This window comes from Bacillus rossius, chromosome 2 (genome assembly GCF_032445375.1).
Source record: "Bacillus rossius redtenbacheri isolate Brsri chromosome 2, Brsri_v3, whole genome shotgun sequence".
Taxonomy (NCBI): domain Eukaryota; kingdom Metazoa; phylum Arthropoda; class Insecta; order Phasmatodea; family Bacillidae; genus Bacillus; species Bacillus rossius.
In genome coordinates, this window is record NC_086331.1 from 113,790,859 (window position 1) to 114,367,574 (window position 576,716).

The following is a 576,716-nucleotide window of genomic DNA, read 5'->3' on the forward strand; positions in this document are numbered from 1 at the left end:
AGCCAAACTACTTCAAATTCGTCTGATGTGGTGGAGGTAATTAAACATTATTTTTATTGTACTGATAATTAAACAAAGAATCTTTCCATATAATTTAACACATCTAAACTTTTTAATTGGGTAACAGATGTGACCAGTATGAATACAGATTGTCGATAATGTTGCATGTTGTGATATTTCTAAGTAATTAAGGAGAACTGTGCAATAAACAAACTGAAAATGTACAAAATAAATAAAAACTTAAATTCATGCAAAAAAAAACACTTATTTGCAATTAAATACACATTACTTAGTCTTTGTTTTATAAATGTTGAAAGTTCACTAAATTAAAACCGAACCACTGTTTTTTGAAGACATAAAATACATGGTCTCCACGTCCTGTTATATTCGGTGCAGATAAAATTTTCTTTATTAGTTCAAAAGCAATGTATTTTTCACCTTTATAGTATTCATGGTGTATTTTTTGGCCATCACTATATGGTTTCATAAACATTATTAAAACCTCTCCTTCAGAAACCCCACTTTGTGTTACTGACACATGTTTTTCAAATGCTGTTTTCAGTTTCACTTATTAGTTCAGTCAAAACATAAATATCAGGTTGTAAATCATTCACTTTAATGCCACAATATCGGATGCTTCTTGAAGGTTAAATGCAATGTTGTTGGATGTCCTCAGAATTATCACTGTCATCATCTGTTCTGCGGTAAACATCTTTGTACCTCAATCATTTTTTTCTAAAAAATTCTAGGATTTTCAATCTGTGAAAACTGCTTGCCAAATATATTTACAGTCTTCTGTCAGGACTTCGCAGTGACACCCACAAAAAGTTTATTTCTGTTGTGTGGAAGGAAGTGGTGTAATGATTGAAGTCCAGTGTTAAATTGAGTGACCAGAAAAGCTTTATTTTTTCAACATCTTCTTTGGTACATAAAAGACTTCTGTTTCTATGCATGACATGTCTGCAAGTACATAACACTCTTTTGTGGAATTAATACTCAAGTCTTTTGCCTTCACCAGTCTCCAAATACCATTTTTAAGTGCACCATCCACACCATCCACTGCACCTTTCCCATGCAAAGCTGAAAATGTATTTCATTCAACTGTTAAGCCGAAGTCTTGTTCCATGCAACACAAGTTTATCGTTGTAAACTTACTCTTAAATTGAAAGGCTGCATTGTCAAAAAAAAAATATGCTTCAAAGTTGGAATGTTTAACTTTATATCATTGGTAATAACTTTTAAGAAATTCCATACTGAGTACCTTGAGTGACTGAGATCATCACTTATGGTGCAATGCTGTGTGCCTCACCGCACAATCATCATAGGCAACAGATGAAAACGGTAACTTGCCGTTGCTTCCAACGAGCACTCTGAATTTAGTTTTGAGCTTGGGGAGTGTAATTCGTAGCAAAGTCAATTTGCACAATAGCTTCCTTCTCATTTTTTTTTTCTGCTTGCATTCTTCAAAGTACTTGTACTGGGTTTTTTTTTTTTACAAAACAATGCGTTTTAAATGATGGCAGGTTACAATTTAGTTCACAAACAAGTTACATAGTTGTAAACTCCTTTTCAGTGACTTGTGCATATCCGTCTACAATTTCCCATTTCTTGCACTTAATTCTAGCACTTAGATTTTGGGTATTTAGTAACAAGTGCCTCAAATCATAGACAGTCTCTATAGTTATTGAACATGCAGTTTACATTTTCACTGTTACAACACACAGAACACAACCCTTTTTTTAATATTGGATGGAAAAGCATCCATTTGTGAAACAAGTGCTTCAACAATAAATGAAAAATTCAAATGATATCTGCATACGCAAACATTGTCTGGAGTCATACTAGCTGGAAGGACTGGAGGTGGTCGAAGCATGAAAAACCTGGTACAAGATATCTTTATTTCTTGGTATTTCTCAGTAAATTCAGCGTATGCTTCACCAATATTCATACGCATGTGGCATATGGAAACAAGTTCCCTTTTTCCAGTAACACAAGATTTAATTGACTTAACATCTCTTTTACCAGGAGCTTGGCAACTTTTCTCATGAGAAGTGTAAAAAATCTGTCACTAAAGAATACATTTCTTCATTCCAACAACTCACTGGTACTTTTTTGGTGGTTTGGAACATTTTCTTGCATACTTCAGGGTTAAATGTACTTATAGTTAGCTCTTGAACTACTGTATACATTTTCGTGGACTTGATGGCAGTGCTGAAACAGCCTTCTTCACTGCTTTCTCAGGAGTTTGTGGTCATTGATAAGATCCAAACTTTTAAATCGGGGAATCACATTCAGTAGCTGCTAATCTTTTTCGTGATCTTCACTTTTGTTTTCGATCTGTGACCTCTCTCCTCTTCTTTTCTACTTTACTTTTGTCAAATGTACATGACAAAATTTATTTTCTTCTTGTTTTTTTTTTTTTTTTTTTCCCATAGTGAGCTTTCTGAAGGTATAAGGATCACTTTCCTGGACCTTCCTTTTTCCTCTTCCTGGACTCTGCTATCAGTCAACTTTTTGGTTTTCCCATTGCCCAAAATCAAAGTGTGAATAAATAATTAGATGGTGCTTGTTGGATACATGTAAGAATCAAGTAGTGACTCCTGAAAAATTCTACTGAGAAAGGTATTTCCTTGGCTACAACACTATGTAGCCTGTGATTGAGTAACTTGCAGCTGAAAAGTATATGTCATTTTTGGAACTAAACAGTTTGACCCCATTTCACACCACATTTCAAGATGATAAGTAAAACAATGACACACACTACTTCCTGGAAATTTAAAATCATTTTGCAAGCTCTTGTGAGAAATACTAATTGTAATTTTAAACATTAACATTCATGTATTTTCAAATAAATTCATCCTGAACAAAAATAAACATATTAGTATTAACTTATAAACGCCTAGACGAAGATATCAATCCAAATAAAGGGTTCCAGGAATGTTTTATTTTTTAATTGGGCAATTTGTAGCTTAAAAACAGTTTTTATATCTGTTATCAACATTTTTATAATAAAAATACTTTTTTTAAATTTTCTATAAAATTTAACATATAAGCTTGTGAGATGATTACTTATATTTCCAAATTACATTAATGCAAACTTAATGAAGTAGGCAAAAAATAAACTTTTACAAGTTTATGGTAACGGACGTGACATGAAAGTTGTTTACACATGACGCTCAAAAGTTGACGTCGACAGGGGCTACGCCCCCTAGAGCCCGATATGTTACCACCCTCCTACCCCTCTTCTTTCCATCCTATCATTCAAATCTCCCGCGGCCGACGTATGCGTGTGTGCGTGTGTGCGTGTGTGCGTGTGTGGACGCCCGGCAAGAGGCAGAGTCGAGCCAGTGCCTCATTCCCTTCTAATTTATATTTAATTATGATTATTGTATTTCTTTAATCATCCCTAGTGTTGTGTATGTAAGTTTCAAGGCATAATACTTTATTTAATTTGTTTTCCTTATGGCAGAAATGCTAAAGGGTCGCTACAGACTCAGACTTGCCGAAGGCCATCCAGTTACTGTGTCTTTATTTAATTCTTTCTTGTTTAACTGAATTATTAGGTGGTTGGGGTTCATGAACCGCCAGGGTAAAATGTAAAAGGGTGTTTGGTAATTTAATTGGTTTTAATAAATATGCCACGGAGTGATACGGCTCGGAATAACGGTACTACAGTATCCGTCTTGGCGCGCGACGCCATTGTCCTGCCACCCCGGCGGCCATCGCTCGCTCCAGTCGCTTCGCATCACCACCCAAGTTAGGACGCGCTATGGACTCCGAGGACTTCAACTTCGCTGTACTGACCCGGTAATTCTGTTCTGTGTAATTCTTCTTAATCATTTTCACTATTCTGGAAGCCTACCTAATTACCTTGTAACCCATAAGGAGTTCCGAAAATCACCACGAACGTAACGTCCGACCACGTAGTGGCCGGTCAGCCCGTAAACCGATCGCGCCGCAAGGCTTTAAGCAGTTTCAACCTATTTTAAGTTCTTTATGTAACGAGCTCAAGCGGGAATCGTACCGTGTAGTCTACAATAAATCATAGCGTTATCGAACTTGTTTTTTTTTTTTCGTTTGACCACGTGTGCACTCCAGGTTGGCGTGTGGGACGCCGTAAGAGCCCACGGCGTTGCTGTATAGCGGGCCCAGATCAATTATTCTGTAGGCAGTGCACGGGGGTCCAGTCAGGGCCGGATTTAGAGGTCTGGAGGCCTCGGGGAAACAGAGGAGCGGAGGCCCCTGGCCCCAAATTATTTTCCAAATAAAATGAACAATTTTTTTCAGTCGAGTTTTCCAATAAATAATTTATTGTGAAATCAAGTAGATTCTCTTAGTATTTAAAAAACATACATAAATATAATCGGAGACAAGAATGATATGAAATTAAATTTTAGTGTTAATGGACGGAACCTTCCGAGCTTTTTTCGCCGAAAAATCGTTGATGATTTCGCTGAAATCCAATTCCCGGAGTAAATCGCTTTCAATGCTCAGGAGAGAAAGCTTCGATAAACGGTTTTGTCCCATCGTGGTTCGGAGCGTATTTTTTATAATTTTCATTTTTGAAAATGAGCGCTCTCCAGTGCAATTTGAAACCACCAAAACCAAATACATTCTCAATGCAATTTCAAGGTTTGGAAATGTAGCTCTGAAATTTTGATCTGCGAGAATTTGGTAGTAAAATATTTCCGGAGATTGGTATTTTCCATAGAACTTTTTGTATGAGTCCGTTTGTGGGGGTCCTCCGTTTGTGGAGGCCCCGGGGCCTTCGCCCCGGTTGCCCTCCCCTAAAGCCGGCCCTGGGTCAAGTCATGTCCCCACATGGGCGACGTCACGCCCAGAGTTAAAAGAGTCTCATCCGGGTCCATGCCCCCTTAGACACGGTGGCGCCCTTCTTATTTCACGTGTCTCTAACCCCCGACAACCCCCGGCGACATCAAAGTAATACTTAAAACTTACCTTCTACTTGGATTTAGTCTCGCAGTAAACTACTTGATTCAAGCTATCTGGAACATAAACTCAACTTTCACAGCTGACTAATTCACAGACATTACAGCTGTTAAAATATGATGGTAGCAGATAGGTTTCATGCAGTTGATATGTTGCATAACTTACCAGCATAACAAACCCCTGAGGATATATTTTAAAAAAGTTTTATGATTTGTTTTATGAACTTTGTACTTGTATAATATACAGCATGTATAAGGTTATAATGAACAAAATTATTTTATATTTCATGCTTTGGTGGAATGGCTGATGAGTAAATGTAGCTTTATTTATGTTGCATTTGTATCAGCAAAAATTGTAATGTCAGGATAGTAAATAAGGAGGTTCTCAGTTTCTAAATATGTTATTAAATCTGATCTTATGATGTTATCACTGGTGGATGTCAACATAAAGATTTTGTATTATTCTTGCACTTAAATTTAATTAATAACCCTTTTTCTTATATCCCTGGAAGGTTTTCTTTATGTCGTAGTTTAATCACCAAACGCAAGTACACTCTGGCTGACCATGTGAGTAAACTAAACCTCACTCTAAACAGATTATGTGCCATTAGGCTTTTTACAATTTATAAGCCATTGTGTAAGAGTGGAATTTTTAGAGTAATGTTGATAATGAGCTTGCTTCGCAATCTCTATGTTGATGATTGACCTCGTGGCAGTGTATGGCATTTGAGGTGCTATAGATCCTTCAGTAATCAGGTTCAAAAGTCTGCCTGGTGCTATGAGAACAGGCCAGGACTTTGTGCAAGCAACGATACAGGGGAATCGTGTCCAGCACCCACACAGGCGACATCATACCCTGAGCGAGAGTCGAAGTCAGATCTGTGAGCCCTCTCATGATGGCTCCCATGCAGTCAACAATCATACCTCACACTCACTCCCTTGCTAGACCCCACAAATATCAATAGTAACTAAAGACCTACCTACAGCAAGATGTAAGTTGAACAACTAATCTATACAACTCTATATTTACAGTCCACAATACAGTAGTAATAACATGGTACATTTCAAGTTATATCATAGTCAAGGAATGTTTAGCAAGTCAGTTTTTAGTTTACAGCTGTTAATAATCTCTTAATATCCACATATTACATTGTAATCTGATCTTAGCAAACATTCAATAGATTTAGTTTGTTTAGTTTAGACAGAGATCAATGGATTACTCTAATGCCCATGTTGTGCTGTCTGTGCACCTAGGAAACCATTTGTAATTAATGTTTATCTGATTACTGAAAATATTTGTTTTCTTTTACTAATTAATCATAAAGAATTTACTGCAAACATGTTACAGAGAATGTTCTTCAATCCGGCAGTTCCGGTCGGAAACAATGCCGATTAACAATTTTTCTGTATTATCGAATGTCAATATAGTTTTTAAGGAAATGCCAAGAAAAATTAACATGTATACAGTATTTAAAAAAAGTTGTAATAAGCTGCTCTATAGAAATAATAAATATAGTTTAAAAAACTAAAGAAACATGCTTTTAAAGATAATCAAACTAAAAAGTAAAAAATAATTTTAAAATTAAATTTATGACTATAGTATATAAGCAATACTAGTATAAATGAGAAAAAAGCTTGAGGCGCTTTGTGCCATATTTTTTTAATATTAAGCGCCCCATGCTTTTTTCTCATTTATACTAGTATTGCTTATATACTATTGTCATAAATTTAATTTTAAAATTATTTTTTACTTTTTAGTTTGATAATCTTTAAAAGCATGTTTCTTTAGTTTTTTAAACTATATTTATTTTTAACTTTTTAGTTTGATATTCTTTAAAAGCATGTTTTTTAGTTTTTTAAACTATATTTATTTTTAACTGTTTAGTTTGATATTCTTTAAAAGCATGTTTTTTTAGTTTTTTAAACTATATTTATGTATAATTATCATAGGGAAATGAGTTACAGACACTACCTAATACTATCTGAGATAACTATTTGGAGTTGCAACGTCACAAAGAAATGGTAAAGTCTCTACGAATCATTTGCAGTTAGATGTATGGATATAATATTAGAATTTACCGGGGGAAAAAAAAACATTTTATTTTTCGGCGTGGCCGGGAGTAGAACCCACGATCACTGAATCCGAAAGCTGATGTCATAGAAGTCGCGCGCCTTAGACCGCTTGGCTAACGAACGTAATGAAATGGGTGGGACATTTTACAGTGATGAGTCACTCACTCTTAGTCGAAAGAGTTACAGACGGACAGACAAACATACAGGTGAAGCTAATATAAAGCATGTAAAAATACAGATGAGCGTGTTTTAAAAGTTCTCTGATGTCACATTGCTTCTGTGATTCAGATCTCTTCTTCAGAAAAATCATTAAAGAAATATAATCTGCTAGAAAATAGGTAACACTTTACTGAAATAAAAACTGACAACAACGATAAACTCTGGCGAACTACAAATGCAGGAATCGCAGTAATTCAACCTGGCTACTGAGGTCAACAGCCGGAATCAATCCGAAAAATCTGAACGCGAGTGGCTCACTTGGTGTTGGATTACAGAATATGCAGAACCATAGAATGTCAGATTTAAAACCTCTCACTGTGTTATCCAAACTGAAGGAGGCTGGTAATGTTATTACAAATATTAAAAGTGGACCATAGTAATAGTTATAAAAAAAGATAAATAGCAAGTTAATGTGGTCAAGATGATGGTGTTATTTCTTACACAATACGAATGGTGTACAGTATTCTTCAACAATTCTTCAACTCCATGGGCATCAGTGTCAACACCCAGAGGACCACCACCATATACTTCTCACGTTTTTGGACAAGCGCATCCCCTTCATCCAACTGGCAGACACCGAAGTTGTATGGAAATCCAGGGGGAAGTGTCTTGGAAGGCTACTACACTCCGAACTCCATTTTCACGATCACGTCGATATTTCTATCTGCAAATCCAAGGCAGCACTCAGGCACCTGGCTCCCATCCACTTTCAGGTCTCTGTTCACGATGTACCACCAGGATTTTCTGATTAATTATCGGCCGGCCTCGACTGACTCTCAACGCATTCTTCTCCAGAAGACAGATTCATGCACCATCTTGGAGTACTTCCGAAGGCAAATAGAGAGATTCGTCCGAAGACTGGTACTGCAACACATCCCGATGATTCGGCTATTACATGAACCGATCTTGAATTATTCTCATCAAACATTTTAATTTCACCATATCACCGACATACAGGCTAAAATACTGTGAATAGGAACTTTCATGCCTCTTACCTGATTTCTACAGGATTTTCAAGATGCTATAGCCTTGAAGATTTGAAGAGAAGACAATGTGGGTTTTTTCTGTGGGGCTATCATGTTTTTCCTAAATCCATGAGTTTAACCCAAAGATGAATGAATAGTTAATGGCCTCAATGACTAGCCCACCAAACCAATGTCAGTCAACTCTAAATAATGGTGAAAGATATTAAATAAAGAACCTAATCCAAAAAACACGAACAGTTGGGCATGGATTTTCCCTACCATTAGAGTAGATATAACTCACCTTACATGCCACAGACTAAAGGTGACCAGCTCAAATAATAAAATATGAAATGTAATATTGGAATTAATTACTTCTACTTGCCAATTTCTTCTCCCTTCTTTCTCATAGCCTTAATGATAGTGACACATCAGGGACCCCGGTCAACCTCCTTCCATTAGCAACCCTTCGCGGACTGTGGCCAACCTCCCTTTCCTAGTAGCGACCCTTCGGGAATCACGGCCATCTTCCCTACCCTTGTAGTGAGCCTTCAGGGACAACAGTCAATCTCCCTTCACTCCCTTCCACTCCAAGAAGATCAGCCAGTCACCCTCTGACTGACACCTGAGCAAGTCAACCTAGTTCTAATTAAATGACACAAGTCCAAGCAGAAAATGTCAGCTGCTTCCCTTCTTACACTATCTTACACTACACACATTAGTGTTGAGTGGTGATGTTTCGTAGTGGTCGTAAAGATAGAGAAGGCAATGAAGTTGCACATCAAGTCCCCTCCACCCCTCCAAAGGTTACTATGGAAGTCAATAATTCAACAACACACAACAATGAAATGCCTGATTGGCTGAAGCTATTATCATTCTCATCCAAGATGACTATATACAGCTGGTAATGTAGGGGCCACTTGTGACCTCGTGTGAGCACCCTCCTCGGACCCAGCTGGCTGCACCACCCGATAACCACCTGGACTGTCCGAAGCTGGAACTGCTATGCTGCTGGAGGACAACCAGGGCAGAGACTTTTTTTAAACTTGGTCTGTCTTTCAACACTCAGGTAAGTGATTAATGCACTATAGATTATTTTCTCACGTTGTGTTGTCTCTAAACACCGTGGTGAACGTGAGGCTTACGATATTACTCGTTATTCTTGTATATCGATACTAAGAACTTTAAGCATTTGTGACCACAGTTCCAAGAATATAACTTTTACTATCTGTCATAATTATATGTTATCTTACACTTGTTTAGATATCATGTCAGTTCTAGTGGTGGCTGCAAGTCTCCAAAGCTGTTTTGATATTTCATGTTACACCCAGCCTTGGCCTGAGCTGTCCAGTGAGTACCGGGTACTTTGGACGATTATAGGTTCAAAATAGCACTTTCGTTATGCAATTGCATAACAGGTAATGAATCGTGCATGAATATTTCTCTAGAATATGATATTTCTAATTGTTTTACCACATTCATTAGGTCCGTAATTGTAAGTGCCCTACGCAGTAAGATGTTTATTACTGCTTTCTTATCCCACAATTTTTCTCTCCCCTTCCCCCTCGTCACGACCCACCACCCGATGCTGAATAGGGGTGTAAGTACAGCTCCGAGCCATTTTTTGCCTCACATGCGAGCATGTGCTCTTTATTTTGATTGATGAGTTTCGTCTGACTGTGAGCCAGTCATGGTCTTTTCGACGCCCGCAGCACCATCAATTAAACTTCTTAGAGCCGCCAGAGCTGTGTATATATGGCAATACCCCCCCCCCTCCTTTTTTTTCCTTCTTTGCGTGTTTTTTCATTGGTGATTTAGGGATTTTTGCTTGGTTGATTTAAATCTGAAACCCGCACCGAGTCTGTGCTTAGCTCTCATTATTTTATTGAACGTCCATGCAGCATCCTTCTGCCCCATTTTAATTTATGGAAATATTCTAATTTGCTCGGCTGTTTCTGCTAAGATTGTGTCCGCTTCATATCTTTCAGACTAGTCGTGGAGAGTCGTGTAGCTTGCAGTTATCGTCAAGACAATTCACATACACATCCCCCCTCGCTAGTCTCTTGGAAAGTTTAACTCCCAGACTGCATATATTTTATCCTGGAAGATGTGCTTCGAACGGTACCTTATTAATATGTGATGGAATTAAATAATCCTGCGCCTTTTGAAAACCTTCTTGCATCAGACATAACCGCACACTGAGTGCTTAGAGTACAAGTATGCGTGTTTTATAGTGTTTGGAGCTTATTAAAAATAGATCTCATTACCAATTTCTCTGATACAAGATAATGTGATTTGTAAAACTGAAGAACATCGTGGTTCTCTCCTGCCTTCCACTATCAGATGTTTGTATAGTTGTGGGTTCTTCACACTCTGGCAGGAATGACCTGATTCTTTTGCATCTGGAACATCCCAATGACATACTTTTTGAAAATGTATATTTATACAGTAAGTCTTTAGAGCAGCCGAAATATCAACGTTTGTCTCTCATGCTGGAAAACGCGGAGAGTATAATTTTTTTTTAATTTCGCGAGAACGAAGACATCAATGATCTCATCCAGGCTCTACTCAACTCTGTTCTAATTTCGATGATGTTTCCTGTGATAAAAAGTATATCATGCAAAAATACTACTCTGTGAGTCGCCACCACAAAGTTGACTGTTTATACCTGGCGCAAACATACTCCCAAACGCGAATTAGTACATAATAACTGTAATCTCATAATATGTATTATTTGAACTGTAAAATCTCAATTTAAATTTTTTTCCGATCGTGTTGGCACTGATATGAGATTAGGAGAATTTTAAATCTATTTACTGCCACTGTTGGAACAGTGACAACGAGCATGGCTGCATTGTACTAGGTAAAGATTTTCCTTTAAGTAAAGGCTGTTGCAGGTGCGGATTCGATCAGTTTATTGTATTACGTTCGTGAGTCCTGATGTCCAAGTTTGGTTGCAGCTGTCTGTAAACGACCACAGGACTCGTGCATGGCTTTTACTCACGAAGGGAACTGCGATTTAACCTGGAATATTTTTAAGAGAGTGGACGTTCTTAAAGAAGATGGCGATGTTGTGATAAAAATATATGTTGATGCTCTGAGCCGTGTGATCACAAACTCTTTGCATTTGTTGACTAATGAACTAACACACTTGTTTACGGAGATTGCTGGGACTAGAGATGTGCAAGTGGGGATTATTGATAGAGTGTAAAAACATTGTTTGGTGGTTCAGCTAAACGAGTGTCTCACTGTACTCCACACAAAACACGGGGAAATGTACACGACTTTGTTGGAGGATAAACTCACTTCGTTTGAAGATATACTTTATAGCAGGATCAATGGTGGTTTACTTGAGACTTCGAAGCGAATAAATTTCTGTAACGTTAATGTCACTCGACAGTGTACCCATTTGGCTCACTCGGTTGACAACATTAAGAGATAAACTAATTTACACCAACTTGTTAAGTGCCAAGCCTAGCATAAAATCCGCGGCTCCAAAACACAGTTTTTCTCGAGGTGCGAACCCAAGCTCCCAGTCTGCAAAGTAGGGACCTTAAGGAAGATCCTAAAAGAGGCCTGAAGAAGACCTAATGGTTCAGAGACACTTAGCCTATATACCTGTAGTTAACACTCCAGTATTAACAAAGTGCAACGAATATAGCCTCCATTGTAGGCATAGTGATAGCAAGTAACATTTATTTAGCTGGGCAGGAGTCCTTGTTTGCAATGAGTATGATTAATTAAATAAATATTGTAGAGCATAAATAACTTTTTGCATCGAGCAAGAATCGAACCAAGGACTAAAATGAATCGAACCAATCATTATATTAATAAGTAAATGTTTTAATGATTTTAAGAATTTTTCCGAATTTCTGGGTTAATAATTATGTATTTCCAATATGGTGGTTAATATGTCTTCATCGGGTTACTGGAGGCTGTTAGATGAGAAATTAAAGCCTCTTTTAGGATTTTCAACATATTTTATTTAAAAAAGTGTTATTTTACCTAAAATAAACTTTTTTCTATAGAGCAAGGACCCAACCAAGGACATTAATCGACCGAGTTAATCCTTTCATTAATTACTGAATTTTTTTAATATTTTCCGAATTTCTAGCTAAATAATTACAGATTTTCAAAATTTCAACCAAATAACTGACAAAATGGCGGATTTCACGGTAATAAATACTTCTGCACTCTAGTAGGTTAAAGTTTAACCAATATAGTGGCAGCACCCTTTAGAAGATGAAAACAAGATGGCAGATCCAAGATGACTGCATTACATCATACTGGTTGCATAATATATTGAAGAAATTGTGTTTGCTCTCGCCAGGCTGAGGACTCCCAGCTCCTTTATGGGAGTGCGTTTTTTATTAAAATTTTATTTAAGTTGTGTTGGAATATTATTTTATAATTTAAAAAAAATTTTTTTTCGATTTTCTAAGTTAATATTTATGGATTTTCAAGATGGTGGACATGATGTAATTCTAAAGGGTGGAATGCCATAACGAAAAGTGCAAAATTAAGGAGTGGGGCACTCGATGGTTATGCTATCATAACTAAAAAGCAACTTTTGGGAGTGGGGCACTCGATTATGTAATCACAACGAATAGTGCAACATTCAGGGAGGTGGGCATTTGATTCCAAGATTACAGAAGTTTCTAGAAAATAAAATGGTGGATTACAAGATGGTGGAAATTCTAGAAAACAGTATGGTGGCTGCGGTCAAAGTCAAATATTACATTACAAGGTCAAACGTCAAGGTCAAATGTCATTCAGGATGGATGCCATAATGTCACAATCCAAAATGGCAGTCGGTCATGGACCTGCACCACTCACCACGTGTTTGACCCTGACCCCGAATCGGCTATTCCTAACTACTTTTGTCCTTTTTTGATATTAGTGCATCCAATATGTGTCTTTTTTTTAATGAAAGTTCGTCCCAATGAGCAGGTTCGTTGACAAATGTGCGTCCAAGTTTGTGTCCTGAGTAATATAAGTGCAACCTAATGTGGTTGCTTTTTAATGAATGTGCGTCCAAATGTGTGTCGTAGATTATGAATGTGCATCCAAATGTATGTCCTAGATGATGAATGTGTATCAAATGTGCGTCCTAGATGGCGAATATGCGTCAAAATGGTTGTCCTAATGTCACTCATGTAAAAAAATGTACAACGGAATGTGACATCCGTAAAATTAAATAATTGTTGTATTGTTTGTAGATATTTATGTTTATTTTCTTAAACAGATATGTTTGTTACAACACGGAATCGTATGAATTCAGTTTCGAAATATTTAGAATGTTTACAGTTTGTTTTCATATTTCTTCCCTTTACTATCTTAGCTACAGAATCCATGAATTTATGTAAAATATCCTATGTGATTTCCGTGCCAGTATTATGATCTTCATATAATAGGCCTATGTGCGTAAATTAACGGACTTCGTGATAGTGTAGGCCTACATACTTTGTTTAACTTCGGCATATCATACTTTATAAGCAGTGTAAGCCTACTTCCTTTTGTCTATACGGACAGCTTAAATACACAACTTTCGTCGTTCTTCTGCTCCAGTTTTCCGCTTTGAAAATGAATAAAACACAATATCTGATTATGTATTTCTGTAAGCATTATTGCCCCCAACCACACAGTATTTGCGTTACCTTTCCACTTTTTATAACCATCTACACTTCTAACCATTTTGGCCATTTTACCCTAAAGACTGGCGACGCCCATTGTCTCAATTCCGGTCGCCCTGCAGTTAGTTGCCACGTTCGCCACCAGACACGGTGTCTATAAGGCCAAAACTTACCAAGTATATTACACATGGGCCAGTGATTAAACTAAGGACTGCAATAGATCGAATCAATAAGTATATTGATAGGTAAGTTTTCTCATAGTTTGTGGAATGTTTTGTATCATTTTTAAATAATTTCAAGTTGGTGGCCAGTGATGAACATAACTTAGAATCTTGGGAGAAGTTAGTAACTGGAGGATTTTTTTGGTTACCTCCTAGTTAAATGGGAATTAAAAAATTATGAAAAATAATAGCATCATATAATAATGCTTTCTGACGTCTTAAAAATTCATTATCAAATCTATGAAGTAGCTTATTTGATGTTCTCTCTACAGTTTTTTTTAGTTAAAGGGGAGTTTGAGGGGGGGGGGGAGGGAATGATCACCCACATCGCCCATCACATAGGACCACCACTAATAGTGGCCAAGATGGACGACAAAATGGCGGACACTAAGATAGTTGACGATTTAGTGATTGACACTACTGTACACTATCGACAAACAAATAAACCAACATGGCGGTAGTGAAATATAACAGATGACAGAAAATCCAAGATGGCGGATCCATTATGGCTGCCATGACGTCATAATGTTTGGCATAGTATAGGCCTATATTTCTTGGTAGTAGTAAGTCCGTTTAGTGTAGTTGTTTGTAGAAAGCTGAGTCATTTGTGAGGAAAAAACGGGAAATTTTGACCCCAAATCCAAGATGGCCGGTCATTGATTCGCGCTTTGCTCACCACTCTATACCAGAACAGGCATAAGCTCACTACTACGCAAGACGCATAAGAACAAAAACTAAGTTTTCAAATAAGCCTTTATAAACTACGCAAGACACAAAAAAACAACGAAGGCATCGGCAAACTTTCACTTCTTGCTTTTCGGCTCACATTTCAGCCGTTCATATTTAAAGTAAACTTTTCTGAAAACTTTTAAAGAAGCAATCATTATTTATATTAATTTATTCATTCATCAACTTTATCGGTGGCGAAGTTAAAGCGATAAGCCCTTTATTACACTTAACCACACTAAACATTTACATATATCTACATTAACATTGTGTATTAAAATCAAAATAAAACATACCAAAATAATACTTGATATAAAACGAACATTAATTTAAACTAAATATACAAAGATAAAACCTTAACAGAAAACTAATTATGTAGTATTTAACTCGAAATTGGCATACACACATGCTGAAATATAATTAAAGGTTAAGAGTCATTAGTTGCCAATATTATATAGCACTACATTAATACCATTCTCCCACACATCTACACACACATTCATAAGTATGTAAGCCGCGAAGTGATCATGCTGAGTATGTTTCTTCAGCCTGGCGACGGTGTTATGTTTATTATATATACATATTACGTTTTAACTTGTTAAAACTTAGCACAGCGAAAGAAAACCACAAATTTTTATCAAATTATTTAGAATTTTATGTGTTTTCTTGATGATCATGAATTATCAAAAAAAGCTGGGGTAGATATTTGTTTTCTACTGCTTTATTTTTTAAGTTGTAGGATTGTGACGTCTTGCTTTAGAAATGCCCGTGATATTCTTGTGTTAGTTGCGTGTTGCGTTATTGTGTCTTTGCTTTCCTTGCGTAGTTTATAAATACGGCTTCGGTGTTCTAATAACTTTTAAAGACGTAGATGTAATGTCAACAGAAGGAAACTATTTTATTTTTATCCCACGCATCACGTTTTCACTTATTAAAATATTGCACATTGAGTGCAAATGACGCTTTTTAAATCAAAGTATTAAGAATTTCACGCTTTTTTGCTAGAAAAATTAATTATTAAAAGAAGCCTTATGAAAATCATATTTTCTACAGGCTTACAATTTCAGTTTGTAGGGTTGGTGACATCTTGCAACTTGCGTGTTTAAAAAACTTACCGTTGTTTTCTTTTGTTTGATGCCTGCAGCGTCCTTGCCAAGTTTATGAGCCAAGCATTAAAGAAAGGAATGACACAAATCGTCCCGCTTGGCTGCTACTTTTCAAACCGCACTAATTTAGTGTTTATAACATGCAGTGACTCGCTTAAAACAAGCAGTAACTATTTTGTAATTAATTTCACCCGGTGAACATATTCCTGTACTCTGAGAAATACCTTCAAAGTTAGCTAATGATAAACCAACAGACATTCATATTTGGTACTGGATTAAGAAACACTGTCGCAAACATGACGCACGTATAAATAGATTTGACAACGGTGTAGATGCAACTTGCATGCTAAATTTTACTTCGTGTTTGCTTTACAATTATGTTTATTACTAGTGTTTCTATTTGATCGTGTTTCGAGTTCAGTTCTGTAACACTCAAGTACCTGCTACAATAGGATGGTCCTCGGCCATACTGCTACGTGCTGTTCCCATTCTAAAATTTGGTTGGCTCACGTTGAACGTGACGTCACTTCGACATGCTGTGTCACTACGTTCTGTGACGCTACGGTCGAGATAACCAACTTTTCTCTTAGGCCGGTATTCCACTGTAAAGTATTTTATAAAACATATTTTATAAAACGTTTTTTACCAAGATTCTTTGATAGTGCAATAGGCCATATTTCGTAACTTATTACATTTATAAAATTTATTTTTTAAAAAGTAATGGGTTGGCATTACATTTTATAAAAGCAGTTATCCAGTTAACTGTTAAGATCGTGTCACGGCTGTGAATTCTAAATGACCATACAGCCCACAAATAAGTAGACTTGGAGTGTGGACACAACGACAAAGTTTATTTCTTAGTGCAAATGTTTCATGAAATGCTACACAATGCAAAGTACGAAGATAACAAAAATAGAAATAAAAAGCAAGATGTTATAAACACAGTTACACCTGGTTGTACTATCCTAGACGTAAAAAAAAAATGCAATTTAATGTGGTTAAAATGTGTAACTGTTTAATGAACACTTAATACTCTTTACACTACAATGAAATGTTATGAAATTCTGATAAACGGGATACTTCTTTGACATATATCTCTTACATTGTGTACTTAAAGCCTAAAACTTTTATAAAATAATCACTCTTCAAATATTTTATTAAAATATGAAAAATATATATTTTATAAAATATGTGTTATAAAATATTTTACAGTGGAATACCGGTCTTAGGCCGACAGACGGTTAGCAGCAAGCTAGTAAGAAACACTCTATTCTTCATATTTTGTGATAAGCGTCAATCAGATTTTTTTTTACACATTCGCAATGAAAGACGCATTTCATTGTAATTGTATTTAATACCACAGGTTAAAATAGCTACAGGCAAAATAAAAATATATCGCATAAACACAATAAATTTATGCTGCAAATGAATCCTAAGTATTCTGTAACATAGAAAAATGGCTGGTTTTTATTATATATACAACTCGCGATTTATCAGGCCGAAGTTCAGTTTATTTTTTATTAATGACTATCATTTACTGGTTGAAAAGTGCGAAAACGTAAAAAACGCTGAGATATAGTTGTACTTTCCTTGCATTTAGTTATTTATTGCAGTAGCTCTGCGATTTACTTAGTTTGATATCACAGATTCAAGTCGTAAAAGCGCAAGGACAGCATTCACTGTAGCATGCGTACACACACGTTGGGACCAAACAGCGCCGGCAACGGTAATTGGCACGTTCCATTGCAGCATCAAACGCAATGCCTACTCATATTTGTGTCAGAATCGAGGAGAAAGTAAAAACAGTAAAATACAAAACTCATACTTAACGATTAAGGACGTGCTCGAAATTACATAACTTGATGACAAAATTGTTCCGTCATCCAAATTGCTTTGCAGAAAAGAAGACCTAAGCCTACAGGCATTTCTTTCTTTTGTGCTGGTAATTTAGGCATAGGTAAACTTTACGAATGGATTAATAGTTATCTTACTTTGAAATGAAAAAAAATATTCACCAGCCTTTTTTGTAATAGTTATTTATATAATAATACTTTTCTTATTCATAATTTATTACTTTAAAATTGGACCAAGTTTTATACAAATACATGCTTGTATACTTAGGCTTCTGTGCTCTTAATTTTTTTAGTATATTAGGTATTCCTGCAACTGTTAATTCTATATTATGACTTTGCGGAGGCAAGGAATACTTTAATTTTAGTTATTAATATTTTATTATAAATATTTTCAAGTGCAACTTTTTTTTATCAAGGCTCGCATCGACACCATAAAAAATGCGTGGTAAAAAAAGGTATCTATTAAATAAACACTGGGAAAATTGTTTATATTAATATTGAAAAAAGAGTAGGTATTTGTTTTTAAAAAAATTAATTCGATTGAATTTATACACTACCGACAGTATTTATAATATCACTCCAGTCTTTTAATAATTTTAGTTCTAATATTTTTTTTTTTTTGCAAAATTAAAGTTGATTTATTTATTACGCCATGTACAAATAACTTCTAACGCACGTACATATAAGTACACGCACCCATTACTTTTTTTTTCTTCTTAAAGACGTCGCGATGGTAGCGCCCATAGTTTTTTACGTATAAAATTTTAATACTTCGTTTTTATAGCCGTGAGATTAATATAAGAAAATATGTACAAGTTACTTTTTACCAAATAAAAATCAAAGTTTTTTTCAAACAACATTAACATTTTAAAAAGTTTTATTTTTGGACCCTAAATGTATTTTGATTTTTCAAATTGGAATTGAAAATAATACAGATATTGTTTTAGTGGGCCTCGTGTTATTTTATTTTATTTTTTAACGAATATCTTCAATTGGGATACGTATATTTTTAATGTAGAAAATGTCAACACGAACACGCAACCAGGCTACTGCACTGCTACTTGTCGCACCTAGCGGCAAATGCTGGAAGTATAAAGGCTTCCGTACTGCAATGCTGCCTGGCGGCGAGTTTTCGAAGCGCGCGGGTTTCGGCTGAGCGAAAGAGAGACTGCACATCTCCAGTACGACAACAAAGAAGTCTCGGAAGCGTGCTGTGTGCGTGCTGATGCGCTCGCTGTCGCCGCACATGGCAAGAAAGGTACGTTGTAAGACATAACCGACACGGATTATTTTTTAATGTAGCACTTGCCCAAGACGTTTATTTTAAAGCGTTTACAGCGAAAATAACAACTACTTTAATTGACGATCTCGAAGATATTTACGTTCAAAATAACGTCACCGCTTAAGCTTGAACACATTTGACGAGGGATGTTATCGATGCAAAAAATGGCAGTGCTCGTATTTTTTTTAGTATGTGCCGATATTTCAATATTAATTCGTTATTTTAGTGAGACAAGCGTAGGAAGTTATGTGTTATTTACAATCGAGTGGTCAGGAGTATTGTATTACGTTCTGAGCCAGAAGTTGTGTAAATACAAATACTATGTAGGTATTTTATTGACGGATTCGTGCATACAGGGAATAGCAATCGAGATTTTACAGAGAAGGGCTGTATGCTCAGACTCGCTCAAGCTTCGAGCCTAGCGGTAGGTCGATTTTACGATGGTAGAGCGGTTGTGAATGGAAAGTATTTTTTTGTTCTCGCTGGGCGCCGGCGTATACTCGTAGTACTACGGGCACTTGACATTAAAGGTGTAGTAATTTCGTAACGGAACTTGCGGTGCGCGATATGAATAACAATGTACTTATTGGTTGATGTAATGTTTTGTGATGATAGACCGAAAATATCATAACTTACGGGAAAGGGTAGTGAGAATGCAAAACCGTTGAAAATAAAGAATACGCTGTTTTTCTTTTTTTAAAAGTATTTGAAATTGTACTTAAAAAATTAAGTTTTACTAAACAAACCATTGGAAGTTATTAAGTTTCATTAAGGAAATAGAACACGTATGATATACTTTATTTTGTAAAATGATTTTCAAATATAAGTACCTTGTTAATGTTATGGTTGACGTGGTCATGTATGATGGATTGGAAAACTTGTCAGCATTGATTTATATAATTTAGCCATGCAGCAAGTACCAATTTCCTTTCGTGTTCATCTTGCATGATCTCATAAGTCTTCACGGAAAGATAATTAAAGGTACTTTGATTACTAAACTGAAATTTAAAAATGATTGTAAATACATAACAATCTTTATTTTGAAATAAAAATGTAATTGTGTAGCTTAAGAAACTATTATATCTTATTATGATAAACCGAGGAAAAAAATATCACTTTATAACATTGACAGGAAGTAAAAGTACTCATCACTTTCCGTTGTAATTACACGTAACAAAATGTAGTTATCGGTAGTTTTGGGTGTATAACTTACGTGTAAAAAGCCGTATGTGCCGATATTTCAATATTAATTCGTTATTTTAGCGAGACAAGCGTAGGAAGTTATGTGTTATTTACAATCGAGTGGTCAGGAGTATTGTATTACGTTTTGGGCCAATACAAATACTATGTAGGTATTTTATTGACGGATTCGTGCATGCAGGTATTAGCAATAGAGTTGGATATAACCGACGTAGTTACAAACATTGTTTTGATTAAAGTGAGATATTTGACTCGTTTAATACGCAAGTAAACAAAGAAGTGTGCTGTGTGTTCAAGCGTGTTGAGGAACAGGCGGACAGCTACGTGCAAGTTCATGACTACGGAGCGAGTGTCTATTCTCGGCGTGTTCCTTACCAGCGTATACGTAGACTACACGTGGTCGCGTGCGGTGACGTAGGCAAGGTTATCGTTCGTGGCAAAGGGAAGGAGTTTGGCGCCCCATCACTTAACGTACATATGTGGATTCTAATTACATAAACATTTTATTAAATGTTAATTTCAAGTTTTAAAATGACAACTCACAACATATTGTGTCATGCCTATGCACGACACAGCTTTATGGTTTTTTTAAGGCATTGCTATCTGTGTCAGTTACTATTCATAGGCAGTTTACTTTGATTACTAACGAACAAATAGTTGATAGTAATCTTTTGCGTGAATGGGTTTATTGGCGCACTGCGTTTATGTGATCATTAAAGTTTGTATTGAGATAACGTTTCTTCGCAAAAGTCCAGGTTCTTAAATTTAAACTTACTTAATTTAAAGTCATACAACACTTTGAGAGTAGATACATGCGTAAGTAATAAAATTACCTCAAAACTTGGTTTTGCCTAATAAAATTACAATACAAGTAAAATTGTTGTAGGTTTAAGTGATGTTTTAAGCATTTACCCCAAAATGGCTAGTGTTAGTGTGACATAGGCTAAATATTCAAATATAAATTTTTTTTGAGGCAGGAATCGCTTTGGACTCGAGTTCTTTATTGTTGGTAATAAATCGATAAAATCCTTTAAAGGCATCTGGGAAGCCAAATTTTTTAATTCGCTTTCTATATAAACATTGACCACATGATTTCCACAGAATATCGCAATAATACGGAACAAAGTTTTATACCATAATGGCGTTAGCTTACCAGGAAGGTTGAGGCATGTCAGTTTTCAGTTTCCGCTTTGGAAAACATTTTACAACGTAGGGCAGGTCTGTGACTCATTTTTTCTTCGTTACGGCCATTATTCCATTAATGTATTCATTCACATTTTAATTTAAAACGTGTTTCATTATAATATTACTATGTAACTAGTTCATGATTTCATACATTCACAGTTATATTTTTTTATTATCACAGATCGAGTTCAAAAATATATTTTTCATATAATAATTCGTGTGCTCTGTTAACATTAGTTAACGTTAGCTTTTGCAATGGTGTAAACAATACTAGGCATATCGGCAGTTCAGTAGCTAAAGAAAAGTAACGTAGATGCGTTATCGCAGGTTTAACTCGTGCTGTAATACATCCAATATACATGGGTAGAGAGACCCGGAAATTTCGCGGATTCATTTAGTCGCAAACCTCCACACTGTCGCACTGTGTTCATGATTGGACCGCAGTTGTTTGGACACGCCCGTCTACGACCGTGAGCCAACGATGTCCAGCTAGGAGAGAAGTAAGCGAATCAGGTAGTGCCAAATAACAAGGATAAAAATGTTCTCGCTAAGAAATCAACCAATGGGGAAAGTAAACACGGGTCGAGCACACCTATAACTTTTAATTCTATCCCGAGGCCAGAAGAATCCGCGAAATTTCCGGCTCTCTATACATCGGACATATTCAAACAGTTTGCGAGATAATCCTGTGATACCACTCAAATGTGTTGGCAGGCTGGACCTCCACTTCTTGTTCAATATTTAGCTACTGTACGTATCGTTCAAAAGCTTCTAAACATTTATAAAATATGTGTGATTACGAAAAGCATTTAAGAAACTTTCACGTCTCCCCCCCCCCCCCTCCTTTTTAAGCTCCCTTTTTTCTTCAATTTTTATATATCCAAAAGTTATCGCATTAGTGAAATCTGGTTCTCTCATTTAGACGGCGTAGAAGCGATTTGACGACAGAATCAATGTGCGTCGATTCGGGGGTAAACGTCTTGTAGGCAGCGAGGACATTAGAGACGACGCGATGGGGCAGCGACGGGATGATTGTTGAGGGAAGCCTGCGCACAGCAACGTCCGCCACGTGTTACAATTGCGAACAGCCCGGCCGTGTCCTCCGCTGCGATTCGAACCCGGATCGCCTTGGCGGGAGTCGAATGAATGACCTTGACTGCTCGACCCCTTGCCTCTTGGGGACGAGTGTCGCGTTTTCAGTACTAGGGGGGATCCCACTGGTTTTGGAGGAGGGGGAGAAAGTGGTTGTTTCTTATTTGTCCCTGCGTCTAGTCTTAAAAAAATAATCCTCAGTAAACAAAAGGTCAGCGTACATTCTTACAGTAACAAGTATTAAATACCCCCGCAACATTGCCGGTGTTGAGCCCTAATGGACTTTGTTGTAACGACGTTTAATGTCTTCAATTTTACTAGCCTGTGCAGAACCTGGCCCAATATGGGTTTATGCCATTTTTGGCCACAGGATTGTGCTAGGACTCGATAAAAATAAATACCTATACAAACATGCAGTGAGGACAGTTTTCTCTGAAAATGATGAAACGCGTTGTTAATATATTTTATTAGTTACCTACGTCTAAGTGATATTTTATTTGGCAGTTTACATCCCAGTTAAGACACTTACAACACTACTCCCACTCACGTAACATACAGTTTTTCAGTTCAAGAAGTGTTACAATAGTTAGGGTTTTGGTATTTCCGTTTTGTTAGCTTAAGATTGGAACGTTTCGATTATGACTTGTTTGCTACTTCTTATGGGGCCCAAATACAGTGCAAAATATGAACAGTTAAACCGAAGTATTGTTATAAAATAAACACAATAGGCCAAAAAATGGAAAATAAAAGGTTTTACATAGTTTCATATACACCACAGGTCATTGAAAACAATAAAAATAACTGTTAATGCTTTGGATGATGAATACCTAAACGTTGAAGGGGTTAGTATCATGAATTAATTTGATTTTAATATTTATTTTTTTGCACGATATTAAAATAAGTATATTAAAACCATATTTAATTGTACATAAATGGCCGTTTATACTGAAAAAGTCATTAATTATGTTTTTATGAACTTAAATTCAAATTGTTATGCCAGTCCTAGCATGTATTTAAAGTATGAAGTATGGTATACACATTTGGATTAACCGATCGTATTTAGCCTTCATCTTAAAACTCTTTATTTTTAATAGGCTATATCATTCGAAAATTCAATAAAAACTAGGTTTTCCCAAAATAAAAAAATAAAAAACCTCAGGTTTATTGATGTATAGATGATATACTTAAAGAGTTTAAAGACGAAAACTACAAACGATCGGTTAGTACAAATATGTAGGCCTACACCACATTATTTCACGCTTTCAGTACATGCCAGGACTAACATAAGAATTTACCTTTATTCATAAAAACCTTTAAATAAGGACAATTTTAGTAGAAAAAAAAAATTTTAATGTAGTTATATTATGAATTGAAAACAATTTGCGAAAACACTAAATGGTAAACGCAAAATACTTAAGGATACTATCCCCTTACGGCTCGGCTCCAACAATGTATTGAATTATTACTTTTCTTGCTAATTTCAAGTTTATGGAAAAATATCTCCAAAAAATTAGACCATAGAAGTTATTTTATATGCATTACTCAGCTATGTAAACCCAGAAAATAAACGTTTCGTAAGTAACAAAGGCACACTTAGTCAGGCAAAAATTCTAAAATTGTGTATTTGCCAGAATTTTAAAAAAAAAAAGCATTTAACATGTAGCATATATCTAATTACGAAATTAGCTACAAAACTCGAAATGAAATGCTTATAAAGTGGAAAATGCATGAAAATTGACGTAGAAAAAAAATAGCATGCAAAAGTGATAACAGAAACGTAGAGTTATGCCAAATTAAAAAAAAAAACAGACTGTACTTAGTTGATGTGCGAATTGGTCAGTTGTTCGCTAAACAGCGACGAGTTTATGTGCCCATCTCTTGAACCCATCCTGAGCGTGACAGTGTGTTTAGTGTGTTCCTACGCTGCCTCTGTGTCGTGAAACAAGCTGAACTCACTCGTGACGGCAGCGTGATCTCCTTCGACTGATACTTGGACACGAACGAGTTTGTGTTCCCTCTCCTATACCCTTCCTGTGTGTGACTGTGTATTGCCTTAATTCTTGGACACAAACGAGTTCTAGTTCCCATCTCCTAAACCCGTCCTGTGTATGATTGTGTATTAAGTCTGATCCTACGCTGCTTCTGTGTCAATAAACAAGCTGGAACTCACTCGTGAAGGCGGTGCGATCTCCCAAGACATTCTGATCCTGGGAATCAAACGAGTTTTTGTTCCCATCTCCTGAACATGTCCCGTGTATTACTGTGTATTAGGTCTGTTCCTACTCTGCCGTTGTGTCGTGAAACAAGCTGGAAATTACTCTTGAGGCCGGGCCATCTCCCACAACTTTTCATGATCCTTGGACACAAACGAGTTATAGTTACCGTCTCCTGAACATGTCCCGTGTATTACTGTGCATTACTTCTGTTCCTACGATGCCTCTGTATCGTGAAAGAAGCTGGTACTCGTGAGGGCGGCGTGATCTTCCACGATTTTCTGATTCTGGGATACGGAACGCAGGATCCATAGGGGCGGGGGTACGTCTAGACGATACCATTCACTGCGGTCGCCTAAAAGATTTAAACACTATACTTTGTTTTAACTGTTGATTTTCAACAATCTCGCTCGTCTTTCCGCAAGGCTTTCCTTATGAATCGAGGGTCTCCTGTCCGTGATTCAATGTCCTATCACACGATGCAAGATTCCATGTAATTTTCGATGCAAGTATGTATTTGGAGTGCTGCGCGAGTTGTCGTGCAAGTTTTATGTGACTGTTGGCCGTTGTGAAGGAAAGCTTCGTTATGGTCCGGTGCAGTTTTCTGTGAATGGTTAGGTTTGTGAGCCAATTAGGTGGTAGCAATAGGGCGCTCCTCTTAATGCAAGTGCCAGTGTTATATTTTACGAATTGTTTAATTCAAGCGGGAAGTGGGTGGAATTCCTTAAGCTGTTACGTTGTTGTGTGATAAATATGGAGAGTACCCGTGTTTATTAAACACAAACACGCAAACTTTTAGAATAAAACCATCCGAAATAGTGCTTTGACTGAAATAGCAAAATATGTATGATGTGCGTCCGGAAACCACAGTTTCTGAGGTTAAATTAAAACTAGCTTCGTTAAGTACACAATTTGTCTCGAAAAGTAGGATTCATATTGTAGCATTTTTTCATCATTTTGCCTCGCACAGGGTTAGCTAGGTCTACACCAGTCAAGTTCTATGTGTGATAGCTTTTTCCTTCATGCAAGGCCACAACGAATGATTCGTAAAATATTTTATCACAAGCTGTGTGAAACCAACCATCGTGCGATACAGGCTTAACACTCTGGCATTACTTAAATTCATGTACTAGAATTGAGCTCGTTCAATTAGTTCGGAGCACACTGTGGTCTTGGACATTCCGTTGCTGTTAGCTTCTGTACATAATCGTGTGATGTAAAACCTTACCTTTACCTTTTCATCCCGTAAGCACAAGGCAATCAAGGGAAAGTGTTACACAAATACTGAAACGAACTTTGAACCTAGAAACGGCACGTAATCATTTCAGTAGATGGTTTAGGTTCTACGTCGTGTGTAGGATATAAAACTTGCTAGAACGTCTAGTACGACGGCAAACTAAGTCATCCTGGCCAGGTCTTTGCCCGGGTTGTGGCACGAACTCACGACCCCATAGCTAGAAAAAAGGTATGCCTTCTCTGACCTCTCCGTGACCTCTGTGTGGCACCGAGGCTAGTCTGGCCAGAAGTGGAATATGTTGTAGTTTCGGGGTGGTGGTGATTATCACAGGCACCACCAAGTGAAATTCGACACCCAGGTTCCGTTTTTCACCTTAAGATAAAAATATATCGTGTATCCCAGACCTCAACATCAGGGTAAGAACAGTTGATAGCTAAATTGACTTTTCTGAATTAAAAAAAAAATAGGTTTTCGATTTACCGGAATTTCCTCAAAAGTTTTAAAATCCGCAAACTGTGCCAAATATCTGAATCTGAGAAAATCAAAGACGTAAAATATAAAAATACGTAATATATTTCGCCGGAGCAGGGGTGCGTGACGATGGCTCGGGGCGATGACTCGCCCAGAAACAACACAACGCTATCGGGGAAATTTCTGGTCGGCAGAGACACGTCAGCGATACCCTAAAGTATCGCAGTCACAGGATCGATAGCGATGAGTCACCCGCCCTTCCCGCGCTCGGCGGCCGGCGCTTGGTTCGGGTGCCGCGAGACTGCGTCGCCCCGCTCCGGAGAACCAGACCCGCTGTGAAGAAGCACACACACACACGCCGGGCTTCAACAACTGGCCGGTCGAACGTGGCTCGAGTTTCCTCCCGTCGCGTCTTGAACTCGAAGCCCCGTCTGAAAGAGCGAGCTGGGGTCGAATATCGCCCGTCGCGGGGCGCTGCAGTCTCCGCCATCCCACGCCGATGTGCTCGGAAACGTCCGAGACGCGACACCTTTAAAGGGGAGAGTTAGTAACCGAAAGACGCCATTATGATTTAAACCGTTTTTATGTCATAACAATGTTTCTAATTTTAATATTGAAAATTTTCCTTCTTCAAGGCGAAGATCACACATGAGAAAAATGTCAAATATAATAACATAATATATATTGATAGTATTACATCAACCGACACAATGTTATCATATTTGTGGTCATTCCCAAAAATTACTTCAATACTAAATGCCAATTTGTAGCACCCAGAAACGATTAACTTCAGGCATTCCAAATTTTGTAAATAAATTGATAGAACATTTGTATGAACTTGAGGCGTTGAAACAAGATATCGCCTTTCGGTTCTTATGGCTCCCCTTTTATATTGCAGTGGTCTCCGAACCAGGTCATGCTTATAATGTCATAATTCACAAGTGGTTTCAGGGCATTATAATCGCTTTTTTTTTGTGTATGGTGTGTCGATCCTTATTTTCTTGTTATTTTTAACCCTAAAAAAGTCATTTGGCCAAGGTAGATGCCATTATTAAAAAAATAACCTCCAGTCACTCAATCTACCTCAAAGGTACCATACTTATCAAACAATAAAATATATGAACCGATTAAAATTAATTTCGTTAAAATATCGTAAGACATCTTTAGTGGGAATAAACACCTAATTATGTTGTTTTTTAAGTTTCTAAAAACGACTACTTTTTCTCAGTGCTTCTCTAACGAGGTGAAAATGAAATTAGAGTACCGATGTGTGTATTAATACACCAAAATACTACTAATTCAATACCTAGCATATTGTTCATAATTATGTTATCACATTTAAATCAGTTAGAATTTCCCCTAAAAATTTAGTGAATTCGAGATAGTCATATTAGCACAGTCGTAAGTTGACATGTTAATCGCATATAGTTAGCTAACAAATAAACATTCATGCTACATCAAAATCCATTAAAATATCGAAGAATGGTAACAATGTCTCGTAAAATGGTTCACGTCAGTCTTAAGAGGTACATAGTCTTTGTTTAAAATTACCTATACACAGAATCAGTGAATCGTGCTAAAACCCACAAAATTAATTAACACGTGAAAAAAATGCACCTGGTAGCTACAAAATACAGTCAGTATTAACTTGTTTACAGTTTCATCAAGTTATATTAAGACGTTAAAATGATAATACTACTTTGCGCTCCTAGGTCTCATATTTTGCACGGCGCTAAATTAATTAACATTATCAGCATATGTTCCCTATATGTGTACTGGGGTGTAAAATAGTGTTTATAAAACTTGCATTGCACAAAAAAGGCCTTGCTTTTGAAATCGATACTAGGGTATGAAAGACAGGTTTGGTTAGCTATGACTGTCTTGTTTCGTATACTTGTATAAAGCTTTAACGAAAATCCAACTCGTGTAATAGGCATTTATTTCCTTGTTTAAAATTCCATTGGAAAGCCTCAAAGTTAAGAACAAAATGGCAACAAATTTCTCATGTTGGCTAAATAATACTGCAAGAATAAATAAAACATTCTTCTGTAGTTTTTTAAGATGATAATTTTATATGACCTATTTATTTGGTGTTTACATTATTGGGTATAATTTTTACATGAAAAGTGTGTTGGGGTGCCAATTAACGATTTAAAAAACTTACAGTGGACTTAAGACCAGTTTTTTGTATGAATAATGATACTGTTTGTGGAACATGTACTCCACCACGCCCTACTGGCTGTTCACAAAATCCCGTGGCCACTTGGCCACTTGGCCCGAGCTGGCTATGCCACCGCGCGCCTCCTTGTAGACTGGGTGACAGCATTGCGCTTAATAGCGGGGACAGCAATGCGACGCAGCGAATGTATCGTGAGTTCTGTGGGAAGGGGGGGGGGGGATAGAAGTAGGGTTGCCAACTCGCCGGATGATTATTTCGGGATTTAATGGGAAATATAATCGGGACGAGCAAAACAAAATCAGCACATCTTAAAAAAAATTAATCATAGTAATAAACAAAATGTAAAAATTAACACTGGAAATTTAAACAATACACAGACTCAGAATGTGAAAATTAATGAACTTATTGCTAGGTAAATACAATACGTTTAGTTTTTGTTCTTAAAAGAATATTTATTTTGGGATTTGGCGCATTTCAAAAGATTTTCATTTTTAATTACGTAATCCTAACATTCAGAACATGTTTCACTAAAATTAACCCTTATTTGCGATTTGGATTTAGCATGTTCCGACGTCAATCTGTTCCTTTTATTAGTCCAAGTATTACCACATAAGGAGAAAATTCTCTCTGCGTGGACATTTGATGGCGGAATCGACGCAACGTATTGAAATACTTTAGTAGATTTACTGAGCTTTTATTCTTAGCTAAAAGTGTATGCCATTGCTCATAAGGAGAGCTGGGTGTGTCAGTTTCTTTTTTATTTAATTAAAATACTTATTTTACTCCACAAAACTCCTCATACAACTGATAGCCTACATATTAAGGCTACTTTCTTCTATTGACATTTTGTCCAAACATTTACTGAAGTCATCAAAACCAAACTCTTGTTCCAAATTAAACAACTTAATTGCAGCCGATTTGTTATTTTCCGTAAAATCAAAGTGATCCTCAAAGTACAGTATTTTAAAGCCTTGCCATGCCACATAATAAAAGAACTTTCGATGGATTGCAGCACTTCAGTACTCGCCTGTTTTTTTAATGTTTGTAGTGGCAAATCCAAAAAACTTGTCAGTTATACTTTGGTTTAGTTTTTTTCGCAAAATATTAATTATATGTATCATAAAGCTGGCTAACCAAAATAACATCTTTTTCTAATATTAATATTGCATCATGAACGATGTTTAATGCGTTGTTAAAAAAGACAGAAAACATTCTGTTTTCAAACAACCATCTTCTTCTGAAGAATATTTCTTTAAAGCCACTGGACAATCTTCATTATCTCGGAAAAATACTTTTTTGACGTGACGTCTAATAAATCGATGAACGCCGGCTGCACGCACGAAAAAGAGTCCCGTTACGCACATTGTTCCGTTACGCTGTGTCCCGTTACGCCCATTGTTCCGTTACGCTGTGTCCCGTTACGCCCATTGTTCCGTTACGCTGTGTCCCGTTACGCTCATTGTTCCGTTACGCTGTGTTCCGTTACGCTGTAGGCGAGTGCAGTAATAATAGATTATGTTACAATTGACCAAAAAATTATGATGATTCATATAATTGATGATAGATATTTGATTACAGTTTATTTATATGAAAACTTGTTTATAATTATATTTAAACTTTATAGCTAAACGCCGGTTTTTAAAATTAATTGCAAGTCATCTACACGTGAACTGTTTCGTCAACTGTTTATAAAGTGAAGTGAGAAGTTAATGTGGTTTTCATTGCTTATTACAACAACAATTTCGGCAATAAAGGTTAATTATTCTGGCATTTTAAAAATCTGATTACTAGTATAATTTAACGTATTTATTCTTTTATTATTAAAATAAAAATGATTCAATTTTATTCATAAAAGTATGCAATCATTTCATCAATGTTTTGTTATGACGTTGTCACGTTAAACTATCGTCCGTAAACCGACTTTACAGACAACCAATTTTTTTTTGTATAATCGGGAACCCTCGCAGAATTCTCTCAGCAGCAGATAGTAATAACAGCTTTTGAGTAGTGACATGCCTTAATATCTCCATATATGTAGGTTAAGTCGGCTTCTAAAAATATATTTTTCAGGTGCTGCACTTGTTTTACGTGATAGGTTGAGTGTTCCACTTCAGACTCGCATTTTTCACAGGCACTTTTAACAGCATGGAACAGCATTGTGCAATAAATGAGCGAGACAGTGGGCTGGCAACACTTTATTGTTGTCTTTCAACAATAATAGGAAAACTGAGTGATTCTTGTCGTAATGTACGTTCGCATTATCTGCTGCATAGGCTGAAATATTTTTAATATCTAATCCCAGGTTTCCAAGGCGATCTTTGATATTTGAAAAAATTGCTAAAGCGCTTTTGTCAGCATCATCATAAAAGTTTAGAAGAAAATTTGTGTTTCCACAGGCGATAGTGTAAAACCTGGCTAGTATTGGGAATACTTTGATATTTCCATGGTTTGTAGATCCCAAAGAAACGCTAAAATATATACCATTTCTTAGTTTTTCAGAGGGCCTTCGATAAAAGTGGTACCCAAAACATGAGCAATAGAACATGCTTTTTTACGCCCCAAACTCATGTTGGTGGCAATTTTGGAGTCACGAAAAACTTTGGCGCATACCTTTACAACACATTCTGTACAAAAAAAGAAACACCATGCTTTACGGCGTGATAAACTGACAACTTCGGCAGCTATCTTCGTTTCCTCGTCGGAACTTACAAGGTTATCTTTTAAAAACTTATCGAGGGTTTGATTTTTCTTTATGGTCTACTCGTTTTTCTGATGTTATGATGACGAACTATGGTTTTTAACATCATCCAGTCCGCCAAGAGCATTCGAAAAAAAAATTCTTGCACAAAATACAGTGTGATTTATGAACATTAGTATATTTTTTATAACCAGTGGTATTGTTGTTCCCACTCCATTTTGTAAACACACATACGCTTTTTTTTATTATTTCGTTTTCTTCTTCACTGTCACTATCACTATCACTACCACTACCACGAGACATTTTGATAAAAATAACGAGGCAGATATATGTACGAAACGAATAACACTGACGACGTGACGACTGACGACTCTGACGAGTAATTAAAACAGAATAACCACACAAAACAAAAATGCGCTTTGATGCTCTCGTTCGTTCGCGCGTCCCCCACCACGTCATGCCAGGCACAGAGTACATTTTGTTAGTAGGTACTTACTCTCTTTGCCGGGTGACGACGCGACACTCGAGTGCGAAACTGTCGGAATTAATAAAATAAAATAAAATAAAAAAATTTAGATGTTAAAAATCGGGGCAATTAGCGTCCCACCAGTACTGTGGTCGAGACCTGGGACACAGGGGCCTAAAATCAGGACATCCCGATTAAATCGGGACAGCTGGAAACCGTAGATAGAAAATACATTAGCACTTGTCATCGGCAACGATGGAGGTTAGGTCTCTATGCTTTTTTCGCACGCTTGTACGTGATTGGCAAACTTAAAATCATTTCAAACCGAGCGAAGTGACGTATTGGTAGACATTGGAAGAATTCACGGATGCACTCCGGAACAGGCAAAATTTTAAACCCGTTTACCTTTGTGCGGCGACAGCGATTGGCCCAAAATCATCAGATCGAGCCCTCCAATCACGGGACTCGCATTCCGAGGTGCCCAGTTCGGATCTTGGTCCGACCGTCCGACCATTCTGATTTCTGTTTTCAATGGATATACGAAATATATCAAGGCAATTTTATCACCGATTCCATTAAATGTTTTTATGTCTATATAATGACCTCGCTGTCGATGAGATATAAATCGCGCTGTACGATTATATTTTTAATACTTATTACTAGTATGTAAAAAGAAAATACAAATATTTTCCTGTTACTTTTGGAAATGACAATTCCATTAAAATGTGTGCTGTCCATGTTACTAAAATACACTGTGCAGTACATAGTTATAGAATACAAAATAATAATACGTTTTATTTGAATTTGATACCTAAGATGTACAATAAATGTGACAACAATATGATAAAGGAGCTCGAATTCTGAGGGCCCTGGTTCGAGTCCATCTCCGGCAATACAGATTTGTGTTTTCTATTTTTTCTTTAACAACTTCAGACTAATGATGGAATGGTTTCTTTCCAAAGATCATGACCGATCTCTGCGATTTCCTTGCATTGCGTTGTGCATCTCTTTTCTATATGACCTCTCTGTTAACGAGACATGAAGCACAATTAAAAAAGAAAATAATTTGAAAACATAAAATTACTTTATAATTTTGTGTGTTTATGTTTCACGACATTTGATAAGTTTCATCTTTTCTTTGTTTGCAGGCATTGAATGACGAGATTTGAGCACGTGAGCCGAGGATATGTTAAGGGCAGATATGAGAGACCAGACTACATCATGAATACAAGATGAGTGAGGGGGGAAGCCAGGGCCCAGACCCTCTGGGCCCTGCCAGCTACTCCGGAACAGGAGGGGGTGGCACTGTAGTTTACCCACTTCCTCCTTCACAACCTGCCACCCCTTCCTCTACCGTCCAGGACACCTATAAAGATTCAGACTATCCAGGTTCTGACATCAATGGAGCCAATGGATCCAAATCCTCATCTTCTGGTCTTCCACCATTCAGCTCTTTCAATGCAGCAGATGTATCGGACGGTCTTAATTCTCGGTTGACAGGAGATTCTTTTAGTGAAGGTCTGACCAGTCGCTTGCTTGATCTCACACCATGGGACTACTACGATGGACTCACAGGAAGACTGATGGAACGTGGCGATGGCCTGCCTGTTCTCGTTCCACAACCGCAGTATCGCCCTTGGGAAAGCAAGCCTCCAGATGGTCTTCATCACGACTCTTTGCTTAAATCCATAGCCCCTGCACCCCCTTCTGCTATTCCAGCATTCACCGACAATTTCGGTGCTCCTGTTACCAATGCAAGTAAATTGCCGTCGTTTCAGTCTCAGTTTACTGCATTTTCTCAAGAGCAAACTGTCACTGGAAACAATGGGGAGGTTCTGACTACTTTAAGTGCCGCCTCGCCTTCTCCGTCCTCATCATCTTCTGGCTTACCTAGTTTCCACACTCTTTCCGCCGTTAATCCTCGGCCTGGTTACCCTCTAGTGCCTGCGCCCGTGCAAGCTAGAGAGATACCATCAATTCAGCAGCAGTTTCTGGATGAACGTCACATTCAACTATTCACACATACTCAAACGTTTGGTCCCCCTCATAATCAACCAACTGTAACTACTCTGGGTAATGCTCAGTTTCATCATCACCCTCATCAGATAACGCTTGCTCCACCGAATTCTGCTCCAACTCTTCTCCAAGGGAATACTTTGATGGCTCAAAATGCTCCTACAGTGCTGACTGTAGTAAAGACTGAACCTGTGACTCTTGTCACAACTGACTACAAAATGGCACCTCAACAATTAACGCAACTACATCACAGTAATTTTCAGAATCCGATGGGTGTTTTGGAAGCTAATAAGTTAAGTGATGGAATAAAATTTGGTGATAGCCCACCATTGAGAGGAATGGACTCTAGGAAAAAAGAAAGACGGAAAGTGCGAACATCTTCTCTGGAGAGTTCAACCGAGAGTGATGGAGCCGGGAGCAGCAGTGTGGAGAGTTCTGGTCAAGTAGCCGCTATATCCAGCACAGCGGGATTTAAGTCTCCTATGCAGCCGTCGAGCACCCCGTCAATCTCCGACAGCGAGGGAGAGAAGCCCATCAAGAAGAAACGCAAGCGCTGCGGTGAGTGCACCGGCTGCCAACGCAAGGACAACTGTGGCGACTGCGCGCCTTGCCGCAATGACAAGAGCCACCAGATCTGCAAGATGAGACGGTGTGAGAAATTAACAGAAAAGAAGGTAGGACTTTTTGGTTTCAACATGTTTGCACGCACGGTAGTACTTAATCTAAACCATTATTTTAAACTGTAGATTAGTTAATTTGTTATGTGTTCTTAAATCAATTCTGTGCATGAATGTGTAGTGCATGAACAAATCGGTCATCGTGCAATGCAGTGCCAAATTAAATTAAATTTTGCAAAGCAGTTATTAAGTTTCTACGATTTAAATATTTGTGGCTGTACAGTGATTTAGTTAGTGTAAAACGTTTTTAGTGTTGTGACTGGTGAGTGATTTCATCAACATTGCGGTTCTCGCTAAACACTTTATAAGAATAAGTGCGAACTCAAGCTCCAGCATGAATCTATTGGAGAAGAAATGCCATTTTCAAGGTAAAGTTACGTATGTACAATGTATGTACAATTAATGTGAGCATATGTACCAGTTTATTTAGTGAATACATACAGAATATTTAGATACACTTTTGAGCAGTCCCTAAAAATTTTTTTTATTATAATATGAATATGGTAAAATATTTCACTATGTTTTGTCAGCACTAAAATTTTTCTATGTAAAAAAATTTGAGAAATATATCTTACCTCTTTTCTAATAGCTGCACCACGTGATAATAAATTAATGGAAGTTACATAACTTGTATTATTTTACGTTTTAATACCACTAATTAATTCATGAGTATTGATCATCTATTATTCTGGCATTCATTTTTTTCTAAACGAATATCTATCAAAAAACTCAATTCATCTTTACATTAAAAACAAATGTTAGTCAATGGTTTTATGAACAATTTTCTTCTATGATTCTATTAAAATTACAAATATTAGGCTTACAAAATTAATAGTAACCTACAATTTTTTTCAATTAGATCTATTAAATTTTAGTATCAAAGTAATGAAGAGAATGGACGAAAATGGTTTGTATTACGTGTAGTCATCATCAGTACAAGAGATCGTTTGTAATGTACAAGTAAGAATTATTTACATGACTATATATATATATATATATATATATATATATACACACACACACACACACACACACACATACATACACACATGACATACCCAGGTAAATTTTTTTTAAATATGCATTAGAGTAAATATGAAAACGTTACCACTCTGTATATTTTCTGCAAAAGTAAAATTCGTGTTCACGATAGCATTAAGAATAAATAAAAAAGTTTCTTGCAATCAATGTGTGGTTCAGCGTTTAATGTTATTGTGACTTTTCATAGAAATCCATATGTAAGCACTCGAAGTGAAAACAAAGCTACGATAATAACTCAAATTAAAAGTTTGTAATTTTTTGTAGCAATTATAAAAAAAATATTTTTCTCTGTAATTACACGAACAAGGAATTTTCTTTAAAAAAACTTCATTAAACAATGCATTTTCAAACTTAACTGAAAAAAATGTTATTCTGTAATACTCCCAACTATCACGTGTTGTTTGCAAACAAAAAAAAAGTGAACTCAAACCAGTCTTGCATTTTTTTTCTTCTCTTATTCATAATGATTCACCATTCTTGTTTTCCAACTGCCTGCGCCGCAAAATGGAGGGAAAATGTTAACTAGACTGTAATTTTCCAAGCAATAACTATGAACTACTAGCAATTTGTTGAGTCATGTTATATAAACCTTAGTTGAAGTAAGATAAGTGATTTATAAACAATGACTTAATTGTCTTGGGTTAAGAACTGTTAACATTTAAAACATTTCTTTTTAAAATGATTTTTTCTTGAGAAAGAAATTCCACCAAACTTGTGTTTACGAAGTGATTATAGTTTTGTAATTATGGTACCTAAACTGTAATATACGATGAGCACGTACAACATGTCTGAGTTCCTACTAAAGATACGTAGATAAGAAGTGCTTAAAATCTAATGAATAGGCCGTTTGAGAGACGTGTCTACCTGGCGCTGAGTTATACAAAAATGGAGTCATTTTTACATGAAACAATGAAATATTTTCGCAGTCTGAATTCGGAAGAAAGGAAAACGAGCTTTATACTTGCCCGCAAGCCAATTTTAAAGAGATTAATGAAAGCGTGTATAGAGTTCGAACTCACCCAAAGCACCGTATTAAATTATATAGAAAAACAGTTGGCAAACATATAGTGGAGGTTTAAACTCGTAGGTATAGTAGTGCTCGTCCTGCACAAGATTATCAGGGTTTGGTTGACACTAAAGTGAACAAATTACGTCTTCTGTGACCTTGAAAATGTCGCTGATTATCTAATAGTTCCTCTAAATTACATAAATTTCTAAACCCATGAGTTAAAGTTAACCATGAAACCATCACAAAGTTATTCATTTTACAAGGTGGAGAAAATTACTCAAAAGTTAAAATTATAGCTGCACCAAACGTTTAGTGTTGAGGGCTACATATAACACCTCTGTTGGAATTTACTTTAATATGTTTAAATTTATCAAATTATATATTTCAATTTTATTTAAACTTCAAAAAAAGCTTGAACATTTCCCTAGCTCTTTCATTTCTCATGGCCATCCGCCATTATAAAACCTTTTAAATGTTCTTTTTAAATATTGTAACAATAACGAGAGAAAATATTAAGAAATATTACTTCAAATTATTAAAATTTGTTCATTTTCCTTAGTTCGAACCGTTGCGGGAGCGATGACTATACACTTAATTTTTTTTTGTGTTTTAAATAATTCAGCAAGAGCATAGTGCCTAATAAGAGCTGATGTCATAGCATGCTTCACTCAGTCCCCGATTCGCCGAACGAAACAACTCCGTTTAAGCGCGGACATACAGAGAGAGTAATTGTATCTCAACTTTATGATAGTACCTCCTCCTCATCATCCACACAGCAATATTACGTGCTCCTAATTTACAATAGTCTATAATTGCCTGTGATGTATTTTTTATCAAGGAATTTCTCAAAACCTTTTACAATGACAACGGGGAAACAAATTAAGAAAGTTTTTAAGTACTAACAATAATAAGCCCGAATGAGATAGAATTTATATCAGTGCACATTTTATATTTGTATGACTTTCTAAAATTGGCTCAGAAATTGGATTTTCAGTTAAATAATTTGTGACAAAGTTTGACTGTGGGTATTAGCATTAATTAGCTCTTTATCTGTTTTACTGTCAGACCACAAACGACCTGCATGCAATAGCCACGGCGTGATCACTTGGCCCATAGACGGCTGTTTAACACAGTTGACTAGCATGTGACGCAGCGTTCTAAATATTATTTAAAATAGCATATTTGTACGTGATGATATTATATTCGGGTGCTTGCTCTCGCGGCCACTCGACCAAGGTAACATAAAATATTTCCAGTGATTTTAAAGCAAATATGTTTGCGTGATGTCTTATGATGAGTTTTTTTTAAGATGTGTTAGATGGGCTTTACGTCTCGTCGAAAACACTGCCGTGAGAGACGGTAATACGCTCCACAACGGAGACCTCTCGAGGACATCTCTCATCGGCCATGTCATGTAGCAAGGAACCGTCCAGGCATTATTGTCCACAGTAGCATAACACCTGGGTGTTCTAAAATTTTCTAACTTGAACGTGGAAGGTACGTTTCGGTGATCGGGATGGCGCAAGATTCCAGGTGCACTCTCACAAGATCTTACCTAAATGTTTTAGTAGTGCTCGCGTTTTTATGTTCAATTATAATGAACATACATGTTTTTTGTTGTAAACATAGCTTCATTTTTAGAAATCACAATACATTTACTGACTTTCCAGCGAAGATTTTACCTAAAAATAAACGAAGAGTTCTCCGTGATTTCAGGAAACTGGATCTTCGTAGGAACTACGCCGTATTTCGGGTTATAAACAGGGTACAACACACTCTGAATAAATAACAGTGTTTCTGCAGCAGTCTTAACCAGTTTTTGATTGCTTTGCTTATACACCTAAATTATTCTTTTGGATTCATGTTCAAAGTAGGTGAAATTACTACCCGGAAATTTATGAAGATGCCATATAGTCACGAAGATCTCTGGATGATTTTTAATCAGCGTTTTTCGTAATTTTAAGGTGAATATTTGTAACAGTGCTGAATATTTCTGGAATCTTTGCGCGCGTATTTATTCACACGCATAGGATTATCATTAGAAATGACAAAGGTTGCGAATTCATTTAGCGCCAAGCTAAACAAGAAAGATGCATGTACCTAAACAAAGCTTATTTTTATACTTAATTGTCTTAATTCTAAGTGTGGCACCCGTTGTTCTTACGAGGGTCGTCGGTGGCCGTGTTCTAAGACGTGCCGCGCTCATGTGGCGGTGGCCTGGGTTCGATGCCAGTCCTCGGCATCACTCGAATGTGAGCACCAGTCGGCGTCCAGTGGCTTGGTGCCCGCTCTAATCTTGCATGTCCTGTCGCAAGCCTTTGTGCACGACCGTGCAACGTAAAACCCGTATTTCCCCATGCGATTGGCTGGGTTGTCGCGTGACTCGTTCACTCCACTGCTGACTGGTTATCACTGGCTCCAGGATCCTACAGCACCTCCAAGTAACTGGCGTCATTGAAGCAACGCGGAATTATAGCAAAACATACATGTTTTAATTATATATTCGCAAATTTTTCAGGTCCACCGTGGGTAAGCTTGGAGTTGTAAAGAGTCCTATCTTTTTTTCTTTTATGGTTATCGTTTATGTTTGCGTGGAGTTTTAAAGGTGAGATTCTTATGTGACTTACTTATGGTTTCTTTCTCTAAATTTTAATTTTTAAATAATAGGAATTCAAATGCTGATTGCGAATGCGACAAGTATCGCATCTAATAACATTTATGTGACCTTACAAAATTTTCCATTGAAACATACTTCCTGATCAAAGTGTGTATTAAGATAGTTTTTACAAAGGATGTTAAGTTAGAACATTGTTAAACGTACTCTTAATTTTTTTTCTATAAATTGTATTGTTTGATTAGATTACTTTTTCATACCATGACATAAAACCTAAAAGTCCTGAAAATAACTAAACTATTGGAGCACTTATGATTTTTTTTTAACAATGTATAGTTTATTTGATAGAACTCGACATTTTATAACCTGTAATCACCAGGAAGAAAAAAATTAATTTTAACTCGCTCCTGACTTCAATTATTGTAATATCAACCACACCAGTCGACGAACTCTGACGCTATAGAGCCAGGAAATGCAACTACAAATTGTATAGATAGTTGAAATAAACTGAAATATCAAGGATTGGCCTCTTTTATCGAAGATGGATGAAACCATTTGGCTTTTCGGTTAGAGCTCCTAGTGGTGAGCGAAAGTTCCCATTTTCGAGTCTCAGCCGGTTGAGAGATTTTTCAACTTTGAAAAATTTCTTTCCCGTATTCAGAACGGAGTGGAGTGTTGTAGCTTCGCCTTCTTACTGCGGAAGACAGTGACGGACCACCACAGTATCATCTCGCCTAATATGCTTTAGTTTGCGATTGCTATGCCATTGCCATCTCCCGCGGCGATGGCTGTGTGTTCAAAACCAACCTTCAGGCTGGCTAATCCTTCATCATTGTAGACGTCCTCTCGAGGACACCGTTCCTACTTTCACACTGCTGGACAACCAGCACAGGCAGCAGGTGAAGCGATAAAATGATGTATGCCTATGTAGTTTCAGAGCGTGCACTGATATGAACAAATAGTAGTGTTGCTTTCACTATTTTCTAATTGTTACTCTTGCAAAACTGTTGTGTATATGAATATCTCACCTAAATGCGTCAGTAAAAGATCAAGGGGATTGACTCGGCACGTACAACGCAACACCGGAGCGAGAAGAAGGAGCTCTGCCCTGGCGAGTGGGAGGCTGCCAGTGATGCCAACTCCTACAGAGTGATCCCCCTAGGACCAACTTCAAATCCCCCTAGATTTAGATAAAAAAAACCTCTAAAGTTTTTATTGTACACCCGGTTTGAGAGCTAAAATTATTTTCGCCACTTGTGTTGCTGTTCTTTCTTCAGTTTGTTTTCAAGATATACACTTTAAATTCACGCCCTCAAAAATTTTCTTAAATAATGTACCCGCTAAAAAATCCCCCTAAATAAATTTACCCCCTAAAAAAAACAGCATTGCAGCTTTGTTCCCCCCAAATTTGGGGGGAAAACCCCCAAGTTGGCATCCCTGGAGACTGCAAGTGCTCGGTGGCGGCCCGCGTGACCCAACAGTGCTCGCCAAGTGTCGTCCCACCACATTCCTGTCCGTTGTCGCGCGGCTCTCGGCTTTCTCTCTGACCTGGGCCCGGCACAAAGGGAAGGTCCTTGAGACCAGGACCCAGCCGCGCCGAGACCTGACCTGCTCCAACGTGCGCGCGGCTGCTGTCAGGCCACTGGACTTTCACACTTACCCGACATCTCCTGCTTCATATCTCCTTCATACCCTCCAGGCATTTCTGGTCTTTTCCCCGTGATTCCATATTGGTGCTCCATACTCGGACACTGTGCTCTCATATTTCTTCTTCATCCCCAAGCAAGGTGCTAGTGGGAGTATCCTCATGTCTGTTCCTGTCTTTACCTCCTTGTTGCATTGCACATACTACGGCAGTATGCTTACAAATACTGAAAATGCTCGATTGTAGCCACGATTTGGCTTCCCAATTCTATGTTTAGGTCTGCCCTCGGTGTTACCGTCATTACCTTGTATTTTTCCATGTTTAGCTGTATTCTATATTATCTGCGTGTTTGTTTTCAATTGCTTATCAGGTTTTGTAGTTTCATCGGTTTCTTTGCCAACAGTACCAAGTCTTCTGCATTCTTTACTGTCGTTATTAATCTTCCTTCCATTCTGAACTCTTCTGTTCCCTTGGGAGATTCGCTGGCAATCAATTCTCCACACAGCTTTATGATCTGCCTCGCCCGCTACATAGCATTGTTTTCCTTCCTAATTATTAATTTTTTATGTAAAACCGTTTTGGAAATGAGATCATAAGTAGGTACGTTGTACGCATTGTCCAGCTGTGGGAACACAAAATTAACTCAATTCCTAATTTGTGACCATCTACTACTCAGTCAACAAGAGGTTTGGCTTTTGGGTACTTCCATGAATTATTAAAAATAGCATATAATTTGTTTTGTATATCTAGCAACATAATGTGCAAATCAACGTAATATGCAATGCCTATATTATATTGTAAAACATTCCTAGAAATCGCTATAAAACAAAAAAAAACATGAAAATGTTATGACCTAACAACTGTAAGAGGCTACACTTTAATATAACTGGTGATAAGTAGTTTCTCTATCTCACACCTTTACCTATCTACATTGTCGGCGTGTCCTTGGTACTGAAGGGAGTCAGCAAGCAGAAGAACATTCTGCTAGCGAATATATACAAAAGCCCACTGGATGGAAAAAGTTATGGACAGGAGTGGCTTACCGAGAAAATCACCGAAAGCATGCAGGAAGAGTGATACAGTCAACTGACAATTTCAAATACGATAAAGAAAGACGATATTTCACGAAATAAAAAAAAAATTTTGTTAATAGGAAAAATAGGCGAACTAATTTTTATATAGAGGACATATCTTCCGTCGGACAGAGCACATTCATTAATGATTTTTTTAATATCTTTATAGGTGGCGAATTTAAGGCTGTAAGCATTATCTTACACTTAACAAATTTTTAAATTAACTTTAATTTCATTGGATATTCAAAAGAAACAATTTAACTTAAAGAGATAGTTGAAGATAAAAAATTAATATGCTACAAAACAAACTTAAACCTAGTTAGATGTTCAAGAACAAGAGTTTAACTTTAAACAATCCCACCAAAAACTAGTGTACGTATTTCTCTAAATTAAGAATAGGTATGCATCTTCTGCAGTTAAATAAAGTACAAAAACATCACACTTTGCCAAACATTAAATAGTAACATCTACACACACCTGTTCACACACTGATTTATGCAGTAGGTAAGCCGTTAAGTAATCCTGCTAAGTAGGTGTTACAAAGACGCTTTTTAGCCTAGGTTTTAAGGTAGATAAGTTTTTCGATTGCCTTGCAATATACATATTAAGAATTAGCAGTGCTTTGAGAGTTTTGATGCTTTCTGTCACGTATCGCCCTTATAACTAGAGACCAGTAAAGTACACGAGAATGAACACGTAGCAGGTGTGCTTAAACCATCTTGCTTTGATGGCTGAACCCCACTGAAGACGCCCTCGGCCCCGTTCTAGGGATAACCAGCTAGATGTAATTATCTACAAACCTATCAAAGATTACTCATGTGTACCAACCAATGATGAAATAACTCGGACGAGTTCACACTGTACGGTGAAGTTTAGCCTTGCACCAAATTAATCAGCAGAATTTCTAAGTTTCTAATTATTATATTAGAGCTATATAATTCAAAGCCTTATCCTCATAATATTTTAATTTTCTATTTCTTCTGTAGTCTATTGCATTTTTTTTGCCAATTTCAAGCATCAAAAAATTAAATTTATTCGTTCTATTGTTACTGCAAAAAATTAACTTTCAAATCCGTTGCTTTTAACATTCAAACGAACCCGTTGTTTAAAAATCGATTTTAAGGAGTTAGTATACTTCAGACATAGTACGAGTGGCATCAGCAGCGCCCTGTACGAACTTGAAACAAATGTACTCGACGAGATACCAAGTCGTGCGGTGTCCTCGTAGGTTCACTGTCGATTAAATGGGCAACCAAACCGTTGGGAGTGCGTAGCTAAAGCTGTCAGTGCGATTAGTCTCGCTGGCAGGGTTTTACGATCGGTTGCTCACAGTTTACGACCAACAGAATTCTCTGCTGGTTTCGACAGCAGTCGATACTTTCGGTGAATTCGACGCTGTCGTCTTGCCGACGGAATTCATAACAAAGGTAAGTAATCGTTGGGCCTTTTAATTTATTTGGTGTTAGTTTAATATGTTTCTAAGATAAGGCGAAAAACCAAGGAGTTTGCAATGCAAGTGCAACTTGAATGTTTCTTTAGATCGCAAAAAAGGTAAATTTAACGTTTCTTTATTCATTTCTTTCTGAAATGCAAAGTTTACGTATATACTTAACTTACGTCTAAGTTTGCCTGGGGGAAAGTACCATAAGAATAAAAAACTTAAGGGTAAATAATTTTTTTCCTACGCCTTGTAAATGTATACAATTTTGTAGGATTAATTTTTTAATGCATGTCATTTACTTTATACCAAGTGTAAAGATAATCACACCTTCTCTAAACATGCAAAATTTTGCTTTAAAAAAACTCTACGGAATAGTTAATTGTTATTATTAATTCCAACAATTTTTAAGTTAGTGGAAACCTGAGACGGTGGATTGTCATTCCTTTCAGCATTATGAAAGCGCAAAGATGTAATTTTTTTTTTTGTGATGGATCGGCAGGTTCCATAGGTTAAATATAAATTCATGTTTTGAAAGTGAACATAATCTACTGCCGTCCACCGGCTGGTGTAGCGCCAGGACGACTGGCTGGATCTAATTTAAAACCGACTTAAGATGCATGCATATTGTGGCTCTGTGTAAAATGTCACAACGTATATTACGTACCTGTGAAACCCGTTCGGAAATGAACTGCTTTGGGGTATGTTACGATATTTCTTATCCATAATGCACAACTAAATATGTCTAAGTTTTGTTAAATTATTTGTTTACAAGTAGGCGACAAACATTCTTGGTCGCTTTGACAATTTAAATGCTCTTTTTTAACGTACTCCAAGGTTCGTGCGCCACCTTAAAATTCTTAAAAAGTCCTTAATTTTTCTTTAATTGAATAAGGGCCCTTAAAATTCCTTAAACACTCATTAATAAAGACTGATATCATGCAAGTAATGGACAAACGCGGATAGTTTGATGATCATTTGTTTCCGATTTGGCGGAAAACAACACTTTGCGCATGCCCAGTTCAGTTGGTGAATTTTGGGCCACGTGATTAGATTTAACTATAAAAAAACATTGAATTAATAAAGTAAGTGTAAATGTGATCAAATTAAATGTTAGGGTTCCAAATTTCCGATCGATACTATGTTTGATTTTATATGTGTTCGAGAAATAACTATGGAATTTAACTAACCAAGCTAATTATTATTTTTTTGCATGAATTGTTTAACAATGTTATTTTCTTGAGAGACGTTGTGATATTGCAAATAGTTTTCTACCTCATGATAGTAGTGAAGGCGATGAAGTTACGGGGTCCTTAGAAGGTCCTTAATTTTTTATTGCACGAGAGGGTACGAACCATGCACGTATCGACCACCCCGAGCCAATGATATTTATTTAGCTGTAACGTGAACGACAGAATTACGACCCACTCAAAGAGCTCCTCAAAACGAAAACAGCCAGTGAAGAAGCAAATGAGGCTCGAGTGTACACTGGGCTGACGCCGAATGAACGAGCAACATTTCCGAGTTTACAGGCATAACATGCGGTAAATGGTATCTGTGTTAATGGCTGACCAATCGTCAGCGTAGAACCCTGCAGCTGGATGGATTCGTGAAACATACCTGCCTCTTACTAGAGGCAATAATATTTCTCAAAAGCAGTTTTTTATAATGCCAGCTTCATTTCAAAGCATTTCGTGACTGGCTGAAATACTTTTCTTTGTCTCCGTCGACTACTTGCACGCGGACCATGACCGGTGTACGAATGTCAGTGAGACCAGGAGCACTGGTTTGGCAGCGGGAGATACCGGGCAGTGACTCGTCACTGGCCAGCGCCTGGTGACGACCCAGAGCACTGGTTTGGGAGCGGGAGATACCGGGCAGTGACTCGTCATTGGCCAGCGCCTGGTGACGACCCAGAGCACTGGTTTGGGAGCGGGAGATACCGGGCAGTGACTCGTCACTGGCCAGCGCCTGGTGACGACCCAGAGCACTGGTTTGGCAGCAGGAGATACCGGGCAGTGACTCGTCACTGGCCAGCGCCTGGTGACGACCCAGAGCACTGGTTTGGGAGCGGGAGATACCGGGCAGTGACTCGTCACTGGCCAGCGCCTGGTGACGACCCAGAGCACTGGTTTGGGAGCGGGAGATACCGGGCAGTGACTCGTCACTGGCCAGCGCCTGGTGACGACCCAGAGCACTGGTTTGGCAGCAGGAGATACCGGGCAGTGACTCGTCACTGGCCAGCGCCTGGTGACGACCCAGAGCACTGGTTTGGGAGCGGGAGATACCGGGCAGTGACTCGTCACTGGCCAGCGCCTGGTGACGACCCAGAGCACTGGTTTGGGAGCGGGAGATACCGGGCAGTGACTCGTCACTGGCCAGCGCCTGGTGACGACCCAGAGCACTGGTTTGGGAGCGGGAGATACCGGGCAGTGACTCGTCACTGGCCAGCGCCTGGTGACGACCAAGAGCACTGGTTTGGCAGCAGGAGATACCGGGCAGTGACTCGTCACTGGCCAGCGCCTGGTGACGACCCAGAGCACTGGTTTGGGAGCGGGAGATACCGGGCAGTGACTCGTCACTGGCCAGCGCCTGGTGACGACCCAGAGCACTGGTTTGGGAGCGGGAGATACCGGGCAGTGACTCGTCACTGGCCAGCGCCTGGTGACGACCAAGAGCACTGGTTTGGCAGCAGGAGATACCGGGCAGTGACTCGTCACTGGCCAGCGCCTGGTGACGACCCAGAGCACTGGTTTGGGAGCGGGGGATACCGGGCAGTGACTCGTCACTGGCCAGCGCCTGGTGACGACCAAGAGCACTGGTTTGGCAGCAGGTGATACCGGGCAGTGACTCGTCACTGGCCAGCGCCTGGTGACGACCCAGAGCACTGGTTTGGGAGAGGGGGATGCCGGGCAGTGACTCGTCACTGGCCAGCGCCTGGTGACGACCAAGAGCACTGGTTTGGCAGCAGGAGATACCGGGCAGTGACTCGTCACTGGCCAGCGCCTGGTGACGACCAAGAGCACTGGTTTGGCAGCAGGAGATACCGGGCAGTGACTCGTCACTGGCCAGCGCCTGGTGACGACCCAGAGCACTGGTTTGGGAGAGGGGGATGCCGGGCAGTGACTCGTCACTGGCCAGCGCCTGGTGACGACCCAGAGCACTGGTTTGGGAGAGGGGGATGCCGGGCAGTGACTCGTCACTGGCCAGCGCCTGGTGACGACCAAGAGCACTGGTTTGGCAGCGGGAGATACCGGGGAGTGACTCGTCACTGGCCAGCGCCTGGTGACGACCCAGAGCACTGGTTTGGGAGCGGGGGATGCCGGGCAGTGACTCGTCACTGGCCAGCGCCTGGTGACGACCCAGAGCACTGGTTTGGGAGAGGGGGATGCCGGGCAGTGACTCGTCACTGGCCAGCGCCTGGTGACGACCAAGAGCACTGGTTTGGCAGCGGGAGATACCGGGCAGTGACTCGTCACTGGCCAGCGCCTGGTGACGACCCAGAGCACTGGTTTGGGAGCGGGGGATACCGGGCAGTGACTCGTCACTGGCCAGCGCCTGGTGACCGCGAACAGTGTTCGAGCGCGGCGAGTGCTGGTGCAGTCCGCGTGCGTGCAGCGCGAGGCGAACAGAACGCACGTGAATGCAGACGAGAAGATTTTGTGTTGTCTGTGCTTTATTGATCGTCGGCGTGTGGAGTGGGAGCTCTGGTCGTGAGTTCTGGCGGGGTTTGGGGAGGGGAGGGGGGAGGGGGGCAGGGGGTGACCCCTAGGGGCGCAGTAGTTGAGAGGAGAGGTTGGGAAACTTTGTTAAGCGGCGAGGCGGCGCACATGCGCAGTTAGTCACGTTCAGCCCCGCCGTCTGACGTCATCCCTCCGCGCCGACAACCATCTTCAATAAAAATGGTCGGCAGTGGAAAAAACTGCTCAGTAATATGGAGTCGCCGCTCGCTCATTGTATGCAATATGTTAATGTATGTGCATAATTGTCGGCCAGGCCTTGGCGGCACGTTGACGTGCCAATGACTCCCGTCACAATCAGACAAACACTAAGAACGGCACAGAACTGACTTGCAGTAATGTAGGCTGAAATAAGGCCACTGCAAAGCACTGAACGGAAAATTATACGTTGGTAGGCACATGAAAATTAAAGAGATATTTTCAGCACACCATACCTGGCAACAAAAAGTATTAATGCTGAGGATTGAAATTTACTTACCGGTAATTTTGAAGTAAAATTTATAACACGCTGTGATATATTAATGTTTTAAGCATTACGTGGAAATGCTGTCTATTGCACACTCAACTTGTATTTTGTGTCGGAAAAATTATAAGATTTTTATTAAGCGATTTAATAAAAGTATTTATACATACCTTACATAACATACGCGTAAGAGATGATTTTGTTGTACTATATTTATTAATTCATAGTATTTTAGAACCATTTAAATATATTTTCTTTATACTATGATGTGTTTATAAAATAGAAACATAACCGTTAAGTTTTTACCTGTAGGTAGTGATTGTAATGTAAATAGTTGAAATTTTATTGAACGTACATGTTCTTGTGAAACTTTTCAGATATTACGTTAATTATAAGTCGATAAGTGATAAATTTAAAATTAAGAATAAAGGACGTGTGAGGGTTCGAAATCGTAAATTTACGTTTCGGGAAAATATAAAATGAATCATATAGATAATTATGATAAATATGAACTGAATTTTTGTCAATCTACATCTTACCCGGCGAGGAAACACGAGTCTGAATGAGCGACTATTTCTGGATTCATTTCGCTCCAGGCCAGACTCATCTTATACATAGAGACCGGAAAAATTCGCGAATTCATTTCGCCATAGGCAAAAATACAAATCTTTATGCCTCAGTGCTGCCTCTGCTATTGGTTCACAACTCACCTGGATGACTCTGGGCCAATGAGAAACACCCAACCAAAGCTTTATCGAATCACAGGCTGCTACGCTGGAACGTCTCACAAGACAGCAGCCAATGAGTGGGTGGCATTTGACCGAGTGTACGTAGAACTATGGAGTTCATCCTACAGGTCATTGAACCCGCGAATTTTTCCGGTCCCTACTTATACATAATCAAGCCTTTTTAGAATGCTCATTGGTAGGGCCAGGCAAAATCTGGACACATATTAGACTGCAACAAGGTGTACCCGCACCAACGGTTTCTTCCTTGTGATTGGTGGCCGTCTGCGAGAGAAGTCGTTGCCTTATTTGACAGAGCCACTCAGCAAGCGTTTGCGTCCGTAATGAATTACCGTGATTGGTGTTGTAACAATTAACATGTACCCGAAAGAAACTCACCCAATAACAAAACACAGAAGATGCTACAGTATTATTAACTTTCAGCTAGTCTCGGAATCTTTTCGCGAAATATACATGCCCCTACTCTTTGGTCGATAACAATGTACTATTTTTTTTTTCGGAACTCACGTGATGGGGTAGTCGCTTGTTCTTGCTCACGGACGTCAAGGGTGTGTATCGAGCACTGTGGTCAAATTATCGATGTGACAATGTGAACCAGATGTATGTGTGCTACCCATTGAATCCGCGAAACAGTCCTGGCTCTTATGTATAATGCCACCACATGTGGATGTCGATTGGTCGTGGGTAGAGGTAAAGAAGTTTTTCGCGTGTGTGCACCGCCGCACCAAGATATACGTCACTGTGCAGGCAAAACATTAGTTTTTCTTGTGTTCGCAGTAAAGAAATGCGATCCCGAGTGTGAGGAATTGAGACCTTTTTCAGGTTCCTGACACTTGTTCGGTGTTTGTAGACTTTTTTCTACATGAAAATACATACTTAAATTAGATGATGAAGTAATGAGTTCAAAAGCAGTTTTACTGCACACGTCAAACTGCAGTAATATCGAAATGCCATGCACGTAAACAACATGATTACATCTTGTAATGCCTCTTACCGTGCAAAATGATATGCCTAATATGTTCGGATAAATTTCACAACATTAGTAGCACAAAACTTACTTTCACATACGTAGTGAGTCGCCGTGGTTAGGTTTACACAAAAATAAATGACAGTTTCATTTTCGGTACACGTCCTTACTGCTGATTGAAGAGCAAACGTGTCTCGTGTTAGTATGCTCCATATATTTTGGCAACAAAAATTCTCTACAGCGCACTTTACTTCTGCAGGATAAGTCAGAATTCAACCGACAACCTTCTACTTCAGATTTTATCAGGAAAATATAACGTGCACACATTTGTACGACTTAAGGTCCGAAGTGCTTCAATAGGCTGGTTATACATACATCTTTGAAGTTGGAGTTCAACAACTTTTTAATTTGAAAATAACAAACAAAGTATTTAAGATAAAACACAAAGAATATGTATAATGTTAAAGAATGTTCTACAACCGCCGCAAGACCTGTCGCTGTCGTAAAATGATTTCTCTTAAATAATTGAAGGTAAAAACAAGTCATAAAGCGTATGGAAGACAAAGGTATTTAGTTACCCTCCCCCTATGAGGAATCTAGCGCCCCACTCAGAGTTGCACTGTTTGTTACGCTCCGGTGAGCCATCGCCACCGGCCGTAAAGAAGTTTCGCTTGGGAAGCAACTGCACGAAGATGCAGCGACACAAGCGCGTGGCCTCGGCGACGCGGGGTCGGATGCGCGCTATCGGCCGTCGGATTCACTTCCGCGGAGCGCGGCCGCCAGGCCTGGGCGCGTCGGCGATAAGGGCGACTCTCGCGGGCGCCGCACCAGGTGCCACGTCCCCTTCTCGCTCACCGCCCGACTTCTCCGACACCTCACGGATGTCGGCGAGCAGATCCGCCGTGGCTGCCGTTTGCTGGATCCAGATTACGAGCCCGTGTCTTCCCCTGCGCCACCTCGCTCCGTTTAGTGACGCATCAGCTAGAGACCTGCAAAATTCGCGGTTTCGATGGCCTTCAGGATAGACTGCACATACCCCTGTACACTCGGGAAAATAACACAAGTTCATTGGCTGCCGACTTGTAAGTCGTCTCAGCTGGTTTGTCTGTGATTCGATCCTTCTTTGGTTGAGGGTTTATAACTGGTTGAGATTCGTCTAGATGAACAGTAAGCCAATAGCAAAATTATATAAGAGGCATATGTGTTTGAATTCTAGCCTATCACCGAATGAATCCGCGAATTTTGCAGGTCTTTAGTGATCGAGGAAAGCGAGGCTCCTATGCGAAAGATAGTTGAAAACGATCGATTAGGAAGCATACTTTGTGCTGAATACTGAGTGAAAGTGATCGAAATGCATGCAGTATTCCCGTACTGCATCTGAGCCCACCGAGGAACGTGAGTCATGCCCGCGGGCAGCTGCGCAGGTCGGCTGCATGCGGCATGCTTGCTGGACCCTGCCGGGTCCTCGACATCTCACCACGACTCCGCCGAGGCAGCTACGGTGACCCTCCCGCTGACCTTTCCCAAAGTCGCACCCAAGCCTTTGGCTTGGACAGATGTCAAGTAGTCGACATTGCACTACTCTGACGTCACATCCTGCTCCCCGTGCATGCACTCGCTTCGTCTTCCAGCATCAAGCGGTATCTGGGACAGTCCCAGCGAAACCCCACCTTTGTGGCACCCTAGTCAGGTTTTGCCCACAAGGTTATTTTTGACTGTTTTACGTAAACAATCGTGGAGTTTTCCTGATACTCTGCTTATCTTTAAAAGGTTTTTTTTTTTTTTTTAGTTTTGGACATGTGTGTCAAATGCTTGGTTTTCTGAAATGGCATTTTATCGAATATGATAAATATTTAAATGTTATGTGATTAATTTACATCTATAGTTAATGCATATCATTTTACGGCGAAGATGATCCATGCGCACAAAAAATACACTAATGTACCCGTATCCCTACTACACCAATTACTCTAATTGTTACGCATACTAATTTATATTTAACTCAAGCAGTTAAAATTTTATTTTAACTTAAAATGTTATTGCAAATAATATTTTGTCTAAATTAAATTTTTTTTTCATAAGTAAACACTAATATTGTATCGTACTGGGAACTCAAAAAATTATAGCTGCCCAAACTTTGGAAGTTTCGTAATGGTGGATAAAGGTATGAAAGTATTTTCTCTTCCAGAAAGTGAATCGCTGATGTGTAAATATATGATCAGGGCCACGGTTATGTCACTCCAGGCTAGACTCAATATTACGTAATCAAAACTTATTTTTAGAGTGCTCATTGGTCGATAACAAGGCTACATCCTCTTGACATGTTACGCGTAATGGGTAATCACTTCGTCAAGGACGTAGCGAGAGTGCCGTAGTCCAGTCACCAACGTGAGGCCTATGTGTGTGTACTTTAGGTCTACTTTGCTACCGAATAAATCCGCGAAACAATCGTGGCTCTATGTGTTACGTAAAGGTTAATTTTTCTTCTCACATGTGTTTCGTTTCGTTGTATGTTCTGAGACAGAGGCTGGCACCACTGTTTATCGGGAGTGGCATTTTATAATCATGCAGTACGTTTTGGGCTGTGACATAGGTAAATCAAACCGGGATTTTTTTTTCAGCTGTGTAGGCTAAAAGCAGTAAGAAAATACGGTTTCCTGCCTAAACGTTTGTTTCGTCACTGCACTCGGAGAACATTCCAAGGACCGTGGCGAGGGCAGACCCAGTCGCCGACACCGCGTCCGACGCGTATTCTATTTTTGTACGTTTCTCGGAGTTCCATGTGCTACGTGACAGCTGGGACAAGTTTCCCGCTCTCTCGTCGCTGCTTTATTACACGAGCTTTTACTGGCCAACCACGGCTTTCTGTGTTCCCTGCCCCCAGTTCAGTGCTTATCCCCGAAGCCACTAAACTCTACCTGGTCTGTGGTCTCTCAAGTTACCTTATGTAACATGTTCGTATTCTAACTAAAAAAATTAAGATGCAGAATTTTGAATCGAATAATTCAAAGTAGGAAGCTAGAGGATTTTAGGGAACACACGCAAAATTTAAACGTTATGTTTTTGAAATTGCATTTTGGAAATCCTTGTAACATTGGCAGCAGTAAAGACTGCGTATGGTCCAATATTTTGCTGGAGTTAACGTTGTTTTTTTCGTGCATGCTTATTTCAATTAATGTACTTAAATTACAGTACATAAATCCAATGAAAATGTCACACGATGTACGATGGCGTCGGACGTGAATTCGTGGTTTAAGTAATGTGCATATCCAAAAAATTGATCAGAAGCTTTTATTTATACGAACTCTACAAATCTATGGAATTCAAATAACAAACTTAGTTTAAACAAATTTTAGATGTTAGCCTGCAAATAAAATTATACAGCAAATGAAGTACAAAACTTGTATATTATTCCGAAGATAAAGATTTATTTTATATGGTAGTTGAACGGGAATGAAAAAGAAAGAAAATAACATTAATTTTTTTTATAATTTTTGTACCACATATGTATGTAATTAGAGTAAAATTGAATGAAGGGGTCAGTTTTCCTGGGAATATATTCGATGGTGAGAGGCGAGAGGCGAGGCAAACTGCCGTGGCAGCCTCTAGCTGGTGACCTTGAAGCGACCGTCCCTCGCAGTAAAGCCTAAATAGCCCCGCAGTTTTCACATTGGATTGCAATACTGTCTGTAGACACTTGGAATCCTCTTGCCACCCGAGAAGCACATTGCAGCAACTTCTATACGGTCTGGCTGTCGTAAGTGTGCAAAAAATTTACGAAATAAAGATTTACTAATTCAACATTTAAATATAAAAGTAGTAACGGTGTTTGAATACAGCTAACTTTCTGTGTGGCCAGGTGTGTAGAATTTTGAAACTGTGTCAATTTGGGGGCCTCTTTTGCAAGAAACGAAGTATGTAGGCTTACATGTACGTATGGAAGTATTTGGCTCGAACATCATAAAACTTTCTTTATTAAAAGAAATGAAAAAGTCTCTACTATAAGGTTTTTCCCCCCCAGCAGCAAACATGTGTTCTTGAAACTGGAACACGTGCAGTGAGTGGTATCAGCCACGCGTCTAGACAAAACATTTTGCGAAGGTACGAAAATATCTCGGCTTTCTTACCGCCTCCTCTTCGCGAAAAAAAGGGATATTTCCGTGATTCGCGTTTCGTTTTTTAATTTGTTAGTAGTATAAGGTTAACAGTTTATCGTTTAAAAAACTATTGTAGGTATCTATGTGTAAATTCCTGTTAGTAAAATTATTTTTGTGTACTTATTTTCAATTACTCTACTCGATTTCATTTCAAATGTTTCTACACCGGGTGACAGCCTTACCCGGTTTGAGGTCAAGCTTGCTAGCCGGCTCGATAGGAAGAGCGTAGGTTCGATTCTCTTCTTGAGCGGGAATGTTAGTAGTCTGCTTTTGGACTTGTTAGGTCATGTTTAGTAGTATGCAAGTTGTCTCCTATCAAGACCGCCGCGCTTGAAACATGCCGCAGCTCCCATTCTCCACTTTGATCAGCTAATATTGTAACAGCAATGATAATACGAAATATTTCTCATATTCATTTAAATTCATTATAAAGCAAGGAAAAAGTTACTTAAAATTTATTACAGGGGAATGATTTGTCCAATTGTTGAAAATAATTTTATATATATATATATATATATATATATATATATATATATATATATATATATAGCTTTAATGTGTGTGTCAAATACTTTTCCATTGTTGTTAATTACAACACTTTCTTCATGATCAAACATGTGTCACTGTTTGCGCTGTCTGCGCGTCATGAAATTGTAACTGGTGTTGACTGATGGGCGCTAGAGGTCACAAGTCAGCACTCGGCGTCATCCAAGGTCGATCGTGCCAGTCAGTTGGGGCTGGCGAGTCAGCTCTGGGGCTTACTTCGTGGCCAACAAATAAAAACAACTGAATGCAAGTTTGGTCACTCGACTCCAGGCGATCTGGAAACAATTTCGCGGGAAGTCGTTCAAGGTTTTTGTAGCTGCGCGGCCATGCAGATCTAGTTTGTCGAGGGTAAAGTGCCTAATTCACTGGTGCGTGAGTTGCATTGCTGCGTGTTTGAATAGATTTTTTAAACCTTACTTCAGTAAATAATCTCATATCCGGAACAATCGGGATTATGGTGGTGCTGCATTAGTGATTTTGTCGGATCATCGAAATTAAATACTTAACTTGTAGTTTAAACTGTAATACCTCGGGAAATTTAATACAAACACAGTGATATTAAAAAAGTTGTAATTAGCTGATCTAGGGCAAGAAAAAATACACACGAGCGTTACTGTTGGAAAAAGTACCTTATACCACTTGGCGTTCGTCGACAAAGACCCGAATCCACCTGAAAGAAAACGAAACGCAAACAGCCATATCGTTGCCGGATTACAGAATGTGCTGAACTGAATAATAGCGGATTAAAGAGCACCAAATCCAATTTAAATATTCAGTTTTCACAAGAGAAGAAAATACTTTTCAGGCAATGTATGAAAACATTCTTTTCTTGTTTTTTTTTTTTCGAGTAGTCTTAGTTATTCCTGGTAAGACTTTTTTTTTTTCGGTGTGTTTATAATTATTCTTGAGACATCAATCCTCCGTGGAGATTTTTTAATATCAAACTTGAGATATATTGAGGAACATCCGTTTGGTGTGTGAATTCCGGTTACGAAAACAGAACTTTTTAATATTTTAACCAAGTTGCATTCGAACAGAAAGACCCATTGCTCAGTCGATAACTATGCTAAGTAGGGGAGGACAGGGCAAGTTGGCGATGTTAAGAGTTCACCATTTTTTATAATTTTAATTTTGGAAATACGATTTCCTTCTTTCCAGACACTATTAGAATAGTCTTTTGTCGTGGTGTAACTACATGAAAAAAATCTATATTTCTATATTATCTCAAAAATTCTGCCCTTTTAAAAATATAATGCAAATGTGCCATCTTGCCCCGTTACCGGGGCAAGATGACTTTGACTACGGGGTAAGATGACATTTTTGACACAAGTTTAAACATATTTATTCTTAGAATGCAAACTACTGTAAACTAACTAATTTAACATTGTTACATGCGTTTTTACATATAAGGAATGTTATTAAAGGCTTGGTTTGTTGAAAATTACAATTAATAGTTAACTTACATAACTAATTCAGAGTTGGTGTTTTATAAACAATAATCGCACACAAATTTTCCTCCTTCAAAGTTCGAGCAGTCCTCGTGCCACCATGTGTGGCATTTGCAACACTCGATCCAGTCTTCTGATGGAGGATTGACATAAATCTCATCACACACTGGACACTGCACTTCGGATATTTGAGCTGAAGTCATGCCTGTCGAAAGTTGGAGCTTCTTGGATTTTTCTCGAGAATCGAGCTTCAGTTTCTTAGTAACAGTTCCTTTTTTGGCTTCTCTAGACTCTTGTCTTTGTTGCTTCAAACGTTCTTGTTCTATCCTCTGAGCTCTCCTCTGAACCAGAATCGCTTTCATGGGTGAGCTTGTGATGACACTTGCATTTTGCTTATGAGATTATAAAGCTCAGAAAATCAAACAAAAGTTATAAAAGAGTTGTATGTGGATACCACAAAAACCGTATAAAGCACTTGGGGCAAGATGACGAGTCGTCATCTTGCCCCAGTCAACTTGCCCCGATCAGCAATGTTATTAGTATTGGATTTTTTCGCTAGGAAAAAAAATAAAAGGTTAACAATATATAGTGGTTAAGAAAAGTATATAGTCTAAGGTAATCATGTGTGGCATTGAATATCCAAATAGCTTACCTGTTTGTCCATGAGATATTACTTCGAAGTTCTTGAAAATTACAATACGTCAGACCAAATGTACGAACATCATCTAACAAACAACTAAATGGTGGCAGCGGCTTCACTGTGCGATTCTTTAGTGCCCACCAGTGTGGAGCGCTAGTAGTGTCTGTTAGGTGGTGCTATCTAGTGCCATGACGTGGAAATAAGTCATTCGTCATCTTGCCCCGCTCGTCAACTTGCCCCGTCCTCCCCTACATCAAAAACCTTATAATGCAAGATGATTCCCCTTTCCCTTGAGGTATAACGAAACCCTCCTTCTGTTGCGACTGTGAGAAAGCATCCCGCAATCTAGATAAAACAGCGAATTATGAATGTTTGATACTTTTAGTATTATACAAGGCAACGTTTTCCAAGTGGATTCATATAATATATATATATATATATAAAAATTGGGCATGAATTTTTCCAAAGGAAAAACTTTAACTTTCACTGATGGATTATTTAAATTTCTATTACATATTTGATTTTAATACTTATAAATTTTCAGTCTTCATCTGACCATAGTCACAGAAGCTAATGTGGATTCCGGGTCAATGCCTGCAGCGTCATCGAAAGGCCTCAGGTGCAGTTACGGCAGCAAGTAATTTGCCCGGAGAAATAATGCTAGATGCCATGAGAAGAATGATGGTGTTTAAAGCCTACTACGCAAAATTTTAAGTTGTGATCGATGTGGCAAGTTTTTTTTCACGCCAAGTGATAGCTTAAAAGAAATGTTAGGACTTGTAAAAACATGCACACTTGCAAGATAAAGGTCACCGATAAAGTATTACACTAGAGAAAAATGCGTCCTTTTCGTTGAATTGTGTCCATTGCGTGTCCTAGATGACAAAAGTGTGTCCTATATGGCAAATGTGTATCCAATTGTGTGTCCTAGATGACAAATTTGTGTCCTTTTGGTTGAATGTATGTCCTTCTGTTGGTTGTGAGTCCATTGCGTGTCGTAGACGATGAAAATGTCTCCTAGATGATGAAAGTGTGTCCAAATGTGTGTCCTAAATGACAAATTAGTGACCTTTGTGTTGAATGTATTTTCAAATGTGTACATTTTGTTGAATGTGTGTCCCAGATGACGAAAGTGTGTCCAAGTGTGTGTAGAAAGGAGTGTCCTAGATTAATTTTGTTTTTCCTTTCTGTTGAATATGCACCAAAATATTTGTCCTAGATGACGAATGTGTGTCTTTTTGTTGAATGTTTTTGGTTGAATATGTGTTTTTTTGCGGAATGTGTATCCAATATCCATAAAAGTAAATAGCCTAGTTCCCCCGCAAAGTCTATGGCCATACTGGGTTGTAGCGCGCGCGCACACACACGCACACACACAAACACTCACACACTCTCACACACTCTCTCACTCACACACACTCACTTAAAAAATATAACTAATGAAAATACTGCTCATCAGTGGAGTTTCAAAGCAAAACTTTTGAAACTTCTTCATACATATTCAAAGTGTAGAATTTTAATAGTTTTCCAAAGAAATGTCTAGTTTTAACTTTTTAGCCGTTGGTTTTTACACACTCATTTTGAGAGAATACCGTGGCTTTATGGCAAAAATTTAGTGTGTCGCGGCACAATATATATTTGTTATAGCTTGTATAGAAACTGGACACTTAATGGCAATCCTGTGTGGCACTGCGCTGCACGCAGTTGGTAAACCCTGTGCTTCACAGCACTCCAGTGTGTCGCGGCGCAGAACATGTTGGTGAACCGCGCCCGAACACCAGGCGCAGCAGCGAGTGTCGTGGCTAAGCTCTGAGCTTCTCTCATTAAACAACCGACAGACGGATCCTCGCGCAAACACTTGACCTACGTGCCGACGGGACGTTATCAGGAATAAAGGTGGATATAGGAACCGGGACAGTTGATGTTCATTTCAACAGTTCTCAAGCCGCAACATTGGTTTGTCATTTGTAGAGAAAATTTAACTTTGCCGAGCGGAGGTCGTGCGTCAAGAGGTTTTCAAATACCATAACATATTGTTTCATGACAGTATTGTTACAATTATAGTTATTCCCACCAATGAATTTGAACTAAGCTGCGCCTCAGAACAAGAAAACCTCGAATACAAGATTAGATCCCGATATAGGGATAATCGTGTGTCATTTTAAGTGTTCGCAAACTCAGTAACTTAACCTCAATGAATTCATAAGACTGTCGTACTATGTAAAATGCCACTCTTTGCTTGAAAAAAAAAATTCCAAGTACCCATCCAACTTAAACAAGTACAGTTATCAAATAAGTGTGAAATACTATACGTAAAACTAGCATATTACAAGATCTGTTTGAATGCTCAAAGAATCAAAGCAAATTCGTTGGTAGCCCGAATGAGTATACATTAGATCTTTATCTCTAGCTTGCAAATAGCCAAGTTGAATAGATAAGACCAAAAGAAGAAAACAATGATTTAACCTTATGCCTGACAGAAATTTAGATGGGCAGATCGAAACAGAAATTTTAATAAGTTAAGGAGATAACATTCACATCAGCAGCCCACGCACTAGTGGACCCAAGCGGTTCAAACCAATACTAAAAGCTCTCAATACGTGTTCTCTGGTCAGTTACTGCCAGAAGAAGGACGTTGTGTAGCTAATGGCATGTAGGAATGTACGTTTCCCCCCCCCCCCCCCCCAGTTTTGTGCAGTTGTAATTATTTAGCATGGCTGTAAACGTTTGTGCAGTGCTTGGTTGAAACAATTACTATGTTGCTAACTGCTCGAAGTCGTTTTAGGCGCGTTGGTGCCCAAGTCGTCGGCTTGTGGCAGCAATAACCTGTTATATTCTCTTACACGAACACCGGAAACGATCAAGCGTATCGGTGTGATAGCAAAAACATACTGGAATAAATTTTATATACTTCAATAGTTCATACAAAGAAATAGTAGCAGCTCAAAAAATACATAACAATTTTGGGATTACACCATTGATACTGCAATATTTTACTAATTTTAGTTTTGTGTTTTTAGCATTGCGGTATTATGCGTGTCTGATAGTTGGAGGTACATGGGAATAAATTCCGACCTTAAATTTTTTTTTTTTTTTAGATTTTCTTAAAAGACTCATTATTGAACTATAACACCGGAGTATAAAAAATGGTATTAGTACTTGTTATTTGTTTAAGTAAGTGTTATAATAATAACTTTAAATACACAACTGAGTCCGTTGGTTTGGTTTTTTTACACTAGGTAGGCATATAACAAATTTTTAAACTGGCGATAAAATAAAATCTTATAAATATATTCGAAATAATTGACTGGGTATACATATGTGTACACATGTGTATATACATACATATAAAGAAAAGTTTAGATTTGTTTGCTTACATTTTTAATACAAATTAAAAGTTTTATTACGAACTTGATGAAATTTTGCACACTTGACCTTCAAACCAAGAGAAATGTCTCTGCCTACATGATATTCCTTAAAAAAAATCATTACCCTTTACCACCCCTTAAAGTGCAATTTTAATACTTCTTGAAATTTTGTACATGTGACATTTAAAATAAGTAGAATATATTGTCTACATCTAATTTTTATATATTCTTATGTACGCGTGTTAATAAAAACTAACTTTAATTTTGCATGCAAACAAAAATAGAAATTAAATTTTAAACGGACTAAAGAAATATTATAAAAATAGTTGGTAAAGTATAAAATCAATCAATATAAAAGAATTAATTAAATTATCAATATTAAATATTAATATAAACAAGTGTATGGGATGAATTGTTTAATTTAGTAAAATAATCGAGATAAATTTTAATTTGTATTGACAATCAATATATATGCAATATGTTTATTCTTAATTATTAATTTTACTTAATTATTAAAAAGTAATGTAGTTATTTATAATGCAAACAAATTATAAATACCGGAACATAACCTCGTTTATATAAATACACTTAAAAAAGTTTATAAACACATTTTATATCATTAATATTCACAATTAATAAATAATTTTAATTGTATTAACCAGTATTCAATATCAAACAGTAAAGTATATTAATTAAAAGCACATATATAACTTTTATTTGAATGTAGCCTTTTTTTCATCCTGTCAATTTTTGTTGCATGCTGCGCACGCATCGTAAAAAATATTCTCGTAATTTTTTCATAACTCTCCTGAAGAAGTATTACTTCAAAAATGTGTCTCTAACCTAAATGGAAACAAATCTCAATGTGATTACTGAATATAAATTAAAGAAGTTACATATCTGCAACGTATAGTGCTTATAATATTTATTCTTTTATGTATGTATTACTGTTTTTATATATTTTTTTGTAAATAATAAATGGTAATTTTTTAGAATAAGAATAGGCGCACTTCTAAAAAAATAAAAATAAAATTCTGAGAATTGTATTTTTGAGTTACTCTCATTCTATTTGATGACTGCTAAACAGCATTCCGATATTTCAAGTAGTTTAACAATAGTTCACCGTTTTGAACAGTTGATACGGTTAAGTTAGCTACATTTAAAATGCTGTAAAATGTTGTAAAAGGTTGGTAGTTAAGTAAGCGACATTAAAAACACTTAATGGTGTTTTCCGGGACATTGGGAGATTTTTTTTCAATTAGAACCTTTATTAGGAAATTAAAATTTTATCAACTATAGCATGTTTCACGGAATTATTTACGAAATAAACGATTTACAAAAAAAAATGTTTTAAGTTAAGTGTTTCATTGTTTGAAGTGAAGTCATTTTTCATTATTTTTAAGACAATATATTTTTGTGGATCACAAAAACGTGTTTCGATCATGAATCTACTGTTTTCATACAGATATATGGAGTGTAAATTCATTACTCTACAACAAGATTTCAAACAACGAAAAAAAAAATCTTTGCCGAGGTCGCCCATTGTAATATGTACAAGGGAATTTGAATTTCGCAGGCGTTCTTCAGGCTGCGCCGCTAGGATCGCTGCACTCAGGTTTAGCCAGCGTTCGCCATGTTGAAAGGCCTGAGTTCCCTATACTGCCCTACTACAATATTTGCGAATGTTCTCGAATATTCAATTCCAGACAGTCTGCGCATGCGTGCCGGGAAGGTATCCGGGGGAAATGAACGGAGGGAAATAAACACATTAACAAGAACCAAGGGGAAGGGGAATAGCGTTGTCTCGCACCGGTAGTGACGCCAAGGACCTACGGTAGATTGAAATGTCCTCCGAGCACCTCATACTGCCAGCTCGAATTCCATAGTAGACCCCAGTGAATTTACAGGTTAAACTGTTGTAAAATCCAGTCTTTATTAACTTCAAGTATTGATTAAAGTTAACACTACGCTTTAACAAAGCCAAATTTTTAAAATTAATCCATGGAAAATGTTTATGGTTTAAAAGCTGTTGAAACCAAGAAAGCGTCTTCCGATTCCTTTCTCTTTTTCTTAAAAGGGATGAACTATTTTTTATTTATGTTTTCTTCAAATGTGCTTATTGTCTCACTGTGATGTTACCAGTGACATACGTGACATTTGACATTGAATATCTAAATAGCATTTTTGTTAAACATTTAAATTGCAAATTTGCAATATAACGCTTTGCATGAAAATTCGGCAAACTAAGTGATGCGAGAATTTACAACACAAGCAACGTGCCAACTGAGCACACCTTGACACGTCTTGTCATTTCTACTGGTGTTCAAAGTTTGAAGCAGAATTTTTTCCCCCTTCAAAGCTGCCATTAGTATACTCTATAGGCCTACTGAATTTCATTTTTATCTAGACATCCTCCGTGTCATGTAGGGAGGCTTATTGAGAGCAACTTGATAACTAATTTCAAACACATTCATGTCCTAGGTGGGAATCGAACATACGACCTCAGAAGTCAGTTCTCTTAAGGAGGATTCGCAATGATCCTTTGCGTTCGTCAGTTTCTCGCCCGCCCGTCAATCAGAAGGCCCAGGAACTTCCTTCTTCTTGTGCTTTCGGACCGTCCGTCCGTCCTTCAAAAGCTACCCAAGCTTTAACTTTCAATGGACGTACGGATGAAATTAAAACCTCCAAAATGTTTACAAGGTATTGCAGGCAATTTTTACGTGACAACGTCTAATAAATCGATGAACGCCGGCTGCACGCACGAAAAAGTGTCCCGTTACGCACATTGTTCCGTTACGCTGTGTCCCGTTACGCTCATTGTTCCGTTACGCTGTGTTCCGTTACTCTGTCGGCGAGTGCAGTAATAATAGATTATGTTACAGTTGACTAAAAAATTATGGTGATTCATATAATTGATGATAGATATTTGATTACAGTTTATTTACATGAAAACTTGTTTATAATTATATTTAAACTTTATAGCTAAACGCCAGTTTTTAAAATTAATTATAAGTCATCTACACGTGAACCTTTTCGTCGACTGTTTATAAAGTGAAGTGAAAAGTTAATGTGGTTTTCATTGCTTATTACAACAACAATTTCGGCATTAAAGGTTAATTATTCTTGCATTTTAAAAATCTGATTACTAGTATAATTTCAAGTATTTATTCTTTTATTATAAAAATAAAAATGATTCAATTTTATGCATAAAAGTATACAATCATTTCATCAATGTTTTGTTATGACGTCACGTTAAACTATCGTCCATAAACCGACTTTACAGACAACCAATTTTTTTATTTATCTTAAAAGATTTTGAAGTTTGTGTACTAGTTTATCTGTTTCCACAACCTGTTTTAACTTGCGTTTGAACACGATTTAAAGTTTGATATTAGAAATAAAAATTGACCGAGACACATAACATAACATAACGCGTGGTTAGTTAGAAAATATGTGAAGAGATAACATAGCGAAACAATTGAGTTGAATGATTCATAACTGCTTAGCTTACATAATTGTTAAAGTTATCTACCTTTATAAGCTGTATTTTATTCAGAATTCAAGACTTTTAGTCAGTTTGCAGCATCCAAGTGGGGAATATTGTGACGGATGGCGAACGGACGGGTGACTGATCATTTAGAGGTTACCGCTATGGTTAGACCATCGCGAGACCGACTGCTTTACTCCCTTTACAGTTCATAATACAGAAATGTTTACTCTCGTCATCGACTGTTTTCGCGCGAAAATCAACTCCGTTTGACCAAATCAGTAAGCATTCGATAATTTCGTCTCTGAAAATTGTGATTTGTGCGCAACTCTGTACCATATTTCTCAAAGAAATTTAACTATTCATGAAACATTATAGACGTATTTTTTTTTAAAGATAGCTTGTCATTTTTTACTCACCGAATAAACGTTTTAAGTTTTGTTGGATTAGTTTTTTTCTGAATTTGCACCTCACCTTACCGAGACAAAGATAGAAACTATTACATACATACTTATTTCGATGCTTCTTTGTTCGGGCAAAAGCTCAATTATAGTTATTAATATGTTACTCATGAACTTAATTTAGACATTTAATCGGAGTAGAGATATGATGTAAATATAAACTAAAGGACAGCAGACGATTTCGCGGCGCGATTTGGGGAGGTGTTGTTTCGTAAATGAAGACTGCAAGACTGGATGGAAAAAAAGGCGGGCTAGCCTGGGGCCGTAAGCCGGCGCGTGCAAAAAGCTCCGGGCATGCGACGCCTGGCCGGCCCTTCGGGCTGGGCGCGCGAAAGGAAGCCATGTGAATAGTATCATTTTCACCGCACCTTCGTTTCCGGCCGCTTTTCACGGCGCGCAGCTGCCGACTCGCGCGCCGCGCACGACAAGATGGCCGCCTCGCCCCGCGCAGGCAGGCGGCTGGCTGCGCTGAAAAGAAAAAAAAAAAAAACTGACACACGTCTCTGCAGGAGCCAGTGTGACCTGAGGTGGCGGACCCCGACTGTGGTCCTCGTGTTAACTGCTGGAGACTGTTGTATTGAAGTTTGCTCGTGTTCCATACGTAGTGTTTGTTACCGGAACATTGTGTACATGTTTACAACTGAAACATTGTTTACGTGTTTTAAACTGAAATGAAACATTGTTTACATGTTTTGAACTGAAAAATTGTCTACATGTTTTAAACTGAAACATTGGGTACATGTTTGCAACATAAACATTGTGTGCGTGTTTGCAAACAAAGCATTGTTCACATGTTTTCACTGTAAGTTCGCAGCGCACTTGACCAGCCAAGAAGAATGTAGTTGCTGTACTTATACTATACTGTATATATGCACTAAGGGCGACTCTGGCTCTCTCGCCGAGCACCTCGACGCCTCTATGCGCTAGGCTCTGTCTGAACTGGCGTCTGCTCTTACCTTCGGCAACGCCCCCTGTCTGGAACCTTGTGCCCTGACTTGATAATGCAATAGTGCAGCACAGTGAAACGTGTTTATACATTTTGCAAGAGTATTCTTTTGAAACTTAAACTCAAAATTTTTTACTGTAATGCTTCAAGAAAACTATTGTACACTTTCTAACACAATGTTGTTGGACACGCAACATGTAAGTTATAACTTCCTATTAATCATAATTTTAGAGAATACAATACTTTTTTGTTCAGAAAAACACAAATAAATTTATTGGACAATTTAAAACATTTACGAGGAAATATTGTTTCCAACGAATTGATTTATAAATTTTCAAATGTTTTCTACATTGTGCTGCATGTCGCTATGTTATATACACGATTCATTTTAAGGTCTTTCGTTCCAAAAAAATCGTTAAAAACCCCGATTTAAGCTTAGAACAATGTTACTTGAAAAACAAAAAAAAGCCCGTATTCCGACCAGACCAGAATAGTTTTTGTGCTATTCATCTTCAGATGTCACTCAAAAATGTTGAGCAGCTTTCTAGCAAAGCATATTCTAGTGAAGTCGAAGATGGACCAAGCATACAGCATCTTCAATGAAGTGTTTGTTGACACTCATATTCTTGTTCAGGTCTAGTATATAGTTTGTATCGTTTTTCATTCAGTTACTGAGTTTAGATCATTCTAACATCCCCGCCTCATTTTAGAGGGCTGAGTAGGGGACGACTTTCAAGCTAGCTATTCCTTACCTGTATACGCCCATGGGCGTGGTGAGGTTCGCACCCTCAACCTCAAGATTACTACATTGATCCATATACTAGTAGTAATGCCGCGCGTGTTTGATATCATTTCATACTTTTCATTTAATGCGTTTATGAGGACGAAAGTATTTTTAGGTTTCACGCGGTGGTTAATTTTCAAGTTCGTAGACAAAACTGTTTGCACAGCGAAACTGCACATTTTCACATTAAGCTGACCAAAGTATTTATATTATTTGGAATCATGATATCAAATATTGTAGTGGGACTACTGCCATATTTGACAATGTTTAACATTATTTATTGTGCTTCACAAGCCAACTTGTGAAAAAAAAACTAATAAATACTATAGTGGCCTGAGATTAACCATGAGACTCTGTGCTTATATGTGCGTGGCACATTAGCAACCACAAACACAGGTAACCATTTCCTCTTAAGAAGTATAGAGGCATAACTAACTCATCAAGCGGAAAGAATCATACTCAACATCTGGCCGATTATATGAGGGTTTTCTGATAAGATGGATTAAACCTTTACTTGTCAATTTAATGGCATCTAATGGTTTTTTTATAAGTAGTAGTGATTTTTCATTAAAAAAAATGTTTCAAGACAATACATACTCAAGGACATTTTACCGTCGTTTGCGTTTCGTGTTGGGCTGGATTTTTCTTTTGGCACACTTCGACTAGATGCATGCGACATAGACATGCGAACACGCTAACACCAATATCGAAATTTTCACCAAATCATTCGGACAGTATCTGAAGGCGAAAGCCTCTTGTAAAATGTGTCAGAAATACTAATAATTTTATTAACAGAATTTTAATACACTTGTAGAAATTTTATCTTAGTTTGAATTGTACATTCATTGTTAAGTACCTAATATGTAGGCTGAAATAAAATATTTTAATTTTTATATTCTGAACATAATTTTTTTAAATTTATTCTAAAATAAATCCAATATACCTACATAATGTATTGGAACCAATGTAATTTATTAAAAGTTCTAAAGAACATTTAAAAATGTTGTGGCTTCTATAGCTCTTCAAAATAGCCACGATTATCCACGTATTCATTTCACTCCAGGCTAGACTCAACTTGCCTATACATAATACGTTTTAGAGTGCTCATAGCAGGATGATGACAAGGCTACATCCTTTGCCGCGCTACACGGGAGTTAGGTACAACTAACGGTCTCAGGGTCGCCAAGGCCACTGTAGTTCAATCATGAACCTAAGGGCAGATCTATATGTGGTTCAATTATACTTTGTTATCCAATAAAACCACGGAATATTCGTGGATCTACCCATCCTTAACTTGCTCCATTAAACGTAAAGGCCTAAAATTTTATTTTATTTCGTCAAACGTGTTTGATATATACAGGTTGAGTCTGAATTCGACCAACGAACTTCGACTGCAGATTCATCACGACAAAATAAGTTGAAAACATTATACTACTTATGGTCAGCTGTGCTTCCAAAGGCTGGTATACGTCTTTGCATTGGGACTAAACAACATTTTTATTGTAAATAATAAAGGAACTATTTTATATGCAAAAATGAGCATCTAGATGATTTTTAATTGAATGCAGTTCTACAACCACCAGAATTTCGTCACTGTACCAAAATTATTTTATTGAAATAATTGGGGGTGGTAACAAATCACAAAAATATGTGGAAAATGTAAAATAAGGCACTAATAAGTTTGTCACCCGAATTCAGACGCAACCTGTGTATTATTATTTTTTTAACACAGTAGTATGTACACTACATTGCAGACATGAGTTATGAATATGGGCATGCGTATTTCGAGAAAAGATTCCGAGACTAGTTGAAAGTTAAAACACTATACCGTCGTCTGTGTTTCGTGATTGTGCGAGTTTCTTCCAGGTACATGTCGAGTGTTACATGTTACAACACAAATCACAGTCAAACGCGTCCTAGGTGGATCGGTCAAATAAGGCAACGACTTCTCTCGTTGACCGCCGCCAGTCACAAGGTGCGGATATACCTTGTTGCAATATAGTAGGCGTCCAGATTTTTTTCGTGAAACATACACGCCCCTACTTACGAATTTTCTTCGGAACAGAAAAGTGTTCTCGCAGTAACAACCATAAGTAGGGACCGGAAAAATTCGCGGGTTCAATGACCTCCAGGATGAACTCCATAGTTCTGTGTACATTCGGTCAAATGTCACCCACTCATTGGCTGCTGTCTTTGAGACGTCCCAACATAGCAGCCTGTGATTCGATAAAGCTTTGGTTGGATGTTTCTCATTGGCCCAGCGTCATCCAGGTGAGTTGTGAGCCAATAGCAGAGGCAGCACTGAGGTATAACTATTTGTATTTTAGCCTATCGTGAAATGAATTCGCGAATTTTTCCGGTCTCTAACCATAAGACAATGTGACAATGTGACAAAATGTGTGTAGACGTAAGCGCGCAGCCCGAGTGGGTCCATAGCGTGCATCCAGCAAGCATAGCTCTCGCGGTATGGACCTGACCGGAAATCTTGTAGAAAAAAAAGGGGGGGGGGGGCAAGTCCTGGCATGCAGTCGTTTCGACAGCTGTTAACATAGCAGATGAGGTAATTGCCACTGACACGTCTGCGAAGTGTTAGTTTTGCGTGGAGAGTTGTGAATGTTTTCACTTATTGCAGCTAGGCCAGAATGAGTTACCTATATCTAGAGACCGGAAAAATTCCCGAATTCATTTCGCGATAGGCTAAAATACAAATAGTTATACCTCAGTGCTGCCTCTGCTATTGGCTCGCAACTTACCTGGATGACTCTGGGCCAATTAGAAACACCAACCCAAAGCTTTATCGAATCACAGGCTGCTACGTTGGGACGTCTCACAAGACAGTAGCCAATGAGTGGGTGACATTTGACCGAGTGTACGTATAACTATGGAGTTCATCCTGCAGGGCATTGAACCCGCGAATTTTTCCGGTCCCTACCTATATCATGATGTGTATCAGATATAAATAATCTGTGATCTGCTGGCCTCAGGCTGGACTTCACACACTTGTACAGAAACCAACCAACCTTTTTTTTATTGGTTGCTGCCTCATTTTACTTTCTTGTGGTATTTTATTATTGGTTTCTTGTCGTTTGGGGCGTGTCAACCCCCTCCCCCTCCCTCCCACGAACCAATAAAAGAGCAATTCAAGTTTATAATGGCATAAATTATAGCCTGTGCAAAAATAATGTGGATTTTTCAGGTCTGCAGTGACAGGTAGAGGCCAGAAAAATTCGCAGATTCATTCCGTTAGGCTAAATTGCAAATGCCGCTACGTTTCATGCTGCTTTTGATATCGGCCTTTATATAATCCGGAGGGCTCTCTGTCAGTGACAGTTCCGTAAACGAAAGAAATACCTAATCACGGGCAAAACATTCATGACGTCACACAAAGCCAACATCCATTGAGCAGGTAATTTTTGCCCAAGTATGCAGAGGACTGTGGAGTCTATCCTAGAGGTCATTAAAACAGCATTATTGTTTTATTCCGAGTTACAGCTTAACTTGGGAATTGTTCCATTTTCTTACAAAAATTAAATTTTCAAAGTACTACAATATAACATCGACATCTGCGATAACTGTAGCAAAAATTTAAAATATTACCGTGCATTGCGAATGCATGCGGTAGACAGCGTTGTGTTTGCTGTGTACGGACGCAGAACGTAGATTAAATCATTGGTGGCGATTTACTTCTTTATAAGAATTGATGTGTTTTATGCTTATTTTCACTCAGCTCGCTAAAATGGAGTTTAATTTTCAGCTTTAGTGTTAGTGTTAACTCCTTTGTTTGTATTAAAACAATATGAAAATAAGTATTTCTTTGTACAAAATGTATATGAAATATATAAAATTTAACATGTTACCAAGTCTGGTTAGCCATTATTTCAAAAAAAATTGGAAGTACTCCTTATTCGTCCCTAAACTATAAAAATTACCCCCGAAAATGCACGTTTATTTATTTTAAATGATGATTATTTCATTTCAAATTTTGCATCTTTTGCTAAGGTAGATTTAGGCAAACTACACGATTTTTATTAGGTATCTTAAGGAAGGAAATTTTAAAATAGGAACATGATACGTCAGTTTAGTGTTTTATTGCATTCAAAATTTTATATATCCCGACGTAGTGTTTTCCGAGACAATATAAGCCTTGATTACATCAAACCTACCCCATTTTCATCCTTTGTGGAAGAAATATCGTAATGATTTACAGCCCAATTTTTAGATTTCGCTTACAGTTAGCTAAAGTCCATCGACTTGCTAGTTTTCGCGTGATGTCGGAACAGACAAAATAAATTGTACAATAATATTGAAATTTACGTTTTTTGGCTTGTGGGTTCTAGCCCCATCGCCGACTTTTCGTACTTATTGTATAACATACTTTTATTCACCAACCTAGACCTCACCATAACCTAAAAGTTTGTTCAGGCTTCTGAAACTAAGATAGCTGCCGAAAGGCGGATGAGTTCAGCTAGTGAGCAGTTTCGTTCAGTCTCCCTCTCGCGTTCTCTCCATAGAGTTGGAACAGTGAGAGAGAGAGCTGTCTCGGCGAGTTGCTGTGTCAAGACACGGTGTTACCACGCATTCTCATCGCACGAGCTCCCGAGATCTGTGTCGTGCACGCGGGATTATCATGCCACAATGGTAGGGTTGCTTCCACGCCACAGCAGCTACCTCGATGGCCGTGGCAAGAGATCGCGTACTTCATCCCAGCGCCCCTACACGGAGGAGATTCCAGAGCGTTCGGAGCCTTCCGTGATCTGCGAAACCTTTTCAATCAAGTAGGTATAGTTTTTGCCTATTGCCTTTTTAATCTTTCAATTGGTAGAATACAAACTAAAACCTAATTGTTCTAAAGAATTGTAATCTGAATTGACGAAATTTCAATACTATTTGCAACTTATTTTTTTTTAGGTCCAATAATATAAATTAAGGAGAGCTTCATTTTCTATACTACCGGAAGTTTCCTTCTTAAAAAAAACTTGCGAAAACACCCATTTCAGTAACTTTACTTAAGAAAATTTTAATAGAAATGAAAAATTTATTTATGAGAAGTCAAGGAAACTTCTTAAATGTTATCTGTAAACAGACAACGTTGAAAAATATCGAATACGTTTCGACTTGAAGGTTTTTCCGAGAAGTTTTGCACGCCTTATGTTGGCTGGGGACATTAACAGTGTTGCAAAAATACACTTTGGTTGAGTTGGCCATTTTGAAGAGAAACCTTTATAGGAAGACTCTTTTAGGCAGCAATTGACGCCCGAGGCGCACCCGGTATTTCAGAGGAGGGAGAGAAAAGTTGGTGGGCTGAAGCTCTGGGGGAACACCAACATTAGCTGACTGAGGACGTGAATCTGCTGCGACAAGTGTTTCAGTTGCGCCGAGCCGCCGCGCACATGAAGTCGGTCGGCGTGTGTAGAGCCAGTCAGTTGCGCCAAGCCGCCGCGCACATGAAGCCGGCCGGCGTGTTTAGAGCCAGTCAGTTGTACTGAGCCGCCGTGCACATGAAGCCGGTCGGCGTGTGTAGAGCCAGTCAGTTGTACCGAGCCGCCGCGCACATGAAGCCGATCGGCGTGTGTGGAGCCAGTCAGTTGTACCGAGCCGCCGCGCACATAATACGGTCGGCGTGTGTAGAGCCAGTCAGTTGTACCGAGCCGCCGCGCACATGAAGCCGGTCGGCGTGTGTGGAGCCAGTCAGTTGTACCGAGCCGCCGCGCACATGAAGCCGGTCGGCGTGTGTAGAGCCAGTCAGTTGTACCGAGCCGCCGCGCACATGAAGCCGGTCGGCGTGTGTAGAGCCAGTCAGTTGTACCGAGCCGCCGCGCACATGAAGCCGGTCGGCATGTGTAGAGCCAGTCAGTTGTACCGAGCCGCCGCGCACATTAAGCTGGTCGGCGTGTGTAGAGCCAGTCAGTTGTACCGAGCCGCCGCTCACATGAAGCCGGTCGGCGTGTGTGGAGCCAGTCAGTTGTACCGATACGCCGCGCACATGAAGCCGGCCGGCGTGTTTAGAGCCAGTCAGTTGTGCCGAGCCGCCGCGCACATGAAGCTGGCCGGCGTGTTTAGAGCCAGTCAGTTGTACCGAGCCGCCGCGCACATGAAGCCGGTCGGCGTGTGTAGAGCCAGTCAGTTGTACCGAGCCGCCGCGCACATGAAGCCGGTCGGCGTGTGTAGAGCTAGCGCTGCAGCGGCGGTCGCCATGGCCGAGTCGGGAGACGCGGGCCGCCGAGCCACGGCGGTCCAAGAACCGATCGATGTTTGGGTACAACTTTGGCTCGAGTGAGTCATGACTGGAGGGAAAAAAAAGGGCAGGAGCTTGGGGTGTGAGGCTGCTGGGATCTGCTGCCAACTGCAGCCGTGGCCACTGCCGCGCCGCCCTCTCAGTGTTGCCACCTTCGCTGCATCCCATATGCACTGCTGGCGGTGTCACGGCGGTTTGCTTCCTTTTCCTTTGTACGTCAAATTATGACCTGACTGCGTGGTGAACATTTATAGCATGTTAAAAATAACTGGTTGGGTGGACTTCACGTAATTCTTATTTAAAACAACGATATAGTTCTTAACTAACTAAATATTCTTCATTAGCGGTATTTGATTAAAACTTTCAATGAGTAGTAACAGTTGAGGTTACAATCCTCATAATTTCAAATTTGAATGTAATCTTACAATAATGGCTTAAGTGTAGTTGCTCCTTTTCTCGTGTTTTCATATTTTAAGTACCTACACCTATGAACTACTGTCCTCTAGAACGTTCGGTTATGTGGGACGATTGTGATTGGCTACAAAGGCTTTTCACAGGAAAGTTGAAATGTATCAACCAAAAGTGCTATGCTACTATGAGTTTGGAATAATTATGCTACAGTTTTACATAAGCGAGGCACGCATCACTAAATAAAATGTATTTAACTGTTGATGTTACTGAAATTTTAAAGGTTATTTCCATTTTAGCATGGTCTTTTGATTTTTAACTGATATATATTTTACAGCAATTTTTAGAAAAAGTAACTGACATCCAATTTGCATAAGTTTTTGAAATAAAGCCGTTTTCTTGGTCAGATTTTCTTAATGTTAACGTATTCCGTTTACGTTGTTATGCTCTGTGTATGATTTGATTACTCTGTCGTGTCTCGTTTTTCTCGATGACATTGCGAAAGGCATTGATCAAACGAAAACAGACAATGAGTACTCGTAAAAATCTTTCATCTTGCAAATTTAAAAAAAAAGGAGTTTAGAATCAATTCATGTTTCTAAAAGGTAAAATATTCAGTAAAATAGCTTGAAATAGGAATAAAAATAAACAATCATGCCAAAGTAGGTAGGTAGGTAGATAAATACGTCTCAAAGATTCATGTAATAGTTCAATAAGTGTAAGAGAGGAATTCCGTGCGAGATATCTGAACGTATATTATTGCAATCTAATTTTATGGTAACTATGTTGCGTGGCTTAACTTCATGGTAGAATTGAACATGTTCTGAGTTTTCCGTGGTTCTTTTTGACTTATAAAAATGTAATGATATTTCATTTAATTATTTGGGGCTCTATAAATGGAAAGATTTTCAATATGTATTTTTATTTTGTATATATATAATTTTCAGTTATGCACGTTCATCAGCTACTGTTTTATTACCTACAACATTTATTCGAACATATTGAATCCTTTATCCACTATTATTTATCGCATGTTGTTCGTCATTTTGAAACTTTTTTTTCCCCCTGAAATGTCCAGTTTCCTTTTGAACTGGGCGCAATCCTGACTGATGCTGTGTTAAACATGCACTAAACGTCTGAAAATTTTACTCTATAACTAATGGCTAGGGGCTGTGCATTTCGCGAAAAGATTTCGAGACTAGCTGGGAGTTAAAACACTTTAGCATTGTCTGTTTTTCGTGATTGGTGGAGTTTCTTTCAGGTACATGCCTACTGTCAGCACACCAATAACAGTAATTCAGTGCGGACGCAAACTCTTGCTGAGTGGCTCGGTCAAATAAGGAAACGACTTCTCTCGCAGACGGTCGCCAATCACAAGGAAGAAACCGCTGGTGCGGGTATACCTTGTTGCAATCTAATAGACGTCCAGATTTTTTTGCGAAAAATGCCTGGCCCTACTAATGGCATACAACTTCATTTCTACACAAACGGGGGTGCGCTAGCGACTTTTAGCTTTTAGCGTGACTCCAAAGCCATCAAAATTTCACCCGACAAAATTTAACTTAAAGTAGTTTGGAATTAAAAATTGGTCAATGTGGAAGGTTGCGTCCTGATCATGCCTGGCTTGGTTATACAGTGGCAGTAGGTGCGTAAATTCCCCGAGTTGACTACAGAGGTTGGACTTAAAAGTTATCGCTGTCGTTCCTGTGGTGCGGGCTGGTTGTGACAACGGATAAGTACTGTAGGTGCGTGTGTCTCGTACAGCCCAGCGCGAAGTAAGACTCGTGTGTGTAGCTGCCCACCCCGCCGGGAATCTGTAACTCAGAGACGTAGTTTCAACGGATTTCTATGGCGTCATCGTAAATGGTACCTTGAGATTATACTCTTTTTTTTACGAACCCATTACAACGATTTCGTTAAAGTTTACTAAACGCTATCGTGCACAAGTTCAATACAGCTCCTGCAGTTACTCATTCCCAGTAGACTTTGTAATGGACGCCTAAAAAATGTCCATAAAAATATCTTTACTTCAGCTATCGATCCTTTATATTAAATGACATGTAATTCTGTAAAACTACACGTAGGAATCACAATATTTCGAGTGATGTTTCACCGCAAGATTAGTATCCACAGTCTTATACTTCCAATATAAGAAAATACAGTGAAAGTTATCTATTCCAGAATTCTATGGTTCGGCACATTCTGAAATTCCGCACCAATCGAGCCCCTTGCGTTCAGATTTTTTTTTTCGTGCGGATTCAATTCAGTCTGTTGACATGCGACGCCAGGTCGAATTGCCGTGTTGCCGGCATTTAGTTAGTTCGCTCAGAGTTTATCTTTATTGTCGGTACAGTTTTTTCCTGTTTAAAGCGGGTTGAGTTTCACGTTTTCACATTTGTCAACCCCGCTAAAACTGTAATCCGACTTTATGGAACGTGCCGGATTCAAGACCTTCCAGTGTACTGCGTGGCTGAAGGTGTCAAGGGCCGCAAGCACTCAAGTAGCGCAGATGCCGAAGGCCGCGCGCGGAGGTGAAATGCACCGCGGAACGGTACAGTGTGTAGTGGCGAGAGTGAGGGGTTGTTGCCTGCGGCAGGGGAGTGCGCGCGCGTCCCTGAAGTAGGGGAGGGTGCGTGCTCTGTCCTCGTCTGGCGCGCGCTGTTGCCAAGTCGCGGCATGAATGAGCAGCTGCGCGCTGCTGGCGGTATTGTGCGCGCCGCGCCGCCTCGCTCCCAGCTCCGGCGACCACGCCGCTTCTCCCGTACACGGCACACGGCACACGGCACACGGCCTGAATCATAACACGGATTGCTGACGGCTCGGTCTCACTCACCGAGTTGGATATTTCATTTTCTTGACATTACTGTTATTTAAGTGTTTCACCTGTCAATTTATTACGATAGGTTTTTTAACATTTTATTTTTTTCTCGGAATTTTTCTTAAGATATTTATTAAGTGTTATTTAATAACGGTAAAAAGTCACGTAATTGTTCATAACTATTTGCAGCTCCAAGATAACGTTTAGTTAATACACTGGAAGAAATGCTGTAACACAACAAGAAATGCGAGAGAGCTATCGGAATAAATTTACAGGGAAAACACTCAAATCATAGCTATGGCAAGAAAGTGAAATAGCTATCTCGGTGTGTAAGACCTAGCCTGTACTTGAACGTGCAATTAGCCTACTGCAATATCAAATGTATAGTTAAAATTGTAATACAGCTTTAATTTTAAATGTTCAACTGTAAAATGTTTTCAAATGTATAAGTTAAAAAATATTATTTTACTACTAAATCCTCTAGAATGTATTGTGAAACATAAAAATATGTGTAAACTAGGGGCCCCGATTGGTTTAGTCTGTGTCATATAACTTTATTAAATTTTGACAGATATGTAGGATTTTTTAAGAAGTACACAGCGTTGAGTAACTTTATCACAGCTGTTCTGTCCACGAAATTCACACACGCTATGTGCCTCTCATTGTTTGCAAACAGACTGCCTGGTGTATATATATATATATATATATATATATATATACACACACATATATATATATAATATATAGTAGACACTATTAATGGCGGCTAACGAAGAAGACCTGGTGTTATGCCATATTTGCAGTAACTGTTAATGTGAAACCTCACAAGTTAATGTTTGTACTTTCAACGTGGCATTTTCATTCTTATGAATATGATAATTACTTCATAAGACCATACTGTCTACTTAAAAGTTCCAATCAAGCGTTTGTGTACTCAAACAATACTTCGTTGAGAGACAGACATATGGTAGAGCGTTCGTGCACTAACTTTTTTTTTACGTTCCTAAATATTAAATGATAGTTATCATTTGTACAATCATAGTATAAATGTATTATAAATCAATAGTTTCTCTTCAACATTTTTCGGGAAAAGTTCTAATGCATAGGAAATGTGCTATATTTGTATGGTAAATCTCCCATATAATTAAGTAGGATCATAACTTACATTGCATGTTTAGGAACATTAAGTTCCTTAAAGTGTGAATTCATCGCATATGTCGTCATACCCCAACACCGCTTCCATCCTTTCTTATCTATCGATGAGGAATTCTTTTCCCTAACCCCCCTTTTTTTTCCACACACACATACTCACCAACACACACACATATATATTCTTAGAAAATGTAGGTATAAAGTACCTACAGTTAAAATTGTAAAGCGAGCAGTCTTGGTATTAAATCTTTCTCTATTGTAAGTAACTATGAGAAGGTTTATGGAGTTTGTGACTTAATGAAGTCAAAGAGTAACATTTATTTACGTGAAAGGGAAAGAAATGAGACATACGAATTCAAACAAATAAAAAAAGTTTTTTTTTGTTAAAAGTGATTGACAGATAAATGTCGTTACTAATCATTGTTCTAATAAAACTAAACTTTAGTTGTATAGCCATGAAGTCAATCAGTATTAGTTCGGTTGAATTTAAAAAATGTCCTGTTAACAATATGTACTATTGTAAAACTATTTTAAGTTACACTATAACACTACACGTTAGTTGCCTTTAAAATGTAGCTGCTCTGACAACTTTACTTAAAGAAAAACTAAGAAATATTACATTATATTACATAATATGCCTGTGTATTTACAGAAAAATTAAAAATGGTTTATTTATGCCTACTATTGTGATAAATATTATGTTTTAAAATAAAAACTACTTAAATATTACTGAACGAATTGAGTTTTTTTTTCGTCGTTACTATGTATGGATAATTTTTTTTTCAGCAACTCCGTGTGGTGCTGATAAAATGAGCTGAAGCGTATCCAATGCATGTATTTAAACTGGAAGTAGTTATAAGAGCAGTTTCTAGTTGCTCGTTAAATGAACAGAGGTTTAAGTTTGACGCGTCGGCGCGAGCAGAGTCGATGTTTGCGCGACGGTCTGTACACGCTCGCTGGATACGCATGAAAAAGAGAAGTCCTCGCCGCATTGTTTTATTATTTTCTTTATTAACGAGTGTAAACTCATCGTTCGGACTGACTTCCTGTTTGTGTATAGCCTACCTCTCTCCATTCATCCGCTCTTTCCCCGCGCTTCTGTCGCCGTGCCGGAACAGCGCCGTTATAACGGTACTCGTGCCATTATTGTGGTAGGTTACCATTGTTAGTCCCTGCGTACCATGACGCGGTCGCCATTGTGCGCTAATGTGCCGGTATCTGATTGACAACATGTAAATGCACAGCGCAACATTGGTTGTGGGGAATAGTGATCGCTAGACACCTGTGTTTGGAGAGACGCTGGAATGCTGGCATTCTTATTGAACCACAGGTAATTTTGACACGCCCGTGGAGGTCAAGAAGCCAATAACAACGTTAGAAAATTCAAATGACCCTAACACATGCAATCCGGCCGGAAGATACATTGTGACAGCGGCCAATGCACAAATAGACACTCACTAATTTGTGTGCAATTGTGTGGAGTTCGTTTTGGTAGCGAAACATAACGTGAATGTTCTTAGTCAACTGCACATGTTTGGGCAAGTTATTATTCGCGAGTGCATTTGTACAACAGACGTCCACTCCAGCAGTTCCTCGTGTAGCTGAATGCTGTAACTGCGACACAGAATTCAGAGTGGACTCGTCTCGACAGAAAGACCCAGCCAGCAACGAGATATAAGCGCGACGACGCTATATTGTTCTGGAATTTACATTTGCCTCGATATTGCTGTGTGCAAAATAGACGTAGCCTACCTATATTGTTTTATTCTCTAACGTAAGGTATATTGATGCCGCTGAGGCGAATGATGTGGTTTTAGTTTTGTGTTACTGTTGGTGTGAATGTTATAAATTAATTGCGCTAGTTTGTCTGGCGTTGTGTTGGTATCTATACTGTGCATACTAGAAGCAGGATTTTTATCTAACACGTTTCAGTGTTTAAAAAAATATGTTTTATACGAAACACATATTGTTAAATGTTTCTACTTTGATTCGTTTTTAATGTTGAGTTTGCTTATTAGTTTTCGACGCTATAACATTTCAGTGACCTTTGCCATTTTTATAATTTAAGCTCGTTTTAGCTAATTCTAAACGGAACCATCTTTTTTTTGAAAATTCTATTGTTCCAGCCTTATGTGGGAGGATTCAGTTTTGGATCGACTTGAAACTTACCCTTCAAATCCTCATGCGAGAGGTGGGACTGGAACCAACCCACAGCCCCAAAGCTTAAAATCAGGAACGCTGACCTCTGCACCACTGAAGCGGACTGATACATTTTTGAAGATATGCGGGTGCTGCAATACACATTTGTTACTGTGAATAACACAATGGAGAAGGCGAGTTAACTCACCACCTTGCCCCATTTAGATTCTCGCCAGTGAAGCCTTGTTAGTGCTGTGTTAGTTGGCAAGTTGCCTGAGCTGTACGATTGGAACTGTCGTATCACAGCAAGAGCGAGGCTTCGGTTCGAAACAAGCTTATTCCAGGATTGATTACGCATCATTTGGTATTCGGAGTGATGGCCATGCATATATGCATCGGTGCTGAGCTGTCACATAGGTTATATATCTCGATGGGGCGAGCGAAACACAAGAGCTGGACGTGAGGATGATGCAAGGAACGAGAACTAAATAAGGTAGTCAGAGATGATGTGATGACTGACAAGTCCACCAGGGGCAGACCTCGGACTTGTGCGGACAAGCGAGGCGGCCTTGGGACTGTTACTAGTTTAACTACACATCAATTAGGGGCATGTATTTTTCGCGAAAAAATCTGAAAGCTCATTAGACTCCAACAAGGTATACCAACAGCAATGGTTTCTTCTTGTGATTGGCGGTCGTCTGCTTGAGAAGTCATTGCCTTATTCGACAGAGCCATTGAGGACATGTTTGCTTCTGCGCTGAATTGCTGTGATTGGTGTGCTGACAGTACACATGTACCTGAAAGAAACTCGACCAATCACGAAACACAGACGATGCTAAAGTGTTTTAATTCTCAGCTAGTCTCGACATATTTTCGCGAAAAATGCATGTCCCTTCACATCATTTATCGTGGAATATATTTTTAAAAAAGGTAAATATGAAGTGTAACTGTGAAGCATGTCAGAACGAGAAACGCACGGTTGTTGCGCTGTGGCAGGACCACAGGACATGCAGACATCAAGAGGCGCAACAGTCCTATTTATCGCCAACTCGAGCCGGACATGTCTCCAGGGCGGTCCAACTGGAAAGCAACGTGGCGGCACTGAAAATGACCAATCAGTCGCCAGGGGGCGAACTTGCCAGCTGGCGGAGCCAACCAATGAGAGGTGCGGCCAGACGCGAGCCAATAAACGAACCAACACGCAGGATCGCATGTTTCGTTTCCATTTAGGCAGGCCATGTAGATAAGGAATATGCTCTTTACCTCAGGCCTTGTAGCTGTGTTCCCTATCGTAAACGCTGCTGCAATTTTTGAGTGCGATCACAGCGATCGCACTCAAAAACTGCAGTCACCCCCCCCCCCCCTTCCCCCTTTAATTTAAACTTAAAGGGAGGGCTGGACAACACCACGAGATTAAGTAAAGTCAACACACGAAATTAAATTTAAATATTTAAGGCCAATTGCATTCAACACTGCTTCGCAGCATATTTTAGAAAACAATTAAAAAAAAGCCAAAACAAAACTATTATAGGTCAAACCAGGAGGTTATGGGTCGCAAATAGGCGACCTGGGACTCCTAAATGGCCTAGGGGTTCGATGCCAAGTCGCGGCACTCGGGCCCCTAGGCCCACACTGGCGATGATGAGATCCCTGTCAGTCGGACGAGAGTCTGCTTGGGGTTGCTTCATTAAGCAATTAATCTGAGCCTGCGATCACAGCGGCGTGCTGCAAGCGCAAGCAAATTGCAATCCGAAGTGATAAACGACGTAGTATCGGAAGAGCAGGTGTGGTGATGAAGTCTTGAGATGACAGGGCCGTGGCGATGTATTGCGTTGTTGCGGCTTCCAGACTGCTGTGTCTGACGTGATCTCCGATCACCCGTCGAGAGACCTGGGTGGCTGGCTGCTCGCTTTAGTCTCGTGCGCAGGAGCGGCACTGCATCTGTCGCAGTGAGAAGCAACTGTCGCTTCATGCCGGACGGCTCTGGTACACGGCGTACACGGCCTTCATGTGACGGCCTGGTCCGACGTCTTGACCCTCGCCTGCCAGCCATCTTTCATTTAAACATAAAATGTTCCGCCTGACTGATTTCCGTTCACGCGTGTTCACTGACGAGCTTCTCAAGAAATGGTTTACCGCTAGAGCCACGGAAATTTCGCGCGTTCGTTTAGTCGCAAGCTAGAATGCAAACCTCCACACTGTCGCACTGTGTTCATGATTGGACCGCAGTTATCTGGACACGCCCCTCTACGACCGTGAGCCAACGACGTCCAGCTAGGAGAGAAGTAAGCGAATCAGGTAGTGCCAAATAACAAGGATAAAAATGTTCTCGCTAAGAAATCAACCAATGGGAAAGTAAACATGGGTCGAGCACACCTATAACTTTGAATTCTATCCTGAGGCCAGAGGAATCCGCGAAATTTCTGGGACTCTATTTATCGCTAATTAAGACACAAAGTTTCGAAAAGAAAGCTATAAATTGAAAAGTAAAAAAAAAATTTGTTGCCATTTATCCTGCATTGGCGCTATTTACCTTACCAAATTTTCACCTGCAGAAATTTCTGAAGAAGTTTACTTTAAAAATTAGTAAACTTACTAGTACAAACCGTTTAATTGGAACCGAGATTTGACCACTCCGGGAAACGAACCAGTATCATATTGGCGGGAGACGAATGATTTAATCATTCGACATCTGTAACCTCCAGTTAAATCGATTTAATCAATAAATCTGACAGTTGTAACCAAATCAATGTGATGCGTAGGAATAAACGGAAACAACGCACAGATTACAAATTTGCTAGCACCAAATGCCTTCGCCCGCTTCTTCAGATTCATATTTAAACCTTATTTATTACATGCTGCAAAAATTTATGTCGTTAATTATCTATGTTAGTTTAGTTGCAAACACTTTATCGCACGTAAATGTAAAAAATAAATCACTAGGCTTACGTCAATTCCGAGTTTGATATACGACCTATGAATTCGCAAATTGAAAGTAGGACTCGGGCATGGTTTCCAAAAAGTAAATTCAAACATAAACCTAATATAACATAACAAGTATCTGACTTAAAGTTCCCACCTGCCTGATGTTATTAACATTATTATTATTATTTGATTGAAGCAGTGTTGGTAAGGGTGACTGCGGCGTGTGCATTAAGTGCCCCATCGCCTCTAAGCACACGGCAGCGTGCAGGCGTGCACTTCGCGTTGTGCTGTTGTGACCACGTGTTTTCATTTCACGGGAATTGTGTAGCGAAGTTTGATTCAGGGTCCGGTGCAGGTTTCGCGAACATTCACACGGTAAAGTTTGAGTTGGAGTACGTGGAGGTGCCGTTCTAGTTCCACTGACCAGAGCGAACAGTGGCGTAAACGGCGCACCGACGCTGCGTGTTGCAGCGAGATGCGGCACTGTTCACACGCCAGGTGGAGGCAGTGCCGTGGGGCAGGCGATACGAAGCCAGAGGTTAGCCGCGCGACGCAGTTTCCCACGCAGGCGAGCAAGTTCCTAGCGCGCCAGACACAAAGGACACTCTCTTGACAATACCGCTTCGGCCAGCTGGTCATGTGATCTCCGAGCGTGCCTTGTGAGGCAGCTCTAGGTATATATGTTGTCCAGGCACACACGTGAACCTCACACGGAGACTTACACCAATGGGTGACACACGGACAAACGCCAATTCCAGATAGTTTGTACGTCGCAGATAACCAAGACTTTCCCGTACAGAACATGTTGGGAACAAGCAGAAATTTGCTGCTGTAAACATCGCGGGAATCCTGCAGAAGGTAAAACGCACAAACGAAACAACACAACGCTAAGAATGAACAAATAACACGGATTGCTGAGAACAGACAAAATGTTACACCAATAGGTTACACATAGACAAACGCCATTTAAGATAGTTTGTACGTCGCAGATAACCAAGACTTTCCCGTACAGAACATGTTGGGAACAAGCAGAAATTTGCTGCTGTAAACATCGCGGGAATCCTGCAGAAGGTAAAACGCACAAACGAAACAACACAACGCTAAGAATGAACAAATAACACGGATTGCTGAGAACAGACAAAATGTTACACCAATAGGTTACACATAGACAAACGCCATTTAAGATAGTTTGTACGTCGCAGATAACCAAGACTTTCCCGTACAGAACATGTTGGGAACAAGCAGAAATTAGCTGCTGTAAACATCGCGGGAATCCTGCAGAAGGTAAAACACACAAACGAAACAACACAAAACGCTAAGAATGAACAAATAACACGGATTGCTGAGAACAGACAAAATGTTGTAAGGACGTAAACAAAGACAGCACAGACTAACTCAGTAGCGCAATTTAAAATGATGTGATGTGGCGGGGGTGTCTCTAAAAACCCACCGAGTTGGAATAAATTACATCAGCGATAAAAACGAGACGCGATAGACCAGAAGAACGAATAACCAGAGTACGAACAAAGAAAGTAAATATTAAAAAAAACGCGCGAGCTACTCAGGACGACAAGAAGACGACGGCGATGAAAGGTGTCGGGAAACACATAGACCTTGGGAAGGGGGGGGGGGGGGGGGGGCTGGTGAAACATGGACTCCCATTTGCGAGGACCGACGCTCGAATACTGACTTCGGTTCACCATGGTTTATTGGATGCTTCCTCTACATGGGCCATGGCCGAATCCTTCTGCCGTTTGCTTGAACTGTGTTGTTCGCGTCCGTCTGTAATTAACTCCATGTCGAAGACGAGAAGAAGCTTGAAGCCAGTTAAGCACGATATAATTATAACAATAGTTTTTTTTTGTGTATTGGAATCTGTGTGCGCCGTAACGAAGTTTAGTTTCATTTTGATTATTGACTGCGCGGCATTATGGTTATTTTAACAGCAGCTGAGGTCGGGCGGTAAGTTCTGCGTGTTCTTCGCCATGTGGAGATGGCGACGTGGACACTCCACCCCCGCGCGTGAGGCCTGTAGTCTGTCCGCGGTGCTTGTGCCGCGGTTGAACTGTTGTAGACTGGGTTCCCCCCTCCCCCCGCTTCTTCTCGTTCCACGCCGCAACCCCCCTCCTCCTCCCACCGCCCAGCCAACTCTATTTTTCTTTCTTTCACTGGAACTCAGCCATTGAATGGCAGCGCTATTCAGAGGGATTCGCTCGCAACAGCCGGCCAATTGGCCAGCGCGGCTGCGGTACAGCCTGGTGAGTTGGCGGCGGCTCGTGGCTCGTGGCTCGTACACGCTCTGTCCGCTGTCGCTGCTCTTACCGCTGTCTTCCAACAGCGCCGGTCACTGGCCTGCGAGACCTCTTTGGCCACGAAACACGTGTCCTTATGTAGGGACATGTGCATTTCGCGAAAAAGATTTACAGACTAGCTGGGAGTTAAAACACTTTAGCATCGTCTGTTTTTTCGTGATTGGTCGAGTTTCTTTCAGGTACAGGTCTACTGTCAGCGCACCAATCACAGTAATTCAGCGCGGACGCAAACTCTTGCTGAGTGGCTCGGTCAAATAAGGAAACGACTTCTCTCGCAGACGGCCGCCAATCACAAGGAAGAAACCGCTGGTGCGGGTATATCTTGTTGCAGTCTAATAGACGTCCAGATTTTTTTTCGTGAAAAATGCCTGGCCCTATCCTTATGAGCTGGGCTCTAAAACTTTTAGACATGTTCCAAATATTGTTTTTCCTGGCGTTCAGATTTGACTATATCTTTTTATTTTGGTCAATTTTGAACACATTCCCTCCCTATGGCGATCTTGTCACTGTACAGGGTTAGGGACCGGAAAAATTCGCCTTTTAAATTACCTCCAGGATAGATTCCACAGTCCTCTATATGTATACTCGGGTAAATATCACCTGCCCATTGGCTGCCTACTGGTGAAACGTCTCTACTTGCTAGCCTGTGATTCGGTAATTCATTAGTTGAAGGTTTCTCAGTGGTCCTGAGTATTCCCTATAAACTCCGTGCCAATAAGGGAATTAGCTTAGAGGTATACACATTTTAATTTTATCATATCGCGAAATTAATCTGCGAATTTTTCTGGTCCCTTACACCTCGATAATGATAGTCTGACAAATCAGCAAGCAGAATTGTGACTCGTCTGAAGAGTGCGTGGCAAAATGCAAGCCCGCATTTATGTGAGAGAGGCGAAATAATGTAGTGCAAAACCGGAAACAAATTGTTAGATTTTAAGAAGCACGTTGATTTACAGTCCTTTTAAATTTCAACAAAATTCGTAACACAACATAGAATGAAAAGCTTCGTAATATTGCCCGACTACAATGTAATTAAAGATATTGATTCGTTACCTTCAAATATATCTTAATTGTAAAAAAAACACGTAAATTTAAACAAATCAGCTAGAACAATATTAATGCAAAAGAAATGTATTATGTTATATTAAGCAATAAAAGGCGAACTGGAAATACATTTCTCACTTATTAAGTTTAATTTTTTAATTATTTTATTTTTAGTATTGCTCAGAGTGATACAAGTGTTTTGTTTATAATTTTGACATCTGAAAAAATTCGTGTCAATGAATTGAAACGATAGGATCACAAAAATAAATCAAATAAACTAGGTGGACGTTCCTTCTCGGGTTCCCGACTCACCAGCGAAAAATGTCCAGGGAATAACTTTCATCTTGAAACTGAAAAGCACGAATACGCAATATGATCTTTAGGAAATAATCATCACAGTAACGTCTCCCGTAGCAAGTATTTGTACCAGAAAAACACGTAGAAAACTAACTTATGACCATCTCCAGTAATTTACTATACGTTTTAACTCGTAGCTTGGGTGTGGCTTGCAGGGAGTAAGCTGAAATGACTCGTAAATATTTTGAATGTGAACATCATGAGCGGGAAAAAGACTAGTGTGCGCGCGCGCGCGCGCGTGTGTGTGTGTGTGTGTATGTATATATATATATATATATATATATATATATATATATACACACACTTAAATTTCCTTGTTTATTCATAAAAAACACGTCGTTTTCTTGCAATGTCCGCAAAGAACCTCCACATTAAATTCAGCTCACGCCTCTGAAATTTGACACCTGGATCACTTTTTTACCTAAAAAAAAAGAAGATAAATTTCACATTTTTTCAAGAAAGAGTCCCCAGTTCGATCCCGACGAGGGCAGTTTTATAAAATATGAATAAAAACTATTTCATAAAACTTAGAATTAGTACATGATGATGGCTTAACTAGCCATATTGCTGAGTAACTAACGAAGCCATAAAATGAAGCCTTGAGAGCCTTAGTAACGTGTAGCGTGTAACAACGTAACAACGCGTCCCACTCGCTGTATTTGTCGCAGACATACATAAGTAAATGAAGATGTACCGAGGTTAGTCGGCAGGAGCGAGGCTTGTAGTTGCAACACTTGCCGCGTGGGGCGCTGGTGGGCTGTGCCCTCTGCGTTCCAATCCGAACACACATTCGGCGAGATGAAGTGGTTCCTTGGCGCGCAACTCTTTGGTTGATTTATTTGTAGAGACGTGCAAAATTCGCGGATTCATTTCGCGATAGGCTAGCATCAAAACCACTATACCTTCGTACCGCTTCTGCGATTGGCCCACATTTTATCCGGGGAACTGTGAGCCAATGGGAAACACTAAACCAAGAAATTGCCGAATTACGGACAGCCTAGTTGAGACGTCTCACGCGTCAGTAGCCAATGAACAGGTGTCATTTCCGCGAGTATTTAAAGGACTGTGGAGTCTATCCTAGAGGTCAATGAATCCGCGAATTTTGCAGGTCTCTATTTGTTATTGTTCTTTTTCGAAGTGAAACTTCTTTGGGCGCGATAAGAGTAAAATTCCTATTCCGAATTTTACTACAACGTTTTCGTGAAACATGGTTGTGTAACGTTTCTGACGCGAAAAGGAAAGAGAATAGGGACTTGTTTCTAATCTTTGTGTAAAATGGCATTTCAATATTTGAAGTAGTTTACCAATAATTAACACTGTAATGATTTTGTTAGGTTAGGTAAGTGGCATTTAAAATAAAATACTTAGATTTGTGTAGACGCTCGGTTAGGTTAGGTTATCTACGTTTAAAACATTGTAACGTGTGAACGGTTGCTTACGTACATTTCGTATTTTAGTTACCATAAAGCTGTAATATCAATATTAGTGTAAATACCGAGGAAATAAATTCAAATATTTAACTGATATTTTGACTACAATGTTTTTTTATTTTTATCCTTTAAATACTTTCCTTAAATCCTATTAATACTATAAGTATTTTTATTAAATTTTCTTCTTTCTCTCTTTCTCTCTCTGCCGTCTTACCCCTTACAATATACCTACGAGTCAAGGTTTGAATTTCTAAAGAAGTTTCACTTCTATCGCGTGCATTGAGTTACACGCGCTGTTTATTAGCGTGTTGTTAATTCCCGGCCACATTCGCCATGTTGGCTTATTTATTATCTTGTAATTACTGCTATCTGAGTGCTTTTCCAGTCAATTCATCACCATAACGAACTTGCTTTTTATGTTTCGTCTGAAAAATTCCCAATTGATATTGTAATAGCAGAGAAAAGTCATGAAAGTGTTTGTAGTTTTGTTATTTTATAGATAGAAAATATTTTTAAGTAAATGTCTGTTGGGAAAATGTTTGATCCAACAACAAATTCAAGAGAGCTTTCTGAATAAATGTACAGGAAAGTCCCGTAGTAAATAGAAATCACGAGGAAATGAAATGAACCCCGCGTGCGAGACGGCGCATTAAGGTCGACATGCTCGCTCCACTAAGCGCATCAGCGCCGAAGAGGCGTACTGAGGAAGTCGGGAGCCAGCGCGAGGCCACTGCGGGGCGGAAGCGACTGTACCGGCAGAAAAAAAGTCCGTTAAGGCGTGCATGCACGTTCTGGGTAACAAGATAAGAGCGTGATCGGCTCCGCTTCTACCTGGGCCGGCAGCTGTGTCGGCCCGAGTCAGCCGTCAGCCGGCCGGCCGGCGAGTCTGGTTACCTCCGCCGCGCCGGGCTGCCTCACCTCCCCTCTACACCAAACACCGTGGGCGACACTTCAACACCAACTATTTTACACGAGAAGGCTAAGATGTACATCAAGTTCTGTCCTTGCCCGAACACGCCCGAATATTCACCTTCGGCCGACCTCGGGATTTGTTTTATTTTTGCGCAGGAAAAATGAATTCAAATATTAAAAGTGGTCGGTTAGGTTTGCTACATTTAAACACTTTAAAACACTATGAACGGTTAGTTAGGTTAGTATAGCTACATTAAAATAAACAGAGAAATATAAATATATATAAATGAACCCGAGGTTGGCCGAACGTGAATATTCGGGCGTGTTCGGGCAGGGACAGAACTTGATGTACATCTTAGGCTTCCCATTTTACACACCACTCAGTTACCTGTATTTCTACCTCTTTGTTTTGGTCAGGTCTGCACACTCCGTCCGCTGAAAACTGCTTTGCACAGAAACTGCAAGTGGTGCAAAATTTTTTTTTTTAAGTCGTGTACATTATTTCGAAATTGGTAGGGGCATGCATATTTCGCGAAAAGATTCCGAGACTAGCTGAAAGTCTAAACAATGTAGCACCGTCTGTGTTCGGTGAATGGATGAGTTTCTTTCAGGTCCATGTCGATTGTTACAACACCAATCACATTAAGTCAGTGCGGAATCAAGCGCGTCCAGAGTGGCTCGGTAAAGCAAGATGACTTCTCTCGCAGACGGCCGCCAATCACAAGGAAGAAACCGCTGGTATGGGTATATATCGTTGCAGTCTAGTAGACGTTCAGGTTTTTTTTTTCGCGAAAAATGCCTGCCATTAGAAATCGGCGATACGTGACCGGTTCAGTGTCCTCAATAGTGACAAAATAACTTGTTTGGCCAAACTTCAGTTGAAGCCTTTTTTTTCTTTTGAAAGCCTCATTTCGAACTAATAAACTAAAAACATTACCATGTCTTTAAAAAGTCTCTCGTGTGAACTAGAGCACCTTTTTAAGTCTAGCTGAATCGGAAAACAACTAAAAGTGTTTATAAATTAATGGAGTGTAATTATTTCAATCGCTAGTCGTGTTCGAGATGCACCAAGAGAGTCGTGTTTGATCAGGAGCGTTCAGATGGAAACAAGGATGACAGCAGTTTTTATTATTATTATTATTATTATTATTATTATTATTATTAGAAACGCGATCGAAATGGCTGCCGTCCATTTCCCTAAGAACAGGTAATTGCGTTTCTGAGACGGATTTCGCCAGACAGTTGTTCGCTCATAAAGTCATAAGTAGGGACACCTGTATTTCGCGAATACATTTCGTGTCAAGGTATTTCACAAAATACTGTAGCTTTTCTCCTGTGGTTATTGGCTGAGGTCGGTGAGAGGTGTAGTCCCGCTCTTGACCGGGCCAATGAGAATGTGGTCACCGTACTGCTGCACCCTCACAATTTGCCATGACTCTTAGAAAAAGCTACAGTGTTTTGTGAAATGCCTTGACATGAAATAAAATCGCGAAATACAGGTGTCCCTACTCATAAGCGTTGCCGTGATGTCGGCGTGATGTCGGCGTGATGTCGGCGTGATGTCGGCGTGATGGCGTGATGTTGTCGAATGTCCGGCGGTACCCTCAGATGGCTCGGAAGCAGCAGACTGGTTGAAGGAGACTTGAGAGACCGCCGCGTCGGCTTGATGCGGTCTCGCGGCAGCCAGCTGCACCAGAAGCCGTCTGGAGTGGCGGCTGCCCTAGTTTAACCCGCCCCGCAACACCGCCGAGCGAATAACCGCACAGAGGCGGATCCTTTGATATCCGCGCCCGGATGTTGATTGGCTGAGAGCGCTGTCGCCACGGCATGTCGCGCGAGGTATCTCATATGCGCTGTTCCGTCGGATCCCATTTTGGTCAATTTCCCGTCTGGCTGCAACATACAGAGTTTGCAACGTTGCATATTAGGATATTACTAGAGCAACGGAAATTTCGCGGATTAATTTAGTCGCAAGCTAGAATGCAAACCTCCACACTGTCGCACTGTGTTCATGATTGGACCGCAGTTATCTGCACACGCCCCTCTACGACCGTGAGCCAACGATGACCAGCTAGGAGAGAAGTAAACGAATCATGTAGTGCCAAATAACAAGGATAAAAATGTTCTCGCTAAGAAATCAACCAATGGGAAAGTAAACATGGGTCGAGCACACCTATAACTTTGAATTCTATCCTGAGGCCAGAGGAATCCGCGAAATTTCCGGGACTCTAGATATTACATATCATTACTGTAATATTTCGTTGACAAAATATTGACAAAATAATGTATGTATAATAAACGAATATTGATTTTTTTCTGTTGCGTGTTTCATTCCGTAACAATAACGTTAAGAAAACTTAAATTTTTTTCCTTTTCTACAGCGTCGAGGATACCAGCATTGTTTGTGGGTCTTGGGTTCGGTTGGGTATTTGAAATAAATATATTTAAAAAAACGGAAACTTTAATTATACCCGGTTTTTCTGCATTTTCCAACCTATTAGGTGTTATTTAATAAATAGGCTATAGCCAACTTCAACATTCTAAATGATAAGCTAATTGTCATTACTAGGTCCGATTAATGACGAGTGTTTCGATGCTAAAAAAATGCTTACTTATACAATTAGTGAACGTGATTAGGTAAAAAAATGTACAAAAGGACAGAAACATCATGTTTAAGGTTATAAAAGTCCATGGCCTTGTTTTTGTTTCTGTAGTTTTCTATTGGCTGGGGATTGCGAGCAGTTGCACCAACTGCCTTTAAAACACGTCGTTCCCGCAAGTTCGCTGCCAACCTCTGCAAATGATGGCTAGAGACCTGCAAAATTCGCGAGTTTCGATGGCCTTCAGGAGAGACTGCACATACCCCTGTACACTCGGGAAAAATAGCGCAAGTTCATTGGCTGCCGACTTGTAAGTCGTCGCAGCTGGTTTGTCTGTGATTCGATCCTTCTTTGGTTGAGGGTTTATAACTGGTTGAGATTCGTCCAGATGAACAGTAAGTCAGTAAGCCAATAGCAAAATTATCTAAGAGGTATATGTGTTTGAATTCTAGCCTATCGCCGAATGAATCCGCGAATTTTGCAGGTCTCTAATGATTAGGGACCGTAAAAATTCGCGGGTTCAGTGACCTGTAGGATGAACTCCATAGTTCTACGTACACTCGGTCAAATGCCACCCACTCATTGGCTGCTGTCTTGTGAGACGTTCCAGCGTAGCAGCCTGTGATTCGATAAAGCTTTGGTTGGGTGTTTCTCATTGGCCCATAGTAATCCAGGTGAGTTGTGAACCAATAGCAGAGGCAGCACTGAGGTATAACGATTTGTATTTTAGCCTATCGCGAAATGAATTCGCGAATTTTTCCGGTCTCTTCTAATGATGGCATGTCGCACAGCCTGTGGCGCTGACGGGAGAGATAATGGCGAAGGGGATCGGGGCCCACATTTTCGCGCGACCGCCCAACTCAGTCGTCATACCTGAGACGTGACGTCACTGCAATAGCGGCGAGTGACAACCTGTTTGCCCTGCCAGTGTGACACGCTCGCTTGTGACCACAGAACTGCCTGCCTTCTATCCAACCACCGAGGCTGTTTCAAGGTTTATCCATGCAAGAAGGCATCACTTTCTGTCTGAGATCAAATAACAAGGAAATAGTTTATTGACGTTGCTACGTTCAATTAAATCATCCATTTCCATTTATAAGATTTATTGTATTAATTTTTTTTTATAAAATAAAAGGAAAAACTTAGGGGTAATCGAGGAAAAAACGGGAAACTAGGTGCGCTGTGTTGAAAAATAAAATATTCTTCCTATCCTTAGTTACTGGGTGTTAGAAGAAATCAGTTTTAAAATGCCATTTTAAAATCGGCGATCTTAGTTGCAAGACGATCGTCAGTAGTATTAGCAGTGAGAATAATGGCGTCTACCATGCCTGATGAACCTATGTAATTTAGTTCGTTAGACATAGAAAAAAAACTTGAACTGGTTCACATGAACTAATATCTAAACTGGATATCTTGCTGAGTACACTCCAAATATTTCAACTTTCAAAACAAAACAAAAAAAAATTTGGTTGTCTGTAAATTCGGTTTACGGACGATAGTTTAACGTGACGTCATAACAAAACATTGATGAAATGATTGCATACTTTTATGAATAAAATTTAATCATTTTTATTGAATTATCACTATTTAGTATGGATACAAAGAAGGAGTGAAGTTAAATCTATAATTTAATTGATAAATTTACTTTTATATGCACTCATTAATTCAAACATGTTTATTACTTTAACGAAAAGATTATTTTAACTATAAATTTTGAATGAAAGTGATTGTTTAATTGGAATGTTCAACTGGCTCCATAAAATAGTATATTCCCTTGCACGTCGGTTAGGCGGTTCAACTTGATATTAAAATTTCTAAATATTTTTTTAAATCCCTTTTTATGTTTCTTTTTGTTTATTGCTCTTTATTTTGTAAAAATGGAAAAATGGAAAAATAACCAAAAAAATTAATTAATAAAAAAATAGTTTAGATAAAGTACTAAATATAAAATCTACTTTTGAAAAGCCCGCCTTAACCTATTTAATATAATAGTAGATTCATAGGCCAATCGAGTGGAAGAGCGATAGATGCGGCGCAAACGTACAATGAGCGTAACGAGACAATGAGCGTAACGGGACAATGAGCGTAACGGGACAATGAGTCATCCTTTTTCGTGCGTGAAGCCGGCCTTCATCGATTTATTAGACGTTGCCACGTCAAAAACAGTGTTTTATTACTAGGGACCGGAAAAATTCGCGGGTTCAATGCCCTGTAGGATGAACTCCTTAGTTATACGTACACTCGGTCAAATGTCACCCACTCATTGGCTGCTGTCTTGTGAGACGTCCCAACGTAGCAGCCTGTGATTCGATAAAGCTTTGGTTTGGTGTTTCTCATTGGCCCAGAGTCATCCAGGTGAGTTGCGAGCCAATAGCAGAGGCAGCACTGAGGTATAACTATTTGTATTTTAGCCTATCGCGAAATGAATTCGCGAATTTTTCCTGTCTCTATTTATTAGTTACTCGTGGGAACATATTGAGTGATGTCCCCGCCATTTGACTTCGTCGCCTGCAACCGAGACTGCCTGTCCTTCCCTCCAGTAGCTCCAGCCGGGATGTTGCCTCCAACCAGGACGACGAGCACACTGCATCGGGACTTGGAACACTGGCCAGCGAGTCCTGCCGGGGTCGGGACTCGAACCCAGGCCGCCGTGGTGAGAGGCGAGTTGTCTGACCACTACTCTTGCTGCTTGGACGGTCCCCGACTGACAAAAAAAACAGTATAAAACACCAGAGTACATATTTTATTTCGTGAACAGATTTTTAATGATTCATAAATTGAAACTTCAATGGTAAGTAACCACACGAAAAACAATTCGACTAGATTCAATTTTTAAAAAAAATGTAGAAGTGCGTGGGGCAAAATGACGTAAAAATTGCTGAAAGACTGAATTCAGAGAAAAATTTCGTATACAACTAACACTTGACTCACAACATTTTTTAATTTTATTTAGGCTACTGCCTTTCTTAGAACTAAAAGGTTGACCACCACTAGCACAAAAACTCAATTATTGTTATATATTAGGTTGGTAATAAATATTTTACTTTCTTCCATTTCGTAACTCTCATCCAGTTCTCGTTCCGGTTTCATTTTAGAGCCAATTACTCATTTCTTATTTTGTTTGGCTATTTTCTACATCAAATGGATGATTTTGGTAGAAAATGAGGCTGTTTCACTAATCATTATTCACTATGCACAATTTTTGTCGTAATGTTTTTTCTCAGAAATAGCGTCGACAAACAAAATAAAACTATAATTAATTACCTTAATTACAGTACAGAGATTAACGTTTGCTCTTTTAGCAGTTTAAAAACAAAATAAAGGATAGGCACTATTTTGTTTCATTCGTAAAGTATGGACTCTTTTTAAAGCCTTCAAGATAGGAATAAGAATTACAAGCTGACATTGGATATTATATTCTCAAAAATAGATATAGCAATTTTTTTTTCTGGAATATACAAATAGTTAAGAAAGTTTTAAAAATTGAACTTACAGCCTTGAAAAAAAATATTTGTGTAGAAATCATTAATTGTATTACTCTAAATTTGTTAGAAATTAGGTAATACGGCATTGTTCGAACATTTTAACTTCTTTTGCCGATACCATCAAATACCTTCACTTAGCACAAACCATCTTCAATACGAAATGAGTTACTAGTGCTCCAAATATCTGCTTGAAATGAGTAAGAAACCAAATCATAAACCATCTCTTTTTTAACAATTTTTTTTTAATTTTCTGTGGTTTTGAAACATTGTTTGCCCTGTAGGTGAAAATTATAATTTTAATACCCAGTTTACGTCATAATGCTTTTTAAATGGCATTTATGGTATCTTAAACTATCAGTGAGGTTATGAAGTATGCTGTTGTCGGTACGGCGTTGACGATATTCAAGTTAAAAAAAAAAAAGTCGATATAGATTTTAAAAATGCACCTCTTATATTTGAATCAAAATCAATTAAATATTTCAACAACATCAAATTGTTTGCAGTAACTACACTAGTTAAGCTCAGTAGTTTCGCTTTAACGAAATGCTGTGTCAGGATGACTGAAGTCTTGTTAGGTAACAGTTACAGTTTCAGAAAATAACAATTTTTTAAAAGTTTTTTTTTTAGATGAAATTGTTTGGTGTAACAATACAATTGTAATTTTACTTTGCTTTGTGTAAACCGCAAGGTGTGCAGTGAGGTGTGTGTCTCGTTTCGCGCATCGCGGCCACAAGAAGCGTGTTCGTGCGCACCAGATGCAGCAGCAGTGCAGGCCAGTTCTTGTTGGGTGTGCGCGCAGGCCTCATAGATATTTTTTCCTATTGATTCTGTGGGCTTGTCGGCACCGCGCGGTCGTCAGCCGGTGGGCCGCGAAACATGGCGCCTGGACGCGTGCTCTCTCGGCCGGCGACCGTCGCTAGTTCTAGTTCCTCCTAGTTCCTCCCGGCCTGCTAGCTGCTCCCTCGCGTGGACATGCGGGCAATAGGGGTGGAGTCATTTACACGTTAGAGACACTAATATCCACCACGTTCAAAAGTTAACTTTACTGCGAGGGACTGCCTCAATCGTACTAACTTACCTCTCCAGCAGTTGAATTTAACGTATCCTTTCTACTAGGATCAGCCAAAACACAAATTTCACATGTAAAGTATTCCAAAAAACAACAAAGTAATAACATATTAACATGATCAGCTTGTAATCGATCGCAAATTTTAACATTATGAAGACCTATACGTGTACAACTAGGGCCAGAATTGTAGTACTAAGAGGGCCAGTTTAAATACTTTTAATATAAAGTGGGTCAAGTTATCATTTTAACAGCTCTCAATACATGTTATGTTATTCAGGCTCACGCACTTCACTGTAAGTTAAGATTGTGATTAATTGCGAAAATATTTTGCTGCAAAATAACCACGGGAAAATCCTTACAACTCAGTCTTTTGTTTGGGAGGCTCCCTAGCAAACCACTGGAATCGCACTCGTGAGAACCAGGGGTTCGATTCCTGTCCTTACATCATGAGTTACGTTTGTAATGTTTGTCCGGAACCACTCCAGACACTCTCATCCTCGATCGACAACTAATTCCTCCCAATGTGCGTGGTAATCGTATGTTGTGACCTCATTGACACATTGTTTGTTGCACCGTGGAGACGACACATCTCGATGGTTGTTAGCTGATGCGCGCGCATTCGGTGTCTACAGTTCACACAGAAAACGTCGCCCCACCACAGTGCTGCAAGAAGCTGAAGGGACAGGATTCGATGTTCTTGTTACGTCCGGGCCGTGCCACGCCTACCACGTGACCAGGACAAGGATATCGCCTGATTGTTGTCTTCCGCGCGCGGGACCTACACTGGCTTGCGATTTTCGCACGGACGTCAACGATGCTTTGTGCATTCGTTTTAAAAATGGCACCCAAAAAAAAAACACGTTATGTAAAAAAATTTTAATGCGAAGTGGTTATTTGACAAATAACATTAATAATGCTCTAATAATGACACATCGAACATTAAATGTATTAGATGTGGAACACGAGTTGCGATACAAATCGCGCCAACTGCAACCGCCATCCCATGACTCGCATTTCTAACAGTTGTGTTGCCGACCTGGCCGTTCTACGCAGCCTATGTCCCACAGCACGTGTGGGTCTCCTTTTACGAGTCGCGGAGTGCATACCTACCACCAAGGTCAGCTGGTTCCAATCCCTATGGGTAGAGACCTGTAAAATTCGCGGATTCATTTCGCGATAGGATAGAGTCCAAAGACTTTTGACATTATTTTGCTTCAGTGATTGGGCCACAGTTTATCTGAAGGACTCTGGGCCAGTGAAAAATCTTTAACAGAAGAATTAGCGAATCACGATCATTCCAGTCAACAGGTGTTACGAGTCGGTAACCAATCAGCAGATGTAATTTGCACGTGTGCATAGAGGATCATGGAGTCTATCCTTTAGGAATTTGAAATCGCGAATTTTACAGGTCTCTACCTATGGGTAGGGACACCTGTATTTCGCGAATACATTTCGTGTCAAGGTATTTCACAAAATACTGTAGCTTTTCTCCTGTGGTTATTGGCTGAGGTCGGTGAGAGGTGTCGTCCCGCTCTTGACCGGGCCAATGAGAATGTGGTCACCGTACTGCTGCACCCTCACAATTTGCCATAACTCTTAGAAAAAGCTACAGTGTTTTGTGAAATACCTTGACATGAAATGTATTCGCGAAATACAGGTGTCCCTACCTATGGGTAGGGACTGGAAAAATTCGCTGTTTGAATGACCTCTAGGATGGACTCCACGATCCTCTATGTACGCGGGAATATTACACCAGCTCATTGGCTACTGACTCGTGACACCTGCTAACTGGGATGCTTATGATTCCATACTTCTTACGTTGAGGGTCATTCATTGGCTCACAGTCCTTCACGCAAACTGTGTTCCAATCACTGAAGCGGCAATAAGTTACACGCACTTGGATTCTAGCCTATCGCGAAATGAACCCGCGAATTTTTCCTGTCTCTACCAATGGGGCCACCCTCGGGATCTTCCTCAGGTCGGAAACGTGGGTTTTCTCGGGGCACATTCATTCCGCCGACTCTCCATCATCACCTCGCTGGGCCACGGTCGCGACCCGCGCGCACTGGTTGTCTGGACGTGCTCGCTCTGCTACTACCAGTGCTTGGAGTAGACTCGCCGACACACTCCGCGTCTACCCTGCTTTCTGCCTCCCGAGTGTTTCGCATGATAAATAACCTGGCTTAATCTTCCAGTAAAACACAACAATGCAACACAAAACATCGTTTTGTACTAGCATTTATTGACGCGTTTTTTCTGTTAAGATTTTCCAGTAAATATATTTTTTTCATAGAAATTTATAATCATACGAGTTTTTTTTTTCAGTACTTGCTTTGCATCTGAAGACATATTTAAAATTAAAAAGGTGTGCATGTTGGTTTTAAACGTAATAACGCATGCTTGTTGTTACATTAAAGTGTTCCAAAGGTTATGAAAATTCACATGGACGTAATTTTACTGTTATTTTACAATTTCTTATGTTAACTCTACCTTATAAAGAGGAATAATAATTAATTTTATGACAAGCTTAAAGTTTATGTTAGTTACACCAATATTCATAATTGGTCGTACAGCCATACCGCTTTGTGGGATGCGCTAAATATTTGTATGTATTAAGTATTTGTATGTTGATTAATATAATTTCACTTTGTTAGTACAGTACTTCCTAATAGACAGCTCACGTTCATATTAGCCTAATACGCTGTACAAACAGTCGTTGTTGTACGTTAACAATGAGTCAATGTAGCTGGTGATAAGAATATTGACCTTTATAAACTGCCGTTTCTTTGTTTGTTTGGCAGTGTATTTGTTCCTTGATACTGATTTTGAGTTTACGTAAGTATGAGTTACATTAGATTTGTCCTACAGCGTTTGATATCTTGTGTAGATCTAGGTGTCCTGTGTTGTGCTGTACGAACGTTCCGATTCATGGTTGGTTCGGTGGTCTCTTGTACACCTTTGAAAGTCTTAGGTGTCCGTCCGTCAGAAGAAACGTTTCTGTCGTTGGCCTGTGGTGACTGGTACTTTCCCTTCTGATACTAACAGTAATGCTACCAAGCAAACAAATGTAATTAGTTTTCAGTGATTCTCGAAACGCGTGTGACATGATTTAGGCTATGGACATCAGGAAGCGAATATTTTAAAACTGTGTGTAGAAACAGAGAGATGCAGCGTGTGTGGCTATCTGCAGCAGTTGGCCGCGCAAGCAGACGCAAGCAGACGCAAGCAGCCCAGGAACAATGATTTAATTCACGGAAGGTCGTTTCTCTGTTCCTGTCCGGAAACAAACGCACAGAAACGTATTCGGGCTCGCACTTCTGCTCGCGAGTGACTTATTCCCGCAATTTTGTACTGGACCACAAAAAGTGAGACAAAATTCTGTGTTACATTATAGGTAGGGACCGGAAAAATTCGCGGGTTCAATGACCTGTAAGATGAACTCCATAGTTCTACGTACACACGGTCAAATTTCACCCACTCATTGGCTGTTGTCTTGTGAGACTTTCCAACGTAGCAGCCTGTGATTCGATACAGCTTTGGTTGAATGTTTCTCATTGGCTCAGAGTTATCCAGGTGAGTTGTGAGCCAATAGCAGAGGCAGCACTGAGGTATAAATATTTGTATTTTAGCCTATCGCAAAATGAATTCGCGAATTTTTCCGGTCTCTAATTCTAGGCCTCGGCGAGGCTACGTGTCTGTTCTCACACACTTAGAAATCACTTCTATTTTCCTGGTTATTTGATTGCTAGAAACTGTTCTTCTACCTGCAGTTATTTTGCAGTTTTTGAGTCCTAGAAGTGGCGGACCCGTGCAGGCGCACCAAGTGTTCCTATCATTTCCACAAGGTGACTAGTGAAGAAGTGGAACAAATGAAGGTGTTGATAACTGACGTAATTTCGCTATGCTTACCAACCTTCACAGTGGGTGTTCAAACACAACACCACCGGCGCTGACGCATCTCGCCGCTCCCGTGTGAACCGCGCGCGCTGCGACGGCCCGCCCGCTTGTGCTCTCCGGGCAGTGTTGCGAGCGCGCGCGCTTCACATCGGCGCGTTCTTACGCATCGTCATGACTCCACGCGTATTAACACTGGAGTTGTTATCATTTTACTGCACGCGACTCATGACACAGGTGTGCTCTATTTATGGCTATCTTTGAAAAGAGAGTTTAATGTCCTAAAATCAAAGCTTTGTTATTCAAAAAATTCTCTGCAAATAGCGGTTTTAGCCTTTATTGACATTCGCATAAAAAAATTATATATATATTTTTAGCAATCATTCTATGGTACCACACATATAGGTAAGTGATCTGTAGAGAGCTGCAAAATTCGCGGATTCATTCGGTGATAGGCTAGAATTCAAACACATAAGTATACCTCTTAGATAATTTTGCTATTGGCTTAGTGTTCATCTGGACGAATCTCAACCAGTTATAAACCCTCAACCAAAGAAGGATCGAATCACAGACAACCCAGCTGAGACGACTTACAAGTCGGCAGCCAATGAACTTGCGTTATTTGCCCGAGTGTACAGGGGTATGTGCAGTCTATCCTGAATGCCATCGAAACCGCGAATTTTGCAGGTCTCTAGTGATCTGCTTTTAAATTATCGTTATAAGATTTAAAAACATAATGAAGAGTATTATTTCAATAAAATCTAGTTCATCAAATTCTGCGTGCTGCGTAGTACCACAGATAGGCGAGCCACTTAATGTCAAACCGAAGTTATTTTCGATATGTTGTACTAAACACTAAGAGCACGAAAACTGCAAATGGGAGAAAACAGAGGGCAATCCCTCGCCAGTTTAGGCGCAGACGTGCGGCGTGGTCGCGCAGCCAATCAGCGGCTGCCGCTGCTGCGCCGCTCCGGTTCCTCGAACCCGCCCGCCACGGGCGGAAGTCGCCGAGGCATGGCGCGCATTGAGCGCTTCCGGTCATGCGCCCCGGCGCTGCCGCCACTCTCGAGGTCCGTGTTTGACAGCTGTTGCCGCGCGTCCGTAACTGTGTTCACAATTACCACCAGCGTTACGTCTTACAGCTCGCGAATATCAGGTGGTGACAACACGTTCGGGAGAGCTAGAGTAATAAATGTAATGGGGCTACAAGCGATGAATAGATACCCGTGAATTTCGCGGATTCATTTCGTGCTATGCTAAAATTCAAATAATTATACCTTAGTGCTGATTCTGTCATTGGTTCACTGTTAATCTGGAGGACTGAGGGACAATTAGAGACCCTCACTCATAGAAATGTCGAATCACAGGCCACCCAGTCGAGACGACTCACAAGTCAACAGCCAATGAACAGTTGGCATTTGCCCGAGTGTGTAGAGGATATTGGAGTCTATCCTGCAGGTCATTGAATCCGCGAAATTCACGGGTCTCTAGCGATGAAACTTGTATGAAAGATCACCCCAATACTGGCACTGTGGTGGGTGCTTGTTAGGGAATGCAACTGGCAAATGTTGCTCGCAGTCTGGCGAGAATGCACATCAGAACACACAATCCTGTCCTGGGGCATGCGGTCTCAACACCAGACCAACCGCCCCGACATTGACGCTTCCGTAGGAACACGTTGATTATTTAAACTGCTCGCGAGTTTAAAAACAACGCAGAATATCCCCGGAAAGTGGTGAATTTATGGTGCAAGTTGTAACCTGCAACTCGCATACCGTCGTTGGTTTCATGTTCAGAATGGTTTTGATGGTAACATTTGTTTTTGCGTGAAGTTGGGAAATCAGGTAGTTTTATTAAGCATACTTGGTGTCAGTTTTTCTATGTTGCCATAACGGGGCAGTCGCACCTGTGTTTCCGTACCATGTGCGTCTCTGCCTGAGGACGGGAGCAGATAGCAGTTCCCGAAACGTCGCGTGTTTCTGTTTTAGAAAACTGTTGTGTTTGTTACGTCTTTTCGTTTTGCTGTGTTTTTGTCTCGTTTCAACTGTTGTGCTGAATTTTTTGGGTTCAGTATTTTTGTGCTGTCATCATTTGTGGGTTTTTTTCGTTCTGTTAGTCCATTTTTCTTTGTTTTTCTTGGTTTGTTGACCATATTCCTGTTGTGGAGTATTGTGTGGCGTTAAATCCTGACAACAGCAATTTTTTTGCTTAATTTGTGTTTTTTGTCATTTGTGTTTATTTCTGTAATTTTCTTCTACAGACATACATGTGCTAAGCAATGGCTAGAGACCTGCAAAATTCGCGGATTCATTTCGTGATATGCTACAATTAAAATAATTATACCTTAGTGCGGCTTCTGCAATTGGTTCACTGTTAATCTGGAGTAATGAGGGCCAATTAGAGACCCTCGCTCAAAGAAGTGTCGAATCACAGACACTCGGTCGAGACGACTCACAAGTCAGCAGCCAATGAACAGGTGGCATTTGCCCGAGTGTGTAGAGTGTAGTAGAGTCTATCCTGGAGGTCATTGAATTCGCGAATTTTGCAAGTCTCTAGCAATAGCGTATGTCTAGGGACACCTGTATTTCGCGATTTTATTTCATGTCAAGGTATTTCACAAAACACTGTAGCTTTTTCTAAGAGCCGTGGCAAATTGTGAGGGTGCAGCAGTACGGTGACCACATTCTCATTGGCCCGGTCAAGAGCGGGACGACACCTCTCACCGACCTCAGCCAATAACCACAGGAGAAAAGCTACAGTATTTTGTGAAATACCTTGACACGAAATGTATTCGCGAAATACAGGTGTCCCTACGTATGTCCAAAAGCCTACATCAAGTCGGGGCAGGTAGCGAGCACCAGGGGTTGTCGAGGGACATCATGCTGGGACTCGTCTCCCTAGGGACAGCCTCCGTGGTACAGCCCGCCGGAGCTAACGGCACCTGCCAGGGTGACTGACCCGGCTTTCTCTTCCTCTGGCCAATCAGGAGGCTTCCCTTCAAGGGTGCACGGGAAAAAAGTTTCAAACATAACTCTGTCTTTGTTGCAGTGATTGCTAGAGACCGGAAAAATTCGCGGATTCATTTCGTGATAGGCTGAAATTCAAACATGTGTACAAATTCTGCTGGTTCTGCTATTGGCTCGCAGTTTAACTGGAGCTCTCTGGGCCAATGAGAGATTATCGACCAAAGAAGCGTCGAATCACAAGCTACCAAGTGGAGACGCCTCACAGGTTACCACCCAATGAACACGCGTGTTTACTTGAGAAATGCAGAGGATAATGGAGGCTATCCTAGAGGTCATTGAATCCGCGAATTTTTCCGGTCCCTAGTGATTGCGCTTCAGTTTTTTACCTATCTATAGAGACCTGAAAAATTCGCGGGTTCATTTCGTGTTATGCTAAAATTCAAATAACTATACCTTAGTGCTGCTTCTGCCATTGGTTCACTGTTGATCTGGAGGACTGAGGGCCAATCAGAGACCCCTCACTCGAAGAAGTGTCGAATCACAGGCCACCCAGTCGAGACGACTCACAAGTCAGCAGCCAATGAACAGTTGGCATTTGCCAGAGTGTGTAAAGTATGTTGGAGTCTATCCTGAAGGTCATTGAACCCGCGAATTTTTCCGGTCTCTACCTATCTATTAATGTTTGTAAGTGTCGAAGACGTGGAATTTCAAAGTGATTGCAATAAAAGTGTGTATCTGCGGCGGCTGGGTCTCGGTCCTCCGGAGATCGCTGGTTGGTTGACCTGGATAGCCGCTGGTCGCTGATTGGCCGGACCCCGGTCACGTCCTGCCAGCTGGAACATATCACGAACACGTGTTTTAAGTTACATGGAACAAAAATCTGTCTCACTAATCATTCAGCTATCTCGTTCCAATTTGCGAGTTTTGAAAACGGAAAACGACATCAGTCTGCCAATAACACAGTCACTGCCACTAGATTTGCCAATAGTTAAAATAATGAGCTGAAGAGTCTAGAAATTTGTAATATTTTACAAAGAAAGTTATTTTTTAAAACTGGTTTTTACGATATGTGCACGTGAACCCGAGTTAAAATTATTAGGGTTTTTATAAGAACACATACTCTTCATTAGGTTTAAATTACATTTTTTCTTTCAGAATAAACATTTAGAACACGCTCAGTTATTATTTACTAAACTAACGAATATTTATTAATTATTGTGTCTTATTTAATCATAATATCCATGTAACAGTCTCTGAAAACTTCTTTCTGAGCTGAACCAGAGTAATATTAATATCACGGTAGCAAAAAATGTATCTGCACCGAAGACAGTAATATAACCATCTTACAATTGTTTCATCATTTGTGTGTATTTTTCACTGATTGAGAGCTATAAAATCTCTGAGCGCAAGTCTGTGTAGGCGTCGACTCTGAAGGTTTTGGTGGATCCTTCCGCGTCCAAGTGACGCCTTTTCTTGCCATGCGATTAGTTCTACTTCTTATGCAACATGCTTCCCGTTATCGTTGCGTTGTTGAGTGCAGAGATGTTAGTTTTCATGAAAATATATATTTTTGGGGAAATTTTCCAACGAGTTGCATTATTTTCCTCTGTTTACAGAAAAGTACACTCCTCTATGCTTTTTTTTTCTCTGGTTTCATGCCTTCTAAAATACCACTAAATATCATTAGCTGGCATATGCAAGTTGATTGTTGACACTAGACTATTCCAGTTTCCCATTTCAACTCAAACTGTGTCAAACAGGGAAAGAAAAGCATTGCACTGGTGTTTGTTAACATTTGAGAGTTGGTAGAGCCCGCGCTACCATACACCAACTGATAGAAAAAAAAATTTGTTTAAATAAATACTACCATAGCACAGAAAGGAAATGATTGAGTAACGTATATGAACCTATTTTAAATTATTATGAGAATTTATGTTGGTAATGAAAAAAAAAAGTCAGAAATATATGAGACAATTTTTATGGAATATTTCCGAAATAATTTTTTTTTATAAAATTCTCACTCACATTTACAGTTGAAGGGGTCACAGTGTTTAGCTGTACATCATACAAGTTATTATTATTCATTAATAACAAAATGTATGGTTTAATTATTTTGATGAACAATATATTTTAAAAAATATATTTGTTTAATTAAAGTAATGACGAATTAAATGACTCAAGATATTTTTTATTAATAACGTGCGTTTTTTTTTAGTTTAAAAAGTTAGTTATTTTTCTTTACGCGTTATTTTACGTATCGCTGAAGTGTCGAAGAAGGCGAAATCACAAAGTTCGCAACAGAGAAATACAATTTTAAAAAGGGAGATGAACAGCACAATTGAAAAGGCGTTTCTTTGAGGAAACTCGGAACAGGGAAACACTGGCACGGGAAGTCCGCTTCTTTTCCTCTGGTGAAGGGGCGGGAGAGAACTGCCATCGTGGAAAATGTGCATTTCTCCTGGCCTCCTCGGAACGGGAGAATAACGACCAGCATGGGAAACTACCAGCAGGGAAGAGCACCAATGCAAATTCTACCTGAATCTCTTACACACTCCACGGGATCAGTACAACAGTTTCGCTGTCAAGAGTTTTTGAGAAAGTAGTGTTCGGAATACGTCGGTAGGTAGCGGCCCAGCAAGTTATACCTGTGTTTAAAAAAGACTGGTGACTAGATGTGGCTGCAACTCAGAAATCAATCCAAAAGTTCGCGCTATAGAAGAAACAAATGTTTCCAAAATCGTACCGTGAGCTTGTTTTTAAGCGTTTAGTGTTAAGTAAAACGGATATGATTCCGCCGGTAGTTCTGCCGCTGTTTGGAGGAGACTCGGAGAATTCCCTGCGCCGCGCGGTCGAAGCTTGCTGGAGCTCTCGGCGAGGCCTTGGAGGGCGCCTTGAGGCGGTGGTGGTTGATGGAGTGGGCGGGGGGGGGGGGGGGTTGCGGTAGGTTGTGTCCAAGCAGGGGCGGCGCGCCAGCCATAGACACATCTGCAGCGACTCCAAGTTCCGCCTCCCCCTCCACCACCTAGCCACTGCTCCAGCTGAGCGCCTGACGGTCGCTAAGGCGTCGCTCACTGGTTCCATCGCGACCTCCGCTCATCAGCCCCATTTTTATCTTCAAGGTTGTGCACAACCGCGTGACCTTTTCGACGCCTCTTCTTATTTCACATCCAGGGATGTCCGAGGGTCGCATTGCATTTCAAAAGGCACAGCGGCGCCGTCTCAATGTTGCGTTCTGCCCAACTTCTTTTTTGGTTCCAACAACATTTGGCGCGTTACTACGGGTGATTTTCTTCAATTCTGATGCGCTTCACGAGTCGCGATCACGGTCAGACTATCCCATCTCGGTTCTCCACAGGATCCTACAGTTACCCCTCGGTATAGACCATAGTCAGGGCTGTGTACTTCCCGCGAAAAGATTTCCAGACCAGCCATGTGTCAAAACTTTTGTAGCATTATCTGTGGATCGTGGTTGGCTGGATTTGTTTCTGGTACACTAATCACAGCCACCCAGTGCGGAAGCGAACGCTTCCTGAATGGCCCGGCCCAATAGGGCAATGGCTTCGCTTGCAGACGAGCGCCAATTACAAGGACACAATCGCTAGCACGGGCATAACCTCACTGCAGTCTAACGGGCGATCAGCAGGGCCATGCATTTTTAGCGAAAAAAAATTCTGAATGCTCAATAGACTGCAAAAAAAAGGAATCCGGCGTCAGTGGTTTCTTCCTTGTAACTGAAACCGTCTGCAACATGAGCTATTGCCATATTCGACCAAGCCATTCAGAACGCGTTTGCTTCAACACTGAATGCATCTGATTCGTGTACCAACAGATAACAGGTATCTGAACGAAACCCAACCAATCACGAAAAACAGCCGATGCCAGATTGTTTTAACTCTCAGCAAGTCTCGACATATTTTCGCGAAAAATACATGCTCCTATTAATGAGTATTCTTAAAAGTTGTGATTGCATATGGACAACTTGAGTATAGCCTGGAGTGAAAAGAATCCGCAAAAAAAAATTGGCTCTAATTATGTGACTTCAACGAAAATAAACAGCGGAAATTTAATTATGAGGTGACTGTGGGGAAAGGTTAGCATTGTAGATGTCTATGCTAATACATTTTTTAAAGAACATGAATCACTTGGACCTTATTTAAGCAATGAAAACTGCAGACGTTTGTTTTGCTTGCATTGTTATGGTAGTTTACCCCTACCTAACGATTTTGCCTCTAAACGGCAGGACATCTGCGAAACGTTCAAGTCAAGAGGGTTGTATAACACTCAGGTATTGAATACTCCTATAGCTACAAGAGAATCGCTGATGGCCACGTGCTTAGTAACAGCTAAACGAACGGCTATTGGGCGCTGATGCGGTCATCCGCCGAGGTCCGCGATCAGATACGAATGATGTCATTTTCATTCCCCGAGTATAAATAGGGGTGTCCTGATAAGATTCAAGCAGAAGGTGCCTGGCGGGCGGCTAGGCGAAAGCTTACACCACCGCTCCGAAGATATCATCAACTCAACGTCACACGACAACACCACGACGCCCGAGGACGAGTCGGGACTTAGAAGATTCCGGGACCGCCGCGAAACAAGACCGACTGCGAGGGAGAGCCGAGATCCAGCAACTCTACACCAGGGACGTCTCGCGGTGCTTCAACCACGCCTCCCGAGACTGTAGTGACGCCCGAGGTCGAGGTGGGACTTAGAAAATATCTAACACTGTAAGTCGAACTTCAACGTATGTTTGTGGTTTGGAACTTAGCCGCTGGCGACGGTAAGGAAGAGACGGACTTAGCCGCAGACGCAAAGACGTACAAACTCTCTAACAGTACTCTCCGTGAGCGAGTAGGGACTCGCTCGGCGAGTAAATTGTGGGAAGCTGCTCTTCAAATTTAGAGTCCTCAGGTGAAGGCAAATACCCCCTGGAGGTCTGGAGGGCTGAGGGCAGACTTTCGTTTTTGGGTCACTCGCTCAGCGAGTGACAAGCGAGCGAGTCGGCGCACAAGGTGCGCCCGTAGAGTTAAACGTCGTCACCGAAGGTAACATAGGTAAAGTGGCAGCAAGAACAACTAACACCGGACGAGACTAAGAACCTAGAGTATGAAGGAGGTAGAGATGTAACTTCAAATAACAAATGCTGTTGTACTTGTTCTGTTTAACGGAATTGTAAAGACGCACTTCATAGATTGTAGGCGTTTCGCCACTAGGGACGTATATTGTATGAGTGCGAAAACAATTAGTTACAGCTGTGGTCTAATCCCAACTTGAAAATTAAAAATAAGTGTGTGTAAATGTTGACTGGACAAATGGATACTACCAGTGTGATAAAGCCCAATTTAAATTCATTTAAACTGCGTGTTTATGTTGAGTGTTTTGAGTAATGACAGGTGTTTATTAATTATAGGTCAGTCTTCAGAATATAATCTGGAAGAATGTTTGGGTATTTATATTTTGTTTAGTATTTATAAATACTCCTTCTGTTTACAGAGTCTTGCAAGCCGTATCCTGTTAAGCGATACTTCGCGACGGACGTTCACGGCTACCTAAAGTGCCAAGTTTACATTTGTGTCATCTGTAAATCTTGTTCTAATAAAAAAGTTTATTACACCAAACTGTTTAAGTTTGATCGCAAGTAAACCTAAGCCATTTCTCCTTTGACATCTCTTGAAGAGCTGCTACAGGAGAGATAACAACCTGTCAACTGGAATGCTTGTGATTCGCTGTTTTTTTTTGTTTAGTATTCTTCATTGTATTAGGGTCATTCAGTTAAACTGTGGTCTAATCACTGAAGCAGCATGAAGTTGAACTAGTTGGGATTCTAGCCTATCGCGAGATTAATTTTTCCGGTCTCTACGCATTAGTGGATGCGAGTGTCGCATCCTTAGAAACCTCGATTTTAGTGGACGCGTGTAGGGATGTCGATGCATCCCTTGTGAGAATTCGGAAGCAATAAAAAGATGGCCGCGTCCACTACGATGCATTTCTAGTGGATCCCATAGATAAGGAATCTATTAGGCTTGTATTCGGATACAGCTCAAGTGTCTCCCTCTTTTCATTGATTAATGCCCAGGGCCGATTTTGTTTCTTCGCTGGCTGATATTAAGTGCATTCCTGTTTCTTTGACTGGGTTGTATATTCGTCCTATTTAGGTCCAAGCAATATACTAATATGAGGTAGTTGAAGTCCGCCATCTGACCAGTTATTTTTGCAAAAGTTCCTGGTCTCTGTAAATTTGACAATGTTAACAGTTCAATTTATCACAAAATAAAAATACGCTACACAGCTAGCATAGAAGTGTTTTCAGAAATCATACCGCATCAGCAGGATCGGTAAACAAGGTCATTATTCATATAATATGTTTAGTTCCTTCAACAGTCTCACGGTGAAAATCTGCTCTTCGGCTTAGTTTTATTTTAATTTTTTCTAATAATACTGGCTTCAGGTTTTTTAAATGAGCTTATTATTTCACATTTAACGTCTTATTAGTGGTTTTAAAAGTAAAATTTGTATTTGCCTATTCTAATATTGTTACATCGCTAACATTAATCGAAACTAACAAGTTGTATAGTTGGAGGAACTAATATAGGTATAGAATGTGGAAAAAAAAATACTTCCATATTTTAAAGGTTACAGAAAATGCCTTTCTTTTAACTGCTAATCACAACTTTATTGGCTAGCATGGAATTGCACGGAATACAACTTGTTGTTGTGTTGATGGACTTTGAGAACGTCGCGTAAGACTTGACATTTCGATTAGACAACCACACAACAGAATCATGTTTACGGGCTAAAGGTTTCGGTGACTGCGCAGTGGAGAATCTGACTGCTTCCGATTTTTCTGGGTTTCAAGGTTTTCGATTTAACGATGAACATATGGCCCTGAAACAGCAATATTTCGACCGAACGCGAAGCGTATTGGTAAAGTTTTCAGCGTAGTCGTCACGAATGCATTATTTTGGATAAATGAGTTGATAACGAACGCATGAAGCACACTTGTGCAAGCCATTTCGGCGTTTGAAAACAGTGAGGCACGTGCTGTCGAAAGACTGCACCACGACTCGCCCCATTCAACCAGCAGCTCGGAACTGCTATACGCCAGGACATTGCAACGATGAATCTGGGAACGACCGGCCGAGCTATGAGACACATCGAACATCGACAACAACCTGTATCGCAATGACGCCTACCATCTCTCCGTCTTTATTAAACTTCAAAAGAAAACTGAAACACAAACCGGACGATATTTTTGTCGCACCCTATACGTAGAGACATGCAAAATTCGCGGATTCATTTCGCGATAGGCTAGCATCAAAACAACTATACCTTCGTACCGCTTCTGCGATTGGCCCACATTTTATCCGGGGAACTATGAGCCAATGGGAAACACTAAACCAAGAAAGTGCCGAATTACGTGAGCCAATGGGAAATACTAAACCAAGAAAGTGCCGAATTACGGACAGCCTAGTTGAGACGTCTCACGCGTCAGTAGCGAATGAACAGGTGTCATTTCCGCGAGTATTTAAAGGACTGTGGAGTCTATCCTAGAGGTCAATGAATCCGCGAATTTTGCAGGTCTCTACCTATACGTTATCTTAACTGAGAATCTTTGGCTCACAGCCAGTAAAGTCATTAAGTAAAACAAAGCTAGGAAGCCGAGAGCAAGAGGTTACTGTGCTGGCCGCTAGGAGCGCGCATAAACCATTTGTGAGAATTAAGCAGCTGGGGCTAGGGACTGGAATAATTCGCGGTTTGAATGACCTCTAGGATGGACTCCACGATCCTCTATGTACGCGGGAATATTACACCAGCTCATTGGCTACTGACTCGTGACACCTCCTAACTGGGATGCTTATGATTCGATACTTCTTACGTTGAGGGTCATTCATTGGCTCACAGTCCTTCAGGCAAACTGTGTTCCAATCACTGAAACGGCAATAAGTCACACGCACTTGGATTCTAGCCTATCGCGAAATGAACCCGCGAATTTTTCCTATCTCTAGCTGGGGCCTCTCTCTAGTCGTATTCCATGGCGAATAGGGCTGAAGCTTCACATCTGACTTCCGTTGGGAAGCAGGTATCTGATGCGGTCCTTTTTCATGTCCAAATATGCGAGCCAAGACACCCGCGGAGATTTTCGTCGTCTCGGCGCTTTATTGAAGTCGACCAATCTGCATTCAACTCGATCAAATTAATGCATAATTATCAAAAACCAAATGACCTACATGAACAACCCCTTTCTGTTTTTTTTTTTCAAGTCATTTTGAGCCAGCATTCGTTGCGAGGGGTTCAGGGTTCGAGTCCCGAGTAAGGCATGAATAGGCAACGACTTCACTCGCAGACGGCCGCCAATCACAAGGGAGAAACCACTGGTGCGGGTATACCTTGTTGTAGTCTAATATGCGTTAAGGTTTATTCGCGAAAAATGCCTGCCCCTATAGATGAGTTTCGCCCACGACTCTAGGATAAGAATCAAGCACTCTGGCCACGGAGGAGGTTGCACGGGACCATCTGGCTATGTGTGGCACCATGTGGCACTGTGTTCGCAGAGCTTCGTCCAGAGAAAATTGCCTGGTTTGGTGAGGCCGGGGCGATATGTGGTGGTCCTTGCCTCCGAAAAAGTGATGCATAGGCGCATGTATTCTTCTCGAAAAAAATAAAAAATCCTGAGCTCTCATTAGACTGCAATAAGATATGCCCGCGCCAGCTGTTTCATCCTTGTAATTTTCGGCTGTCTGCAAAAAAGGCAATTGCTTTATTTGACCGGGCCATTCAAGACGCGTTTGATTGCGCAGAGATGTAAATCGTGTGTCGGCAGCAGACATGAACCTGAAACCCAGACGATAATCACGAAACCAGACGATGCTACAGTGTTTTAACATACATTTAGTCTCGAAATCTTTCCGCAAAAAAATACATGGCACTATTGATGCGGGATCGCTAAGGTACATTTCGGAAGTAGAGAATTCGATTGTTGCGCTGTAGGTAAGGTAAGTATTACGTAACTCAATTTGGGGGAGGGGGTCTTGTTAAATGTTACGATGTAGAGGTGTAAAAGTAACGAAAAAATGTGTACCCGTATGTATTCGTTACTATAACAATTAGTACTCGTTACTTTCGTATCGTTACTCGTTACTTCTGATACCGCATGACATAGCACATGCTATGTTATGTAACAGCATCGAATCGAGTCGTATTTCGTACGCGTACAGTATGACGTCGCGTAAATAAAAATAAATCGAATATAAACAATTAAAAATATTTGATAATTAACAGCTTTTGTTAACCAAGAAACAATTAACTCTCATTAGAGCGGCTTTATTATAATATATCTTTTAAGATAAGAACATAAAACGTGAAAATACGCGATTATAAAAAACAAAAACATACATATTTATTATTTGTAAAAAAACACTTTCTTACGTTGTTTCTGTTCGAATCCAAAACTTTGTCTACACACACAATACCTTTAATAAACAGTAAAAAACTTGGACGACGAATTTCCAAATTATACTTTTATTAATAAACAAACATCGTTCTTTGTAACGAATACGCGCGCGCATGCGTGAAACATACGAAAGATGCGAGTAACGAAATGCATTCGTGTGTAACGTTTCGTTACTCGTTACTAGATGCCGCACCCGTTACTCAGTAACGAATACATACGGTTTGCTACAGCTCTATTACGATGCGTTACATGATCGGGAAGGGGGGGGGGGGGTTTCGAACAACGCATTACGTAACATTGTTTTTTTTTTAAATTTAAATAAAAACTAGGCAGTTAAAATTTCCCATGTTTGCAACCCTTTTCGTTTATGTTTTACGAAGAATCCCTCGACTGTATTGTACGTCATTTTAATTTTTTTTTCGTTGTTAGTATTCGTTAGTGTGTTCGCAGAAGCACATAGCTGTAGTCAGTGTTGTTAAAGTGAGTTTACACTGTAATGTTCTCACAAAAGGGAGATTTGCATCATCAGCTGTTCTTGGCCTACAAAAGCTCTCATGCTGACTTATTTATTACTACCGCAAACGCGATTTAAAAAACAAAAAAAAAACAAAGGCATTTAAGCGACTTTCCGGTACTTTGCGCAACATAATTATGACTTTTAGGTAAAAATGGTCACTTGGGTGTTACGTAACGTTTAAGAGGGGGAGGGGGAGCACAGAAAAATGTTACGACGCGTTACAGGGGGAGGGGGAGGGAGGGTAAAAAATTTCAAAAATTGTTACGTAATACTTAACGCCCCCATATGTTTTCTCTTCTAGAAAATATATTTACTATATTGATTTGGTTTAAGAATCAAATCCACTCAAGATATGTGTGTGTTCAAAAACGGAGGTCTGTGAATTTGTTCCGGCGAGGACGCTGCGAATGTGCGTGGTGGCTTCCGACCAAAATGGCGTCCTGGCAGGCCGCGGGGAAGTGACAGGATGGAAGGTCGCCGTGCACGGTGAAGACGGAGTGCAAGCGGAGAGGGGTGAAACAGGGGAAGCTGCGAGGGTTAGGGAGGCGGGGGAGGCGGTGTATCCCTGACCTAGGCTGGAGCGCGCGCTAGTGCGCTGAGCGCCGCACCCCTCCTCGCTCGGCCTGCATCCCCCGCTGTTCGCGGGCACCGTGGCGCTGCGGCACGGCGCGGCATGACACGGCGCGGCATGGCACGTCGCTCATTGCATTGCGTGGCATGGCCCTGCGCTCATTGCACGGCGTGGCACGACATGGCACTGCGTGGCATGGCCCTGCGCTCATAGCATGGCACGGCGCTCATTGCATTGCGTGGCATGGCGCGGCGCTCATTCCATTGCGTGGCATGGCACTGCGCTCATTGCACGGCGTGGCACGACACGGCACTGCGTTGCATGGCACGGCGCGGCATGGCACGACGCTCATTGCATTGCGTGGCATGGCACTACACGGCACTGCGTGTCATGGCACGACACGGCACTGCGTGGCATGGCACGGCGCTCATTGCATGGCGTGGTACGGCACTGCATGGCACGGCACGACGCTTATTGCATGGCGTGGCATGGCCCTGCGCTCATTGCACGGCGTGGCACGACACGGCACTGCGTGGCATGGTACGGCGCTCATTGCATTGCGTGGCATGGCCCTGCGCTCATTGCACGGCGCGGCACGACACGGCACTGCGTGGCATGGCACTGCGCTCATTGCACGGCGCGGCATGGCACGGCGCTCATTGCATTGCGTGGCATGGCACGGCGCTCATTGCACGGCGCGGCACGACACGGCACTGCGTGGCATGGCACTGCGCTCATTGCACGGCGCGGCATGGCACGGCGCTCATTGCATTGCGTGGCATGGCCCTGCGCTCATTGCACGGCGTGGCACGACACGGCACTGCGTGGCATGGCACGACATGGCACTGCGTGGCATGGCACGGCGCTCATTGCATGGCGTGGTACGGCACTGCATGGCACGGCACGACGCTCATTGCATGGCGTGGCATGGCCCTGCGCTCATGGCACGGCGCGGCACGACACGGCACTGCGTGGCATAGCACGGCGCTCGTGGCAGGCGTGGGATGGTACGGCGCTCATTGCATTGCGTGGCATGGCACTGCGCTCAATGCATTGCGTGGGATGGCACGGCGCTCATTGCATTGCGTGGCATGGCACTGCGCTCATTGCACGGCGTGGCACGACATGGCACTGCGTGGCATGGCACGCATGGGATGGAACGGCGCGGCATGGCATGGCGCTCATGGCAGGCATGGGATGGCACGGCGCTCATTGCATTGCGTGGCATGGTCCTGCGCTCATTGCACGGCGTGGCACGACACGGCGCTCATGGCAGGTGTGGGATGGCACGGCGCTCATTGCATTGCGTGGCATGGCACTGCGCTCATTGCACGGCGTGGCACGACATGGCACTGCGTGGCATGGCACGGCGCTCATGGCAGGCGTGGGATGGCACGGCGCTCATTGCATTGCGTGGCATGGCACGGTGCTCATTGCATTGCGTGGCATGGCACTGCGCTCATTGCACGGCGTGGCACTACACGGCACTGCGTATCATGGCACTGGGTGGCATGGCACGGCGCTCATTGCATTGCGTGGCATGGCACTGCGCGCATTGCACGGCGTGGCACTACACGGCACTGCGTGTCATGGCACTGGGTGGCAAGGCACGGCGCGGCATGGCACGGCGCTCATGGCAGGCGTGGCATGGTGCGGCACGGCGCAGCCCGGCAGCAGCGCTTACTCGTGACGACTCGCGTATAAAGCGTATACTGATGGCATTATTTCGACTTTTTTTTTTAGTCTTCCGAGCTCGATACCATTTTTGGCGAGCGATTTCCCCGCACAACTGTCGAAATCAACTGGTGTAAACAAGACCACGTGCGTTTGTTTGTAAACGGTACTCCAATCAGTCACCCTTTTTTGTTAAAATTATTAAATGTAAAGAATTAGATTCATACACAACAAATAAACATGCAATACTAAACACTTACTGTATTGAAACTTGCACTTAAAAGTACTATGAAAACGTATAACTCAGTACTGAAGCTATATAAGACATGGCACAGCTACGTTTTGACAGTCCTATTGGCAAATAGTTATTTTGTATGTTGGACACAAACATATTTAACTGGGCGCGCGTCTTAAACCATCACAGTCCATGGTGTTGACAGCGCAGCCGTTGTCTTCACGTCGCCTGTCGCATCTACCCAGGTACCTGCTCAGACCAGTTGCTTATTCAGACAGCAGCGTGTGCCGCTAACTGTACTGCCGCTAAAGCTTTGGATGGCCTCGTGGTTCAACTGTCAGAAGCAGTCGTCGTACCGCGACGATCTAGGTTACATTTATAAGGAGTTAAAAGATATGAGATTGTTGATTTCAGTTTAATTTACCCGGGTAGCACTTGGAGCTTGAACCTGAGCTATGTGTGTTACAAATTTATTGAAGTCGCTTGGCTTCTGGGTTGTAGCCGCGTCCTTGGCGAATAATTCACCGACGTTTCGGTCGACATTGCAGTAGCCATCATCAGGGAGCAGTTTCCTAAGGTAGCCGCGTCCATTGCAGGTAACTGCTCTCTGATGATGGCGACCGAAACGTCGGTGAATTATTCGCCAAGGACGCGGCTACAACCCAGAAGCCAAGCTACTTCAGACAATGGCCGTGAAAGCCTGCGAACATTATTGCAAATTTATTCTTGTGAATAATATAAAACTGGGTGGAAATTAAATGAATGAGATTCGGGAGGTTTGGTTCGAATACCCTGTGTGGGCAAGTCAGCAATGCTGGTTCTTTTGGTCATTCGTTGGTAATGTGGTTTGTGGACGTAGTTTTAGTGCAATATTGCATGTAGTAAGTGTTGTGATTGCTAGAACGGTTCGGCCACGAAAATACATGGCGACCATAAATAACCTAAATGCAATGTAGGTTTGCAGTTTTTTGAACTTTAAAATAAGCCTAAAAAATTGGCCAAAACTTGCTAAATATTTTTAGGACTACCTATTTTTACAGGTTTACCTACTAATATATCGAAATGAGTGCTGCACGAGATAAAGCGCTGTGTTTATCTCAATTTATTGAGCCTGAATTAAAAACACAAGCTCAACAAAATTACACAACCCATTATGAAAAAGATACACCTACGAGGTCCACAACCCGAGAGCGCCACCGTTGTCTTCGCTGACGTAAGCAACATTCCACGTGGTCGACCTACTAAACATAATGCCTAATCTTAGAATTTAGAATCACAAAATCCTCATGAATCAAGGGATTTTTCTCTTGTAAAGTACTCATCACAATGGATTACTATTCTCACATGAAAATAAAAAAAAAATAAAAAAAAATAATTTGGCTTGAAAACGTTTGGAAAATTTTTGTCAACAACATTTTGAGACAAGTTTTAAAGTGCAGAAAACCGCACAACGCCATTTGCATTTGGTTATTTATTTATTTTTTTATTTACCGGTGAAGTCGGAGTGATAATTATTTATGGACACTATGCACAACGAGACGACGTTCCTTACAAAGCGCTGTAGCGGCGTTTATGTTTCGTGGTCTGCTTAATCCTCCGTTTGGCAGCCAACTGTCTATATGCTGACTACGGACATTCTGCGTCGAAGCTGCAGGATAATGAGTGCCGCCATTAAGTAAGATGACTACTCAAGCAGTCAGCTACCAATTATGATTTCATTTCAGTTGTTGGTACCAACCAGTGAGCGTAGAAATTTCATTGCATGCCCCATTATTAGGGACATGTAATTATCGCGAAATGATCTGATCGCTCATTAGTAGGGCCATGTACTTACCACGAAAAAAATTTCCAGACCAGCTGTGTGTTAAAACACTCTCTGTAATTATATTGTGGTACACGGTGCAATGTTTTAACACACATTTGACCTGAAAATATTTCGCAAAAATCCATTATTTACGGATGGTAGTTATTTGTTTGGATTTGTTTTTAGGTTATCTGTTGGTTGATGCTGGGCATATCCGTTGAAGCTTTCCTTTGTTAGTTATCCAGTCAGCAGGTGTCGCGTACGTATTACATATATACTGAAGTACACTGGTTTAAAAATACGATGTACTCAATAATTATATACTTCTATTCATTTTGTAAAATTATTTTACGATTCAAATACACGGTTTCACTGCAGAAAAAGTACATTATAAATACAGTTAATGTACCTAATACCAATACGTACATACAGTTCAGATATATTCGTGTGGATGTAAAACACTGAAATCTATTTTTAAAAACCAGTGGATTATTTATATGCACTAGAGAACTTAATATAATTGTTACATGTTTAAATAAATACCAAGCACACATCACAGTTAGCTTAACATTGCATACGTTTGATGCTACGCGAGGGCAACTAAATATTTCTGCAAAAAGTAGATTCACTCGAATCACTAAAATTTCCGATAAAACCTCTGATGACCGTTATATGGTCACTTGTTTCAGATAAAATATCATAAAATCACATGCTTTCTAAACATCTGTAGAATATCAAACGGATGGCTGTTCAGTTCTAATGTGAAATCAGGCGGACTCCTTTTTTTTTCATTTACGCCGTTATGTTATTATATCGTTAATACTCACTGCGGCTTGGCTAATCCACGCGGTTTTTTTTTATTTAAATTATTTGCTGCGGACTGACTGTACGGTTTTAGCTTGCGCAAAAACACTATAAAATCGTTTTCAGAACTGCACTCATTTGAGGAATCCTTTTTTGTACATGATACTAACAAAAAAACATGAAATAAATAAGCGATTTCTATTAAATGTTTTCAAATCCAACAATATTCCAAAAAAATATTAAAATACATGTTCCTCCGTATTTAAAGATTAGTCTTCTAAGTTCAATAGCCCTTGTTAAAATATTTTACAGTATTTTTGTTTCATAAATTCATGAAAACCTACTATAACATTAACAATCGAATACCTATATTTATAAATATGTGCAGGTATGTTTTTGCGACAGAAGTAGTTGCCTTGTTTGACCGGGCCACTCAGAACGCTTTTTGCTTCCGGACTGAATGGCTGTGATTGGTAACAGACGATGCTACAGTGTTTTAACTGTAGTAAACGGTGGTACAAAATTAGTAAATAAATAAAAAAATATATATTCTAATTCGAGTATGAATAAGAAAACAATTGTTTTCATTCCGATTAGTTATTTAAAAATATTTTGAAGATTCTGTCCTTAAAATGAGTTCTTAGTTAAGTATCTAATGGCAATGTGGAAGTCTTACCGTAAGAATGCCAACCCCACGAATGAAGCACTGTGAAATAAATACCTACCATATGCATATGCACCGATCACTGTCTGACTCTACCTCGCCTGATCTCTAATCAGCGCAGAAGCTTCTGTGCTGCATGGCGGGGGCGTGGTGAGGCTGGGTTGAGGTAGTGTGTCAGCTGCACACGAGGCAGTCACGTGACTTGAAGATGGCACTGGTAGCCAGAGGGCTTACCTGATTCATTCGGTAGCAAAATAGACTTCAAGCCCGCATGCTTACTTAATACTTACTTTAATTTTTGGGCCGCAGTTCTTTTGACACACTCTGGAGGCAGATTATTCACTTGTTTCGAGATCATTTGGAAATAATGAATCTCACTTCTGTTCTTTTGGAACTTAAATCTCGCCATTTTCAAACGGCTATTGCTGAGTGTTTCATTTCCGAATGCGAAATCATTGTGCGAAATTCTTTATCATTCCGAACTTCCAGTTTAGAATTGAATTAAACAAAAAAAGAACATCACATATATTTGATGAACGGAGTACACCTTAATAGTAATTCGTGTTTTGTTCCAAATATGTTTTCAATACACATTAATAGATGGCTCTAACATCTAGAGGTTTGAGATATATGTTGAATGTTTTAACTAATTCGTTATTATGTTGGTAACAATTCATAAGCTGTGTGTTTCAGTTGTTAAATAGTGAAAAATAGTTAATTCACACAGAAATGAATACGTGCATGTTCTAACAATATTTTATGTTAATTAATTAAAACGGCGTGTTTAATTTTCAGCTATGTTTCTTGTATAAGACAACTTCAAATTTTATCGTGATGTATAACATTTGTGCATTTCTTCCTATAGCCTAACGCTTTACTTTCATTAAATCCACACTAAAAAGAGTGATTTTTAGTGTGTGTATCACTCTATCGTAATACGGACATGATAATTTGCCTAACAGAGAAAACATGTTTAGATAAATCGTTGATATTTAAAGTAAAACCTTCTAACCACAAAATGCACCACGAGTTATGTGAATAAAAACGCGGGCTGCGCGGAATCCGATCTTACACTTGATTTGACAATACTGGCAGGAAGTGGTGAAATTATGTCGAAAGAATAGTGTCATAACACATTCAATTGCAAGGTTATAAGGAAACTCGCAATGTAATGAAGTCGCAACAGCTCAAGAATCGGCCTTTGGGCGATATTGTGTCAGTAGTAAACACGCAGAAGAAACATTTTTATGTGTGAGTTATTTGTGAACAGCAGGGGCAACCATTTTTCGCGAATAAACCTGAACGCCTATTAGACTGCAACAAGGTATACCTGCTCCAGCGGTTTCTTCCTTGTGATTGGCGGCCGTCTGCGAGAGAAGTCGCTGCCTTATTTGATTGAGCTACTCAGGACGCGTTTGCTTTCGCACTGACTTACTCTGATTGGTGTTGTAACACTCGACATGTACCTTGAAGAAATTCACCCAATCACGAAACACAGACGGTGCTACAGTGTTTTAACTTTACCTAGTCTTGGAATCTTTTCACTAAATATGCATGACCCTAGTGAACAGACATTGTGTGGTGATTTAATTAGTAATGTAAATATTAGCAGTAAATAAATCTGTATAAAATGAATTGGGCTATCCTTACGAACCAGTTTTCTCCACTCGTAACAATATATACAGAGAGGCATGTATTTCTCGTGAAAAGTTTTAATGGCTATCTCACAGTTAAAACACTATTGCATCGTCTTTGGTTCGTGATTGGTTGAGTTTCTTTCAGATACATGTTTACTGTTGGTAGACGAATAGCAGCTATTCAGTGCCGAAGCAAATACGTCCTGAATGGCTTGATCAAACAAGGCAATCGCCTCTCTTGCAGACTGTCGCCAATTACGAGGAAGATATGGGGCAAAACTCCCCTGCTCATTGGATGCTTGATTGAGAGATTTATAACCTGAAATGCCTGCGATTCGATAGTTCTTCTGATGAAGGTTTGTTAGTTGGCTTTAGAGTCCACCACATTAACTGTGGGCCAATAATAGAAGCAGATCAAAGCTAACTAACACTACATCCTAGCCACCTGCGAATTGAATCCACGAATTTTTCCGATGTCTAATTACACCGCACCTTATAAACTATCTTCGGTAATATTGACTGGGTAATGTCGCACTTCCAATGCGCTACCTCTGTTAACGTGGTAGGCTTCCAGCCTGCTGTTTCTTGTGAAGCAGCGCGCGATAACCTGTTTTGGAAACTGCTTTGGACGTACTCTGCTGGTGAGAGTTGAAGTATGTCATTCCAGAGATGGCTTGCCAGGTGAATGAATGATCTTTTAAAGAAGGCGCTATGGTTCTTTGGCATCTGAATATTTTCCCATGTCCGGTGCAGTATCCCTGTTTTACCAACTCCCCAGAGAGCTTGGAATACAACAAAAATTGTCGATTAACTAAAAAAAATTATATTTTTAGTTGGGTAATAAAGTGAAACTGCTGTCTGTGCTCTATGTTAAGCCAGCCTGTTGAAATTAGTTTCTGACCTATATGATTGTGTTTCTTTAAATTTAAAACGTAACGTAAACATGCATTTTGGATTTTCTGAATTATGTACTTCAGTGTTTAGTCAATGCTGACAAATAATCCCGCACAGTAATTGAAAGGTGATAATACAAATAAGTCACAAAGTTTGTTTTTACTATCGGGTGTTAGATGTGTTTTAATTTGTACATGTGCCGAAGTCGTAATATCCTGTTTGTAGGCATGTATATATGTGGTTGTTTCAGGTAAGAGTTTTATCAAATTGTATTCCAAGATTTCTGTAATATCGGAAACCGGAGATGGGACAGTTATTGATCTTAATATATATATATATATATATATATGGTTGATAATTTTAATATTATTTTTTTTGCGTTCTAATAATCATGTATAGCCCTACATATTTCGAAGCGTTCAATTTCAAACAGTTTTGAATGTGCCAATTGTGTAGTATACTTAAATATTCATTTATTTTGACCTTTGCTTGCGTGATTTCATCAGCAGGCAAGGATAAAGATAATTGGGTATCGTCAGCACACTGATGACACTTCATGTGCTTGAAGCATTGTGGCATCCCTAATATAAATAGAGAAAATTGAAGGACCCGTAATATAGAGCCTTCAGTTTTCTACTTGACGCTAGTTCTCTTACATTGGTGCGTACATGGACTTGCTTTTGCTGGTTGGATAAATAGTTTCTGGCCCTAGACAACCCGATTTCAATTATTTTCGATGGAAGTAATTTATGATTTAGACTGTCAAACGCTTTCGTAAACTCTAGAAACAAGAAAATGATTATGTTTGAGACCTTCAGTGTTCGATATACTTTGACGGTTATATCCAGATATGTCGTTTATAGTTGGATCATACGAATTTAAGTATTTTATTATTAATTTTTTTCGGGCGTGTCAAACGACCAATGCCTTTAAAGCGTATACTGGTAAATATTCTAACCTGTTTGCAATAAAAAAGCGCGCATTTCAAAGGTTTCTAGTATTGTGTTCTAATACTGGGCCTACTATAGTTAGGGACAGGTATTTTTCGCGACACATTCTGACCGCTCAATAGACTGCACCAATGGTTTCGTCCTTGCAATAGGCAGCCGTCTGCAAGAGAAGCTATTGTCTAGTTGGGAAGGCCATTCAGAACGCGTTTGCTTCCGCTCGAGATTGCTGCAATTCGTGTGCCGACATGAGACATGTCTCTGAAAGAAACTCAACCAGTCGCGAATCACAGACGATGCTACATTGTTTTACCACACAGCTGGTCTTGAAAATTTTTTTGCGAAACGTACATTACCCTAACCATGGGCGTGGTTCCCAGGGGTCCTGCCCCCTCCCCCCCCCCCCCTCCTTTTTGAGCCACAAAGCCCCTTTCTGAGGAGACCATTTTGCGCTTGCAGTATCGTAACTGTAGAATCGGAAAATAAATTTTATCCCGTTGGACCCATGTGGAAATCCTACAGATTATTGCCCATGCCCCTAACTACAGTTTGGATGGAAAGACTTCTTCAGATGATTTTGCAGCGTTTCCGTTTGTGCAAACTTACACAACATTTCAAAATTTAAATTGTTTTACACTTCTTCAAAATATCTAGCGATAGTGGTTTCGTTAGAGTTTGTCAATATTTACTTAAATTGGTTTATTATTTGCTCTTTTCCGCGAATGAACCTGGCATCTCAGCCAATGAGGAAATACCTACACTCTGCAATATAAGACGTCCATGGTTCTTCGTAAAATAACAATTTGGGGGAAATTATATTTCGTCTAAGCATAACAGTAAAAAGTAGTTACAGTGAAATGCAGACTAAGTTAGACAGAATATATATATTACATTTAATATACCTCTATCGTTGTATCGCAGTTTTTTTTCACTTCTTAACGGACTTTAAATCAATAAAAAACAAATAAAGAAAGGCGTAAACCCGTCACGCACATCCGACGTAGTGGGTACGATGCTCAAGCATCAACAAAACAATCAAACGGTTCTTGTTAAGTACAAGAATGTGGAGTCTATCACAGTGCCAAAAAAAACACTATTTTTTCCGATTCTTTACTTAAGGTGGTAGTATCCTAAAATATTCTTCTTCCATAATTTTGTGTTTCTGCTCATTATTTTAAATAAATTCAAAATGTAACTGTCGTTAATTGTTTATAAAAGGTTTTATAAATTTAATAAGCATTTATTTAATGTTTTTTTAAAGGTCAATATTAATGTCAACCCTACCATGAATTAAGAGCATGTAATCGTGTTTTATATGCTTTATAATTAATCGTTTATGTGTAGCCTTTGACACGTATTACCTTATTTTATGTATATTCTAAAATCAATAAAAAAAATGGTTTTCCCGCAATCCTACAAACCTGGGTTTTCCACGGTTTTGAGAAATCCAAGATGGTAAGACTTAAATTCTCTGACAACTTCCAGGTTATTTTTTCATTGTTTCTACTTTGAAGTTTTTTGAGGAATTCGAAACGACTACACAGACAGTTCATCACGATTTGTAGTAATGAATACATTCTTACCTCTAGAGCCACGTATATTTAACTTATTTATTCGGTAAGTAGAACTGAAGCTTAATAATAGGTACATCTGCTCCACGGAGATCATTGGTTGGCTCACCACTGACGACCCTGAGCCAGTTATAAACAAGGAGAAGAAGTGACTACCAAATCACCTGTGACTTTGTTATCGACCAATGAGTAGAGACCTGCAAAATTCGCGGATTCATTCGGTGATAGGCTAGAATTCAAACACATGTACCGCTTAGATAATTTTGATATTGGCTTACTGTTCATCTGGACGAATCTCAACCAGTTATAAACCCTCAACCAAAGAAGGATCGAATCACAGACAAACCAGCTAAGGCGACTTACAAGTCGGCAGCCAATGAACTTGCGTTATTTGCCAGAGTGTACAGGGGTATGTGAAGTCTATCCTGAAGGCCATCGAAACCGTGAATTTTGCAGGTCTCTACCAATGAGTACTCTACAAAAAGACTTGATTATGTTTAGCCAAATCGAGTCTAGCCTGAAGTTGGGTCATAAGCCATCATCTAGGAAGCACATTGGGGCACACATTTTCAAAAGACACACAATCCCCATCGAGGAAGCACATTCATTAGGACAACCATTTGGACGCAAATTCGCCATGTAGGACGCACATTTGATACACATTCATCATCTAGGACATACATTCGGATGCACATTCTAGAGACCTGCAAAATTCGCGGTTTCGATGGCCTTCAGGATAGACTGCACATATCCCTGTACACTCGGGCAAATAACGCAAGTTCATTGGCTGCCGCCTTGTAAGTCATCTCAGCTGGTTTTTCTGTGATTCGATCCTTCTTTGGTTGAGGGTTTATAACTGGTTGAGATTCGTCCAGATTAACAGTAAGCCAATAGCAAAATTATCTAAGAGGTATATGTGTTTGAATTCTAGCCTATCACCGAATGAATTCGCGAATTTTGCAGGTCTCTACTTATAAGATATTTTAGCCTCAATGACACCAAATCCCGTCCACCACGACACATTTTTGACAGTGCTACTGGCTAATGTGCTGTCCAATTATGGACTCGCAAGTTTTTTTTACTGCGCAGCTTCTGCCCACGGCCTATCCATATTTAGCCTACGCTTTGTGCAACCTAATTGTAACGTGTAATTAGTAGAGACCTGTAAAATTCGCAGATTCATTTCGCGATAGGATAGTCCAAATACTTTTGACATTATTTTGCTTCAGTGATTGGGCCACAGTTTATCTGAAGGACTCTGGGCCAATGAAAAATCTTTAACAGAAGAATTAGCGAATCACGATCATTCCAGTCAACAGGTGTTACGAGCCGGTAACCAATCAGCAGATGTAATTTGCACGAGTGCATAGAGGATCGTGGAGTCCATCCTAGAGGTCATTGAAACCGCGAATTTTTCCAGTCCCTACCCATTGGTTGATATCTTAGCGAGAACATTTTTATCCTTGTTATTTGGCACTACCTGATTCGCTTACTTCTCTCCTAGCTGGACATCGTTGGCTCACGGTCGTAGACGGGCGTGTCCAAACAACTGCGTGCCAATCGTGAACACAGTGCGACAGTGTGGAGGTTTGCATTCTAGCTTGCGACTAAATGAATGCGCGAAAATTCCGTGGCTCTACTAATCAAAATCACTAGAGACCCGTGAATTTCGCGGATTCAGTGACCTCCAGGATAGACTCCAATATCCTCTACACACTCGGGCAAATGCCAACTGTTCATTGGCTGTTGACTTGTGAGTCGTCTCGACTGGGTGGCCTGTGATTCGACATTTCTATGAGTGAGGGTCTCTAATTGGCCCTCAGTCCTCCAGTTTAACAGAGAACCAATGGCAGCAGCAGCACTAAGGTATAATTATTTGAATGTTAGCATAACACGAATTGAATCCGCGAAATTCACGGGTCTCTACTAATCACACGACACCGATGTCAGCGACGTGACGTGTCCGCAGAGCGGGTGAAGCACGCGCACGCGCATGCGCGGGGCGCGCGACAGCAGCGCTCCTGGCGGCCAGGCGCGTCCCGCGGGCGACCGAGATTCCGTCTCCTCCAGGCGGCGGGATATCCTGATTAACAGCGCGCGCACTGATTCGCTGCCTGCCAGAGCCTCGAACCTGCAACCGCGCGCTGCGTTCACACGCACGCCTCTCTCTCTCTCTCTCTCTCTCTCTCTCTCACGCAACTGTTGTTCTTCACCGGACGTCCACCGAACACACACACACATTCCCGTGACTTTTTACCGCTGTTGAGGAATCTTTAGGGACATGTATTTTTCTCGGAAATAATCTGAATGCTCATTAGCAGAGACCCGTGAATTTCGCGGATTCATTTCGTGTTATGCTAAAATTCAAATAATTATACCTTAGTGCTGCTTCTGTCATTGGTTCTCTGTTAATCTGGAGGACTGAGAGCCAATTAGAGACTCTCACTCATAGAAATGTCGAATCACAGGCCACCCAGTCGAGACGACTCACAAGTCAACAGCCAATGAACAGTTGGCATTTGTCCGAGTATGTAGAGGATATTGGAGTCTATCCTGGAGGTCATTGAATCCGCGATATTCACGGGTCTCTATTCATTAGTAGATCCACGGAATTTTCGCGCATTCATTTAGTCGCAAGCTAGAATGCAAACCTCCACACTGTCGCACTGTGTTCATGATTGGACCGCAGTTATCTGGACACGCCCCTCTACGACCGTGAGCCAACGATTTCCAGCTAGGAGAGAAGTAAGCGAATCAGGTAGTGCCAAATAACAAGGATAAAAATGTTCTCGCTAAGAAATCAACCAATGGGAAAGTAAACATGGGTCGAGCACACCTATAACTTTGAATTCTATCCTGAGGCCAGAGGAATCCGCGAAATTTCCGGGACTCTTCTCATTAGTAGGGGCATGCATATTTCGCGAAAAGATTTCGGGACTAGATGAAAGTTAAAACACTGTAGCATCGTCTGTGTTTCCGTGATTGGGAGAGTTTCTCCCAGGTACTTATCAATTGTAACAACACCAATCACAGTGAGTCAGTGCGGAAGTAAACGCGTCCTGAGTGGCTCGGTCAAATAAGTCAACGACTTCTCTCGCAGACGGCCGCCAATCACAAGGAAGAAACCACAGGTTCGGGTATACCTTGTTGCAGTCTAATAAGTGTTCAGATCTTTTCGCGAAAAATGCCTGCCCCTACTAATTAGACTCCAACAAGGTATACCAACATCAATGGTTTCTTCTTGTGATTGGCGGTCGTCTGCTTGAGAAGTCATTGCCTTATTCGACAGAGCCATTGAGGACATGTTTGTTTCTGCGCTGAATTGCTGTTATTGGTGTGCTGACAGTACACATGTACTTGAAAGAAACTCGACCAATCACGAAACACAGACGATGATAAAGTGTTTTACTCCCAGCTAGTCCCGAAATCTTTTCGCAAAAAATGCATGCCCTCTTCAGTAAATCTCTGAAAATGCAAGAGAGCTATCGTAATAAATATGCAAGTACAGCGATCGAAGTAATGGTAATGACGAGAAAAGAAATGAAATAACCAACTCTTTGTGTGTTACTATGTGAGCTTTGTTTTAAACATGGTTCGTAGATGCTAATCCGACTCTTGATGATACTGTCGAAAGCTTACCGACAGTTTTTAATTCGTTGGCGTGAGGTTACCTAAGATTTTTCGTAAAGCCAACGTCTTTTTTTAGGTTAGATGATGCAGAATCGTAAGAAACGGTAACTCAAGCTGCAAAGCTTATAGGGCTAAAATGTAACTGATGGATAGCTATTATTTTTGTCTTACGAACCTCAGTTAACGCCTGACTTTGAGATAATCTTTCGGTTCAAATTTACCGTGGATGAACTAGTGGCTAGCTGGCTAACCTGGAGCTAATACGCATCAGAAAAGAAAATGGCGAGATATCAGGCGAGGTTATTTGTTGACTATAGTGACGATGATTATTTGGGAAATTCCCGTGGAATTTAATGCAGGATTCGATGAACTAATTTAATACTGCTCACAAAATGCTTCTTCGTCTCATTCATGAAAGTTAGGTTGAAAATTATGTTTTATGATAATGTAGATAGGCCTATCGCTAGAGACCGGAAAAATTCGCGGGTTCAATGACCTCCAGGATTGACTCAAATATCCTCTACACACTCTGGCAAATGCCAACTGTTCATTGGCTGTTGACTTGTGAGTCGTCTCGACTGGGTGGCCTGTGATTCGACACTTCTATGAGTGAGGGTCTCTAATTGGCCCTCAGTCCTCCAGATTAACAGTGAACCAATGGCAGAAGCAGACTTAGGTATAATTATTTGAATTTTAGCATAACACGAAATGAACCCGCGAATTTTTCAGGTCTCTACCTATCGCTGAGTCGTATAATATTTTTTTCGTTAATCAATCCCAAAGGAAAATAAAGGCCATGTTTATAAACTTACACGTAATAGATTAAGAACATGTGTAAATTTAAAAATTGCAAAACGAGTGATATTCCAACATATAAAATTTGTCTCGTCGTAAGAAATAGCTTATAATAAACTAACTACCGGAACTTGTGCTAGGTATGTGTATAAAAATTTATTCGTAATAAATTAGATACATGCCTAGATTAAAATGCTTTTTTAAAGACTCCAGACATGGGTCAATTTCGCCCGATTACAATTAAATGTGAAAATAAATGTTTAATTTTTTCTCTATACCTTACAAACCTGTACTATCTTCCTGCCATGCATGTAACAGGTGTGAATAGTATTATTGACATGAAAACAGGACTCCAATTAAACCCGCAGCAGTGAAAAGAAAATCGACGTGTAGTTTCTCGAGGCAGGGTTTTAAATAAATGAATTATTAAATGAACAATATGACAGAAAAAAATAATTGTTCTGTTGCGGAAACCCCTCTTCTATTTCTATAGTTTTTGTGCGTAGAGAATTACTTCCGTTTGGTTCATCTTCAACTAACCTAACAGATCGTGCATTTAAGTACACGAGTATCGTCGAAAACAAGAAAAACGGCGCAGTATTGCGTTTAAATTGTAATGTTATTTTTAAATGCAAAGAAAGTTAGATGTCAAAGTAGTTTTCAAATTACGATATTTTACAACTTTTTTTTTAAAATGAAACTTCTTTGCTGAGGGGGCTGCAATTTTCGAGCGTGACGAAAATTCCGATCGCACGAGGGGAATAGTTATGTCTGTGGTGGGGGACCCGGTAGAGGAGGAGAGTGCGATAGGGAGATAGGTAAGCAACGTAGAATGCTATATTATGCTATTTGTAACGTCCGGAAGGGTAACGGCAGGGGAGAGGTAGAAATGACGCAGCAGTGATGCTACGGAATTCTCGTAACGCTGCTTGTGTTTGTCTTATACTCAGTTTTCGTGATGGCTAACGATTGACGCTACCATATTTCTTTTATTTTAATTAACTTTATTTATGATTTTTGCAATTTTTATAAGTATCATTCTTTTGTATGTGAACAGTGTGATTTAAAATGTAAAAAAAATATATAGCTTCAGAGGTTAGCTTTATTAGTGTAATTTTTTTTTTTTATGTGAGCACAGTTATATGACATGTCAAAAGCACTGATAAATAGACTTGTGAGATAGACTTTATTAGTGTAATTTATGCTCGATTGGAGTGTTTTTTTCATTAGAGATCATACCCGCATCCTTAATATTCTCGATTATTATCTCTTTTTCAATAAAAATACTAGCAGTTATCTCTGTCTGCACGCAATAAGTAAGAAGTTTCACTTCTGTCGCGCGCGGACTCCACGCACACCCTTTATTTCATTGCAAACGTCATAATTACGATTCACAATTTAAACCAACCGTTTACTATCAGACTACCAGAACGAAGAAAGAGAGAGAAAGAAAGAGATGTCTTGCAACACTTAAAACACAAATGTAACCAAATTCTAGTTAATTTTATTACCAACACATCCAATATTACACCACATGCTTCGTCAGGTTTCGGAACAACCCTTCCAGACAGTAATAAGTTGGTTTATAGGTATTATTCAGTGTGACTGAAAAACTTTGGCTGCAGGTTCGTCACGACTTATTTAAGTCGAAAACCGTGACGACTAATTGTCGAACGTGATTGCCAAGGCTGGTGTACGTCTTTGAAATTGTGGCTGGACAACATTTTTATTGTAAATTATAGAAAAAATGTATTTAAGAGGGTACACTCAGAGTCTATATTATGTTTAATTGAATAAACTTCTACAACCACTGCGAATTTTGTGGTTGTAGGAAAATTATTTCATTGCAATAATTGGGGTAATAACACGTCATAGATATATGTGCTTAACTTTCATAATTGGCTCCCCGTTATATTGACACACCTTAGACGACACTGAATCCGTAATAAACAAAGACCGGAACGAAATTTCGGATTCTTTTCGCGCGAGGCTGGAGTTCAAAACGTATTGTTTTACACTGTTACTGCGACACATCGGGCTATTCCATAGACTTTTCTTATAGAAAGAAAGCTTACCAAAAACATGTCATACAGATACCAACATGACAGGCTGGATTCACGCTGCAGCAGTGGCGAGTCTTATGCTCTTTTCTCTAAATGATTTTGGCTGCGCAGTGTTGCAACAGTAGCAGATTCCCTCTTCCGCTTCTTTCTCTGCTGCTATCTGGCTGCGCTCCTGTAGTTAACAGGTTACTTTTCCTCTTTTATTTATTGTTGCAAATAGTTTGGCTGTGTTGTGCTGCGGCAGTGGAAAATTTTCTCTTCCACACTCCGTTTTCATCCGTTCCAAACATTTTCCGTTTGTTCTCAGCTGCTACAAAAGTGATCTCTTATCTTCTTACCGGTTCTCTGATGCATAAATGTTTTCCATGTCGCACAGCTCTGCCACAGTTGCCTCACCTTCTGCTCCGTATTCTGCCAACACGCAGATTTTCCATTTATGCAGTGATGAGCTCCATCGTGTGGTCAGTTGGCTGCCAGCGGCAAGCCTTGTGTTTCTCGCTGCACCGCGCTGCCACAGTTGCGAGTTCCCTTTTCTGCTCCGTCCTCAGCCGCCGCCAAGCCAGTGCTCCGGCGTCTATTATAAGAACTGTTCCTCCCTCTCCGACCATTGATTTCTAGGGATTCCGTTGTAGGGCTTTCCGAGGGTCGGCTGTGTCTCAGCTACGTTGACTCACCTGCCGCTGCCGGCCGTTGACCGGGGTCTCAGCCGTGGACAGCTCAGTAGTGGACAGCTCAGTGGTGGACAGCTCAGTAGTGGACAACTCAGTATTGGAAATTTCAGTAGTCGACATATCATTAGTGGACAGCTCAGTGGTAGACAGCTTAGTAGTCGATATCTCAGTAGTCTGCCACTCAGTAGTAGACATCCCAGTAGTAAACAGCTTAGTAATGGATATCTCAGTGGTAGACGGCCCAGTAGTGGACAGTTCAGCAGTTGACAGCTCAGTGGTGGAAAGCTCAGTAGTAAACAGCCTAGCAGTAAACAGTTTAGTAGTGGACATCTCAGTGGTGGACAACTCAGTATTGAAAAGCTCAGAAGTGGACAGCTCAGTAGTGGACAGCTTAGTAGTCGATATCTCAGTAGTCCACGACTCAGTAGTAGACACACCAGTAGTAAACAGCTTAGTAGTGGATATCTCAGTACATAGTAAACGGCTCAGTTGTGGATAGCTCAGCAGTGGACAGCTTAATAGTCGACATCTCAGTATTGTACAGCTCAGTAGTGGACAGCTTAGTAGTCGACATCTCAGTAGTACTCAGTAGTAGACAGCCCAGTAGTAAACAGCTTAGCAGTGGATATCTCAGTGGTAAACGACTCAGTAGTGGACAGCTCAGCAGTGGACAGCTTAATAGTCGACATCTCGGTATTGGACAGCTCAGTAAATGGAGCATCGACCACGCTCCACTGAGGGTACATCTTTGGAAGCAGACACATAGTTCTCTGTCCTACAGCCAGTTATTAAGGCATTTTGTAACCAGGATTATGCGACTGTCACTTGTTTGCATCATGTACTTGTGGGTAGAAAGTAAATTGCCAGCCTTGAAAATAAATGTGAAACAATAATTAAAAAAACACTTAAATAATTTTTTAAAAGATTAGTTTATTTTGTTATAGTTTTATTATAACGTTGATTGTCGAAATAAAATAATTTTGTCGTAAAATCTTAAATATTTTACATCGGCCAAATTATCGTTTTTCTTTATTAACTGGTAACATATATTCAGCACACGTACAGTGTTTAAATGAGGGGGTGGCCGTGTCTGCATGTTTATACGGTAACCGGGCGAAGCCATTTTTTTCTTTCAAAAAAATGGTCTGCATCGTGTTGGTTGGACGCCCAAAAAACTGTCTGAAGTGTAGTTTTTTGCATTTTGGAAAGAGTTTTGAATAACTGTACTTTATGGAAGTGACTGTTTTACGACGGAGATTCTAATTCATACTTACTAACCTATATCAGACTTGGAGAAGCACCATTTCCGCAATGTTTTGGGCGGATAAACATGTAAAAAAAGTTGCTTCACCTGCGTCACAGCATGCGGTCTCCTGACAGTTCCAAATTTCCATGGTTGAAATAACGTGGCCATGATTTGGTAGTTTTATTTGGTAATTGGTAAATTTTGAAGTTAAAAAACACTATACTTGTATTTGCCAGTGGCGACGCCTTGATCATTATAAACGGGAGGGGTCAAGACCTGGGCAAATTATTGGAACAGACTAGCTCTGGTGTGTGTGTGTTTCTTGAATCACATAGACCACTACATCCTATAGTCTGCAAAAACATTCGAGATGAGTCAGTCTCGATTGCCCTTCCGACCATACTGATCTCGGTTTTCAATAGTTTCCCGAAATCATATTTTCTTTTACAATAGGCCATGTCTCATTAATTTCCCAGCATCCTTTATATGTAGTTCGTGTTACCACCTAAATTTTGTCGTCATGTCGCATGCCACATGTTGGAAAGGCAACACGGATTCTGTCGTTTCTACAAGAACCGTTTCCGCTCCTGTCGCTAATGGCAGGCGACATTTTGCCTGTTGCCTGCCTGCGTACTCTGTCTTCATCAAAATGGAAGAAACTATATCAGCATTTTTTTTTTTTTGGCTTTGAATGCAGCTGCGCTGTTGGCGGAGAAAAAATATTCTTAAAGAGCATACCTATATCTACAATTTCTAGATGATCAGGGCCGGTATTACCACCTCCCGTTAAATCTGAAGGATAGCCAATCTTCAGTTAAGCTAACCTCACGTTAAAGAACCAATGGGGTTTTACGACTCATTTAGCGGAAGGTTGGCTAACGAAGCGTGTGGTGCAATATTGAGTGAGTTGGTAATAAAATGAAATAGAATTTGGTTACATTTGTTTTTTAAGTGTTGCAAGTCACATTCAAGTGTGATATTGTGATTTGTGATCGTAATTATGATGGCTGTAACAAAAAAAAATATGTCGTAAACTTTATCTGGCTACAAAATTTCGTAAAATGAAACAAAAAATACGTTGACATCTAACTTTCTTTGCATTAAACAATAAGATTACACTTTAAGATGCTTAACCGTGTCCGTTTTCTTGTTTTCAACGATATTTTTGTATTTCAAGGCAATATCTCTGTTAGGTTAATTTAAGACACAGCAAACGGAAATAAGTCTTTACACACAAATATTATAGATACAGAGATAAGAGGTTTCCGCTAAAGAACAACTAATATTTTCTGTCTCATTGTTTATTTAATTATCTATCCATGTAGACCCTACCTCGGGAAACTACATGTCCAATTTAATTTCACTGGTGGTGGTTTTATTGGTGTGCTGTTTTCATTTCAATAGCACAATCCACACTTGTTACCTGCATGTCAGGTTTGTAAGATACGGAGGAAGGAAACACGATAACCTTTATTTTCACATTTAATTGTAATCGGACAAACGTTTACGCGTTTCCATTGGTGTTTGAAGGGCATTTTCATAGGTCTACTTCATTAAAAGTAAATTTGCATATATTTACCTACCACAAGTTCTAGTATCGCGTTAATTTACAAGCTACTTTTAAGAACACACGAATTATATAGGTTGGTAAGACACTCGTTGGGCAATTTTTAAATCCGTGAAATTACACATGTTCTGAAGCCATTACATGTAAGTTTATATATATATATATATATATATATATATATATATATATATATATATATATATAGTTTATTTCCTTTGGGATTCATTAAAGACAGATATAATATACGACTCAGCGACATGTCTGCTACCAACATTATAACATAATTTTTAACCATACTTCGATGAATGGGACGAAGAAGAATTTTGTATGCAGTATTAAATTAGTTCATCGACCTACGCATTAAACTCCACCCGAATTTCCCAAATAGTAGTTATCAATATAGTAAACAGCTAACCTCGTATGATATCTCGCCTTTTCCAGGTTAATCAGCTAGCCACGGTAAACATTTATCTCACAGTCAGACTTTAACTGAAGATCGTAAGACAAAAATGAAAGCTATCCAGCAGTTACGTTTTATCCCTATGTTTAACCGAAGTTGGTAAACCCGACCCTGAGTGGTGAACGATGACGCCTCTTCAAAAGTTTTTTCTTTCTATAAAGTAAAAATAAAATTTTGGTTGTATTCTAGAACAGTGGGTTTCAAACATTTTTTAATCTAGTGTCAATTTTTTCCTCGCTAAACGTGTTGCGGGCCACACTGTATCATACTCATGATAAATATGACATATTCATTTCGATGATTTTTTATGATGATTTGTTTGTCCATATTGTGTCAAATGAAAAGTAACTTTAATTTAATTACTTACATTTAAATAAAACATCTTTTTTAAAAATAAATTATACATTAGATGTGCCAACCAATCTTTTTCAAAATTTATTAACTAAATTCCTGAAGCTAAGAAGTTGTAAAAAAAATATTGTATATTAAATCTAAATTAATAAAAGTTTTTACCTTTTTACTTTTACGTTAAAAAATTTTAGTTAGGAAGGCAAAGCCATTTTAGAAAATTACCGGACAGAACGCAAGTTACGGACCACTGTTCTAGAAAAATGTGAGCCTAAAACAGAAATCCGAAAAAAAAGTTGGCTCTTTGCAGTACCACCAAATTTTCTATTGCTGGTATATGTAATTATGCTGTTTCTGGCTACCGGAGACAGTTACCTGTACAAATCGTAATGTTTCTCTTAAAATTTATTCTTCCATCACGTCACATATTTTGTTTATATATATAATTTTCGTTACTTCACAACTAAACTAAGCTGCCATTTTTTTTCTACTTGCGTTGAGCTTTAAATTACTTTTTTTTTTGGTTGGTATGTTGGGAGCCGAACATTCCAAAGTAGTGGTGACTGAACTGCATGCACCACTCCATGGAGCCTGCGCATGTGGCCTGTGGATGTGGTTCCCCAACCTGCTTGGGAGATCGCGACAGCTGGCGACATGCCGCAGGAGACGGGATTCTCGGAAGCTTGCTGCGACATTTGTCGAACCAGTGTGTACACTCGGCGCGGCAACAACGTCTCATTCTAGATGTTCCCACAATGTCGCCTCAGTGGGAACACGCCGTAATCACCTCGCTTTTCGACTAGATGCTATAGTGTCATGGCCGAGCAGGGAACAAGTAACTATTTTGGGTGCGCTGCCTAGGATCTACTTCCAGCTGATTGCCTTGGCTTCTGTCGCCTGTAACTTTGACTTGCAGTGTTGCGTGAATCACATGCCACTGAGGCATTGAAAAAAAAAAAAACATGGTTAGTCGGTGTTCATTTCAACAGTGCATCTTCTGGTTCGTAAAAAACGGGATGTGGCTGTGTCATGGACGATATTTTATGTATGTTATAATCCTTTTGGAACACTAAGAAGTCCTTCGGGTTTCCATGTTTTGTTTATAATAGCAACTATTTTTTTTTATTTTAACACCATATATATTCACTGTAACTATTTTACACTATTTTTTTTATATATGTAATCGATAGATTTTGACGACAGCTGACGATTAAAACTCAAACGAACGTCGTAGCTTCTCCGAGTCAAAAGTTATACTAAATGGAAATCTCGAAACGCAGCAAAATGACCTCAAAATGGCGGCGCTTCCCTCTTCACCGCGCGCGATGCGTCACAGTCCTCACTTAGCGTAACGAATTATTTGATCATTTAGCTATCCAGTGGTGTACTTAAATTTTGTATGGAGATGATAGTTATGTAGCTGCAACACCAAACCTATCCCACGATTTTGTAATCATTCGTTTTTTGAATTGCCTCCCACAATGGAAGCAATTTTAAAGACGTATTCACGTCAAAAGTAAACAGTAAAATGTTTCAGCTACCACCAACTGTAATATTTTTTTTAGTGTAGCCTAACTATTTTACGCTCACTTGTAAACAACCAAACTGAGTTAATGCCGGACAAAGAATATGGCCATACATTCTCAGTAACACGAAACAGTACTTTTTTTTTAAATGGTTGGATTCTAAAGAACTGCTATTATCGCGAATCCTTTTTTGGTTTTGTGATGCCGAATCAAGATTTCACTGGATGACACATTAACGATTTTATTGATTATTTTCCATTTCAATACTGAGCGCATCGCACAACGTGTTGTTTGAACACAAAAGTACCGAACTGCAATTGTTTGAGACTTACCAGTCACGAGACAATTACACGTACCGCAGATGAAACCCAATCTGCTTTTTTGTTCCAGCTTTAAAGCCCACAATAAGGCATAAAAGCTGTATAACGGCAGCAAGGGTTTATTCCTGTGTTCGTCTGTGCTGTCTTTCTCGTGTCGCACAGAGCTATCTCCCTGTTTGTTGTCAGTGTTAATTTGTTCTACTTCCAAAAATATTTTGCGTATTTTAGATTATTGGTGTTATTAAACTATGTAATATTAGATTTAATTAATATTTTATCACTTTTAGGATAAAGTCATTACTTTCTATATTCTCAGTGACCTAGCGGAGGATCGAGGATCGAACCTACAACTTTCTGATTACGGGCCAAGCATCTTAACCTCACGACCATCGCGCACGATATCATTATGAATAAATGGGAATACTACTTTCGTATAGGAAAATAGTAAAAAAGTTGTATTTTTGTAGTTCTTTGGTCGTTGTAAATTTACAGTGACAAAATGTATGCACTTACACAATGATGTAAGTATATAAGTGTATATACAACTACATATACTGACAAAGAAATAGAACGTCATTTAATTTTACACTTTTTGAATGTGTAATTTTACATATGCGTCCAAATGTCTTATTTAACATAGAAGTTATTGAAAAAAAATTTACATTTCAGTATTTTTACCGAAACCTGTAGCACAATTTGGTTATCTAGAAACTTCGTGTAAAAATTAAGTAAACTGTTATTGTTTTTAAAAAATTACTTTACAAAAATATATAATTACTAAACATATAGCCTATATATGCAATTTCACGAAATATTTTTTTTTCAGTGTGGGTGTAAAAGTTTTAAAAGAATTGTTAATTCACACTGCAACAGTGTATTTTAACAACAATTTTAAATTTCTAGAATATAAATCTAGTACATGTAGAGTAAAATTACACGATGTAGTAGTAATTTTTTACAATAAATGTGTAAACATCACAACCCGAATGTTTTTTTTTCCCGAATAATATGACAAAAATGTAAAAGATACTGTAACACCGAATGTGTAGTATTACAAAAATTGATTACAGTGTACTGAAACTGACTCGTCGTTGGCAAGTATTTTGTTTCATATCGAGTACAAACTGAGGCGTATTCTTTGGCACAGACATGATGCAATGTGGCACGGAATCACTCATGAGTAGAGAGCCTACACTTTCTCAGTATGTTTTACCACCTGGCTTAATCTATCGCTAATCTACATGGGATTCACACGGTTGGTAATCACATGATTTTACTGCTGGCTCGAAGTTTTTAAGCGAACATTAGAATAACTATGGCTCACTAACAAAATACCCAGAAACGCACATATGTAAATGTTTGTAGGGCGGCGTGGTGGTAAGATACACCGCGACAGGAGTTTTGCACGTATGCTGTTAGACCTGGCAACGCCGCTAGGGCGGCGCTCAACTCCCAAGAAGACCCCACTCTCTACTAACACTGCTTCTAGTTAAGCACTCGATGGAAACGTTTTAAACGGGTGCTTTGATGCCGTTACAACAATGACGCAGACACGTAAAAACGAACACGGAGCACGAAAGCTAGAGAAATTTCAGTTCCGCTATCCGTCTCTGCCGAATCCACAGTGCACGGAAACGTAAGAAACGGCAACCAACGAGATTATATGACAAGTTAGTGACCAACTCAAACATATCGAAGTTTCCTTGCTTGTGTAAATATTGTTTTTTTTTCCACCATACGTTTTTATACTAAATGTGAGGATATTTAAAGTTTAAAGCCAATGATATTGACTGAAGCTATATAATTTTTTTTCGAATATTACTGTTATAAACATTAATTTTATTGAAAATTATTTTCAGACATGAGAACATAACACGTTTGGGATTTATATTTATACAATAAACTTAATTTCGAGGTGATGATAGAGCACTGATCATAGACATATTAATTCCTGTACGTGAAACAATTGTTCTTGCATTTGCAACGTAAACTGACATGGCTACCACCGTGACCAAATACTCAACTTCATGTTCGCGTGCTGGCCATTGTAGATATTCTTTTCCTTTATTTACGTATATGTTGTGAACGTGATCAATGTCAGCTTCCGTGTCATTTTAGAACAGGTCTTACTGGGGATAACGTAAAAAAAAAAACCTTTTGAAGTGAAACTTCTTTCCTGAGGGGGACTGCCATTTTCGAGCGTGACGAAAATTCCGATCGCACGAGGGGAATAGTTAGGAACGTGGTGGGGGAACCGGTGGAGGAGGAGAGTGCGTCAGCGGCGACGCCACTCCAACGCATGCGCTAGCGGTCGAATGGGGAGACGACAAGGAAAGGGAGATAGGTAAGCAGCGTAGTAGGCTTTATGCCATTATGCCAGTTGTAATGGCCGGAAGGGTAGACGGCAGTGGAGAGGTAGAAATGACGCAGCAGTGATGCTACGGAATTCTCGTAACGCTGCTTGTGTTTGTCTTATACTCAGTTTTCGTGATGGCTAACGATTGACGCTACCATATTTATTTTATTTTAATTTATTTTAATTTATGATTTTTGCAATTTTTATAAGTTTCATTCATTTTTATGTAAACATTGTGACTCTATACCTAATAAGTAGAGACATGCAAAATTCGCGGATTCATTTCGCGATAGGCTAGCATCAAAACAACTTTACCTTCGTACAGCTTCTGCGATTGGCCCACATTTTATCCGGGGAACTGTGAGCCAATGGAAAACACTAAACCAAGAAAGTGCCGAATTACGGACAGCCTAGTTGAGACGTCTCACGCGTCAGTAGCCAATGAACAGATGTCATTTCCGCGAGTATTTAAAGGACTGTGGAGTCTATCCTAGAGGTCAATGAATCCGCGAATTTTGCAGGTCTCTACTAATAAGCAAGACATTTAATTTTGTCGCGCGCACACTTTTTCATACTCGAATAATTTTGATGTTTTTTCGCGTTTGTATTTTTATGCGTGCAAGTGAAGGTTTGAATTATATATTTTACTTTCTTCTAGTTATGAATGTATTTTGTTATCAACTTTCAATTGTTTGGGCCAAGCATGAAGCGTTATACGTAGCGGCAATTGTGAACAAGGAAGATGCCACTATATATATATATATATATAATATATACTATCTTTTGTCTACGATTTACTTCACAAAATTACGTGAACACGAGAGACGCAACTCCCATTGTAACAAGCGGACCTTTTTTTTTTTTTTTTTAACAACCATGACTTGAGCAAGCGTTTGTCAAAACATAAACGGCGCTAAATTTCTGACTTACGTAGTTGACTGTATCTTGAAGTAATTTTTTTTTGAAGATTAGAAACAATTAAATAAAACAACGAATGAGTATTTAAAAAAAATTATATCGTAAATCACAGAAGAGTACTTTTCGACAGTGCTGTGAAACAACTAAGCACGATATTTAAAAACTATGTATATAATTCAGAGTAGGCCTACACTTTTAAATGTTATGTGAGCTAGCAACATTTGTGAGCACCGTAATTCGTAAAATAAATTATCACTAGAGACAGGAAAAATTCGTGGGTTCATTTCGCGAAAGGCTAGAATCCAAGTGCGTGTAACGTATTGCCGTTTCAGTGATTGGAACACAGTTTGCCTGAAGGACTGTGAGCTAATGAATGACCCTCAACGTAAGAAGTGTCGAATCATAAGCATCCCAGTTAGCAGGTGTCACGAGTCAGTAGCCAATGAGCTGGTGTAATATTCCCGCGTACATAGAGGATCGTGGAGACCATCCTAGAGGTCATTCAAACCGCGAATTTTTCCAGTCCCTAATTATCACATTAACTAGTTAAGTACATGAATTTACGAAAATGTACATAGTATTTGTCGCCATAGGTTTAGTTGGTGGTCTTGAAGCTACTGGTTGATACTCAGTGTTGTGGTGCTGTGGTGTTGGCCGGCCCGAGGCTACGCAGAGAAGCTCCCCGGCCGCGAGCAGGTTTGCTTGCAGCTGCGCGCCGTCACTCTGGCGGTGAGCCGGTCCTGTTCGCACGGGCCTCGGACAGGGATGCCAACTTAGGGGTTTTACCCCCAAATTTAGGGGGAACCAAGATGTAATGGGGGCTTTTTAGGGGGTACATGTATTCAGGGGGATTGTTTAGGGGGATTTTTTAGCGGGTACATCATTTAAGAAATATTTTGAGGGCGTGAAAATAAAGGGCATATCTTGAAAACAAAGTGAAAAAAAAGAACAGCAACACAAGTGGCGCTGGTGGCTGAATTTTGCTTTACGACCAAAAAAAATCAGCAAAAATATACGAAATGTTGGGAGACCGATCCAGAACTTCAAGGTTGATAAACATGTATTCTTTAAACTAAAATTGAATTCGTACATATATTAAATTGTAGATACTGAATGTTATTTTTCAAAATTATTATGCTCTGTTTGGGCAGAAAAATAATTAAATGTAAGGTTCAAGAGAAAATAATTTTAGCTCTCAAACAGGGTGTACAATGAAACCTTTAGGGGTTTTTAATCGAAATCTAGGGGGATTTGAAGTTGGTCCTAGGGGGAACACTCTGTAGAAGTTGGCATCACTGGCCTCGGAGCCGGCAACCGTCACCACACGACCTGCGTCGCTTGTTCGCGCCTCTTGGTGGTTCGAGCGCAGTCAAGCCACACTTCAGCCAGTGCTCTGGGCGCCTCGTGGTGGTTCGAGCGCAGTCAAGCCACACTTCAGCCAGTGCTCTGGGCGCCTCTTGGTGGTTCGAGCGCAGTCAAGCCACACTTCAGCTAGTGCTCTGGGCGCCTCGTGGTGGTTCGAGCGCAGTCAAGCCACACTTCAGCCAGTGCTCTGGGCGCCTCGTGGTGGTTCGAGCGCAGTCAAACCACACTTCAGCCAGTGCTTTGGGCGCCTCGTGGTGGTGAGCGCAGTCAAACCACACTTCAGCCAGAGCTCTGGGCGCCTCGTGGTGGTCGAGCACAGTCAAACCACACTTCAGCCAGTGCTCTGGGCGCCTCGTGGTGGTCGAGCGCAGTCAAACCACACTTCAGCCAGTGCTTTGGGCGCCTCGTGGTGGTGAGCGCAGTCAAACCACACTTCAGCCAGTGCTCTGGGCGCCTCGTGGTGGTCGAGCGCAGTCAAACCACACTTCAGCCAGAGCTTTGGGCGCCTCGTAGTGGTCGAGCGCAGTCAAACCACACTTCAGCCAGAGCTTTGGGCGCCTCGTGGTGGTCGAGCTCAGTCAAACCACACTTAAGCCAGTGCTCTGGGCGCCTCGTGGTGGTCGAGCGCAGTCAAACCACACTTAAGCCAGTGCTCTGGGCGCCTCGTGGTGGTGAGCGCAGTCAAACCACACTTCAGCCAGTGCTCTGGGCGCCTCGTGGTGTTGAGCGCAGTCAAACCACACTTCAGCCAGTGCTCTGGGCGCCTCGTGGTGGTCGAGCGCAGTCAAACCACACTTCAGCCAGTGCTCTGGGCGCCTCGTGGTGGTGAGCGCAGTCAAACCACACTTCAGCCAGTGCTCTGGGCGCCTCGTGGTGGTCGAGCGCAGTCAAACCACACTTCAGCCAGAGCTTTGGGCGCCTCGTAGTGGTCGAGCGCAGTCAAACCACACTTCAGCCAGAGCTTTGGGCGCCTCGTTGTGGTCGAGCTCAGTCAAACCACACTTCAGCCAGTGCTCTGGGCGCCTCGTGGTGGTCGAGCGCAGTCAAACCACACTTCAGCCAGTGCTCTGGGTGCCTCGTGGTGGTTCGAGCTCAGTCAAACCACACTTCAGCCAGTGCTCTGGGCGCCTCGTGGTGGTCGAGCGCAGTTAAACCACACTTCAGCCAGTGCTCTGGGCGCCTCGTGGTGGTCGAGCGCAGTCAAACCACACTTCAGCCAGTGCTCTGGGCGCCTCGTGGTGGTCGAGCGCAGTCAAACCACACTTCAGCCAGTGCTCTGGGCGCCTCGTGGTGGTCGAGCGCAGTCAAACCACACTTCAGCCAGAGCTTTGGGCGTCCCGCCGACGTGGCGCAGGTCCTGGGCCGCCGGCGACTTCTTCACCTTGTACCAGCGGTTTCCCAGATCAACACACCGACAACCATCGGCAGGAAGATGTGCAGACTACTGCCGCGTACTTTCCACTTTCGAGAATCGTTAAACCAGAGTTAAGTATATATTATATATGTGTGTGTGTGTGTGTGATTGATATTCTTGCAAAAATTTTGTGTGTATTTTTTTCAATGTAATAAAATGTACCAAAATCGGTATTTTGTAAACCGGTAAAAATTTCATAGCCTGTAATCCAACTAACCGATTTTAATAGTTAAAACTGGAAATGTGATTTTTGCAGTGACTACGATTTAGCAATGAATTTTAAAGTTATTGCATTAAATGTTTCAGGACAGGAACTTGTTTGTAAGAATGTCGTAATGGTCCTAAACTGGGTACTTAAGCTTAAGGTTTTTTTTTTCAAAAACATATTTTACCTATATATTTGTATATATTCACGAAATGTGTACTTGGGGCTTCCAAATGGTGTTCAACACACCAAGATGTTCATGTTGAGCGACTGGACGGTTCAAGTTGCTTCAGCACGTGTTAACTGAGAAAAAAAATGGGGCATGGCTGTCTCATGGACACGGCCGTGTGTTGTACGTGAATACGTGTGCGCAACAGATAATATTTTCTATACAAAATATAAAATACGCTATTTTATGTATGTTTAAGCATGTTTTTTTTAACAACATATGCATTCACTGTAACTATTTTACACTAATCTTTTATACACGTAATCGATAGATTTTGACGACAGCTTACGATAGAAACCCAAACGAACGTCGTAGCTTCTCCGAGTCAAAATTTATACTAAATGGAAATCTCGAAGCGCAGCAAAATGACCTCAAAATGGCGGCGCTTCCTCTCCACCGCGCGCGATGCGTCACAGTCCTCACTTAGCGTAACGAATTATTTGATCATTTAGCTATCCAGTGGTGTAATAAAATTTTTGATGGAGATGATAGATATGTCGCTGCAACACCAAACTGTATCCCCTGATTTTGTTATCATTCGTTTTTTGAATTGCCTCCCGCCAGGGGCGCAACAACTAAATTTCCAAAGGGGGGGGGGGGGGGCAATATACCTTTTTATAAAGAATCATCGATCCCCCCTATTGAAGCGGGGGGTCTGGGGGTCTTCCCCCGGGAAAATTTGTATTTCAAGGTGGAAAATGGTGCACTTTATTTGCCCCCGTTTGCCCCCACTTCAAGGTTTCAGAGGGGGGGCAAAATACCCTTGCCCCCCCTCCCTGTTGTTGCTCCCCTGCGCTCCCACTACGGGAGTAATTTCAAAGACGTATGTATTCACGTTGTTTATATGGCACAATTGTCGGTACCCGAGACTCGTGCAAAGTGATAGTGGGTTTTCCGAAGCCACACAGGTGTTGCTGCAATACTCGCGACTGGCGCAGAACTGGCGTGTTGCGACGGGAAGCCCTAGCGGTGCAGTGGAGCAACACGAGGCCCGGGCAACTCAGTTGACGCGTTGCCTCCGCTCGGCGGTTAGCAACGCGCTGGAGCGCCTCGAGCCGGCGACAGCCCGACGCGTTGCCGCGGGAACAAAGGCGCAGGCGACGCGAACGGTCGGCGCACCGAGGAATGAAATTGGGAGGCGCCGGGATCTCGATCAGCTATCGATACCGGGGTCGAGGCCCCAGGTCGGAACAGGAAGTGTGCTTCCGCCTCGTCCAATCATTTCCTCTCAGCATCGTTCACAGGATCGAACGTGTCTAGAGAATTGGGGGGGGGGGGGGGGATCTACACGGAGATGGGCCCAAATTAGTTTTAACAACATGGACTGGCACAACCCACCGTTTTGTAAAAAACATATGTATAAAACTGACTAGATTTTTTTTTTCAGTAATCGCACATGATTCTTGCGTAATTATCAGCTACAATTTTTTTTTACATAGAACGAAAATATGCAAGAAAGACGTTACAACAGAATCGACGAAAAACGAAAAAGAAAAATATGGATATAGGAAAATCAATTTAAGGTAATACATTAAAGGTAATATATATGTATATAAATAATTTAAAATGAATATGAGGAAATAAATAATTAAAATTTTAGTAAAAATTCTAATAGTTCATTTACAAAGAATGAACAATGTGTTTAGATTGACATTGTTCAGCAAAAACGATTATAGTAATAAGTGATTTTTTTTTCAAATAATAACTAAATTTAATTTTTAATTTATAAAATCACAAAATTGAACGACATTTTTAAAAATAAAACCGCCATTAAAATACATTTTTTATATTCACTTAAGTCTTTTTTTTTAATTGTATCTGGCATAAAAAAAATAAAACATTGAGACCTGAATTCACGCCTAAATTTTCCTATCACTCTGAAAACTGCCGATCACAAAATATAGCCTACATGTAGTATTATTAAACGAAACATTTGTATCAAAATTAAAAAAAAACTTTGGGAAGCTCTTTTATAAAAAATTGCTAATAAATAATACTTGTATGCACATTAGGATCCTTGTATGTTTTCTTTCTCTTTTATTAATATTAAATTATAATTTTATAATGAACCATAGACCTTAACATATATATATTTTTTAACGTGGTCCAGATCAGTGTAATCATAATTTAAATCTTGCATTTCATGTCAATCTTTATACATATTTTAAAAAGATTATAATTTGAGTTTGATTGAAAACTTTTATTTTTTATTAACTAATTTTTTCAGGTAAAGATTAATAAATTCTTAAAGAAGGTGAACAAATTTTTTTTAGGGTTATCACTGTGAATATATTTAGCAACAAATTTAATATGGATACTTGCATAGCCAAAAGGATAAATACATTTCTAAATAGGTCTTGTAGCTGTAGTGAAAGTCATAGTTTAGTCCTCACAAATAGTTTCAAATTATTAATGGAGTTTCAATATACTGTATATTCAGTCTTGAAGTCCTGTCGCCTTAAGTGGCCCGCCTAGCCAAGGGCGTGCCTGTGTTAGGCGGAATGAAAAGTGCTAAGCTCGCTGGTGATTCTAGCGCCGTATCGCCTCTAAGCACAAGTCTGCTCGTCGTGCATAGGACAACATTGTCATTTGAGCGGTAACCATTACTTTATATGGCGGGGAAATGAGGATAAAGTTTCTATTCTCGGCTTTTGGGTGCTTTCAAGAATCTTAACGGGCTTTCGCGTCTAAAAATTATTCTGAAAACAAGCGTTTTAGACCTCTTCACTTACCTAAAAATACAGTTTAAAAAAAAGTTTGTGAGACGTTTTACTTATTAGGTATTGATTGAGATAAATTATTAACATTTTCAATCAGACTGTTCACATAAAAAAGTGATATTATAAAAATTGCACAAATAATAAATTAAAATTTATTAAAATAAAAGAAATATGTTAGCATCAAAAGTTAGCCGTCACGAAAACTAAGGAGTAGACAAACACAAGCAGCGTTACGAGAATTCCGTAGCATCACTGCTGCGTCATTTCTACCTCTCCCCTGCCGTTTACCCTTCCGGCCGATACAACTGGCATCTAGCATGCTACGCTGTTTACCTATCTCCCTTTCCTTGTCGTCTTCCCATTCGACCAAGGCGCATGCGTTGGAGTGGCGTCGCCGCTGACGCACTCTCCTCCTCCACCGGTCCCCCCCACCACAGACATAACTATTCCCCTCGTGCGGTCGGAATTTTCGTCACGCTCGTAAATTTTGTAGCCCTCCTCAGCAAAGAAGTTTGACAACAAAACGAAATACTGAAACAGAACTACTCATCCGTTTTGAAATCGCGCGAGTTCTCCTGAAGCTTTGCTCGCCGCATGTGTGCCCAGTTAGACGGGGCAATTCGAGGCTAGGCCTACGTGCATGGCCACGCGACTTCACACCTTGTGCAAACGACTGGGCGTGTGGTTTGAGGCAGCTCGGTGCGTGTGGGCGGTGGGTGTCTGTGGAGTAGGGGGGGAGGGGGGGGCCTCCCCGCCAGTAGGGACCTGACCTGCCGCTACGCAGCGCTGCGGGCGCACGCGAAACACACAGCGAGGTCCCGGCCGAGATAAAGACTAATGACCGCCGCTCTCCCCGCCATGGCCATCCTCAAGTTGCCCGCCCGCTCCTTTGCCTTCACAGCTGACAAGTCGGATGTTCGCCGCGATCAGCCGATCAAAGTCGCGCCCAGCGTCGCAACGAATATTTAAAATGGTAGATTAAACGTGGTTATAAAGGTAAAACGCGTTGAAATAAACGTATAAAATAATTTACTTGGTTAGGAGCTATCAAAGACTGACTGTGCGACGAGGTTTAATGTAATTTAAATTTGCAATATTTTTTTTTTAAAGTTAAGAAATGCATAAAAATCATAACAAGTTAAAATTATTAATTTGCCTTTTAATGCATAATTTTGATTTTATATTAAGTTGTTGAAATTTCTAAGCAAGCTCAGTATGATTATACATTTTGATGGGTGACAGTTTAAAACCCATTTGAAGTTTTCTTTCCAACTTAATTTGGTGGAGATAATCGGAAGCTGTATTTCTTCCAAGATGACGCCTCAATTATTTTTGACACATTTAATCAGAGACGAAAATTTGGCAGTGTAACAGTACCTTTACTTTTTGATTCCAATCAAGAAGGCATTAAGATATCAAACCAGATGTCCCAATGCGTCGACTGTTGGGACGGGTGTAGGCACGTTGCACAGTGGCCCAGACACGTTAAGCCGACCACGGAACACGGTTGGGCAAGTTATTCAAGTTTCGCTATTCGCCTGCCGATTCCACAGCACACGGACACGTAGCAAACGACAGTCGATGAGGTCGTTTGGAAATGTAGTGACCAACACAATTATAAGTTACCTGCTTGTATTAAATTAAAGTGTAATTGCAAACGAGGCAATGCTGTTTGAAATGTGTGGATACTTAATGTTTTAAGTCCAAGGATGGTTACTCAAGCTACTAAAAGTTTTTGAGATTCAAGGTTACAAAAAAAAATAATCGAAAAACTTTTGATAGGGGAGAACATAACCGTTTGGGATTTGCATACGTAATGAAAATAAACAAAAAGTAATAATATAACACTGTGCGTATTCACATATTCTTGTACTAGAGGTAATTATGAACCTTATTAAGTCAAAAACAAACATGGCTAGCACCGTGGCCAAATACTCGGCTGCTATTGATCGCGCGGCAAAAATGGGATTTGCCCAGCTAATCCGTAGGTGTGTGTGTCCGCCTGCGTGCTATTGCAGTTATTCTGGTCTGTGATTAATTTATTCGTGTTTGCGTGAGCCATGTACGCTTCCGTGCCATTGTTGAACAGGCCGACGACAGCGGCAGGCTATGTTTAAGTTGGATCTATACATTGAAAATATTTTGTTTATTTATTTGGCTAATTTTGTTTTGTCTCGTTCACGGTGAGGTCAACATCACAGTCCAAGGTAATTCGGGAGGAATCGGCCATGGCGCACACTAACCAGCCCTCCCAGCATTTATCCTCGGGGATTTCGGGAAACTACGGAAAACCGGGACTGCCACGCAAGCCCTCCCGAATGTGAGTTTCGTGCCTTAAGGGGCCCGCCTCGTCAGGGGTGTATGTGTGTTAGTGAGGCGGGATGATAAGCGCGACGCCCGCTGGTGCTTCTAGCGTGGTGTCGCCTCTGGACTGGCGCGCAGTCTTCTCGTCGTCACAGGATAACTGTGGAATTTGAGCGGTGACCGATAAATTATGATGAAGGGGTAATGCAAGTCCCTTATAAGTGCTTTCAAGAATATGTACTGGTTGTTTTACGCCTAAAAATTACTCTTAAATCATGCGTTCTAGCAATTTTAACTCTTCTAAAAATACAGTTTAAAATATCAATCCGAAATCTAAAGTACTTTTCGGCCCTCCGCGAACTCTTAAATGTTTTTCGTAAGCAGGCCCCACTCGGATACCTTGAGTGGTTTTGAAATCGCGTAGCTATGCGTGTGTGTGTGCCCGGGTAGACGGCATAACCTCGCTATCACCTCGCTCCGCAAGTAGGAGAGATGGTAAAGGCAAATGCAGGAAGTTTCATCGCACGGCTATGCGCACATGGTTGACGCTAGGTTTCACACGCGATGTTGAGTTTTATTTATAATTTCCCCGTTATTACTATTATTGGAAACCCATTATTGTTAATTCAACACTTAACCTCTCTTGTATTTGTGGCAGGACAACAGACGCAGAGAGGTACATATGTGCTAAAATTTTAGAAATAGCCCTTGGAGCAAGTTAATGTCATAAAAATGAAATTATCATCCTACGGTGTGAGACGGAGCCTTCAGAGGATAGTCGGCTTCGAACCTCTGGTAACCGACTCGGTGCTAATAAACTGAGTCATGTTTGCCCTTGTATTCGAACCTATGACCTTCGCCACGTGAGTTGATGCCCTAGCGACGACGGCTTCCGAGGACACCGTAATGCTAGGTCCGACTTGCTGGGCTAAGTCGCGATATAATTTACGTGAATGTAGCAGATAGTAATTTATATGCTACGAGGCTTTGTAACCATCGTCTTTATTTGCCTTATATATTATGAATGTTTATATATATATATATATATATATATATATATATATATAAAGGAAACCAGTCGCACGGTCCTTTATTTCTGCATTGGAAAATAAGTTTTTCTAATGAGTTTAGAGTTTGTAAAAAAATAAGAAATATGTAGGGGCAGGCATTTTTCGCGAATAAATCTGAACACTTATCAGATTGCAACAAGGTATAACCGCACCAGCTGTTTCCTCATTGTGATTGGCGACCGTCGGCGAGAGAAGTCGTTGCCTCCTAATGCAATTAATTAATTAAAAAAAAGGGAAAACCTAATAAACATAACTATGAATAATAAAATAACAATAACAAAACCAATAAATAAACTATTAATTACAAAAACAATATTTAAATTATTAAATGCAAAACCAAAGAAACGTTTCTTAAATGAAAATAAGCAACAGCCAACTAAATCGCAAAGAAAGTTACCGGAAACGGTAACAGACTCCACGCACAATTTTTTTTTTTTTAACTTTCTCAAGTATATTTGTATAAGTGAGGTTATGTTCCGTATGCTTAACGATATCAGGTTGCTTGTAAGCTTCCATTGTCGCTGGCAGGGAGTGTCTGTGGAGGGTCGTTTTCACGGGAGGGTTTGTGACGTTTTGTTCTGGATGTATTATTTATTTGCATTATAAATTATTTCATTATTATTTAATGAATTACTTAGTCTGCATGTTTGTATTTTTATTAACTCAAATTTATCTCGATTAATTTACAAAATTAAATTATAATTTTATACACGTTTATATTAATAAGGAATACTAAGTATTTATTTTAATTTTTTGGTTAAAATTATATTTTACCAAGCATCATTTTATTATTTTAATACCATTAATTATTTGCATTTAATATAAAAGTTTATTTTTTATCGCGCTAAGTAAGTATAACATCTAACGTGCGTACATAAATAAACGTACCCCCTTTTTTTTTTAAGAATTTTACTATTTCAGGATACGAGATTGGTTTAATGACTGTCTCTGTAATCGGTATTGTTTCAAATGTCTTTAATTCATTTGATATATGATTTAAAAATACTACAATCCATTGAGACAATTGCGTTGCCTAACATTGATTAATTTTAAGGTGTGATCGATGAGTTGGCCTATGGTAATGACACACATGAGGTTATGAGTGTATGTATACATAAATTTAATTACTTTTTGTAAGCTATCTTCACCACAGAATTTTCTGTCTGACATGGCAGCAGAAATATAACTAGTAAAGAAAGAACTTTTATAGATATATACTGCAATTAAAACATGTAATTCAAAGGTAAAATGTACGATTCTGACTACAAAAACGCATAAATGAACTGGGAATTATACTTACATACATTGTCTATAGCATGAAAGTCGTTGTGAATATTGTGTTTTATCTCAAATTTGTTTGCAATAATTTCCATTTTAAAAGACAGATAATAAACTAATTATTAGTTTGAATCAATAATATATACAAATAACACACAAATTCTAACGAAAAAGTGTGTTAAAATCAACTGAAAGATGCCTTTTACAGATTTTAGAAAGTTGCAAATTTTTTTTAAGTTCAAACTGTTTTAGTAGCGTCTGAGAGTCTCTTCACCCAACAATAACATTTCTCACACCAACTCTCCGTCGCATTAATTTACCTCACTCTTGAAAATTGCACTAAACTAAAACCTTCGCGGTTCATTTCATTGTTAAACATTTTGAATTTTCAACCGTCGGAGTCTTCTGAAATAATTTTTTCTAAGTCTATTTCAGAATCTGCAGCAATACACTTACTCGCCCTCGCCTATTTTTTTTGTATTTTTTTTTTCAAGCCGACCTTGCTTTGTGCCCCTTAGCCACGTCATTAAGGACTCTTTTCTCCCCATCCCCTTCCAAGATCTAAACAACCGTTTCCGTCACGAACATTCGCCAGAGCGCAACCACCTATCTGCGGTGACCCTAGCCGTAAATACCCTCCTCCTTCCTCGCCAAAACCGCGACCAATACCAGCGCACAGCAAGAGCCAACACGCGAATCAATCTAGGGTTTGGAAATATGCATCTGTGAGGCGGGCTGAGCGCAGACAATTAGCGCGCACGCTGGACTGCACAGTAGTGTGTCAGCTGTCCGGGAGGCGAGCGAGAGCGCGGGTTAGTAAGCGCAGGTTAGTAAGCGTGCACGCTGGACTGCACAGTCGTGTATCAAACCAATCCGGGTAGGCGGACGGTAGTTTTGACAGTTTGCGAGCTTGCTGGACTGCATCTAAGTGTATCATCACAGCTGTCTGCGTAGATGAGAGCACGGACAGTTAGTACACAGGCTGGACTGCACAGTCATATAAAGAGCTGTCCGGGAGGCTGGCGAGAGCGCGGATAGTTGGCGCGCACGCTGGACTGCACAGTCGTGTATCATCAGAGATGTCTGTGAAGGCGGGCGATATCGCGGTCAGTACGCACGCTGGACTGCACAGTCGTGTATCATCAGAGCTGTCTGTAAAGGCGGGCGAGAGCGCGGACAGTACGCACGCTGGACTGCACCGTCGTGTATCATCAGAGCTGTCTGTGAAGGCGGGCGATATCGCGGTCAGTACGCACGCTGGACTGCACAGTCGTGTATCATCAGAGATGTCTGTGAAGGCGGGCGATATCGCGGACAGTACGCACGCTGGACTGTACAGTCGTGTATCATCAGAGATGTCTGTGAAGGCGGACGGTAGCGCGGACAGTACGCACGCTGGACTGCACAGTCGTGTATCATCAGAGCTGTCTGTGAAGGCGGGCGATATCGCGGTCAGTACGCACGCTGGACTGCACAGTCGTGTATCATCAGAGCTGTCTGTGAAGGCGGGCGAGAGCGCGGACAGTACGCACGCTGGACTGCACAGTCATGCATCATCAGAGATGTCTGTGAAGGCGGGCGGAAGCGCGGACAGTACGCACGCTGGACTGCACAGTCGTGTATCATCAGATATGTCTGTGAAGGCGGGCGATATCGCGGTCAGTACGCACGCTGGACTGCACAGTCGTGTATCATCAGAGCTGTCTGTGAAGGCGGGCGAGAGCGCGGACAGTACGCACGCTGGACTGCACCGTCGTGTATCATCAGAGCTGTCTGTGAAGGCGGGCGATATCGCGGTCAGTACGCACGCTGGACTGCACAGTCGTGTATCATCAGAGATGTCTGTGAAGGCGGGCGATATCGCGGTCAGTACGCACGCTGGACTGCACCGTCGTGTATCATCAGAGATGTCTGTGAAGGCGGGCGATATCGCGGTCAGTACCCACGCTGGACTGCACAGTCGTGTATCATCAGAGCTGTCTGTGAAAGCAAACGGGAGCGCGGATAGTACGCACGCTGGACTGCACAGTCGTGTATCATCAGAGATGTCTGTGAAGGCGGGCGATATCGCGGACAGTACGCACGCTGGACTGCACCGTCGTGTATCATCAGAGATGTCTGTTAAGGCGGGCGATATCGCAGTCAGTACGCACGCTGGACTGCATAGTCGTGTATCATCAGAGATGTCTGTGAAGGCGGGCGAGAGCGCGGATAGTACACACGCTGGACTGCACAGTCGTGTATCATCAGAGATGTCTGTGAAGGCGGGCGATATCGCGGACAGTACGCACGCTGGACTGCACCGTCGTGTGCACAGTCGTGTATCATCAGAGATGTCTGTGAAGGCGGGCGAGAGCGCGGATAGTACGCACGCTGGACTGCATAGTCGTTTATCATCAGAGATGTCTGTGAAGGCGGGCGAGAGCGCGGATAGTACACACGCTGGACTGCACAGTCGTGTATCATCAGAGATGTCTGTGAAGGCGGGCCAAAACGCGGACAGTACGTACGCTGGACTGCACCGTCGTGTATCATCAGAGCTGTCTGTGAAGGCGGGCGATATCGCGGTCAGTACGCACGCTGGACTGCACAGTCGTGTATCATCAGAGATGTCTGTGAAGGCGGACGGGAGCGCCGACAGTGCGCACGCTGGACTGCACAGTCGTGTATCATCAGAGCTGTCTGTGATGGCGGGCGATATCGCGGTCAGTACGCACGCTGGACTGCACAGTCGTGTATCATCAGAGATGTCTGTGAAGGCGGACGGGAGCGCGGACAGTACGCACGCTGGACTGCACAGTCGTGTATCATCAGAGATGTCTGTGAAGGCGGACGATATCGCGGTCAGTACGCACGCTGGACTGCACAGCCGTGTATCATCAGAGATGTCTGTGAAGGCGGACGGGAGCGCGGACAGTACGCACGCTGGACTGCACAGTCGTGTATCATCAGAGCTGTCTGTGATGGCGGGCGATATCGCGGTCAGTACGCACGCAGGACTGCACAGTCGTGTATCATCAGAGATGTCTGTGAAGGCGGGCGGAAGCGCGGACAGTACGCACGCTGGACTGCACAGTCGTGTATCATCAGAGATGTCTGTGAAGGCGGGCGTGAGTGCGGATAGTACGCACGCTGGACTGCACAGTCGTGTATCATCATAGATGTCTGTGAAGGCGGGCGATATCGCGGACAGTACGCACGCTGGACTGCACAGTCGTGTATCATCAGAGCTGTCTGTGAAGGCGGACGGGAGCGCGGACAGTACGCACGCTGGACTAAACAGTCGTGTATCATCAGAGCTGTCTGTGAAGGCGGACGATATCGCGGACAGTACGCACGCTGGACTGCACAGTCGTGTATCATCAGAGATGTCTGTGAAGGCGGGCGATATCGCGGTCAGTACGCACGCTGGACTGCACAGTCGTGTATCATCAGAGATGTCTGTGAAGGCGGGCGGAAGCGCGGACAGTACGCACGCTGGACTGCACAGTCGTGTATTATCAGAGATGTCTGTGAAGGCGGACGGGAGCGCGGACAGTACGCACGCTGGACTGTACAGTCGTGTATCATCAGAGATGTCTGTGAAGGCGGGCGATATCGCGGACAGTACGCACGCTGGACTGCACCGTCGTGTATCATCAGAGCTGTCTGTGAAGGCGGACGGGAGCGCGGACAGTACGCACGCTGGACTGCACCGTCGTGTATCATCAGAGATGTCTGTGAAGGCGGGCGATATCGCGGTCAGTACGCACGCTGGACTGCACAGTCGTGTATCATCAGAGCTGTCTGTGAAGGCGGGCGATATCGCGGTCAGTACGCACGCTGGACTGCACCGTCGTGTATCATCAGAGATGTCTGTGAAGGCGGGCGATATCGCGGTCAGTACGCACGCTGGACTGCACAGTCGTGTATCATCAGAGCTGTCTGTGAAGGCGGGCGATATCGCGGACAGTACGCACGCTGGACTGCACCGTCGTGTATCATCAGAGATGTCTGTGAAGGCGGACGGGAGCGCGGACAGTACGCACGCTGGACTGCACAGTCGTGTATCATCAGAGCTGTCTGTGAAGGCGGGCGAGAGCGCGGACAGTACGCACGCTGGACTGCACCGTCGTGTATCATCAGAGATGTCTGTGAAGGCGGGCGATATCGCGGTCAGTACGCACGCTGGACTGCACCGTCGTGTATCATCAGAGATGTCTGTGAAGGCGGGCGATATCGCGGTCAGTACGCACGCTGGACTGCACAGTCGTGTATCATCAGAGCTGATTGTGAAGGCGGGCGATATCGCGGTCAGTACGCACGCTGGACTGCACAGTCGTGTATCATCAGAGATGTCTGTGAAGGCGGGCGAGAGCGCGGATAGTACACACGCTGGACTGCACAGTCGTGTATCATCAGAGATGTCTGTGAAGGCGGGCGATATCGCGGTCAGTACGCATGCTGGACTGCACCGTCGTGTATCATCAGAGCTGTCTGTGAAGGCGGGCGAGAGCGCGGACAGTACGTACGCTGGACTGCACCGTCGTGTATCATCAGAGATGTCTGTGAAGGCGGGCGATATCGCGGTCAGTACGCACGCTGGACTGCACCGTCGTGTATCAACAGAGATGTCTGTGAAGGCGGGCGATATCGCGGACAGTACGCACGCTGGACTGCACCGTCGTGTATCATCAGAGCTGTCTGTGAAGGCGGACGGGAGCGCGGACAGTACGCACGCTGGACTGCACCGTCGTGTATCATCAGAGATGTCTGTGAAGGCGGGCCAGAACGCGGACAGTTAGCACGCTGGACTGCACAGTCGTGTATCATCAGAGCTGTCCGGAAGGCGGGCCGGAACGCGGACAGTTAGCACGCTGGATTGCACAGTCGTGTGTAGAGCTGTCCGGGAGGCTGGCCGGAACGCGGACAGTTAGCACGCTGGATTGCACAGTCGTGTGTAGAGCTGTCCGGAAGGCGGGCCGGAACGCGGTCAGTTAGCACGCTGGATTACACAGTCGTGTGTAGAGCTGTCCGGGAGGCGGGCCGGAACGCGGACAGTTAGCACGCTGGATTGCACAGTCGCGTGTAGAGCTGTCCGGGAGGCGGGTCGGAACGCGGACAGTTAGCACGCTGGACTGCACAGTCGTGTGTGGAGCTGTCCGGGAGGCGGGTTGGAACGCGGACAGTTAGCACGCTGGATTGCACAGTCGTGTGTGGAGCTGTCCGGGAGGCGGGCCGGAACGCGGACAGTTAGCACGCTGGACTGCACAGTCGTGTGTAGAGCTGTCCGGAAGGCGGGCCGGAACGCGGTCAGTTAGCACGCTGGATTGCACAGTCGCGTGTAGAGCTGTCCGGGAGGCGGATCGGAACGCGGACAGTTAGCACGCTGGACTGCACAGTCGTGTGTGGAGCTGTCCGGGAGGCGGGTTGGAACGCGGACAGTTAGCACGCTGGATTGCACAGTCGTGTGTGGAGCTGTCCGGGAGGCGGGCCGGAACGCGGACAGTTGGCGCGGCCGCACAGCTGTCGTCGGTTCGTCCCGGAAGCCGCTCCGCCAGGCGTGACACTCTAACCCACTGACCCCCCCTCCCCCGCCACCACCCGCTGAGCCCCGACTGCTGCTACCGGTCATGGTGGTTCCAGATGATCCCGACACGCCGCCCTGCAGCATGGTTTAGCTCTGGCTTTCTCCCGTGTTCAGTTCTATGGCACAATGTTTGTAGTTTGTAGTGTATTATAAATAGAGACAGGATAAAATTCGCGGGTTCATTTCGCGATAGGCTAGAATCCAAGTGCGTGTAACTTATTGCCGTTTCAGTGATTGGAACACAGTTTGCCTGAAGGACTGTGAGCCAATGAATGACCCTCAACGTAAGAAGTATCGAATCATAAGCATCCCAGTTAGCAGGTGTCACGAGTCAGTTGCCAATGAGCTGGTGTAATATTCCCGCGTACATAGAGGATCTTGGAGTCCATCCTAGAGGTCATTGAAACCGCGAATTTTTCCAGTCCCTAATTATAAATAAATTCTATCAGTTCAATTCGGAAAAAAACTTCACCGTAGCCACTGAAATTCTCAAACGCTCATAATATTTTTAATATGTTCGGTACAAATATTGTCTATAATATTAATGATTACTTTTAATTTTTGAGGCAAAAAAGCTGTTATTTTAGTTTGCCAGGATGATAAATATATGGTAAACTACCTTAAGTACCCGGTGTTGCCTGGGCTATACACATCATTATATAAGGAACATCACTATTCTCTGTTCACTCTTACCTGAGTTTTGGAATAAACAAAGCCTCTTGTAAACAAACATTTTTATTGGCTGCCGGCCGCCGCGCACATTATTCGTGCGCAAGAAATAGTCCCTTGGTTACGTACCATTTGTAAGTATTTTTACACTGTCTTTTTTATAACAATTGTTGATACATAGCAATATAGCGATTCATCATTAATTTCCAATACAGTTTAATGTGTCAGCAAGTATGTACTTACAATTATGTTAGCAGACGCTGTGTGTACGGTGGCATAGACAAAAGGTACTGTACAGTGTACAGTTGATGCCCGGCGCAACAGTTGCATTTCGGATTCGCGCGCGTACGGTTTGTTATGGCTGACGTCGGACCGAGTTTTGTAAAACACAGAACGGGAAAGCCTTTGAAAAGTGCACAGAAAACTATTGTGTTGAATGTTTTTAAAACATTTTCAGACAAATATCCGGATTGTCGTGTGAACGATATCGCGAGTTTAACTGCGGAATTTAGGCGTGTTTCGAAGAGCAGTGTGCTTCGTGCAAGGAAATAATTACAGGACACCGGGACATTAACATCTTCCGGGAAGAAAAGGAAACTTGAGTATCCTTTTTAAAAACTTGTGATGATTTTGTGAAGACGGTTATTAGGCGTAAAGTGCATAGTTTTTTCTTCGCAAATGAACCACCTACGCTGAACAAAGTGCTACGGTGCTTCCTGTTATATTACGTCTCCGTTATTTTATTAGCACCGACTGTACTGAAGTGTGTGTGTTGCAACTAGTGCTTGGCGCGCCAGATGAATTCAGCCTATCACTTGCTGACGCGGCGCAGTGATACGGCGGTGTTTGTTTATTTCAGAACTCAGCTAAGAGTGAACGGAGAGTCGGAGAATACCAAGTTTCAAGTCTGTAGGACATAGCTGCACGCGAAAAACAGGAAATTTGAATTTTTAAAGTCACGCTGACTGCACAGTTTTGGTGCATCTAGGCTACGCATCAGCAAAACCGGAACGCCAATCTTCAGCTTTATTTTGTGGGAAGGCAGTTAACCCCTAGGCAAGACGTGACGGACGCACCAAACGATAGCGCGTTAAAAATTCAATGTTTATGAAATTCTAAAGTAAACTGTTACTAGCGCCTTTGGTTCGCTAGCAGCCGCGATCAACACCAAGCGGATGGGTTTGGCCAGGGAGAAGTACAGGAATTTGCCAAACCTTACTTTGTGACCATTTGCCAGACATGGAGAATTTACACAAACTCACTGTTTGTGTGTCTATGACCTACCTCATATGATTTTCTATTATAAAACTGAATTTACCCTTTTTCATTCTCTTAGGGATGTAATTTCATATATATATATATATATATATATATATATATATATATACACACACACATATATGTATGTATATGTAGTCTATATCACTCTACTGTCCATAAACCATCTAAATGCAAAAAAAAAATGTCGATTAGTTGCTCCGTTGCTGTGTGAAAGAAGGACAAATAGACAAACGTATTTTCGCATTTATAATAATAGTAGGGATGGTATAAAAGATGAACATCTGGTTTGTGTACGAGATGAATGCCACGTCTGTTCCGGCGCCCGACGTATCTGGGAGCACGGTGCTTACCTTCAAAGTAATTTATATGCCCAACAGTCTCAGCACGCCTACCCACGTCTCCTCCCAGGGAAGTTAAACGTAGCAATTTCTTGGTTCCTGCACCAATATTCAATCTTGTGTGCCATATAGTACCATGTCGACTAATAATAATACGTTTATATACAATTATTAGAGACCCGTGAATTTCGCGGATTCAATGATCTCCAGGATAGACTCCAATATCCTCTACACACTCGGGCAAATGCCAACTGTTCATTGGCTGTTGACTTGTGAGTCGTCTCGACTGGGTGGCCTGTGATTCGACATTTCTAGGAGTGAGGGTCTCTAATTGGCCCTCAGTCCTCCAGATCAACAAATAACCAATGACAGAAGCAGCACTAAGGTATAATTATTTGAATTTTAGCATAACACGAAAAGAATCAGCGAAATTCACGGGTCTCTAACAATTATTTAATTTCAACGGAAATAAACAATGAAAACGCAATACTCGTAAACGATAACTATGTGAAATAGTTTGAATTGTGAACACCTATGGTAATAGTTTTTATAGAAGACAAATTAAAAAATAATTTAATTACCTTAACTGAGAAATACACTGTATCAATTCCAAGTACTGAAGATCGTTTGTCTGGCGTTCTGGGTTGATGAGTTCAGGACTATCAAATGCATATAACCTTCTGAGTGTTTCAAAAAATTAGTGATTTTAAATTGTAACTTTAATTTCCTTTATTTATAGAAATGTACCATCATTTAAGCAAGTGTAAACCTTTTTGATGTGTAAACATTTTAGCTCTCGTTATATGGCTTTTGGTAGGAGTAATTTCGTAAAAATTTAACGGAAATCGGTGCACGGAAATGTGCCACAAGATGGCGGACCACGTGTTGCAACATGAACACTGTGTATAGTTACTTTTGTAAACATTAGGGGACATACCAAACGTATTGGTGTGCCAAATGAAACTTTACGATAGTGAAACTACTCCTGAATGTATTCATGTCAAAATGGTTTATACATCCATTAATATCGTTGAAGTATTTTCATTGGAAAATTGAGGTATGCGCCGCTACGGTTACAGACAGCCTCGCTGCAGCTCGCCGTGTGCATCAGCCTACAATTCACGTCGTTATAAGACACTCCCGAGCGGTTCTGAAGTTCACAGAACTTCGCTGCTTGCTCTTGCAACTTCGGTAGCAATATTCGTTAAATGTAAAAGCGCGGGTAAAACTTGTTTTGAGTGATAGAAGGATATCCTCATTGCTAGAATTTGCTAAAGAAAATGTAAACATTTTCAGTGCAAATGAAGCAGAAGAAACAATTTCGGGGTATTTGTATACACAAGGAGCACATGTTATTTTCATAACATGCAAATAATATAACGCTGTGAAAAATTTAGGATATTTTTATTCAGTTCGTGAAAGTAAAGTAATGACACAGTAAATAATTTAACTTCTGTATAGAATGTAATTATAACTCTAAAAATGATTGTGCCTAAATATATGTGATATAGGCTGAAGAAAAATTGATGCTCGGTTTGTTATATATTTATACACAGTGTAGGTTAGTGGTGAATTCAGTTTTTTTTGTGAAAAGGATGGGCTTGGAAAGGAGGGGGGGGGGGGGTGATTTGAAAAATAAAATTTAAACAAGTGTATTAAAAAACCATTAGATTACTATTAACACTAACACACACGTCATATGCAACGTAGCTTCTCACACAGTAACATGTCTTCACTGATAGTTTTGCAAATTTTTTAATAACATTGGGGGGGTTATATCCACTCCCTTGCATCTTTTTAATGTTTTTAATGTATTTAAAACTCATAAATTTATATGGTATGAAACAAAACTGTTTAGGTAAGTCAAGAGCAATTGACTGAAGTGTAAAACAGCAAAGTACTGAATTAAATATTAACTTTGCAAGACAATGACAAGGTTGCATAAAAGTAAATTAACTTGCATTCAGGAAGATTGGGATCGAATTATGCTCCATTCGTCCTTGTTTTCATTTTTCAAGGTTGCTCGAAATCTCTCCATGCAAATGCTGGGACGGTATATTATTATAGGCCATGCCATGGCTAATTGTTTCCCCAATTATGCTGTCTTGAAGTGTATGGAAATATATTGAACTTAATGTTTCATCGACATCGATGTCAATACACACGGTGAAAGCTGATGAGCTGCTAATGGAGCATAAACAGAATGAATGGGTGTGGTAACCAGAGCACCTAAAGAAAACTCACCTAGCATGGCAACGTCCGCCACATATCCCACTTGCGAATAATCAGGGTTAGACCCCGCCTAGAATTAAATCCGGAACTCCTGGTATGAGACGAGTGATCAGGTCACTCAATCACCATGGTCGTAAGTCTGTCTGTTAACGACCACATTCTCGATAAGACTGGATACCAAATATCTCTAGGTACCGTTGCCCATGGCCGAAAAATATGTTGGATTCCCAGAGGTGCCCGTGGAAAAAAAGTGTATCATTCCGATTTTATAGTTACGATTTTGCAAGCGCAAACAATGGCTTATTGTTTCATGGTAGGAAAAAAAGGGGGGGGGGGAAGTCGTCTTGCCCACCACGGGGATTGCGCCCATGTATGTATTTGCTCATCAATAAATTAACTTGTTTTTACAGCACATGAGCAAGCAGCAACTGTATACGTATAGAGTAGCCGGTAACCATTTTAATTAGGAAAAGGTGTACTTGAGGGGGGGGGGGTTCCATCGCCTCCCTCAAAATTCTATAAAACCATAAAAATCGAGCATACCCCTTAGCAAAAGGAAAGTATTTGAAAGCAAACAGCAATCAAAATGGTTCTATCTTATGAATTCGCTCGTTACCGAGGTTAGATGTTTGCACATTCTGGTGAGTTCTGAAAGACGCGTTCACATTTTTTTTTAATGTTCCGTACCATGATTGGACCTCTGACGTAACATCCGTTTCGTCCAAGCCACGTGTTTCCTGGGGCATACTTGTGACGGTTGGAGCGCTGTGACCGGTTGGTCGGTGGAACATTTGGGACAATACAGCTGTGGTCCTCTTGGCTGGTCGTGACGCCCAAGCGCCTTGCTAATCACTAACGGTACAATAATTGATATGGAACTGTCAGCGGGCGAACTGCTAAATGCCGCCTCGCTCACATAGTGAGAGTGAATCATGTTCAAGTGATTCATGCACGTGACTCATAAAAAAACCCTATGTATACTTGAATGTTTTTGTTTGAAAATACGTAGGGACAGTTATATTTCGCAAAAATACAATGTGACAACATAATTTCAGGACTTTTATCTTCGTTCGAAATTCCTGTTTTGACGGACACTGCTTCATGCGCGTAAGATGTATCCCTTTCATTATGGACGTTCTATGTTTTTGACATTGACACATAAGAGATTTTATGCAATAGGAACCATTTAAAAGAAGTCATTGTAGGTAATGGCTTGTACTGATATGTTAATTCATTTTTATTTAAATGTATTTGTGACAATTTTTGGAATGTCTAGGCTATAACATTTAAAAGGTTTGCTTTGCATGTACCTAAATGTAAAGACGTATGTGGTTAAGTATAAGACAAGACGGCACGCCTTAGCTTCGCCACTTAAAATAAGGCAATAAATAAAATAAATCAATCAAAATAATACTGTTGCTCTGTCGTAAGCTCTGTATATTTATTTACAATATATCTCCATCCCTAATAATCAGTGGCACAGTTAAATTCGCGTATTCTTATCAAGAAACATTATTATTCTCGCTAGCTGCTAGCTCGCAGGTCTCTGGTCAACCCAGAGCTACTATTTGACAGCTACTCCCGGACAATGTTAACTCGCAGATTCCAAGTCAACTGCAGCGCTACTATGACAGTTACTCCAGACAGTCTGGGCTAGGTCACAGGACTCTAGTCACGACTGCGCTACAATGACAGCTACTCCCGGACAGTCTGCCAGCTGGCAGGACTGTGGTCACAATAGCGCTACAATGACAGCTACTCCCGGACAGCCTACCAGCTGGCAGGACTGTGGTCACTATATCACTGCTATGACAGCTAATCCCGGACAGTCTGCCAGCTGGCAGGACTGTGGTCACTATAGCGCTGCTAGGACAGCTACTCCCGGACAGTCTGCCAGATGGCAGGACTGTGGTCACTATAGCGCTACATAAACAGCTACTCCCGGACAGTCTGCCAGCTGGCAGGACTGTGGTCACTATAGCGCTGCTAGGACAGCTACTCCCGGACAGTCTGCCAGATGGCAGGACTGTGGTCACTATAGCGCTACATAAACAGCTACTCCCGGACAGTCTGCCAGCTGGCAGGACTGTGGTCACTATAGCGCTACATAAACAGCTACTCCCGGACAGTCTGCCAGCTGACAGGACTGTGGTCACTATAGCGCTGCTATGACAGCTACTCCCGGACAGTCTGACAGCTGGCAGGACTCTAAGTCACGACTGCGCTACAATGACAGCTACTCCCGGACAGTCTGCCAGCTGGCAGGACTGTGGTCACTATAGCGCTACCATGACAGCTACTCCGGACAGTCTGCCAGCTGGCAGGACTGTGGTCACTATAGCGCTACATAAACAGCTACACCCGGACAGTCTGCCAGCTGGCAGGACTGTGGTCACTATAGCGCTACATAAACAGCTACTCCCGGACAGTCTGCCAGCTGACAGGACTGTGGTCACTATAGCGCTGCTATGACAGCTACTCCCGGACAGTCTGACAGCTGGCAGGACTCTAAGTCACGACTGCGCTACAATGACAGCTACTCCCGGACAGTCTGCCAGCTGGCAGGACTGTGGTCACTATAGCGCTACATAAACAGCTACTCCGGACAGTTTGCCAGCTGGCAGGACTGTGGTCACTATAGCACTGCTATGACAGCTACTCCCGGACAGTCTGCCAGCTGGCAGGACTGTGGTCACTATAGCACTGCTATGACAGCTACTCCCGGTCAGTCTGCCAGCTGGCAGGACTGTGGTCACTATTGCCCTACATAGACAGCTACTCCCGGACAGTCTGCCAGTTGACAGGACTGTGGTCACTATAGCGCTGCTATGATAGCTACTCCCGGACAGTCTGCCAGTTGACAGGACTGTGGTCACTATAGCGCTGCTATGACAGCTACTCCCGGTCAGTCTGCCAGCTGGCAGGACTGTGGTCACTATTGCCCTACATAGACAGCTACTCCCGGACAGTCTGCCAGTTGACAGGACTGTGGTCACTATAGCACTGCTATGACAGCTACTCCCGGTCAGTCTGCCAGCTGGCAGGACTGTGGTCACTATTGCCCTACATAGACAGCTACTCCCGGACAGTCTGCCAGTTGACAGGACTGTGGTCACTATAGCGCTGCTATGACAGCTACTCCCGGTCAGTCTGCCAGCTGGCAGGACTGTGGTCACTATTGCCCTACATAGACAGCTACTCCCGGACAGTCTGCCAGTTGACAGGACTGTGGTCACTATAGCGCTGCTATGACAGCTACTCCCGGACAGTCTGCCAGTTGACAGGACTGTGGTCACTATAGCGCTGCTATGACAGCTACTCCCGGTCAGTCTGCCAGCTGGCAGGACTGTGGTCACTATTGCCCTACATAGACAGCTACTCCCGGACAGTCTGCCAGTTGACAGGACTGTGGTCACTATAGCGCTGCTATGACAGCTACTCCCGGACAGTCTGCCAGTTGACAGGACTGTGGTCACTATAGCGCTGCTATGACAGCTACTCCCGGTCAGTCTGCCAGCTGGCAGGACTGTGGTCACTATTGCCCTACATAGACAGCTACTCCCGGACAGTCTGCCAGTTGACAGGACTGTGGTCACTATAGCACTGCTATGACAGCTACTCCCGGACAGTCTGCCAGCTGGCAGGACTGTGGTCACTATTGCCCTACATAGACAGCTACTCCCGGACAGTCTGCCAGTTGACAGGACTGTGGTCACTATAGCGCTGCTATGACAGCTACTCCCGGTCAGTCTGCCAGCTGGCAGGACTGTGGTCACTATTGCCCTACATAGACAGCTACTCCCGGACAGTCTGCCAGTTGACAGGACTGTGGTCACTATAGCGCTGCTATGACAGCTACTCCCGGACAGTCTGCCAGTTGACAGGACTGTGGTCACTATAGCGCTGCTATGACAGCTACTCCCGGTCAGTCTGCCAGCTGGCAGGACTGTGGTCACTATTGCCCTACATAGACAGCTACTCCCGGACAGTCTGCCAGTTGACAGGACTGTGGTCACTATAGCACTGCTATGACAGCTACTCCCGGTCAGTCTGCCAGCTGGCAGGACTGTGGTCACTATTGCCCTACATAGACAGCTACTCCCGGACAGTCTGCCAGTTGACAGGACTGTGGTCACTATAGCGCTGCTATGACAGCTACTCCCGGTCAGTCTGCCAGCTGGCAGGACTGTGGTCACTATTGCCCTACATAGACAGCTACTCCCGGACAGTCTGCCAGTTGACAGGACTGTGGTCACTATAGCGCTGCTATGACAGCTACTCCCGGACAGTCTGCCAGTTGACAGGACTGTGGTCACTATAGCGCTGCTATGACAGCTACTCCCGGTCAGTCTGCCAGCTGGCAGGACTGTGGTCACTATTGCCCTACATAGACAGCTACTCCCGGACAGTCTGCCAGTTGACAGGACTGTGGTCACTATAGCGCTGCTATGACAGCTACTCCCGGTCAGTCTGCCAGCTGGCAGGACTGTGGTCACTATTGCCCTACATAGACAGCTACTCCCGGACAGTCTGCCAGTTGACAGGACTGTGGTCACTATAGCGCTGCTATGACAGCTACTCCCGGACAGTCTGCCAGTTGACAGGACTGTGGTCACTATAGCGCTGCTATGACAGCTACTCCCGGTCAGTCTGCCAGCTGGCAGGACTGTGGTCACTATTGCCCTACATAGACAGCTACTCCCGGACAGTCTGCCAGTTGACAGGACTGTGGTCACTATAGCACTGCTATGACAGCTACTCCCGGACAGTCTGCCAGCTGGCAGGACTGTGGTCACTATTGCGCTAGAATGACAGCTACTCCCGGACAGTCTGCCAGCTGGCAGGACTGTGGTCGCTATAGCGCTACATAGACAGCTATTCCCGGACAGTCTGCCAGCTGGCAGGACTGTGGTCACTATAGCGCTACCATGACAGCTACTCCCGGACAGTCAGGGCCAGCTCGGCTGAGTGGCGCCGCTGCGGTTCGCCGTGAGCAGTTGGTATGTGTGTGCGGGGCGGATGTTTTCGGAAAGGCGCGACTGTTTGGAAGCGTGCAGCTGTCGTTGATTGCACCGTATACACAAGACGCGCTGCGTCTGTTACCTTTTACCCGGCGCTGTTGAAGTCTCGTGGCTGGAGGAGGGGATCCGCTGCTCCCTATTCCACGATACCTCATGTTGCAGGCGGGCACAGAGATCAGTCGCCACCTCATTACGTGCCTCACTTTGGACACTTTGGTCAAGCCCTGTGTGTTTGCTATTTGAATGTGGTCAAGTGGGTTACAAGTACGAAAACACTATCCCCGGGAAACAGAATTCATTACATTACTGTAAATGTAATAATTTTGATGTTATTGTATTCTTCTATCTAGTTTTGTTATGCACAGGGTACATTTTTGTAGGCTCGTAATCACTAGATACTAGCTTTGTTCATGGTGAGTCATACTGGGTATAAAAGATCCCGCGACTTTAGCTACAGGCAAACGTGCTAGAATAGATTGCAGTCTTGATGAACAGATCAACTGTTCCAGAATTGCTTTTCTTTTCTGGTGTGCAAAGTGGAAAACTCGCAGCTGTTACCTAACATGTCTTGTGTTATTTATGGTGTGTTTTATAGTTATCCTCGAGATAGTATTATAAGGCTCTCCGCTTCGTCAACCTACACAGCGTTCATCAGTCATATGTTACACTTCTTCACAATTTTAAAATGAGAAATTCCTGTTGCTTGATTCAAGCATTTTACGTATCACCAGTTGGCACTACCGAACCCTAAAACTGCTGTGAAGATGGGCTGAGCCGTATAGTCACGGAGGTGACTGTTTTCCTTACACATTAACAACTCGTCGCTTTGGGACACACTGTTCCTGGAAGTGGAGACACGGGACGATACATTTTAATAACTTGGCTCCTAAGGAAGCTAGACACTCTTGTGAAAGTGTAGCTGGGAGATCTGTGAAACAGCGAACTGATTTTAAAATGATGCAGCTGGAACTTAAAGTTTACTCTACAAACATTTTTTTTTTTAATCTTGGAACACGCAAATACTGAAAAACGTGGTGAATGTGTTTTTTTTTTCCTTCAAAAGAATGACTTCTTAGTATTGGCTGGCACCATCAACACCCTTACTGCAGGCAGAGACGAGGTCACTCTGTTTGGATATGCCTAGCCATGCTGTTGGCAACACACACCTGGGCGGCTGGGGGAGGGGTTGCTCCCTGGAAGCTAGGCAACATGCAACACCGTGCCGTTACATGATGAGTCTGGCCTGGAGCGAAATGAATCCAGAAATAGTCGCTCATTCAGACTCGTGTTTCCTCGCCGGGAAAGATGTAGATTGACACTGGAAGGCAGACCCCCCCCCCCCCCCCTCTCTTCCCCTTCCCTGGCCGTCCGCGATGCCACTCCGCGCCTCGCAATAAACACGGAGGTGGAGCGATTTTCAAATCAAAACAAGTAGAAACAACTTGAGGGCCCTGAGTAACAAAATTACAAATGTTTCCGAAAATAGGGATCTGCTTAAAGAAATACTGCAAAAAAAATTCAGTTCATATTTATCATAATTATCTATATGTTTCATTTTATATTTTCCCGAAACGTAAATTTACGATTTCGAACCCTCACACGACCTTTATTCTTAATTTTAAATTTATCACTTATCGACTTATAATTAACGTAATATCTGAAAAGTTTCACAAGATCATGTATGTTCAATAAAATTTTAACTACATTACAATCAGAACAGGTAAAAATTCAACAGGTTATGTTTCTATTTTATAAACACATCATAGTTATGGCCATAGTTTTCTTCACTTTTAATCATATGTCCTATTTTGTTTTATGATTGAATAAAACCTATACTGGAAGTACTGTTGATGGTATTAATAGGTTTATGAATGAAAAAATTAAATTCGTATGATTTTTTTTTAAATTGTAAAATAAGATTTATTTTCAATCCATACATGAGGCGAGAACACGTGTTATTGTGATTATAGTTTAGAATCAACCGCATGAGTCTAGTTTTTGTCGGAAAGCTATTTGTTTTTAGGATTTTAAAGAAAAATTTAAAAAAAATTCAGTATTTACAAAACTGTGAAACTCGAGTTTTCATTCATTGATGAATGTACCCATTTGTAATCATTTAAACGGACTTTGAGTAAACCAAAACCTGTTCAATGCGCGAAAAAATATTATTTATTAAAAAAATTATATAGCAATAAAAAGTAATATTTTTTGTCAATATTTATTGACACAAGTCCCTGGTAAGTGGCGCCCTGTGACCACTGTAGGTACGTGTAGCTAATTCGTAAGCCTGTGGTACAGTTGGATGGGAAGAACAGTTCAAAACCCTACCACAGAGAGCCAGTTCTTTCGAATGTTGTCGGAGGGGCATGTGTCGTTTTCCCTAAAGGCGTTTTGCCTAATTTTAGGCAAAACGCCGTTAGGCAAAACGCCGTTAGGCAAAACGCCGTTAGGCATAACGCCGTTAGGCATAACGCCGTTAGGGAAAACGCCGTTAGGCTAATCGCCGTTAGGCAAAACGCTTTTTCCTCTTTTAGGCAAAACGCCATTAGGCAAAACGCCGTTAAGCACATCGCGGTTAGGCAAATCGCCGTTAGGCAAACCGTTGATAGGCAAAACGCCGTTAGGCAAATCGCCATTTGGCAAAACGCCGTTGGCCAAATCGTAGTTAGGCAAAACGCTGTTAGGCAATTCGCCATTAGACAAAACGCCGTTAGGAAATTCGCCGTTAGGCAATTTTCCATTAGGCAAAACGCCGTTAGGCAAATCGCCGTTAGGCAAAACGCCTTTGGCAAATCGGAGTTAGGCAAAACGCAGTTAGGCAAATCGCCTTTAGGCAAATCGCCTTTAGGCAAATAGCCGTTAGGCAATTCGACGTTAGGCAAAAGCCTTTAGGCGAAATGACTTTAGGCAAATCGCCGTAACGAATTCATGTTTAGGCAAACCGCCTTTAGGAAAATCGTTGGTTACTCTCGTCGGAGCGGAGGCGCTTTCGCAAGTACATTTGTGTACACGCGTGTTGGAATCACGACGACCATACACTCTTGAACGTGTTTCACAGCAATATATCTGCACATTAGCCAGAAAAAAATTATTCCAACTTAAGTTGGATCTAAGTACAGTCATGTCTGCGTGCTCTGCAATCCACGGCAACAGTGAGAGTGTTGGCTGATGTCGCGCGTGACTCATGTTCCATTGGTAGGTGGAGCTGCAATGAGGCTTAACCAAGGAAAGTGGTAGCGTGGGAAGGAGGGGCTACTCAGCCAAGAGCCAAAGACACACGGGAAGTCTGGTTATCGATTCGCGGACTCAGGTATTGACACTTGCAGCGCCAGCTCCAAAAGCCACGGCTCTTGCATCACGCGCTCTTCAACTCCACGCCCAGGCACAGAACTGGCGTGAAGTATTCTCGTCGTTAACGCGCCACTGTGTGACCTTAGAGGTGACTGTAACGAAAAGATATAAAGATAAAAATTTCCTGCATATCCCTATGCCATTCAAAATACTTTGCTCTGTATTTTTCGTACTTAAAAAATTCCGCGAAAACACACGTTATAGCCTTTTCCACTATATTAAAAAAACAAACATGTTTAATACGAAAACACGAAACGAAACTTGTGAAGGCAAGTGCAATGGTTCTTAAATCATTAGGATATTTCCTTAAAAATTTTTTTTGGCTTTAAATTGGTCAGTGTTATACGTTTTTGTGTGTGCTGTTGTCGAAATATGTATAAATGTGTTTGAATTATTAACACCTTAATGTAACCTTTGTTTAAATAAGAACAGTGATTTTGTTTCGTGGATGAAAAAATAATTTTGCAGGTATCATAGTATAATTTTTGTTAGTAGCATCCTTAAAAATACTTACAAACGAATAAACCAACACCATAATTTGTTACTGTGATTTTACAAATAAAATACTGTAACTATGTGTCTCGAAGATAATAATAATGAAATTAATTAATGACTTCTAGTTTAGAATTTTTTGAACTTTTTTCTGGGCAAAAAGAAATGAATAATGCTGGACAATTCGTATTTAATTTTCTCCTAATAATAATCACAATCTTTTTTGATTTTCGTAAAATTATGGAGGTTTCACTTTAATTTTTTTTATTTAAATATAATATAATTCCACGAGTTTATAAATAATATTTTAAACATAATCACAATATAAGGATTATTATTCCCATTTCAATAGTCGAAATATTTAGAGGCGTGTATTGTAAATTTGTAGTGTTTAATATAAGATTGAGTGAGCGATGTTCGCCCGGCGTGTAGACGCCGAGCTAAGCGATGCCATTGGACAGGGCACTGCGCACTCGAGCTGCGGATGTCACGTGCCTACCCCACTTCCCCCCCACCCCCAACCAGGCGGGCACTCCGGCTTGCAGGTCGTGTGCTCGATACTTACCTCGGTCCTGGCTCAGCTTCAAACGGTGGTGGCAGTTGAAGTTCGTGCAGTCCATGTAGAGCCTGGACAGTTTTGGCGGAGAGACTGACCCTGAAACAGTCCGCGTTTCTTGCATTTTCCTTCTTTTTTCTTCTTCTTTTGCTAAAGAAAAAAGGTTTTATACCATCAGTAAAACTATCGTAAATATTCGTTCTTTATTTTTTTCTGGGATGGCAAGTTTTCAAACATCTATATGATAGTGACTTGATGTAAGCTTTTGGACATACGCCATCGCTAAGCACATGTATGTATGTAGAAGAAAACTACAAAAAACACAAACTAAGCAAAAAAAAAATGCTGTTGTCAACAGGATATAAACACCACATAATATTCCATAACAGGGATATGGTCAACAAACAAAGAAAAACAAAGAAAAATGGACTAAGAGAACGAAAAAAAAACCCACAAATGATGACGCACAAAAATATTGAACCGAAAAAAAAAATCAGCACAACAGTTGAAACGAGACAAAAAACACAACAAAACGAAAAGACGAAACAAACGCAATAGTTTTCCAAAACAGAAGAGAATGAAAAAAAAAAAAAAAAAACACAAATGATGACAGCACAAAAATATTGAACCCAAAAAAATTCAGCACAACAGTTGAAACGAGACAAAAACACGACAAAACGAAAAGACGAAACAAACACAATAGTTTTCCAAAACAGAAACAAGCGACGTTTCGGGAACTTACATCAAGTCATGCACTCTATTGCACAAATCTTTCAAAGATAGTATCTATAGGATAGGATGAAATGAAAGTATGGTCGGGTTAGGTGAGCGAGGTTGAAAACACCCTAATGTGTGGATGCTCGCATAACTGCGCGGGGCTCGAGTCGCAGGGAAGCGGAAGGAAGTGGCTGGTCTCGTGCGACGGTCGCGCCGCCGACATGTGGCGGCGGAGAAGTAAACCAAGGAAGTGAACTATGACTGGAGGGGGGGGGGGGATATGTTTGACAGAGAGCCACGGTCGGATGGTCTGTGTCGGCTATGCCAGCTCCAGGTGCGACCATCGTGCTGGAAAACTCTGCAATATCAGGGGTGGCCAAAGTGGCGCAGCTGTACAGTTGCGCCGCCAGCCACGCTCTGCTGAACGCAACCACGCTCACCGTTAAAATATTCTTCATATTGTTCTGATTATGCACACAAGCACGTAAATAAATTATATAATTACAGAAAAATACTGCTGTAATTGGGACGGTTGTGTCCTTCGAAACACAATAAAGATTCTTTCAAAACACTTTAGCGTTGTATGCATATCGGTGTTCGGTGGTCATTTCATTGTATGCTCATTTTAATTTTTGTGTATAGTAGTTCGAATAATGAATGCGGCCTCGGTGGTTTGGGTATTAGCATAACTCACCTACAAAATTGAAAGATCTGATTATTTGTAAAGTATACGTGCTTGTATGAGTATTATGATCGTATGCCAAGGGACATTTTGGATCCATCTTAAGGGGCCCGCCTCGTCAGGGGTGTATGTGTGTTAGTGAGGCGGGATGATAAGCGCGACGCTCGATGGTATTTCTAGCGCGGTATCGCCTCTAAGCGCAAGGCTGTGAACTGGCACGCAGTCTTCTCGTCGTCAATTGATAACTGTGAAATTTGTGCGGTGACCGTATTTTTATATTACGGGGAAATGAAGATAAAGGTGTAAAGCAAGTCCCTTAAGTGCTTTCAAGAATCTGTACCACTTGGTTTACATCTAAAAATTACTCTGAAAACATGCGTTTCAGCCATTTTAACTCTTCTAGAAATACAGTTTAAAAACATGATCCAAAATTAAAAGTACTTTTCGGGTCTCAGCAAACTCTTAAATGCTTTTCGTAAATATACCCCACTCGGATAAGTATCTTGAGTAGTTTTGAAATCGCGTTGTTTTTCCTGAAGCTCTGCACACCGTATGTGTGCCCAGGTAGGCGGGCCCCTTAATGATTCTCAATACAGTTAAAGATTTCCGACGGATAAATCGGGGCTCGAGGTAGGGTTCAGTTATGCACGCCCACTCTAACAGTGTTTCAAATGTAACTAACTGCTGTTTGCACGAGACGCATTTGTCTTTTTCGAATGAATGAACGTCGAGGTCGTTAGAGTCGGGTGAAGTGTACCCAAGAAACTACATCGGCTCCCAGAAAGGGCCGTCAAGCTTACCTGGTATGCAAAATGCGGGGTTTGGCCCCGTTGAGAAAAGAAGTGAGGTTGGTTTTTAGAAAGCTAGCGATCTGACCCTTCAAGACTGTGTGATGTTAAATCTCTCCGGAAGTACACAAGTAAGGCTGGTGTCACTATGCATTTCTCCCGCTGCGACTTAAACTTCCGCAGGGTTTTTTGGCTGTGCATTTTTTCGATTGGGTTTGCAGATCGCTCTAGAATGCACTATATAAATTTTATCCAAATCGAACACGTAAAAAATTGATCTAGAAGAAATCACCGAGTATAAACTGGCAACTACTCCGGTTCAACCGCATAGTGTTACGCCGGCTTTAAACTACAACAATCACTTACCACCATCATCATCACATTATATGATCCAAGTGTCTAAGTGATCATCATGCGAGTCAACGTACTTTTTGCATCGTTGAAGCAGAAGTGCTGTGCAATAGGCAACCCAGTCGCGACTCATACGAAGCTACCAGCCATTGAACACATTGTGATGGTAAAAGTAGCTTGGCTTCTGGGTTGTAGCCGCGTCCTTGGCGAATAATTCACCGACGTTTCGGTCGAAATTGCAGTCGCCATCATCAGGGAGGAGTAGGTAACTGCTCCCTGATGATGGCGACTGCTATGTCGACCGAAACGTCAGTGAATTATTCGCCAAGGACGCGGCTAAAACCCAGAAGCCAAACTACTTCAGACAATGGCCGTTAAAGCCTGCGAAAATCATCATTGTGATGGTGTTTCCTTGACCCTTGTGTCCAAACACGCTGACCCCCAGGTGACGCAGCGGTGAGCTGGTGGGCAGGGGGATCCCGCGATGGTTTGCCATTGCCTCCCGCAGTATGGCGGTGAAGCAGTGGCTTGGTCATGTAGGTTACTGCACCAGGGAGTTTCCCAGCCCCTATCCATATCACGTGCAATCCCCCTGCGAGCTGCGCGGGTTGGACAGTGCGGTGCGCACCCAGCAGTGTTAAGTCAGTGGTCAGCGCTCGGCAGATACTCGCGGCTAATTGTGACGGCGAAAACTCTTCACCGAAGAACCATGCAACACTACTTTTTAACCCCTGGCGTAAACACAGGGTTGCTATAAGTTTAACGTGTGTATCTGTGTATCTTGTCTGTGGCATCGTAGCTCCCCAAACGAACGAACCGATTTTGATTTAGATTTTTGTTTGAAAGGTGACTTGATCGAGTGTTGTTCTTAGCTGTGATTCAAGAAAATCTGTTCAGCCTTTTGAAGATCATCAACTCTTTTCTAGTTTATGAAGTGATGTGAGCAACTTCCACAGGTCTGATAGATTCAAAATTTGGTATCCTGTTACTTCGATGATAGTGCAAGAACATGGTAATCTTGACCTGATGCAGTATGGTATGGATGATGTAGCACGGTACAAACTACAAAAAACAAAATAACGGTGAAATACGATGATAGTGTTTAAAGCATTTTAATTACTAATATTAGCTTCAAGCGAGAATTGCAAGTTGGGGGTATTTAAATTTTTAATTTAAGTTTTGTATATACAATCGTTTAACTTATTGAGCAGACTTAGTATTCTATCAGACTTAGTTGTATGTTGGGTTAAAGAGTATGACGTAACCAGTAATTACTTACTAATCGTTTTCTTCATTGCTGAACATTTTTTAGTTTTCGTGGTAGACTCGAAGATAAATTTTACGAAACCATCAAATGAAATCTATTTTGGTTTTAATTACGCAAAATTACGTCGATCTTATACTGGAAAGTGGGGCAATTAAACGATTTTTAAGTTTTACTAAATCATAGTTACAACGTGTATTAATATATTCTCATTGTTCTTTAATAATTGTATTAATATGTCTTATTTATACCTTCTACTACTGTATTGTAGTACGCAACATTAAGTTTTAAAGTTTTTTTTGTTTGACATTGCTACACTGTTGGTAAAATGGATTGTAAAGTAGAGTAAAGTAAGACAGTAAATTTTATATTTTACTTAGTATATAAATGCAAATTCTATATATTTTACACATAAATGTAACTATGCGAACTAAAAATGAAGTTAAATTATTATTATTATTAGACACAGGGAGTATACAACGTGATTTAGGAAACCAATTTTTACTGAAGAATCCGAGTGAAATTAAATGTCAATGTAATATATTATTTACAAGAGTAACAAATGAAAATTAGTTCAAATTTTAGACTATCAAAAAAGGAGCATTTTTAATATCACCATTCACAACAAATCTGGCATTTCAGACCTTCTAAGCCTGATTTTTTTTTTTACACGCATACTGCTTTACACACTCGCTGTCGTCTGTTTCTGCATCCTCAAGTTCAAGTTCATTTCGATTTTTGACTTTCAGTTTTAACAGGCACTTGTTCCGTTCCTTTTGTTATCTTTCTATTACTCACTTAGTACAACTTAATATTTGAACAGTTTTCGTTTAAAAAACTTACTTTTCGGATTTTTATGAACCTTTGTCGACAGTTCACGAATACATATATGGATTTTTAGCCACGGTAGTTGTCTAGCCATTGTTTTTTAAACTACTACTTCTGTTGCCGTCTAGCTGTGGCATTGAGCTAGTATGCGTTCGAGTCAGCTACAGACATTATTTCTGCGACGCTGTGATGAGAACTGGGATTGGTGGGATTATTGGAGCATTCGCAAGGTGTTGAACAACACACTCGTGTGTTCGTCCATTTGAATTTTCACTTCCGCAAATACTTCTTTAGGGAAAATGTTTTAATTGACTGGAAACATGTTGTGTATCTTTGGAATGCACTAAACGGAGTATTGGTACATAGGAAACACTGTATCTCACGTGCCAGTTTGCTGATTGTTTTGCAAACATTTCCACAGACTAACCTTTCGTACGTCTACACCAAACCTCAATGTTAAGAAATCTGTTAGAAATATTTTCCTTTCAGCGAATCTCAATATACAATACTTATAAAGAATGAATCTGAATTTGACAGACCAACTTCGACCGCAGATTAGTCGCGGCAAAATAATTTATAAAACATATATACGATTTATGGTCTAAAATGCTTCCCAAAGCTGGTGTAAGTCTTTGAAATTGGAGCAAAAAAAATTTTTGATTGTAAATAATGGAGAACTTATGTAAGATGAGACACAGCATCTGGATCTGTTTTTAATTAATGTAGTTATACAAAAACAGCAAATTTTGTCACTGTAGAAACCAATTATCTCAGTGAAAATTTTTTGCTACAGAAATAAATTTTGCGGTGTTGTAAAACCGCATTAAAATAAAAAAAATCATCCAGACGCTATACTTTCTCTTTTATTTACAATATTTTTTTTTTACTTATCTCCAGCTTCAAATAACAATACCAGCAATGGAAAACACTTTAGGGGGCATGTGTCGTGTAGATGTTTTCAACTTATTTGATCGTGAGTTATAATTCAGACTCACTCTCTACGTTGAATATAATAAAACATATTTCCAGCGTCAAGTCGTGAGCAGGAAGGGGTGTCGTGTGACCCGCGCAGACGGCTGGCGGCTGGCGGCTGGCGGCGCGCATGCGCGCTCTGGCCACCCCTGACCAGCGCTCCACGGTCAGCCTCGCGCCGAGGTAACAGCTGGTGCGTTGAGCGACACGCGCACAGCTGTGCAACCTGAACAGTGGGAGCGGCGAGGGGAGCGGGGCGTGGTCTGCTCGCCGGCCGCGCCGGCCTGGAAGGGGGAGGGGGGAGCGACGCGGCCAGTGAGTGACGCGCTGGCCACCCCTGGTCGCGTACTGCGCGTACTCTCCGCGACAGCCTGCTTCCGGAGGCAATAACGGTCCCGCGCGCGCACAAAAAAAATTCTAGTTATTATTCGTATATATTTTCAACCGGTTTCTACACGGGAAAACATTTTCGTACGATGGCTGACGGACAATTCAAAAAATTTTGGCGCGTTACGAAATAATTTTTGTAGCCCCTGAATCCGAGAGCGTACGCAGATGGAGGGGACATATCGCCCTCCCCGAAATCCTAAAAATTCCACAAAAATATAATTTACACCAACAAAAGAAAGAAACTGAAGACAAAACAGCGGACGAAGTGGTTACATAACCCCCTCCCCTCCTCCGCAACAAATAAAATTCCATGTAGGCTGCTGTCTGAACAGAGCCAAAAAAAGAGCACCTTTAGACGTGTTTGCTGAAGAGATACGAACCCAGCCACGCACTGTCCAGCACCCGGCGGTAAAGTGAGAGAGCTAACTGTATGAGAGGCCTTGTAGCAAGCACGCCGGTCACTACCACCGTGCCATGTTGCCTTCTTCTTTTTTGCCAAGATTCAGCTTGTGAAACATGTGATAGAACTATCTACCTAGCGTGCATAAAAATTATATATACCAGTTTGAAAGTATCATAGAGTTGAAAATGAGAAAAATGAAATACATATTGTTCTAGATATAAAGCTGTAACATAGTGGGACTCGTAGTTTTTACTTAATTTTCCGATGTTACATTTACCTAATAGCGACTGGTAACATTGGCTCGCAGATCCTTGTGATTATAGGTTATAGAGTGTCCAACCCCTTGTAGGTAAACTTGTGCGCACTTTTCGCCTCCACTCCCCACCTTCCATCCTGTTTTCCAATATGGAAGGCCGTGCCGGATTGTCTCGCGGCATTCAGGCAGCAACCGAAGGAACTCGCAAGCCCAACCCAACCTTTGAATATATATACTGTATAGAAGTCGCGAGTGGATAGGATTTACTCTACGTTTTTCAGAAGCGTATGATGAGCAGCTTGGGAACTTCACCGCTGCAGTGCGCTGTCGTAACGCCCTGTATCGTCTTAGTTGTTATTTACACGTTAGAGCGCAGCGCTGTCGCCCGCTGTCATTCCCCGCACCCCTCATCCATCATTCACTGCAGCTCAACATCGTTCAACGGGAGGGGGAAGGGGTGTTTGAAGAGTTCGACACTTGTCCGCTAGGGACCACCACAAGTCGATGCCCTAGAGATGGTGGCGATTGCGGCGGTGAATTAACCAACTACCTCAAAACCGTATTATAAATTTTAACCTGGGCTGGCGACTTCTATACAGTATATATATTCAAAGACCCAACTAAGAAGTGTCCTGGAGCGCTGCTAATCTCACATGCGCTAACCTCGTTCACGACGACCCGCCTTCCGACAGTATCCGTATTCTCACGTGTAAAAAAAACGGATAGGCAACATTAAGATTCCCGTCTTCTTGTCGTAGCCTCCGAGCCACGAAGCATATTTGGTACATTGACTTAGTTCATAGTTGTACATACATTTAGCACATTTTGAAAATCATGATTATCATTATTATATGCAAATATAATACAGTGTAAACTCTATATAACGACACTTAACGGACTGAGCATTTTTCGGCGTTATAGAGAGTGGTCGTTAAATGGAGAGAAATAAAAGATATAATTTTACTATTCTATAATAATAAGCACATATTTACTAATATAGTACACATTTTACATGTCTATAAAACCATGATAGCATCGCTTGATCCAGATCTTCGTATTGAGGTTTCTTTAATTTCTTAGCAGATTTTCCATCCTCCTCTGTTGCAGAATTTTTTCTTTGTTTTTCCATATTGTAGACACGGTGGAGCGGCTAAATCCAAAGCGTCTTCCAACATCACCGATCTTTTCTCCCGCCTCTATTGAGAGTATAAATAAAACTTTTTCATCAATACACAAAGATTTTCGTTTACTCGCCATGTTTACAATTCGAAAGTCTGTAAGCAACTGCGATAATGATAACGTGTAACAACTTGACAAAAGTCTAGTGACCGAGGTAAACATGTGCAAGTTCATCATACAAAAACAAAAGACAAAATTTCTTAGAATCTCCGGTACGTCAGTCGAAGTAAACACGTGCTAGATAATTCAACAACAAAACGGCAAACAACGTACACAGCTGCAGTTCTTATCAACTTCAGAAACTTAGAAAGTACTGCTTAATGATTTATAATGCCGTATTGTTGTCGTTAAATAGTTTGAGCGTGACGCTATATAGAGTGTATTATTGTACAGAAAACCAGGTAAACCAACCAAAGTCAAACAATTTCGACGTTTTAAGGAGTTTGTCGTTAAATCGAGTGACGTTATAAACAGTTTACACTGAATTTGTAAAATATAACCGTTAATAAGTTATTTAAAAATTTTGTTTTTGAATTTATTTATATTTAAATTAAGATCATTATATTATGTTGTACAAAAACACGCTATTCAAATTGCTCAAGAATTATGCTAATAGGGAATTAACAAAACGCTATTTAACTCATCTTCCCTATGAGTTCAAAAACTTTATTTTCATTATATTTTCACGAGGTAGAAAGAAATGTATGTGCAAGGACGCAAATCTGTAGGATTCGTGGGTGCAAGTTCAGAATCTGTGGTGCGGTGTTTTGGGCGCTAGGGTAACCGACTCAAGTCCTCTCACTAGGCGGTCTAGGCCTACAGACATACAATAATTCAAAACGTTTTCCTTGAAACGTAATTTTTTGTTTATTATTACTTTTATAATATTCTTTTTACAGTTACGATTGCCTCTACAAATGTGGAAAAATAAAAAATTGTGCGCACGGATTCTATCTACGCCAATGAACATACATATAAATATTTAATATAAGAAGTAAGGTGACTAATGAAAATAACTGAGGCTTATATTTATTCATTTCCTATTAATAAATAGCAGTTTATTCTGTTTCCACGCAGTTTAAGCCTTCCGAAACATATGACAGTAAATTCTTGTTTCTGTCACCAAGTGGGGAGGAAATTGTAGCTGTCACTGTAAGTAGGATTTGAAACTTCGCATGGAATTGTTTCGTGATTTATATTTTTTCAATAATTAAAAAAAAATTTGGAACACAACACAAAATATTGAGAAAACTAAATTAACATGTTTAAAAATAACGTGGTCGTCGCTTACGTGTATTTTGTATGGAATATATGTTCTTGAATGGTTCTTACAATTGGGCATATTGATTTAAACTGTGGTTTAAGACATACGCCGTTTCCTCAATGACATACAAGAAAGAAATATGCAAACACAGAAAACAAGCCACAATAAGGTGATGTAAAAAATTAAAAACATAGACAACACACAAAATTCCATGGAAGGAAATAGCCAAAAATGATTACAGCACAGACGGACACAGAGGGATAACAACGACGAGGCAGTAGCACAAGAAAAGTAAATAGACAAAAAGGGACTTTGGAAAACAGCGACAATCAGAAGAACCCAACGATGATACTAAACAGATAAAATGGATAACACAACAACACGTAGACGCACAGGCTAACCCAGCGATGAGACAAACCAGATGTCCTCGACAAACTTTACGAAGACAGCACAGACTTCCTAAGAAAACGGTTTTGACGTTTCGGGAACTGAGATCTGTTCCTGTCCGCAGGCACAAAAAGACAGATGCCTGAGTGTGGTAAGTGGTGCCGCACACAGAACACGGGGTCCCTGCGCCTGATTTAACCAGCCCTAATGTCGCTCGCTGGAAGCGCCGCTCAGCCAGCAACGAACTCAAAGTTTACATCTCAAAATTATTTTCAAGGCGGTTTAGAAATCACGATTTGGATACAATTCATTAATTTTTGTTTTGTTTCGAAGTGTGTGGTATTTCAATCTAAAATACACGGAAAGAAACAGAAAAAAAATGGGGTACCCTCACCATCTCGCTGCCACTCGTCTGACATCAAAATTAAAATTAAAAATATTAATATAATTAAAACATTGCTATTATGATGAATATAGTTATGGTTATTTTTTCTAACATTTTCCAGGATGACTGAACTGTCATCAATTAAAACGAATTCATTATATGTATGTGTGTGTATGTATGTATATATACACACATATATATATATATATATATATATATATATATTACTTCCTAACTCCTGTATCTGTCTCTCTGTGCCTCATAGTAATACTGAAAACTATTATGGAAATACTATTAAATAAATAGGAAAATATTTTAAAGTAATGATGCAACATACGATTTTTTCCTACTGCCTAACCTGGAACATACATTGTTGTGTCCTACAATGATTTTTTTTGTGAGGACATTAAAAAAAACAAAGGTATGTTTTTTTTAACCACCATCGGTATTCATTGCTGTGCCCCACACTATACCCATTTCCGTAGAAGTTTTCATACCTATTTTCTGTTAGTACGTCTGCTCTCGTGTAGGTAAAATTTCAGCACCCTTTCAAGGGGCTTGGCTCTGGGTATAAAATATTTCATACCTGAAGTCGTAAGATGGCGGACCCACGTGTTGCAACATAAACCTGTATATAATCACTTTCGTAACCATTAGGCTGCATAATTAACGTATTGATGCGCCATATACTTGATAAAATAAAATAAGACATAGAAATAAATAATCTTTTAAAATACGTACGAAAACTGACGTGGTTCAAACCTCGTCACTGTGCAACGTTTACTTTTTTCTTAAAATGAGATTATATGAACATGCCAATATAAGTTTGACATCGCATTTTAAGTACGCCATTGCTGGTTCTACGGTATGCCATAAGAATCAACAACAGACAAAAAATAAGTATGCGAGTGTCCTAGATCAAAGTCCACGATAGGTAACCCCTTATCACTAGGAAGGGAACCAAATACTCTAATTAAAACACCTATGTTTATTAGGAAATGAATGTGCATTAATTAAAATATATGACAAATAGAACATTTTAAGTAAAAAATAAAGGATATAGGCTTACCAATGAACCCACTGTGTTTGCTCCCAAGGAAATGATAGTGGAAGTTGTTTGTCTCTGCTAAAGAGAATGTGCAGTGAAATGGGAGGATAAAATACGGACCTGATCCTGAAAGCTGCGTCTCCTGTACGGTGGATCGGCCGCGGGATAACCAATAAAACGGCCCGCCCGATCGTCTGACTTTAGTCCTATCGATCTGTTTTTATAGTCTCGTAGAAACGTCGGGTTACAGCTCTCCCGTTGGCCACATTGGTATCCTTCTGCAGCGAATTGTGTATTCATTTGAAAACTTTGCGGTAACAACGACGTACTTGTATGTAGGACATTGTCCACTGAAATATGTCAACAGGACTGTGTTGTTGCCCAGGGTACACATTTCACACGTCTCTTATGTCACAACACACAAACGTACTTGTAAGAGTTGTAAAGGTGACATTATACACAGAAATACTTCTACAACACTGTGTTGTTGTCCATTGTGTGCGGTTCAAAAATTTTCTGTTTTTATTTCATTTAGATTTTTAAATAAATATATATGTATTGTTTATTAAAGTGCCAACACACATACGTGCTTTTTAGGCTGACATTCACTAAAATACACATACATTACTGTGTTGTTGCGTACGGTACACATTTCAAACATTTCCTGTGGCACAAAACACTTTTAGGCAGAGAATAACATCGAACTTCGGAAGGGTAGTAATCGAAAGAAAAGACGAATCTGCTTTATGCTTATTGTAATTTTGTTACATAAATTATGTTCAGTACACCCTGTAAGCGGAGCCCATGCTTTTTAAACAAACTATTTACAACATTCGGCAATAGAATATGAATGCTTCTATTTAGTTGACTAACCTGTTATATAAACTGTGTTTCTTAGTACATACTGTTGTTGGTTGTGTGAACGCGCTGTAATAATAAGTAGGTACGTATTCCACTAGACAATATTAAAAAAACTAACTGCAAAAATAGATCAAATCCTAAAATACAAAAAAAAAAACACGGAAAGAGTTATTTTACACAAACGAATAATTTATTTCTTTATTTTTGGTTTGTTTTACAAAAACTGATAAAAATGTGAAATTTTACGCAAACTTTCGTGGGAATAATAATTAACTACCAATATCACACGTGAATAGTTAAATTTTCTATGTCATGAGAGTTTTATTGTTTACTTTATACCACCCCGACTTTAACCGAAGCAACAGACAAGACCGTTGGTGATCTTGAAAAGCAAATACAGGCCTGGGAAACAGCGGAAGAGGGCAACACAGTAAAATTACAAAAGTTTGAATTACAAAGTGAGGTATTACTAATAAGTTATAACTGAAACTCAATATATTGCATTTAAATAAATAAATACAATCTTTAAAATCACCTTGATTTAGGAGAGGTTCATTTCTTGTTAGCTGTGAACTTTAGGATGTTTTTAATTCATTTAGCTTTTTTAATAAATATATGTATTGTTTATTAAAGTGCAAACATATTATCGAAAACAGCGCTAAAGTAATTTAACTGCATTATATCCTTAAAAAAAAAAATTGTAATACCTATGTAATTTGCTTATGGGTTGGCTGTACATAATAATTGTATTTTGTTTAAACTTTCCCAGGTCTGTAGGATTTTTTTATTGATATTTTAGAAATGTATTTTATATTAATGAAGTGCAAATAGCCTATAAGATGAAAGAATAACATTTAAATCAGTTTTATTGTACATATTGAGTCGCGTTGCTATGGTTTATGTTTGCATTAAAAATAAATACATTTTTATACCTTATTTTCCGCTATGAATCCTTAATGCTATTATTAGTCAATTAAACGTGTGAAGCCAAGTGCGCTCTGTAATTCCATAGCCAATCCACGCTGCGACCTTCCCGTTGCGGGAGACCGCGAAGATTGCCGCGTGACGTCATGCGCAGTACATTTCCAATCGTGTTTTTGAACCTCCCCCCCCCCCCCCCCCCTCGGGTAACAGACATCTGACGAAATCGTCAAAAATAATTGTTTTTACATGCTAAATAGGTATCATTCCATTAAGACAGTTGAGTTTTGGGCGCGTTGAGAGTAAAATTCAAGGCCGAATTTTAATTGTGAAACTTTTCTTACGCGAAAAGGACAGAGGGTAGGTACTTGGCCAAAGAGTTAAAAAGAGAGCATAATGCTATATAAGTTGCTGGGCTCGTTTTCGTGCAATGATTCGCCCTCCGCAAAAAAAAAAAAAAAGAGAACCGAGAGAGGTAAATGAACGAAATAATAAGACAGTGTGCGCATGCGCTTGCTTCAGAAAATAGATATAAAATATCCTATGCATTCAGCTGTGAGTACCTTGAATTTTATATTTGTCAACAGCGCGCTCGCGTTCCTTCTTGTTCAACCAGCAGCGTAGAGAGCGGTTTTGAGACAGTTCCTGCATTTCCTCCATATATAGCGCTACGTGGTATTAATTTCATATTTCGTTCATAGATTTGTCGTGTTCTAAATGGCAGAATTTTTTGAAGAAACAGTAACACGCAAAGTTTTTCTTTATGGCGTGAATATTTCAACAGTGAGTAATATTTATTTAGAAAATTGACTTCTCTCTTTATCTCTCTGCCATTTTACACCTTACGATATACTTACGAGCTGAGGTTTGAATTTCCAAAGAAGTTTCACTGCTACCACATGTACTGAGTTACACGGTCTCTTTTTAATACTAACCACAATTTGTAGTAATTATATTGACTATTTAATTTTATGGCTCAAAAAAAGCACAAACGATAGCTGGCAGCATTCGTGGCTTATTATTGTGACTATTAAGTCATCTGCAGTCGCGTACGTCAAACGAACAGTTATTTGCTACATAAGCGCCTGAAATTATTACCAGCCTATAAAAAAATCAGAAAAGCTGGGAAGACCATTATTCATGCCCGGTCTCGCCCATAATTAGGATTGTTCAAACTAGGAATAATAAATAGCAAGAACAGGACGTAGTGGCGGGGATCGATCCCGGGAAATGAATAGATGACCACCGCTTTGCTTCGGAAGTGGCGTCCGCACGTTCCCACAATTATTACGAGAATACCAAAGAGCTTTTTCGTAAATACTCTACAATAGCTGGCCACATAATTGTTGATGTTGTTTTAAAGTTCCAAGGACAAACGCCGAGGTGGGAGTGGCGCTGTCATTGTGGAACACCTGACTGTGGCAGTGCTGCATGCTGCGCGTGTGACCAGCAGGAGGACGTGTGTGGCTCTGTGGCTCTGTGGCTCTGTGGCTCTGTGCTGGCCCGCTGCGAGTCGCTTTATTATTCCTAGGCGGCCCTCGCAGCGGCGGGCTTCCGGTATTCCAGACATAAACACGCTGGCTGTCAAGGTCACCCGGCCCCGGCGCGCCGGGGGTGGCTCCAGCCTCCAGCCTCCAGCCTCCAGCCTCCAGCCTCCAGCCTCCAGCCTCCAGCCCGCTCGTGACGTCACGCCAGGAGATGCGGGAGCGGCGCGAGTTACGCCCGGGAAAGCAAGGGCAGCCGCATGAACTACGTCAAGGGGCCCGCCTCGTCAGGGGTGTATCTGTGTTAGTGAGGCGGGATGATAAGCGCGACGCCCGCTGGTGCTTCTAGCGCGGTGTCGCCTCTGGACTGGCGCGCAGTCTTCTCGTCGTCACAGGACAACTGTGAAATTTTAGCGGTGACCGTAACGTTATGTGGTATAAAAATGAAGATACAGGTGTAATGCAAGTCCCTTAAGTGCTTTTAAGAATCTGTACCGGATGTTTTACGCCTGAAAATTGCTCTGAAAACATGCGTTTCAGCCATTTTAACTCTTCTAAAAATATAGTTTAAAAACTTAATCCAAAATCAAAAGTACGTTTCGGTCCTCAGCGAACTCTTAAATGATTTTCGTAAGCAGACTCCCCTCGGATATCTTGAGTAGTTTTCAAATCGCGTTGTTTTTCCTGAAGCTCTGCGCACCGTATGTGTGCCCGGGTAGGCGGAGCCCTTAAGGGCAGTGGCGGATACAGGAATTTTTTTTTGAGCCGTGTGTCACGGGGGAATTAAAAAAAAATAGAAGAAAAAAAATTGAAATTTTGAACATGTGTATTCAAAAGAAACTTAATTCTACTGCCACTAAAACACTGACATACAAGCCTTCAGTAGTAGCCGTAGACGTGGCTTCTCACACAGTGACATACTGTATTTACTGATATTTGTCAAATTTATCAGGTTTATTTTGCATGTACCTAGTTAGTAAAGATGCATGTGGTTAAGTGTAAGACAAGGCGGTACGCCTTAACTTCGACACTTAAAATAAGGCAATAAATAAATAAAATAAATATCTTTATCACTTCTGGTGAGGGGAGGGGATTTGTCCCTCAATCCCATCTGCCTCCGAAATATGCCATATTAGTGGTAATAGTTTTCACGCCGTATGAATATTTTTTTATCTTTTAATATTTAAAACGGTCCTTCATAACATTGTCTCTTGTGGCAGTCTTATTGCATTCATTATCATTCCCGGAAATGTATTAAATACTAAAAGCCAGTTACCTCACAGGGGAGATCATATGTAGCAGTCAGTCACTATAAAATTCAGAAAATCCAATAAAATTTACAGTACGCTTAAACGAAGACATATTTGTAAATTTAAACGATATGAAATTGTTATGGCCTTAAGAACGGTTGAAACCTAGATGGCGTTTTCGCTTCCTATCTCTGCCCCCTGACGTGAACACAGTATAAACGGTTGATAGGGGAGCGCTTTGCGTTCTGCAGTAAACGTGTTGTGATCTTCGGTATTCCTTGGTTTCGCGGAATTCTCCTTCAGGCCGCAGCCTGTTTCCTTATCAATGTCCCATGAAGCCTTGCGAAGAGTGGTGCAAGCAGATGGCACCAGAACGAGCAACTCAGCAAACAGACGAACATCGAGGGTATGCGCTGCTGGATGGAAATTGCAAGCATGCGTGGACAAACAACAAAGATGACGTGACAATGCTCGTTTAGTTTCTCTTACGTCTGTCTACAGCGATGATCCTGGGGTTAAGGGTACCCGATATCCCACCCGGTATGGAATACAATCTTTATCTTGTGAGTGTTAGGGCTCGGTGTCACACGCCATGTTGGTTAATTAGGGCGATATTCCAAGACGTTCGGGTAAGGTAAGTAATAAGCACTGGCTTGTTGGGATACAACCGTAACCTAACTCGTGGGCCGTATTCCAGAAATGGAGCCCTGTGCGAGGCTATAAACTGGTTTCAAATCATTATAGCGAACGTTTCGTAACCATCGATACAACTGTATCGCAGCACCATTTCACAAAAATAGAACTGACTATGGAATTTTCTCACGTATTTTTTATTGCGTGATTATTTTTTGTTATGACCATTAAAGTGTAAAAAAAAATTCCAGAATAGTTTCGCCATCATAAAGTATCATTTATCACATCAAAACATTTGGTATGCCCCCCGATGATCATAAAAGTGATTATATACTTGTTAATGACGTCAGACGCTTGTCCGCCGTCTGGACGAAATCAACGAAAATGTGAGCTCTGCGCATGCGCGGTATTTGGTCAACAAATCGGAAACGGATAGTACACCAAAATCTGTTCCCTAAAAATACGGAACTGGCCGTGTCATATCGTGCACTAGGAATACAGTTAGGGCACATTTGCAGCATATTCAATGCCTGAACCCTTATTTTTGTGTCTTGGAATACCGGCCTAGTTATCCTGTCATTACTGTTGTTAAAGCGCTATTTCTGCAAATATAAAACGATAGCTATTTTGCATTTGTTGTTCTGTTAAAGCTGTTAAAAGACGCGCAACGAAGCGCGTGCCATTTTGCAGCTCGCAAATAACCTGAAATATAATCTGTGACAAAACTCGTCACTAAACGGGGCGACGAAAGACTGCTATAATGGAAAACTACCATAATGATAGAATTCCGCCTGGCCTCTTCGAAAAAGGCGGAAAAGTACCATAACGGAAAACTGCCATAATGAGAAGGAATTCTGCCATATGTATTTATACACTCCATGGAATGAGTACAATTGCTTTGTTCTCGAAGTAGCGTATAGAATACATCGCTAGGTGGTGCTGTTAACCCCCTAGCTTTTTCTAAGGTTAACTTAAAAGACTACAGATATCACTTCTGGCGGTGATTTTCTGTAGTTCGTCATAAATCAACTCAACAGATCGCGCACTAGTAGAAACAAATGTTTCCAGAAATGGGTTATAGGAAGCAGCACTGTATACTTATAAACACGATCTTTAAATAAATATGGTAGTTTTCCATTATGGCACTATGCCTTCTGTTTTGACGGGGGGCGACGAAAGACTGCCATACTGGAAAACTACAGTAATAAAATAATTACGCCGGGGGGCGACGGGAAAGTGCCATAATGGTAAACTACCATAAGTTAAAACGCAACCATAATTATTAGTTAATTTTTGTAAGAAATACTCATTTATACAGCGATGAACTGTATTTCATATATGCAAAAATAACCAAAGCTATGTGATGTACAAAGTTATAATAACTTTCTTTTAGTATTGCAAACAATTCCTTGTAAACTGGTTTCCAATATAATATTTTGTAAAAGTACTGAAAATCCAATTCTGTGAGTTGTCCAAAGTATTTTTCATCTTTATTTACTGTTCTAGTTGCTACTGTCTCATCGGTGTTAGCCCACTTTATCCGCCTGTGCTGTAATAATACCAATTATTTCTACGTAATGTTCTGTGCTATATATATATATATATATATATACCTATATATATATACTTATATAACAACTAGAACAGTAAATAAAGAAGAAAAATACTTTGGACAACTTACAGAATTGAATTTTCAGTACTTTTACAAAAGATTCTATTGGAAACCAGTTGACAAGGAATTGTTTGCAATATACTAAAAGAAAGATATTATAACTTTGTACATCACATAGCTTTGGTTATTTTTACATATATTAAATACAGTTTATCGCTGTATAACTGAGTATTTCTAACAAAAATCAATAATATAATCAAACTCCCCTATTGCAAGAAATAAAAACAGAAATTTTTATTTGGTATTTGAAACCCATACGTTTACAAAAAAAAATGTGTTTAAAATAAAATTACATATTTTTGACGTGATAGCGTCTTATAAATTGATGAACGCCGGCTGCAAGCCCGAAAAAGCATGACTCATTGTCACGTTCAGTCTGAGCCGAGCGTGCAAGAACCGGCCAACCACTTTGCGAGAAAATATTCTATAATATCAAACAGTTTAAGGCGGGCTTTTTAACTAATTGTTCGTGATTATATTTAAACAAATTATTTAAATTAAATTTGCAAAAACCGTAAATAATATTTGAAAATTAAAAAGTATGCAATTTTTCATCAATGTTTTCTTATGACGTTATCACGTAAAATTATCGTCCGTAAACCGACATTACAGACAACCCCCTTTTTCGTTATAATCTCTGTAGTATGTATGGAGTATTTAATTTCATAGCGAAATTATTATACTTATCTACTTAAGTTTTTAAACTGAAGGAAATGTTCGAACATAATAATTTAAAACAACAAAATTATGAGAAAAGTGAAATCTCTTGTTGAAGGATATTTTACTTTGTACACAATTTTTTTTTTGATGGAAATAAACACACACAACCATTAAATGAACTTTTGATACTGTAACAGTTAAAACATAATACGTGTTTTTTACTATTTCACGTAGAAATATTATACAACCAAAATATTTAAAACACCGTATTCCAACTTTTGTTACAATTAAAATTACAAATAATTAAATAGCGATGTCACTGAGATGTGACATATTAAAAAAAAACTTTCTGTAGTTGTGTACTAAAAGACGATCATGTTTAATGATCCCGATGATTTAATTAAGTTTCTGAGGGTTTCATTGTATGAAATAAAACTTTTATCCTCCTGCTAAACTCTGATTTATGCTCCTGCTTAACCCTGTGATAAGCTATTACTACCAAGAATTATGTACTCAGGAGTTACTGCAAGTTCCAATAAAATATAGTTGTATTCAAATAATGTGAATATTTATAAATAAGTAAGCAAATCTCACAAAACTAGTGTCATCTAAATTATTAGTCTTCACAAACTGATCGATTTAATGTCAGTACTCATTACCTGAAATTCCGGCGATGTTAGTATGAAAATGTGTATTTTAATTTGACATCTCCAACACTATTATAGATTTAGTACTTAATTTAATATTTTGAAATAGCCTATTTGCAAGCTATTTGAATAGCTTTTCAATATTAGCTGCGCATATTAAGCACGGTAAAACAAAAGAAAGCCAAAAGTGATATAAAAATTAACTTTTCTGTGGCTTAAAAACCAAATAAATTAAATGTTTATACAATAACTTCATGCTTGTAAGCACACACATTTTTAATTGAACACGCTCTTTTAATCTCTAACATTTATTTCAAAATATCTTTCCATCGACAGTGCAAGCTCTTACAGTTTTTTTACTAGTCTATATTTCTATATACTTATTGTCCAGCGGGACTGTAAGTTTTTTTTTGCAGGAAATCAACTAAAAAATTCCCAGACTAGTTATACAAATTATATTTCACTGTTATGTTCACATAATTTATGCTGAACGAACAACATAAGAACACATAAATATGTTCGTTACCGAGGTTAGATGTTACTGCACGTACTGAACGTGTTAATGACACACGAAACTACAGTAAACTCGTGGAATAACATCATGTCAGTGTTAAGAAGGCTGCAAGTATCCGCTCTACCACTCTGGTTCTGGGGTAGAGCGCCTGCCTTGTGACTTGTAGGACCCGGGTTCGCGCCCCGGCTCCTCCAAGGCGGATTGCCCAGACTAAATGGCGGCATTTTCTCTGGTAGGAATACAATCCCTTGTAACAAGTCAGGCTACCAAAGAAACGGTGGGTGGAACAGAAAAAAACTTTCCAGGTGGCTTCCAAATGGGGAGCCCGATTCTTTTCTTGGGCTCCCCATGCGGTGGCCATTCCGGGGGTTTCTCCGGGGGAACGGAGTTTTGCAAAAATATTTCTTGTAGTTTTAGTTTTTAGTAACTGTAGCATTATCATTCCAACATGTTATAAATAAAGCTCAAACAAACATTAAAATTTTTTTTGCTTTTGTACAAAAATATTTTAATTAAGTGTGCATCAGTCAGTGAGTGGTTGTGTGTTCAACCATTTATCGGTATATATTTTCTCGAAGTATTATTGACGGTTAAATTCTAGTCAAGAAACCTTTGTTTTGTAGTATTTTAGCAGTTTTTGACGAAAAAATATTTATAGGCACATGAATTTTATTCCTAAAAATATTATTTCTGTAAAACCACATATATGTATATGTGTGTGTGTACAAGTATAAATCCAGATGTAAATAAAATATTTTATTTATTTCAACATGAGCAAAGCCTTTGATACTTTCCAACATAATCTTATGATTAAAAAATTCTCAATTTTAGGCCTCGTCAAGCAATGCGTGGTATATATGTTTTAATTATCTTACAAATAGACGCTCTGCAGTCAAATTTGCAAATGCAATTTCATGGTACTATTATGTGTTCCGCAAAGTAGTAGTTTATCTTTATCTCAACTACTCTTTAATATTTAATAAATTATATTCCACCTGTAATCAGAATTGATAAAGATGCTGATGAAAAAAATATATAATTGGGAAATGTTTGTGAAACTATAGATAATACAATCTAATGTGAGCAATTTTTAACTGACTTACTAAAATAACATCATAGTAAAATATACATATTTACTGTTATTTTCCTTGTTAGTGACGTCTTTAATCCGGATTTAATAGCATTAAACATCGATGAAAAACTGTTTTCAATCCACAGGCCAATAGTATATAAACGATGTATCATAACGCAATAGTTTGAAAAATTGCAACATCTTGCGTTTCGGCTTGTGTTTTCGCCTTATAATTTTGAAGTGGCGGTTTCCGAATACACACGCAAGATTTTCTTCTCTGTTTTATCAGCAAGTTGTAGTTTTTGAAGCGTGGGGGGTAAAAAATTAGCATTCAAATTTTTTGTGGCTGTACATGCGTTTTTTATGATATGTGCAAGTTATAAATATAAGCTCTTAGACGAAAAAAATAGTTTTATGATATTTTTTAAGTAGCGACTTCGAATTTTGAGTGGCAATAGTTTCCACTCTTTAGTGATATGTCACGGCCAGTGACATCACGTTTTAGCGCTCTTAAGTTTCTAGCATGTATTGTAAACCTAGCCTAAAGATATTTCAACTGCAGACGGGCATTTTCGCTAGTTCAAAAAACGCAATATTTGTCTCACTTGTAAGCCACGACAAATGAGGGAGAACACAGGCAGTGTTCCCAACGGCTCTTTTGTTTGCAGGCAGGTGACGTGTTCGAAATATGTCATTAAATCCAGAACTTTTTACGTTAGTGTTTAGGTGATTTATTATCACCGAGGCTTAAATATTCCAAATACTAACTATTTAATCACCGCCATGCTGATTTGCGTTTTACTAGTGACGTCATAATAAAGAAAAGCGTAATAGGGCTGTAACAACTCTTTTCATAATAGAGCTTACACCATTTTATAAAATGTACACACCTATAACATTTGTTTACATTGTGGTTGTTTTTGCTTGGATGGTCATTTAAATGTTTTCTGTTAGATGGTTAGAACTCTAAATAATGTACAAATAATTTTGGGAAATTATATATTTTTTGTATAGTTGCTACTCCGCGTTTAATTAATAAAAAAAACTATCTGAACTGCAGAAAAATGACAATCTAAGTTATGAATGGAAGCACACAAAATAAAATATCGAATGAGCGACTAAAATACTATTTTTCGAAGCAGTCGTAGCGCTTTCTCAGTTTTAAATGGAGACGGTGGTAGGCACGCACACTCACTGGGAAGCAAGCAAGCGGGCGGCTGTGGAAGAAAAAATCGATTTAAGTGTTCGTAATTTAAATTGACGAATTGGCGGGGGGCAGAGAGCGCATGTGCGGCGCGCCACGCTGGTTGTAGTTGCCGCGAGAATTGACAGAGAGCAGCACTGCCAGGCGTAGGTGCGCAACGGACAGTGGCGCATTCTAGCGAGCAGGCGGCGAGCTATGAGCGCCTGTGGTACATATTTCTAGCACTTCTTTTACGTTCGGTGGGAAACGCGCACGTCTTGTTGACACATGGAACTGTCAGAAACGTATCATGGCGCTGGAATTCGGCATATTTTTTTAGGTTTTAAGTGAACCATTCTTCGTCAGTCCGATTTTTAATATAAAATGTGACTGATGATTGCATTCCAGCTAATCTAAAAATTTCTGAATCATTTATTTTATGCCGGGTTTATAACCTACGCATAAGACGCAACAACCCAACACGCAACCAACCTAAGAAAATCGTATTCGTTTATAAAGAACGCGATACCTTATAACTTAAAATAGTGAAACATTAGAAAATAATCTTCCCGCGCTTCTTTTTATAATTCATATTTATAATGAACACAAAAATTGTTAATATGTAATTTGATTAAAAATTGATATTTTCTTTCACTGCGTGAATGTTTGATAGGTGAAAAAGTGATGTTTATAATAAAAATAACATCCTGGTATTCTGAAAGTTTTCGAAACACTTTTTTTTTTCGAACATGGAAGTCGGAAACGCAAGCCAAAACGCAAGAAGTTGAAAGTTGGCAGATGTTGTGTTGCGTTTTTACGTTTTGCATAGTTAATAAACGGGCATTTAAAAATATCGTTAGTGATCTTTCAGCTTCTTGTTTATCTTGTGTGCTTGCGTTTGTTGGGTAATTTATAAACCCAGCCGTAGTCAAGTAGAGGTTACAATTTTGAACTACTTATCCTGATATGTTGACAATTGAAACAGGTGTAGCCTAATATTTATTTATTTATTATCTTCCTGTTTTATACACTCACAAGGTGAAATAGGAGTTGTCAATTGATTACAATATTATAAATGATAAAAATCATAACAAACAATATAATAAACATCACACAAAGTATATAAAGGACATATTATGTAAAAGCTAATAAATATAAAACAAAAATACACAATAAAATAATAAAATTGACAAGACAATTAATAAGTATCTATACATTAATCACAATTATGAGAAGATATAAGGTATTCATACACACTGTAATAGGCTTTCTTAATGAGAAATTGTTTTAAACTTTCTTTGAATACTGGAAATTTATTTATTTTAAAAGATAATTGAAGATCTTTAGGAAGTTTGTTTATTAATTTTGCTGCTGAAAAATAAGGATTCTTTTCATATTATGTTGTTCGATGAGATTTAAAATATATATCAGCCTATTTTCAAACTGAATTTTGTGTAGTTGACAGAAATGACAGTCAAAAGTAAATTCAAACGGTTCAGTTTATCTACAATGTACTAAAGTTATTTACATCAAACTGCGCACATTGTCAAGTGCTGATTTTAAAATAAGCTAACAATTCTGATGTAAATTGCATCATTATTCACAAATTCACAAAAACTTCATTTTTATCACATTTCAAACAACTTTCGTTGTTAACTTTGTCAACTGTGTGTATGACGTTTTTGCATACGTTGTTGCAAATGTTTTTATGTTTGGTCAACTGCGAAGCATACAAATCAAAGTAAAGATCACCAAATCTCCTTTTTTTCTTTCTTTAAATATCTAAAGGTTAGTGATAGATATCTACATATATGCGTGTGTTTCTCAGGCTGGTACCTTTAAGAGGAGAGGACGTAGACACACATACTTTACTACAGTACACCTATTTAACATTACCAATTACGAAACAGTCTATGAACATTTTTTTTTTTTTTTTGCTTTCCTTGGGAATCGTACTCTCGCCCTCCCCTTAACCAAGCATGGTTTTACCAATTAGGTTATACAATTAAAAAACCTTATAATCGTAATATGCCTTCAAATCTTTAACATATTACAGTTTGTTTCAAATAAGGGTTTATATGTATGTATATATGTTATCCATTACGTGTATATTATTTTTCGAACGTTTCATGCCAAACATTAGGTACCTATATTTATTTTAAACAATCGATGTTGAACGAGAAACGTATTATAAAACTATTTATAATGGTTTAGGAACACATATATGGCTCATGTTACTTTTTATTTTAATTGTTTAAAATATACATTCAACATCTCTCATCATTGACCAGACTAAGTATTATTATTATTCATTCATTGTACAATACTAATTTTTACACATGCCTTAACGGGTACTTTGAACCCCCGTTTCATTTTTTAGCTTATAAAAAATAATTGTAAAATGAGTTTCACCAATTTCTAAACAACTTGAATCATAGTTGTCACAAACAATGAGTAATATGTCACTAAATGCAAGCAAAACAAATGTGTGCTTTATTGAGTAATACGGCTTCTCTCGTCTTTTGTCTGTTGCTATAAACTTGTTGAATAGGTTTGTATCTTCAGTTTTGGGATAAGTCTTGGAAAATCATTATTGGCTCAGATAAAAAATCTTTTGTATGAATGCATTGACTGCAAGTATATACTAATCATTTTAAAATTTGCTTATAAATACAAGTGGATTACATCCATTAATTAATTGATAATATTTTTATAAGTCGTTGGTTTGAAATGTCAGAATAATTTACGAACTGTGCAAAATCGCGATGATAGAAGCGCTTCTGTTGGTTCAGCTTGGAGGCTTACAAACTGAAATAACAAAATGTACATTATAAAATTTTAAGCACATGGAGCTCAGCCTCAATAAAGGAATACACAATAATTACAATAATTTTTCATCAAACGAATAAAATCATACAGAGAAAAAAAATATTAATTTAAAAGCTCACGTGACAAATCTATCTTTAGTACTTGGATTTCATTAAATATTGATTTGTTTTCCCATTGTCAGAATTAAATGTTTTCGGTGCCCACTATAACCTTGGAGGACCATCGTCTAAGCTCTTTCTGATCATAGCCTTCACTCTTAGTCTTCTATCACACTATAATATTTAACTTAATTAGTAAATGATTGGAACCTTAATAATATTTTTTAAAATAATATTTATATGAAATACACGTGGAACAATTTTGGGTCTTATTGCATTGGTTGCGATTTCGGAACGCGAAAATCCATCATGTGAAACAATTATAAGGATACAATGAAACTTAGCTGAAAATACAAATTTGAAGGTGTTTCTGTATTTTCAATTTCTAGTTTGTTAGTTGTGAGACTTCAGGTTTACAGAAGTTATTTTACTTATAATCTCTGCTTATCTAATAGTGTAGTAGTATAGTGTAGAAAATTCAGTGCTGTAGTGTACACTGATGTAGGCAAGTTGCTGCAAATGCATGTAGACAGTATTACAGCGCAGTGTTTAAACATGGTGCTAAGCTATTGTTATTGTGAGTGTGAAATTGTTTGTTAGTGTTGGGCCTGATTGAAGTGGTGGTGTGCATTTCAGCACCATTACGTGACGAGTTCGGACGGTAGCTACGTGCGCACGGAGAGTAGGCGTGGCCGTGGAAAAGGCGCCCGCGGAGGCGGAGCATCGGTATGTGAACATTTACCTCTACATACGCCTACTGCAAGTAGTGAGTGTCGGTGCTGTAGACCTGTAGAATTACCACGGCTGTTTCGCTAGTCCGTCGCAGAATCTCGTTTCGCGCGGGAATTGTGCCTCCTCTCCACCATTCCTTACTGCAATATGCCCAGGTCTTTACTTTTATGGCATTTCTAGATGTCTCCATTCTTCTCTGCTGCCACATGCCAATTTTTTCTTCTGTTATTTTCTTATGTATCCATCCTTCCCTGCTGCTTTATGCCAAATCCTTTCTTCTGGCATTTCATGATGTCTCCAACCTTCCTTGCTGTTCTAGCCAAGTTTTTTCATCTTCTGGCATTTTCTGATGTCTCTTTCCTTCTCTGCTGCTTTATGCTAAGTCCCATCCTCTTCTGGCATTGCCTGTTGTCTCGTTCATATCTTGCTGCACCAACCAAGTACTTTCCTCTTTTGGAATTTCCTGCTGTCTCCATCCTTTCTTGCTGCTTTAACCAAGTACTTTCCTCTTCTGGCATTTTCTTATGTCTCCATCCTTTAATACTGCTCTAGCCAAGTCATTTGCTCTTCTGGCATTTCGTAAATTATTCTTTATTGCTCTATGCCAAGACCTTTGTCTCTTTTGGCATTTACCGATGTGTCTATACTTTCTTGCTGTCCTCCACTATGCGACCGTGCTTCATTTATTCTGTAGTAACTATTGTATTCGTAGAGTAACTGAGCATGTTGTAGATCGAATGCCGTTGATTCGTCTCCTATGAAGCATTAAAAACTTCGTGAAATCTTCAAACCTTATTTAGGAATTAGTAAAGACGTTATAGAATCTACAGTGATGCAGTGTTACCACCACGGTAGGAGTACCAGGTAATTTCTTACATCGTATATAACAGTTTTAATGTGTATTTAGCAAATACAATTTTCTTAGTTTTGAATAAGTAGGTTTTTGTATTGTGGTGCCTGAATGTGAGTCAGCGTGTGATATCTACATATATGAATTACTACTTAAGGTAGAATTACGAGTTGATATTTTAAACCAGCAAACATAAACCATTTTTAATTTTAAAAACTTCATATTCAATCATGGTCTCTGAATTCATTATCTGTAGAAGCAAAATGATCGGTTTATCTTGATATTGCAACGTCGACACAATATTTTAAACTTTTACGGGGCATGTTAATAAGCTGTAGATTTGTGTGGAGTTGTATAAAAGTAAATAATATTTTTTTCTAGAAAAAATGTTTTCACTTGAAAGGCTGAAACGTTTCTCAGGAATTTAGGGTATGAATGCATTCCTCTCGAAGGATGCATATATAAGAACCATAAAGATAGTAATAAGTTATATTATAGTATACTATTTTTGTACTTATACAGTATTTTGTTATTTGCTTGTAGGTATTGTGTAGTTTTAACCCTATCATATGAAACTATTATGTGGTAGGAATAAATGGAAATGTGTCTGGATGCTTTTAAGTTTATGCAGTTAGATGCTTCCTTCAAAACTGCTCGTGTATTAATATTTCGCAAGTAAAATAGTAGTTCGTTCTCCAAGAGGTGCCATCATGTATCCCCAAGAAATAAGGCAGAATTCGTAAGAAAACTATATTGAAATTCCTAGTACATTTTTAAATTGCGTTACAATTTCCTGCACAACAATTTAATCATACAAAATTCTTAAATAGGTACATGATAATACAGAATATATGGTAGAGCTATTGCATAATTGTGCTACACCTTTTCTTTGGTACGGCTAAATTTATCACACTAGCAAGATCTAGAAACGTTTCGCGTTAGTGATGCCAAAGATTAAAGTAAGTCCAGAGCCCAAATGAACGAGCGCTGAAAGTCACAGTAGTATTGCACAGCTCACAAGTTCACATAATCGATGCCATGTTGAAATGTGCATGCCAAATGTGCTAAAATCGAGCCAGACCGCGCATAGTATCACTCGGTGCTCAGTTAAATATATATGTATATATAAACCCCAAAATAAGAAGCAGTGGGATGTGTACTTCTTTTTTGCTAGTGTCGTTTGTTACCTTTCCTTCCTCCTTCTCACCGCGAGCATCACAGTCTTTAAGAGGAGTTGTCTGAGGATTGTAGTGCTGGGTTACTAAAGATCAAAGTAGCCGTGGTTGTGAGCAAGTCTATATTTATAAGTTTGAGGTTATTTTTAATGAATGAGCAAATGGAATACATGCTATTCCAGTGGTGGGTATGCAAGACATTCCTATGACAACATTCAGATCATTTTAATGGACATTTTCTTTCGTAGATGATTGTTTAAAGTTTTGGTTTTGTCCCGGCATATGGGGAGCTTACTTGACGAGTCAACGGTCACTAGTTTTATTTTCTACCGGGTCACCTATGGAAATCTTTCTCCTCGAGTTCAGGACGGGGTGTTATTTGGTCCCTTCGTGGTTCGCCTCAATACTGCGGCAGATACTGCCAAACTACCACGGAATCACCGTACCAAGTATTTTTTTCGAGTGGATATGAACTACGGTTCATAACCAGCCTTGGGACCGTGAAACCGTAAATAATCATCATAATATTCACCACACCCACCACACACATCACAACAACACACACCACCTTTACCACCAAATGCACAACCACAACACCATCATGCATACGGTCATCATAACCACCACCACCAGCCTAACAACTATGATCCTCACCACAGCTACCACCACACCCACTATGGTTTTCCACCATTGTCATCAGTGTTTCTGGGAAGAACAACACTGTAAGTCAAGCTATGTGGCTGCTGGTCTGTTTGGTCGAGAACAAGTTGATCTGTGCAAAATAAAACTATTTGTCCTTCAGAGAATTTTTACTTTAGACCTAATCAAGGAAGTGAGTGATTGCCATGTTATTTGAAATAAATATTCTTGAGTAAATTAGTAGTTATTTGTTTATTATCACCTTTCCCAAAGCGTATTTTTTTCCTTATATGAAGTCATCTAGAAGAATAAACACGCGATTGATCTAGAACAGCGGTTCCCAATTTTTCCCGGCCAAGGAACCTTATGATCAACTTTTCTTTTGGCGAAACCCCCAACTCCTCCAAAGAAAGTTATTTGACAGTAATTGTGCCTGCTTCATGTGACACTCGTCCTGACTCACGGAACCCCAGGGTTCCGCGGAACACCTTTTGGGAACCGCGGATCTAGAAGAATCATTCTTTAAAAAAAAAAAAAAAAAAAAAAAATTTCGATTGTAAAATGAAGTTTCGCTGCCGAAGAGCATTATGGTTATAGGATATGGGAATACCTCGAGGAACCACGCCTCGCTCGCACTAGTGAGAAGTATTAGTCCAGAACCTCGCCGTACAGCACGTATCGCCTCAATGAGGCAACTGCTCACCACTACACCAACGTGCTCCCGGTTCTCGGACATGAAGGGCGTAGGAGTGCGCGCCTGCCTTTTCCCGCTGTCTCCCGAATGTTTTGAATTCCCATCACACCTGAGTGCATGCTGTCTCGAGTGTTAGTTTCAGAGACAATCTGAAAACAAAATCACACGATCACTTTGGTGTTTAACTAGTCTACGTACACAAACTTCCTTATAAGTCAAAGAAATCCTAGCATCTCCAGAGTTTTAAAATTTCCTTGAACGTGTCCAAATTTGAACTGTTCAAATGCCAGTTAAATAACATATTTGAAAATAATAGTCAATTAATTTTTTGCACAGTTGTTTACATGCATTTTAGTACATTATAAGAATAATGGTAAAAATCTTAAAATGCCAGAATTCCCACCTAAGCCAATTTCATATAGAAAAGAATGGTTTTAATTTTACGCCTCAACGAGGTAATTAGAGACAATGGAAGGTGATGGATGGTACACTTGTGGCGCATTGGCGGAAATAGGGGGTGGGAGAAACAGGATTGTCCTGAGATAACCCATCGAATGCAACTACATAAGAATAAACCTTGGGGATGCCAACAATTTGAATCAATACAAAAAAATTATAAAATAAACTTATGGATACGCATGGGCATAGCTCAATCTTCCCTTAGTATCCATGTTTTGGTCCTTGAGTTAACTATAAGATCAAGAAATGTATTTAGCTGTTATGTACAATTATATACACTAAATGCATAATTTATGCATTTTGTTTCAGAAAACGCTTCTTAAGAAAGATTTTTAAAAACTAATTAATTGTAATAGTCAAATGGTATCCTGCTGCTCATGAGAAATATTTTTCTAATTACAATCACAAATTGTAATTTGGCATATTTAAGTTCAGACAGAGCACGAATTTTAATTGACTGCCTTTGGAATACCCCGGGCCGTGGATGTCCGAAATGGACAAATAAATTCTAGAAATGATCGTAAATGGCGGACTTGACGGCCGATGCTATTTTACGTGTCAGTCTCCATTTGCAATGTTATGTCCCCGAACATTTTGACTTAGTTTGCATTGGACATATGCACTGAACCTTACAATTTGAAGTGCAATGTCTGGGTTGCATATAATTAATAATAATTTTAAAAAACATTGTTTATGTCCTTTGGACGCACAATTTAATTGCAGAAACAAATGCCCCAGAATTATCGTATTTCACATACTTCTTACATGAGCACTGGTGTTGTAGACATTCGATTTAAATACGCTCTCTCATAATACCCAAATCATACTGGTTTTCTTGACATTCACACAGGTTTCCTGGACGTAATTAGTAAAATAACCACCTCTTGTTGTTGACGAGCTGTAAAGCCCATTTTAAATATAAATTACTATAAAAACCTTAGAATAAGCTGACTTAGGATTGAATTAGGAGTTCTTCCGTAACATTAGGGAACTTTTATAAACATGCATGAACATTTTTTCATTTATTTAATTTTAAAATGATATTGTTAAATTATAAATATATACTGTTTTAAAAACCTTTTTCTATATTGTTTGGACAGAAAGAATGGAATTTTTATTATTCGGACCTCAACACACAAGCATTTATGATTAAATTAAAGCTTACCTTTCATAATATATTTTTACAACAGAGAAAACAACAAACTTATATTTACTAACAGTAAAACAACCTGTGTGTTGATAACAAAAAATATAAATATATGAGAAAAAACCTATTTTTTTATCTCACATAAAATGGTATTTTTAAATTTGAATATAATTTTTTTGAAATTTATAGATTGCAACCTAATATAGTAAAGTAATGGAAATAAAACAGTTCGGTTAGATCATTTTAAATGTTAACTGTTTTATCATAAAAATACTATTTTTAAGCCAGACATTTAAGTACTTGTTAAAAAATATTGTATTAATGTGTAATTTTTTTATTTTTAAACACTTAATTTGAATCTAAATTTTATCATGCAAACTCAAACTATGAATAAGTTACGCAATTTAATAAAGTAAATGCGCTTTGTTGCCACGATTGAAACCGTTTCTGAAATACTACATATAGTACGAAGTACAACAGAGTCAGTTATGATTTTTTCGAGTTGGAAGTGATGCACAAGAGTAGGTTTTCATAAAACAAAGAAATTAAACTGTACTCCTTAAAATTTACTTTTCTCCATGATCTTCTTGATTAATGTAGTAATTATGGCACAAGAACTCATTATAGACTAGCCAAGATGCTTTTTACAGTTGTTCAGTATCCTTAAAACGTGTAGCCCCTCATTTATTAAATGGAGAATGGTTTCTGAAGAAACATTTCGTGCGATATTTTATAAATACTGCGAAACTGAGAACGGCTTTAAAAATTCAAACTCGCAAGATTTAAAAAAAAAAAAAAAAAAAAAAAAAAACCTACTGGAATGACGAAAGGTAAAAGAAAGCTCAAAAATAAATATAATAAACTGGATAGCACATTCATTTGTTAGAGAAGAAAACTTGAATATTATAAAATACTCTGTCAAAGATGAAATGCACAGAAATATCATGAAATACGAAACAAATGTTTGTGAGATCCTATTAAAAACCTAAAAAGCATAATCTATCACAATTACTACTGCAATATTATGAACTGTCAAAGAAAGCGCATAACATTGCAATAATTATCGTACACTATTACTTAAACCGAAGTTTTATTTAATTATCGAAAACTGAATGGTTGAAAGTCGAATGATCGAAAGTTGATGGGTCGAGAGATGAAATATAGTCAAATTTCCAACTCAATCCAAAATTGCATAATCCAAACTTATGTATATCACCTGAATCTTACCTAACCTGTGATCTTTGAAATTTTATTGTCTTTGGGGTAAGTATTTCTGTAAATTGGTGTCCATGATTTCTCATCGAATTAATGAGCTAACCCAATCCTACTTAACCAAACCCAACCTAAACTTTTCGTACTCTGCCTTATCGTACCATAATCTAACCTAGCCAATTATAAATAACATTTCCTAAACTTAATTCAAACAAAAACTCCACCAAACCAAGTTTAATGAATAGAGTCATTTTAACTAAATAGATATAGGCTGTATCCGAATACTGGCCTAATGGATCCCTTAGCTAAGGGATCCACTAAAAGTGCATCGTAGTGGACGCGGCCATCTTTGTGTTGAATCCGAATTCTCACAAGGGATGCCGATGCATCCCTTCACGCATCCACTAATTCGAGATTTCTAGGGATGCGACACTCGCATCCACTAACGCGTCCCTACATCCATTAGCTTCGGAATTGGGTTTTATTTTGTTTGTGTATAATATTACTTCAGATTTTCTGCAAAATATTTGTTTAAAACATTATAAGCGAAAGTGATAACTTAAACAGAGACAAATTAAGACGTTAATAAATATAATAAAAATACGAATTTAAACTTAAAGGATAATTCAAAACTCATAAGTATTTTTAAAGTTTACAATTTATAAAATGTATTTTATTTGGATCGCTAACATATATAACATACACGTTACATTATTTTTTAATTGGTAGGTATTTATTATTTACGTTTTGCTGAATATTCGTAGATATCCCTACACAAAATGGCTGCGTGAACATTAGTACGACTGACAGTCAACAGGTGGTGCTAGTAGTAAAAGTATTCGGATACTATCCATCCATTAGAAATGCGTCCTCTACATTGTGGCTGCATTTGCTAAGGGATGTAGGGATGTGTGTGCTAAGGACGCATCCCTATGTATTCGGATACAGCCATAATTTAACTAGTAAACCTTTACTGCATAAATTCTGACCCAAAATGTGCAATAACATCTCTACAGTGTTTAGAAAATATTCTAGCAACCCTGGCGATAACTATATCAGACGTGAACACACACACACACACACACACACACACAAGTAGTGATTGATCTTTAATGCTTTGCAAATGGAACAGTATCTTATAGGCGTATAATCTCACAACAATATAGATGTATTAAGTATAAAAACTTTTGCGAGGATTATAATAAATGCGACATAAATTTTGTCTTTAAATTGCAAGCTCACTACATTTCAGTAGTCTTCCTCCATGCGAAAGACCACTATATTTATATTTATAATGGTTTTAAACTCAAAATCTGAAGGAAAAAATATTGGAAATCCTTACGTAATATATTTCAAATTTTAATATGTATTCCTAAAATATTTATAACTTTTCTTAGATATGTAATGTACTAAAAAGTTTATTTTGCATTTAAAATATTATTTAAAAAATACAAAACAAATCCACCAGCAAATAAGCTCATGACTTGTTCTCTAAATAACAACACTGACAAAGCAGTGGATTCTGTCAAAACGAACACAGACAAATGCAGATATAAAAGACTTTATTCAAGACACATATTGGATCGTAATAGTATATAAAAAGTAATGATTTTATCGCTGCACTGGTTAAGATTAAAAATGGCGCATTTTCAACACATTTTCCAAAGAAATTTCACTGATTCGGAGTAATTGTAACAGTTTTAATTTTAAGAATATAAAAAGATCTTATTTTTACACAATTGCTATTCGAGGGACGTGGAACACTGCACATTTCTGTGAATGCCATAACGTCAGAAAGCCGTAGTCCCCCAAATATTTACGTTAAATATCTCGCATGGTGATACTCAAACACAATAAACCATTCAAATTGTGTTCATTAGACGTGATTTATTTTTGATTTTTCGGCCGTGTTTTTCAATTCTGCGCGCCACTGTTTTTACATATCTGGCGTAGTCGGTAAAACTAGCCTCGCTGAGGTGCCAGAAATTGCGGTCACGTGATAGCGTTTCTCTGTTAGAGGCCAGCGGATAAAGTGAAATCGTTAATTCCTTTGGAAATCTCACAGTATTATTATTGTTTTACGTTGTACAAGGGATACTTTAAACAATTTTACATGCAAATATTTTAATGTTGTTACTTAAAGCTTATAATTAAAACAAATATTGTAATAAGTACTTTATTCTTCGAAAATTTGTATTAGTAACGTTAAGAATAATATGGTGGCAAATTATTTCCAAGACTGGTTTGTAGAAAAGCAAAATATTGGTTACTGAGCAGTGAGCTGACCAGTGGCCGATGCCAGGGGTGGATAAAGCGAGTTTCTTCGAAAGGGTACGCAGAGGATGTGATGCGAGGATTATTGATAACTTGTTGGAGTGTTATGATGGAAAAACTTCAAAACACGTGGTATTAACTACTGATATCCAGCAATTTTTCATACGAGTACAATTTTAAATTATATTATTTAGCTATTGAAGATGAGAAAATATATTCAAAATCATGGAAACAAATTTGCAGTACTATTTGAGAAGGTTTAGAATACTTACCCAAAAAGATATAAATTTAGCTCGTTACTAGAAATTAAGATGCTGGCATTAATCGCAACGTAAATACAAACGCATGTGTGCAATGAAAAAATGATGATGAATCGGCTGTAGACTTTGATGATTTATAATGAGGGCGCAATCGTGACCCCGAGTTAAGAATCATGGGGTGAGTACTACAACTAGGTAACCACAAATCAGTTGTTTCGAGAAAATATGCATTTATTTTTCTTGATCTTGAGAGAATGTGAGGACTGGAGTGTCTGTTGTTTTAAAACCATTTCTGAATTTTAAGTTTTAGGCATGCTGTGAACGTGGACAATTGGAATTTTGTTGTGCGTGTAGCCATGTTGGTAGTCACCTAGTTGCAGCACTCACCCCAGGAAACACTGTTGAGGGAGAGAGGGAGAGTATTAGCGGTCGGGTGTAGCTTCACCACCAGACGCACAAGACGCGGAGAAGATGAGACCCGTGCACTGTGCACCCCTGCTGAACCCCCTCCCCCACCCTTGCACGGCCCCTTCCCCCCCTCCTGCACCCTCTCAACTGTTCCCGCCCCTACCTCCGCGGAGCGCGCTGGCCGAGTATTGATCTGGCCGCCGCTCCAAGAGACGAACTAGGTTGCCTGGCCGGGCAGGCGCACTGCGCAAAGATTATTATTGGCAGCGAGGACATTACGCTGAATATGCAGCGCTGCTACGGCGACACTCGCGCCGCTGCGAAGCTCCGGTCTCACTACGGCAACAATAACACATCTCCAGCGTCGCGTGTCGACGAACATGGCTGGAAGCTGGCAGCAAAACGGAGGCAGGGTTGCCAAAACCCAGCTAAGCGTAACCAAACAGTTCCTAATTTTCCATGTTCCACCATGCATTTGCCTGCTGCAGCTTTTTCGGGAGGGTTTCATGTGGTAGTTTTGTTTACAAAATTGTGGTCTGGTCCTCTGTACATTTATTTATGAGCGCTGCATCAGCAACGGAAAGATATTTTTCGCCCCCAAAAAAAAATACCTATTTCTCGCGTAGCTAAACAGTTTACACATTCGAACTCAAATTTTATTTTGAGAGCTGATTTTAAAGATTAAGACAGTTTTTTGCGCCTTTCATTAGGTATGCAATATAAATATTGACATCGAGTCTGGTTTAGAGTAAATTTATTTATCCCACCTCAAAAAAAATTTTTTTCGCAAATATATTCTTGCCATAATATTTCATCATAGTTGTTTGAAATCATGACATTTCTCTATGTTTACCTTTCATTGTCATTCGTGTCCACATAATATATTCTGGATTAGTATTTGTTAGTATACGTGTGTGTATAAATGAGCACATCCACTGTTCTTCCGAACACTGACGGCGTCGTTCAAAGTTACTTGCCAGCTCGCACCGCTCCCCAGGGGTGACCGCTGGCATCGATTCACGCCAGCTGGCGCGACGCCTGGCGCTGTGGCGGCCCGCAACCCGCCACTCCGCCGCCGAGTGCGGGTTGCGTCCGCGCGCCGAAAGGGGCTGTCGCCTCGCCACGCTGCGCCCGAACTGTTTTTACTTATTTTGCTATGAATCTTGTACACGTGTTAACGTAGTCCCAGGAACATGGGGCTCCTTTTGAGCAGGCGCTTACTTTGTTTTTATTAGGCCGGCCCGTCTATCTATCTACACTATGTTGTATTTTACCGACTTCAACTCAATATAGGTTGGTTTTAGCAATTAACATGGGTACATGCAAAAAAGAATAAAGTTTCTATATGGATGTAACATAAGAAATTAATAGGCAAATGATGTAGATCCTAAATTTTGCTTGACAGACTCCGCTACGTGAAGGCAGTTTGAATTGTCGTCGGTGGCCTGCCATGAACGACTTCGCCCATCAGCGACGTCGGTTCGCATTTGAGGTAGATTTTTAACCGTGAATGTTAGTTTTTTTTTTTTTGCTAGATTTCGTGACGTAAACCGAATGCATCAGCATAAGCATTAGCAGATGGAGGCGGAACACAGAGGAAGGGCGGGCGAGGCTCCGCGGCTGGGTGGTTGAAAGTGTAAGATGGCGGGTATCGATCGCACCCCACCTGACGAGGCCTCGCTGCGCGGGGTGTGTGGCGAGAGCTGTGGCTGTGGCTGTGGCTGTGGCGGCGTGTGGAGGCGTGACCCACTTCGGACCCTCCTCGCCCGCCACGCTGCCAGTGCTGCCAGTTGCACATCCACTCCACACCCACCCGGCCGTTCATTTGTTTACTTCGAGCTGTCTCCGCTGTCTCCGGCACGACAGCACCGATGAGGACAGCGAATGGGGAACAACCTCATTCGCCTGGAGTGGGGATGGTGATTTCCTTAGGGAGGATAGATCCCATGACTAGAGACCTGCTAAATTAGCGGATTCATTCGGTGATAGGCTAGAATTAAAACACACATACCTCTTAGATAATTTTGCTATTGGCTTACTGTTCATCTGGACGAATCTCAACCAGTTATAAACCCTCATTCAAAGAAGGATCGAATCACAGAACAACCAGCTGAGACGACTTACAAGTCGGCAGCCAACGGACTTGCGTTGTTTGCCCGAGTGTACAGGGGTATGTGCAGTCTATCCTGAGGGCCATCGAAACCGCGAATTTTGCAGGTCTCTACCCATGACTAGAGCCACGGAATTTTCGCGCATTCATTTAGTCGCAAGCTAGAATGCAAACCTCGACACTGTCGTACTGTGTTCATGATTGGACCGCAGTTATTTGGACACGCCCCTCTACGACCGCGAGCCAACGATGTCCAGCTAGGAGAGAAGTAAGCGAATCAGGTAGTGCCAAATAACAAGGATAAAAATGTTCTCGCTAAGAAATCAACCAATGGGAAAGTAAACATGGGTCGAGCACACCTATAACTTTGAATTCTATCCTGAGGCCAGAGGAATCCGCGAAATTTCCGGGACTCTACCCATGACCTCTCTAACGACCGCGTGGTAAAACATCCACTCGCTTGGTCTTTTGAACATTCCCGCCTGAAGTTTTTCAAACCGCTGGTAATTTGACTGGCTGTCGCACGAGCTCTAGAAACACGAGGGCGGCTAAGGGCGACACTAGTTCACGCTTCTGATGCCGCTTCGCCTTTACGCGCCAGGCACCAAACTGGCTTGCAGTCTTTGCGTCGGTAATGCGCCTCTATGGGACTCTAGGCGGGACCCTATCATTTTTTGTTAGAATACTGAATATCAAGGCGGCCTGTACTTCCACGTGTCATTTACAATACTTTGTGTAGAATTTTTCGTAACTAAAATGCTTGTGAAAAAACTCGTTTTTAGCCTTTTGCATTGTCTAAAAAATGCACGTTGAAAACGAAACAACGAAAAAAAAAAACTTTTATATGCAAGTACAATGGTTCTTAATAGCTAATTGTAATTCGACACCGATAAAGGTTTGTAAATTGCGTGCTGACAGCAATATCAGCCGATGTTAATTGTTATAGACAGCACAGAGAATCTCGTGGAAGGAATGAGTCAGAAACAAGTATCACGGCACAGGCAAACACAGTGGGCTGACAACGAAGAGACAAACACGAACCCTGGACAACAGCTACAAACACATGAACGTAACGATGATACAAAACATGGTAATCACAACACAACGTCAACGCAGCGACGTACAGGCAAATCCAGCAATGAAACTCAACAGATTCCGTTTTTTTTACATACTGTAGAAACCAGCAATGTTTTATAACATTCTTCCCCGTTGCAAGAATCATTCAAAAAACGCAAAACTACTACAATTCAGATTAACTTTTATTTAAGTACCAGCTTTTCAACTCATACCTATCGTGCGAATCGTAGTGTGGCGAAATAAGTGGTCTGAGAGTAGTTTTGCTCAAGTTTAAAACCGATACACTAAAAAAAAAAACTGCTGTACATTAGTCTCATCACGAATAAAAAACTTACATTTGAGACAGTATATTATCGCTGGCGGAACAATTATACAATCAATATATTTTTTCTTGTTAATATTTTATATAAGATAAGCAACTGCAATATTGTTTTTTTTAAGAGATCAGTTTTTCAATATGAAAGATAATTACTGCTTTGTGCATAAAACAAATGTTCGATAGAGTGAACCTGATTTTAAACTGTGATGCTGCACCATCACAAAAAATGTCGATAGTTTCTAATCTCTTAACGTAATATTTTTAGGTATTGGATTTAAAATTTTTCTACAATTCCTCTTTCGATTTGTAGATATTTCACCATCTTCTTGAAATTTAAAAGATGAGCACGGTGTTATGAGATTAATGGTTTTTAACGTAAGCATGATAAATGTTGTAAACACGTAAACCGTTAGTTATATTGCGCAGAAATTGTCCAAAGTTTCCTTTTTGCTGATAAAATTTTATGTTTAAGTACTGGAGATGTAACCTAGTAGCAAATGTTCAGTTCATGCTATAATATCAATATTTTGGAACTCAATTTCATTTGTTTCAAGGCAGATATGTCGCGGTATTTATTTTTTGCTACGGTATTTATTTTTCACATGAAAAAACAAAGAATGTCAAACACAAACGTTTTTTCAGTTTTGCCAAACGTTAATTTCGGTTATTATCGTTAGAGTTTGAAATAGAAAAGGAAAAAAAAATGACTTAAAACTCTCTTTAAATTATTTTTAATATAAGATTTTGTCTCATGATTTTTATAGAAGTTGTTGGTTTACTTTTTTGTGGAACGCTTTTTTTCTCGAAAGTAAATATTCTAAACTTCAAAACAATAAATTTATCTAATATTTTATGAAATAAATTCCAGCATGTTAACCGCAGGTATGCTAAAAAAAAAAAAAAAAAAACATTAGCGAGTCTTTCAGTACTGGCCAGTGATGTGTAAACATCTAAACTCGGTAACGAGCAGATTCATGTGTTCTCATGTTGCAAGTAAACTTATAAAACGGAACACAGACACGAAATTTAACATAGAATTCCTTAAAATAATGCCGACCGTGATAAATATACGCAAATTATTCATTTTTGAAAAAAAAAAACGGTAAAAATGTGGCCCCTTCTAAAAACCTAACTATAATTCTGTTTAACAAGATGATAACAATATAACTGAATTCAATCCAGCCTAATTCAGTTTAAGTTTAGCTAATTTTTATTTATTTACTACAATTTTCCTTAAAGTCTGTGCATTTGATACGCTTCGGGTAGTTTCGGAACAGTTACGATGCATTTCGTGCTCTGGTATAGGCAGAGTGTCTTAAAAAGAACAAAAAGTAAAGTTAGTGCACTTGATGCGCCACATGTTGTTTCGGAACAGCTACAATGCATTGGTGTGAACCGAACCCAAGCCAACACAGCTCAACCCAACCCAGCATAACGCAATTCAGGTTAGGTTAGGCTAATGTTTATTTATTTCTTACAATTTTTTCAAAATCGGCGCATTTGATGCGCTTTGGGTGGTTTCGAAACAGTTATGATGCATTTCGTGCTCTGGTATAGGCAGGGTGTCTTAAAAAGAACAATAAAGTATAGTTAGTACAAATGATGTGCTCCGGGTAGTTTCGGAACAGGTATAATGCAGTTCGTGCTTAGGTTCAAGGACATACCTAGCTTTGTAAATATAACGATTGATTAAATTATATTTAAAATTTTTAAGCTATAATTTTTAGCATAAGTTATAATATATGGTATGGATTAAGGCGCGTATTTTAAAGGTATACCTATACGATATAATCATAGATTTGCTAAAGTTTTATTTACAAAACTTTTAAGGTTTTTACAGTATATGTTATATATGGTACAAATGGAAGGGAATACGGTACAGTATTTACCTATGTAAAAAGACTATAACTATATTAATTTAAAATACTTTTTATAATGTATTTATACCATATTATATTCGGCACGAATGAAGAAAGGGCTTATGTTGAAGACATACCAATGTAATGACTTATAGTTGTATTAAAATTTTATTTAAAAAGTTTTTAAACTATTTTAAAAGTAGTTATATATAAAGGATAAAGGTAAGGGCATAGTCTAAAGACACACCTATGTCATTAGATAATATAGTCATTATAAAATTTTATTTTAAAACAATTAATTTTACTATTTAATATATACATTATTTGTATAAAGGGGAGTAGTGTAATGACATACCTATGACATAAGACATTAGCTGTAATAACATTTTATTAAAAGTTTTTAATTAAATTTGTTATGATGTATTATACGAATGAGAAGGGCATATGTTATAGACATATCTATGCAATAAGATTATGTATAATAACTTTTTATTAAAGCGTATGTCAATAGACATAAATATGCCTTAAGGTTATATAAAATTGTTTATTCAAACCCATTTTGCAGTAAAGGACTAGTAAGAAAATTTTATTTTTTTCTGATGTATATTCTTACTATATATATATATATATATATAAACATATTTTATTAAGTCATAGTGGCCCAGCCACATTACCAAAACCTTGTAAATATGTTATTTAAATTTTACGGTCAGTTAATGACCTGATTTCTCCAAAAAATGTATCTGCAAAATTAATTAAATATTGTGTTAGATTGGAATATTAACAGCGCCAGCTACATAAATATTATTTACAAGTTAATGACTAGCTTAGGCTGCCAGTTACATTTGTTTATAAAAAATAAAAAAATAAAAAAGGGAGTAATGCGTAAGCTACCGTTTTCGACTATTATCAAAGTTAAGCGCCATCGAGTATGCTTCGTACTTTGCTGAGTGACCACGATTTTTATAAAACTATAAGAATAATATAATGATACACGCGAATCCGCCATCTTGTTGATGTTTCTGAGACTTCCGCGTGGACGCAGCACTGTTGTTACGCATTTACTTTCCATTCACGAAATTACTCGTACCAAATGCCGTATACAGCGAATTAAAAAAAAAATCTTTCAAACAGTTCAAGAACTTATCGCGTAAGAGCTAAAGATCTGTTTTCTCTCATTTGCTTGCGTAGTATGGCTTTGCGTCGCACAGCGATGCAAACAGGCTTAAGACGATGGAACCTCCAAGTTGGTACCGTGTCAGTGCTCACAGTGGTCACAAAGGCGAAGATACGCTTGGTGGGAGCGAGTAGGTCGACCTTGTAGTCATCGTCTCCGGGGCACCGTCACGCGAGAACCACAGTCACTACGTTTAACCGGTTAAATGGTTGTCACAATCATCATATTGCTTGTTCAAATAGCCTCCAGTGGACATAGTGTCGAAATAAACACAGGTACTTTGCTACAGGAACCAAATTTGATTTACAAGGAACATGGGTTCTGTTCTGCCAATAACGTGGGAGAGTTGAGTCGAGAAAGGAAACACAATTTTTGCTTGAAACAAAGCATTTGATAGAACGAACGTAATAAAATAGTGGGCAGTGTCTGAACTCAATCCTTCCTCTACGATCCTGCGAGTTTTCTCCAGAGTCAAGAGTCCTGACTCCTGACTCCTGACTCCTGATCCCAGTCGCTCGCTGACGTCCATCACCAACCTCTCCCGCTGCCAGCCTCGTCTCGTTTTCCGTGGTTCCGTGCTCTGCAACGTCAGCGATTACTAGGGACCGGAAAAATTCGCTGGTTCAATGACCTCCAGGATGAACTCCACAGTTCTACGTACACTCGGTCAAATGCCACCCACTCATTGGCTGCTGTCTTGTGAGACGTCCCAACGTAGCAGCTTGTGATTCTTATAAAGCTTTGGTCGGGTGTTTCTCATTGGCCCAGAGTCATCCAGGTGAGTTGTGAGCCAATAGCAGAGGCAGCACTGACGTATAAGTATAACTAGAGGCCGGAAAAATTCGCGAATTCATTTCGTGAAATGCTACAATTCAAATAATTATACCTTAGTGCTGCTTCTGCCATTGGTTCACTGTTAATCTGGAGTAATGAGAGCCAATTAGAGACCCTCACTCATAGAAGTGTCGAATCACAGGCTACCCAGTTGAGACGATTCACAAGTCAACAGCCAATGAACAGTTGGCATTTGCCCGAGTATACAGAGAACTGTGGAGTCTATCCTGGAGGTCGTTGAACCCGCGAATTTTTCCAGTCTATAGCGATTACTAACAAAACTGCCTTTATCTAGAGAACTGCTTTTCGGCAGTCGAAAATAAATATTTCTTATCGATAAATCAGCATCAATTCTTTGGGGAAATTGCGATTTTAAGTGTGACAGGAAGATGTTTCGTTTCGTTCTTCCATGACGGTAGTTATGCAGTGACTAAGGTATTTAGAGGTTATATTTAATATTCGTTAAATATATTGCGACTACGCCTACAAGTTGTATTTTGACGTTGAAATGAAATAATAAGCTTGGCCGCTATACTAATCAAAATAACAAAACCTGAACTTGAAACAATTTTTAAGTATCGCAAATCATCTATAACTACCAGTAATAATGTTTTATCAACACAGTGCGGGAAAAACTCATACAAAACCTTAATTTAGCATTTAAATATAAATTTAGGTGTGTAGTTTTTAGAAGTGAGCATCATCAGATTTCGTTTCATGCTCAAATTCTAAACGAAAACATGAAGTTTTTAAATATTATATATTTATATTTATATGTTATAATTAGAGACATGCAAAATTCGCGGATTCATTTCGCGATAGGCTAGCATCAAAACAACTATACCTTCGTACCGATTCTGCTATTGGCCCACATTTTTTCCGGGGAACTGTGAGCCAATGGGAAACACTAAACCGACAAAGTGCCGAATTACGGACAGCCTAGTTGAGACGTCTCACGCGTCAGTAGCGAATGAACAGGTGTCATTTCCGCGAGTATTTAAAGGACTGTGGAGTCTATCCTAGAGGTCAATGAATCCGCGAAATTTGCAGGTCTCTAGTTATAATATATTATATAATATATAATATTTATAATATATATATCTATATATTGAATCTTCCAGAAACGGAGACTTTCCGCAACCTTCGTTTGCTGCGTCTTGTTATCTCGTTAGGAACACGCAGCGCTCGCCTTGGGTCGCAGGCGGTGTGGTCAGTGGCGGCTGGTGGTCTGGTCTCGGCCGTGACTGTACCCGCCTTCTGGGCACTCATCACCACGACTATCTACCGTGCAAGCATTGCATTTTGCAGTCATCTACATGCTGCATGCTATCCACGATTTGTCAAAATTCAGTCAAGTGTTCATAATTAAAATTTGCGTCGCGGTCTTGACTATGAGTAGAGACCCGGAAATTTCGCGGATTATTCTGGCCTCAGGATAGAATTCAAAGTTACAGGTGTGCTCGACCCATGTTTACTTTCCCATTGGTTGATTTCTTAGCGAGAACATTTTTATCCTTGTTATTTGGCACTACCTGATTCGCTTACTTCTCTCCTAGCTGGGCATCATTGGCTCACGGTCGTAGAGGGGCGTGTCCAAACAACTGCGTGCCAATCACGAACACAGTGCGAGAGTGTGAAGGTTTGCATTCTAGCTTGCGACTAAATGAATCCGCGAAATTTCCGGGTCTCTAACTATGAGTTCTGGATTTTCATAGTTATGTGATTGAGCGGTCGTTTATCTGACGTTGGCGTGAATACGTCAGCGTATTCCTTGTGGCTACACTCAAAGTGCAAGATGGCATCTAACACAAGCGTCAGATAATGGATAAAGTGTAGGGTTATTACGTAATGATGGATATGCGTCGATTGATGTCTCCTGCATACGTTGAGAACAACCTAGATCCCACGATTTGAACACTTTGCTATGTGTTACTTTCTACCTCGTCCCCTTTCTTGTCTGGAGTATAACTGATTCTAAACCAACACATTGCCTTGGATCCATTTATTTGGACATGATTTAAACATAAACGGTGGCGTTATTATGTTATTTGGAGTTCTGTTTACAACTATGTTTTCTTGTAAAATTTAAAGTCAACGTATTTATTTTTTAACGTGGAAACGTTCTTCGTTGGTTTTGCGACAGGTTGCGCATCATCCGGCAGTAATTCGCTTACACGATCGTTAATTTTCTCGGTCAAGTTTGTGGATTTTTATCGTACGGTACCGTAATATTGCATCATAAGTAAGGTAATTTAATTTCCCATACAATATTTGTAAATATTATCTTACGGTTTGAAAATAAATTTCTGAACTTTTTTTTTTACATAGCACTTATTTCTTTGACACTCAGATATACGAAGCGAAATGAGATTTTATAACCTCAATAACGTTGCAGCTGCGTTCGTCGCTTGACACACGTGTTCGACAGTTCCATTTCTCTTGGCGAGTGTTTTACCTCGCAGATTGCGTGCACAATCTATGTCCATCATTAGTCCATGTGGCTTGTAGTCAAAATCATTATCTGTTATACGTCTCCCAGGAAGCACGCCGATTCAGTTCTACGTTTGCAAGCGTTGAACGGTCTCTAACCTTTGTGATTCCACTGTATTGGATATTATATTGTATTTTTTTCGTCAAATACATTCCAATTTAATACGGGAGAGTAAACATAAATGAAAATTCGGTTACAGAAGTACGAAGATTTCGTAGTTTCATAATGTTCAATACACTTTGGAACTTATTTTCAAGGTTATTTTAGTAACGCAACGTAAACTTTTTGCATTATATCTGTCTTTATTGAATTCATCCTGATATTGCTATGCAACAGATAAGTCACTTCATCTTACTGATCTTGATCTTGTTTAAATGAAAAAAAACTAAGAATTAAATAATAATATTACCATCGACGTTTAATGGTTCATCTGTATGAACCAGAAAATGAAGTACTTATAGACACCAGAAATGTATTTTTTTTTTTCAAGTTACTTAAAGTGATATTGATGAAACTTGAACTGTGTAAGTCTTTATTAGATTTTCTATTGAAAACAAATAGACATAATCGGTTCGAAAAATAGTTAGATCGAATTATTGGTGTAACACTTAATAATACGTTTTCATATTCACCTGAATTGGTTTTATGAAATTATTGGAAAACTATTTTAAAATGTATTCTACAAAACTTTTCACTGTGCCAAATAATTGAGAAAAGCAAATTTTTACTTTAGTTTAATTGTTTTGATAGTAATATTCAGTTACATTATTGTTAAAAAAAACATACAATTTGTACTTATTTATGTTAGGTAAGTTTGGTTTACTTCAACTTTTAAATTACAGTTTAATTTTAATTCAACTCCTAAATAATTCGATTAAGCTCATTTTGTTTGTGCACATAAATAGCCTATCTCTGGAAAATTCACAAAATAATTACTGCATCTATTGTTCTGATGGCCCAGAATGTATTGCTGGTAAGTAAATTAACTACTGATAGAGGTATTGACCAAGATTACTGACTGTGCGGGGGCGCGACAACAATGACTAACTCTTGATTGCCGGCACTGCCAGCAGATGCTAATAGTGCGGAAAATGTAGACACAATCTTCCTATGTACATAGTGTCTTTCAGTCAAAATGTTGTTACGAGAATACTAAAGGCGAGGCCACGAGGCAGCCCAGCCGCCCGACCAGCCAACCAGCTGGCTAGTTAGCCCCCGGGTGGGGCGCGGTCCATTAGCGCTATACCTCTAATAGGATTAGAAATGGTGTCTCGCTATCACCCTACCCCGCTTCCCCATTCCTCATGGCTTCCTCATTGAACTATCTGCGGCTCTGGAGGGTTCGGGACGTTCCCAGAGCCCTGCCTGCGTGGAGTGGCGTAACTATAACGACATTCTTCTGGGAGCTTCGGGTGTCAAGTCGAACCTGATGACGCGACACTTTAAAGGATTGCGAGACCGTTCCAAAAGAGGGCTGGGGGGTATAAAAACGGTGACGCCAGCCTCCGAGGCAGTGAAGTGAAGAGGGCGAGAGGTCCCTTGGTGAGCGAACGCGGTCGACGAGCGACGGGCCTCGTGTGCGGAGACTGGTGCAACGGGGCCGTGCTGTGTGTGCGGCGGACGATTGAGAACTGCGATGCAGTGTGTTGGTACAGAGGTGAGCAATAGGGAGAGCCATTGTCGAGTCGAGCTCCAGCAAGGAGAGTAATCTGTGGACTAAATGAAAGAGTAATTTATTTGTGAACATACATTTGAAGCGTTTTAATTTAATAAACAGTGTAAATAGTTAATAAATAAAACTATTTAATTAATTGAGCAATCCTTTTCGAATCTATTTTCCCATACGTAACAATATATATGTACACACAAGTCCAAACAGCAGCATGTTATTCATTGGCGGATTCTGGAACTTTTTATGGGGAAGGGGGGGGGGGTTATGGAATAGTATCGAAATGTTCTATATCTATTCCTTTTTGCTGTCTCGTGTTGTAAAATCGAAAAAGGGATAGATATCTAGTATGTGGAATTGATTATTTAAAAAGTTTTGTATCTTCGAATGGAGGAAAAATAAATTACTTTGTTCATACTTTTGCATGAAATATGTAAGCATGTGTTAGGAAATGCATATTGTTAAAAAAATTTTTTACCGAATTACGCCACTTATTTCTACACATTTTCTATAGCTAAATGTTTTCTTTACCTGCAATACTGCAATAATAACCAAATGAACGCTCTCTCTTTAAATCAAATAATCAACATATTGTCTATTTCTATCATAAACACACTAAACATGGCCGAATCCTTACGATTGGGAAGCTACAAGTGAGCAACCCACCAATTCCTAGTCCCATAAGAAATGCATTAGCCCCGTATCGGCATTTATTTACATAATACTAGGGTCACAATATCCAATGTTCGTAGTACATTTTCATGGCCCTTGTCACTGTATCACGAGTATTTCGATACGTCCTGAAAAACTGTAAGGCATTGACTAACGCCAAACATACACAAAACAATACTTGACCGAAGCTCGTGTGAGCCCGAGAGAAATTGTAATGTTGCAGCTGCCAATGAAAACATGGCATAGACTTGTTTGTAAATATGTATCTGCAGTCCAACCGGGCGATATCAGAAAATTACTTTAATTTTGTTTGTCTCTTGAGATCACGTTGAGGGCAATTGAAGCACTTTATTTTTAAATTAGCGAACATCAGGGAACATGCCAAGCGTATTGGTTACGAATTTTGCAAGTATCTTCGTAAATTTACGGACATATTTGTAATTATTCGGATACAAAGCTTACTAACATGAACACTCACAATAATCAGTTTTGAGTGTTAAAAATATATTCAAATCCTTGCCAATCTTATAGCAAAAGCTCTCTTCTTCCTGTACGTGCGAGTATACGCTATTTACAACGGAACATAAAACATAAAAGTTAGATGCAGGTGTAGTTTACAAGAAGATCCAGTTATCTGAAACTACGCGAAGAAACATAAGTTTGTTTGAGAGGCTATTTCGTTTAAATGTTACTGTTATTTTGAACATTGTAACGTGAATGGCCCGCCGTTTAGTGGTCCGCCTAGCCAGAGGTGTATTTTCGTTGGTGAGGTGGAGTGACGTAAATGCGATGCTAGCTGGTGCTTCTTCTAGTTTCGCCTTTAAGCGCAAGGAGATGAATTAACGCGCAGTAATTTCGTCGTTCGTAGGGTAACTTTGGGATTTTAACGTGACCATTAAATTATATGGATTGTAAATTAAAATAAAGTTGTGACGAAGGTAATAACGGCGCTTCTAGGAATCTATATCGGAAGATTCTTTCCTTAAAATTATCCTTAAAACATCCTTTTTAGTTAATTATACGCGCAAAAAATATTACAGTACTAAAGTTAAATTTGAAAACAGACTTCTGTTGTTACCTCAACACTTACTTTTTGAAAACTTACAGTAATAGGATATCTTTAGCAGTTTTAAAAATGGGTTTGTTTTTCTGAAGCTCTGAACACGTATGTGAGCCCGGTAGGACGGGCCTTTAACTTAAGCGGTAAGACGCAGTGACACATCGTGCATGACTAAAGGCAGGAAAAATTCGTGGGTTCGTTCAGGGACAGGCTAGGATACAAACGTCTGTACGTTTCTGCTACTTTCAACTGGTCCTTAGTTCATCTGGAGGGCTCTGCGCCAATGACAGCCCCTCATCAAAATGAATAAAGAATGACGTCACTGAAAGTCAGCATCCAAATAACAAGTAATATTTGACTCAAAGCCAGCGTCCAAATAACAGCTAATATTTGCCCAAGTATGTAGAGGGCTGAGGAGTCTCTCTTAAAGGTTGATGGAATCGTGAAATTTTCCAGTCTCTATGCATCACGCATGCGCGTTAGTTGGGAAACGTACTTTAACCACGTCAGTTATAATTAGAGACCTGCAAAATTCGCGGTTTCGATGGCCTTCAGGTTAGACTGCACATTCTCCTGTACACTGGGCAAATAACGCAAGTTCATTGGTTGTTGACTTGTAAGTCGTCTCAGCTGGTTTGTCTGTGATTCGAGCCTTCTTTGCTTGATGGTTTATAATTGGTTGAGATTCGCCAAGATGAACAGTAAGCCAATAGCAAAATTATCTAAGAGGTATATGTGTTTGAATTCTAGCCTATCACCGAATGAATCCGCGAATTTTGCAGGTCTCTAGTGATAACGTAAACAGAGATCTATAGGGCCATGCATTTTTCGCGAAAAGATTTCGAGACTAGCTGAGAGTTAAAAAATTTTAGCATCGTCTGTGTTTCGTGATTGGTCGAGTTTCTTTCAGGTACATGTGTACTGTCTGCACACCAATCACAGCAATTCAGCGCAGAAGCAAACATGTCCTCAATGGCTCTGTCGAATAAGGCAATGGCTTCTCAAGCAGACGACCGCCAATCACAAGAAGAAACCACTGATGTTGGAATATCTTGTTGGAGTCTAATGGTCATTCAGATTTTTTCGCGAAAAATACATGTCCCTAGGGATCTATTTTTGTCTTCTCTGCATAGGCCCATCATTGGCGTACGAGTCATCTCTTTGAAATGTCGAAATCATTTTTGTAAAGCGCACAGATTAAACCGGTAGGTATAGAAGCATGAAATTTTGCACAGGAGTTCCTTATACAACGTAGGTGAGCACAAATAAATTATATTTGAAAATTCATCCCCTAAGTGGGTTTAATTGGAAATGAAAGTTTGTCTGGAAGTTTGTTAGTTTTGAAGTTAGAAGTATAGAAATTGGTGTTTAGGCTTCTGTTTATAAACAAAAGTCAGTTGTTTCAGCGTTTTTGTTAATTCATCAAAAATGAAAATCAAATACTTTCCCAACAGGCACACGGCTAGTTATTAAAAAAACCTGTGATATAAAGTAATCTTCTATTAAAATTATTACTAGTTAAAAAAATAACAAGTACGTATTGCATCTAAATTTATAGATTGGACATAAATATTGCTATTAAAATTACAACCTCAAAAATATGCTAACTCCAAACGCCATGACTATAGATACATGCAAAATTTGCTCTTTTTTGGTGCCTGGTTACTTAACAAACATATTCATAGGCAAGTCGATGTCATGAGCTCATTGGTTGTGGCTGCAACCACTTTCCACTGTACATATGTATGTTGTTATAGTAATTGTTTACGGATATTTACACCAGGAAGTTGTACAGGGTGGGGTGAAAGATGTGTGCCGGTTTTGAAAGGCTATTAAAAAAAAAAGGAATGACTTACAGAAATGAGGTTTATTTTATTGGAATAAGTATACAGCCTTTTTTTTATCAAGTTTTGAAGATCACATCAGGGACATGGTAGTCATCAGCAGCGATACATTAATTAAGGTTATTTCGGAACTCTTTGACCGCTTTTCGGCACATGTCGAGGAGTGTAACGGTGATTTCCTTCCGAATTGCATCTTCACTTCTTCCAAGGTGTGATGACGATATTTGAAATCCTTTTCCGTGAGGTTACCCCACAGGAAGAAGTCACAAATGCTTAAATCCGGGGCCCGCACTTAACTCATTTCTGTAAGTTGCTCCGTTTTTTTAATAGCCTTTCAACACCAATACACGCCTTTTGCCCCACTCTGTATTAAGGGAACCTCCACGCACAACCCTATGTATTTGAAAAAACTCATTTCATGCCAAATATTGTATGCATGTATTTTTATAACTTTAAGTTGACACTAAATCAATAAAGACATGATATAACAAACGCTCCATTAGCATCAATCTGAATCCATAAATACTGTAAGTCATAAAGGCAATAATATTTTTTAAAAAATAAATACGTATAGTTCATAGATGTTTTAGTTCAGGGACCCAAATTTTATTAGGTCGTTTTTCTCATTAAAGAACTATCTAGATTCAAGATTTTGCAAGAAACGTTTTACGAAGCAGTAATTAGTTCCTTTTAGGCAATCTGGAACGCTTTACAAATTTAAACTTTAGGTTGCGACCAATTTTATACCCGACTTAATAAAATAACCACCTGAAGTGCTGATGTTTACATTTATATTGTAACCTCAAAATCGCTGTATGCGTCTATTTCTCTGAACTGTTTGAGAAAACTGAATTCATCCTGCACAGTTTTCGAATTTCATGATACGTAACTACACAGCTGCTCGCATTAATTTAACGGGTGGCAATTTTCGTTAAGGAACATATGTCCGGTTGCAAAGTATCTGTTGCCAACAGGAGTGCGCAAATTTGAATTTCGCGTGTATTATGCGCCAATCCGTTGGGTGAGAGGACGCGCGATAGCAGCTCCGTTGTATTTAAACGCCCCGCGGGTAGCAGGTGGCGAGCCTGGCGCAGACGTTTAGCAACCAGCTGACTCTTGTACAGCGCCCTTTGTGGAATGAAACTCCCCGCTCCAGGCAGTCGCTGGTTAAAACGTTATCGGCACACGTATGTTGGTGTAGGCGTTTGGTGAACGTGCGCTGCTTCTGCTGCTGCATTTCCTCGGCCCCCCTCCCGTATCGGCCATCTCTGCGAATGTTAAGTCTGCCGTGTTATTGGTTTTCGTCAGATCTGTAGGGGAAGTCCGGGCAAAGCAAATAACTTAATTTTAAACTAATATCTGCATGTCATTAAATAACTCAGGTGACTGAAATTCGTTGTGTTGATTCGTTGTTTTATTTAATATTAAGTTTTTCCAAAATTAAATTTTATTTTAAATTATACATTGTTTAAATTATTTATTTTAAAATATCACACACATTATTCGCTTTGCCCTTGTATAGTTCCAAAGCGAATAAGATCAAAGGGCAAAGTAAATAACAATTATATCAAAAACAATATTAAGCAAGTACAATTTAGCTATGCCTTGACAGTTAAAACTTAAGTGGCAAGTTACTTCTCTTGTAAATAATAAGCTTTAATTTGTCATATTTCATTTTTTTTCGTAAACTATATAGGCTGCAATGTAACTTTAATAATGTTAATGTAGGCCCTAATATTTATATTGTAATAGAAAATCATAAAAGTCCCAACTAAGGCATATTCTGAGATTCTGTTACACTTTAAAACATCATGCTTGAGATGTTGCAGTGTTATATTAAATTCTGACACCTCACTCACACTCACGACACAAATATTATCCAGTTCCACAATAAGAAGTGCAGGACTCATGACTCCAGAGTTTGCACAGAGCACACTGAATCCAGTCTTCTGTTGGGGGATCCTCATATGGTGCTTCACATATTTGACAACTGTATTCTGATTCTGTGCTTTCGACGTGTTTTTAACTCTTCTTCAGTATCAAAAATTTTTTATTTGCTGAAACGTGAAGAGTAGTGCATTTTTTAGCATTTTGTTCCAGTTTAATCTTTTGGTAGACCTTAACTGGAGTGCTAGTCAGTACTTCAGCTTGCTGGGATTTTCTGTTTCTTGTGTTTTGCTTGCGAGATGCAGTTGGCAGGGGTCTAATGTCTCTTGGACTAGTCCTAGAAGCACCTGATGGTCCTGCTTCACCTTCTAAAACATTTGAAGTGCCAGGGACAATGCTGGAACAATAATTGCTATGCACTACTGATTCTCCACTACCATTTTCATTTGCACTTCTGTCCGGCACTAAAGCAGGAGCATAATCTTCATCGCCAAAGATATTTGGGTTGTAGGGCCACAAGCCAGCATACTTGAATCCGCTTACAGCATTCTGTGTTGAGGCAGCTTTCAAGTATGCTGAGGAAAGCAATTTATAAATGTCGTATTGATTTATAACTCTACCATCATGGTTCTTCTGAAACGAATTTACTTCTTGTTCAAAGTATTTCTTCAAAGGCCTTAAACAGCTCGGTAAAGAGGCTGCATTTTGTGAGTGGTGTGTGGAGCAAAAGACACAAAAACCACATTATTTTCAGTGGCAAACTGAAGAGAAGGGTAAAATTTGTGTGATTCGTGGTTGTCAAGCAAAAGCAGAATTTTTTTTTTCTGGTTTAGGGTGGACATGTTCAACAAAGAAATGCAGCCACTGCAAGAATGCTTCACCATTACTCCATCCATTGTCTGTGCACGTTGCTTGTGTTCCTGGTGGCGCACCATCCAGCTGTCTCTCTTGCATGCGCTTTCTAGCAAAAATTAAGAAGGGTGGAATGAAACCTCCAGCAGCATCACAACAACAAATAACTGTAGTAAGTGTTCCTCTTTCTGCACTTGAGATTATTCCTACCGGTTTCTTTCCACAAACTGAGCGAATTTTAGGGGGTTTATTTGTCCTCGTCTGAATGCCTGTTTCATCCATGTTGAACAATGTGCTTGCACTCACATTATATTTCTCCATCTGGTCCCATAAAATCTTATAAAACATATCAACTTGCGGCCGATTAAAGCCCCTTGCTCTAGCGATTGTTGTCGGTTCCGGCTGTCTGAGCGAAATTTCAGGATGCCTTTGCTGAAATCCCATAAGCCACTCATTACCAGCACTACGATTCTTATCCCAGTTTGATGGATGAGCTATGTTGTTCTTCTGGGCGAAGTCATATGCTAGTCCCATTAATTCACGTCTTGTCAAACCGTAAAAGATGCTGTCCATTTCTTGTATATATATTCTAAAAGTTCAATTTCTTGTTCATCTGTGAAGACAGTTCTGAACCTACCAAGCCGCTTTTTGCTTGAACCTGGCTTACAATGTCTATAAAGAGTTGCAAAGGATATTCAATATTTTGTAGCAACAGAATTTTTTGAATTAACTTCACATTCTTCCATCGCTCGTTTCATGTTTCCTTGGTTGGTGGTTCTCTTGTATTTATACACCATCTGTGGACAGAGTTCATTTTGATATAAAATGTCGTATACTGATTGTATGGTGTAATATTTATGAGCATTACGGAAACTATGCAAAATTATTAACTTATTATGAAATCACATAGGCCTAAACTTAGAATTTTTTTAATTTATTCATTAAATGCGAGTTCCTACTGCAACTGTATGCTTGCAGTTATAACATTATACCAGTAAACGAAAAGTTTAAGAACAACAAATATGTGGTAGGATTAAAAGCACTGGAAGATGAGTGTTTGAAATCTTAGTATAAAATAAGTTTTGTATAGAGTAATTTTAATACTTATATTTTATAACTCGGTTTTTATACAGTTCAATATTTACATGTTAAAGAAATCTAACCGTTTTTTACACACAGAGAATAATATCTAATTTACAAAAATAAAATTAATTCTAACATTGTCAACATTCCACGAACAGCAGTTTATTTTCCACTGTAATTTTCGGTGTTGTTCTACTGGATGATACGACATGCACACTCGGGACACGCATTCGGTAGTTACCTTAAATATCAATATGAATCATGTTTGTATCATGAAATTGTTGTCAGGCCAAAGTGAATAGCTAATAATATTAATCCGCCTGGATCGTCGACTGCTTCCCGTGGAGCGTTTGAACGTCACTGCGCTGCGGTCGCGCCTCTATTCGGCCTTTGTATTGGCGCATATGTGCGTGAAATTAAATTATTCATGCCTGTACCTTTGCAGGGTGGCGTTTTCGGACGTAAGTTCATCTAAACTAATTGGGTTATTTTTTGGCATTCCCTACCGCCCATTAAATTTCCCAACATCCTGTTTAGTAATTCCCCACTCTTGTTGCATTTCTCCAAAAAATGTAGGCTTAAAATCCTCAATTATACAGTCTCTCCTACGTGAAACTCAATTTCATTTCTGGCTGGGTATCATATTGATCTTTTTGATTTGATTTGTGTCCTTTAAACTTCACGAGATTATCTTTCACCGCCGGCGAAAGCAATCCTTTACTTAAACGTATCTGTGTCCTAATTATTAGACTCATATTTGTTTGAGCTGGATAAACCTCCATGTTCGTCAGAGGAGTAGAGTGACAGCGTAAATAGATAGAGGTTCGCATCTGACCTGAAAAAGTAAATTTTTAATCATTTTTGTCTCAATCCCTATGGATATTTCAGCAACATTTTGGATAATGAGAACTTTAGGTTAAAATAATAATTTCCATTGCTGGAAAAACATTTCAGTTCATAGCTTTCGAAAAGGCATATTATCACGTACTACATTTTCTGCGAGGCCTAATCTAAAAAATATGGACTCATGTTTGACAATTACAGAGTAACTAGTTTTTTCATGTAGTTCCTCAACTTCAAGCCATCGGTATGTTTAATCCACTAAGACTTGGCTATCAATTATTCCTTATTGTGCTAAGACAACTCAGACAATCTGCAATGAAAAATTACTCCTTAATGATAGTTACTGAATCCCTCACATACATACCATGGCGATACACCGTTAACAATCTGTGGTGATATTCCTGGCCAATTAAATTGTTTTCTGGCTCTCAATACTGATTTTTCACAACCTTCATGTTTTTAATTAATTAACTGGAGTGTCCAATATCTAAGAAATTGGGAAATTATCAGCCTGCACTATAGTAAACCAGTACATTGTTATTAAAATATAATTCCTAATATTGCAATAATTTTATAGTTACCTTGTTTTTGAAATTTGTTAGGCCGTCCATTCTAGGCGTAATACACAATGCAATATTTTAGCCAAATGTTAATCTTGTATTGTCCGATCTACAAACTGTTTGTACCTGACAACAGAAAATAATATCAGCAATTCCCACTACATGTTCTGCATCTTTCATTATCTCCTCAACATTAAATAATTACTGAATAACATTCCTATACAGCAGATCAAGACCAGACATTATTATCTGGCATATATTTAATGTTTTAATCATACATAAATTATTTCAATCATAACCTAAGTAATGTTTACTTATCTGCACCATTCGATTTTTCATGAGCACTGCCAGTGAACACGGTGACCCTGTTGCCATAAACATAGTAATACAATTTTTTTTAACATTAATAGCTTATAGCTAGAAGTTCTTCTTCAATTTGGACATGTCCTTGCTCCGTGTACGGAGGAGAACGAGATGTAAAGTGGATAGGAGTTTTATCCTGCAAAAGCCAACTACCAAGAACATTTTGACTACGATCACACTGCACTGCATTTTCCTTCTTGGGGATAAAAATAAGCTAACATAGGAAATGAGGCGTTAACTTCTTAATGGTTTCAAATATAGTTTGTTGACTTTTTTGTCCAGATGTAACTTGAATGTATTTTCCGATTAGCAATATAATTGGTGCTACAACTTCAGAAAAACCAATTAAGAATTCCTTAAAATAAATTATATCCATTAGTAGAGACCTACAAAATTCGCGGATCCATTCGGTGATAGGCTAGAATTCAAACACATATACCTCTTAGATAATTTTGCTATTGGCTTACTGTTCATCTGGACGAATCTCAACCAGTTATAAACCCTCAACCAAAGAAGGATCGAATCACAGACAAACCAGCTGAGACGACTTACAAGTCGGCAGCCAATGAACTTGCGTTATTTGCCCAGTGTACAGGGGTATGTGCAGTCTATCCTGAAGGCCATCGAAACCGCGAATTTTGCAGGTCTCTATCCATTAGCTAACGAAGCCTTTTGGGGGGGGGGGGGGGGGGTTGTAAGCTTTTGTATGGTTACCACATTATCTGAGTCAGGCCGGACACGATCTTGACTGATCACAAAATTTATAAAAATTTAACCTGTTCAACCAATTCTGAAACTTATCAGGGCTGATCTGGACATTATTTTAATAGCTCGATCCATTTATGTTGGGAATCTATTTTAGGGTACCTCTTTTGTTTCAGCAGAAATAAAAATATCACAAAAATAAATAATAAACAGTATATTCCCAAAAATATTAAGTTTTCAATTTTCGACACACTGTTGAGGCACCGGATGACCCAAAGCCTAGCTAAAGAAACGATAGAACCGAAATATATGTTTAATGTTCACAGGTTGCAGGATTCATCATTAATACAAATTTCATAAGATAAATCTTTTAACTCTTACACAGGAATCATTTTTTTACCTTTCAGACTATAGGTTTGAATTATTCAGTGGTAAGAATAGCTGATACTTATTAAGCTTGGCTGGGTCCAGACATAACCGTAACGAACCATTGTGTTTCTTAAGAATTAATAAGTAATGGACCCAGTCCATGGCTTCTGCACATGGCCTAATTATATCTTTACGCCCTAAACTCTCTTAACGTTTCTTTTCATTTATTCTTGATGTACAAATGAATTGGTCTGCTTGAACTAGCAGTGGGAATAGCAACTTATTTTTGTGTATGCCAGGAAAATATTTCACTGATTTGAAAACTTATTGTATTCGTCAAAACTACGTTCTTCCCACTTTTATAAATGTCTACGCCTGAATAAAGTGTTCCTATTATTTTTTATGAGACTCAATTCAATCATATATATAATCCATTGATCTGACTGGCATCCTTATATGGAGATATATTAATTATAAATATATTTTGGACATATGCCATTGCTTGCTACCATCAATGGGCCATGTCCAAAAAGAAACATTTTAACCAATATTTTCCATTGCAAGAATCATACAAAGCATGAATAGAACTATATTAACCTCATAAGAACTTCCTTTTTTTTCTTTGCAATTTCACATTCGACAGAGCTTTCTATCTAATAGTTTTATCTGAAATCCACCAGAATCTTGTAACCTAACTTACGTTTTACAGAACTGGACTCCAGCTTTAAATGCTTTGTTTACCTTTTAAGGCAAAATTTTGCAACTGAGAGCACTTGAGTCACTTATAAACTTTGCATTTACATTATAAATGCCCACATTTTTGTACAATTCTTTTAATTTTAATTTTTTATTCTTGAAATGCAAGAATATAAAAATGGTCTGAGTCACTAATTTCATTTCTGAAATCTACATAAAATATTAGACTGCTGTCTGAAACACCTGTAGGGCTACCATAACATTTTGCACTAAATATTTTACTCATGCAAGCTGCAGTAAAATGATTTAAGCTGTTATATTGTTACGAGTGAGAGAAAACGGATTCGTAAGGATATCCCAATTAATTTTATACAGTTTTATTTGATAATAATATTTATATCACTAATTAAATCACCACACTTAAGGTCTGTTCACAAATCACTACGTATGTTTCAAGTCCACAGTTATGCCCAACAGTGGTTCGCCCCTTAATTCACAATTGTCAACACACGCAGTCTCGCGCCATTCGGTCACACACGCACGGTCCCATCGCTCCGCGATTGCGCCGCGCGCCAAACTCGCACTTAACTCAACTCGTCTGTTGGAACTCCCGTGGATGCAGGCGTCGCCGCTTTTATACCCGTTGGCTGTCTTTCTGTAACTGACTGGAGTAGTTGTGACGTGTCGCGTAATTCCGGGACAACCCGACGCTCGAAGCATCCAGAACGGAGGCGTGTATGCGGTGACCTCAGTAAGCCCGGGGAATCCTCAGGCTGGTAAGGGATAGATGACAGCGCAGAGGAAGGATGACGCGGGGGGCATGAGGCTGGTGGACTGGGCCGCCCTAATCACCAAAGATATCTGCGTGTGATGTCAGTGGCAGTGTGTGGCCGCCAGGCCGCTCAGATACCTAATGTGCGTCACAGCCTTTATTCCCACGTCCGTAAAATTATTATTCACACCTTTTTAAAAGCCGAATTTTGTCTGCAGCCAAGCTGCAACATACACCGAGTATTCCCGTGTTGACTTACTGACTTGCTCAATTCGCTACTAATAGGTTTCCATTAACCACGACTTATTTCAAAGAAATCTTCTGCCGACTGATCTACAGAGAACACTTCCGTATTTGCTGCGAAAATTCAACAGACTTTTAGTAATTAACCATTTATTCGAAGAGACATTTCCACGAAGCATTGTTTTGTCGCATCGCGGACGATGAATTCCGAACACATTCCAAGTCCCTTCGGTTACTGGATATCTCATGCCGTGATGGACGTCCAGTGTAGTTCTCTTGCCAGCTTATAATGGGTCCCAGGTCAGGGTCTATTTGTGCTGCTTTCAAGCTGGCATCATCCCATTTATCTTGTTGTACGCCGAATATATTCGATTCCCACATTTTCTCCGCAATTTCTAATGGTTGCAGTCTACCTTGCAAGGCCTTTGGGAGAAAGCATCGACATTGCTGTGAATTCGGCTTTTCCTGTGTTCTATCCGACAATCATACTGCTGCATCTGTTCAATCCACCGAACAAGTTGTCCCTCTGGATTCTTGAATTGTATCACCCACTTAAGTGCGACATGGTCAGTGCGTAAAAGGAATTTTCTCCCATAATGCGTTATTAAAATAATTTAAATTTTTTGTAGGTTTTAAATTTTTTCCCGATTTTCTAGCTTAATAAATACGGATTTCAAGATGGTAGTCGTGATGTCATAATCCAAGATAGCGGAGTGCTTTTACATAAACCTGTATTATTTTTTTTATAAATTTTGAAATTTTTTCCAATTTTTTTGGATAATAATTACGAATTTTCAAGAATGAAAATTGCAATGGTGTTTGTAAATAATATTTTATTAAAATTTTATTTTTTATAAATTGTAAAATTTTTCCCGATTTTCTAGCATAAAAATTAAGGATTTTCAAGACGTCGGCCATAACGGAAATTGCAACATTAGGGAGTGGGGTTCCAAGAGGGCGGAAAGTTCTAGAAAACAAAATGGCGGAAAATTTTGAAAACAAAATGGCGGATCCAAGATGGCCGTCGGAGTCAAGGTCAAGTTCATCCAAGATGGCCGCCGTGACGTCAAAGGTGGCCGTGACGTCAGTGGTCGGTCGGCACCTCCACCTCAAGCGAAGCCAGGCGCAGGAAATACATTTGTATACTACTACTAATCATAATCCTTCTTTGTACCTTGTACTTTACTACTATGATACGCAGAAGAAACTCTGCGTATGCAATTTTTTTATTTTATATTTCTCGATTATTTTATTAATAGGAATTATTTCTTGTCATTTCCTTTAAAGTGTACAAAATGTATTCAATGATAGTTTTGCTAGCATAAAGTTTCATTTGGTACACCGGTACGCTTGGTATCACCCCCGATGTTCATGAAATTTAATATATACGAGGTAATGGCGCCAGACTTGGGTCCGCCATTTGGACAAAATCACCGAGAAAGTTAGTTCTGTGCATGCGCAGTAGTTTGGGAAACATATAGGTCACGGATAGTAACCAAAATCCGTTCCCAAAAAATAAGGGACTGGCCGTGTCCTATCTACGTGTTTGAGTGCGGTATTGTGCACTAGGAATACGGTTAGGGCGGTTAGGGTACAGATGTAGCATATTCAGCACCAAGGCCCTTATTTTTGTGTCTTGGAATGCCGGTCTTAAACACTGACTTCCTTGATGATTATTAAAAAAAAGTTTTTTTTAAAAAAAAGGCCGTTACCAATTAATGAGTTGAACCAATAAACCGAGAGTTTAACCATTGAAAACGTAAAGCCATTTCGCGTAACGATTATGCATGCACCTTGCTATAAAATATGGGGCAAGTTCATAAATGGCTCGCTTTTAGGGGCGGATCCAGGATGGAATTCTATTTGGTGCACCGGTAGCCTGGACCTAGTATAATACCGGTTTATTACAGATATGACATATTTCAACCAAACAAGACAAGCTCCACCGAACTGTCGAACCTACATTATGGATATAATATACTACAAGCAAACATACCAACTAAGTAAGCATATTTTACGCTTACTATGGGACAAGAATCCCTAAAAAATTGCTTTACGCTTACTACAAGACCAACAGGTTTTGTTACAATAAATATTCAGTCCTGACTACAAACTTTACAACGCACATATAACTAAAGGACGTACATCTGCACGAACATTCAACTCGTTAGGATACGATCACCAATATACAGTAGAATACGCAAACATCATGCTCCAACTTTTCTAATTGCATTTGGCTCCGGATTTTCAAGATGGCGGACGTGTCGTCATAATCCAAGATGGCGCAATGTTTTTTATTAAAAATTTTATTTCTTAAATTTTTATAAATTTCAAAATTTTTCCCAATTTTTTCCGATGGTAATTACTAGAGACCTGCAAAATTCGCGGATTCATTCGGTGATAGGCTAGAATTCAAACACATATATCTCTTAGATAATTTTGCTATTGGCTTACTGTTCATCTAGACGAATCTCAACCAGTTATAAACCCTCAACCAAAGAAGGATCGAATCACAGACAAACCAGCTGAGACGACTTACAAGTCGGTAGCCAATGAACGCGTTATTTGCCCGAGTGTACAGGGGTATGTGCAGTCTATCCTGAAGGAAATCGAAACCGCGAATTTTGCAGGTCTCTAGTAATTACAGATTTCAAGAAGGCGACCGTAACGGTAATTTTTGTTCTTTTTAAGGCAAAAATATTTTGAGATATTTTGAATTTCAAATTTTTGCATTTTTACGGGGTTTTTCCCTCGAAAATGGATATTTTGAATTTTCAATTTTCTGAGCTTTTCGGTCGAATTTTTTTTCTGAAAACCGTAATTTTTGGCAAATTTGGAGGGTTTTTTGGGGGAAATTTTTTACATTTTGAAGGTAAAGGTCCAAGGTCAAGATGGTCTCTTTGTCGTCATAATCCAGATGGCGGACATCGGCTTCAGTTCCTCGCACCGGCACCAGGCGCCAGAAAAACTGTTATATACTATTAACATACTTTTTAATGAATACAGTAAGTTTTCAAATCAGTGGAATATTTTCCTGACGTACACAAAAACATGTTGCTATTCCCACTGCTAGTTCCAAGCAGACCAGTTCATTTGTTCATCAAGAATAATTGAAAAGAGGCGTTAAGAGGGTTTAGGGCGTTAATATATAATTAGGCCATGTGCAGAAGCCATGGACTGGGTCCATTACTTATTAATTCTTAAGAAACACAATGGTTCGTTACGGTTATGTCTGGACCCAGCCAAGCTTAATAAGTATTAGCTATTCTTACCACTGAATAATTCAAACCTATAGTCTGAAAGGTAAAAAAATGATTCCTGTGTAAGAGTTAAAAGATTTATCTTATGAAATTTGTATTAATGATGAATCCTGCAACCTGTGAACATTAAACATATATTTCGGTTATATAATTTTCTTCGTCTATCCTTTGGGTTAGCCAGTGTGTCAAAAACTCAAAACTTAACAATTTTGGGAAGACATTGGCTTTTTATAGATCTATGATATTTTTATTTGTGCTGAAAAAAAGTGTTACACTAAAATATACCCCATACGATAATATAAAGAGCTATTAAAAATAATTTCAAGGTCAACAGTAGTATAGGAATGTCTAACTCAAAAGTTTTACCGCAATGAAAAATGCAACATTTGAGGAGTGGGGCACTCGTTATCAATATGGCGGGCGTTTTGTAAAAGTATGGCGGAAGGTTATACAGTAACGAAAACTGCAACGTATGTGAGTTGGACAATCGATTTCAATATGGCGGAATCTAAGATGGCCGCCGAGGTCAAGGTCAAACAAAATAGCCGCCGTGACGTCACAATCCAAGATGGCGGTTGGCTCCACAGGCTCCACAACCATGATCTAACCACCGGAGTCCCTTTACTATACTACTCCGACCAGGTTTTTTTAATACATCGTGCAATTTTCTTCTAATATACTATCGTTGCTTGAATTTAAGATTATAATAAATACCTTATTTCCTACTCCCTTCGTACTATATTATAACCTACTTTCCCCGGATAAACATTCTACTGTGATCTGATTGGTGCTTCCCATGATTCTTAAGGAAAAATATAAAATATAACCAAATCTGTTCAGTCGTAAGTCAACATAAGATCTGCACACGATTCGTCAAACCTACACGATAATCACAAACCATCCCAATAGCTAACACAGAGTCATATCGTAAGTGCACGACTAATTCTCAATTCTTAATTCCTAATCTTCAATCGTAAACCCACATTTATCCCCGCCGCTGTCGAACACTTTCAAGACTGGCCGGTAGGCAGTGCTGTCGGCGCATTCGCAGTGATGTCACCAGCCACTTCTGCGCATTTGAACGCAGTTTACTTAAGTTGCTCCACACACAAGACTATTTATTTGTAATAGCCCAACCTTCGACCAGTGAATAAATATTATTGAAAGACGGGCACATATAATATCCAAACAAAAAATACAGATGGACTAAATATAAAAAATTCATACAACGACAACCATGATAAACATGACTATGAGTAATGTAATGAGCTACTAGCGAGGGATTGTGAGGGAGGGGGTACATGTGGGTCTGCAAAGGTCTTCACCACTTCCCCTTATATCCAAGGAAATAAAGGTTTTTTGCCACAACTAATTCGGGGAAAGCTGAATTTTTGTCAGATGTTAGACCCTTATAAGACACGCATTTCCTAAGTCCCCGCCTCTCCCCCTTGTTACTCCCCCCCCCCCCCCCACTCGCGGAAGTTCTCTCGCAGTTCTCGTTCTGGATGTTTTTAAATATTAGAAATACACAAAATATTAGTACAATTTGTAGCGCACACTTTCAGCTTTAAAATGATGTATAGTTTATATCGGGGAATTCATTGGTTACTGATGGGGAGGGGGGGAGGGGGGGAGTGAGCGCATGGGTATGGCTAGCACGCTCCGACCTGCTACATTCATCTACCCGGCTTCCCTGTCTGACAAAAATTCAGCTTTCCCGGAATTAGTTGCGACAACAGGCGATTTTTTGCCTTCATTTACTGGGCTATTAGCTTTGTGACCCACTCAGTACCACGAGGGGGACCCGAGTTTCTTCCGCAGATGTGACTCTGCGTCTGTTTGCTGCTGCCTCTTGCTTTGACCAAGAGAACGGACCTCTGTACCCCGCGGATCATTGTCAATTCCAAAACAGATTGGGAGTCGAACCCTGGACCCATTAGTGCTCAGACGTCCAACCACCTTCTGCGACGCTGCTACAACTCGCTCGCGGATTGTGTAACGAAGCACTCGACACTGCATTCTTATCTGCCTGTTTTATCTCTGCACTGCTATCAGTTCAAACACAGCGATTCCGAGTGTGGCAACGTCACGTTCTAGTTCGTCTCCTTGCAGACACGCGGATGCGAGATACGTCGATGATTGGCCTGGCGTTTGGTCAAGCAAGGCTCGCGAACGCCATGTCACTGGAAGATGACGGTTTCACAGATCACGTATTTCTTCCAGTCAAAACTGTTAATCGTGTTTGAAATGTCGCGAAATTTTTGCCAAGGGTTTTTTTATTCTACACGTGCAAAACTGATGTGAAAGATCATTTTCTTTACCATTTGGGGAAATGTTACTTAAGCTATGTTAAGTAGAACATTATTATTTTATTTATTAATTTATATTTATTACAACGACTTGACAGTTCGTCTGAGTGGGAAGTTTTATACCATTTTAGTATGGGTAGTGAAATAAAAGTTACTATATTGAAGAATGTAAAATGCATGCCCAATCAATTAATAATTTCATTTTTATGTTAGACTTAACATCTCTTTGATGAATTCATTAGAGACTGTGAGGAATCAGCCAAGGCTTGTGAAAAGTTACTATTCCAGGATTTGCCTGCAGTGATTTCGGGAAACAACGCAAAACTCATATCAGGTTAGATGGGTTCGGGACTCATACCCAATCCTCGTGGATCTCTTCATGAAGCCTTGCTCGGCCTTCGGACGATGTGGTATATAGTATGTGTCAGGTAACTTGTCTGAAATTTGACAGTTTTAAAAAGTAGCACCTTAGGCACCGATTTCCACAAATCGCGTGCAAATGAACACATATGTTTTTTTTACGCACACTGACAGTTTCATGTAGTTGTTTACAAACACCACTGAAAAAAAACAGTGGCATAAGGATACTAAAACCATAAGTGCTACTCTTTATAATTGTCAAATTTGAGGCAATTACTTGATATAGACTTTAGCTTAAATTCCATTTACTTTGAAGTCAATTATTTCTAACCAGTGATTTATGTTTGATGAAACCTACCTGTACACAATAACGCATTATATTATTCGTAGTGTATTTGAACTTTTTACCCACAGTCTTCGCTTGTCGCTTGAATGGTTTGACTAAATTCTGTGTGTGCCAGTCCAGTATGAACCGACCGTATCCACTTCAACTAACCTTTAAATCCTTCCTACCTTAACTCATACTTTATATATAGTCATTTGAGGATATATTTAAATTAATCTGTAAAGAAAAAAAGGGGAAAAAAGAAAAGTAAATAAGCCTACGTAAAATGTTGGGCTTTAGGTCTTCTTTGTCGTGCGAAGTTGCATAAATATAGTAGGCACTATATGATTTAAAATTAAATACGTACAATGTATCAAAACACAGAATACTTCATTGAATCGATATAAAACGAAGTATATTATTAACATTAAAAAAATTATAATATTTTAATGACAATTTCGTGATAAAAGCACATATCATGTACTATATACTGTCACATACACTGTAGTAAATGTAGACTGGCATTTATTTGTGTCAGGGTTAACAGTGAAATAGTGTTTCATATGAATAATGGTGAAAACGTTTCCATGCAAATATAGGCCTAGTGCGAGCAATTTATTTCACGGAATATATTTACTTATAAATTGGCTTGGGTCACGGTAAAATCATAATTTTTTTTTAGGTTTTTTTTTTTTAAATGGACATCTGCTTGAATTTTTATGCTTGAAAAATGTTGTTTTATTTAAATTCATTTCCCATCGAGTTTATGTTACTTGAGAAAATTGTCGGTGTTATTTTTAGGTGGGCTGTGGGGCCATGTATACATCTGCCGCGTTTCGGGCAGTTGGCTGCCGTGCACGGCCGCTGCTAGCACTAAACTTTATTGCCGTGTTGGGTCGAAACTCATATTGCTTCTTACCTCCCCCTCAGCGGCGATATTCCGCTCTCTATTCGTGCTTCCCCTCCCTCTCCCCCCTCCTCCACAAGGCGGCGCGGCTAGAGTGGAAGGGGTAAGCGGTCCTCCCCCTCTCCCGCTTCGCGCAGGGCCGCCATACTTCTTTGCGCCGCGCGCACAAGGACTGCCAACCTGGCGACACTGGGGCGGACCACAACTATGCTGGTGGCACAGTCCGCACATCAGCCCCCACCCTGCAGCCACTCCCCTGCGACTGTCAGGTGGGCCAACTGTCTCGTCGCCCCTCTGGTGTCGGTTCACCACGTACCGAACCGGGGCTTTCGTTTCGAAGTAAAATTCGGCGAAAATACTCCTTTAAGCCATTTTTAATATTAAAAAAAAAATCATGTGCACGTCAACTATTTCGAAAGTTCATTAGCAATCATACAAGAATCAGAAATACTATTAAATTTTAAAATCGAAAATTTTTAGGAGTAGAAGAAAAAATCGATTTAAGGTGGCTTTTATTATATATATATATTTTTCAAATTGATGACTATTAAGTTTATAAATAACTGCCAAAAATATATTTTAATTAATTTTTAAAATTTAGGTTAGGAAAAAGTACTAAGTACTAACTATGAAATCCGAAACATCACAAACCTTCCATACTATTTTTCAATCTAATTTGTCGCACATAGTATTCTAATGTTATTGCACGATAACGAAATGACTGCGCTCGCCAGTCATCAAGGGCGAAGATACGCATAGTGAAGCGTGTATGTCGACCTTTAAGCCATCTATCCCGGTACCAGGTGCAGGCTGGACTCCCTACAATAACTGAACAGCAGGCACTCTAGCGACAGAGGGTAAAAAAATAGAGTGATTTTTTTTTAACGGAAAACACGACATGGTACTCGGAATATTTGACGGTATCTTGAAGACAGAATCAATAACAGGCCTAAATCTAGTGGCGCACCTACTCCTATGAAGACCGTCTCAGGCATGGTTTGTTAGTACTTTTTACGAACACAGTATGTATCTAAAATAAACGCCAAAACATTTACAGGATGCGTAGAAGAAACAGAAATGTCAATAATCGTAGTTACAGAAATGCTTCTATTTATCAATAGAGTAGTTGCTGTGTACGAGGAGATTCGCTGGATCTCTGTTACTTGGAATGCCATATCGGCCAGATATACAACTAACCATACATAGGCTATGTGGTGTGTTGCGTACAGTACAGGCGATTTTCGATAAGTTTATTCTACATAACGGGTATTCAGTATATCACCTTGTCCACGGTAAAGACTCTTAGTAATAAAGAGAACCATTTCCAGACCCATGTGGAATTTCTGTCTCCTCTAGCTACATGTACTGCATAAGTACTTACAATTTTGGAATTTTATTTTAGATACATAATGTATATTTATATAAGTTGTTCAGAAATTTATACTTTTATTTGAAAATTTTCATGATGTATTTAAAATTCGCGTCAAAATTGTGAATATGTATGCATTGCATGTATAGGAGGCCGAAATGTCAAAGAACATGGGTTTGTAAATGTTTCCGTTGGAATGATTGCGGGTTTATCTTATTTGTTAGACTGAACTGTACATGAAATCGAATCTGAACTGAAATTTTGTCGTTGAAGGCGCAAGCCTTGTGTGTAATTTTTTTTTTTACTATCCAGTACAAAAAAAAAACGAAAATTTTCTGCATCAAAAACTGAAAACATGACTGACTGGTACGTATTTGTTGTAGGATTATCCACTAAAACGTAATACATACTTTCTCGTGGGCCTAATGAGTTTAAAACGTTCCAATTTCGACGCACGAGGTTTTGCATGTGCGTTACAAAAATATGTTTCTCGAAATCCTCGCCCGTAAAGCCTCTAAGCGGCGCTCCAAGCCAACTTGACCTGGCTAGACCGAACAGTTCTGCGGTGGTTTACCGTCGCCTTTCGCGGCGCGTCCAAGTCTTTTCATCTCTCAACCTGACGGCATGTTGGCGCAGCATGAATCAAGCGGCCATCTTCTTTATACGTTTCATTTGTTGAACTTTTTATTACAATTTTTTTGGCATGAAAGGCATACCTTATACAATCCCAAGTGTCTTTACAATATGATATTTTCAATCATTCGGGAGGAATTAACAGATAATTTCATGCGGGCGACTACAACGTTCAAAATATTTACCAAAATGCACGAATATAGAATTCGACAAGAGCCCAAAGCTATGCCCTATGTCACGCCGAGTCAGAATATTTAATACTTAATACAAAAATTGCATAGGTAGCTGTAGCAAAATATTTGTAAATCCAAGAACCAATCTCGCCCTCATGAACTCGAACCTTTGACGTTATTATTGTTGTAATGTTCACAGGAACTGACCTCACATTTTGAGGTCGTGTGTTCGAGTCCCACTCCAGGCACGGGTGGCTTTAGAATACGTTCATAAGATACCCATACTTCCCCTACAAACACACCAATAGGCCATCGCACATAGCAGACACCTTAATAAATTGCACAGAGGTTGAAAAGTTTTGATTTGATTTGTATCCAAACTGAAGTTAACGTTCGGTCTTACACGCCAGTTTTGTTATTTCAGTTTCTTTTCCTGCAAATTTTCCCCGATAGCGTCTTGCGTACTTACTGTGTTTCATCTCAAATTTATTCAAAATCATTATCTAGTAGCTGTAAAAAAGTCACGCCTGTGTTCATAATCGTGATCGCTTGCTGTAACAGATGGAGGATAACATTTAGTTACCATCTGATGAGAAAATTTGACACCCAACGAAAAATTTACAGTAAAATATTTTAGTTAATAGTAAATAAAAAAAATAAATTTACTTTCTCGGGGCGTGAGGCCGAGCCTTTAGAATTGTTTTAAAACATTCTAGAATTGTGATCTTAGCTGGGAGGGGAAAGGGGGCGGAAGCCATGCTTGTCAGGTCAAATGTCCGAGTAGGGGAGGAGGGGATATTGTAGTGAGAACCCGCACACCAGCAGTGTCAGCATTGCTGTCCACCGACACGTCTCTTGCCATAGTTTTCCACTGACATAACCGGGAAGCCTTCATTTCACAGGCGAGAGAGCCACACCCGAAGTTCCCCGAAGTTCATGCTCGCTTTTTTTTCCGTACCACAACAGGTGTATTTATTTGGGATGTAGCTTACTCATTCGTCAAACGCCGTTCTATCTCATTGTATAAACCGGCGTGGCATTAAATTTTGCGGTCGATTAGGATAGGTTAGCTACATTATAAATACTTTAAAACATTGTGGATGGTTTTTTATATTAGATAAGTTTAGCTACATTTAAAATACTGAAAAAATATTTTATGGTTGCTTAGCAAATAACTTAGGGAGCGCTTTTTTACAAGTAGTCAGCCATGCTAACCACACGGCCACGAGGCCAGCTTGGAAATAATAATTTCAGATGTCGTATATATGCTTATAAAAATCTGTTTTGTGTTGTGGAAGTTTTAAAAACGTATGTAGCTATCCAGCGCTAGGAAACAGTTTACATGATTTCACAGTATCTTTAATGTAGCTATCCTAACCAAATCAACCGTCCACAATGTTTAAAAGTATTTATAATGTAGCTAACCTAGCCTAATTGACCATTAGTTATCATGAGTTGTCCAAAATAAACATTCACGGACACACGACAAACGGAAAATATGGCAACGTAATAAATACCGTTGCCTTGTTTATGGTCTTTCATTTTATCAACACCGCCATATTTATTTACAATGAACAAAAAAAAACCTAAGATGCACGATCGGGCGTTTCGCTCTCTCGTCTTTGAAAAGAAGGCTTCCCGACATAACCTTCATCTGTTTACAACGTCAGAAATGGTTGTTTTGTTTTGAGAGTAAAAGTGATGCAGGTTGGCAACGAGTGCCGCCTGGGGGTATGCAACTAGCTATGCATCCGTGCACACACCGCTGCGTGGAGATCCGAGGCCAAAATGACTTCACCCGGAACCATGCTTCTAGCAGCCGATAGATGTAGTGGATGTGTTTTTTGCACGTGTAGGGACAATAATGAATTAAATCACAATCTTTGGCAGGCGATACATAAACATGTAAACCTCTATCTACCTAAATTTATTCCTAAGGGCGGTGTACTCCCCTAATAAATATGTTTGAGATATGTTGTAATAGAAATAAATTAAAAATAAAATGGGTGCGTGGCTGGCACGGACGTTTGTAGTGAAACTAAGTCACTTGAAAGTTAAAAAAAAATTTTCAGTTATTAACGTGAATGAATAATACTAAAAAGAAAAATAAACAATGGAGGTTCACATTATATTTCATAATTGTAGTAACCATTGCAACGAAAAATCGGCAAAAATTCCAACAGTTTTCTGACTCTTTACTTTATTCGTTGTTTCCCTTCCCTCTCCCTCATCGAGCGCCCCACTCCAGCGTTCCACTTACTGTCTCGCTCTACGAGTTATCGCCTTAAACTTAGAAATGGTGAGCTTTAACTATATGTTACATGTTTATATATATATATGATGTAATTTTTGCAATATGTGTTTTTTTCTCTCAAAATGGTTGTCTGTTAATGAATGGAAACACCTTATTCCCATGTCGCAGTCAGCACCAATGTTGTCCTGCGACTTGGCCGGACACAACAGCACACGCACACTCTTGGGCGCCTGGAAGTTGGCAACATGTACTGTTGTCTTTGCCAACTACGTGTTGCACGAGCAAGGGGTGGGGGTTGAAGAGGCGTGCCACTGATCATTTTTATTGGGCACTGAGCAGTATGTTGTATTGTTTTACATATAGTTTCATTACTGTGATAGTGCCTGCCACTTCCATCACTACACAACCATCATCAATTAAAAGTCAGCGCTTGCTTGTGATCCAGTCCCAACAGCCGTGACAGTTTTCAGGAAAGTATGCCGTCAACGGATGTAACTTGAGTTGATCATTTGTTCCGAGGCGATAATTGCACAGTGCATACTACCAGGAAAATGAAGCCTACAGACGTAAAGGACGATCACTTGCTTCGAACAGTGTTTTCCAACGCAAAGAAGAAAGATCCACGAAAGCGTAAAGCCAACGTCGATGACATTGTGTAAATCTCCAAGCAGAAAGGCGTCTTCGAGAAAGGTTTCAATGCGAATTGGAGTCCCGAACTTTTCCGTGTGACAAATGTTCGTGAATCGGAGCCTAGGACCTACTACCTCGAAGCTTATTCGTGGCGGCTTCTATGCCGAAGAGATTCAGCCTACGACATACGTACTTGGTGGCGAAGATGATCAAAAAACAAATGGTCGATCCTATGTCAAGTGGTGGGGCTACGCGGACGCGGACGTGATTCAGGTACAACACACTGCTTGTCGCCGTGTTTAGCGCGACGCCGCTGTGGGGTGGACACGAGGACCACGGGCGCAGTGTAGCGGCCGAGCGATAGCTGCTTATCTGCCGGCCCGTGGCTCGTGACGTCACGGACACACGCCACGAGCGTGGACCTGCTCCGAAACCACAGGATCAGCGGAGCAATAAAGCCCCATAGTGGCTCGCGGCACGACCGAGTTCGCTGCCTTGCCGCAGAAACGCTGTTTTTGTCGTGAGTTTATTTTAGGAAGGAAAGAAAACTAGCAACTTCTTTTTTTGCGAAAAGATTTCGAGACTAGTTATATCCTAAAACACTAGCATCTGTGATTCGTGATTGGTTTGAGTTTCTTTCAGGTTTCTCGTCTACTTTCGGCACACGAATCACAACTATTGTGTGCGAAAGCAAACTCGTCCTTATTTGCAGGCGGCCGCCAATCACGAGGAAGACACCTCTTACGGGGAAAACGTTGTTGCAGTCTGGCGAGTAAATTGTTTTTTTTTTTTTTTTTACCTGTCCCCATGAACAAGCCAAGGCTTTTGGTCTACCCAGCCATTGCCTGGTAAGACACGCATTTCAAGCAAATGCAACCAGCTGCAGTACTTCTAGAGCAGGTGACGGTAATATTCATCTACACGGACAGTATTTGATTTATTGCACAGCAAATATGCGCATAACAGGGGTAACGCGTCAAAAATATTTTTGAGTGTTGTTGACTAAAATGAAAGTAATAGATGAATACTTAAATTAGGTTCTGTGAATAGATGTGACTTTATATATATATATATATATATATATATATATATAAATGGAGGGCAACTGATTCACGGCATGTACCTAACCATCGCCTACCTTTGATTCATAGTTATTTATAGAGATAGGAAAAATTCGCGGGTTCATTTCGCGATAGGCTAGAATCCAAGTGCGTGTAACTTATTGCCGCTTCAGTGATTGGAACACAGTTTGCCTGAAGGACTGTGAGCCAATGAATGACCCTCAACGTAAGAAGCATCGAATCACAAGCATCCCAGTTAGCAGGTGTCACGAGCCAGTAGCCAATGAGCTGGTGTAATATTCCCGCGTGCATAGAGGATCGTGGAGTCCATCCTAGAGGTCATTCAAACCGCGAATTTTTCCAGTCCCTAGTTATTGAGGACGGGACTCTCCGAGCCGAAGGGGTTCTCGCGGCCAGAACGCCTGGTTCACTGCAGTAGGACGCTGGACGCAGGTGGGCGACAGCACTCAGGCTGGCAGCACTTGGCGATAGTGTGCTAAGTGCACCCAAACCGTCTCTTTAAGAGGCTGTATCTCACGGCGAGCAGACAGACCGCGTGATGCGCGCGTCTCGGATTCAGAAGGTCGCTCGGAGACTGTTGCGCACGGATGGATCCAGATTTAACTGGTACTGTCTCACACTGTAAACTTATTTAGTAAACGATTACTGACTGTGATATCAACTTAGAGGCAATCTTTTTGACAGTTTTACAGACATTATACATATAAGAAATGTGCCCTTATCTCAGTTATCTCAACAGAGACATAACGTGGCTATTAACTATGTAGAAAACTTGCCACTGCGGAAAAATTTCGCGTTATCATACGAAAACTTAAGTATGCGCGTATTTCTGGTTAGTCTAATTTGGAATTGCTGTGTGCATATTACAGGGTGCACGACTAATCATCAGGAATGCGGGACGATGAGTGTACCCATAAGCGAAGTGGGGACTGAGTTAAGTCTATTCTGATACAGTTTCAAAGGCTATGGAAACTATTAACATTTTCAGCAGTGTGAATATTTAATGGATCATAAACATATAACCTATTTTTTGATAGAGTTAATGTTGATATTTATGACGGGAATTTAAACTGCGTAAACCATCTAATAAAGAAATGTATAATGTAGTGTAAAATTAGCGTAAAACTTTAATAGAAACAAAATCCATAAGCTAGCTAAACTTGTAGACATTTTCAAATAAATGACACAAGCATTATAAGTTCTAGAATTTATAATTTTTTTATGATATTTTGGCTAATAATTTTAAAATATATGATACGAATAAAAGTAATTTAGTTAATACATTTTTTTAAAATTAATTTTTATTTTGTGTTTAGATGTTGTTTCCTCGAAGCACTTATTAAAAATATATCAGTTTTTTTCTTAAAAGTCAAATTTCATATTATACATTCACACACACACCTACACACACATACATACACACACACATATATATATATGTATATATATAGTTAAAGAATAGTATTAGAATCAAAATGTTTGTTATAGGAATACGCTGAATGTGATTGAAGATATCACTCTGCCTGTTGCGCAAGCAATAATGGAGCTTGTTTGAAATAAAGGTTTTTGCAAATACAGTTCAATGTAATGATATTATTTATGTTTCGGTACTAAAAGAAAACTTATTTCAGGCATTTTCAAGCAGCATGAAAGCCTAGCTCACGTAGTGACGGGAAGGCTGCGTGTCAGTTCAATCTTGCGCGTAGAGGCGTTACTGCATCAGGTGCAGCATTGAACATCGCCTTTACCGCAGAGACTCGCTTTTAAACTAACCTTCTGGCAGGTGGAGTCCTTTGGATAAGCACCGACAACTTGAATTATTTCGTTGCATAAATGTGCTATACTTTTTTTTTTTAATTGGTATTGTTATAGGCCTAAGTACAGAAAAAGTTTATTTGGAAGATTTCTTAAACACTAAACGGAATTTAGTTACATTAATATTGAGTGAAGATATTTTCTATGATTCCTAAATTTGATTAATAAAAAGTAAATTACACAGAAAAATACCACATGTATGGTAAATTTTTATAGCAACCTAAATGTTAATAACTGCCGTTACATGTTTAGGGACATTAATAAAATATATTATGCGGTAACATTTCCTTAATATTAATTCAAGAAATTGTTTTTTTATTTCCATTTTCATTCTACCTTTTCCAACAGAAAAACTAAATTTCTATCTGAATGTCAAATAAATTACATAACCTCAAACTGAAACAACAGCACAGCCTGAAGCAGACGCAGATATGCTTGTGCGCGGTCCGTTCTGCCCAAGATGGCAGGCTGCGAAAGAATTGCGAATGGGATTTTTTTAGTTTCTGAACTGGTTTGCACGATAGTCGCGGAATGCAGACCACTGCGACGTTCGAGCGAGTTCGCAGAGGGCGAAGTTGCCAACATGTCGAGGTTCGAGTCGCGTCACGTTGTTGCTCGCGCTAGCATTGCGGTCTGTAAGGTCGCTTCACTTCAATGGAAAATTATGCCAAGTCGTGCTGATGATCTGGTGCTAGTATCCTTCCACACCTATCGCCAGTACTACCACTGCCTAGTGACCAGCAGCATTGTCCGTAAGTGAAACTGCTCATCTGTTGGAATGAATGTGTGACGGAAATCTTAACATTCAACTATACATTTTTTGGTTGTAAATAAAATTAAAGGTGTAGCTTTACAGGTATATTGTGCAAAATACTCTACTTTTGAATGTTTCATACGATAACAGTTCTTTGAGTTAACATTATCCGTGTGTCATGCTGTGCTACATATATCTTCACTTACTGTTATCAAAAGCGAATGCCTTGTGCTAAATATTGTGGTTTGTTATCTTTGCTGCACGCTTTGGGGTCGGGTCACTGTCGAGATAAATGTTTTCCGCCTTCAAGCTACATTTTCAACACAACTGTTTTTCGAGGTTCCTTACTAGAGCAAGGAGCTAGTTTTTAATGAATTTGCAGTTATTAACGTCTCCGATTGTTATTCTGGAAGTATTAGAGGGAATTGCTTGCATACTTACTCGCTTAAGTTACTTTACCAGCACGGAAACAGGTGTGGACATGTCCTGCTCTCGCGGTAGCCGAGTGGGCGCCTCAACCTCACCTCAACCTCACCTCAACCTCACCTCAACCTCACCTCAACCTCACCACAGCCTCACCTCAACCTCACCTGAGCCTCGCCTCCATCCGTCTGGCCACCTGACGGCGAACAATCATTTCACCGCCAGCATTTTGAGGAATGAAATGTGAATTTATCATTGACTAATTTTAAACTTTGTTTTATCAAATGTTATGATTACACATAATTTTATTAAAGTTATTTTTCACTGTACATTTTGTGTAAAACTTTAAATGGTAAATAGTTTATAGGCTGTGATGACAACATTTTATTTCTCAACTAAAATAATACAAATAATTATCTGCCCACTCATTTATGATAATTTATATTAAAAGGTTAAGATAATTTCACCTATGTTACTATAATTTCTTATTTCAATAGTTTTTTGCCAACGCAGTTTTACAAACATAGCTGTGACAAGTGAAACTAATTATTACTACCACATTCAAGTACAATCGATTCCCTGGACCTGTATAGTGCAATTGGTAGACGCAAACCGTTATTTGTAAGGCTACTCCACGCTATACTTAAGGGGACCGTCTGGTCGGGGTGTATGCGTGTTAGTGAGTTGGGACGATAAGCGCGACGCTCGCTGGTATTTCTAGCGCGGTATAGCCTCTAAGCGCAAGGCTCTGAACTGGCGCGTAGTCTTCTCGTCGTCATAGGATAACTGTGAAATTTGACTGTAACATAATATGTCGTAGGAATGAAAATAAAGGTGTAATGCAATGCCCTTAAGTGCTTTCAAGAATCTATACCGGTTGCTTTACTCCAAAAAATTACTCTGAAAACACGCGTTTTAGACATTTTAACACTTTAAAAAATAAAGTTTAAGAACTTAATCCGAAATCAAAAGTACTTTTAGGCCTTCAGCGAATTCTTAAATGTTTTTCTTAAGAAGACCTCACTCGGATATCGTAAGTAGTTTTGAAATCGCGTTGTTTTTCCTGAAGCTCTGCGCACCGTGTGTGTGCCCGGACAGATGGCGCCCTCAAGGCAGACTGACAACAAGTGGTCTCACAACTTCCTCTCCAGTTTGGCTTCAGACCTGCTCCCAACTACTGCGAGACTGCTGCCGCGCGTGGGTTTTCTCTATGAGTTCTCCTGTTACCTAGCCAATGCATTCCGCTGCTGTGCCAACTTATCGCTTCACAACTTATACGTCTTAAATGACATCGATGTTGACGACAAGGTGAACCTTAATTCATTAGTTAAGTTTCAGTCGTGTGCAAAAAAAAACCATCAGACGCTATAATCAGACATTGAGATCTGTCGGGTAGGACAAACATGTTTGTGTATACGTATGCATTTATATTATGTATGCACAGTCTACACACACATTCAAACACAAATGCTAGAATATAAGAGATGTAATATGAGTGTATTAACAAGGGTTTGGACCAGTTTGGGGACAAACAATAACAATAACTACTACTAACACTTCTAATGCCTACTATATTACAAACCATAAAATTTATTGTTAAACACGCCGCTAACTTCACTGCATATATACAAGGCAATGCGCACTTCCGTTTAACTGCAATAGAGCTGCATTACAAACATCATTAGAGCTGTACTAATGGCAGTAGAGACGACATAAAAGCTGCACTACCCAAGGAAGTAGAGCTGCGCTGCCCCTAGGAAGTATAGATGCTCTGTCCAAGCAAGTAGACCTGCACTACCCAAGGAAGTAGACCAGCACTACCAAAGGGAGTAGACCTGCACTACCCAAGGAAGTCGACCAGCACTACCCAAGGGAGTAGAGTTGCAATACCCAAGGAAGTAGAGAAGCTTTGTCAAAGGAAGTGGACCTGCACTACCCAAGTAAGTAGACCTGCACTACCCAAGCAAGTAGACCTGCACTACCCAAGGAAGTATAAATGCACTACCCAAGGAAAGAGACCTGTACTACCCAAGGGAGTAGACCTGCACTACCCAAGTCTGTCGACCAGCACTACCCAAGGGAGTAGAGTTGCAATACCCAAGGAAGTAGAGAAGCTTTGTCAAAGGAAGTGGACCTGCACTACCCAAGTAAGTAGACCTGCACTACCCAAGCAAGTAGACCTGCACTACCCAAGGAAGTAGAAATGCACTACCCAAGGAAAGAGACCTGTACTACCCAAGGGAGTAGACCTGCACTACCCAAGTCTGTCGACCAGCACTACCCAAGGGAGTAGAGTTGCAATACCCAAGGAAGTAGAGAAGCTTTGTCAAAGGAAGTGGACCTGCACTACCCAAGTAAGTAGAGCTGCGCTGCTCTGCACGAGACACACGACGGCTGAGGTCCCAACTGCGAGATTGTGGGTTCGAGCCCGCGACAAGCGCGCTAGCTCCAGAAGAAGGCCGAGACTAGGAGATCTCGCTTTGCGCCACCCACGCCTGCTGCTGGCTGCCGGCTCGTAGCAGGGCGTTAACGAACCATAATTAAAAGAGCACATGGCCCTGGAGATGTGGGACCGGCGGAGACACAGTGGGCACAGCACTCGCTTCCCGACACGACGATCCCAGCCCCAACTCAAGCCCGGGTATTATCGGGGTGCTTCTGTCTCCCGCTGCCGTCTCAAGGCCCCAGTAGGAGAGATGACGGCCTACACACCGTCCACGTGCAGATTAGTCATCAGATTGGCTGTGTTCCGAAGTCTGCTGGTCAGCACCGTGGTCACAGAAATGCGCTCCCTCTTGCACAGAACTCTGCTGGTCAGCACCGTGGTCACAGATATGCGCTCCCTCTTGCACAGAACTCTGCTGGTCAGCACCGTGGTCACAGATATGCGCTCCCTCTTGCACAGAACTCTGCTGGTCAGCACCGTGGTCACAGAAATGCGCTCCCTCTTGCACAGAACTCTGCTGGTCAGCAGCGTGGTCACAGATATGCGCTCCCTCTTGCACCGAACTCTGCTGGTCAGCACCGTGGTCACAGAAATGCGCTCCCTCTTGCACCGAACTCTGCTGGTCAGCACCGTGGTCACAGAAATGCGCTCCCTCTTGCACAGAACTCTGCTGGTCAGCAGCGTGGTCACAGATATGCGCTCCCTCTTGCACCGAACTCTGCTGGTCAGCACCGTGGTCACAGAAATGTGCTCCCTCTTGCACAGAACTCTGCTGGTCAGCAGCGTGGTCACAGATATGCGCTCCCTCTTGCACCGAACTCTGCTGGTCAGCACCGTGGTCACAGAAATGCGCTCCCTCTTGCACAGAACTCTGCTGGTCAGCACCGTGGTCACAGAAATGCGCTCCCTCTTGCACAGAACTCTGCTGGTCAGCACCGTGGTCACAGAAATGTGCTTCCTTCTTGCACCGAACTCTGCTGGTCAGCACCGTGGTCACAGAAATGCGCTCCCTCTTGCACCGAACTCTGCTGGTCAGCACCGTAGTCACAGAAATGCGCTCCCTCTTGCACAGAACTCTGCTGGTCAGCAGCGTGGTCACAGAAATTTGCTCCCTCTTGCACCGAACTCTGCTGGTCAGCACCGTGGTCACAGATATGCGCTCCCTCTTGCACAGAACTCTGCTGGTCAGCACCGTGGTCACAGAAATGCGCTCCCTCTTGCACAGAACTCTGCTGGTCAGCAGCGTGGTCACAGAAATTTGCTCCCTCTTGCACCGAACTCTGCTGGTCAGCACCGTGGTCACAGATATGCGCTCCCTCTTGCACAGAACTCTGCTGGTCAGCACCGTGGTCACAGAAATACACTCCCTCTTGCACAGAACTCTGCTGGTCAGCACCGTGGTCACAGAAATGTGCTTCCTTCTTGCACCGAACTCTGCTGGTCAGCACCGTGGTCACAGAAATGCGCTCCCTCTTGCACCGAACTCTGCTGGTCAGCACCGTAGTCACAGAAATGCGCTCCCTCTTGCATCGAACTCTGCTGGTCAGCACCGTGGTCACAGAAATGCGCTCCCTCTTGCACAGAACTCTGCTGGTCAGCAGCGTGGTCACAGAAATTTGCTCCCTCTTGCACCGAACTCTGCTGGTCAGCACCGTAGTCACAGAAATTCGCTCCCTCTTGCACCGAACTCTGCTGGTCAGCAGCGTGGTCACAGAAATGCGCTCCCTCTTGCACAGAACTCTGCTGGTCAGCAGCGTGGTCACAGAAATTTGCTCCCTCTTGCACCGAACTCTGCTGGTCAGCACCGTGGTCACAGATATGCGCTCCCTCTTGCACAGAACTCTGCTGGTCAGCACCGTGGTCACAGATATGCGCTCCCTCTTGCACAGAACTCTGCTGGTCAGCACCGTGGTCACAGATATGCGCTCCCTCTTGCACAGAACTCTGCTGGTCAGCACCGTGGTCACAGATATGCGCTCCCTCTTGCACAGAACTCTGCTGGTCAGCACCGTGGTCACAGAAATGCGCTCCCTCTTGCACAGAACTCTGCTGGTCAGCACCGTGGTCACAGAAATGTGCTTCCTTCTTGCACCGAACTCTGCTGGTCAGCACCGTGGTCACAGAAATGCGCTCCCTCTTGCACCGAACTCTGCTGGTCAGCACCGTAGTCACAGAAATGCGCTCCCTCTTGCATCGAACTCTGCTGGTCAGCACCGTGGTCACAGAAATGCGCTCCCTCTTGCACAGAACTCTGCTGGTCAGCAGCGTGGTCACAGAAATTTGCTCCCTCTTGCACCGAACTCTGCTGGTCAGCACCGTAGTCACAGAAATTCGCTCCCTCTTGCACCGAACTCTGCTGGTCAGCAGCGTGGTCACAGAAATGCGCTCCCTCTTGCACAGAACTCTGCTGGTCAGCACCGTGGTCACAGATATGCGCTCCCTCTTGCACAGAACTCTGCTGGTCAGCACCGTGGTCACAGATATGCGCTCCCTCTTGCACAGAACTCTGCTGGTCAGCACCGTGGTCACAGATATGCGCTCCCTCTTGCACAGAACTCTGCTGGTCAGCACCGTGGTCACAGAAATGCGCTCCCTCTTGCACAGAACTCTGCTGGTCAGCACCGTGGTCACAGAAATGTGCTTCCTTCTTGCACCGAACTCTGCTGGTCAGCACCGTGGTCACAGAAATGCGCTCCCTCTTGCACCGAACTCTGCTGGTCAGCACCGTAGTCACAGAAATGCGCTCCCTCTTGCATCGAACTCTGCTGGTCAGCACCGTGGTCACAGAAATGCGCTCCCTCTTGCACAGAACTCTGCTGGTCAGCAGCGTGGTCACAGAAATTTGCTCCCTCTTGCACCGAACTCTGCTGGTCAGCACCGTAGTCACAGAAATTCGCTCCCTCTTGCACCGAACTCTGCTGGTCAGCAGCGTGGTCACAGAAATGCGCTCCCTCTTGCACAGAACTCTGCTGGTCAGCAGCGTGGTCACAGAAATTTGCTCCCTCTTGCACCGAACTCTGCTGGTCAGCACCGTGGTCACAGAAATGCGCTCCCTCTTGCACAGAACTCTGCTGGTCAGCAGCGTGGTCACAGAAATTTGCTCCCTCTTGCACCGAACTCTGCTGGTCAGCACCGTAGTCACAGAAATTCGCTCCCTCTTGCACCGAACTCTGCTGGTCAGCAGCGTGGTCACAGAAATGCGCTCCCTCTTGCACAGAACTCTGCTGGTCAGCAGCGTGGTCACAGAAATGCGCTCCCTCTTGCACCGAACTCTGCTGGTCAGCACCTGCGGACGAAATGTGACCATTTCTGACTTTTGCGTAAGGTCATTTTTGCTCAAATTGTTCTTCTAACGACGTTCGGCAATCTCAGTTAAGCAAACGAACCCGAGGGAGAGTCTTCACCGAGGGCTCAGTGGCAGACTTCGCAAAAGCGGCAGGTGGTTGCAGCTACCATGTTATGCACATAGGCTTATGGCGACCTAATCTTCAAGGTTGTAGTGGGTTCTAAAACCAACATGATCGCTCGTGCGCCGAGCGCGCTGCATCATTGTTTACACAAGGTACCTTGATAAAGATTGCAATTATTTTAAACGGGGAAAAAATTAATAAAATATACGGCACAAATATACTTGTGGAATACAGTTACAGAGCTACTATGAGTAAATCTGAGTATTTTTAGGAATCCAGCATTTGGACTTGTAAAGAAGCAATTTCAAAAATATGTTTGATTACTAAGTATTTTAATATTCTAACAAGCCATGGACACAATCCTCGAAATGCGTCTCTGTTTTATGATGTTACTACTGTCAGATTTCGAGCTATTTAAATTTTTAATTTTAAAAATCTTGAAGAAAAATATATTTTTTCGCATAATGATTTTTATAATTTAATTAATTCTCTTGCGATGACACGAAAAACCTTTTAAGTGTTTCTTTTTTATCTTAATGGAATAATTTTTTTTCACACAAAATATAAAGTTAGATTCTCATCATTCTATTAAATGATTCACCTAGTCAGGGGTGTACCTATGTTAGTGAGGCGGGATGATAAGTGCGACGCTCATTGGTGTTTCTAGCGTGGTATCGAAGCGATAGGGTCTAAAATGGCTTGCAATTTTCTCTTCGTACATAAGACAACTAAGAAATTTGAGCGGCAACGATAAAATTTGATGGCGTAGAAATGAATAACGATGGAAAGTAATGCCATTGAGTGCTTTCAAGTATCTGTACCGGGAGTTTCATGTCAAATATTATTTTGAGTTCACACTTGTTGAATTGAAACTTTTTTGCTGAGGAGGGCTACAATTTTCGAGCGTTACGAAAATTCCGATCGCACGAGGGGAATAGTTATGTCTGTGGTGGGGGAATCGGTGGAGGAGGAGAGTGCGTCAGCGGCGACGCCACTCCAACGCATGCTCTAGTGGTCAAAAGGGAAGATATCAAGAAGGAGGGGGTTAGGTAAGCAACGTAGCATGCTAGATGCTAGTTGTAACGGCCGGAAGGGTAGACGGCAGTGGAGAGGTAGAAATGACGCAGCAGTGATGCTACGGAATTCTCGTAACGCTGCTTGTGTTTGGCTACTCCTCAGTTTCCGTAATGGTTAACGATTAACGCTACCATATTTATTTTATTTAATATAAATTATCGTGTGGAAAAGAGTTATTGATTTGTGCAATTAACTTTTTAAATGTCTTTTTTTATGTTGAATAGTTGATTGAAAATGTAAAAAAAAAAAAGATAGACTTAAGAGAGTTAGCTTTACAAGTGTAATTTATTTTTAGTGTGTGAGCATTGTGATTTGAAATGTCAAAAGGACTTATAGACTTGTGAGATAGACTTCATAGATAAGTGTAATTTAGGTTCGATTGGAGTTTTTTTTATTTCTTTCATTTTATTCAGCTGGAGATAGTGATTTAACATCACTCCTAAAAATAATAAAAATAAGTATTATCAAATGCAACATCGGAATACCAACCTAAAGAGGCAATAAAAACGTGCCAGTGAACTGGTGCGAGAATACAGGATGCAGAAAAAGGCATTTTTTTTTTTTCATTTGAGATCACACCCGCATCCTTTCTACTCTCAATTAGTTTCTCGTCTATCGTGCGTGGACTCCACGCACATTTTTATTTTAGATCTTTTTACTTTCCTAAAAGTAAAGTTTAAAAACTAAATACGGAAACAGAAGCACTTCTCAAATGTTTTTCGTTAACAGATACCACGCGGATAAGTTGAGCAGTTTTGAAGAAATCACGTGGTTTCTTCTGAAGATGTGAACATCTTATTTATGCCCAGGTAGGCGGTGCCTCAACTCCCCTCTCCCCCCCCACCCATTCTCACAGCCCCGGGCCACGACCTTGAAGCCTGGTAGCGCGTCCACCCGCGCTGCTTGGACGTCGTGTATGTATGTACGTACGCGTGCATGCAGGTTTGTTATAGGTATATCTTTCAAGTAAAAATCCTAAATAGACTAAATAAACATCAGCGAGGCCTTATCCAATCATAATATAGAAATTCTTTTATGATTAACTAGGTCTTAATAACTTCTGCACTTGAAGTTCGTGTTAGCATTTTGCAGCAGGTCGTACTCGAACCCATTCAGTGCATACCGTGTGGCAGGAAAGTTGTTCCTATTCCTCGGTCAGGCAACGGTGCACATCATGCTTAGTTCTTTATACTTTCGGCAGTCCAATCGGAAGGATCTGGGTAACTGGGTTCGTACCCGGGTCCAGGGGGATGGTTCCCTAATATAAGTTTCTTGGTCTATTCCTTTCTAAGCACCCTTGTTTGTACTGTTTCGTGTTTCTAACGACCTTGTCCAAGATACGTAAACTCATCGTCCTCCATTTTGAATACGCTTGAACATGGTTGTTGTGTGAAGGAACTGCATTCCGGGAGGTCGCATGTTCAGTGGTGTATTCAAAAATAATTCCAGGTAGGCGCACATCAGTTTTGAAATTTGTTTGTTTAAATGAACTCGTGCCTCAACTATTGTTCCCGAGTGATTCACCAGTCTCCTCCCTGTTTTACATATATATCAGTATTTTTTTTTCTTTATCAAGCAGGTTGATACATATATTGAAATTAAGTGTGAAATACGTATTTAAGTATTCAGTAATCATGATCGGACACATGAACTCCCGTAAGTATGGAGGTCAGAAGAATGTGAGGGTGTGTTCCACTGGGGAATGCCGTGCACACGGCCGTCTGGGCGCTGGTATCGGAACATGGATGTTGCGGGGAAGTGAGGCATCGAGCTTTCGGGCCAGGCCGGGCCACGACTGTTAAAGAAGGAGGGGGGCGTGTGTTTGGCTGCGGGAGGGGAAAGTAGGGGAAGTGGAGGGAAAAATGGCCCTGGCCGCGGGTGGGGGAAGAGGGGAGGAGTGAGGCCGGGATAGGGGAACGCCGTGTCACAATATCCTCGCTAGCTCGCCAGGAGCAGCGCGTTTTCCGACGGCCGCAGCGATCCAGCGCCCCGGTCGGCGACGGCGCGCGCGTATTCCCGAGGCGAGGCCAGCAGGCATGTCCGCGGCGTGTGACATGTGCGTGTGCGCGTGCTGACGTGAGCGGAGACAGCTCGTGTGCAGGTAGGTGCACGGCGCAGCGACCGCTGTGTGGGCGGCTCTACTGGCTGGACTCCAGCTCCAGGCCACACGCTGCGATGCCTCCCGCCGCCAGCGCCTGTCTCTCTCTCCCCAGGCCGGCTGTCTCACTCTCGCGGTACACTTTTGGCCCGGGCGAGCTGCTCTCGTCCTTTTCTCCTTGTACTGCGCTCTCTACCTGCTTGTGCGTATATGGCCCACGTAAAACATGCTCTTGGAACGTGGGTCCCACTCTTCACAGTAGCAGGTGAACGGATTTTAATTCACAATTTTTTTTCGGCCAAAGCATAGCTTAATTTATTGAAAGCTGAGTTAATTGGTTTTCTAATCAAAGGTTCTCTTCACAACCCAGAAGTATTGCAGTTCATTGTTAGCGATTTCTGCGATCACAGTTCATTACGTCGTTGTCATAGCTATGCTGTTTAATCTCCAGGTTTTTTTTAGCCTACAGAAGGCGGTAGCACCTGAGATTTAAGAATTTTTATTAAATATACAAAGGATCCATTATTTAAAAACTCTGTAACACACCTACATTCATCCACGACTTAGATGTTGCTAAACTGTTTCTACCATTTTTCTCAGTTTCCTGCGTACTCTTAACAACTAGTATCTTCTTTGTTCCGTTGTTCGAATAATTGTGTTTTACCGTTTGTTTTGCTTCGTTCCATCCCACCATCTTTCTTTTATGACGTTATGAATAAGACAACGCCTTCGTAAGGTTAACTAGGGTCCTCTTTTCTCTTTCCGTTTTCTAAGACCTCCATAATATAATGTATTTATTCCCCGGCTCCGAATGTCGTGTAATTTTCTAAGAAGTCTCTCCTCTTTTCTTTCACTTTACTACCCCCCCCCCCCCCCCCCAAAAAAAAAACAACTAGACATTTTTACTTTTCCGCTCCAAAGAAAATTTGGTTTCGATTTTATATCGAAAACAAGTGGTGGAGAGTAGCAGTAGATCCAGAAAGCTAATGTATCGAAAGTTTGTGGGTAAAAGGGGAGGGGGGTGGGGGGGTTAAAGTTTGTTTTATAAAAAGTAGACCTAACATCTTCCGCCAATTTTTTTCTTTCAGAAAACGTTGTTTTATACTTGGTAAGTTGCGGTCAGACGGCTTCAGTGCCTGAAGCTTTCCCTCTCCTTGGAGCCGCCATTAGTGGAGCTCGTATTTTACCAAATACTTGTAGATTAAATCTTTTCTTGATATGGCATTTTTTAATATTAGAAATATAAATATGTATGCACTTTGTCAACTTTTATTGTTTTATTTTAGAATTTATTATAAATCTTAAAACAATATGTTTTTAAACCATTCTCAAGACCGGAGATAGAGGAAAAAAAATTTTTTTTTTTCACTATGGATATTTGGATGCAGAGGCCATCGAAATACCAGAGCAGTTTGTATACACAACACATCTCAATCAACAACCACGCACACCAACGCTTTCGTTTCAAATGTGAACAAACGTGCAGGAACAACTGATACAAACATAGTCTTTGTTGTTCCTTGTCCGTGCAAACTCAGATGCATAGCATGAAGTTTACAAGCGGCACCTGTTGTCTAGATGAAATCGCGGAGCGATAAGGGCGACATTGGCTCACGCATCAAACACATCTTCACCTCCACGCGAACGGCACTGAATTAGTATCCAATTTTTTCCGTCCGAAATGTCTCTGTGAATTTAAAAACGTGACCGTAATATTTAATGGCGTGATTATAAAGGTGAAGGTAAACTGTATACATTTGTAGAACTAATTGTGTTGTACGATACCTTTAATACCTTAATAGGATTAGGTTAGTGCATTATAATAACAATTTTCACTACAAAATAATATATTGAACTGAAGAAACAGGAGAAAGAAAATCAAAATACATAAATTCTTAGCAGTTTGTAAACAGAATTATCTGTTTTAAATCTCTAAACGTAATCATCTTAGACGCAGCGAATATGTCTGCCTCACGGGCAAAATATTTCAATTTCAAATGTTTTTGCATGGTTTGCCTATTTAATAACTCGTTAATGGTTATTACTGGCACTTGTGCGAAGGTAAGGTGATTACTTACTCGGCCGGCGATATTAATGCATTAAATTTGAATTACGAAGTCCGGGGTTCGAACTATGTATTTGTGTGCTGGGTTAGTTATCATCTTCGTCATCATCATCAGCAACAAGCAAGGCGAAAAATACGTTAAAATGCATAAGAAAATTTGCTGTCAACAAATGCACCAAAAATAAACATATGTTTACACTTCTTTTGACATTTTAGCCTTAATTTTTTTATATTTCATTTGCAATATTGTAATGGGCGTATTTTCTATTACAGGAAAAACTGTACGTTAACAAACTGATTTTAAAAAAAATATCAGTAGTCCTTAAATGGTGGGATGAGATATATTAATAACTTCAATTATAAAGGAAACTACACTTTTCCATATCGAAATTTGGAGTCATTCACATTAATTTCCCATTGTCTTTTGTTTATCTGGAGCTCCATAGTTGATGTAAAGTTCGTAGTTTTGGTAGACTGGCGATAAATATCACTCAGGATTTGGAAGACGAACATCATGTCTGTATATTTCAAGGGCATGCATGCTACTCGGAAAAGGAGCAAAGCGGTGAGGTGGTAAGACACTGGACTCTAATTCCAGAGCACTCTAGTTCCTGGTCCTTGTATTTGGATGTCATATTTACATGGTTTCCTGAAAGCACCCCAGGCAATTGCCGGGATAGTTTTTTTTACTGTAGGCCATGGCCGAGTCTTGCCTCAATGGTTTGTAAAGTGGCATGTCAACCGTCTCAAATGACCTCGTTTTCGACGAGATATGAAGCGCGAGTAAGCAAGTAACAGTAGCTAGAAACGGAAGGGGGGGGGGGGGGGGGCGATGAGATATCCTTTTAAAAAATCTATCAGTGCCACCAACAAAAGGAGAAAATATGAAAGCAAACATCAGCCAAATAGGTCGTAATTCTCTCCCCCCATGAAATTCTGCGTACGCTCGTGGCTAGTAAGTAAGCTACTCGGACGTCATATTTGGGGAAGTATTTCCAAATCTCATCGCCTTCTTGGCCAAAACCAAACAGTTAGCAAGAATTCAAACGTGTTCACTGTATACGAGACGAGTTGTAGGACGCCATGTCGATTGCAGACGGGGCTTGAAGGTCCGCTGAGCTTGGGCGTAACGTCTCATCGAGAGCGAGGACGTCAGAGATAGATGAACTCAAAACAAGCACAACAAGGAACCATGACGGCATTTGGCTGGAGTTATTTCGGGAAACGACATAAAACCTAAATCAGGATGGCCGGAAAGGCGTTCGGAACGCGGGTGCTCCAGAGAGCAAGTACAGCGTGTTACCACTGCGCCAGCTCGCTCCATGCGGAGCTAGGTGCTGGTTTCTGGGGTCGGGAAATGGCGCCCAAACGTGTGGTACAGCTCCAGCTAACCGCGCACCATTCACTGTCTCCTGCTCGGTGGATATCGCACACAGTCCAGGAAATAATGGGCGCAGGGTGTTGCAGTGTAAAGTACACATAACAAAATATCATATGTTCTCCTTATAGTTTTGATACACATTTTAACTGTTTGTTGTATACCCATGTATGAGGCTATCATTTAGACACCCCAATTATTAATAGCATACTTAATTTGTTGACACGATCAGTTTGTTGTATTTTAAAAGCATTACAAAGACTTTTATGTTTGTCAAGTATGTGAGCTTGTACGCTCGCATGCCGCCGACTCCAGACAAAGTTGTAGACCTTCAGCGCGTCGAGTAGTGGCGGGAGTCGAGCAGTGGCGGGAGTCGAGTAGTGGCGGGTGTCGAGTAGTCGCGGGAGTCGAGTAGTGGTGGGAGTCGAGCAGTGGCGAGAATCGAGTAGTGGCGGGAGTCGAGTAGTGGCGGGAGTCGAGTAATGGTGGAAGTCGAGCAGTGGCGGGAGTCGAGTAGTGGCGGGAGTCGAGTAATGGCGGGAGTCGAGCAGTGGCGGTAGTCGAGTAGTTGCGGGAGTCGAGTAATGGCGGGAGTCGAGCAGTGGCGGGAGTCGAGTAATGGCGGGAGTCGAGCAGTGGCGGGAGTCGAGGTGTGGCGGGAGTCGAGGTGTGGCGGAAGTCGAGCAGTGGCGGTAGTCGAGTAGTTGCGGGAGTCGAGTAATGGCGGGAGTCGAGCAGTGGCGGGAGTCGAGTAATGGCGGGAGTCGAGCAGTGGCGGGAGTCGAGGTGTGGCGGGAGTCGAGGTGTGGCGGGAGTCGAGTAGTGGCGGGAGTCGAGTAGTGGCGGGAGTCGAGCAGTGGCGGGAGTCGAGGTGTGGCGGGAGTCGAGGTGTGGCGGGAGTCGAGTAGTGGCGGGAGTCGAGTAGTGGCGGGAGTCGAGCAGTGGCGGGAGTCGAGTAATGGCGGGAGTCGAGCAGTGGCGGGAGTCGAGGTGTGGCGGGAGTCGAGGTGTGGCGGGAGTCGAGTAGTGGCGGGAGTCGAGTAATGGCGGGAGTCGAGCAGTGGCGGGAGTCGAGCAGTGGCGGGAGTCGAGTAATGGCGGGAGTCGAGCAGTGGCGGGAGTCGAGGTGTGGCGGGAGTCGAGGTGTGGCGGGAGTCGAGTAGTGGCGGGAGTCGAGTAGTGGCGGGAGTCGAGCAGTGGCGGGAGTCGAGGTGTGGCGGGAGTCGAGGTGTGGCGGGAGTCGAGGTGTGGCGGGAGTCGAGTAGTGGCGGGAGTCGAGGTGTGGCGGGAGTCGAGGTGTGGCGGGAGTCGAGCAGTGGCGGTAGTCGAGTAGTTGCGGGAGTCGAGTAATGGTGGGAGTCGAGCAGTGGCGGGAGTCGAGTAATGGCGGGAGTCGAGCAGTGGCGGGAGTCGAGGTGTGGCGGGAGTCGAGGTGTGGCGGGAGTCGAGTAGTGGCGGGAGTCGAGTAGTGGCGGGAGTCGAGTAGTGGCGGGAGTCGAGTAATGGCGGGAGTCGAGCAGTGGCGGGAGTCGAGCAGTGGCGGGAGTCGATTAATGGCGGGAGTCGAGTAGTGGCGGGAGTCGAGTAGTGGTGGGAGTCGAGTAGTGGTGGGAGTCGATTAATGGCGGGAGTCGAGTAGTGGCGGGAGTCGAGTAGTGGTGGGAGTCGAGTAATGGCGGGAGTCGAGCATTGGCGGGAGTCGAGTAATGGCGGGAGTCGAGCATTGGCGGGAGTCGAGCAGTGGCGGGAGTCGAGCAGTGGCGGGAGTCAAGCAGTGGCGGGAGTCGATTAATGGCGGGAGTCGAGCAGTGGCGGGAGTCGAGCAGTGGCGGGAGTCAAGCAGTGGCGGGAGACGATTAATGGCGGGAGTCGAGCAGTGGCGGGAGTCGAGCAGTGGCGGGAGTCGAGCAGTGGCGGGAGTCGAGCAGTGGCGGGAGTCGAGCAGTGGCGGGAGTCGCGGATCGGGGCTGGGAATAGATCCCGTCCTTGCATCCAGACCTCGAGTGGTGCGGCTATTGTCAGACATGGCGGCAGTACAGCAGCGAGGGGTATTTCGGCTGCTTCATTATCAGCGCCCGTACTTCTGCAGCCGAGTGACTTATCAGCGGAGGAGATAGGGCGCCTCTTGGACCCTTGTCGCCTCGTCCTTACAGCCGAGCGCGCACAAGGGCCTCGGCTGTGAAGGGAGCCGCGCCTAGCAAGTCGTACTTGTTGGCGGCGTCTGCAAACTCCTGTATTTAGTAAGAAGATTAAACACGTTTCCTTTGACGTCGGATCCCAACTTTTAAGTTTTACATGTGTTGCACATCACCAGCACCTTGAGCAGGGCTTCTGGGGCGGGGAACAGTGAAAGGTGTCGAGGTGCTTTAAATGCCCAATAAACAGATATTTACCGTTATTTTTAATACAAACTTCAATATTAAAATATATAAACCGCAAGGAATTTACTTTGTGCTTTTATAAAATTAAAATTACATTATTAGATGAGTAAAACGTTTTTGTATTCGGTTCATATCGGTTTATTGAGCCATATTTAAGTAAACAAATATAATTTTCTTTATTGTTGTAGGACAAAGGGCTCTACTCTATTGTTTAATCAAGAACATCTATGCTAACTATCGATTGCTCTTATAACAATTTATTAATTTTTTTTTTAGATACTTTGAGTTGTTAAATGAAATACAAAAATTACAAACCATGTTTTAAGTTCTGCCTCTTGTGTGGAAAAAATGGATTGTTAAAGGAAAACAAAAGATAAACTACAGTGTAAGACTGTAACGTAGTGTAAACAACAGTTCCAGACATATAACCTGCCGAAGGACATGCACTGAACTAGTGGTTACTAAAGCGATGGCGAGGTCGCTGTGAGTCACAGCTGTAAGCTCGCGGCCCTTGGGAAGACTGCGGTGCTGTGTGGCCGTGGTCGCTGAGGCGTCATGTGCCTCAACACCCACGTGTGAGTCGGACCACAGGAGGGACATTGACATGATGGCTAACATTATTACATGTCTTACAACAATAAACAAACATGTAGCCTGGTAGTAACAACACCATGTATTAAGTTATGCAATTTTATCCAAGTTAGGATTCAAACCAATTTTGCACCATTTATTTATACCTTTTGCACAAAATCTGCAGCGCGTGACAAGATCATGGTTTACTTTTTACTAAGCACGATAATAATGACTAAAAGTTAATTTAAAAAATGTACTACTTTAGCATTATCAAATAATTTCGTAAAATAATGCAAAAGAATAAAGCTCAATTTATTAACAAGAAAATGTGCAAATATCCGAAAAGTGGCTTATCATATTTATTTTTATTTTTTTAAATTTATATTAATCCTTTGACAGGACAAGTAAAATAATCTTATTAAAATAATATACTAATTATACATTAAAACAAATAAACACTGCATGTATAAAACACAACATATAATGAGCGGAATGTTATTTGTACTGGCAATTGAGGCAAATTATATTCTTCAATCATTCGAAAACTACAATGGTGAATCTAAGACTCCGACATTAAATATTCTAAGCTCCGGTTATCACAGAGAGATAGAGAAAGAGAGATAAGGAGAGAGAAAGAGAGAGAAATAGAGAGAAATAGAGAGAAAAAGAGAAAGAGAGAGAAAAAGAGAGAAAAAGAGAAAGAGAAAGAAAAAGAGAAAGAGAGAAAAATAGAGAAAGAGAGGGAAGGGCGAGAGAGAGTAGGTGCGTGTGTGTGTGTATAAATAAAGTTCAGTGAAATACATTCAGTCGTTTTGCCCTGACAAAATTCACCGCGAAACTGAGTTCGTGGAGATCTTTACTTCAAACTGTTTGTTTGTATTTTAATTCCATAATAGCAGTAAGTAAGTGAGCAGCAGAGAAGTGAAGCGAACTGTACCAGACAAGATGGCAAGCAAACGGAATGGCTGAAAGCAGCCACAGACAACCTGCTCGCACTCGCATCTATGCTCTAGTACATGACCTCGTGCAGTCGCTGCCCTTGTCCAGTTTCATTTTATTAATTATTCATAATTTCATTTGTTTACTTGACATTACTTGTTTATAAAGATAGTTTTGCAAAAGCTAACATTTTAAAGACTTTTAATTTTTCCAGGCTTCAATGTGGCTATTATTGTGTGTGTTCAGTTATAACAGTTTAATTATATCAAGATACAATGAATAGTCACCACGTAGTTGTATTCAGAGCTGTAATTATACCCACTAATTTAAAATAAACTATGTATTTTTTATTTACCTTTAATACAACCAGTGATTTTATTAGATGGATATTTTTCCTGACTATCGTAACCACGGGAGGAAAATATAATTATACCAGTATATTATAAATTAAACGCGCAATTTTTTCACCTAAGCTTATTTGTTTTCAAACGCATCACCCAATCCCAAATAATTTTCAATCAAAATTATTTACAATAAATACCAGTACATAACATTATTTTTATAATGCACAATGGTTTATCAAACGTAAATATTTGTACATACACGGATCCTGGCGATCCTTAACGTAAATCCTGCGGGACAAATCTAACCATCGTTTCAGTGAAGAGCGACTGAAAATATTTTAGTAGAATGAAATCATACTAAACCAACCGGATAAAGTCGTAACATTTCTAAAAGGCTAAATTTTGTCAGCTACCTTAACAAGGATGAATAGTTTTTAAAGTTATACTACACAACGCGTGGTTAATAGTTTGTAATAGTATGTTTAGCAAATTGTAACGAAGGATGTTTTACCTTGGATTACAAACTTTATTTCTTATCGCCTAATCAACTTCCAATTGTTACAGTACTAAAAAAAAAAAAATGTTTAACCCCACATTTGATTTGACCTGGGTAGGAATAGCGATCTAACCAACCAGACTTCAGTTTTCCATGATTCCCCGAATCACTTCAGTAAAACTGTGGGATATTTCTTACCATGATGCCGCTATCCTAGTTTCCCAGCAATGTCACGCTGCATGTGTCTGCCTCTAACGACCTCGGTGCTCGCTGATGGCATAACATAAAGCCCATAAGAAAGGCACTCCTCTTGCCATGATGCCGCTATCCTAGTTTCCCAGCAATGTCACGCATGTGTCCGCCTCTAACGAACTCGGTGCTCGCTGATGGCAAAACGCAAAGCCCACAAGAAAGGCTCTCCTCTTACCATGATGCCACTATCCTAGTTTCCCAGCAATGTCACGCTGCATGTATCCATCTCTTAACGACCTCGGTGCTTGCTGATGGCAAAACATAAAGCCCACAAGAAAGGCACTCCTCTTGCCATGATGCCGCTATCCTAGTTTCCCAGCAATGTCACTCTGCATGTATCCATCTCTTAACGACCTCGGTGCTTGCTGATGGCAAAACATAAAGCCCATAAGAAAGGCACTCCTCTTGCCATGATGCCGCTATCCTAGTTTCCCAGCAATGTCACTCTGCATGTATCCATCTCTTAACGACCTCGGTGCTTGCTGATGGAAAAACGTAAAGCCCATAAGAAAGGCACTCCTCTTACCGTGATGCCACTATCCTAGTTTCCCAGCAATGTCACGCTGCATGTATCCATCTCTTAACGACCTCGGTGCTCGCTTATGGCAAAACGTAAAGGCAATAAGACAGGCACTCCTCTTACCATGATACCACTATCCTAGTTTCCCAGCAATGTCACTCTGCATGTATCCATCTCTTAACGACCTCGGTGCTCGCTGATGGCAAAACGTAAAGGCAATAAGACAGGCACTCATCTTACAATGATTCCGCTATCCTAGTTTCCCAGCAATGTCACGCTGCATGTGTCCGCCTCTTAATGACCTCGGTGCTCGCTGTTGGCAAAACGTAAAGCCCATAAGAAAGGCACACCTCTTACCATGATACCACTATCCTAGTTTCCCAGCAATGTCACGCTGCACGTGTCCACAGTCGGCGAGACGTAACGCCCATAAGAAAGGCACTCCTTTTTCGTAACTCGGCGAAAGAATCTTTCAATCCCCTTTAAGTGGTGTGCTCAGCGAGTAGGTTTATGACCCAACATTTAAAATACATATGCACTAAAGAATCCAATACTTGATAGCACGCCATTTATATAATTTGAAGTAATGTCATGATTTAGTTACAGTTTACATGTCACGTGAAAGTTAAATGTTGTAAAGCATTGCGTTGTCCTCAATTCTTTATGGTTACTTCCAAATGGCTACGTGAATGTATGGTGGTTTCGCCATGAAATTAAAAATAATAAATTTCTTGAAGAGCATAGAAGAGTTTAAATGCCAGGTAAAATGGGTAGTAGCTATCTTAAAGAAACTAGCACTCGCCTCACATGCCTGCTTTCCTAACGTCACGTGAACTATACGCAAGCTGTACGTCGTCCGGATAAAAATATAATCATCGCTTCCAGAATGCAAGTGTCGGCATCATTTAAACATTATTTTTTAGCAAAGATCATGCTTTAGGTGATACTAAATAGTATTTTATACATATTACAGGATAATAACATTCTTTCCCTAACAAATACACCCATGCCAAGGGCCCACAACCCCAGGATGAATAGATAAGGTCCATACACGGCCGAAGCCTGCTGTAACTATGCACTTTTATCAAAGCACTTTTTTACCCATATGGTAAAAAAATCCCTAGGAGTTTTTAAATTCTCGCTAGATGGGTGTCTAAATAGTTGTTCAAAAAGTACATTGAATATATGTAATGATTCATTGCTCTTAATTGCATTCGCGATATTTAATTTGATCCGTGATTCCACTAAAGAATACTACCATCGCCTCTGAGGAGAATGACGAGGTATTTGTTTTTATATTAAAAAGGCAGCCTTATTTTTGATGGAACTACCATGCGTAGCCAATTGGAAAGGCTGCATTTTGGACAGCCCTCGGCTCGCTGGGAATGTGAAGTGCGGCTGCCGGGCCAGAGGCATGTTTGCAACCTTTGAAAAATATTCCCACCAGAAACTTAGTAAAACATAAGTAGAACTGAATTTTAGTCGGAAGTTCTTAGAATGAATCCACTTTTATCGCAACTTTCGTGCAAATATATGTTTAAAAAATGGTTATTGATATTATATTAACTCGCTTTAAAAAATATTCACTTACAGATTTGCGATGGTATTTGAAGTCTGGTAATATAGCGTGTGTATTGGAATCTCACAGGCTACTTTTGATTTATAGTGTATGTACACCATAAATCTTCGTCGTATGCTGAATGTCCACTGCTTCCAGTAATATTCTGCATCTATCTATATGTGACTCTATTTGTCTTTTTTTCCCACACATTTTCCTTATCTTTTTTTTTTCCAGAAAAAAAATATTTGTAGGAGTCTATTTTGGCAAAGATATTTTGCGGTGGCGACAAAACTATGTTCTTCAGTGTAGCAACGTAACATCTAGACTCCCCACCAGTGGTTACTACTGTCCAACTGAAACATTGCCCCAATCGTCCAGGGCTGGTTGTAAAACCACTAGGGTGGCAGCACTGGGCCAGAGGGGGAGCGTGGCGGGTTATCGCAGTCGCCGGCGATAAACACGCCACTGTTTCAGCTGCCGCAGCCGGAAACAAAGCTAACTGCGGTGCGCGCCGAGTTGAGGCCCCGAACGTCACGCACGCCGGTAAACAAACTCGCGGCCGCAGCCGTCGCTAGCGCTGGCACGTGCCATTCGACAAACCGCTCTGGTAGCACGCGCGCAGGCTCGTACACTCTCGTTCTCGCCCAATTGGAAAACTGGAATTTCATTGGAGAATTTTCTATTATTAAAATGTTAACATGAAATTTTAGAAATGCGAATGATTTTACAATTTTAACAACCTTTTAAAATCACGGGAATCAAAAGGCACCTTTCAAACTGTCAAACAACCACAATATTCTAGTTAAAAGATGTACTGTATTAATTTTTTTTTATCTTCATACATTTCAGTTTACCAACTCGCAAAAAAATAAATGTGGAATATGTTTTGCTAATCTTGTCGGCTAGAAATTGTGTACACACACCATTGCGTAGCGATTTTATAGCCCACATTATGTCAAGAACTTCTAAAATTATTATTAGCTGTTAAAAATTGTTTACTTTAACGCTGAAAATTTGTTTATGACGTTGCCTAATTGAACTGCATGACTCTGTTCACCTAACGTATTATTATTGTACCAAACCAGTGTTTTATATTTATCGCATAACGCCAAAACTGCTCATCGGATTTAAATGATAATTTCTAACAGCCTAGATACAGTCCAAACACTCAATAGCATATATGATAATGTTATTTCAGAAACTTAAGTAGTTCCTATGAAATAATTAAAATAACATTATAAATGAAATAGCTTTAACTCACCTTAAAAAAACGTAGCTAATCTCTGAAAAATTAAGCTTCAGGATAAAAAAAAATACACGAAACACAAAACTAAATTATCATTAGAGACAGGAAAAATTCGCGGGTTCATTTCGCGATAGGCTAGAATAGCTTCAGTGATTGGAACACAGTTTGCCTGAAGGACTGTGAGCCAATGAATGACCCTCAACGTAAGAAGTATCGAATCATAAGCATTCCAGTTAGCAGGTGTCACAAGTCAGTAGCCAATGAGCTGGTGTATTATTCCCGCGTACATAGAGGATCGTGGAGTCCATCCTAGAGGCCATTCAAACAGCGAATTTTTCCAGTCCCTACTAATTGTTTATTTTAAATTACAAAGTTTTCTAAGATTCTAAGATTATTTTTGAACTGTCGGTTACGTCTACGACCTTGACTCCTTGATGCTCGTGTTGGAGCTAGGTGACCCCTGGTAACTAGGGACCGGAAAAATTCGCGGGTTCAACTTCAATGACCTGTACGATGAACTCCATAGTTCTACGTACACACGGTCAAATTTCACCCACTCATTGGCTGCTGTCTTGTGAGACGTCCCAACGTAGCAGCCTGTGATTCGATAGAGCTTTGGTTGAGTGTTTCTCATTGGCTCAGAGTCATCCAGGTGAGTTGTGAGCCAATAGCAGAGGCAGCACTGAGGTATAACTATTTGTATTTTAGCCTATCGCGAAATGAATTCGCGAATTTTTCCGGTCTCTACTGGTAACTCACCGGTGCAGCGGGGTTTCCACGGCAGGCTATCATTTGGTGGTTTGCCAGTACATAGGGGCAGGCATTTTTCGCGAAAAGATCTGAACACTTATTAGACTGCAACAAGGTATACCCGCACCTGTGGTTTCTTCCTTGTGATTGGCGGCCGTCTGCGAGAGAAGTCGTGTCCTTGTATGACCGAGCCACTCAGGACGCGTTTACTTCCGCACTAAATCACTGTGATTGGTGTTGTAACAATCGATATGTACCTGGGAGAAACCCACCCAATCACGAAACACAGATGATGCTACAGTGTTTTAACTTTCAGCTAGTCTCGAAATCTTTTCGCGAAATCTGCATGCCCCTACAAATTGTTTCGTTTTACGTTAATTTTTTAGTAGAAAATGTATGCAAGTTGAAAGGAGTACCTAATGTATATGCGTTTGAAACAATAACACGGTAATGAAGTAAACCACTAGAGATGAGTAACGAATAAAAATATCGCCCAGCGTGCCTAAATGCATGAATAATCTTTGTTACGGAATAGAACCAACCAGTAAATGACGAAAAAGAGAAATAGTTTAATATACAGTTTTTTCTGCTCTCGCCTAGCTGTAATTGAAAAATAAACTTCCTGGATATCACTTCAGTTATACTTAAGTGACAGTATTGTAAGTCTAACGAGGAATTAGGATACTGTGGATACTTCACAATATTATTTCAAATGGAATAATATCTATAGTGACAACGAAAATGCAAACTGACGTAAAGTATTTCCGATCGCAAAAAATAAAACTTTATATAAGTGATACAATTATTAATTTATTTTTAGAATTCTGTGAAAATGTGGACTGTTATGAATTTCCGCTAACTGACTCTAGAACTAAATTACCTAAAATGAAATAATATCAGAAGTATAAATCTTAAAAACTTTGATATGACAATTTCTTTTTTAACATTCTCTGTCAAGATAATACGAAATGACACTGGTAATTAAAACCATATAACATATTTTGATAAAATATTTTTTAATCAGTCTTACTAAACGTATTTGAGTAAAATACGGTTTGTAAACAGATTCCAGTAATTCTCAGCAAAAATAAATAAATTTCAAGACATTGTATTGACGGAATTAACAATAATGAAAAAAAAAAAAAAAGAATTACCACAGGATCGTAAATTTATTTTAAAGAAAGCAATAAAATTTCATATATAACAAATAAAAACTATATATTACCTATAGCCATTTCTGCCGACTAATTTGTTTAGCTTTCTTTTGTGTAAAAAAGTTGGAAAATATTTGGAATATTTTTAGTTACCTACTGATTACACTGATTTTCAAAAAAATGAAGATAATTTCAAACGCGTGTTTGAAATCTTGAATTCAAATATAATTTTTTTTTTTTTTCGTTTTGCTTACAAATAGTTTCCGAGTGGAGAGCATGATTTATTTCTAAGTAAAGGTTAAGAAGTAACTCAATAATTGGCTGAAAAGGATTTTTGGAACTAGTATTGTCGAATTATTATTCTAGAAAATCCAGCTTTAAACGTACAAATATTTAATAAGTAAAAGACATTATACTTGGTGGCACATTTTACCACCAAGCTGCCCTACAAACATTGTGCGCTAAGTCTTGTAACCTGACGCGTGGTAGATTACCTCTAGCCAATGATAATCATTCATCGGTAGTACGAATCTCACGTGGATCAGTGAAACGTGTAGATGTCGTTTAACACAAAAGTTAGGAAAATAACTTACCATCCCTTTAAGTATTATTATAGAACTGATCTGGATGCGGTTTAGACTCAGTCATAAGAAATGTATTTTGTTATTTGATTAGGTGTCTGTCTCTCTCTCAATAAAGCACTTTATGTATTATTTACATCCTGCTGATCAATAATCAGAACATGATGTCCTACGATATAATATTTGTCGATACACCCATATCTACATTCATTTATAGAAAAGGGAAAATAAAATGGGTACTAAGTAGAGCATTACATTCAAAAAGTTTACAAATAAAGTACATAATACTTAACAATGAGCCAAAATAAAATGATTGCGCAAGCTATTCCACTATTTAATTAACATTAGAACAACATTAATCATTATAGAAAATACTTATTTGCCCGCTAAATTTTTGAATATCATCTTGTAACATTTCTTTATTACAGAAACAAATGCGGATGTGATATGGTCTTGTATAATTATACTAAAGAAGAAATTAAATTAGCTACCAATTTAAATACAGTGTCCATTAAAAATGTCCCAGTTTCAATGGTATGTTATAACAGTTTAAATTAAATTATTTAGAATAAATCATATATCAAATTGAAGGTAAACTAGCCTTTTTTTTTTTTTTTTTTTTTTTTTTTTTTACAAATAATCAATGTTTGAAACTTTAGCTATACGGCACACATCCAACTTAAAGTACAATTCTTCCCACATTTCGGTTAACGCGTCCGGATAAATGGAAGAAATGGCCTTTTCAATTCTATGTCTCAGCTCTAGAAAATCATTAAGTAGTGGCGGAACATAGACACGATCTTTTATTAAGCCTAAAGGAAGAATCGCATAGCGTTAGGTGAACGTGGAGGCCGGCGAAACAGAGCTCTGTCGTCTCGACTTTTACGACCCATCCAACGGCCAGGGACTTACGTTCAACTACTGTCGTACAAATAGATTCCAATGGAGAGATGCTCCATTCTTTGGTCAAATAAAGTTTTCAGGATTACCATCTACTAATTGAGGAACGAGCCATTCTTTCGCGTTGCAAGCGAGAAAACAACAAAACAGTATTAGCGCATGCGCTTATCTAAAACTGTTTCAGTTACCCTATAATTGCGACCTTGAACCAACACACTATAACGCTTACAGTTGATACTATTAAATTTTATTATTGGGGCAATCTTTTATGGAAACTCTGTACAACACCTATCACAATTGAAGACAGTTATGTTTGGAGAACCAATCCGTGCGTGCGTTACATTTCACTATTGTTTGCACGTACCAGGAACAAGTAGTTTTTCTCTTAATCTGGCTTATTTCTAACCAAAAAACAATCGACTGTTTGATCAAGACTTTAAAAACAATGTTGTTTCGACACGGAACAGCTGTGGTTCATGTGGTAAAGTTGACGCGTGCTGAAATACGAACCCACTTAAGCAATTCGAATTACATTTAGTTACTAAACCTTTCCACTAAAGGAGCTACGGTAGTTAGTAGTCAGCTTACTCACCTAGCATCAAATTTATCCGGGTTTGTTACCCCACGGGATCAAAACATGAATTTTTGCAGTTGGGAAACGTGGCGAGTAGTATACATGTCAGTATGCCTTGCGGCTGGCGCCGGTGCGAGGTGCTGGTGCCGGCCGCCATTTTGGATTTCACCATTTTGGATTGTGACGCCACGGCAGCAATATTGGATGACCTTGACCCTAGCGGCTTTTTTGAATGACCTTGATCCCAGCCTCCATCCTGGAATCCACCATTTTATATTATGACGTCACAGCCGCAATTTTATTTTCTCAAGCTCTCCATTGACTTGGATTCCGCAATTTTGTTTTCTCGGGCTTTCCATTGTCTTTGATCCGCCATTTTGAATTATGATATCACGTCCACAATATTGGATTCTAGAACTTACCGTCATCTTGGATTACGCCATATTCTTTTCGTCTGCCGGAGGCCGCCATCTTGGACGTTTTATGTCAGCCATATTGTTTTGGTCTGCTGGAGATCACCTGCTTGGTTGACATAATGTTCGCCATCTTTTTTTCTGCTGTTTTTTCCTAGAGTGCGCCAGAATCGCCCTGACTCATGCATGTAAGTTCGATTTTCCATTATCTACCAGTGTTATGTCTCTTATAGACACTAAATTAATAAAACACGTAACTGTGGGGCTCAAAATTCCTACTGGGTATTTAATACAGTACATGCGTTAGTACAAATTAAGCTTTATCAATCTGTTGCGATAGACATTAAAAATATTAATGGCAAGCACGGAATAAATCTCCATTAAAATGTATGCAGCTCACTTTTAAAAACTGTTCTTTAAACACTGCCAATCGGAAACATTCTCAATACAACTATTATTTGAATTAGTGACCACCGTCTTTATTCTTTAACTCCGATGCTACGGTTAACACCGCTGAGTATGTGGTCACTTTCGCTGTTGCTTCGCCTCGTTCCGTGTTCGCGCGCCAGCTCCGAGTTGCAAGCACGGCTTCTTCAAGGGGCGTGGAACTCGCTGACCTTCACATCCGGTCAGCACCAGAAGGACTCGTCGTCTTCCTCCCGTGTGAACGGCCGCCGCTGGTCGCACCGGGACTCGAACCAGCCGCGACATCGGATCACTTCGGCGTCACCGATGCCTCTAGTCACTGCTCGCAGGGCAAGCGAGTGTCGTTCGCTGTTGACGCGCATCAACACCTCGTCATCTGTCGTTCAGCCCGAAAGTCCTCGGCCGCTGGCCGATTCGTTTGCTTGCTCCTACTCGTTGGGCTACTCGAGACCAGGGTTTTGCTCGCTCGTCTGGGGACTCCAACCAGCCACTTATGTTCACCTACCATGCCTTTGCCGCCACTTTGCTTCAGCTCGGTGTTTACTCGTTCCTTCGACGTTTATTTACTCGTTAATCTCCAAGCGAGTATTCACTCGCGAACTCAGGACTTGCACCCAGTACCGCATTTTGCCTGCACCTCAGTTGTGGTACCTAATGACAGGGCTCACCCCGATGATGACGGCCTTGGGTCGGCGCGGCAGGCGGGAAGAGCTTCGATGGGTCTCTCGTAGTGACGGTGCGGTGTCGTGGACCGTCTGTGCAGAAACTGGGGTTTCAGTATCTATTCAGGGGCAACAGTAATTATAAACTAGAAAATTCTTTATTCCGCTCGCCGAAGCTGTGCAGAATCACAAGCACCGGGCGGAACTTCCCGTGTCACGTAACAGTCACATTAACTAGAAGCTTCTTATTTAGTCACGCTCAATCCTCTCGCTTCGCATAACCCACAGGCGAGCTGAGTTGCTTTCGCACTGGGAAGTGAACCTGATAGCGTCCGTTCAGAAATGCGACGAAACACACCTCGTACGTCGCGGTGAAAAAGCATAACGGGTTGCAGGAAAACACTTATACACACAAATATGGCGCTCCACCTCCAACAGGTGCTGCCATTATTCCGTAATATGAAGACATTACAAGTCCAAATATGAGTTATTTTTATTTAATTCTTTTTCTGGTATATGTCTGGATAACCGCGTAGTAAAAGGCGTAAGTTTTTCATATCAGAGGTCCGACTTACAGTTCTAATCATCTCGTTTCCAATGTTTTTATATAAAAAACAATAATTATGTCAACATGGATCATAACAACACTGGTAGGTAATGTTACTTCGACTTTGTGTGCATGAGTTAAGAGTGACGCTGGCACACTTTAGGAACAAACAGCAGAAAAAAGATGGCAAACATTCTGTCATACAAGATGGCGACCTCCAGCAGACGAAAGCAAGATGGTGGCCACTAGCAAATGGAAATAATAAAGTGGCTTCAAGAAATCTAAAACAAGATGGCGGAATCCAAGACAGCGGAAAGTTCTTAAACACAATATGGTGTAAATTATGTCATAATTTAAAATTACAGAAACAAAGGTGACAGAAAGCTGTAGAAAACAAAATTGCGGCTGTTATGTCATAAACCAAAATGGTGCCGCCACGGCCACCGAACGCGCATTTACTGATTTGAGATCCAGTATCATAGTTATTTTATAATTGTGCTTAGATATTAGAATTTTGGCCTCACATCTTTACTAAAAACATTTAGCGACAGTCATAAAATATTAATTTTATATAAGCCCCACTAAGTATTTTGTATTGACAATAAAGACAATTGTGTATTTTCTTGTAGTTATATTCGTTTTTAGGGAACTCAACTTTTTTTGCTCAGTAATAATAGTTTAGTTGAGGTTACAAATTTATTTTGCTCTCACCGCTTCGTGTTTGGTGGGGTTCTTAATGACAAAAATATATTGTGGTAGTTAAAAAACGGTTTTTTTAATGTTCAAAGAAGCAAATATTATTATTATTCCCTTTGGATAAAAAATTGTATCTTGTCTCAGCGATTTAAATTGAATTAATTATATAACTATACTTGATAGTTCGTAAGTGCTATTTAATGGTTTTGAGAAACTTAAAAGTCAATTCATATTTCAATCCAAGCATGAACTGAGAGCATGTAATCGGGTTTTGTACATTTTATAATTAACCGTCTCTAAGTAGCTTTTGTCGCAAAACTGTTTGCATTAAGTATGTACGTGAATGAATAAAAATTCGGTTTACCCAAAACCATGATTTCTTGGCTTTATGAAAAACCACATTTTTAATGATTTACGAATACTGTTATATGAATGAAAGGTTAAATGACAAAGGGCGCATAGAATTGATTTAATTCAAAATTTTATGCCACAAGATTATATGTTTTTTATTATTCAGGATGGAAATATGAATTGATGCATTTCGTGCTAAATAAACTCAAGCAGTAGGCACATCAAATAACTGGCACATAGGTTCCTTTATCACTCAGGGGCTCAATTGTCCTTAAAGTATATCAAAACCATTAAATACGCACTTACTAAAATGATCACAAAATATATAACCTATTACTTTTGTTGTATAACGAAATTATTTAAAAACACTAGCAGCAAAATATAAAAGAATAATAATCACGGCCCTTACCCTATTGTGATAGTGTCATCGCTTGAAGTCCCACCAAGGCAGTCGACAATGGAAACAATGGTCGCCAAGTGATTGACTTACGCCTAGAGGCAAACAGCTAGTGTGTCGTTCTAAACACTCTTGCGCTTCTAGTTAACAAGCCCTCACATGCGATGTTTGCGTATAATAATACATAAATAAATCATAATTTTATACGAATATTATAAATTTAATGGTGTCTGCAAGTGTAGAGATTTTGTGTGTATAAGAGCATTCTAAGTTATTCTACAACTAGAAGTTTTCTAGCGTTTAGCAAGCGGAAATTCCGGAAAATCTTTGAGATCACTTAGAATCTTTATTGTAAGATCCACAAACTAATTATTTTCTGTCGTCGTTGGTTAGTCGTCAGTGAGGCCATAATCGTTTTTAAGCATACGTAAAATTTTAACGACTATTTAAATATTGAACATGTCGAATTCATCTACAAACAGTTTTACGTGTAGGTATTTGGAATTCAGTCAACTAATCATGTTAAATAAATATATTAAGTTCCCAACATTTCCACAAAATATTCTCAAAAAGTTTGAGAATAAGTTATTTACTATTATTAATTAATTAAATTTTATTTATTTTGCTATGCAAGTTTGCTGCTTAGCAGAATAATTATTCGTAGCATATATTGTGCAAATATTGTGCGTAGCATTATTGAGTTTAATACACGATTGTGTTATTCCGTGAATCACCATCTCGTGGTCTTACTAAATGTTGCAGTTCGTTGCGTGCACATGACTCATGGCACATTCCAATTCGCAGCACGCACACTGCATTCGTGCTTAGCTTGAACATTGCTGAAACATCACGTAACAGCAAAGGAACGAACGTATTGTTTCTTTTCCCGGTACGCACTCATACAGTTTGACAGCTTTTTAAGAATATTTTTTTTGTCTTAGGGATGTTTTATCTTACACAGAATGAGACTGAAGTCGACGGACAAATTTCGGCTGCAGGTCATCACAAAATAATAAGTTCAAAACATATGTTCACTCAAGTACTTTTTCTTTAGTTTTATAGCTTTACATGTATAGGCTAGATACAATTTTTAAATTATTTCTTTACAAATAAAATAAAGATCCAACATGGTGGGTGTCGATAAGCCTAACATTCGGCCACAACCCCCTGTACTGCCATCGCAGTCTACTCCCAGAACAAGCCAATCGCCCGGCGTGTTTGCGAGTCCGTCGCCATTGGCCGGTGTGTCTCGCGAGTCCCATGCTACCCGCGGGCGTGTCATGCGAGTCCCTCACCACTAGCCGGCGTGTCACGCGAGTCCATCGCCACTCGCCGGCGTGTCTCGCCAGTCCCTTCCCATTTGCCGGCGTGTCTTGCGAGTCTCATCACTCGCCGGCGTGTCATGCGAGTCCTTCGCCACCCCCCCCCCCCCCCCGCCGTGTCTCACGAGTCCCTTCCCATTTGCCAGCGTGTCTCGCGAATCCCACGCCACTCGCCGGCGTGTCACGCGAGTCCCTCACCACTCGCCGGCGTGTCACGCGAGTCCCTCACCACTCGCCGGCGTGTCACGCGAGTCCCTCACCACTCGCCGGCGTGTCACGCGAGTCCCTCACCACTCGCCGGCGTGTCTCGCGAGTCCCTCACCACTCGCCGGCGTGTCACGCGAGTCCCTCACCACTCGCCGGCGTGTCACGCGAGTCCCTCACCACTCGCCGGCGTGTCACGCGAGTCCCTCACCACTCGCCGGCGTGTCACGCGAGTCCCTCACCACTCGCCGGCGTGTCACGCGAGTCCCTCACCACTCGCCGGCGTGTCTCGCCAGTCCCTTCCCATTTGCCAGCATGTCTTGCGAGTCTCATCACTCGCCGGCGTGTCATGCGAGTCCTTCGCCACCCCCTTCCCCCCACCCCCCGGCGTGTCTCACGAGTCCCTTCCCATTTGCCAGCGTGTCTCGCGAATCCCACGCCACTCGCCGGCGTGTCTCACGAGTCCCTCGCCATTTGCCGGTGTGACTCGCGAGTCCCTCGCCACTCGCCGGCGTGTCACGCGATTCGCGCGCCAGCCGCCAACACAACTACCGCAGAAAACTTGTCGTAGTTAATTATGGCTGAACTGAAAGACGCCGCACGATGTCCTTTTCTCTGCTAGCGCGCCGGCTTCAGTGTGTAACAGTTTTGCATCCTTTTACCTGAACTGCATGTGCTGCTGAAGCGCGGTCGTCGCTACTAGGAGACCGGGGTGTGTTACATCTGGCAACACCGCTTTTTGAGTAGTCTGCGGAGCTCGAGTGGTTCCAGACGCATTTCCCACAGTACTTTATCTCGTCGGTAAGGTCTCTTGACAGACGGACAAACACTACTCTTGACGGAGGAACCAATTTGGCGACGTTGGGAAACTACAGGATGGCTGGGATTCGAACCCGTGTCCTCTGGAACACGAGTCTAACGTTTTACCTTTGCGCCACTAGCAAATGTTCAGTCATAAAACTTGATTCACTATACACGAGATATCCAGTGTGTGTCTTCTGTGTTGTCTAAGTTGTTTCTTTCAATATTTTTCTTGGAAAAAGTCGTTAGTTAAGTTACAGATTTTTGTATTTTTTAAAAGGTTAGTATTTTTCAAATGGTCGCGAAAGGTTTTAAATATTTTGGGCACAATGTATTTTGTTACTCACAGTTATGCGAATATGGAGTACCGTTCACTTCCGCAACGTGCATAGAGAGCTACGTTTGATAATTTTCCAGCCAGTGGTTTGTAAATCGCAATAATTGCAAAGCCCACGTCTCTCTGGTTACCACAGTTGTTGTTCCAGCCCAGCAGACCGGGCGTTTCACTTTAATTTCATAGCCATGAAATAATAATTATTATATACGTATAACATCATTGTATTAATATTGCGTATTTGTGTAGCTGTGTTAGAATGAAGCTATCTGCGCAGTTGATACAAATATGCACGCAAAATTACCGATATAAATGTGCACGCAAAATTACCATTAACCTAATACCAAGTAAATATAATTGACTTTATAACAAATAATTATAAAAAATAATTATCTGCATTTGTTTACTGTATTACAGAATTTTTAACGAATAATAGGAAAGCATTGTGACAAAATAAAAATATTGCTATTAATTAAACAAACACAGACTAGTAATTGATGCACGAAAGAGTTTCAACTTCATATTTATTACAATGAAGAAAAAAATAGTTTAGTGTCCACCATAATAAAAATGTTCAATATAAACCTTACCAAAATTATTTGTGGTAAAAATTTACTTTTCCGTATCTGCAAAGTGGTTTGTTTGTGACAGCAAAATGTTCTCACTAAAAAAAAAAAATGTTTTGGTGAGACTAAAATTGTTTTGTACACACCACTAAATATTTAGTATTTTTTACATTGACAATTTTTTTCCAGAATAATCTAATGTATGAAAACATTTTAACAACAAAATTTCTAAAACAAATGAAGGAACTAATAAAAGACCACGTGACATCTATTACCAAGTGAAGCTAATGAATGACACACGTACAAGCCAAATTGAAAAAAAAAAAAAAAACATTTTAGCCAAAAAGCATCACTAAAATTAGCTATTAATGGCTATAGAGCGCTTAAAAAGGTATGGTCAGTCTGTCACAAGAATTTAACGAAACAGCTGCAGGAGAAAACAGGAGAAATGTCATATTCTGACACTGCAGAGAATTTTTGATGAAATTCCGACAACTTGCGGAAAACTTTTGAAAGATTGAGAATAGAGTTGCAGTTTCGAAAACACGCGTTGCTGACCAAGGATGTTACTTACAGGCCCTGAAAATATTTTTAATAAACTTTGCTTTAAGCTCCTATTACAGATACTTGAATAATTTAACTCTATCCTGTAGAAGCTCTAATGTTTGGTAAATTCTTAGAAATTTTATGTGGCTATTTTCACAATCATGATTTTGGATGGTCAATCTATATTTTCTTTGGAAACGTAAGAATGAAATAATTTCTTCAATAATACCTATTAACAGTATAATTTTTACCTGGGGAGTTTATTCATGCATAAATATCACGATAATAATGGAATACATGTAGCCGAGAAGGTGCCAGACTTCAATTTTTCTGTCTCCACTTTTCATAGCCACAGGCCACGTCACCAATTCAAAAAAAAGTTATCATAATGGTGCAGATAGGCCAGCCCCGATGCAAAGTTGCCACGTTTTGACCATATACTAATAATTTACATTGACCACATGTGTAAGCTGCGCCGTAGAAAATGTTCAAGCCCAACATTGAATTGCTTATTTGCCAACAAAACTGTCAAAATCATGTATCATGCCAGACGCGGCTAGGGCAGTACTGAGAATATCAAAACTCATATCACTTCTTATGTCCGAGTTTTGAGTGCAGTAGGTGTTTGATATTTTATCTTTTATGCATTTTAAATGATATGCGCCAATTAAATTTCTAAACTAAAAAATAAAAATTCTAGCAAAATTGCGTGTTTGTTCTGTGATCCTTTGGAAACAAATACATGAGTTAATATTTAGAGCAGTTGGTCTAGAAAGTTCTAGACTAGAATCGGACTAAATAATATATATGTAGGGGCATGCAAATTTCGCGAAAAGATTCCGAGACTAGCTGAAAGTTAAAACACTGTAGCATCAGCTGTGTTTCTTAATTGGGTGAGTTTCTTTCAGGTCAATGTAGATTTTTACAACACCAATCACCGTGAGTCAGTGCGGAAGCAAACAAGTCCTGATTGGCCCGGTCAAATAAGGCATTGACTTATCTCGCAGACGGCCGCCAATCACAAGGAAGAAACCACTGGTATGGGTATACTTTGTTGCAGTCTAATAGGCGCTCAGATTTATTCGCGAAAAATGCCTGCCCCTATATATATATGTGATTATAACACTCCGGCCTCCTACTAGAGATGGCCATGGCTGAATATTTATCTAACCATTAGAGTCCGACAAATACAGTGCAGTTCATGTATGCTGGGATAGCCATGACTCAGCCATGGCGTGTAGTAAGGAACCGGGAAGCCATTGGAAGCCGTAAACGGTATGGTTGATGGGATTCGAATCCGATGCCAAAGTTTTTACCGTTGCACCACGCGACGGGAAATGTAGTGTTGTGTTCTCGCGGGGGACAATGAGATTGACCAAACAAAATTAAGTTTCAGGTAAAGCCACTTAAGCTGCTATTTTTACAGATTTTTTTTTTCTCCGTAAAACCAAACGGTACTATTTTAAATGAAATATTATTTGCAATTCGGTGACATTCTTCTTTGCTTGTCAACGTATAACTTCCAAAAAAATTTTATACTTAACATGAAACGATCTTACCGATTCTTTGTAATGAGCCCAACGTAGGTACACATGGTGTGTGAGGCATAGCGAATCACTCGCAATTCCTCCCTAACAGTCACCTTTTATGAATAGCTTTTAGGTACCGTTAAATGTGTAGCTCTGCATTAAACACGAAACATACGTCCGAAGTACAGGGACCAATAAACTATTAAGGGAAAGCCTAAAATAAGTGTTTAAATGAAATTTTCTCCAACTAAATTCACGACGAGGGAGTAAATTTTACTGAAACACTTGGCGCAAACCGTAATGATCATTTTTCAACGAACAATAAGTAAGGTTAGGGTCACCCGTACACACAATAAAATAAATTATTTTGACGCTTTCTTTATTTAATGTTTGTGATGTTATTTGTGGCAAGTAACAGACGCAGTGTTTCACGTGATCGCCGCCGAGTCAGTGGCAGGGTCTCCACAAGGAAAAAATATTTCGTACCAACTTAGGCGAGAAAAAAGTACTAGATTAGAAAAAAAGTACTAAATTATAATTTGTTATGGTTTTTAACAATTTAGGAAGTTATTATGACATTGCAATGCTCAAACTTAAATATCACACCACACACACATACATTCCATAGTTTTTTTTTAATAATAATTACGCTTAATAATAAAACATATTGGAGTTACAATAATATTATTATATTAAAGAAAAATGTACTAGATCTGTACTAAACCACTAATAAAGTTATAAAAGTACTATATCTAGTACGAAAGTACTAACTGTGGAGACCCTGGTCAGTGGACGTGTCTCACGAGCTGAAGCAAGGTGCTGCGCAGGGCTGCCACACGAGTTCACGTTGCCGCGAGCCACAGCTGCGGTTGGTACACTTGCCAGCGCGCCAGCGCGCCACTTGGCCAGCGACCGCCAGTCAGGATGCGCGCCGACTAAGAATAACACAACCGCCGTCTTTTATTAGCACCGGCTCGTGGGCTTGTTTGAAAACACAGCTGCGGCACGAGTTTCTTCGTTACGCCAGCCCGAGCGAGCGTGTAGCTTGACTGAACTTAACACCGAACAGTTCCGCGCTGACGTCACAGGCGAGACAGTGGAAAAATAACCTAGCGGCAAGGGGAGTGACTGCAAACATGTCTTATAGGTAGATTGTTAAATTAGATATTATATTATCTGGCATGAAACATGATTAAATTCTTTTTAAGAATTGTTAAATACTGTAGGTTTGTTTTCCCCCTTAATTCTGTATATTGATTTTAAAGAAAGATTTTCTAAGAGCAAAGAAAATTATTTTTGACGTAATGTTGGTATCGTATAAATTAAACATATACCTTTTTCATATTGGGAACAACCTTATGCCATCTATCGGACTGACGTGACAACTTCAGGTTTCCACACCACAATCTTGAAGCTGTCCGGTATTAGTCCATAGTTTATTTGACTTTACTGCACTCCTGTGCTCTTGGTGTTTCCTGGCTGCCAGAAAGTCTACACCGGGTATCACTTGATTCGGTGCTTCTCTGGCTGGTTGGTCGCTAGTCCAATCTCGCACGCTACACAAACGTACAATTATTTGAAGATTACGATGTAAAGAAATTATCCCTATTGCGATTTAGTGTTTACGGTTTTTTACAAAATAACTACACACACCCATATATGTGATGGGATGTTTCCTTATAATAGACTAGTTCATATCCGATTACATCCCCAAGAAATTTGAAGTGAAAGAAGGAGACGTCTGTTACAGAAGTCACTAACTAATTTATTGGGAGCTTTAAAGAAGGGTTTAAAAGAGTTTTTCAAACAAACCAATGGCTGTGTACAGAATGTACATATTTCACTCTAACTGAAATACATTAGTTGTTTCATACACAACCACTGCAATTGAGCATCACGGCATTGTTATATTTCACAGGTATTAAAATCTGTCGCTGAGAGTTCACTCACACATTTGGGTTATAAGAATTAGTTTGATATCTTGTATAGTCTTATGAGCACTGCCTTTTTTTCACGTGAGCCACAGTGCAAGCTACATAGATTGTGTAGTACAACTACAGAACAGAAACGAGACAATGCCAATTGAGTGCCAGAGTCACCTACCATGATAAAGAAGTTCCCTCAGAATAAACTATACAATTGGCTGTTTTGCACAATGAAACAATGCACCGTCCTTGAAGCGTGTGCCAAGCAGAATAATCGAAACAATTTCTTGAGTCGTTGGTGAAACTGAACTGAACAATGCAGCATTGCTGGCTGCAGACTTTTAGTGAATTTGTCGGAGCCGGGTCGGAAACAACTCCAGGCATGTAACCCTTGTAAAATCAGCCGAAATGATCATGCGCTTTTGTAGGATTAGAATATTGCGTTAAAGTCACGGATGTAAACAGTGTATGAGTGTAATGAGCACACCTTCACAGGATAAAGCCATCAGAGAAGAGCCAGAAATCTTGCTGAAGGAAATAATAAAAAAAATATGTTGTTCGATTCGGCAATCGTTATAGTAAACATAGTAGCTATAACCTGAAAAAAATTTGCAACAAATAGATTTAAAAGACTATAAATCCATATACTAAAATATTTAGCTGCTATTTACATAAACTAGTATAGCACTAAAGTTTACAAAATTCCTCATTCCCGACAACGAGTTCCTTACTTTCCTCATGAACATGATGTATACCGTACCACCTAATTTAAAATTGAAAGTTAAGATACGTCTGTTAAACTCAGTCTTTATGGGAAAAAAACTTCATAAAACGCCTTTTTTTGGTATAAAATGGAGGATGTTGGTTGTGTATGTGTGAGCCAGTATTCTCAGTGTTCAACAGCAGTGTGTGATGTGCGCAGGCTTACCGCAACAAGGTATCGCGCGGCGGTCAGCAAGTAGCAGCGCAGCCGCAGCAGCCACCGCCCCAAGCGGCTGTCACGGACACCAGTATGATGTCCAGTGTGCCGGGGACCACCGTGAGTATACTGTGCCATGCTACGTCTCTGCCTGTGTTAGGCCATTCCTGAATGTCCAGCGTGAGTGTACTGTGCCATGCTACGTCCCTGCTTGAGTTAGGCCATTCCTGAATGTCCAGTGTGAGTATACTGTGCCATGCTACGTCCCTGCCTGAGTTAGGCCATTCCTGAATGTCCAGCGTGAGTGTACTGTGCTATGCTACAGATCAAATAAAAAAAATTGAATTTTAGCTGGATGCTATGCCAATCCACGAATTTCTGCGTTTTCTAGTCGTGCCTAGCATGTGAACTCAACATGTGTGCTGAAGAGTATGCTCCTTTACGGAAGTTCTGAGATTATTAAAGGGTTTTAGGTTAGCTTGGTATACACTTTTTACTTTAAAAAAAAAGTCTTGTAAAGCTTTTGTATTTTGTGCCGGAGATTGTGACGGAAAAGGATTTGTATAACAACTTGTGTACTAAACCTGACCTAGTCAGGAAACCAAAATGTCATGCTCCTGAGAGGACTCGAACCCTTACCTTCCTGTTTTTTTAGCAGGCAGTTGCTCAGTATAAAACTACTTCACAGCGTAAAACCTTGTATTGTAGGCCCACATTTTGTATCTCATGTAAGATTAGCGAAGCTACGTTTAAAACGAGCTTTGCACAATGATAATAATATTTACAAATGTATTAATACCAACTTTATAAAGGTGCAAAAATGCGTGATTACTCGTTACGTAATGCATTTGTACTTTTTTATCTTATCAGAAGTGCGAGGATGGAAAATGTCCTATTCTTAAACACTGAACTACAAACACGATTTCGTAAGTCCAAAACGAACTCGTAGCCACGAGACGAGAACATGAAATGAGAAAGCAGAATGCATTACAATTTAGGCACTATGTTGTTTTAAGTTACTATTGGGTAATTTCTCGGTAATTAGCTACATAAATATAATTATTAGTAACCCTTAATGCTTATACTTTACTAGCCACTTCTTGTCTTCGGGAGTAGTGATCCATTCGACGTTTTGACACGCCTTTCTGCACGTACCTTGAAAGACGGTTGGTAGTCCTTGAATTTTTATTGGCATTGTTTCGCCTTTCTTAACGACTGCGAGAAGTCATGCTAGAACTTTTGGCGCACCAATATTCACACAGACATGGGCTCAATCTGAAGCGAAGAAGTAGCTGGTGACTCAGGCTATACGAAGCTGACGATCTACATTTCTTTATGTTTTGATTTTATTTTAGTTTTCGTTGAGGTCAGGGGCGTAGCGGGGGGGGGGGGGGGGGGGGGGAGGAGGGGGTTAGGGTTTCAAACTTAGCCCCAAATTTTTAACTAAATTTCTTATTCATCACTCAAACAAATTTCATATTAAAAATTAATAAAATTTTTACCATTACAATATTTAAATTTAAGTACCGAAAACTGCTAAAATAGCTCTGTTTTACACCTTAAAATCCAAATTTTCCCGGGGGAGGACCACCGGACCCACCGCTTTAATACGGGGGGGGGGGGGGGGCATACTTCTTAACACCCCCCATACACAAATCCTGGCTACGCCACTGGTTGTGGTTGGCTGTGCGCGTTAAGCAGCCGCCTGCAGTTCCTGTCAAATGCGTCGCTATGTTTATGGAATTCAAGTTCTAAAAGTGAATGTGCGCATATTTTACAAAATGTCATCACCGGATGTTGACAAAAAACAAACGTCAACGTTAACTATTCACACGCACAGGCGCACACATGCATAGACACACCCAGACACACACAGAGAGACTCAGAGAGACACACACAGACACAGACACACAAACAGAGAAACACACATAAATACACACACGACCGTCACCTTTGGCTGCAGGTTCATCACAAAAAAAAAGTGAAAATTACTTAATTAATCATTAGATGTTTCTTCTCAATGCGTGTGAAGCTTGAGGTTTTCATGGGTTCGGTCGGTAGCAAAGTGACCTTGAAGCATACATATATGTATATATTAATGGCTGTGCCATGGTTTTCTTAACACGCTGTTAAAGAACTTGAGCTTGTTATAAAAAAAAGAAGTGTTGATCCAGTTAATTATAACCAAATGTGAATTAGGTATCAACTAGTGAGCACACTTAAGTGATCTAAATATTTGTGAAACATTTGAGCCTAGAATATAGCGCAAAGTATCAGCAAGTTGGCTGGCACAGAAAGACGTCATTGGTGGTGCAGACCTAAGTGCTCCAGTGGTGGATCAGACACATGTTCGGTAGGGACTGCTCCATTGGTGGTGCAGACCTAGGTGCTCCAGTGGTGGATCAGACACATGTTCGGTAGGGACTGCTCCATTGGTGGAGTGACGTGTGTTCGTCAAGCGCTGCTCCGTCAGGGTGTCCACAAGGAAAAAAATTTTCGTACCAACTTAGGCGAGAAAAAAGTACTAGATTTGAAAAAAAGTACTAAATTATTATTTGTTACGGTTTTAACAATTTAGGAAGTTATTATGACATTGCAATGCTCTAACTGAAATATCACACCACACACACTCTACATTCCATAGTTTTTAATAATAATTACGCTTAATAATAAAACGTATTGGAGTTACTGTAATATTATTATATTAAAGAAAGAAAAAAGTACTAGATCTGAGCGTAAATGAACTAGACAACTAAAAAAACTTATAAAAGTACTAGATCTAGTACGAATGCACTAACTGTGGACACCCTGTGCTCCGGTTGTGCAGACGTGTTCGGTGGGCTTTCCTGCCGTGTTTCCCCGCGCGGGTGCGATCGACACTACCTTGTGGGTCAGCGAGGCCTGCGCAGTGTTGCCGAGTCAGCGGTGGCTAGTGCTGCGCTAGGCCACTTCGGCGCTAGCGACGCGCGCAGCTAGTGCTAGACCACCTCTCGGCGCTAGCGACGCGCGCAGCTAGCGCTAGGCCACCCCTCGGCGCTAGCGACGCGCGCAGCTAGCGCTAGGCCACCCCTCGGCGCTAGCGACGCGCGCAGCTAGCGCTAGACCACCTCGGCGCTAGCGACGCGCGCAGCTAGCGCTAGGCCACCTCGGCGCTAGCGTCGCGCGCAGCTAGCGCTAGGCCACCCCTCGGCGCTAGCGACGCGCGCAGCTAGCGCTAGACCACCTCGGCGCTAGCGACGCGCGCAGCTAGCGCTAGGCCACCTCGGCGCTAGCGACGCGCGCAGCTAGCGCTAGACCACCTCGGCGCTAGCGACGCGCGCAGCTAGCGCTAGGCCACCTCGGCGCTAGCGACGCGCGCAGCTAGCGCTAGGCCACCCCTCGGCGCTAGCGACGCGCGCAGCTAGCGCTAGACCACCTCGGCGCTAGCGACGCGCGCAGCTAGCGCTAGGCCACCTCTCGGCGCTAGCAACGCGCGCAGCTAGCGCTAGGCCACCTCGACGCTAGCGACGCGCGCAGCTAGCGCTAGGGCACCTCTCGGCGCTAGCGACGCGCGCAGCTAGCGCTAGGGCACCTCTCGGCGCTAGCGACGCGCGCAGCTAGCGCTGGGCCACCTCGGCGCTAGCGACGCGCGCAGCTAGCGCTAGACCACCTCGGCGCTAGCGACGCGCGCAGCTAGCGCTAGGCCACCTCGGCGCTAGCGTCGCGCGCAGCTAGCGCTAGGCCACCCCTCGGCGCTAGCGACGCGCGCAGCTAGCGCTAGACCACCTCGGCGCTAGCGACGCGCGCAGCTAGCGCTAGGCCACCTCGGCGCTAGCGACGCGCGCAGCTAGCGCTAGACCACCTCGGCGCTAGCGACGCGCGCAGCTAGCGCTAGGCCACCTCGGCGCTAGCGACGCGCGCAGCTAGCGCTAGGCCACCCCTCGGCGCTAGCGACGCGCGCAGCTAGCGCTAGACCACCTCGGCGCTAGCGACGCGCGCAGCTAGCGCTAGGGCACCTCTCGGCGCTAGCGACGCGCGCAGCTAGCGCTAGGGCACCTCTCGGCGCTAGCGACGCGCGCAGCTAGCGCTAGGCCACCTCGCGTCGCTAGCGCCAGTTATTAGATCCCCGCCATCTTTCCTAGGTTCTTTATTGTATGTATAAAAAACACTTTATTTGAATAATTTTTTGTAATGGAAAGATTGATTTAAAATCTTTTTTTGGACATACGCCATTTCTGGCTTTAACTGTGTATCATAGAGAAATCACAAGACTGAAAAAAAAAATTAAAACTCGAACACCCAGAAAGCAAGCCAGAAGTAGCCGCTGTTAATGTATCGTACAGCACAGAGAATTTAGTGGAGGAATCGGTCGGGAAAAAAAACTCACAGCACAGACAACCAGCACAGGGGATGGTTTGGTTGTGGTACGTTTGCACGTTTAGCTACGGACGATCAGCGCTGTTAGTGAATGCGGTGCTGCGCTTACAGATGTGACAAACATCAACAGCCCGGCAGACGTTACGTTCGCACATGTGGTCACTGAGCTGCGATCACGCCTTCCTCTCCAGTGATTAGAGATACAACATTAGCCGTCAGACGTTTAGCCGTTTTCCCCTCATTTTTTTTTTCCTGATTTTCACATACCAATATGACGGATGTTTGTTTATATTTGTATCAGCTGTTCTAGCCTGCTTTTATTAACGACTGCAGTTAAGCTGTTAGGAAGAAAATTAGATAAAGCAATTACTATTTAATATGTTAATATATATTAAAAATTCAAAAAAGAATCTCATTAATACAAATGTGATGATGTAAGTTGACATTTCTCCAATTTATCCTCCAATACAAGTACAGCTGATACATTTGTAAACAAACTACTGCCATATTGGTACGTGTATTACACTAAAAATTCCCCCACCTTCTCGCCTAGAATCGGACCTTATGCTACATCTGTATATTTCCCGAATCTCTGGTCCTGTCACACAATGGAATAGTGTCTTGATTCTCGCGAAATCAAATTTTCGCTCTACTGTTGCGTGCTGTAACTTTGCAGAATTGCGTTTCCTTAACAATTGCTTGTTTTGGCAATCCCTGTCATGAAATACATTTATGCCCCGTAATTTGCGACCATCCTAAATGGTAGCGCGTTACCAGTAATGAATTATCAAACAGTTTCCTACTTTCTTGAGGTGATTTGTTTTTACGTTACGCAGTTACATGTTCTATGAAGAGTGAAAATAACCTAAATGGGTATTTTCTCGCTAAATGTTTTAAGTATGAAAATTGCCTTTTCGAATATTCCGAAACCTAGAAAAAACAGTTGACATTTTTATTTTTTCTTATATTTTGTTACGTGATGAATCCTTGCACAGCAGGTAAGATCCTTGCATTTAAAGGCTATATCGGGTTGGATTCACCAGTAATCATCGCCCTTAGCGCACTTACACGTGGATCCATCGCAGTGATTAAGTTGCGACTGGAGATAAATTACAGACATACGCCATTGCTGGCGTTAACTTTGTATCATAGAGAAACGACAATAATTATAAAAAAAATTAAAACTCAAAACACCCAGAAAGAAAGCCAAAATTAGCCGCTGTTTATGTATCCGACAGCACAGAGAATTTTCGATCATGCTCAAAAGACAGTTAAAAAATAACCCATGAAACATTTTTTTTTATAATATCTGTGTAAAAAAACTGCTGTTTTTTCTGACAAGATTTACTGTTTATAAATATGTTAAATACGATAATGATGGATGTAAGCGAGACTTTTGTGACAGCCATGGTTTCTTAGAAGCAGTAGGGCGCCGCTCATGTGGGATGCTTCCTCTGCCTGCAGCTTTTCTGCACGTTCCTGCGTGGACCACGGGGGAGTTGAGGACGATTATGGCTCACGCAACATGTGCCGCATCGCCTCTATGCGCCAGTCACTCACCTGGCGTGACGACCACCTCAGTGACCAGGGCTTGTGGAGGGAAGCTACTGGAATATATTTTGCATAGGCCTGTTTCTGTGGGGAATGGGGGAATTTCGACAAGATGATTCTTGAAATCGTATTTTTAAGCTATTTGAGGACCTGAACCTGAAGTTCTAAGATAAAAATTGCCACTTGTGAAAGTTAGATCCCACACTTTACCACTGATTTATATGCCTAAATAAGTGTTTTAAAGAGAACGCTACTCTCTAATTATTCATATTCGTTGGCGATAAATTGAGCCATACTTAATTAATTTAAAGTTGGTTTAATGAGTTGCGTTGTTTTTGCGTAATAAAATCTGACCACACCTTGCGCTTGTCTCTCTGCAGCTTTCGAGATTCATTACCGGTAATTACACACCTACATATGTTCGGGAAAACATCCGTCCAAACCATTTTCACTTTTCAAAAAATACTTGTTAAGACGAAACTCAAAACAGTAAGCCTTTATCGACAATTTGTGGAATTATTTTCATTTACTGATACGATTCCCAAGTGTTTTTGCGGCAAATGCTAACTTTTCTCCCACTGGCAATATATTAACTTTTTTGAGGACCAAATTGAAACTTGAAATGGATGTGGTCGAATTTAAAGAAAATGCCGAAGCTTATGTTCGAAACAAAGGTATTCTAATTTTGAGCGCATAGTATGGCCCATTCTTTATGCGCATAAATAGAAAAACCTCGGTGCCGAATATCCTGAAACCGACTGACTGTTTTCCTTGCACTTACACTGTTGACTAATTTCACTTGAAATTTTCGAGTAACATTGGTTAAGCCGCACTCTCACAATGATCCGTCTCATCTGTCTGTCATCCGTCCGTCCGCCATCCGTTCCCCGTCCGTTCATCAAGTCGAGCGGTCCACAATTATCCGCCCGTCCGTCCGTTCATCAACAAGTCGAGTCGGTCCGCAATTATTCGCCCGTCCGTCAAATACTTTTCCATTTTGTTGCTGCTAAATGACTAGAAGGCCTAAATAGTAATGAAAATTAATCTTGTTTAGGCTGAAAATAATTAAAGTTAATCACTTTTAAATGATTAAATTTTTTCGCTTTAATATTTATTAATATTTTTGGTAGATATATAGGTAATTTATTGCACTTCTATGCCTCGGGCAATTTTTGTATCATGCATCAAACGCATGGGTTCAAACGTAAGTTAAAACCATTTAATGGAAGCAGCTGAACCAAACGCCAAACTTAAAAACCTTCTAATATAGCAAAGGTTGCCGGCAGTAGGTATCTTGCTAACATTTTGGAGGGTCTTTCATCTGTCCGTCCGTCGAAAGTCAAAGCTTGGTAAGGTTCTGACGGACAGATGGATGGAATTTTCCGGGCCACCTGGTTGGCTGCAGGTCACGTGATTGACGGCCGGATGAGACGACCATTGTGGGCCCAGCTTTACATGTCATACAGGGATCTGCGTACATTTAGGAATATCTTCGCGATTTCACGAGTACTAGGTTTACTTACTTGGAACGCGAATCCACAAGAATTACATTCGAGTATTAAAAAAACTATTTGCAACGGAACACAACACTTGGAAGATGGAGCCCGGAGCTGTTTCTGAGAAGATCCAGTTGTCAGAACTATGAAGGACCCTCGTTTCTTTGAGATGCATTCTTGGTTGAGAAGCCCGTAAACTTACTGTGCAGTTCATTGGCCACTGGCGGAAGGCAGCTTCAGACATCTGCCGAACGTTGGGCGTATGGTGAAGAGTGTTGCAGTGATCGAAGGTTCCTCGAGATAATACAGGCAGTGTTAAGTTTTGGCGATATGTAAGGCGAGCAAGAGGTTTTCGCAATCCTGAAAAGGCTGTGCGTGTTAATTACTTCTTGAATAACTTCCGAGTGCCCATCGCTTCCTGCGCTCCGCCCAGTACCAATAATTTCGATCGTTACCCGGTTTACATTTTAACAAGCACTTTCAAATCCCTGCTCAGTGTTTTGTTTCAGTCTTCTGATCCTTCAAGCATCAAACTACTTGTGTCGATGTGCTGTCGACTGAAACATGTGTACACACACACACCTGTTTATATTCAAACTGAATTTGGCCCTTGTGTGAGCAAACGTGTTTTTCTTTAAGTTCATTTCAAGTATTCGGATTAGCATTAATGGAGTATGTTGCACACATGCTCTTAAAGGCTGGTTCTCACCTGTAATTTGGAAGTTATAATTTTTTGCTGGGCTAGAATTTTTAAATAAAAATCATTTCAAAACTGAGACGTTATAGCGTTAGTTATAGCACCTTGCTGAAGAGTGGTTTTAATGCATTTTTTTTGTCATCAACTCATTAGTGACTTTTATGATTAAAAAAACGAGTTTTAAGTAAGCCTATCTGCAGAAAAAGTTCTCAATAAAACCTTAAAATGCTTTACTAGTCTGCAGTGTTCACACATTGTTATGAAACAGGATATAATTACATTAAATTATAATAACCCAACATTAAGAGTGGGAGCCAGGTTTTACGAGCCCAGATATGTTTTCAAGTAGCTTATTTATTGCTCACAGAGATTTAAACATTTCTTTGATTGTTTGACTATAACAATATTATAGTTAAATATAACAAAATTTAAAGTTCAATACAACAAAAATATCAGAAAAAAAGTTTTATTTTAATTTAAAACTACCATCTGTCATCTTGGTTTCAGAACTACTACATCAGATTAAGTATTTTCAAGATATATTTCCCACTCTTATCACAACTGGTTTGAATATAACTTTTTTTATAAATAATATATTTATTATAGTTGCTGAAACTGGTGAACGATGATGTCATTATAAACTATTTATATCAATTCCGAAAGAATCACTCATCACTTTACTGAATACAAACGGTTTTAATTTATTTCAAACATTAATTTTGTGCATGTGCTCTTTTAATTATATAAGCATTGTTAGTGACTTATTATAATTTTTGCGTGAGTGTACGTATGAGGGTCATTGGCAGTAAATTATACTTGAAACCCTGCGCTTCAGCAAGGTGGCCACTATGCCGTCACTTGGCGAAACTGCGTACCGCCTTTGGCCAGCTATATAAGTCTCGTTCTGACAACGCAATGATGGTTATAATTGAATTTTCTTATCATTATTTTTTGAGTGCTGTTCCCGTAAATTCATTACAAAGCTAATTGGCATTTGTTAATTGGCCCCGAAGTTCGTTACCAGAAAATCATTTGCGAGCTGTAAAATGTCTCGCAACTGATTATAACGGTGAACAGTCGTGGGACCTTCTCTGCCGCTATTAAATGGCGCGTAGTAAATATCTGGTGGTAACATTTACGACGAAACATAAAGTGCAAAAGACGGTAATGTCAATAAACTGTATAGACCGTTACACGCGAGAATGAGCCTTAAGGTAACTTCGGCGAGGATGGCTGGCAGCACTAGTCGAGGCCAGTTTCCCGAAATGAAGGCCACGAGGTCGCGTATGGTTCGTTAGAATCCGAACTAAAAGTTCAAATTCTTCCTGCAGTTAATAACGCGCGTTTTCTTCCCTGAAACGTCAAAATGAACAATGTGGCGATCACATGTTACATCGAAACTGCCAGAAACAAATACATCAAATTGTTATGACGACTCCTGCTCTAATTTGTATTGAAAGAAGCCAGTGGCAGTGATCGTCAGATAAAACATTTACAAATTACCAAAGCATCAACACGTGGAAATAACGCCGCTCAATATAATTGGCTGTACACTGATACCAGGCAACGCATAGTTGTATTTATTTGCAGTAACTGTGACATTTCTTCAAAGTTTACTCTCGGAGTGTTCAGATAAGATCGAATTGACGGTTTTGTGCAACGTGCTGCTTCGAAACGAGAGGAGAGAGTCGATTCCCGCCAATCGAGTTTGGCCACGTGACGTCACACGACTGCTGCCATTCATAGTCGGTTCTTTGCCTTTTAAAAATTTTAAGTATTTCTGACATGTTTTATTAATTTATTTTGTCTAAGCGTTCTTAGGTCTCTCTTCTCATAGTCAGAATTTTCTAAATTTTTAATTTTAACCTTTAGTAACGTTTTTAATGGAATCGTTTTTTTATAAGTGCATTGTGACACAGTTTTGATAAACATGTTTTGTGCATTTTTTCCAACAGTATTCAGGAGATGGTTTGGACGAAGTATTTGTTAACTTAACACGAAGAAGCGGCTGTAAACATCCACTGTAACGATGATAAATAGAAACACTTTCGTAAGTACATCGCAAGTCCAAGCTTAGTTAAAGATTGTAGCAAGCTTGAAATGGGTGACCAATAAACAAGAATGATCCACCAAACCGCTGGCTTAAGCAAGTTTGCTTGATTTTACTAGTTATCAATAAAAAAATAATCAGCTAAAAGCTCCAACTGTTAACTTAATTCAACCCCATTAAATTGTTTTTTCTTGCTTGCAAGTTAAGAACGCCTGTAAACTGCCATAGCATTTAGTTTGGAGCACCTTATTTCCAGAAATAAAAATCTTTTGTATAAGAAACTGGCTTGGCCTAAGCGTATATTCACGTACACGAACAAGTTGAACTGTGCAGTTCGGAAGCCAAGCTTGCAATAGCCTGAAGTACTGTGTGGCTAGACCATACTGTAAAAAATAAACACTTTGTGGCCCGCCGCAGCATGGCTTTTTCTCAATAAAGACGCTAACGGACATTAAGTGCTAACAGCAAAAACAGCTGTAGCTGAAAAAAAACGAGTGAAAACAAAAATATTGCTGTCACCAAGTCTCTTAGTGAACGTAAGAAAATTTTTTTTGTTGTCAACACAAAACATTTAGTGTGGTTTAGGTGACAAAAACATTTTGTGGCTGTCACAAAACTGCTTTTTCTTGTAGAACATATTCACACTTTTTAAAGCGGCCACTTATTGATTTTGAAACTAATCCTAGGGCCAGAAACTAATAAATAATATTAAATATCTTACAACAATTATTATGTTGTTTTATTCTGTACAGTAATAAAAAAAATAATTGTTTAATGTAGTAAAAAAAGAAAATTCTCCTTAACATAGTATGCATTATTTACAAAAATTAATAAATAATTAAATGTAAGAAGAATAACCATAAACATTATATAGATTACAAAAATTTAGCTAAATAATATTATAAATAAAGAAATTTTCTTTATATTTGTGTGAGAATATTACGGCTTCCTGAGAGTATCTGCTGTCAACGCATTGTACATATATGCAAACAAAAAAAAATAAACTGCGAACACTCAACATTAGACCTGATGATATTTGTCGAGGTGGGGCGTACTAACTTACGAGAAGTAGCGGGCCAAATGTCAGTTGCCAATCACCGATATAGGGTATTCAGCCTGTGAATAAAATGTTACTAATGTCCTGTAATCTCTTATACTTACGATCTTAGGTAGATTGAGAAGTAAGATTACCTATTGGAGTCGTTACCATGGTGCACCTTCTGAAAATTTCGACCCAGTTTTCGTTTAATGGTCCCGTAGACCCCAAAACTATCTTTAATTATCACACACAATAACACCCACACACATACACACAACTTTTTAATGGAAACGATAACTGCTGTAATTTTTGCACAGTGTGGTTCCTGATGGATACATAAAATATAGAGTTGTGACAGCTCGATGGAGTTCGTTAATGATCAAAGTCGGGCCAAGGAGGTAGAAAAGGGTAAGTTTTTTTTTAAACTTAAAAATCACCTTAACTCCCTTAGTATGAAAATATTGCAACAGTTAGGACTTAGTATGCGTCGTAAGAGTAGTACCAAAAGTTTTTGTTTGGAGGGATTTTGATTGACATCAACCATTTTTTCAAGGGGTGGAAAAAAAATCGGTTTTGAAAGATAAAGCTAATGAATTCATTACTCTCTTAGTAAACGCAGTATAAATCCCCTACTGAGTTTTTTAAAAAAAATTAAAATATAATCTAGAACTTCGGTCTGAAACATTTAGTACAATCAACCCTTACTGCAAGGGGTGAAAGGTTGAAATGGACTCTGGCCCGTTTTGTTCCAACATACAGAAATGTAAAATTAGAAATCTATTTGCACCTGCATAGGCCGAGCCGAAAGGGATTTTTTTCTACACATTTCCTTGCCTCAAACAATAAGTGTGCAGCATACATTAAGTGCGACGTCGAGTTTTCCGAAGTATTGTGTGTCACCGCGTGGCGAATCGGAAAATTACTTCCGCCTATGAACGTGATTTGCGAGAGGTTTCTATTATTGCGCATTACCTTGCTCAGAAAACTTTAATAGGCAATCAACACCGTATATGCTGCTGCAAAGGCCATTTCGTAAATATACACGCAAGTACTCAAAGCTGCCATAAACGATATGTACTTTAGTTCGACCCTTAAACTTTAGGAGAAAATTATATACTGTAAAATAAGTGGAAAATAATGGCTTAGAACTTTCTTCGAAGATGAAGTTCTAGCTAAGAAACCAATAAAGTTGCAATAGGAAATTAATATTGCTCGTGGAACCTGGCCTGTATTCAATTTTCCCTCCCGTCCAACTTACTAACAAAAAAATTTCTCTTCTCAGCTTCATTTTCATGGTAGTGTTCTGTATTAAAAACTGAACTAGACGTTTGGTCGTTTATACATGTTTAATATTTTCATATAGTTTTGTAATGAATATCTTTCAAAAAGTAAGTTTCGTCGCACGATAGCTCTCTTGCATTTTGTTTCCCTTCAAATTTTCTAAACAGATATTTCATGTACTTAATATTACATAATTGCGGTAATAAGTCACGCAATAATTCTTGATTATAAACAATTGCGTGATATTTTACAACTCAACGTTTAGTAAATATTTAGTGAGACAATTTGTGACCCAACAACAGGAAAAATTCGTTAAATATCAGTAGTGATAAGAGGATGAAATAACCAACTCTTCGCGTGAGACAACAAGTAAAGCACACCAAAGTATGTTTTGGCGTGAAGAGTGGCGGAAGTTTTTTTTCCGCGTGGGCGAGGCGTAAATAGTTCCGCGCTAGGGTCACACTCCCAGGACTGCTGCTGAAACATCACTCAGCATCGCGATGTCTGACGCATCGTAGACATCGGCGCGAGACGCGATCGGCATCAGCCGTGACGATGATGTCTAGTTAGTGGGCGCTCGTGAATACGCTCGCTGCAGGCCTTTCAATCCTCAGGGGTCATTTCGGGTGGTGGGGGAATATAACCCCTTTTCCCGCTGTGCTATTTCAAGTTCTTTTCATTTGTCGGTGGGAATAATATAATTGGGAGGGGTGACATATACCCTCACCCCCTGTTATCCATCGTAAACACCCCCTCCCCACCATGATTAGATTTGTATGGTGTTATTCTGTTTGTATTGGTGTTAAAATGGTCGTTTTTTAATACGTCAAAAAAAAAATACTTTTAAACGTTTTCGAAGCGTTATGTGGGAATAAGTAAAAATTAAATAAGAAATATAAAACATACACGCAACCCGTTTCTTCTCTGTTTTTATGAAAATTCGTGCTTAAAACTTTGTTGGCACAGACCTGATGAACTGTGGTCGTTAGCTGGTTTAGGGGGAGGGGGGGGGGGGTTGTGTCTGCGAACGACAGCTGGAGGCGAAGACGAGCAGGTCGACCTTGAAGTCTACTTCTTCGGTTCAAGGTAATGCAGGACTCCCAATTACCCTTGAATGGTGGAAAGACTATACATGGCGAGCTTGAGTGCAGTCGTCGCTCGTAAAGTTACGAGTATGGGGTGCCTCCCATTTCAGGTCAATATTTTATATTTACAGTAATTAAAGATATACTTGTAGACTTTTTTAATTGTTCAACTTTCACAAAATGAAAAATATATACAGCGCATACGTTTTGCGTAATTAGCTGCCAAAGTTACATTTTTATCGTTTTTGGGTTGTACAAATAAGGAGAATTTAATTTATTGCAGAACTGAAACTTTTTAGGTTTAACTGCAATGACATTGGCTACTTCATGATATAATTTGCATTTATATCACAAAAACTCATTTCATGTTTTTTGCCTGTCAAAATCGTAACAAATTTGAGAATTTTTAAATGCCAGGTAAAATTAATTAATATTTTCCGAAAGAAATTCAAACCATTTCTTGAAGTAGCCAGTGGCATTGCAGTTAAACCTAAAAAGTTTCAGTTCTGCAATAAATTAAATTCTCCTTATTTGTACAACCCAAAAACGTTAAAAATGTAACTTTGGCAGCTAATTATGCAAAAAGTATGCGCTGTGTATATTTTTCATTTCGTGAAAGTTAAACAATTAAAAAAGTCTAAGAGTTGATCAGTGATTAATATAAATATAAAATCTGGACCTGAAATGGGAGGCACCCCCTTAAGGTATGCACATTGAGAAAATGGAGCAGAGAAACGACAACAGAACAGTTCTGCAGTAGGTTCACAAAGTTTGTAGAAGTGGCAGCGCTTCACTATCAGAAACAAAATGATCTGTGATCCGAATATAGAACATTGTAAACCAAGGTTTATAACAGTTTCGTGTATTGAAGAGAACCGAGGTATTAGGTATGTCTTGGGTATTTTGATTGGTATTTTTATTATAAAAGGATATTTTTGTTATAACATTTTACGTTTCATCTTGTCTCTGGTTTATAAATAAAAACCTTTTGAGGCATTTATTGGTGCTACGGACTATTGTAACTCTGACGTTGTACCAGGCTTTGAGTTGTGTGTAACTCTCTTCAAAACCAATGTTCCTCTCTGTGTTTTATCTAATCGCAGCCAACGTCGTTTACTTAACCCGACACAGTTCCGACGTTTTTGGTGGCGGTCTTAATGCTGCGCCACAGTCCCTGAGTCGGTAGTTTTAGAGTGGCCTTGGGCAAGCGTGATGAAGCAAGTCAGGAATGCCATTGTGCAAGTCGTCCTCGTTGTGCTGTTTTACTGCGCTGACCGGGACTCTTGAAACGAAGCTGTCGCGCTTACTTTCCGTGGAAATACACCGTCCCTGTGGCGGAAAGACACCGTCCCTGTGGTGGAAATACACCGTCCCTGTGGCGGAAAGACACCGTCCCTGTGGCGGAAAGTCACCGTCCCTGTGGTGGAAAGACACCGTCTCTGTGGCGGAAAGACACCGTCCCTGTGGTGGAAAGACACCGTCCCTGTGGCGGAAAGACACCGTTTCTGTGGCGGAAAGACACCGTCCCTGTGGTGGAAAGACACCGTCCCTGTGGTGGAAAGACACCGTCCCTGTGGCGGAAAGACACCGTCCCTGTGGCGGAAAGACACCGTCTCTGTGGCGGAAAGACACCGTCCCTGGTGGAAAGACACCGTCCCTGTGGTGGAAAGACACCGTCCCTGTGGCGGAAAGACACCGTCCCTGTGGCGGAAAGACACCGTCTCTGTGGCGGAAAGACACCGTCCCTGTGGTGGAAAGACACCGTCCCTGTGGCGGAAAGACACCGTCCCTGTGGTGGAAAGACACCGTCCCTGTGGCGGAAAGACACCGTCCCTGTGGCGGAAAGACACCGTCCCTGTGGTCGCATCAGCGTTTCGTTTCTGTTCCTTGCTCGTGCAGCTGCAGAATGACACGTGGCTCCCCTCCGAAGTTCCGGTTGTCAAGCAGTCAAGTAAAGTTAGCTATTTATAATAAGTTAATTTTAAAATGTAAACCCAAATCACCTGCGACCAGATGCGACGTACGAGATAACCCATGCCACAATCTGAAAAGCGCGCAGGGCGCGAAGCCATGGACGCGGTCTAAACAGTCACGTGCAACGTTTTTTACGACGCGAGCGCGACATGCTTTCCGGTTAGAAAGTTTCTCTATTTCCGGTGCGTCGCGGGCGCGGTGTTGCTGCTATAAGCGCCAGAATTTCACCTTCCAATAATAGCTGGAGTAGTGCATCGTTTACTTCAATCTTTGTGTACACGCAGAAAGATTGCAGAAATGGCTAAACAAAAGGGTGTGCACCAGTCTTCGCTCAACCCTGGCAGATAGGTCTGGAGACGCGGGGGCGTTAAGGGCGACTAGGACTCACGTTCCAAACACATAATCGCCTCTACGCGCGAGGCGGTTTTTCAGTCGAAGAACCGCCTCCCCGAGAATAAATGGTGACCAAATGGTCTGATATTGTACAAATATAGGCTTTGTTGCATGTCTATACAACGTTAAAAATGCCGTACTTGATTTTTCATACCTAAAACCAATGGTAAAAATAACAGTTTAAAACATTTTCTTTCTAAAAAAAAAATATGCCACAAGAAACAAATCTAGACATTATCAAGGTAACAAGACTAGATTATTTTTTTTAGATATATTCCTAACTATAAACCATTAAGAAACGGTGAACTACAATTTATATAAACTTTTTTTTTTTACCAAAGATTAACATAGTTTTTCGCCCAGGTACTTCGCATCTCCAAGCAGTCAATAAATTACTGACTACTAACACGGATGCAAAACACGCAGGAATAAATGTTTTTAAATGGTGTATGTGTTCTCAAGCTAATCACTGACGTGCTGAAATTATAAAGCATCGTCTGTGTGCTCAACTGCACAGTTAAACGCGTCACAATCTTCTTCGGCAACGTAGAGACAGTAATGACATCATCAAGTCGATTGGAGCCTAATATACACCTTTTTCAACGATAAATAATCGTATCTAGCATGTCTGAGTCTGTATTTTTGTACACAAATATAAAGTTTTCTTTTTACGTAAATCTAATATTGTTTTTTTTTCTTTTAATTTAATTAGTTACATTGTTGAATTCAGTTTAAACTGTAGTGTTTATTTTTTTTTAATATGAAAACTGACTGTATTCTAAACGATGCCAACAATTCCTGCAATGATAAGAGGGCAACGTTTTTTTCCTTAATACCAACACTAACCAATTTATCTTCCATAAACGCTGCCGTTATGTAGTTAAAACCGTGGCTGTCAGTATGTTTTTGAAGTGAAATTTCTTTACAGCCGGTAGGGTAAGTCGATGCAATGACTTATCAGAACGTAACGAAAAGTGCAACGGCCAATGATTGAGGCCTCGATGGCTGTGATGGGGAGGGGAGGAAGTGAATAACGAATAACGTAGGGAGTCAGACAAACTGTAAGACTCTTTGCAGGGGGTTCGTCGCCATTTCTGTTACAGTTGTGAACCTCTGTAATGTGCTACTCATTGTTCGGTTTTTAACATTAAGATAAATGATTGCGTATTTTGTTTTGTCGTTCAAGTGAATGATTGAAGTGTGAAGGCGCGTGGCGGCCATGGGCCCATACAAGTGTGCAGTGGCGCGCCTGGGGGGGGGGGGGGGGTCAGGCAGAAGGCCTTTCCGGGGGGTCTGGGGGGTATGGAATACCTCCCAGATAGGCGGGGGCCCGGGGGTCTTCCCCCGGGAAAATTTTGAAAAATACGTGTTCAATATTGCTGATTTAGGCTATCTAAAAATACTGTTTAATTAAACATTTATGCTTGTGTCATTGAATTTATTTTAATATCATACTAAATATTTATTTTTTTCATTTTATGAATTTAATATTAAAATATTTTTAGCTCTGGGGGGGGAGGGTCCGGTCCCTCTCGTCCCCCCCCCCCCCTAGGCACGCCCCTGCAAGTGTGACTTGTAAGTGTAAGTGCTAACTCATACTACACACAGAGTGGTGTCTGAGGCGGCACTGGACTTCACAACCCACTCCAGAGCTTGTTCAGTTCGGGCACAGCACAAGGAGATATATACAGAAGTGCGATTCCTACAGCGGAAACTGAAACCATGTTTCGCTCGACGTTTGTCGCTATCTGTTGGGTAACTAATAGCAAAAAAAGGAAACTCGGGATAGAGCTTCTAATACAAAGTTTTAGGTAAATAATGTTAATTTATCTCCTTGACGACTAATTGCCTAGCAAAATTTGTTTAAAGTATGTTAAAAGAACATTTAATGTTGTTTTGTTATAAAAAAATCAGGTTGTATGTAAATGAGTAGGCGATGCAAACATTTCTGGTATGCCACACCACGTAATATGCGGCTACCAAAATGGAGTGAGTAAATTTTCAATGGTTTGTTTGTGTGATAAATAGATTATGCATTACATCCCACAATCAGTATAGCTATGTTAGCAGTATATTGCGGGTGGGCCCGGAACTCCAGGAAAGTAGGTGTCGGTCTCGGAGTTTGGGGACCATCGCATCAGCGCAAGACGGCGTTCGGGAGGCTTGAGCGATGTTGGCTGTCTCGCCGGAGGGTTAGTGGGTAGGGGGTAGGGGGTGCTGCGGGCGGAACGAACCCAACTGCCAGGGCTGTCCAAAGTGCTCGTTTAAGAGACGGCCGCCTACGGCAATGCGGAGGGTCGTTAAAACACAACGCCGAAATACCACAACGCCGAACGTACAATAACGCCGAATACCATAACGCCGAATGCCAAATTGACCGCAACGCCGACAGCTAGAAAACTGCTGTGTACCACAACGCCGAAATACATCAACGCCGAAAAATGTTGTTGAGGGGGGGGAGGGGGGGGGGGGCACTGGAGCAAAATGAAAAAACAACTGAATGAATGTGTGTGTTTCTTAAATGTATCTTAACGCCGAAATACCACAACCTAACCTAACGTAGGCTAGCCTAACCTAGCCTAACCTAACCTTTGTGGCAGTACTGCAATGAAATTTTTCGGCGTTAATGTATTTGTGTTGTGGTACACAGCAGTTTTCTAGCTGTTGGCGTTGTAGTCAATTTGGCATTCGGCGTTATGGTTTTCGGCGTTATTGTACGTTCGGCGTTGTGCCCCCAATGCGGAGACCAAAAAAATAACTCGACGCACATCTTATAATTTTTGACGCAGAAATTAACTTGTAAGAAACATTTGGCAACATTCTGTAACATGTTATACTACGTACCTATGCAATTGTATCGGAAATAACCGTACAAATATGGCACAGTTCCTATGCATTTGACATTTTCCTAAACAAATTTATGGCAAATTTCTCACGCAATCGTATAGGTTAGCTACTTCTATCACATGCTTGGGAAAGTTACCGAAACAATTTTAAGAGTTTTTGATTGGTGCTTGTTCAGGAACAGCACGGTCATTCCGATATTATTTTCTGAATGAATATCAAAAACTTTTTTTTTTTCAAAATCTATGAAATATTTTCTACCGATTTAAAGCGCATCTCGCAGTTTCCATGTCTCTTTTCTGTTAGCGCGCTTGCTCTCGTGTAGGTAATATTTCAGCACCCTTAAAGAGGTTTGGCTCCGGGTATAAAAGTGGCCGAACGTATTAATGTGCCAAATGAAACTTATGATAGTAGAACTACCCCGAAATATACTTAGTAAACTTAAATATTCATTGCAAGAAGTAATCACAACTTTTAAAATACGTAAGAAATCTGGTATCACTGCGTCGATAATACATAGTCCCCTCCAAGCATTTGTTGATTCTCGGTGGAAAAATTATTTTGTATCAGATTGCTATTTATAAAAATAGTGCTTTCAGCAAAAAAAAATTATTATTTTTTATTTGTTTATTTAATTTATGTAATAATTTTAAATGCCTATATAGCTCATTCCATTCGTTTGGTAATTTATTAGGTAAGCCTATGACCTTAATTTTTTACTTTTATTAAAAGTAAATTATATGATCACAAGTAACTCATACAAAAATTAATTCTCTTATTAAAACACCTACGTTTATCAGGAAATTTAATGTTTATAAATTATTCGTGAATACGCTGACTCATTGTAACTGCACCCCTGTTAACCTAAATGAGATGGGAGATGGTTTTATTTTATTTAGCATTTTAATTTATTATGGAAATTACTACGATCTTATATTATGTTAATTTCTTTAAGTAACTTGGTAAAAGAAAATTTTAGTTACAATTTCTCAAAGTAGTCTAGTAAGTTAGTAGATAGTCAATTAACATTTTTTTAAATGTTAATTGGTAGCATTTTTAATCTTACGATGAAATTACCACAAATATTACTGTAAATTAATGCGAAGCTGTCTTATTAATGCAATTTTATGAATATAACATAAAAAATTACATTAAAACTAACCTAAATTCCCTTGTTTCCTTTTCAATTTAGATTTCTAGATTTTCAAACTAACTTACCGCGGAAAATTCACTCTCTTTAAGTTTAAAATTGCACTGTCTGTTTTCTTAAATACTAAGGAAAACTAGTTTTTTTTTTTTTTGCAAGTGACGAGCAGAAGATAAATTTCAAAAATAATTCACCAAAATAACATTATTTTAGAATAAAAAGCTGCTGTTTTCGTATATTTTCAGTTTTTTGATAAGCTGGCAGATACAATTTATTCCTAAGTACCAGATATGCTTGCTTGCTTTGATCAGGAACTGCGTTGGCTGGTTTTCTGTTAGCATTTTACGTACCTACCGTACGTTTGGAGTAACGAATTTTTTTCTCCTCTTCTGCTATACAAACGGTCATGCCCACGTGTATATCCAGGGTATAATAACAGATGGTATAGCAGAAATTAGGTATCCTGTAGGGCGGGCTTTGAGCAACGTTAGCTTTCACTAAAACGACAGCGTATGCCTGCGGCCTTTTTCTATGAAAACGAATGGTTAGAAACCTTGATGTCATAACTCGCTTTTGTGAGCCTCTTGAACTCGTCGTTTCTTCATTTGAAGTGTTCGTCCGATAAACAGCGATCTCTCCCGAGCTGTCACGTGCCAACGGAATGTTGGGGGTCGAAACTGACCCGCGTCACAGCGAGATTGCGTTTGGCACTTAGGTTACATAAACAAATTAATGTTTTGTAATTAATTAATGTACAAAACACTTTATTGGAGTTCAAACATCGGATGTTATGCAAATGGGCAATGTTGATAATATTTAACTCGGTCTGCTTTAATAAGTAACAATTTTTCTCTCAAAAAGTCCTTTCCTTTTTTTTTGTTTGGTTCCGAAAATGATGGTCTACAAAATCGGGTTTCTTACCCATTAAACCTAGATTAATTTTTATCGCTTCACTCAGTAGGTAACTGCTCCCTGATGATGGCGACTGCAGCTTCGACCGAAACGTTGGTGATATCTTCGCCTTCGACACAGCTTCGACCCATTAGCCAAGCAACTCCAGAGAATGGCCGCGAAAGCCAACTATCTTTATTACACTCATGTTATCTCTTTTTTAATCCAATGTTTAAGGAATTTGTCTTAGGAAAACTTTCAAATGCCACAAATAACCCTAGACATTCTAGATATGTGAAAGACATTAGACAAAAATACAATTATTTTTAAATAAGGCTTGAAATGGTTTTCATATTTGTACACAGCTTAAGTACTGTGTTTATGAGAAGCCTGCGACATTTTGGACAAATTGTATAAACATGGGCGGTATGAAAGGCAATGAGTTCTGTGTCGGAGAGTATTGAAGAACTTATTTATTTCATACGACATTTCTGGTCATGTGCCGGGCAGGGACTTTGAATTTTGGGAATTGGTACTTCAAACCTCTGGAGCTCTCTTTCGATGGTACCACTGCACAGTTATTATATATACTTAGTTATATTTCACCAGAAATAACGGCATAATGTAGACAACATGACTGACAACATGATGTAAACGTTAAGTATCTATACATTTTCTATTATAAATAAAGACGCACATTGTCGCAGATTCACGAATCCAAACGGTGTAATGGAGTAAGAAAATGGCTTCACGTGCACACAGTGAACAGTGACATAACGGAACACTGCTGAAGTCGGCCGTGGGCTCAGGTAAATCCATGGAAACCCATACATAGGCTCCATAAACTGAAGTAGTTCGCATAGGGTTCTTGCAAGTGAGTCGCAGGTGTTCCAAGTTGGAATAATTCAGGTTGGGACTGGAAAAGTTCGCATGTTCATTAACCTGCAGGTTAGACTCCACAGCTCTCCGCATATCTAAACCACTGCTAACTTTGTGATGCTAAATAAACTGCATACGAACTGCAGACACAGAGAACATATACATGCACATGTTTGAAATGAATCCGTGAATTCTTTCAATTTTAAATGTAGGCTGGCCCCGATTTCAGGTAGCTAGCGCTCTGGGCAGATAAGCTTTAAGCGCCCCCCCCCCCCTCACCCCCCCCCCCCCCCCAGCAACCAACAATTTTACAAATTCACGCTTATTTACTATCAGTTTTGAAACAGCACAATATGCAACTAAATGCTAAGTTTTTTTCAAATACATAGACTGTTAGTCTTTTGTCTTATTTAAATTTAATAAATGGCTGTTACAGATTTATACGGCTGTTATAACTACCGTAATAAATGAGTTTTAAATCTATTTCTGAAGTATTTAGTTTGAGGTCAAATATTTTTAAGCGCACTGCACTAGTTAATATAAACTAACATTTTCCCTCTTCACGTATTTTTGAAAATCAAACCATTACCGTACTTTAAAAAACTTATTTTTTCCGTCTCACAGATTTTTGTCTTATTTTTTACGCCATCTCAAATTCTCTCGCCCCTTACAAACTGGCGCTCTGGGCAAATTTTCCGTTTACTCGTTTGTAATTCGCGGCCTGAATGCAGGTTTCTTCTATACCGGTATGATCTAACCGAAATAGTAAATGTTCTCACACAGAGAATCAATCAAATGCCGCAGCTATCTACGCGTGTTCTAAGGCCTATGTACTATAAGATTTTCAAAAAGAAATCAGCGTTTCTACTCACATACAATCGGAAGTTTAATGTATTCCTTGCCAGAATGTTGAAATCAGCAGTCTTATATATGTGTAATCAATTGAGCTACTATTTCTTCTTCATTGGCCATTTGATTTTGCCAAAGTCCTGTTGTTTTGATACAGCTGTACGTGATTCCGGTCTGCTCATATGTGGATATTATTGGTGATCGTTCCAGAATAAGTATTATCCAACAATAGAAGCAGCGCCAGTATAACAATTGTTTTTTTTTTTCTGACCGAAGGAATCCAAAAAATCTTTTCCAGTTATCACATGCCATTATTAGGGCCTGTCAAGAATGTGCAGGATCAGATATGCGTAGGTCAGACCTCAGAGCCCTTCCCGTATTTGGGCCGGAGAAATGTGTTCACTCACTCACTCAAAAGCGAGGTGGCGCAATGGTAGAGCAATGGACTCGCATGCTAATGGACCTGAGTTCGGATCCCCATCCACTCATCCCGATTTGGGTTTTTCCATGGTCTTCCGTAATACTCGAGTCCAATGTTGGGATTACTTACCCGATTTCAAGGCATTGTGTTGGTTGAACGTGTCCGCATGATGTTCTCGCTGTCGGCGAGACAAACAGTCCAAAAATAACACCGTTGGACATTGACCCGGCACCTTCCACGGCAGGTACGTTGAAAAGAAGTGAAGGTCTAGTTGCAGACGTTAGGAACCACGTGGGTGGGAGGATTGCTGATGCGTCCTGGCCCATGGACGCACCAACGAGGAACTCCACTGGTCTTTATTAATAGTGGAGGGCGCGGTATCCCCCCCCCCCTCCCGCCGCGAGGCCACGTGCCCCGCCCCGCCCCCCCGCGCCGATCGTAGTACGCCGCGGAGTTGCGTAACACGTGCGCGGCGTTGCCAGCGTGGCGCTGTTGCCGGCTCGACGCCCGCCGCGCCGAGTGGGTCGTGCGAACCTGCCACGTCGCCGCGCCGCCCTGGTTCCGGTCTGCGGGCACACTTCCGCAGCCGGCGCGGCCGTGGCCTTCCGCAAGCGACCTCGCGCGGCACTTGATACCTCCATGTATCGGCAAATACGATACGTACTTGATTTTATGTGTTTACTCATACACAGTATCAAGTGTCTCAAATACACAGGCTGTCCAGAACTCTACGTCAAACCGAGAGTAATTGGTAGGCCAATTAATTACTATCCCGAGAAAATTGGTTGTCTGTAAAGTCGGTTTACGGACGATAGTTTAACGTGACGTCATAACAAAACATTGATGAAATGATTGCATACTTTATGAATAAAATTGAATAATTTTTTTTAATAATAAAAGAATAAATACTTGAAATTATACTAGTAATCAGATTTTTAAAATGCAAGAATTAACCTTTATTGCCGAAATTGTTGTTGTAATAAGCAATGAAAACCACATTAACTTTTCACTTCACTTTATAAACAGTCGAGTGGAAGAGAGATAGATGCGGCGCAAGCGTACAATGAGCGTAACGGAACAATGTGCGTAACGGGACACTTTTTCGTGCGTGCAGCCGGCGTTCATCGATTTATTAGACGTTGTCACGTGAAAAAATTAAAATGGTTACTTTTTGAGTCATAGCCTTTTTGTCAAAATATTTGAAAATCCCACACCGTGCCGCAAATTATCAGGTGCAGTGACTAATTTTTTTTTACGAAATCATGAATAACGTTGCTGTTGATAACAATTCAAAATAAAGTCAAAATTGTTATACGTGTGGAGAAAATAAATTCTTTGTACGACTTAGGTGGCAAAAAAATTTATCAGGTAACTGCCTATTCATACTTTAAAAAAATAGTATGCTAACTTAGTAAGTTTTTTCTTAAATGAGTTATTTTTAAAAATAACTTACTAAATAAGCATAGTTAATTTTTTTTTTACAAAATGAATAGTTAAAGTCAATAGAGGGAACATTTGTGCAGAATAATTCTTGAAAATAATTTTTTGTTAAATTATTTGCAGTATTTTTTATATTGAATTCTTCTCTATAGCAAGGTTGTTCTTGTTTGCGTTACAAAAATTTGTAGACACAGTATCTTAGAATTTTTTCCAAAATAAGGATTTTAAAACTTTTGAAAAAAAATACATATAACTCAAAAACTACAACACTTTTTAATTTTGGTTTTTGATTCAGAACTGCAAATTATTGACTTTTCAACTATTATCTACTTGACATTACGTTATGGAACATTCTGTATATGAAACACCTTCTGAAAATTATACCTAACGTATCAGTTAGTCAAAAAAAAATTGAGCAAGCCTGTGAACACAAGTCTGTGTCTTAATCATCAAGTTAGGCTTTAAAAAAAAGATTTTGTTCAAGCTTGGAATGGAAATCTTGCAGAACAAGTCTTAGGTCTTGTCGAATTCACTGTACAAGGTTTCTGCAAGCTTAGTGTTTTGTAGATTGCAGGTATTGCAGTGATTCATTGGATAATAATCTAGCCCCCTTTATTCTCCATTTCGTAGTCAGACACCCTTTTATCGACATTAAGTATTCGTTTCAAAAAGTTCACCAATTCACCTCTGAGGGAAAAGATTCACCTCAATCCTTACCTATTTCCTAATAAATTACCTTGGCTAGAAAAATAATAGGCTGCTTTCTGACATGATGTGTATTTATGTACTATAATTAGTTTTATTTATGACAGTATGATTTTTAGCATAGAATTTTTCCCGAAACTCAAAACACATAAATCGGGATTTGGCAAAGAGATATACCAGACACTGTGCTGTACAGAAAATCAGTTGAACTTTAAGAGAAATCAGCAATGCTTTTTTATTTATAAAATACTTTGCACCTTTTAAACATGAAAGTTTTAAAATCTTGTGGAATTAATATGATTTGAGATACTGGAGATGGTGCCAAATCGACGGTTTCGATAGACAAATGCATTTAAGTTATAAGAGTGTATTTAAATGATATGCATAGTTCACCTGTTGCCGAGGGTTAAGTAGTGGGCAATGTTTTATGTGTGTGGGGGGGGGGGGGGGTAGGTTGTTAACGAGCGCATTGGAGTTCTGCAAACGCCGAGGTGCGATGTCAGTTATCTGTTATTTATTTTTCTACTGTCACAACTTAACACTGCTTTTAATATGCAATTTAATTTTATTGTACTACTTTATGTTAAACATACCTCATAAGTAGTTTTTTTTTATAAATTTTAACTTTATTTCAAAATTTTACTTGGGGATTTCGGTCTATTACGCACCATTTGTTAGAAACCATCGATTTAAAAATTTAATTTTAAAATAAAACGTTTTTTGTACTAAAACTTAGTAAATGTATGGAGAAATTTGAGTAAGTGATCATTTTGCCGGAATGGAAACAGGAGGGGATTTGCGTTTCGAAAATATTTATTATATTATCAATGTTCTTGCGTTTTTCATTGGAGCTTTGATTATTTTTGACGTCATGGTAAATAAATACAAATGGAATGTCACGTGTTTCTCAAGGATCACACCAAAGGGTTAATAACACTCGGAATGACCGCTGCTTTGAGTGGTCTAAAATACCAGGAAACTTAATAATGAACCAACACTCGTATGCCTTGGCCTGCGCCGTCTCGCGCTGTGGACTCGTGCGCCTGCATCAAGTGTTGTCTTCTGGCGTGAAGCTTGCCTGGTGAAGCGCGTTGCTAGGCAACCCGAGACGAGTTCTAAAATAGCTGCCGTAAGGTAAACAGTGATGCCGGGCGCGCTCTCAGCGCCGTAGCATCGTGGATGTGACGTTTGTAATCTGGCGGCTCCAGCTCATCTGTTCCCGTGACACGGTCTCGAGTCCTGAGCCGGAGCAGCGAGGAAGCGCGTGCTAGTGCGGTGACGGGAGCAGCCAGAGAAAACCCCGTAGTGCTGAGAGTGCTGCCGGCGTCAGTATATAAGCCATGGACTAATTACGGACGTATACCAACATACTTGCCAAATTCAGCTGATCTCAACAATGCCTTGTTCGTTTGTTTACATATGTTACTGCAACATGTGAACAGTTTTTTTTTAAAATTATTCATATATGTTAGTAGTTTAACACAGCATAGTAAGAGTTCAATGTTGGCCTAAAAATATTCACCTCACTGTTAAAATTGCTGTACATTTACCGAAATTATCAATGAACAGAGATCTGAAAAAAAAAGAGTACTTTGTAGCTCCAGATAATAACTGGATATTTGTAGGGACTGCGACGGATTACAACTTACGGGTGTGCGTTCCTTTGTGAACACGGTAAACATGTTCGTGGTAAGAAAGTGTTTTTTTTTCCTGTCAACTTGACGCATTTTTAGAGGTTTGGTTACGAATCCAAGGTAATTCTTGTGATTTTAAGTTCAATGTGATTAAACGTAGTATCTCTGTATTGTACGTATTAAACGTATGGTGAAAACGACTGAAAGTGTGCCTACTTAGACGTGAGTGCATGGTGTACGCGCGTGTCAGGAGATCGGCCGGAGGCGCAGCCTGTCTGTTGTCAGCCGAGCGGCCGAGACGAGCCAGCCAACGGCTGTTCCTTGCCGGCGCGGCGGCCGCCATTTTGACCTTGGTCAGCAGCGCGCGACACGAGGCGGCGTTCACGGACAGTCCTCCGACTCTTCTGTGGTCACGTGACCTCGCCGTCCTGGCTCCTGTAACTACTGCAGCGCTCGGAGGCTGACTCACAAGCTACATTTTCCAATACATAAGTCGTCGTCGTACTGATTCTCGATAGAACACGCTGCTAAGTATGCCGCGATTAGATTTTTAAAATTTCATTGTGATAGTTATTTCACTGTTGTAATATTATTGATTCCGCTGAAAAAAGTAAATTCTTGTTTACAAATAAATACACGGTTCAAATAATGCTTTATCGAGATAACATTTTTAAACATCTATTAAAATTTCCTCCCATAGTTATTTATTTTTCTCAAAACTCAGTGGTTCAAGTGTTCTATAAATCCCAAGTTTTCGGAGATAAAATTTTTATTTTGTTGACATGATCACAGACAGGGAAAAGAATACTGTTCGGAACTAAATGCATGGGATTTAATTTACATCGAAAATGTATTGAATAAAACATTTCTCTATTTTTTGTTTTCGTAATTTCAACCAATGTTTGTTAACAAATGTTAAAATAATTTTGGTATGATAATTTTTAACCAGCATTTTTAAATACACTTATTGTTGAAGTGTATTTCACAAAAGTGTTAGTAGGCAAGTTTTTATACACGTACTTAAGTTTTGACAGAAACACGAAAGCGCTATGAGATATAGAGCGATGTACCTTCATCTTTTAAAAGTGTGTAGTACACGCTTTGGATGGTTTCACAGATATTCATTACGAGTGTTTACCATTTATTTTGTTATTTTATGAGAGCTTTAGACGCTGTCGAACAGCTTGACGCTATTTACTGACCAGCATCGTGATGAACGGTGTGTGGCAATACATGCCTAAAAAGTTCACAATTATTCTGTGGGGATGGTAATACACTGTGGGGGTTCTCATTCAGTGCAGCCGGCCGAGATCAAACCCACGACCCCCCAGTGGGCGAACATGCTACCGCACGACCAAACATACTTGTTAAACCAAACACTCTATTTTGAGATACAGCAGTGCGAGAATCTCCATTTTGGCAATTTTGAAGGACATTGATTGAATAATTACAGAAGCGAAGCAAGGTGGCGCAACGGAGTAAACTTTGGACTCGCATTCGAGATTACCTAGGTTTGAATCCCGGTCTACCCATCCTGATTTGGGTGTTCCATGGTTGCCCGAAATACTCCAGGAAAATTTTGGGATTGCTCCTTGCTATGTCATTCGGTTGCCCCGAATAATAAGTATTTATAAAACGCCAAATGTCTTGAAGTAGGCATTCCGCACTGGTTAGAAATTTAGTCTTTCCAATTGAAAATATATTCAGTTTACTGCAAAAACTTGAGTTACAAACTCTCTATAGTTTACGCCTTGCTTTTTATTAATTTTTGGTCTCTGTTGTTATTAGGGCTATTGCTATACATATTTTTTTCATTTTATTTTATGTTTTGTCACCAAATTTCCAATCATATATTTACTAAATGTTATCTCATAGCAAGACGATGTCACGAACGTGTTCATGAATACGCTATTGAGATTCCAGCCATCGCGCTATTGTGAGTACAGAGTAGATGTGCGAAACGTAGCGCTATTGTGATTTCAGCCCAAGGTATCCCAGAAGTGATGCCTATCTCGTTATTGTGAGTCCAGCGTGAGACAGCCCACGCCACGGGCTGGGCTGACCGAGCTCGGCAGGGCTGGCGCTTCCTGGCCGTGACTTCCGCGCACGCCTGCATACCCGCTGTCCGCGCGGCACAAAGCCACCCCCCACTCCCCAACCCAGTCCAACCCACCAGTCCCATACCATGTGGCTAGAATGACCCACCAGTCACATACCATGTGGCTAGAATGACCCACCAGTCCAATACCATGTGGCTAGCACGACCCACCAGTCCCATACCATGTGGCTCGAATGACCCACCAGTCACATACCATGTGGCTATAATGACCCACCAGTCCAATACCATGTGGCTAGAATGACCCACCAGTCCCATACCATGTGGCTCGAATGACCCACCAGTCACATACCATGTGGCTAGAATGACCCACCAGTCCAATACCATGTGGCTAGAATGACCCACCAGTCACATACCATGTGGCTAGAATGACCCACCAGTCCCATACCATGTGGCTAGCATGACCCACCAGTCCCATACCATGTGGCTCGAATGACCCACCAGTCACATACCATGTGGCTAGAATGACCCACCAGTCCAATACCATGTGGCTAGAATGACCCACCAGTCACATACCATGTGGCTCGAATGACCCACCAGTCCCATACCATGTGGCTAGAATGACCCACCAGTCCAATACCATGTGGCTAGCATGACCCACCAGTCCCATACCATGTGGCTCGAATGACCCACCAGTCACATACCATGTGGCTAGAATGACCCACCAGTCACATACCATGTGGCTAGAATGACCCACCAGTCCAATACCATGTGGCTAGCACGACCCACCAGTCCCATACCATGTGGCTAGAATGACCCACCAGTCCAATACCATGTGGCTAGAATGACCCACCAGTCCAATACCATGTGGCTCGAATGACCCACCAGGCACATACCATGTGGCTAGAATGACCCACCAGTCACATACCATGTGGCTAGAATGACCCACCAGTCCAATACCATGTGGCTAGAATGACCCACCAGTCCAATACCATGTGGCTAGAATGACCCACCAGTCCCATACCATGTGGCTAGAATGACCCACCAGTCCCATACCATGTGGCTCGAATGACCCACCAGTCCCATACCATGTGGCTAGAATGACCCACCAGTCCCATACCATGTGGCTCGAATGACCCACCAGTCCCATACCATGTGGCTCGAATGACCCACCAGTCCCATACCATGTGGCTCGAATGACCCACCAGTCCCATACCATGTGGCTAGAATGACCCACCAGTCCCATACCATGTGGCTCGAATGACCCACCAGTCCCATACCATGTGGCTCGAATGACCCACCAGTCCCATACCATGTGGCTCGAATGACCCACCAGTCCCATACCATGTGGCTAGAATGACCCACCAGTCCCATACCATGTGGCTCGAATGACCCACCAGTCCCATACCATGTGGCTCGAATGACCCACCAGTCCCATACCATGTGGCTCGAAGGACACCCTTCAGTACTAAACCATACAGCTCTAAGGAGACTCCAGTACTAAACCATACGGTTCGAAGGACACCCTCCAGTACTAAACCATACAGCTCGAAGGAGACTCCAGTACTAAATCATACAGCTCGAATGACCCTCCAGTCCCATACTATGTGGCTCGAAGGACACCCTCCAGTCCCATACCATGCGGCTCGAAGGACACCCTCCAGTACTAAAACATACAGCTCGAACGACACCCTCCAGTTCCATACCACACGACTCGAAGGACGCCTTGCGTAGTACTCGGTGCAAACACTTTGGTGCGATCTAAGTTTTCACCTATCCTTGCACTGGGTGCACATCAACGCCGGAGGACATCGACTGTGTACTACTGTATGGGCACAGTTCTGTTACTAGATGTTTGAGGGGGAGGGGCTTATTTGTCTCTGTATTTCTGTCTCTCTTCTCTCCGGCGGTATTCGCAGTCCTAAACTTAAGAGAGATTACTGCCCTGGACTGCTGTTAGTCCCTCACTTTTGGCGCTCCGTAGTGGCAGTTGTCTGGTGAGTTGTGGTGTTAGCCTTGAAGTCCGGGGGCCTTGCAGATATTCCTAGCTGCGTGCCCGCGCATAGTGTGCCGTCTACTGTCTCTAGTGATGACGATCGTAATTAGGTATGTGGTCATTGTGGTAGATAGTCAGAAATTAAATATCTCTAACAACATTTTTAAGATTAATATTTTATTTTCTGAGAAAAGGGCTCGTTATCAAGCTTTTAAAGATTAATGGAAGTGAAGATACAACATATATACGAATTGATACTTTTTAATGCCTAACGTGAGTCAATTGAGCAGAAGGCGGGCAGCCACAGTCTTAAAAAAAACTTTATATTTCCTGCTTCACTTCCATGCAGTATTTTGCGTCTGGATGTGGTATCCACTGACTTGATGTAAGTTTTTGGACAAACGCCATTGCCATTGCCATTGCATTGTTCTTAGCAATGGCGTATGTCCAAAAACTTACATCAAGTCATGCACTCCCATTGCACAAATCTTTCAAAGATAGCGGTATCCACTGTCCCTCCTCATGAAGGGACATATTCCAGGCCCCTCGACATCCTGTGTTTGGATTTGTTTCTGTTTGTTGCCGTGTTAACGTGAGAACGTGTCCAAACCGATTCCCGATAACCTTGCCTGAGACTAGACACAGCAACACATCGTGAAACAAGCAGTCTACTTGACGTGTCTGTACACAACCTTTTTTTTGCTTACGATTGCGTGAGAATAATGGAACACAACACAAATCAGCGTATTTGGTTTACAATTGATGATTTTTTTTTTTACTCTGATGGGCAACTTAAACAGAAATATTAGTGAAAACAAAAAGACTGATGGGTTTAAAAGTATTTTCAATAATAAATACTTGGTTTAGTGTACACGTGTTATAAGTTATACTTATTTGATTTAATATACATTAATTTACAATATTTTAAAACACTTATCCTATTTTTGCAACACATATTTGTCACCAGAAATAAAATTTCACGTCATGAAAGATATTGTTAATTATATATATATAATAAACGATATATATTATACATAAACCAACGTACAAATATATGTTTTAGTAGCTATTATAGCAATTACCTAATCAAATACCAATTAAGAATATATTTTCCACGAATTATAATGCAATAATAAGATTAACAGAAACGTAAAACAAATTTCCCCCTGTTGGAATTTGATCGTGCTCCCGTTCATTAATTCGTTCCCGGGCGCTACGCACTTTTTTACTCTGCTGCTTTATTAGAGTAGGCCGTGAACAGAACCCTGCAGTCCTGGAACTGGACCTCTGGTAGTTTTTAGTACGATTTTACTGCCGATAAATAACATTACAGGCGTGTAAAACTGTCGGTGCTCGATGAGGTGCGTGATCGAATATCAGCAACGGCAAGACATCTCCATAACATGATTCCAGAACGGCTAGGTTGTAGGTTGAGTTCAGCGCGAAGGTTATGCCCACGCTGTGTCTGACTCGACCCTCCGATATCATGGCTGAAGACGTGATTAAGCCTTCGAAATAAATATGCGATATTGTCGAGCACAACTTTTAATTAGCGTAGCCATGGAGGATATCTGCATACACATATCTCCTTTTCTAGGTTCCTTAGATACAAGCAGGCCTAATGTTTGCTTTTGCTGAAATAAATTAAAATATATTTTATTTTCCTTGACTGCACTTAAATTAATACATTTCAGACTGCAGGGTAAAAAAAAACTGAGTAAAATAACTGTGCCGACATTAATTTTTGGTAGACAATGCAAAAAAACTTCTCCAATCATTCACCGGGAAAAAAAAACCTGGGTACGCCACTTGGTGAGGGTCTCCTAACAGCAACCTTGCTCCTCGAACCATAAACTTTTTCCAATAATTTTCAGCAATGTATCGTATGAAATTGAATTCAATTTTAATTGTGACGCACGCAGATTTTTTTTTTTTTAAAGCAATTCTTGGTTTGGTGCCTTTTTACATCTGGAGGCCTCCCGCTAAACTTATTTGCTTTGTTCTACATGCATATACTGCATGTATATTTGTTTGTTTTTAGAGCGATAGCCCTGGTCGGAAATACCAAAGTAGTGGTAGTGGACTGTATAAATATCTGAGGACAACAGCCGAGGCGTGGGCCGGGAGTATTGCAGGTCCTGTCAGGGATGCCAACTTGGGGGTTTTCCCCCCAAATTTAGGGGAACCAAGATGTAATGTTTTTTTTTTGTTTTTTTTTTTTAGATGGTACATTTATTTAAGGGGATTCTTTAGTGGGATTTTTTTAGCGGGTACATTATTCAAGAAATTTTTGAGGGCGTGAAATTAAAGTGTATATCTTGAAAACAAAGTAAAAAAAAACAGCAACATAGCCTAAATGGCATTGGTAGCTGAATTTCGCACTACGACCAACTACAACTTTCTGGTGAAGAGAATTCCGTTTCGACTTTTACCGTTCAACGTTTTCACGTTTGGTTGAGGTTGTGTCCGTTAGTTTGTTGTGTACTCGCGAGTTTTATTGGATTGCAAAGTAGGTCGTTTGTGTTTTTATGTGGTGCCAAGGAATAAAAAAACAAGAATAATAATTAATTATTCGTGTTCAAATCTTTTACAGAATGCAAAAAAAAAAAATAAAATTATCAGTAAAAATATACGAAATGTTGGCAGACCGATCCAGAACTTCAAGGTTAGTAAACATGTATTCTTTAAACAGAAATTAAATTCGTACATATATAAAATTGTAGATAATGAATGTTATTTTTCAAAATTATTATGCTCTGTTTGAGCAGAAACATAAGGAAAATGTAAGGTTCAAGAGAAAATAATTTTAGCTCTCAAACAGGGTGTACCATGAAAAATTAAGGGGTTTTTAATCGAAATCTAGGGGTATTTGAAGTTGGTCCTAGGGGGAACACTCTGTAGGAGTTGGCATCACTGCCTCCTGCGTGGAAGACCAGCACGTGAGCCTGTTTCGCAACCAGAAGGCAAACGTCGCGCCCGCCCGCGCGGCACGTTGCATCGCCTTGGTTCGCAGGCGAAGGTGTCGCTAGCCTTCGTGCTGAGCTCAGCCTACAACCTGGCCGCTCCGGAAGCAGGTTATGGAAATGTCTGGTCGCTGCGACAACCCGCCTCCCGCCAGTATCAGTACTCTTGACGTGCAAGAGAACACGGGTAGGTGACATCAAAAACTCCCGCCTACTTTCCGTGGCCTCCGAGGCGCTGTCGACTCAAGCGGCACAACTGCTGTTGAATGCTGGGAAATAGCGTAATTCTTCCCCGCTACACCCACGACCCGAAGCGAAGCCTTCAAGATGGCGGACTCGCGCGTGTGGCAGCACACACTCGTATTTGTTCGCGTCTGTGGTCATTTGGGAACGTGCAGTGTGTAAAATGAAACGTCACATTGTAACTACCCTGGAATTCATTTTGTAAAATTGAGTAATCTTAACGTTAAATAATCATAACTTTAAAAATTCGTGCTTAAACTATCTTTTTTAACATTTATGATGTGACGACTCGAACACGGTTTATGCATTTCGGAACGACAACGTAAAAGTGCACAGTATAAGTAGAGCAAGACATCTCGCCAGTCTTATCCAGTAATTTACTTTCAATAAACTTCATATTTGCATTATATAAATTGCACATTATGGAAACATGTAAGAATTGATGGTATTGGTTTATCGAATAACTGATAAAACTTTCAATGCATATTTCTGTCCATTTATTCAGTTATTTCATATTAGGAAGGCCTATAGATTTTTTCAAGCCTTAATTTTAAATAAACAATGTAAGCACAAATAATTTATATAAAAAAAGGTGCGTGTACTTATGTAAGCATGTCAGGATTTATCTTCTTTTTGATTTCATTCCCAAAAATGTTTTGAAATGAAAAGTTACACAAATTATCAAAATTCAATAATATAAATTTTGTAACAGCAAAAATACTTTACAGTACAATTACTATAGAATTGATTACAAGTTTATAAGCACATAAACTGATATGTATAGTCTTCTTTTTTAGAGAGAGTAATAAAAAAAATATTGTTTTATTTCAGAAATTCAAACATTTGGAGGATAGTGAATCTTTTTCGAAAACAGGTATAGACAGTAATTTTTGTCTTCTTCTGAATATCAAGCGTGCAACATTTCATCAAGAAGTACCAAAATTCTCATTTAAGTGGTGTAAAAAAGGGATAGGATGTTTTTTTCTTAATCTAATATAAACCGTGATTTTCCTCTTTTGAAATTATTTGTAGACAATAAATTTGGACAAGAGTGCAAAATTTAGTAAAGAAGTACCAAAATACCGATTCAACGGCTGAGAAAGGGGGTTGGGAATTTTTTTTCCAAATATAACGTAGACAGTGACATTACTCATGCTTTGTGAGTCAAGTGTACAAAATTTCATCCAGCTTGAACTAAAACTGTGTATTTGTATGAAAAAAAGCCTATATATACCACTTTACACATAAAATTAACCACGTTAATTGTATTCCTAATATTTATTTTTATTACAAAAAAAATAAAGTTTCTTTGTTTAACTAGTGTAAAATGATAAATCCATCGGACAAGGCTATATATTAAATTTATAACATAAATTTTGATAAAGAAAAAAAACAAGTAATTAGTTTTTAATTTAGCGTCTAAAAAGAGCAAAAATAAGTTTGTAAAAATAAGTTAAAAAATTACGAATCGCGTGGAATTAAACCCGGGAAGTTAGAATCACTAGTCAATGCACTTCCGCTTTCAGCTAATTTAGCACTATATCAATTTAGAAAGAGTTTTTGTTATTAAAATAGTAATCCTAGGATTAAAACGTAACTTTAATGTTTTTTTCTTTACATAACTATTTAAGTCTGTAAAATATGTTCCGGGATATTTTTTGCTATAAGAAATATGTGTTTGACTCACCGATACGCTTGGTACGTCCCCTGATGTTCACGAAAGGGAATATGCACAGGTTTATGCTGCCTCACGTGGGTCCGCCATGTTGACGACTTACGGTTCGGCGGTAGCGATGAGGGGTTCCCCCGCCTGTAGGCCTCATTGTGGTGTTGTCGAGTACCTGCGACAAGCCACAGGCAGCCAAGCTCTTGTGCCACTGGCCACGCGATTGAACTGGTCAGACCGCAGGCGCCGGGGAGCTTGCAGGGTGACACTCGGTAGCGAGTGCCCGTGGCTTGTCGCTACTATTGGAGAGTAGCGCGGGAAACCGGACCACACTCACTCCTGCCGCCTACTCGTGGAGTGCTTTTCAGAATGGAGCCCCCACGCTACGCAGCCACGCATTCACCCTCTACAGGTGCCGCAAGCCAGTTTTCACACTTGTTCCTGTTTCCCCCGAGTCCCCTGATTTAGCACCTACACTGAATTGAACAAAGGAAACACGAATGAAACTTAAGAAGACACCGTATATTACTTTTATTTCGACAATAAGTCTTTTATTTTACTTATATTCAACAAAATCCTCATTATTATTCTTAACTATGAGAAAAATAACTTTTTTTTCACAAGTTTTTCGTACCGAATCTTGGAAAAACGAGGAAGACGATGTGACTTGGCTTTTCGTGACCGGCGTGCATCAAAGAATCTCATTAAATTGTCGGAATTTGTGGGAAATACACGTGAAATTGATATGTACTCTATGTCTTACTAGTATGACAGAAGGCTCAACAACAGTGATATGATTTTCTTCACTCGCCCATTGATATTTTATTTAAATAATGTGTTACAATGACTTAAAAAAATCAGGGCTGCTACTCCACATGCTATGGCAAGCAACGCAGAAAAATGTCATCATTGACTTCGTCGTTTGTCGTGTGGGATAACTTGGTAGTGGAAAATGTCCAAGACGAATGTTATTTTTCATGGGTTTGTCGCCGACTGTCATTCAGTGTAGATTAAAACAACTGTTATATTGGGTACATACTTGCCTCACCATCGCCATTACGCTCGCCCTGACACTTAAGGGGGTGCCTCCCATTTCAGGTCCAGCTTTTATATTTACAGTAATTACAGATAAACCTGTAGACTTTTTCAATTGTTTAACTTTCACGAAATGAAAAATGTATAAAGCACATACTTTTTGCATAACTAGCTGCCAAAGTTACATTTTGAACGTTTTTGGGTTGTACAAATAAGTAGAATTTAATTTATTTCAGAACTGAAACTTTTTAGGTTTAACTGCAATGCCACTGGCTACTGCAAGAAACGGTTTGAATTTCTTTCAGAAAATATTAATTAAATTTACCTGGTATTTCAAAATTCTCAAATTTGTTATGATTTTGACATCCAAGAAACATGAAATGAGTTTTTGTGATAGAAATGCACACCGTATCGTATAAAGTAGTCAGTGGCATTGCAGTTAAACCTAAAAAGTTTCAATTCTGCAATAAATTAAATTCTCCTTATTTGTACAACCCAAAAACGTTAAAAATGTAACTTTGGCAGCTAATTATACAAAAAGTATGCGCTGTATAGGTATATTTTTCATTTCGTGAGCGTTAAACAATTGAAAAAGTCTAAAAGTTGATCAGTGATTAATATAAATACAAAATCATGACCTGAAATGGGAGGCACGCCCAAGTCAACAACACTTTCCACTCGCTGAACGAGTTCGTAAATCGACTCGTCGAGCAAGTCCCACTCGCTCCTCCTGAGACCATGATCGAGACGTCCAACACCTGAGACTACTCGTAGACTGATTATAATTATTAATACTCGAGGATCGCTGGGCTTGCCGATCTTAACGTCGGAGTCCGTGGATGAATCTGCAGGCGGCCGGGGCAGCATGACGTAGGCGACGAGAGGTTGTACTTCGGTCTGTGTCGGCCCGCACTTCATCGACTCAACGTACTTCGGTGGCTAGGACGTTTTTAAACAGGCTCGGCTTCCACGTAGTGCGGACTTGCGACGACCCACCTTTCCTTATTGGAATACCTCCACGGTCTATCAGTCCATGGTGGAGTGAAAAACCTTATTTGTATCGTATCCCTTCATTATGCATATATAATTTACCATCAAATATTGCAAAATTATAGATATGCTTTTTTTTTAAAGATACCGATTGATTATTGATAAACAATTTGTGTTATGATTTTAAAATGGTTGACAAAATATAAGTACTTTGTTGCAAAACAGTTATTTATTTAACAATAGATATGTGTTTGCACACAATTCGATTTGTTTCGATTCTTCTTATCTTTTCTGATGTTTATTCGACGGTTTCTGATAGTTTTGGGATCGAGTCGCGACCCACCCGTAACCCTTCCGCTACCCACTAGTGGGTCGCGACCCACCGTTTGGGAACCGCTGAGCTAGACCATTCTTCGATAGCTCAGGCCAAGCTTCGCTGGCTGCATAACTACGGGCGTAAAAGAGGCGCACTGCCGGAGCGTTGCTGGTGGTGTACCGACAGATTTAAGGGGCAAAACAAAAACCACCCGTTAACAATACCTGGACGTAAAATCATTTAAATTCAGTACACATAAACCAATTCTATAATAAATATAGCATTTTTTTCTCGGAAATAATTACCTTGTTTACAAAGGCTGTGCCAGGGTCAAACTGTTTGCCATAAGGTCATAGAACATTATTCTGTCGTCACATGTAGCATGTCGTTCTTCCATTAGTAATATTCAACACCCACAACGTATTTCACATAACCAGCTCAGTCGTCTCTTGGAACATTCTTAACTGCCCCGTAGTCGCACATGTATGGAGGCACACGAAGAATTTAGTGGTCATGGTTTTGGGTTTTGCAAGCGTTTGTCGCCCCTAAATATTGTATATCTCGGTTTGTAGTGTTACAACAACTCAATTAGCTTGAATTTATACTTTATCTCTTCGCATTTAATCCCACTTCGTTTCAATCAGGCATGCATGTCAGTTTTAACGCATATTTACAAGGACACTGTAGGACGTGTTATCCATTACAATAACTTAAGAAGCAGGAAAATTCGGGATAAATTTTTCATTAGGCCATTTTTATCAGGATTTATCTGTCCATGTAATCTCCACTGGAGGCTTCTGCTATATGAACTAGCAGAAAACTGGCAAATAAAAACTATTCATTGACCCTTTGTGCACGATGACGATTGCGCTGGAGACACTTCCCATGCCTTAATACCTCATACATCCCCTTCCTTCTGCCAACATTTCTGCACTATTTAGTTATTGCCGATCTGTGATAAGCCTATATCCACATAAAAAAAAGGCATCTCTTTCTCCTCTTTGTATACGGACTTCAATAAAAAAACTTGTAACACCAAATAACTATGTCACATCTTTCAATAACGTGAATCATATTCCAAGTTGTGGGTGCAGTCTTCTTGACTACGCAAACTTTTCAAATAGTGTCTTTCTTGTAACACTTTTGTCGAAATCACAATTTGTACGTTGATGTTTTTTTTCTTTTATAAAAATAATTTTTTTATTTACAGATAAACATAGGTGCAGTGATTCATAAGGAAGATAACTATATAAAATAAGAATTTATAAATATAAACATATTTTAAGAAATTTGATGTCATAGCCTAATGCCAACAAAAGGAATTAATTAATTTTAATTTTTCGAAACCATTGGTCCCATCGAAGGCAAGACGATCAGAGATGAAACAAAAAAAAAAATCATACCAGGTGTATTGGTGAAGGAATTAGCTATGGGTCATGACCTATACTAAGAAACCGTTTCAGCAATCGCCGAAAGTGATCTTGGGGAACCATGTAAACTTAAATCAAGAGTTCTGAGTAAGATTTGAACCCAGTTCGTTCGCAATGGTATACGTTATATTACACTGTGCGACTTGGTTTTGTCTCGGGTTGGAGAGGGGAAGGGAACATAAAATTTTGGAATTCTTCCTTCCTTGAACAGATATTTTTATTCTTTATATTTGTTACATCATGTTTATGGCCCTTGCCTATGCCGAAAAGCTTTGTGGGGGACGGCCTAAACTTATGCCCATAGCGCAAATCAAACCTCGAGTACAGAGCCAGAATACTGACTCTTAGATTACGAGGCAAGTAAAAATACGTACACACTCTTATAGTTACTATGAAAACTGAGGAAATTTAATGAATAAACAACTTTTTTACTATGTTATTGTTTTTTTCATAGTCAGTCGCGAAATAATTTAATCAAAACCGCACACATATATTATTTTTCAATATGTAAGTTCGTCAAACGCGCTGATTGAGTTGTCGCTGCCAAACAGGCCAGTGAATGGAGTAAAGAATGTGTGTAATTACTTTAAGGCATGCTAGCGATAGTAAATGTATATCAAGAGGGAATAATCATCACACGGTTAGTAACCACTGGTCTCTTTTTGATACAAACAATTGCCAAAAGGAATGTGTTAAAGTACTATTTAAAATTATCCAACTAAACAATTTTCAGTACAAAAGTGGACATCACACGTAGCTCATAAACTTGTACCGTGTTTGTTTACGACGAGCTTTCTTTTATACTAGATAGCATTGTAATTAGTGCTTACTTTGTACTTCACATTTCATTATTCTTTCGTGCTGGTTTAAGGTAATAAATTTACATTAATACATAAAACCTTTTCTAACATTTCTTTTTGAAATTGCTATTGAATAATAGAATAAGCTTGACACAAATTTTACTTAAAAAGTATCACACTGCACCTGCTTTTCTCTAGGCTATTTTGTGGTTCATCGGGTAGCTGTCGTCAGTTTTTTGAATCCTGGTATCAACTCTTCACTCACATCAATGTATTTTGCTACTTTTAAAGTTGCCATTTGTTCCTAGCATATTCGTCGCAACTGTTTTATAATCTCCTGTTCTCTTCCATGAATAACTTTTCCAAGTCTCTACGATCCATCATTACTTTCCATCTCCGAGCTCACTCTGAAAGTATCGCAAAATTATTATTTTTGAATGGCCAGCACACCGCTTCCGACTGCGCGGGAACCTTCCTTCACCCCTCCCTTCGGTCACGCTACCCCACTACGGTCTTCGCTCTTTAATTCGGCGTTCTTCGGTTCGGCACATTCTGTAATTCGGCACCTATCGAGCCCTCATGTTCGGATTGTTTCGGGAAACAGTCCGCGCGTGTCCAGTGTGTGAGCGCGTCTGAGCAGTAACATCCTGACGCGCGACAGGAAGTGGCCCGTGTGGAAGGCTCTCCGCCACTCTGCGGCGCGACCGAGACGAGGGTAGCTGCGTCAGCCCGCCACAGACGCGCGACAGGAAGTGGCCCGTGTGGAAGGCTCCCCGCCACTCTGCGGCGCGACCGAAACGAGGGTAGCTGCGTCAGCCCGCCACAGACGCGCGACAGGAAGTGGCCCGTGTGGAAGGCTCTCCGCCACTCTGCGGCGCGACCGAGACGAGGGTAGCTGCGTCAGCCCGCCACAGACGCGCGACAGGAAGTGGCCCGTGTGGAAGGCTCCCCGCCACTCTGCGGCGCGACCGAGACGAGGGTAGCTGCGTCAGCCCGCCACAGACGCGCGACAGGAAGTGGCCCGTGTGGAAGGCTCCCCGCCACTCTGCGGCGCGACGGAGACGAGGGTAGCTGCGCCAGCCCGCCACAGACGCGCGACAGGAAGTGGCCCGTGTGGAAGGCTCCCCGCCACTCTGCGGCGCGACCGAGACGAGGGTAGCTGCGTCAGCCCGCCACAGACGCGCGACAGGAAGTGGCCCGTGTGGAAGGCTCCCCGCCACTCTGCGGCGCGACCGAGACGAGGGTAGCTGCGTCAGCCCGCCACAGACGCGCGACAGGAAGTGGCCCGTGTGGAAGGCTCCCCGCCACTCTGCGGCGCGACCGAGACGAGGGTAGCTGCGTCAGCCCGCCACAGACGCGCGACAGGAAGTGGCCCGTGTGGAAGGCTCCCCGCCACTCTGCGGCGCGACGGAGACGAGGGTAGCTGCGTCAGCCCGCCACAGACGCGCGACAGGAAGTGGCCCGTGTGGAAGGCTCCCCGCCACTCTGCGGCGCGACGGAGACGAGGGTAGCTGCGTCAGCCCGCCACAGACGCGCGACAGGAAGTGGCCCGTGTGGAAGGCTCCCCGCCACTCTGCGGCGCGACGGAGACGAGGGTAGCTGCGTCAGCCCGCCACAGACGCGCGACAGGAAGTGGCCCGTGTGGAAGGCTCCCCGCCACTCTGCGGCGCGACGGAGACGAGGGTAGCTGCGCCAGCCCGCCACAGACGCGCGACAGGAAGTGGCCCGTGTGGAAGGCTCCCCGCCACTCTGCGGCGCGACGGAGACGAGGGTAGCTGCGCCAGCCCGCCACAGACGCGCGACAGGAAGTGGCCCGTGTGGAAGGCTCCCCGCCACTCTGCGGCGCGACCGAGACGAGGGTAGCTGCGTCAGCCCGCCACAGACGCGCGACAGGAAGTGGCCCGTGTGGAAGGCTCCCCGCCACTCTGCGGCGCGACGGAGACGAGGGTAGCTGCGCCAGCCCGCCACAGACGCGCGACAGGAAGTGGCCCGTGTGGAAGGCTCCCCGCCACTCTGCGGCGCGACGGAGACGAGGGTAGCTGCGCCAGCCCGCCACAGACGCGCGACAGGTAGTGGCCCGTGTGGAAAGCTCCCCGCGCAAACAATGGCAGTTTATGGTTCGACCCTCACCGCGCAGTCGCACCACCGGGCATATTCGCTGGAGTGGTGCGACCGTGCCTCTCACTCCGGCGAGTGCCGCCGAGTAGTCACGTGTGCTGCAGATCGCTGAGCACTGAGCGCTGGGATTGGTTCAAGCCTGAGTCTGGAGGCCAGCCGCGGAGCTGCGCTTGCGACACATTCACGTGAAGATCTGTTCGATGTGTCAAGGGCAACATCTCGTGTGTGATATGTCGAGATTTATATGTTTTCAAAAATGAAAAGTGCATTCATCCCTTATAATAATATGATTAAATAATAAAACACGAAGGTAGTTTGAAAAATAAAATCCTTTGGTTGTCAATGACTGATATTCGTAGTTACAGATTTGAAAAGTATAACTGATGAGCCTTTTTGAAGTAAACACTATAATATTGAATAATTTGTCGTGAAGTTTAACAAGTTTTAATTTACGTACCTTCTTCAAAAACTCTGCCGCCTGGGAATGAAGCCACTCTGTAACAAAATCGCGAAGTGCATTGTCTTCGTTGAAGCGGTGCGACGTAAGCCACTGTTTCATGTGACTTAAGATGTGGTAATCACTATGTGCCAACTCTGGGCTACAAGGAGAAGGTTTAAAAATATACTAATGGAACAGATGCACAAGTTATTGGGTGTCCTTATTGCTGTGCAGTCGATCATTATCTCTAACCAATATGATACCGGAAGTTAGCATGCCCCAACACTTTTTCTAGATGGCTTTTTTGAAATTTCGCAATGTTTTGTATTTCTCGTAATTTTTGGCGGGATGCTTTATGACAGCGTTTATTTTCAACTGATGTAGTGGACGAGTCCATTGAAACATCGTATTTTAATTCCACTGCTCAATAGCTACAGAACACTCCTGCTCACAGGGCCACAATAATGATATTGCTATCTGCGCCCATTACTTGCCCATGCGCAAACGGAGATTTTTTCCTTCGAATTATCTTCGCATTAAAGTTAAACTCCACACACAAAACGTTATCGAGAAGAACGCACCAAGACACATCGAGATCGATATGTTGAGGCCGATAAGTCGAGAACGACACGTGGAAACCAGCATATCGAGGCAAACACATCGGGGCCCACATCTCGGTACCGATATGTCGATCTAGTGATTTCGAATCGGTCATTGATATAGTCGAGACCGACTTGTCGAACTTATATATATTTATGAAATATGTCGATGTTCAACGTCAAGTTCCGGATGTTGCAGGTAGAAGTAGCGCAATGGATATTTTTGGGAAGTTGGGAAGAGCACCAAAGATACGGCTGTGGCCTGTTCGACAGGAATACGATCTGTTTCGGAACAAGTCCGCAGACGCCCCTCAGGTGGCCTGCGTAGGTTCAACCACGAGTGCTTCGGGATTTGAGTGGGTCTTGTTTCTGCAATGCGATTGGAAGGATCGTAAACTTCTTTTATAGTCCACTCGGGATTATTTGAGCACTTTGGAAATCGAACATTAAACAAATTCATTGCGCATAAACTGGGCAGGAAATAACGCGTTTACCCACTGGTACACACTCGGGATTTGCAGCATATCAAACAAGGGGATATCCATTTTCGGAATTGAATTCCTTTTATGGGAAGGATGGTTCATGGGGCCATAAGATAATAAACAATAACGAAAGGACATAATTTATTAAAACAATTTCTTCAACAATTGTGTTTGTACAATAGTGTGAGCTGCGAGCTGCGTAATCTAATCTAATGAGAAATTCTAAAGTTGTAGTTCTTTTTACTTCTCAGAAATGTCGCAGTGTTTGTATTTTGTAATTAGTTTCATTCAAAGTGTTGAAATACTAACAACCAACCTGTTATTAAATTTCTCAGAAACTTGTTGTTTATATTTTGGTCTGTTGTATTTCCCCCTTGCTTCATTAGAAAGGGAAGTGGAAGGGGCAGCTTCCGGATACGCCCTTGTCATCAATGTCAATAATAATTCTTCTACTTAACAAATCTGCCTGAAAATAATGGCTGCTAAGTTTTGTTTGTATTTTTTATATCCATTAGAATGAGATCTAGCATGATAGCAACATTATAATATTTTTAACAACTTACCAGTTTTTCCTTGTTCGACGCATGCCTAGATATTAAACAGTTAAAAATTAACCAGGTATAGCTAGTGCATTCAGCTCTTCTGTCTTTGGACATGACACAACATGGTAAGAACCTGAACGATAACCACCTGGGTCTACCCTCCGTGGACCAAGTAGTAAGGCAATAAGACGCAAAGGCCCAAGCCGCGGGAATCTCCAGGGAGAAGCTACTAACGTGCGACGTGTAGGAGATGTTGCCGCTTCTAGTACCTCGGGTGAACCGAGTCAGTTGCGCAATGGGTGAGAGCAGCATCGTGCATGTATCGTGCCTTGCGTAGTTTCAGCGTGGCTTTGGTGGTTAAACAAAAGAGGGCTGTGCCGGGCGGTCCCCATACCTCAGGTGCAACTCGCCTACGAGGTGATCGCTCGGTCCTTCTGATTGGACGACGGCCGTGTGTGCCATGGGCTGGTCCATCACGTGAATGCGGTTCACTGCGAGGGCCCAGGATCTGGTGTCGGTAGGAATCGTGGTGGCTGTGGTTGCCTTGCATGCTGAAAGCTGAAGCAGGCTTGAGGGATATTCTTGGAGATATCCCCCTCCAGATGAAATTTCAATGGAGTCGAGGTTGAAAGCATATTCTTACAAGTGGTGGTCTATCAGATGATACAAAATATACAGTAACAAAGGAACTAGATTTTATCCAAACGTTATCTTTTTTCCCATGGATGTCATCACAATTCCAGTAGAGGTTAATACGACACCAATGGGGGTTCGGTACTCCGCGACCCTCACGGCTTCTACGCCCACGGTCGACGCAGTGAGCAGTCACAATCTTAGTGAGGTTGATGCTTCGGCCGGACCATGGGAGTAGCGAGGCCGCAACACAGCATGAGACTGCGGCTCTGTTGTCTGGGTAACTCTGTGGTCATTGGTCACAATACCATCGCTCTGGTTTGCCCCGATAAAAGAAATGGACAGCGTCACAAACAAGCTGTGCGTGGACATACGCAGGATGGGCGTTTAGGGTGACGCTCGATGGTGCTTCTCCTATGTAGTCGTCTGTACGGACAACAAGCCCCTGCGCGACTTTCAGCGCCGCGCTCTCGACTCCAGCCGCCGAGTCGGCACTCAAGTGGTTCGAAGCTCACTGCAGTCATGGAGGTCCCGTTGCCTTATAACTTTGTGCGAAACTGTGTGCCGTAAAACCCTACGGTTACATTTACTATTGCTGGAAAGCCTGCAGCAAGCATCAGTGTAGGTCCCTAGGTGGGTTGTGGATATTCAGTGAACATGTTTCCAGTTATAACAACCTGACGTCTTCATCACAAAGGTAATACATTGATTCATATAGGTATGTGGAATTCTAACTATTCCAGATGAAGGTCTCTAGTCACATTTGTAGCTCTAGCGTCGGACTGTTATATCCTGGCACTAAGTCTCTCCCACCAATAGCACGTATCTCCTCCAACCATACTTAGGCAGTAAGCTGGCACAAACTATAGGACTTGAAGCATAACAGGTCCGAGATAGCAGTGATCGCTTGAGGGTGTCTTTTATATTGCGATCTCAACCTCTTGCAAGACTCAAATGTAAAGGACATGTGTTTGGCCAGCTAAATGCTTCTGCTGCACTGTGCTTAAATTGTGTGAAGTCATCACCAGAATTTGTGAGAAATAACTGTAGCAATTATCTGTATGAATTACCTCCCATCAATCAAAAAAACTAACATTCCTTATTTTTAATAAATAATCAACATCTTAAAGGATTAAAATCAAGTGGCTAATCAATAATTAAGTTAAAAATTAAAATTGAATGTTAACATAAATTATATCAAAAAAAAATTTTTGTTTCTTTTTATCATTGATCCCAAATCTGCTTATATTCCATCCAGTTTAGGTTTTTTATGAAGCCTATTTCAAAATGAATTTCTTACAAAAATATAAGTTTTATTATTGGAATTATCTCCGTATTTGATTTGTGTTTTAGAGAGTAGTCTTCATTACTTCCAAGTTTAAAAACTTAATTTAAAGGAAATAATATTTAACACAATTTTACTCTAAAAGGTTCATATTCTGATTGTATTTATACTTTAATTGATAGTGTTAATTAATTACCTTGCAAGTATGGGCTCAAGTGAGATTATTTAGACATGGATACAGCATTGTTTTATATTAAGATGCAGTATTGTTTAAATATTATGACATTTTTGGTGGTTAGGTTGAATAACTGTGTGTGTGTATGTGTATGTATGTATGTATATATATATACATACATACATACACATACACACACACTAGCTGCCCGACCCGGCTTCGCACGGTTGTATTAATGGGGGAAAATTAGAAGAAATCTCTTATTTACAGTTATAATAAATGAAATAAAATGAAAATTAATTAATTTTGACAAAAACTTAATACAATGCTTTGTAATGTACCGAAGAAAAAACGAATAGCACCGATGGTTTCCCGACTCTCAAGCACGCAACGTTGTCATGGAGACGAAGTACCCACTGTTTCCCGGGCTTAAACACCAATCAACATTGATAATCAGTTTATTATTAATTATAAATTATTAAGACCATTAATCGAAATAAAAACTATCCTATCTCTCAAGTTGGAAAAAATTACACATAAATGCCAATTTTCATCGAAATCGGTTGACTTGGTGAAGAGTTCACTGGAAACAAACATCAGGACACTGGATTTATATATATTATTAAGACCATTAATCGAAATAAAAACTATCCTATCTCTCAAGTTGGAAAAAATTACACATAAATGCCAATTTTCATCGAAATCGGTTGACTTGGTGAAGAGTTCACTGGAAACAAACATCAGGACCGACCCAGCTTCGCACGGCTATAGTAAAGGGAAAAGAAGACCAAATATCCCATTTACAGTAATAATAAATGAAATATATGGCAATTAATTTATTACGTTTTTTAATGTATCGGAGAGAAAACGAATAGCAGAGATGGTTTCCCGACTCTCGAGCACGCAACGTACAACTGGTGTACTCGTACTTCGCTTCGGCAGTCTGCAGGCAGAACACTCTTGCGCCGCTCATTTTATATGCCCCTCCTTGTGGGTACGCCACTGCCGCGCCTCGAATGGAAAAAAAAATCAAAGTTGCCATGGAGACGAATTAAGCGTCAACAGTGCTACAGCCGTTGCCATGGTGATTTTCTGCCAATTCATACATACATCACATTAGAAAACTCTAAAATTATAAGATTAAGACCATTAATCGAAATAAAAACTATCCTATCTCTCAAGTTGGAAAATATTACACATAAATGCCAATTTTCATCGAAATCGGTTAAGTGGTTTAGGAGTCCATTGAGGACAAACATTGTGACACGAGATTTATATATACAGGGTGTCCACAAATGATTGGAGCGATTTCATGAGGTTGTTGTGGGTGCATTTATCAACATATCGGGATGAAACTTGGTGGTTATATGCACAAACTCAACAAGTTTTATTGGGACTTTACAAGTGTTCGATATGTTGACCCTTTGCGATCCTGCACACATCAACCCTAAAATCAAGCTCTTCCCAAACATTATGAAGCATGTCCGTGTCAATGCGATCAAAAGCATTCCTGATGCGAGCTCTCATGTCCGCTAAATCAACCGGTAAAGGAGGCACAAACACCAGATCTTTCACATAGCCGCACACAAAAAAATCACACGGGGTTGGATCTGGGGAGCGCGGAGGCCATGCAAGGAATTGTTGATCATCAATCCCACCAGGGCCTATCCATCTGTTTGGCAATCTGTGATTCAGGAATTCGCGGACATTGCGATTGAAGTGGGGTGGAGCTCCATCCAACTGGTAGATAAAGTCGTCACTGTCTGTCTCAAGCTGAGGCATGAGCCACTGTTCTAACATGTCCAGAAAAAAGTGTCCTGTTATTGTTTTTTCGCAGAAGAACAAGGGCCCATAAATCTTCGATCTGGAGATTGAGTTTTGGGGCATTCCGAATATGCTCTATGATGGCTGGGGATTCTCTGTTGCCCAGATACGCACATTGTGTCTGTTCACTGTGCCACTAAGGGAAAATGATGCTTCATCACTAAACACAAGTCGATCGCAAAAGTCATCCTGCTCCTCCATCAGTTCTTGCAATCGAGTGCACCACTGAAGCCGGATGGCTTTGTCCGCAGGTTTTAGCGCTTGCAGCAATTGCATGCGGTATGGCGTCTGCTTCAGACGTTTCCTTAGGATCTTCCATACAGTTGATCGGGGAATATCCAATTCTCTGCTAGCTTTCCGCGTAGACTTTTTAGGGCTACGCAGAAAACTAGCCCGCACTCAACTGTTTGATCAGCCACTGGTGGACTTTCCCTTACAAAGACATCCTGTAGTTTTGAAGTGTTTGTACCATCGCCGTATGGAATTCGCAGACAGTGGTTCTGCATTGAACTTCGTCCTGAATCGTCGTTGAACTGTTTTGGCTGATCGACTTGCATGAAATTCAAGGACGGCGTATGCTTGCTTGTCGTTTGCCTCCATATCTCTAATGCTGTTCTATGTGCCGAGGAAGGCGGGAATCTGCAATACAGAATAAAACTTGTTGAGTTTCTACAGATGACCACCAAGTTTCATCGCGATATGTTGACAAATGCACCCACAGCAACATCATGAAATCGCTCCAATCATTTGTGGACACCCTGTATTAAGATATCTTATTGCTGGAAGCATATAGCATTAATTAATCAAAAAGAATTTACATTTCCTTAATTAGTTTCATTAAAATATTTAAGATTTTATATGACCTTTTTTTTTTTGAAAATGCTATAGAATATTGTATTGTTTATTCTTAGTCAAATCTTTCCTCTTTTTTTTTTCTTTGGAGTTATAGAATTTTTCTCAAAATATTACCAAAATATATTCATATTTAAATCTCTGATATATTCCAAAAAGAAAACTAACAAATTTAGATTATAGAACTGCCTTAGGGTAGTTAGTTCATAGACGTCTTATAAAGGTGTAATTTTTGATGAGTCTGTACACAGTAGTAATGTAGAATAAATGCATATAGTAATAGGAAATAAATATATATTGCTAAAGATTCTATAAAAGAAAGATAAGAATAAGAGGATTTCTAAGCAATTAATTTCTGTTTTTTTTTTCTTAGTGTTAAATATAAAAAATTTCATAGATTAAATTATTTATTAAAAATGTTAATTTTTTATCTCAGAATGAAATAAAAATAAAAATTGTTATTATACAAAATTATGCCTACATAAAGAATTCTTACTCACCACATTTATTTTTCATGGAAAACAAAATTTCTTTCCTAATGTTTTCTCAAAATATATTGCGTTCATTTTGCAGTGCCACCGTAGCAACACAATGGACACTCCCACTTGAAATTGAATAATTAATCAGCTTTTTAACCATTCATAATCTAAATAAACTGTACTTCATACAATACGTTATCATTCTTGGCTGGAAGCAACAGACAATCACTAACATGCACTAATCTTTCGTATGTGATTTGGAACCCACCTTATACTGAATACATGCCATTAAATTAACATTGTGATCTCACATTGACACTGCATATCATCCAACTTGCACGCATGTCCCTTGAATAACATAATTTTAAGCTTCTGTGCATAAACATGTAATGTTAAACTTTGAATTTACATTTTTTTAAAGTTGTCTGTCATTACTTGTATTAGTGGGAAGAATGAAACAAAATACATAGTTTACTGTAGAACACTAGGCAGTTTCATATGTATATTTGGTGAAAAGTTTTACTTTTATTGTTAAAACATGGGTTATTAGCTATGTTCATGGGTTTCAAAATACAAGTAAAGTAGGCATATGTACTATTTTGTCTAACTAACCATGCGCTCAATGAAAGAAAACATAGCATTACCTGTGATAGTCAAAACAGACTCAAACATAAATCATTCGTATATTCCAAAGAAAAAAATGTTAAAATTGTAATTATACAAATACTATAAGGAAATTCATAGACCTCCTATAAACTACTACTTTATGATGAGTGTGTATACAGGGCAGGGATTGTCAGATATCATTTAAATAATTTTGTTTAAAAATAATTATAATACTTCTTCATTTATATTAATTTTATTATAAGTTGCCTTTAGTGTTCTTGTAAAGTGTAACAACTCCTAAAATTCTCAAACTACAATCAAAACTTTTGACGCAGATAATTATTTCTCTTTTTCATATGGAGATTATGATAATGTTATAATTGAAGACAAAACCTTGTAACTACCTCAATTTAATGCCTTCTCATGAATAAATGGGATGGGAGAAGTGTTATCTTATAACAGATTGTGGGTCTAGACTCAAGAACTAAACAAAGTACTTGGACTTGGTCATCTTTGATTTTTAGGTTAACTTATCACTATCAATTTTCCAATAGTGAGCTCCGAAATTGATTTGGGTGTAAGTAGTTGAGTGACGTTCAAAGTTAATGGGAGTTATGGACAAACAGACTGAGAAACTTTCAAGGCTACTACACCTCCGATCAAAATTTGCAGTAGAACTAGTTGCTGTGAAAGACTTATAGCTTTATGATAAATCATGGGAAGACAGCACATTAAGGATTAGTTCTAACTCAAACAGTATCTGATAAATGAAAGTAAATTTTTGTACTTTAATTTCTTTTATCACCTTATAGCCTACTTTCTTTAGAAAGTTTAGCTCCTTCCACCTCAGAACCTCTAACATAAGAGTTCAGCCATTGCAATGTATACAACTGCAACTCCTCTTTCTACAGTATCGGCAGGCCTTACACTCTATGGACTTCCCAACCATTCTGAAGTCACTGTAGGCCTAATCACCCACAGTCAACCCTTTGTAGGAATAATTTTTTTGCTTTTATTAGAAGCAAAGTCAAAATACTCAAAAATGTTTACATTTTCTGGGTACAAACCAATTGTTCTGAAACAACTTCCAGAAATCTGGCCAGTTTAAATCTCATGCGTACATTTCCAAATTCATTAAGATTCAGCGAACGCTTATTTAAAAGTATGAATGTCTATTTTTCTTAGACTAGTATAATGATTTAGAAAACCCATAAATGACTTATCGAGTTAGAGATGCGGGGTGGCAAACAAATAATTGTAAAATATGATTCTTTGGCTTGGAAAAAAAAATTATCAGTGTTTGAATATGAATGAAGTATTCAGTCCAAATAAGTGAAACAGAGTCTGTTTCTGGTTTTGTGGTCTAAATATATATGTTGAAACCTATCCAACATCAGAACTTACCTGCTTTATAAATATATAAACTATTATAGTTATTTTCTTGTAATCTGTCATCATAACATGGTGCAGGTAAGTAATGTGCTTCATAGTCCTATAACCAGACAGTAATAGTTAAGTGGCAAGTAATATCAGATAGTATCCAAAATTTCCTTCCCCAAGTATCTGAAGTTGGCCACAACATGCCTGCAAACTTAATGCTGCTCTGACTCCTATATTTTTAGACTAAACCCAACAGCCCATATAGGAATCAAGACTCATAACTTGACTGAATTAAGATAATTTTTTTGTATTTGTTAATAAGAACAATTAATATTGGTAATAACAACAATTGTAAGTGCCTTGAAAAAAGCATGATTCATAAAAATCAGTACAATGTGTCAAATGTTTTATTGTAACAATAGTGAGGGGTATGGCGCTGTTCACAAACAACTTACTAACTATGGGCCACATAGTAATTTACTTCTCCACTTCATTACACCAGTTGTTACAGATATAAGAAGGTATCTGACATTACCATCTGTATCCTACATTCCCCCCCCTCCCCCCACAAATTACTCTTGTAATGTAGAATAAATGCATTTAGTAGTAAGAAATAAATGTATGTTGCTGAAGATTCTACAAAAAAAAATTATGAGTACCAATTGGATTTTAAGTCTACTTTACGATAACTTAAACCTTTAGTTTACCTAAATGAAATACACTAAATTTACTGCGTCTGCAGTCTCTCTCACCAAAACCTATAAATTTCCCCACGTATGTCGTAATAATGTACATGTCGTAATTGCTTCGGCACAACCTTGTTGACAACGTCATCAATATCCCTTCCATATCGCGATGTAAACACACACACATACACATATTTTATTAGCTGATATACCCTCACCAAAACTTTGGCTTTGTTTTTTTTCTTCTTCAACAGTTGCAAAACTCACCTAACACACTATTCAACTCTCATCTAAAACTTGAAACTATATGCACATAAAACTACAAATCACAAACTTTTAAAAGCCATAAAAACGTACTTACTTTTCTTGGATTCATGGCAATAATATTTTACTATGAATATTTCTCTTGTAGGTATTAAATTTACCCCAAAAAGAATTGCCATTCCTCAATTTAATTTATTCTATATCGCGAAACACGAACCGCCGTTTTCTTGTTCACTACTAATATCATACAACCACACATTCTTTCTCTACATTGCACCATTATATTAATTTAGTATAAATAAACGCGAACTTGCTCTTCTCTCGTGACTACTACACCATTTCCACACATACCCAATACATTTCTTAATTTCGACTTATTACTTCTTGTGTATTTATTTATTCTGTTTATAAAAATATTAATTTTCTTATTAATACCCTCTACGATCACTCTAAAACTCAACTATCATTCGTCTTTTTTTTTCACTGCACGATTTTGTCTTTTGCTGTTGCCAATGTTATATAATATATTTTCCTTTGTTCCACATTTAAATTTCTTATCATTGGCATTGTATTTCCATAACATCATACATATCCCCTACTTTATTTCCAACCAACAGGAATTTGGTATCGTAAAATAAACTCGGCCCAAATATTTTATAGGGTAGGTATCCTTATACAAAATTTTTGAGGATTTTTAGGCCAATTTTGAATGGGTTGTAAGTCACACTAAGACAATAAAAATTTTTTCAAGGTACATATGTTTCCACAACTGTTCCCTTGTGAAAAAGCACATTTAAGTTATTTAAATTTTGCTCTCAGGACTGGTGCAGTTGATTGTTTGGGTAATCTGTTTGCTGTGACTATGATTGGGGGAGATGGGAAGAGTAATATCACGGTGATACTTGGTACAGATAGATTTTGGCACAAGTGTGAATGTGTAAAATTGAGCCCAATGGTATAGACAATTTACTAAAGTTTATTTCAAAATACTATTTCAAGTTACGTGCATGCAACATAACATCATATGCCAAATTTTTATACTGGGTCTTTTCCTTTTTTTCTTTCTAAAATTGATTGAATGGAATTCTTTATTGCAGCAAAAAATTTTTTCAAACAAATGCTTTTGATAGTTATGTACCTTTTCAGCAGATTTTAGATGAATTTACAACATTCTTTTACAACAGTTAAGTATAAAGCTTTTTTTTTAAAAAAAAAAGAAGAAGCAAATTTTCTGCTTGCAGTTAAAAACACCACACTCATACTCTGACCAATGCATAGATGAGATCCAACACAGTAGTATGGGTGGACTGCTACCAACAGAAGCAACCCAATAACTTGATTCATGAAAGCGACAGATAACCAGCTGGAGCACATTTTGAACTGTATTCCTTCCCATTGTTAATACTGCTGTGCTCACGTGCAGTATTTCAACACGGCAGCTTAATTTCACAGAGTGATTTTCCAAACACCTTTGTTGAAAAATAACTCCATCAAAACTACAATGGCGCTGCAAATTGCACGTATATGAACACAATTTACAAATATTCTTTTCAAAAACTGTGTGTTCATACCTGCTGCTACTGCACGTGTGTTTTGTAGCAAGTGTAGCAAGCAAGGTCTGCCTTTTTTAAACTGAAGTTTATTTTAAACAGCTGGACATTAATCATTAATCAAGTACTGTGAACTCAGTATTAAAAGTCATGATGTTTTTTTTTGTTTCAGGCACCATCAGTAATACCATTTTATGGTGGTGGGACGTTGCCTCCGCAGCCGGCAGCTATGGTGGACCCAAGTGGAGGGTTCGCCCCTCCCTTGAGAGACAGGTTTCCCAACTCAGTCTGGCACCCAGCTACACCCCAGTCAGATCCAAATGGTGTTGGTAAGCCACATGTATTTCTTATTCTGTAGCGTAGGATGAATCTGCCTAAAAGGCACAAGTTGCCTTTGGCAGTCACCTAACTCACTCTCAGAAACCAAATATGTATTCTATGTATAATATGAAGTGAAACTTTGTCTGATAAAATGATTGACTGAATTGTCATGATTAATTTTTGTGTGTCTAGCCTAGCATTTATACATGTTGAGCCTAGTAATAATTTTAACTAACTAAAAAAGTAACAGATAATAACATTATTCCCAGGCTTCAAAGGCCTGTCAATCAAGCCAGTCGGAGTAGCTTTATTTTAACTAACTCTGACTTCACAGCTCGTATCTGTAGTGAAATATCTTAAATATTATGACGAGAAAGAGATTAGTGCTTTTACCAATGTAAGCAGATGATGGCAATTATCACTGCTTGTTATGTTTGCTTTAAAACATTTACTCTCAGTGTTATAGGTTTTCAAGACCCTGAGTGACTATATCTGTGCACTGTTCAGGTGGTGAATGAATATTGATAATTATTGCATTAAGAGTTGTAGTGGTTACAAAGCAAAAACAGTTTGTCTATCAGTGCTTCATTTGCATTGTAGCATCTTAGATATTAGTCAGACACATAAACAAATTCTACTGACATTTTATCAATGTGTACATTGTAGATTAAGATTTGATATTAATACTCTACATGTATATACCGTAATAAGATAAACACGTTGAATCTTAGAATTATGTTATTAAAAGCAAACAAAATTTCAAATATGAGGGAATGCCTTTAATTACGGCTTTATCTACCTGGGTTTGTCATGTTAATGGACATCACAAGTTTTCTCTCACTCAAGATATGTAAATAAATTACAAGATTTTTTAAGATGGTATTATATTCTTTTATGTGCCTGAAGGATTATCACAATCTCATTGAAGTTGGTTCATATTTAAATGAAAAAATTTTTACGCCCTTCCTAAAATCCAATTTTAACACATTTTGATTGTTTTTGCCACTTGTCAAAATTAAAATTAAGGCCTAATGATTTGTATATCTATGCATTACTCACACACACACTTGTAACTGGTAATGTAGATGATAGGGGAGCTGGGAGGTACAGCTGATATTGCACAAACAATTCTTAAAATAATTTAAGCTTCTCTGAACACGTATGAAATCAGCTGAGAAAAAATAACTGCCTGTAAATATAGAATGAAAAACTTTCTTAGTGTCAGATACACCCAGACTTGAAATTAGGCCCTTAAATGGACGAGTGATGGTTCACAAAGTTAATTTTCTTCATTTTGCTACATTTATATTTTCTGTTCTAACTTCATTATGTACCTATCTCTTTTAACATAAAGGTACATATCACTAGGCCCATGTCGAAGTTATTGAGACATGCAGAGGAGTGCAAGATTTAGTGTGCACTGTAACAAGATACTGTAGTGCAAAAGACTAGCAAATATTAGTGAATTAAGAAACACAGATTAAAATATTTGGGCTGTCCTTTGAACGTGATATCTCTCATCTGTATCAATATTTTGTTTGCAAATTAAACAATGTACATGTAAAATACCCAAAAACACTACACTCTTGCTCATGTTTATTCACATTTTGTGTCTGACATGCTACATACTTTTGATAGAAATGCAACAATGTTTTCTACAATAGGCTGATCACATGTACAAAATTTGTATAGGTATGGTAATAATGATAAGGGATTTATGAAAATTATGAACAATTTCTAAGTTCTTATTCAGAAAACTTAAACTGGTTTTTTGAAGAATACATTATTATACCCTTATGGGTTGTTGAATTGTAGATTGATGGCTTTTCACAAAAAAAGTAAATACTTCATACATGCAGTTGTTTTGCTGTTAAAACATTTGTCACAGAAAGGCAATTTATATATAAATTAAATATATAAAAAATTACATGTTAGCAAGGCCACTAGCACATTAGTGGAGTCAGTGTAACGTAGCAAACAGTATGCAATGTACAGAATGTGCTCTGACAATTTTTGATGGTATGCAAATTATTAAATTTACTAACAAATTTCCTGGCAGTACTATTATTGTTACATTAATTAGATTTTGCTATACCAAATTTAATTTTTAATTTAAAACAACAGTTGGGTACATAGCAATTTGCATAATCCATATTTTTAAAGACAGTTCTTTTTATCAATTTAGATGGATATAGTAGCTTTATAAAGAATATGTGTACCGTAACATAAAAAGACAAGGAACTTGTGGCTGTATGATATACATAATAAATTAAAAAAAGTATGTAAATTTTTCATTAATGTGATTAGTCTATGTAACAATGATTTTTTTAATCAAATGAAATACCACATAATTTTTTTTTTTAGTAAATATATTTTAATTAGTTAATTTTTATCTCTTGCGAGGTTTTTAAATCCAGATTTTGGAAGAGAGTAAGTGAAATTATTGTTCTCTTTGTATGTTGAGAACAATATGCAGCTGAGCTTTTTTCCCCCTCTTTCTCCTCATGAACTTTGAGTGTTTGGTACAGGTAAGAATATTAACGCTGTATAGTTTTAAGTTACCAAAATGTTTTTTGCATATGTTACCATGGGAATCAGTGTGTAAGTCGGTCAGTGGAACACTAGATTACAGACCGTGGTGATGTCGGAGCGTGCTACTGACAGTTGTGTGTTGTGTTGTCTGCAGCTGCGTGGGGGCCTCAGGGGCAGTTCATTCAGCAGCTACCGCCGCAGTTGGAGGAACTGCGGTACCACCACCACGCCCAGTATGCTGCCGGTGGCCCTGCGTACCATCAGGCCACTGGTGAGACTCTCCTTTCTCGGTGGCTGCCTCTGCTCTACGTTCTGCCCCTGCTTACAGCCCACCTGTGTGACCCTTCACCGCTACTGAATAACACTTAAAATATGTGATGAGTTAAAATTACAGGAATAGTGCTTAAATAATAGTAAACACAAGAAAATACATAGTTTCAGAGGCCATGCACTAAAGATAAAAATTATATGCTTTATTCTCATATAAATTTCTTTGATACAATAAATATTTTTTTGGAAATATTGCTGATAATGCAATTTGAGGATTGAGTTTTTTGTTAGTCAAATATCACCAACATTTTTTTTTTGAAACGCTTAATAAAATGACTAAATAAATATTTTCATTCAATTTGTATGACTAAAAGGGTTTAAGTTATATATTTTATTAAAAATGGGAAATATTTTAAATCATTGGTGAAAATTTGAGGTCTTATTAAGAATCAAAACTAGAAATAATATTGTCTACTAATATTTTTTTTTGTGTTACAAATTTAGTAAGTTACCGAAGAATTTTCACTAGGTGCTTAAGTAAAGTACTAGTGATAGAAGAACCAATTTTGATTTTACATACAAATATCAAAAATATAACTTGGAAAACTCTTTGATTTGAAATTTAATAGAAATTGGTTCAGTGGGAGAAAAGTTAATATGGGAGGCCATACACTTATGCAGTTGCAATTTTACTGGAGTCATAGGGACACATCCTCCATCTCCCAGTTCACCAAAAATTACTCTACGTAATTTTTATACATACAGTAGAACCTCACATATCCGACCATGACGGGACCGGGCCATGGTCGGAACGGCCAAAAGGTCGGATATCCGTAGGAGCAAAAAAAAAAGCCTTTCCCAGCTATATCTACAGTAATACAGCTTTATTTGTAAAAATGTTGCTGTATAAATTTCAAACATTTACTTTTGTTAAATTATAAATGAGAAGATGAATGCAATGTAAGCATACCTTATTTAAAGAATTCAGTAATGTATTTTTGTTTCAGTTTTGCCAAATCTTGATTTTGCGGAAGTGTCCCTCCACTTTTTCTACCCACAATACATTACGTTACGTTTAAAAAAAAAACACAGAACAGTACAAGATTATAGTAGGAGCACATTCTGCACCAACAATCACGGCTGAACTGACAGTTTGCGACACGAAGACATGTAGATGCGTCACTTTTTCAAGTCTGAACAGGCTCGCCAACCACGGAGACTAGGTCGGATATCCGGAGGAGTCGGTTGTGGGAAGGTCGGATATGAGGGGTTCTACTGTATTTTAAAATTTTGAAATTTTTTTTGCGATGACAAACAACCAGTCCCGATGAGACATGCCCCACACTATAACTCCTTCTTTGTGAATGCAGGTTTTTTTGTTCTTCTAGAGTTTGGTAGAAAAAAAAGTAGTTGTTTATGCATATTTATTTCTAAGCCTTGATCACCAAAGGCGGGCACTTAAATTGCTGAGAACTCAGTAATGGGGCCTAGGGAAAAAAATTCAAGCAATAAGGCATGAATCTTAAACCCTAGCTTTTTTCAATCTGATAAATAGGGTCAATGGAAAATGGTAAATAAAAATTGGCATTTTCAGTGAACAAAGAAAGTTATTTCTGTGAATAAAACAAGTTATTTTGGTGCAAAATTTTGGTGATAAAATATTGTTACATTTAAAACATATATCAACTTTATTATTATAATTTTGAACGTATATATCTAGTTGATATAGTTTTGTTAGGTCAAATATTATCAAGAACAATAGTTTTAAGTACAACTGACTCTTTAGAGTTAAATTTGGCATACTGAGTTTGCGTTGCTACATATTAATTTTATTAATGTCTCCACTACTGCCGTGAACATTCTGTCAAATCAGCATTATTGTGCACTTTTACTCCAGCAACCAGCAATTTGCAGTCACCATTAGCCAAAAGAATTTTAAACAAAACAACAAAGACACATTCTTCTTTTGGATTAGTAGTCTCGTCACACAATACAACTACTTGTTGGTCCTTAACTGCCTGTTTTACTTTCTCTTCTTCTTCTATCCTCAAATATTGCTGGTAAAAAGTGCATAATGTGTATGCATGAAGAAAATTTTCCAAACGTGCAATGAAATGTTTCATTCTCATATATTGGAATTCATAAACCATATTTTTCCTAAACATGTTACATGTTTTTACAAGCTTTCACTACCTTTCACATATTCATTCAGCCATTCCCTTATAGTTGGATGGTGATGTTTTTGCAGTGGTATGTTCACATTAACAAAAGAGTGAACTGTGTCCTCAGCTAGTTTAGTTTTCTCATCCTTAGCATTATTGCAGAGAGAGATGTTTTCTTGTAAAGTAACTTGACGCTTAGTTCTAGAAACCGATACTTGACACCTTATGCGTTGCTCGAAATTTACAATGTTGTCACACGTGTCTTTTCTTTTCCACCCTACGAGCACATTACAAAATTTGCACATCATATGGCCTTTTTTTGAACACGTAAAAATCCTTTGTCTTTATACTCATTAACTGTTTTGAAAACACAACTTTCAGCATTTTTTACACTTATTAACACGCCACGAAAACATTAACGGAAAATGATCATAGATTTCCAAAGAGATACACATTACATCCACTTGGAAAGGTTAAAGAATCTAACATCTACAGATATGCATTCGTCTAAATAAACTCATAGAGCATTTTGGTACTACTAATTCAATGTGTGGTATTTCATAATAACTGCCAACGCCATCTTCAATTTATCTGCAAGTGGCTGAAGTGCTGGCATTTATCGCCATTCTTTACTCTATGGGCACTGCAGAAAAACAAAACAGTCAAAATGGCATCCTGGCATTACTCCTTTGTATTGTAAACAATATTTGTACATGTTTCAGGATGATTCATCATTTTTTTTGCAGAAAAAAGTTAATTTCATTGAAATATCACAATTTTGTCATATTTTGCAAAACCTTACAGATTTTGCGCACCACAGCAAATTTTGTTAAAAAGAATGCAGTGTATTAACTTCTAATCACTAACAAGTAAGTTTATTTATATTTTTATCATATACAAATGATTTTTTTTTAATTTCATGATTATGTCATTAACAAAATTTGACTACTTGTACTGATAACCTTGGTTTTTTGTCTGTGCACCCTCCAGGGAATAATTTTGAATCCACTCGTGCACATTATTTATACATAGATACAACACACATTTTTACACACACTGACACACAACAAGAAGGTGATCACATTAGCACATTTATCTTTGGAAAATAGACCAAGAAGACTAGTTATTTACTCTATTTTATTTTACTCTAGGACACAAACTTTAACTAATAGAAAAAAAAATTAATTTTTGGGAGAGTATAAACTACATATAAACTACATATAAACTACATATAAACTACATATAAACAATATAATCAAACAAAATAATCTGAAAACATTAACATATCATTAATACAAAACTCACAAAAAATACCCTTTTAAAACTAATTTGACTATAGATGAAGCATGCCCAGGATGCTTGGCTAAACTTGCAATCCTTAATATCTTTGTTTTTCCATTTTAAAGTCTAGATCAGTCAAATGAATACATAGCTACTAGGGCTGTTCAGTATTTGGATATATCAATAATATTTATTGACATATATTTTTTAAAATATTGATATACCTATTATATATACTTAATATTATCAGTGATGTTACATATATAATCAATTTAATTGATATAATCAATATCTGTATAATCTGTATCATTGATATTATCGGAGTCATCATTGCTATGAGGGCCTCAAAAGTTATTTAATTAACTTAAATTTTTTATTTTTCAAACTTTTTGCTGTAGAAGGATGATTAAATGTCTGATTGTTTTGCTAGTATACTTACTGGAAGATGTCTTACCCATTAAATTTTGACTTATTTTGGAATTAAACCCATTCCCTTCAAGAAAGCCAGTGATTCTGGTAAGATGCCTTAGCCCACTCTTTCACCATATGCAGACTTATTTTATATTGATTGTCATTGATGTTATGCTTGCTGTTAACAGTGTTGATACTTCCAACATGACTTTGGTTTATAGGGTCATCAATGCTATCAATTTAAGTACCATTTAAATAGACGCTCTTGTTCTAAATATTGAGTTTTCATCAATGACTGGTGGTGTTTGCATTATATTGCCTATACAGTAAGTTCTTGTCAGCTTTGTCAAAATAATTTGTCAACAAACGCACTGATATCTACCCTCAAAAATGTTTGGAACAAAAATTAATATTACTGTATTACTGGAATAAATCATGTCTATTTATCTAGGAAACCATATGCAAACATGACACTATGGCTCTATGAATTAATTTTTTTCTAAATTAAGGTCAAAACTTAAAAAAATAAAAAAAATAAAAACTTACTTTTAAATGTTTTTACAGCATCGTGCAGGAAGATGAAAGTGCTTGCTATGAACTCTGTAATACAGCAAACCTTTTGTGCTCTGTTGTGATAAAAATGTGTGCCTCAAATGCCATTGGCACAGTTCAGTTATCATGTAAAAGCAAAAGGTCTGCTCTTGCTAGTCACAAAGGCAAAGATGTGCATACTGAAAGCATGTATATCAACCTTGTAGCATTCCTGGTTAGTGCAAGGTCACATGGGATCCTCACAAACTCATACAGAAGGTCAAAAGAGTTATTGGTTCAATTAGTACTGCATTAGTGGTGGGTAGGACTAGGGCTTAAAATCTTGAACCGAGGTCATTACAGACCAATGAGAGATGGGAAATTGACAAAATGCATTTTATGCAGAAATGGGTAATATCCACCACTTTTTTTACTTGTGAAACTGCTAGCAGTCTAACCAGGATCACCTTGATAGGAAGTGAGTGCCTGACAGTTAACCACAGTGGTCCCCTTGAACTCGGTCAGACACATCTGAGCAGGTCATTTGAGGGGTGAAACTGCAAAGTAACTAAAGATTGAATGATTAATTTTTATTACATTTTTGTAATGAAGTCTTACTATCAAACATAATCTGAGGTAGTAAGTTGGACATCTACCTTATTTACAATCATTTGGAATATTTTTATTCTTTGTTGTTTAACTGGATTTACATCTGATGCAGCTAATAATAGAATTAACATTCAGTTGTACACTATATTTTTCTTCAACATAGATCATTGTAGGTATAAATATTTTTAAGTGAGGTATCGTAAATGTTAGAAGAATATATTGGTAGCCTAGCATACAAAAATTGTATGTATCTTTTTTGTTTATTTTGAAGTCTTGGTGTTTTATGAAGCATCTGCTGAATCTACAGCTTTTGTATGAACATAATATGTCTAAATAATATGGAAGTAAAAATTTTTAAATGTTATTATAGGGTGTTTCTAAATTTTTCATCCAAATTCACAATGCTTTGAAAACTTACATGAATGAATGTAAAAGAATATTTGAGTAGATTATACCAAGATTTGATTTACCTTTCACCAATGTTCGGTGTGCCCTCCACCGGACACATGAAATACGTGTAAATGGTTATAAATGGTTATCAAACTATTCTCAACCTGATGCGAGTATTTCAGGTGTTGCTGTTGTAATATAGCTTCACAGTAAGTCCGCACTTGTGGAAGGGGAGGCACAAGTGACTTGTTCGGGTTGTCGACGTCCTCTCACCGGGCGCCACACAGTCTGATGCCTCGTCCATTGCAGGGGATCAATTCTTCAGCAAGTCGGCCACAACAAGAACTTGTCTCCCGGCTGCGAACACGCTGACGGTGGCCTCGGCTACTCGCGGTGCTTCTAATGAGTAGTGGAATCAGTTCGCCTCTTGCAAATACTGTAACTTGGTGACCAGCGATGCAAGTTGTCACACTCGTTCCTGGAAACAGCAACTTCCTCTGATTTCGCAAGACTTGCTATGACATCAAGTCTTGAAACTACTGTGTGTCTGTCTTCCACAACTTCAACTCGCTGTCTGTGTCTCTACACCAAGACGAAAACGTAACTGAGTACATTACGGACAACATATTTCTTGTTTGTCTGCAACTCCACTGGGAACAATGTTAAGTCCGGTAATGTCTGTTATGGTTTGCTTGCCTCGCAAACTTCACCACTGCCACTTGCCCTCGTGACCTTAACTATGTAGTTGCTTGACTGCTAGTAAACGAGTATAAATTACTACTCGTTACTCCTTACTTCCACAGTCTCTAAATTACTGAGTTGTTTCTGCAACTATCCGCAACCAGTCTATTTATTAAACTCCAGAATAGTGTATTTGTTGGGGCTCACCAGGGTCTAAGTCCATCTTCTCCTGACATAATTGGCGGGGTGACAGTCACGGGCAGCTTGTTGACTGTGTAGCTCATGAGGTGTTCCGGCAGCATGGCAGTCTTCGGCGTTGACCTCTGGGCTGCTCCTGTTGTATGAGCTGAGGAGGGGTTTGTATACCCGTTCAGACAAGTTCGATACCTTCGTTGAAACATCCAGACTAGCCTGGAGAGCCGCCGTCGATGTGCGCCATTTCCGCTTCTGACCACTGGGTGGGAGTTCCGAGGTTCCGAGGTTTGCCGAAGTTCCCTAACTCCGATGAGGCTGCAGCCGCGGCAACCAAATAGCCTGCACGCTTCGTGCGCAGCGGGACAGTATCACATTTAGCAGGGACTTACACACATTTATGTTCGGGTACACAGGTACATAAGTCTCAAATTTATATCTTAATTTATGTAAAAGTTATAGTCTTGTGAAATGTGGTGAATTATTTATAAACTCTTTATTGCATGATATACACAAAGGGGCTCACAAACATTCTTGTTTTAATACTATTACAAAACCAAGCAATAAAAATGTTAATTTTCTAGCCAGGTGTATAGAAATTCTGGATCAATGGTCAATACGTTTTACCTAAACAAAAAATATTTAATTGAATTTACATAACCTCGTACAAAATATTAAAAATACATCTACAAATAATGCAATTTAATATTACTTTATTTGACAAAAACACCGCCCTGTAGAAAGAAAGAAAAATAAATTCAAATAAAAAATTATATATTACCTATTTTAAATCTCTCAATATCTCATGCGTGCATCTGCATACTTACTGCATATTGTGAATTACTTGCAGGTCATTGGTTTGCAAAAGTTTCCATGACTTGAATATTTTTTTCTGATAAAAAGGTCTTCATGACTAGGTATGTTTTTACGAGGAAAAAAAAAACTAAGTTTTTACGAAAATGATTTGACATTTGTTAATGTTTAAAATGAAATAAAAAATTCATCAAAATTATAAATGTAGCCTAATTTTTTCCAGAGACAAATATTGTTACATGTGCTTTATTATATAATACATTTTGTTAGGCTTTTCTTTTAAAATTAAAAAAATAATGCAAATTGTTAATTTTATCACATTAACACTAAATTAATTTTGATGACTGAAAGATAAGGGTAAACAGTAGTATATTTAGAGATATGTGTACACACGATTAAAAAGGTAAATAATTCAGTAACAAAGAAAAAATAAAACTTGGAGGTACAAAAACAAAAACAAAAAAATTACAGTGGGCCATCTCCTATGGTACCTAACCATTTGAGATAAAAACCACCTACTATGTTCATGCAAAATTTCTTTCAGACTCACTGCGTTGTTTAAGAATAATTGAGTACATTATAGTTGATTATTTCATGTGGTTTCTTTAGCTGAACCTTTACTTATTAATGTAAAATAAATGTTACTTAAAGAATTTTTTTCAAATATTTAATAACGTATATTTTAGTGTATGTATCACAGGGATTCTTGATGGCACACCAAAGATCATTAATTATAGTAAATTATAGGCATCTTGTGTCAACTAATAAGAAAGAGAACATAATTTATTTTTCCATAGTGCGTAAAGGCTGTAGTATTGTAACACAAATGGTGTGTCAAATATATACAACAAAGTAAAGAAGGAAATTTTTGGTTACAAGACAGTGTATAAAATGTGAAAGTGGATGTATTGTAAGAATGGATCCCTAACCTCTGGGTTAAACCTATTGTTTGAGTGGAACTAAGGATTGGTAGAAGTAAATTTCCTGTATTATGTTACAACCACGATTGCATGCATATAATATGTGTAATAAATAATAAACTGAAATTGCTGTAAATTGCTACATATCAGTTCTATAATAGAAGTGCTATGGAACAGAATCAGTATGGATTTTCTTAGTGAGTTAAGTTCTTTACAAATATAGTTGATTTGCATAAACTGCCTGGGCAGATCTCGAACATGCGGGTTACACACTGCTTCCTCCAGCCATCCAAGTTAAGGATGGGAAGTGTGGAAGGAACATGGTGTGGGGGAATGAGGGGACCAGTAGGTAGGAGGACAAAGACAAAGACATTTGGACATGGCAGCTGTGGCTGTGTTTTTGAAAAGTTGCTTTCTAAATCTTATGGTGGTAAGGCATTTGAAGATGAAAATTCTTTGCATTAAGTGTAACAATAACTCCTAACATAAGCCATATGTGTACTAATGCTAAATAAAAAACAAAGGATTTCTAAAGACATTTTAAAATAAGTTTTTACAGCTCTAATGTATCCCTTACATGTTGGGAATAATAATTTAATTTATTTTGAGGGCCTTGATAAGCACTAATGAGGAGGACTTAGATTAACGATGTGATGAGTTGGTTATCACACGATTAATACCTTGGCACTGTGTAATTAATGTTGACTATATATATGTATATACAAGCATATAAAGTTTTTTATACTTGATTGTAAAAATAACACTTTTGCGTTTCCATATTTTTGTCCGCTTTATGTAATGGAATAAATATTTCATATTTATTGTAATTTTAAATGATAAGGAAGGATAATAGTTTAACAAGCAATGATGCTATTTATCTTAAAACTCAAAGACCATTTATGGGTGTGAAAAATCCTGCTACTTAAAATGTTGGTTCCCTGACTATAAAAACAACCTTACAAGCTTAGTCACATCCAAATTGGTACCAAGTGTAGTGTAATCCTAGAGGTATCATCACTTTCGAACTCACCTGCCATGTTGAATTTTTTGTTCTTTGCTAATTTCAGGTCTTTATGAATACATATTTGGAAAATGAGACTAGGGAAGTAACATTGTATGCATTACCCAGCTCTGGAAATACAAAAAATAAACTTCCAAAGAGTGACCATCATACTTAATGTCAGGCAAAAATTTAAATTAATTATTGTTGCCTGACTTTTTACAAATAGCAGTTAATATATAATACAAGATCGATCAAAAACTAACAGTAGAAAGTAATTTGCAATGCTTATGTAGTAAAACATCTGTAGGAGATTTAATAAAACAAAAATAATGACGTATAATACAATAACTCACAACATGGAGGGTGTATCTGGGCGTTAAGCTACTATACATATCTTGTGACATACTGAGAACCATTTAAAGTCATGAATATTGAGGAAATGTAAATTATTATTTACTACCTTTTAGTTTCCTACTTATTCTTTATTTGGGAGTTGTTGAATGTTTGTTCTGTTGTGCAGGCTACCAACAGCAGACTGGGTTCCTTAACTCGGAGCAGCAGGCAGCAGCAGCGTTCCAGCACAGCCAGTACTCGGGCAGTGGGCCTCCTTCGTCGCCCGCCCAGCAGTCGCGAGCGGGCTCCGGCTACTCCCAGGTTCACACCCCTCAGCCGTCCCCCATCGCGTCGGGCATGGCAGCCAGCATCAATGGCATGTCCGGTTCTGTGACTGTTAATGGCGTCAGTGTGAACGGGGCAGCAGTCCACAGGAACGGGATGAATGGCCAGTACATGGACACTTCTCCGGGCAGTCAGTATGCTGAACAGAGAGAATTTGTAAATGGTGCTGGCAGCGGAAGCTATAATCCTTCTCAGGTAAACTGTTTGCTATGTTACTTTATTGTTTCATGTAGATGAGTTTATAAATTTATATGTATTGTGTTTTAATAATGATGTTTTATTTTAAAATAAAGCAATAAAATATCTAAATGTCAGCTGGACATAGCTTAAAAGAAATTAAAAAGAAACACACAAAAACACAAAAAAAACACTCATATTTGTGTTGTTTTGTGCGTGCTTTTTCATGTTCTATCTCTATGAATATTTGTACTAACTATTACTAGTATTCTAAATATGTTTTTTACTAAAGTGGTATATACTAATTTCAGTTTATTGAAATATATCTGAATGTTTGTTCAGAATGACTAGTTTCAATAATGTATTATGTTTCATTCTACTAATATTTAATGATGGGCAGTCACATACTTGTTTGGTTTCAGAAAACTGAAACATACTGAAAATTTATATTCTGATTAGTATCCCAACATATAAACTCAAACCACATGTATAAACATAGAGATATGTTGTATTTAGTTATTCATTTGTTAGTTTTTTTTGTATTTATTTCTTTGGCTCTGTAGATTTCACACAGAGTTGAGTACTCTGGGATATAGAACATGTATATTGTTACGAGTGGAAAATCAAGTTTGAAAGAATAGCGCACTTAATTAAATACAGTTTTATTTTCTAACTCTTTATCAACACAATTATGTTATAACAATTTACCTGTCCATAAATTAATAACTTTTTCATTTAGTCCACAATTTACTGTCCCCTCTCTCTGGAGCTCAGCTCAACATTGGCTCTTTATAATGCTCGTCTCTTGCCACGCACCTCTGTCTCAACATACTGCCTTGCTCTACTCACTCGTCTGCCACACATATAACACTGTACCAGCTTCTCCGGTCCCCGATGATTCAATCATCGTACACATAGCCCGTAGCTTGTCATCCGCTATTGCTTACCAAGGGGTACTCACCTGTTTCACTTCACTTCACTCACCAGTCTCGCACTCACTCGCCTGTGTTGCCTTCAGCCTCTGTCATTCTCTTGCCGGGGATGGGCATAGTCTTATATACTTGGGAAGCCACACTTTGGAAAGGCCTCGTAGCCCTCTGAAGTGTTGCGTCGTCATAATCCTCGATTTAACACTCAAAGCTGTGAGAATGATGGCATCCTAGTTACGCCACTTGACACAGTTGGGGCTCTGGAAACAGACAGGTGCCACTCTAATCAGATAACCATGTAGCGGGGTGACGGGCTCTACCTGTCTGGGAGGTAGGGCCTCCCTTGGACCCCCTTTTGGCCAGCCGGTGGCCCGACTGGCCTGCCTCGTTGCCTCGCCTCGCCTCGCCTCTAGTATCCTCGCACATGCACATATACACACATACACCATAAAGATACACACAATCGTATATTACTATTAACATGAATTTTAAATATAAGTTAAGGGAAAAATTGTCTACTTAATTAAAAAATACAAAAAAAACCTTACATGAACCAGTGTGTACAGAAGAAGGGCATAAATTACGTCTTGATCACACATAGTAAATTTCTGTGCAAAATAAAACTGTGGTAATAAAGACTTCGGTTAAGAAACAAAACCATATCTATTTAACCACAGTGTAATTTTTCATCTTCTGTTAGGTTAAAGAATTCTTTCAAAGAGTAGGAAGGATGTTCTCATAAAACTTGTTTATGTGTATTTTTAATTTTTATTATTATTGTACTGTATACAACTGCTTTAAACATTACCAGCTATTTTGGTTAGCAAAAAACAAGTCTAAGCTATATTTGTATAAGTCACTCATGTGCTGTCTTTATTATTTATTTATCTGTAAAATGTTAAGGAAATAAGGCTTGGTATGAAAAAGAAAATAAATAATTTCATTTTTTTTGTATTACTTTACTCTAACTGCTATTTATGCACATTTTAACACAAAACCTATTGTGCATTTGTTGTTCTGTCACAATTATTTTTTACTAATACTCACTAAGAGTTATTTAATGGGTGTAACAATTTGTGCAAGAGTTTGTAAATATCATCACTTGCACAACTCTATACACCCATTATATTTAACTTAGTAAATATGGATTGAACATATTGACAGAACAAAAAATGCAAGTCAGGTATAATGTAAATTTTTTGTAAATAGCTCTAAAATAATATTAAAGATGAGAAAACAAAAACCAACGTAGCATGTGAGATTAATTTAGCAACACAGAATTTGTGACTGATCAAACTGCTCATGCCCACACAATAAGTAACGTAAAAGTTCCTAATATTTGATATTCAATTTACTCTGGTGACCATGGGTGAAAATCTGTAGGATTCGCAGGAGGGGCCCGTGCAATAATGTTTATCATTCCCATTTCTTAATAATGATTTCGTAAGCACAAGCGGGCCCCCTCGGAGAGGGGCTTTTTGATTCCAAGGAGGGGGGCTTGAGCTCCCCTGGACACCCCTGGGATCTACGCCCGTGCTGGCGACTAAACACAATTATTGTGAATTTTTATTTTGCAAGGGAACGTTAAATAGCTCAGCATCTTATGATGCTGTGTCACTGGTAATATAGATGTGTTTTTATTTTAATAATTTCTGTATGATAACACTATTTCTGTAGTCCTATGTTCTGTTTCTTTTGGGACTTGAATATGTTTATGTAGTATGAAACTTACATACTTAGTGTACAGAAATCTCAACAGAATATTTTTCAGCATTTTAAATGTACACAAAATTAAATAATATTACATAAACAAATAGTGTAAACAGATTCAAAATGAACTTGATTGATTCCAGGATGTTGCAATGGCACCACCTCCATCTACCACACCTACCAGCAGGAGTAGTTCTGTTCACTTGGACAGCAGCACTGACAACTCCTCACTTTCAAGTAATCTCAACAACGGAACTAAAGCTTCTTCTGTATATGGTACTCAGAGCGTGAGCAACAGCAGCGCCAACAGCAACCCTACTGGTCACCCAAACGCCTTGCCTGGATACCTGCTTCATCCCCCAATTCAACAACAAGCACAACAACACCAACAGAGTTCACAGAACTCTAGTAGGTATCCAGGCCAAGAGACTATGGTTGCGTCGGCTGCCATCATGGGGGAAAACATGTCGTCGGCATCGTGGAGTGCAGACACGGAGAGCAGTAGATTGGTGTGGGACCCAGAACAGAGTGGTACAGTGCCTAAAAATGAAGCTGGAAATGTGTACAGAGAACCTGAACAAACTGGTGTGCAAAATAGTGTGCAAAATGATATGTATCATGAACGTGTTAATTTGAACAGTCGTTTAAAAACTATGATTTTAAACAAGCAACAGCAGCAGCAACAATCTCAACAGTTGAATCATCAAATGCAGCAGTACAATCATCAAGTTCAACAGCACCACCTCCAGAGACAGATTTCTTTAGAAAATGTAAATAGAAACATTGATGGAAGTGGAAGTTCTGAAACAAATCTATCTAGTCCGGGTGAACATAAAAGTCACAGGTCTTCCCAGTCTCTGTGTGCATCTTCTAATGGCTCAGGTATGATAGTGCAAAATGTGGATGGGATGAACCAAATAATGAATTCCTCTCAGTCCAACTCTGTGAACAGAAAACAGATAGACACTCAATCTTCCAGTGAGACTAATTTTTTAGCCAAAAGCCACCATCCTCAGAATCGCCCATCAGTTCTAACATCTGAGGGTGGTGGCTTTCCATGGGATTGGGTAGGGGCAAACAGCACAGGGGGTGAGCTAATTGACAGTGGAACTATTTCTGCAATGGAAAATTTCATCAAATATGCATCATCAGTAAATGACCAGCCTGCATCTGTAGACCATAGAGTATTAAACATGCCTTCAGTAAGTGCTTCTATGAAGAACACACTGTCTTATAGTGTTTCAGATCCCACATTACAACAGAAGAGTGGTCAAGCTACAAGTCAAAGTACTAATGGCAACTTGCCACGAGTTTCACAGAAAGATTCTTTGTGCCCAGGTAGTGCCATGCAAGATCACAGTGAGCTAAACTCATCGGCAACTCTTGAAAATTCATTTAAGAACAAAAGAGAAAATTTAACTTCAGCAGCTTCGATTGGTTCCTATAAATTTAATGATAAAAGTTCAACAGAAATTGATGACAAATCACTTCAGAAACAGATATTTGTTACTCCTGATGTCATTGACTTTCATGATGCTACATTCTCATCTACACATGATAGCGATGGAATGAACACCAGAACTGGAAGAATGGCAATGAAACAGTCAGATGTTTATTCAGTCTCTCCAAGATATGAAGATGTGCTAAAAAATGAAGATAAAAAATCACTAACAGATTCTTCTTGTTTAAATAGCTATTTGTCTCAAAAGAATTTGAATAACAGTACACTAAGTTTGAAATTAGAAGAACCGAAAACATGTGGTGACACTCTCCATTGTCAAAAATTTGGTTCACGTACTGGTATAAGTGATTCTGAAGATGAATCAGAAATGACATCATTATGCACAAACAGTAAAGGAAACTATTCCAACAGTGATAAAAATGATACTGGTGTAACAAGCAATAATAGTACAGGAAAATGTGTCGACAATGAAGAAGATGAAAAATTGGCTATTAAGATGGATAAATGGTCTTACAAGTTTCAAGGAGATGGTGGGCCAGCAGTAATAGAGAAGATGCCCGGAGCGTGGTGCTGTCGTCAGGGAGGAATTGAAACACCAACTCCGGAACACTTGCGCGATGGCTGCTGCCAAGGTTTCCAGACTGCAGATGAACAAGATATCAAACAGCAATGGTCACCTCAGCCAGATAGCAATGTTGAGGACTGTAAAAACAACAAGGTTTATGGCAGTATGTCTGCTAAGGAGTTTCAGGATCATTTAGAGCGACTCAAGAACAATGTGCGTGCGGAAGTGCCAGATTGCAACTGTTTTCCTCCTGACAAATGTAAGTAGCAATTTTCTCTCCTTTCTGTAATATTTTTTTAAAATGTTATTAAGTTTTTTTATAGAAAATTATTCACGACCCCTTTGATTTGGACTCTTCAACACTACCATGCTTTTCAGCTAACTCAGCGATGGCACACATTCAAACTAGCTTTACTTATTTATAATATTACCTGCGTACCTTCATCTTGTGACTGGTAAGTTTGGCAATGACCCCGAAGACAGTATCTGAAAATGAAAATCCTTAGTTTTATTTGAAAATAGTTACATTTATGATGTTACGTATTAGTTTATTCCAACTTACATACTATTTTGAGGGCTTAATATTTGAGAATTGAAAAAGGATAATAAATAATACATCAGAGCATGAATACACCGTGTTTGTGGGAAATATTAGTTAAAGATTAATTTCAAGCTCTTCGCTCAACAGCACAAAAAAAATGCCAAACAAAATCAAATGTCACAATCACAATACATGTCGCATGTCCTTAACCTGCGCACTCGCATCCCTACCATTACACCGCCTGCCGCCGCACACGCCCAGGTGCTTTTTATACTTTAATTTTTAATCAATCAAAATAATCTAGGTTTTCATGTTTTATCAGAAGAGCTCTACTAATGACTACCAATTTTTTACATTTATGTGTTTTTTTTATTTAAGTACCCTTTCTTCTAAAGACTTTGTGTTGAATTTGCAAATAAAATATTTTGATTTTATCTTGTCTTATTTATCGTCTTAGATACAGAGAAACTACATGTTGTGGCTCTCTAAACAATTGGAGAATCTGTTTACTTAATATTTGGCTCATCTCACTAGAAAATCTGCCGACCCCTGCAATAGTACGACCATGTCAGCCGGTATTCTTAGGTGTAATGGTTAGCTATGAAGAACTACATTTACCTTGTGAGAATATTAAATGTTTATCCAGATTAGGAAGATACGTGATTGTTTTCAAGAAGTTGACCAGTCAGGGCATTTTTGTCGCAAAGTTTGCATTTGGGCTTGTGACCACCAATATTTAGGCACATGTTGTAAGAATGTGTGTCACATCGTGGTAAATAAACAAAACAGTAGCAAACACTCGACACAACTGGTACCAGTACTACCTTTACTTGAAAGACAGGCAGCAGACAATTGGCTTGCCACTGTCTGCCGCAGTGTGGAGAGAAAAAGATAACATAACTGCATTCCCAAACTTGGGAACAAGGTTTTTCACACGTGAAAAATTCGGGAACAGGCATCGAGAATTGAACTGGGAACTTTTAAAACCTCATGTCAGTCATCCTAACCACTGGACCACTTGGTAGAATGACATTTACCTTATTTATAAAAGTTATTTGTTTGAAGTATGCATTTTTATGCTTATATTATACACCAATCCCACACTTAGCATGTCTTCAAATTGCACGAATTCATTTAGCACAATTTTAATTATACTGCCTGAGTCTTGAATAGCACGTCTGTAAATTTCACTTAGGACAAAATCGTGTCAGGCAAAAATAAAGTCGGGCATGATGTCACAAAATCTACAGTAAACAAGAGATGTATCGTGGCATACAGTTAGCCATATGAGGAGGGGGGGGGATCTGCGTGCAGGTCTGACTACTCTATCGGCTGTTGTACAAACATAAGCTATGGCAAGTTAAGTTGCGGCAATTGGGTGTAAAGGACCAAATGATTTTATGTCTGCTCGTATGCCGCCAGGCTGTACCGATGTCACCCAGCCCCAGACCGGGCCGTGAACTTCAGTCTAGCCAGTGGCAGAGAACTCTAGAGCGTAATGCATTGTGTTCAAATATTTGAGACAAAACTAGAAGTGTTACGGCGAGCAGAATGTCATAAAGGCAACAGTTATGTTGGTCGCACTTAGTTTTAAGCAAGTTAACTGTGTGCACAATCATATATATCATAAATAAGGACTCTATCAAATGTTTATATAAGTCTGATGCTGTTGATGATTGTACTAGCGGGAATACATTTGACATTAGATACCGGAACAGAAATGAATAGATGATTCACATGGAAAAGGTTGTTAAATGAATGGTGTAATGAAATAAAATCACGGCCTTACAGGATTGGTGTAAACCAGGCGGTGACGCGAATAAGCACTTTAATTTTAAAGTCCATAACTACCTATCTCCCGTTACACTGTGTCGTATTTGTGATACAAAGTATTTGATGGTAGGCTTATAAAGATAAATGGTGTGACATATTTATCGCGGAGTGTTATCCTACACATTTATATTACGTGAAGAATATTTCCTTGCATATTTTGGAACACACAAAGTAAATTAGTCTTGCTATTTATGGAGACTAATGCTTCATAATATGCGATTTTGAATAACACTAACTTTTTTGGGAATGCATTAGTCGTTCTAAGTGAAAGATTGGTGTACTTATATATATATATATATATATATATATATATATATATATATATATATATATATGAGTGTATGTATATGTGTGTGTATATTTGTATATATATGTGTGTATATATATAGTGTTGGTTACAAATGTGATTGAAATTGCAGGTCCTCCTGAACCAGGTTCATATTACACACACCTAGGAACGGCATCGAGTCTGACAGAATTGCGCTCTGACCTAGAGAAGAGGACCGGACTGAAGGGAAAGGCTTTGCGGGTGGAGAAGGTCATGTACACCGGGAAGGAGGGGAAAACTACTCAAGGCTGTCCGCTAGCCAAATGGGTACGCAGAGATCTGTTTCTACACTGTAAAAGTGGTTGTCACTATGTGACAGAAAACGTTAATTTAAAAAAAAAAATTCTTGACCATTTTGTACTGAGCTCTAGTCATAATTTTCGCAGAAAGGACTCAAGAATTTATATTTTGTGTGAGTAGAAACTTACAACAGAGTTAATGGTATTCAAAATAAAGTTTTGGTATTACTCAAGCAAAGTCTAAAAAATATGTAGATAAATGTTATGAAAAGGAATGTTTTTTTTTTCTTTTCATATTATAGTGTACGTACTAGAAATTAGCAAAGAAAAATAGGACAAAAAGCCAGAATGTATCATCTTGTTGCTGCAACTTGGACAGATTTTATTATATTGTTCTTATTTGCTATTTATTGTTGCATGAATGATGAAGGAAATGAAGGTATGAACAACACAACCTATGTGTGCCATGCTAGTGTAATGGTTCCTCACACAATATGCGCCTCTTGCATGTTAGTTAGGCCTACAACTGCAAAGGGTTGTTAGGTCACACAAGCACTGCTGCTCGATTTACCAGGGTTGGCAGCAGTGGCGGATTTACCAGTAGGCTGAGTAGGCTTGAGCCTAGGGCGGCAGATTTTTGGGGCGGCAAATTTGGGGACCGATTTTTTTTTTGCTACCTCATAGAAATCAAAAATATTTCTGCATGACGATTTTCTGTTTTCTGATGTTTTACAAATAGAAGTCTGCAACAAATTTTGCCGATGACTTTCCCCTCTCCCTTGTCATTGTACGTTCCGTGAATCCGTGTAGCAAACTTCCATATTCCAGAGTAAAACAGCTAGTTCGCTAGTCAGTAAATGCGAATTTTAATGGACAAGGCCTCGGTTGGCACTACACGCCCAAGACAACTATGGTCCCGGGAAAAATGTGACTACCCAAGGTCAGAAGGGCCCCTCCGCCCTCCCTCCGCCGCTATCCCTTCCGCCAGACTGTCCCCTCCCTTCTCCTAGTCCGCCTCAAGGGTCGAACCGCGTCATGTCGCGGGTGGGGCGGCAATTAGAGCTGTTACCTCGGGAGTCGGGACCACAGTTGTCTTACGCGTGTATTGCATAACGAATTGATATTTCTACGTAGGTGTGTCGTGTGGACTGTTATTTTTCGAAGTGTTTCGTGAATTGTATCATTGTATGAATATTTTCACAGCACCGGTAAGTAAAAACTTTTTATAATCATTATACATTATAATAAAGCATCTGTAACGATAACGAATAAATTTATTGAAAAAGCCCTGCAATAATATTTTTCATTTTGAAGCTTGGAACATGGTCACGTTAAATTTAGAACATTTTCATATTAACTATAAATAGTATTCTAAAAGATTGCTCATGGTTATCTTGTCATTTTGTCTTTTTCAATGAAGCAAACATCAAAAAATAGAAATAATAATTCACAATAAACAATTCATCGGAAACCATGCAAAGAAATTTTAATTTTTTCGTGATAGCATTAAAAAAATACGTTTTTACGTTAACTATTTATTATGTGAATTCTGAATGAAGGATAGGGGTGAGCAGGGTAACGTGGCCATCCTAAGATAAAACGATACATAAATTGTATATTGTAATTAAAATCAAAATATAAAATAACCCTTCAATAATATAGTTTTCGTACAATCAAAACACCATTAAAATGTAAATATTGGAGCGACTCATGTTTGTTTTTTGTTTGCCCGTCGCACTAATCGGGTAAATGATATGACATTTTTTTTTCATTTTTCTTTTATCTTAAGGAAACTAAATCACGGGATACCATTTCCGGCCACCTGCACTTGTTTGTGAAATATGAGCCGTCCTTGAGATACTGCCACCTTATCTGCCAAGCCTCTCCTGCTGGCAAATTTTTGTGTAAGGTCGTTCCCCACACGAAAACAACACACACATTGCAAAACACGTTAGAAATTTACAGAGTAGATTAAAAAAAACGTAAAATGTTCAATAGTTTGTTTTATTATTTAGTAATACATAAATAGAGCTAAGTATATACAGTTCGGGCAAAGTGAACATGCGGTGGTGGCTGGCCACTTTGCCCTCTGAGACGCCATTACAAAAAAACTAGCAAAAAAAAAGACATCTTCTACAGTTATTAATATGTGGTATTAAAGTTTAAAACATGCTAATTTGGATAGGCTATATTAAATAATTATGGCATTACTGTGTATTTAATAATGATCAACAGTAATTATTACTTACCTTACATGTTACATCAGAAATAGTAAAACCAGTAAAACCTTAATAAAACAAATAACTTTCACTGCAAACAGACCGGGTGCTCTCAGAACACTAATGGCGTCTCTTACAAATGTTTCACATCCTCGCTACCAAACTTCATCACTCTCCAGCTGAGTAACAGCCAATGGCCACTTTGCTCGCTCTGGCTACGTTACCCTGCCCTCCCCTATCGCTGCTTGTGTACGAAAAATAAACTTGTTAATTTAATCCTTTCCATTTCAGTTCCTGAAGAAAAAATTGTGAAAATGAGTGATGGGAGAAAGCGACTTAGTGGAGCGGAGTACAAAAAGAAGGCCAAAATAAAAAAAGAAGAACAAGAGCAAATTATACGAAAAACCACAAAAATTGACAGTTTTTTTAAAAATGAAAATTGGGTCGAAAAAACGGGAACTTCAACAATGCAATCTGGAAAGGATGAAACGGACTTTAATTCTGCTGCCCAACTGTCATCTGTTGAACTATCGACTAAAGAAAAAACTGATGATTATGTTCTTGACGACGAGTGCTCCAAAATTGAAGATGCCTCTCAGACCGAATCGTTAAATGATGACCAAAAGCAAACAACTGTAGATCAAAACAAAGATCCAGCTTTATGGGAAATTAACGATACTTTAAGGGAAATTATTGCAAGATGCGGCTTTTATCAAAACAAGTCTTCTGACTTCTCTAAAAGTGGAAAACTATATGCTGATCAACGTCGTTTCTTGCCAGTGAGTATCTTTCAAAGAAAAATGAAAAACAATGAAGTGAAGGACCGAAATTGGCTGGTTTACTCTGAAAGTAAGAGTTCCGTATATTGCGGACCATGTTTAGCATTCGGTCCATTGGAGAATAAAACTCAGTTCGAGAACGAAGGATTTAATGACTGGAAAAATGCAGAACACCGAGTAGCTCAGCATGAAAACTCTGCGCGTCATAAATCCAGTATCCTTAGTCTGAAAGCTAGAAGTGCGATTGATGGTCGAATCGACAATTTACTGCATTTGCAAATTGATGAAGAAATTACTTATTGGAGAAATGTTCTGAAAAGGGTTGTTGCTGTAGTGAAGCGGCTGTGTTCAAGAGGTCTCGCTTTTAGAAGAAAAAGTGAAAAGTTCGGTGATCCACACAACGGAAATTATTTTATGATTCTGGAACTGTTAGCTGAGTTTGATCCTTTCTTAGCCAGTCATATTGAACGATTTGGGAATCAAGGATCCGGAAGTACCAGTTACTTATCGAAGACCGTTTGTGATGAATTTATACTTTTGATGTGCCATAAAGTCTTGAAGCAAATTGGAGACGAGATAAGAAGGGAGAAATACTTTTCCTTAATCATCGATTCAACACCGGATATAGCACATGTGGACCAGCTCACCTTCGTGATTCGGTATGTTTTAGAAACAGGAGAACCCTGTGAAAGATTCCTCAAGTTTTTGCCCTCAGTGGGACATAAAGCTGAAGAAATGTTTGCTGCCATTACTTCGGAACTAAAAACCTTGGGTTTGAACATTGAAGACTGCCGTGGACAATCGTATGACAATGCCGCAAATATGTCTGGCATATACAATGGCTTACAGGCTAAAATTCAAAGTCAAGCACCGTTTGCTTTTTTCGTTCCTTGCTCTGCCCATTCTTTAAATTTAGTGGCAACTGCGACTGCTGAATCTTGCACAGAAGCTTGTCGATTCTTCATGTTGCTCCAAGAAATATACGTTTTTTTTTTCAAGTTCAACACAACGCTGGAAGATATTGATGACTGAAGTCGGAGAAGGCAAAACAGTCAAGAGAGTAAACCTCACACGTTGGTCAGCTAGAGAGGATGCATGCAGAAGTTTGAGAGATTCGTGGCACGAAGTCATTAAAGCTTTGGAAACAATCAGGAATGACTGCACCGAAAAGCCTGTCACAAGAAATGAAGCAATGGGAATTCTTTCAAAATTAAAAAAACTGGAAACAGCGTTAATGGTTGTTGTGTGGAATGTTTTTTTGGAAAGAATAAACAAAGTAAATGTTCAAATCCAGGCTTCTACCGTAGATTTGATTACTGTAGCCGATCTTTATGAATCTCTTCGCAAGTTTTTCGTAGAGCAACGAGAAAACTTCAAGTATTTCGAAGAAATGGCAATGGAATTAAGTGCGTCGAAGCAGTACACAAAAGACTTGGGAAAAAGACAACTGAAAAGAAAAAAATTTGCTGATGAAACACCCGATGAAGAAATGAGTATGACAGCGAGTGATACTAGCGATACTTTCAGGGTTAATACATTTCTCGTCATCATTGATAGACTCGTATCCGAATTAGAAAAAAGGAAGAAGGCATACGACAATTTCAATGAAAAATTTTCATTTCTGACCAAAATGAGCGAGTTATCATTATCAACCCTTACGAAAAAGGCACTGTCCTTAGAAAAAATGTATCCTAATGATTTAGAGACTGAGTTGGTTCAAGAATGCATACATTTTCAAAGCCACATATCTTCGCAAAGCATTCTGGTAAAACCAGATTTTACATCATTACAGAGTCTATCTTCGTTTCTGCGAAAACAAAGTTTGCAGAACGTTTATCCGAACTTGGACATAGCCCTTCGTATGGCCTTATGTACACCAGCGACAAATTGTTCGGGTGAGAGAAGTTTTTCTTGTCTAAAAAGGGTAAAAAATTATCTGAGATCGACCTTGAGCCAAGAAAAATTAAACGCTTTAGCACTTTTGTGCATAGAGTCGGAATTAATGAACAATATTACTTACGACGATATAATCGATGATTTTGCCAACAAAAAATCGTGCAAAAAGGGATTGTAACGAACTTAATCTAGGACATGAAAATTGTAGAGGCAAGGGCGGCAAAAACTTTGCAGCCTATACCTGGAAAATTTGTAAATCCGCCACTGGTTGGCAGCACTGTGAAGTGACATCTTGTGATTTAAGCACCTGGGAGGATCCATCCAACAGTTGCCGTATAAATCCTGTATAATTAGCATAGGCAGCCCCATCACTCACTCCTTCATAACAGAGAAGTTTTCTCATTTATATATATTGTAAACACTAATGTAGACAGTAAGAGTGATGTAAATAAGAAATTGATGGTTTGCAGCATTGTAATAAACATACCTTTTAATTCATGCCAGCTTATCTTCAGGGTTACTACGGTATAGAAACCGAGAAAAGTCTGGGAAATTAAAATGGTCAGGGGATACAAGAAGTCTGGGAAAGTACAAAATATTTTTGGACTTTCTAGTTATAACAAAAAATTAAACAGGAAATTCAGTTCTCGCCAATATTTAGGCACCTCAGAATATGCTAAAATGTTCAAAATCACAAAATTCTGTTTATTTTCCTTCTTTTCATTGAATCTCAGAACCTTTTACTATAAATATGGAGTTTAATAAAGAAAAGAGTTTATTTAATGTTTGTATACAAGTTCGATAGCCTATATTTGATAGTTTTAGGTGAATCGATAGCAATTGTTTACAAACATGTGTATGTATCTTAAATAGCCTTTATTTTGCCATGCTGCCATTTATTTTAATGGGCCTGTGTCCTCTGTCAACATTAATTCAATACGGAATTAATTTCCATTATTTCAGGAGATTAATGTTCTGAAGAGTTATTAAAAAAATAGAAAAATAATTGTATTGTGAGCAATAAAATTCCAATTTATATCTTTCTTGGTAGTATGAGATCAAGAATGAAGTGTTTTGAAGTAAAATATATACTGACATTCTATAATCCGGTCAAATCGCTAATCTGGCATGGCTGTGGTCCAGAAGTGGCCGGATTAAAAACCTTTAGCTGTAATAAGTAGCTTGAGCCTGTCTTTAGCTGTCTTTTGCAACTTTCTCTCCATTTGCCAGATAGGCCCATGCATACATTTCCCCCCTAATACAATGCTGTTTCTTTAACACTGAAAATTTTATGTGCAAATTAGTTTTCATCTTCAACAGTTTCAACAAAGATTTTTACTAACTCTTGAGCAACTTCTCTATCTGTGCTAGAAGATTCAATTGAGTCTAATACTATGTTAAAAATATTGTGCCTTAAAGTAATCAAAAGAAACTTTACTTGTTTAGAACTGTGAGACAACAGCATCCACTTATCCTACGTGTTGATTTCAGTCTTCATACAAACTTTTTGCTTTTTCCTGATTCACTTAGACAAGGTAATGTTTTTTTGATATTGGTTCTCAAGCTACATATCAACAACTATTCCATTTAAAAATGCTTTATCTTTTTAAGCAATAGGTGTATAGTCTGCAAAACATTTCTAGCGTTTTTAATGCAGTTCATAATTTTGACATTATCCTTAACAATTGAACACATCATTGAACACCTTAAATTAAAGACACGCCCGATCACTACTAGTGATTCAACACTTTCAGAACGCCTAATAATTTCCAACTTTCTCTTTATAGTATTTATATTCCTATTCCTGTCTTTTACTGACTATCACATTTTCTTTCTTTTCAGTTTTTCATTTGCGATTCTCATTCACAACTGTGTGCTTAACTAACAAATAAATACTCATATTCATTTACCAATTTTTTTACCTCTACGCAAAGTAACCAATATTTATTTTAATGCTACATTATACCAAACAGGTAAGTTTTCATTTCTGTTAAGGTGTTCTGCGTTTTGATAGCTTTATTACATGTGGCAATATACAGATATTTTAGTATTTACATATGTGGGAGACTCCAAGTTGCTTGCATGAAAGGAAAATTATAGGTGGCAATACGTTACATTCAGTAATACAAATTGTGTGAGATTTTAACTACGACTGCCTGTATTTGATGTCTGGTTCGTGCTCCTGTTTCAGATAATCCGTCGTGCAAGCCTGGATGAAAAAATATTATGTGTGGTAAAGCACAGACAAGGGCATAAATGTCCGACAGCTTGGATTGTCGTTGTCATGGTGGCTTGGGAAGGTGTACCATCCACTGAAGCAGACAGAGTTTACAACTTACTTACACACAAGCTAAACAGGTGAATACATTCAAATTATTATTTACATTTCTTAGAAATTTTAATTTAAAAGAACCACATTTTAAAATACCAAAGAAAACTGGCATTACAATGCTAAGAATAAATATTCTCCTTTCAAATTCCTAAGAGGCTTTGTAACAAAGTGGTAAGAGTGCATGCTTAGTAACCTCTAGGGGCGTAGTTGAAATATTGTCACTGAGAATTTTTTTTCTTTTTTAATAATATTATATGATAATATAATAATAATGTTGAATAAGCTCAATAAGGTTAAGGTTTGTTTGTAGGAAGTATTACGGACTGTTTTCAGTCATTTAAGCAAAAACAAATATGCAAACATGTATGTTGTGTTATGTGTTTTAAAATGTTTCAGGTTAATAGTTTAGTAATGCCATAGAAGTATAGCTTCTAACATGTGTGGAAACTTTTATTGTATAAACTGTTAGTGAATTTTAACAAGATGGGCAGTGTTTTAATAATATTCCTTGTCCATAGCCAGGGTTTTATCGGAGCCATTTCAAATAGTTTAAAATTTCCCGTTGTTTTGTGCTGCTAATTGCTCTCTGCATTTGATGGTAGCATGGAACGTTTACAATTCAGGAAACGAATTTAAGTGTGGGCGCAGAAAGTATGTGATTGATCCATAAATTTTTGTATTTGAAAAGTGACTATTTTATTTATCAGTTTATTTATAATGCTCAGCATTATTTCAAAGAATCCTACATTAAATTTTGTGTCCGAGCATACGACATCACTCGCTCTTGCACGGAGTTGGCCAACACAATTGTTTACGGTGAAGTGGGCATGGCTGGGAGGTGCGGCATCTGTATAGGTCTGCACGTGTCTTGTAACACAACTTCAGCACACTTGTCTCTGATTAACCAACTTCAAGCTATTCTCATTCAAACGTGGTTCATTTTTCTCTGTAAGTGCACTGAAATATTTTTACTCAAAAAGAAGATACGCTCTAGATTTCATCATTTTAAACTTCCGTCTGTGGTGTACACACTTCATTACATTTCCGTTGCTTACTAAGATTTTACCCTCAATGCACCTAAAGAAGTATAACTTGAACTAGAGACCACAAATTGGCCTAAACATTTGGCACCAGACTTTATTTATATGGCTTGTGGTGTGTCCCATGGAAATTTTCCCAAGGCTGTACCATTGCAAATAACTTGTTATGCACCTTAACCCTGACTGGTTCAGAAAGCCATTTACGAGTAAATAAATAATAAAAATAGCTTGTTAGTGACACAGTAAACTGTGCAGGACAAGACAACAAGCAGTCAGCTGTGTGCAGCTGCAGAATTAAACATGCATGCTGACAGGTCAGGTGCTTGCTTTAGTTCTGTAAGTTTCATGTTACATTATAATTCACTATATCGACAACCATTTTCACTGTATTCAACATTGTGGAATTTTACTGTATTTTTTTACCATCAGCATTTCTTGCCATAATTTTATTATTTGGGCATGTTAAAATTATAGCTTTGGGTAGTCAAACATTTGCTGTAGGTATCCGACAGATGGTCATTTACTACCTGAAAGTAATGTGTTTGGTGTGATCGCTTTAATGAATTAGTAGTGCTTATAGTGTTTACTTGTCAATCAGGTATGGTTTGCCCACCACTCGACGCTGTGCCACAAATGAACCTCGCACATGTGCTTGTCAGGGCCTCGATCCAGACACGTGTGGAGCATCTTTTTCATTTGGTTGTTCTTGGTCTATGTACTACAATGGCTGCAAGTATGCTCGCAGCAAAACTGTCCGCAAGTTCAGGCTTTCGGTCAGGTCTGAGGTAAGATTGTGTGTATGCTACAAATTTCTGTGCTCTAATGGTAACTTTAGTAATTATTTATATTGTAATTATGTACTATAAATATGTTAGTCATTTATGTTATACTGTTTCTGTTTATATTATTTTTTTTTAAAGTAAAATAGAGAAAATATAGTACACCTGCAACAAATTTAAGTTTTTCTAATAGTTTGATACTATCGTTCAGGAGAGCTGGGTGGTCCCACAACATCAGAACAATCTCAGAACTTCCCGGGAGTATTATAACCTAAATTCAACTAGAAGGAACATTAATAAGATTTAGAGTCAGAAAATCATTACAAAGGATCTCAGGTAGGTCAAGGGTGGTACGCTACCATGTGATTTGCTCTTCTTGATGCAACAACTACTAAAGATAAGTCCACACACTTGCTGAAGTCACAGTCCAACCATCAACACTGTTCTTGGCTACCCCCAGATCAGCATCTGATGAGAAACTCTTCCACCGAGTCTCCAAACGTATTGCTTGCTGCAAAGACAAGTCACTCAAATGATCACTCAGGGTATCAGAGTCTTTTCGGGGTAACATGACTCTTCATTGTTTTGCCTGAGGAGAGATGAGTTAAAGTAAACCAAGCCTCAACTCGATGCTCAACTCTACAGGACTTCCAACTAACTGATGATAAAAACTGTCTGTATGTGCACTGCAATTGGGTCAACAACTAATCCCACTAACGTCCAAGTACCAGTGCCACACTACCAACTGCTCTACCACTTGGATCCTCTTATACTCTTCTATGAAGTTTTAATCGATGAACTACGTGCAAGCACGGAAATTAAAGTGGGGAAGGAAAAGGAAAGGTTGCAGCTTGAAGTTTCCACCCAGTTACAACTCGCAGGAATCAAATAAAAACTAAAAAAGCTATTCCCTGAAATTCACAGACAACAAGATTTCAGTTATTATATTCGTAGAGACAGCCTCACTTAATCGCAGATACCAAACTTTAAAACTATTTTCTCCTTTGATTGAAACAAAAAAAAATTAAACTTCTTATGTCAAATCTGGTTGACAACTAATTTCTTTACAAAGTACCCCTTCTCACCAGGTGTACACTCCCAGAGTAAAGAAGGCTCATTCGTTACAGCTGACTGAAGACACATAATAAAAATTTAATGATTATCTCACAATTTCTGATGTGAAACCTTAAACAACTAACCGTTACAAGGGAATTTGCTTATCAATCAAACAAATACATTGTTGACATGGTCATATCCTATACAAGAAATTAACTACTAACCTTCCAGTGATGGAAAAACTTAGGTATTAAACCCTTATAACTTGTTACTATAACTTACAGACAAGGTCCAGATGATTTACCACACACTTTTATCTGTTCGGGGGGGGGGGGGGGGGGGGGGGGGGGTTAATTGACGGTCACCCTGGGCCGATGTCAATGCTTGGGGTCAAATTTCTGATTAAAAAGCCCGTAAACATAAAAAAAAGGTTAAACTTCGGCCTGGCCCTGACCAGCAGGCATTAAATTATCCCGTCATGTATGTCACATAATACTTTCGTGAATTGCCGGCGACGCGACAGCACACTGTGACAATCGAGCGACAACTACTTGTACAATGAAGTTGTCTTCCCTTTACAAAAGTGAAAACAAAGGGGAGGCAACCCCGTGTGCCAACTGACCAATCACAATACAGAACCAGACACATGACCACCCCCACTGCCTCATGATGGCCCTGAGTCTGAACAATGTATTACTGAACATATGTGCTGTCAAAATGCATTCCCTTGAAAGGAAATGATGTCACAGTTCATTTCAATGTTGCTAGTCACCACAAAAATGCAGGGCACATAGCGTAGGTAGCGCATGGAACAAATGCAGACAGGTATATGACTTCTTTCGATAGTTAATATTTATCATGAACACACATGAAATTATCAAAAATTTCATTTTTAAGTGTTATAGTGTGAAAAAATTTAACACATGAAAACTTGATATACATAATAAAAATAACATAGTGGCCTTCTATGCGAACAACGTCTATGTATTAAAATGTTTTCAGCACACGTGTCTTCAAATATGGAAGGCGGAAAAATAATTAGTTGAAAGTTGGCCGATGCTTGTATTGTGTTTTTGTATCTCGTGTAGTTTATAAACAAGTATTTTAACATGTTGTGTTGGAAATTTTTATGTAGATGTTTCTTATATGCTTGTGTTTCTTGCATATTTTATAAACCTGGCCTAAGAAATATAAATGAAACTGAAAAAAATATCCTGGGCATAAAATACATCATTAATTATGCAGTGCTGTTTTTATTATTGCTTAGGTATTTATGATACTGCCAAACTTTATAGTTTAGGTAATTTTTATTTCTAAACCAGGAACAATTTTTTGATGTTAAATTGTCTCAAAAGCAAAGATTCTACATGTTGTTTGCCCACACATATCACATGTGCTGGTTCCGTAAAATACAATGGATTAAGATTTATATCAAGCCTCCAGTAACAGATAAATAATTTTTAATTAAATACAACTTTACAAGCTTTAAAATTAAACTTGAGTAGGTTACTATTTGGTTCCTTCTCACATAGTTACGTTTATTTTCTTTCAAATAAAATCTCCAAAAGGCCAAAATTTTGCATTCTTTAGCATGATGTACAGTTATGTCATGTTTTTAGTTTTTGATATATGTATTTTCATAAAAAATTTTTGACCGGTGCATTACTTTGTAGTGCCAGTAGTAGCAATAAGCTGTAGTGCTGTGTCAATTACATAATTCTATGATATGTTGAAAATAAAAATATAAAAATTGACGTATACGATCAAAGTAACTGGGAATTAAACAACACCATTTCAAGCTAAAAAAAAATCACATTGAGCCATAAAATAAATGTGATTTCATTAAAATAAAGTGCTAACTCTTGAACAAATATTGCCACATTTTAGTTAATGTTTTGCAAAGTTATTGTGATTCCAACAAACATATTTTGTGCTCACATGTCCTAAAAATTTTCAAAACAGCTTTCTAGATAGAAATTTTCATAAAATCCCATTCTATTAAAAAGTAAATTCTTTTAATAAAATGTGTTAAGTATCCAAAAACTAAACTTGTCTAAAGAGATTATTATGCGTGGTTAACAAGTTGTATAAGTTTTAATAATGACATGGGAACATTTATAATCTGTAATGGTTTAGTTCTGTAACTTTTTAATGGCATTTCACTTTGTTTGTACACATGTAAAGTTAAAAATACTTTCTGTCGCTTGTGATAGGAACAAGAAGTGGAGGAACGGATGCATGTATTGGCTACGCTGCTCTCTCCACTCTATCAGTCTCTGGTTCCTGAGGCATTCAAGAATCAGACTCAGTTCGAGCGAGAGGCTTCAGAGTGTCGCCTGGGATTCAAACCGGGTCGTCCTTTCTCTGGCGTCACAGCCTGCATAGACTTTTGTGCTCATTCCCATCGTGACCTGCACAATATGAATAATGGCTGTACTGTGGTAAGTTTGATACTTCTTTAGACCCCAAGTTTACTATGTAATAATTATAGTCTACCATTAAAATTCCTGTCTTTTTTTTTTTTTTTGTTAATCAAGAAGAATGCATTTAAGAATTATATATTGAGAGAAATATGAAATTATTGTGGAAACATGGCACAATGAAAGCTTACAAGTGTATCAAGAAACTCCTTTTTACAGCATGTTCATGATATTCTATATATAAAAAAAATTTAACTTCCTATCTATGCTGCAATGAGCTTAAAAAACCTTTGCAAAAAATTTTGTGGTGATTTTTCAAGTATGATTAATATTTATTTATACTCAAAACCAAGTTATTTTAATTGTATGCTATGTACAAAATATTGATTTATAAAATTTTACATGATCTAGAGGAAAATTATTTTAGTGATGTAGCTACCTCAGCTTGCTCAAAAGTAAATTAATTGGGCAATATAACATTTAAAATTTTTTTTATCTAAGTTCTGTCATTGGCAGAGGGGGCTGGGTTGGATCTAATTATACATTCAAGGACCATGGGAATGTTTAGTAGCTTACTCTCCATACTGCATCTATAATTGGCTGGTAGTGGTCAAAAGAATGGATGGTTGATCACTCTATGCTCAAAGGTAGCGTAGATTTATGATAGATAACTCTCTTTTTATTGGCCGCAGGTATGACTCAGCTTAACTTTGGTTACTGTAGATGGATCATAATTCTCATTGATTATAGATATTTTTAGCCAGAAGATCTCCAGTGTGTGGTAGAGGACTCCAGGGTGCATGTTCAACTGTTATGTTATAGAAAAAAATATAAAATCTTCTGACATAAATAAAATCCTATATGAAATTTTAGTTAAGACTTATTATAAGCCGCAAACTGTAGTTTATATTAATCTTGAATAATTGTTAGTATGCGTGTATATTTAGGTTGTAAGCCTGACCAAGAATCGAACACTTTCCAAGCCAGATGATGAACAATTACACGTGCTGCCACTCTATGTGATGGATGACACTGATGAGTTTGGCAGCAAGGAGGCACAAGAAACAAAAACAAAGAATGGCGCTGTAGAAGTGTTAACAAAGTAAGTACCAGTTATGCTGCTTAAAAAATGCTGCTAGTTTTTAAGTTATTCTTGTTAAGTGAACTTGAAAAAGATTTTTGTATTCTTCTCTTTATCTATAAACATAATTAGAACACTTTTTTTGTAGCCACCAGTTGGACATATTAATGTTATATTAGATAAGTCATCTTATAAACACTAAGAAAAGTAATTTTACTCAAAGTACACTCAAAGGTCCAGATACAAAATAAACTAAGAAAATTTTTTTTATTGTAATAATAGTAAACTATTTTACTCTAAAAATGTTAGTTATTGCAGTTAGGAATCAACACACATGAAAATTTTCCTCAAAAGCTAAGCTTGAATGCAAGCTGGTATCAGTTGGTAGCCACGCATGAACTTATTTCTTGTCTAAGAAGAAATATTTTTTTGTCAAGGAAATTTACAATTACTAAGAAATGGAAAACATACTCATTTATAGTGATTCCTGCTAATCTAAACATTGTGTAATTGAGATAGAGAAATAATTAGAAACAATAACAACACAAAATACAATCTAATCATAGCTTGTGTAACACCTGTTTCTAATGACAACATATTAGACAAAAAGTGTATTATTTTTAACACATTATTGATTAGAAGAATCTACTTAGCAAGAATTAAAAAGTGTTTAAATTGGTGGATTGCACTATATTAAATGATACTCAAAGTTTTTTTTTCTGTTACTTAATTTCATCATTTAAAAAAAAAAAACTATCTGTTTAGATCTCTTAATGAACCTGCAAGAAATAATATTCAATTTCCTGTAACAAATAGTCTTTGAATAAGTAACAAAAAATCAGAATATATTCTCCAAAGCTATTTCTTTAAAAGGTCCAAAACCATGCCATATAACTTCCACCCCTTACTCTTTGTGCCAAAAGATATAAAGCATTGTAGCATTTATAGGAACCAAATATCATTAACATTTGGCATGCCAAAAAGCAATAATACAGTACACTCCCTATTTAACGCGGTTGTCGGGGGACATAACTTTTACCCGCGTTGTTGCATAACCGCGATGTTTCGATGTGACCAAGGTCAAAAGGCATAAAACACCGCCTGTGTTCTAATAGGTCGGCAAGCACGCACAGTATAGACGGCCCACCTTTGTGCGGACTTTGCATCCGCAGTTTCCACTAAACACGGGTGAAAAAATAAAAATAATAAATTTTAAAGATAAATATTAAATGTTGAATTGTTTTTATTTTTCCGCGTGCCGCGCACAGTTTGTCGCACAGCCTACGAGCGCGCCACACGCCGCCATACACACGTGCGGCACACAAGCTGCTGCTGCCAGTCTCGTGGTGTTAGCCACAGTATCTGCTTCGTCAGTGTCCGTAACAAAGTAAGTGCAGTGTGTGCGGTTACACACGATTCTGTGGTCAAAGTCTTCTAAAAAGAAAGGCCGTAGTGATACTTCAAACCGAATATGAATCGCAAAGTACCGAGTTTGATTGACAAAATAAAAATTCTAGATTTACTTACAGATAGCTTGTCTTTTGTAGAAGCAGGCCGCAGATACAGGAAAAAAACGATTCTAGCATTCGTACAATAAAAAATAAAGAATCGTCTATCGTGTCAAGTGGTTAAACTTTATTATCCATGCTTACAGTAAATTATAAATGGTCACATGTGGGAAACAAAAATTGCGCCAATTTAATTTTAGCGCAATCAGTGACGCCGTATTAAAAACAGTGTTAAACTTTGTCTTTACTTATTTCACCAAACGCTGTGTCGAGTTGCTGAGTGTGTGTGGCTCGGATCGGCAAGTGTTATATTCCCCAGCCTCTGTTTAAAGGTCGGGAGACCGCTACACATAAACATTGCTACACATAAACATTTCCGGGACTTGTTTACTACCTCACGGCAAAAGTGGTACAGTATGGTTCACGTAAATATTGGACCACTGGGAATTCCTGGGCAAAGATTAAAAATACGCTAGCCGATTTACTTTACTATTTAATGTTAAAACATTATACCAAAGTAAAAAGATGAACTTGTATAATACAATGAATTACCCAATAATATTACGTCTGTAGGTTTAAGTTGTAACAAAACATTTATATACAGATGTCCAGTAAAGTACCAATTAAGATTCTGGAGTGGAATTTTAAACACCGGACTACCTGATTTTGCCTTGTACGCAGCGACGCTGCTCAGTCAAGTGACTCATGCTCTGCCTGTGTGCTGCGTGAACACATTCCCTCCCCCACTCCCCCTGGTGTTTCTGCCCGCTCTAATCTCTACCTCTCTCCATGTTCTCGGCTCGCCTCTCCCTACCCAGGGCTTGCCGACAACCAAGCCTATCCAACATCAATCCCCAGCCGAGTCACACTGGATAATGTCGCTGGACGGTGGGCTTTATCAGGTCCCCGTTCCGATGCTTCATTTGTGAGATAAAGCGACGTTAAGAACTAGTGTTTCAGAAAATATCACTGGGCTGGATTGAACCATAATTTGAAAACCCTACAAGATAGAGGAATAATGTACGGAGATATCTTGTTTAGAATTTTACTGCGGACATTTTCTACGCCTAGGCTTTTTTCTGCCCGATGCTTAGTTTGTTAGTTACAACGCAAAATTATCCTAATCGGCTGTCAACCATTTATTCCATTATTATTATTCATTTCTGACTGGGGGACATGGTTTGACCCGCGATATACCCGATTCCGCGATCAATCGGGGCGCGATATACCGGGAGTTTACTGTACATACTTTCAATAGACTTTTTCACTATTTATAGATAAATTTGAGCTATTTCTGTCTATTAACTCGGGTAGTGGAAAAGCAATCTATACCATTTCATTAACAGTAAGTAAACCATAATGCCCAGTTGCTGCTCTTAAATAACATTTTTATTGTAATAAAATATATAAGTTTACCTTGCCATTTTTTTTTCCTAACCTAACCAAAACTAAGTGTATTTGTTTGGGAGGGGTCTGGGTTAGGGAAGACTCTAAGTGTGTCTCAGCCCGAAGCCTATATGCCTAATCATGCTGGGTTTCAGCCATGCAGAAAGGGTAGCATTTATCGTATGCTATGTTTGGGGATTGGCCAGCCATGGCAGCAATTGATACCATGACTAACTCCCCTATCTTAAACTCTAGACTATAGCTAGTTATGTTCGGCCGAGGTTAAACCTGCGTAGACACAGTAAACCCTGGGCTTATTCATGCAGGGTTAAATAGTGCAAGCATTAAGCAGGCAGATGCAGTACAGTACAAGAAGGATGGTTCAAAAGAAGAGTTGGTTAAAATCCTTAAATTTAAATAATTTTTTTAATAGCAAATTTTTTGTTACATTAAAACATAATAAAATTATATAAAAACATGATAAAATTATACCTAGCATCAGATTTTAAATGGTAAGTTCTAGCTAAGATATTACACAAATTTACCCAAAGAAACTTTTCCATTTGTATAATTTAAGTGTAGTGACAAGGGTTCTTTAAATATATTATAAATGTTTTTTTCGATTGCCAGAGAAAATAAAAATATAACCAATAAAAGATGGAATATTCCATTCAAATTTAAATAAGAGCACAAAATGGTTAAGACGTATGAAGCAAATAAGTTGTCTGAGAAAGGGCCTTTGATTAATTTGGTTTTTTAATCTCGTCTATTCTATGTTTAGATTTTACACTTTTTTGTTGGTTTTCTGTTTCATAAAGGGTTTCTTTTATTGGTTTTTATCTGTAGCAATTATATGTTTTTTTTAATGGATGCACTCTGTTTTTGTTTTATGTTCTGTTTGGCCTTTTCTTTTTCTTTAATGTCCTTTCCACTGCTATAAGCTATAATGCTTTCTAGGTCTATGTCATTTTGTTCAGTGGTTTGTTATTTGTTAATGTTGTCTTTCTTTTATTTTGTTCAGGTCATCTTAGAAAATGGAATATGTCAATGTACATTGTAATTATGTTTTTACTTTCCTATGAATAAATTCCAAATTGAGCACTAACCTATAGCATTTCAGGCAGGTTTTTGCTCTCATAATCCATTGTACAGTTCTTTTGCCAATGATAGCATCAATGTTTGCCAATAGTACTAACAAGAAGAGGGTGCGAATTTCGAGTCACAGATTTTGACATCCCTTTACGAGAATAATGTACTTCCTAATAGTAATCTTCCGTGTCAACTCTCACTAGATCTCTAGAAATAGCCAATCAAAAAATGAAGCATAGCTTAATTTCCCTGTAATGTTGCACTCAGAATCACTAAGGTTAGAGCATCTGACTACCACTCTGACAACTCGGGTTTGATACCAGTATGGATACTTTTTTTTTCATTTTTAATATATTTTTATTGATTAACGTGAAAGTTCATGTAAAAATGTTTGTAAAAATAACTGTGCAGATTTCCATGTGAAGTTCGAGTGCGAGCTGTTCCACTGCAGCCATGCAGACGCCATGGTAAGAAACGCAAAGAAGATGAACCAGATGCAGTGATTGGTCGGAAAGATCCGAGCACGCTGCATCGCAACTCATGTTCACTTGGGCCGGCCTCCATGGATCATCGTTCAGCACCCATGTCTATTGACATGGCTTCCATGCTAGAGGGCATGGAGGCACAACTGCAGAGCTCACAGGTACATGGAAATCAGTTAAGGAATTTCTTTAAAATAATGAATTGCATATTTACAAATTTTCTCAATTTTAACTTGAATTATTGTAGAGTAGAAGCCCAAAATAATATTTTCAGGTATCTTGTATCTAGGAGTAAAATAAGGAGCACATACATATTAATATAAACACACATATAAAATTAATTATTTAATTTATTAAAATAATCCAGATAAATTTTAATTAATAATGAAAATCAATGAATATACTGAATGTTTATTCTAATTTATATTTTTTTTATTATTTATTAAATAATGCAAAAATTTATAGTGCATATAAATTATACATATGGGAACATAACCTCACTTATTTAAATACACTTGATCAAGGTTATAAACACAATTTTTGTCAATAATACTCACAATAAATAAATGTTTTTAATTATCTGGACAAGTATGTAATATCACTAATTTATGAACACGACTCACATGTAGTTCTGCATCCGCTGCTAGAATTTTCTACCGGAGCAGCTACGTAAACTATCAAATCATTCGATTTGCAGAGCGAAAGGTTAAACTGTATAATGAAAAGTTTCTGATAAAAACAAAAATGACTGGAAAAAATGCTAAACCCCGGCTTGGATCTGATTTTTGACATAAATGTTACTAAAATAGTACACAACAACGTGACACCATGGAAGGAGGAGGGGCAGCATTACACGTACTACTAACTACGTCCAGCCTGCACCCTGCCCCTCCTCCTTCCATGGTGTCACGTTGTTGTGTACCTCTCGGTAATACGTCGTCGTACGTCGCTAGTTTTCCCCACACGCATGTCACCACGTGCGGGCTGCGCGTGTTGCCTACCTGTCTGCATTATCATAATGTTCCGACTTTGAGTGCCTGTATCTCAGAAACGGTTTGTCTGAGCGTGTTCAAGTACGAGGACCTTTTATGTTCCTTATGTCATTCCTGTTATTGATTCACTACGATAGCTTAGAACATGCGTACAGGTACAGTAATACGTGCATAGTAACAGAGGTGACGCCATGTTTCCTACGTATGCGATGGAATTGTGGTCACCTTTTATTCCTTGAATACGTGTTGCCATGCATCTTAATTGAATCCGGAAGGTCAGCGTTTCATTAGTTGTGGTTGTTGATTTATCTTCGCTTTACCGTTTCCTCAACACTACATTCACAGTGGTTTTGCGCCCATACTATTGGCAACAGAGGGGTGGTTCCTATACCCATTCTTCTTGGTGTAGATCTGGCTACCTGCATTCGCGAGATTTTCCGCCATTTCATTTACATCCTGTATATAATATTCTGCTTAGTTTTAAGTCAATGTATGTTATTTTTAGCAATTTTTGTGTTACTTTGTGTTCTTTTATCTTTTTGTTTGTTATTTTCTATATTAGTGTTTGTGTGTATCTGTTGTTGTCACTGCTAATGTGTGGTACTCTTGCCCTCGTGTGTTGGCCATCTGCGGTTGTTCTGCCTGTTGTAGTACCGGCAGCGGTGGGAGTCCTTACCTTTGCAGTGATTACTATATATTTGTCTTATGTGTTGTGCCCACCATGTAAGCCTGTTACAAATGTACATAAAATAATATAAAAAAATAAAAATATATACGTCCAGTCCAAACCATTATCAAGATAGTTTATTAACTTATCTTCAAGAAATTCAAAGTAAGAAATATAAGTTCCAGTAGTAGAATTGGGGGGAATATAAATGTTTCTGAAGATTAAGAATTTAGTATGAGTTATTTTTATTTTGACCCATACAATTAAATTCCAGGATAATCACATGCATTTGTTGGCAAGACAGTAGAAAATTTATAATTATTAATTGCAATTGATGCACCGTTTCTCTCCTATTTCCCTCATTGTTAGGGCAGGATCTCTATCAGTTCTAAAGTTGTAAAAGTTGTCATTGAAGTAGTGTGAATTTATAGTATAGTTATTGAACCATGTTTCGGTGAAACCAATTATGTTGTGATCACAGACATAAATTGTTGTTGAATTCAGATTCTTTTGTTCTTAGGCCTCTAACATTTTGCTATTGTAAATCACACTCTCACAACACTGACACGCCAGAAAGAGGGCATTAGGGTGCTCCTCCAGGCCCCAAGCTTGAAGATTGATCCTTTGGATTTGGATCTTTTTGCAATTTCTTCATGTACCTTAGGACTAGACTCTTTGCTGTAGGAAATTTGTTCTGTGTGAAGTTTGTCATAAAAAGGACTGATCAAATAGCTATTTGGCCAAAAACTGTATTATTTATCCTGTTGAAATTTTCTTCCAGAAAACAGAGATATAAAGATGCATAAGTATCATATTTTGGTCAAGGCTTCACAACCTTGACTTGGGAAAGATTTCATTCGCTGGTGATGTATTCCACTATTTATTTTTCTTGTACTTCTGGATCGAAACTTGTCGCAAACAGGGCTTTGGATCTTTTGAATACTGATTTGGGGATGGTTTACAAGGAACTGTATTTCTTATTCCAACTTTCCTAGTTTTTTTTTCTTTTGTTTTTTTTTCATTAGTCTTAAATTTGGATTCGAGGCTCCTATTAGTTTTGGGCTTACATTTGTTTTGTACAATGTAAAGTCATCTTCATCTACCGTCTTTTTTGAGAGTTGGTCATGTGTTGCTGATGTCACGGGAATTCTGCTGCGTTGCAAGTAGGGCAGCCGTCCAGTCACCCGGCGCGGCGGCTGATGCGACGACATTCCTTGCAGTCGATTCACCTATTTTTTGTCCTGTAGAATTTCTTGCAGCTTGACTATATGATTTCTGATGTTCATTTCATAATTTCATAACTTTTTTGACTTGGTTAATTTCATTCTTAAAATATGAGATATCGTTTCTGGAGTTGTCAAACAATGTTTTCAGCACTTGATTTTCACTTTTTAGATCATTGATCTTGGTGCTCAGAGTTTTCACTAAATAATTAGTTCTGTTAATTTGCTGGATTCCATTGACACTAATGTACATTCAGGGTAATAATATCTTTAGATTTAAGAAACAATTTCAGTGGAGAGTTTTTACTTTTATTCATATTCAAATCTAACACAAGCTCAAGTGCTAACGCATGTTGACCTTGATCTTTTTATCTTGGGGCATTGGAAACTCAAAGAATTCCTAACTTTCATCAAAAGTATTATTAATGTTTCGAATGTAGAATGAACGTTAAAATGTTTTCTTTGGTAAATTCTAAATTTGAATATGGCTCTGTAATACTTGATGCATTTTTTTGTTGATAAATGTCACGGATATAACCATAGTTTCAATTATCTATTTGAATATACTGGCATAAAAGTTTCAAAATTTAATAGTCAACAACCATATGTATTGACTTTATATAATTGTAATGATATTATTTACTGACTCATCACAAATATTAAAATTTTTTATTTTTGTATGCAATTATTATAAAAATAAATAATGAAGAAAAATCATTTACTTGTCTATGTTTAAATTTGACGAATAATTATATGATCTTTATTTGAATTATTTTTATACAGTATAACCTCAATCGTTTTCGCATGAATCGTTTGTCTGCATCTATCAGTTATTTCACTTAGTCCCAGCAAAAGTCCCACATAATCAATGCTAAAATTGCCTGCATGCATTGTTCTTCCAAAAATTGTTTTTCCCGCATCCATAGCCTAAAACACAACATGCCACCATTAGAATGAGCTCTGATCATTGAATGGTACCAAAACACATGAATTGAAACAGCCGTACATTAAAAACACAATCAATAATCAGAAATCATTTTGTGTTCTATGTAGCTATTAAATCCAGAGATCCACAGTAGACTTGCAAGCTAAACTTCAAATCCTCCAAACTCAAAAAACCAAGCCAACCTTAAAATTTGTCATTTGCCACCACCCATCCAAAACAAAAGGCAGATAGACAATGAAACTAACTAGGAAAACAGGAAATGAAACAACAAACCGGACAAACCAACCACTATAAACGTATACAAACAAACCGATTACTAAAACTGAATCCCGTACAATCAATCACCCATCATCCTTGTTCATGAAACATAAAATAATCCTCTTCAAATGTGTGAAAAATATTTTCCGTGAATGGTAACTCTTTCAGCAGCCTCTACACTGGCTGCCTTTTGAGGTGGTTTCAGATTCTGGTAGACATGTTACACAGTAATAATTAAATTAGTATTGAATAAGGACATAACGTCGTAGTCATTAGAAATGATGAGAGGTGATGAGATAAAAGGGCGAGAGATGGAAAAGGAACTCCACGTTTTCCAATTGCGAAAAAACTCAGGTGTGACCCCACTGAAAATCAAACCCTGAATGCCTTGGTGGGAGGTGAGTGATATCGCCACACAACCAACATTGCCATTACAAATTAATTAATCAAATAGATAACTATGATACTTGTCTTTTAGAGAAACAACATTTTTCTGTATTAATTTTTTGCATAATATGTACACTTACTCTATATATGAAACAACACCTAACAATCTGTAGATTAATAACTTAAAAAAATAGATTTATCAGTTTTTCCCATATAGAAAACTGTTTGTGTTGTATTTTACCCATAAATTTATAAATAACTAAAATTTCTTTAACTATTTGTTTATAATTTTTCATTCATATCGTATTTAGAACCTAGTTAGTGTCTACTTAATTTTTACCCACTTTATTTTGTGATCCAAAATATAATCTTGTATGATTATAAATCTATGTTGCAGGAGACAGTATTAAGCTGAGATCAATGTAATAAATATATGCTTATTTATTTTCAGGTGTCATCAACTGTTTTGGACAGCCCTGTATCCATGTATCAGGGTTGGGGTTACCACCATTCGACACCAGATTCACATAACATGGACATGTACCACCACACCTCACCAAGCGCTGCTGGATCATCTCCATGGAGCCATCATCGCTCTCAGGCACATCAAGCATGGATGGCTGCAGAAGCACAGCATAAAAAGAATTGGAATTTTAATTCCAGTTGGGGCACTAATTATGGAACTAATGTATCAGGGACAACCCCTGGCTTCAGTGCAGGAGACAGGGACATTAAGGTTGATCCTGATAGTACAACTAATCATGGTTCCAGCTTGAATTCCACAGCAGCTGTCAAAAATTTGAGTATTAATCCATCTCAATCACCTGGTGTCAGAAGTGTAACAGGAAGATGCGAGGGTCACAATGTAGCCAGTCCAACATCAACACTGGTGCATGGAAGTGGTCAGCTAAGTCCAATATCACCATCAGGCCAACACCGAACAGCTATAGTTTCTAGTCCATTCATATTCCAGCAGCCATCATCTCCTTGGAGAAATCCAAATGTTCATAGCCAGGCACAAATAAATCGGCAGCAGCAGCAGCACAATGGTAGTTTGAACATGTTTGCAGACAGTGAAAGATATTCTAATTCTGCTGAGCAAAGAGAAGTTACTGGTGAGAATTGGTCACAGAACAGAGCTTGTATTCCACATAACACAGAAGAGCTAACCAAAGAATCACAGGTACTGTCTCCAGGCCAAGGAAATTCAAAGCAGAGCCCACTATCAAACATAAGCTTGCAAAGCGACCAAGGTATAAGCAGTGGACAGCAAGAGCTGACTTCTATGCCGGACAGGCCAATGTATCCTCATCTACCAACATCTCCATTATCTCCACAATCACATCAGTCCGTCATTAGTCCACAACAAACTTCAAATGTCTGCAGTAATTCTCTGCCATCCCCTTCAACAGTCAACACTGGGACCACTTCTTCATTGTTAAACACAAGTCACCTTCAGAAACTGTCTCCTCTTACACCAGCAAATCAACAGGCAAATCTCTTTAGTGACACAGCTGTCCCATCTTCTCAAGAAATTAATAGTGCACATTTATCAAAAACTCCTGAAAGATCTATTTCAGTACCACTTCCTTTAACTCCTAGTGACACATCGGCCTCAAATTGTTCCAATTCAAGTCGTGGGGGTTGGATTACACCCGACAGGCATCAGTCATGGGACTATAATATAAATCCTCCTCAATCATTATCTCCAACACAAGCTTCACCCTTCCGCATTCCAAAAGGTCATGCTCCTTCCCGTTCCTCTAACTATCATTCCAATGCACCTGTTAACTACAATTCGGCTATGCAGATGCAAGATCTATGCAGTAATGCCAGTACATCGCCAACCATGCAAGGTGTGCCTTCTGCTTCTTCTACACCAAAATCATGCAAAGGTTTTCTGAAGCCATATCCTCCTGGTGAAGTTTCAATTTCTAGATCATGTAGCATAGATAACCATCACAATTCAAACTCCTTAAATATTTCTACAGCAGGAAATTCTAAAGATACCAGTTTATCATGGTCAACAGACAGTAAAATACTAGATTCAGAACAAACACCAAAGGCCACATCATTAATGGTAGACATGCCTTTTGAAAGTTCTCCAGTCATTAATTCAAATGGTTCGTGGTACAATACAGATTCAAACAGAATCAGAGATAGAAGTTCTGGTAAATGGGAAAAGGAAGATGTAAATGTAATGCAAACAGAAAAGACTAGTCCATGTCTTTCAGCAAATTCAAGTAATGAAAACTACAGTAAAGAAAAAAATTCTTGTAGTTTAATTAAGCAGGAAAGATTATCTGCATCAGCTTGGGCAGTTGCTGAAGAAGTAAAACAATTGAGTGAATACCATTCAACAATGAATACAGCTGCTGCTCAGCTTCAGTATCCTCCTAATCCTCATTGCTCAACTGCACCATATTCTGGAGCAACTAACACATCAAATCCATTTGCATCAACTTTGAATTCCTGTGCTTCTAATTATGGTTACTGCACTACACCTAACAATCCTTTCAGTTCTGGTAGTTATCCAATGTTTCATGACTCAAAACCTTATGCAAATAGCTCCTGGAATGAAGCTGCTAATTATATGGACACAAGATCAAGTAATAGTACTCATGTGAATGTTCAGTACCCTTACCAAGCTATGGATTTCAGTCCTCAATTTTATGGATCACAAGGTAAGCAGGAGGTACCTCGTTCAGCTTGTTACCATTCATCACCATATAGTTACCAAGGAATTGGCCAGTTTCCTGCCCAGTATACTCAGTATCCAGGACAGTTTCATCCTCGATGGGATGCTCACCATTGGGATCTTTATGGGCCATCACCTTTTTTTCCCATGGTGCCTGAAGCACCCCGTTCAGAACCGATCGGCGAAGTCACAGATTATATCGAAAACGAGGAGTGCTTTAAAGATTCTCAGATGGGTGGTGTAGCAATTGCTCTGGGCCATGGATCTGTTCTTTTTGAATGTGCTAAGCATGAACTGCATGCTACCACAGCATTGCGGAGACCTAATCGATTACATCCTACGCGAATCAGCCTAGTGTTTTACCAGCACCGCAACTTAAATCGTGCTAAACATGGATGGGATGAGTGGGAAGAGAAAATGAGGTTACGCAAGCTGGGTATCACAACATCCACCACTACTGCCAGTTCCAGTTCAACATCAAGTAGTGCCAATGTTGGTAGCAACAGTGGAAACTCGGTTACTGAGCTGCGACACATGCTACCCCCGACAGACCGGCCACCTACCTACACGTCTCAGTTCCTGATGCGTACTCCCACCTACACCACCACCACATGGACAACGCTGTTTCCTATGCATCCATGCATGGTTACAGGTCCTTATCAAGAAGGTGGGGCCGCAGGCTAGATCTCTGTTCAATTTTTAATTTTTTACAATTTTTTTCCAGTAGTAAATGTAAGTTTATGATCAGTATTTCAATTGTTTTGTGAAATTTAAAGATAGAAGGTGCTTCCTTCATAACAATTGTGTTGAAATATTTAATAGTTTGTTCTTAAATTTTGCTGGCTGCCATATTGTTTAAGACGTAAATATTTGTAAGAATCAACTGATTGTTTATTTGTTACTTTATTTTGATTTTGTGTGAACTGATAAGAAGTGGGACATGTTGCAAATAATTTTTTCATGTACCCTGAAACTGTGAAACATTATTACATAAGGTCAATTTTAGCAATGTCAATCGATATCAATTATGAATAATGTTGTCACAAGAAATGTTTTTACACAAAAATACCAAATCAGTTCTTGTAATAGGAAAGGTTTGTTTCCTTTCCTTATAGTTTAATAGTTTCACCTGTAACAAACTTTTTTATAGTACCAAGTCTGTTTTTTTAAGCCTATAAATAGAACATTAGAATATTTTGTTCAGTTTTACATTATGAAAAATGTATACATTTGAATGAAATGTATTTACATATTTGCCATATATTTATTTGCCCAAGGAAATTTATTTTTAGACTATGTTAATGTTTTCTAATTTTGTTGGCATTACTCTTGATTAACTATTTTGTTCTGTAAAATGAATAATATCTACTTTTAAATTTAGTTAAGTGTCAAATTAAGGTTTGGAAAACCACATGAAAACTAAAATTGAAGTGGTTTCTTTTTGGTTTCCAGTTAAATCTCATTCAGTTTAAATATATGACTTCTGTTAACCACTTTGGAATGTTGTTTTAGCACATTGTATTAATCGGTTTAGTTAACTGAATAATTAAATCACATTTTTATTAGTAATTAAAAATATATTTTTGTTACAAGAAATTTAAAATAGTCTTAATGTTTTATTATTTTTGAGCCCAACCTATTGCCAGTTTTGTGTTAATAAAACATTGTGTATAGATTACTGGGTATTTCTGAAGTGTGATGATAATTGATACACACTAAAGAAATATTTGAGTAGATACTGTGAGTTCCACTGATATCATAGTAGTTGTTTGGACATGTCTTTCCTCCATAATATCATCATGGAATTAATTGTACTTGAATTCTTCAAAAGGAGAGTGTCAATTTTTAAAAAAATTTAGTGAGTATTAATATTCCCATTTTATGAAGTGAGGGCTGGCTTAAAGAATAACTAATCATGTACACACAAATGCCTGAATTAGGATATAAAGCTTGGTTTTCTGGCCATTACATCGACAAGACCAGAGGCAATTGTCACGTGTACGTAGCGGTCGATGCTTCTATGGTGTAGTATGGAATAATTTTATGACAACAGGCTGTGAGATATTCTGATTATAATTATACATCTTATAGTCTTTAGAACTTGAGGACAGGTGTATTACAAATAATCATCATAATTATGGCAGCTCACTGAATGTTTGAATCAAATTGTTAGAAATGAAACATATATTATTGTTAATTTTTATAATTCAGCTTTTTTTTAGTTAGTATCTCAAGTGCAATTGGCATATGTTGTGTAGTTTATTATTTTATTTAATTGTATTTAAATTCAGTCATCAAATCGAAATAAATCTGTAATTAAAATATCCATATCATCATGTTTTGAGGAACATATTTTAAGGGTAAATTTAACATTTTTGGAAAATACTTGATGAGCGACCTGCATATGGTCAGAATGGTACATATTTCACAACTTTACTAAATTAATCCTCCGGTTTTGTTTAAAGAATGCCATATTCCAAAGTGGTACAGAATAAGTGCAGAGGGAAATGTTTTGACTTTATTGGCTGTAAAGATGTTATCAGTACAGAACGTGATTTGCTTTATACAAACGTTTTAAAAAAGAGTACACCAACCAGTACTTACTTCATATTTTTATCTACACATTTATTGTGTTCAGTTAATAGGTAGTTTTCCTTCAGAATATTCATAAAACAATACAAAGTTACTATTCAGTTTTTGGTAAACGTGGATAGTAATAAAAATATATTTATTTTTATAGATACAAGAGTAAAGGCTTGTGTATGTACATGTTTGTTATGTAATGTGATGCCACACATGTATCTAGTGTGGTGGGTGTGAAATAATGTTCATGTAAAAGTTAAACTGCAGTGAAATTAGATTGGGAAATTGACATCATTAAGAAACTGAAATGCTGCTAGTTGAGAATTATTTAGGAAACCTAAAATGTGGACGCTAAGAGAAGGCAGACACACCCAGGTTACTGTTGCTGTAGGCCTGCATCAATTTAGAAAATAGTTATACGGTATGGTGTGTGAGAAATAATATTTTCATTGATAATGACAGTATTTAGTAGATGTGAAAAACAGATTTCTATAACTGGGGCATATGAATTTTAACCATGAAGTGTCTTATTTTTTTACATATATTGCCATAATAAAGAAATTGGTAGTTCTTATTCAGATATTCTGATCCAGAAAAGTAAGCTGTGAACTTAAACAGCTGACAGTAGCATTGATATCGATTGACAGTGGAAATATTTTATGCTGCTAGGGGAAGGTTAACTGATTCCATTATACAATGAAAAGAATTAAGAAAATGACATTTGAGAATGTTTTTTGTAATAATGGTGAATGATTGTATGTCAGGAGATGCATGTATGTACATTAGTGAATAACATTTTGCTTTGTTTATACTGTAAAATTTAACCTGTTAAATGAATTGTGTGTGACATATTTAAAAACAATGGATTTTAATATATTTAATAATTTTAATGATATTCATAGAATCATGTAGAAAATGTATCTTCAGAAATATTTATTTTTTATCATAAACTGTGAATTATGTATATGATGCACATAAGCCTAATGACAAAAAAAAAATATTAAGACTTATTTTACTTCCTAAAGATTGGATGTTTATGACTGAACTGTTGCAAAAGTTAGGTTAGATATTTTGCTAAGTCAATCCAATTCATTTATGAGTGAACAAAACATTGGTGATATTACAAGTTCCAGTTACAAGGAATAGAGTATTAAAGGCATTTCTCATAATTTTTTATGGCATTCAGTCCAACTCACTATGATAGAAGTTACCTTTCACCAATTTTTAGCTTTCATTTTTTAATAAACATATCAAGACCTGAATGCCTAATTTTTCAACAGACTGTGAATATGTTGTGTGTATTGTGTCATGACATTAGCACTTATTTATTTATTACATTTATTTTTAAAATGAATTTGTGTTTCAGCAAATCGTAATTGTTTATTTCCCTTGTAGTGTAGGTCATAGAATAATTTGCTGAAGATGCATATTTTGTTTTGTTTTGCATCTGCAATACAGGCTCTAAAATTGTGTGTAGTTTTGAAAGATTTTATGTTTACATTTCATTCTCGTATTTTTTTCAAATATATGTTACATCATAAACCATCACTGCTACTGGTACCAATCAATTTTTTCATGTTGGTTTAGTCAACCTTACTGAAGATGTAATACTGCAGAAAGTGAGCGTATAAGTAAAACTACTACATTATATTCATACCAAAAATGTGTCTACTGAATAATTGATATTCACTTTCTTGTTATGTTTACATATTGAAAGTTGAATTTTATTGGCCAAAAGAAAATGACACAATCAGAATTGTTCTTGGACAGAGCATATCAGGCCATGTATCAAAACGTATCTCACCAGTTAACATAATCTCTGTTTATCTATCACTTACATACATAAGTTTCAAATAATATGGTACAAAACATCATTTACACTGTAGTTAAATATTTTCTTCACATTTAATATGTTGCATTGCACTGTAAAGCCAAATGTTCGAAAATGCTGTGAATTTATTTCTGTGTTCTCTTTCTAAAAATTGTATGAATTTCAACCGCAGTATTGTACTTAGTTCAGGAACAATCTTGGTGTATACCCTGGGATTTTCAGTATAAGAAAGTATTTTCATTGATATTTAGTGGATTATATCTAAAATTTTGTTTTGATACTATTTAGTAAATTTAATTTTTGTCCTCGTAATAGAAGCAATAAAATTTACTCATTTTGATTTCTAAGGTTTAAGAATATTTACATGAGTGGTAATGTTTTTACAGGCAATATAATTATTGCAAACTATTTGTAAACCTGTAAATAAGTTTTCAATACTTTGATTTAAAATTATTTCAACAAATATTTTTAGTGAATGTAGTTAAGGATTGTGATAAATCAAGATACAAAAAGTTTTCTTTCTTTGAAGCTTGTCCTCCTCCTAATTTTTTTAAGTTCAGTATTGTAAATATAATCAATAACTTATATTAACAATTTTAATACTGTTTTGTTCATCATAATCAGAATAGGGTTATGTGAATACTGCTATTCTTTTATGAAACAGAAATTAAACAAAATTAAATTAGTATTGATGAAACAAAAACCAAATTCTGGTAAAATTACATTGTTATACAAGTCAATAAAATCTTTGCAAGTTTTTCCAATACAAAATCATGAAAACTCAATGGATATTGAAAGGTATTGTGAATATTACTTTAAATTACATGCTAATAATAATAATAATTCAGTTCTTTCTTTTCCCATCAATGTCCATAATTTTTCACAAAAAACTAGACAAACGAGGAAAATTAAAAATGAAAAGGGCTGGAGTGGGGTTCTGAAGCCGCAGGGTCCTAATAAAACATCTAATATCTTAGGGGGTCATTATTGTAAAAAGAAACACTTCTTTGAGCCAATACAACCTAATTTCTCTAGCAAACTATTATGCCAGACTAAGCTGTAAATATAGATTCATTCATAATGTGGGGTCATGCCTACAGCTGAGAAAGTATTTAGCTACGGTTCACTACAAATTATTACAGGAAAATAAAATTTTTTACTACATATTTTAAAAATACTAAATTTACTTTTTAGTTGCACTGCAGTACTTTGATTCAATGAATAATAACAACACTGCTAATGAAGACTTGTCTGCCTGTTAGGCTTAGGTTTATTACATTGTTTGGTTTAGAAATTTAATACAAATTTACTTTTGTCATTGTATAATAGGATGATAATAGCACTTAGTCACATAAAACTATAATCCCTTAAATATTTTCCAAAAATGGCTGAACAAATATTTCCTTAAAAATTTTCGCAACTGTGATTAAATTTATTAAAAATAAACATTACACCATTTCTAGTGGTAAATTGTGTTTAAAAGCATGCAGGTACATGTAAACTTGGCACCTTAACTACTTCTTGTACAATATCAGCTGTTTCTCCCAGAATGCAGTTGGCTTGTGACCACATGGGCCAAGTATTCCATTGATTCTGAAGTAATTTTGAATTGTGAATTGTCAGATATTTATGGCATCATTTTATTTAAGGTCATCTTACATTTAATTTCACTGCATATCTATTATATTTTTCTACATTGGAAGTCACTTTATATTCAAGTGTAGCTTACATTAAATTTTCCTTTTATATGTGAGCAGTCTTACATTTAATGTCACTTTGTATTTGAGTGTGTCGTTCATTGAAAGTCTCGTATAATCAGTCATCTTACATTCAAGGTCATCTTATAATTGAGCTCGTATTATATTCAATGTTGTTTTATGTTAAAAGTTGCCTAACATTTGAGATACCCTTCATTCAAAATCATTTTATATTTTAGGGAATATTATAATTGAAATAATCCTATAGACTGGATGGAAATAAAGTTTAACGTTTGAAAATTGTAAATTGAATGTTTAGATGTTAAGCTTTTCCTAAAAGGAAAATGTAATTGACAACCGATACAATAATGTAATGTAAATTAAATTAATGTTCATTAGGCGCTAAAATATTCATTTAACTCGGAAATAGTTCTTTCATTGACATTCGCTAAGAGAATTTTTGTTTGAACTAAATATGAAAGTTTCAATTTATATATACACACACATACACACATGTTTACTGAATATTTGCACAACCCTAAATCTGTACTTTCTCAAAACCAGAATTATGTAAGAAGAAGTGAACATTTAAGTCTGGCTTATCATTGCTGGTAAATAATTTTTTTGAACCAGCTTATTTAAAATTGTTTATAGTCTATTAAGTGTTTTTACTTGGGACTTTAGATAATTAGGTTTTGTATACTTAGAGAACCAACATCATTTGAACATACTCTAAACTACAGAATATACTAAAGCAGACAAAGAAATGGTTTTTAAAATTAGGTCATCCATAAGCAATACAAATTCAGAATATCCTGAACAACATAATAAGAAATGCGTGTGGGGGAAATGGAATGTAGGTAATGAGAGAAGCAAGGTGTCAGAACATTTTTTTGCACATACATAGCATATTTTTTCCACTTCAGTGTATTTTTTTTATTTCTGCAGAGCTTTTATGTTTTATGTTATCACTGCCTCACCTAGTATGTCTTGTGTCACTTGCAACATTAAAATGAATGTTTCACAGTGTTGCAATTCTGCAATTAGTTACATAAGAGTAATATTTATTCTAATTATTTGTTGATTATTTTTGGTTGCTAGCTTTACAGAATGTCTCCAGACTTTTTATCCTAAGGGCCACACTGACTCCGCTAAGTCCCAAGGGCCAAGACCTAGCTAGCTCATCAAACCAACATGCTGCAAAGCTATGGGGGCCGGTGTTGGCCCGCGGGCCGTAGTTTGGAGATCCCTGCTTAACAGTACGACAGCTCAAGAAACCAGACATTATATGTGCATTGCACAAATGAAAAAGAAAAATAATAGAGTCGTTAAGTTTATTGCTGCAGTCAGTAATCGTACTTATTGAACAAGTCATATGGATTTATTTAAACATAACAAATGATGGCCAAAAAAATAGTTTAATTAGCATTTTGGATATGTACCAACAGAATAGTAAACACTGTATAGAAGAAAAATCCTATGATTGTTTCTTAAATGGTTTTAAATTAGAAAAACATCATTCTTACAGATTGAGGCAGATGGTGGTGTTCTTTCATTTCTGAATTTGTTACTCTGTGACAGTATTGAGGGTAAACACACAAAAATATAAAACAAAATAACAGTTACACATTAGAAGGTTAACCAGCTGTCATATTTTTATTTTTGAAGATAGTTGGGGGATGAAAGCAAGAAATATGCCAAAAAGGAATTGAGTTCATTTTTAAAAGAAACTTTTCCATTATAATTTTATTAGATATAATTTTCTGACCATTATAAACCATGAACTATCATTGCGAGCATCTGCAGACAAAATATAAGCTGTGAGTAGGTCATAAATCACTTGCTGAACTGAAATGGATTGGTTATCTTGTTGGTATGAGATTCCATCCTTCTGAGAAAACAGATGCCAACTTCCACAGATCATTTCTTTCTAAACGTACTCGTTACCATACCAACAAGCTTGTGTGTTTGTTCCGCAGCTTGTGTGTTTGTTCCGCGGTGTGAACTCGACTACTGTAAGTGACGCACAGATAAGAAACTGCAGGTACGGATCTTTTCTCGGTGCATTTTAAAAGAAATGTCACTTATGGTCAGTGACAATGACTAAATGCTTTTTACAAAGGCATAGCATATTTATAGTTATATATCCATATTAATAGTAAGATTCATTACAACCAACCAACCTGGCATTAGGTTAACTGGCATTCATTTAACTGATAAATTTACTAAATTTTATTTTTAATTATTAAAAATGAGGTGTATATAGACAACTTATTTAAAATATATATAATTGAGGTGGATGTTAGTGGCAATATGGCTGTTTATTATTTTATTATATTTATAAAAAATATGGCACCTCTAATAATTCCAATTAATATTTTAAAAACGTAATTAAGAAAAACGGCTGCATTCATACGGCTCTGCTTCACCTGTCATGTGGTATTTTTACAATTTTATGCCATTAGTTTTTATCTATGACAATTTCATGAATGTTCCACTGATCAGCATTGCATTTTGTGCTTTGTAGTCAATCTCATTCGATGCCGTATATATGCTACACGTTATTTGCTGTTTGTAAAAAGTCAATCAAGAAAATATTCAAGATTAAAATTTTTACCTAACTACATTGTGATCACTCATTACGTCATTAGAAGATAATTTTTTAAGTTTTTTTATTGTACCAGTTTGCTTTGTGTGTGATTTGACAGTGTAGTAATTTTATAAAACAATATTCTTTCAATACATGTAAACTCTGGAAAAGTTATAATTTTCCCTGTAGAAGGATATCTAAATTAATTAAATGGGACCACATGATCTCTCCTGCCTTTGTTTAGTCCAAACAATCAATCAAGTCCTTGAAAAGTACTTTGAAGCATTAGGAGTGATCATTTTCAAAAATTATCATCATACACTTCTGCTGAAACATTTAAAGTTATGAACAATTGTTTTTATTACTACTCCTTAAAAGCACTTTTAATTATATGGTTTTTATAATAAAAAAAAATTTGGCCTGTAGAAGTAGTGGTAGACCTGACTTTCCTTGAAAATACTTTGAAACTTTGAGTTGTATTGTATCAAGCAGGGGCTAATGCAGAGGAAGAGATGAGGGGATATAACCCCACACCCCAATCCTAAACAATCTATTATTCCCACCAACCAAAGGAAATTATTTGAGTGAAGGCATACAGTATGCAGCGAATTCCTATCCCCCCTCCTCCCATGCCCCTCAAATGAAATTATGCTTACGCTCCTGGTAGCTCAATGTCCATAGAGGATGAAAAATAAAAAAATCTACGATACACACTCAAAAATAGTTGGGGACAAGTATAATGTAAGTCACTAAAGTATCTTGATTTAACATGCGTTCTCTAATATGCATGTATAAACATGTATTTAATCATAGACATGATAATACAGAGCAGGAAAATGTAATTTTGCTCGAAATGTGCAACAGCAATATTTTAAATACCCATGATTTTATGTGGAAGACAATGTATGAGATTTTATTTTTCATCAGTGTAGAACAAATATTTTAGAGAAGTTTTACTAGATAAACCACACTTACTGCAGTTATTTATTACAGTGTTAGAAATATTAATTAGGGGGTTAGAAGTTTGAATAGAAGTATCATTGTGTGAAAATAAACAACTTCCATACTGAAATGTGAAGGAAAATTTATACTTTATTGTATCAATAATTTTTTTATTAAATTTTGAATTTATTGTACAAGCTAATTTTGTTGTGTGATATGTACACAACAAAGTTAAGTCTCATATTTTTAAAATGTGAAAATTAGTGGAAAAAAAAGTTAATTTTAGTGTATTTTCTGTAAAATGGTGTTGCTGATAGTATTAACACTGTAGTAACATGTTCCAAACAAATGTTATTTATTGCTTTTATAATTTGTGCTTATTTAAAACTCTGTGAATTATTTTTTGTGTACTAAATGTACTATCACTGAGGGATACTACACTTATTTGTTAATTTAATTTATAAGAACTCTCATTTTAAAGCTATATTTCAGTGCACCTATTTGGAATCTTGTAAAAATGTTAATACTAAGAAATTGCCCCATGGTATAAAAAATCTTGTCGAAAATGCATTAGCATAGTGTAGATAAAAAATATTCCAAAGAAATGCAAGCAAAGACGGATGTTTGTAATGTGGCAGTTTCTCTTTGCAAGTAAAACAACAATCTGAGTTATATAGCTCTAGTTAATTTTTTTATTTATAATTAAATGGTCTTAAATATAAAATAGATTTTTTAAACAAAAGAAAGCTAAGAAAGACTCATGTGTAAGAGCAGTTTTTTAAAGCTCACTTTAAAAGTACAATTTATAGAATGTAATAAATACCTCGAGATGAAGCATTCTATGTATTTCTTTTATAATATAATTAAAAGCAAAAAAAAAAAATTTAGTTATAATGGAATACATGTTCCCATATAAAATTTATGGTAAAAATATGCTGCTTCAAGTGCCAAGAAAAATTGAAAACTATAGAAATGTCAGTAATTTTAGGAAATAGTGATGATGTGTGTATGGATGCATGCAAGGGTGTGTGTGTAAAAATCCGGCCCCTTTGATGCCTTTCAGATTTTAATTTTTGAGTCAAATGCCATGTTTTCCCACCAATTCTGCTGCTGCCATTTTAGTAATAAAATCTTAAAAATCATGAGAAAATATTTGTTGTATAGATAAACGTTAAAAACAAACAATTGTGTATCTCCTTCCATAAAGTAGTGACAGCTGTTATTATACAACTCAAGTGTTCTACATGACATTAATAACATAAGTGTCCGATGGAAGTGGTTTACAAGTAAGATACTTTTTGAAGCTGAAAATGATTTTATGAAAGAAATGAAAATAAACTGTAGATTTGTATTTGTGTGTTTGTTTTGTGTGAAATGCAAGATATTATATATATATACATATACATATATCAGTAGGAAAGGTTTGAGAAAGTACAATATTGCATTTTTTAAATGAATAATAAATCAGAAAAGTATATATTTATATACTTTGTATATATATTTTTGACACTGTGTAAAAGAACATTACAAATAATGTTTTTGACATAAACTACGAATCTGTATGTGTTGCCAATTTTCTAAACTGCAAAAATATGTTTTGTGCTGTACAAATAAATGTTGATACAAATTTTTTAACATAATTTTTCTGAAAATATAATTTATGTTAAAAAAATGTTTGTTCATAGACCAAAAAACTCTTCATGAAGAAGAGAAATCCTTAATCAGCTTTGAAAAGGGGGTCTACACTTCTTGATAAATCATCTCCTTATAGAGGTAAACCTCTATTACATGGTAAATTAGTGCTGTAGCAAATAGTAGAGGTTTATGCATAAATGTAACTTCTTCTGTGAATATATCCACACTTTGTGAATATCTGTGAATATATTGTTTCATATGTTGTCTTTTGATTGTGATCCCTTGAATGATTCCTTAGGTTCAATGAAGTGTGGTTCTAGAAAGTTCTTTAGAGGATGAGTTTTTAGGACAGTTTTAAGGGTATCTAGCATTCAGCACAAGTTATCTTGTCAATTGCCAATATAATGGTTACTGTTCAGAGGACCAGCACAGAATACAATGTGTTTTCTGAAGGATCATCACTAATAAACATTAAAGACTTAATTGTGCTGAGAGTTATAGTTGGTTATGTCCTAAAGCTACACTTATGACACAAATTTAGTGACAGCTAGCTTTAGCCAATCTGTGTTGAGACCTATAAATTCCTAAGCTATAAAAAAATCTCTGAATTTCAGAATTGGGCAAGTTATCAATTTAAAAAAAAACATACTTTAGTAAATAATGCATAATGAACTAGGAAAATAAAATAAACCAGGCTATCATGCAAGTTACATGGACTCCAGAAGGAAAAAATAAATTCCATGTAGGTTAAAAACTATGCAAAGATCAAAGTTTCTCAAGAAATGTGAATATTCTATCAAGTAAAGCCTTTATCTTGTGGACCTATTTTTGATGGGGTTTGTTTTTGATGTGTAAACATCTTAGTTTTCAGTATACAGCATTTGGTAGGAGTATTTTCGTGAAAATGGAACGGAATTCGATGAACAGAAATATGTCACAAAGATGGCGGACCCACGTGTAGCAACATAAACCCGTATATAATCACTTTTGTAAACATGAGGGGACATACCAAACTTATTGGTGTGCCAAATGAAACTTTATGATAGTGAAACTACCCTGGAATTTATTTGGTAAACTAAAATAGTCATGGCAAAAAGTAATCACAAGTTTGAAAATACCTAAGAAAACTGGCTTTACAATGATCATAATGCATGTTCTCCTCTTAAACTCCCAAGAGGCTTCGTAGCACAGCAGTAGAGAACGCAATTGGTAACCTCAAGGGGCGTGACTCAAATCTCATCACTGTAATTTTTTTCTTTTTCAATAACATTATAACATAGGTAATGCTATAATAATAATGTTGAATCAGCTCATTGAGGTTAAGGTTGTTTGTAAGAAGTTTTTACATACTGATTTAGTCATTTAGCAAAAACAAATAGGTATACAAACACATACTTAGTGTTACATGTATTAAAATGTTTCCGGTAAATATGTTAGTAATGCCACAGAATTTATATAACGTGTGCAGAAACTTTATAGTATTAACTGTTTAATGAATTTTAACAAGATGGGCAGTATTTTAATTAAATTCCTTGTCACAAATCAGGTCCAAAGTCAGGGTATTATCAGAACTGTTTCAAATAGTTTAATATTTCCGGTTGTGTTGTGCTGCTAATTGCTATCTATGTTTGACGGTAGCAAGCAACGTTTATGATTCAGGCAACAAATTTTAGTGGTATATTTTATTTATTAGTTAATTTATCAAGCTCAGCATTATTTTAAAGAATTGTACATTAAATTTGTGTCAGTGTTGTATTATACGTTTATTTGCAACATAAACAACATAAGAACACATGAGTTTGCTCATTCCTGAGGTTAAATTTTTACGCATCACTGGCGTGTACTGATAGATTTGCTCACATTTTTTTTTTTACCAAATTTTTGATTTGCAGAGCCCGTCATGTTTACTGATGTATTATCTGATGAGTAGTTTACTTGTAAAAATTGTGAATTGTTTAAAAAATAAATAATGTCAATCTTTCCAGAAATTTAGCCAGATCAATTCAACAATTCAACACTTTATTAAAAAAAATATAAAATCACTCCTTTAGTGTCACATTTGAGAAATGACAAAAATAATAAACCTGACTTTTTTCAAAGTTGAGACCTTCAAAGAATTTTAAATAGATAATTTAAAACCTTACCGAAGTAAAATTATATTTTATGAATTTGTGACCATTTTATTGGTCATGTTTTTTTATGCTCACAAATTATTTGTTTTACTCTGCTTTTATGACATAATAACAAGCTTGAAGAATGATTTTAGACATTAACTTTTATCTGTATGAAAAGACCATGACAGGTTAATTTGGTTGAATGTAAGCATCATAGACTAACGTATATGGTTACTGTGAGACCACAACATTGTGCACCATCATGGAAAAACAGTATAACAACTATATATGTGAATTTTTGTTTGGAAAGGGTTGGGAAATTTTTTTCTCTGGAAATATTGTGGTACGGATACTCTTCCTACTTATGCTTTGATTGGCTGGTTTATTTATAAGGCTTTACGTTGAACTGCTCTTCCTAGTTTTGCCTTTATTGGCTTGTTTATTTATAGGTAAAGCCAAGATTTTATGGTGTTATAAAAAAGCATTTTTCGATATTAAAAAGAGTGGTTTTCATCTTTATTGTCATTAAATTAAAACACATGTAATAAGCACATATCAAGCACAATTACATTGATTAACTGCTTCAACAATTAGTAGTAAGATACTTCAAATGTGTACATTAAACAAACAAACTACTACATATATCGATGAGAGAAAGTTAAACAAAAATCTGCAACTAAAACATTCAGCAATTAGCATCCCAAATTGACACTCATTATAAATATTATCAAATTGATCCTTGAAAATTGTGCTTTAGAATTCTTAAATGGTCTTTGAAAAGTCCTTAAAAATAAAACCAAATCGAAAATAATTGAACATTAAAATTACTTTCATCTTGATATTTAAAAAAAAAAAAAAGGAAAATGTCCTCTAAATCTGGATTACATTCCATCATTACTGAATTTTCTTTACCTATAACTCTCTCTGTTGTGTGTGCCCCTGGAAAAAAAACAGTAACAGCAGAGACAATGTCCTTTATATTGCCAGTAGATGGTACAGAGCTGAAATGTATAAGCATGCTTTCTGATTGGTCTATGAGAGGAAGGGGTTAGGTGGTGTTGACCAGCAGAAATTTTAAAAAATAGCTGCTAGAAGCCTCATGGTGGCTGCATGGCTGCAAAACTATATGGGAAGGAAGACTCGTGTATGATATTATGGGAGGCAAGGCATGACAAAAAAAAAGGAAACACATGGGTGGAAAGCAAGTGAAGCAAGAAGTCCCGGCTGGCAGATGCCCAGTTTACATCGCATGTGTAAAAGGTAGTAGCAGGTAGTGAATCGGAACTGTTATAAAAACTCTAGGCCAGAAGAAAAATTAAGCACAAGAAATGTATCAGATATATAAAAAACCTAAAATTCAAAACATTATTCCTTAAAATTCATCACTATTTATCCATCAAAATATTTTAAACATAAAAGAAATTGTGCTGCAAAATCACAAAACAAAACACAGCAAGAAAACAAAGACCACTCAGTTTCAATTACATGGTGGCCTTCATTACACATAGACAAACACAAACAGAACTTAAAATGGCTGCCTGATCTTCAGTTTTTTAGTTTTAATCTAATTTGAATACAAATATTAAAATATACTCAAATAAGATTATCAAATTTAAATAGCAGGAAGGGAGGATTTTATTTTATTTGAAACACTGTTATGATTGTTTAAAAATCTTATTTTAACAAAAACACATCAATTATTCGTGAAATATCAATAAATATTTCATATTATGTTATAAATACTAAAAACTAAATATGTACAAAGTATTCTTTCATATTTTTAGGGACCTTTTTTCAGTGGTTGCAAAACTGCTTACTGTTTGTTTTCAATTTAAAACTCCAGATTGCATATTGCCCTTCCATCTGAACTTAAAGACCTTCTGTGGTTACCTGTGTACATGCTTAAACACAATATGGCTAATTATATAACAGCTATTAATATATTTTAATTGGGCATACACACATTATTTGTATTGTGCAAACATGACCTTAACCTTAGTGTCGAACATTACACTAGGTGATATGCAACAATTTTAGTACATTTTGAATACACTTAAGTATTAATTATTTCTAAATGTAAGAATTTTAAACTTAATCAAATACTAATACCTATATTTTTTGTTTTGATATTTACATTATTTATATTTGAACAGGCCTGGCCATTATGATTTTTTTTCTTGCTATCCTGTCTCTGATGTTTTTGCTATCATTATCATACATAATTTTACCTTTTTAATGGCCAATTTGCATAGTTGAGTATCATTGTTTTATTTATTATGCTATTAATAATTTTGTTAAATATATAATATATAATAGTTTACTTTTTGTGTGTTTCAAAAAAGTGATTATTGCTTAACAAAATAACACAAAAACATTTCAGTTACTGCTTGCTTATTTGTCTTTGTTAATAGTTCACACATATTAATGAGGACTCTTTCTATATTATGTGAAAATGGTAGTAAAATACTTCCTCAAAAATATTCTCACAAGTATCCCAAATATGCCAAAAAAAACAAACATTGTAAACAAAACAATATATTTACTTCAACAACACTATACAACATGCCATGTTCATATTTTTGTGCTGTATTTTCATGTGATTGCCTGTTTGACTACAACTTCCAACATCTTTGAAACAAAAGTAGTTTCACAAACCTATATCTATCCTACCATCCTTCACTACAACTATAATATTAGGAGATTGATGCTTAAATCATCTACAGCCCATACTTGATGGAGAACAACTTACACTGACTAAAAAGTAATCAAAAAGCATTACTTGTTATGCAACTATGAATTCATAATAAGCAATACTTGGGTAAGCATTACCTCGAGGTTGTTTCAGAGACCATCTATAAGGCACCCGTCTAGTTGGTTCCGTCAAGTTCCTTGTTAAGGTAGTCCTGCTGGGCGACAGTGGCTGCTGTGACAGCTCCACGGGGGTTCCAAGCATCCACCATTGCTGCTCTAAGCCACGTGTTTTCTTGGACCTGCAAGCTGGGTCGGCGCTCTCACTATAGGCATGTTGCCTAGGAAACAAAGGAAAAAAAAAAAAAAGATTAGTCCAAAGCAGAATGTTTGCACAGTCAATCATGTTTTTTACATAGCTATTGTATACCACCGCAGACCTTGTACATTACATCAAAAAATTACAGTCAATTTTAAAATCATATCTCCTTGCATGACTCCACAAAAATGCAGTTTTTTAAATGCAATTATCATACTAAACTCTCAGTAAATGAAACAAATTAATCTTTAAATAAAGTGCAACATAACTATAATGAAAAATAATACATCATGTAAAATATATGTAATATAAAGGAATACATTTTAGGGATAAGATTTTTACTCCATTTATGGAAGTAAAAACAGAAATTACATACACATGAGGGCCATGATGTGATAATCACTGGAAAAAATGTTTTTTATACTTAATAAGTTTTTTAATGGTACATTTGTGAAGAGTCCTTCATAATAAATTAGGTCACAGTGTGTACTGTACTACGGCAGTGCTAGTCACACAGGCTGGGGCAACTTTTCCTAGGAAACAAAGGTCTGATTTTTTGAAACAAAAATTGTTAAGAAATTGCTTCATTAATGTATTGTAGCAGATGCAAAAGCAGGAGTGATTTTTATTACATCACACCAGAATGTAGATAACTGCTACATGATGATTCCTAATTCTAGGATATACCTACGTTTTCCTGATAAGAACTATTAGTCTTTTATTTTTCACTTGGCTACATAGGTAGGATCAATGCATATTAAAAATTTACTACTTATTATACTTCAGCGATAGCATTAGTCAGTATCTTAACATTAATATTAATTTGTTCGAATTGGTATTTAATTTTTAACAAAATTATATTCCTAAAAATGACCAACATTAACTTTTTTATATCATATTTTTAGCATTTAAAATAGAATTCAATTCTTGACGATTTCCATACTGAAAACGTATTCTAATCAGAGTGGCTACTCTTTTGGCAAAAACCAAATTCCATAGTTTTTTGCAGGAGTTTTACAGTTTTTCTCCAAATAAATATTAAATAGAAAAATATCAACCATTTAACATTACATAAAATAAAAAGTACAGTAGAACCTCAATAAACCATCACTTTTAGGACGAGAGGGTGGTCAGAACGCTAAAAAGGTAGGATAATCACAGTAGAATTAAATTAGTCATTTACAGAGATCAAAACTATGTAATAAATCAAAATTAAGTAAAAAAAATTATCTTTTAAATAAAGAAAAAGGAAAACAAAAATTTTGACACAAAATATATTTAAAAGAGTGTAAAAATATTTTTGTTTCAATTTCTTAAACCTTAACTTTGCGGCTGCATCACACCACTTCTTTGCCCACAATATGTCCATAGCTGTAGCGATTGACTGTTATTCAAAATATTTGAGGTCAGTCTCGAACGCATCCTTTGCTGCAAGTGGCTGTTCTTTTCGTCTTCTTCCTTCTCTTCATCATCTCCAAGTTCTTCATTGGTAACAGCAGCCTCACCTTCTGTTTGCCATTCCTCTACATCAGCAGGCTGGATATCATCTGAAGAGTTTGCAAATCAGTGACTAAATCTGCAGTGTCTGACTCATTAGTTTCCAGAAGTTCTTGCTCTTGGTTTAGGCTAGGGCAAACCTTCTTCCATGATTTTTTAAAGTGGTTTTCTTAAGTTCTTTATTTTAAATACTTCATAGAAAGCCATTAAACCACAGTAATCTGCACATTATGAAAGTTAATTTTTTTTATTATTTACCATGAGAAAATCACTTTCTAATATGTACTTGTAAAACAAATATATCTGGAAGCTAATTGCAATGGTAAAATTTTTATAAACAGATATATGTTCTTTACTATCTGTACGGTACTGAAATAGTTACATGCTGCAGAAAAAAAAAAATAAAGACTAAATCATTATGGCACCATCCAGTAGTATAGTTTCCTTCATTTTCAAATTTATTGGTTTTTGGTCGTGTTTTCTGTTTAGTATTTCCGTTAGTTAAAATCTTTAGAAGTAAAACATAAATATGAAAGAAGACAGAAACTGAGCGACAGGTTTCCCCTCCCCCCTTCTTCCAGGACACATCACGTCCACTGCCAAAGTTTGCCAATTCACAGTGCCCAAATTGGTTTGGTGATGTTTGTAGGCATGAGTAGTTTTTCAAGTAAGCTGTAGTTCAAAAATAATATAAATCATGCAGTTTATAGAAATGGGGTGCAATTTTTCAACCAAGCTTTTTTGAACTTGCTAAACAAACAGATAATTCTTGATGGCTCCCAGGTTTCTACCAGATTTCCCGGCACCAAAAATATTCATGCCTAATTTAAGGTTTCCCAATTTTCCCAGTCAGGTGGCAACCCTGCTCATCGGTAATGTGTGGCATGTGTTTGATCCCTAGAGTACATGAATTTAACCTCGTGAGTGATCTGTATTCCCAAATCCAAAGTGACAATTGTCAAAATAAAAATAAAATCTTTAAAATTGTGCTTTATGTTGACAATGATAAGAAAGAATAAGATGAATTGTGATTTTGTTGGGCTTATATTAAAAATCCTTCACTAGAGAAATGTGATTAAAATAACCCAACTGTAATCAATTTAAGCAACGTAACATTTTCTGCAATCCCTAAACAAAGAAAATACACTAACTTATGAATACTTGGCCATCAGGGTCGTGTGTCATGAACTCAAGAGCTGGTTTGCTCTGGTCCGAGTGACCATAGCAGCTCCGCAGTAGAATACACTCTGCGACACTCGGGCTGCGTTAGCAATCCAACTAATTACACATGACTCTTTGTAAATAAACAGTCTTAAATCTTGCGTAACATGGTTGTATAAGATAAATTGTCTAATATATTTTGGTAGGTTTAGAGAGACTCAATGGTAGTAACTGCAATTATGGGAAGCATTTTAAAGGACTACTGTAAGATGCTATCATCATCTAGGACAACAGTACAGTAGAACTTCGTTAACCCGGACATCTTTAACCAGATGTCCGGATAACCTAGACTAGTTTTGGGAAAAAAATATATTTATTGTTAGCAACTGCAGACTTGTTTTACAGATGATAAATCACTATTCTGAGTAGGTACTTGCCAGCGGGCGAGCGCATTGCACTCACCTGCCTGCTGTTGCTACGCAGCAAGCTGGTGACTCAATCCTCTCCTTCCCTTCCCACGCTTCGCACTAGACATGACCTAGAGACAACATTCCTCAGTTGCACTGCAATCTCGGTACTGTTCGCGTGCTTAGTGTCACTGTCGAGGTGCAGTATTTCTGTGTTGTTTCGTTAGCACTTTGTTCACGATGGCGAAGAAAAAAACAAAATAATAGTTGTTGTGACTATGGAAAAAAGGTTGAAAGTTTTTACAAGAGTTGATAAGGGAGAACCGTCAAAAAACATTGTTGCTGAATTTGGAGTAGGAACATGGACTGTTTCGGACTGGAAAAAGAACAAAATGCATTGAAGACTTTTGTTTCGAAATGATTAGTAAGGACAGTTTGAATAATTGGTGTAAAGCAAAAACTGATAAACTAGAAACTCTGGATGAAGCATTGGTTGTCTGGTTTTGTGATGAAAGAGAAAGTGGTTTGCTAATTTATGGACCCCATCATCCAACAGCAAGCATTGAGTTTGAACAGTTGCACCATGGAGACCTGAGTTTTACAGCTAGCCAGGGGTGATTGGTCAGATGGAAAAAAACGGAATGAAGTGTGTCAACTTAGAATCACTGGAGAAAGCTTGTCGGGTAATGTTGAAGCAACATAAAAATTTTAAAAAAGAATTTTAAAACTTTATTAAAAACAAAGAACTGACTGCAGATCAAGTTTACAGTGCCGATGAATCCAGTTTAATTATCAGATGTTGCCAAGTAAAACGCTAGCCTCAGAAAATTAAGACATTCAGTAAAAGGGTAAAGCATAATGGCTTGCAGTAATGCATCAGGCAAGCACAAAATTCATCTCATAATAGGGAAGTGTAAAAACCCCCTAGCATTGAAAAATGTGAATTGCCTATCTTTACAGCTCACAAAAAAGTGCTTGGATGATTAGGGGCATTTTTTAACAATGGTTTTTCAAGAATTTTGTGCCATCAGTCAAAAAAACATATTTGAAGAACAAGGAAGTTTTGCTGATTGACAATCCACCTTTGCATCTATCTGTCAGTGAATTAGTCTTAAGATGACATATTAACACAAGATTTTAGCACCTAATGTACCTACTCTCATTCAACCGATGGACCAAGGACGTCTCGAAAAAAATTTAAATAAGTGATCAAAAGGTGAATGCTAAGTCAACTGGTAGAGGATGAAGGAGAGCATGGTGTGGTAGAGGTTGTCGAAATCTTTTAACATTCCGAAAATCAAGCTGAAACATCGCCAAACGAGCTTCTAATGCTAAAGTGGATGCAAGATCACGCTGCTTATAAGCGATACACAAAACTGAGAGAGCAAAAGCTCACTGCCTTTTTTACTACTGTCTACTTTGTACATACATTGTGTACAGTGTAAATATATATGTGCTTTCAGATGAAAGTATGATGATAATTTTTAAACTCCATTAAAAATATTTTTGGTAAGTACACACATATTGAAGTGAAACTTCTTTGCTGAGGGGGTAACAATTTTGAAGCTTCACATAAATTCCAAACGCATGAGGGGAAATAGCTAAGTATGTGGTTGGGGAGCCAATACAGGAGACAGCAGGGAAAGGTAAAAATGACAGCATACCTGCGCTCTTGCGCACTTTTATATGTGCGGTTGTTTCTCGGAGGTGGACGTTGCGCTATCCCCACTCCGGGGCCTTTGGCATGTTCGGTGATCGCTGGAGCAGCCTTCAGCGGGCTCAGGTTGAACCCGGCCATGCTGCAGGGATAGGGAGGTCACAGCGGTAGAGACCCGCCTGCGCCTGACACCACCCCGACTTTAGGGAGTATTTGGACAGGGAGCAACACTAGGGAGTTTGAGGTTCTTCTTGTGCACCAAGCCATGGGCCATATTCAAAAGAAAACATTGTTCTTTCATGTATGTATTAATTAAATTACTTGTGTAAATCAGTATTGTTAAACAGTGTTATGCGAGTATTGTTTTAGTTTGACATGGGTATTTATTTGATTAACTAAATCACACACTATGTTATAGTTACGAGCCCACGAGAGTGTAAATAAGTTAAGTTCAACTAAGAGGCATGAATACTTCTCGATCGGAGTGTAGATGTGGGTGACTGTGGCTCAACAAAGTAGTAGCATTGAGCTAGGTCCTATTCGTATGCCATGTTGTCACTTTCACATGCCAGATACCTACCTCAGACTACACATGTCCATTTGGAAAATTAGTTAAGCTGCATAAACTACCTAATTATCGGCAAGCTCAAGTTTAAGACTTATTTAAAATCAAACTTCTTTTTGAATGTACAAGAAATAAATTTTAGTACTTTGTTTTTTATTCAAAGAATCTACAATTTATTTATTTGTGTGAAAAAAAAGTTATTTAATTTGAGATCATACCTGCGTCCTTACTATTCTCAATTATTTTCTCTTGTTCTATTAAAAAATACACAGGTCTGCAATGAAAAAGTTTTTTAAATAAATTTATCACAAACATATAGATGTTGGTCTGCATATAGCAAATATAAACTTTGTTTTAACGTATCACATCACATTCTTTTTGCATATAGATAAATATATAATAGTTCCTTAGTTTTTTTACAGAATTGATTCCATGATCTATATTTCTATTCTATACTCTATGATCGACCATCCTATAGTCTATTGTTAATAACCTGCCTTTCCCCTGTGAGAAAAAGTAACAAAAAAAGAAGTTTTATGTAGTCTATGACTAACCATAGTGGTTTAAACTGCAAAAAAAAAAGTTTAATAAAAGATTGTTTTATTAAATCTGTAACTATGGCTCCTCGGAGTTGCAAAAACAATCCAGATGTATTTTGCTATATTTGCTGACAATATAAAATAGTTAACAAAAATTAAAAATAATAGACTTTGTAAAAAATGCTTATAAATGCTTACTTCGGAATGAGGTTATGTTACCAAGAGAAACAGTGGGTTCCACATACAGTAAACAGTATGCCGGCTATGTGTTGAAGTGTTAAGACAGTGGACTTACGGTAAATCAAAATCATTGTCATTCGGTATTCCTATGTTGTGGCGGGAACAAAAAAATCATACAGATGATTATTATTTTTGTTTGACCAATGTAACTGGATATAATTCTAAAAACCGCGCCAAAATTGTGTATCCTGATGTTTCGTCTGTAACAAAGCCAGTTCCACATGGACCCCAACTACCCATACCAGTTCCTACTAACACTAACACCTTCGAAACGCCTTTATCACAAAACTCAGAACAAAGTGATCATCTGCAAAGCAGTGGTGAAATTTTTCACCCTACAAATGACCCTCGACCTTTAAAACAGCAAGAACTGAATGATTTTGTACGGGATCTTGAATTACCCAAGGACGCTGCAGAACTTCTCGGTTCTCAACTAAAAGAAAGCAATTTATTAGATGCTGCAACTACATTTTACTGGTATCGAAGCAGAGAACAAGAATTTGTGGAGTATTTTAAGAAAGAGGATAATTTAGTAGTTTGCTGTGATATTGTCGGTTTAATACAAAAATTCAATATCGAATACAATACACAAGAATGGAGACTCTTTATAGATTCTTCAAAAAGAATCTTAAAGGCTGTCCTTTTGCATATCAGCAATAAATTTGCATCGATACCTGTAGCTCATTCAGTTTATCTTAAAGAAACTTATGAAAACTTGAAAAATGTTTTGGAGAAAATAAAATAATTGCTGGGTGATACACAGAGATGAAATAAAAAATCATAAACAAAAACCAACCAAACGCAGCTTTTTTTCAAAAAGAAAACGTTATAATTGTTATCTTAATGTATACCTTAATGTTGTATTTTAATAGCTATAGACTCAATAAAACTTTATTCTAAAATGATTCTCATTCATTTTATTAAATTTTTGTTTTGTTCTTTTTCATATTCAAATACTATATCATCTAAATCTGATAAATGTGACGTGGTATATATCATATGAATACCGTTTTCTATTACTTTTAAGACAATTAAAACAAATATTAACCATTTGACAAAAAAAATTAAAAAAAATTTTTTTGCAGACCTGTGATATTAGTAATTTATCTCGATCAATAATTAATAAGCAAGAAGTTTCACTTATGTCACACGTGGACTCCACACACACATTTTTTTTTAAATCATTTTCCCCTCATTTTCTGGACAATCCGGATTTTCGTGAACTGTGATCGAGCCCGGCCCTAGTTGATCCGAGTTAACGAGGTTCTACTGTATTGGTAAAAGTTTTTAACTATGGTTCCAACAGACCCGCCAAACTTTGGATCAAATTTTAAACATTTTATTTTGAAGTTCAGCCTAGTGACCACTCAACATGTCTTGGGTGCTCCAGTTCAGGCATGTTAGATTTGCCAGCTATCATTATACCACAATTGTGTCAGATTGACTTACAGGACATACCTGGGATTTACAATACAGCTGGAAATAATACATGATAAAAATGCAATATATGCTATATACTGCAATGAACTGTTTATAATAAGAATATTGTACTAATGTGAAAAAAAATATTTGAAATACGACATAATATTTTAATCATTACCCATTTTCAATAAAAAAATATTTACTTTTTTTTCTTTGCATGCAATTTTATAACACTAAGCTGTAATAGATATTTCATGGAATACTAATAACCAGTACATGAAAAAAAAATTAAAAAAAAAGTATTTTTGGAACACACTTATGCAAGCTGATTTGTGAAATGAATAAATAATTTGCAAACACTAAATGTGTACACCTTGCTTTCATACTGACATGTTTCCAGTACCAGTCCAAGTGCCGTATCTCGAAAACCCATCATTCTTCGGATGTCAGGAAAAGCGAGTCACTGGTTACCAACAGTGGTATAAAAGTTTTGTGATATGCCAATGCCCTTCATTGTCAAGGTGTTACATGAAATGGAAATAAATAGGTAATGTTATTTTAAAATTTAAGAGGGAGTAGCTCCCTTTAGAAAGGAAGTTTGTGTAAATTATTACACTGCTGCTCCGCCATATATATCTCCTCTTCAGTTCTCTGTAATGGGTCTGTTGCTACTAACCTGCCCCAAACTTGTTGTTAGCCCAGGCTACACAATTTAAAACTCTGTCTCAAAACATAACCACCCTGCGAACCACAGCATTTTGCCCTTTGAAAATATCAAGTGCCTGCCATTCTGCCATGGGCAAAAGTAAGTTTGCTTGATAATAACTGGTATCTAGTCGTGGTTGAGTTAAAACTAAATAGTTATTTGTGTTGTGATGTTTGCAAAATGGTAATGGAATGAAACACAAAAATATTATGCTGTCAAGTTTTAAAGCCAACAGAAATATCAAACTGGATTCAGGCAAATCACTTCAAAAGTTGTGCTATGTTAATAAAGATGATGTACAGGCATTTGAAGTAATGTCAGATAAGTTTATCTAATCACCTTCTGCAACTGTATCCATGACATGCTGATACAACAGACGCATGAAAATTGTGCCTGGGAAAAGAAAATTCCAATGTGAAGTTGTTTGTTGTCAAACACCCCCCCCCCCCCCCCCCCCCAAGCATCCATGTGAATCAATCCGCATGACCTTGAACATTATAAGCGTATGCAGAATTTTATTTTGTTTTGGGGGATATATAACCACCTTGCTCTGTTTGCTTTCAAATTCAATTTAATGGTGGTAATAACAGATTTTTAAAACTTTTTTTTGAGGGGGAGGGGGGTTTGTGGAGGATATATATATTCCCTTAGCCAAATTTAACTACTGTAGACTCCCAATTATCCTGGGCAATCTGGCAAGACGTCCACGGATAGCCGAAAAACAAGGTTAAAACAATGTCAAAAAAAATGGATTACAATTTTTTTTATCCAGAATATTTAGACAAACACTGTAACAAACACCCTAATTCATTCCAGTACAACAGGACACTAATCAAAACAGCACTAGTCAAATACGTTTTTTACCTTAAGAGAGTATATTAATTAAAATAATTAATTTTCCAATCAGGTAAGTATGCTTGCTATCTACCCTTTTACACAAGACACTACTCCGTTAAAATTAATTAACAGAATATACATATGCCTTAATACATTTAAATAAATGAATAACATATTTTCTATTGGAAGATTATTTAACCTGTTAACGTAATTCCTGACACTGTTGTTTGATAAGTGTGTTATGCCATGATTTGCTACTAGCACATCGTAGTAAGCACGAGGTAAACCAGCCCTGAAAGCTTTCAGCTTTTCTTTCCAGAGCTGCTGCCGACACGCCTGCCAAGCGGCAGGGTGGAATATAAACGTTCGCTGCTGAGCACTCTGGCGTAGTCTGAAATAAAAATGCAATGAAGGAAATGAGTAACTGTTAAGAAAAGAGGAAGTATCGTTTGCTGATTCATCACAATTTATTGAATTACTAATTCATTGCATTGTATTTCATGCTACACTAGTACTGTTGCCATTGTGAGCGCATGGAAATAAAAGAGTCAAAAAATTATTTTTGTTTTTATGGTTTATGGAAATACGGCACAGTTAACCCGCAAACTGGAAAACCCGCACTCTGATAATCGGGAGGCTACTGTACTTTTATCCCCCCCCCCCCTCCCTTCCCCAAAGTAAGAGAGATTAAAATCAAGTAAAAAATGTGACACCAATAGGCTATATTTTGGTTTAATGTTTTATAAGCTTCTAATAGTAATTACTGCAACAAACCCTGCCCACTAACTAAAAAAAAATTGAAATTAATTGAAAACTGTGAGTTTAACATTTTGGTTAAAAGTTTTATATGCTTGACATTTTTCTGGGAAAATATGATTGTGCATTATGTTCAATGAGAATAATAATTTATTCAATCCAATTGTAGTCAATTGATAGTGACACAAAATTAACATAACATGGCACAATACTGTGAATTTGAACAAAGCCTCCACTAGGACAAAAATTTAAAAATAAAAGCTATCTTCTTTTTTTATTAAATGGTAATATAATAAATTTTCATACTTAATAGTTTTCTATAAGCTGTACTATTTTTGAAATATGATGCAAATATTTTTGGAAGGTCCACAAGATAACTTGAACTCAAAAGTTGTTTCTTCTTAAAAAAGAGAATTTAATTAATACAGTTTTTACTTAACTGGCACTTTCAGAAAATGTAACCCATTCATAAAATATTGTACTATTCGGCTACATAACTATGTGTCTCCTGTTTAGTTTATGTGAAGAATAAAATATGGAAGCTCTAGTTCAAAAATAATTGATAATGCATAACAAGACAAAAATATTTATTATATTGAAGCACCTTAAACTAACAATTACAACTTACGTTTACCTCTTTCAAACTACTAAAATTTTCTCATGTTTGAAAATACAAAAATAAAATTGTATCAAATAATTTTTTTTTGTCAAGACAGTTTAATATTGACTCTGCCAGATTACATACATGTATTTTGTAGTAACACACTGCATGCAATAAAAAATATCACCAACGACATGGCATACAACTTCAAGGGTGGAATTCATAGTCATATAAGCATTTCTTAAAACAAGTGTTGCTTCTTTCAACTCACAGTACCTAAAAACAAGTATTACTTAGTTGCCAAACTCGGGGTAATGCTTCATTAACTACACCTTGTTCCAAGTATTACTAAATAGCAATTCATAGTCGCAAAACAAGTAATGCTTGTTCTCCAAAAATTTAGATAATAAATAGATGTTAAGTCTCCACAATTGACAGTAAATAAAGCAGTGCTTATTCATTGATATAAGTTATTCTTCATCAAGTATGATCAGTAGCTAACTTAAGCATCACTCAAGTTATGTTGCAGTTGCAGAATACAATGTACAGTTAAACCCCGTAGTTTACAAGCCCTCACATTTCCTGGTAATACGGTCAAAATTGAGGGGGGAGGGGGGGTCGTACTACACATTTTGGACCAAATAACCCATACCCGGCCCCTATACTTCTTTTGCACCAAATTCGTGTTCAGTGGTGCCTGGTACCAAAATGACAAGTTTTTAAAACTTAAATAAAAATGTATTTAATTGCAGATGTTTTCTGAAAGGAAAAGAAACCAAAAAAAGCATACTGAACCACCTATTGCCAACAAAATGTGCATAAAATGGCATAATGTTTTGCACAACTGTATCTTTTAATGAGCACCAAGTACTTTTGACATAGATTTCATAAGGAAAACAAAAGGAATTATTTAAATGTTAGTTTATTAGACGTGCTCTGTAACTAAAAACCATGTAAGAGATCACGAAGGCTAATTTCAGTGACATTACATCACTGCCCGTAAAGTGCGTGACAAGTGTCTGCTGCGCTGGCATTCAAGTTGAGAAGGGGAAATTAGCCAGTTAGTTGCGTATTTTGTGAGCATGACAGGTTTTCACTGCATTTTCCCATGCTTTCAAATGTAACATGTCATGCCATACACTACAGTTATCGTTCTGCACACAGAGCGAATAAAATACTGCTTCAATCCATTTTTGGATTTGTGTAAACTTTATGGTCTCCTCCTTTGCCTTTTTGTTTTGTAGTGTCTAAATAGGAGGGGTGATGAAAGGAGAAGAAGTGGCGAGTGAAGACTACCATCCCATCCCTCTTCATTGGCAACGGAGGACAGAGAGCAGACAGGAAAAGACCCAGCTGCAACACAGTGCCGTATTGTTTACGTGCCAATAAGCTGAGACACGGTACACAAAGACTTCCTTTGATCTGTTCAATTATACAGAGGACAAGTATGACGCTACCCATATTCAAGAAGAACGTTACATTTTACTACCTAAAAATTATAGATGCGGCTGACACAGGGCGAGTAAACAGTCGTCAAGAAACGGTAATCAAAACCAAGAGAAATCCAAGCTGCAGCAACAGAAGCAAACAGAAAGGGTAGTGTGGTCACGGGCAAACAGTATCACGATGGTCAGCTGCCGGGCAGGCAGCGGGAAGACATGCCTGGTGACGCCGAACCAATATTCGTGCAAGGAGGGTGAAGAGATCAACAAGGGGGAGATGGTGTTTACTGCACCACCTGTAGTAGCGCTCGCCAAGACAAAAGCCAGCACAAAACAATTTTTTTTTGCATATTTAATTCAATTTTCGAGTTTTTAACAAATTTTCATGGTTCCCCGAAAAGTGGTCTTAATAGAGGTGGTTGTAATAAACGTGGTAGAAAAAACTGGGTTTTAATGTATATTGGTCTGCGAAACTATTTTTACTACAAAGATGACAGACTTTAATGGAAAAAGGCAATCACATGAAAATATACTACAAAAATGACAATACTGTGTTGTAGTTTGAAGTGAAAAATAGATTATTAATTTTGTTTATGGTAGTTCTGTTATACATTGGATAATTTTGAATATATTTATAAAGAAGTATTTTACTATGATTTTCATATAATGGAGAAAAATACTTTATTACCCATGATTATTTTTTGAAACCTACATAAATTAAACTGTATATATATAATACGAGACAAAACTGCTGAATAGGTTGCAAAACTTGTTTTTGAAAAATAAAATATGTTTAATACAGTTTCTCCTAAAATGTATATATATTTAGCTTAATAAAATGATCAATAGTAGCCTAGTTACTCATAAAAGGCTAAAATTAGGGATGGGCATGTCGATTCTCCAGCTGTAAGGTGGAATTGTACCATATAAGGAAGGAATCGTATCATATTTAGAATGGTAGGTCGTAAGAACTGTCGATAATTTGGATGTAAAATAGATTCACATAAATTGATTCCAGCCCGAAAGCTAACAATGTTTACACAACTCGTCTAGCACTAATATATTAAAAATGTGGTAAATTATTTTAAAGTTACATCACAACCGCAATCACATATATTTATTTGTAACAGTGTATTAGCCAAAGTTAGATTTCTGTACTTGCAGGGAAAACATTGTAAACTCATTTCAATATAACAGCTTTATATCATAAATAAAACATTAAGGTAACTTTTCTCTAAACTCGCTAAAATAATATCTTTCACTTCCAACGTCAACGAGCAATCATGATGCCATGTTTAAGTAAATACAGGAAAAGTCAGTTATAACGTAAATTTATAACGGAGCCAAAAGTTTATGTTATAGCAAATTTTCGTTATAGCCAAATTTTAAAAAAATCTTATTTTTGTAGCATTTTTAAAATACATTATTTTCTCGCTTGCTTTTACTATGGAAATTCACAACAAAAGTAAAGGAAATATACATAAAACTTACTAAAATAACATTTTTAAGCTATATCAGCACTTGCCGACTGCGAAATATGAGACCGCGTGGCCATGATAAGGCCGTCACGCACATCGTGGCTAAGCGCACAGCTGTTTGTTTACATGGAGACGGGCGGGCGGGGTCATGCAAGTTCATGCCGGCCGCTTCCTGTCGCTTTGACCGCAGCTGGTTTGCTGGAGACATGTGCGCTAAGCTGATGATATCGGGTGCATATTTGCGGTGTTTTGAATACTTACTAACAATATGTAAACACAAAGATGTAGTGAAATTTATTTTAAAATTAGTCACATTATTACTCACATTGACACCTATGAAAAATGTCAAACACAAAAAAAATTTAAAAAACCTCTAATTACGTTGGACAACCAAACAAATTATATAAAATAATTTTTCAGACAATTGGTCAGTAACACAAAAATAATCACTCGTACAGACCCTTGGAAATTGATGGAATCAAACCGTAGCATCTACCAATTTAACTTCTGCTGACGGGCAGATTTTCACACTCTTGTAAAATTTTCAATTTAGTAGATAGTTCAAGAGATTTTCTTTTTTTATCCATGTCTTAAGCTAAGTACGTAGTTACACGCGTCGCGTATAACTAGACATAAATAACAATGCGCGTAGTGCCGTACACTGAAACTACACCGTACACAACGCTTACGATGCAAGTGTGAGACGAGTTATGCTCATTTACGGGCTATAGTCGGCGTGATTCTAAATAAGTAATGCTCACAGCAGGGCCCTGTCGCAGTGGGTTAACGACACTTGCTTTCGTCGCCGCGAGGCAAGCTATGCTCGCTGTGGAGCCCCACCTTGTGCGGTGTTGCCAATACGGCCACATCATGCGCGTTGTTTCATTTGCCGGACGCATGGAATTGTGCGAAGCTGTTTCTCATTTATTAAGGAAATTGTAGATGTTTTCTCATTGTTTTAGAGCAAAATTACAGGTGTGTAATCTATCGCTATAACGAAAATGAGCCCACGCTGCATTCGTTATTTCCTAAATTTTTATCCTACGCAGCATATGCAAAACTGACCTATAAGTAGTGCTTCTTCAAACACCAACTTCATCAAGTAATACTTATTTCACCAATACGAATTCATCACTTATTTAAGCAAAGCTTATACATCAAGCACTCCTTCAGCAAGTGATGGTTGTTTGCAAAGAAAATTCCAGATTATGAATTCCACCCTAAATGTAGCAGTTCCATAAAAAATATTATGATGTGACAGGATTTTTTAATTACTTATTATTTTGGCAAAATCTAAGTATTTCATGAGCACAACATACAAATATTTTACCAGTATTTTTACATACACTTACATTAATATAGTAGTAAGTCACCAGAAAAGTAACACAAATAAGCAAGAATAAATTAAAATTTTTTAAAGCAATCTTCTTAAGTATACACCTATCCACCAACAACATAATAGGACAAGACATGATGATGGTGCATATAACAAATTACAAACTTACACGTACAAAATAAACCCTCATTAGCATTAAGATCAGGAACTTACCTCACACACAAGACAGTGTAGAGGCTTTTACAGAAGTTATCAAAAGATATGACCAAGATTTTTTAAACTGTAGTACTTTATTTGGACTTTACTAAAGCAAGTCAACTTGCATTACAAAAGCCAAAATCTAAGAGAAAACTGATTTTATAAATGGTAGTGGCAGTAGAATATAGCAGTGGAATACACAATTGTCTTCACTAAGTTTTGAAACCAGACAACAATGTTTTGCACAATCTGCAGTAATTATTGCACAACTCGACACTTCAGACTTCACTGGAAGGATTTTAGGTCGGTTAAATGTTTATTCAATCTGCAACACTATTTTGTTAGAAAAACCCATAACTGCATGCACAAAACTTAACACCATCCTGTCAGCTATACTGATGAGACAATTGTCAGTTGAATTGCATGAACAAAATACCAAATAGAAGTTAGTGATGAGTCTGCCTCGGTTCTCTGTTTTCGCAGTTCTCAGCAAATTAACCAACACAAAACCGATAATCATAAATATAATCCCAGCACCACCAAAAGCTTAACAGCTAAACCTTGGCAGCGACTGACACGCACAAGTCTTTCTAAAGATTTTAAATCTTTGAATGAAATTTGCTGGCAAGAGTGCAGTCTTCTTTTCCCTTACTTGCGCTAGCCACCCAGATGAAAAGATAACTCTTGAACAGGAAGTGTCAGACTGTAAACAAAAGAGTTCTTTGTGCAGAGATCCCGACCTTTCTTTTTGTCCCCTTTTCCCTAGAAGATAGGGATGATCATTTCAACTAAAAGTAGACCTTTGGAAAAATAACACTGACCATACATAACTTGCAATTTCTTTGGTGTGTTGCTACTTACTATAATTAATTTTATAAAATTTTCTTAATCTCTTGTGAACACATACTATTTAAATTTTTTCAAGCTATTTTTTATTGTTACACCTAAATTACTGACCTAGCGAAAAAAAGTTGTTAAAACGTATTACTAGATATTGCTGCGCCACAGGATGTCGATATCCTGACTTCTTTGTGGTCGGACTATGGTAAAATGGGGTGATGATAAGTCATAATAAACAAACACACAATTTATTAGGTTATAACGTATCTTTGGTATGACTGGAAACTGTGTGAAGTTTAACCTAGAACCGAGAACCGATTTTTAAGAACAGGTACTGAACTGAGAACTGGGAAAAACATAGAACTGACACATCACTAATAAAAGTACTTAGTTTACAAAGCCAAGGCGGTATCTTGCTATTGTTTCTCAATGCAATAGTATGGTTTAGTAATATCACAGACAGCTATTACAATTAAAGATCTAGTCTATTCTTTCAATATACCTACAATAAATAATAATGGAAAATCTCTGCACAAGAGACAAGAAGACACTAAGCATGAAAGAAAACTTGTAACTATGCATTATTCTTTAACTGTACAGTTTGCAGACTCCAAAACAAAACTCCTTTTATCAACAAAGTTATATGTACATTAAATACTAGTTACATATATTTATATATACATATAATACCACTAACCAAGCTAACCTCACTGTTGTTTTGATGAAGGTAATTTTTTTTTCAGGACAAAATAATGACAGAATTATATAACTATTTACACCCAATGAAAATTTTAACAAAAAAACTTTTAATCTTGTGTTGTACAACACATGCACATTTTGATAATATTCAACACTTTTACAACAAAAATTGTTTAATTTCATACAGACGATGAGTTAGAAAGACATGTTAGATTACCAATAGTGTCACTAACATACATTTTACTAAACTGCATGAACTTACTTAGATAACTTTATATTGTAAAGAAAACTGATAAAATTAGAAAATAAACTCGTATTCTGCAAGCATTTGCAGCTAAGTACTCTCATCCAAATAGAAAGTGTTTCCAAAATTCAAGAATTATTTTTCGATACACATGCACATATATATTACTGTTTAGTATAACATTTAAATGAGAATACTTTTTTTATCATATTAGCTCAGAAAAATAAACAATATGCATCAAAATCTAAAAACTATGAATTATTAAATTGTATTTAACATTTCTTGACCTAATTGTAACAAAAACACATATTAAATAATATGTATTGGCAGTAAACACTGTATATAAATTACATAAATACATTAACAAGATACACAAAGGACAAAGCTTCAAAGTAGACATAATAATGATAATAACAATGTATAAATATTACTACTCCAAAATACAACACTACTAACATGAATTTAAAAACCATCTCAAATTTTTTTTGTCTCTAACCAGATGTACACTGAAAATATTTATAGTAGTAGGTAACAATAAATAAACCCAAAATATTTCAAGAAATTCCTTCATCACATCAGCTGCAGAACTAATTAGAGATTTTCATATTTAAATAATTTACATTTTTCAGGGGGGCGGGGGGTGAAAGAAATTTTCCGTGGAATAAATTACTTTTCCAGAGAATTTTAAAAATTCTTAAATCACCACTATACAAATAAACACAGCCGAGCATTTTTAAAATTTGTTTCTTTTAAAAGCATTTAAATGGGCATGGAAATTAAAGCTTTTTTCTATAGTAAATTATTAAGATGAAAAAATACCAAAAATCACACATTGAATGTAAGTGAAATAAGGAGTGGTGGAACTGTTTTCAAATCCTCTTATACATTTAATGGCACACCACGGTATTTCCACAGTTCTCATTATTTACCTACTTTGAAGCAAATTACAAAAAAAAAAATTATTCCAACATATTAAAAAAAAATTCTTACATCTAATACAAACATATATTAATTTTGAACATAACCATCTCCATTTTAGTAACAGAGAAAACTTAATAAAACAATAAATGTGAACAGTGCTTTTCACATATTTCACATATTTGTGCGTAAATCATATGCAACAATTCCCAGCTTTTAGTGTAGAAAAATTTAGTTTAAGGATTGTATAAAGTTTTGTTTCAGATGTACTGAAGTAAGGACATAGTAAAATTTATCTCAGCTGAAATGAAACATTACTGATTATATAAAGCTTACAAACATATAAAGGCAACTTATAATGCCTGCAGGAGACTTTTAAAGTCTTCCTGTGAACACAAAAACTGATTTCCACCAAATTGTGGAACCAATAGTAAAATTAAGTTCAGAAGTGTACAGAGCCTCTAGGGAGCATGTTGTGCAAATCTCCACCTAACAGCTGCTTTGCTTTGCTTTAGTTTCAGCACAAAGGCACACAAACATGTACACATTCAATCTGCTACTTGTGGAGAACAATGGAAGACTGCAATGATGATTAAAATGGAGCATAGCTTTATCTGGGTGAAGTGGAAAGCTAAGTCTTAAGAATGTGCGACTGATGTACATCCCAAATGAGTTCACTGTATTCTTAATAAAATTACACTCCAAGCAAATTTTTTATCAGAAAACTTTTCTTGCTGATGATAAAGTGATTTATGTGTATCCATCAACTCAACAAAAGGTTTGAAATTGTTCTATCACTTAAATTTCAAATGCTGTTCTTACTTCACATTGAATGAATGAGCTTCATATCTAAAAATATTTTATACTATAAATGCAAATTTATATGTAAATCAAAACACATCTGCAAAAATACATTTCTGATTACAATAACCAGTGTCTGCAAAAACACTTTTCATTTTCAGTTACTCTTCGCTCCACTAGAAAAGTGTTTCATCTCTGTTGTAGGGGAAGGGATGGTTCCATACGAAGAGGCTTTACTTATCTTGGTCATACCAATCATTAGGTACCGCAGAATAAAAACTGAAACAACAAAAAAAAGTTATTAAAACTCTTTCAAGCTGCACTAACAACATGTGACTGAAACAAATTACATTTAAAGAAAAATTAATTACTTCTCCTGGATTCAGACAAGATTTATTAAAAAAAAGTTCACTATCTACCTACAACTAAAATAACCTTAATAGTGTGCATTGTTATGATGCACTGTTTGTTTACAGTCAATATTTATGCTACTTGAAAAGCAAAATAAAACATTCCCAGTTAAGGAAATTAAATATTTTGTTTCTAGAGACCTCTAAACGTAGGGTTGTGTGGTGTGAGTAAAGTTATAACAAATATTAATTGGTATTTTTTTAAAGATGTGTTAAATTATTTTGTGCCACTTTAAGAAAACACAACATAAAATATTTACTATACCTCATATCATTTTTGTTTAAGTAAAATAAATAATTGTACTTACATACAACAATAATTGCTACTCCAAAAGTTGTTTCTAAAGTTGACCCAGATGTAAGTATCCTGAACAAGTAATATAACATTGGTACTAAAACAATGAAAGCCCACGTAAGAGTGTTAATCATGCTGTAATATCGCCTTTGCAGTCGAAATCCATCCACACGTCTGACTCCACTTTCCAAAAAGAAATCATTATTTCGAATAAAACTGTCAGTCATGGAATCCTGCAAAATAAACAATACATGAAAACAATCTTTATAAGCAAACAAAATTGATCAGTTTGAAAATAAAAGAATCTTAAAAAATTATATTTTTTACGAAAAAGAGTGGTAACTTAAAACAAAATAACAAATTACACTGTCGTGTTCACAATATATACTAAAAAGTATTAAGCAATTACTTGAAAGCATCAACTTGGCAAACTTTGAAAATTTTAATTAATGAAATAATTTTAAAAATATTCCTCTACAATTAAGCAGTATTTATTTGCATTATATTATTTAAAAACTATGACACTAGAAAAAAAAATGCAATACTACAGCTAACATATACATTCTGTTGTGCTCTTCTACATCATCACACAGAAGGTTCAAGTGAGGATTTGTTAGTGTTTGCAAGTTTGCCAATATCTTAAAAAGGGCAATTTTCACAGCATTTTATAACAAAGTCAATTTACTGCTTATAAGTTTTCAATGTCCCACTAACACTGCTCTTCAATCACAGAGCAAAACTAGCTTGTTCAGATAAGCTTACACGAAAAACAAGCAACTGGAATTAGTTAAGTGTTTAGTGAAGTCTAAAGCATAAAAACATGACAGTGATGGTTCATACAGTGGAAAACTATGTTCTCTCTTTAAATAAGTTTTCCTTAAGTTAAACCCACATGTAAATAAAAAAAAACACTATAATATAGTCAACTGGTTAGAAGAAAAAAAAAAAGGAATTATTTATTTTGGTAAATATGATGTACACATGCATCACAAAAACTTCAATTTGTAATAAAAACACTTTTGGATGATTCCAGGCAGGCACCAACAAGTGGAACAGACAAAAAATAACGTTCTTGAATTAAATATGCCAATAACAAGTTTCAAGTAACCTAGTCAAGCCAGTTAAGAAGTCAAACTAGAGGAAACAAGCTCAGCCTAACATGCAAAGATCATAGCATGGGAAGAGTATATTGGTCAACAGAAATTCAGGATTGTCAAATAAAACAGGTGAACAAAAAAAATCAGACCATTAAATCCAGAATTAAGGGCAGCAAAAAAACATATTCCCTTTGAAGAAGTTTAACATAATCATGAACTCTTGAAAAAAAAAGCAAGGCAACCAACCATTTTAAAGAACAACATTGTTCTTTTTATATGGTTCAGTCCAAGCAATAACAGAAAATTAATTAGTAGCCAAATGGATGCATATTTCAGTCCTTTATAAGACAAAAATCAGTGTTTACCTTGGTACTTAACCGAAATGAACCAATCATAAAAACAAGGATTTTACAGATGCCAGTGAAACTGATGACTTAACATAAGATTTTGGGACGAGCAGATATAAGCCCATTCCCTTATCGTATAAAAGGAAGTGTTGCTTTTCCATAAAAATGTGAGATGCCTTCAAAATAAAAATTCAGAATTTTATAAAAAAATTTATTGTGTGCAGCAAAAAATTCTTTGTGGGAGTTGAAAGGAATGAGAATGCTTAAAGTCCGGTTATTTAATATTTTGATATAACTCAATCTTTGGTGAAGACATACTGTAGAGGAAACGGTAGAGGATAAGAAATAAAATGGTAAAAAATACTGGCTACAAAAAGCGAACCAAAATTGCAGCAGATGTAGAATGACTAGGTATGGGTAGGTGAACACACTAGCGCAAGATAGGGTGGTATGGTGAGTTGCGTAAAACCCTTCTAGGTATCAATGATTTGAACAACAGTTTTGATGCAGTTCGAGCTAAAGTGAAAATACTGATAATGGATAACTTTTAATCTGAAAATTTTATGTACTAATAAAATGCACTGTATATGACTATAGTAACTATTTCATCGTCAGCTATTTAATATCAAACACAATGAAGAGAAACCATCAAGTGACACAATTTCTGGGCTAGTGGTTACTGAGAGTCTGGTCATTTAGGTCAAAATTTCTAAAATGATCCATGCTGAAACAGGAAATAAGAAAACAAATTGTATTATGAAGTAAGTGCATCACAAGATTGGTAACATTTGTTACCATTAGGATTGGCTAAATTCACCTAAGATATCCTACATAGATAATTTTGATTTGAATATTTAGAAGATCTAGGAGTTATTTTTTTCACATTTTCCAAAAATTTATCATAAATGGATTAAATGTAAATTAAAATAGCAGCACATTAAAAATCCTGTACACCAATCCCTCACTTAGCATGTCTTCAGATTGCGTGAATTCATTTAGGGCAATGTTAATTTTACTGCCCCAGTCTTGAATAGTACATCTATAAATTTCAGTAGCACGAAATCTCCGCAGGTAAAAAATAAAGTTGGGTATGACGCCACGAAGTCTGTTTCAATATCTGTAAACAACAGATGTGCCGTGGCATACAGTTAGCCATCAAGGGGGGAAGAGATAACTCAAATCTAGCCAGTATCAGCGAAAACGAAACGTACAAAATAAGGACTATCAAACGTTTGTATAAGTCTGATGCTGTTGGTTGTACTAGTGGGAATATATTTGACATTAGGTACAGGAACAGAAATTAACAGATGATTCACATGGAAAAGGTTGTTAAATGAATGGTACAATGTAAAAAAAAATCACGGGCCTAATAGGATTTATGTGAACCAAGCGATGATACACGAATAAGCACTTTACTTTTTGAAAAATGAAAATGTAAATATCTGGACAGTAATATAATTTTCATTGCCAGTAAAGGATGGTTTGGAAAGTTCGCAGAAAGGTACGCGACGTGAGCTGAAGGTCATGCCCGGGCGGGCAAGTCAACCAGCCAATTGATGATAACTATCTCCCGTTACACTGTGTCAAATTTGTCATACAAAGTATTTGATGGTAGGCTTATGAAGATAAATGGTGTGACATATTTATCATTGGGTGTTATTCTATGCATTTATATTACGTAAAGAATATTTCCCTACACATTTTGGAACACATTAAGTAAATTAGCCTTGCTATTTATGGAGACCAATGCTTCAGAATATGAGATTTCGGATAGCACGAACATTTTTAAGAACACATTAGTCATGCTAAGTGAGAGATTGGTGTACAGAATAATCATGCACATATTTTAATTCTATCTTAAAAAGATAAAATTGCATCTTATTTTTATTCATTTTGGTATCATGTCTAGCACATAAGGTAAATGGAGAAGGACATATACAGGACAGAGATGTGAGCTTGGGTCCTCTTGAATGAAAGTCAAATGTTTTTTTCAATTCACCACCTCAGTCGGTTTCTTACTTATCGTAGAGGTGCACAGAAATACTGGTACATAAAACAAACGTATGAGATGGTATTGAAAAAAGAGGTGAGGTAAAATATTATCTCTCTCATGTCATTGGTTCGTGAACCAGAGCTTTCTTAAAAAAAAACCCATGCTTGTAAGAAATGTTCTCATTTGCTAGAACCTCTTAGTCATTCTTTACAATTTAAATTAGTGATGCACCGATAAGGCTTTACCGATTACCGAAACGATACAGATAACCAACATAAACATCGGCCGATACCGATACAAACCGATTACCGATTATTTTATCACATTTTCATTTTCCAACAGCTAAATTAAACAAATAATAATATATCAAGCAATACTAAGAATTAAAATATCTTCACAGGCGCCATTGTTTAAAACAGTCTCGTTTTCAGAAATACGCATTCGCAATAATAAACATTTACGTTTAAAAACACACCTTCGGAATACTTCCATAGATTATATGATGTCAACAAAGACGCCAATAACAGGAAAGTTAGCCAACACTGAAGTTCGCAAACATTTGGTGCTAAATCAACCGCTATCTCCTTTCGGACGTTTTCATTATTTCTCACTATGATTGCTAGCGCTGCTAAACCTGATCGTAATCGCAACCACTTTAATGCTGTCTTATTCTAAAGTTGGCAGTACAACTTTTATCTGTATGCAGGTATCTATGGTTCTTAGTTGCGTGTTTACAAATAAATAGCGGCGGGAATGAATACTAAATTAAAATAGTGAGTGTGCGCCTAATTTTTTTTTATTTAAAATCTGGCGTAAGATATGCGGCGAAATATGTCTACGAAATCTGACTAGAAAATAAAGGATGCGTAAAATACAACTTACATCGGTATCGGTATTTAAATAATCGGTGATAACGATTAATCGGTAAAATGTAATTATCGGCGATTATCGTTAATCGGTATCGGAATCGGTGCATCACTAATTTAAATCTGGCAAGTTTCCAACAAATTGGAAAAAAAATTATAAATGGGAAACAAACTTTCAAAACAAGAAATGTATACAAAAAAAAAATGTTACACAAGCACTATAATCTCAGGTAGGGACAAAACACACGAGGCTTTGTGGATATTTGGAGCAAACTTAACAATGGTTTTTTTTTGTGGAAAATATTGTGATAAACTTACGCAATTCTATTAAGTAAGTGATTCCGTTTCTTATACTCTGAATGTTTTAGAATGATAAAAGAGATTAAGTAAATTGCTGCCCCACACACTTTCCAGTTCACTTCTAATATCTGCAATGCATATATATATATATATATATATATATATATATATATATATATATATATATATATATATATAGAGAGAGAGAGAGAGAGAGAGAGAGAGAGAGAGCGAGAGAGAGAGAGCAAGAGAGAGAGCGAGAGAGAGAGAGAGCAAGAGAGAGAGCGAGAGAGAAAGAGAGAGAGAGAGAGAGAGCGAGAGCGAGAGAGAGAGCAAGAGAGAAAGAGAGAGAGAGCGAGAGGGAGAGAGAGAGAGCGAGAGAGAGCGAGAGAGAGAGAGCGAGAGAGAGAGAGCGAGAGAGAGAGAGAGCGAGAGAGAGAGAGAGCGAGAGAGAGAGAGAGCGAGAGAGAGAGAGAGCGAGAGAGAGAGCGAGTGAGAGAGAGAGAGAGAGAGAGAGAGAGAGCGAGAGAGAGAGAGAGAGAGAGTGAGAGAGAGAGAGAGAGAGAGCGAGAGAGAGAGTGAGAGAGAGAGAGAGAGAGAGAGAGAGCGAGAGAGAGAGAGAGAGAAGTAACTAAGCTATGAAAATTAATGATCAAATATTTTCCATGGTTTTCCCAATTCATGTGATACTATAACAGGGTTTCCACTCTCTTACTTCAACCAATTTCACTGGTTTTCCTGTCCTGCCTAAATTTTTTTCCCTGTCTCATCTGCTTATTGATATATTACAATACACATTATCAAAACAGGTTTCAACAAACACAACATTCGGAATCAACTATAAAATGATTTCCTGCACAAAACTTAGTTTGCACTTTTATCATTTCCATCAACATTTCGTAAACAACACTGCCCCACTGAAAAATACAACTAATACGTTTGATCAAACTTTGAAACTATATATTATTGATTATTATGTGAAATACTATAGATATTTGACTGCTTAAAATTAATAAAGAATTGTCTCTGTACCCCTAATTTTTAATTTATGTTAGTAAAAATTAGGTATGGATTATTAACGGTACACGACTTTATGAGAAAAATACATACCGGTTTTAAGACATCAAGATGCTACATAGTAAGGAAAATTACTAATACTGATTTGTAACTTAAATATTGATTAATTTCACTATATTAACCAGGTTTTGAAGATACCTTTTCAATTCTCTAAGTTTTTCCTGTTTCTCAGATTTCTCCTGACTGTGGCAACCCTGTAAATACTTTTTACGGAAAAATATGAAACCAAAAAAATGCAGAAATGACCCAGAAACCAAGCAAGCATCAAGCCAGTCAAAGACTCCCAACTCCCCCAGAGCAAAAAATGCAAGACAAGTGAAGTCGAATGTTAAGACGATGATCATTGTCTTTTTTGGTGTTCGTGGAATTGTGCACCGGGAATTTGTTCCCCCTGGCCAGATTGTTAACCAGCACTTTTATTTGGAAGTTTTAAGATGTTTGTGAGCCCATGTGCGGAGGAAACGCCAGGAACTTTGGCGATCAGGTGACTGATTCCTTCATCACGACAACACCCCGCACACACGGCCTTGCGAGTGAACCGCTATTTCGCCTCTGGGGTATTTGCTCCGTGCGACTTTATCCTGTTCCCGAGAATGAAGAAAAATTTAAAAGGGAAGCGTTTTGATGATGTGGAGGTGGTAAAAACAGCTTCGCAGTGGGCACTGGAGGATATCAAAGTGGGAAACAAGACTTGACAAGTGCATCGCATCTAATGGAGAGTACTTTGAAGGAGACTTAAGGAATTTTGTAAAAAAAAAAAAAAAAATTACGACTAAAATCCCCTCATAATTTCTCAATCCATTAACAAATAAATTGTTACCAATTTTATGGCAAAATACCTTTTTTTGATATAACTGATGTAGCCATTGTGCGCATGCTTCCTCCTCCTCTGGCACATCCTCTAAAGGGATACGTTCAACGTACATGTGCGCTTCAACAGGCTTTCCATACAACATCTGATTTACTGTAGGCTCTTTCTCTGTACTGAAACAAAATAAACATATTTGTATGGCCTTAGAATACACATACATCTTATTCTACTTATAAGAAACCATAATTGAAAGGAAAACATATACCACTATGTTTTTTTCAACAGTTAAATATCTGTTGCTATTCGGTAGCATGGGAACTGGAGGTACAATGTAGACCCTAAATTTTCAGGGATACAATATATAATTTTGGATGGTATTTATTGCACCAGTGTTACGTTATACCCTACATATATACAAATAAATCAAAAGGTTAGTAATGTAATTCAACTATAACAAAAATGGACTAGTTTAAAATTTTTGTGGCATAATATTTTTGACGTGACGTCTAATAAATCGATGAATGCCGGCTGCACGCATGAAAAAGTGTCCCGTAACGCACATTGTCCCACTACGATGTGTCCCGTTACGCTCATTGTCTTCCGCGGCAACCCGGCACTCGTTAATACATATTTTCCTTTGTTTATCGCGAGGGGCGTTATTATTAATGAATTATAAATAAAATTTCGTGCCCGGAGCCACAATTGCATATCATTTTGAGCACTGGAAGACATAAAAACGTAAAATATTCTCGACGAATTTTAATCTCTGTCCCAGTGCACCATGAGTGTCTGGGTTGGAGATTAAAGCCGAAATGCTTTCTTAAACTTACTAATACTTATTTTATTAACTGCAAGGGCATTTTTACTAAATTCTACGTTTAATTTCAGGACGAACAAACTTCGTCGTTAAATGTGTAATTGCGAAAAAGCGTTAAAACATTCTCGACGATCATGAAGTTAGTATAAACATGGCGGCCGACACTATATTTTAAATTTCCCGCCTACCACTATAAGAAATAAACATGGCGGACTAAATACGTTTTTAAAACTTCCACAACACAAAAATTTTTATAAGCATATATACAACATCTGAAATTATTATTTCCAAGATGGCCTCGTGGCCGTGCGGTTAGCATCGCTGACTACCAATCCAAAGGTTGACGGATCGAATCCCCCCCGCCGCCGCGATACCTCCCATTTTTGTACTTGTAAAAATAAATATGGCGTGCGCGACACTACCTAAGTAATAAACATTTTTGAATTAATGAGTGAAAATAAAAGTAAATTTATCAATTAAATTGTAAATTTCATTTCACTCCTTCTTTGTATCTATACAAAATAGTGATAATTGATTAAAAATTATTCAATTTTATTCATAAAAGTATGCAGAGGTAGATTTTATCATACAAAAGATAGAAAAATTAAAAAAAAATTACTTCCTCAAAGAATATCATATTTTTAATGCCTAAATGGTTTGGTTGCAAAAACCTATTACGGCTCAGTCTCAGGCTGAATTGAATATTTAATTTTCTTCTGGATCAATCATTTCATCAATGTTTTGTTATGACATTGTCACGTTAAACTATCATCCGTAAACCGACTTTACAGACAACCAATTTTTTTTAACAACTTTTTTATTGCAAATAATAGACAAAGTATTTAAGAAAAAAGCTGAGCATTTGGAAAATGTTTAGTTGAACAAACGCAGGTCGGTGCGAACAACCTAACTTAAATAAGAATCCGAACAAGATTATGTCTTGACAAAGAAAATTATGTTTCCAAATTGTTATCCATCATCTACCAAAATGTACTCAGATTAAACACCATCCTTTTTTTTATGGCAATTGTATCACAACTTGATAATTACTTTAAAATCTGTTTAACAGAAACATGGTTACATGGAAATTCTTACATTGAAATGCTTACTAGCAACAATTGTTGTGGCAGAGTATGAACAGCTATTAATAAATAAATACTGCATATTTCTAATCAAAATTACCATCTTGAAGAAGTGGGTGTCATAGCTGTCTGGGTTGAAACTAATTTATAAAATAATCAAAAAATTTCACTAAGGCACATCAATCTCTTTTTCAGTTTTGAGTTAGTTCAATAACATACAGGCAGAAGTCAAAACAAGAACAGCTGCGCTAGGTCTAACCTGCTACAGTCACTTGGGATCAATGTGTTCCAGATGTACATCTGGATATGACTAGCTGAAGTGTTAGCGGATGCATGCTCAGCTGTTTCAGCCATGCGTGTCCAGTCACGCAAGAGACAGACCAGACTGCTGTATTGATGAAAGAGCGAGTTGAGTGAAGGGTGCAGATTTTGAAACAGGAAATGCTTTTGGCATGGCTTCTGGCCTGCGTGTGCCAGTTACATCCCCGATTTTATCTCCGAAGCACTAAAGATACATAAGTATTCAGATAAGAAAAAGTCACTTATACATGTCACTAGAACTAGTGATTTTATCTCACAGTTGGTAACACTCTGGCTTTAATTTCTTAAGTTTCTTTTAACCTGTTTTTAACATTAAAAAATTATATTTCTGTAATGCTGTCTGGTCGGCCTAACTAATTTTGCATTTCTTGTAATTTTACCACCATTTTTTAAGTTATTTAATTTCTGTTTGCAACAAGTTTTTTACAGACTTATTAAGAACAGTTTACATGATACGCTGCTATCAGCGGTCAGCATTAAGGAAGACGTGAGTTGCACCACAGCATGGGGACTGTAAGACTGCCAGCCAAGGAGGCAAGTTCGCAGTGTGTTGAGAGTGTGTGGACGGCCACAGACCTTTTACAGTGCAACTGATGGGGTGAGCTCCGCAGTCGTTTGCTCAAAAACTTTTCCGCCTCTTTAAAGCAATGCCTTGCTTTATGTGATGACCAGGCCACGAGGTTTTCTACACGTCTGACTTTAAGGTAGAACCCACCAGCATCAGGGGGCTTTATACTCAATAATAATAATAGGAAGTTTATCTGAAGCTACTGCACATAATTTGCATAATTTAATAAAATACTGGCCCGATTTTCTCTGCAGTTGTAGACAATAAAGAATGGTGGAAGAACCCTTGATCAAAATTTTATAATTCCAAAAACAGACTGGAGACATGGTTTTTCACTGCTTGTGATGATACTATTATTAATTTCTAGGTAGTTGAGTGGCTTTATCACAACATGGATCCTCAGGTGTGAAGGTGTAAGCAGCTATTCTTAAAACAAACCTACAACACTGTGTTAATCTTTAATTAAATACACTTCACCCCCATGCTTTAGCACTGCGGTAAAAAACTGTGCAGTGTATAATGGCTTATGTAAAAAGGTCTTTGCACTACCCACAGTAACATATTTTTTGCCTCAAAGATTTGTTTTACTTTAAATAACAAAAAAACTGGACCACAAAATTAAACGCATCAATTAAAAATTAACAAAGAACAGCTTACAGTATGCAGCAACTAAATACAGAAAGCTCTTTAGTATTATAAGTGCCCTTTTCTATTTAAAAATAATCACAACTTTAAAGCATGTACAGACAAATTATGTTACAATGCTCTACTCACTGTTTGAAGGCAATTTGTATATCATATATAGCCCCAACTTTGCCTCTGAGGTAAGGCACACTGCTTGTGAATCCCTTTGTCCTTGGAGTTAAATGATGCTTCAATTCAGGCAGCCCTTTATCTCTAGCAAATTTCTTGCTAATTTCATGCTTTTCGTGAGTAAATCTTGTACCTTCCGCCATTAACAGCAGCTATAAAATGTATGGAAAGTTTCAGTTACAGGTATGTATACAGCACCGAACAGTACACATAATTTTAAAAATATGTAATATATTTATTACTTTTAAGCAAAGAAAAAAAAACATTAAGAGAGAGCAATTCAGACATAAACCAAATAACAAATACCATAAATTACATTAGTAACAATAAAAACTGAACACAAATTTGACATTGTTTAAGAGTAAATAATAATTAATACTTTTAAATAAGATAAAATATTTTATGTATGCCACTTATTTAACTTAACATTCTTGGACACACACATATTTGATCATTTCATAGTATTCATGGACCAACTAAAAAAGCTGCAATACGATTTCTTGCATTTACTTCAATTTTTGAATTTATACATCACTGTTTTTATGGCAGATTAAAATACACTATTAACGTGAGAACATTGTGTACTTTAACCCCTAAATATTATGATTAACTTAAAAACTTTACACTAAATTCCTGAATGAAGATGTTAAAGTAGGTACCATTCTGGGTGCTGCATTTCCAAAGGCTTTTCAAAAAGTCACAACACGCTGTAGGTTACATCTAAAATTTACCTACTGAAACTCCGCAATAGTCAGACCATGCATTACTTCAGGCCTGTCCTGCAGGTAGGCAGTCTCTGTCCTGAGTCCCTGATAATAAAGAGTTTTTTTTATTTTATAAATGTTGAACAAATTATTTTGTTGTGTGTATTAACCAAACACCTTAGTTTTATTTAAGCAACAACATTGACAAATGCAAAAGAAATCAACGTCCTGGAGCCTATAGACCCGTTAGTTAGGCAGCTACTCACGTGGACTGTATCACCTGGAGATGATGTGCAAGATATGCAAAAAAAATATAAATACATATACACATGTACAACTTACTGTTCATGTCTACAAATGTGGTTTACCAAATTTCATTACTTTAAAAATAAAACAAAAAGGTGGGTTCATCCACTTTTCTTTGCCCCAGGCCCCCCCAAAGCTATGGGCAGAACCCCTTTACTTACCCACATTGCATCGGGATATTGAATAAGTTCTTTCAACTGTTTTCCAATTATTTCTTTGTCCTTCTCCCAGTTCCGTTCTAGGAAAATGCTTTCTCCAAATTTCCATGCCCACCCCATGGTTGGAACGTATTGAATAGATTTTTTCGCATATGTCTTGCAATTCTAAAATAAGAGTGTAAAAATATATTAATAACAATCTTAAAAATACAGTAAGTCATTTAGGGAACCATTACAAATGACATCATTACAGATACAATTATTACTAATGAAAGTGTAACAATGAAGCCAGGTTGACTGGCAGATTAACTTTAGAAGTATTTGTAAACAAAAACAATGAAAACTAAGTAATTAATGGGAAGGCATACAAGCACATAATCTAATTGTCCAACTATTACAAAGTTAAATAATTTTTAAAATTAGTATACACTTCAATTTTCAGCATGTAATATTTTTTAAATATTTTCAATTTGTGCTAACCTGTTAATGTATTTTTTCCAACATTCATTCGGAAAATTTAGTGAAAACACTATAAAATAATACTAAATAACATATCAAAACGTTATCACAGTTAAAAGCAATAATTGTGCATTTAAAAAAACAACTAAAAATGGAAAAAAAAAAATGGTTGTCTGTAAAGTCGGTTTACGGACGATAGTTTAACGTGACGTCATAACAAAACATTGATGAAATGATTGCATACTTTTATGAATAAAAATGAATCATTTTTATTTTAATAATAAAAGAATAAATACTTGAAATTATACTAGTAATCAGATTTTTAAAATGCAAGAATAATTAACCTTTATTGCCGAAATTATTGTTGTAATAAGCAATGAAAACCACATTAACTTTTCACTTCACTTTATAAACAGTCGACGAAACAGTTCATGTGTAGATGACTTGTAATTAATATTAAAAACTGGTGTTTAGCTATAAAGTTTAAATATAATTATGAACAAGTTTTCATATAAATAAATTGTAATCAAATATCAGTCATCAATTATATGAATCACCATAATTTTTTAGTCAATTGTAACATAACCTATTATTACTGCACTCGCCGACAGCGTAACGGAACAATGAGCGCAACGGGTCACAGCGTAACGGAACAATGAGCGCAACGGGACACAGCGTAACGGAACAATGAGCGTAATGGGAGACAGCGTAACGGAACAATGTGCGTAACGGGACACTTTCGTGCGTGCAGCCGGCGTTCGATTTATTAGACGTCACGTCAAAAAAAATACATGACGTCTAATAAATCGATGAACGCCGGCTGCACGCACGAAAAAGTGTCCCGTTACGCACATTGTCCCATTACGCTCATTGTACGCTTGCGCATCATCTATCTCTCTTCCACGTGATTGGAACAACCATCGATTTGACTTTTTCGAGGCACATTAAACTTGAAACACTCCCATTCGTTTCCTACTTTTCCTATCATCGTCCTATCCTTAACAGAATAACACAGATTGGAAGAAGTTAAATAGCAAACATGTATAAAAGTTATAGTTAAAATAATCTCTTCGTTAAAGTAATAAACATATTTGAATTAATGAGTGCAAATAAAAGTAAATTTATCAATTAAATTGTAGATTTCATTTCACTCCTTCTTTGTATCCATACAAAATAGTGATAATTCAATAAAAATGATTCAATTTTATTCATAAAAGAATGCAATCATTTCATCAATGTTTTGTTATGACGTTGTCACGTTAAACTATCGTCTGTAAACCGACTTTACAGACAACCAATTTTTATTTTATTTTATTATTATTCAACATTAAAATAAGGCAATAAATAGTTGAGCTATTTGCGAGAGTATGGACTTGAAAAATTTCCTCCTCTTTAAGATTCCATATATATTTTTTTTATTTTGACTATTATAGTTTCTAGTTTCTATGATATAAGAAAAAAAACACTTTGATGCAACATTAACTTGGATACTCAAAACAAAGAAAAAACCAAAATTGATATCCTTCACAAGGAAACTAGTGTCTATTCAGTATGATCACAAATTGGATAATTTACTAATTACTAAAACTCTCTGTATTAATTATATATCCCAATAATTTTTCCATCAACATGTTAAATCTACGGTTTTTAGTTCAATCCAAAACCTAGTCTTAATTAAATTAATCACTTACTAAGCATCAAATATTTACTAAATTCTAACATTATTTTATTTTTTGGTCTGATCTAAATTAGAATATGGTTCTGTAATATGAAACACCATCACGTCTGACTGTGACAAATTTTAAATCATACTAAATTAAATAATTATAATTATTAATCTAAATAATTTCCCAATTCCTGCCTCTAGTTGAATGAGAAAACTGTAAGATTCACTTTTTGTCCGCAACTGCTATATTTCCAAAATTAGATGTAAATACTTCCTTGACAATACTAGTGGCAAAATTCATCATTTTAATAGTCGCTTACAAGCTATTCATTGTACACCTCGCAATAACAATTTTATATACAGACTAATTAACAATTTCAATAACCTAGACAAACATACTCAACTCTCGACAGTTTAATAGCTTGCGATAAGGGTGAAAATGCCAGGCGCCAGTTGGCGGATGGTGTACCCGTGTGCCAACTCACGGAGCGATGAGAGACTGGGAACTCAGGGCGTGGTGTCACCACGTGGCATGCAGGCAGTAGCGTGTTTGGCCAGACAGAATTACCCCCAGGACGCTGCTAACACTACCACTCGGAACACTGTTACAAATGGTTTATTGTTGCATTCCCTTTTTTTTTCCAGAAACTATGCTTGTCCGTGACCTGTCCCTCTGCGTGAAGTCAGTGGACCTAATATTGCATGTCTCGTTACGGCGGGCGGAAGGCAACCGGATCCCTAAACACATGTGGGATCTGTGGAAGGCAACCCAGCCCCTAAATTACTGCGGGAACTTCTTACGTGAACCACAGCTGTTCGGTGACCTGATCAACGAGTGTCACGTGATGCATGACTAGGTACTCGGAGCACAGAGTACAATGGGTAACTGTGAAAGGTATACTATTAGCACACTATTGGCGCGGAAACACATACGAGCATCCATCCTACGAATGTTTGAGTGCAGTGATGTACACAACGCGTGGCACATGGGAGCATACATAAAATTACCATAACACAGTACACAGTCAATTTATGTTAAACACCCGCAAGCTGATTGGGGAGCACACAAATTATCCTAGCACAACTCCAAAAGAAGCCAAATCCACTACAAAGAGACTGGGGAAAACTTGTGTCCTGGCGTAACTTCAAAGATCGTTTTGAGGAGGCACTGCTGCACATACAATTAAATGTAGCGGTCCATACATGAAATGGGCTGTGTGGGTGAAGACACAGCGCTCACAAGATGATTAGCTGAGGAACTCACTATTGCTGCTATTGGGTGTCGACTGCATAAAAGCTTGGTCACAGTGGCAGCGAAAGGAACTTAGCTGGGACTGCCTTCCCCTGACGGAGAGAGACCACCGCTTACGACAGCTTGCGAGGGAGACACGCATCAATCGGCAGCCGGTATGTGTACGACTGGCATGCCACAAGTTTGCATCCTAAGCCCATTCATATATTCTGACACCATCCACAAGCATCATCAGTCTGTGTGTAGCATGGCACCGACATGCTGACAAATACAGGAGTCTGGCGATCCAGAGAGTGACCTATCGGCTGACCATAAAAAAACAAAATGTTACGTATCTGTTAAATATTTTGAACAGCAGTGTGTCTAAGCTGTAGCAAAAGCACAAACACACAAGTAAATTGCACAATAGGCAGTCTAGTGGTTATCCTCATATTACAATACCAGGCCAGGATAATCTCATCATTCAAGTGGCAGTCCGCAGGTGGCCGACATTAACTGCTCAGGCTCTACATGACTTATCCGGAGTAACATGGGGTTCTATCTCCTATCAAATGGTGCTCAGACAACTGCATCATGTGATCTTCATTACACAAGGTCAAAAAAAAAAAATTCTGTTGAATCAAAAGAAACAGACCTATAGATGGACTAGGCTCCAGCCCATAAACATTGGACCAATGCAGACTGGAGAAACTTGATGTTAGCTACTGAGACCAGTATAGGTTTGCATCCTGACCTTAGACGTCCAAGTGCATGATGATACTGGACGTAACCAGCGGTAGTTCAGGAAATTCATCGTTTGCTGGGGGAAGTATAATGTTCTGGGCAGGAATAATTATAGGATGACGGATGCCAGTAACTCCTATCTATGGCACGCTGACTGCCCATCGCTACTTTAAAAAGATTTTGAAAGTCATCATGAGGCCCTACAGTCTTCATCTTAGTCGATGAGACTGCTTAACCTCACCGTACTGTAGCAGCATGTCAGTATATTCAACGAAACATCATCAACAGAATGTACTGGCCTGCACAGACCCTGACATGAATGCCATAAAGCATGCTTTGGACATGCTGAAAGTGGTCACTTTATGGCATCCCAACCCACCCAATAGTCTCTAGGAACTTTTTCCAGCTGCCATTAAGGAGAAGGACCTTCTACCCTGAGACAACTTTGATGCCCTGATTCAGGGCATGCCTCACAGGGTGGAAGAACTCATCTGTGTACATAGAAGGGCATATCCATTACTATGTGGTGTAGGATGTACGGTTCATGATGGGTTTGGTTTTCACAGCGTACACTACACTCAATAAACAGTGCAATATATTTGTTGTTTGTATTGTGTGATGACTACACCTGCTTAGGTGTATGGAAAATGATGCTTACCATGTTCTAACCTTCTTGTTAACTAATCACTGGGTGATTATATGACAGCAATAAGGTCAAACCTATTGTATTCCAAATCTTTGTTGAGGTTTTTACATCATAAATATTATCTTACACTAAAAACACCATAAGCACATAATTTATTATATGACCTCAAAAGGTTAAAGATAAATCTGAAAAATAAAAACCTACCCCAAGCAATTTCAATCGTTCGCAAAAAACCCATCCTAACAACCAGTCAACTTCGTATCTGTGGTTCATAACAAGATAGCCATGCTCCTTTCCACAATATTTCTTAAAATCATCTGGATCCATGTATATAATTACATCTGAATTTGACCACCATTCTGCCAAGAACACGAGCTCTGAAACAAAAAAAAATCTCAGTAAGACATGTAAATTATGTTAAAATATGTTATGCTATAAAAAATTGTACCAAAGAAATGAATAAAAACATAACATTTCATAACTTTGTCCTGCATACCCTGACACAAATGTTTAGAGCAATCTAATCTAATTAAGAAAATACTTCATTTTTATTTCTTTCAAAATGAACCAAAATTTTAAAACAAAAAATATCCATCTACACAAAATTATTTCTTTGTAAACTACATCAAAGGTGCAAAAATTTATGAGACATTATTTTGAGTTTATGTACATAGTACCTATAAATTTTTTAGGATATCAGAAATTGCAGGCCATAGGTTTAATAGGTGGCAAGGAATGCCAAAACAAGAAATTTTTGTTAAGGAATAATGTCCAGAAACACACCCCTGCAAAGTTACAGACACAAACAGTAACAAGCATATTTGAATTTTTGGCACATGTTAAGACATCAATCCACTGGTTGAGAGGACGTGCGATTGCAGGGGTGTGACGTTCAAACGCTTTGAGGGAAGAAGGTGACAAGCCAGTTGCATACGTTTAGAGTTAGCAGTAACAACCAACTGTCTGGTATGTAACTCCCAGTTTCAGGCAATCTGGTTAAGCTGTATAAAAGTCATACCATTTGAAACACGTCTGCTTCTGCTTGAATTTCTCTTACCTCCCCGTATACCATATGCATATCGGCCATCTCTTCCAATGTAAAGTATGCCATGCCATTACTGTTTGTCCAATCTATAATCGTAGCACCGTACTTACTAAACCATCAACTCTGTGCTAATCACCTAAAGCCAAATATGTAAATGTACCACCACCAACTATCTACTGTGCTGTACAATAAACTGCTGGTTGCTAGTGTGTATGGCTGACTAAATGTCGGAACCCTGCTTGACGCCTGCTTCCCGCAAAGCATTTGATTGTCACAAAGCTGCAATCGCATTTCCTCTCAGTCAGTGGAGTGATGCCTAATGTAATCAAAATTCAAATTTGCATGCTACTGTTCATGCCAGTAACTTTACAATGTTGGGTTTCAGAACATACATTCCTTAACGAAAACTGCTTCCAAAATCAGGTAAAGTGCTAGTTTAATATTAACCCAGCAACTTAATCATAGCTTGTAAACAACTTGATACAGCTCACTGAAACAGCACTGTGGGCAGATTTTGCTAAATTCTTTGGTCTTAAAATTTATTGGGTGGTGTTCTACAGTACACAGCAGTATATTTGTTAATAGACCTACAGTATGGCTTTTATTATTTTCTACTATAATTAGGCAGGTTTGTTACTTGTAGTTAGCATCTCAGATTTTGGTAAAGTTTTCAGGTATTTTTTTCTTTATTTTGCAGGACCATAAAAACATGAATCAGCTAATCTTTGTTGCATTAATTTGATAGTTCAGCTGCAAAATATCTCGTAGGTGCTTATCAGAACACAGAGGTGATGACATTTTAAATATGCCACTACTAGAGAGAAATGGAAACCCACCAAGTGGTGGGAGTAAAATAAGTAGTGTCCGGAAAAATTTGTGGATTCATTTTGCGATAGGCTCGAAGCAAATTTTTGCAGTCCTTAAAAAATGATGATATTGCCAAATTTATGCAAGATAACAGTGGCATATCTGGGAATACCAGCAACTGAAACTGCCTGTGAAAGGGTTTTCTCATCTGCTGGAAGCATAGTGTCTTCAAAGCGAGAATGTTTAGCCACCCAACATATAACAGAACTGGTTTTCTTGCAGGAAAACTGAATATTATATTAAAAGTCTTGTTTTCCAAAAACATCACAAACTTGAAAGATGATATAACTCATAAGATGTTGTATGTCATGTTGTATGTTGTATAGTTTCTTTAGGTTTAGTTCATTAAAAAAAATGGTTCACCCATTTTGTAATTTTGTAAACCTTAATGCTGTTGTGGTAAATACATTTCCAAAATTATAAGTTTACTGACATTCTCTATAGCTTATAATGTATTTTCCACATTTCCCGAGTGAAATCTGATTTTCCCTCCCGAAAGTTTCCGATGCTAAATTTCTTTTCCCGCACACCCTTAGTTTTAAAGTTAAATAAAACCAGTTTGTAGTTTGTTAAAAGTGGTTTTATACTATCCAGTTTTGTAATATGTACCAAAGGGCCCAGCTTCTTGTAACATCAGACAGATGCATGGCGTGTTTTTAAGGTCACACCCGGGTGGGCGACAAAGTGGGCAAACCAACCAGCTGACTGTGGGTAAGTATGTAACCACATATTTCCCGTTACGCTGCGTTGTATTTGTCATATAAAGCATTCAGTGGTAGGCTTAAAAAGATAAATGGTGTTACATACTCATAGTCAAGTTTTATTTTAAGTATTTATATTGTGTAAATAATACTTCCCTACATATTTTTGAACACATTAAATATATTAGCCCTACACTTATGGAGACTTTTGATTCAGAATACATGATTTTGAATAAAACAAATATTTTCATAAACACAGTCATGCTGAGCAAGGGATTTTTGCATATACAATACAGTAGATTCAAAATGTATTTAAATTTGTGTCTGCTGAGTCAATGTTGCTATAGTGGTTATTCTGCATCCACTAACGAAAATAACTCCACGTAACAAACATTATACAAGTGTAATATGTTCTGGTACTATTGCTCACAAACACCTGGTAGTCGACTATCTGCTGCTGCCATAACCAGAGAAAGCCAGATTCTCCTGGACTGCACCGGGGTCATGTAATATACCTAGTTTTGGTACTCCTCGACATGTTTTCTTCAACTGTGTAGAGTACAGACTCTTGAAGACCTTAGTGCACCACTGTCGGCCCTGATGGCAGTGAATATGCCTGTTTCTCTGAGTCACAGATTGACTCTGGCAAAGATGGTGTACGATTGTGACTGGCAGTGTAGAATACGCCCCTGATACAGCTAACGTGCAGCCTTCTCATTATACTTCACTTTGCTCTTTAAGCACTCAATGTGTATAGGGGAGACTGGGGAGGGTTGATACATAGGGAGACTTGATACAAGTGGTTTAATTTTTACTGTGTTGGTTTTCCTGCATTTTAGTTTTTTTTTTAGTTCTTTGTTACAGGTACCTGCATATTGTTTGTTGTGATACAGGCCAAGCAGCAAATATTCTAGGAAGAATCAAAAAATAACTGTTTTTCAGCATTCAGAGTAAGTAAAACATTGTTTCTATAAACTATTATTACTTTTTCAACAATTTATGTAGCATAAATATTTTTTGTACTTCACAAGTTTCAGTTATTAACAAAGCTAACCTAAAATGTAAAGTTCTCTTAAATTAATATTTATAATATAAATATTAACTTTTTTAATTGAATGTAGTATGGGGACACTTGATACACTATGGTTGGGGAGACTTGATACGTGCATGACGTTGTTTATTATTATGCATATAGTAGGCCTAGGCTATTATGACAATTTTCTAGATGTAAATCTTTATTGTTGAGGGATTTCAGTGATTTCAATCTTACTTTTAAAGGTTTTGTGTTAACCTATCTGTAAATAACAGGTATATAGTTCAGATTATGATAGCCACCTCACTGACATAATATTTGTTTAAAAATATGTAATGTAGGCTTTCATTGTTAATCACATAATCAACTATAGTAGGCCTTTTAAAAATAATGGGTAGCTAGTACTTAACAAACAGCTCTGTTTTGCTTATACTCCTGTAACTTTTTGTTCCAGATGCCGATGTTTTATAAACCAAAACCGCACGCAAAACAACGAAAAAAAGTACCCCATGATGTCATGAAAGCTGCTGTTAAGGAAGTAGTTGAAGATGGCATAGGCTTAAGAAAAACTGCACTTAAGTTTGACATTGATAAAATGACACTTCATAGATATGTGAGAAAGTATAAAGATGAAAAAAGTAATACTTCAACAGTTTATGAACCTAACTATAATGTCTCTCAAGTGTTCACAAAAGAAGAGGAAACACTGCTAGCCAGTTATTTGAAAAAGGCATCGCAACTTCATCATGGGCTTGGTACAGTTAATTGTCGCATACTTGCATTTGAATATGCAGTTAGGAACAAGAAAACTTACCCTAAGAAATGGGATCAGAACAAAATAGCAGGTTATGACTGGTTTCGTGGTTTCATGAAACAAAATCAAGAATTATCTGTACGGTTACCAGAAGCTACAAGCATTGCAAGATCCTCGGCCTTTAATAGAACAACAGTGGAAGAATTCAACAAAAATTTGGAAAAGATTCTTCTAAGAGAAAATTTTGGTCCTCAAGACATATGGAACATAGACGAAACTGGTGTTACTACTACCCACAAACCTACTAAGGTAATTGCTGAACGTGGAGTCAAACAGGTGGGTCAAGCAACATCCCAAGAACGAGGCACTTTGGTTACAGTATGTAATTCAATAAATGCAATAGGCAACTTTATACCACCATTCTTGGTTTTTCCGAGAGTAAACATAAAAGAATTCATGTACGTCGGTGCACCTCCAGGTACGGTGGGTGTTGGGCATCAAAAACATTCTGGGTGGATGACTAAAGAAAACTTTGTGCAGTTTTTAAACCATTTCATCAAGCATGTTAAATGTTCCTTAGAGCATAAAGTTTTATTGCTCATGGATAACCACGAGTCCCACATTTCTTTAGAATCGCTAGAGCTTGCTAAACAAAATGGAATTATTCTACTAACGTTTCCTCCCCACTGCAGCCATAAACTGCAACCTCTAGATGTCTCTGTTTATTTTCCTTTCCAAAATGCTTACAATAAAGCGGCACAGCAGTGGATGATCCATCATCCAGGTACACCTATGACTGTTTATAATGTAGGTGAAGTTATCGGAAAAGCATTTCCTCAGGCTTTCACTCCTCAAAATATTGTGTCAGGTTTCAGAGTGAATGGAATACATCCATTTGATAAAAACATATTCACTGATGATGATTTTCTAAGAGCTTCAGTAACTGACAGACCTAATCCTACCTTGCCTGTTGAAGAACCTGCACCCAAACAGTCAATCTTTCAAGGAGGTAGTTCTGGATATGTAGAGTTTCAACCAGGAACTTCGAATAACGGATCTTTAAACATAAGTAGGCCTAATTTCACTACTGACATGCTAGTAGAAGTTACAGCTGAAAAATCACAAACTATTGTATCACCAGAACAAATTGCCCCTTATCCAAAAGCTGGACCAAGAAAATGCGGAAGGAAAGGAGGCAGAAAACCAAAAAGATCTCTTATACTAACTGACACGCCAATCAAAAACAAATTGGAAGAGGAATTCAGAAGACGCACAAGCAAAGTCACAGCCCAAATTAAAAAACCGAGATCTAACTTGTTTAGTAGACAAATAAAGCCAGTTCAGCATTCTACAAAGGCGAAAGTTTGTTGTATTGATGATGCGTATGATGAAGAAATACTTCAATTGAACAGTTCATTTTCGGATGTTGAAATTGAGTCATCTAATGGGGATGATTTTGTGCACCCTATTGATAAAGGAGATTGGATTTTAGTTACTTATCGCCAGAAAAAGTCTGTTCGCAGGTTTGTAGGTTGTGTTGAAGAAAAAGTGTCTAATGATGAGTGGAAAGTGAGATTTGCACGGCACATTCAGGACAGTAAGTTTAAGTGGCCAGAAAGGGAAGATGTAAGCGTGATTGATGAAGATCAGGTGGAAAAACGATTAATGGCACCACAGTTTCATATGAAAAATGACAGGGTAACGTGCTTTGAGTTTAATGAAGGGATTCATGGAATTATTGTTGAGTAGCACTGTGCAGATTTAAAAGAATTTTTATTTAGGTTGATATATTCTTATTGATACCTTCTCTCAAGTGGTGGTTGCACAAATATGTCATACACAATTTTAAAATTAAAAATTTGAGTAATTTTACTGTAAAATTGTTATAGCTTGTTTAATTATATATATAAGTATTATGAATAAAATGTTAACAATAACTTAGACCTGTATTAACCCTCAGACCAACATGTGTATCAATGCTCCCCAAGGCTGTCTCAAGTCTCCCTAGCATGGGGAGGTTTGATACAAATTACACCCTCCATAATAATCAATAAAATAACATTAAAAATATTTTTTTTTAGGTCTCTAAGTTACAGAGTCTCAGTTGCTTAAAGTTTATAACCCAGTTTACATATATATAAAGCATTAAAATTTAGTTATTAAAAATATAAAAATTAATTTCTAAAAACTGTATCAACCCTCCCCAGTCTCCCCTACCTGATAACAATTTTGATACTTCTTGTATGTGATGCCTATAAAAACATTAATCCTTCCTAAAAAATAATAAATTTTACAACAAATAGAAAATTGTCAATAAAATTTAGCAGGATTACATTATACACCACATTTGTACTTCTTTTCCTGTTAATAGGAAATATTTTAGCAGGCCTTTACACAGATGGAAATTTACTAGTATTTACGCTTAGAATGAGTAATGTCCTTATGTTAAGACAAAAAGTGTGTACAAAAAATTTAATAACACAAGAGAGTATATTTATAATTAATTCATCTGAGTTTCTTCAGAAAATAGATTGTCCCAATTACAGACTTTTCTCGACTGAAACTGTACAACTTCTGGAGCAGCAGAAAAGAAAGAAAGAAAAAAAAATACAACCAACTAATTATGGTTGATTAGTTAATAATTACTACATCACATAGAATCCTAGTATTTTAATCAAAAGCAGATTTGTTTGGTTTACGATATGATACTGTTTTCCTGTAACTTATATTTTTCTCCTACATGCTATGAAAGTGTTTTTTTTTTAATACAATATAATGGGAATGGTTTATTGTAATTAAAACCATAAATTTTTTTTTCAAAATTCATGACTAAATGCATTTTATTTATAATATTCCTGACTGACTATTACTCCAAATGCTCTCTTTCATTATCTGTGGGAACCCTGTTCATAGAATTATTATTTTATACTGTCACCTAATCTAACACTTTTCTCGCATAGTAATTAAATAAATACTTACGGCAATACAGAGAATAGGCCACATAGTAATTTATCTTCCGAAATAAATATCTACTGAATGGTCGAACACCCAAGTAAAGAGCACACTGGACCAAATTTATTATCAATCCAGAAACAAAAAATGTTACAGTCAGCAACAGATGAGTAACTGAAGATTGCTTCAAGTACAATATCAGCTTTTCCATCTTGATAGTTGGTGCAGCACCTATAAATAAAAAGAAAAGTACGTGATATATCATTTAAATTCGCTATCATTTAATAGTCAAAAGCAATCAGGCATTAATTTAACAATGTTTAGGCTTAAAAAAATAAGTCAATTGTTTCATAAAATGATGAACACAGCAGCAGAGTCTACTGTGTCCCTACAACCAAAATGGAGTATTATGTAAACTATTTCAAAAATGTCTGAAATGTTTATTTCTTAAGTTTTAGGTTTATATTTAGCTTTTTATCTGACTTTATAATATTAGGTAGATCACAGTTATTTTTTATCTTTCTGTCATCTGGTTGAATCTACCCATGTTACCTCTAAATGTTTTCTACATCATGAACAAAAAAATGTAATTAAATAAAGAGTAATGACACCACTCATTCTCACACCAGTTTGATTTGACTTAATGGTAAACACTTTCCTGGATAGAGAAAGATGCAGAAAAAGTGCCTAGTGTGTGCAAAAAAAAAAAAAAAATCCAAAATTGGGAAAGAAATCTGCAAAGATACACCATGGCAGCATATTATGTACATACTTACAATGCACATTGAACATTATTTTTATCACATGAAAATTTTTTACATCCCAATCACATATTTTTGTGTTATCTTGACTTGACAATCATATAATTTAAAGTAAAAATATTTTTTAGATGTCAACAGAAATCAGAAATTTAGCTGTGAAATGTGTTCATGTACAACTTTATATTTTGTCAGAAAAAAATATTATTCAAAAACCTTTTAATTCCTGCAATTTCAACTGACTTTTCTCACTCTTTTTTAATTCATAAATATATAAGTTTTTTTTTAATGGACACCAATCCTGAGACCAGCACTCACTTATTGATTTTCACACCATAATTTTTTTTAGTCTTCGTGGCTCTACCCCACCCCTCGAGTTTCTTAAAATCTATTTGAAGAATGAAACTTTTAAGCAGATTTAGTAGTACCTAATCAAAAATACAGTTTTCATTACTTATTTTTCAAAAGAGACCCTAAACCTACACATTTACCCTTACTATTTCTAGTTTGAATCAAAGATTTTGAGTACCATGACTTCTAGTTCTATTTCCCCTTTGATTTTTAGAATAATAAGTATTCAAGCCAGTCAAGTAAGTTGTGCAGCAATAAAATAGGCCTATCATTCAACAAAGTATGTGTGTGATGGGCTTAAGGAGTGACAAAGGGTTACAGAAGTAGTAGTAATAGTGTATTTCCTATTGCCATATGATAGTTGATTCTACTTTGTCTTTTATCATAGTCATTGTCTTTATTATGGGTTATTTGGTGCAATTAATATACTTCATTATATTTTATATTTCACACCTATTTTGGTAAATATTTGAGTTTATTTTCCCAGAATTTTCAGGCATGGGAAGAAAATGCTTCCTCCATATTTGCATAAGGTAGTGAAGAATTCTGCATGATCTGTGAATTTGCAGTATTCAGTTGTGTCTTGGTTAAACGAGTTAATCAATGTAGACAGCGACACCCTCAGATAAGCAAAATCTCATTTTTAGTTAGCGCCGTGGTATAATTTTTTTGGGTGATATTTTTCCAGCTTTTCTTTGGTGTGGATTCTTTCACTTACTCCATTATTTGCCCAACCAGTAAATGGCATTTTTGAGGTTAATTATTTTAAAGCTATTGGCAATAGTTAAATAATTTTCTTGGTCCTCAAGAAAATGTTTCAAAAGTTTTACTAGTAATGGCACTTTAGGTCTAAGTAAGCATTTCTGAATGACCTGATATAAAAGATCATTGAAACACTTCACTAATGGTTTCCTACAACTTTGACCCAATTTTATGTAAGGGAAGGGTACGTTTTATATATAATTTTTTTTTAATGCAAAATTGAAAAGTATTTATTTCTATTTTCCTTATTTTAAGGTTTAGCAAAAACTTTGATGGTTTCTGAAGAATATTCTGAAAAGTTCCAACAAATTTCTGGTTATACTTTTTCTATTTTTTGTTAGTTATTAGGAAGTCACCAGCGTTACACTTCATGTAAAAATTGTAATTTCGTTTTTTATTGTGTAATTAATTTTTTTCTGTTTTTAAAAAATGCTATGTAACATTGTGTGATATTGCACTATTATTTGAATATTTTGCAGAAATTGTTGCCTAGGGCACATTTTCTCTACGAATGTGAATGTGTGCATGAGTCAATTTTATAGTGACTACAAAAAAGTTATTTTTTTTAGTTAATTATACATTGCAGTTGGTTGTATGAATTTTCCACTGAGGGAATGCTTTTGTAGTGTGGTTTATTGAAGAAGCTGGGTTTATTTCGAGAACTAAAAAAAAATATTGGCTATGTTATGTCAATTATTAACTATGTGAAACCATTAAAATATTTAAATTCTTGCAAAATTATGTTTTTTTTTTTCTTCTGGAGGGAAGGTTTTCAAACATCTAGGTGATCATAACTAAAGAAAGGTTGGTTAGATTAGATCACTTATATTAATAATAAATATGTAAAGACAAATATTACATTTTGAATAGCAAAAAAACCAAATAAACACGAAAATAGAGGTCAATACACCGCGAAACACAGAAATGCAACAACCTTATTTTGTTAGTTAAAATGTAAAATTCTATTAACAAATCTTAACTTTAGGGCTTTTACTTAAAAATTTAAACACAATAGAACTACAAGTATAGGTACGTACTACAGCTATCCGGATCGCCAATTATCTGGATCGCTTTGAGAAAAAAAACTTTATTTTATTAAACCAACGAGTTATGTTGTTTCGTTGACAGTTATTAGTTGTTACTGTATGATCAGTTATGCAAGCTTTGTTGGGATCTTCTTACAGTGAGTGTACTGTAGCGGCTACTGCATATGCAAACGATGAGTCATCAATGAAACAAGCTCTGTTTTGTCAGTGCCAGTTGCCAGTCAGTCTGTGTCTTTACCCAGACTGGTTTGTCGCTATTCGTTCCATCTACCGTGTACATTTTTGTTTTGTGTGCGTGTTTTAATTTTCTAAAAGAAAATGTGTTGTGTTATCGTTGGCAACAAAATTAAAATCCTTGAACAAGTGGATAAAGGAAAGACTGACAAAGCATTTAGCCGAGTAGTTTGGTGTTGGAATATCAACAAATTTGGACATTTAAAAAAGTTCTCAATTTTAAACTTTGTGTCTGTCCTTGAGAATGAAGATGGCAGTTTGTTTAAAAAAGCGATGAAAACAGCAGAAAAAAAGTTCTTAAAGAGGCCGTATTCAAGTGGTTTTTGCAGCAGCGAGCACTGGGCAACACTCTTTCAGGGCCGATTATTTGTGGAAAAAGCAAAACTGTTAGCCGGGAAAATTGACACTTTGTCTTAATTTAAAGCAAGTAATTGGGGCTAAGGAACTTCAAGGCAAGACACGGTATTCCAGAGATAAATTTAAGTGTCGAGAAACTTTCAGCAGATCCTAAAGCAGCAGAAAAATTAATTGAAAGATTAAAAAGTGAAACGGGGTTGTACGACCCAGAGTTTGTGTGTAATGCAGTCGAGGCTGGCCTTATTTGGAAGGTTTTGCCTAAATCCACTACAGCTTCTAAAAGGGAAAGTAGTGCACTGGCCATAAGGTTAGCAAACACCATGGAACTGTGCTGAATTGTGCTAACTCTACAGAAAATCACAAAATTCCTCTCCTGTTATAGGCGAATCACAAAACCTCTGGGCTTTCAAAAACGTAAAATTACTTCCCATTTTTTACAAAAATCAACCAAAATCAACAGCTGCTTTGTTTACCGAATGGTACAAATCAATTTTCACACCTGAAGTAAAAAATATCAGAAGGCTGTAAGATTCTGGATAATGCACCCAAACAACCTTACAGAAAGCCTTCTTGACAGAGAAAACGAATGTTTTAAAACCTTTTCCTGCCTCCAAACGTTACCAGTATGCTGCAGCTAATAGACCAATCTGTTATTGAAACTATGAAGCAACACTACAAAAGACTCCTGTTGAGGAAGCTATTGATAGAAGACGAAAATGAAAGGCATTGTGGCTCATTACCAAATAATTAATTTAAAAGACTGCTCTTATGTGGTGAAAGAAACATGGAATTTGGTGAAAACACGCACACTAAAAAGAGCTTGGAACAAACTTAAAGACATTTCAACTAAGGAGGAAGTACAGAAAGAGAAAGAAGAAAAAAACAAATGTGAAATTGAAGAAAAAGAAAGACAAGTAGAAGAGGATGATGACAACTTGTTGCTTGAGAACATAAAACACATTCTGTAAAAAATTCCTGGTTGCTCCAAATGCAGTGCAGAAGACGTAGGTGATTGGCTTGCTTGTGGTTATTCACACCCTGGGCATCAAATTCTTAACGATTATGGGCTAATTCAAAGTGTAACTCAGATGAAAGAAACTGATGACCAAGAGGATGATGTGGCTACTGAACCAGATGCGGGACCATCAACTTGTGAAGCGTTTGCGTGTCTAGAGACTGTGTTATCATGGATGCTCACCATAAAGTGGACACGGGACTTGGCCGCAGGGAAACAATTTAAGACGTCTGAACAGCTGACTCTTACCAAAATGTTTAAGGAATCTAACTACTGATTATGTATATGTAAGTACTGTAATTTAGGAAATGTAAACAGTAATTTATTTGTTATTAAAATTAATTCAGTACATACATTTTTACAGTACATATTCTGTACAATTATTTTGAGTTTTTTAAACTAAAAAACTACCATTTTACATTACTATCCTATTATCCAGATATTTGGTTATCCGGATCAGGTGATGTCTCAATTAATCCGGATAATTGGAGTTCTACTGTAATTATGTACTTAGGAAAAAAATGTATTTAGTTTCTAGTGTATGGATTTTTAAGTACACTGCAAATGTAATGACAATAAAACACATTTGTTTCACTAAAAAAATTAACAGCTAAGTAAATAAAAGCAGTAAATATCTGATACCATAGACATGGATAAAGGCCTACAGATAAATATCATAAGAAAATGTGTAAGTATAAGGATTTTGGACTACCAAGCTTGTATATTAATTTTATGATACATACTAATATAATAAGAGTGTAACAAAAGGTAAAATTTAAATTTAACACTATGTCAGCACCAGAAAGAAAATTTTTATCATGTTATCAAATATTTTTTCTCTCTCCCAATAAATTTATGTAGGTTTGGTAGTTCCAATAACATTGTTTCTTGTTTTAAAATTAAAAAAAATTGTGATATAACCATGCCAGTTTTAGTAATTTTACATATTTAAGCACAATACTAGTAACATAACATTCATAAAAATAAAATAAAAAATTAAATTTTCATTACAAAATTAGACCAAACATAAAACAATAAAATCTTGGCTTTAAGTATGATGTATGTACACATTTTAAGTCTCTTAACACACATTTTTGAGCAGTTAATCAATGCAACTTTGCTTGGTATTTACATATTATTTCAGATATTTTATTTTAAATGACAAAAAGGCAAAATTCACTAATTTTACTGAAAAACTTAGATTTTTTATAATACCGTAAAATCTGGGATCTAATAATATGTAAAATCATTGTTAAAATATTTTAATTCTAACTATCTTTTTGATTCCCACATGATTTTGGCAAATTCACTTGTTTGTAAAGGGCTCTGAAATTTAAGGAAAATTGTGTGTATTGATATATTAAAACATACAAATTTAGATCCAAAAATATTAACATTTCTGTAAATAAATTCTAGCACAGATTTCAATATTTTTTGCATTTATATTTTAAGATTTTTAATGCTTTCTATCCTACAATTTCCCCGGACTTCATAGTCTTTCCCACTATTAAGTATTACAGAATTCAGTGGAAATGGAAAAAAATTCTGGTTTTCAAATTATGTTTTGCAGAATAGTCAAACAACATTAGTTGTAATCAAAAATCCCACTTTTGGAACTTTTTTTCTGAAAAAGATACTACCTTAAACATTTACCCCATATAAAATTTTTCTTTTTATTACTAAGCACTTCACATCTTCACACCAGGAAACAAAAGCAAAAGCTTACTGTAGGTAAGAAATTCATAAGGTGACTTTTATCTGTTATCATTAATTTAATACTCTCAGATAGATAGAAGTTAATGTAAACAAAGATAAACTTAAACAAAGATAAGGTGATGAATCCACTGCTTAAACTATGATTGCAGAAGAGATCACAATGATAGATAGTGCTTTTGATGGCCAGAAAAATTCTTATCACTAAAACCACAAAGAAATTCTGCTAAAAATAAAATTAGTTGCTTCTCATCATATTTATTGCTTTCATCCTAAAAAGTTGCAAAATTTAAGTTTTTTAATTTGTTTACACCCTTAAAATTTAATACCTATCATCATATGTGGCTTTTGATGAACAGCAACAACATTATACTTCTAATATCTTATTTGCAACCTTTAGGGCATGCCAAAAAAAAATAAGGACAGCACTATTTGAAAAATCTGCATACTGGTGAGAGTAAAAATTCATTACACTCTTCACTGTAACTCAGGTAGGTATAAGAAGTGCTATGATAAGAATTATGTATGAAATAATATGGTTTTTAAGAATTTTATTTGTCAGACCTACTTTATCATTTAGAACCAACCATATCCGAGTGCAAGTACCAAATTTTATGTGAAATTAAGTTCAACATGTACTTATAATTTTTTCAAACATGAATAATTAAGAGATCTATGGGCACATAAAAATCTAATTAATAATTGGATTTCTTTAAAATGAATAATTTATTATACTCATTGAAAAGTAGAAAAAATATATAGCATATGAAAATATTTTTAGTTGTATAGCACAGTAGCCTATTTCTAAACAATAACATGTTCTTTTTATAAAATTCAATAGCATAGTCGATCCTGACTGCCGCTATTTTTTTGTACGAAAAGTTTATCGGAAACATGTTACACATATTTTGTTGAATTTTTTTTTAAATGTTTTTTATTATGTGTACTAGACACATTAGTTAGTTAGTTCTGTTTAGGTATTATATGATATAATACATAACATATAACTGAAATCATTATTTTATAAAAAAAGGCACCATGTAAGGGTAGCAAATTAGTGTGGTGTGCAAGCTGGAACCACAAATGCTGCACTGTGGTGTCCGTTTAAGCAAACAGAATTTATTTTGTGGACATACCTCATACATGTTTTTTTCAAATACCCATTAGCTCCAGATGTGTATTTCTAATATTTTTCACTGCAGATATTTTTATGTACAATATTTTCACATTTTTGTTTTTTATTGTTAATTACTTTCATAACTTAACTGTTCTTTGCTGCGGTGATAACAGCCGTAGGCTGTATTGATATCTGCATCCAGCCGCTAGGCGGAAGTGCCGCCGTGCAACCGGTTGTGTGACCGGAAGTATGTAGAGGTTTTAAAAAAAAAATTTAAAAAAAGGCGTCCCTTCGTTTGGGATTATCCCGACGCCAGCCTCAGGAAAATAACTTAAATTTAATTAAAAGTTGTAAATCAGGAAAAGAAGTGTATTAAGATAATCGGCATTGTTGAAACTCCAGGTGCGAGTGTTTGCAACTTGTTCCTGCGCCGATGAGATAAGTTATTTTCAGCTTCAATTTGAGGCCTATTTTGGAAGCTAAAGTTTAGCCATCTTGCCATAGTAGTGTCCCTTATAATGGACTTTTGCAAAAACGCCCTTGGTGACATTTTGACCATTATAAAGCCATTCCAGTATCCTGTTGGCAGTTTAAAATACGTTTAGAACATTGGATTTAATTAAATTGGAATTCCTACAGTAATTACATTATTATTCTACTCAGAGGTATGATGATGGAACTTATGTAAACCCTGAGTTATAGCCGAGGCATAAGTAAGAAAGACTTGAGAAAACTGAGTTAATAATTATTTTTCCTAGATTCTTACCGCAACTGATAAACTGTAATTTGAGTACATTTTGGAATTTTCCCCACCTAAACTGCTTTTCGTCAACGGACCTTTTACGAACCATATTTTGAATTTAATAAACTTTTGTATTTATTTTACATCTGTGCCTCCCTATATCCGGTATTTTAAAGCTGCTATACATAACCAGGAAAGCCATAATAAACAATACTAATTTTTTTTTCTCAATCTGCACTGCCATATCCCAGCACACAATAAAGTTTCAATCCATAGTGTTTTGCAACTGAACTTGCTATTGTATTTTTTTTGTGTGTATTTAATATTCTTCAGGGTATTGGTTTAAGTGTGTTTTATTATTTAATAAATATTGTTGTGTCTTAGTTGCAAGCTACACACACTCTTCTGATTTCAATCATTCTATCTACCCATTATTTTATCTACTCCAGCCATAGTGATTTACAACCTATTCTGTCTTCTCAACCCTGTTTCAAACAATATTAAATCACCTGGAATTTACTTGCCATCTACTACAACAATTAAATTTCTATATATATTTTTTCATACAGTTTCTGTCCACCACCTTTTGGTATTCACTTAAATCAGTTGTGTGTAAGCTAAGGGAAATAACACAGGTAGTGTTACAAGAATACTACACCTGCAAGTGAACCTACAGTCTACAAGCAAGTGTGTAAGTGTAAGTGGGATAATACACTGTTCTGCTGCATACATACAGCATTGCCTCCCACACACTAGAGACAAGATAAGTAGACCGCACCAACACATAGTTACTACACTCTACTACTACTTACTACTAGTTCTGAAACTCAAAAACGCTTAGGCATAGGGTTTGGTGCAAGGTGTGTTAAAATGTTTGACAAGTTGTATGTAGTAATATTACTAATGATAATAATGAAAACAAGTCAAAAATTGTTTCCGTTAACGAGTTGAGCTTAGGTAGCATTAATGTAAAATTTTAAAAATGCCTTTGTTTAAAAAAATATTAAAGAGAAATTAAAATATATATAAATAAATACCTGAATCGGCTTATCATTAAATTGAAAACATTTTTTTAAATTGTACTCAATAACATTTACTGCAAACTTTTTGTTGAAACCATTTAAAAGTACCACAACGAAAGGAATTCTCTAGGAACACTCGTGCAAAACACAAAAATAACTGGTTATAACAGAACTAATATTCTTTATAGTTACATATATTTACATATTTTATATTAACATAATTATATTAAACAGCCCTCATGTGGGCACACAGCTACACTATTGAGAAATTACTTCCTTACCTATTGTCAGGAAAGCAGAAATCGGATAGTAACATTTAGGAATGAAGAAAATATTTGCAATTTCATGCAAAGTTGCTGACATAAACCATCATAGCAATAAACAAATAGCATGAGAAATACTGTATGTTTTCACTTTTGTATTGCCATGAAAACAAGTTTTGAACATTGGTTAAAAATGATGCAGCAAAGCAATAGCGAAACAATGAAATAACCTAGTATAAAATTTTGTATTCTCCACGGAAAATTTATTTATTGGAGGTATGACCCAAGCAACGCACAGGCTAATCATTACAAGGGAATTTCACAATTTAATTTGAAATTAGTACACGCTAGTTTGGATAAAACAGCAGCATGATTGTAATTTTAACACTTCAATGCATATAAACAATTCATCATAATTGCTATACTACCAGAAATAATAGATGTATTGAAGTGGCACAAACGAAATTTCAAAACACTAAACTCGTAGAACGACACTTTTTTTTTATAATTTCTTAATACTGTAACAAAAACAACAGTATTATACAAACATAACTTGTAGAACATTAAACACAACATTCATTAGCTCTACATTTATCTTAATATAATACATCCACACACACTTTACAAATTTTTTATTATCTTATTACTAGAGACCTGCAAAATTCGCGGTTTCGATGGCCTTCAGGATAGACTGCACATACCCCTGTACACTCGGGCAAATAACACAAGTTCATTAGCTGCTGACTTGTAACTCTTCTCAGCTGGTTTGTCTGTGATTCAATCCTTCTTTGGTTGAGGGTGTATAACTGGTTGAGATTCGTCCAGATGAACAGTAAGCCAATAGCAAAATTATCTAAGAGGTATATGTGTTTGAATTCTGGCCTATCACCGAATGAATCCGCGAATTTTGCAGGTCTCTACTTATTACTTATTTTGTTACACTGTAACACAATACCACTCACTGGTTGTGGTGTCTAGTGCACTGCACTATGCACATTAGTTGCAAAAAGATAAAATATCAATTAGTGAAAAAAAAAAATATTAGTCATGATATACACAACCCATGAATAGATGACATTTACTTTTGGTATATTCATAAATAGGAATACAAAATAATAACATTATTTTAAAACTAATATATTAATTAAACACAAATAAATAAATACCATGTACTCCTAAATTCAGTATTTAGGTACATTTAACCTAAAAAACATTAAGGTTTTTCCTATCTATCGTGGCGAGATACGATGAGCACACCGTTACAAATGTACAAATAAATTTACGTTACGAATGTTTGCTAGCTCATAAATTTAATCAATTGTCCGGTAGAACTTGAGATCTATATAGTCTTAATACCTGTAAGTCAGTTGTGTATTTGAATGTTCGTATGATTGTGCCATTTAACACTTCAAAGAGGCTAATGAAATTATTCAATATAATATTTAAGAGTGGCGGGTTAAAGTTTATTAACGTAATGTCAATGCATTCAAAATATCGCTCGCAAATGTTAATGTTTTGCGTGGCGTCGGTATAGGCTAGGGTTAGTGACAAAGCATTAACAAAATGGCCGGCCATACCTGGACGGACGATTTATTCTTACGTTAATAACGTAAATATTCCGAATGCTGGTTCGCAACTTATTATATCATCAGCCTTATGATGATATCAGGTATCTTTTTTTAATCTAAAAATAGCAATCATTAATTATATTTTAATAGTGCAGAAATACTAAGTTTATCTTCATCACTTTCTTATTAATAAGAGCATGCATTTTCTGCGAAAAGATTTCCAGACTAGCTGAGAGTTAAAACACTAGTATTGTCTATGTTTTGTGACTGGTTCAGTTTCGTTCAAGCACATGCTTAGTACATGAATCACAGCCATCCAGTGCGGGAGAAAACGTGTTCTGAACGGCACGGTGAAATAGGGCTGTCTTCTCTTGCAGGCGGCCACCAGTCACAAGAAGGAAACCGTTGGCGTGGGCATACCTTTTTGCGGTCTAATGAGCATTCAAATTTTTTCGCGAACTTCATGGCCCTACTTATTAGTCAAGAATAAATTAATTGATGGATGTGATTGTTCTACGGAAATGTATCTATTTCGTAAGCCATTAAGAAACATTTAAATACAATGTTCCTGAGACCTTTAGCCATTTGTCTGTTTTTAATAATAGGTGTTGCTTTAACTCACCCGTGTTTCTCCACTATTGATGTCTGTGCCACATTTGCCAACGATTTCTTACTTTTAACACCGTTATTCAGTTTCTTAATAAAAAAAAGTTGGTTGTCTGTAAAGTCGGTTTACGGACGATAGTTTAACGTGACGACGTCATAACAAAACATTGATGAAATGATTGCATACTTTTATGAATAAAATTGAATCATTTTTATTGAATTATCACTATTTTGTATGGATACCAAGAAGAAGTGAAATTAAATCTACAATTTAATTGATAAATTTACTTTTATTTGCACTCATTAATTCAAATATGTTTATTACTTTAACGAACAGATTATTTTAACTATAACTTTTATACATGTTTGCTATTTAACTTCTTCCAATCTGTGTTATTCTGTTAAGGATATGACGATGATAGGACAAGTAGGAAACGAATGGGAGTGTTTCAAGTTTAATGTGCCTCGAAAAAGTCAAATCGATGGTTGTTCCAATCGAGTGGAAGAGAGATAGATGCGGCACAAGCGTACAATGAGCGTAACGGGACACAGTGTAATGGGACAATATGCGTTAAGGGACACTTTTTCGTGCGTGCAGCCGACGTTCATTGATTTATTAGACAGTGTCACATCAATAAAGAGCGTTTTGAATGTTTTCGCCCTTTCGTAACATCTTTGCGCCACTTTGGCATTTTGACAGAACCGAAAATGCCATAGACTGCACTCCAACTCTATCGCTCCGTCTGCAGTATGGCAACAATGGAGAGGGCGACAACCAGGGATGGGGCGAGCCTAGCATCATTTCTGAGAATCGGCTGTGAACACGAGTGATTGGTGTCAAAGAGAAAGAAAGACCCGGGAGGGGTGGAGGTGGGGAGGAGGAAAGGTTTGACAGAGGCAGCAGAAAATGACCTGGCCGATGGGCGTGCGACTGAAGCGCTATCCTACGGACAACAGTTTAACTTTTTTCTCATTCTTGCCCTATGTTTCTGGAAACGACCAACAGATGAGTTAGCATCGGAAATTTATTCTCATAGCCGAGGGCCTAATAAGCCTTAAGTTTGCACCGAATTTTAAATTCTACACAATAAATAACACTCACTTATAAATAGTTACTAGCTGATTTATTCAATAAATAATTTAAATATAACGCAAGCTAGCAAACAACTTTATTTTGGAAAAGCAAAAATCAGTTTCAGGAATTCTATTAATCAGAAATGCTTTATAGAAGGTTTACCTCATTTCATGAGCTAGCAATATTTGAGTACAAAATGCTGTTTTTATGTGTGTATAAAAAACCTAGTTCCATAGCTTGACGACTTAACCAGTAATAATTCCAGAAAATCCATAGTACTTAGAAACACTGTGAAACTAACCACTCATTAAAATGGTAAACTGCTCGTAATCTACTTTAAGTATAACAATGCCCGACTAGTGAATGATTGATAAAATAGCAAGTAAAAAATAAATAAATTGAAATTTTTAATTTTTTCCCCACACAAAGTGGTTCTTTCAGAATCACTATATGTTATATGTAGCTAAACTAACCTAACCAACCACTATCACTACATAAGAATATTTTAAATTTAAAACCTAACCTTAAAACTCATAACTATAAGCAACTGGTTAACTTCTTGACGTCTCACAATGCCCTCTTTTAAGACAGTTCTTGGAAGAAAAATTTTAATTTTAAGTTTTTTAACAATAAAAATGCTAAAAATATTTCATTTCCAACTGGATTCTTTAAAGCTTGTTACTTGAGAATTGGGTAAATATTTACTTGGGCGGTATTTCCGAAAAAAAATGTTAAAAATCCGAAAATACCTTTAAATAATGCTCTTCAACTTCCTCTTTTCATTAAAAGCGGCGGAGATTAGAAATTCCAAATACTTTAGGAGATATCGAATTTTTAAATTTCTTCATATGTAGTTGAGCGGTATTTGCGAAAAAAAATGTTAAAAATCCGAAAATACCTTTATTATATGCTCTTCAACTTCCTCTTTTCATTAAAAGCGGCGGAGATTTGAAATTCCAAATACTTTAGGAGATATCGAATTTTTAAATTTCAGCACAAAACCAGCGCATTCCTGTGGCGTGCGTGCACCATTGTTTCTTGTTTACGTACGAGTATTTTTTTTTTATTGGATAATGATGTCACGTGATTGTTCGTGATAGGCCAGAATTCAAATTAACTAATACGTGATTATTTAGTTCAATTATTGTTTAAAACGGTGTTTAATTACCGCCTCCAACTTAGGTGAGTTTTTAACGTTTCTAATTTTAAAGTCTTATTTGTTATTTTGATATTGTTGCGCAAGTAATAAGTAACAAAAAAATTTACGTGAGTTGTTACTGTACATCCTTTGTTACGGGCTTGTTAGGTAAGGTCAGTTACATTATAAATAATTTAAAACTAAGGAATAATTAAAATTAATTTACATTATTTTTAATATCACCTTAGTTTTAAAGTATTTATAATGTAACTGACCTGACCTAATCAACCATTTTATTAATTACGCATTCACGATTCACGTATTCACGTCTCACGAACACACGGCAAAATAACAAAAATGGCGCCGCTCGAATGGTTCCACAGGTCTTGTATTGCAAAATTAAAAAATTCGATATCTTCTAAAGTATTTGGAATTTCTTATCTCCGCCGCTTTTAATGAAAAGAGGAAGTTGAAGAGCATATCATTAAGGTATTTTCGGATTTTTAACATTTTTTTTGCAAATACCGCTCAACTACATATGATGAAATTTAAAAATTCAATATCTCCTAACGTATTTGGAATTTCTTACCTCCGCCACTTTTAATGAAAAGAGGAAGTTGAAGAGCATAAAATAAAGGTATTTTCGGATTTTTAACATTTTTTTTCGGAAATACCGCCCAAGTAAATATATACCGAGAATTGCATTGAAGTCAGCAGAAACTGGTGGTTCAGTAAATTAAATAACTTTAAAATAAATATTTGCTTTGCTTTTATTGCTTTACCCAAAACTTTTTCTATACTTATCGCCATTCGCACTACCAAGTGTTTAAAAATCCTATATTAATTTCAAAATACCTTCTTAAAATCTATAGTGTTCAATAAAACTATTAATGTAATTTTAAAAAAAGCCACACTTGTTTACTTTAAATAAATTTTAAAATAGTCTAAAACAGTAATTTTAAATGTGACTAACTTAATCCAAACTAATATGCTTACTATTATATAGTAATTTTTAAGTACGTTTCATAACCTCAACAAACATTCACACGATTATAACTTAATATAAATGTCCACACGATTTCACAATATTTTATTGTATCTAACCTAACCTGATACTAACTTAGTGTTTTTATATTTTAGCAATTCAAATGAATAAACAATTTCGTTTACCTTTTGCTATTTCCTTCAAAAACTATCCGGTTTAATAACAAGGCACTACGTAATGTGTAAAGCTTTCCCCCCGCAATTCCAAAATCGTGCTATGGTATTAATTTGAACTTATAACAATTCCAATTTTAATTCTTTCTATTAAAAAACCCTTACTAGAAGATAATAATATAAACATTTAACCATTAAATTATTTCATAACCACTTCACCCATTAAATTAAAATGAATGTAATTCAGACGACTCACACTTACAAACAATAAAAATTAACATTAAAAAGAGACTGCATACCACGTGAAATGTTTAAATACCTTTAAACGCAAATTAAATTCACTCCGTATTACACACACTAAAATAAAATTCAGGAGTTAGCCTGTTGGCCTACATATCACTTAATTCCTCGTTTAGCATTTACAAACCTCAAGCCATTCGAATAACAACTCGTAAACAATACACTTTTTTTTTCGGGAGGTGTAGCAAAAAAAAATTACTATTACGCTTCTTTTCTGCGTCGGATATTGTTCGATTGTCTTTTTTTTTCTCTCTCTCTTTTACGATTAAAAATTAAAATACTTTTTTTATTTCCACCAAAAAATGTTTCCAAATGAATTTGGATTTTTTTTACAATTGTTTTAAAGTGGTATTTAGATAAAAATCGTATATGTACTGACAATGTACTACAATGTGCAGTCATTAAACACGGACTACAATTCCATCAGACGCACATGACAGCTATCGGAATGCGCCTGTCCAAGAGGAACATTACATAGTCCAACACTCAAAATATGCAGTGTGTTATTCCTAGCTAAGTTATTTTGGATCTTAAGCCTTCAAGGGTTATTCTTTTTATATATAAAATATAGACTAGCAGTTATTTGATTCATTAAGTGTTTCGCCACTGTACTATCATTTAATGAAACTTCTGCCATCTTGTTTTTTCATTCAAGTCATGTAACTGACGACAGCCGCTGGTGCTCCCTCTGGGTCGCACAGGCCGTTATGTCCCAACAACACTTACTCGAATTGCGTGCCCGTGCGTGATGAGCGCCGCGACGAACGGCAAGCCGACCGAAGCACCGGCCGGATGTGGAAATGCGCTAGTGTGTAATTAAATAAGTAATTCCTCTTTTCAAAACCAAAATAATAACAATTAAAAGATACTGAAGTAATATGAGGATTACGTGTATTTGTAAAATAATAATGTAATATTAAATTTAACAACTAAGTCCAAAACTGGTCGGGGCTGTTTTCCCACACTACACGCGTCTTGGCGTAAGGTCGCGCGGCTCTCTAGCGCCAGTTGCCGCCGGGAGCTTACAGGGGGCGGTCACTCTGCGAACGCAGAGCCTACAGTTTTCGCGCCAATTTTCCAGTTTATCGCCATAGTCGTAAGTTTACCTAATCTTTTCAATTAGCTCTGCGCCTGATCCCACTTAGCCGTACGTTCTTACGTGCGGCTCTTCGCTTATCATTTAAATCCCAACAGGGATATTTAGGCATATTACGTAAATTTTATGTTCAAAGTACTCGGACAGCAGACTTGAGCCTTACACATTTTTCCAGGCTTCGACGCCGGTTAATCGTTGTTTGATAAAGGCTTCTGGCAAGCCTTTAGTGTCATGGTGTACTGCCGCCGCCCGTCTCTCTGTGGGAGCTGAGGGGGAATATCTAGCGGGTTGCAGTGACGTGTATGTGGATTGAATGTCCGGTGGGCGCCAGGCTAGCCTGAACTAGACCATGAGATGAATCGTGGGTTCTTTCTGCCCCAGCGTGGTCCGCTAGATAAGTCGGCTTACGATGACGACGAACTTACTGTGTTGGTGCTGGATACGCCCTAAGCAATATAGGGGGTTGCATGCCTGGCTGATGGGATTACAAGAACACTGAAATTACACACGGGGACGTTTCTGAGTAACTTTATTAGTCGTTACTCACGAATGACAAGTTACGTTGGTACACGGTACAAGTTCCGGGTTACCCAATGAAAACACTAATTAATTATTACGCTACGATCTAACTCCGCGGCAGTCTTGCGGGTTAAAAGTTCACTGGAGGCGGCCAGTGCCGTATGTTACCATGGGGGGTCGCGTGATGGCGTTACGAAGCTTGGCGTTACAAATTATTCGCTCGTGATACCGGCAGGCATTTGCACGACATGTTAATTAAAAAGTTCACTGGAGACGGCCAGTACCGCAAGTGGAGCCAGTGGCGCAGTTGCACTCGATGCTCTTTAAGCCGGTCGGGATAGTCCCGGATCCGCGGAAAAAGGGCTCGGGGACACGTGGGCAGCTAATAAAAGGAAGTTTTGGGGTAATTACTCACATGGCAGAATGAGTGATCGTTGAATTCAAAGATGATGGCCGCTCACGGAACGTTAGTTGCGCCCCGGGCCTGAGCTTGGAGAAGACTGCCGGAAGATGGCCGCCGCGCGGGGTAGCTTCCGGGCTACCCCCACCACCCCGCGCCGCGCGCCAAGACACTTATATCACCTTACAACTATAAGTTTAAGTAAAAAAATCGTTCCAGGTACTTAATTACAAATTAGTATCTGGAAACTAATTGCTGAGGGCTTGATATATGACAAACTAGCAAGTAACTGTTTGAAAATATAAGTCAGTGGACGACTGTTGTTTACACGTAATTACACTGATGCGCATTGATTAACTAAGTAATTAAAGTGTTGGTGGTGATTGAAATTAACGGGACTGATCATTGTACTTATATTATGTTTATAAGTTATGCATCGAATTAGGTCCCGTGGCGGAGCTCTCACTTGACTCGTCCGGGGTTTGGAGAGGATGCGCTCCGAAAGGGCAACCTGCCACTGATCGGGTGAAACCGGCTTAAGGGTAGCGTCGGTACGACGTCAAACGCCCCCCCCTAGAGAAGCCCGGTTTTGCCGATTAGTCTCCGACGTCACTTGGTATCTTCAGCCAAATACAGCACTTGAACGTGTGCTGCATAGATATGGCGGCGCATGGGGACGCCGCCCCAATCCCTGCGATGTCAGCTGGGCCGGGAGGCGGCGTCGCGATGAACGAAGCGTTGGCGCACGGGGACGCTGCCTCAGTCCCTGCGAAGGCAGCGGGGCCGGGAGGCAACATCGCGGCGCATGGGGACGCCGCCCCAATCCCTGCGATGTCAGCTGGGCCGGGAGGCGGCGTCGCGATGAACGAAGCGGTGGCGCACGGGGACGCTGCCTCAGTCCCTGCGAAGGCAGCGGGGCCGGGAGGCAGCATCGCGGCGCATGGGGACGCCGCCCCAATCCCTGCGATGTCAGCTGGGCCGGGAGGCGGCGTCGCGATGAACGAAGCGTTGGCGCACGGGGACGCTGCCTCAGTCCCTGCGAAGGCAGCGGGGCCGGGAGGCAGCATCGCGGCGCATGGGGACGCCGCCCCAATCCCTGCGATGTCAGCTGGGCCGGGAGGCGGCGTCGCGATGAACGAAGCGGTGGCGCACGGGGACGCTGCCTCAGTCCCTGCGAAGGCAGCGGGGCCGGGAGGCAGCATCGCGGCGCATGGGGACGCCGCCCCAATCCCTGCGATGTCAGCTGGGCCGGGAGGCGGCGTCGCGATGAACGAAGCGTTGGCGCACGGGGACGCTGCCTCAGTCCCTGCGAAGGCAGCGGGGCCGGGAGGCAGCATCGCGGCGCATGGGGACGCCGCCCCAATCCCTGCGATGTCAGCTGGGCCGGGAGGCGGCGTCGCGATGAACGAAGCGGTGGCGCACGGGGACGCTGCCTCAGTCCCTGCGAAGGCAGCGGGGCCGGGAGGCAGCATCGCGGCGCATGGGGACGCCGCCCCAATCCCTGCGATGTCAGCTGGGCCGGGAGGCGGCGTCGCGATGAACGAAGCGGTGGCGCACGGGGACGCTGCCTCAGTCCCTGCGAAGGCAGCGGGGCCGGGAGGCAGCATCGCGGCGCATGGGGACGCCGCCCCAATCCCTGCGATGTCAGCTGGGCCGGGAGGCGGCGTCGCGACGCACGGCTCGCTGTCGTCTAGCACATAGTCCTGGAGCCACGTCGGCGGGTGGCGCTCCCGTCGTGGCCTTCCCGTAGCAATGCTTAGTGGCTCGTCTGGTTCCGTGATGACGGGGTTCGCGTCGGACATGTTCCCGTCAAGGTCCCTGAGCTCCGACGGCGTCGCCTCCGTAATTCGACACTGGCCTGACCAATCCCGGTCCGTTCCCCCTTGTAGGGCCACGTCGTGGGCGATGGAGCTCTCCCGGTTTGGGGAGTGTTCACGTCCGGCGGGTTCGCTGCGGGGCGACGCGACAGTGGCTGCCGGGTCGGGCGGCGGCGTTGCGGCGCCTGGCTCGCCGTCGTCGAGCACATAGTCCTGGAGCCACGTCGGAGGGTGGCGCTCCCGTCGTGGCCTATTCGTGCTCCGGCTGGAATCCCCGTCGGGGCCCATGAAGACCGTGGCCGGGTCGGATGGGGGGGTCCCGGGCGTTGGCGTCCCGGGGCCGGACGTGCCGAGCCGATTGTCCGTGCTGGTTCCCGGGCCGTCGCTTGGGCGTGTCACGCGGACTTCGCCTGTGGGACTCGTCATATTCCCGTCGGGGGCGCGGTCGGGGACACAGCCCCGACGCCGAGCAGGGCGGCGTCGTCTTCGGCGGGGGCGGTCTACTCTCTCGCCAGGCGACCCCTCGCCCCTCTGAGACGCGGGCCCAGCTCCGTGGCCTTCTTCGCCTGCCGTCGTGGGGGCGAAGCAGAGCCTCTTGGGGCGCGTGGTGCCCCGTTGAGCCCCTTGAGGGGTAACGGCCTGGTCCGGGGTTCCATTTGGGTTGGGGTGGGGCTCGTCCGCGGGGCCCATCCCATGCGGCGTCGGGCTCATGGTGGCCGGAGTTGTTTCATCGTCGTCTCGGGGTTCCACTGGGCCGTCGTCATCCGCTCCATCGGGCGGCGGGGCACCCGGTACGGCCGCTAGCCGGAGGTCGTCTCGATGAATTTTCCGGACATGGCGACCACCCAGGTTGATCCGGTACGAGGTCGCTCCCACGCGGCGTTGGACAACGTAGGGCCCCCGCCAACGGGGTGCGAGTCCGGCGCAGTAATTCCGCGGGGCGGTGGACAGCGGGTGGACCCGCACGAACACCAGGTCTCCCGTCCGTAGAGGGGGTGGTGCCCTGGTGGTCTGGGGGGTGATATGTTGGGTATACTGTTCCTGCTGTTGCCGGGCGGCATCATGTTCAGCTGTGCGCCGTTGGTCGCGTTCTCCCCCTCGCTCCTCGGGGTGGGGGACGCCGTGGGTGGCCCACTCGCCGGGCAGAGGGAGGTTGTGGCCCTGTACCATCTCCGCAGGTGTCATGCCGGTGGCGGCGTTCACGCGCCTCCGGACGCAGAAGAGCGCGTCGGCGACGTGGTTGTCCCACTGAGCATGATCGTCCCCGAGGCGGAGTCGTAGCTGGATCTTGAGCTCTTGGTTCCGGCGCTCAGTGGGGTTCGCCCTTGGATGGTAGGAGGGCGTCGTGTGGTGGTCGATGTGGGCCTCACGACACCAGTCCCTCCAACGTGCACCCAGGAACTGGCTGCCGTTGTCCGTCAGTGCGGATTGGGGGTAGCCCCAACGAGGAAGGAACTCGCGGGTCAGTAGGCCGATGATGGTTGCCGCCCGGGAGTTGCCGCAGGGGTAGGCCTCGGTCCACCTGGTGAACATGTCCGTGATGACGATCAGGAACCGTTTGCCACGTGGTGAGCGCGGGTAGGGCCCCATCACGTCGAGGGCGATGGTCTGGAATGGCGTCGACGGTAGGCGGGGTTGTTGTTGTTGCACCCCGTCCCCACGCCGAGCCTTGCGCTGCTGGCAGACCTCGCACCCCTTGATGTATTCACGGACGTCCCGAGCTACCCCGGGCCAGTGGTAGTACTGCCCGATGGCCCGGTGGGTCTGATCTGCCCCCGGATGTCCCGCGAGGTCGTGGTCATGGTGAAACAGCAACACGGCCTCGCGGGCCTCCGGTGGCACGTAGGTCCTCCATGTTCCCGTCGGGTCGGGAGACCTATTCATTATCCTGTCCCCTTGGAGGAGCCAGGTCGTCTGCCCCACTCTCTCGGCCGATTGCCGACGGCGGTGGGCATCAGGAGATCGCTGTTGGGCCTCTAAGACGCGGCGGTCTACGTCGGCGGCCGTGTTCGGAGGCGCGTCGTCCGTGGCCTCGCCTACGATGTTCTGAGCGTAGGCGGGTTGTTGGGCGCCTCGTGCCGTGGCGTAGTCTGGGGGCAGGACGTCTTCCCAGTCGTGGTCATCCACCACCCCTTCGCTGGTGTCGGGTTCACGGGAGAGCAGGTCGGGGAGCTGGTTCTCGACGCCGGGCACGTGCTCAACGACGAAGTCGAAGGACTGTAGGAGCAGTGCCCAGCGGATCAGTTTCCCCTTCCGCCCCTGCATGGTATGCAGCCAGGTGAGGCAGCGGTTGTCCGTGCGGAGCGTAAACGGACGGCCCTCCAGGTGTGGGCGGTACTTCTTAATCGCCCACACGACGGCGAGACATTCCTGTTCGTTGCTGTGGTAGCGTGTTTCGGCTGCCCCAAACTTAGCGCTAGCATAGTCCACTATTTGCCGCTCCCCTTGGTCGTCGACCTGGAACAGTACAGCGCCGGTTCCGAGGGCGCTGGCGTCGGTCTGTAGGACCAAGGGCCGGTCAGGGTCTATGCGCGCTAGTGTGTGGCATCGGGTGAACTCCTGTTTTATCTCGTCGAAGGCCAGTTGGGCGGGCGGGGTCCATCGATAACGAGTCTGGGGCGACAACAAGTCTGTAAGCGGCGCGATCCGTTGCGAAAAATTAGGTATATAGTTTCGCAGCCAGTTGATAAGACCGACGAATTGCTGTAGCCGTTTGCGCGTGCGTGGCACTTCCGCTTCAGCTATCTGCCGGAGATGACCCGGTTGTGGCCTGTTGCCGTCCTCGCTAACTATGTGTCCCAGAAAATCGACTTCGGTCGCCCCAATGTGGCACTTTGCGGGATTAGCGGTCAAGTGATTGGTGGCCAGTCTCTCCATCACCAGCGCCAGATGTCGACAGTGGTCCTCCCACGACTCCGAGAACACGATGACGTCATCTAAGTATGCCAGGGCGAACTCCCCGATGTAGCCCTCCAGGACCCTGGTCATCATGGTCTGGAAGGTGGCTGGGGCGCACTTCAGTCCGAAGGGCATGGCTCGGAACTGGAATCGGCGTCCGTCGGGTACCGTGAACGCCGTTTTTTCCCGGTCCTCGCGCCGTATCGGCACCTGCCAGTAACCGGACTTTAAGTCTAGCGTGCTGAATACACACGCTTTCCCCAGTCCGGCCACGGCGGCCTCGACGCTGATTTGAGGGGGCGGGGCACTAACAGTGACGGCGTTCAGGGGGCGGAAGTCGACGCAGAACCGGTTCGTACCGTCCTTCTTGGAGGCCAGAACGACACAGGAGTTGTAGGCACTGTGTGATGGCTCGATAACGCCGCTCAGTAGCATCTCAGTGACTTGTTCTCGGATGGCTCGCTGTTCGTGGAAACCATAACCTCGTGGTGGGTCGTACACTGGTTGATCAGAGGTGGTCGGGATACGGTGTTCTGCCACCGTGGTGCGTCTCAACGGGCCTGTTGTCATGAAGACGCCCGGTCGTCCCGACAGCACTCGGTTTATGTCGGCCTGGTGTTGTGGAGGGACATTATGACGGATGTCGGCTAACGTCGTGATGGTGCCTTCCGGCACGGGCGTCTGTCCCATAGCGTAAGCCACGTAGCGTTCCGTCCGGCCCAGGTTGAGTCGGGCATGACGTAGCTCAAGCACGGCGTCCTGGTCAATTAACCACGGCATGCCCAGCACGACCTCCTCGTTCAGATCCTGCACTACAATGGCCTTTACCCTGGTGTCGAGCTCCCGTAGGCTTACCTTGATATCCGCGCGGCCGATCATCCGTCCGGTGTGGGCGGTGGTGGCCAGGCGTAGTTCGCCCTGCTCCGGGTGCATTGTGCCAGGCGGCACCAGGTTGGGGCGCACGAAGACCGCACTTGCTCCGGTGTCGATCAGTGCGGTGGCTGGGTGTCCGTTGACCTCCACGAGCACACGCATAAGACCGGCGGGCAGGCTGTGCAGTTGCCCCAGGGTCGGTAGGGGTTGATGGGCGCTCGGCGGGACAGCTGGTGCCACGGCCGGGGGACTCAGTAATGGTCCCCCCGGGGCCCGTTTCCCGACATGGTGGGGGCGAACGGGGGTGTCTGTCGCTGCGGGGGCGGGTCCGGTCGTGCTGTGGGTGGCGGTGGGCCGGGTGAGTCGTTCCTCCGGGGGCAGTCGTTGTGCCAATGGAACGTGCCGCGCGGGCAACCTAACCTGCACTGGGGGGCCCGGGCTTCGGTTACCCTAACGTCTGGCGCTCGTCCGGCTGTCCCGCGTGACTGCTCCTCGTGCCCGCGAACATCTTGCGTCGCCTGAGGCGGTGGGGGTAGTATCGAAGGTCGTCGCGGGGTCGTGGACGCCTGATGACGCTGGTTCCCGGCGCCGAGGTTGTTTTCCGTGGCCTGTGCTTGTCGAGCATAGTCCACGACGGACGTGGTTTGGTATAGCCGCATGAATGGCTGTAGGTCGTCCCTAAGCAGTTTGGTCACGACTGGCAGTGCTTGGGCGGGATCCTGGTTAGGCGAAATTCGCCGAAACAGCCTGATCTTATTGGCTACGAATGCCTCCGCATCTTCACCCTCTCGCTGTCTAACCCCATAAAACTGCGCCGAGCAGTCTATGAGTGGGCATCCGGTATCGAACCGGTGCGTAAAGCTGTCGGCGAATTCGGACCACGGCATTCCGAAGCGCCCCCACCTGGTCCACCAAGTCCGCGCCGCGCCGCGTAGCTGCCCGCTGGCCCTCTCCGCCCATTCGGCAGGGTGTGTGCCATTATGCGTTAGCCGCGATGTGCATTGTTCGAGAAACATGCTTGGGTCCTCGTGTGGGGCCCCTCCGAATTCGGGTAGCGACATCGCCTGGCCAGTGCTCGGTCGTGCGAGTGTGGTCACCGTGGCCCAGTCAGGTATGTACCGCGTGGTGTCTTGTAACTGGGGCACGTGTTCGGCGTGATTTGCCGCTGGGCAAACAGCCGTCGCTCCGGGCGCGGTGAGTCCGTTGTTAACTTGTGTCGTGGGTTCCGTTTTCCCCTTTCCACTTAGGAATTGTACCCAGGCGGGTTCCGGTCCGGTTAATAAATCCATATTAGCCGGTAATCCGCCGCCCTGGTATGACATGATGTCTAGTGTTAACACGTAACTTTCGTCTCGTATGCGTGGCCGTGTGATGACACGCACTGTACGTGCCTGTTTTGTTGCGTGTCCGCGTGCGCGCTACGCCGGGTCGCGAGCTAGGTGCCCGGACTGTCGCATATAACAGAGGCCGATAATGGTGGCAGCTGGAGCTGCGCGCGCCGATCCAAATCGTCGGTGGAAGGGGCTGCCGCGCCGGCTGTGTGAAGCGAAGAGCGAGAACGAACGGTGGGCAGGAGGAATGCCCGGAACACCGCACAAAGCAGAGAGCGAAACGGTCGCCGCGGAGTGGGGGTAGTGTGACGTCGCCCGCCCGCGTCGCACGTCCTGCTGGAATGTTGAATCTTGAGGGGGTGGGGGGTGGAAAAACCTTTGTCTGCCTTCCACGTCACGCCCGCGACTATTCGCCCTTCGCTTTCTAAAAATGGTCGTTCTCCGTCGTAATTTCCTACTTTTCCTGCGAATTTTTCGAATTTTTCTGATTTCGTTTTTCTTGTCACGCACCACGCAGGGGCGCCATTTGCCGCCGCCCGTCTCTCTGTGGGAGCTGAGGGGGAATATCTAGCGGGTTGCAGTGACGTGTATGTGGATTGAATGTCCGGTGGGCGCCAGGCTAGCCTGAACTAGACCATGAGATGAATCGTGGGTTCTTTCTGCCCCAGCGTGGTCCGCTAGATAAGTCGGCTTACGATGACGACGAACTTACTGTGTTGGTGCTGGATACGCCCTAAGCAATATAGGGGGTTGCATGCCTGGCTGATGGGATTACAAGAACACTGAAATTACACACGGGGACGTTTCTGAGTAACTTTATTAGTCGTTACTCACGAATGACAAGTTACGTTGGTACACGGTACAAGTTCCGGGTTACCCAATGAAAACACTAATTAATTATTACGCTACGATCTAACTCCGCGGCAGTCTTGCGGGTTAAAAGTTCACTGGAGGCGGCCAGTGCCGTATGTTACCATGGGGGGTCGCGTGATGGCGTTACGAAGCTTGGCGTTACAAATTATTCGCTCGTGATACCGGCAGGCATTTGCACGACATGTTAATTAAAAAGTTCACTGGAGACGGCCAGTACCGCAAGTGGAGCCAGTGGCGCAGTTGCACTCGATGCTCTTTAAGCCGGTCGGGATAGTCCCGGATCCGCGGAAAAAGGGCTCGGGGACACGTGGGCAGCTAATAAAAGGAAGTTTTGGGGTAATTACTCACATGGCAGAATGAGTGATCGTTGAATTCAAAGATGATGGCCGCTCACGGAACGTTAGTTGCGCCCCGGGCCTGAGCTTGGAGAAGACTGCCGGAAGATGGCCGCCGCGCGGGGTAGCTTCCGGGCTACCCCCACCACCCCGCGCCGCGCGCCAAGACACTTATATCACCTTACAACTATAAGTTTAAGTAAAAAAATCGTTCCAGGTACTTAATTACAAATTAGTATCTGGAAACTAATTGCTGAGGGCTTGATATATGACAAACTAGCAAGTAACTGTTTGAAAATATAAGTCAGTGGACGACTGTTGTTTACACGTAATTACACTGATGCGCATTGATTAACTAAGTAATTAAAGTGTTGGTGGTGATTGAAATTAACGGGACTGATCATTGTACTTATATTATGTTTATAAGTTATGCATCGAATTAGGTCCCGTGGCGGAGCTCTCACTTGACTCGTCCGGGGTTTGGAGAGGATGCGCTCCGAAAGGGCAACCTGCCACTGATCGGGTGAAACCGGCTTAAGGGTAGCGTCGGTACGACGTCAGTACTAACTCTTTAATAAACGTGTTTTCGATTCATTTAATTTTGACTAACTTCGTAACAACTTTGTCAACCTTTAATGAGCTACTGTGACTAGTATAATTTTCAACTAGCCGAGCTTATGCAAAATCTGAAACATTTGTATTGTAGTAGGTTAGACTGCAATAATGTTTAAGAACGTTTGATAGTATTATTTTGCCACTGTATGTTTAACTTCAATTACCATATAAACATAGTTGCAACTTATCAGTTCGGCAATAAATCGCCACAGACTTCGTTTTGTCAGTGTCGGCCCCAGGATATAACTTTATACACGTTTTTGCAGCCTATCCTGTTCACGCACAACGTCAATGTGTTAAACCGATCGTGAAGCGACGGTCTGACAACAGATTCGGCCAGGTGTTGGACAAGCAAGTGTATTAAGCAGTAATAAAGTGCAGTGTCTTTTCAGTCAGTTTCCTTTTATTTCAAGACGTCCTGGGTGGCCTGAACAGCCCAGGTAGTTTAAACTAACGACGCACTCCTGCCTGCAGCCACGAGGTCGAACCCTCCTTTCCCCCCTGAGATCATTTTCAATTCAATATATATTCTAAACATAATCAGGCAGCGGGAGAGGCGTCATAACCTCTTGTGTTTTTTTTCTTTCTAAATGAGTACCCTGCACGGAAGGAAGCCAGCAGTAAAATCTAGTAAGTGTTTATGTAATGTAATTGCTAGCACACACAAGCACAAAAACTAAACCTAAATTTTGTAGTGACCAAACCTGTAAGGATCAATTTACCCAACTAGTTATCGTCCTATCCCAAATGTGACCACGAAAATTGAACATGTGGCAACTAGTTCAGGATAACCTACACACCAACATTCTCCAGTGCTCAAGAAATACCTCCTTAAGTCACACAGGCCATAAAATCAGCGACTTGCCTCCTTAAAAGAGGCTTCTATTCAAGATAGTGCTGGTGCCGGGCAACTACACCAACAAGCAGCACTACCTAGCGACATCTGTCACAATTTCACACTCCCTGTGAAGACTTTCCCCAATCATTTAGGGAGCGATGTGGCGCGAACTTTAACACTGAGTTCACAGGTAAGCATGTGCAGTGCTTTAAAAGCATGAACATTGATTGGTCAGAGAGCATGAACAGCCACTAATAATACCTGACAACACCACAACACCATTCATTTCCCACATTTACAACACCAATTAGTTTCACTAATTGATAGATTCCTGACAAAGCTGACCGTTTCTCCAGCAACCCACACCCCAGATATTTCACATTTCCTGATAAGCCCTCTTCTCCTTAATTTACCACTATCCTCCCCTCTCCCGTGGCATGAGATACTCCAGTCACCTTCCACAGCTTCGGAAATTTTCACATTTCGTCTGCAAGATTCGGCTGGCATGGGAGACATTTGCGTAGCAAAATAGTGGACGAGGAGCCATGCATTGCTCATGTTTGTAATCAATGCTGCCATATACCTTTACAACCATGTGTGCAATGGGTGACCAATGATGGAAAACATTGGTAGCAGAGTGTAGTGATGTAGCACATGTAATTGAAACCTACACATTTATTTTACCAGACTGACAAAAGAGAACACATACCCTGAGCTTCATCGTCACAGGAGTGGCCGAAGTAAAGTGAAGAGTGGTAACCAAGACATTGACTGAATGATTTTCATTTTAATGTTCCCGAGGTGACAATCCATGCCCCAAAGATTTTTGAAGTGAAACTTCTTTGCCAATTTGACTACAATCCGATCACATGAGGGAAGTAGGTACTTTGTGGGGTAACTGGGAAAGGAGGGGAATAGTTAAGTACATGTTGGGGGTACCAGTAGAGGAGAAGAGTGCATCAGCAGTGACGCCACTCCAAAGCATGCACTAGCGGTCAAATGTATGCTATTTGTAATGGCCGGAAGGGGAGATACCAGGGGAGAGATGACACAGCAGTGATGTTAAGGAATTTTTGTAACTAATGATTGATTTTACCATATTTATTTATTCAAGTGGAAAAGTTATTGATTTGTGCAATTAACTTTATAAGTATTATTTTAATGTGAGTAGTGTGATTGAAAAAAAAAAAGAAAAGACGTATAGACATAAGATGTTAGCTTTATAAGTGTAATTTAAGTTCGATTGCAATATTAATTTTTCATTTTAATCAGAAGATCGTGATTATTATGCCTAAAAATATTTCATTTTAGATATAAATGATTCTCTTTTGTTTAGTAAAAAAAATGCTAATAATTTATCTCTATTTACACCTAATAAGCAAAGTTTTACTTCTACAGCACGTGAACTCATGCAAACACTTTTTTTTTTGCTGTATGAGTGTGACACCACCCGTCGGTGCTCCTCTCGTCGCACAGGCCATTATGCAACATCAACACCTGCCCAGAAGCATGTGCGACGAACGCGCCCGTGCGTGCTAGTATAGTGCAGATGTGAGCAGTGCGCGAACGTTACAAAGATAGTGTCACTACCGACCATGTTGGCAATATCACTCCGCCGGCTGTAGCAAGACACTTCCGCCGAACTAAACAAAATGGTTTATGTATTTATTTTCAGGGACAAACTAAAACTTGTAACAGCTTTCAATTACTTTTCTCATAAATAAAAATTGTTTAACGTGCGACTATGTCGTAAAACTGACCGCTTCTGTTTTCCCGCGCTCTGGCGGGAGTTGGCGTCACCCTCCGGCCCGGCGCTGGGGAGACAAGGCAGTCCCCGTCGGGAGCTCACCGAGGCCGGCAACCTCCACGCCACGTGGAAACAGGACTTTCGCATGCAAACAAGCTTGTAGTGCAGACATCCACCATGTCGGTAGTATAGTACGGCACATCACGCTCACAGTCAATATGGCGACATCTAAGCCTTAAGAAAAGTGTCGGAGTTCATGTATGTATTTTAGTATTAGCTTCAGAGACTTTATTCAACACAATATTATCTGTTGCATCACCAGTCGTGAAGAGACATTCACTAGCAACGTAATCAGTGCCCCCACTGGAAAGGACTGCATTAGTGTAGAAACGTCTATCCGATAACAGAGACAGTCACGAGTATGATAGCACCATGTACCTCGTGCCAGGGCTAATAAACCACTATAATTCATCAGTGTATTCTTTTAATTTATGGTGGTGTCCTGGGTAGCCCGAACAATCCAGGGAGTCCTTCAGTCGGCACACCTCTGCCTCCGGTCACATGGCTGAACAGAACCCTGAGACCCACTTATTTTCCTTATGTACTCGCAATATTTACACAGGGACAGACGGAGCAGTGTCAAATGTGTTCATTGTCATTTGAATCTGATTAAAGGTAGCAATGTGTGCAGCTCACAATCAAGCTCCAGTGGGAGTGAGGACTGACACTGGTGCAGTATGTTTGCCGGTTTCGGCATGCAGAGTGTATTGATCAGTGGATACATGTGATAGTAGCAATGAGTGGGAACTTCACGTGGTGGGTGTGGTATTCTAAAACAGAGCCCTTAAGGGAGGCCACACACAGCCACGGCTTTCCTGTGTGAATCCATCCACTCTGACACCACCTGTCCATTACACTTGCCCACCACTAACACCACCCCTACAATCCATACTGGCAAACATAACAATGACCATTGATCAGTCATTACCCACCTAGATGCTGTTATCAGTACAATATTCCTCTATGTTGATAAAAATGCCACTGAAACCAACAAAAGCTTATCGAATATAATCCTGAACAAATCTTTCCCATCCCATTTTGGCCATGAACACTTATCACACTATGTAGATCTGACACCCACAGCCAGCCACTCCCTTCGCAGAAATGTCACAACTGTCTACCCAAATGCTGAGTTCCACAGTGCTGCCCATCTCTACCGTTTTTCACGAGACGCCGTCATCGTTAGCGGCTCACATGGCCAGTTGTAGATAAGCAGATGAAGAACGCATTGCTGTCACCAGGGTGTGCAGGGGAGTTTCCACTTAAGGCAGAGACTACACAAAGGCCACAGCCGACGCTGCTGTCATGTGCTGTCGTGTCTCCACCAGACATCATGACATAATCACAACAGTTTCAGCCATTGGCGGGATTTGCCACCCTACTCATGCAAAACCCGGATGCTGCAGGAATGCAGAACCAACAACTAGTCAGTCACAAACGATCATGACTGAACATCCTACTGGACCAAATTGAGACTAAACAGGCTACAGTGATGCTACGAGTGTGACGATGCCTGCTCGCCAACCAAAACATGCTTGGCAGTGCTGCGGAACGATGGTGCAGCCCAGCTAGGCAGAAGAGGGCCAACCACTTGATGAGACACGCTCAGGGTTCACAGTGGATGTCTCGGTGAAGCAACAAGTATCTGAACTGCCGCCCATGTGAGAGCATATCGGTGCAACAAGAAAACAAAAACACTGCATCAATCTTCCTGATGGAGACCAAATCAAACACGGACTTAAGTATGTTTGCCCTAGAGAAGTACGAGAAAATTGTGGAAGTAAACACTACATCATTTACCATGTGTCACTGCCAGTTCAAGTCCACTACCAGGGACACCACATCCAGACCTGCTTCCTGCCAGCGGCCACAGTGGTAAGTAAACATGCGTGTGCGGATGTCACGACCATGCTACTAATTGTGCACACTGTACAATTTCCAGTGCTGTGGTACCACTGAAACAAAGTTCTAATGAACTGACAGCTGCTGCATCGGTGTGCAAGCTTGTGTTCTCAGACTTAATAATCATGGCCTATGCTTAAATCAACTGCATTTGTTCGCAAACATGCGCTCACAGACACAGCTGTGCTACTTCTTGAACACGCCTGTGCTATATCTAGCACTATAGTACCACCGAGGCACGACTCTGCTGCACTGACAGCAACAGCATCGGTGTGAAAACACATGCTCCCAGACATCACGAAAATGCTACTTCCTGCACACACCACATAAACCTGTGCCAAGTCCAGCTCTCTGTGGTACCACCGAAGTGTGCCTCTGCTGTACTGACAGCTGCATCATTGGTGCCCAAACATATGCTTGCAGGTATCACTACATCATTATGTCCAGTGCATGCCTGAGCCATGTACAGATGCTGCACGGCTTCCAAGGCGGCGGGCGACCGCACCCTGTATACTGACCACAGCTGTGCCGACCAAGGCAGTAGCCTGGACCAGACACCACACAGTGCAGACAGAGCTATGTAACCAGGGTTGAGCACCATCGGAGACGAATTTCGTTGTCTGGTCACAGAACCAGATGAGACCCGTGATGCCAATGGAGACAAGTGTCGAGCCCACACTGCTCAGAGGACCATGCCACAGTTTAGATACTGAACGACTTCTTAAGTAACCCACATGAAAGTCGAGTCCCTGCCTGCTGTCCCCGAACGAGACAGGCTCTACAGACTACAACCACCATAAACCATTAAGGGTTAATGTAATTCTTTTTACAGATATAAAATACATACTAACAGTACTTTTATTAATATAGTGTTATGCCACTTTTCACACTGATCGGAATGAAGAAAGATGTGAGTTGGTTAAGAGTAATGAAGTTTGTGCCATTGGACTGCAGCAAGGGAAATTATACAAAATTATGTTCAAGCATGTGTTTGAGTCTGCAGTACCTTGTTTAGGCTCTGAGAAGATAGGTGCGCTGAATGAATGGCATGAAAAACTAGTGCATCAGAATGTAAATCAAGTGAAATCAGTTCTCCAAAGGCATCATATAGCCATTGCAGTCCATGGCGATTTTTTCTGTGAACCGTGTGTTAAAGGAAAGCAACACAGACAGCCTTTTCCCTCGAGCACAACCAAGACAGCAGATACCTGTGAAATAATCCATGCGGACAGTTGTGGGCAGATGGAGTCAACTTCTATAAGAGGGTCCAGGTACTTCCTGCTGATCGTTGACGACTTTAGTAAATACAGATTTGTGTATTTCCTGAAACACAAATCTGAAGCTGTAGAGAAACTGAAAGTGTTTTTGCAGTTAGCCAAAACCAATCAAGGGAATGATGTAAAAATACTAAGAACAGGAAACGACACAGAGCTAGTGAGTAAGGAAGCAATGAGAGTGGCTGAAAACATGGTAATTCGGCACCAGAAGGCTCCTCCGTACTGCCCAGAACAGAATGGGAAGGTGGAGCGCGAGATGCGAACTATAGTTGAAGCGGCTAGAACAATTCTGCAGGCGAAAAATCTGGAAAAGCATTTGTGAGCTGAGGCAGTGAACACTGCGGTCTATGTAATTAATAGAACGGAGTCGAGCTCCGTAAAAGGAAACAGTCTGTATGAAGTGTGGTTTGACTTGAATGCAGACATAAAACAGCTGCATGTATTCGGCTCAGAAGTCTATACCCACGTGCCCAAAGAAAAAAAGGAATTAGTGGGATTCCAAGTGCATCAAGGGAATATTTGTGGGCTACCAAGAAAACTCAAAAGCCTTCAGAGTTTACATTCCTAGCCAAAGAAAGAAAGCACAAGAAATATTGCTTCAGGCAGGAAACAAGCTACACAAAAGAAGTGGTAGTACAAGGTAATGAAAGCTACATAAATGTGCCGGACACTCAAGAAGATCTCTATCAGTCAGAAGAAGAGGAGGAAGAGTTTAAGGGTTTTCAGCAAAAGAAAGACACAGTTGTAGTGAGTGAATGTAGTGATCCACCTCTGCACACTAGATCTGAGGCCTCCATAGTGTCTATAGTCACCAATTGTAGTTCAGATGAAGAACAAGTTACTAAAAATGATCAGAAGAAAGACTGTCTAAGGGATCGCAAAGGTTTAAAAAAACCTCAAAGGCTCAGTGATTATGAAACTGGTTTATGTTCATTGACTGAACCCCTTAGTTACCAAGAGGCCATGGAGAGTAGTGAGAGTGCTATGTGGAAATGTGCTATCGACACTGAGTTAAAATCTATTGAATAAAAAAATACATGGACTGAAGTGGAGACCCCGGAGAATTGTCAAATAATAGGATCCAAGTGGGTGTTCCAAAATAAAATGTGATCTGAATGGAAAAGTGACGCAATATAAAGCAAGGCTGGTTGCAAAGGGATTTGAGCAGAAGAATATTTTAGATTTAGGAGAAATCTACGCACCAGTCGCAAAATTGGGAACAGTGAGAATTTTGCTGTCAGTTGCAAATCAGCTGGACATGCCAGTTTATCAGATGAACGTACAAAGCGCATTCTTGTATGGAAATATTGAAGAGGAAGTTTTCCTGGCTAAACCAGAAGGAATGAAGTGTGATAGAAAAACTTTATATCGGCTTAACAAGTCCATCTATGGTTTGAAAAAATCCCCAAAACATTGGAATGAGAAATTTAATTAAGTGATAGTGCAAGAGAGATTCCAAAGGTCTAAACAGGACTATTGTTTGTATGTGAAAACATCTTTAAAGTTTAAAATATACGTGCTTTTGTATGTAGATGATCTACTGATAGTAGGGAATAACGAGAAGGAAATTCTAAAGCTGAAAGAAAAATTGAAGGAAAACTTTAAGATGAAAGATCTCGGGGAAGCATCAAATTACCTGGGAATATGCATCTCTCAAGACAAAAATTGGGGACCCAAAAAATAAACTAGGCTTATTTCCTAAAAACAGTCTTAGCAAAGTATGGAATGGAAAACTGCAGACCTGTAGCAACCCCGATGGATCCTTCCTTCAAAATGTCTGTGTCTGATCTAAGGACTGAAGACAAGGGATTAGAAACAAGATGTCGTCAGCTGATCGGAAGTCTTATGTATGCAGCGGTAGGGTTGGGTCAAGGCCTGACTTAAGTGCTACAATCAGCTTGTTAAGCAGACATCAGAACAGTGTGGGCAGCATTAAAACGGATCTTACGTTATGTTAAAGGAACCCTAGGACTGTCACTCGTGTACAAACGTCAAGAGAAAACCTCAGGGGTGCAAGCATATGTGGATGCTGATTGGGGTGGTGATCTAGAAGACAGGAAATCAACATCAGGGTTTGTGTTTCAAGTTCACGGCTGTACAGTGACATGGGCATCAAAGAAGAAACCCACAATGACACTCTCATCAACAGAGGCTGAGTATATGGCTTTATGCTCAGCTGCATCTGAGGCTTGTTGGATGATAGGAATTCTGGGAGACCTTGGTGTTTTTCAGGCAGGTGAGTCAGTGCTCATCTACGAGGACAACCATGCAGCCATCAGAGTAGCAAAGAATCCCTAAAACCATAAAAGACTAAAACATGTGGATGTTCAACACCACTTTATAAGGGAAAAAATCGCTGAGGGATTCATAAAAGTAATGTATGTCAGTACCCATGACCAAGTTGCTGATGGACTCACAAAAACACTTAGCAGACCTCCGTTCTTCTAATTTGTAAAATGTCTTGGACTGGAAAATTGTGAACCAAACACTGAATTATAACTGTTCCATATATGTTGAGTAAACTTAATATAACCTGGTTAGATAATTTAAAGGGTAGCATTCAATTTATGAAAGTGTAATTTTATTGGGGGTAGGGGGGGGGGGGGGGTTGAGACAATAAAATTAATGGCAAAGTTTGTTTTTGTTAAGTTGGCTAAAAGTAAAAAGAAAGAGCAGAGAAAGTGTAATAAAAATGAGTGCCGTAAAATGGAATGAATAAGTATTTTTGATGTACTGTTTTAGTAAACCTTTTTACAGAATAAGTGTCTGAGATGTTAAAAGATGGAGTGATTAAGCCTTTAATAGCCACAAAAAAACATTAGCTTAGTGTTATTCTGAAGGACAGCTTGCTATGTTTCGGTGTATACTATATGGCACTAAATGCTATCTCCCTTAGCTGCCTCCACCCCCACCCAACCCTACTGCAGATCAGCGTTGAGGCCACTCTAGTTGGAATTGTCCAGACCAGAGTATTCAGCACTCTCAACTTGAAGGCCAGCAACTGGCAGGTGCCTATCTGACATGGGAACAGGTAGAAAATTGCTTTCACTGTACCTGATGGATAAAGGTCCCAGTTGCGTGCCATGTTTGCTGTGTTTATGAACTATTGGCTCAGTAGCTGATGATTTATTTGAATTGGAATTGTGTTTAGCACTTCTACGTTTCTGGCATAGTTATTCAAATGGACAACACACATTAATTTTGGGGACATCCAAAAATGAAATTATAGTTTTCATTTTGTAAATACCCACTCTAGGTAGACTTTGTATTTCATGTCCAAATATGGGTGTAATTTTTGAATGTGTTTAACATTTATTTAAAATCCAAAAACGAAGACAATACATTTCCTTTATATTGTTGAAAAGTGAACTTCATGAACTTTAAATGATTCAATATGCTCTGCAAAGAGGGAAAATGAGGTACCAGATCACAAGATCATTTCACTATTTAAAAGTTACTACTAGCCTGTGCAGTGATTCAGTTTTTTTGTTCTGATAGGTATTTCCCAACTAGGTTTACATGATCTCTTCCTTGAATCTTGGCTTTGTTTATTAGTTTAGTGTTTTTGGTTTTTTGTATATTATTGCATTGTCACTGCTGCTACCACTCATTTAAATTTGAAACACATTTAAAACACTTCTCAGTAATAAAATAATACAGTTAAAATAGCTGGTAAACAATCAGCTTAACATACAGAAACTCTTAGTTGATGGCATGTTGACAATGGTGCTACATGGTGATAATTAAAGACACCACTAGCACAGAGCACTGGAAAAGGCTATTTCTCTGGAGATGTGGCCATTCCAATGAACTATAACTGCATATTGAGGCGATAGAAATTATTTTTTCACAGTACACATTGTCAATGTCACTAAGCGGGCATTCATTCAATACAATGACTTAGTAAAAAAAAATATGGAGATTTAGCCTTTTCCAAAAGACTGATTCTATAGTGGAGAGAGCTATGAAGTGTTGGTAAATTAAAAGATTAAAAACAAGAAAAATATGGAAAGCTAAATTATTGAAATTGGTGTAACAAGTAAATTACAGTGGTTTCAATCATTTTTCACCGTTATTTACTTTAATTTTAAATTACCCCAAATTAAAGGTCCCTTAACTTCAAAACTTCCGTTACACACTCAAAAATTTTTGAATTCTCACAAAATGAATTTTTTTCTATCAATTTTATAGCATTTCAAATTTTGACAACCTCGTCTGACCAATCTTTTCCTTCGTAATGATCACCTAGATATGCGGAAACCTAATGTCCTGGAAAAGTAAAACAGATTTTTGCTGAATTTTAATGCTTCAACTTTGATTTTACAAATTATTTGTTACTAACCAAACTTCAAGCATAAAAAAAAAACACCCAGAAAAACTCTATTCACCATGCTACTTTTAAATAGAACTAGAAAACAATAAACTAATAATAACATAATTGTACATAATAAAATAGATTGAACTCAGTAAAATATAAATGTACCTATATTATACACATTAAAAACTACCTACCTTAACTCAGTGCTAGCCAAAAAGTAGCAATGACATCATGACCAATGGCACCATGTTAAAATAGTGCAAATTAGTACATTGTTATCACCAGACCTCAAATAACAAAGTATTATCTATAGAAAGTGAACATTTTTTGTTTAGGTACTCTTCTTTCAAAATAGCTGCCAACTGAACAATTAACATAAGTACGTAGTTCTTAAAAATACCACTTATGGAGTAATTTTTTTTCAAAACATACACACCAAAATTTTACAATTTACCTTGAAGGTTATGTTGGGTTTGCCTTTTCAGTGGTACCCTGAATGGTAATTGAGGAGGTGTCTATAGAAAGAAAGGGAAATAATAGACGCAAACACTTTAATTCACGGTGGAGCATTGTGATATAACAGTTTATACCAGTGAATTTTATATTTTGGACTTTTTCTGACTATTTACAACATATATATCTCAACATATTTACACACTATCGTGGTCATAAGTTGTCATCAATGATGTGGGCCAGCGTGGTACGAAAATGTCTACTACCAATCCTATATATTTTAGAATTTATACAATAATCATTCCCACTGTTATCTCCAGTTTTATCTTGTGTTATTTTGTTAAAATTTTTCAATTACTTATTTTTATTTACCGGCTTGAATCTAATATTTTATGCTAAATCAATAGAATTTTTTCCAGAAATATGTGAGCATATGCAAAAAAGTGCTTCTGCTTTCAGCAATTTATGAAATGTATGAACAGATTTCTGGCAACTAGAGGTGAAGAAATTTTAATTTGGTTTGGGAAAGTGTAATTGTGTATTTCAGATGGTTTTCAAGATGTTTTTACAGTGTGAATTTTTATATTGCACAATTATTTGAGTATTTCACTTGATCCATAGTAAGCTACATGTTTTTTTTTTCTGAACATTAATGTGCACATGTACCATGATAAAAATTTGCAATACCTCTGAAATTGTTTATCTCCTTGTGTTTCTTAAATTATTAATGTCTTTTCTATATTGAAGTTGCTTGGCTTCTGGTTTCTAGCCCCCATCGAATGCAAAAATTTAACAAAAGTATCAGCTGACCTTTCATTTGCCATCTTCAGGTTAGCAGTTACACACAGTGGTTCTTGCTACCATTTCTTCGTATGCTAAGCCACGAGCGCGTGACAGTGATACCAGGACCTGTACTGTTCATATAACTCGCTATGTGGAAAGTCAATTAAGACTGCAACCCCGTCACTTTGTTCAAATCATTATAAACGACAGCGAAGAGTAAAGTGTGTGATTTTAAAATTAAGTGGGTACATTTCAGTAGAAGTGTAATTAGATGACAAAATGTAGCATGGCTCTCATTTAATTAGTTTAGTGTCAGGTGGAGGAGGTCAACCTATAACCTCAGTTAAGTGTTGGTTAACTGATGTACCTAAATGTTATTATGCTGTATTTAAAAGCCTGTTAGGTATTCTGTGTCAACAGTGGCCTATTTAAACACTTTTTGAGTGTAGTGTTAAGATACAAGGCCACACGTAACAGCTCAAAGGCTCCCAGACAAGCATGAGCCCGGCCAATCACTTTCGAAGGCATATAATTGTGTAGCATGCAAGTTTCCGCTGTGGGAAGAACGCTGTTGAGAGAGCAGTAAGCCACATGGGATTCTCTGAGTCCTCAAATTGTCAGTGCCCCGCGTGACTGTGCTTCCTTCGAATGGACAACGAGTGCACCCTGCGTTCACTAGTGCCACACGGCAGTGGCGCATGGCACTAGCAACCCACTGGTTTTGCAGGAAGTCCATGCCGTAAGCCAGTAACACCCAAAATAAGCACGTCCTGACTCGTCAAAACTGCTGCATTATCTGCGAGTCAAAACTCCAGATGCAGCAGACCTTCAAACTTGAAGTTCTGCAATCACTGGATTCTCGATGAGCCACGAAGACAACAGCTACTTCTACCAGATGATCCACGAGTTGGTATTTATGTATTTCCAACAAATCTAGCTGCTCATTACAGCTGGAACCCTGAATTCGCCGACAGGATACATTCAATTGCAGATACTCGCTGCCTCTATGCGCTCGCTATGTCCACAAAATGGTTCCCTTACCTTCCGTGCTGTCAGAGGCAATGTACATACAGGCAAAGCAGTCAGCTTGTCCTCCAATGATGTGCACACCACGGGATCACAGAGCTAATTTGTATTAGAAATTCAGCTGCCAATAAATACTCTAATCTGAGAGGGGAGAGTAATCTGATTGGCTGCATCTGTGGGCCAATCAGAGCCTTCCTTTCTTCTGGTTGGCTGGTTGGTTCGGCTAATCGGAGCTGGGCCTGTGTGATTGGTTGAGGCCTCTAGCCAATCAGTGGCCTCTTCTGGTTGGTTGGGCTGTCTGATCAATCAGAGGCGACCTGTCCTTTTTTTTTGATACAGAGCTTGGTTTTCAGGATATCTGAAGAGTGGTTTGCATATACTGCTTAATTTTCATCCATTCTCCCTATTTATGTTCAATGGGAGTTTTAATATTTCTACTGCTTCTTGAGTGTATCTTATCTTGTATTGGGGGATGTTGGCTGTGTGTTAAATTAGTAGAATTCAATGATGTGTCTGGTTTCAATGGAATGTTCTGCTATAAATGATTGTATGTTTTCATTTTCTTTAACACTAGTGATGGTTCGACTGCCTGTTTTTCCTACGTATACTTTGCCACGTATACATAGAATCCTGTACACATTGGCTAGGCTTTAGGCTGGGGTCTCTTTTTTAACCCTAGAACTCTGTCTGGGGTCATTGGGGACCCCAAGCATCTTTCATGTGGCGGAAGGATGTCTAAAATTTAATCTACAAGTCTGAAGTTTAATGACTTTTCTTGCAGCATTAATTAGTTTGCTCATTGAAATTTACGACAAGTTCTACGCACTTGTTTACATACAATTCATAAAAACAGTTAAGATGGGGTCATTTATGACCCCAGATAGATTAAATGTAACTTTTGCTAAGATTTCAAAAACCTATGTATATCCCAGAGATTTTAATGTACATGAGTCGGGTGGGAGTACAAAGACTGGTAGACACTGGGAGTTAACTGGTTGTATTGCCAACTAATTGTTTAGTTTGTAATTGTCAATTGGTTTTCCCGTCTAACACTTTTCATTCCACCAGTCAGGTGGACAACACTGATTTCAGAAAGCGTAATTTGGCAACATTGATTTTAGTACACGTTAGTTGGCTACTCTGAGTTGGTGATGCTACCCTTTGTTGTTATTGTGAGCTAACCTCAAAGTTGTAGATTGAGATTGTTAGCTAAATAACAATTTTGTGTGGGTGTTTTGGGATTCATTCTAGTTCAGTTATGGAAGGTGTAAATTTTGCACGTGGCTACAGTGTAGAACAAGCTATGGAAGACTTGTTTCATAGCAGCAGTGATTCAGATGGTAGTGATGCTGATGATGATGGGACAGAGACACAAATAGAAGAAAATGATGACATTTGTCTGAATGAAATTGAAGTAGAAGAAAATTATACTTCGGATGAAGAAAGAGAAAACCAAGATACAATAATTGTAAGTAGAAGTAGAAATATTGACTGGAGTACTAAAGAACCAACAGTTCGTAGGTTACCATCTCGCAACATACAACGATTTGTATCAAGTATTCCTACTACAGTTGTTGTTAACTCGGCTACTGATTGCTTCAAACAGTTTTTTACAGATGAAATGATAGATATTATAATTCGGTACACCAATCAACGGGGAAATGAACTGAAAATGTCGGGAAAACTATTAGACTGGCGTAATATAGACAGGCGCGAGCTAATTTCATTTTTAGGTTTGCTGATTATGTATGGTGTACAAAAGGGTCGTGGGAAACCTATTGAAGAATTTTGGGATTGTGAATACGGCATTCCTCTTTTCCGTGCTACTATGTCACGGTACGATTTCAGGCAATCTTGCGTTCCCTTCGTTTCGATGATTGCAACACAAGACTTGAAAGAAAAGAAAGGACTGGAAATAAGGCTGAACCTATACAAGAACTATTTGATTTGTTTGTTGTGCAGTGCAAAACATCTTTTATAGCTTCTAGTAACATTACTGTAGATGAACATCTTTGTGTATACAGAGGTCGATGTAGTTTCAAGGTCTACATTCCTTCCAAGCCAGGAAAGTATGGCATTAAGATTTGGTGTGCTGTAGACTGTGAAAATGGTTATTTGGTGAATCTTCAGATTTACACTGGAAAATCATGTGATGGAAGGGAAGTGAATCAAGGCAAGAGAGTGGTCACAGATTTAGTGAAACATCTAGCTCAGAGTGGCAGAAACATTACCACTGACAATTTTTTCACGAGCTTTGACTTAGGTCAAGAATTGTTGAAAATGAACTTAACTCTTGTAGGCACTCTACGCTCTTCACGAAAAGAAATCCCAAATGAGATGCTACCTTCAAAAACTAGAGAAGAAAACACCACCAAATTTGCATGCAGTGGCAAAACACTATTAGTTTCTTATGTTCCAAAAAAAAATAAGGCTGTGATTCTCTTGTCTACACAACATCAGTTATTCTCAGTACCAGTAGAAAACAACTTGAAAAGAAAACCGGAAGTTGTATTGTTTTACAACTCCACAAAATCAGGCGTTGACACACTCGACCAAGTGAGCCGTCATTATTCTGTAAAAAAGGGAACGAAACGTTGGCCGTTAGCTATATTTTATGATCTCGTTGATCTTGCTGCACTCAACGCCTACAGACTTTTCTGCGTAGGCTTAGAGAAAACAGAGAGACGTCTGTTTCTAATGAAGTTGGCTAAAGAAATGGCAAAGCCTCAAGTGGAGCACCGTGTCGGTTTACCACAAGCAAGAAACACGGCTATTGTTAGTAGCATCAAAATGTGTGGATTTGGTGATATTCTAGAAAAAAAACATCCAGAACCAACCCCAAACAATCAAATGAGAAAGCGAGGAAGATGCTTCATTTGCCCCCGGTCAAAGGACACCAAATACAGTTCAATCTGCAAACGATGTAATATATTTGTGTGCAAGGAACATTCTGAAACATTAACTACATGCAAAAACTGTGAAGACGAGTCTAGAATAAATTCTGATGGAGGTGATTGAATGATGTTTGCAGTTAAGTGAAAGAAACTTTTCAAAATGCTGCAAATGTCGTGTAATACTGTATAGTGAACACTAAGAAACATTAAACCATGCAATACCTATGGAAATAACTGGATCAAATTCTGATAAATATTTCCGATACATATTGGCAGTTCAGTAAAATTTTCTTAATGGATTATAGGATGGGGTCAAATATGACCCCAGACAGAGTATTAAGGAAAATTGAGCAGACAGAGTTGTAGGGTTAACTAATGTCAGGGACCCCTCAATATTAATAGGCCTGTGAATTGTATATATTTTGTGACTTCTACAAATTCTGGCAACTTGGTCTAAAATTATTTAATGTAAGAAATCAAGGCTAAATTAGGAAGATGCTCGTTCTTGTGTTCTTGGGGTGGCTTCATATTTTTTCTTATTTTGGTTATTGAATATCCATATGCTTAGATAACAATTGTTAGAGGTTTCATCTCTTCCCCAAGTTAATCTTTTCTGTAAACGGCTCTAGCTCTATTAACCAAAGAGTAAATTACTGTCGCTTCTAAGATGGTGGGTTGTGTGAACTCACCTGTAGATATCAGTCTTTGTGGGCTGGCTTCCTGTAAACTCTGGCCGATGTAGTTCTCCTCTCCACTTGTAACCAAGACATTCAGAAAAGGCAGTTTTCTATCTACTTTCACCTCCATGGTGAATTGCACGTTTGGATGGATACTGTTCAGGCGTTTCAGGAAGTCTTGCAGCTTATCTTTGTCAGTGCTCTATTAGCTAACATCTTCATAGCCAATTTCGGGGAGAAAGCAATAAATACCAGCCAATTTCAATCAAAGTGTTGGTACAGGTATGTAGATTATACTTTTGTGAACTGGAGCCTTGAACATTAAAACAGTAAACTACTTCAATTATCACAATGCCCCTTCACAAAATAAATAAAATAAAAAAAATCATTAAAATTATTTTTTACTTATGCTCTCTTCTCATAAACAAGTACCCAATATATCAAATATTTTGATGGTATTTAATTCTTATAACAGTTAAGTTAGCTACAATTGAAAACTGTTTACAAAAGGGGATGATTGGTTAGGTTAGATTAGCTTTATATGATATACCGTAATTTTGTCAGCTAATGTTCATTAGTTCATGTTCATCTGCTTAACAGTGTGCAGTAATATTTATATGGCTCAATGTCACAAAATTATAAATTTAGCTAACCTAACCAACAATTCTCATGATTTTACAGTACTTTAAATGTAGTTAACCTAACCAGCCATGAAAATTGGTTACTACCATAAACGTTTTTGACATATTGCAATACTCTTTTAATTAAAAATGTACACAAAAGTCATGAACTTAAACAAATAGTAGATTCTTTTACTACCTGACACTTTTCTCTAATCAATCTGTAAAATGGCCAAGCTGTAATTGTATTATTTTATTACTTAAGACAGAATTACTTTCCAGTAGCTTGTTCATAGAAGACTATAATTTTCATCATGTTAAATACTTCAAACAAGACTTTTGCATGTTGTGGATGTTTGAAAGTCGTTGGGAAGGTGCAATATTAGTTTTTTCTTTGTATTTTGTAGTAATAGTGATTGCTTGATTACATTAATATATGTTTACGAGGTCAGAATTTCACATGTGTTGCTGAATCTTGTAAAAAAAAAAGTAATTATTCCATATCATGTATCCAAGTTTATCCTTTAATCTGGATGGCATCATCCCGTATATATTGATCCTTGGTACATGATACATGCTGCTAAATTTAATATGGCGATAGATCATGACCAAACAAAGACTTGACAATAAGAATACAAAAAATTATATCAGTCACGTGGAAGATTTTTGTTTCATATTCTACTAACAATTAATTCATTGCTATATAACAAGGTTTAGTCATGTTCAGAATATTTCAACATACTAAAGTAAAACAACAAGCATCATGTACCACAGAATCATATCATTAGGATCTAGGGATAAACTTTGATGTCACATGGCACTTTTACAAAAAAAATGTTTTGTTGGGTTAGAATAGCTACATTAATAAAACATATTAAATATGTAACAAATACGTGGTATATCCAAACATTGTTTGCTTTTCAGCAAATGAAAAAAAATTTGTAAATAGTGATTTTGAGCACTACAGAAGTCCTTGAATTTCCCCAAAATGGGGCAATTTTAAAATTCATTACAGATTCTGAAATACACAGTAGATGTGGAAACAGTAATAAAGTAAAAAAAACTGTGAGGTAAAATCCATTTAAAATTAAAACAATATCAATTTGATAATTATTGAAATTGCTACAATGAATTACTGCAAATTAAATAATTTTTTCATTAAAATTGTAACTCATTGTGACACACAATTTTCCTCGACTTGAACCTGCTCACTTGCGAGATTCTCAGAATCCAGTAAAAATTCAACAACGCTGTTTTCGAGGAGAAATAAAGGAATGTCTGTAGTGCTCAAAACTACCATTATCAGATTTTTTCTTTTATCAGAGGACTAGCAGCCAATCTAGTAAATTACCATGTTTAAGACAAACGAACAGGATCTGGGTATTACAAATAAAAATATTAAAAAACACTGTACAGTCACTTGTGTCATAGGTACGTATATGTTATTTGCTGTGAGCAGAAAATGTAAACCAATATAGCTAATTAGAATTTCTGACTGTACCATTGTTCACTCTGCCTCACATCATGCAACATATACATGAACACCAGCCATGCTGAATCAATTTTCGATGGTATAAAACTGATGAAACTACTATGAACTACCACAAATATCTGCTCACAGCAAATTGATACTTATTACCTTTAAAAGTTACAAACACAATTCTGCATAAATACTGTACAAATGCAAGTAACATAAAATAACCTTACTTTATAATTGCAATCACATAAACAACTGTAAAGGCAAGTATAAAACTGTTTCCATAATTAATAAATTAACACACTTGACTAACTAGTACCTAAACAAAAACACACAAGTAAACATGGTGTTAATGCAGGAATGTGAATACAGTACTTGAGAACTGTAAACATTTTGCAGGTAATAACACTCTCACATTCTTGCTCTCCCATATCAACACAACCATGACAATGGTTAGTACAACTAAAATCAACACATTTGGAATTTATTTTTATGCAGAAGTGGAGCCGCTATCTATAAAATTACATTAAAAATACTTATTATTGATTATCGGGACAAGTAGTACTGATATTTTACAGTTTCTGAATTTTTTAATTTAGGCTATAACATGTGATAAGGCTACGTTTATATATTACAAATACAGCGATACATCGTGAGACTTGGTTGGGTTAATTTGGCAACATAGGTGAAAATTAAATTTCCTAGGATAGTTGAGAAGCTTAATTTCCAAGGTTAGTTTTGCACTTGTTGAGGCAACAAAAAAAAAGTTTAGTTAGGTGAAGTGAGCTACTATAAAAATTTCATAAAAATTCCTAAACATATATTTTTTTTTACTTCCAAACATGTTTTCCAATAATTATCTAAGACTGCATTATGATACTTCAAGCAGATTACCAGTAAGTGATAAATCTGAAGAGTGATTATGTTTGGTTAGGTACATTAAAAATAGCATTATATTATGAGAATAGTTGGTTAGGTTAAGCTACATTAAAAAAACTATTTACTATAGTGTGAAAGTTTGTTAAGGTTAGCAACATTTAAAATACTTTAAAATTGCATTGATGTTTTGGTTTCTTATGTTACCTACATTAGATACAAGTATTTATAAAATTATTTTAATGGGTGTTAGCTATATAATATATTAGTAATTAATAACCAATAGTGTGTGTGTGTGTGTGTGTGTGTATATATGCCACTTTTCTGAGGGAGGAAAAAAAATTTAAATGCTTTTTGTCATTTCCTAACATCTTTTAAAACCATTCCCTAAGAGAAAATTGTGATACTTCAAGTAGTTTTACATTATAACAAGTGATAGGTTAGGTTAGCTACATTACAAATACTGTGATATCATGAGTATGGTCAGTTGGGTTGGGTAAGATACATTAAAAATACTATAAAATTATGTGGATGGTTGGTTAAAAAAAATTATCTACATTAAAAATATTTTTAAATAGGGTTGAAAGTTATGTTAGATTAGCAACATTAAAAATACTAAAAAATAATAAGGCAATTGGTTACATTAAATAAGCTACATTTTTTATTGGTAATTTATAACAAAATATTGAGATGACGGTAAATATGTAGTTAAGAGGTATTTGTAAAAAAAAATTAAAAATCCGAAAATACTTTAATCTATGCTCTTTAACTTCCTCTTTTCATTAAACCCGGCGGAGATAACAAATTCCAAATACTTTATGAGATATCGAATTTTTTAATTTTCATCACAATACCTGTGCATTCATGCGGCATTAACAATTGTTTCTTGTTTATGAGTATGGCTTTTTTTTCTTGCGGCGTTCACCATTGTTTCTTGTTTACGACTATGATTTTTTAATGTTTCAAATTTTAATGTTTTATGTTATTTGGATATTTTTGCGCGAATAATGAGTAAAAAAAAATACGTGAGTTCCTACTGTTTATCCTTGGTCCCAGTTTGTTAGGTCAGGTCTGTTACATTATAAATACTTTAAAAATAAACAACCATTAAAATTAATTCATATTATTTTTAATGTCCGCTTAGTTTGAAAGTATTTGTAATGTAACTAACCTGACCTAATCGACCATTTTAATTAATTAGGCATTCACAAACACACTGCACAATAAAAAATGGCGGTGGTCGAATGATTGGACAGGTCTTGTATTGCAAAATAAGAACGGTGATATCTCCTAAAGTATTTGGAATTTCTTATCTCCGCCGGGTTTAATGAAAAGAGGAAGTTAACAGCATATAAAAAAATTATTTTCGGTTTTTAAAATTTTTTTTCCACAAATACCGCCCAACTACATATTTACCGAGATAACAATACAGTATTTTTAATGTAGGTAACCTCACCTAACCAACTATTCAAACAATTTTTAGGTACTATTTCAAATGACCATTCTCATGATATCACAGATATTTATTATTTAACGTAATCAAGCTCTTAAAACTTCCAGGCACACCCATTAGATATCACAATAAAGTTTGCATAAATGCTCTTTTAAGTTTGCCAATTTCTAAACTATACACAATTAATAAAACTCACTTCTACAAAATTACAAGCTGATAAACATTATAAAACTTCATTAAATAATTTAAAAATAATGCAGGTAAGCAAACAAATTTATTTTGGAAAAGCAAAAGTTAATTTCAGAAATTGTATTATCTGGAATTCTTTAAATGGGCTAGTGATATTTGTATTACAAAATGCTGATAACCCCAATTGTATTTGTGAGTAAAAAAACACCTCGTAGTTCTGTAGCTAGGCGACTAAACCAGTAATAATTACAGAAAACCTGTAATACTTACGAGCAGTTAACCTAACCATTCATTAAAATGGTAAACTGCTGGTAATCTACTTGAAGTATCACAATGCCCTCTTAGAGACTGAAATATGGCAAGATGTAAAAAAAAGTTTATCCTTTCATCCTGATGACATTATCCTGCATACAGTGATCCTGTGGTACGCGAGGCATGCTGTTTTAATTTAGTACGTCGAAAGATCCTGAACATCACAAAAAATATGATACAAAGGTAAATATGTAGAGTCGCGGTATATGCGAAAAAAAATGCTAAAAATCCAAAAATACTTTTATTCTATGCTCTTTCACTTCCTCTTTTCAATAAACCCGGCGGAGATATGAAATTCCAAATACTTTAGGAGATATCGAATTTTTATTTTCCATCACAATACCGACCATTGTTGATTGTTTACGTTTATGATTTTTTTATTTTAGCGACGTAGGTAGAACGACTACATCATTTTCTACTAATGGCAAAGGAATTGTAGCCCGCCTCTAACGTAGGTGAGTTTTTAACGTTTCAAATTGTAATGTTTTATTTGTTGCGCAAGTAATAAGTAAAAAAAAAAAATTACGTGAGTTCCTACCGTTCATCCTTTGTCCCGGTTTGTTAGGTCAGGTCAGCTACAATTTAAATACTTTAAAACTAAACAACCATTAAAATTAATTTATATTATTTTTAATGTCTGCTTAGTTTGAAAGTATTAATAATGTAACTGACCTGACCTAATCGACCATTTTAATTAATTAGGCATTCACGAACGGTAAATAAAGATGCACATAAAGTTCTGCCATTCCCGATTACACCCGAAAAATTTACCTTCGGCCAACCTCGGGTTTATTTATTAATATTTATATTTCTCTGTTTATTTTAATGTAGCTATACTAACCTAACTAACCGTCCATAGTGTTTTAAAGTGTTTTAATGTAGCTAACCTAACATAACATAACTATAATAAAAGTATGTTCAGATTTTAATAGATACTCCTAAACAAGCAACAATGTAGTCGTTCACCTACGTCGCGGAAAAAAAAAATCATACTCGTCTCGTAAACAAGAAACAATGGTGGCCGCCTGAATTCACAGGTATTGTGATGAAAATTTAAAAATTCGATATCTCCTAAAGTATTTGGAATTTCTTATCTCCGCCGGTTTTAATGAAAAGAGGAAGTGAAAGAGCATATAATAAAAGTAATTTCAGATTTTTAGAATTTTTTTTTTGCAAATACCGCTACTCTACATGTTCAAAATTAAAAAAATTCCATATCTCCTAAAGTATTTGGAATTTCTTATCTCCGCCGGTTTTAATGAAAAGAGGAAGTGAAAGAGCATAGAATAAAAGTATTTTCGGATTTTTAGCATTTTTTTTCGCATATACCGTTACCCTACATATTTACATATACAAACAATGTTAGAAAGTAAAAAAAAAAAACCCATATTCGGATTTTTAATTCATCTGATAATACGATCATTATACACAATTTTTGTTGTATCCAGGATATTTCGATGAACTAACTTAAAACAGCGAGCATTATGTAACACAGGGGCTGTATCCGAATACATAGGGATGCGTCCTTAGCACACACATCCCTACATCCCTTAGCAAATGCAGCCACAATGTAGAGGACGCATTTCTAATGGATGGATAGTATCCGAATACTTTTACTGCTAGCACCACCTGTTGACTGTCAGTCGTACTAATGTTTACGCAGCCATTTTGTGTAGGGATATCCACGAATATTCAGCAAAACGTAAATAATAAATACCTACCAATTAAAAAATAATGTAACGTGTATGTTATACAGGTACATGTTAGCGAACCAATTAAAATACATTTTATAAATTGTAAACTTTAAAAATACTTATGAGTTTTGAATTATCCTTTAAGTTTAAATTCGTATTTTTATTATATTTATTAACGCCTTCATTTTTTGTCTCTGTTTAAGTTATCACTTTCGCTTATAATGTTTTTAACAAATCTTATGCTGAAAATCTGAAGTAATATTATACACAAACAAAATAAAACCCGATTCCGAAGCTAATGGATGTAGGGACGCGTTAGTGGATGCGAGTGTCGCATCCCTAGAAATCTCGAATTAGTGGATGCGTGAAGGGATGCATCGGCAACCCTTGTGAGAATTCGGATTCAACACAAAGATGGCCGCGTCCACTACGATGCACTTTTAGTGGATCCCTTAGCTAAGGGATCCATTAGGCCAGTATTCGGATACAGCCAGGATCAATGTATTCAGCATCATGCCATTCTGATCAAGGGATAGACATGGATACGCGATACAAAAATTATACCAATGAATGTAAATCTGACGAATTACACTTATAAACAACGAGTAACTACGTTAAATAAGACTGAAGACCACCTGATATGTTTAAATACCTTTACACGTAAAAATTCACTCCTTTTTACCACACACTTCACAAAGATCAGGGTTAGCCTGTTCGCCTGTATTTCACTTCAATTCCTCTTATAACATTCATCAATCATATTTTGAGCCAGTGCAATGACATAACTAATGAACATTTAAATACTTATTTTGTTTTTTAGAGGATATAGCAAAAAATACATATAAATACATGTATTCAAACCTTGGTCAAGTTCCATATGTATATGACCAACACCAACACAATACATACTGTAGGATTCCATGATGGTTTTACACTAAAAACCTCTAATTAAAAACATCAACCCAAGATAATAGACACACTTTTTTAATTAAAAAAAATCAAAAATGAATAAAAATAACTTAAATATGTAAAAAAAAAGTTCAAAAAATTGTTTAACCGGAAAATAATTTTGTTTTAAATAAACGAACTTGAAAAATATACTAAATATTAACCTCACAAAAACAATAAGTATTTATTATTTCATAGGGATAAAAAAGAGGATTTTCCGAAATTAAAAAATAATTCCAGCGTTAACTAATTGTTTTATTTACAATAAGTACAATCCATAATTTTTTAGCTAGGCCGTAAGATCTTATGTATATACTTTAACCAACAAAAAAGTGCGCCGAATGACTGAAGTAGCTGACGCAAAAAATGCTTGAATTGAATAATTTTATCTTCATTCTCAATCAAGAAAAAAAAATGTTTTACAATAAGCATTTAAAAGTGAAGTTCTACTCAGCAATAAACAAGAAAAATTTAAGTTTTAAAAATAAGTACTTAAAAAAAACACTTATTGAACATGGACCATTGAAGCGAGATTTTTATTAAAAATTTTAATTCATAGGGATCAAACTAAGGATTGTCCGAACATAACACATTATTCCAATGAAAGCTAAAGCTATCCTTTACAATTTGTACCATCCACAATTTTAAGCTGGGCCGTGAGCAGGGGCGTAGCCAGGGGGGGGGGGGGTTTGAACCCCCCCCCCTTAGCCCCAAATCTTTAATTAATTTCTTATTCATCACTCAAACAAATTTCATATTAAAATTAATACAATTTTTACCATTACAATATTTAAATTTAAGTACCGAAAACGGCTAAAATAGCACTATTTTACACCTTAAAATCCCAATTTTCCCGGGGGAGGACCCCCGGACCCCCCGCTTTAATACAGGGGGCCCATGCTTCTTAACACCCCCCATACACAAATCCTGGCTACGCCACTGGCCGTGAGATCTTCTGTATATACTTTTACCAACAAAAAAGTGCGCCGAATGACTGAAGTAGACTGCGCGAAATGTGCTCGAATTGAAGATTTTTTTCCTTCATTCTCAATCTAAAAAAAAAAAATATTTCAATTAAGCATACGAAAGTGAAGGTTCTACTCAGCAATAAACCAGAAAATATTATGTTTGAAAAATAAGTACTTAAAAAAACTCTAGCTAAACATCGACCATTGCATTCCAAATTTTTATGATAAACTTTAATTCATAGGGATCAAACTAAGGATTGTCCGAACATAACACATTATTCCAATGTTAGCTAAATGTATCCTTTACAATTTGTACCATCCACAATTTTAAGCTGGGCCGTGAGATATCCTGTATATACTTTTACCAACAAAAAAGTGTGCCGAATGACTGAAGTAGCCTGCGCGAATTGTGTTTGAATAAAATAATTATTTTCTTCATTCTCAACCGAGAAAGAAATGTTTTACAATACGTATACAAATTTGAAAGTTCTACTCAACAATAAACAAGATAATATTTTAGTTTTAAAAATAAGTACTTAAAAAAAAAACACTTATTGAACATGGACCATTGCAGCGAGTTTTTTACTAAAATTTTAATTCATAGGGATCAAACTAAGGATTGTCCGAACATAACACACTATTCCAATGAAAGCTAAAGGTATCCTTTACAATTTGTACCATCCACAATTTTAAGCTGGGCCGTGAGATCTTCTGTATATACTTTTACCAACAAAAAAGTGCGCCGAATGACTGAAGTAGACTGCGCGAAATGTGCTCGAATTAAAGATTTTTTTCCTTCATTCTCAATCTAAAAAAAAAAATATTTCAATTAAGCATACGAAAGTGAAGGTTCTACTCAGCAATAAACCAGAAAATATTTAAGTTTGAAAAATAAGTACTTAAAAAACTCTAGCTAAACATCGACCATTGCATTCCAAATTTTTATGATAAATTTTAATTCATAGGGATCAAACTAAGGATTGTCCGAACATAACACATTATTCCAGTGTTAGCTAAATGTATCCTTTACAATTTGTACCATCCACAATTTTAAGCTGGGCCGTGAGATATTCTGTATATACTTTTACCAACAAAAAAGTGTGCCGAATGACTGAAGTAGCCTGCGCGAATTGTGTTTGAATAAAATAATTTTTTTCTTCATTATCAACCGAGAAAGAAATGTTTTACAATACGTATAAAAATTTAAAAGTTCTACTCAACAATAAACAAGATAATATTTTAGTTTTAAAAATAAGTACTTAAAAAAAACACTTATTGAACATGGACCATTGCTGCGAGTTTTTTATTAAAATTTTAATTCATAGGGATCAAACTAAGGATTGTCCGAACATAACACATGATTCCAATGTTAGCTAAAGGTATCCTTTACAATTTTTACCATCCACAATTTTAAGCTGGGCCGTGAGATATTCTGTATATACTTTTACCAACAAAAAAGTGTGCCGAATGACTGAAGTAGCCTGCGCGAAATGTGTTTGAATCAAATAATTTTTTTCTTCATTCTCAACCGAGAAAGAAATGTTTTACAATACTTATACAAATTTGAAAGTTCTACTCAAAAATAAACAAGATAATATTTCAGTTTTTAAAATAAGTACTTTAAAAAAACACTTTTTGAACATGGACCACTGCAGAGAGATTTTTATTATAAATTTTAATTCATAGGGATCAAACTAAGGATTGTCCGAACATAACACATGATTCAAATGTTAGCTAAAGGTATCCTTTACAATTTGTACAATCCACAATTTTAAGCTGGGCCGTGAGATCTTCTGTATATACTTTTACCAACAAAAAAGTGCGCCGAATGACAGAAGTAGCCTGCGCGAAATGTGCTCGAATTAAATATTTTTTTCCTTCATTCTCAATATAAAAAAAATATATTTCAAATAAGCATACGAAAGTATAGGTTCTACTCAGCAATAAACCAGAAAATATTTATGTTTGAAAAATAAGTTCTTAAAAAAACACTAGCTAAACATGGACCACGACAGCCAAATATTTATGATAAATTTTAATTCATAGGGATCAAACTAAGGATTGTCCGAACATAACACATGATTACAATGTTAGCTAAAGGTATTCTTTACAATTTTTACCATCCACAATTTTAAGCTGGGCCGTGAGATCTTCTGTATATACTTTTACCAACAAAAAAATGTGCCGAAAAACTGAAGTAACCTGCGCGAAATGGGTTTGAATAAAATAATTTTTTTCTTCATTCTCAATAGAGAAAGAAATGTTTTACAGTAAGTATACAAAATTGAAAGTTCTACTCAGCAATAAACCAGAAAATATTATTGTTTGAAAAATAAATTCTTAAAAAAACACTAGCTGAACATGGACCACGACAGCCAAATATTTATGATAAATTTTAATTCATAGGGATGAAACTAAGAATTGTCCGAACATAACACGTGATTCCAATGTTAGCTAAAGGTATTATTTACAATTTGTACCAAACACAATTTTAAGCTGGGCCGTGAGATCTTCTGTATATACTTTTACCAACAAAAAAGTGCGCCGAATGACTGAAGTAGACTGCGCGAAATGTGCTCGGATTAAAAATTTTTTTCCATTCATTCTCAATCTAAAAAAATATATTTTCAATTAAGCATACGAAAGTGAAGGTTCTACTCAGCAATAAACCAGAAAATATTTAAGTTTGTAAATTAAGTACTTAAAAAAACTCTAGCTAAACCTCGACCATTGCATTCCAAATTTTTATGATAAATTTTAATTCATAGGGATCAAACTAAGGATTGTCCGAACATAACACAATATTCCAATGTTAGCTAAATGTATCCTTTACAATTTGTACCATCCACAATTTTAAGCTGGGCCGTGAGATCTTCTGTATATACTTTTACCAACAAAAAAGTGTGCCGAATGACTGAAGTAGCCTGCGCGAATAGTGTTTGAATAAAATAATTATTTTCTTCATTCTCAACCGAGAAAGAAATGTTTTACAATACGTATACAAATTTGAAAGTTCTACTCAACAATAAACAAGATAAAATTTTAGTTTTAAAAATAAGTACTTAAAAAAACACTTATTGAACATGGACCATTGCAGCGAGATTTTTATTATAAATTTTAATTCATAGGGATCAAACTAAGGATTGTCCGAACATAACACATGATTCCAATGTTAGTTAATGGTATCCTTTACAATTTGTTCCATCCACAATTTTAAGCTGGGCCGTGAGATCTTCTGTATATACTTTTACCAACAAAAAAGTGCGCCGAATGACTGAAGTAGCCTGCGCAAAATATGCTTGAATTTAATTTTTTTTTTCTTCATTGTCAGTCAAGTAAACAGTTTATTTTCATTAAGCATACAAAAGTGAATGTTCTACTCAGCAAAAAACTAGAGATTATTTAAGTTTGAAAAATAAGTACTTTATAATAAAACTATGTAAACATCAACCACAGCAGTCAGATTTTTATTATATATTTTATTTCATAGGGATCAAACTAAGGATTGTCCACACATTACTTATAATTATAGCGTTAGCGCAAGACTTTCTTTCCATTTTGTACCATCCACAATTTTAAGCTGGGTCGTGAGATCTTCTGTATATACTTTTACCAACAAAAAAGTGCGCCGAATGACTGAAGTAGCTGACGCGAAAAGTGCTTCAATTGAATAATTTTTTCTTCATTCTCAATCGAGAAAAAAATTGTTTTTCAATAAGCATACAAAAGTGAAGGTTATACTCAGCATTTAACCAGAAAATATTTGGTTTCCAAATATAAGTACAAAAAATAAACACTATCTTAAGAAGGACCTCTGCAGCGAAATTTTTATTTTAAATTTTAATTTGTATGGATCAAACGAAGTATTTTCCAAACATAACTCTTTATTCTATCGCTATCCCAAGGCTATATTTACAATTTGTACCATCCTTAATTTTTAGCTAGGCCGTGAGATCTTCTGTATATACTTTTACCAACAATAATGTACGCCGAATGACTGACACGGTCTCAATTTATATTGATACTAGATAATGCCCGGCATGCGTTGCATTGCCTCAATCAATTTTTTTTGTAATTTTTTAAACGTATACTAAGCATCTCTCTTTATCTCTCTAATTCTCTATCTCTCTATGTATATCTCTATAACTCTCTCTATCTTTCTATTTATATCTCTATCTCTCTAAATATCTTTCTAGCGGACCCGACAGACATTGTCCTGCCCAAATGTACTTTTTGTGAGATATGGATATGGCGGTAAGTATTTCTACGCTGGACATTTTGTATCTTCTCATTATACATACCCCTCCTCTTGGGCACGCCACTGCCTTTACCAAAAACCTTTCCCATGGTTACGCAGAAGGCAACAACAATGCAAAAGCCCGTTGCCATGGAGGCTAATTATCAACAATGCTTAGTTTTTTTGCCTTTAAAGCGTGTATTTTTAGTTTTTCTTAACTCAGAATCGAGATAAAATATCCAATTGTGAATCTAAACCATCCTCGAATCCCCGTGAACTCACACACAAAATTTCATCAAAATCGCGTACAGACAGACAGAAAAAGTACTGTTTTATTATAGTAAGATAGATGCTGAAAAATCAGCATGCATAGCCCCACACCTATAACTATACGTATCTTTTGCCCACGACTTTTTCCGCATGGAATTTTGTATTATCTTGCACCATTTAGAAATTTAAACATTATAACATAACAGTTGATACAGTTGTAGTAGTTTTCTTATGTTCACAAATGATAATTTTTCTCACCTCTATTTCAGTCTTTGCAATAAAAATATGTTACTACCTAAATTTTGAGTAAATATGTTTCTACTTTCAAATTTAATGACGGGAAGACACTTCATAAAATGTCTTTGTAAACCACATTTACTGTTTTTTCCGTCTTGAGCTAGAATGTAAAGATTGTCTGCATTACTGACCCGCGAGCAAGCTACATACATTTCAGAGAGAGAGAGAGAGAGAGAGAGAGAGAGTGAGAGAAAGACACCTATTGAATGTCTATCTAACTAATTTTTTTATGAGAGCATATTTTCATTAAATAAATCATGAAATCATTCAACGATAAAAGCTGTTTATTTAATTAAGCGGACGGGTTCGCTCCAAGGAGAAAATTGACGCGGCGAGACCTCGTGGACATAGAGAAATGACACACACTCACTATTTGTGTGGCTATGAAACATGATTTTTTTCTGCAATTTAAATTGTAATATACAAAAAGGGTATTGAAAATTGAAACAAATATGGCGACACTATAAACTGTCAGGATCTTTATTTTTTTTTTACTCTCTACTTAGTTCCTTACAATAGCAAAACTTAATGGCTTCTAATAATGCGTTGCAATTTTTGCTTTTAAAGCGTGTTTTTTTTTAGTTTTTATTAACTCAGAATCGAGATAAAATATCCAATTGTGAATCGAAACCATCCTCACTATTTGTGTGGCTATGAAACATGATTTTTTTTCTGCAATTTAAATTGTAATATACAAAAAGGGTATTGAAAATTGAAACAAATATGGCGACACTATAAACTGTCAGGATCTTTATTATTTTCTTACTCTCTACTTAGTTCCTTACAATAGTAAAACTTAATGGCTTCTAATAATGCGTTGCAATTTTTGCTTTTAAAGCGTGTTTTTTTAGTTTTTATTAACTCAAAATCGAGATAAAATATCCAATTGTGAATCTAAACCATCCTCACTATTTGTGTGGCTATGAAACATGATTTTATTTCTGCAATTTAAATTGTAATATACAAAAAGGGTATTGAAAATTGAAACACATATGGCGACACTATAAACTGTCAGGATCTTTATTATTTTCTTACTCTCTACTTAGTTCCTTACAATAGCAAAACTTAATGGCTTCTAATAATGCGTTGCAATTTTTGCTTTTAAAGCGTGTTTTTTTTTTAGTTTTTCTTAACTCAGAATCGAGATAAAATATCCAATTGTGAATCTAAACCATCCTCGAATCTCCGTGAACTCACACACAAAATTTCATCAAAATCGGTCCAGCCGTCTAGGAGGAGTTCAGTGACATACACACGCACACAAGAAATATATATATAAAGATTTCATGTGTCGCAGTCATACGCTCCTAGACGACGATATCTGACTGTAGATTTAAGGCAATATAATATACGTTTAATCACTAGCAGCTTCTTTTTTCAACAAGCATAAAGTTCTTAATGATTAATTTATCATATATATTATTGAGTGAAAACTATTTTATGCATGGCCTAAAATGTAATTTTTGAAATGATTGTAGAAACTTAGAATTTTCTTATACATTCATGTGTTTGCAATTGAGTGTACCATTTTACCATCTTTACACATATATGTGCTAACATAAAAAATTAAGTTTTGAAAATATAGAAATTTATTTCCTTTGTAGCTGGCTAGTAGTGTAGAGGCTTAAAATTAATCCCTTCCGTATTATTCAAGTACTCCATATGGGCAAATTTTGTACGCGAGGACACAATTACACTACTGCCCACTTGAATTTGGATACGGTCTTAAATGGAATGGATGACAATGTACAAATCTAACTAAAGAAGCAAATTTACATGTATCAAAAAATAAATCATAGTTGTGCATACACCTACTGAAATGTAACAAAGGGTATGAAATCACTCGTTGCCTAAATAAGCTAATAAGAGTTAGTTATCACACGCACATTCATACACAGATTCACGTTGTAAGCAGCCCACAAAATAATAATACATTTTTTGCATACTTCGTTTCATGTTCGGACGGCACTTGTGATATGATTTCCGGGAACAAATACATACAATATATATTTAAGGCGAATAGCTAAGTTTTCCGAATGCATTGAAGTCTGGACCAGAGCCTGATTCTCGTCGCTGCAATATGTTTGGAAGAATACACGGGGATTGCTAGCATAGAGTTACTCGTGGCTCGTGTGAAATTACTATGATAACTGTGTAGGTAATTTATATTGTCGACACACAATAAGGTCATCCGGGCTGCATTTCCATAAAGGGAGAACTGTAATTATGCTAATTTGCAATATCTGCTCCTTCCAGGTGAAGACTGTTTTTATCAGAACTTAATGTTTTTCTCAACGCTGTAGGGAAATTAATTTTAACTCATTCAAGCGATAGCCTTTGTTTATCATATAAGCGGAACCAATTCATATAGCCTAGGGTTTCTCTATTTACAGCATAAGTTTTTTTTTCATTTGTTCGTTTAGAAATGGAAGCAAGACTTTAACATTACTAATTGAGTAATCAATATGAATTGATTAAGTATTAAAATATACATGTACATCAGCTTGATTGTAGTATTGGAATTAATATAAATCATTAATTAATAAAGAAAATAACAGTTTGACAAGATTCGAACCCTAATGGATACGAGCTATTATTGGTAGCCATCTATGTGGTTAAGTGTTGTTTAATGTGTAAGAAAAGACGCATCGCCGAAAATTCGCCACCAACAAAGTCGACAAACAAAATAAAATACATCGCCATCAAAGACTTTACTTTGGTAAGGACCTCTCTGATAGAATTTCCACCAAATACTAACTAATGATGGCCCGTTATCGGTTATCGTAATGATCGGCAATTTTTCAGATATGGCCTATTGGTAAAAATAAACCTTTTCGTTTAAACATTTCTTTACAAACTGGCCTGCTTTTGACATGGCGTCACGTCAGGCTGCTACAAGGACAAAAGCAGCAGAAAAGCTGTTCTTTTGTAAATGGGAGAAAGATTTGGGAAGTAAGTTTATGGTGCTCAAAATTGTTAACTGGCCGTTCTTAATTTACAGTGATTTTATGGCAAGAGCCTCTTTGCTCCTAGAGCAATAAATCTAACCCGCCCGTCAGTTGCCTTGACAGCTGCCCGGAAGTAGCGGGTTTGCTTGTCCTTTCCCCGCCCCCTGCTGACAAACCTTCCAACAACACTGTTGCGACCTTCCCCGCATGTTTTATTACCCGAATGGTAGAGTGACAAAAACACAAGCGACCGAAATCGTTCCTTGCCCACCAGCCGCCTAGTCGCGCGCGTGCACGCGGAGCGCAAAAACACAGTCCTTGCAGTTGTATGCTGGCAGTTCATACTATTAAGTTTAATTAAGTATAATCGTAGTTTTAAGTTACTCATACAATTCCCAACACCGACGCAGACATCTAAAAATACTGTCGTGCTTTGGCCCAGCGGGGCTCTAATTATAGTCTGATTTTTTTCCCTTTTTGGGGTCCCGAGACCCTAACTGGCGAAGCGCCCAAGAATAATCTCCTACACATTTACAATTCTTACTGATATTTCTAGTTTAAGTATGTGTGCTGGCTGGCAGCATGGCGGGAAACGGCGCAAACCGCCCCCTAAAAATCAGTGCCATCCAAAATAAATGCGGACCAAAGAGTCCAAGCTCCTCACCTTTGCTTAGAAGAGCTTTTCTACTCTGTCCAACTCTTCTTCCTGAACCATCCTTCTGTTCCCGTAACCAACCTGCGCCTCAAAGCAATAGTAGTGTGTGTGTGTGTGTATATATATATATATACACACACACAAACACGCGCACACACACACAAACAAATCGTTTTGTAGTATTTTAGTGGAAAAAAATGTAAACACAAATGTAATACCTGACACCACCACGCGTACAGATATCGCAACTTGACCTATCAATTACGTGTATACTATAAACATAAATGTGTTGAGTACAGTGGCGTAGCCAGGATTTGTGTTTGGGGGGGGGGGGGGGGGTTGAGAAGCATGGTCCCCCCCCCCCCCCCCCCTATTAAAACGAGGGAGTCCGGGGGTTCACCCACCCCCGGAAAAAATGTGGATTTTAAGGTGTAAAATAGTGCTATTTTAGCAGTTTTCGGTACTTAACATAAAATATTGAAATAGTAAAAATATTATTAATTTTTTTATAAAAAAAATTTTTAGTGATGAAGTAAGAAATTAATTAAAGATATTTTTTATCAATCCAAGTGTCTTGTTTACGTCTACTTAAAATCATAAATCATGCTCGAAGCTCGACAGTACAAAAAAAAAAGTGAATAAAAAAATTGGTTGTCTGTAATGTCGGTTTACGGACGATAAATGAACGTGACAACGTCATAACAAAACATTGATGAAATGATTGCATACTTTTATGAATAAAATTGAATCATTTTTATTGAATTATCACTATTTTGTATGGATACAAAGAAGGAGTGAAATTAAATCTACAATTTAATTGATAAATGTACTTTTATTTGCACTCATTAATTCAAATATGTTTATTACTTTAACGAAGAGATTATTTTAACTATTTTTATACATATTTGCTATTTAACTTCTTCCAATCTGTGTTATTCTGTTAATGATAGGACGATGATAGGAAAAGTAAGAAACGAATGAGAGTGTTTCAAGTTAAATGTGCCTCGAAAAAGTCAAATCGATGGTTGTTCCAATCGAGTGGAAGAGAGATAGATGCGGCGCAAGCGTACAATGAGCGTAACGGGACACAGTGTAACGGGACACTTTCGTGCGTGCAGCCGGCGTTCATCGATTTATTAGACGTCACGTCAAAAGGATTGGGTTTCGGCAGAACTGATCTATTCCTGGAAACAATTAGCTTTAGCTTGAAGAGTTACATGACACCATGTCGTCGTCTCAATTCTATAGATAGAGTTCTTGTACAAGCCAGAAATTTATGCATTTTTTAATTTTTTTTTTAAATTTATTTTTATTTTTAAATATTTTTTCCTGTAATTTTATGATATCAAGGAAAACATGTGGTGGTTTTCTCCGAGTACTTCTGATTAATCTGGTCAATATTATGATGGTTTTCTCCGTGTGCTCCTGATTATTCTTGCCAATATTATGATGGTTTTCTCCGTGTGCTCCTGATTATTAATGTCAATATTTTGATGGTTTTTCCCGTGTTCTTGCAATCATTCCTGTGGTTTCTTCAAGTGTTTCTGACTATTCTGAGGAACCGCTCTCTGCATGGATTTTTTTTTTCTAATGAGACATGTCATTTTAATTGGAGTTACATTTAATTCGATAATTTCTGCTACTAAATCAAAACTTGCAATTTTTTTTATCAGGTGGAATTGACAAATATCGTTACTCAGTCAAATTAATATTACGCCATGAGACATCTGTGGAGCACCAACATGCAAGCCGAACTTCCTTTTCCTTGGAGTCTATCGAAGCCATCCTTCTTTTGCGATCGTTAGTGAGCATCAGGCATCCCGCATAAAAGAACTAAATATTATTTACCTGCAAGCAACATGTGTCGACATCTGTTGTTGAAAAGCAGAACTACATGCATAAAGTACTTTTGCATGAGATATATTAATTATCGCTGATGAAATAATTAAAAAATTATATTTAAGTAATATATCTAATTTAAAACTCTTAGTTTGCATCTGACATTAGTCTCAGTAACTAATATGAATTCCGATTTGGGATCTGACGCTGTATCGAAAGAACATAGGTGTAAGTTTTGCAGTAAAGAGTTTATCTTGAGAAAGAATAAAAGACAACACGAGAAGAATGACTGTGTTAAAAATCCACTGCGCAATATGATAAGTTGTGTTCGATGTAGCAAGTCGTTTACGCGGAGAGAGAGCCTAAAAAGACATGGCAGAACTTGTAGCGCCAAGCCTGCGTACAAGCTAGAGGACAACGATGAATCTACTAGCCTAAGGAAGAGTGATCTGCATTACGACAATAATTTTCTTGGCTCTTCCGATCTCGACAAAGAACTAAAATTGAAGGAGGATGAAGATTTACGGAAGAATGAAGACAATGGAAGAATCCTTAACGTGAAAAGTGAGAATATATTCCAGCCGAATTCAAGTAGTTCTTTCCTACTTTGTAAAAATGATGGACTCCTAAAAAGGAAGCATGAAGACGATGAAGACACTTCAACATCATCAACATCGAATTATTATGGTAAATTGGGTGAAGACGATTCCTTCTACGGTGATTGTTACAGTGACTCTGAGGCTGCAGACAAAGACATAGCCTATGATGAAGCACCTAAAGCTGCCAAGATCGAAGAATGTGGCGGTGTCCTGAGACCGAAACGTTGGAAACGACGTGATATATTAAATAAATCTGATCAAGCTTGTGATGATCACCGTCTCAAAAATGAAAGTTACCCTGAGGTTGGTGGTAAAACGGAAGACACCAGAGATCATAATATTTATTATAAAGGTGCAAGGAAGATGGTGGTAGAAGAGAATGATTACACATCATGGAAAGATCCAAACATATTGGTTGACCGGTTAAGACTTCTACATGGTTCGCTTTGTGCAGGAAACTATTCGTGCATCAAAGAAATATCCTTCATACTCAAGGAACTGAGGGAAGCTGGCTACATACAATAATGGCTTGTTTTACTTGCATTTGTATAATGTAAAGAAATAAAAGAAATAATTTAAATTATAAGAATTTAATGTTTTTATTTCTTGTATTCTGATTTCTAACTAAGACTTAGATCTCGTAAATTTTGCATCCTTTTTGCCCTTTTTTTTTTTGTTGATGGAGCTTCCAAATGTGCTTCCTTATTCGATGGTGCTTCCAAAATGTGCTGCCTTTATGATAGTGCATTCAAAATGAGCTGCCTTTTCGTTGTCGGTGCTTCCAAATGTGCTGCCTTTTCGTTGTCGGTGCTACCAAATGTGCTGCCTTTTCGTTTTCGGTGCTTCCAAATGTGCTGCCTTTTCGTTGTCGGTGCTTCCAAATGTGCTGCCTTTTCGTAGTCGGTGCTTAAGAATGTGCTGCCTTTTCGTAGTCGGTGCTTCCAAATGTGCTGCCTTTTCGTTGTCGGTGCTGCCAAATGTGCTGCCTTTTCGTAGTCGGTGCTTCCAAATGTGCTGCCTTTTCGTAGTCGGTGCTTCCAAATGTGCTGACTTTTCGTTGTCGGTGCTGCCAAATGTGCTGCCTTTTCGTAGTCGGTGCTTCCAAATGTGCTGCCTTTTCGTTGTCGGTGCTTCCAAATGTGCTGCCTTTTCGTAGTTGGTGCTTCCAAATGTGCTGCCTTTTCGTTGTCGGTGCTGTCAAATGTGCTGCCTTTTCGTAGTCGGTGCTTCCAAATGTGCTGCCTTTTCGTAGTCGGTGCTTCCAAATGTGCTGCCTTTTCGTTGTCGGTGCTTCCAAATGTGCTGCCTTTTCGTAGTTGGTGCTTCCAAATGTGCTGCCTTTTCGTTGTCGGTGCTGTCAAATGTGCTGCCTTTTCGTAGTCGGTGCTTCCAAATGTGCTGCCTTTTCGTTGTCGGTGCTGTCAAATGTGCTGTCTGTTCGTAGTCGGTGCTTACAAATGTGCTGCCTTTTGGTAGTCGGTGCTTCCAAATGTGCTGCCTTTTCGATGACGGTGCTTCCAAATGTGCTGCCTTTTCGTTGTCGGTGCTTCCAAATGTGCTGTTTTTTCGTAGTCGGTGCTTCCTATTGTTTTTCCTTTTTTGAAGGTGCTTCCAAATGTGCTTCCTTTTTTGTTGATGGTGCTTCTATTTTTTTAATGTTGTTTTGACTCTAGTATTTAAGTAAATTGTTCTTGATTTGACTAGCGTATTATTCAAACCGGTTAATGTATATAAACGAGTCCTATACAGCAGGACGCTTAGTTTGTTACTGCCGTTGACGGTGTACGGATCACCTAGTTTGTTTCTTCTGGTGTATAAGTCGCGTAATTGCCTGTTCTTGAAACTTCGATGGCATCTTTACCAACTTTAACGTCGTACTCGATGGAGGATGTACCATCGACTACGAGAACCATGACGTCGGCGCCGACGATGTTGGAGCAGATCCCGTTGGCAACGCCTCTGACAACGCTGGAGGAGACTTCGATATGTGCTGTTCCACCATCAGCTGAAGTTTCACCATCTGTATTCCAGACTTCAATTCATGAAGAGCGTGCATCGCATCAGTGCAAATATTGTGACGCATCATTTACTAGAACTTCAAATGCGCGCAGACATGAAAGGAGCGGTTGTTCTAATAATGTTCAAAGAATACAATTTCAGTGTATAAAATGTAATAAACTAATTTCACGTCTCGATAGCTTACATCGTCATTATAAAAAATGCTCCGAGACGTATAATGAACATGGTTATTGTTTCGACTCATGTGTTGTACCGGCTAATGAGACTATATAAGTGATAGGTATGAACTTCAGTCCGTCTCTGGCTGTGGTGATGAACGGATCGTATAGACATTTAAAGTCATGTAAAAGGCTTAGTCCGTACAATAAGAAGACTGTTTGAATCGAGAAATCCACAAAACTTTAGTAATTTGTCAGTGTTTTTTTTTGTACTTGTAGTAGTGTAGTATGTATGAAATAAAAGTTTTTTTAAAAGAACTTGCGGTGTTTTTTATTTTCTCAAACCTTACACTTTAGTGGTAAGTAGGTGTATTTGGTTCATATGGGGGCACCGGTGGGTGGTGGGGGATCGGGGATCCGATCCAGCCACCTTAACGCTTCGCTTCATCAGCCATGTTGGATTATGTCACTTCCTTCGACCATACACACACGAAAAAGTGTCCCGTTATGTTCATCAGCCATGTACGCACGAAAAAGTGTCCCGTTACGTTCATCAGCCATGCACGCACGAAATAGTATCCCGTTATGTTCATCACCCATGTTGGATTACGTCACTTCCGCCGGCCATACACGCACGAAAAAGTGTCCCGTTATGTTCATCAGCCATGTACGCACGAAAAAATGTCCCGTTACGTAACGAACGAACGGAGGAGGACGGACAGACCAGCTCGCCAGGACGTCTCGCTCTGAAAAGTATTAGGCGGTAATAAACAGCCAGGAGGTAACGAATATAAGCCTACTTCTACACGTGTTATGAACGCCGGATACATACGGCCAGGCAACCATGTGTTTTGGCGCGCTCTACTTCCACGACGCGCAACGGCACCGGCAAGTTTTTATTACTACCTCCTCTCAAGTTCTGATCTCCTAATACTTCACAGCAGAGAAGCGCTGTTGGTCGGAGCCTGTAGGTACTTCCTTCGCACACCTAACCTAACCTAACCTAAACTAAACTAACCTCACCTAACCTAATCCATATGCTAATCTATGCTAACCTAACCTAACCTAACCTAACCTAACCTAACCTAAACTAAACTAAACTAACCTCACCTAACCTAATCCATATGCTAATCTATGCTAACCTAGCCTAACCTAACCTAACCTAACCTAAACTAACCTAACCTAACCTAATCCATATGCTAATCTATGCTATGCTAACCTAACCTAACCTAACCTAACCTAAACTAAACTAAAATAAACTAAACTAAACTAAACCTAACCTAACCTAACCTAACCTAACCTAACCTAATCCATATGCTAATCTATGCTAACCTAACCTAACCTAACCTAATCCATATGCTAATCTATGCTAACCTAACCTAACCTAAACTAAACTAAACTAAACTAAACTAACCTAACCTAATCCATATGCTAATCTATGCTAACCTAACCTAACCTAAACTAAACTAAACTAAACTAAACTAAACTAAACCTAACCTAACCTAACCTAACCTAACCTACCCAAACCTAACCTAACCTAACCTAACCTAACCTAATCCATATGCTAATCTATGCTAACCTAACCTAACCTAACCTAATCCATATGCTAATCTATGCTAACCTAACCTAACCTAACCTAATCCATATGCTAATCTATGCTAACCTAACCTAATCCATGCCAATCTATGCTAATCCATGTCAATCTATGCCAATCCGTATGCCAATCTATGCTAATTCGTATACCAATCTATGCTAACCTGTATGCCAATCTATGCTAATCCGTATGCCAATCTATGCTAATTTATATGTTAATCCATGCTAATCCATTTGCCATTTTGTATTTCTAGTAATTTCCACCAACTTCGAATCGTGACGTCACCGTTGCACTTTTCGTCACGGCCGCCATCTTGGATTCGAATTTTTTTTTCGAACTTCAACTTTTCGAAATTTGATGTAAACATCAGCCGCCATCTTTTGCCTTCCTTAATACATACCTAAGACGTCACATTTGAAATTAAAATTATTATACAGCCACCATCTTTAATTCCAGCACAGACTACCAGATGGCGCTAAATTCAAAAATTAGTTGCCATAGGCGAAGCCATCTTGGTCCTCAAGTTGGTTGGTAGATGTCGCTAGTATCGCGCGCCAAATTCAAAAATTAGTTGCCAGAGGCGCCGCCATCTTTAATTCTTAAAGTTACTGCCGGAGCGCGCCACCGTCGCCATCTTTAATTCTTAAATTTACTGCCGGATGTCGCCAAGTCGGTAGCCTGTATTCACCAAGTTCTCTGTTGCCGCCATCTTTAATTCATAAAGTCGCTACCAGATGGCGCCACTGTCGGCCATCTTTAGTTCAAGGCATTGTCGCCGGATGATGACAAGTTTGAATTTAAAAAACCTACAAGTGTTATGCAATGTGTAACCAGTCGAGACAAGTCGAGATAAGTTTGGAACATGAAGCCATATTCTAAACTACGTTTAATATATATATGTATGCATTTATATGTTTAGGTTTGATGATAGAGTAATGCAAGGGAATGGCTTTTCATTTATATTTGCGACAAACAAACCATCCATCCGATTACATTATTCCAAGTAACCATATTGGATGATGACATCACCGTTGCAATTTCCGTTACGGCCGACATCTTTAAATATATTATCCGAGTTTAATGAAAATTTTTTTTAAATTTATAAAAAAAAAAACTTTTACGACACTGAGCTCGGAGTCCTCGGTTCGAATCTGGTGAGGGCAAAAAAAATGGCGACCGATCCTTCCCTCGTGGTGGCTGCAGGCAGACTGACTCCCACCACTTTTTTTTCAAAGTATATATAATGTCATCTAGTATGATGCCATGTCCGCCATCTTGTCTTCGATGCTGGAAGCCATCATCATTGTATCGTCAGCGAGAGTACGCTGGCGCCATGTTAGTTTAGTTCTTATCCACTAGAGTGCAGTAATCATTTATTACTGTGACACCAGACATCTTGAAATTTGGCCGCCATCTAGAAAAACCGTAATTATTTAGTTAGGAATTCAGGAAAAAATCCAAAATTCATCAAAATAATCACTCATTAACTTACATATTGATTCGATCCGCTCCAGTCCTTGGTTCGATACTATATCGATGCAATAAAGTTTAATTTTATGAAAAAAAAAATAATAATTTCAAGAAACCATGTTCAACATTCTTAAAGAGAAATAAATCCTCTACTACCATCATCCTATCAGACATCAAGACCAACATCTTTGGAATATTCGTAATAATTAACCTAGAAATTCAGGAAAAAGTTAAAAATTCATTAAATAAATTTGCAAACAATATACTGATTAATTAGGTCGACTAAGGTCCTTGGCACGATCCTGGACGAAGCTAAAATATAATTTAATTTAAATACCAGAAAAGTGTAAGGTTCGAGAAATAAAACACCACAAAGTCTTTTACAAACATAATATTTATTACACAATTTCTATCCCACTACAGGATTACTTGCGAAAGCCAGCAATCTTATAAACATTTAGCCCTGCATAGACGTGCAACGACTACTTCTTAGCTCCAACAGCTCCAAATGCTCCAACAGCTCCAACAGCTCCAAATGATCCAACTGCCTTTTCTTTCAACAGCTCCAATGATATTGGGCTACAATGGTACGAGTCTAAGAGACTACGATGCTACAAGGCTACGAGTTTAAAATGATCTAGCTGGTTCCGAGTTAAACATGACTGTGAGACTGCATGACTAAAAGACCGCATTGCTACGAAACTACATGTCTATGAAGCTACATGGATACAAGTCTACTCGGCTCCAACACGCAATCTACACACAGTACACACAGGAAACTGAACGTACACACAGTACACACAGGAAACGGAACGTACACACAGTACACACAGGAAACGGAACGTACACAAAGTACACACAGGAAACAAAACGTACACACAGTACACTCAGGAAACGGAACGTACACAAAGTACACACAGGAAACAGAACGTACACACAGTACACACAGGAAACTGAACGTACACACAGTACAAACAGGAAACGGAACGTACACACAGTACACACAGGAAATGGAACGTATACACAGTACACACAGGAAACGGAACGTACACACAGTACACACAGGAAACGGAATGTACACACAGTACACACACACAGGAAACGGAACGTACACACAGTACACACCGGAAACGGAACGCACACACAGTACACACAGGAAACGGAACGTACACACAGTACACACAGGAAACGGAACGTACACACAGTACACACAGGAATCGGAACGTACACACAGTACAAACAGGAAACAGAACGTACACACAGTACACACAGGAAACTGAACGTACACACAGTACAAACAGGAAACGGAACGTACACACAGTACACACAGGAAATGGAACGTATACACAGTACACACAGGAAACGGAACGTACACACAGTACACACAGGAAACGGAACGTACACACAGTACACACAGGAATCGGAACGTACACACAGTACACATAGGAAACGGAACGTACACACAGTACACACAGGAAACGGAACGTACATACATTATACACAGGAAACGGAACGTACACACAGTACACACAGGAAACGGAACGTACACACAGTACACACAGGAAACGGAACGTACACACAGTACACACAGGAAACGGAATGATCATACATACAGTAGCGGAAACACACAGGCTTAGTTGGAAATCGGAATACAAGAAATAAAAATATTAAATTTTTACTTTCAATATTTAATTACTTCTCAACATTACCCAAATACAAGTAAAAGAAGCCATTATTGTATGTAGCCAGCTCTCCTCAGTTCTTTGATTATGAAGGATATTTCTTTGATGCACGAATAGTTTCCTGCACAAAGCGAGCCATGTAGAAGTCTTAGCCGGTCAACCAATATGTTTGGATCTATCCATGACGTGTAATCAATCTCTTCTACCACCATCTTACTTGCTTGTTTATTATAAATTCTTTTATAATCACAATCGTCCCAGTGATCATAATAAGCATTATTAGATTTATTTATTATAACACGACGTTTCCATCGTTTCGGTCTCAGGACATCGCCACATTCTTCGATCTTGTCAGCTCTAGGTGCTTCATCACAGTCTATGCCTTTGTCAACAGCATCAGAGTCACTGTAACAATCACTGTAGAAGACATCCTCTTCACCCAGATTACCGTATGAATTCGCTATCGATGATGTCGAAGTGTCTTCATCGTCTTCATGCTTCCTTTCTAGGAGTCCATCATTTTTACAAAGAATGGAGGATCTACTGAATATAGGCTTGAATGTATTCTCACTTTTCACGGTGTTGATACTTACATTAGTTTCAGTCTTCCCGAAGCCATTAGCATCCTTCAATTTATGTTCTTCCTCACGATCGGGTGAGCTAATACCATCACGCTCAGGACAAGGAAAATTATTGTCGTAATGCAGATCACTCTTCTTTAGTCTAGTGGATTCATCGGTGTCCTCTATGCCGTAAGTAGTCTTGACTTTACATGTTCTACCATGTCTTTTTAAGCTGTCAATTCGTGTTAACAACCTGCTACAACGATTACAGCTTAACATGTTGCGTAGTGGGTTTCTAGCACAATCATTCTTCTCATGACGTCTAGCATTCCTTCTCATGACAAAATCCTTGCCACAGTATCTACAGTGGCTTCCTTCCGATTCAGCTGCAGATAACAAACCATGATCCATGGTAGCTTCTGTGACTAATGTTAGATACAAACTGTCAGTTTTCTCCAATTGGAACCATTTCTTAAATAGAATTTTTTAAATATTTCATCAGCGAGAGTTAAGTTATCTAATGCAAAGCAAATTGATGCAAGTAGTTCTGGCTGTCATCAAAAGATGTCGCCACGTGTTGCTTGCAGGTAAATAATATCTATTTCATTAATGCGGGATGCGGAATGCTCACTATCGATCGCAAAGGAAGGTTAGTTTCGCTAGACTCCAAGGAGAAGGAAGTTCGACCTTCCTGTTAGTGCTTCTTAGATTTCTCATAGATTATTATTATTCGACTGAGAAATGATTTTTTTAAATATCCACCTGATAAAAATATTACAAGTGATGATTCAGTGGCAGAAGTTCACTAATTAAATGCAACCTTGAATAAAAATTACATGCCTCATTAAGTAAAAAAATCCTTCATGCAGAGATCAATTCCTCATCAGTAACCAGAAGCACTCGGAGAAAACCATCAGATGTCTAGTCAGGAATAATCAAAAGCACCCCGAGAAAACCATCAAAATATTGTCAAGTATAATCAGGAGCACACGGAGAAAACCACAATAATATTGTCAAGAATAATCGGAAGCACACGGAGAAAACTATCAAAATATTGACAATAATAATCAGGAGCACACGAAGAAAACCACCATAATATTGACAAGAACGAACAGGAGCACCCGGAGAAAACTACCATAATATTGACAAGAATAATAAGGAGCACACGGAGAAAACCACCATAATATTGACAAGGATAATCGGAAGCACACGGAGAAAACCGCCACAAGTTTTGTTTGATATAAAATTACAACAAAAAAAATATTAAAAAATTAAAAATATAAACGAATAAAATTCAAAATCTGATTCTGGCTTGTACTAGAACTCTAACTTTGCACATCAAAGAGAAGTTCACAAGCTAGCTGCTCCCAAACGAGATTAGCAAAAATAAGACGTATTGGAGAATCATCTTCTGAAAATTCAGATCGTCTCGCAAATCAGAGAGCGTATGCTTCGCAATCGCGGGCCACAGAATCTAGCGCCAAACGTTCGCTACGCCTTGTTCAAAATAGTGACAGAATGTCACAAGCACGTACAAGGGAATCTAGCGCCGAAAGTTCGCAACGCCTTGCTCAAAATAGTGACAGAATGTCACAAGCACGCGCGAGGGAATCTAGCACCGAACGTTCGCTTCGTCTTACAGCACAAAATGCCAGATCGTTCCAACTATACGAACGACAATCGAGTGCCGAACACTCGCAGCGACTTATTGCACAGTGAGAAAGACAACAATCGTTAACAACTAGAATGCGTAATATAAATTTAGCTCATACTAATATATCAGCATTCAGTTACGATCCACATATTGATTATGCTCTCAGAACAGCATCCAAATCGGAGCAATGAATAAGGTTTGTCCTAAATGTTTTGCTAAAAAATGGAATGATTAAGCGAGCGGTATATGCTGCGCGTCTGGGAAAGTTATTCTTTCTAATATTAAAGAGCCACCAGAACCAATAAAAAGCCTTTTGACTAATAATCACACATATTCCGCGCATTTTTTTAAATAATGCACGTAGATACAATAACCTTTTTCAGATGACTTCGTTTGGGGCGAAAGAAATTAGAGAGGGAAATTTTATGCCCACCTTTAAGGTAGAAGGGCAAGTCTATCATCTTATAGGTAGCCTCTTACCACCAGCAGGACAAAGCCCTCAATTTCTGCAAATATATTTTATTTCAGAAGCTGACCAACTATCATTGCGATAAAACATGGCCCCTATGCTAAAAATAGATTTGATTAACGAACTGCAGACCGTATTAAATAGCCACAACATGTACATACGAAGTTATAAACATAGTATCGAATTTAACAACCCTGAAAGTTTAAAATTAATCATTCACTCTGATCGCACACCTCTGGCAGAATACCAGGGCAGATATAACGCTCCTTCCATAAATGAAGTGGCCGTTCTATTGGTCGACGAAGATAAAGGACCCAGGGATATTGTACTGCATGGTAGAGACGGACAACTGAAACGAGTGTCGGAATTGGACCGCGCTTACGATCCGTTACAATATCCACTAATATTTGAATCAGGAGACGACATATATTATGTGACTATTCCTCAGCAGAATGCCTTACAAAATAAGACGGTGTCATGTATTCAATATTATGCCTATCGTTTAATGATTAGGACCAACTGTTTTAGCACACTGCATTATTACAAAGATTTGTTTAATCAGTATTGTGTGGATATGATGGCGAAGATGATTTCAGAAAGGTTAAATTTTATTTGCCGAAACCAACAAAAGCTTAGAGCAGATGACCATATTCATTTGAGGGATGCTTTGAACCAAGACGCAAGCGTAAATGCCGCCAATATAGGTCAGCATGTCATCTTACCGTCATCATTTACTGGGTCTCCGAGGTATCTCCACGAAAAGACGCAAGATGCTATGACATATATGTGCGCAATTATGAACTTTTTCCCGGTCAGCGATCTTTCGAACGGCATGACATCATCGCTCAAGTGTTTCACTTAAAAATGAAAAAAAAAAAAAAAAAAAACCTCATAAAAATAATCACAAAAGACGCGATTTTTGGGCCGGTCAAATGTTATATACTTACTGTAGAGTGGCAAAAAAAAAAAGGACTGCCGCATTGAAAACATGCAAAATATAGTGTAAAATCCACCAAAAACGACACTCACTGCGTTTTTTGACCTGTGCAGTAATGACGGATTTGCTAAAACACTACTATATCACGAAGTCCCTCATTACTATACATGGGCTAACAATAAATTTTCTAGAAGGAAACGTGGCCAAGACGTAGTTGGACACCCCGGCATAAAAAAAAGATGCGGCATTGGGAAGAGTGTACAGCATTCATCCTTCCCAGTCAGAATGTTTTTATCTCAGCCCAACATCGTTTAAGGACTTAAAAACAGTTGATGGAATTGTAAAAGAAACTTACAAAGCCGCTTGCCAAGATAGATGTTTGCTGGAAAATGATAACCAATGGGAAATAACTTTGAGAGAAGCTTCGATTTCTCAATGTCCGTTAAAGCTGAGAGAATTGTTTGTGGTGATATTTTTATTTTGTTTCCCCTCGGAACCTCTCAACTTATGGGACACTTTTAAAGACGATTTGTGTCAAGATATCAGACACATAGCCCAACAACAAGGTCAAGATTTTGATGTTTATAATGAAGGCTTGATACAGATCGAAAACAAACTTTAGAGAATTGAACGACAAAAATTTAAGATCCTGATAAACATTTGGTTGAATGTACGGGATCGTGTCTCACGGTTATGGTAGCTGTGGAGATAATTTAAATTGGCCGACAGATATTGAGGGTATCCCAGCCGCAGTGTATTTTAAGCAAGAATCAGCATGTGCATATCACGCCCCTGTGTGAGTCTAAACTATTTCAACTTCTTATAGTACTGAGTTATATGGTCTCGTGATTTTAGGTTAAAAAAATTGGTTGTTAGTAAAGTCGGTTTACGGACGATAGTTTAACGTGACAACGTCATAAAAAACATTGATGAAATTATTGCATACTTTTATGAATAAAATTGAATAATTTTTATTGAATTATCACTTTTTGGTATGGATACAAAGAAGGAGTGAAATGAAATCTACAATTTAATTGATAAATTTACTTTTATTTGCACTCATTAATTCAAATATGTTTATTACTTTACCGAATATATTATTTTAACTATAACTTTTATACATGTTTGCTATTTAACTTCAAGATCGTCTAGAATGTTTTACGCTTTTTCGCAATTACACATTTAACGACGAAGTTTGTTCGTCGTGAAATTAAAGGTAGAATTTAATAAAAATGCCCTAGCAGTTAATAAAATAAGTATTAGTAAGTTTAAGAAAGAATTTCGGCTTTAATCTCCAACCCAGACGCTCGTGGAGCGCTGGGGCCGAAATTAAAATTCGTCGAGAATATTTTACGTTTATATGTCTTCCATTGCTCAAAATGATATGCAATTGTGGCCCCGGGCATGAAATTTTATTTATAATTCATTAATAATAACGCTCCTCGCGATAAACAAAGGAAAATATGTATTAACGAGTGCCTGGTTACCGCGGAAGCGGGCAGATAGCACGATTAGTTCGGTTCGCGTCCGTCACCGTAGATGACAGCACCGTAGGGGAATAATATTATTTCGTTTTTATAATACGATTTTATAACAAATACGCATCCCAAATACACCAAACGTATTTATAATGTATCACAATATTTTTTAAAACATTGTGCAAAATATCCCGGGTTTAGTTTGAATTATTATGTGTAACTGTAAAACACCATTGTTCGTACAAAAGAGGATAGATAGCGCGATTCGTTCTGTTCGCGTCCGTCACCGTAGATGACAGCACCGTAGGGGAATAATTTAATTTCTTTTTTATAATACGATTTTATAACAAATACGCATCCCAAATACACCAAACTTATTTATAATGTGTTACAATATTTTTTAAACCTTGTGCAAAAGATCCCGGGTGTGATTTGAATTATTATGTGTAACTGTAAAACACCATTATTCGTACAAAAACGTATTTGAAAATTCAATATTACTTTTAAATAACCGTACCGATTGTGCTGAAAATCGGTGGACGATCGTTAAATTATATAATAATAATAATTCAAACGACGAAAACATGATTGAAAAGTCAAATCGATGGTTGTTTCAATCGAGTGGAAGAGAGATGCGGCGCAAGCGTACAATGAGCGTAACGGGACACATAGTAGTGGGACAATGTGCGTTACGGGACACTTTTTCGTGCGTGCAACCGGCGTTCATCGATTTATTAGACGTTTTCACGTCAAAAATTAATCTTACACAGGAGTTCTGGAGATTCTGAAGTCGTTTTGCTAATTTATCAGTCAAATCAGGAAACAAAACATCGCAGTAATCAAATTGCGACATAATTAAGAATTGAATAAGGATGGTTTTAATGCTGGGAGGGGGGGGGGAGAAAAAATTTATAAGCATCATAAGCAATGCACGGAGATCTCGATTTTCTTGCTAATTTGCATTACCTGATCCTTCCAGGTTAAAGTTGAATTTTTCATAACTCCCAGGTTTCTCACAACCTTAGAGAACTGAATATGTATTCCTCCAAGCGTCAAGTTATTACGTTTAAAAGAAGTTACTTTGGATATCATGAGAGCAGAGTCGATTATTATGGCCTGTGTTTTGTCAATATTCAACATGAGTTTATTGGCACTTACCCATCTCAAAATAGAAGCAATATCATAATATACAAAACTAATCGACTGATTAATATCAGTTGCTTTGGTATGAAGATAAATCTGAACATCTAAACATCATCTGTGTACATGTGATATTGGCAAGTAATGAGGCATTTAGGTAAGTCATTAATAAAAATTGCAAATAAAAGTGGACCAAGAATCGAACCCTGAGGAACTCCCGCTTTTACAAGGAGCCAGCAGGACAATTCACTATCAAGGACGACACATCGGCAACGAACGTTAAGATGGGATTCGAACCAAGCCAAACTCTATGAGAGAAGTTGTAGAGAACTGAAATTTTACTTAGTAATAGGGCATGGTCTGCCGAATCAAAAGCTTTACTGAGGTCAAGCAGCGTTAAAATCGTTAGTACCCGCTTATCAATAACACGACATATATTATCCATAGCATTAATTAGGGCAGTAGTGGTACTGTGACCAGGTCTGAAACCTGACTGGAAAGTATCTAAAAGATTTCCTTTTCATAGGTATGTACATGTTTGCTGATGCACCAGGTGTTCAAGAGCTTTGGAAACAGCAAGTAGGATGCTTATAGGGTGGAAGTCTTTGGATTCTTCTGGAGATTTAATTTTTGGAATTGGTTTTATAAACGAGTACTTACATATAGTCGGATATTGACCTGTAGTAAGTGTTGCATTAAAAATGTGCTCCATAACAGATACAACAAATGGTGACAGTATATCCAGCATTTTAATGGATATTTTGTCATTACAAACCGCATCACTTTTAATGCGACGCAGGGCCTTCGCAACATCTAAGCACGACATAACCGCACGTTTTCTGTGTGATGCACAAGGTTTGCAGCAGAAAACTTTTGATATGTTACAAAAAAAATGTTGATTCTACCACTGTTGAAAAAGACAGCTTTTATATATATATATATATATTCTTACATTAAAAACCTTAGTTTCCTAAGACCGAAATTTGCCCCAACCCGAGCAACTTTAGGTTCCCGCAGTACAATACACACTACGTCGCTCGGAACCTTTCACTGGTCAGATCAATTGAGTCAGAGCAATATACCATTTTAATGCTTAAGAATCATGCAACAATCTTTTCTAACGTCTTTTAAGTCGGTCCATTCAGGTTTATGTTATCTGTATTTTCATTCATTTGATAATTATATTTCATAATATGAAACATTTTTCAATTATATCACGTTGAATAATATATTTAGATAAATTTTGTTTGGTTCACTACAGTAATAACGTTTACGGAATGCAATATTGTGGAGCACTCAAGAAGCTATTATTCAAAGTTTCACTTTACGTTTTTGGTGTAAAGCACAAGGTTTGCGGAGGTTAATTTAACATGTAACTAGAAAAAGATGATATTACAACGGTACCAAATCTCAGTTTGGGGTGAATATTTCATAGGTTACAAAACCTCGATTTCATGGGAGCGAAAGTCACCCCAGCCTTTGCAGCTGTAGCACTGTCGCAATACGTAGGTACTCAACACTGCTACACTCGGATCGTTCTAGCGATTTAATCAATTACTCAAGCCTCTTCAGATATATGTCACATTTTAGCTTACGAAATATGCACGAACATTTTTCAAGGTAATTATTACATCGGACCCTTTATTTTAATGTGATTCATATTTTTATGTCATTGACTGAGATAAAGAAAAAAAACACTTTTTTTATTACTTTATCGATTTCTATCATACCTTTTATACTAATATTTGGCACATGTTTTAACATAAATGTGTGAAATAGTGTTTCTAGATTATTTTGATGCATTTATGGAGAGGCTATGTTAAAAACTGCGTAAATAAGAAACATTTTAATGGACTGTTGTGAGTCGCTGTCATCTAGGACGTAACTGCACGTTTTCGGTGATACTCTAAATGACTACAGCGGTAAACATTCGGTATATATTTAGCATAGTTGACTCTACCACTGTGCAAAAATTCATCTTTGGGCAAAGTTTTCACAAACTTTTGTTTCCAGGGATATAGCTTTCCTGTAGCCTAGTCTAACTAGCAGTTAACTAGCCCCGGGGGAAGGTCAGTGGTGGCCCTGAGTGAATAGGCGACCGTCGCACGAACAATGAGTGACGCGACTACAATGACGGACTGCCAGGCCCCTTCAGGGCTGAGCACGAGCAAGCAGCCGGTTACCATGGTCGGGAGGTCTCTACGACCGACAGCCCCCCTCCCTCCCTAGTGACGAGGGGCACCAGTACCCACGGGGATTTCATGCGCTCAAAGAAGCACACGTGCCAAAACCGCGGCCGTCACGGCTCCATCGCCGAGTATCACCGCGCGGTCAAGGCGCCCAACACTCGGGCCCCCTTCAGAGGGATTCGTGCTGCACAAACCCCGACCGACTTCCTCCAGGAGGAATTCACAGCCCTACGACTGTCTGTCTATAAATTGTGGTTTCTGGCAAACCGCGGGACCAGGCAGAAGAGCGAGGGCGCCTCAGGCCTGCGATCCTGAGCGCATCCGCACCCTACGCGAGCTCGCAGGCGGCTCATAAGAGTGGACGACTACAGGCGTCCGGTGCCACACGCAGTGCAGCAAGTGCCAGCGCTTCGGCCACTCACAACAGAATGGACTCGAGCTAGTTATTATTTCAACCATGACAATACAAACAATTTAAACATAATTTCCAACATGGCCTGCATTCCCTTTCTCTCGTGTTTGCTGGTGACTCGTTGGCCACTACTCTGGTAACAAAATAAACTCAGTTCAGGCACGAGTAGGCAAAAACCATACACTGCTCCCAGTCCACGACAAATCTCTCTCATAACTTGGCCATAAGATAAACACAACAGGTCTTAAAGAGCAATCATCCTTGATGAGCTATTAATTAAACCTAATGTGTAGCTAGTATTAAAATACATAAACCACATAAAAATTACATTTATAACTAATATATTATTACGACAGGCTGCCCTCTGAACACTAACAGTCCTAATAATACAGGCAGCCTCAGTCCTTTTTAAGTTCGCTAGTTCACGAAGAGACCAGTCAGTCGACGCCAATATAGGTACTCGGGCGGGCAATGGGTATTTTGCACGTCTCAGTACTACTGCCTCTCGGTTCGCGGCTCAGCGATATGGCCGCATCTCCAGGCGATTGTTCATCTCGTCCAGGAATGCCTGAGCTTGTGCCTGGTCCTCTCTCCTCATCTGGGTCCTGGGCGCAACCCCAGGATCAGCCACAACCAGCGGCCTGGACTGCGACTCGCTCGCGGCTCTGCTACTCGCTGGTGACCCGGTACCAATTCCAAACCTCTCCCTGGACTCCGGGTGTAGGGTACCCACTGCTGATCAGCAAACGACGCTTTAAGTTGTGGTACTCGCCTTGGTCCTCAGGCGAGTAGGGACTCACTAGGCAGGTGGATAGTTGGCAGACCTGGTTCCAATCTCCAATACTCGCTCAGTCTTCTCAGTCGCTATAACACGGCCGTTAGGTGTAACATGAAACCAAGCCTCACGTAGCCAGACCCACCGACGCTCGTGCAATGTAACTTAGCCTCACACTAGAAACTGAGTGAATCACTCCGACGGCAAGTAACTGTCCATGGTAATGATGTGACCGTAGTTCACATCTTACAGGTCTGAAAGAAGACGTAAGTTATAAAAAAAAATATTTAATAGCACAATAATTGGTTAAATTCACTGTTTATTTTACAGTTTATTTTCAGTGGTTGTGCACAATAGTTTACTCTCAAAACCACTCGCTTAAAAAGAGACTTATTATGAAAGCAATTATTTATTTAGAATCATTAACTTGCATTAATGACTTCGGTTGTTTCCTAAAAATAGTTACATATTAGTCCAACACTGTAATGATTTTCAATATTACACTTTGTGTCTTACAAATGTCGTTGCTTATAATGTGACGAAATATACTAAAGAACAGCTGTAGGTATTTATTCAGAAGATCTCACGGCCCAGATTAAAAATGTGGATGGTACAAATTGTAAAGAAAACATTGGGCTAATGCTGGAATAAGAAGTTATGTGTGGCCAATCCTTAGTTTGATCCCTGTAAATTAAAATGTATAATAAAAATCTGGCTGCCGTGGTCCATGTTTAGTTAGCGTTTTTTTAAGTACTTATTTTTCAAACTTAAATAGTTTCTGGTTAATTGCTGAGTAGAACCTTCAATATTGTATACTTATTGTAAAACATTTCTTTCTCGATTGAGAATGAAGAAAAAAATTATTTTATTCAAGCCCATTTCGCGCAGGCTACTTCAGTCATTCGGCGCACTTTTTTGTTGGTAAAAGTATATACAAAAGATCTCACGGCCCAGCTTAAAATTGTGGATGGTACAAATTGTAAAGGATACCTTTAGCTAACATTGGAATCATGTGTTATGTTCGGACAATCCTTAGTTTGATCCCTATGAATTAAAATTTATAATAAAAATTTGGAATGCAATGGTCAATGTTTAGCTAGAGTTTTTTTAAGTACTTATTTATAAAACTAAAATATTATCTTGTTTATTGTTGAGTAGAACTTTCAAATTGGTAAACGTATTGTAAAACATTTCTTTCTCGGTTGAGAATGAAGAAAAAAAATATTTTTTTCGAACACATTTCGCGCAGGCTACTTCAGTCATTCGACGCACTTTTTTGTTGGTAAAAGTATATACAGAAGATCTCACGGCCCAGCTTAAAATTGTGGATGGTACAAATTGTAAAGGATACCTTTAGCTAACATTGGAATCATGTGTTATGTTCGGACAATCCTTAGTTTGATCCCTATGAATTAAAATTTATAATAAAAGTCTCGCTGCAGTGGTCCATGTTCAAAAAGCGTTTTTTTTAAAGTAGTTATTCTTAAAACTAAAATATTATCTTGTTTATTGTTGAGTAGAACTTTCAAATTGGTAAACGTATTGTAAAACATTTCTTTCTCGGTTGAGAATGAAGAAAAAAAAATATTTTTTTGGAACACATTTCGCGCAGGCTACTTCAGTCATTCGGCGCACTTTTTTGTTGGTAAAAGTATATACAGAAGATCTCACGGCCCAGCTCTAAATTGTGGATGGTAAAAATTGTAAAGGATACCTTTAGCTTACATTGGAATATTGTGTGATGTTCGGACAATCCTTAGTTTGATCCCTATGAATTGAAATTTATCATAAAAATTTGGAATGCAATGGTCCATGTTTAGCTAGAGTTTTTTTAAGTACTTATTTTTAAAACTAAAATATTATCTTGTTTATTGTTGAGTAGAACTTTCAAATTGGTAAACGTATTGTAAAACATTTCTTTCTCGGTTGAGAATGAAGAAAAAAAATATTTTTTTCGAACACATTTCGCGCAGGCTACTTCAGTCATTCGGCGCACTTTTTTGTTGGTAAAAGTATATACAGAAGATCTCACGGCCCAGCTTAAAATTGTGGATGGTACAAATTGTAAAGGATACCTTTAGCTAACATTGGAATCAAATGTTATGTTCGGACAATCCTTAGTTTGATCCCTATGAATTAAAATTTATAATAAAAATCTCGCTGCAGTGGTCCATGTTCAAAAAGTGTTTTTTTTTTAAGTAGCTATTCTTAAAACTAAAATATTATCTTGTTTATTGTTGAGAAGAACTTTCAAATTGGTAAACGTATTGTAAAACATTTCTTTCTCGGTTGAGAATGAAGAAAAAAAAAATATTTTTTTGGAACACATTTCGCGCAGGCTACTTCAGTCATTCGGCGCACTTTTTTGTTGGTAAAAGTATATACAGAATATCTCACGGCCCAGCTTAAAATTGTGGATGGTACAAATTGTAAAGGATACATTTAGCTAACATTTGAATCATGTGTTATGTTCGGACAATCCTTAGTTTGATCCCTATGAATTAAAATTTATCATAAATATTTGGCTGTCGTGGTCCATGTTTAGCTAGTGTTTTTTTAAGAACTTATTTTTCAAACATAAATATTTTCTGGTTTATTGCTGAGTAGAACCTTCACTTTCGTATGCTTATTTGAAATTTTTTTTTAGATTGAAAATGAAGGAAAAAAATATTTAATTCGAGCACATTTCGCGCAGGCTACTTCTACATTCGGCGAACTTTTTTGTTGGTAAAAGTATATACAGAAGATCTCACGGCCCAGCTTAAAATTGTGGATGGTACAAATTGTAAAGGATACCTTTAGCTAACATTGGAATTATGTGTTATGTTCGGACAATCCTTAGTTTGATCTCTATGAATTAAAATTTATCCTAAAAATCTTGCTGCAGTGGTCCATGTTCAAAAAGTGTTCTTTTTTCAAGTAGTTATTCTTAAAACTAAAATATTATCTTGTTTATTGTTGAGTATAACTTTCAAATTGGTAAACGTATTGTAAAACATTTCTTTCTCGGTTGAGAATGAAGAAAAAAAAATATTTTTTTGGAAGACATTTCGCGCAGGCTACTTCAGTCATTCGGCGCACTTTTTTGTTGGTAAAAGTATATACAGAAGATCTCACGGCCCAGCTTAAAATTGTGGATGGTACAAATTGTAAAGGATACCTTTAGCTTACATTGGAATATTGTGTTATGTTCGGACAATCCTTAGTTTGATCCCTATGAATTAAAATTTATCATAAAAATTTGGAATGCAATGGTCCATGTTTAGCTAGAGTTTTTTTAAGTACTTATTTTTAAAACTAAAATATTATCTTGTTTATTGTTGAGTAGAACTTTCAAATTGGTAAACGTATTGTAAAACATTTCTTTCTCGGTTGAGAATGAAGAAAAAAAATATTTTTTTCGAACACATTTCGCGCAGGCTACTTCAGTCATTCGGCACACTTTTTTGTTGGTAAAAGTATATACAGAAGATCTCACGGCCCAGCTTAAAATTGTGGATGGTACAAATTGTAAAGGATACCTTTAGCTAACATTGGAATCATGTGTTATGTTCGGACAATCCTTAGTTTGATCCCTATGAATTAAAATTTATAATAAAAATCTCGCTGCAGTGGTCCATGTTCAAAAAGTGTTTTTTTTTTTTAAGTAGTTATTCTTAAAACTAAAATATTATCTTGTTTATTGTTGAGTAGAACTTTCAAATTGGTAAACGTATTGTAAAACATTTCTTTCTCGGTTGAGAATGAAGAAAAAAAAATATTATTTTGGAACACATTTCGCGCAGGCTACTTCAGTCATTCGGCGCACTTTTTTGTTGGTAAAAGTATATACAGAAGATCTCACGGCCCAGCTTAAAATTGTGGATGGTACAAATTGTAAAGGATACCTTTAGCTTACATTGGAATCATGTGTTATGTTCGGACAATCCTTAGTTTGATCCCTATGAATTAAAATTTATAATAAAAATTTGGAATGCAATGGTCCATGTTTAGCTAGAGTTTTTTAAGTACTTATTTTTCAAACTTAAATATTTTCTGGTTTATTGCTGGGTAGAACCTTCACTTTCATATGCTTATTTTAAACTTTTTTTTTTAGATTGAGAATTAAGGAAAAAAGTCTTTAATTCGAGCACATTTCGCGCAGGTTAGTTAAGTCATTCGGCGCACTTTTTTGTTGGTAAAAGTATATACAGAAGATCTCACGGCCCAGCTTAAAATTGTGGATGGTACAAATTGTAAAGGATACCTTTAGCTAACATTGGAATCATGTGTTATGTTCGGACAATCCTTAGGTAATTTTATTCCCATGAATTAATATATTTATAAGATTTCATTTGCAATATTTTTTATTTAGGTTGACCATTATCTCTTAATTATTTTAATAAAAAATGGTTTCGGGTTTTAGTAATAATACTACGTGTTTATTAAATGATTTGCTATTGTTTTTTTATTTTTTTTTATCATTTTGCTTTGATGTTTTTGGTTGCGGTAGTATTTTTCTCTGCCCATCACCTTGCGCCATCTTGTTTCCGGTGTTGGTGTTGGTATATACAATATAGAACTTTACCGAGCTTGTATTCAATTATGCTTCGTATATGCCAAAGATTATCCACATACGGAAACATGGGAAACACATTGCTATTTATTATGCGACAAGTTCTACCCTAGCGTTCAAAGTGATTACTTGCGTAACTAACAAAAAAAACCGGCAGTGGGAAATTTGAATGGGACATATGTGTGTTCTATTTAAAATAACTTATTTTTGATGAAAATATTTCAACTAAAATATTTACTTTGACAGATGAATAGCTTTTACAAAGGAAACTAAACAAGCAATTCTACAAGTAGAACTACTTGTATGGTTATTTATATTAATATTCAACTGTAAAAGTCAAATTGTTAGTTTTATTTCCTCTAAAGGTATTGCTTTGTAAAATTGTCTGTGTGGGATATAAAAATATGTATACACACACGTACATTAAATTAAATTTCTAAATTTATAATATATACTCTTTTTAATTACAGTCTGGTCGCACAGGCCATTGTGTGTCCTCAACACCTGACTAGGACCTGTGCAACGAAAGCACCTGCGCGTGCCATGAAGGGTGAGTTAGGACAGTGCGCCAAACGGCATGCCACTAGACATGGTCGGCTGTGTTCTACGACGCGCCCGGCCAGGTGTGGCACTGCGTCATCAAAACATACCCATACAGCACACTTGGTGTAAGAAACGTTGCATCGACATGGCAATGTCGAAATGTGGTCACATCACAAAAACCGACGTCGAATCGACGTGGTATTTGAAACCATGAAGTAAGTGTACATTGTCAACGTCGGAGCGACGTGTTTTTCAGTTTCCCTGAGGTTCGAGTCGCCTACAAGACGTCGGCATGACGTCTATCTTTCGACCATCATGTTCAGTTTTAGAAAGTAATAACTGTGCCGTCACCCGACCTCTGTGAAAGGCCCAGGGGGTACCTGACGGGCGCTACGGGCGTCGCGATGGTCTTGTTGTCCAGAGGGGCGCCAGGCTAGCGGGTTGCTAGGCCGTTGGTGTTGGGTCGTGGGTACTCTGCCCCCGCGTGACCCGCCAGGTACACGGCTTGAATCTACCCTGAATGGCTCTCCCTTGACTGTGAACGCCGCTCGGCCGTGTGGAGGACGGGCGACTACGGAATAATAGTGTACACGAGTTGGTGAGAATTACCTTTAATTTAGTCCTGCTACAAAACACTCACCAACACTTGGCGACGTCTAGCCGTTACACAATTAACACAAAAAAACATAACACTACGTGACAATGGTTACCGTGGCAGTCTCGCGGGACGTGGGTCGATGCTCGCTGGGGACGGCCAGCGCCTAAAGTTAACGGGGCCCGGGGGGGGGGGGGGGTCGATGAGCGGGCTCCTAAGTTCGGCGAAACACTTACGTGAGTGATACGATACGCAGCGCGGTATCACGATGAAGACGGTCGGGATACGCCCGGTTCCGCAAAATACGCGCCGAGTCGACGTGGGCAGCGATGAATTAATAAAATGATTAAAATTTGAAGGTGTGGTGCAGAATAAAAATAATCGATGAAAAAAACTTGAATGCTGCCCACGGACACACGTCTGTTCCCGGCGCGGTGTGGTTTGAGACTGCCGAACATGGCCGCCTCGCAAGGAAGAGAAACTTTCTCTTCTTTGTGAGTCGGCGTCAAAAAACTTATATTAATTGAATTTACTCTATTACCAGTTAAAACATGTTCCAGGTGCCCAATTAAAATGTAGCACCTGGTAATTGAGTGCTTAAGGCTTAAAAATGGTTTTAATGTATTTAATTATTTAAATTGTGACATCAAGTTGGCGACTGTAAATTTACTAACATATTGTCCCACTGCGAATTGTTTTAGAGGGATTTCTCCTATTCTGACTTGATCATAGTCACGGGCATTTTAATTAAGGCCAGTGGCCGCGGTGACTGTTAATGAGGATTGTTGTCTGCTCTGTGCGTGGTGTTATCGCCCGTAGTGGCTACGACGCACTTATTACATGTCGGGTAATTAGTAATTTCGTTCTAATGGCTTTTCCCTTAATTGAATTATGGGTTCGAGCCTCCGGGGTTCTGTACCTTTAAATTTCATTATGTCTATTGGGGTCACGCCCGAGGCGCTCGCCTGACTCAATCCGGCTGGGCAAGGGGCGCGCTCCGAAAACGGGATACGGTACTGGTGGTGCGGAGCACGGGCTTAACGGCCATGGTCGGTACGACGTCAACTGTATAATTAATTAATGTAAAATTATAATAATATAACATTAATAAATGTTCATTGTCCTTTTTACTAAATGTAATAAGTATTTTTTTAAATTAGATTTAAACGGATGTTTGAATTGTTTCTGCGCAGTTGGTCATTAACGGTTAATGGCGTATTTTTGGTATGTTATTGGCGTTGTTCTGTATTCTGTGGTTCTGGACTAGTTTGGTAAATTTAGATTTGTGACGGCTATGTACTATTTAATGCAGTTTTGTTTGTTATGTTTAGAATGATGAAGTGTATTTTATGTTATGGATTCGCGAATCCCATGTTGTATACATAACCGAGAGGCGGTCAGCTGATTAATGGAAGACTGACTAGATTATCTTGGAAGTCTAGATCAAATGGAAATGGAACCGAATAGTTTGATGAAAAGGAAATTATCAGAAGAAGAATTGATTGAAGTACATCGTCATGCGAAAAATCATAGGACAATCACAGTTTCTCAACCTAATACTGAAAATACCAGGTATGTACATGATTCAAGGCAGCTTTACCCCACTATCCATCCTGGCCCATTTATAGTTTTGGTGGAATCACTAGATCATAATATAGGGAACCTGCATCCCATTTCTCTCGGTAGGAAGTTACACCCGAACCACGACATTCTAGAAATTTCTCGCTCCGGGCCGAATAGGTTAAGAATTTCCTTCAGTACCGCTAGTGGGGCTAATCGCTTCGTGTCCTCGGATATCCTTGATCGACTGCGTATCACTTACCACATACCTCAAAGTTTAACCCAAAGAGAAGGTTTGATTTATGGCATTCCTCTCGATATCAACTTGGAGGAAATTATTGCGGGCATCGAATCGTCTCAACCAGTACTTCATTTAGAACGTTTAACCAAATTTGTTCCTAACAGTGCCCGTGTGCCTACAAAACTTATAAAGGTGACTTTCGAAGGGCAGGTTTTACCTGACTATATTGCTATTTTCAAAGAACGTTACAAGGTTAAACCTAGAGTGCAGTCGGTGATCCAATGTCACAACTGTCAACGCTTTGGGCATACTGCTAAACTTTGTAGAGCTAAACTACCTACGTGTGGTATCTGCGCAGAGAATCATACTCAGGATGACTGCCAAAATCAAAACAATCCTAAATGTGCCAACTGTAAAGGCTCCCATTCTTCTCAAGATAAAATACATTGTCGTATCTGGGAACTCGAACGGGAAGTAAAGCGCATAATGGCTTATCTCAACCTTCCATACATGGCAGCTAAACACCACGTGCTACAATCGACAGGACAATCTGTACAGAACACAAGCATTTCCCGACAACAGCTGGAGATCCCTACAGTAATGGATTTTCCCCCGCTCCAAACGGTACCTACTCTACCTCCTAATCGTCCTCCATCAGACCATACTTATGCACAAACGCTCCTACAGAAACCTCATTCTTCTCACATCAGGCCGGACGGCTATAATGTTTGCTACAAATCAATCCCTCCAATTACCATGACCGCTGGTACAGAGCAGTTTAATCTTCAACGTTATTACTCACAATTCCGCCCTGACACTCCAGATATTACTAAAGGAAATCTTCATAGGGGACCAGTTCCACAGAGTTTGGACAATGCCCAGGAACAATCACCGGATTTACCACCCCGATCTCCAGAGCCCATTGACAATACACCTACACCCACCTGCCTGCAGCTTCCCACAATTCCTCGGATTAACATGGACAAACTTCACTCTTTGATTGATACTCTAAATATCATGTTTACTGAGGCACGTCAACAATCCTCCTATTCTTTAGATAAGGAAAGTTTAGTGGCCGCTTTTATTCAAGTTTTGGACTAACTTGGCTCTCAATAGGCAATTTTCTCTTCTCCAATGGAACATTCGCTCCTTCAATGCGAATCGTTTTCCGCTACTACACTTCCTTGCGAACAATCCTTGTGATGCAGTCTTACTTACTGAAACTAGGTTTTCACAGGGTCATACGTTTCGTATCCCGGGGTTTCAACTTCATTCGACATATCGGGGCGACAGGGGAACGACAATCCTGGTAGCACATAAACACATTAGTTCTGGAATACACATTACCTTTCCTCGCAATACTACAGGTATAGAGGCGACTGCGGTTAAACTAACTTTTCGAAATTATAATTTGCATATTGTCACGGTTTATGTCCATCCTAATACTGCATACGAGACCCATGAGTGGGAAAATTTTTTAAATCAATTTCCCAGTCCATGTATTATAGGAGGTGACTTTAATGCTCATCACACCATGTGGGGTAATGCTTACAATGACACAGCCGGTGTGCGCCTATTTGATTTCCTCCATTCCACACCGTTCCTGTTACTTAATGATAAACAACCCACGTGGCTCGGTCCACCCACCACGTCACCCACTGCGATTGATTTAACTTTCATTTCCCCGGACCTAGCAGGTCTACTACAATGGAACGTCTGGTCAGATAATTGGGGTAGTGATCACTTCCCTATTCATATTAGTACACAAACATCTTCTAGTGAGGGTGCCCCCATTCTGGAATATTACTCTTTCCTCACCTCAAAGGCCGACTGGAATAAATTTTCACAGATCAGTGAAGAACTCACCATTACTACGCTCAATGAACATATAGATGATGTTGAAGACCTATATACAACGTTTTGTAATAATATACTTGCAGCGGCAACGGCAGCTATCCCACTTAAGTTGAAAGGTGTACCTACTAAATCGTGTAAGGCCCCATGGTGGGACAATCAATGTTCAGACATCAACAATCAGAGAAGAATGGCTCTCCGCGAATATCGTCGATCTTCTACCACAGCGAATTTCATTAAACTCAAAAAAGCCCAAGCCTCGGTAAAATTAATTTGGAAACGACGCAAAAAGACCCACTGGCAACAATTCTGTTCTTCCTTGTCACGTACCACCCCACTGCATTATATGTGGAAAAAATTTACTTCCTTCAAAAATTGTAGTAGTCCATCCCCTTCTATTAATATACCCCTCCCACTGTTGCCTGACTTTATGAAAATGATTGCCCCAGATTATGCTCCTAATGTCAATCCATTTACCCAGGCTGTAACAGTACCCACCGGAGGTTGTGCTCCAAATCCTCACGTGCTGTTAGATACATTCTCTCTTTCTGACCTCCATAAGTGCCTTTCCTCTTCCAGAGATTGTGCCCCTGGGCCTGATTTAATAACGAATTCCATGATCAAACGCTTACCGTCCAATGCCATCAGTCTTTTGCTGCGTATATTTAATATGGTATATAATGCTGGGTATATTCCTTCTCCGTGGAAGGAGTTTTATGTTCTTCCCATCCACAAACCTGGTAAACCTCCCCTTTTACCTTCCTCTTACCGCCCTATAGCCTTGCGTTCTAATATAGCAAAATTATTTGAGAAATTGATTAAAAACAGATTGGTTTGGTGGTTAGAACATTATTCTCTTGTACGACAGGAACAATATGGTTTTAGATCTGGTATTGGTACAGTGGATGCCATCAGCTATTTATATTCACGTATTCAACAAGCGTTCCCACAAAAAGAGATCCTAGGTGCACTTTTCATGGACATTTCTTCAGCGTTTGACAATGTCCGATTACATATATTGCAACAGAAATTAATCTCCTTAGGCATTCCGCTGAAACTGAACAAAATTCTTCATGAATTATTCGCTCAGCGCCTTTATAAACCTCGAATGATTCATAATGGCCCTTATACTCGGCAAGTGTTCCAAGGTTTAGTTCAAGGAAGCTCACTCAGTCCCATTTTATTTCTTATTTATACGCAGGACTTAATCTTCCATCTTGGACCCTATGTTCGCCTTATTGCATATGCGGATGACATAGTACTATGGTATCAAGGACCCACCTTCCAGGACGTTAGTGCAAAACTGGCTGTCGCCATTACATCTGCCAATGAATGGTTAACAGCTCATGGAATGTCCTTATCGCTATCGAAGACCCATTTGGTCTATTTCACTAAAAAAACGGTACAGTTCACCTCTTCCTACTCCATCATTAGAAGGTCACACTTTTCCGGTCATTTCCCAAGTAAAATATTTAGGTGTTATTTTTGATAGAACGCTCAATGGTATTGGCCATATAAACTATGTGATCAATAAATGCTACCACAGGATACAACTGCTTAAAGCTCTAACTGCCAACAGATGGGGAGCCGATATTCATACCCTGAGGTCTATCTTTCTCGCTACTGTCCGAACTAATCTAATATACGGTTGTATTCTCCTACAGCATATATCTAAGACTCAAGCTTATCGGTTGGAAAAAGTACAGAACGAAGCCATGAGGATTATTCTAGGAGCTTTCAAATCTACACCAATTATATATCTGCAAGTTGAGTTAGGTATATTGCCTTTAACGTTATACCGACCACTAACTTACTGTAAACATTGGACTCATCTACATCAGACGAAGTTAACCAGCCTCAAAAGGTTGATGGATAAAGTATATGAAATTCCCCTGTCTATAAAACGAAGTTCGGTATCCATACTGCCCGCCCAGATACAATCAAACTTTTCCTATGATTATGCATGTCACCATTATACTCCCACTGTCAAAATTTTCGGAGGCAAAGATATCTCGCCTATTGCTCTCCGTCAGATGGTTCTGGAAATGCTCGCACAATACCCGGACAGTACCCATCTCTATACCGATGGTTCCAAAACTTCTGCTGGAACGGGAGCAGCTTGGTTTGATAAGACTAATCACAAAACGGGCCTCTACCAATTACCTACTTACATCACCATTTATCTGGCGGAAGCATTCGCGATTTATCAAGCATTGACATATATACTCAACTGTCAGATAAAAGCTCCTCTTATACTCTCAGACTCTGCTAGCGTTTTAACCTCGCTACAATCCTTCCGGACTCCTGCGGAGCTTCTTATCCTTGAAATTAAAAAATTATGCTTAGCCATTCGTCAATACACAAACGAACCTGTATTTCTATGGATTCCTAGTCATACTGGCATACACAGCAATGAAATAGTCGATAATCTAGCGAAAATGGCAATTACACAAGGTGTCCCTATGTACCCACGATCTCCGCAGCTCTTACAACCACTTATCACGGCCCATTATCATTCTCTCATGATTTCCCAATTGACACAATTATCTGCGGCCCGCTCTACCTTATATCATGAGTTACATGGTACTACATTTAAGGTTATATCCCACTACTCCCTGTCTTCACATCGCCATCGTGCTATAATATCTTTCCGTCTTCGTTCCGATCACAATAGTTCACCGGCACATCTTTACAAGCTGGGTATTATTGATTCGGCGGGTTGTTCCTGCGGAAACCCTTATGCGGATATGCGACATATACTTCTGGAGTGTCCCAATTTTGTGGACAGACAAAAAATGTACCAGGACTTGCGAAAGCTGGGATTGCCTTTCCCCTTGTCGTATCCTTCGATGTTATACCACCATCCACATGAGGTATGTCAGATCTTAATTGATTTCATTCTACGCAATCATATTCATGTATAACCCTGAAGTAGTAATAATCCGAGGTGGCCGGTTTCCGTCCCCATCCTCTTACTCCTTCATCCATGGCCTTCCGCTCCTATGGTAGATCGGCCTCTACCAAGAAGACTAGCCTCTCTACCCATGTTTTTCCTTACCGTAGGTCACCCACTACCGTCTAGGTTCAGCTGCTTTGAATCATGGCTGCTGGTTCACACCGTAGGCCACTCAACAAAAAAAAAAAAAAAACAAAAAAAAAAAAAAAAGTATACATAACCACCATAGACACACTTCACGTGCGGCCATTTTCGAATATAAAATGTTGGGCTTGTGTACTCAAAAGTTTCCGTCACTTTTTGTGAATAATATATCGAGGACTTATTTTGTTAGTTTTTAAAAGCATTTTTAGGTGTCTTGTAGAATACGATACCAAACAAACAAAGGTTAAGTTAGGTTGGGTACGTTACGTTGCGTGTTGTTATGTAGGAAATCGGAATAATGCATAATTATGATTCCTGTTGCAGTGGTAAACGGTTACAGGTAAAAATAGCGGCAGTGGCTCACTTTAACCTACTGAAATGATACTTTGAATTTCTGATGTGCTACCATTAAAAAATCCCATTGCAGTATCAATACAAGAATTGTGGGTAATATTAGGGTAAATATGTAGATTAGCTGTATTTCCTTAAAAAACACAATGTTACTCTCCAGTTTTACAAAAACGGCGATATCTCCTAAATATTTGGAATTTCTTATCTCCGCCGCCTTTAATGAAAGGAAGAAGTTAAGGAGCACAAAATGACACTATTTTGGGATTTTTAATATTTTTTTTAACAGATATCGTTTTTCTCCAGTTTTACCGTATTTTAATGTACGTAGGTACTGTAAATACATATAAACTATTATTCTTATGATGTCACACATTTATTTGTAATATAGGTAAAAGTTTCGTATTGCGTATCCAAGGAGATCACATGATCCTGAGGACACAATCCTATAAATATTGATGCTGTGGTACATGATGCTTGCTGTTGTGATTTAGCACGTTTTGTTAGGTTAGTACAGCTGCATTAAATATACTTGAATAACATGCCATCATAATGAAGGTATCTCCTTGGATACGCAATACGAAACTTTTACCGTAATATTAATATTGTGATCATGACGTACAGAATGAATTGTACAGAATTACTTTTACATGCTGACTAAAAACGGCGTATTATCGCTGAAGGTAATTGGAGGAAATCACTTACAAGGAAGTGTCACAAATTTGTTCAAAAGAATGTTGACAAATCAACTGGCTGCAGAGTACAGTTGGTGGGGAGCAAAAGGGAAGAAAAATTTCAGAAAATTGGAACTTTCACATGTTGTTATGAGTGAGTAGCCAGTATTAATTTGGTTAGCCAAAAAATTTTTTTTCAATTAGTTAAAAAATTAATAATTGCAGTGTCTTAGTCAAGTATAAACAGATGTGTATTTGTGTACAGCTGAGGAACAATTTCATGTGTAGCTTGAGTTTGCTGCCATGGGAATTATAGTTGCGCAGTAAATAATGAAGCAAGCGAGTGTGGGTATTAGCAGAAGATTTAAATTACAGTTATCACTCTATTTTTGCCACTCCTTTTGGTAGAGGTGGGTTGGGACAGCAATTTTCGGTATCAGTCCCAACCTGATACTGATACAGTAATGTACCTAGGTACAAGTCTCTGATACTTCTGTAAAAGACGGTCCCAGGAGGCAACAAAGCTCCGCGTACGCAGACCGTGCGACCGGAAGGAGAATCTGATACATTATTTATCACGCCCGGTAATTCTCTACCTCTGTTACTCTCATGCCCGCCTGATACAGCCAGTATCAATCAGTTCAACATTCACTGCAGTTCGTCCTGGCCGTGTATCACCCACCATGTTGCGGGCTGTCATGCTTTGTAGTTAGTATCTTTATAGTGAAATAAGGAATGGATAAGTGCACGAAAAAGACTTCATTTGTGTGGAATTTTTTCACGGAAAATAATGAGTTTGCTAATTGTAATTTGTGTAAACAAAAACTGACTTATAAATCATCGACTAATCTGAAGAAACATTTGAAACGTAAACATTGATATAGTATGCTCACTAATGTACGTATCTGTTTTTTTTTTTTTTTAATTTTTAATTTTTTATAAAATCGTAATCTTTTAATGTATGAAAACACTAGTTAATAATTGTTTTCGGATAAAAAAGTCCATATGTTGATTACATCTGTTATTAGTGTCAACTGAGAATTTATTTGCATTTTCATAGCTGTTAGGTGCACAAATATAAATATTATATCTTGTTTTAATGTACTTTTTAACATTAAAATTTCATTAGTTTTATTATTGAACGAGACTGTGCACGCACTGCGCACTGAGCGTACTTTGATGTGGGAAAATAATCAAACGACTCGACTCGTAACAATTTCGCTTTGCGCCTCTCCTTCAACGCCTTCCCCTGCGCTTCCTCCCCTACATTCTTTCCCTTCTTTATCCCTTATTCGTCGTTCCTGCTCCCTCCCCTTTCACAAACTCCGCCCAAGTGACCGTCATATTCTGCGATCGGGTTCTGCGCACGCGCACATTGGCCGTGGTGTTGTTCCAGGTGAATTCTGAACTGATACTAAAGTCTCTGATACTTTTCAAGTGTACTCGTTTGCCGTTCCTGATACAGGCGCGTATCAGTGACAAAGTATCAGATTGATACTTTTCGACCCACCTCTACCTTTTGGATCTCTTCCTTCTCTGCCATGTCCAAGAATGGTAAATCTGTGACCTGACGTTTCAGAAGTTTTTAGATATGCTAAACCCCTTGTAATTTCAATTTTTTCTTTGGCCATTCACGTACTGAGTAAATTCATCTGCATTTATAATTATTGTAATAGTGAATTTAGAAAATTTGTTATAATGCATCCCGTGTGATATCAGGCCTTAAAATATAACATAAAAGCAACAAAATACCAAAATAAATGTTTGTAGCATAGGCACTGATTCCCTGTAACAAAACAATATTTATTTCATGTGGAACTCATTCACCTTCAAAAATTGGTTTCAGGGGTGGTTCGTTTCCATTATCCGTCTACTACTGAGACTGAAGTGTCCATCATTATTTATAATTGGTTAAAACATGCGAAGAAGAGATGTAGCTAGTGTTGTAAATGAAAAAAAGCATGTGTTTTTTTTCCTCAAAAATAAATGTTTTTTAGAAAAAAACTTTGTCCCTAGTTTCCCCCCCCCCCCTTTTTTTCAGGTTTTTTTTATTATTTTATATACTGTAGCTCATACTTTACAGTTAATCTTTATTGTGGAAAAAAAACTTTTTTTTTTTGTTTTTTGTAAAATAAAATGGGTTTTTTATAGAAAAAAATACTTAGAAAAAAAGGCATTTTTTTTATAAACTCTACATGTAGCACTCTTAATAAGTAAGTATATTTTTGTTTAGTGTTTATTTGTGAAATGGGCCACCAGTCATCATTATAAGTTCAGGGTACCTATTGACTGGGAAACCGGTCGGTCAAATATTATTTAAAAATTATGGCTTGGGCTTGTCATTAGAAAAATTGTTAAATGTCAACTTGCTGCCAATTTTTGATATTTTGAATTATATTATTTTGTTTTCAACTGCATTTAATACTATGTAAATAATATCCACTTGTAATTTTTGTCTGCCTATAAGCAGTTTTAAGTGATTTTGAGTTGTAATTTGTAAAAAAAAAAAAATGAAAACGTTATATTTGTGAAAATATTTAACTATCCTGTTACATTCTCTTCACACTTTTTAAGGTTACTTAGCAACCAATGTTTTCAATTAATTTGTGTCATGGAGTGTTCTAATACTTTAAGTTTCAGTGTGAAATTTTTTTTTGATGTTTGCCAATTTAATTGAAGTAGTATTTAATTTAAAAAAAACACACATTTTGCAATTACTGATGCTTACAGCTGACTAAATACGGAAAATGTAATTAAATGCGACTGTATTGGTTTGGGGGGGGGGGGGGGGGGGGGTGTGGTTAAAATCAGTGTATAACTATTTTAAATGAGTATCAATTTTGAGATGTCATTCTTAGGCACTGTAAGAACACTTACAATATGTGCTTTTTAAGCATGCCTCAGTGTAGAGAATATCACTGGCAGGAAGAAAAATATTTTTTCCCTGAGAAAATTGGTATATTTGTAAATACCCGTAGAATCAACCTCTACCAACTGATATTGAATTCACGTCCACATGGCCACGTAGATTCTACGACTTCCGATAGACATAGCATCAACGTCGCCTAGCCGACGTGGTATCCACTGCCTCAACCAAACGTACAATCAACCTCCACCAACTGACATTGAATTCACGTCCACATGGCCACGTAGATTCTACGACTTCCGATAGACATAGCATCAACGTCGCCTAGCCGACGTGGTATCCACGTCCTCCGATCGACGTAGAATTAACGTCTATCTGGCGACGTCGCCTGTCGCGGACATTTCGATGTTCTTTCTACGTTGATAAAACATTGAATATACGTGTAATAGATGATGATTTAACGTCAGCAGGTTTCCTAAACAACATATATTTCACGTTTTTTCTGCGTCACTGTGCTGTATGGGATAGTGCACATGTAATTGTATTTCAGAGAAAAACTAAAAATTTTATTTCTTTAAAAGCTCTAACAAATTAATTCATGTTGATCCAGGTGCTTTTGTGATACAACGCTGGCAGTCACCATTTTCCCGCGCTCTGTAACTTTCCGCAGGAAGTCGAACCCTCCCTGGCCGGGCTGCCAGGGAGCTCAGGCAGTCGCAGTCAAGCACTCATCAGGGCCGGCAGCCCTTCGCGCATGGAGCCTTCATCTTCGCGCCAAAACCAACATGTAGTGTTCTATAGGTAAATTTTCTTAATCCAATTTCACCCGTTCCACGGCCGGCCATAACCGACCATGCGAGATTTCGCGCGGTCCTTAACTAGTTGATTATGGCTTAGCCATGAGCATTTTTCTCATTTAACATAATTTCTCATTTTAAAGGTACCACACCGATGGGCCCGCGCTTCATGCCTTAGTAAATCTGCTAGGAGTTTGGACTTTGCCCACTCGGGGCTGCTATGTAGCTAAATGCGTTCACCGACAGTTAATAACGACTAAGTGTCTGGGATGTGTAGCAGCCGCGTGTGAGTTTTCCGTGACACAGATACCGCCGCGTCCGCGCACAGCACTCGTGCCCGCTACACCACAGCGAGGATGTAACTCTGGTAACTTATTCCAATCCAACCTAAACTCTACATATTAACGTATTCATTTCGCTTCTCAGAGCGCTTCCCTGTCGGGATTAATCATACGGTGGTAATCCTAGGGTTAGTTTCGGCCATCAGCCGCATGTGGTGTCTGCCTGTGTCAAGGGCGTGCAAAGTGCGGAAACGTCCGCCACGTGTACATGTAACTCCATAATTATTTAGGGTATATTGTAGGCATTTTAATTATTTAGTCTTGTATTTAAATGCTCCGCCGTCCAGCTAGCTCTTGAGATTACCCCCCCGACACATCACGCACCTCCACCTCTCGGATCACTAGTCTCAGGATAGGCTGTACCATCTTGGTTGGGTATTTCGATGTTTACGCAAGACACTTACCAGTGCTGCCATTCGAGGGCTGCGTGTGTGGAGATGAAAACGTAGACTATGATACGGCCAGTGGTGTGACGGTCCATGTACCATATGATGTGTTAATAAATTCAGTTGGACTCAAGTGTATCATTTTAATCGTTACGGCATCCTGGGTTTTCTAAACAGCCCGGGGAGTCCTTTTTCGATGCGTCTCTGCCTGCAGCCACGAGGCAAAGAACCCCGCTCTTGAGTTAAAATTTTAATTTTTTTAGTTCAGAAATCAGGCAGCGGGGAAGACGTCAAGTAAATAAACCTAATGAAAAAAATATCAAATAAAATACTTGCCACATACTTGATGCCGTCCCCGCTGCCTGTTTTAGAATTAGTGAATTTAAGCTGTGGAAATTTAGAATTTTAACTCGAGGGCGGGGTTCTTTGCCTTGTGGCTCCAGGCAGGGATGCGTCGACAAAGGACTCCCCAGGCTGTTTAGGCCACCCAGGATGCTGTAACGATTAAGGGAAAACACTTGAATGTTAACTGATTTTATTCACACTTCACCTGGTACAGTTCGTCACATGGTACATGGCGCCGTCACGTAAATGGCCGTATCATCGTCTACCTTCTAATCTCCGCACACAGAGCCCTCGAATGGCGGCACTGATTTACGTCTTGCAGAACATCCCGAAATTACCCCACCGGGAATTGCAGGCTATCCTGACACTAGTGGTAGGAGATATGATGGCGCATGACGCATCGGGAGGCTGCGATTAAGGATGTGCTGGATGGCGAAACAAGTGAATGACTATGATGAACTAATTAAAATACCTCTAAATTGACCTTGATGAATACTGGAGTTAGAAAAATACACATGGCGACTATCTCCACACTTAGCATGCCCTTGGCATAGGTAGATCACATACGTGGCCAATAGCTAAAGCTAAGACTAGAATTGTTACCGAAGGATAAATCTGATATGGAATTGTTCTGCAGAGCGAAATCAATGTTGGTACAGAAATACAGTTCAGATTAGATTGACATAATTACCCAAGTCCATTCTCGTTGTGGCGTAGAGGCCACGAATGCTGGGTGCGGGCGCGGCGGTACTGGGGCACGGAAAACTCACTCGCGACCGCGGGACGTCCCTGAAACTGATTCGTTATTAAAATGTCACTGTGCGCATTTAGCTACAATGCTTCCCCGTGTGGGCAAAGTCCAAACTCCTGACGGAGGTATTATGGCGTGAAGCGCGGGCCCATCGGCGTGATGCCCTTAACAAGAGTACTTACGTATTATAATAAAAACTGCTCATGCCTGAGCGGATGAAAACGGATTTAAAGATTGAACTACTGAAAACTACATGCTGGTTTTGGCGCGAAAAGTAAAGGCTCCACGTGTGCGGAGCTGCCGGCTCTGATGAGTGATTGATGGCGACTGACTTCGCTCCCTGGCAATCCGGCCAGGGAGGCCTCGAATTCCCGCGGAAAGTTACGGAGCATGGGATGATGGTGACGGCCAGCGTTGTGACATAAAAACACCTAAATCAACATGTATTAATTATTTGGAGATTTTAAAGAAATAACAATTTTTAGTTTTTCCCTTAATTACAATTACATGTGGACTATGTTCGGATGGCGCATCGCCACACCCGGCCGGGCGCGTCGCACAACACAGCCGGCCGTGACTAGCGTCACGCCGTTCAGTGCACTGCCTTAACCCACTCTTCCTGGCACGTGCGGGAGTGTTCGTTACATTCGTCCTAATCAGGTGTTGAGGACACATAACGGCTATGCTCTCAGAGGGAGCACCGACGGGCGGCATCATACTATTAGCTTACCTCATATAAAAAAATTAAAAATTTGAATTAAAGCTTTACACTAATTATTGTGAAAAACAAATTTTGTATTACTGGGTTATAACTAGGTAAAGGCAAATGGAAAACTATTTTACAAAATGATCACACTGATAGAAATATACCAGTATCAAGTCCATTGTTTCTATGCTAGGCAAATAGATGAATCACAGGAATATGTTGTCAATTTATTGCATTGACGCCGACCGCCAATGCTACTCTATGTCGCATAGACCGCTATGCCTCATCAACGTCTCGCAAAGGCGTGTGCACCGAACGTGCTCGTGCGCGCAGCAAAGTGTAGTTCGTGCGACGAGGCGAACGCCAGGCAACGAGTGCTACGTCGGCGGAAGGATCCGGTCGGGTGTGGCATATCCCTCCGCCGCACTACAACAAATTAATTTATGCATATTTTTCCACAGGTTTTTATTAAACATTATTTTTCATCAATTAATATTTCAGTCCTTTCAAAATCATGTTTCACAGTGCGCTTTGTCCCGAACCTGGCCGGTTCAGTTTCCCGCGAAATTCACACGTTTCTGCGGGAAAAAGAAAATTATTTAAATTCGGTATTATGTAGAAGTGGTTCAACACGAATATATTATTGTATATAGTTTTTTACATGTCTACTTCATTTTTTATGTTAATTCAAGCATTAGTTTCTGCTGTTGCGATATAAGGTGTTGTGTACAGGGAGAAAATGCGGACAAGCGCAACGCCCGTGGCGAGTCATTCCTCTTCGTATTCCTACCCAAGCTCACGCGATAACACAACACAACAGATTTAGACCAGTCAGAGTTAGACGACGCGACAGCTGAAATGTGCTTGCAGACTGCGAAATGTTTTGCTACTTTTTCGTCATAATAATGTTTATGTTCACAAATAACATCTCAAAACAGAGATTTTTCAATAGTCTTTAGGTGTACAGTATTATACATCTGGTCTAGATTTAGTTTAGTGTAGTCAGTCAGTATAAATAACTTAAGTGTAAATAAATTAGTGAAAAGTGTAAAGATAAAAACCATTGTTATTATGTAGAGTTTCTTAGTTTTTCTCATTCGTCACATCCGCTCAGTATATTCACAATTTTTAAGGTAAGCTTACACCATTTAAGTTACTCAAATAAGAATTATTGTTCAGAAAAGTCTACAACGTAAAATTTATGTTGGAATTTTGAATTTAGAGGAAAACCTTTTTTTCCCTTCAAAAGTGTTTAAAAGTATAAGGATTCCGCTACCTTCAGTAGACTCGGAAGAAATTCACACTGGAATCCCGATTTTACGTACGCTCACGGTCGCTTGGATTGCATTCGTAAAATCATTATCTTCATAAAATTTTAAACACCCCACCCTCTGAAGATACATGTTATAATTTATTGAACGGAATATATATAATATTAAATAGTAAAAACAATGACTGCCGTCTGCCCTCTGCCCTTCCCTGCGTACCCCCCCTTTTTTTTTTTTTAACATTCCATAACTTGCCTCATTGCACGAGTGATATAAAGTGACCTCACAGCGACTAACCACAGTTGCACCACACATTGCATCATGTTAACTTTTGTGCGGTGACAGATACATAAATACTGACCTGTTAGAAAATTTTCAAAAGCAGAGAGAAAGCAATGACGAATTCAAAACCATTTTCGAGGCAGTAAAAGAAGATTGTAATGAGCTTGACATAGATATAAAAATCCCAATATTGGCTGGAAGGCAGACCCACAGATGTAACGTGAATGTCCAGTGCTCATCACCTGAAGACTATTTCAAAGTTGCAATTTACAATCCGTATATGGATTCTATAATTATGTCATTTACTACAAGATTTGAAATAAATAAAGGCATACCTTTCAAAGGTGGAATTCTTCACCAACATTTGATGAAAAAGGAGACGAAAGAAGATTTCATGAGAGACATAAAAGTTTGCAAAAGTTTTATAAAATCGACAACTTGGAAGCAGAAGCCAGATTATGGTATGACGTCTGGACGAATAAGGAATGTTTGAATAAAACAAAGCTCCATGATATACTTTCAGAAACAGTGTTTTACCCAGCAGTACCTAAGGAGACTGCTTATATTCTACCAAACCATACCTCCCACAACTTGCACAATAGAACGTTCTTTCAGCACACTGCGTAAAGTGAAGACGTGGCTGAGAAGTACTACTGACGAGGACTGTCTGTCCAGCTTGTGCCTTGTAAGTGTCCACAGGAAAGGAGTGAGAAACACTGGTTTCGAGGACAAAGTGCTTGACTTGTTCGGCAAGAAGAAAATAAATTTACAGTTTGCTTTTTCAGATAAATATTAGAGTCAAATCCGTAATCAAACTTATGCATAATAATTTATCTTAAAATTTGCTTTTTATGTCAATACCAGTGAAAAATCGTGTGATGTGTGCATTTTTAATTTGTTTTCTGTATTAAATTATGAAGGTAGAGAAGCATAAGATACTGAAAACTAAATTCTTATACTTTATTCCTACTTAACAATTCTGTTAACTTAAATTAGGTTAATCCTCTATGATTGTCTTTAGACACTGATATGAAATTCCTCTTTTTTATCTTTGCTTGTTTTATAAAATGTTTATATTTTATAAATAACTAATTGAAATTCATGTGTTAAACAATAAATTTAATTATTATAAGAAGATGAACTTGTAAGAAAGTTAATGATTGGCTAGCATATCCAGCGAATAGCGATAGCTAGGACATTCAGCTTATGTTTTGTGTTTTGACATCTGAAAGTCGTTTAAATAGCAAAGGAAAAGTACATTCTTTAGAACGAAGGAGTATTCGTTCTATCACGGTTTTGTAGAGACATCGTTATTGTCTACTTATGATTATCCACGAGATATTAATTTTGCTAGATTTTATTATAGTTTCGAATGACATTCAAGTTTTTACTAATAAATAAATGTGGCAGATGTAGTATTTATGAATTAGATTATTGTGACATCAAATTTGAATCATCGTAGGCGATAAACTGCAACCACGATAGGGTTTATTCACGATCTATTGCTTGCTTTGAAACGAACTATCAAATTTTCACGACGGAAACGAATGAAACCAGTCAACTAAGTTTACAGCCTGCAAGACTGATTACTGACGCTGTTAAACGTGCTGTAATGCCAGCGATCAACATTTTTTACTGAAGAGAATCAAGCTGAGGAGAAGAATTTCTGCAAGTTCACATAAAAACCGCTCCAGCCGGAAGGAAGGAAGGCCAACGATTAACCGGCAGTGGCGATATAGAAGCAGTTGAGGGCGCCGTGTTTCACACAGAACTTTGAAGTCGACCATTGGTGCGTACCGAACAAGACCTTTCCCACTGCGAGGAAGGATGCAGCGGCAGTGAGCAGCCATAGTTCCCGGACCACGCACAGCTGTGTTGCAGAGCCAGAGGTCATCTGTGTCGTCATACTTTCGCATGTACTGACGGAGGTGGGTTGTCGTCGTATTGAATAGCATTTGAACAATTTTCGAGAGTCCCTTGAACTATCGATGATAAAGTAAATAATTTTCTTTTCATATAATCTGAGATCACACTAATTTTCCAGAAGTTTATCTTCAAATTAATTGTATTGTGAATAATTTTTGGCATGAACTAAATTTTAATTTGTTCTAACTATAATGTTGATTTTGTGTCTGATCAGATGGAATTAGAAGTGGCTGTTTGATTAATAACTTAACCTTGTAATTTACTTTTGAGAATTTACCTTGTCCCTTAAGTGTAGTTCATATCCAGTGGTCCAATTTGCTGACACCATGACACCATTGAGCAAAAATAGTCGTAAGCACTGTTTAAAGGCACTCATTGATAACATGATTTGAGCTGATAATATTAAAATGAGTTTGAAGTTACATGATTTGAAACAATTCCTTTTGATAATAACTTATATAATATTTGAATATTGTATACAGATTTCACATTTGTAATTTAAAGCTTTACTATCACTAAATAAACTTATAGTCCTCGACTACTGAATCCATCTGTGCTAATTCTAAATGATAAGTAGTTATGATTCATATCGAAACATACTAAAACTGTGAACGAGGGAATATTTTATGTGATACAATATCGCCATGATAAAGGTTGACGCCGCCGTCAGTGCTCCCTCTGAGAACACAGGCCGTTAGGTGTCCTCAACACCTGATAAGTGCCGCGCCCCGAACGCGCCCGTGCGCGCAACGTAGTGCAGTGCCCCGAACGGCGTGACGTCAGTCACGGCCTCCTACGTGTGCAAAGCGCCCGGCCGGGTGTGGCACTGCGCGAGGGTATTGTTTATTCATGCATTTGATAATATAAACAGAAACTAATAAATCTAAAGCCATCAATAATCAATGTTAATTTAATAATCATGTTATAAAGGGTTATAATTCACAAAACTGGCCGAAGTCATCTTCCCGTGCTCCGCAGTTTTCCCGCGGAATTTCCCCCCTCCCTGGCCACGGCGGCCTGGGAGGTTAGTCAGTCGCCATCCAGCACTCGCCCGGGCCGGCAGCCCACGCACGGGGAGCCTTCAACTTTCGCGCCAACGTTCTGTAACTGCAATAGGTAATTATAGCCCAATCGTTTTTATATCAGCTCCCCGGTCGGCCCAACTCGGCCGTTAGCGATCACGCGCGGTCTATTAATAAAGTGTGTAGTCCATCCATGGACTTTTCTTTTCCTACGTAATTAATTAGGTGGCCCCTAGTGGCACCTGCGCCTCACACTATAACGTCCCACCTCGGGACATAGTTCATTGCCCACGCAGGGCGGCACTGCGCCAAACGCGACCATAAACATTCGGACGAGTCATCAACTGGGACATGCCACGGCCACGTGTGTGATATCGTTCTAGATTCCACCGTGTCCGTACCCAGCTTAACGTGGCCCTCGCCACCACGCGGACTAGCCGCCTGTGCATATCCTCCTACGCGGGACTTATCACGGTGATTTAGTGTAATGTGTTTTCATAAGTAAATTCGCGGGACCTACCGCCCTTATAGTGTAATGTGTTTTCATAAGTAAATTCGCGGGACCTACCGCCCTTATAGTGTAATGTGTTATTTTAAGTAATTTTGCGGGACCTATCGCCCACGCACTTCACGTCACGTACACGTGCATTCGCATAAGCCAGAACAGGTTCATCGTGCGCGGAGCTTAGGTCGACGATGAAGCGACCAGTCGCGTGAGCGTGTGACGTGTAGGTTGTGCTACGCAATAAAACAGCTACAAGAACGTGTGTGTTTCATTAATCAGGCGTCCTGGGAGGCCATAACAGCCCGGGGGGCCCTTTGTCGCCACGTCCCTGCCTGCAGCCACGAGGCCAGGAACCCCGCCCTTGAGATCCAAAAGTTAATCAAACAGTTAAAATTCACGTAGAATCAGATCAGGCAACGGGGACGGCGTCAAGGTAAACAACAGTTAAAAATAAAAAAAATTGTTCGAAACAATTTTTGACTATAATTATAAGCGTAGTTAGGCGTTACATTTAAAAACAACTATTTTCTTACTTTGATAACATATTTAAATCGTTTCTCTCCCAAAGTTAAATCTTTTGACCAACACGTTTTAAACTTTATAATTATTTTAATTTAATTTGTACGCTACATGTATTTAGAGGTAAAGAGAGCAATGAGTTGAAGGATTACATTCTTGATATTCGTGTACCCGAGACGCTGCAAAAGTATAAGGACTCTATTCCTGCATTTGTGTTGCTAAAAATTCACTTGTTTCAATAAAATAGTTAATATTTAATTTTAAAGTAGCCAATAAAGTTTTTTTATGGCTAATGAGTACTGTGTTCTAGTATTTTAGTAACAGGATAAAATTTTTAACAGGGTCAGAACTGGAACTATTTTATGGCTAGTAACAAGCCGCAGTTAGTCTTCCAAAATATTAAAAATACTTCATATCCCTAGGTCTGGCCCCCCTACAAATTATCGTATGGGCGCCCTTGATTATAGAGGAAGTAAAACTATTAATTGATTTTCCCATTAGTTATAGGCACTTCTATTAAAGCTTAGGATGTGGGTATGAATTGACGTCGTACCGACCATGGCCGTTAAGCCCGTGCTCCGCACCGCCAGTACCGTATCCCGTTTTCGGAGCGCGCCCCTTGCTCAGCCGGATTGAGTCAGGCGAGCACCTCGGGCGTGACCCCAATAGACATAATGAAATTTAAAGGTACAGAACCCCGGAGGCTCGAACCCATAATTCAATTAAGGGAAAAGCCATTAGTACGAAATTACTAATTACCCGACATGTAATAAGTGCGTCGTAGCCACTATGGGCGATAACACCACGCACGGAGCAGACAACAAACCTCATTAACAGTCACCGCGGCCACTGGCCTTAATTAAAATGCCCGTGACTATGATCAAGTCAGAATAGGAGAAATCCCTCTAAAACAATTCGCAGTGGGACAATATGTTAGTAAATTTACAGTCGCCAACTTGATGTCACAATTTAAATAATTAAATACATTAAAACCATTGTTAAGCCTTAAGCACCCAATTACCAGGTGCTACATTTTAATTGGGCACCTGGAACATGTTTTAACTGGTAATAGAGTAAATTCAATTAATATAAGTTTTTTGACGCCGACTCACAAAGAAGAGAAAGTTTTCTCTTCCTTGCGAGGCGGCCATGTTCGGCAGTCTCCAACCACTCCGCGCCGGGAACAGACGTGTGTCCGTGGGCAGCAATCAAGTTTATTTCATTGATTATTTATATTCTGTACTACATCTTCAAATTTGAAACTTTTTATTAATTCATCGCTGCCCACGTCGACTCGGCGCGTATTTTGCGGAACCGGGCCTATCCCGACCGTCTTCAGTGTGATACCGCGCTACGTATCGTATCACAGAACGTACGGTACTGGCCGACTCCAGCGAAAGTGTTTTTACTTAAGGACGCCGTGCATATGCCTGCCGGCTGCACACACGTAAGTGTTTCGCCGAATTTAGGAGCCCGCTCATAGAGCCCCCCCTGCACCCGTTAACTTTCGGCGCTGGCCGTTTCCAGCGAGTATCGACCCACGCTCTGCGAGACTGCCGCGGTAACCATTAGTGTCGCGTAGTGTTATGTTTTTTTTGTGTTAATTGTGTAATGGCTAGACGTCGCCAAGTGTTGGTGAGAGTGTTTTGTAGCGGGACTAAATTAAAGGTAATTCTCACCAACTCGTGTACACTAATTTTCCGTAGTCTCCCGTCCTCCACAGTCAAGGGAGAGCCATTCAGGGTAGATTCAAGCCGTGTACCTGGCGAGGCACGCGGGGGCAGAGTACCCACGACCCAACACCAACGGCCTTGTAACCCGCTAGCCTGGCGCCCCTCCGGACAACAAGAGCATCGCGACGCCCGTAGTGCCCGTCAGGAATCCCCCGGGCCTTTCACAGAGGTCGGGTGACGGCTGAATGCTGTAACAGGGTGCACTAGGTTCAGTGGAATAGAAAATAGTTACAATTCTATGGATTAATCTGTGGAGGTGTTTGATCCTTTTTCCTTATCGATTGGATGAGAGGTAATAATTCAGATTTAGGGCCCAAATCCTGGTAGATTTAATAGTCATTTTGATCTGAGATAAATTTGCATGTTGGTTGGTATTCGGTTTCCACTTGGTCTTGTAGTCAGTAGAATTTTAGCAAGAGTTCAAATTTGAGCAACAAGGTAGGGTCTTGGTTTGGGGGGGGTCCTTTCTTTAGATAACTCTCTGCAATATGTATTGGAATCTCGAATATATTTGGAAGAGTAGAATGCGAAAAATCTAAAATTAATTCAAGTTTTATGTCTATTTTTAGTCATGCTTTTAGGGACAAAAATATTTTTACAAGGTGGTGAACACAGAGAAAAACATATTAACAAGTCAACTCTGCATTCAATTCGACGACTCTGAAAAGCGCTGAGAAAGCTCGTGAAATCTCTATAAATTCAATTTTTAACTCCACTCATACTAAGGAAAAGCTTGAGTTTTTTTGGTTTGACTCTGCAAGTGATGTTTAAAATAACCGGAATTTTGAGGGTAGTGTTGTCAACTGGCAAATGCCATAGATTAGCCCTCCCTGGAAAAAGGGTGAACGATTTGTAAAATCAAATAAATAATAAGAAAATTTGAAAATTATTTTTAATAGTTCTGCAATTTCTTTTGTATTAAATAAACTGTAAAGAATGTATCAGAATTTTTTTTGCATAATGAGTTTTACGGACGCCATTTTACCTGTGTTCTTTTTATAGAGAACAATAGATACTGCGAGCAAAACAAACCAAAAAGATGTGTACTTAATTTGTTTGCCTTTTTCATTGATGTTTCAACTTCTTTGGTGAACCGGCTTTTAATTCATTTAAAAGGCCTGGGGTTTATCAGAGTATGTATTTAAATTCTTTTTAATGAAGAATGTTGTTACCTTGAATAATATGTAGTAGTTTGATATGTTACAATTTATCAGTTATGTAAATGCTTAATGGAATGTTTTTGTTTTATAGGTGTTACAACATAGGGTTGTGCAATACTTTCACCGTGGTAATCGTTCATTTAGATATATAATTTTAAATTTATTATTTGGTTTTATTTTTTTTGTGTAGAAACTACTGCGGATGCGTATGAAATTAAATTGTTTGGGTTTTTTCCATATTGTAGTCAATTCCTCGGGAGATTAAAGTAGTAGGTTATGTAATGATATCTGTTTTTAAAGTAGTTGGGAATACTTTTTTTTTTTTTTTTGGATGCGTGAGCTGATAGTTGTTCAGAAAGTGGAAATTGAAATTAGTGGCATTCTTGCTCTTTAACAGGGGAGAGCACGTTTCCATAATCAAGGTAAGCTGTGGGTACTTGATGAAATTGTGGCATATTATAAACAAGCAGATGAGTTTTATGATATTTTCCTAATCCCATCGAAGTTTTGTTTGGCTATACTACCTATGTTATGTTATTTAGTTGACACAATTTGTCAACCTGTCTTAAGAACAATTAGGGCTCTTCCATAATTTATTTCAACCTTTAATCATTATCATGATTGCCCAGTGTGTGTGATTTTATAAACGTTTTTAATATTATTTCAATTGCAGTTTTATTTTTTTCTTAAGAGTGATATTTTTAATACCTGATAAAACTTATTACTATTTAGATTGAAATATTTGCTGAATGCAATTTTTAGTACCACCTACTATGTACTATTTTTAGTCTTGTTTTACATTTTAATTATATTAAAACAAAATCAACCTTAACAGTAAACTTCAGGGAAAACTTGAGGAAAAGGGGTATTTAAATTCTTTATGTCAGATATTTTCAAACTTTATTTCTAATTCTGTATAAGGATTATTTTTTCATGAAAAATAATATTGAAAACGTAATTTTTTTCTCATGTTTTTGTTACACAAAACAATGTTTCAGTATTTTTGATGTTGCTAAACTAACCTATCTAACCATTCACACAATTTTATAGTATTTTATATGTAGCTTACCTTACCTAACCATTTATCCAATTATACAGAATTTTAAATGTAGCTTCAACAACTTAACCAATGTTCCAACATGAAACTACTGGGAATCTACTTGAAATAGGCTCAAGCCACTAAAAATAACTTGTTTACACTGATTTACTTCAAACAGAATATGTCAATGACATAATTATATTTTGAAGTTAATATTCTTACAGCGTGGCTTTTCCATTATGTAATGAAAAAAATTTGGAAAATACTTATTTTTGGTCACTAAAGTCGTTCTACATTTCTACTGGTTTCTAAAAAAATCATTGTTAATAGATTACATTATCATATCTGTGCATTGATGCGACAGTCACAATTTTTTCTTTTCCTGTATGGGTCTGTGTGTGTATATGATTAGGAGAATTTGAGTTAAATTGTGAGTATGGTCAATTACGTTAGCTTAGCTACATTAAAAATACTTCAAAACATTGGGGATGATTGTTTGGGTTAGTATAGCTACATAAATAATACTCTGAAATTTTGTGAACAGTTCGTTAGGTCAGGATAGCTACATCTTAAATTGGTAATTCCTAAGCAACCATTCAAAAAATTACATAGTACTTTTTAATGTAGCTATACTAACCGAATCAACCGTCCACAATTTTTTGGAGGTATTTTTTATTTACCTAACCTAACATAATAGGCCATTCTCAGAATTTAACTCAAGTTCTCCAAAACGTACACAAACACAGACCCATACGGGAAAGCGAAAGATGGTGGCGACCGCGTCAATATACACACATTGTAAGTTAAGTTATAAACTGTTATTTCTCAGAAACCAATACAAATTTAGAAATGCTGTTTTCAGGGTAAATACAGGAACAGGTCTGTTTAAAAAAGTATTTTTGGAATTTTACTATTACTTCACGGAAAAGCCGCTCTGTAAGAATATTACCCTTAGCTCTCGGTAGCATTTGGTAGGAGTATTTTAGTGGAAATGTAATGGAAGTTGATGAACAGAAATGTGGCACAAAGATGGTGGACCCACCTATATCAACATAAACCCATATATAGTCAATTACACAAAATTAGGGTACACAACAAATGTATGTATAAGTATACCAAATTAAACTTTGTTATAGTGAAATTACCCTGGAATATATTTGATAAAATAAAATGGTCATAGTATAAAGTGATCGCAAGATTTAATATATGTTTGGAAAGTGCAATTACACTGTTGATAAAACATAGTCTCCTCCCTAAACACTAATTGCCCCGATAGCTTAATGGTAGAATGCATGCTGGCTAACTTGAAGGGATGGGTTTCAAATCTTGCCGTTGGGAATTTTTTTTAAAATTTTTTACTAACAAAATATTTTATAATAATATTGTTGAATTAGGTTTTTTAAGCAAAAACACATTTACAATCCTATACTTGGTGTAATAGTATGAGTTTTGAAATTGTTCAGGTTAATATTTTAGCAATGCCATAACTAACATGTGTGGAGACTATATAGTATTAATTGTTTAATTAATTTTAACAAAATGGACAGCATTTTAGTAAAATACCTTGTTGAAAATAAAATTCAGAGCCGGGATATATTGGTCTGTGATTTTTAGTTAGAAAAATGCCTGAAAGATAGCGCACCATACATAATGCTTTAGAAAACCAACAGAATGTTAAATATATTCAACACCATGTTCATTGCGACACAATTTTTCTGGCTTATAAATTATAGGTACATATATTGAAAGTTATTATATTTTTTGTATTAAATATATATATATATATTCAAGTTTACAAAATGTGTTCTGGAATAGTTTCAATACCATAACATTTACTTTGGCACACCAATACGCTTAGTGCTTCCCCCAATATTCACAAAACATTACCGTAGAACTATCTTGACCAGGGCAGGGGTTGTTGACCAGACAGCATGCAGACTATTTTTAAAATATTAACTACATTCTCACCTAACGCGATATCACAATGATAATTGCATTGAAAGATACTTCAAAACACAAACTAAACAGCTGTATGAATAATAGAGGCTTTGATTAATTTTTTTCGTTGTCACTTCCAGGAATACCAACTGCTCACTTTTATCGACAAATATGTTATAGTTGATATTATTCTGTTCAGTATTTTCTAGTGAACAAGATTTTAATAGTTTAAAGTGTATTTTGCTAATCTGAAAAAAATTTAAGGAAAAGTTTATCCAGTTTTGATCACCACACTTTGGCTGCGTTAGATTCGGCATTGTGAACTCTGGCCTACTCATTTCTGCTAGTGCACTTCCCGCCAAATACCACATAATTGACATTTAGAGCTTAGTGGAGTGTCCATTTGTTACCTACTTTTACTTGAGTCTCGTTTTTAAGTTTTATTTAATAAACTTATTACTGTTAGTGACATTAGTGACTGTTCAATGAGTAAAAATGAGTGAATGATACAATATGAATGTTTGCAAATAGTCTTTAAAAAAATCAAAGACAAAATATTATAACGTAGACCTGCTGTAAAGAAATATTCTTTACCAAAGTCCTTTTTAAGTGATCATGTTTCTGGAAAATACAAAGGTCCTCACACGGCAAACAGCCAATATTTTCAAAAGCTGAAGAACAGGTTTTTGCTTCTGACTCAGCTAAAGTAGCAGAATGGGGGTTTCCTTTCACTCGACTCGACATGCTTTGTCGTGAAAATGTATTGGTAAAGAAAGGCCGTCAAGTGCCTGTTTTTAAAACAGTTTCCCTGGAGAAGAATAGGTTAGCAAATTTTTGTCCAGAAATCCCTATCACCGATAGGCAAGCAATGATCAGCCATGGTGAGGTTTCAAAGTACTGTGAAAACCTTAAACTGACTAGTGGCAACATGCCCCCAACGAACATACTACTACAATGAAACCAACCTGAGTTATGACCTTTGCTTATCAATATGTATTTTTAAAGGGGTAAAAAATACGCAGAGCGGATATTGAACAACTCAAAAGCTGTATCTCCCTTATGTTCGATGGAATGGCAAGTAGGAAGTTATTGCGACTTTACGTTTGTTATACGGCAGAATGAATGTATGACACTTTGGTGTCAGGAGACCCACCTAGGGCTCCTTACAACCGGTCAAAATCCGGATGGATTGCCGAGGATATGTTTTTCGACTGGTTTTAAACCATTGGTTTTCCTTGGGCAAAGTTGTGTGAAAGCAACAAAGTTGTCATTGACGACAACTTTTCAACGCACTTCTCGGAAGACATACTGAAACTCTGCAAGTCAAACAAAATCAAATTTGCTTGTCTTCCCTCAAACGGAACACACTTATTGCAACCCCTCGACGTAGCTTTTTTTTTTAGATAGTTAAATGGAGCTTGGAGACAGATTCTTCTAGAATGTGAACTGCAAGCAGACCGGAGGCCAAGTAATCTTCCCACCTCTCCTCAAAAAGCTCTGCGAGGCGATATTGTTTAATCAGCAAAAAAAAACTTGGAAGCTGAATTTTGTGACTGTGGAATTAGTCCACTTGATGTCTAACATGTTTTGAGGAAACTGGTAAAGAAACCAGAAACCCAAGTTGAGGATTTCTTTACTAAGAAGCGAAGGCAGCTAGTAGGAGAGATAGTAATTGACTTTAAGTCTAATCTCCGCCATAACACTGGTGACAGACAACAAACCCAAGAGGAAGAAAAAAGTCAATGTTGCTCCTGGACTCAGCATTTCGGCTCAAGACATTAAGGTTGCCAATCCGAAATCTTTGTCCAGCAGTGTAAGATCAAAGCCTGTAAAGTCAAACAAAGAGGGGAAGAAGATTCGGAAGAAACTGAGGGAACTGTCTTCATCTAGTGAGGAGGGGCACTTTTTGCTGAAAGACTCTTCTGACGAGTTTCATTTATCAGACATTGAAGGACCTCCTGATGGTGAACTTGTCTTCAAGGATCCAAGTGTTTGGGACTGTTTGTTGGTGAAATTTGCCGGCAAAATAAGTGTAAATTACTTTGTGGGGTTGATGGTAGAAATTGTTCTTGATGGACTCTTCATGTGATTTGCCTGAAACATGAACGTAAAAAAAAAGTTTGTTTTTAAGTGGGTGGAGCCGGATGACAAAAGTGTTAGTTATAGGTGACGACCAAGTTGAACACAATCTCGGACAGCCAGCTTTTAACTACAAGAATGACCGCTTGTTGTCTTTCAAATTTAAATACTTATTTGATGACTATGTAGGCAGTTAAAAATGCAGTTTTAGTTGTTTCCTAACATTATAATGCAATCTGTTTTCACATTTTTATATCCATTATAATTTGATTTTCATGTAGTGTAAAACTGGTTTTTATTACTGAATGCTTCCTTAGTCCCTCCATCATATCATAAAAATAAGCTTGAAACCCATCAAAAATGAAGTAAACAGCTTGCTTTATGTATTATCGTGTCTGAATATGGACTTAGAAGGTTAGTTTCTTGTTTATAATGTTATTTAGGTTAGTGTCCGGGTCAAAACCGTTTTACATGGTTGACCCGGACACTTTTTCTTCTTTTCTGTTATGTAACATTTAAAGAGGTTAAATTAGGGTGGGATCCAACAAATGAAACTCACTTAATTTAATGGTAAAGGTATTTGAATATATTAACCTATAACCTACCAATGACCTAAAAACTATAAAAAAGTGTCCGGGTCAAGACGTTTTTAACGGTACAGGTGCATGTTGCCACACATGGTTCCGCCATCTTGGCTACTTTGGCTTGTGGCTTTAGCAGTTTCTGCATGCATGTCAAATATCTGTTGTGTAGTGCTTGCTTATTTCATTACATTTCTGGTGCCTACTAAAATTTCACCCTCAAAGCGTCTAAAGAATTAAAACCCCAAAAATGCCGCAATGATAATTTCGGTCTAGGTGGATATGTCACATGTTCACTGTTGAGGCATTTACAAGAGACCTGTTTAGTACTCTTGTTGTTCGGCTAGTCCTGAGAAATCAATAGTACCATCTTGTTAAACTGAATTGTACATAGATTATAAAAAGGGGAATTTTTTTTGTTTTCCCCTAAAATGAATACTTTTTGTATATTTATGATGCAGCAATATTTTTAAGACTTCTACGTTAAATTTGGTGTCAGAGTTTTGTAATATAATTTTATTTGCAACATGAGAACACATTAATTTGCTTGTTACAGAAGTTAGATGTTTACCCATCACTGGCGGGTACTGAAAGATTTGCTCACATATTTTTTTTCTTCTAATTTTCATCACTACATTCGCAACAGTATGTACACACATAGCACATATGTATGGGAGTTGAATGTACACAAACAGATATCAGCTCACATTGTAAAATAGCACACACACAGCCAAACAGCTTGTGCATAGTGCACAGAATGTTGATAAACTTCTAATTCTTCACTGTGCTGTGCACCGATTTCTGTGTGCGGTCAGTCAGCATAGACTATGTGAGTTGCTTAGAAGAACTGATGGTTGTATTGATGTGTTTATTTTAAAGATAAAGAGTGAAACTAATTTGAATATGTATTTATTTGTGAGGACATTATTTGTAGGTATTTTATTATTCCCAAACGTTAAAAACATAATAGTGAAATTAAATGCTTGTATTTAGGTAAGCAACTGCTTGTGAAACTAATAGCTGACGAAATTGAAACTTTGAAAACGAACATTTTGACAGAAGTAAATCCGTTGGAATTATTCTACCTGCTGTGTTGTATGCAAATGTAGCATCAACTTCTGTGTTGTGTGTGTGCAACTGTGCTACTTATATGCTGTTTGTGTGCTGTCGTGAATGTGGCCTTGGCTTGACTCTCTGGCTTCTAGCAGCCATTTTGTTTAGAAGAATGTGTTATTTTTGGCATTTTCTAACGTCAGCAGTAAGTTAAATTATATTATTTATTAAGATATCAATATTTAATAAAAACCATCATAATTTACATAAAACCATCTATATTTCATTTTTTTAACCAAACATTTGTTAGATTTGGGAGTATTCTTGAATCAGATTTCAAAACAATATTGATGTAGTCACCAAAATGGCATCACTTTTTTTATTACCACACCTATATTTTTATGAAACAAGCATGGGAATATGGGTGTTTTGGGCAGGGAACATTCGTATTCTTGTTTTGCACAAAGTACGATGCTTATTGAAACTGACTTTCTGGATCGGTAACATATGTATATTATTTAGGATATTGTTTTATTTAATCCAATCCCACCCAGTGTAGTATGTTTTGCAATACCACTTTTATGTAATTTAATTATTTGTTTTCAACTATGATTGAAACGTCCCAGGTATCGTAAAGTATACTACAACACTACATATTCTAGTCTAGAACACAATACCTAAGATATTTACTTGAGTAGGTACCATTGCTTATGTTATTGCCTCAGAAACAAATCTTGTAAAAAATGTTCTATTCCCCCGCTTGTACTATAAGAACGTTCAGGTAGTATTTACTTCTGCAATGCGTTGTTTACAACTTCATAAATATCCTTACCATATTGTGATGCAAACTTAAAAAACATATTTAGTGTATCTAACTAACATAATCTCACCAAACCTTTCACTTTTTTTGCTTTTACTTCAAAAGTAAACTATCCTACTCTAGGAAAACAAGACTTTTTTTTATCTTACCTAATAAATTTAATGATTCACCTAACCCAAGAAAACAACTATCTCATTTAACATCACAAATGAAATATCCCTCTCATGGAACACAGCAAACAGTATGCACACAAAACTACTTATAATCTCTAAAATCTTAAAAAAAAAATCATCTACTGTCAATATTGCATTTGTATGAATTAAATTTACATAAAAAATAGCCATACTACTATTAAATTCATTCACTATCACAGAATACAAATTATTTCTTCTCTTTTCACTTAACACACATGCGCATATTCTCACTTACCCCCCCCCCCTCCCACACCACACACACACACACACACACACACACACACACACACTCAACCCCCCACACAACCACACACACACACACACACACACACACAAACACACAAACTTGCATACACACATACAACTATGCGCACAAAGCCATTGCTGCACAACCATGCACATGTACACACAACCACAACCACATTGACAAGATTTTGGTAGAATGGATGGTTTGTGTTAAATTTCCCATATGAGAAAATTTTATATAACATTTTTTGGACTGATTGTGTTTCGTAAAGAATTTATTATGTAAGCCATCGCCTAGCATAAAGGAAAACATTAATAATACATTTAAGTTAAAGCTCAATAAAGTCATTATTTGGCAACATGTATACTTTTCTTGTAACCTGATGGGTTCTTTCTTAAATATGCTGGGGACAAATTATATTTAAAGTATTCTGTTCTGTAGTGCACAGTGTGCATATATTCATAGATATGTATTCATATCACCCTAATTTGTGATTAAGAATTTTTTTTAAGTTAATCAGTTTTTGTTTCAAAATTGTCAATGTTTCTACCTATTTTTATGTAAGTATAACGAAAAACAGCAAACTGTCTTGCACTATTCGCTCTTCCGTCGCACACAACACAGTCTTTATGCACAGTCTCCGCACACGAAGCCCGTCGCTTGTCATCTGCATTCGCTCACCAAGGGGTCACTCGCCCTCTTCACTTCACTGTTTTGGAGGCTGGCATCGCCGTATTTGTACCCCTCAGCCAACATTTTGGAATGGTCTCGCACCCCTTTGATGTGTGGTGTCATCAAGATCGACTTGATGCCCAAAGCTCCCAGAACAATGGTGTCTTCGTTATGCCACTCCACGTGGCGGCCCCCGGGAGCCCACAGAACACACTAGAGGGACTGTGGGATAGATGACAAAGAGCAGAGGAAGGATGAAGCTGGGGGAAGAGGAAGGTAGCGAGGACCTCGTTAACCCAAAAGAAATGTGCTACATTAATGAGTCGTGATGCGCCCAGAGATTAACGGGCCGGCTGACTGCTAGGAGGCTCACTGACTGACCTCACAGCTCTGCCTCGTAACAAAACACACACACACACACATTCAATGATGGATAATGAAATCCCAACATCTGAAGACATTAGTTTAGGGGAATGTAATTTAGGCCAAGCAATTGTCTAGGCAACATATTTATTTAATTAAAGCTTCCAGGTCACAGGTTCAAGTATGTGCAAGAAGACATGTGACATGGTGGAACATTAATAATCGCTGTAGTCGCCACTATTTTGAATGAAAGCATGTGAACGTGCATGCATTGTGTTGTATGTCATTTTATGGGATGGACTTCCACGCCTGTTGGTCAGTCAAATCAGCAATGGTTAATGCTGGTATTGGATGACAATGGATTTGTCTTCCCATAAAGTCCCATACGTACTCAATGGACAAAAGGTCTGGTGATCTTGCAGGCCAAGGTACCTGGTCGACACACTGTAGAACACGTGTGACAGCAGCGGTATGAGGACGAGCGTTATCCTGTTGGAAAACACCCCCTTGAAAACTGGGAATGAATGGCAGTAAAACAGGTTCAATCACCAGACTGTCGTACGAAGCTGCTGTCAAAGTTTTGGGATAATAATGGGAATGATCCTGCTGTCAAAGAAAATCACTCCCCAGATCATAACTCCTGGTGTAGTTCTAGTGTGACGATGTTGCAGACAGCCTGGTTCCAAGTGCTCATCTGGCCTTCTTCTTACCAACCTACAGCCATTGTTGGCACCAAGACAGGAACGGCTCTCATCTGAGAACGCAACAGATCTCCACTCCGCCCTCCAATGAGCTATAGCTTGACATCACTCAAGTCGCGAATGTTAGTGATTGGGAGTAGTGGTCTGTGTGCTGCCGGGCCCCTGTCTTCTTGAGACAGTGCCTTCCCATAACCATTGCTGCCAACACTGATGCACTATGGATACATCCCTACCAAGTCTTTCTGCAATATCGCAGAAAGAACATTAATCTCGTAGCTCTATTATACGGCCTCGTTCAAACTCAGTAAGCTGCTTATACTCCATTCTGAGTCTCCTTAAAGGCATGTTTGTCTCACACCTACCTCTCACTGTCAACATCGTACAATCTCTAACGGTCACAAAGCGTACAGGTTATATTTAAAGCAAACTTCCTTGCAAGATCATAATGGTGCTACTAGCACCACTCTTTGTTGACGAGTGTGCAAATTTAAGTAGGCGCCGTCTTTCACATTTGCAAGCACACCTCCCGAATTTTTTTTATCTAGCACAACTCCTTGTTGGTGTTGGGAGTCTATTTTCTGCCAGTGTATATACAACATTAAAATTTTTTCAGGAAAATCGAAGGTATATTTACTATTTTTTTTTTAGACACACTGAATACATAGACCAAAGTGACACATATTTATATTTAGAAAAAAGTGGTTGTAGTAGATAATTTTCCGGAATTTTTTTAAAATTATCTAAGTGATGAGCTGCTATCAAAGCTTCTTATGTAATGAGAGATCAGAATCTTATCACCTTTGCCACTTTGTACTATTCCTAGAATGTTTTTGTTTATCTGCATCATGGTTTATCAGTACGCAAGCAAGGTTATCAGCAGGAGTTTTCTATGACGTAGCTATCTTAATTTTGCAGTTAATCATAATATTTTTATTAGTCTGTCTTTATATGGTGCAAATAAATATAATTAGAGAGTAAAATTGAGTTTAGAGGAGAGAGGTAAAGAGGTCCTCAACATAAAAATGTGATGTTATTGCAGGCTTGATGAAAATATTCATAACTAACTAAAATTTGAATCTTTATATTTCGTTTGAAAAGAACAAGCATTGACGTTTTTAAAAACTAAAATTTATTGCTACATGTAGGGAGAGCTCTGGAAAAGTATATACTTAAATATTTGTTAGGGAAGACACTTATTTTGGTAAGCATTTATTTGATAGTTATTTTTTTTTAACATTGTCCTGTAAGAATCTAAAAGCATTTTATTATAATTTTTAATAAATGACTAATAAAAAATAAGCTACCATTAAACTGTAAGTATTGTCACACTTGAGAAATATTTAACTAGTTGCTCGCAGAGTTGGGTTTTTATGCATTGCTAGAGAGAAGAAAATTTGAGCTCTATTGCCACACTCCAGTGGCTCTGGTACAATGTTGCAGTCACAATAATTTGTCCCTATAGTTAATGACAGGTTCACTTGTTCTGTTGAGTTGCACCTTAAGAGTGTTTGATTGTTTTGGTTTATTAAGTAATGCAGGGGTGGTTTTTTCCTTTATCCATTTTTTGTGTGTTAAATTTGTGATTTGTGTCAATAATTTTAGAGTCTTTTCTGTTTTTTCCTTGGTTGGCTTTAATATTAAATATCACTGCTTGCTGCTTTGGCTTTAACTGTCTGTTGCATGGCAGCCTTAAAAATAAAGAACACTACCTAATTATAATGTATTTTACTTGTGGAACAAAATAATTAAACATAGAAGGTTAAAAGTTATTCTCAGAAAGATTAACGTGACGAATGAGATTATAGAGGTCTCTGAATAACTCAGCACGGACTTCCTTTGTGTAAATTATGGGCCTTGATGGAGTTTAGTGGACATGCATGTTTCATTGACACTTGCAGCAATTAATTGAGCGCTGAAAAATCATGGTAGTTCCAAAGAAATGTTACTGTTGACAGTTCGTTTACTGAAATAATATCTCTGACACAAAATTATTAACGTATTTTTATTAAAATTGAATAAAATTCACAATCCACATGGCGGCCATCTTCTGACCACGGAAGCTAGTACATATAGAATTTACAAACAAGTAGAACATAACCTCTTCACTGATTTCACAACAAACAAGTTGACTGTTTGCAAGTACCGAAGGATGAATATTAAAAGATTGTTCACAATTAAGTTCCGTGGTTGCACATAATCTTAAGGTACAAAGAAAGTCTATATGAAAAGTTCCAAAAATGAAAAAAAGGTTAATTATATTAGGTAGTGCTCGGACGACAGCCGCAAAAATCTCTGTAAACTCACATAAATATATTATTTGTGAGCCAATGACAGTCACACGATCTATCGGTATCTTGCTCAGATGCTGACTAAAATAAATGAGTCTACACAGCTGCATCTGCCCGATGGAAATTGCAGGTGCGTGGCCATCTCTCCAGCCAATCACAACACAGCCCTTACAAAACCCTAGCAATGTACAATTTCATGCACCTTGCTCCGAGGCATTTAGACAGAGATTACACCATAATCATGTAGTCGGGTGACATCACTTTTAACCAATCAAAAAAAATACCTGTAAAAAATACAAGCCAATACTGCAGCATGGCAACAGCACCAAGTCCTTTCTCACTGCTACCAAACTCCCTGTCACTGGGCAAACTATGCACCTGCTCGCCTTCAAACAAAGAATCATTGCAAGAGAGAAAAAAAAAAATCCAAAATAAAATTATGTTAACACTCCATTTTCAACAAAGCAAAAACAGGCAATCGTTAAAAAATAGGTGAAAGCTTATAAAAATGTAAATTCACAAACAAACAGGTAAAAACAAGGCCTGGGGACTTATTCACCATAAAGCAAGCAAATTGTCAAAATACTTTAAAACCATGAAATAATGTAAGTTATGGTCATACACTGTGCATATAACCCAGGAATACTTCAAAAGAAATAGAAATAATAGGCTGTTTTAAATGAAATTAGAAAACCTAACCAATATACTGAATATGATGAGATTTCTTAATAAATTGTTAATTAAACCATTTAAGAAGTGCGGAGGGCAGTGGCCTGGGTTGTTACAACTTCTGGAACATTTATAAAACTTAATGTACAAAATATCTTATTGTTCTCCAATAATCCGAAGGTATCAATAAAATTTTTTTGCGTATTCTATGCAGTCAGAATGTTTCAAATGTTTCCTATTCAATGCAGGCATAATTTTCGTAAAGTTGCTAGGATATTCTTAATAATGATATGACCATTAGCTTAAAGTGGCCTGGCGTAGGTATGTTCTGTACAGTGCTGTTAGTGATAACTCCGTTGCTCATAATCTAAGCATTAAACAAATGGTAAGGATGTCTACCTCCTTATAGTTCTACCCCTTTCTTATCAGCGGTGGCGTGGCAGGAGAACAAGGACTTAACAATACAGGGAAAGCGAGGTGCAAAGTATTAAGCACAAACAATTTATTCATTTAAACCTTTAACAATCATAACCTGTATCATGGCAGGTTTAAAAAACAATTGTAATGTTTTGCTTCAATATTGTGTAGTTGGTTCTGGTCCTAATTCTGAAACAAATAACATGAAAATTTGTTTAATAACAGCCTTAAACATGAAGTCAGACAATAAATACCCTTGAACCTACACAGCTTATTTTTACAGTGGAATTTTTGCACCCAAGTCTTGCTGTACTGCCTTGTTACTTGGGCCATCAAAATAACCTACACTGTAAAAACTTGGCAACAGATTGGAATGGCTAATACAGTTTCTAAGCGAAAACTTGAAATTGTAAATATCCCCTGCAGATTAAAAATGGGGTTCGCTTAAATCATGTTTAATGTTTATGAAGTTACCATTGCTTAACATTCCACTATATGCATGTTCATTACCTGATTAAAAAAAAAATTGAAAAACTATGCAAATAAAAATTCGAATATAAAATCCCTGCATAAAATATCTTACAAATTGGGCTAGAAAAATGATACAAATACAACATTTAGTTATTTACACGAAGTTATTTACTTCCGAAACATATGCAAATCATCCACTGGGCAAAATATTTTACATTAATTGTCGTAATAAAAGTTCAAAATAAAATATCCAGTGGCCAGGAATATTTAAGTTAATTCTTTTAAAGGTTAAAAGTATAAGAAAAAGTAACCTCCGCCTATTCTTGCGGTAGTAATTCCCGCCGTTACTTGCATTATTTCTTTTTGCTGAATGATGGTGACAATCACCTACGCGCCGTTGCCTGGTGTGTTCTCTCAGCTTGGCTAGGAAAATTCATTACACGTTGAGTCGTCTTTCCCTGAGACAGACCCTCTTCTACACTTCTTCCCTGCTCACAAGCTGCTGTTACGAGCCGACTCGTTCACTGGCGAGTGACTCGTTACTGTAGCTGGTCCAGTCCACAAGTACTGCAACTTAAACCCTATTGTGAGTAGCTATCCCCAAATAAACGTAGACCTGAACCATATACTCGCACCCTTGATGACAGGAGATCAGGCATGACTAACACTTATTACAAAATGTTGTAGCAACTTAATTTTCATGTAACTGTAACGGCAAACTGGAAAGTTACGGTTAGCAGTAAAAAAAAGTCTTAATGCGTTAAGTCCATGTTTGGTGACTACAACTATGCCACAGGAAGCTGAAAAGTTTTCTTAGAACAGTTATACGCTTGCCTGCTTCAATCAGCCTTGTTTCTTAAACGCTTGAGAATTACTTGCATAGTAAGTGTAAATTACCACTCTCTAACATGGTCACTTTGCTTCTGACTTTATACAAGTAACCTCTTCAGCTTTAAAACGAATAGTTCATACTACTGCTGAAGAGTTAAGAAAATAAAAGGGCTCACCAAATTTCCAAAGTTCCAGTTCCTTGAGGCGGTGATTATGACTGTGACAGCAGGTGATTCTTGACTGTATTGGGTGTCATAGCTTCCTTTGGTGCTGGTGTGCTTCTGTTTTCTTGCCCCCATTGAGGGGGTATTTATATTCTTTAGACAGAAATCCATAACCTCTGAGAATAGTCCAGATTATTCAAGCTTCTAGTAGACAACATGGTCGCACTTTCGGCGACGTCTGAAGTCTACAGACTCGCTTCGAGCGCTTCCGAGGCAGCTGATCCGTGCAAGAAAGGCCTCAAGTGCCCTGACCCTGTTGATAGAGCTTGCTTCTGCGTGCGAACTTCGAAAAAATGTACTTTGCTGGTAGGCAAAGTAACAACAGGAAGGGTAAGGGGTTGTAGGTTTGTTGCTGAAGAGAAGAAAAACAGGTTATTTCACTACAATTATGTCCCTTTTTTATTATAATAAAAATATTGTTATAATAAATAATAAGCTTTAAACAAATAAATAATAAATTAACTCTTTCATACATTATTGCACATAGTAAAATACAAAAATAACTATCATTTAAACACGTTAATTTTTACATACTATTTAGTACTATGTGTTGGTTTCATTTCAATATAAGTTATCTAATTTTTTTCCCAGTTAAAAGGAACAAATTAAATAACTTGTGCAAATGGCACCCACCCATGGCTTATTCGCTACAATCATTTTTACTTGCAAGTCAACTAGTAAACAGTGATTACTGAAATGATTCCATCTGCATTCTACACTCCAAAATACCCAGAAATCATTTTCCTACTAAGACTGGAACATACATTGGCACTTTCATACTCTCACCATACATTGGGCCTTGGTCCCATTTAAATTTTTAATTTACCTTTTTAGCAACTATCTCTCACCTAACCTCGACAACTTTGTCACGGCAGCAACAAGCATCCGCCAAAAAAAATTCCTGGCCAGCGGGTGGCAACTAAATTAGCCCAATAATGTTCCCAAGTAGTGTTTCAATTTGACACAATGGATAGCGCTACTATAGCTAGCTAGTTCTTTTGTAAGTTCATAGAGAGCATTAATACTTGCAATTAAATAATAATTTAATATTTATGATGGAATTAAATGTATGAATTAAATACTAAATAGTAAAAACATAAATTGTTATTTAATATTATGGTTTGTTAAATGTGGGTTTTACAAAGTATCTCTTCTACAACAACGTATGAAAATGAAATTGGCAGGTATAATATCATCAATAATGTAAAAGTTAATTGTTTTATTACGGAAAATAAAAACCTTTCAGCGTTAAGAAGACTGATAGTTACTTCATTTGTAGATTCATAAATGGTAGTGTAATTGGTGATTGTATGTGGGTACAAAGAAACAATGTTGAGTTGAGTTTCCAGTCTTTCAGATATATGGTTGTTGGACACGGCCCTTTCCTATGAGGCTAATTTATTACCTTGAAATTACATTATCACAACGGAACTCAAAAACATGACAGCAAAGACAGCACAGGGAAAAACGGTAACAATTATGACACAAGTCCATGCGTGCAGCCGCTCTATCCCCACTCCTGTGCCCTACCAGCCTTGCATTCCTGACAATAGGTTGTGACACTATCAGTATGCTATCAGACTACTTGCATGCATGTGCAGAACTACCAACTCATCTCAGAGAAAGAGGCCAGCCAGTGCACTACAAACTTTCTGGAAAGAAGTGGTGCAATAGTTGCTGATGGCCAGCCGCGCCACACCACTCGTCCCAGAAAATTTTGCGACGTGCACATTCCTAAAAGCGCAGCAGAAACCTAATTACAGAACCTGGATGTGCAAACAGCACGCCAGGACTGTACGAGGGAACTAAACAACTCAACATTAGGGACAATGGATTTCAAAAATTTCTGCGTCATGACAATGTGCCAACACTGTCCCAATGAGGAATACCATTGGCACCGCCTCTGCCCTAAAAAGTACCCAGAGTTGCGCTGCTCGTCTGAAGATTTACAACAGCCAGGAAATAGGCACTAGCAGGCTGGGGGCAGGCTGGCCCTTCCCTCCAAAACTACAACCAGCCGACACCTGTGATAGCGGCAGTCAGACATTTCTCTAACTCAATGTCGGCAGGTACCATTGGGCACATATTGGATTCAGTAACACCTATGTGTGGAGTAGTTGAGTTGCCTCAACACTGTTTGAAAATGGCCACTTTTGCCCGGGAAAGGGTTATACCACCTGCCCTACTCCATGCAGAACCAGCTGAAGTTCAACTTCACCGGCCACCTGTGCCTGAGTCAGCATCGCTTGTCAATCTGAGCCATTGTTCTACTTCAGCAGTGCAGAGGTAAGGTCTGTCTGTCCCCCCCCTCCCCACATCTGAGGCAAGAGGCAGCTCACCTAATCAAAGTTCCTGTTCAACTGAACTTCCGGCCTTTTCACGCTGTGGTAGACACTGCTGCCGACCACACCTACGTTGCCTCCTGCCTCATTCTGAAAAGAAACCTGGTGTCCGAGGTTGGTCCCTTACATCTGACGACCGTTAATGGGAATGGCCGCATGGTGGGGCATGCAAAGGTATGTATCAGCATCAGAGATCAGGTCAGTTCTATTACTACCCAAGTAGTTGAATACCTTAGGGAAGATTTCATCCTGGGTTTGCCTTGGCCGTACCAGGAAGATGCCACTATTGAAGTGCGCAGTGGCAGGATGTATATTCGCACACGTGGCTGTATGTGGCTGCTGCACTGTGTATGCGGTCGGTCAGTCCGAGCCTCCTCACCCAGTAAATCCAATTCGGTAGAAAAACCTTAAGCATGATGTGCCCCTGGCTCATGAGCCCCTGATCGAACGGGTGTTACAGCATCAACCTCATGTGTTTACATCTGCTGACTGACCACCTGCAAGGGACAACGGTCGCCGAGCACAGTATTTTGACCAGTTCACATACCCCGCCATTCATTAAACTTCCCTCGTATGGCTTCCAGGGAAAAAAATTGTAATACAAGGGCAGATTGCTGAGATGTTGCAGGACGGTGTCATTGATCGGAGTGAAAGCCCATATAACTGCCCTATTGTAATAGCCAAAAAGAAGGATGGAACATTGCGGTTCTGCGTAAATTTTCAGCCAGTAAATGATGCAACATCCCAGCCCTGCCACATCTCTTCAACATTTCAGCTGTTCTAGCAGATCTGTGGGATGCTCAAGTCTTCTAATTCCTTGACATGCAGGTTGGTTACTGTCAGGTACCAGTGCGCTCTGATGACCGCCCAAAAAGGCATTTACTGCTCTGGAACAGTTCCAGTTCTGTGTGATGCCTTTTGGCCTGATCGATACACTGACCACATTTCAGGCAGTGATGGTGAATGTTGTAGGTGGTTTATGTCTGCCATTTCACGACTGCATACAAGGATGATGTATGTAATCATCTACTCTCGCACCTGTGAGAAGCATGCACACCATCTGGCTTTAGTGCTGGAAAGGCTGGCAATACATGGCCTCACATGTGCATCTCATAAGTGCCAAATTGGCACAGTAGAGCAAGATTTTCTCAGCCATTTTGTTAGTGCAGAAGGGTACCTTGATGTAATCGAGAACAAGGCATCTCTCAGACTCAAATGCAGCTACAAAAAATTCTTGTAATTGGTGAATTGGCCATGCACTTTCTTTCCAATGGAGAGAGCGCAATTACCGTACACAAAACTGCATAGTAGAGTGGTCGTGTCCAAATAGACTAGCAATGTGAGCTCAGTTGGTACACAGCATCATTGTTGCCAACATCATATTGATATAGATATCTCAACTTGTTTTTATTTGCACCCGTGTCATATTAAAAGAATGATAACGATTCATATAGTGGCAGGGGAGGAGATGAAAACTACATGGAACAAATTTATTTTGAAAATATTTGGTAGTAATGAAATCAGTGATTAGTTATACCAATGAAATATTTTTATTAGGCTTTGCTAGTATTTGAAAATAATAGTATTAGAGCATTCTATGAATACATATAATGCATTTCAAGTCAACATTTTTAAAAAAGAAAAATGGATAGGCAACAGTAGGGGAGAAATTTTTTTCAAGTTATGATTTGATTTTAAGAGAAATGAAAAAAAAAAACCATGAGTGTGTGGTTGCCATGCACGTTGGAAATTAAACCCTAACAGATTGAGGGGTAGGAAATGCATATTGTAGAATACATAGTTTAAAAACATATGATTATCCATTGCAAATAGTTCTTAATTCACTAGTGTCCATGTGTTTTTTGGAATCGAAGTATGAAATAAAATAACTAAAATGATATATAACGTTATGGGAAATATGTACACAAATTTTCACAATTCTAATCGTGGTTTTCATCATAACAAAAATTGTAGCACTGTAACGTCACTTCACCAACTCTTGCCCAAGATTGATGAGTAGGATACTCAGTATTCCCATTTATCTCAGCCATTGACTACCCCGCTATTGAGCCCCTCCCATTCTCTGTCATCAAGCTCTCCAATCCTGAGCCCCACCATATAGTCACCATCAGGTGCGCACTCTGTAGCGCTGCAATTTTAGTCACGCTTTGATACGTCATCACATTGACTTTCTTACCAGCTGTAAGAAAACACTTGCAACCTTATATATTAACCAAGGGTGCTCTTATATAATTTATGTACACTTTTAAACTAAGTTTTTGGTCATGTACCTAAAAATGTAACTTAGGTTGGTATTCCAAGATACAAAAATAAGGGTTTAGGTGTTGAATATGCTACACCTGTACCCTAATCATATTTCTAGTGCATGATAGGACACTAATTTTAGGGAACAGATTTTGGTGTCCTATCCATTGCCATTCTGTTCCTAAATTACGCGCATGCGCAGAGCTCTCTTTTTCGTTGATTTCGTCCTGATGGCTGAATCGCATCTGGCGCTATTAACTTGTATAGTCATTTTTATGATCATCGGGGACGTACCAAGCGCAACTTTATGGTAGCGAAACTATTCTGGAATACATTTTGGACAATTTAATGGTAATAACAAGAAATAATCACAACTTTAAATGTACTTGAGAAAATTAAAAATACACAATTTATAATTTGTGCGATAGTGCTGCTATCTGTAAGATATTTGGCGTAGCAAATGTATCAATTGTTGTCAAACGTCCGCTAGAATGCATTGAAATCAGTTTCTAGCCTCGAGTAGGGCACAGTTTATTAAAACGGTTGCTTTTTCGTTACCTAACAGGGATTGGGTTCGGAAATGTTCTGGAATACTGTCTGTGATTTAAGTTACAGTTGTCCCAACAAGGTAGTGCTTATTCGCTACCTTACCCGAATGTGTTGGAATACCGCCCTTAATGCAAGTCATAAACCCATACAGTTTTATAAAAAATTTCCCATGTAATCACAGTATCTCTTAATTTGTATAAGGAAAAAGTCAAATGCTAATTTCTGCTATCCTGGGATTCCATCGCTCAACATACGCTATCAGCTGTTTCTCTCCAATAAATTAATGTATCTTGTCTATAACTAATCTGTTATTTGTTTTTAAATTTATGCCGCAATTGTCAACTGATTTCCATGATAAATGCAGTTTTCTCGTACTGCCACCTAAAGTACCTCTTATAATGTGGAATCTTCTGCATACTATTGATCAGATACGTATAACTAAAAAGAATAAAATGTGGGTGATATATGTCCCTAAAAACATTTATTCAATGAATAAGTTTTTAAAGTTTATTGATGAATTTTCCAATACAGTAGACTCCGGATTATCCGGGGTAATGACTGGCAAGTGGTCCATGGATAACAAAAAAAAATGGTTACACGGTTAAAGTGATGTCAGAAAAAAACTGTTCAGTTTAAAATTTTTATCCGGGCTTTCTAGATAAACACTGTATAAGGTTGTACGTACGTAATAGGTACCTACTAAAGTGTTAGATGTAATTTACAAGATTAAGACTGAAAAAATACTGCTTTCTACTGCCACGTTGAAACTACACTGGCCAGTTATCGCTCAAGTGAGTCACGGAACAGCCGTGCTGTGCCTTGCTGGAGCCTACCTTAGTGCGGTTCATAAGGGCACATATACAAGCGTGTGTGGCCTACAGGGGTGCGTTTATAAATTTCCCTAGCAGTTTTAAAGTTCATGATGCATACTAACACTTACCAACTATGTATGCACTATGTTTGGCAGCGTTTTCCCTCTTGAATCGCAGCATTGAAAATTCTCTGTCACTTTAATAGATCACAAAAATAAAAAAGTAATAAATATTTATCAAAAATTATTTGTGTTTTTATGGAAGTAAAATATGCCACGGTTTACCCACATATGGATAATCTGCACCCGGATAATCTTGAGTCAACTGTAGTTAAGAATACATTTGTGAAGTTGGATGCGAATCTTTATGGTTTTACACTGCATTTATCGTGCTTTAAGGCTTCAAATATGTTGCATGAGGAACTTCAAATCTGAAAATTTTTTCAGTAATTAGGATAAACCATTAAGTAAATCTTGTTCAAGGTACAGTATAAATTGAAAATGGAATGATTTACTAAAAGAGTGCTTGAATATTTTTTTGCAGTCTTTATTGTACTGTCTCATTATAAAAAATTATTTTTGTAATTTTTTTATTCAAGCTTAATGACTGTGGAGCCGTGGGGTCCAAGACCCAAAGATGGTCTTTACGATCCCAGTACAGAAAAAGAAGCTTGTGGTGTTGGCTTCATCGTCAACATTGATGGCATCAGATCACACAAGGTAAATATTTTATTTTTCTATATGAAATGGATGTGCACAGTTTTTTTTATGAACTTCCAAATTTTTGCACTAATGATATTCAATAGCTAGATATAAAAACATTTTTTTATAGTAAATTGTTCTGTTAAGTTGTTCAAATTACAACATATTTTTGGTTATGTTTTCGGCACATTTTGAAAAAAAATTTGTGTAGGTTAATATAGCTCTAATTTGTAATCTATTTGGACTGTTTAGACAAATTATGCTATCTTTGTTAGTTTAACCTACTAGGTTAAGCTATCAAAAGTTTACTTAATAGTTGCCTGTGTGAAAATTTTGACTATTCAGTGAAATATTATTTAAAATTGGTTTGGGCTTGTTCTGAGTAAAATAACTTGCGATTTAGACATTGTCATAGAGTAAGTCAAAATTGGCGAACCACTGTGCTGCAATGTGGCCTAACATAGTGCACAGTGCCATTAATTGGAGGAATTTTGTTTTGACAAGTTTTGAGTAAACTCACTTGGATCTGAAATGATTTTAAATTTGTGTAAAAGTATGAGCCCACAAATTCAGCCTTTTGAAAAGGCTGAATGTAAATTTAAATGTAAATTTTACAGCTGATTTTAAATTCTGATCAAGTGTTATTTTATTGATATTTTCATTTGTAGTAACAAAATGTTTGGAAGTATGTAGCACAAGGGAGTTAACCAATTGTACACATGTTTGCAAATGGTTTTCTAATGGGTAATCTCATTCTTAATCACCTGATTTTGAATTATTATCGTGCTTCATTGTTGTGCTAAAAAATTTCATGTACGTACATAGGTACTCATTGAACTGAGGGCTGATCGCGCATTGCCGGTGATTTCGAGATGTTAACTATGGGCGCCACCACGTGGAAGGGCACGTGGACCCGGCGGAGTCTCTCACTCAGGGCGTGACGTAGCCCAAGTGGGGACGAGTTACCAGCCCTTTCTATCCTAGCTACCCAGACCTGGCCCGCTCTAGGCGTCGGGCACGCCACACTCCTAGACTCACTCACCACGTGATTAAATAAGTACTCACTTTATATTTATTCTCCAGATTTAATTTCACTAACACGTCTCTCTACACGCCCGTTACACGTTACACATTACACGGTTAAAAAAAGCCTGAGGCACGAATCGGTTTAGGTGAAGGCATGGTCCACACACGTGGCCATGCTGCAAAGTATACTTATTACACGGTGATGAAAAAACTCGACTGAGACAATTAATTAATTAAACAGCCCGCTGGCCGAGAGCTGCCCCGAGGATGACGAGCGAAAGAGATTCAGAAATACTTAACGAGACAGAATTACTTGGTCAGTGCAGAACAAAGGTTGAAGTCCCCGGGGTGCTGGCGCGTCTGCTCTCGGTCAGTGATGAAGATCGACTGGGCTGAGCTCATCGCTCGCAGGTGGCAACATGGCGCCCTTCGCGCCAACACAATTACCGTTACTGTATTCTACGACTCCGTGCCCCGGCGAAAGTTGAGTAAATTACAGATAAACATTAAAAATATATAAAAATTACTGACAATGGAAAGTTTGTTACTATTTACTTATTTAATGATAATTCATATAAAAGCATTCCTATCCTCGTCCAAGTCCGTGCCTGTTCGGGTCCGCCCGGGCAACGTCTATAGTTATTTAAGGTAACTTATTTAAATTAAAGAAACACAAGTAAACTACACAGCACTGGGGCGAAGATGGATGAAAACAAAAAGGGTTTACAAATAATATTAAAACGTAGCAAATTAGGGGTGCGGCGCACTGCAGCTAAGCGCCCTCTTGCCGGGCTAGACACACACGCACACACGCACGCACGAGCGGGAGGTTTGAATATAGATGGTGGTTGGGCGGTGTCGTATCGGGCTCAAAGGGGCCGCAGGCCCGGACGACGTCAATTGCCCCCTCCGAAAGTAGGCCGATATGACAGCGCCGTTTGACAGATGGTTGGGGGGCGTTGCCTGTGGTGTTTACGTCGCGCACTCCCACGTGGCAATGTTGATGTTTATGTTTGTGCGGGCAGGTGGCAATGTTGACATGACGGACGGACAAGCAATGTTTACACGATGGAAGGGCGAGCAATGTTTACATGATGGCGGCGAGCAATGTTTACAAAATGACAGTTGAGCAATATTTACACTATGGAGGACGATACACACGGACAGAATGGGCGCTGACTAACTAACCTTGTGGGTGGTGACCCACCAGTTGTCCCGAGCCCCAAATCTGCGTCAGCTGCGGCTGCGGCGGCTGCTGCGGCTGCTGCGGCTGCTGCGTGTGACAGCGCGGCGGTGGCCAGGGCGCCGGCCGGCAGGGGCGGCGGCGGCCAAGGTCAGGCGGCTCGTGGCAGGCGGGCAGCAAGCGCGGGCGGCGCTCGGCACGGCCCGGCTCAGCCTCGCCGACAGGCGGGCGCTTCGCGGCCCGTCGTGACAGACGGGTGACAGGTGTCGAAGTCCGGGTGGTGGTCACGTTCGGTGGTGGGACGGTCGGGCGTCCCGGCGTCGTGGCGTCGACCTGCATCGCGACAGGCGGACGCAGGGAGCTCAGGCGATTCTTCACGGTGCGGCGTCCCAATGTTGCCAACTTGCGACATTTGGGTGGCGTCTCGTGCGGCAGGGCACTTGACCGGTGTTCCGGTACTGCGGCGATCGGCGTCGGAATCGGGCGTCGTGGCGTCTCGGTCGTTCCGGGCGTCGCGTCAGGTGGGCATGGAGGCGGCGTCAGTGTCGGCGTCGCGCGCGTCTGTCTCACTCGGGCATGATCAACTGGCTGTGCTTCGAAGCCAGGCGGGCACAGCGGGGCGAATCCGGGCGGGCACAGAGGAGCGAACCCAGGCGGCGGGGCGGCGCTCAGGCGTCTCGGCGTCAGGGCCCTGGACATCGTGTCGCAAAGCGTCCTGTTTGCTACTGCGCACTCTGGTGGCGGTGACGACGGCATGATGACGTCGAAGCCAGGTGGTGGCGACAGGGTGACACGAAGCGTCGGCGTCGAGTCTGGAGGCGTCCGTGGCGAGTCGTGTGGCGGAGACGATGCGGGTTTCGCCGGAAATGACCTTGGTGGCGTCGGGACGGCGGTTCGGTGCGGTGGCGAGGTCATTCCGGCGTCGGGAGGTGTCTCCGACACGAGGCGGGTGCTGGACGGCGTCGCAGACTGCGGCGGGACGGTCGTTGTCGGGCGTCGCTCGGTTGGCTTCGGCGAGTCAGGCGTCATCATAGTCGGGATGAGTGGCGTCAGGTCGGCGAAACGAGGTCTTGCTGGCGATGATGCGTTAGGACCAGCGTCGGGAGACGTCAGGTCGACGAGAGGTGCCGAGGTTGGCGGCTCCAGGACAGGAGGTGGCGGAAGCGGAATTGTCGGCGTCGGGACAGCGAGCGTCGGCTTCGGGATAAGTGGCGTCGGGTCGACGAAACGCAGTGTGGCAGGCGGCGGCGGGATCGGACTTGTGTCGGGAGACGTCAAGTCGATGAGCGTCGGCACGGCGGGCGTCGGGACGGCGGCCGTCGGCGTCGGGACGACGGGCGTGGGCGTCAGGACGACGGGCGTCTTTGTCAGAGCGGTAGGCGTCGGTAACGTAACACGTGGCGGTGCGGGTGACGTCAGGACGTACCTTCGTGGTGCTGGGGTCGGCGTCGTGCGTGAGGAGTCGGCTTGGTGCGGCGGTGACGTTCCGGCAACGGGCGGCGTCCTTGGCACGGGCTGCGTCGGCGAGTCGAGCAGCGTCTTTTCCGGCGTGGTTGGCGTCGGCGTGAGCGGAGTCGTTTTCGGCGTGGTTGGTGTCGGCGTGATCGGAGTCGGTGTCGGCGTGAGCGGCGTCGGCGTTTCGGGAAGCGTCGAGGCGTGTCGTGGAGGATTTTCCAGCGTCTCTGCCTCGTACTGCGCCTGGGTGGCTAGGTAGGCAGTGCACCGTGCGCACGTGAAGGTAAAAAACTTGCGCAGTACGGTCCATTCACGTTCGCCGATACAGCCACGATGCCACAGGCCGGCACATTCCTGGCAGCGGTATCCCTCGCTACTACCTCCGGGACACGACCTAGCTCCACATTTCGTCACGCCGTGTATGCGGTACTCCGTACAGTAGCCACACTCGTATCCGGCGGCGGTCCTGCCATGCAAGTCCCAACTCGGGCGGGGAAAGTAACACCCGATACACTCGTCCGGATACGGATACATGTCTACGCACGTGGTACTCTGCACACGAACAGTCCTCACGAACACATCAGCACTGTGTTACTTACTGCGCTCGGAGTCCGTTGTTTGTGCGCGGATTCCTGGAAGCGTGCGCTTGGCTGATCACGTGGCTGGCGCGCCAGAGTCCCGCTATGCGCTCCGCGCGAACAATAGTTCCAGCGCGAACTTTAGTTCCGCGCGCTCCGCGTAACAACCGCCTATCTCACACGCTCGTACAGGTCTGGTTTTCGCGGAAGATGTAACTCGCCCCACGCTCTTGGGCGCCATTTGAGGGCTGATCGCGCATTGCCGGTGATTTCGAGATGTTAACTATGGGCGCCCCCACGTGGAAGGGCACGTGGACCCGGCGGAGTCTCTCACTCAGGGCGTGACGTAGCCCAAGTGGGGACGAGTTACCAGCCCTTTCTATCCTAGCTACCCAGACCTGGCCCGCTCTAGGCGTCGGGCACGCCACACTCCTAGACTCACTCACCACGTGATTAAATAAGTACTCACTTTATATTTATTCTCCAGATTTAATTTCACTAACACGTCTCTCTACACGCCCGTTACACGTTACACATTACACGGTTAAAAAAAGCCTGAGGCACGAATCGGTTTAGGTGAAGGCATGGTCCACACACGTGGCCATGCTGCAAAGTATACTTATTACACGGTGATGAAAAAACTCGACTGAGACAATTAATTAATTAAACAGCCCGCTGGCCGAGAGCTGCCCCGAGGATGACGAGCGAAAGAGATTCAGAAATACTTAACGAGACAGAATTACTTGGTCAGTGCAGAACAAAGGTTGAAGTCCCCGGGGTGCTGGCGCGTCTGCTCTCGGTCAGTGATGAAGATCGACTGGGCTGAGCTCATCGCTCGCAGGTGGCAACATGGCGCCCTTCGCGCCAACACAATTACCGTTACTGTATTCTACGACTCCGTGCCCCGGCGAAAGTTGAGTAAATTACAGATAAACATTAAAAATATATAAAAATTACTGACAATGGAAAGTTTGTTACTATTTACTTATTTAATGATAATTCATATAAAAGCATTCCTATCCTCGTCCAAGTCCGTGCCTGTTCGGGTCCGCCCGGGCAACGTCTATAGTTATTTAAGGTAACTTATTTAAATTAAAGAAACACAAGTAAACTACACAGCACTGGGGCGAAGATGGATGAAAACAAAAAGGGTTTACAAATAATATTAAAACGTAGCAAATTAGGGGTGCGGCGCACTGCAGCTAAGCGCCCTCTTGCCGGGCTAGACACACACGCACACACGCACGCACGAGCGGGAGGTTTGAATATAGATGGTGGTTGGGCGGTGTCGTATCGGGCTCAAAGGGGCCGCAGGCCCGGACGACGTCAGAACTATGGCAAATATTTTTGAGGATTTTTCAATGAAAATTTGTTTAAAGATGAATGTTTGAATTTTTTTTAGTTTTAGAGATTTATTTTATCACTTTAGCTTTTGATATATTTACAAAATTTTAAATATTTATCTCTCTAATTTTTACTTTTTTTTGGAATTTTTTCCTATTTAAGTTTTGGCTAAGTTTGTGCACATAAAATATAGTTTATTTTATTTTACTCCATTTCATTTTGTTAAAATCCTGACTATAATTATTATTAAAGACATTATTTATTTTAGTCTGAAAATATTCCTTTAACCTTTCTATATTTAATAAAAAAAATAATTAAATTAAACTACCAATTTATTTACACTACGGACTTGATTGCTGCACTCTTGAAAATGAAAGAGTAAATGCATTTAGTATTTACATATTTAAAATAAATAAAATTAATATTTCACAAAAATTTTCATATCACATTACAATTGTGCTACAAATATCTTGGAATAGAACACGCTAAACTTGGAAGAATATAATTGAAACTACAAAAATAGCTAAACATAAAAACATGAATTATTGATGTTATTTCATGCAATTTGTCATGCTTTCTATATGGCAGCCATTATGTATTTTATAGTCATTACATTTACATTAATTTATAAAAATTTTTAAATGTTAATAGTAAAATAATATTTCACTCCTGTTTTTACACCAAATTATTTGTTATTTTGGAACAAACCATGTAAAACTTTACCAATTAAATAATTAATTACTACTATAGTCAATCAACTATTTGGATTTTCTATGAAATATATACTTAATTCATTAGGCCTTTATATATATAAATACACAATTATTTTTTTAATTATAAGAGTAATGAAAATGAAATACTGCACAAAATTGCACTTAGTTTTTTTTGGTAAGATGCAAGCTCTAAGTTTATGTGCTTAGTTTTATTGCAACGTAAAAAAATCATAAATAATATTTATTTTATCACATTAATGAACAAATTTTGCACTCATAAAAGTGTATCAAATCGTCACTTATTTTCCTTTTATTGAAGAAGCTGCTCACTAATTAAAAATTTTTTTTTGCTGTGCCATACACCTTGAAACATGAACAATATTCCGTGCAATGCCATAGTCTTCACAAAATTATCTGACTTGAGTCTCGGCTTTTTTCCTTCATAGAGTCCCAGACACGACTGCACATACCACAAATTCTTGAGGGGTTCCTTTCTTTAGATGTAGGTAGTATAAAAGCCTGGATCCCTACGGGGAATGATTGCTGACCAGTGACGTGTCTGAGCTGTAGCCGGCTCTAGTAACCAAGTGATGCTCTTGCCAGGAATCCTTAAGGGGCATGCGATGCGAATATATAACCTCTCTTGCTTACAGCAACCCATAGCCTTCTTGTGGCACCAGTGTTGATATAACCGATATGGGCAATGCCGGGGCTGCTCACTCCTCTCACTTCCTTGGTGTGTCGGAACGAGTATTCTGGTAGGTTAGTAGGATGTGGATGGGTGGCTACGCCCATGGATGATTCAAAAACAATCGGGGGTTTTGGACCCTTAAACCCTAGGTGGTGTCTCCAGGCATTGGGCTCACAGTGAAGAACCCATGGTGCGCATGGAATAGCGAAGTGCTGTTGCTCGGGGTGGGGCGTCCATGCCTGGCTAACCTGTGCCCTGGCAAGGCTAAAACCTTCGGGCGAAGGATAATCTGAGGTTTGCAATCGAGGATGTTCATGGTCATGTAGACCAACCCGGGCTCTGGCAAGGCTGTAACCTTTGGGCGGGGGACAACCTGAGGTATGCAACTGAGGACTTCCATGGTCTTGTCGGGGCGGTCTCACGCCGGTAACGGCCGGGGACAGCACTCTACCTGAACATGAAGGGTGCCACGGGACTGATCCCTTACTTGAAAGTTCCCTGCTGAGGTTTCCTCTAACGGCCTGGATAAGAATTGGAGATGGACTCGGGGTGGCAGTGGTAGCTCCTAAGCTTGGAGCACACTCAGAGGAGTCCCCGCTCCATTGACGAGTGGAAGTGGTGAGCTACTTAATGCTCAGGTACTAGCCTGCACAGCTAGTAGAGGTAGATGTCCTCGGCTGGATCACGAGCAACTGGGTGACTGAGGGGTCCCAGGGATATTATAGGTGTGGGCTCGTGTCGGTACTTCCTGGAACCCCAGTGGGGGCAAGCACCGTCTGTGACCTGGGTTATACGGGGGGATAGCAGCTGGTTCAGTGGCGCCTTTTGGGATGGGTCTTCTCAACCTCTCGACATAGCTGTTCAGTTGTTAAAACCACGCCACAATTGGAAATGGCGTATCTGTTTCCCGGTTTTCGGAACCCATGCCCAATATTTGGTTCTCCAAATTTGGACATGTAAAAGATCCATCCATCTCCTTTTCGGGTATGCCGTACGGGATTAGAAACTGAGGGAGTTAGATGAGCGCGGGCCTGTAGGTCTTGAATGATATGTCGAGCTAGAGATTAATACTCCTGGCTGGTTGGTCGAAATTCCCGGGTTCAGGACTGGGTGTTATGTTGTCCTTCTCCATATTATGGAGGGCGAAGGCAAACTACAGATAAATCACCCTGCCAAGTAAACTGCGGGGAGCTGCTGCTTCCACCATTTCACCATTACCAGCAATCACTGTGCTCAGAATCGAGCAACAAGGATTTCCCATCATATATAACCATGCGAAAGGAATAAATACAATTTTTAAATGCCCAGAATATTTAGTGTTTGACGACGTTATTTAGGCAATAATTTAAAAACAAAAAAAAAAAATTACAATCCTTTGGAAATGTTAGAGGCTTCAAAATATAAACTCTTTTGTGTTATTGGTATTAAACTTGACTAAATTATTTAGTTAGTGAGGAAGAGAGAATGTAACATACATAACTTATTAATATTATTTATAATGTTTCAGATCATGCGAGATGCAGAGACACTGTCATCTCGTATGGACCATCGTGGTGCATGTGCGTGTGATAATGACACAGGAGATGGTGCTGGAGTGCTGACTGCAATTCCTCACAACTTCTACTCACAAGAGCTCAGGTACCTGACATTTCGTAGTTACGTTACTGCATTTTAGGATTTGAAACACACAGGATAAGCATGGTTCATCAGTCTAGTTTGAGAGGATTTATTAGTAATGTTGCAGTGGTAAGACACTAAACTCTAATTCTAAAGCACCTAGGTTTGAATCCTGTTCAGCCCATCCTGATTTTCGTTTTCCATGGTTTTCAGAATTGCTCCCAGGAAAATGCTGGGATGGTTTCTTACTATAGGCTATTTCTAGGGACTGGAAAATTTCACCTTTTGGATTTAAAGAACGTGTTACTTTGAAACATGAAAAGGCGTGTTTTCATTATGGTGTTTTGACTAGCATAATTTTACTGCCTTGCATAAAAAATAAATTTGTGTTAAGGAATACAATAGAAAACAATGTTTTAAAGTAGATAAGTACACTATTATATATTGCAATATGATTTTTTTAAATTAACTTTTACAATACGGTTACTTATTGCTAGTACTCCAGCTCCTAAATGTAAATATTAGTTTTAGCATTGTGTGCAAACTTTACTATACCATAGCAAAATAACACACACTGGTGCTGTTAATCAATATTTAAACACCAAATAATTTAACACTTTGGTCCTTTTTCTGATTAACAATGTATAAAACTTTCTTCAATAAAATATCCAAACAAAAAAGTCTACCTTTACTATTAACACATGAATATATCATGGATATTTGATTTTAGACTAGCTACAGCCCGTGGCTGTATCATGAGAGCAGCACATGTGGAAAAAAGAAGCACATAAAAATAAAATAAAAGCATTTTTTACATCTTGTTATTTTTAATAATGATTTTGTAAAACTGAAATGCTGTAATTATTTATTTTCATTACCTGCGACAAAATTTTTTTCCTAAGTTAGCATGTTAATGGAATGATTTCCACCATATTTAATACTTAGAAAAATACATTTGTATGTCATTTGAAATGACGTGGATTTTATGGCCAATTGTAAGTTGTTGCGAAGTTGAGTGAGACATAACCTACGGGGTGATAGAATTGTATCCCCCTAGAAAGGGTACCTTTCATACTTTTGGTGGTGGTAGTGTAGCTGGGTAGAAACTGGAAAGGTACCCTTTCTGATTTCTTAAAATTTTTTTGGTTTTAATGTAAACATGCACCGGAAAGGTATCCCCTCGGAAAGGGTACCTTTCAAGATTTTCTGTACAATGACACAGCAGAAAATAAACTGGAAATGTACCCTTTCCGATTTCTTAAAATGCATATTATTTTCTGCTTTAAATTCGTGAAAGTTATCCCCTCTGGAAACATATCCCAAAATGGCTGCCAGACAAGTAATGTATTGATACAAGCACCTAGTTCCTCAGTTTCATACTAGGTAGCACTGTTAGGGAGTGTCCACAGAATACCTTAGCAAAATAACCGCCTATGTAGCATAACATATTAAATTGTCTTCTCTTTTGTCTTTTCTTCTGCATGTAAACTCTACTTTGATCAGAATATATGATCGGAGGAAAATTCTTATCCCGTGTATTGTCTGTCTTGGTGCACCATACTTACCTAACCTAACTTAACCTAACCTAACCAAACCAAGGGGATAACTTTCAGGATTTTAAAACAGAAAATAATATTCATTTTAATAAATCGGAAAGGGTACCTTTCCAGTTTATTTTCTGCTGTGTCATTATACAGAAAATCCTGAAAGGTACTCTTTCCGAGGGGATACCTTTCCAGTGCATATTTGCATTAAAACCGAAACATTTTAAGAAATCGAAAAGGGTACCTTTCCAGTTTCTACCCAGCTACACTACCGCCAACAAAAGTATGAAAGGTACCCTTTCCAAGGGGATATAATTCACCCCCCCCCCCCCCCTACCCGCAGCTAACCTTACCTAACCAACCATTTATGTGAATTTACAGTATTTTAAATGTAACTAATGCAACCTTACTAACAATTCAAACTATTAACTACCAGTCTGCCGTTTTGTAGAATGATTAAAAAATATGTCAGGAAGTAAAAAAATTCATTTTCAGATTTTTATTTGCTTTTTTCAGATGCGCCCCTAACCAAGTATGGAAATCAAGATGGGTTCTTTTGGAATGCTAAGCTTGTAGAAACCACGAAAAAGAATATGTTGTTTTAATTATTTTATTGTTACTCTGTAGCACAGGGTGGGATGGTGTTATTAACATCTGCTATGTAATAAGAGGGATTTTTTTTGAGACTACATGTTTTAGGTCAAGAGTTAAATTCACTGCAAAGTAAATATAAAGACTCCTGTAAATAAACATCTAATCACATACACAAAGCAGTGTTTCAGTGCCTTATTTGTGGCTTTAATATTGATCTTTAAGATTTTATCCACTTTACCATTGCTTTACAGACAGCTTTAATCAGTTTTAAGGACTGTTTTAAGTACAGTTTTATGGACTTTTTTCTAGTATAGGCATGAGTGTTAATTATGTACTTAAACATGTTATATAGAGCTTTTGCTATACTTTGATTTGGTGGTCATTGAAAACTAATTCTGAAAAATTTATTCATCGCATGCTTGTTTAAGTATGTTAATTTTTAAGGTGTTTGTGACAATGCACTTGCAGCCAGGCATGATTATCAACTCTACATGATGTGGCCATGATTTTAGGGAACAGCAGCATGTTCATCTGCCTCCATTTGGTCGGTATGCCACAGGCATAATCTTTATGGACAAGCAACACCACTTAGATGCAGAAGCCACATTTGCAGAGATAGCTGCAGAGTGCAAACTGCAGGTGGGTAGAATATTTGTTTTTTTCTATTTATTTGCCTAATAATCATTAACTACTGTTTTTAGTTACACAAATACAATTTATTCAGTACCCATTTTCATAGTTTCTTTGAAATTCAAACTAAACATTTGGTGTCCTATCCTTCCTGTATTATCCACATACTATTTACATTAACATTATTTTTGAAATAAAAATTGAGAATGTATTAAAGTTATTCATTATCAGCACTAGTTTAGTGGAGTAACTAGCTTAAAATGTAGCTTACAGCAAATATTCAATGGTTAGGTGTTCTGCTGATGCATAGAAGGTTATTAAAAATCAGATTGTCCTGGCTAAAAGACAACATTCACAAAATCTAAAAATAAACTTTAAAAATGTTTACCAAAAATATTAATAGATGTTTTGGATTTAGATATTATATTTAAATTTAAGTAAACTGTCTTTATGAAAAAAAAAAATAGAACATTTATGTATATATTTTTTATTTCACACTTAAAAACAAAACACTGTGCCATTACATGATGTTCACAACTAGTCAACACAGTTTCCATAGCAATTTTCCCTGCTTGAAAATTGAATGTTTTTTTAATTTTGATGATGCCGAAAATATCTTTAATAACTCACATTAAATTATATCTCTCAAATAAGTGCCGCGGTAGCTTGGCGTTGATGGTACAACCAAGGACAAGAAAGTCTTCGATATCTGTGCTTACTTCACAAAACACTATCTCACGTTATAGAAACGCAATGCAAGCATCTAAACGGACAGTGTAAAACATAGGAATGAAAACTACATTTAAAGTAAATAAAATACTGAAAACCACATTTACACAAATATTAGGTAAACTAGTAAGCAATGTGAACACGTATTAATGTATATGAATGGCTTTCCTAAATAACATAACTTAATATTAAAATTAAATGCCACAATATTAATCAAAAATGAAATACAAATAGGAGAATCTAATCATCTTGACCTTAAACCTGTATAATTTTATAATCCATCTGCATGACAAAGAGCATAGTATTTATTCCTCTCAAAAATACTTATAAAAGTTGTAAATGGCAGG

General features: G+C 38.9%; 4 protein-coding genes and 2 long non-coding RNA genes across 11 annotated transcripts in view; 4 read left to right on the forward strand and 2 right to left on the reverse strand.

Annotated features, from left to right (window-relative positions):
• The first annotated feature begins 18,920 nt into the window (after positions 1-18,920).
• Positions 18,921-35,080, forward strand: LOC134529637 (uncharacterized). The gene is made up of 2 exons (XM_063363941.1): positions 18,921-19,000; positions 32,914-35,080. The coding sequence occupies exon 2, from the start codon at positions 32,998-33,000 to the stop codon at positions 34,525-34,527; it is 1,530 nt and encodes a 509-aa protein (XP_063220011.1). The 5' UTR covers positions 18,921-19,000; positions 32,914-32,997; the 3' UTR covers positions 34,528-35,080.
• Positions 35,081-100,238: 65,158 nt separating this feature from the next.
• On the reverse strand, positions 100,239-301,588 carry LOC134529639 (uncharacterized). The gene is made up of 3 exons (XR_010074649.1): positions 301,373-301,588; positions 167,550-167,639; positions 100,239-101,610 (listed from the first exon to the last, which is right to left on the reverse strand). It is a non-coding gene; the product is annotated as an uncharacterized LOC134529639 (long non-coding RNA).
• On the forward strand, positions 250,766-389,770 carry LOC134529638 (uncharacterized). The gene is made up of 13 exons (XM_063363943.1): positions 250,766-250,941; positions 278,294-278,410; positions 332,604-332,760; positions 335,439-335,555; positions 345,068-345,420; positions 348,185-350,327; positions 352,862-353,037; positions 360,095-360,261; positions 361,874-362,060; positions 365,324-365,551; positions 366,478-366,632; positions 371,006-371,237; positions 376,001-389,770. The coding sequence occupies exons 2-13, from the start codon at positions 278,384-278,386 to the stop codon at positions 378,929-378,931; spliced, it is 6,873 nt and encodes a 2,290-aa protein (XP_063220013.1). The 5' UTR covers positions 250,766-250,941; positions 278,294-278,383; the 3' UTR covers positions 378,932-389,770.
• Positions 389,771-404,773: 15,003 nt separating this feature from the next.
• LOC134529640 (1-acyl-sn-glycerol-3-phosphate acyltransferase gamma-like) lies at positions 404,774-486,501 on the reverse strand. Of its 6 annotated transcripts, none has more exons than XM_063363944.1 (9): positions 486,284-486,501; positions 468,791-468,905; positions 437,081-437,284; positions 429,906-430,078; positions 424,959-425,120; positions 423,749-423,939; positions 420,215-420,359; positions 413,709-413,928; positions 404,774-413,269 (listed from the first exon to the last, which is right to left on the reverse strand). In XM_063363944.1, exons 2-9 carry the CDS (start codon positions 468,804-468,806, stop codon positions 413,148-413,150), a joined length of 1,233 nt encoding a protein of 410 aa, XP_063220014.1. In that variant the 5' UTR covers positions 468,807-468,905; positions 486,284-486,501; the 3' UTR covers positions 404,774-413,147. The 6 variants fall into 6 exon arrangements, with proteins under 6 accessions (XP_063220014.1, XP_063220015.1, XP_063220018.1 ...); XM_063363945.1 differs by lacking the exon at positions 486,284-486,501 and adding an exon at positions 479,023-479,344; XM_063363948.1 differs by lacking the exon at positions 468,791-468,905.
• A 40,980-nt stretch (positions 486,502-527,481) lies between these two features.
• On the forward strand, positions 527,482-530,849 carry LOC134528816 (uncharacterized). The gene is made up of 2 exons (XR_010074429.1): positions 527,482-528,556; positions 530,249-530,849. It is a non-coding gene; the product is annotated as an uncharacterized LOC134528816 (long non-coding RNA).
• A 12,172-nt stretch (positions 530,850-543,021) lies between these two features.
• LOC134529642 (uncharacterized) overlaps positions 543,022-576,716 on the forward strand; it is a 192,419-nt gene continuing 158,724 nt past the window's right edge. Inside the window, exons 1-4 of the mRNA XM_063363952.1 lie at positions 543,022-543,431; positions 564,163-564,283; positions 572,763-572,893; positions 575,523-575,649. Coding sequence (XP_063220022.1) covers positions 564,167-564,283; positions 572,763-572,893; positions 575,523-575,649 — 375 coding nt within the window. The 5' untranslated portion in view covers positions 543,022-543,431; positions 564,163-564,166. The remainder of the gene's footprint in view (positions 543,432-564,162; positions 564,284-572,762; positions 572,894-575,522; positions 575,650-576,716) is intronic.

Bases quoted from the DNA above. Each gene is read 5' to 3' on its own strand.
- LOC134529637 (XM_063363941.1), top strand. From the start codon at position 32,998: ATGAGTGAGGGGGGAAGCCAGGGCCCAGACCCTCTGGGCCCTGCCAGC.
- LOC134529638 (XM_063363943.1), top strand. From the start codon at position 278,384: ATGATGTCCAGTGTGCCGGGGACCACC. The intron at 332,761-335,438 runs GTAAGCCACATG...TGTTGTCTGCAG, and splicing joins GTCAGATCCAAATGGTGTTG to CTGCGTGGGGGCCTCAGGGG. The intron at 366,633-371,005 runs GTAAGTACCAGT...ATAACTGTGCAG, and splicing joins GCTGTAGAAGTGTTAACAAA to ATTTCCATGTGAAGTTCGAG.
- LOC134529640 (XM_063363944.1), bottom strand. The intron at 425,121-429,905 runs GTAGGTTTTTAT...CTCTTATTTTAG, and splicing joins AACGATTGAAATTGCTTGGG to AATTGCAAGACATATGCGAA. The intron at 420,360-423,748 runs GTGAGTAGAGCA...ATTTTGTTTCAG, and splicing joins ATACAAATTGCCTTCAAACA to TACAGAGAAAGAGCCTACAG.